Source organism: Choloepus didactylus (assembly GCF_015220235.1).
Source record: "Choloepus didactylus isolate mChoDid1 chromosome 11 unlocalized genomic scaffold, mChoDid1.pri SUPER_11_unloc1, whole genome shotgun sequence".
NCBI lineage: Eukaryota > Metazoa > Chordata > Mammalia > Pilosa > Megalonychidae > Choloepus > Choloepus didactylus.
Window position 1 is genome coordinate 4357005 of NW_023637577.1, and position 576716 is coordinate 4933720.

Genomic DNA, 576716 nt, shown 5'->3' on the forward strand with positions numbered 1-576716 from the left:
TTCGTACTATCCATTACTAGAAATTTCCCTTCACCTCAAACAGCAACCCTATACTCATTTCTTAACTCCCCATTACCCCTTCCCCCACTTCTCATAACCCATACTGTTCATCTCTATGGTCATATTCTCTGATAATTTCTTTGTGTTTACTGTGGGGCTTAAATTTAACCTCTTAAGTTCATAACAATCTTGTATTTTGATACCAACTTAACTTCAATAGGACCCGTAAACTATGTTCCTATACTCCTCCATTCCCCCACATTTATATAGTTCTTGTCAAAATTACATATTTTACATTGAGTCCAAAACCACCGATTTGTCATTAGAGTTTATGTATTTTATATCCTGTAGGAAGTAAATAGTGGAGTTACAAATAAAAAATTATTGACTTCTATTTGTATTCCACTGTGGTCAGAGAATGTGCTTTGAATATATCCAAAAAAAATCTTTTTTTTTAATTTATTGAGGCTTGTTTTATGTCCTAGCATATGGTCTATTCTGGAGAAAGATCTGTGATCACTAGAGAAAAAACGTGTGTCCTGGTGATTTGGGATGTACGGTTCTATATATGTCTGTTAAAATTCTCTCTCTCTCTCTCTCCTTACTTTGTTTCTTTGTTGGTAGGTCTCCCTTTAGTATCTGAAGTAGGGCAGGTCTTTTATTGGCAAAATCTCTCAGCATTTGTTTGTCTCTGAAAAATTTGAAGGAGAGTTTTGCTGGATAAAGTATTCTTGTTTGGAAATTTTTCTCTCTCGGAATTTTAAATATGTCATGCCACTGCCTTCCGCCTCCATGGTGGCTGCTGAGTAGTCACTACTTAGTCTTATGTTGTTTCCTTTGTATGTGGTGAATTGCTTTTCTCTTGCTGCTTTCAGAACTTGCTCCTTCTCTTCAGTATTTGAGAGTCTGATCAGAATATGTCTTGGAGTGGGTTTATTTGGATTTATTCTATTTGGAGTTTGCTGGGCATTTATGCTTTGTGTATTTATATTGTGTAGAAGGTTTGGAAAGTTTTTCCAACAATTTCTTTGAATACTCTTTCTAGACCCTTACCCTTCTCTTCCCCTTCTGGGACACCAATGAGTCTTAAATTTGGATGTTTTATTTTATCTATCATATCCCTGAGATCCATTTTGATTTTTTCAATTTTTTTCTCCATACTTTCTTTTGTTCTTTCATTTTCTGTTCTGAGTCGTTGTTCAGCTTCCTCTAATCTTGTATTATGAGTATCCAGAGTCTTTAATTTGGCCAACAATTTCTTTTATTTCCATAAGATCTTCCAATTTTTTTATTTACCCTTGCATTTTCTTCTTTATGCTCTTCTGGGGTCTTCTTTATGTCCTTTATATCCTGTGCCATGTTCTTATTCATGTCCTTTATATCCTGTGCCATGCTCTTGTTCTTTGTAGTTCTTTGATTAACTGCGCCAAGTACAGTGTCTCTTCTGATCTTTTGATTTGGGGGTTTGGGTTTGGGTTCTCCATATTGTCTGGTTTTATCATATGCTTTAAAATTTTCTGTTGTTTTTGGCCTCTTGGCATTTGCTTTGCTTGATAGGGTTCTTTCAAGTTATAAAAAATACCAATCTAATTTTTCAGATCTACAAATTGGTGGTGTACACTTCCTCTAACTAATCAGCAGATGGCATCTGCTAGTCACCTATTCCCCTCAAGTCAGTTCTCATCAACTTTGTGGTGTGTGGGGAAATGATTCTTGTGGGGTTCAATTGGTGCACTCAGTTTGGGTGTGTTGTTGGTGCTGTCTGCCCCGTGGGGCGTGTGTCTGGGTGGTTAAGGAGGCAGGGCAGCTTTAATAATCAAACCTCCCAGGTGTTCCCGGAGATTTAAGGCTGTTGCAAAAGTCTAAGCCTTCATTTCAGTTTTGCCACAGATTACTCTGCCGCTGACACACAAGTCCCCGGCATTGATGTAGGGTCCCTGGGTTTTCCGAGCAGGGCCCCCTTCTCAGCTGTGATCTTCCAGGACCTCTGCTGAGGGAAGGCTGTGCTACATCACAAGTGTGCACCGTCCCTCAAGGGAAGCCCCAGGCCTCCGGGCCTTGCAGGGGTGCTCCCAGCCTGATGCAAAGATGGCTGAATGGGGCGTCTCAATGCCCCCCCTTTTCGCACAGCTCTGCCTTCCCAGCTCCAGGACAACTAGCTGTGTGTGCACCCAAGGCCACTGTGCATGGCCGATATTGTCACATGTGCGCGGTGCTGTGGGATACACTCTCCGTCACACTGGGTTTCCTGGCGCGGCTCTGGGCTGTGGGTCTGTCCCCAGGCAGGAGTATCCCCAGCCCGCCGGGGAGCTGGCTGCAAGCAGCACAGTTTCTTTCTCCTTTTGGCTCTCCCCACTGCCCCCCTGGCCTTGAGGGAATCAGCAGTGGTCTATCCTTCATGCCAGACACCAAGAGGTTGTCAGCCTGCTCCTGCTGTGCTTCACTGCGTGGTTCTCGCCGTCGTAACTGCAGCTGCTCCTGGCATCTCCAAACGCCAACCCCCGGTTTCCCCACACTGCAGCATGGCCACGGGACTTTCAGCCGGCTTACTCACTCGTTTCAGAATGCAGACTCCATGTTTCACCAAGTGCACAGCCCCTGTGGTTTTAGCAGACTGTCCAGCTGGTGCATCGCTGGAACTGGTGTTCTGGGTCACTTTCTGGCTTTTATCTAGTATTTTTCACGGAGGTGTTTTTTTGCCCTGTCTCACCTAGCAGCTATTTTAGGTTCTCCCAGAATTCTATTCCTATTAAGACCAGTCCTCAGGAGTCTTGAAACTGTCTAACATCTGTTTCCTTATCAAATTAAGTGAATACTTATAACTCTAGCCTATGAGAATTAGTTATTAAGCAATTTGTGTTAATCCTTTACTGGAAAAAAAGAAGGATTTGATTGGGAAACAGTTCTGGGAGGGAAGCTCCTCAGAAATTTCCAAAACTTGGTTGACTGGCTAGCAAACTTTGCCTATAGGTTTTGTTTTTTTTTTAATAACTATTTTCCATAAAAGCTACATGGCAAATGTTACTTAATTTAGTAAAAAAAAAAAAAAAAAATTCTATTACTATGGTTCAGTCTGCCAGATAGAAATCTTTTTCATTGTAGAATTCATAATTACTCAGATACAGGTTGGTTTTTGTTAAAAGTATCTCCATTTCAATAACTGCATTACACCAAAAATTGAGTGTTATCTGTTTGTGTATTTTAAACATAAAATGCATGGATTTTCTTGCATGACAAATAGTGAAACCAGGCTGAGCCTTCTACATTATCCAGATCAGCGTTTGTCAATATGAGCAGGCTGTAATTCTAAAGTTGACCAGTAATTTAGAGAAGCTGGAGCAAATCTTACCATAGACTTGATGTCGAGGTCTCTGGTGTAATCCACATATAGCAAATATATCTCCAGAACAGTAATACTATCTCATATGAAGTAATGGTTTTTAAGGGTAGAGAACCTTTTGTATAGAAACACCTTCCTGAGCCTGACAGTGACATTGTAGATTAAGATATCTGCCATTCTTTATTCCCCCTGCCCTCTATTTCCGTTCTTCCACTGCTACTCTATTTCCCAGTAGGTGCTTCAAGTTCCTAAATTAACTTTTACTTTCTCCCCTATTAAAAACTCATTCCCTCAGATGGCTAATCTCGGTATATAGGAGGAAAGAAAAATACATCATTTCTTACTAAGGAGTTAGTGATGGCTAACCCTTTCCCTTGTGAAAAGTATTTACATTCTTCACAAAGGGTATTGCTAATTCATTGGCCTGATTCTTGGAATTTTAGGAATTAAAGTGAAAATTAAGTAGGATGGAGAAACGTTTAGTAGTTAGGGTGGCACCTCTGGGTGTATTATGTGTCTGCTGCCAAACTTCTTGGAGCTCTTGAGTTCCTTACTCATTGTTGCCTATTACCTATACTTCTTAACACATTCTCTGAAAGTTCCAGGTTTTGTTTTTGTTTTCTTTATTTTTATTTATCATGTGTAAGAAGTAAAAAGTAGAGTTGAATACCAAAACATACAATGCAATAATACTGGCATTTATATTTATCTTATGTGGTTTCCTTTACCGGATATCTTTATTTCTGTATTCTGCTTCAGTCCACTGTCTGCTGTCCTTTCCTCTCAGTCTGTGCAACTCCCTTTAGCATTGCTTGTAGGGCAGGTCTAGCAGTGACAAATTCCCTCAACTTTTGTTTCTCTTGGAATGTCTTAATTTCTCCCTCATTTTTGAAAGACTGTCTTGCTGGATATAAAATTCTTGGGAGCAATTATTTTCTTTCAGCACATTAAATATTTCATCCCATTGCCTTCTTTCCTCCATGGTTTTTGATGAGAGATCACCACTTAATCTTACTGGGGCTCCCTTATATACCATGTTGCTTTTCCCTTGCAGCTTTCAGAACTCCCTCCTTGTTTTTGGTATTCAACAGTTTGCCTACTGTGTGTGTGGGCATGGTTCTCTTCAAGTTCATTCTTTTTGGGATTCATTGGGCTTCCTGAATGTGCATATTCATGTTATTCATTAAATCTGGAAAGTTTTCTGCCATTGTCTTTTTCAATAGTCCTTCTGCCTCTTTCTTCTTCTGGAACTCACACAATGCATATGTCGGTATGCTTGATGGTATCCCACAGACCTCTTAGGTTCTATTCACTTGTTTTTTTCCATTTTTTCTCTCTGCTCCTCAGTCTAAATCATTTCAATTGTCCTGTCTTGGAATTTACTGTATATTATGCCAGTTCTAATCTGCTGTTGAAACCTCCAGGTTTTTTCTTCAAAGTGCCGAAAGTTTCTCTAAAACTTTGGAAAGGGTTCGGGATGGCTAATGTATACAAATGGATCATTTATAATTTAAGTGAATTTGTTTTTCTTAATTTGATACCTCATAGTTGGCTAATACTAGAAAGTCAATTGAATTCAAGCTTAGTTTTCTGAGGCATTTTTTTCAAGTGCAGATAATTGGTTGTTTGCAGTGTTTTCTGCTACTGCTTATATTCTTGAGGTCAGAGTAGGTGAATAAAATTGTTTTTTGCTATTAGTAAGTTGACAGCAGCAGAGAAACTGCCCTGTGAAGTTTTTATAATTCATAAAATTAAAAACTATTCCTCTGAATAATCTTGAAGGGCTAAATGCTAGACAAGTTGGAAACAGCTTCCCAAGACTCCCCCAAATTTAGCTGAATTGTGCCTTAAAATCAGGTATCCTAAATTCCAGCGTTGTACTTTCCTATGATAACAGGACACTGCATTGAGTCAAAACTTGATTGGTTTGATTTGTGTTGACAGCCCTAGTCAAAACTTGACAGTTTGATTTTTGTTGACAATGAAACGATTTAGAAAGAAATGGAAATGGGAAATAGAAAGTTATTACTTGAATTTCATTTATTCACATTTTTCTTTATTACAATAGTTGATATATGGCTTCCACCATCAAAATGATTAAAATAGTATGGGCATTTGAAAATATGTCATTCTGTTTTAAGTAGGTAAGCAGGGAACAATATTTAAGGCTTATCTTGACATCGTGGAATAAGAAAACCCTTCTGTTAAGCAGCCTGGGTTTTTAACTCCTTTGCAGTTTGAAAATTCTGATTTCCACGAAATTTATTATAAAGTTAAACATCCAGTACTGATTAACATGCTGCATTTTCAGATGTTTTGGTCAGAAGAATTCATTATGAATTAATAATAGCCAATAGTTGTAGGGTTAGTAGAAGATTACATATTTGCAAATAAGTAGATAGAGACAATATAGTTCTTAAGAGGTTTGATCATTTGATCACTACTGTCAAGAGGTTTAAGTATCCAACTAAATCCTTAAAGGTTTTAGTGTAGTTTAAAGTTTTATTTGGGTGGTTGATTGGTTTTATTTTGCTTCATTATTTTTTTAGGTAGAGGGAATTTGAAGTTTAAAAGTCAGATTAAATTAGTTTACAACTCCTATTCAGCCTTTTAAGAATATAATTGAAGGAGGAAATCTCCCTAATTTGAATACACTTAAATCATTTGGCAGAGTTGGCTAGTTGTATATCTTAACCTTTTAACTTAAGGAATTTTTAGAACATAATACAAAAGTATGATAGAAAAGTAAACCTCTATATACACATTAGCCCAGATTCAAAATTAAAAATATTTTGCAAATTTTGCTTCCTCTATTCCCAGCTTATTTTCCATGGCATTTTAATACAAATGCCAGATACCATATCATTTTACCCATTGTATTTTGTTTGTATCTCTTAACAAGTAACAGCTTTTTTAAAAAAAATAATAATAATGCCGTTATAACAGCTAACAGAATTCCTTAACATCCGATATTCAGTACGTATTTAAATTTTCATGGTTGTTTCCAAAAACATCATTTTATAGTTGGTTATTTGAATCACAACTTAGTTGGGGCCCACATTGCTTATATGTCTGAGGTCTCTAAATCATTTACATGCTTTTTTTTAATAATAATAATAAAAACCATTTCTTTGCTAATGAAACTAGATCATTTATAGAATTTCCTGTATTCAAGATTTCATCACGGTGGTGTGCATTCCTCTGGTCCCCATTTTTCCTGTAGATTGATAGTGAAGGGAAGTTTTTTAAAATAAAATTCCTTCTTATAAATACAGAGGGATTAGAATGAAAAAAATACTAAGTTGCAACTCAATGAAATAAGGGATCCAGGTACATCAGTGGGTACTTTGGGTGAAACTTTGATGGAGGATTTTATATATATATATTTTATTGAGATTATATAAATATAAAATAAATATAAAATATATATATTTTATTGAGATTGTTCAGATACCATACAACTATCCAAAGATCCAAAGTGTACAATCAATTGCCCACAGCACCACCATACAGCTGTGCATCCATCAACACAATTATTTTTTTTCAATTTTTAGAACATTTTCACTACTCCAGAAAAGAAATAAAGACAAAAAAAAGGAAACTCAGATCCTCCTGTACCCCTAACCATGCCCCACCTCCTCCATTATTGATTCATAGTTTGGTATAGTACACTTGTTACTGTTGATGAAAGAATGTTAAAATACTACTAACTGTGGTATATAGTTTACAATAGGTGTATCTTTTTTCCCTATATGCCTCTCTATTATTAACTTCTAGTTATAGTGTCATACATTTGTTCTAGTTTGTGAGAGAGATTTCTAATATTTGTATAGTTAATAATGGACATTGTCCACCACAAGATTCACTGTTTTATACATTCCCATCTTTTAACCTCCAACTTTCCTTCTGGTGACATGCATGACTCTAAGCTTACCCTTTTCACCACTTTCACACACCTTTTAGCACTGTTATTCTCATTACATACTACCATCACCCCTGTCCATTTCCAAATATTTAAGTTCACCCTAGTTGAACATTCTGCTCATAATAAGCAACTGCTCCCCATTCTTGAGCCTCATTCTGTATCCTGGCAACATATTTCATGTCTATGAGTTTACATATTATAATTAGTTCACATCAATAAGACCCTGCAATATTTGCCTTTATGTATCTGTCTTAATTCACTCAACATAGGGCCCTCAAGCTTTCTTCATCAACCCATTTCTTTTAAGATGGTTTTGTTCACACACCATACATTCTGTCCTAAGTAAATAATCGTTGGTTCCCCATATAGTCACGTATTTATGTTTTGAGCACCATCGCCACTCTATATATGAGGACATTTCTCCCACAAAGATGGATGAAGAGTTAAAGAAGGCAGAGAGGCAAAAGAAAAAGGCAAGAGAGAGAAAAACAAACTTGATAGCTAGAAGGTGACAAAAGGAAAGATAGCATTAACCTAAAGTAGACTAAAGAGTCAGACAACATCACCAATGCCAGGAGTCCCATACCTTTCCCCTATTCCCCACGCCCCCCATATGCATTTAGCTTTGGTATATCGCTTTTGTTACATTAAAGGAAGCATAATACAATGTTTCTGTTAATTCTAGCTTCTAGTTTGCATTGATTGTATTTTCCCCCCAATCCCACCCTATTTTTAACACCTTGCAATGTTGATATTCATTTGTTCTACCTCATGTAAAAACATTTATACCTTTTATCACAATCATTGAGCACCCTAGGTTTCCCTGAGTTACACAGTCCCAGTCTTTATTATTTGTCTTTTGTTCTGGTGTCCCACATGATCCCAGCCGTCCTCCTTCAACCATATTCACAGTCATCTTTGTTCAGTGTATTTATATTGCTGTGTTACTGTCTCCCAAAATTGTTTTCCAAACCTCTCACTCCTGTTTTTTCCTTTCTGTTTGCAGTGCTTCCTTTAGTGTTTCCTGTAGAGCAGGTATCTTGTTCACAAAGTCTGTCACTGTCTGTTTGTTAGAGAATATTTTAAGCTTTCCCTCATATCTGAAGGATAGTTTTGTGGGATATAGGATTCTTGGTTGGTGGTTTTTCTCTTTCAGTATCTTAAATATATCAGCCCACTTCCTTCTTACCTCCATGGTTTCTATTGAGAAATCCACACATAGTCTTATCAAGCTTCCTTTGTATGTGATAGATCGCTTTTCTCTTGCTGCTTTCAGGATTCTCTCTTTATCTCCGATGTTTGATAATCTGATTAAGTGTCTTGGCGTAGGCCTATTCAGATCTATTCTGTTTGGGGTACGCTGCACTTCTTGGATCTGTAATTTTATGTCTTTCATAAGAGATGGGAAATTTTCATTGATTATTTCCTCTATTATTGCTTCTGCCTCTTTTCCCTTCTCTTCTCCTTCTGGGACACCAATGACACATACATTCTTGCTTTTTGTTTTGTCTTTAAGTTCCTGGAGACATGACTCGTATTGTTCCATTCTTTTCTCTATCTGTTCTTTTGTGTGTAGGTTTTCAGCTGCCTTGTTCTCCAGTTCCTTAGTGTTTTCTTCTGCCTCTTGAGATCTGCTGTGTGTTTCCATTGTGTCTTTCATCTCTTGTGTTGTGCCTTTCATTTCCATAGATTCTGCCAGTTTATTTTTTGAACTTTCAATTTCTACCTTATGTACATCCTGTGTTTTCATTATATGGTTCAGCTCTTTTGCCATATCTTCCCTAAACTTTTTGAATTGCCTTATTATTAGTTGTTTCAATTCCTGCGTCACAGTTGAAGGGCAAGTTTGTTCCCCTGACCAGGCCATAACCTCATTTTTCTAGGTGTAGGTTGTAGTTTTCTGTTGTCTAGGCATGGTTTCCTTGGTTACCTCAATCAGGCCTCCCCAGACCAGAATGGGCTCAGGTCCCAGAAGGAACAAATATTCAGTATCTGGTTTCCCTGAGGGTGTGTCTTAGAAAATTGGTACACCCTCTGATGCCTCTGGTCACTCTGGTTTTCTGCCCAGCAAGTGGTGCTTGTTAGCCTATAATTCTTGACTGGCGTAAGGAGGTGTGGCTCTTTTTCCCCAAGTTCTGAATGAAAGGCAGGTAGTAGAGCTTGGCCCCACCCCTTTCCTCTTAGAGAAGATAGACCCCCCCTAGGGGGAGGTCATTAGCATTTCACTTGTCTCTCTCTGCCTGTGCTGTCTCCACCCTGGTCTGGGTCACAGAACTGGGAACTGAAAATGGCTGAGGCTTTCTCCACTGAGCCAGAAAAGGAACAGAGAGTCCCCTTCAGAGCTAGTCCGAGGCAACCCTCTGGCTCTCCAAGGTCAGTCATCACCCAAAGCCTCTGTCTGCTTGTTGGGGATTCGTACCTAATAGTGAGCAGTTCACACTCGCTAATTAAAACCCCAGTTGGAGCTCAGCTGAGCTATAGTCACTTGCTGGGAGAGAGCTTCTCTCTGGCACCACGAGGCTTTGTAGCTCGGGCTGTGAGGGGAGGGGTCTCCTTATTTGGATCCGCAGTTTTTACTTACAGATTTTGTGCTGTGATCTCGGGCATTCCTCCCAGTTCAGGTTGGTGTATGATGAGTGGATGGTCACGTTTGTCCCCCTGCAGTTATTCCAGATTATTTACTAGTTGTTTCTGGTTTTTTTTAAAGTTGTTCCAGGGGGACTACTTAGCTTCCACTCCTCTCTATGATGCCATCTTAGATCCATACCTTGATGGAGGATTTTATAAAATGAGGGATCAGCATGGCCACATCTGAACTTGGTGCAATCTGAACCTCAGACTGGAAACCAAATTATGTGCTTTCTGAAGTGATACAGTAGGAAGAACACAGTACCTGTGGATATAATTGCCAAAAAATCGGAACCTGCGTTTTTTATCAAGCTTCTGTTGAAACTGTAATACAAAGAATCTGTCAACAATTTTTGTGCTTCTTCATTTCTTACCGCTCAGCTACTTCCTTGGAGTAGCAGTTCAGTGTGTTTAAAGAGCTCAGACTTCTTAGCAGCACTGTTCCAACTTCGTTGCCAGCTTTTCTCTGGGGGTGGGGTGTGGTGGTTTGAAGCTGTATGTGCCCCAGAAAAACATGTTCTTAAATCCAATCCATTCCTGTGGGTGTGAACCCGTTGTAATTGGGACCTTTTGATGAAGTTACTTCAGTTGTGTTCTGCCTCAATCAGGATTGGTCATAGTCCTATTACTGGAGTCCTTTATAATTGGAATGCAGACATGAGAGAGAGAAAGCTGCAGATGACCCAGCCAGAAGCTGAAATCAATGGAATCTAGAAGAGAAAAGGCCAGGAGACACCTCCTTGTGCCTTGCCATGTGACAAGCTAAGAACCAAGGGTCACTGGCAGCCAGCTCCTGAATACCACAGTTTTAGGAAGAAAGCATTGCCTCGATGATGCCTTGATTTGGACATTTTTCCAGCCTCAAAGCTGTGGGCTATTAAATTCCCATAATTTAAACAGAACCGTTTCATGCTTAAGCAGTCTAGGAAACTAAAATAAGGAGTACGTTTTTATTATGTAGTGGTAATATCTATGTTATAGTGTAATTAAAACATCTAGCAGAATACTTGGCATTGGTCCCATTAATGAGTAGCAGTTACTCTCTTTTTCCTATAAATGCTTTAACCCAGATAACTTTATAATTTATTTCTTAGGTTTTTTTATCTTCCCAAATAATGTTAACCATTCCTCTTGATGCCACCAGGGATTGCTAAGCTATCAAGAATTCTATTTCTGATGCCCTAACATTGGAGTCTTTATTGTGGCATTTTATTGAAACTGGAAGGGGAAGTAGAATTATCAAAGAAATTTGTTTAATATTTACCAATCAAAAATGGCTGTTGTTCAGATACATTTTCTTACATTCACTCCTCTCCTGGTTTAATTTGATTTTAAATGTTGCAGTTCTGGGGAGAAATCATGCCTAATTAAAATGCTGAGATGCAGATTTAATTATGCAAACCTGAAACCACTCTGATCATCCTTTGAGGCTGGTACCCCATGGGTCTAGTTTTTTGTTGTTGTTGTTGTTTTCTTATTTCATTAAGAGCAGTTTGTGTGTAATGAGATGAATTAAAGATCAATTTTAGATTTTGGGGACTTGCTCTCCAGCTGACTTAAAATGTTTCCTACAGAAATATAAATGAAAATTGAGGTTTTTAAACTTAAAAAGGCCATTGCTTTTAAAAGCTGCTGATAGGGGTATTGTATTTTAAAGGATCTTGCTATTTATTTTTACTTTATAATTTTGTAAATTATTGTACAAACATTTAAGTTACTGTGTGTCTTGACTGGAGTTGCACCCAGGAGAACAACACGGGTTGTAAAAACATGCCTGCCTTCAGAGTCAGATTGGGTTCAGATTCTGGTACCACTCGTGTATGTGGACAAGTCATGTTTTCTCTTTAGTTTTGCCATCAGTGAATGGGAGTACCAATAACTGTCTCTGCAGGTTGTGTGAAGATTAAGTATAATTAATTTAGCAAAATGCTAATGAATGGTAGCAATTATATTTTCAACCATTAGCAAAATGCTAATGAATGGTAGCAATTATATTTTCAACCATTTCTTAATTCCATGTATTCTTGATTTTTACAATATTCCCCAGTCTACAAATTATATTCCAACTTTTTTGCTTTTAGTCCTATAGGTAGTATATAAGATGAGTGTCTTTTCCATTTTAATGTTAATACAGTATATCTTTCCCCATCCTTATGCTTTTAATCTTTTGTGTCTATATGTAAAGTGTTTCTTGTAGGCAGTATATAGCTGGGTTTTACTTTTTTGTCCAATCTGACAATCTTTGCCTTTTAATTGTGTGTGTTTAGACCATTTATATTTAATCTAATTATTAATATAGTTAGGTTTAGATCTACCTTCTTGTTATTTATTTTCTATTTGTCCCATTCATTCTTTGTCCTCCTTCTGAGGCAAAATCTTTTTGAGTACTCTACCATGTATCCTCTGAATTACCAGTTTTTCAGTCTGGTTAATGGGAACAAGAACTATTTCTGGCCTTGTGTGAGCTGTGGGGATTGTTTCCTTTAATGATTAGAGCCTAATCGTTTTTAGTGGTTCTTTCCCTGGACTTAGGTAGTTTCCTCACACATGCTTGCTCATCAGTACTCAAGTTCTCCTCTACGGATCTCTCTCTCTGTGCAACTCCTTTCTCTTCATTCCTTTACGCTGCAAACTCTAGCTGCCTTGGTCTCTCTGGACTCACAGCTCCATCTCTATCTCAGGGCAGCTGCCAGGCTCTGCCTGGGTCTCTCTTCCCTTCACCACAGTCTGAAAGTTGAAGCAGTCCTTGGGTTCCCAACTGCCACAGGTCACTGCATGTCCAATGCCCTGAAAGCTGTTGTTTCATATATTTTGTCTGGTTTTCCTAGTTGTTTCAGGGAGGAGAGTAAATCTGTCTCCTGTCAGTCTCTTCCTTTTACAAACTGGAAAACTGAGGATCTGAGAAGGTAAGTCACATGCTTTAAGTTATACTGTGAACTATTAGTGGAGCTAGGACTAATCTAGGAATCTAGGCACCATGTAATCCTTTAAGCCTTGTTGCTTAATTGAAGTATTTTTTGCAGGATTTTTTTCTAAAATGGGTTAAGTACCCCTGCCTTCTTGATGAGAGCATCTTGAGCATATTTGAACCTTATCATTGTCAACATTACTTATTATGATCTACTGCAGTAGTTCTCAACCATACCTGACCCAAATATTCCCCGCCTCCCCTTTTTTCCTTAAACTTTTTATTTTTAAAGAATTTCAAACTTGCAGGATAGTAGCAAAAATAATACAAAACCCATACAGAGAACTCCAGCATACCCTCCCTACATACCCTAGATCTACCACTTTTAGCATTTAGCTACGTTTGCCATATCATCCTGTCTATCCATCAATCCATCCATCCATCTATATCTATTTTGTAAACATTTGAGAGTAGATTGTATATATCATGCTCCCTGAACACATAATATTTCCATGTACATTTCCCAAGAACAAGTATATTCACTTATGTAACCATCTTAAGGGCAGTTATCAAGTTCAAGGAATGCAACCCTGATATAAAGCATACAGTCCATATTCCAATTTTTTCATATGTTCCAATAATGTCCTTTTGAGCCTTTTCTCCTCTAGTGTTAGATCCAGTCCATGATCGTATATTGCATTTAATTGTCACTGCCTCGCCAGTTGATCGTTTTTTGTTTTTGTTTTTGTTTTTGTTTTTTTTAATTGTGGAAATACACACTCAACACAAACTTTCCCAATCCCCCCCCTTTTCAAATAAAATATTTTGTACTATCCCTTTTATCCAAAAAATCTCAGCCCTTGTCCACATCAGACCAGGGAGTCTTGACATTTCTGTTCACAAGAGAGTATCAAAAGATGCCTGGCATATTCTTCCTGTCCACATGATACAAAAGCAGTTCTACCTCCTCCTGATGAGGGTCAATTACCCCTGCCAAAATGGCAACAGCTCTTCCTGACTGCTGGTCCCTGGACATAGAGTTCAAAGTGCCCTAAATGGCAACCAAAACTTGTGGATCAATGGGATCCTTGCTCTGTCCCCTTGACAAGTGTATCCCCTTTCAGAATAGAATCTCCAACCCAGCAGAACCCACAGTTCTGGGGCAGCAAGAACAAAATTCCCCAGGGAGACATGGGGAGTAAGTGGAGCCAACCTTACTTCTCCCCTGGTCCCTGAGCCCATGTATTCTTCCTGTTGAGAATACAGCATCTACATGGTTTAATGCACACATCACATCCTGAAAGATGGCACGGCATGGTTTCAGCATGTTGCTTCTGAACACTGAGCTGGTGCCTTTAAAAGGCAGTTCCAGCATTCTATGAGGCTGGGTGCTCCTGGCTGGGTGGTATGTGATAGAACCAGTGGATTCCATGGCTATGCACTCACTTCTGCACTTCGTTGACATGTAGAGGAGGCCCCGGCTTTCATGCTATGTTCTGTGGACATCCATAACTGGATGGATCGGGTGTTCTATAAGGATTAGTGGAGCTGGCTGAGGATTTGCAGTCAGGAAAGACAAACAGATACCTGAAATAGATATCTATCTCTGCTAGGGATAAACCGTTCCCTCTTCTAGGACAGAAGGAGTCCAATGTAGCTGATTTGCTGCTGGGTGGCCAGTTGGTCTTCCTGAGGAAGAGTGCAGTGCTGGGGAATAAAGTTAATCTATTGCTGACAGGTTAGCCATTTGGAGGTACCAGTAGCTAGACTGATCTTCTAAGTGTTATATACACGTTAGATAATGTGGTAGATATTCTCTCTCTCTTTTTAAATTGTCCCTCCACATCTGCTCCCCATCCTTCTGCTTTCTGCCCTCAGGAGACTCATTTCTTTGCACTGCATCAACTGGGCTCCCCTGTCCAATAAGTTGTTTGGTCAACAGGAAGACCCAGCAGAAATCGGAGAGCAGGAGAGAAAGGTTGAGTGTTTATCCCCCCGGCAACTTTCCAGCACAGCCATTATTTAGCAGAGGCTGTGTCCCTTTACCAAAGGCTACAGCTCCTGCTGAGCAGCCTGCTTTTACAGCCGCAAGCTTTCCTAGGATTCGCATAAGAGTCCTCTCCCTTCTCACCTCCAGCTAGGGATGTTGCTAGCCCCTTCAGCATCCCTTGCTGGTTTCCCTTAATGTGCCCCATTTTAGAATGAGTTGTCTTCAATCACCTTTTCTGAAATTGCCATCTATTGGGGATTGAAGCATGTCTTCCACAAAAGACACGTACAAGTCCTAACCCCTGGTCTTGTGGGTGTGAACCCATTTGTAAAAATGGTCTTTGAAGATTCTGTTATTAAATTGTGCCCAAACTGAATGAGGGTGGCCCTTAAACCCATTTGGCTGAAGTCCTTGCAAGCAAAGGAAATTGGTCACAGATGTAGAAGCCAGAGAGAGAGATTGCCATGAGATGGTGGATCACCAGTACCAGCACAATACAGGCTTTGGAGAAAGTGTAAGCTTGCCGACACCTTGAACTTGGACTTTTACCATACAATCATCCATGGTGTACAATCAACTGTTCATAGTACCAGTTGTGCATTCATCACCCCAGTCTTCAAGAGTCAAGGCTACTGGGTTGTAGTTTGATAGTTTCAGGTATTTACTTCTAGCTATTCCAATACATTAAAACCTAATAAGGGTTATCTATATAGTATGCACTATACTATGTAGGGGGGAGGGCAGTGAGTTCACCAGCAGAGTTGGCTTAGCTAGAGAGAGGGAGGGCCACATCTGAGCAACAAAGAGGCACTTGGGGAGACTCTTAGGAACAATTATAAGCAGTTTTATCCTTTCCTTCTTGCAGTTTACAATAAGTTGTAGAGAGTAAACATATTTTCACTTTTCCTTAATTCACTTAAATATTTACTGAGCACCAACTATGTGCCAGATACTGTTCTTTGAGGAAACAGTAGTAAATGAGACAGAGGGGATGTAGTTAATAAAAAGTTTACTTTAGTCTGTGATAAATGCCCTGATCCCCTGATTACTCCCACTGAGGGGGGCTGAGGGGGCATCCCACCTTTAGATTGGGCACAGTCTGGGAAAGCTTTTTGGAGGTGATGGTATTTGAGTAATGGCTTAAAGGATAAGCAAGAGCAATACATTCCAGATGGTAAGGTGGTGGGCAAGGGCAGAGGCCTGAGGGGCCAATGATCTTGGCTTGCTCAACATATGGAAGCGTCTGGAACATAGTCAACAATACATGCAGTAACAGTAATGCAGATAGGTGATGGGCAATTCACCTATTTGTTTACAGTAAGAATTAAATGCTTGTGATATGGTATTGCCTCTTGTCAGAGGGAAGAATCAAGTTCGCCTAGCAGGTACTTTTGAGACCATTTATCATGCATACACTAGATTTTAGCACAGGATAAGACCTATTTCTGAAAAACCACCTAACCCCAACTTACGTAAGGTCACACAGAGTTGCAGAGGTGAGATGCCAACCAAGTTCTGTTTCATTCCAATTTCAGAGGTAATTTTCCCCTCCAAATTAAAGGAGTAAGAAGCTCAACAGTTTTGATAGATAAGTAATCTCTGTCCACAGAAATGAAGTAAATAGAAATTAAGTAAAGATTCTCAGTGAATGGGAAGATAGGTGTGGAATTGCCCATATTGCAGAGATCTGGGCTAGTGGTTTGTTGTTATTCATGAATTACAGTAGTTAGTGGAAGAGTTACTTGCAACTCATTTTAGGATATGAAAATGCCCAATAGGAATTCTCAGTGGAAAATGCCCGGCCTCCTCACCTTTCCTGCCAAGACTATTAGAGCCACTCTGGCAAATTTGCTCCATTCTCTTCTCTGGATCCTGGCTGTGCACCAGAGAGCTTTCCTACCTTAAGGCCTGTGAGATAAATTTACAGCAAAATCGCAGTATAGGTTAAATGTGATGCATACTGGGTCATTATTTTTGGCCAAGTTGTGTTTCCCTTAAAGAATTAAGCTGTCAGCTCAACTGAAGTCAGAGCTCCTTTTTCCCATCTTTTCCTTTGGTTACAGTGCCGTTTTCTTAAATGAAAGCCCTCTTTGGGTAGGCAACAATGTCTTACGTTTCTGTTTCCAGCGCCACCATGCCTAGGACAAAATAAATGGTGAGAGAATTAAGATGCTAAGAGGCATCTTTCTGCTTGGCACAATCCCCACGGTGACTGAGTCTATAAACGCGAGTGCCCGGAGATGGCTTTCCGCCACCAAGTGGCGCTAAGCTACCATTCTAAGACAGATCCACTCAACTTTACCACAGAACCTGAACTGTCTAACTTTTTGTGAAGTGTCAGAAGGTTAATAATAAACAAGTTTAGAGGCAGGCTTGCAGCCAAGGATGGGTGGTAGAAGGCGTGTTGTTTTACCGGGCGCACCTCGCACTATTTGGGGACCTCAGTGAAGACTCCGGCTGGGGAGTCGCAGAGGTCGCACGCGGGTTTGGGGGCAGCCACAAGATCCGGGCACGTGTGGAAGAAGCGCGCGCTGCGCATGGGGTCTCCCAGGCACCGGCCGGCGGGCGGGCGCCCCAAAGGAGCCAGCGAGTAGCTCCCTTCCCGCCCCCCTCGCCGCGCGGGGCCTGCCCTGCCGCTCCTCCCCTGGGTGGGCCCCGGCTCCTTTTCTGGCAGGATCTATTTGCATAGAGGAAACTGCCCAAAGTGGCCGCTGTGGAGGAGCTGGCGGCAGCGAAGGGGGCGTGCGCCGCGTTCCGCTGCTGCCCCGAGGCCAATCCCGCCGCCCGCCCGCCCTCGTGCCTGGGGCTTTTACGCCCGCTCCCCGCGCTCTCCGCGGCAGCCCCTCTCTGCATCGCCCCCGCGGGGAGCCCCCACGCGACCAGCGCGCCATGAGCCTGGGCGAGCGCGGTGGCGACAGGCGGCAAAGCGGCCCGGCGGGTGGCTGCAGCGGCGGCGACAGCAGTGGCTGCGGGGGTTGCCCCGCGACGGCGGCCGGGGCCCGGACGGTGAGCGCGCTGTGCCTGCTGCTCTCCGTGGGATCGGCGGCCGCCTGCCTGCTGCTGGGCGCCCAGGCGGCCGCGCTGCAGGGTCGGGTGGCGGCGCTCGAGGAGGAGCGGGAGCTGCTGCGGCGCGGGGGACCGCCCGGTTTTGTGGCCGCCTGGGCCGAGCCGCACCTGGACCGCCTGTTGCGCGAGGTGAGGCGGCGCGGGGCGCGGGGATCGGGCGCGCTGGAAGCCGAGTGTGGTGGATCCGGGGTGGTGTCCGTGCGCTGGAGCGAGGGCAACTGTGGCCGTCTCCCTGAGGACGGGTCCTCTGTGCATCCAGCCCATCAGGGAGGGCTTATGCGGGGGACGCAGGCTGGGAGGGGTGGCGACCCCCGAAGGCGTTCTCCTGTCCCTGGTCTCGCCGCTCGTAGACCCCTGGCAGTGTCCAGGCGAGAGGTGGGGTGCCTTGCGTTCTCCGCTCCGCCTCAAGAGCCCCTTTCCAGGGCGCGCTCCTGCTTGAAAGGCGAGAGAGAAGGGCCCTTTAGGGACGAGCAGGGGGAGAGAACGGAAGGACCGCGGACTTTGAAATAACAGACCTGGTGTCGTGTCCACGGGTGCGTGCGCTGGGACGGCCCCTTCTCGCATGCGGTGAGCGCCGGCCCTGTCTGTCCCAGGATAAAGAAGAGGTTCTTGCGGAAAGTGTCATTTCCAACCTAGGTATACCTGGAGAGGTGCGGGGCCCCTGTAGGCCCCTTCCTAGGGGTGCGCCCTAGGAAGATTCTGGTCAGTCCAGCCTGCCCTAACCACACCCCACATCCTTTGAAAACCAGAGAAACCGAATTCAGAGGGGTTGCCCATGTCAGCTTGCTAGGGTGAGAGGAAGGAAAAACAGTCGGGGACCGAAGATCTGAATTCTGGGTTTCAGGCAGTGTGGACTCGGCAGACCCTGAGTTTCCTGGTCTGTATATGGGAACCTGATTTCCATAGCAGGCTTGAGACTCTGTGGCACTTCTAAGGGTTCTGGTTGCCTTTTTGTGTCTTCAAAGCAGGACCTGCATTTGGGCTTTCAAAAACCACATACCCAACTTGCATCTTTTGTGCAGCAGCCTGGTTTCCCCAGAACTGAGGCAGGTGAGCTAGCAGGCTGGTCCCTGGCTAACTTGAGAACTCCCTTGCTAGTGCCATTCTCCTCCTTCTGGAGAAGGCAGCTCCCCAGGATCCCCAGCTGGCTGTCCAAGGGAGTGTCCTCCTTTGTAGAATGAAAAGAGATAACGTTTCAAGGCAGAGGAGAGGGGGAGGGCAGGCCTGTTACATGAATTCCCTAAACAGTGCCCAACTGCGATCTTTATTAGAGATCACAGTTTTAATGAGGTGTGTCTATGGTCGAGTTAATTTGGAATCCTAAGTGGGATGGGAAGGGAAGACTGTACCATATCTCCTTGTTCACCACACCAATTTCGTAGTCACTGTAAATTAAGCCAACATTACATCTCTTCTAGCTTAGTTCTGGGCAAAATTGCTGCTTTGTGAAACGATTTCCTATATTTCCCCTGGAAGTTCCTGCAGAGTTCAGAAATCTTTCCCCAGCTCAACTCCAGGGGATGCTTTCATAATTGCTGCCCATTATCTTTTGGCAAATCCTTATGGACCGGGGTGTTGAACTGATTTATGGAGGACTGGTATAGTTTCTACCTGTTAGAGCTATAATGGTGGCTGTTCTAATAGGAGGTCCTTCTTTGCAAAAAATAAACTGCAAGTCCCTGATGGAGTAAATAAGAATCCCGGTAAAAACTTGTACAAGGAACATACAAACTGTGTCAATTCTAATAGGGAAGGGTCCAGGGAAAGCAACCATGCTAGGAAGTATTGAGACAGGGATCCTAAACTGCAGTGGATTAGCTGGAAGACAGTTTGATGAGTTGCTTCTTTTTGATGCTTCCTCTTGCAACAATATGATTTACTTGGGTGAACAATAGTGTTTCAACAATGAGTTCTCCGACAAAGGATTTCTTTTCTTTTCTTTTTTTTTTTTTTTTTTGGCTCTTGAAAATTTGCTGTACCTATTCAGCAGGGTGGCGTTAGCCTGGGTCCTTGTTCTGCTTGGGGTACACACTGGCCAGTTTTGCCAGTGGAGAGTCAGAGTTGGCATGATCAGAGTGTGGTTGGGGTTTGAGCCTCTGGATGTTTGGGTGTCCCCTTGTGGGAACCTGTCTCTCTCCCAGAGTGTCAGTTGGTTCTTGCAACTATCTATTCTCTCTCCCAGAGTATCAGTTGTTTAACTATCTATTCTTCTGGCATGTGTTTGTGGATGGGAAATGTACACAGCCCGGCGTGACATGGAGAGTTCCTGGCTGAGACGAGGGAAGGCAGGGCCCATATCATGGGAAACCGGTAATTGGCTTTAAATAGATGTGTAAATACTCCTTTGAACCATTAGATGCGAAGGATAAATAGTGAACCAAGCGTCTTTTAAATGGAAAGGACATTTGTAGTCAAAAAAGTTAGGTTGTTCAGTTCTGATTTGTTCTCAGCGAAGCTTTTTCCAAGCCAGTGCTGAAGCCATTGTATATCTGAGAGTGCCTGTAGCTCTTCCTTTATCAACAAGCTTGTTTTCAGAGTATTGGTGGCAGAAACCATGTCCAAATTAAAGAAAAGAAATTCTTGCCCAACCACACACAACTTTAATGTCAGGAAAAAATTAAAAAGTAAACAAAAGCCACTGTTAATAGGGAACCCATTCTCTTTGTTCCCTCGGGAAAAGAACGGTGCAGTAACTTTTTCTGAGAATGGCTTATGTGTTTGAAAATGTAGATACAGAAACTACCAAAAAAAAAAAAAAAAGAAATTGTCATTCATGTGATTTTTGAAGACCCTTCCTAGTGTGCAAAATGGAAGAAATGTTTTCAGAATATAAAAATAAGGTTTGTGAGCAGCAATCATTTAACAATAGTGCCTTCAGTAGGATCGGAAAATATCAATGCAAAACAAGCATCTGATGTTTTGCCCTTACAGTGGTTGCCTAAGTAATCAGCCCCTTCAGTGTAGTTACACCTGTATTACAATGTTACAAAAGCATAAATTTAGAGTGCATAGCTTTCATACTATAGTAAAAAATTTAATGCAAGGATTAAAGGAGTAATTAGTTGTACTCAGAGGAGGCCATTTCCAGCTTACAATGGATTTATTGTTGGCCACTGGCCTTCCATTGTCCAGACCAATCAGTTTGAAAACGAGAAAAACCCAAAGATTCAGGGTGAAATTCAAGTGCTTTCCTTCCCTACCATCAACTGTATATATTGGTTAAGTTACAGTAAAACCCAGAATCAAATGTAGCTTTTTTGGCATCTGTAGCAGTTGGTCCCTTGTCATCTTTTGTACTGTGTGCATTTTGATAAAGATGTCTATTTTTGAATCCTACGGTACAACTGGAGATGGAATGTAAATCATAGCTACATTTGTTTCCTTGACGTTTCCTGGCTCCCAAACCCCAAAAAAGTTTCTTTCTAATTACTTCCTGGCACGCTCGCTTTCTCCACTCCTTTTTTTTTTTCTTTTTGGTGACAATTTGGGAAAGCTCTGTAATAATAGCAGCATGTTTAGAGCGAGCCAACTGTCAGGGCATTCCTTTCACAAGCATATTTTGCAATTGTTAAATTGGACTTTTATACATTGGCTTTGAAGATTTGAGGCATGGCTCTTGAAGTGGGGAAATTGTAGAGTCTGAATGAAGTTATACCAAGAGGCAGAGCAGAATACATGGAACACAGAGTTATTCATCAAAAGAGGAGAGTTTGAGACCAGGCCCCATCATTTACTACCTATATCATTTAGCCTCTTCAACTTCCTGAGCCTCAACTTTCTCTTCTCTAATATGTTGGTGTGGTGATGAGCAAATAAGGTAATGTACAGGAGAGCTTGGCCATTAGATGTGGTTTTGACAGCAAATAACAGATTACCTGATTATGGTAGCTTAAACAATACAGTCATTGAATTATCCTGCAAAAAAAAGAGAAGCCTGGAAGTCCACAGATCCTGAATACATTCAGTGACTAGGCCACGGCTAGGTGCCAGGCCATTATCTCTGCCGTTCTTGTGGCCTTTCCTCATGGTTACAAAACAGCTGCTGCAGCGCCAACTGTATGTTTTCACAAAAGAGTAGCCAAGGTAGAAGGGAAGAAGGTGGGAAGAGGAGCCACCTTCTTGAGAAGCTTTCTCTTTTATCTAAATCATGGACAGAACTCTCTTAGCAATGTTTTGAAGACTTCTCATGTCCACCAGCCAGAGCTGGGTCACATACTCATCGTCAAGCCTGTCACTGGTGAGGGAATGGGGTTGCCACAGTAGGCTTGGGCCAATCTTGGGCATCCCCTGAGGCCAGGCACATTCCCACTAGAACAAAATTGAGGTTTTGTTTGGAAGGAAGACTGGGAATGGCTTTTGGAGAGCAACCAACAGTGTCAGCCTGGAATATTACTGCTGTTCCCCCAGAGAAAATAGGGGAAAGTCATCCTTTGGGTTGCCACAATTTTCCTAATCATAATCCCCAGCTCCAGTCTTTGGAAACACTATTCAACAATAAAGTTTCTGTCTCCCTGGGGTTCCTGCTCCGCTCTGCTCTGCTCTCCAGCCATAGTCCAAGGAAAGGTTGATGTGATTGGGATTCTCTCTGGTACAGTCCCATTCTTTGCAGTTTATGGTCTTTAACCATCAAATGCATGCTATTCTGATCCTGAAGTGACTGGCCATAGTGGCCTCCACACAGGGACGGCATTCTGGGGCACTGATTTCTAACCTTTTCCCTATCACAGCCTGCATGGGGAGTGATAACACCAGTACATCTCTCTGTGGTAAGTGGATGAGGCTCAGGCTAGAGGCAACTGGCCCTGCTGCTCCAAGGATGGGGGGAGGGAGTCAGTATATCTGGAAACCATGCATGCGTAACTGTTCCCACTTGGAAATGCCTGGCAGCTCTCCTTAGGGGCCAAGGTTCCCTCCTCGTCAGCCTCCCCTCAACCCCAGACATCAGTCCCCTTGACTTCCTCAGCAATCATGACTTACTGTTTTTCCTCTTGTGTTTCTGCAAAGCTACAGCCCCTTGCAGAGCATGTGCAGCTAGAATCCTGGATCCCAGGAAGGGACGTCCCTTTTACGTCCTGCTGAGCATCATCTTGTTAGATTCGGCTTTTCTAGATGCCTTCAGATCCTTTCCCTTCAAACAGCAATGCGACAGGACCCAACCCAGACTGGCTTAAATTAAAAAGGGAATTTATTGGCTTGAGTAACCCAGAAGTCCAGAAGAATGTCTGAGCAGGTGCAGGTAGAAGTGCCTTGGCTCCATGTTCCTCAAGGATAGCCTCAGTCTTCCCATGAAGTGGCAAGGTGGCTGCCAGCAGCTCCAGGTTCACTTTCTCATAGTTAGAACATCTCTTTCCCAACAGTCCCAGAAGAAGCTCCTTCATTTACTCTGATGGACCAATATGGGTTACCAATCACTAAGAGCAGTGGGACGGGTGTGCCTATCTGATTGGCCAGCCTCGGTGTGTGCTTGTATGTGTGCACTTGTGCCCATATGTGTGAGCATGTGCTTATATGTATATACATGTGTGCCCATATGTGTGCACATGTGCCTGTGTCTACTGTCCCTGTGTGTGTTGTGTGTGTCTGAAAGTGTGTGCCTTTATGTGTTCCATTTGCCCATACGTGTATGTGTGTTTGCCCGCATGTATACCTGTACCCACACGTGTGTGTAGGGTCAACCCCATTGGAGCTAGATGAACAAGAGGGTGAGGGATGGTTCCCCAAAGGACAGTTTGGGGTGCTGTAATTAGAAGAAGGGAGAGAGGACCTGAGGGCTGGTGAACTAGTAACTGACCATCCAAAGACTAATAAGAAAGAGGCTAGGGCAACAAGCTGGAGCCAAGTTATGGGGAAATTCTGCCTCAATGGCTTGAAATCCAACAAAAGAATTTTTGATCCAATGGGACAGGCTGTAGGCTGGCAGGTACTTACTCTTACAGGTGGTTAAAATATGTATATCAAAACATTTGGGTTTGTCTGGGGCAGTATCAAAATCTATATTTATCTCTACTGATAATGTGTTTCAAAAGATGAGCTTCACAAATTACAGAATAACTTAAAGTTCGTACAAGTCTCCCACTGCAGCCTCATGAGATGACAGGACAGAAGTCCTTGTATTACAGAGGGAGACACAAAATGTCACTTGGATGGAGAAAGTGACTTGCTCCAGGCATGCAGAGCCAGGCCTAGGTTTGCTGGAGGGTTCAGAACAATTTGGAAGAGAGAAGCTAAAAGAACAGGGATGTCCAGCTCAGCCTTTGTCTGGGTTTGGTATTCAGCCTGGGGCTGTGTGGACGGGCTCCATGTAAGGGCCACCAGCTTCAGTGACCCACGTTCCTCCACTTCCACCAGCTTCTGGGGTAAAGGAGGTGCCACTCTTCCCTATGGCCTGTTTGAGGAGTTGGGCGGTGGGTGGCCTGGAGCAGTGCATTGCATGTGGGCCAGGAGTTTGCTGATGCCATGTGTCCTGGTGGCATGAGGGGTGGTGGAGGCAGAGTTTGGAAGAGGAGAATACTGTGGACATGCTCTGGGAGGAGTCAAAAGGTCCCCACCCAGCAGCCCTGGGGCTCAGACCTCAGTTCTCTGGAAGTGAGGTGGGGTTGAGGACTCTGCTCAGGCTTGTCAGAAGGTGACTGTCATACGGGATGCAATGGGAGGGCCGGGCGTGACAGCCTGTGCGACAGGGGACAAGCTCTGAGCACGGTGTCCGGCTGTCCTTCACCTTTCTGGGCCGACAGAGCTACGTGTGATCCTTCACCAACAGAAAAGCCCTCCCCTTCACCGCAGCTTTCCCTGCTCCTGTCCTTTTATCTAAATAATTCTCAGTCCCTCATGATGTGCCTTGGTTGGAGATGGTATGCTTTCTTCTGCTCCTTGACAAGCTTGTCTGCTCTCCAGCTCCCAGGACTGCTGAAACATGGCTCCCTTCTTGAGCTGGAATTTTAGACCCAGTATTGGGAAAGATTGGGAAATACCAGCTTTGATATCCTTTGCCTTCCTCCTTTTTTTTTTTATAGCCAAAATATATGTTGATTGAATGTGATTAAAGATACTGATGATCCCACCACCCTAAACCAAGGGCTCTTTTGCTTTTTGCTGGATCCCCTTCCAATCCTTGTCTCTGGACTAATTTGTCCTTGCCTAATTTTTAAAGAGTTCTTTATTCTAGTAACATATAGAGCACACAGAATTTTCCATTTTAACCACTTATACATATACAAGTATGTACTTATATGTATACACATATATGTATACAGTTCAGTGATTTCAATTATATTCACAGTTTTGTGCCACCATTGTCACCTTCCATTAACAAAACTTCTTCATCACTCGAAACAGAAACTCTGCACCCATTAAGCAATAACTCCCCATCCCAAACCCCCTAGCATCTCCTGGTACTCTGTAATCTACCTTCTGTCTCTATGAATTTGTGTTTTATAGGTATTTGAAACATACAATATCTGTCCTTTTGTGTCTGGCTTATTTCACTCAACATGATGTCTTCAAGGTTCATCCGTGTTGTCACATGCATCAGAACTTCGTTCTCTTTTTTTTTGGCTGAATAATATTCCATTGTGTGTATATACCACATTTTGTTTATCCATTCATCTATTGAGGGACACTTGCGTTGTTTCCATGTTTTGGCAATTGTGAATAATGCTGCTATGAACATCGGTGTGCAAATATCTGTTTGAGTCCCTGCTTTCAATTACCTAGAAGTGGAGCTGCCTGATTTTAACCATGGGGTGCTCACTACTTATACCTTGCATTTATGCATTTAAACCTTATATCAAAGACATTTTCCATGTGCTGTGCAGTCTTTATAATCATGTTTAATGGCTGCATAGCATTCCTTCAAGAGGATCTGTACAGCAGTTAAGCCTCCCCAACATTTTGTTAGCCCAGATGATAATACAGTCAATGGATCTTTGAATGAAGTTTTCTACTTATTATTCTTTAGGATGTAGAGACTAGGGACATCTTTAGAGCTTTGCTTTTTGTTTTAATTTTAGGACATCCAGTTTATCTATGACATATACACTTTTTCTCTTGTGGAATTCTGAAACTTTTGCAATGTTATGAAGGTGTGCTTCATGCTTTCTGGTGGGCAGAGGATCAAATACATCTTTTAATTGCATTTTTTATTTCAATTGGATTTGTTTTGGTTCTTACTGAAAGCAAGAAAAAAACCAAAACAAAACAAAAATCAATTGATATTAAAGACAACCTTAAAATATGGGAAACCTAAAGATTCAATCTCAGAATTAGGTTCATTTGTTGGTTCGGGACAGAAACGTTTCTCAAGCAGTGTTTAGCAGCAGGAGGGAGGTCCGCAGTGGTAGCTTCTCATTAAATGAATGAATGCAACTTAGGAAAGTTCTCCCTGGGCCACACACGACCTCCAGCTCCTTCTCCTCTCGATTTTCTCCATGTGTAGGATCAGTATTAATCTTTAATTGTTGACACAGGCACTCAGAAAACATTTCTTCATCATGTCTGGAAACATATTTCAGGAGTAAGCACGAACCATTGGGAGAAAAAAATAAGTTTACAGATGTAGTTTTTTAAAGAAAGGGACTTTGCTGACTCCCAGAGGCTGCAGGGGAGAACAATTGTGTGCCTCCCACGTACACGCCTGCACTGGGCTGAAGAGTTGGCACGCACATCGTCCTGTTTCTTAAAGACCACGAGGTGGTTTCACCCTCCCGGAGAAGGCAGCTAGTGGACCCGGGTGACAGCACACCCCTGACCCCTGGTAGACTGACGCCTAGCCCAGTGCCCTTTCCAGCCTCACGGCAGATCTAGTGGAAGCAATGATTTAACAATTTTTTTTGCATGTTTGTTTTTTGGATAATTTAGTTTGGAACAGCAGCAGCTTTTCTGCAAGGGTGGAGGTCCTCAGTAAGTGAAGGACATGTAGGGTGGTGGAGAATCTTCTAACCCTAACCCTAACCCTAACCTTGAAGCTGTTCAAGGTTCACCTCCCAGCCCTGGCATTTTCCAGTTGTCTGACTTTGGGTAAATGACTGTTTCTCCAATCCTCCATTTGCCCGTCTGTTAAATGGGGATTGGGACACTTGCCCTGTAAGATTTCCATGGGGATTAAATCAATTGATGGGTGCAAAGTGCTCCACTCTGAATACACGCCCTGAAAATGGCTGTTGCTACTAGAATGTTTTCTTTGATTGGATTTAGAAGGAATGTCTGTGTCTGTTCACTGAGTGGAGAGGTGGTTCTGAGGTTTCATGGCTGACCTTAAGATCCTTTTAATCCTGGGGTTCTGCCATTCTGCTAAGGTCAAACAGAAGTGGAAACAGTATTAACTCATGCCCAGTCTCTGAGTCAACGAGCAGAGAAATACGTCTTGGCTGTTGAAGAAAAGCAAAGACTGAATTAGCTTCATAACCCTATTTCTTTCAGTCTCTCGTTTGTGCAGAATGAGGTTTCTCATTTAATTAGGAAATCTCAGATTTTTGACCAAAATAAAAATCAAATTATTAAAATCATTAAAATAATGATATGGATTTATCATTGTGAATGGGCACCCAAACACCTCATCAATTTGCTTTAATTAAATAAGATAGTCTTTTTTGTGTGTGTGATCATGCAATATGGCACAAATATCCCCAAGTGGTTAACCTGGTGAATTAGAGGCTTCATACCCCAGGTGCTTGCATTCACACTGGTACATGAGAAGATGTTTATTTTCCTGATGTAACCACAAAATCTGGAAACCAAAAAGAGGCTTTCTTTCTAATGGATGTCAACTCCTAAAACTGAACTCACTTCCACCTTTGAATTGCAAAACAAATCATAAAGCAATTAGAATGCATTCTGATATTTTAAAAAGACAATTAAAAGAAAATCCACTCAACTTTGGACCTGTAGGAGACAGGACTATCACCCAAAAAAGCAGCGTCCGTCCATCATTCAGGTGCCTTTTGGTGTGATGTATGGACCATTACCTTCTACAACGTCTTTTTCCTAGACCTGTGTTGTGGGAGAGTCAAATGCAGGATCGGAGACAATGGCAGTGGGGCAAGAGTGTGTGTGAGTGTAAGCCACGTGAGGATTTGAGAGGTGTGAGTGTGCATGAGTGTGCGTGCGTGCATGTGTGTGTGTACATGGGTGTTTGCATGTGTGTGTACAAGAGCATGTGGTATGTGTGTATACGGTGTGCACATTTTTGTGCACAAGTGTGTACAAGTGCTTGTGCATATGAGTGTGTGCATGGATGTAAGTTTGTACATAAGTATGTGCATGTGAGTGTGTGTACATGCATGTGCATGGTGGGGAGAGGCTGTGGAGTAAGGGGGAAGGGTTGACAGATTTTATAATATGTCTGGATCAAACCAACCTGACCTCATTGCTTACCCCCAAGGTTGTCCCACCCAAGTCCTCCCAGAAACTCACCTGAACCTGGGCCCTGTACAGCTCACATGGTGGACTTGAGTTGGGAGTCCAAGGCTTGAGTCTGCAACTGTCTCTCTACTGGCCACAGTGACCTGGGACAAATTAGTTGGCTTTTCCCAGCCTCAGCTTCCTCCTCTGTGAAGAGGGTGACAGTATCTGCCTCATTCGGTTTCTGTGAGGATAAAGTGACAGGACCTTGGAGACGTTAGTTCCCTTATGTCATACACCCCTCTTTGCCTAGTCCTGGTTGTCAGTGGCTACCAGGGCCATTAGCATCGGTGCCCTGAGGCTTCCCAGGAACAGTTCTTCCTCCTCCTTCCAGCTCCTGACATGAGGATCAAACCTTAGGCTTGGCTGTGAATGGGATGAGGGGGAAAGAGACGACCTTCAGTCAGCTGGCCAGCCCTGCTGATGATTCCTTCTTTGGCTTTCATCTGTCCCTCTTACTTGAGTCTCATTAGCATGACCCTTCTTGAAATAGTTTACCACTTGCCTCTCTGACTCCTGCCACTCTGTGCCGGGGGCAAATCTGGCCATCCCTGCCTCATTCATCTTCCTAAATATTTCATTGTGGTACCCCCACCCCTACCCTCTTGTGCTGGTTTGAATCTATTATGTACCCCAGAAAAGCTAGGTTCTTTTAATCCAATCCTGTAGGGGCAGACCTATTGAAGGTGGGACCTTTTGATTAGATTATTTTCATGGCAGTGTGATGCCACCCATTCAAGGTCGGTCTTAATTAGTTTACTGGAGCCCTCAAGAGAGCTCAGGAAGAAAGAGAGCAAGCTCAGAGCCGACACTGACCCAGACACTTAGAGATGATTAGAGAGAAACGTCCTGGGAGAAGCAAGCAGAGAGCCAAGAGACGTTTAGAGAGAAAATGCCCGGAGACATCTTGGAGACAGCTTTTGAAACCAGAACCAGAAGAGAAGCTAAGAGATGAAATCCACAGTCTGTGCTGGAGAAGCTAAGAGAGGTGCTTAGAGAGAAACACCCTGGGAGAAACAAGCAAGGATGCACAGGAGCTGGGAGACAGAAGCTAAGGTAGAAGCCCAGAGACATTTTGGAGAAAGCAACAGAAACCAGAAGCTAACTCTGGGAGAGGCCCCGCAGACTCTGGCCATGTGCCTTCCCATGTGACAAGGGAACCCCAGATGCCGTCGGCCTTTCTTCAGAGAAGTTATCGTCCTATTGATGCCTTAATTGGGACTTTTTCATAGCCTTAGAACTGTAAGATCATGAACTAATAAACCCCTATTGTAAAAGCCAATCCATATCTGGTATATTGCATTGTGGCAGCTTTAGCAAACCAGAACACCCTTCATCAACTGTCAGGGCCTCCCATCGTTGCCTGTGGGCTGATGATAAAGTACAAACCCCTCATTCACCCCAGCACTCAAGGCTCGCCAGGTCCTCTCAGCGTCTGTATCCGCCTCCTCTTGCATCAGTACCCACTAACCTGAAGGGCAGGGATGGGGTCTGGGGTCCGGGGACCTGAAGAGTCCCCACCCCCTCCAGTCGGGTTCAACACATTCAAGAACCTTGTCTTAGCTTCCTAGAGCTGCAGTAACCAAGCATCTCAAATCAGGTGGCTTCAAACAACAGACCTTTATTGCCCCACAGTTAGGGAGGCTGGAAATCTGAAATCAAGCTGTGGGCACAGCCATGCTCCCTCTGACACCTGTAGGGGACTGTCCTTCCTTGCCTCTTCCTGGCTTCTGGGGGCTGTTGGTAATCCTTGGCGTTCCTTGGCTTGCAGATGCATGACTCTAATCTGTGCCTCCTTGGCTTGCACATGCATGACTCTAATCTGTGCCTCCTTGGCTTGCACATGCATGACTTTAATCTTTGCCTCCAGCTTCAATTAGGGCACAGCTGAGTCCAATTCAGCCCCAATGAACTAATTCCATCTGCAGTGGAATTTCCAAATAGGGTCACATTCATAGGATCAGAGGTCAGGACTTCAACATGTTTTTTGGGGGAAAAAATTCAACTGATTAAAAACCTCCAGATGGTGACCATGGACAGGACCAAGAGGGCAGGGTCTGCAGGAAGCTGCCTGTCCAATGTGGGTAGCTGGGCCTTATGGAGAAGGAGTGAGGGCCATACTGTGTGGACACAGCAACCAGTCATGGGAGGCCTGAGGGCTCTTGTCAACACATCAGAGCCCTGAAGGAACTGCCCATTACCCCCGAGAGGCCGTGCATGGGATTTCTGTCATCCCAGTGCGGTGAACCTTAGAAGATAGGTTCTGACAGGAAGGGACATGTGTCTTTGAGAAATAACGAAGGGGGACGTAACTTAAGGATGGCTGAAGAGTTGCATTTTGTGTGTAGACCCAACCTTTTCAAAACATGCTAATATATTTTGGGACCCAGCAGGGACCATTAGGGAAATAAGTTTGCTGATGTTGCTTGGAAGCAAGTCACACACTGTGCCAGTGGGAGTCACTGATGAAACTCACATTCCTTGGAAAAAGGTTACAGAGTTCCTGCCAAATATTCTTCAGCTGGGCTAGAGGCTCACACGTTTTGTCTTCTGCCGTGAGGTTTTTCACCTGGCACCAAGGTGGAATCTGAAGCTCAGGGTGGTGAAGTGAGGCTATTATTTCACCATCTTGGCCAGGTGTGGAAGCTGTAAGCTGGATTTTTCATTTTGTTTTGTTTTAAATCCTTGGTATACTTGATACAATCCACATTCTTACAACGTATACTTTGTAAGTTTTGGCAGATGAGTATGCTTGTGAAACAGTCTCCGCAATCAAGATAGTGGACATCATCCCCCAAAAGTTTCTTCCTGCACTTTGATATTCCCTCTCTTTCCTTGCTCTCCATTTACCACCCCCACTTCCAGGCACCACTGTTTGCTTTCAGTCACTATTGATTAGTTTTCATTTTCTAGGATTTTTATATTAATAGAATCCCACATTATATATCTATTTTTCCATCTGGTTTCTCAGCATAATTATTGAGAGATCTTTCGTGTTTTTGTGTATAGCCATAGTTCCTTCTTTTTCATTGCTGAGTAGTATTCCATTGTATGGAAATCCCACAATTTTTTTTTATCCGTTCACCTGTTGATGGACAGCTGGGTTGTTTCCAGTTTGGGGCTCTTATAAATAAATCTGCTGTGAACATTTGGTTACATGTCCATACAAATATGAGCATATACTCTCCTTTCTCTTGGGTAAATACCTCAGAGTGGAATGTCTGAATCACATAGTAGGTGTGTATTTAACTTTTTAAGAAGCTACCAAACTCTTGTCCAAAGTCATTGCAGCATCCTGCATTCCCACAGCAGTATATGTCTCCTTAGACTCCTCCAAGCTGTGACAGTTTCTCAGTCACACCTTGTCTTTCATTACCTGGATAATGTTAAGTATTAATGAGGAATTTTGTAGAATGTCCCTCGGTTTGGGCTAGTCTGATGTTTCTCATCCTTAGACCTGGTTAGGAGTGTTTGGGAAGAATACCACTGAGGGAGCTTGCACCATTTTCATGGAGTCGTATCAGGGATTATATGATGTCAGCATGACTCATCTCAGGTGAAATTGACCTTGATACTTGGTGGAGGTAGCATGTTACACATTTCTCCATTGTAAAGTTACTCTTTCCTCTCCATAGTCTGTTCTTTGGAAGGGAGTTGCTAAGTCCAGCCCACACTCCAGGGAAGCAGTAATGTATTTTACTCAGACTTCTTCTGTAAGGAAGATTTGTGCCTCCTCCCATTTATGTATTTATTCAGTCATTTATGTGTATCCGTCTGGACTCCTGGACATGTAACTTATTCTTTGGGTTATAATCTAATACTGTCTTATTTATTTTGTTTAAGCTATTTCAGCTGTGGCCTTTGGGAGCTTATCCAAGTTGGCTCTTATATTCCTTTGACATACCCAGCCATTTCATTTTTTAAAGCACTCACTTGCTTTCTGGCACTACAAGATACTCCAGGCACATCTCGAATGTTCTCTGTCCTGGCCCTAGAATCAGCCATTTCTCCAAAGAGCCCTGGTTCCTTTTACTGGAGAATGCTATTTAGAAACCAAGGTTTGGATCTTGGGTGTGTTTGTTGCTACTGGAGTTATCACCACCATCATCTTCATCATCACTTGTGGGGTATTAAAAAAAGAATTGTGAAGACACTGGGAATTGCTTCCCTGTAGGGCTCCTGGTGGCAGTGAGAATGTAGCAGCAGGCCCCTTCCTTATGGGGATGGGAGGAAGGGAGAGGGAGATGAGAGGGAGAGGGGGAGAGAAGGCAAGAGGGGAGGGGAGGATTTGATTCTTGGTAAGCCTTTTCCCTGCTGCTTGTGGTGTGTGTGTATTAAACAAGAATTGCTCTTTCCCTAAGGAAGACAGAACCGTTAGTCCATCATTCAAAAATTGCTCTTGTCAGGGAGTTTGCAGGATTTCATCTCGGCTCTTCTTCCACTGCCAGGGTTTTTTACTTATTGAGAAGACAAGACCATAACAACGCAGAAGGAACTTTTAAAGAAGTTGACAGTGTTGAATTTTACCCAAACCCTATGAAGGTGGAAAACAGCATAGGTTAAGAAAACCAGCATTCATTGTGCTACTGTCCAAGGAGGCCTTAGCTTTTCCTTAGCTTGACAAGAGTTTAGACAGCTTGTGCTTGACCCTGGGCCCCTGATCTCCCTCGTCTTGGCCGTTACAGAACAGACAGACTAAGTTCCACTTGGCCTGGAGGAGAGTCAACTCAAGAGATGACATCCTGTAATGGACACGCCCCACTGCTTGACCTTCCCTTCCAGCCCTCTTCCATTTGCTCGTCCAAGTCCTTGAAAACTCTCTTGCCCTCTGCCTCAGGGGGGTTGAACCCTCTCTCCCTATTGTGATGGTATTTTGGTCTCTATCATGATAGCTTTCTGGAATCTCTTTGTCTCTATCACGATAGCCCTCTTCCCTCTCCCTTTCTCTGTCACAATAGACTTATAGTTTCTCTCTTCTCTGTTGTATACAGCTTTGAAGAACGTCTTCCTTGCCTCTTTCACTTTGTCTGGTGCAAAATTTTTTCTTTGACTATGTAAATCACCATAATCCCAACACACGACTGGATTCATGTTTTGGAAGTTGTTGCCTGATTTTTTGCATTGATGTCTACATTTTATTTCTTGTATCGTAAACATTTTTCCTTGTTCCTGCATTGCCTTTGTGATGATATTTCATGATGATATGACAGTTTCAGCAGGGGATTCCCCATCCTTGGCTAAACCATCCCCACTGTTTCGTAGTGCAACTTCTTCAGGAGTATTACTTTTTTTGCTTCTGCTGATTTATGTCCTTAGAATATATTCCCTGGAGTAGGAATTTTCAGTCAAAAGGATAGGAATGGCTCTATGGGTTTGTTTGTGTGGTTTTTTTTTGCAGCATTTTCTAGAAATAAATCGTCACATGCCTGTTTTGTATGTTGATCTATATTTCATCGAAATGAAACTGTTTGAGAGTCTGATTGGACATCTAGTGAAGTGTACAAGATTGGAGCTCCAACAGATCACTAAGACATTTATCATCTGACCATATAATGCTTTTTTGAAAACCATCATTTTCCTTTATTAGTTTTCCCTCCCTGCTGCTGCCCTTCCCCCCAAACTTGAAGTTCCTATTCTCTTTTCTGGAAGGAAAGCCCGGAAGGTCTCTGGTCTTTTCTCAGAAACTCATCTTTTATTTACTTTTGGAGTCAGGGCTTGTTTGCATATGTAAAACCAGGACCATATTGTTTGCAGATGCTAAGGGTACTGCCAGATAGTTGCATTTAAGAAGTTGGGGCTTTTAAATCATCTTTATAAACCTGGACAAGAAAGAATACTTTCTTAGGATTTGAAAAAAAAAAAAAAGGCATGGAAATAAAGATCGTGGAATTGGGTTTCTAAGGCAAACACTTCACTTCACATTCATGGCAGGGACATTTCAAACCTGCAGAAGTTTAGGGGCCTGGCGGTAGGGTGAGTCTAGAGGAATAAAAGATAAAATTTACAGATTCACCATCTAATCTCGAAAAAGTGTTGGGTAAACGACATAACGAAAACTGGATCCCAGTAATTTATGATTCCACCTTCTAGCATTAACAATAAATTCCCCCCTCCCCCATGAATAGTTTCCTGTTGAGCTTTTTATTTTAAGATAAGAGTAGCTTATTAAGAACAATTGTGTTTCCTATCAGTATTTGATAAAGCCCCCATCTTTAGGAGAGTGGCCCAGATGTGATAGCAGTTGTTAAAAGCTAATTGTTTTCAGCTTTTGTTAAAAAAAGGAGAGTCACAGTGGCCAATCTCTTCTATCTAACATGATAAAAAAAACAAAAAACAACCAATGAGAGCTTCCAGCACAAACTGGTAGGCTTAAACTACAAGGCTGGATTCTTTTTCCCAGGTAAATTTTGAAATCTGTTATGGTATCTGCAAATACAGGTGGGGGTGATATGTGGGTTCTGGGGCCTCACTCAAGCCTGGTCTGTGGGCAACTTCTGCAGCGTTTCCCCATTGAAGGAGGCTCTGAGCTCCAGCCCTTGCAGCTTCCTGGGCTCTCTGGACCCTGGCCCTGGCTGGGGGGTGGGGGTGGGGGTCACCTGCACCTACCTTTAGTGGAGCTGGTCCCACCCCACCTGGTGGGAGCCCATGACAACCACTGGGGGCCCTAGGAGGCCAGTGGGGGGGCCTGCTCAGGGTGTCTCTCCAGACCAGCATGGGGCCAGCAGAGCAGCAGACCTTCCTGCCCCCCTCTCCCCAGGAGGCTCCAGGCCAGAGTGCCCGGGGCAGAGGCAGGAGTGAGTGGCAGGTGGAAGGCTGGGAACCCACAGAGGGTCTGGTGTCCTGAGACCCAGCCAGGAGGTTCCAACTCCAATGGGGCGAGCCCAGGGCCTTGCGGGGTCCCCGAAGTGAGGCAAGGATGGAGGAATCTGTGCACCTAAAGGAACCATCCTGGAGCATCTCCTGGCCTGTAGTGGTAGTGCTTTCACTGGTATTAATAACCAGCATTTTCTCACGTTACCTTAAATATTGTTGTAGAAGCGCCATTTTGTGAGCCTGTGTGGGAGAAGGGATGGGGAAAGAGGGGTTACCTTAAATACTGTTGTAGGATCGCCATTTTGAGAGCCTCTACCAGAGAGGGGGTGGGGAAAGAGGGGCAAGCAACCCCACCAATCTTAACTTCATCATGTTTCCAGTATCAGATCACTCCCCGTGCACCTCTGCTGCCCACCTGTAAAATGACGGGGAGGCTGGAGGACGGCGATGGTCCTGGATACTCTGGAAATGCTTTGCAGACGGTGGGAGTTACTGTGGTTAAGTGTTTTGCCTAAGACTCCTGGTCCTGAGCAGTTTTAGCAGGAGACAGACAGGGCTTGGCCAGGGGTTCCTGCCTGTTGTGAAAATTCCAGGCTTGGGGCACAAGGGCTCAAGACCAGGGGTTGCTCGTCTCACCTCCCCTAAGGCAGTGCTGAAAATATTTCATTTTTATGTTCGAACCTAAACTGCCCATCCTGGGAGTAGCATTACACTATTCAATCAAGTTACCACAGTTGTGCTTTCCTTATTTTTTTTTTTTTTTTTTTTTTTTTTTTTTTTATGGTGGCGGGGTTGGGGGCATTCATTTCTAGAGAAAGGTTAATTTTGTGTATCCTTATCCGGATTCACACCCTGGCTAGTTGTGAGATTGTGGGTCTATCACTTCACTTCACTGAACCTAGGTTTGCAATTTGGGACTAATTACTTCTTTTTCTCCAAGCCTGTGTCACACCCCTCATCTTTGAGGCAGGGACCACAATTCAGGCCTCATAGGTTACCCTGAGGGCCCAATATCCAGCCATGCTCAGGCCAGAGCTGTATCTAGGGGTTTGGGGGTTGCATCATCCCATAGCTATGACTTGTGACTCTATTTCTTTGGTAATCCTTTTCCCTTTACTAAAACCCAGCACGGGGCTGGGCATGTGTAGAGGTTCTTGTTGAGTTGTACTGAACCAGAGCCTCTTGGCCAAGGATCCTTGGTGGTAAGAAGAACAAAAAATGTTGTCATCAGGGAAAGTTAGGCTGGGACCATCGAGTCAGCGATGCATGGGCTGGGAGGGGCTGCAGCCGAAGGGGGGGTCTACTGGGGCTTCCTGGATGCAGATGAAGATGGGAAAGTGCCAACGGTCGCAATTTGACTTGTCTACAACCTTTTGCATGTTGACACCACATCTCGGTGACATAGGCTTTCCTTGATATACAGGATGCTGTGTTTGTTGTTTTTAATGCTTGGTATTATATTTGCAAACATGGTAACAAAGCAGAACCTGCCACTTTCTTTTCACAAGGACTGACCCATAATTGTTCAGTTTTCATGTTTGCTTCTAGCCTTCTACGATTGCCCGTGGAATGTAAGGAGCTTTTAAAATACGTTCTCTAGCAGAACACTACCCCTGCACAACTTTCAGATAAGTTGGCTTTTGCTGACTTTTAACACTTCTACTTCTCTGTTCTGATACTCAACCTCTTTTTTTTTTCTTCCCCCTTTTCTTCTGGGTTCAGAAGCTGGATGGATTGGTCAAGCCTCGGACAATTCGGGAAGCTCCGTCTGAGTGCGTCTGCCCCCCAGGTATGTGAACGGTTTGTCTTTCCTGTCTCCCGGATGGGTGGCCCTTCTCTCTGCTGTTTGCTCAAAACTGCTTTTGGCAGCAAACACTGCTGAGGCTATTGTGAAGAGGTTCTTTTAACCATCTTTCTTCCTACATCTTCTCCGGCAGGCTCACTAATCAAAGATTCCAAGAGAATGAGGCTTGGTTTGATGAGGATGGTGGTATTTGTGGAGGACCAAGAAAAACCCCAAAAAACTTAAATATGACTAGTAATAAAGGCTTAGATTGTAGGAAAGTAGCAGCAATACCATTTTAAAGATAGAGAAACTGAGGTATGAATCAATGGATGACACTTATTCATACTATATTCAAATTGTGAATCTAGCTCTGTTTCAAACTTGGGGAGGACTGATAAATAATCTGGTGGATATACTTTTTGTTTATGTTTTCACATCTTTAGGAGGAAGTACAGGGAGGGTGCAGGAAACATCATCTGGATTATTCAAATAATTATGTCTCTCTTTGGTTTTGCTGGTGTAGACCAGAACAGTTGTGAATAAAAACAGAATTTGTTCATTCGTAATCCATGTGGCTCAAATCCAGATTCATATCAGATTGGCTTTTCTGTAGCTGAAAACAGTTCTCCGTATGCCCGAATGGGTGTTTTGTACAGACCGTGATTGAGAGTCTAGGTGTGTATGTGGTTTCAGCCTGAGTATGTTCGGGGTTGGAATTGTCTTCTCAGTCAACCAGGGGAAATTATGTCTTGGACTTCCCAATGTGTTGGACAAGTTGGCTTTTGTTAACTGAACACCTTGGTCTGTGTTCTCACTTTGATTACTTCCTTTGGCCAAGTTGTCTGATATTTCCCGATGCACTCCAGCTGCTCCAGAAAGTGAACGTGCTGATCATTTGCAGCTCAAAGTTGGGAGATACTCTGAGGTTTCTAGAAGCAGCGGTGGACCACGTGCTATTACATCAGAGACAATTCAGTCGGAAGGCGTTTTCTCCAGAGGCTTTGGGGATAAGGCCCCGCTCCTCTGAGACCTGGGCTGGGCCTGGGGCTGGGCTGTGAATCGGGGACCCCTGCCCCCACTGTGGTCAGCCTGGAGTTAACGTGATGGGGTGTGCTTTGGTGGCCCTTTTCCTCTAGGTCTTGCCTTCCTTCAAAGAGAGTTTGAGGGGGCTGGGATACAGGGTTGCTCTGCATCCTTTGATCAAGAATTTGCAGCATGTGCTATTCTCAGGAAGGAGACTTTCCCCACCGGGAACTGGGTTCGTTTTGTTGTTGTTTTACAATTAATTTAACTCAACTTTAAAATTTTTTATAAAGTTCCAAACATGTAGGACAGTCCAAAAAATAATAGAACAGACAGCAGCATATCTTCTACCCCCACTTGCATTCCCCACCCCCCAAATCTTCAGAGGTAGCCATTGTTTTATCATTCTGTGCCTTTTATATTTTTGCTACACATCATAAAGAACTTTCTTTTTAGTAGTCCTTGGATATATAGAAGTGAGTTCATTGCAGTGCATGGTTGATGACACTTTCTCATCATTTGTCCATGAGTGACCATTTCTGTATTTTGCTTCATTTTATGTGCCTATAACAATGTCCTTAGCACCCAGGGACCCATCGCCTGTAACAAAAGTCAGGGTCCCACCCCATCGCCTGCCTCTGCCACCCAAGGTTGAGCTTGTGTTCCTCATTCCCTTTTTTTCCTTCTTACATAACTTTATCTCATGTGCCTCCAATCCTAAAAAAGCATATACGTCAATTTTTAGTTGTAAAAAAAAAATAGTTGTATTTAGCTTGATAAAAAAAAAGTGTCATGTTGTTCATAGTCTTTGGGTACTGGCTTTCCTCCCCTTCACATTATATTGCTAACAGTCATCTGCATTATTGCTTGTCATTGTAGTTTGTTCAGTGTGGCCGCTGTATAATATTCCATCATGTGACTTTACCTGTGTTTTTTCATCCACTCTCCCATTGATGGGCATTTTAGTTTCTTCAGGAATTTTTTTCTCATGAGGGGTATGGCAGTGAGCATTCTGGAATTTCTGCCTGGTAGCAGGGACAGGCAGATAAATCCCACTCAGGCTCGGAGGAGTGAGCCTCTCTCCCCAGGCTGCTGGGGATTCTCTCTCCTCTGTTCCTGCAGTGGTTTGAGGATACTTTCATTCTGGTCTTTTGTTCATGTGCTCTTCCTGCATGGCTGGAAAATATGGGCTTCTTGAGGGCAGGACCTGGGCTTACTCGTGGGATCCTGAATGCAGTGGATACTGGGTACATGCTGGATTAGTGACTGCATGAACATGAGCTAGGCTGGCTTCTGCGGGGATCCAGAACCCACCTATGGCCGGTCCCCTGGTCTTGCGGCACCTGCAATCCACTTGGGAAAGCAAGGAGGACACGAGACAGGCAGAGAGCAATCAAAGACAGTGCACAGCAAAGCTAAGCTCCACTCCTAAGCATTAAGGAGTTTTCAAGCTGGACTATCCCCATACAGACACAGGGGGAGAGGATTTTATGGTCAATCTAGCAAGTGTGAACTGACCTTTAATGGGACCTCTGAGGTGTTAATAGGAAGAAGTAGGGCATGACAAGGAATGAAATCACTAGCAGATCAGGAAGCCAGGAGCCACAGTTACCATGGCGGAAAAGATTTACATCCACAAATAAATTTTTGGGTAATCTGCAAAATGTGTAAGGTGGAAACCATTTCTCTTTCCTCTCCTTGTCACTTTTCTTTCTGAGTGTTGCATGAGGATAAATCCTCATATGAAATCAGTTTAGTAGGTTGCAGCTAGAATTTTAAATTTTCCAACTAGAATAGCCTGGAATAAAAAATATTGGAGTGACATTTTTGGTTCAGCTGTTTATGTTTGCGTGCATGAACAGGATGGCATTGTAAGTTTTTCTTGCTATGGGTTGCTGGCAAAGTCTGAAAGTCACACATACAGGTGATAGATGGAGAGAGGAAGAAGGTAGCATGGAGCTTTTAAATAAATCCAAAATGGATCCACATCTTGGGTCTGCAAATTGTGAGCTGGAAGTGTCTTATTGATCAATGATCATGATATTGGCTACCTCTGTGGGAAATTTCGAGGCCCTGAGAGAAAGTACAGGTCCAAGCCCCATGTGGTACCCTGATCCAGGACGCAGAGGCAGCCCTGTGTCCTGCTTTTCCACGGCAGGGACTGAATCACCAAAAGAGCCTCCAAGATCAACACCGCTGGTCATGCTGAGTGGAGGCTGGATGACCAACCGCCCCTGCTCTTTGGGGAGACCCTGCCAGTGGCAGCTGCTGTGTTGTCATTGGCAGTGGGGTTCCCAGCTGCCAGTTAAGCCACCTAGCAGATGTGGTCAGTGAGGCCCTGGGGGACAGCAAGGCGGCCTCTTCCAGGCCCCTGCGTGCAACCAATTCCACACCTGCTCTTTCTCTCCGGTCACCTTGAGTCTGAGTGCTCCCTTGAACGGCAACCCCTCTTTTAAAAAAATTTTATTGTGGTAACATATATACAACAAAATGTCCCATTTTATCCGTTTTCAAGTATATACTTCAGAGGTGTTAATTACATTCAGTGTTGTGCTATCACCACCATCCACTTATTGCCAAAACTTTTCTGTCACCCCAAGTAGAAATTCTGCACCCACTAAGCAATAACTACCCCCCGCCCCCCTCCAACCTCTGGTAACCTTGAATCTGCTTTGTATCTCTAGGAATGTTCTTATTCTCGATATTTCATGTAAGTGGGGTCGTACGATCTGTCCTTTCGTATCTGGCTTTTTTTATTTTTTATTTTTTATTTTTTTACCAAGCATAATGTTTTCAAGTTCTTTCATGTTGTGGCATGAATCAACCTCATTCCTTTAAAGGGCTGAATAATGTTGCATTGCATGCATAGACCACATTTTGTTTATCCAGTGCTCTGTCAATGGACACTTGGGTTGTTTGCACTTTTTTCCTCCTGTGAATAATACTGCTGTGAATGTTGGTGTACAAGTATCTTTTGGAGTCCCTGCTTTTAGTTCTTCCGGTATATACCTAGGAGTGGGATTGCTGGGCCATATGGTAATTTTATATTTATCTCTTTGAGGAACCGCCAAGCTGTCTTGCACAGCAGTGGCGCCATTTCACATTCCCACCAACAATGTATAATGTTCCAATTCCTCGCTTGGGCCCTTTAAACACAGCCCTTTATCAACCCAAGCCCCAGAAGACTCCCCACGTCATAAAAAGGACAGAGGCCTTTTTCTCCAACACGAGAAGCCCTAACTTGCACACTTTCTCCCCCGGCTCCAATATGTCCCGCCGACATTTGGAATCTGGAGTTGCAGACTCCATAGCTTGGGACCTCCATCTGATGGGAGATACTTGGAGATACCCACAGATCCCCATGGCCTGGTTCCTTCCCACGGTGCCCAGAGACAGTGTAATCTTTTGTCAGATCGTAGGATGCGGCAGTCAGATAAGGAAGGCCAGAGAACGGAGCATTCTTCTGTGTGAGTTGTCCTTTGTGAAGCTGAGGGGATAAGATTGTGAAGCTGAGGGGATAAGGAGGCTGAATGGTGGCGGCAGGCTTTTAGCTGACAGACGGAGCATTTCCCTTTTGCCCAAGTTGGTGGTGGGAGGACACACAGGGCTATGCCCCGAACTAACCCCGTGATGTTGGACAAGTGAAGGGCCCTTGTATTTTGCACCCCTCATCTATAACTTGGTATAAAGCAGATTAAATTGTGTCCCCCTGCCCCACCCAAAAGATATGCTTGAGTCCTGGGAATGTTGCCTTATTTGGAAATAGGGTCTTCACAGATGCCATTAATTCAAGGATCTCCAGATGAGCTCATGCTGGATTTAGGGTGGGTTCTAAATCCAATGACTGTTTCCTCATAAGAGAAAGGAAAGGGAGATTAAGACACAGAGGGGAGAAGGCCTTTGAAGACAGAGGCAGAGACTGAATGATGCATCTACAAGCCAAGGAATGTCAAGGGTTGCCAGCAGCCCCCAAGAAGCTAGGAGAGAGGCCGGAAACAGATTCTCCCTCAAAACTTCCAGAAGGAAGCAACCCTGCTGACACCTGGATTTGGGATGTCTGACCTCCAGAATTGTGAGAAAATAAAATTCTATTGTTTTAAGCCACCCAGTTGGTGTTCATTTGTTGCCCCACTCCTAGGAAATGAACACATATGGGAATAATAGTGACTCTGAGGATCTTATAAGGTTGTCAGGAGGATAAAATATGTGGGGGCATAAGGAACTTCCCGCTGTGCCAAGTGTGAATCAGATGCACAGGGCTGTTAACCTGGAGTCCCTCCCTTGGGAGCTCTTTCTTATTCCCCTGCACAAAAGAGACTCCTTCTTTCCTTTGGCAGTTAACTCCTGGGCTTTAGCATGTGAGATTCACCTATATCCCTTGGGTATCCCAACCCCTTCTTTTCTTACTTTATCACTTAACATCTTTCAACGTTTAAAAATGTGTTTAGAATTTAAAAGTGTTTATTTTTGAAGAGGAAACAATACGTGCATGTGGTAAAAAAAAAAAATGCAAATACTACAAAGAAATGCACTTGAAAAATAATCTCTTCTCCCATTCTTCTCCCCCCAGTTCTCAGGCACCCCTATCCAGAGGCCCTTTAACACCTCGCTGTGTGTCCTTCCAGAACAGCCATGTCCAATTGAACTCCCCATCCTGGTGGAAATGTTCTTGTATCCGTGTTTTCCAACATAGCAGCCATGTATAGCCATGCATGGCTCTTTTGAGCACTTGGAATGTGGCTCGTGCAACCAAGGAACTGAATTTTCAAATTTTATTTAATTATAATAAATTTTAACTTAGGTCACCACCTGCAGCTAGTGGCCATGTTGTAGACAGCCCGGTTCTAGAGGGAGTTATGAATCTATCCATGAGATTCCCACCACCCCTTTCTTTACACAAATGGTTTATACATGGCTTTCTATGTGGTGCTTTTTTTGAGTTCCTGATTTCTCTTTGAGATGGTGTCAGTAGATATATCATGGAGCAGGTGCTGCCTTGTTTCGGTTAAATGATGGAATCCTGTCCTGCTGTTGGGATGTCCTGGGATGTATGTCTCTGGCCAGGCCCCATTGAGGAATATTTGGGTTGTTTCCCATCCTGCAGCGAAGTGTTGGATGCAGCGTGTCCTCTTGCCTTTTTTGCTGACTGCCAAGTGCTTTTGAATGAAGTCTGTGTAGGGGAAGGCATGAGGTTGACTCTTGGAGCAGCAGTTACAGAATACTGCAGGAAGGTCCAGGAGCCATTGGCAAGACGGCCCTGGCTTCTGCTGAGCTCTTGGACACTCGGGATGCAGGAGCGTCCCAAGGGTTGGTCAGTTCAGGTCCAGCACCTGAGAGAGGACTGTATCTTTATTTTTTTTTTAATTCAGTTTTATTGAGATATATTCACATACCCTACGTCATCCAGAGCGTACAGTCAGTTGTTCAGAGTACCATATGTAGTTGTGCATTCATCACCAGAGTCAATTTTTGAGCTTTTTCATTACTCCCCCCCCCAAAATAAGAATGAAAATAAAAGTAAAAAAGAACACCCTAAACATCCCACCCCCCCATCCCCCTCCTATTTTTCATTTAATTTTTGTCCCCATTTTTCTACTCGTCTGTCCATACACTGGATAAACGGAGTATGAGCCATAAGGTTTTCACAGTTACACAGTCAAAAGAAACTTGTATCTTGACTCTGCCACTTAGAGCTGCCCTGTGGTCCTTAGAGAGCTGTTTTGGTTTGCTAATGCTGCCAGAATGCAAAATACCAGAAATGGATTGGCTTTTATAAAGGGGGTTTATTTGGTTACAAAGTTACAGTCTTAAGGCCATTAAGTGTCCAAAGTAAGACATCAACAATAGGGCACCTTCACTGAAGGATGGCCATTGGCATCCGGAAAACCTCTGTTAGCTGGGAAGGCACATGGCTGGCGTCTGCTTGCTCCCAGGTTGTTTCAAAATGGCATTCTCCGAAGTGTCTGCTTTCAGCGGCCGTCTTCAAAATGTCTCTCTAAGCTGCACTGAATTCCTTCTGTTTGTCAGCTCTTTCATATGGCTCCAGTGATTTAATTCAGACCCACCCTGAATGGGTGGGGTAACACCTCCATGGAAATTATCCGGTCAAAGGTCTTGCCCACAGTTGATTGAGTCACATCTCCATGGAAACACTTGATCAATAGGTTCCAACCTAATCAATACTAACACATCTGCCCCAACAAGATTGCATTAAAGAACATGGCATTTTGGGGGACATAATACATCCAAACCGGCACAAGAGCCATTACACTCTGGTGTAAAAGTCCTTTTGTTAATGAACTTTTTAGGTACAAGTGTCAGAAACTCATCCTAAATTAATAAAACAAACAAGGACTCACATTAACTGAAAAGTCAGAGGTAGAAGTGGCTTCAGGTTTGTCTAGGCTCGGGGGTCCTCCCACCTCACTTGGCTCTCCTCAGCATCCTTTGCAGACACATCTCTCCCTGGGGTAGGAATGCAGTCACCAGCACGCCAGGGGTGGGTCAAAGCTGCCCAGCGATCCCAGCAGATACAGCGCTTTACCCCAGAAGTCCCGGGAGTGGGGAGTGGGAAGGGACTGCTTCATGGGTAAGGGGTTTCCTTCTGGGGCAGTGAAAATATTCTAGAGTCACATGGGAGTGATAGTCACACAACATTGTGAAAGTACCAAATGCCACTGATTCCTACCCTTTAAAATGGTGAAAATAAGAGGACAGTTTCGAAATTTTTTTAATTAAAAAACAAAAAACAAACAGAGCCCAGCACTTAAATTACTAATTTGGCTGCTAAATTAGCAGCGTAGATGGGATCCAGAGGAAATGATAAAGGTTTGAAACTGAGATTTATTCATTTAGACATTTTTACATATAATAAAAATACTGTTTTTACTTTTTAAAAATAGTTAAAATGGTAATTTTATGTTATGTGTGTTTTACCAAAGGAAAAAATAATTCCCAGACTCAACCCTGATTTGTCTGGCTTGGGGCATTCCCCCGCCCGCGGTGGTGGGAGGGGGAGAGGGGACGATGACGCATTGGTGGGCGGGGTCTGGGTCACGTGACTACTCCTGGCCCGGAGGTGGCGGGCGTGGGGCCGTGCTGGCAGTATGAGAACCATGGGGTCTGAGAATGGGGAAGGGTTGTTAGGAAAATTGGGTGAAGAAAAGAGCTGGATGTAGCCGGACAGACACAAACAATTGGGGACCCCTTCAGTCCTGTCCAGCCTTGTCCAGAGCTGGGGAGTATAGACAGATCCTAGATTTGCCCAAAGTTTTGCCTCCACTTCAAGCACATGAGAACAGTCGCATCCCTCTGTTGGATTTGTCGGGGAGGCAATGTGGCCTGCTGGTAAAGGGCACAGACTCTGGTTCCAGACGACCTGGTTCATTTTCTCTGTCATTTACCACTCCCTGGACCTCAGTTCTTTCATCTGTAAAGTGGGGTTACTAATAGTGCCTACCTGGTAGGATTGTCTTGAGGATTGAATGAGTTAATGCATGCACAGAGCTTAGAACAGGGCCTGGCGCTGCCCCCTATGGGCTTATTAGCTGCGGTTACCATTAATTCAAATCCATTGCCCCCTATGCCAGTCCTAACCTGCTCTGTGCAGCCTCTTAACTTTCTTGATTTCGTCTGATGTTGGCCAGGGGCTGCCGGAGGGGAAGGGAGAGGAATTGCAGAGTTAGCCGTTGGCTGGGAATATTCTGGAGGGAAAGAACAAAGTCTTGGCAGACTTCGCTGGCATGCTCTTCTGGGCCATGGGTGAGAAAATATTGGCAACAGAACAGGAGTGAAAGAACCGGAGAAGGAAAATAAAGTCTAGCCCGGAAATTCTTATCAGCCACTGAAAGCACCCAAAAGGCCTTGTGAAAAGCCTGGGTCTTCTGCCTTTTCACACAGTTTGCACCTGTTTCACACCAGGCTCACCTTGCCCTGGAAATTACTAAGAACTTTCCAGAAAAGTCGTAATGCTTCTCATTTCCTCTGTGGACCTTTCTGTATCCTTGCACACTTTTTCAGAAACATTGTGTGGTGTTCCCAAATGATGGGCAGTGTTCTTGCAGAGTAAGGTGGCTTTCCAGAAAGTAGTAAACAGATTAATCAGAGTTAGAGACTCACTGCTTTGTGCAAATGTTTGGAAGCTTGAGTAGAGGAGTGAAACTCCAAGGAGAGCATAAAATACAGTGTGGCAATGAAACAGGACCTGATGCATTTCATTGGCGATTTATGGGAAATGTTACAGAGCAGAAGGGAAGTAGCAGAAGGTACATGTGTTTAGCCTGTTTGCTGTATTAGTTGACTTGGGGAAGAACTTATTGAAGGAGAGGGGTAGAAATTTCCTGGTACTTTGGAGCAAGAAATTATCATCTTTTTTTTTAAGCTTTTTATTTTGAAATAATTTCCAACTTACTTGGTGGTTCCAAAAATAATATAAAACCCATACAGACTTCTCCAATATACCCCCTACCCAGAACCACCAACTTTTAACAATTTGCCACATTAGCCCTTTTTTTTTTCTTTTTCTTTCTCTTTCTTTTTTTCTTTCTTTCTTCTTTCTTTCTCTTTCTTTTTTCTTTCTTTCTTGATATCTCTTTTCCTTTCTCTTTTTCCCTCCCTCTCTCCCTTCCTCTATCTATCTATTCATCTATCATCTATTACCATCTTTTGAATTGTTTATTTGTAGAATTTTTTTAAATGATACTTTTTTTTAAACAAGCATTAAATCCTAGTTGGGTTGAGTTTATGGCAAAATTAAGTGGCATTATGTCAGACTCTACAAAATTGAAGGAGATGAGTTGTGTCTGTTTCCCCACCAACCCTCAATTCTCTGGAGAATTAGCTCAGTTCTCCCACTCCATCATGCACTGCACAGACACATATTGATTCATTCATTCAGTCACTCATTCATTCATTCATTCATCTCTACCTGCCTTCTTTCGCACTAGTCCTGTAGGCGGCATTGACTAAGACACAGACCCAGCTATTAGGGGAAGATGGTACAGATACAAGAGCTGTAATCTGGTGAGAAAGGGAACTATTGTGAGACAAAAGAATCCTACAGAAATTAAAAAGAAGAGGAGATCACCTCTGGTTAATAGAATCTGGGCCGGGAATGGGGGAGGCGATTGTTGGGCAGGGTTTTGAAGCTTGGTTGGCGTCTTAGCCAGCTGGGTTGGGGGAACACATCCCGTGGAGACCTGACATCCTGAGCAGGGACAAGGGGGAGCTCTGGGGAGCAGCAGGGAGTTCTGTTTGGTTGGAAGGACACGTGGGAGGTGAAGTCGAGTCTAGTTTATAGGGAGATTTGGGCTTTACTCCATGGGACACAGATGAAGGTATCTGGATAGAGTTCAGCCTCAAGAGGAGGATTCTAGAAATAGCATGGAGAATGGACTGGGTTGGAGATTTTATTCCAGTGGAGAGGCCCACTGAGAAGGGGTTTAAGACAGGGATGGTCTTTCTTATCCTCTGCTGTGTCCCCTGAGCCTAGCACGGTGCAGGCCCATGGAGGAGGGTTGATAAATATTTCTGGAATGACGTCTCTGGGTAAGAGGTCACAAGCATTGATAGGAGGGAACAGCTGTGAAAGGCCCTGGGTCATGAGTTGGAAAACACTCACAAACAGGACAGATGGGCACAGGGACTGGGGGTCAGAGATGGCTGGAGCCGTGGGGAGGTGGGGTGGGGGATGCATATCATGAAGAGAAACAGGAAATGCCCAGAGAAGAACCGATTTGGAAAGGAAAGTCGTAATTGTGGTTTTGCACAGTGGCCTCATTTGTAGACATATGGACGAATGGAAGAAAATCATTAGAAGTCTTTTCTTAAAGTGTAGTCTTAGCCACTCGGAATCGATTAATTATAAAGTGTACCTCATCCTATAAATAAAGATCTGAAAGTTTTAACTATGTACAGGGATTTAGAGATTTTCTTCTGACCACCAGAGGGAGCCCACTATATTCATTACATGCTATAGACATCTCATAGGAATTTAAAAGAAATGGATAATTAATATAAAAACACATTTCACTAGAAAGCACACAAAAGTTCAAATCACAGGCAATGAAGTCCAAAGTTAACCACCCACTCTTGTGTTTGATCCTACTTTAGAATTTTCCAGAGGGTTCCAGAATCAAGTGGTTTGCTGTTGGTTTGGGGAGGTTATGATGATTATGAGGGTAAAGAGCCATTGGAAAATGTATTTCCAGAACTGTTGCCCCATTCACTTGAACTCAACATTTATTGAACATTTCCTGGTTCAGTTGTCGCGGAGAATCCCTGAAGCCGTGGGAAGACATGTTTTGGCCTCAGCTTGGCCAACTCTAGCCCAACTACTGGGGACAGACAGGTGCAACTTCTCACTCCATGAGGTGTGATGGCTTTGACAATTGGGATTTATAAATGTCCTTTTCCGGAGAGTATGTTAAATGTAGTTACAGTTCCTTCCCTCATCTAGTGTGCTAAAGTATTTTCCCATGGGTTGAAGATTTAAATGTAAAAAAAAAAAAAAAAAAAAAAAAAAAACCATGGAAGGCAAGACAAAAATATAATAGGCCTTGTTTTAAAATTATGAGGCAGAAAAGGACTTTATAAGCATGGCACCAAAGTCAGAAACTGTAAAGCGATGGTTTTCAACTGGGGAAAACTTGGCAATGTCTGGACACGCTTTCGGTTATTACAAGTGGAGAGTGCTGTTAACATTTAGTGGTGGAATCAAGCAAGGCTGTTAAATATCCTACAAAGTCCAGGGCAACCCCCACTACCAAGAATTACCTCCACCCAAAATGTTAATATTGCCAAGATAGGGAAACCCTGCCGTAGAATGAAACCTTTTCTTAAACATTCTCAAATTTTCTGTATAAAAAAGAAAAATTCCACCTTAAACAAAAGGTAAAGATAAATGACAATCCAAAATCACCACCACCATTTCAACGTATATAACAAGCTCGCGGTTAATATTCAGCAGATATAAAGTGCGCTCACAGATGAAAAAGAACAAGTCAAATACTCTAGTTGAAGAACTGGCAGAGGATATGAATAGGGTGTCCCCAGTGGGATAAATACAAATAGCAACACTGCCTTTCGATGAATACCAATGGGTGACTCGCTCTGTACCAGGTTCTGCTCTAGAAGCTTGAAATGACTTTTTATCTCATAAATATTGAGGAAATACATCATACAATGAGATGTAAGTTTTCACCTATTAGATGAATACAGTTTAATTTGTTTCAGTTTCTCTGGAGGGCAGTTTGGCATATGAATGAACATTTTAAAAATACAAACTAAACTCTTTGTCCCAGCTTTCCCACTCCTAGGTTCAGTATGTAATCTGACAGCTGTACGGTGACACTTGTCACAGTGTCATTTATAGAAGCAAACACATTGGGAATAATAGCCATGGCTGTTTACAGAGGAAAGACAGACACAGTATTTTGATAATGGGAAAAATGCTGATTTTAAAGCAAAATGCTAGCACGGTGTGAACAGTGATAATCCGTGGTGATTAGATTATAAGTGCCTCTCATTTTTTTTCTTTGCATTTTCTGAATTTACTTATAATGAGCATGTGTTACCAGAATAATCAGAAAAATTAATACATAAAACAGATAAAAAAAAAAAAGTATCCAACCCCAAAATAAAAGGCAAAGCTTCTCTTTGATGGCCCCAGGCTGGCCACCTGGCATAGCCAAGGGCCTTGCTGGATAACATACCTGCCTTACCTACCTCACGGGGCCATCAGAGTGGTCTCCTAGAAAGGTAGTCCTGTCTGATTTAATGTCCATTCTACAATGCCTAGCACCTCAGAGGTGCTCCAAAAATGCTTGTATTTAATAAATATTGTTTCTAAAAGATCTTTTGTATTTGAGCAGTTCACTTTGGTTGCTAAAGAGGCCTGTGGGGAGCGGAGGAAAGCAGGTCTTCTGGAATAAGACAGCCCTGGATCTGCCGGTTAGAGCTGTGTGACCTTGGACAAGTTACTTAACCTCTCTGAGCTTCAGGTTTTTTGTTTTGTTTTGTTTGTTTTTATTTGAGCTTCAGTTTTAATTGAAGCTTCCTCTTTAATAAAACGGCACAATACAGGAATCCCAAATTTAGAAGGTAGTTATCTGCCTTTGTATTCTTCAGACATTACTTGCCATGCTAGATTTGGGGGACACGATGGTAAACAAGACGAAGTATGTGCCCCCGTGGAATTCACATTCCAGGGTGCATGAGTGAGGGGGGAGGAGATAGACTAAACAAAACAGGGAGACCCACAAATAAATGAAATCAGTTATGAATGGTGATGAGAGCTGTGGAGAAACAAACAGGGTGCTTTGGTAGAGGGTGAAAAGGGGTGCTGGGTTGAGACCTTTTCCTCTAGAAAGGGAGATCAGGAACAGTCCCTCTGTAGAGGAAACCTTTATTTTTTATTTTTTTTTTCCCCTGTTTTTCTACTCATCCATCCATACACTGGACAGAGGGGAGTGTGGTCCATATGGCTCTCCCAGTCACATTGTTACCCCTCATAAGCTACATCTCTGTACAATGATCTTCAAGATTCATGGGTTCTGGGTTGTAGTTTGATAGTTTCAGGTATTTACTGCTAGCTATTCCAATTCATTAGAACTAAAAAGGGTTGTCTATATTGTGCGTAAGAGTGCCCACCAGAGTGACCTCTCAGCTCCTTTTGGAATCTCTCTGCCACTGAAGCTTGTTTCCTTTCCTTTCACATCCCCCTTTTGATCAAGAAGATGTTCTCCATCCCACCATGCCAGGTCTAGATTCCTCTCTGGGAGTCATATTCCACATTGCCAGGGAGATTTACATGCGTGGATGTTAGATCCCATGTAGTGGGGAGGGCAGTGATTTCACCTTTCAAGTTGGCTTAGCTAGAGAGAGAGGGCCACATCTGAGCAACAAAGAGGCATTCGGGAGGAGGCTCTTAGGCACAATTATAGGGAGGCCTACCCTGTAGAAGAAACCTGTAAGTCAAAATTGGCACCTCGAGAAGAAGCCAGGCATCCCCAAGCTGTTCCAAGGCCCTAAGAACAGCGAGTTCATTCTTAGGCAGTCAGGAGATTGGGGTGCATTGTAGGAACAGGGTTGTATCCGAAGGACGGCAAGCGAGCAGGGGAGAGCATGTAAGGGGTGATATGGGAGGCATGTTCCCGGCCTTTTGGCCAGAGAGCAGTGTGGATTTCATCCAAGGAGCTGTGAGAAATCATTGGTGGATTAAAAATAGAGAAGTGACATTGCACAATTTATGTTTTAAAAAGCTGAAGCTGGTAGGAAACAGGGACTTAAGTCTTAAAATGTAGAGTTTTCTATTTGGGATGATGGAAACATTTTAGTGATGGATGGTGGTGATGGTAGCACAACATTGTGAGCATATTTTACATCACTGAATTATATGCGTGAATGTGGGTAAAAGGGGAAATGTTAGGTAGTATATATAGTAGTAGAATAAAAATTTTTAAAAAAAATTCCATGGAACTCTATAACACAAACAGTGAACCCTAAGTTAAACCAAGGACTACGGTTTATAGTACAATTATTAAAATGTGCTTTCTTCAGTTGTGACAAATGCACCACACCAACACAAGGTGTAAATAATAGGGTGGTTTGTGGGAATCCTGTATTTTATGCATGATTGTTTGCTCAGGCTGACGCAGTATGGAGGATGGAGTTGGAGGGGTTCCAGAGAGGAAAATAGGGGGTGGAAAGCAAGTAGGGTTAGGGTTGGTTGTTGCAACCATATGCTCACATTGGTGGATTGTAAGGCCTCAGGGCATACTATGGTGGCAATGGGAAGAGATGGACAGTTTGACCTGCATGGAGGTGGCATTCACAGGTCTTGGAAATGGATCGAGTAAGGGGGAAGGAGGGAATGAGAAGATTGGATGACTCCCAGTTTTTTGGATGAGTCCCAGAGTTTTGACTTAGGCCATTGGATGGTGCCATTATGTAGAATGGCGGAGAATGGGAAGGATGAAGGGTTTGTTCGCACTTGGTTGTTCTGATATGACAATGGGGCAGCCAAGAGGAGATCCCCAGTTGTCCCTTGGATCAGACGATACACAGCGGTGGAAACGGGAGCACAGTGCCAGGCCCAGAGGTAGTGTTTATCACCATTTGTTGACTGTTGACTGTGAACGCACATATGAGCTGTTGGAGATGGTCATGAAGACAGCGATTGGCTGCTGTGTTTGCTTCCTTCCTTAGTCAGGAGCCTGATGATCATTTATTCCTTACCTTCCCTGGGCTCCTAATTTCATAGTCCCTATCCTTGACTTCTGTCCCTCCCTCACCCCTCTCTGATATCAGCCATCAAATTATATCCTGCTCCCCATGCATTGGGATCTGCAAAGTATTAGATGGGGAGAGGGGAGTGGGAGAGACAAACTCAGCCCTTAATAAAGAAGCATACAGAATTCAGCTCCTTTAATAAATCCATTTGGGTGATTTGTGAGGTGATGGTGACAGGTCTGCCAGAGAACTCTTATAAAGAAGGAGTAATCAACTCTATAAATAAAGCCATGGCTCCTGACATTGTCCTTCTTGAATTTCCGTGCTGTCCAAGAACTGAGCTCGCCTTCTGGGGCACCCTCTCCACTCACAGAGGGTTGCCCATCCGTGCACTGTCTGCTCCATTCTGTTTTTAGACTTGATCCTGACTCTCTTTCAGTTCCTTCCCATATTTTCACCACTTGGCTTTTCCTCCCTGCTGTTTTTTCAGTCAAACTTTGGCCAGGGCTGGGCTGGGCTGAGTTGTGAGTTGGCTCCAGGAGCTGATGATTGGAAGTCACTTGCATTGGGTTTGGCAACAGCCCTGGTCCCTTCCTGGTGAATCGGATCCATCCTGCCATCACGCCTTGGGGAATGTGCTACTCACTCTGTGTCCCTGTGTCTGTGTTTCCTGGGGATGCTGTAGCACAGGACTGCACACTGGGTTCCTTAAAATAACAGAAAGTTATCATCTCACGGTTCTGAAGGCTGGAAGTCCAAACTCAGTCCAAAATCCAGGTGTCAGCAGGTCCTGGCTTCCCCCTTGGCCTGCAGGGGAGAATCTGCTCCCTGCTTCAATCTTGCCTTCTTGTTGGGGGGCGCTGGCCTGCAACCCATGGCGTTCTCCGCCTCCGTTGTCTCATGGCGTTCTCCCCTCTGTCTCTTGGTCTGCGCCCAATTTCCTCTGCTTACAATGACACCAGTCATGTTGGCTCAGGGTCCCCCCTCAGCCTCATCTTAATTGATAACATCCCCAAAGGACCTGTTCCCAAGTAAGGTCTCCTATTCACAATACCAGGGCTGGCTTGAACTTGTCTTTTTGGGGGGGCACAATTCAACCCCTAACACCATGGAAATGTATTCTCCATGGGGAAACAGGTCAGAAATATCCTTCCTGAAAAGCCTTCTCTACCCTTTGCAGCTGCCATTTCCTGTACATTCTGTTCTAGTTCCTAAATCGCCTAAATCAGGCAGAGTTGAATTACTGGGCAGACCCAGGCCCTCCCCGATGCCTCCTAAGATTGAAAGGCTCTGTTTCCCTCCATACCTTCTGTGTTCTTTAGCCACTAGTCAGCTTCCCCTTTTATCCCCGCCCCGGCGTCACCCAGGCTTTATCGGCCACCCCAAAGCTCAGCGATCCACCACCTTCCAGAAGAGGTGCAGACGGGTCCCCCATGAACCTGTGGATTCCTCATCCTCGGCGCTGGGTGGCCTCTGCTTGCCTTCCTCCCCTGGGGATGACAAAGCGGATGGCACGGACAGAAATAGCCGCCCTTCTAAATTTCCCAAATAGGATCGGTTTTTGGCAGAGACATATGGAAATGCTCACTTTCTTCCTTCGTTGCCCAACTGGGCTGGCTCCATCCCACCCTGCCCTCCCGCACCCTCCATTCTCTCACTTCATCATCCAGTAAGTGTTTAGCAGCCTGTAACAGGAGCCGGGTCCTGGGATGTACCCCCAGACCCCTGGAAAAGGCAGCTGTGAAGCAGCCAGCCTGCCTGGCATGATCTGTGCCGTCATCCCAGGATTTTGAGGGCTGGGATGGGGGAGCTCTGGGGAGGGCACAGGAGGCCCCACCGGAGTAGGGGGGGACATGGGAGGGGAGTCACCAAGGATGGCAAACGAGTTAGCATTCTTTGGACACAAGGAGCAGAAATGAACTCTGGTGGATTTTCACAAAAAAGCAAAGTATTGGAGGAAGCAAAGGGTTTGCTGAGATACAAGCCTTGGAAAGGACCAGATGCTGGAAGGTTCTGGAAATCTCAGCAGCAGGAACGATGGGCAGTCCCGTTAGGGAATAAGAGGCCTCTGAATGTGTTTGCACTGACTTTTTTTTGTCTTAAAACACTTCACCTGGTTTGAGGTTCATGTTTGTGGGAGAGCATATCCCAAGACTGGCCAGACTGGTCCAAATGCACCCCCCTAGCTAGGAGCCCTCAGGGGCCGGCATCGGGACTGGCCATGGCTGGGCGAAGAGGCAGAGAAAGCACCTCCCACCTGGCCGTCCCTCCCCATCAGTGCCAGGGTGCCATGCGGGGTGGGGGAAAGGGGCCTGGGTTTGGATGCAGGTGGACCTACCGCCTATCAACTCTGAGCTCTGGGCAAGTTATGCAATTCTTTAAAGTTTTAATTTCCTTGTGTGTAAATTGGGAAAATGATGTGTACTTCACGGGTACCAGGACAAATGTATGTGGAAATGCTTGGCACGCAGATGGCATGTCATACTGACCATCCATTCATTCCTAAGGAAGGAGATTCGTGGTGCCCTGGGATCTGAAGGTGGGTGCAGGGTAGGGGGATGGTGGGAGCAGACACAAGTCATGATTACGGGCCAGGATAGTGGGGGTGCTACTCATGACTGTGGGGGAGCTTTCCTTTTGTTGCCTCCTCCCCCACAAAAAAAGAACATCATTTCTTGGTTCATTTGAGGCCAGAGTCCCTCAGTGAGCCTTCTGCTCAGAGATGGAGAAAGAGCAACCCTTGGCTCCCTGGGGAACCCCTTGAACTTGAACTTCCCTCAGCTAGCTAGCTCGTAGATTATTAGCAGGCAGATTTTTAAAGCCCTTTTCTTCCTTGGGGCCCTGGGGTTTCCCTAATGATCCACCGAAGGCTCTCCTTTCTCCCCCACTGTTCTGTCTTATTTTTTTTCAGCCCTGCCTTTAGAAATAGGACTGGATGCGGCAGAGCTGCTTCCCCAATGAGGTTGTGGTTTTTCTGTGACACTAATGGGCTTGAAGTGGCCCGTTGTCATTTTTTTAGAAGTAGCCCCGTGTGGACCCCAGAAGGAAGTTCAAAGCGCTGGAGGCTGAGGCTACGAGGGGGTTGGGGTTCATTAGGAGCAAACAGTCCAGGGAACAAAGAACCAGGGGGTGGTCAATGCCATGGAGAGGGTCAGATGTGTTTCCCCATTAGAAGCACGGATGCCCACTCCCCTCAAAGTGCTTTCTGGAAACTGTATTTTAAAAGCCTGCATGGAGGAAACCTCATGAGCCCCTCGGTGCAGGGGCAGGCGGAGGGCAGCAAGTGGTGTAGAGGCAGAGCAGGGAGTGCATCTGAACTTTGCCACTCATGGAGGGACTGGACAGTGACTTGACCACTGAATGTCACCAGCTCTGGGGCAGCACTGCCCGTCACCTAGGCAGGGATGAAGTCACACCCGAGTTGTTGGCCCAAGTGCTTGCTGAGAGGTCAGCTGTGCACAGGAATCACGTGCTGACTTGTCATGACTTGTGGGTCTCTTGGGGCTCAGAGGTGGAGTCTGGCCACGGGTCTTATCATTCAGGGTGAGGGTAGGGGGCTTGGGGAAGACAGGGGCCCACTTCCTGAGGGAAGCCAACTGGGAGCAGCTGCTGCTGCTCAGGAGTGACTGCCTCCTCCTCCCCAGCTGTGCTCCCAAGGGAAGACTTGAGTTTATTTATTATATACCCAGAGGACCAGGTGGTGCATTCTAGCCCCCCAGCCCCCGCTCGGAGGCCTGTGTGTTCCCTTCAGTGTATGTCCTGTCCTCTTGCCACTGCCTCCCTCCCTGGGACCCCCTGGGAGCTCCAGCAGGAGCTGGAGGGGTGGGGGGAGTTCTGTAAGGGTCAAGTTCTGTTACCAGGGCATTTGCCACTTTGCTGCTGAGGGGAAGGGGGATAGGAAGGGGGAGGGCATGCCTGGGGGGCAATGCACATTTGAGGGCGTGGGTGATAAACCCTGGGAGGGAGAGTGTTTGGGGGGAGTGTTCCGGTTTGTTAGTGCTGCCGTTTTGCAAAACACCAGAAATGGATTGGCTTTTATGAAGGGGGTTTATTTGATTACAAGGTTACAGTCTTAAGGCCATCAGGTGTCCAAGGTAACACATCAACAATCGGGTACCTTCACTGGAGGATGGCCGATGAGGTCTGAAAACCTCTGTTATCTGGGAAGACACGTGGCTGGCATCTGCTTGCTTCCAGGTTGTGTTTCGAAATGGCTTTCTCCAGAATGTCTGCATCAGCTTCCAATGGCCATCTTCAAAATGTGTCTCTCAGCTGCAGCTAGCTATGAGCTCCTTCTGTCTGAGCTTTTATAGGGCTCCAGTGAACTAATCAAGGCCCAAGCTGAATGGGCAGGGCCACACCTCCATGGAAACATTCAATCAGAGGTCACACCCTAACCAAAGGTGTCACTCACAGTTGGGTGGGTCACATCTCCATGGAAACAACCTAATCTAAAGGTTCCAACTTAATCAACACTGATACATCTGCCCTCACAAGATTGCATCAAAGAACATAGCTTTTCCTGGGGGACATAATATAGCCAAACTGACCCAAGGAGGGATAGTGTAGGAAGAAGGGAATGCTTGCGGGATTGCTTTGGTGAAAGAAGGTAGAGGTGAGGAGGGATGGGTGAGTGCAGGGCTCTGATACCCTCCTGGGGCAGCCCCTCTCCCTTGAGTTCAGAATCCTTCTGGAGAGATCCGCTCGGGGCCAACTTGGTTGGTTCCTAGGACCTCTCTAGAGAATTATCAGTAAGTTGGCTTATTTCCTAACTAAAGCAGACCATTCTTCTTCCTGAAGGTTCACTACCTCCCCCTTGAGAGCCCCTCCTTCCATCTTCTTAACAGGCTGCCCTCCTTTTTATTTAAAAAAAAAATTATTATTAATTAAAAAAACAACAAAATATGCTTAAAATTATTCCACCCACTGCCTCCCCAAAGAGTTACCTCTAAGTTAAAAAAAAATCAAAATCTCCCTGTCTTCCCCACCCCACCTCACCAATCCTAGGCTGCAGGTACGAAACGTGATATCAGTTTAGTTTGCATTCTGCCAGACCTTTTTTTCTATGCATGGACAAATGCACACCTTTTTATTTCCACAAAAATAAAGTAACACTATACAAGATATTCTGCAGTTTGGTTTTTGACTTTGCAATGCAAGGGTACCCATTCTCTGTCAGCCTAAACCTGAGTTGCCCCCAGAGGCTTGTGGGCCGTTCTTATGTGGATACAGATTCAAATGAACACCAGAAGGTCATTAGAGGCAGTCAGCGAGGTTGCCTTCTCTAGCACTCCCCGTCGACCCAACCCTCCCAATCCCTTTCTCTTCCTCTCTCTATCCTCCCCACTTCTCACTTTTCTCTCTAGGAGCTGGGGTCTCCTTCACCTTCCTTTTCTGGATTTTTCCACACTCCCTTCTACACCAATAGCACATGCCCTTTCCAATGTGAAAGCCTTCTGGTTTGTTTCCACCTCTTCTGATTCTTCTCTCTTTCTGTCCTTGGGCCTGGTCAGCATCCTTGAAGTTCACAGGGACAAGCTGCAAACACAACATAATATTTTATGTTTCCATTACCCATTAATAGCTTCTGTCATGATAACATCGATATCTCAGTACATCTGATATCTGCCTTGTGGTTTTTAACTTCTTATCAAAATAGAACTTACTGCAGAAAAGCATATGTATCTGGATGGCTTCCAGATCCAGAAACAGCATGTGACCAGCCCCCTGAGATGCCCGTCATGCCCCAAAGTTAACTGCGCCCAATTTCTCACACACAGCTAGCTCTGCCTGCTTTTGAACTTTTTATGAATTTAATCACATGGTCTGCACACTTTTGTATCTTTAGCACAGCATTATTTTGGCAAGATTCATCTGTAATGCTGCATGGAGTTGTGGATTAATCGTTTGTCTATTCATTGTTGTTATTGGGTATTTGGGTAGTTTCCAATTTGGGGCTATTATGAATAGTGCAGCTATGAACAATCTTTTTATGGGTTTTGGTGAACATATGTATGCATTTCCGTAGTGTTTATATCTTAACAGTGACAATGCTGAGTCCTGAGGTATGCACATGTTAAATTCTAGTAAAGAATGCCAAACCATTTTCCAAAGACAAGGTATCAATTTAGAGTCCCAGCCCAGAGCATATGAGAAGTCTAGTTGTTCTACATCATCACCAGCACTTGGCATTTTCTGGTGTCTTTTTTGGATTGGTCCTTCTGGTGGCCATATAGTTCTGTTTCTGGACTCTTATTGTTTTATGTGTCTATTCCGTTGCCAACGCCACATTATTTTAATTACTTTAGCTTTGTAGTAAGTGTTGATCTCAGGTAGTAGTGTTTTGTTCTTCAGGATTGTCATGTCCGTTCTTGGGACTTTGTGTTTCCATCTCAATTCTACAATGTTTTCCAGTTTCTACCAAAAAGAAAAAAAAAAAGCCCTTTGGATTTTTGAATGGGATTCACTGAATAGCTAGATTAATTTAGGGATTGGATTAGCCACGGTTCTCCAGAGACACAGAACTGACAGGATATTTATATAAATATTAAGAGACTTATTATAGGAATTGGCTCACATGGCTGAGGGAATTGGCAAGTACAACAGCCATAAGTCAGGCTGCAAGTTGGAAACTGATGATGGTGAAGCTATATTCCCCAGGAGAAGCTGGCTGGCTAAAGTAGAGGTGAAATTATTCTCTCTGATTGCTGAAATCATCAGTTCTGGCTTTTAAACCCTCCAGCTGATTGGATGAGGAGACTTCCCACATTGCTGAGGGCAATCTCCTTTGTTGATTGTAGATGCAATCAGCTGACCATAGATGCAAATCCATCTATAAAACACTCTCACAGTAAGAGTCAGGCCAGAGTTTGCTTGACCCAACAACTGATATCATAACCTGGCCACAGTGACACATGAACTTAACCATGACAGGGAGAAATGAGGTCTTTAAAATATAGAGGCCTCCAATTGATGAATAAAGTATATCACCCCATGTATCTGGGGACTTCTTTAATGTCACTTGATAATGCTTTACAGTTTTGGGTATAGAGATCTTGCACATCTTTGATTTGATTTGTTCCTAGGAATTTGATGATTTTGATGCTATTTTGAAAGATAACATTTTTTAAATTTGCTTTTCAATTTGTTGCTAATGATTTTTCATATTGCCCTTGTAACCTTGCCACATTCAATTATTAATTCTAATAGTTCATCTGATTAGTCTTTTGTGTTTTCTGTGTATTTTTGATCATTTCCTCTATAAATAATGAGAGTGTTATTTCTTCCTTTCCAATCCTTATGCCTTTTGTTTCTTTTTCTTGACTCGTTGCTTTGGCAAGGGCCCCATGTATGATATTGAATAGAATTGGTAGTAGCAGGCATCCTGGTTTCATTACTGAACTCAGAGGAAACAGTTCAATATTTCATCATTAAGCATGACATTTGCTTTAGGGTTTTTGTAGATATTTGGCACATGAAAAGAAGTTCTCTTCTTTTCTTAGTCTGCTGAGAGGTTTTTAAAAAAGTTCAGACTTGATGTTAAAGTTTGCCAAATGATTTTTCTGCATTTACGAGATGAACATATGATTTCCCCCCCTTCTCTCTGTCAAGGAAGTGAATTATGTTGATTTATTTTAGAAGGATAGCCACCATTTCATTCCTGGAATAAACCCCACTTGGATGGGATGTATTATTGTAATATGTTGCTGGATTCAATTTGCTAACAGTTTGTTTAGAGTTTTGCTTCTGTCTTCATAGAAAGATAGTCTGTAATTTTCCTTTCTTCTATTGTCTAGTTCTGGTGTCAAGATTATGCCTGTTTCATAAAACAAGGTGGGAACTGTTTTCTATATTCCTTTGCTCTGGAAGAACTTGTGTAAGATTTAAGTGTTGCACCTTTCTTACATGTTTGGGAGAATTCACTGGTTTAATTCACTGGTTAAATGTTGGGAAGAATTCATTAGAATTAGGTTTTAAATAATTGATTTAATTGCTTTAGTTGTAGTAGGATGTCATCATTTTTAAAATAACATCTTTATTGGGATACACTTCATCTATTTAAAATATGCAATTTGATGATTTCTTTTAGTTTATACACAGTGTTGTGCAACCATCACCACCACAGTCATTTTTAGAGCATTTTCATCACTCCCAAAAGAAACCTCCTCTCCATTAGCAGTTATTCCCATTTCCCCCCAACTTCTCCCAGCCCCAGGCAATTACTAATCTACTTCTTGTCTCTGTAGATTTGCCTATTCTGGGCATTTCATATAAGTGGAATCATACAATATTTGTCCTTTTCTTTTACTTAGCATAATGATTTCAAGGTTCATCTGTGTTGTAGCATGGATCAGAACTTTATTCCTTTTTATGGCTGAATAATATTCCCCATTACATGGTGTGCCAGTTTGGATGTATTATGTCCCCCAAAATGCCATTATCTTTGATGCAATTTTGTGTGGGCAGACATTATTGGTGTTGATTAGATTGGAATCCTTTGATTGAGTGTTTCCATTGAGATGTGAATCAACTGTGAGTGAAACGTTTGATTGGATCATTTCCATGGAGGTGTTACCCTGCCCAATCAGGGTGGGTGTTAATTGGATCACTGGAATTGTATAAAGGAGTTCACAGACAGTGGGACCTCAGAGCAACTGAGAGTGACATTTTGGAGGAGCTGCAGCTTACGCAAACATCTTGGAGAACATAACCCAGGAGCAAGCAGACTCCTAGAGAGGAACGTCGTGGGAGAAAGCCATTTTGAAACCAGCACTCCGGAGTAGATGCCAGCCATGTGCCTTCCCAGCTAACAGAGGTTTCCCAGACACCATTGGCCATCCTCTAGTGAAGGTACCTGATGGTTGATGCATTACCTTGGAAACTTTATGGCCGTAAGACTGTAACTGTGTAACCAAATAAACCCCCGTTGTAAAAGCCAACCCATTTCTGGTATTTTGCAAAAGGCAGCATTAGCAAACTGGAACACATGGATAGACCACATTTTGTATATCTTTTCATCAATGGGTGGACATTTGGGCTGTTTCCACTTTTTGGCTATTGTGAATAGTGCTGCTGTGAACATTTGTGTACAAGTTTTGTTTTGTTTTTGGTTAATGATAGCTTTTATTTTTATTAAAAAAAAACACTTTTACTCACACACCATACAGTCCATCCAAAGTGTACAATCAGTGGCTCTTGGTGTAATCATAGAGTTATGCTTTCATCATCACAATCAATGTTAGAACATTTTCATTGCTCCAAAAGGAAAAATCCATACCCTTATAGTCCTCCCCCATAATATTGACACTTGGCATTGATGAAAGAATGTTACAATATATGTAATATACTGTTAACTATAGTCCCTAGTCTTCATTAATGTATTTTTCCCACATACCACCCTATTATTAACACCTTGCCGCTAGTGACATACATTTGTTTTAATTCATGAAAGAACTTTCTTATCTTTGTATTATTAACCACAGTTATTGTCCACCGCACGGTGCACTGTATTATGCAGTCCCATGTTTTATTCTCTAGCTTTCCTTCTAGGGACACACATGACCCTAAACTTCTATCAACCACAGTCACACCCATAATCCAGCGCTGTTAATTACACTCACAGTAATGTGCTACCATCACCTCTATCCATTTCCAAACATTTATAATCAACCTTATTAAAAATTCTGGACAAGTTAAGCATCAGTTCCCCATTCTCTACCCTCATTCTACCTCCTGGTAACTAATATTCTAGATTTTAACTCCATGAGTTTGTTCATTATAATTAGTTCATATTAGTGATCATACAATATTTGTCCTTTTGTGTCTGGCTTATTTCACGCAACGTAATATCCTCAAGGTTCATCCATGTTGTTGGGTGCTTCAGGACTTCATTCCTTCTTACTGCCGAATGATATTCCATCATATGTATATACATTTTGTTTATCCACTCGTCGGTTGATGGACACTTGGATTGTTTCCATCTTTTGGCAATTGTGAATGAATAATGCTGCTGTGAACATCCATGTGCAAATGTCTGTTCGCATCCCTGCTTTCAGATCTTCTGGGTATATCCCAAGTAGCAGAAATTCCAGATCATTTGTCAGTTCTATACTTAGCTTCCTGATGAAATGCCAAACTGTCTTCCACAGCGATGGCAGCATTTTACATCCCCCAGTTTTTGTTTGAACATATATATTTCTTTCTCTTGGGTATATACCTGGGACTAGAATTGCTGGCTGATATGCTTCATTATTTTTGGTTACTAAACCATAATATGGATCCAAAGTGTATATAAAAAGTGTATAGTTCCTTATTGATGGTCATTCAGTTGTTTTCATTTTTGCTATCGAGCTGTGTTCTAGGTGGTCTACTCAAAATGTGACTTGTGAATGGGTGCTGGCCCTTGAACTCTTTGTTCAGATTTATAACAAGATTCAAATAAGGATCTGGAGTGTTTGGGAACTTTTATAGCAATTTAACCAGAAACTTGATGTCTGCCGAACCTAATAATAAAAACAAATATTGGGCTCAGACTTTTATGTTTTTGGTATTTAAAATTTCATTTTTCTGTTACATCATCTTATGGATCCCCAACAAATTGGAAATTAAAAAAAACAAAACACAAATGGTTCTTCTCCAAAGTTAGGTTGGAGAAGCACCGCTCTGGTGCACTTCATTATTCATGTGTGTTTCTGTAGGAATTATTCCCAGAAGTGGACTTTGTGAGCCAAGAGGTCACAGTTGGAGAAGAGAATATGCACTATGGGACTAATTTATAAGAAGAAATGAAGAGCTTCTTGCCTTCATTTCCTTTGCTCTGATGGTGAAAATAATTAATTGCAATAAAAATGGCTCTTCAAATGACCACAATATGATAGGCCCAAGTCAACAGTAGCCCCAAAAACCTTAAAGGGTGCCTGGATCCCTATCCGAGACTCTATAAAGGTTTCACTCACTAAGTTTATTTGTCAGAAACTTAGATCCTTCAGAGTGCTCCTGTGCCAGGTAAGTCCCCAAACCCAGAGGCAATAGCCTCTTCAAGAACATCAACTAGACGTGTCCCCCTTGCTCATAAGTTTAAACCCCTTTTCAACATGAACAGGTTGGGGTGGTCACTGCCTAGACATCCCTGAAGATCAGGAAAGTGATTAAACTAGAGGAAGGGGTAGCAACAGACACAATGGAATTTAACAAAGGATTATGAATTCTGAATCTCTCTATAATTTTCTTTTTCTTAGTTGCTAGGGTACTAGAATAGCTAGAAGGAAAGAAATGAAATGGTTCTATAGCTACATGTTAAATGGGAATCTGAAAGCTATACCTTTTTGTATATACGTTGTGTTTAACAGGGAAATAACTGAAACTATGGTAGTATAATTCATAATAACTTTGGAAATTTCATACATATCTACGTGTTAAATCATACATTGAAGATATTACCTTTTTGTATATATGTTATATTTCATAATAAGGAAATAACTGAAACTGTGAAATTGTAACCTATAATATTTGAAATTTGCTCTTTAACTACTTGTTTAGTTGCACTTGGAAAGTTGTCACTTTTATGTATATATAAAATTTTTTTAAAAATGAAGAAAAAAAATAAAAACGGCTCTTGTCATGGACTCCAGCTGTCAGATGCTGCTGCCCAGACCCATGCCCCCCCATCCCCAGCAGTCCTGGGGATCCATCGAACAGAAATGGAACCAGGATGGGATGGCGATTTGCCCAGGCCCATATACAGCCGCTGCGCTGTGCGCCTGCGCCATCACCCTCTGCGCCGCGTTCCTTCCACAGCTGTCGGCTCGCCGCTCTTCCTCAGCGCCGGTGTCTGCTCTCTCTCCTGGTTACTAGTTCTGTAACTTGTCCTTCACTCGCCCCCTTTGAGCTTCGGGTTTCCTCATTTGTAAGCAACAACGTGATCTCCAAGGGTTGGTGGATTTCAGACTTTCTGAGCAGCGAACCTCCTTCTTCGGGCAGAACCCTGCCGGGGAACTCCATGGCTGCAAAGCCGACAGGAGCAGCTGGGGCAGCTGGAGGTGCTTTTGAGAACCCCGGAGGCCTCTGCCAGAGCCTTGCAGAGCCGTCTGCGGATGCACGGTCCGGGGGTCCCCTCACTTCCTAGGGGTGCCTGCCGGGTCTCTCACCCCCCACCCTCATCCCCGCCCGGCAGGTGGGCCGCCCTCCCCCCATTCTTTCCATGGAAGTCACATCACCCCTTTCATGTTCCCATAAACCAGAAGGTGCTGGACGTTTGATTGCTCTCAGTGCCACATGTGTTTCTGTGTAATATAAACAGGGCAGAGATGTGAGGAGCAAAAAATGTAAACAGCGCGGTAGTGGGGCGCCTGCGGGCTGTACATGACCAGTCCCCGGCTGGCTGCTCCCAGGTGCATGGCCCTATGGGAAACCCTTAAACCAGCACAGATACAATGGAGGACCCAGGGAAGGGCTCAGAGTAACCGTGGCCCTGCCCAGCTGTGTGTCCGAGGCCAGCACAGGCCCCGCCTCATGGGGAAGCTTCTCTGGCCAGCCCAGCCCCTCCCAGAGCCTCCTTAGGACTCCCTGCTCCCTTGAGTGAGCCAGATCGGTGCTGGGACAAGGGGGTGGGTGGCGGCTGGAGCAGGGAGGGCGTGGAGTCTTGTGGGAACAGGTCTACGCGGTGCATGCAGTAACTCGAGTCTGGGTCAGGTATTGAAGGCCCTGGGCAGGCCTGGCAACCTGAGGGCACCTGACTGTACATGTCCACACTCTGGTCAAGTCACTGAGTTGCCTGCCATTGCACCTCCAATAGTTGGTCTTTTTTTTTTTTTTTTTTTTTTTTTTTTAATTTTTGGAAATATTTCAAACTTACAAGAAAGTTGCAAAAATAATACAAAAAAAAAAAAAAAAGAGAACTCCAATATACCACCCCCTGTTCAGATATCCAGATTTACTAACTTTTAACATTTTGCACATTTGTCATGTCATTCTATCTATCTGTCTATCTACCTATTTGTCAATCTGGTTAACATTTTGCACATTTGTTATGTCATTCTATCTATTTATCCATCTATTTTCTAAATCTTTGAGAGTAGTTTGTATACATCGTGCTCCTTGAGCATTTAATACTTCCATTTCCTAAGAACAAGGATATTCACTTATGTAAATACAGTAAATACAGTTATCAGGTTCAAGAACTTTACCATTGATATCAAACTTACATTCCATACTCCAATTTTTTTAACTGCTCAAATAATGTCCTTTTGGATATTTTCTCCTTCATTATTAGATCCAGTCCAAGATCATGTATTGCATTTAATTTTCATTGTCCCTTTAGTCTCTCTCTCTCTCTTTTTTATTTAAACATTTTTATTGTGAAATATATGTACAGATAAGTGGTAACTTACAAAGTACAGTTTAACAAGTGGTTATAGAGCAAATTTTAAAGTATGGTGTGGGTCACAGTTCCACAGTTTCAGTTATTACCTTCTATATTACCTTCTAGCTGTTCTACTACACTAGAAACTAAAAAAAAAAAAAAAAAAAATTATGTAATGACAAAGTAATCATAGTCCTTTGTTAAATCTACCTTGTCTGTTGCTACTTCTCCCTCTCGTTTGATCACTTTCTCAATCTCTTTTTTTTTTAAATTGTGGTACTATATATACGACATACAATTTCCCATTTTAACAACTTTCAAACATGCAATGCAGTGGGATTAATCACATTCACAAAGTTGTGCCACCGTCACTGTCATCCATTACCCAAACTTTTCCATACCCCAGAAAGAAACTCAGCAATGCCTGGTCTTTATTATACAACCTGTGGGCAGCATAGCAGGCTTTGGGCTGAGTAAGAAACTTGCCCCAGAACTGAGGCGTTAGATTCAGGCGATGTGTGTTTTTAAGCATATAAAAAATTATGCTGGAGTTCCTGGGTGATGTGGTCGGAGTATAAGAAGCCTTAAAAGCCCTTCTTGGGACTTTCCATGTCTGATACAGCCTCACCTTGGGCTGGCAGGATTCCACTGCCCCATTCGAATGGTTTTCCCTGAGCAGCAGGCAGACAGGAAAAGCTGCAAGACCCAAACACCCCCTAGCCGAATGTGTGTCCTTTGGAGCGGTAATGAACTTCTCCTCCAGGGAAATGACTCCCCAGCCTCAGCCCCATCCACTATAGAGGTCTTCCTTGATGTGTGGCCTCTGGCAGATCAGATCACTGGGTCAATTACTGCATCAGAGGATGCTGTGCACTTCCCCTAGAGGGACAAGTCTGCACAGGGGCTGGCCTTCGCCCTGGCTGGCCAACACCTTCTCACCCTGAAGTCTCCCATGAAGCTGAGGTTCAGATCAGGTGGCACCAAAGAGTGGGAAGTTAATCTACTAACTGGGGTCCCCACACTGATCTCAGAGCAGGAATGACTAACCTAAGGGCCCATAGTGGGGTGTCCCATCAGAGACCCCCTCCAGGATGGGGCTGGGAGTTCTGGCCCAGAAGGACACTTGGGGCCCCCTTTCTTGACTCCATGTACAGCCTGCCATGTTCTTGGCTCCCTTCAGACAGGATGCAGGGTGATGGGTCAGTTTCCCATCCCTGGTTCTCTATCCCTGGATGTCCCTGTGACACCACCCTGAGCCCCATGGGCCGTCAGCCAGGCTCTGGGCTTTTTACTCTGCACACTGAGGTTGTGCACATAGTACAGTAACACCAGCTAGGTGTTTAGTGCATTACAGTGCACAGGGTGCCTTAATATCTCTTGTCTTATTTAGTGCTCACAAGAGTGCAGTCAGCTGGTGGCCTTTCCCAGGCTCGAAGGGATCTGTGTTTGACTGAGGCTTGGCAGCCGTGTTGAGTAGATTAAGAAGCCAAGACACAGACAGGTTCAAGGACTTGGGCATGGGTTCTGGAGTTGGAAGAAGGCTGTGGACTTTAAGCATTATTAAGTAAAATAACCTCATAACTTTGATTTACTTAGACATGAGACAGGAACAGTGATACCTACCCAGTAGAATTTTATGGGGATTAAATAAGTTAACAGGAGACTGTCATCTGGACATGGTTGTGCTGAGCATGTGCTTCTTCTGACTTGCCCAGTAAATGATGACTGTGGGTTCAGTGCTCTGTTCTTTATGCTGGGTGTATTAGTCAGGGTTCTCAGGGAAACAGAACCAACAGGAGATAGCTGTAAATATGAGATTTTATGAAAGTGTCACGCAACTGTGGGGATGCACGAGTCCAAATTCCACAGGGCAGGCAGTGAGCTGGCAACTCCAATGAAGGTCCTTGATGAACTCCTCGGGAGAGGCTGGCTGGCTGAAGAAGAAGTGAAAGTTGTGTCTCTTCTCCCTTAAAAGCCTTCAACAGATTGGATTAAATCCAGCTGGTTGAATTCTCTCATTGTGGAAAACATGCTCTTCGTTGATGTAATCAGTCACAGGTGCAGTCAAAAAAATGGGCTGATGATTTAATAAACCAGCCTTCTGATTAATTAACCAGCCACAAATGTCCTTGCAGTAACGGTTAGGCCAGTGCTTGCTTGACCAGACACCTGGACACCATCATCTGGCCAAGTTGACACATGAACCCAACCATCACAATGGGTTTAGGGATTTGAGGATTTGAGAAAGTCGTTCTCTGGCTTATTCTGCCTGTTGGCATGTGCCCAAATCCTAAGAGAAATGGCTCCATCTGAGGATGAGGCCGTCACATTGACTACTGATGAAAATCTCTGTCCTGGTCAGGGCCTGGGCTGGCCGAGGAGGCTCTGAGAGCTGCCACCATCCTTCAGTCCCTGGCAGGTGTCAGATCCACACATAGACATGATAAAGAATATATATATCTTCACACAGGAGATTGGCAGGTTCATCTGTTAGGAGGTTATTTGGGTCTGTAGCCTCCAGGAGGGGGGTCTTGAGAGCAATTCAAAAGAAGGAGGGAAATGGTTGGCTGATACTGGACTCAACTCCAGGGTGGGAAAGTCTGGGTATGGGGGTTACCCTGGCGATCCATGAAGTTGACCCCAAATGATTTGCTTCCTTTCAAGTATGTTAATGGTAAAAATACTTTTCATTTAAAGAGCCCAGAGCTTCCTTGTTCTCAAATCGCCATTGCAATTACATTCTCATTTATCCTCACAATCCCCTTCAAAGAGGACATTTCCCCATTTTACAGAAAAAAGGGAAGATTAGTCTCAGAAAGGTACACAGGACCTGTTCCAGTGATGCAAGAGTTAAGTGAGAGATTGCTCCGTACCCCATTCCCTGGTGACATGACTTTGGGGAGTCTCTTAAATAACTTGAGACTCAGTTTTCACCACCTGTAAAATGGGGGCAATAATAGCCACTCAAACCCCCTCTTTTTACGGGGTTACCCTGTGGATCAAATGAGGTGAGGGGTGCAGACGGCTTTGCAAGCTGTGACTAGAAAGCTTAGACTCATCAGAGGTCAGTTTGAGTCTGCCTCTGGAGACTTGTTTCTCAGGGTCCCCTGGGGACCCTTTGCATAATGCACGCTGCATCTGCTGGAAGGAACTTCTGCTACTCTGTCTCTGGAAGGCTGCCCCTAAAAAGGCCATTTCCAGCCCTACATTTTTTTAGATCAACGCAAGTCACAACGCTAGCCTCTCCCAGCCTCTTGCCCAAGACGTGGTTATTAGAGGTTCGTCTTAACGACCTGATTATTTTTAAAGGGATAATACTAAATCATGGCTAGATAAACAGACTCAGCCCCAAATGTGTCTGGAGTAAATCCCCCAGTCGGAGCCCCTCAGCTTTTTGATTCTGCACCGTGGAGACCTCAGGCCTGGGCTGCCCCCAGAAAGGGAGTCTCTGAGCAAACATGACGCATGTCCCGTATGACCCTCCCTGGCCAGCACCCTTTTATTGGGGGCCTCACCCCACATCTGGTTATCAGCCAGAGCCTGTGTGATCTGTCAGTGTACCCTGCAGGGACCTTTGGCAGCGCTTGTTGAATCTGGTGTTGCAGTTCAGTGACTATGGGGCTGAGGGAAGCCCCAGGCACCTTTTTTGTTGTTGTTTGAAAATTTTATTGTGGTAACATATATATGCAAATTTCCCATTTTAGCCATTTTTAAGTGTATAATTAAGTGGCATGAATTACATTCACATTCACATTCACGATGTGTACTCTCACCACCATGATTGAAACATTTTCATCATCCCAAACAGAAACTCTGCACCCATTAAGCAATCTACTTTCTGTCTCTATGAATTTGCTTATCCTGGGTTTTTCATATAAGCAGAATCATACAATATTTGTCCTTTTGTATCTGGCTTATTTCATTTAGCATATAATGTCTTCAAGCTTCATTCAGGTAGCATGGATCAGAAGTTTAGTCTTTTCTATGGTCAAATAATATTCCATCATATAGGTGGACCACGTTTTATCAATTTGTCTGTTGTCGGACACTTGGGTTGTTTCTACCTTTTGGCAATTGGGAGTGAAGCTGCTGTGAACATTGGTGTGCAAGTATCTGTTTTATGACCTGTTTTTTAAATTCTTTTAACCAGTACCTTTTGTCCTTCACTGGCCAGAGGGAGCAGTCCACACAGTGAGCCAGGCTGGAGCAGCTTAGAAGTCTGAGGATGGGCAAGGATGTACTTTGCTGTTAGAGTGCAAGCGTGGCAGTGGGGAAGCTCTCTGAATTTGACCCCTGGCAATTACAGCTTGATTGCCTGATTTTTGGCAACAGTAACAAAATAAGTTTGAAAGGCCACAGGAAGAACTTCAAATCCAGTACAGTCTGAATGCCAATGTATCAGTTAGGTATGCATTTGGCTGCAGATAACAGAAAACCTAACACTGGCTTAAACACTTGGGGATTTATTTTTCTTGCATGATCATTCCAGAGACGGGCAGTTCAGGGCTGGGACGGCTGCTTGGAGATGTTGTCAGGAGGCTGTATTCTTTTGATCACTCCATTCCTCCATCCTTATTGGACAGGTGAGTGAGATAGGCAAGGCAAGAAGGTAAGGGAGACAGGTAAGGGAGAAGGGGGTTTTGAATGGGAGTTGTGTCAGTTCCAGGCAGGTGAAGCAGAGAGCCCTCGACTTGGAAGCAACAGAGCAGGGTCCGTGTCTTGCTCTGGGTCAGTCTGGATTTGGTCACTTCCATCCTCTTGACCTTTTCCCATCTGTCAGCTGGGGAGTTGAACTCCCTTATCTCTAAAAGTCCATTCCATCTTGTTCCAATTATCTTTCCCTGTGTTCTAAGCTACCCCCGAGCTTCAAAGTTGAAAATGTTTATTTTGCTCATGGATCTGCATCTGGGGGAGGGCTCAGTGGGCACAGCTGGTCTCTGTCCCACTCAGCTTTGGTTGGGAGGCTAGAAGTCTGGGGTTGGAGTCATCTGAAGGCTCGTTCCCTCGCACATCTGGCAGTTGATGCTGGATGTCGGCTGGGTCCTCTGCTGGAGCCCTGGGCAGAACAACTACCTGTGGTCTTTCCATGTGGCTTCCTCACAACCTGTCACTGGATTCAAAGAGTGAGGGTCCCAAGAGAGAGCCAGGAGGAAGCTGTATCGCCTTTCCTAACCAGCCTGGGAAGTCCTGCAACATCTCTTCTGCACATGTTCTCTTGGTTAGAAGCAAATCATAAAGGCTAGTTCACACTCAAGGGGAGAGGAGTTGGACTCCAGCCTTTGATGGGAGGCACATCAAAGAATGTGTGGACATGTTTTAAAGCCACTATGCCTCTGTTGGTTTCAACTTCAGTGTTCCCGTCCTTTCATGTTTTACTCTCATGATTCTAGAAGAAGGGTGAGGCGTGCCTTCTTGAGGCAAGGACTGTAGATAACCAAGCCATGGTAAAAAAGATTTTCCAAAGTCATGGGCGTCTATGGAAGGCCCTGGCCTCACAATTACAGTGAGACTTTTCTCAGTCTTAAACATAAACAGCAGAGGGTCAATTTTGAGAGTTGCCACCTGACGACACAAAACTTGGGCATATTTTCACAGCTTCATTCTCAGGCAGGCCCTGTGTGTGCGACAGCTACATTGGAGGCCCCCGATGAATCATGCCTCGTGGCATTCATGCTACATATAAATCCTCTCCCACACTGACTCTGAGCTGGGCCATGCAATTTGCTTCGGCCAGTCGGACGTTAGCAAGTGTGATAAAGCAGATGCTCACTAAGCCACTTGCACATTGGGGCTTGTCCTTTTGGAACCATGTGGAGCAGAAGAACCACTCAGCTGGGTCTAGTTAATCCACAGAATCATGAGAAACAATAAACTGATGCTGAGTCTTGGGTCGCAGCAATAGATAACTAATACACTCTACCTTAGTGGAGGCAAGATGGCGGCCGACAACTCCAGGCTCAGAGATCCCAGTGGACAGAGAGCACCTCTTTTGCAATAGTTTCAGGACAAACCCCAGGTTGGTTAACGCAGGTCACTTGTTCATCTTGGAACCAATCACTCTGACCAGGGGATAGAAGAACAAGCCAGAGAACCGTGTCCATCCTTATAGCTAGTTGAGGGTTAGGTCAAGGAACTGAACCCAGGAACTGAGGATGGGAAGGAAGGTGTCCTTACCGAAAAAGGGAGAGTGGAGACTTCATAGTCAGAAACAACAGCTGCCTTTCATAGGGCATGTCTGCTAAATAGGTGAATGAATGAATGAATAATCATGAGTGGGCTTCATTGAGGAAGACTTTTTAAAAGGGCTAAGATTTAAGTCAGAACTTGTCAGAAGTAAGAGACATGGGTTTCTAGAAGGCAAGCAAGCTGAGGGATGGAACTGCAGGTAGAAGGAGGACTGGCACGGCAAAGCCCCAGAAGTGGAAATTAATGTCACTGGTGTGAGTGGCAGCGAAAGAAGGGGATACCAGAAGGGACTGGGCATTACATTCTGAGATATCAGATGTCTTAGCCAGAGCCTGTTGTATTTGCCCAAACTCCAAATGTGTTTTAGGCTTTTCCAGTTGAATTCAGTTGTTGTTCAAGAAAAGTGTCCAGGTATTTCCGATTCATTTACACTTAAGTCATCATTGCACGTGTGTGTGTGTGTGTGTGTGAATGTGGGCAGCTATTTAATGTCCACGGAAACCTGGAAGCTTGTCATTTTAGTATTTTTCGTTTTAGGCTATTTATCTGGGGAATGAGAGGCTGTGTTTGGCTGGGGCTGAACCCCCTCAGCTTTCCATGTGGCTGCTCAGCTTCCTCACAGCCTGTCACTGGGTTCTAAGGGTGAGGGTCCCAGGATTTTCAGCAGAGAGCTGCAAAGAAAGGCAGCCGGGTTCCAGAGGAGAACAGGCCTGATGCCCCAAGCAGCTACAGCAGTTACTCTCCACCGGGGACCCACAGTTGTCTCCCAGCTCTTCCCAGAGGCCAGGCCCTCTGCCCCAAGCCTGGTTGGTGGCTGAGTCATGAGGACAGTTTGTCCATGGTGATGTGCCCTATGCAAGCTTGTGACATGCAACCACCCAGGGCCAGATGACTTCCGGAAAGGGAACCCGAGCAGGATTCAGCATTCTCTTTGGCATTCTCTGACCTGAAAGGCCGGTTGGAGCTGGCAGAGGCCCAGGGAAGGGAGCTGACAGGGTCACATGCTTATCTCAGGAAAGACAGATGGAAAAGGCCAAGGCTGTTCGTATTGGGAATAAGGAGGCTGGGAGGGACTGATGTTTGTAAAAACATTTAGACAGCTGTCTGGCTCAGGCTTTCCCCTAACGGAGACTCCTCCTGCTCCCTCACCCCCAGCGCAGAAGGAAAAAGCACTCGGGGTGAGCGCGATTCAGCTCAAACCAGCCCCAGATCCACTCGCTCTTTGCTCTTGCCATTGTCCTCTGAGCTACCCCTGGCCCTCTTTGCTGATGTCCTAATTTCTCTAGCCTTCCTCTTGCTGCTCTCCCCAGATCCTACTTGTCCACACTCTTCTAGACTGCACTTGACTGACCCTCTCCTTGCTTTTTGACTTGGCTTTTGACGCCCTCCTAACACCAGGTGGCCTGCAGGGTATGCCATAGCTTCTGGACTCAGTTTCCCTCTCCTCCTTCTGGCCCTAGATGGCCAGGACAGTCTCTGACCAACCACCAAATCCTGGGGTACCTAGAACAAAGGAGCCCATGTTTCTCAAAGGCAACAGTTTGAGGATAAATAAGAAGAGGAATAATTTCACACAGCCTGTAATTTAATAAATAGAAGCTCAAGAAGCTGTCTGACCAAATCATTCTTCAACCCAGCCCAACTGCTATTTATTGAACCTCTTGTCTGGGCTGCAGAGGAAGATGGCAGAGGGACTGGAGTCCCCCACATTTTGGGGTCTCACAGCATTTGTGACCTACCTGACCCCTTCTCTATTCTTGGCTCCCAAGTTCAGAAACGGAAACTCCCCCATTGCAGGATCCCTGGCTGGCCCCTCACTGCCCCCCGCCCCAAGTGCTCCAGCCTGCATTGAGACTCCCTCTGTTGCAAATGATGGAAACATAACTCAAATTGGCTTAAGCATCAAAGGAAATTTATTAGGGTCTCGGGTGTGCTGGTTTCAGGAGCAGTTGACATTGTCATCCTCCTGATAGGTTTGCCTGATGGGTTATCCACTCCACATTCCTCTGTGTCGGCTGCATTCTTAGCAGAACCTCCCCCTGTGTGGGCAGTGGTCACCCTTACCAGCCACATCCTACAAGCTGAGGGATGCCGGTGGGCAGGCACCTCTTTCTTCCCCAGTGTTTCCCACAGAATCCCGTGGAGGGTTTCTCTGGCCCAGCCATGGTCATGTGTCCCATGAACCTGTTACTGTGACTGAAACCCCCATGGGCTGAGCAAAGCATAGTGGTGGCTCACTGGAGGAATTTGGGGGAGATATTATCAAAAGAAGGGGGAGGGATGCTGGGACAGTGAAACTCATCCATGTTGACTCCAGTGCCCACTCCTACCCATGTGCTTTCCTCATTCCCTGACACAGAATCTGCCCTCTGCCTCTTTTCCTCCAGGTCCTCCCAAACCTCACCTCTTCCAGGAAGCCTTCTCAGATTACTTCAGCCTTCTGTGATTTCCTTCTCCCCAGAACTCCTGGGACACTCACCTTTGGCCTTCCTTTGCAGGGTTTGTGAATAGATTACCTCAGGCTCTTACCACCTTCAGCTTTTTCTTTTTAAATTTTATTGTAGCAACAGAAATATGACCTAATATTTGCCACTTTAACCATTTTTAAGTGTACAAGTCACTGGCATGGATTACATTCACATTGTTGTGCTACTGTCACCACTATCCATGACCAAAACTTTTTCTTCATCCCTAACAGAAACTCTGCACCCATGAAGCAATAACTCTGCCCCTCAAACCCTGCCTGGCCCCTAGTGACCTATAATCTAAATTTCTGTCTCTGTGAATTTGCCTATTCTAGATATTTCATATAAGTGGAATCATAAAATACTTTTCCTTTTGTGTCTGGTTTCTTTCACTTAGCATAATGTTTTCGGGGTTTATTCATGTCGTTGCACCTATCAGAATTTCATTCCTTTTTATAGTTGAATAATATTTCATGGTATGGATAGACCACGTTGGTTTAACCGTTCATTTGTTGATGGACTCTGGGTTGTTTTCATCTTTTCGCTATTATGAGTAATGCCACTGTGAACATTGGTGCACAAGGATCTGTTTGAGTCCCTGATCCTCTTCAACTTTTTATGCAATTATTTTTTCCCCCAAATATCCTGTGAGGTCTTTGCATGCAGGACTTGGGCCTCTGGGTCTGTGAGGCAGCAGATGTGGTATAAAGCATTGTGGACAGCACTCCAGGGCCTCTGCTGCTAGAAGGTGCTGTGCCCACAGTGCATTTTGCCTGATCTTCAATTTTCTCTGTTGGTTAAACTTTAGACAGGTTGTTTTTCCTAAAAGCCTTGGACACATTGTCTTTTCCCATTTTGCACTGATTTTATTAGGCAAAGCCTTAGGGAGTTTTGGGGTTGGCACCACTGTTGTGGTCTGTCCCTATTAGCTGGGTCAGCTTAGCCACGTGATTTAACCCCTCATTGCCTTAGTGTCTGCATCTTTCGAAAGGCGGGAAGTACATTTACCTTACAGAGTTATACAGAGTTATAAAAATTAAATGGATAGTATATATGCAGAGTGCTTGGCTCACAGCTAATGAATGAATGAATGAGTTAGTTGTTGAGTTGCACAGCCTGTCTAGGACTCTTAGGGAACTTTGTGTGAACAGAAAATCCTGTTCACAGTATCAAGGGAGCCTCAACGTAAACAGCAGGGCAAGAGCTGGCCACGGCCTCCTGCCTCAGGTCTGCTGGTCTCAAAGATGGGGCAGGCCTGTAGAGTAATAATCATAGGTGGCCCCATAAGGGGGAAGCTGGTAAGGGCCAGAGGCTGGCCAGGTCCCCCATGACCAGGATCTTTGCCTGTGTTTGGAATGGCTTATCTTTGACTGTATTGCATCTGTCCCCCATCCTCTCGGTGGCAGTGCCCTAGATTTCTTCCGTGTAACTCCTCTTCCCCATTCCAGGCTATGTAGCTTGGGATGGGCTGATCCTACTGCCTAGCTCTAGTAATAAGCACATGATGCAGTCAGCCCCAAAAGAGACAGCCTCCAGGATTTTCCTAGATCTTTTGGAACAGAGAGTGACTCTTTCCACTGGGGTTGCTGAGCTGATTAGAATGAAGCCATCACAGAGAAAATAGAGCTAAGAGATGGGGAAAGAAAGAGTCTTGCTGATATCCTTGAACACCTGGATTGAGCCATACCTGAATCCTTCTGGATTTTTCTGTCAAGAGGGGCAATGCATTGTCTTCGATTTTTAAGCAAATTTGAGCCAGGTTTTGAGCCTTGAAGATGAAAGTTGTGACTGATATATGACCCTACTGAAAGCAATTGTTTCCCCAGGAACCCTAACCACAGACATGCTTGCTCCCAGGTTGCGTTTCAAAATGGTGTTCTCTAAAACATCAGCATTGGCTTTCAACAGCCATCTTCAAAATGTCTATCTCAGCTGCAGCTGCTCTGAGCTCCTTCTGTCTGAGATTTTATAGGGCTCTGGTAAACTAATCAAGACCCACGTTGAATGGGTAGGGCCATACCTCCATGGAAATAATTCAGTCAGAATCATCACCTACAGTTGGGTGGGTCACATCTCCATGGAAACAACCTAATCCAAAGATTCCAACCTAATCAACACTAATACATCTGCCCCCACAAGAATGCATTAAAGAACATGGAGTTTTGGGAGGCATAATACATCCAAACCAGCACAACACTCATTTTCGTAGGTCTTTGCATTTTTGAGGTCCTTCTTGGTCACATAAATAAACTTCCACAGTCAGGAGAGGTTTTTGGGAAGTTGCTATTGCAGTGAATGAAAGCCATTCAGAATCCATGTAACAAAACCTGTCTCTCCCTCAGTGTTATGGCTCAGTCCCGGCAATGATTTTTGGGAGAACAGAGACTTCTGAATCTAGAAAGTGTGTTGGCCACATTGAGAAGAGTTCCCTTCCAACTGATCATCATTCAAGGTCTCTTCATTTTCCTGGGTATGTGGGTTCGTCTGTTACATGTGCTATGGGTTTGGTAATGGAAATAATTACATATACTGATAATGCATGGCAGTAAATGAAAGAAAATAATATAAAAGCACCCTTCGTAGTGCTTCCATAGAGATAAAGGATGAACATTTCTGTCTGTGGCTAAACAGGAACAGAGCTTTGGAGCTGTTCTTTCCTGGCCGATTCCCAGCAATACACCTCCAACTCCCAGCCAAATAAATTATTCAGAACCTTGCCTATACCATGAAGAAGTTCTTTCAAATTCAGTTCTGGGCATGGATGGGAGGCTGTGCTAGGGACATATGACATAGGGCAGGGGGTGCACAGCTCGTTACTGAAACTAAAATTGTCAAAACTGCACTGTGATTGTATGACCCAGCAATCCCACTTCTAGGTATATACCCCCAAAAATGGAGAGTGGGGACACAAACATATTTCTACACCAATGTGCATAGTAGCATTATTCACAATAGCCAAAATGTGGAAGCAACCCATGTGTCCATCAACAGATGGCTCGATAAACAAAATATGGTCTATCCATCCAGTGGAATATTATTAGGCCATAAAAAGGAATGCAGCTCTGATACGTGCTACAGCATGGATGAACGTCGAAGCCCTCCTATTGAGTGAAATAAGCCAGACACAAAAAGACAGACATGTTGCTTTTATGAAAAATCTAGAATAATCAAATACATAGAGACAGAAAGCAGATTACAGGTTACCAGCAGCTAATGGGTAAGGTGAAGAGGATGTAATTGCTTGGTGGGTGCAGAGTTGGCTGCTTGAGGTGATGAGAAAGTTTTGATAGTGGATGGTGGTGAAGGGAGCACAATTTTGGGGATGTAATTAACCCCTGAGTTGTAAATTTGAAACTGCTCAAAATGGAAATTTTGAGTTACTACAATATAAAGAATTTTTAAACATTGTACCATGAAAACCAACTTTGGTGTCCGAGGGCTTAAGGTGGACCATCCTATTATCAGACTCTGAAGGGATACTTTAAGATCAGAGGAAGGAGCCTTTCAGCAGAATTAATCGAATCTGTGGTCCCTGCAAGCTGACTCTTGTCCCCAGACATTGTGCTCTCTCTGTACAAGTACTTGGTCTTTGACTTTCTGATGTTGGCCATGTCAGAAGAGTGTCTGAGGGTACGCTCAGATAGCCCCGTTGTCCTCAAATGCAAGCCCATTGCTGCCCCATTGTCCTTAAATGCAAGCCCATCGCTTATCATCGGGTACATTTTTTCTCAAATGGCTTCTTGGTCCTTGTTCCAGTTTGCTAATGCTGCCAGAATGCAAAATACCAGAAATGGATTGGGTTTTATAAAGGGGGTTTATTTGGTTACAAAGTTACAGTCTTAAGGCCATAAAGTGTCCAAGCTAAGGCGTCATCAACCACAGGGTACCTTCACAGAAGAATGGCCAGTGGCATCCAGAAAACCTCTGTTAGCTCAGAAGGCACGTGGCTGGTGTCCGCTTGCTCCCAGGTTGCATTTCAAAATGGCTTTCTCCAAAATGTTGCTCTTGGGGCGTTTTGTCCCCTCTTACCTGCAGCTCCTCTTCAAAATGTGACTCTCAGTTGCTCTCTGTGTCTGGGCCTGTGTGGCTCTTTTTAAAGGACTCCAGTGATCCAATAAAGACCCACCATGAATGGGTAGGGCAACACCTCCATGGCAATAATCCAATGAAAGGTCTTGCCCACAGCTGATTAAGTCACATCTCCATGGAAACACTGAACCAATAGGTTCCAACCTAATCAACACTAATATGTTTGCCCCCACAAGATTGCATCAAAGAATATGGCTTTTTCTGGGGGACATAACATATATACAAACCAGCACAGTCCTGTATACATGTTGACCCCTGGCTGGCATACGTGTGGGTCTCTAGACATGTCAGAATCATGGGGTAGTCACAGCAGTGCACCTGGCTGGACAACTGGGATTAGAGTTTATATACCTCTTACATGATCTCCCCTAGCTGCATGGCACAGGGTCTCTCCTTTGCCAACTCCAGGAGATGGTAGATTACTGAGACCAACTGTTGTTCCTGGTAAAGTGAATGTGAACTGGAATTCCTGTGGGCTAAATATATATCTTAATTTGAGAGGGAACAAACCTATTCCATGGTTGGTTGTCTTCCAAAGGCAGTGACTTGCTTGCTTAGTTTTTCTATTTTCCTCTTTCCTGCCCCCAAATTACATACAGAAAGTAAAACATCCAGGTCATGTTTCCAAATTTCATTTCACAAACTGAAAACACATTTCAGGTCTCGCTGAGCAAAAGACACCTTCATCCAGTTAACTCTGAAGGTTTCAAATGTTTTTATGGCATGAAGCCATGTAGCGCTTTCCTTTTTGAGGCAAACTAAAAGAATGACTCCTTTGCGAAGACCTCCTTATTTTTAAATGTTGGGTATTTTTAGTATTAACTTTTTATTCCTGTCAAGTCTTCATTTGATCATACATTTGAATGGCTGAATGGGGTGAAACGGAACTAACAATTTATTGACTGTCCTCTATGAACCAGGTTCTGTGCTAGGGCCATGCATGTAAGCTTATTTCATTTAATCCTCACAAACATGGCAGGAAGTGCAGATTTCATGGCTCCGTTATACAGGTGAAAACACTGAATATCAGGGAGGGTGGTTAGGATGTGGCTGAGCTGAGATTTGAACCCTGGTCCACCTAACTCCTGAATCCACACGTTCCCAGCCTCTCCTCTCTCAGTAATTATGGAGATAAGCTGGTGCATGCAGCTTTGTCACATTTCTAGATGTTTCCCAGATGCGTTCTTCCCAAATGCATCAGAAGCCTAGAGCCCTGGTCTGAAATGGCCCAGGTTTCGTCTTTTGGCCTTAGCCTATTCCCATATTAACTCTTCAGTGGTAGAGGGTGAGTATGTCAAAGTTTTGGGAGTGTCTGCCTTTAGGGAGGTGTTGGGAAGTTTGAGGAGGCCTTTGTGTGACATTGTAATTGAGGAAGCAGCTACCAGCTACCTCCACTGAGCCCTCTGCTGTGACAGCAAAGTCAGGGACCGTGCAGGTCTTGTTCATATTTTCATTCCCTCCCCTCCCTTCTTCCTATCTCCTCATCCTTCTATCCATCCAGGCAGGCAAACAGACAGGCCTGTGTTACAGGCCTGGTGGACACTAAGCCCTGCCTTTGGCTCTGGAAAGTACAGCAGTAGGCAGCACTGATGACCTGTGAAAGAAACAATTCTTCCACAGATGCAGGAGACCAAGGTTTGCAAACTGACAATTACGGGCAGGACCCTGCCAGCAGAATGTGCTAAATCCTGATTTCTGGCCTCTCTTGGGAAAAAAATGGGAAGATCCGGTAGCACAGAGCCTGGTTTTCCACGTGGCAATGCCTGCCAGCCCTGTGTAGTTTTATACAGAGCCTTTCCAGCCACTCTCCATTGGCTTACATCTGGACCACTGAATGCATGCATGTTACACGCTTGGCCCAAGGAAGCCTTTGAGTCTGCAAGCCCTGCTAGAACTGTGGTTGCAGCAGCTGCTGGCTTCACGTTCTGCAAAGGTGAACAGGGCTATGTCCCTGCATTCAGAGGCCCAGGTGTTTACACTGACATGGCCTGCCCCTGAGTTTGCAGTTTTGCTCTGCAAAATGGGAAGATGGGGATGCAGATGATACAGAGAGGTGAGAGATTAGCAGGCTGCAATGTGCTGCTCAGAAACAACATGCTGTCACTGAGCACCTGAGCTGCTGAGAGAGAAGTGAGAGGATGAGGGCCTTGCCATTGGGCTAAGGTGTTGGATTTAACAGACTCTTCTGTGAGTTTAGACAAACATCTTCTTGGCATCCTTCCTGCATGCTGCTTGGTTCACCCTTCACGGTGGGGATGGGGACCTGCTTCTCCTGTGTATTGATGAGGTCTCAGGAGCTCTCTGACTTGTCTTTGATGCTGGGCTGTTGGCAGTTTTCATCCCCCTTTCCCTCCCAGGTAGGCACACAGATTTCCCTTTATCCATTCGTCCATCCACCTGGTTGCTGAGCACCTTTCCAGGTGTTTTGGATGCAAATAAGATGGACAGCTGTTAATGGGCTTATATATCCCAGGAATGTGTGACTATTGCCTCACCACGACTTGCTGGTGTTGGGGATTAAGACACACCCTGATTCAGTTGACCACACATTAACTAAAAATAACATCTTCAAAGGGTCCTATTTACAAATGGTTTCACACCTACAGGAATGGGGATTAAGATTAAGAACATGTCTTTGTTGGGGTATATATTTCAGTCTACCACAGGCAGCAAGTCCCCCAGAGGTCCTGCCCAGAGGTGCATTTGTCCACAACAGCAGACACTTCCCATGCCCACTGCCAAGGGTGTTTCAGCTTTTGTTCAACTGCTAATAACTCAGCATTGGGGCAAGTGTGAGGTGCAAGGATTACTGTGACCAATAAGGCGGGCAGAATCCCTGCCCTCTTGGAGCAACTGGGGAGTCTGGGGGAGACCAGGAGGGGCCCCAATCCAAGCTTGTGGAATTAATGTGCCTCCAAAGGAAAGCCCCCCCCCCCCGCCCGCCCCGGGTTAAGAAGGATGATTAGGTCTTGGGAAGAAGACAGATGAAAGTCTTCTAGCCAGAGAAAACAGTCCAGGAAGAGGGAGAGAGAGCCTGGAGCATGCAAGTAAAGTCGAGTTGTTGTGTGTGAGTGTGTGTGCAAGTGCACACCCTGAGGATGGTCTAGGGAAGAGTGATGGTGCTTTTAATTCTTTTAATTTTCATTAGAAGAATAATACTGGAACTAAGATTGCTGGTAAGTGTTTGGAAGCTGATGGAGGTGATGGTAGCACACTATAGTGAGTGTAACTAACAGTGATGATATGTGGGTGTGATTGTGGTCTAAAGGGAAAGTTTAAGGTCATGTATGTCACTAGAAGGAAAGCCAGGGGATGAAACATGGGACTTTATAACAAAGTGAACCCTCTTCAGGGTGAAAATGTTCTGGAACCGATGGTGGTGATGGATGTACAACTCTGTGAATATACCAAAAGCTACTGATTGTACCCTTTAGATGGATTGTATGGTATGTGAATTTATTTCAATAAAACTGCTAAAAAAAAAAAATGAGACTGCAGAGAGAGTTGATCAGCACTTAGATCATTTAGTCCTTGTTCACTCTGGTCAGGCAACTTGAATTTATCCCAAAAGCGAAGAAGATCCAGGGGAGAGGTTTTATTTGTTTGTTTGTTTTTTAAATGCAATTTTATGGAGATATATTCACACACCATAATCCATACAAAGTATACAATCAGTGGCTCACATTATCATCATATAGTTGTGCATTCATTGCCACAATAAATTTTAGAACATTTTTACTACTTCAAAATAAAAAAATAAAAAGGAACACCCAAACCATCCTATACCCCTTATCCCCTTCCCCCATTATTTATATATATTTTGTCATTATTTTATTTCTCATCTGTCATTAGTTTGTTACTCATCTGCCCATACACTGGGTAAAAGGAGTGTCAGTCACAAAGTTTTCACAATCACACGGTCACAGAATAAAAGCTATATAGTTATACAGTCATCTTCAAGAATCAAGGTTACTGGATTACTGTTCAACAGATTCAGGTATTTCCTTCTAGCTATTCCCATGCACTAGAAACTAAAAAGGAATATCTATATAATGTATAAGAATAACTTCCAGAATGAATTCTTGACTCTATTTGAGATCTCCTGGCCAGTGGAACTTCATTTTGTTTCATTTTTCCCCCCTTTTGGTCAAGAAGGCTTTCTCAATCCCACGCTGCTGGGGCCTGGCTCATCCCTGGTGTCATGTCCTGTGTAGGGGGGAGGGTAGTGCAGGCGAGAGTTTTAAGGAGGGAAGCGCATAGAGCACATTGCATTTTAGCTGGGCGGAGGGTGGATTTGAGGAGGGAGTGGGGGTGTAGCAGGAGGCTGCCCCACCCTCTGGGGGCGGGAGGAGTGGGTGGGGCAGAGGAAAGGGAGAGGATTCTCTTATAGGTGTTTAGGAGCGGAACTGCTGGGGTGTGGGCTGGAGTAGATAGAAAGGGAGGGAGGCAAGGAGCCAGGGAAGTCTCTCGATTGCTGGTTTGGGTGGCCGCAAGGAGCAGGCTGGGCAGGAAAAAGCATCATCCAAGCAGATAAAGGGTTTGAGCAGGGGCATCAAGATCGAGGCCCCAGGATGCTGCTGGGGATTTGGTTCTGCAGCGCAGGAAGAGCCACAGATGGGCAGCGAAAGAAGGCGGGAGAGGAGGCGAAGTCTCTGCATCTGAGAGAAGAAGAGAATGGTGGGGAGGGGCTAGCAGAGAGCCTGAGGAACCCTCAAAGACAAAGGGGACTCCCTTTAAGGGAAACACACACAAGAGGTGAAGGAATCTGCCAAGGAGGAACAAGACACGTGGGGGTGGGGTGGGGAAGCTTAGACTGTGAAAGTGTGCAGGCCACCGGTTTCAAGAAAGGTGGGGTGGGGGCACCCGGATCGGGCGACACTAAGCACTAAAATATGTCCATTGGATTCAGCAACAGAGAGGTCACCTTAAAACTGCACAGGGTGGGTGGTGGAATGGGTGGTAGGTGAGGAAGCCTGGCTGTGGAGAACAGACGGGGCGGCGGGGATGGGGGGGCAGTGTCGCAGCTGGAAGGGGACATGGGTTGCCAAGAGGGTATGCAAGGTGGGAGAAACCTAACTGTACGTGAATGCCGAGCCGCCGGGAGCGATAAGGGGGCAGATGCGGTATAGCGGTGCCTGAAAAGGCAGGAGGAGGGGGATCGAAGCCCGCGTGGACGCGGAGAGTGGTGATGGGAGATCGAGAACGTTGCCCGTGATAGCTTCCTCCTCGGTGGAAAAGGGGGCGCGCCAGGCGGGTTACAAGGACACTGAGCTGAAGGGCCCTCCCATTCCCACCTCTGGCTAGTGGGTGCCTCCACCCCACCGAAACCTCTGCACCGATTTCTCACCTTTGCGGCTTGGAGGGCAGACCCCGTCCAGCCCGAGGAGCGCGCACCACCTGCTGGCGGGGATCCGTCCTCCAGCGACCTTTACTGGCTTCCGCCCAGCCCCCCTCCCCACCCCCAAGGTGGGCCAGCCGCAGAAGGAACCTCATGGGCCTGGAGTCAGGAAGGCGGGAGGAGGCTCAGGGCAAAGTGAAAAGGCCCCTGTGGCAGATGTTCCCAGGACGGCCTATGGGGAGTGAGCCTGGCTCAGCGCCCTCTCCCCCACGCATCTGCAACGCAGCCTTCTCCGGGAACGTGTGCACAGCACATGGCTCTTGGGTCATTAGAACAGGCAGCAGCTTTCTTCGGCAGGGAAGAGTTTTGCATCAAAGAGAGTGATTTTATTTTCATTGGACTCTGGGGGAGAAATATGCTTTAAAAGTTAGAACCTCTGCAGAAAACCCAAACGGGACTTGGTTTCCTTTAACTGAGTGTTGTTGGGAATTATTAAGCCAAGCTCTGAAAATGCTGAGTCATAATTTGAATTGACTGCCTGCGTTATGCATTTGTTGTGAGAGAAACTTGTCCCCTTGGTGGAATTAGGAAAAACGTGACCAGTGCCTGGAATGTGGTACTTTGCCTCCCATACATGTCAGCTGCAAATATGGATTTTCTTTGCTGGCCCACTCAGGGGAATTCCCAAAGCGTTCCCTTTGTACGCTGTTGGGGGGGGGGGGGCGCAGCTGGGGGGGGGGGCGCAGCGGGGCTGCTGAGTCAGCTTTCCTTCTGGGCTGTGAGCCCCAGGTCGGTTCCTTGTTGGTGCCCCAGGGCCTGACACAGGATGTGGCATTGAATGTGGTAATGAACTTGGAATCCATGGATTTTTGGATGAACTAATGAATGTGTTAAGGGAGGGGGGTCCCAGGATCCTAATTGAAAACGGTGGGCTACAGGGTCTGTTTCATGCCAGCTCTAACCTCCTTAATCCAAGCCATGTGCCGTCACCAGAATAATCTTTCAAATGAAACCCAGTCTTTGAATCTCCCTCCTTATAGAACTTTCAGTGGCTCCCTCCTTCCCTCAGCATTAAGCCTTGCCAGCCCCCGCACCTCCTGGGGCCTTATTGTCTACACCTCCACCCCAGATTGAGTGGGCTCCTGCCTGCCCTCCCAACATGCCTGCTCACCCTATGTCTGCACCTTGATCCCTGGGTGCTCATATCCAGAGCCCCCAGTCCCCAGACAGTTTAGAATTAAGGCTGTGGATTAAGACTGCCCAAGTTTCCATAAGACCCAGCAATCCCACTTCTATATATATACCCCAAAGAATTGAAAACAGGGACTCAAAGAGATACTTGTACACCCATGTTCATAGAACCAACATACACAATAGCCAAAAAGTGGGGAAAAAATAGGTGTCTATCAACAGATGAATGGATAAACCGAATGTGTTCTATGCATATGATGGAATATTGTTCAACTGTAAAAAGAAATGTTGTTCTGATTCCTGCTACAACATCGGCGAACCTTGAAGACATCCTGTTGAATGAAAAAAGCCAGACACAAAGGGACAGATATTTTATGATTTCACTTATATGAAATACCTAGAAAAAACAAATTCATAGAGTCAGAAAGTAGATTAAAGGTTACCCGAAGCTGAGGAAGGAGGAGATGGGGAGCTATTGCTTAATGGGTGCAGAGTTTCTGTTTGGGGTGATGAAAAAGTTTTGCTAATGGATGGTGGTGATGGTACACAACATGGTGAATGTAACTAATGCCACTGAATTGTATATTTGAAAATGGTTAAAATGGGATATTTTTATTTGTATTTAAAAAGGAGAGAAAAAAAAAAAAACTGGCCTGGATTTGAAGTCTAGCTCTGTCACTTACCAGCTGTGGGGCCTCAGGCAAATTACTTAACCTCTGCAGTTTCAGTTTCTTCATCTGTAAATTGAGTGTCTAAGACCACATACTTCATAGATTGTTGTGATGGTGTAAAAGATAATGCACATGCGGTGTTTAGTGTAAAGTCTAGCATAACATTATCCTTCAATACCTGTTAGCCATTGTTATTATTTTACAATTATCACCATTCCCTCCTGAGCCCTTTCAGGTCCTAGCCATCCTTAGTATCTGATTTTTAAGCCCCATCTTGTCCTGAGGCTGTCCTCCACCGTTCTGGAATAAGGTAGTTTAATAATCAGTTACATTCTGCTTTCTTTCTCTCCAGATGCCCCCTCTTGGGCAAGCTCATCTTCTCCAGCTTGAGCTCCTAGAACACAGCTTTTTCAGTCTCCCTTGGCCATGGGGTCATGGGTAAAGGTGCAGCAAGCACTGACCTCTCAGGTTCAAATCCCAGCTCTGCCCCTTCCCAGCTGTGTCACCCTGGGTACTTTTATCTGCAGAATGGGAGGATTGAATGAGACGAGGCCTGTGGTTGTGACAGAACAGAGTCAATAGGAGTCTGATCAGAATTTGGTCACAGGTGCTCAGTGAGTGAGTATTCAAAGGTCTGGATGAAAGCACCAAAGCCTACTCAGAGCTCTATTTTAGGGGTGAGGGGAGGGCCTCTCTTCCAGAGCTTGGAGGATGGCTGTGCCTTCTGCTCTACCTGCACGCACCTCTCCAGCCTCAAGCAAACTCTTGAGCAGAGATGTACTGTGACCGTGACTCCTGCCCCACCCTTGGTGTGCCGGTTTGAATGTATTATGTCCCCCCAAGCGCCATTATCTTTGATGCAATCTTGTGTGGGTAGACATATTAGTGTTGATTAGATTGTAGTTCTTTGATTGAGTGTTTCCATGGAGATGCGACCCACCCAACTGTAGATGATAACTCTGATTAGATAATTTCCATGGAGGTGTGGCCCCGCCCATTCAGCGTGGGTCTTGATTAGTTTACTAGAGCACTATATAAGCTCAGACAGAAGGAGCGAGTTTACTACAGCCAAGAGGGACACTCTGAAGAATGCACAGGAGCTGAGAGAGGAGCTGCAACTTACAGACATTTTGGAGACAGCCTTTGAAAGCGGACCTTTGCTGCTGAGAAACTAAGAGAGGACAAACGCCCAAGAGCAACTAAGAGTGACATTTTTGAGAAGCTGCAGCCTAGAGAGGAACGTCCTGGGAGAAAGCCATTTTGAAAGCAGAACTCCGGCGCAGACACCAGCCATGTGCCTTCCCAGCTAACAGAGGTTTTCCGGACACCGTTGGCCATCCTCCAGTGAAGGTACCTGATTGTTGATGCATTGCCTTGGACACTTTATGGCCTTAAGACTGTAACTGTGTAACCAAATAAAGCCCCTTTATAAAAGCCAATCCATTTCTGGTGTTTTGCATAACAGCAGCATTGGCAAACCGGAACACTTGGGCAGGGCCACTGACGTCCCTGGCATATGTCAGCATGTCCTGTGGGCCTTTTTGTTGTTTTCTTCCTCCTTGGTCTCCCTGAATGGAGACTTTGCTAATTTACCATTTGCACCTGCCCCAGGGATGCACATCCCAGAAATATCAGTTTAAGAAAGTCCATAAATGATTTCCTTTTTCTCAAACTGGACAGCACATATATGGTATATCTTTATCTTTAGCTACATATGTTGATAGATCCCTGTCACAAAACAAGATCATTAAATAAATATTATTGCTTAAAAAAATCTCAGTATTCCATGATCATATTTTTATGTGATCAAATTATACCTCTAAAATATCATTAATGCTGCATAGGATTCCATTGTGAGTATGTGCCAAAATTATTTAGCCAGGATCCTACTGTTGGGCACTTATGTTGTTTCCATTTTCTGCTTATAAATAATTCTGTGGTAAACAGTACTGTGCATCCACATTTGCTCATAAATCTCATTTCCTTATGACAAATTCCCAGAAGTGGCATTGCTAGGTCAAATGATATACAAGTTTTTAAAGCTTTTGCTACATATAATATTTCCAAATTGCCCTCCAAAAAGGTTTTTATCAATATATATTCTTTCTAGGAATGTACTGGGACATCCATACTCATCCAGCAATGGGTGGTATCAATTTTTAAAATGCTTTTGGCAAATTGGTTGGTGATACCTGATGTATGAGACTAACATATGTTAATTGTTACAGTATTCCAGGAATTTTTAAAATTATCACCCCGTTTAATTTCTCCCCATGAGGGTATTTTGTAGATGGATTTAAATCATTGGTCAGTTGATTGCATCTATGGCTGACTGCATCTACAATCAACAAAGGAGATTTGCCCTCACCAAGGAGGGGAGTCTCCTCACCCAATCAGCTGGAGGTCTTAAAATCCAGCACTGAGGATTTCAACAGTCAGAAAGAAGAATTTCCCTCTTTACTTCACTCAATCCACTTCCCCTGGGGAATTCATTGTCACCTTCATCAGAGATTGCAGCTTGTGATCTGCCCTACAGAACTTGGATTTGCCAACCCCACAGTTGCATGAGCTAATTCCTGTAATAAGTCTTTTAATATTCATATATGTAAATGAGTTTCTCCAGAGAATCCTGACTAATACAACCTCCAAGGTCAGCTCTGACTTGCAGTTTCCAGCCCTGACTTCCAGAACTTCCATTCTGACCTCACCTATCTTAGATTTTCCCATCTCCGCACTGTGGAAATGCCCACACCTTTCCTCTGGCCACACAAGCACTAACCAATTTTTAAGGCACATGACAATCCCACCCCTATAAGCCTTTTTCTGACCAGCCCTGAAATGATCCTTTGAATTTCTTAAATGCCCATTACCTGGACAATTAATTAGATGATTAATCATTTTCTGTCTAGTGACAGCTTGTCTGTTTTTTCTTGAGCCACTATTTAAACCATATATTTATTATTTAAATGTATTATTATTATTTAAATTTTTACATCTCTGACACTGAGGATATGGACCACTCCTGTAAAGTTCTTGGGGAGCAGAGACCACATTTTTGCTTGTAGGAAATACACAGATACTTAATCGTTTACCCTGAGCACAGCTTCTTTAAGTCTCTACAATAATGAAGAAGTGCCATGATTAACAGTCTTAAAAAAGTACATAAGTAAATCTGTATTTTCTGTTCCCTGAGAGATAAAACAAAACAAAAATAAAAAAATGTATTTTCTTTTGAATGACTTTATGCAAAGCTAGAAATGGGTAGACTCATAAACTAAATCAACACAACTCTTCAAAAACTCTTTGGCAACACATAGTATGGACCCAAATGATTGTTCTGAAAACCCACTCCTGGAACTACATCTTAATTAAACAAAGGCAAAGGTTCATTCAGGTGAACAGTCACATATATAAATGAAAAAAATCCTGTACTTAATCTAAATTCCAGACACTGAGTTGTGGTATATCCATTCAATAGACTACCATGTAGCCATTGAAAATAATTAGGAAGGCTGAATTCAAACATAGAAAAATGCTTATGCAATATTAGTGTATTGCATTTAATTGAAATGAAAGATAATCTCTTTTATTTGTCTTCTTTGTTTTTTAAATTTTAATTGTGGAAACATTCATACAACATAAATCTTCCCATCCCAATTATTCCATTCAGTGGGATTAATCACATTTACAATGTTGTAGCACTCTCACCACCTTCCATTACTTCAATTTTCCCTTTACCCAAAACAGAAACCCTATACTCATTGAGCATTAACTCCCCATGGTCCCTGCCCACTGCCCTTGGTAAAGTTTGCTCTACTTTCTGTCTGATCTTTTCCTTGCAGTTACCATGGGGCTTAAAATTTAACATCCTAAATCTATAATAATCTTGTTTGCTTTGATACCAACTTAACTTCAATACCATACAGGAACTATGTTCCTATACCCCTCCACCCCTCCACCCCCCACCTTTATGTAGTTCCTGTCACAGATTACATATTTATACATGATGAGTCCAAAACCATTGCTTTATCATTACATTTAATGCATTTGCCTTTTAGATCCTGTAGGAATTAAAAAGTGGAGTTATAAATAAAAAAATACAATAGAACTGGTATTTGTATTTACCCATGTCATTATCCTTACTGGAGATCTTTATTTCTTCATTAGGCTTCAGCCAGTGTCTAGTGTCCTTTCCTTTCAACCTGCAGAACCCTCTTTAGCATCTCCTGTAGGACCAGCCTAGTGGTGGCAATGTCCCTCAGCTTTTATTTATCTGGGAATGTCTTAATTCCTCTCTCGTTTTTAAAAGACTATTTGCCTAATACAGAACTCTTGGTTGGCAGTTATTTGCTTTCAGCACTTTAGATATGTCTTTCCGCTGCCTTCTTGCCTCCATGGTTTCTGAGAGAAATGGCACTTAATCTTATTGAGGCTCCTTTGTATGCAACACGTTGCCTCTCTCCTGTAGCTTTCAGAACTCCCTCCATCTTTGGCATTCAACAGTTTGATTATAACGTGTCATGTTGTGGGGTTTATCCCTTTTGGAGTTTGTCGAGCGTCTTGAATGTATATATTCATGTCTCATTAAATTTGGGAAGTTTTCAGCCATTATTTCTGTGAATATTCTCTCTGCCCTTTCTCTCTTTCTTCTCCTTCTGGGACTCCCACAGTGCAGATAACTTGATGGTATCCTGCAGGTTCCTCAGGCTCTATTAACTTTTCTTCATTTTTTTCTTCCTTCTTCTCCTCAGACCAGATGACTTCAATTGTCTTATCTTCAGGTGCACTGGTTATTTTAACTGCCAGCTCCAATCTTCTGTTGAACCCCTCTAGGGAATTTTTTATTTCCCTCACTGTGTTCTTCTGCTCTGTTGGGTCCCTTTCATAATTTCTATCTCTCTATTAATCTTCTTTGTGTTCATTTATCATTTTCCTGATTTCCTTTAGTTCTTGTTCATGTTTTCTTTAGATCTTTGAGCATATTTTGGACCTTTTTTTTAAGTCTTTGTCCCGGGTCTGATCTTCCTCATTTATGAATCTTCTCCTTTGCGTGGGCCATCACTTCCATTTTATTTGCATGTTTTCTAACCTTTTGTTGAAACCTGGACATTTTGATATTTTAATATCTTATTACTGGAATTTAGACTCTAAGGCCTCTGTTCCTTAAACTTGTATCTTGCGGTCGGGGTTACTGCTTCTGGGGGGAGGGGCGGCCGGTAGCTGAGCCCTCAGCTCTCGGGGCTGCTTAAAGGGTACCGGCGGCGGGGGCTCTTTCCCGGAGGCGAGGGGGAGGCGGAGGACTTGGCCGGGTCCTCGGCGGGAGGCGTGCAAGGTATGGAGGGCGGCGATAAGGACAAGACACTCTTCATCCAGTAGGAGTATGCGCCAAAGAGGCTTTATTCAGGGGTGATCACAGGTTATATAGGCTGGTAAGAGGGGCAGGGCAGGAAAGGAGGTGAAGCAGCCTTAAATGGCAATACTGAAGGGAGAGGGGCTAGGATTGGTTCTGAGAGGACGCAGGAGCCGTTGCAGCGGGCGGGGGTTGTTCTGGCCACGGTGCATGCGCGCTGGCGGTGGCAGGAGTGGCCTTGGCACCAGGGAGTGAGTGGGTAAGATAAGGAAGTGGGGAAAGGGCAGTTGGGAGAAAGGCGGTTTCCTCCGGCAAGCCTCCCCTGCCCGTGACATTTTGGGTGAGGAAAAGGGAGCTACCTTGACCTCGCTCCCCAGGCTCGGGGGGGCTGCAGAGGGCACTCACGCCCGTACCTACTACCCTCCCCAGGGGGTGATCAGGTCCCCTGGCCCAGGCCTGGCAAGCCGAGGTACAAGCTCAGTCCCCGCAATTCCCCTTTCTTTTCTAATTAGAGGAAGAGGCTTTACCGGAGAGGCCCGCTAAGGGTGAGGGGAGGGGGAGGTTAGGGAAGGGAAAAAGGGGTTGACGGTGGCTCGGTGAGGCTGGAGCTCAGTGTTGGTGTGGTGCCCGGGCGCTTGACAATGGCTTCGCTGCAGCGGGCTGGGCGAAGGTGAGGGGTTTAAAGTTCAGGGGTTCAGAGAAGCTGGAACTCGAGGCGAGAGCGATGTTCAGGTGATTGAGAAGGGCCTCGCGGTCGGCGGGTTGACCGGTGGCGTTGAGGTTGCGGAGGGTTGGCTGTTATCTTGGAGTGGGGGGCGTCAGAGGTGGCGAGTCGCTGATACTGGATTTGCACGAACGAGGAAAGAATGGCATCTGTTTGTTTCCTTACAAGCTGGACAATTTTGCGGATGAGGCAGGGTCCTAAGATGAGAGCTAGAATAATTATTAATAGGGGGCCAAGAAAAGGAAGGATGTATGGGAGGATGGGAGTGAAAAAACTGGACCAATAACTGGTGGCTTCACGATCTCTTTTACGCTTTTCCAGTCCTTCCCGGACTCTTTTCAGGCTGTCCTCGACGAGACCTGTGGAATTGGCATATACACAGCACTCTTCTCCTAGGGCGGCACAGAGGCCTCCTTCTTTGAGGAGGAGAAGGTCAAGACCTCGGCGGTTTTGGAGCACTACCTCAGAGAGGGAATTGACAGAATTTTTTAGATGGTAAATAGCGTTTTGTAAGTGACGAATGTCCTCGTCAACAGCCGCCCTGAGGTGAGTTAGGGCGGAGTCTTGACTGGCTAGTGCAGCGATTCCGGTGCCAGTGCCGGCAAGACCTAGGAGGGAGGCAATTGTGAGGACGGTGATGGGCTCTCGCTTTTGCAGAAGGACAGGAGCTGCAGTTTTTTCCAGACGGAGGAAGAAGTCTTCTTCGCTGTGGTATAAAACCCTAGGGATAAGGACAATTAGGAGGCAAGTTTCTTTATATTCACTGATGATATTCGTGCTGAGACAGGGGGTAAGTCCTGTAGAGGAGCAGAGCCATTGGGAGGAGTTATGAGGAATGAGAAATTTTGCCGAGCTACTGGGAGATGAGTAGCTGGCACAGGCAGTGAGGTCGGGAGAGTTACTGGAGCGAGGGCGGACGCACTTTCCCGTATAGGAGACTGAATGAAAGGTCAGGGGGACGGCAGAGGTATTCCAGTTGCATTCCGAGGGGTTGTTTTCTGTGCTTTCTGAAAAGGAGAGGTTGGAGGCAACGGGCTCGTACAGTGAGGAAGAGGTGGAGAGGCAGAGCCAGCAGGAGGAGGTAAAATTGGGGTTGGAGGAGTTCACTGAGGCAAAGGCGGCTTGGATGAGGCTGAGGAGGGGAGAGGAATAACGAGAAGGGGGCAGAGGAAGCTGGGGTGGTGGTGTTTGAGATGTAGTTGAAGTGCGTTTAGTTGGAACTAAGGTGCGGCTGGAGAGCTGTGGAAAAAGGGGGTTAATGACTTTATTGGGACCAATGTTAAAGGGCTTTTTTATAACAGTATTTTTCTTTGGTTGGTTTAAAGCCTCCTTTCTTATGAATATAAGGGTTCCCCGATCGAACCCCGATAGCCAAATTCGGAAGCCCCAAGTTTTACCTAAGAGCCAAGACGTATCGGCAGGGTTTTGTATGGTGAGCATTAGTCTTTTAGGACAAAGGTACCTGTTGAAATAGCGATAGCCTGAATTTTGGCAAGTATACGGGATTACTGCGAGGTTTAGAAATTTGTCAGGGACAGAAGGTTTCCAGCCAGTGGCTAATGTTTCACACCCCCAGTACGGGCAGTAATAGTCCTTTGGGGATTTACAATATGATTTTCCAGGATTTGAAGCTGGACACATATAATAATCCTGAATATAATAATCCTGAATTTTTAGGCTGCCTGGATAACCAGGAGGTTTTGGATTAGGAGGGACAAACAGATCAATGGCATAAAAGACGAAGGAGGGAGATCCCGCTGTGGTGTTGGAAAAAATTACTGTGGAGTCTTTCCAACGCGCAAGAGTCCACTTCCAAGGCTGGTGGGGATTGCCCTGGGTAGAAGATGCAAGAACTAACATGACCATTAGAAGGGAGGTTATGCTTGGGTGAGGGTTGAGAGGGTGTATGACATTGGTTTTTGCCTGTTTATAGAGGCGTATAATTTTTCTAATTTCTCGCCGCTGCTGCGCTCTGCTCGGACTGGGGTCCAGGCCCAGGTATACTGTTGTCATCTGGTGCACCAGGCTGCGGAGACGACGGCGTTCCCGTCTCGTTGGACGCGTGGTTGCTGGTGGCGGGCCGGATTGCCCTTCCTGGGATCCATATTGGTTGTGCTGCATCATCTGGAAAAACACAAGCAAACCCGCGCCCCTGGGCGAGAAGTGGGGAGGGACCTTTCCAGGTATTATTCTCCGGGTCCTTCCAGTAGACCATCGGGGCCTGGGTGGGCCTATATGAGGGCCCCCAATGTTTATGTAGGGGCGAAAGCCCTTCCTTATTGAATGTGAGTAGATTAAGGTGAATAAGGGCTGCTATAACAAGGTCCCCTGGAGTTGCCTGGGGGAGCATTGCCCTTTCTTTTTCAATTTGTATTTTTAAGCGGCGATGGATTGCTTCTACAATGGCTTGTCCCTGTGGATTATAGGGGATGCCGAAATGATGGGTGATGTTATATAACTGAAGAAAAGCTGCAAAAGAGGCACTGCGATAGGCAGGCCCATTGTCCGTTTTTAGGTCCCAGGGGACTCCCATGAAGAGAATTCCTTGTCTTAGGGCCTTGATACAGTGTTTGGCCGTTTCCCCGGCGAGGGGGACTGCATAACACATAGCTGAAAAGGTGTCAATTATTACATGTACATACTTAAGGCGCCCAAAGGACGGAACATGAGTTACATCCATTTGCCATCTAGAATTTGGTTTTAAGCCTCGTGGGTTGACTCCCTGAGGTTGCAGGGGGCCAAGCGGCGCAAAGGGCGCACAAGTTGTACAATTGCGGACAAGATGTTTACAGGTATCTAAGGGGAGGCCACATAGATGATGTAACGACGTAGCCGAAAAGTGAAACCTGGAATGCAATAACTTGGCCTGGTTAACAGCATCCCCCGGAGGGGCTGCCGTGTGGGTTAGCATAGCTTGGGTATTTTGAGTTGAGACTGCTTGGTCTACTATACTATTGCCATTAGCCAGGGGCCCCGGAAGGCTTGAGTGACTACGAATGTGGCTAATGAACCAAGGATCCTGTCGATGCTCCAGGATGCTTCTGAGGTTAGAAAGTGCTTTATCAATGGCCGAGTTTCCGGGGAAAAAGGTGGAAAACGCGAGGACTCGGCAGACCTGATACGTGTAGAGGCTGTCTGTGAAAATGTTTACTGGGTGGTTGCAGTGGGCGTTTAGTGCGTATGACACTGCCAGAATTTCCCCCACTTGGACTGAATGAAGGTTGACATAACTGAATAGGCGGGGTTCTGGATGGTCCTGTGAATAAGAGAGGAAGGCGAAACGGGTTTTGGAGGCGTCAGTAAAGACGGTGTTGGCACCCGGGATGGGTGCAAAGGAGGGGAAAGGATGGAAGGGGCTGCGGAAGGGAAGCTTGGCGAGTCCCTGTAACAGCCGATGGCTAGGATAGTGACAGCTGAATTCCCCCTGAAATCCTTCTAAAAGGATTTGCATGTCCGGGTTGTCACGTATAAGCAGGCGGGTTTGGCCTGTGTCTAGGGGCCAAACAATTTTTTCTGGTGGCTCTCCGAATACATGAACGGCCAAGGTAACTAGATCTGCAGCTAGGCTGATTCAGAGCCGCACTGTAGGGCAAATCTTCTTAAGTCGACTTTTAGCGGGATGCACCCAAAGTAGAGGGCCTTCCTGCCACAGGCAGCCCATAGGTGTGCCGGGCGTAGGGAGGATGAGTGCTATAAGATTGCCTTCCTTGGTGTTGAATCTGTTGAGACAGCAGGCAACGAGTGCCTTGTTAATTGCGGCAATGGCTTCCTTTGCCTCTTGGGTAAGCTTAATGCGCCGGGAGATTGCTAGCGGCGGGGCTTCAGGGACACTCAACAGCATAAAGAGTGGTTGTAGCTGTGCTGTGGTGATCGGCAACACAGAGCGGAGCCAATTGATCTGACCGCAGAGCTGTTGAAGCTCAGTGATAGTGACTCGGTCCGGTATATCCAGCTGAGGAGCGGACGGAGCAATGGTTTTATCAATACTAAATCCTAAGAAGGCTAATGGTGGCACAATTTGAACTTTATCGGGTTGAATCGTAAGGCCGAGGTCAGCTAAATTAGTGGTGAGGTCTTTAAGGAGTAGAGGAAGTGCCTCGGCGTCCTCAGAGGCCACCAAGATGTCATCCATGTAATGGATGAGCATGGCCCGCTTTCGCAGGGGGGCCACTGCGTGATTAACATACATTTGGCAGATGGCCGGACTGTTACGCATCCCTTGAGGGAGGACTTTCCATTGGTACCTGCTAGCCGCGCCCGCGTGATTAGGGACGGGGACTGTAAAGGCAAAGCGCGGGCGGTCTCGCTCATGTAGCGGGATGGAAAAGAAACAGTCTTTGATGTCAATAGTGGCTACATGATAATGGGCCGGGATGGCCACCGGATGGGGGAGGCCAGGCTGCGGGGAACCCATGGGAAGAATATGCTTATTGATTTCCCGCAGATCATTGAGGAGCCTAAATTTCCCTGTAGCCTTTTTATGAATAACAAACACTGGCGAATTATAAGGACTAGTAGAAGGCTCTATGTGGCCAGCGTCCAATTGTTCTTGTACGAGGGCTTGGAGTACTACCAATTTATGCGTGGGAAGGGGCCATTGCTCCACCCATATAGGTTCCTCAGTATCCCACTGCAGAGGAACGGGCGTTGGAGGTGTTAAACGAGCAGTGGCGCACATTATTGGGGGGGTTGCGCGGTAAGCACTGCCCCAAAAGCGGCAAGGATATCACGGCCCCATAAAATTTGGTCTATGGTGTGCAGAAATAACGGGCGGAAGGTGCCTGAGTGGCCCTCTTCATCTTCCCACTTAATGGGTCTCATGGCCTGAAGAGAAGTAGAGGTACCGGTGGCTCCCACTACCGAGGGACCATCAAGAACCATGCACATGGTGGCATACTGAGCGGGCATGCAAGAGACTTCTGCCCCTGAATCGAGCGTGCCTGTGTACCATTGCCCTTCTATTCTTAACTTACGAGTAGGTTTTTCTGGAGTGATGGGGACTGTCCAGAGAAGCGTTTTATTGTCGGAGCATTGATTAGTTTTATTGGAACCGGCCGGCATGCTGCCTCTTAGGGGCGGGGCTGAGGCTTGCCCCGCTTGGAGTTTAAAGCCTGTTCAGTGCTTTGGTGTTGACTACCGCCAGGGCACCAAGGATAGCAGAATTTTTTTAAATCTTTCTCGTTAAGGTCTCTGTGGCTGCTTTTGCAATCGCGCGCCCAGTGATAACCACGTTGGCAGCGCGGACATGGAGTGGGAGGGGGGCGCCCATTGCGCTGCATGTGAGGCAGGCGTTTGACCTCCGCATTGGGGCACTCCCGGGCAAAATGACCGCTCTGCCCGCACTTAAAGCAACCGGTGGTGGCGGCTAAGGCAGCAGTGACAGCACCAGAGACAGCTTGGGCTAGGGACGCGGCAGCTGGGTCAAAGGCGCTGCAGGCGAGAACCCAGTCATTAAGTGTTTTTTCCCGCAAGGGGAGAATGGCTTGCTTACAGGGGGGGTTAGCCCCTTCTAGAATGAGTTCCCGGGTGAGAGCTAGCTGGGCTTGGGGGTTGGTAACTTTTCTAGCACAGGCTTCTTCAACCCTGGAAACGAAGGTGGCGAAAGGTTCGTTTGGCTCCTGGAGGAGCTTGGTAAAGTTGTCAGGTCGACGGGCAGAGCAGTTGGCAAACGCGCGTAAGGCGATGCCTCTGAGGACAGTCCGGAAGGCAGCAGGGGCATTAATATAAGCAGACGCATTTAGAAACGCTCCAGTGCCCAAATAGGCTTCGGGGGGATGATAGACTCCAATGGCTGCGTCTTGCTCACTTTGCTTAGCTGCTTCTGCCTGGAAGTGAGCACGCCAGTCAACAAACTGACCGGGGTTAAAAATTGAACGGGCAAGCGAGGCCCAGTCTTGGGGGAGGCAATAGTTCATGGCGAGATCCTGCAGTATTTGGGAAGCATATGGGCTACCTAACCCGTCCTCCCTGACGGCCCTGCGAAGCTGCTTGATAGTATCTAAGTCAATGGGATACCAGTCATGCGGCCTCTGTGGGGTGGGGGCAAGGTTAAGAGGAAAACAGCGAAAAGCACGAGAGAAAGGAGGACGCGCTTGCAGAGGGCTTGGCGCGGGAGTGGGGGTAGGGGGAGCGTTGCCCCAAGGATTGCCTTGAGGTGTAGAAGGCAGCCAGGGGTTGTTAGTCGGCAGGGTGGGAGGAGCGGCGGCAGCTGCCGGCAGCGGTTCCGAGGGGGAGCTCGCCGAAGGGGGAGGCGGGAGTGGGAGGCCCCAAGCGTCGCAAGATGGCGGCGCGGTGGGCGTGGCTAAGACACAAGATGGTGGATCAGCCCCGCCCTGTGAAAGGGCGGGGCCCAAGGCATAAGATGGCGGACTAACTCCGCCCTGTGGAAGGGCGGGGTAAAGCGTATGTGGTTTCCGGCCCAGCTTAGGGCTGACGTCATCGCCGGAGCATTTCCTCCCCTCGATGGAAGAAGAAGGAGGAAGTTTGCCATCTTGGCGTGGCGCAGTGTTATTTTGCTTTTTGGGAGTCACCTCGAGCGCGTTGTTAATCTGCTCGACTAAGGACTCCGTGTCCGAGTCATGATTTGAATTAGTATCGCTATCTGAATCTGTTGGCTGGGTTGATAGGGCTTCTTTGGATTTAACGGGGCCTCGATCAGGGGGGAGGGAGCCTTGAAGGCAGGAGCGGATGGTTATCAGAGTGGGGAGCAAGCCGGGAGGGAAGCGCTTGCTCTCATGTTCCATGGCGTTAGTGACTCGATCAATAAGGCGATCATAAGTAACAGGGTCCCAAAGATGGCAAGTGGTGAGCCATGGGTTAAAGGGCAGCAGGAGATCCCAGTATATCTGCAGCTGCCGGACAGACACTTTACAGCGATGCGTGTCTAGGAGACCCGCTAGAGCACGAACTTGAGGTGCCTGGCATGTAGATAGACGATTACCCATAGCTGAGGGGAGAGGAGGGGGAGTTGTTTACCGAGCAGAGAGAATGAGATAAACTGTGGCCGCAAGGCCGAAGGAGACGGCGAGAGCGGAAAGCAGTGCCCTTTGGCAACGGGAGCAGTCAGGGGGGGCGGTTGCAAAGAGGCACACGGCGCCAAATGAGGAAATAAAGATACAAAGAACTACAGCAAAGTAATGGAGGGGAAGAGGGAGAGCGTTAGGAGGAACGGGGGTCATAGAAGTGCGCATACAAGAGGACGAAGAGAGCGTGGGGGAAGGGAGGAGCGGCTTCGGAGCAAGGAACCTCCCACGGCTCCGGAAGCGGCGAAGGAGAGGCGGCCCTTACCTTGCAGGCGAGGAAACGGGAAGCTGGAGAGGCGTCCGGGCGAGCGGGCGACCTGCCGAACTGTCGTGTGGAGACGTTCCTCACACGGGGCACCAGTTGCGGTCGGGGTTACTGCTTCTGGGGGGAGGGGCGGCCGGTAGCTGAGCCCTCAGCTCTCGGGGCTGCTTAAAGGGTACCGGCGGCGGGGGCTCTTTCCCGGAGGCGAGGGGGAGGCGGAGGACTTGGCCGGGTCCTCGGCGGGAGGCGTGCAAGGTATGGAGGGCGGCGATAAGGACAAGACACTCTTCATCCAGTAGGAGTATGCGCCAAAGAGGCTTTATTCAGGGGTGATCACAGGTTATATAGGCTGGTAAGAGGGGCAGGGCAGGAAAGGAGGTGAAGCAGCCTTAAATGGCAATACTGAAGGGAGAGGGGCTAGGATTGGTTCTGAGAGGACGCAGGAGCCGTTGCAGCGGGCGGGGGGTTGTTCTGGCCACGGTGCATGCGCGCTGGCGGTGGCAGGAGTGGCCTTGGCACCAGGGAGTGAGTGGGTAAGATAAGGAAGTGGGGAAAGGGCAGTTGGGAGAAAGGCGGTTTCCTCCGGCAAGCCTCCCCTGCCCGTGACATTTTGGGTGAGGAAAAGGGAGCTACCTTGACCTCGCTCCCCAGGCTCGGGGGGGCTGCAGAGGGCACTCACGCCCGTACCTACTACCCTCCCCAGGGGGTGATCAGGTCCCCTGGCCCAGGCCTGGCAAGCCGAGGTACAAGCTCAGTCCCCGCAGTATCTAGCTAGTGTTATCACAGAACTTTTCTTGAATGCCGGGAGCTAACAACAACAACAACAAAACAGAACAAGAAGGAAAAAAAGTCTTTGCAGATTGACCTGGGTGAGTGCTCTCCTTTAAGACTTATTCATACAATGAATTTGGAAAATAGCTCCAGGTCACAGTGAAAGGGTTCCCCTGATCCTTTCTGCACATGCCTCTTGTCTTGGGCATGCATGGTGGCCTTAGGAATTTCCGCATTTACATGGGTAGGAATGTCCCTTCTTTCCTAGGAAACAGTTTCCTCATGGTCCCAGACACTACACTGTCTGCAGCTTGCAGTCCCCTGCTCCAGGCAGTCACTTGACTGCTCTCTGACAGTGTTCTGTAGGAGGGCACCCTGAGCTGCCTTCTATACACAGAGCAAGTTTTGGGACAGCGAGTCCATCAGGCCACCACCAAACAGGTTGCACCAGACGCACATTTGGACACAGAAGTAGGAAACACAATGAGACAGACAGCAATTTGACAGAGGCAGATATTGCGTTATGGATTGCTCCCAAGCCACCACCAGCACACTATAGACTTTGGAGAAAGCATGAGCTCCTGCCCTCTTGATTTTAACTTCTGGTCTCCAAAACTTTGAGACAATAAATTCTTGTGGTTCTTTGTTATAGCAGTCCTAGCAAACTAAGATATATCCTTATATGATAATTTGTCTGGTTTTCCTTTTTCTTCTTTTTTTAAGATTTTTTTCTTTATTAGAGAAGTGGGTTTACAGAACAATCATGCATAAAATACTGCATTCCCATATGCCACACTATAATTAACACCTTGCATTGGTGTGGAACAATTTGTCACCACTGATGAAAGCACAATTTTGTTGTAACATTAACTATGGTCTACCTGACATCCCCCTTTTTCCACCAGACAAGACAAGAGATGTAAATAAGGTCCACAATCTCATGGTGTAATCTGCAAAAGGTCTGGGTTTCCACTGAATGCCACTTGTCATACTAGGAACCAGGAAAGTATCAACTTGAATGAAAAAGACAATCAGTTCACACCAAAACCAAGATGGCAGAGATGTTAGGATTACCTCAAAAGGATTTTAGAGTACCCATCATAAAAATGCTTCAATGAGAAATGGAAACATGCTTGAAACAAATGGAATAATAGAAAGTTTCAACAAAGAAAGAGAAGAGGCAAAGAAGAACCAAATGGAAATTTTAGAACTGAAAAATCCAGAAATAAAAAACAAAAACCAACCAAACAAACTTCAGTGGATGGGCTCAACAACAGAATGGAAAGGACAGATATAATAATCAGTGAACTAGAAGACACAATGATGAAATTTTCCAATCTGAACAACAGAGAGAAAATAGATTGAAAAAAATGGGCTGAACAGAACTTCAGGGACCTGTGAGAGTATAACAAAAGATCCAACAGTTTTGTTATCTGAGTACTGGAGGGACAGGAGAAAGAGGGTGGGGCTGAAAAAGTACTTAAAGGAATAATGGCTGAAATTTTTCCAATTTTGGCAAAAGATGTAAACTCACAGATTCAAGAAGCTGAGCAAACCTCAAAGAGGATGGACTAGAGATAGGGACATTACTGTCAGTCCACCAAGAGTATATAGTAATCCTAAAAGTGTATGCACCAAACAACAGAGCTGCAAAATATGTAAAGAAAAACTAACAGAACTGTAAGAAGAAAGAGACAAATCCACATTTATTGGTAGAGACTTCCAACACTTCTCCCTCAACAACTGATAGAACAACTTGACAAAAAATAAGATTATAGAAGAATTCAATAATGCTGTCAACCAAAAGGATCCAATGGACACTCCACCCAGCAAGAGCAGAATCCACATTCTTTTCAAGAATCCCTGGAATATATACCAAGATTGACCATATCCTGAGCTGTAAAATAAACCTCAAGATATTTAAAGTAATTTAAATCATATAGAGTATGTTCTCTGACCACAATGGAATTGAACTAGAAATTAATAACAGAAAGATAACAACAGGATCTCTAAACACCTGGAAACTAAACAGCACACTTCTAAGTAATCCATAGGCCAAAAAAAGTCTCAAGGAAATGAAAGTGAAAATAGAACATATTGAAGTTTGAGGGACACAGCTAAATCAGTGTTGAGAGGGAGATTTATAGCACTAAATGGTTACAATAGAAAAGAGGAAAAGTCTCAAATCAATAACACAAACCCCCTCTTCAAGAAAAAGAAGAGCAAAACAAACCCAAAGCAAGCACAAGAAAGGAAATAATAAATAACAAAGAATGTAAATATGTGAAACTGAAAATGGAAAAAAAATGGATAAAAATCATTGAAACAAAAAGCTGGTTCTTTTAGAAGCAACCACAGGAGAAAATCTTCAGGACCACAGATGTGAACAGTTCTTAGATCCATAAAAGAAAGCATGATCCATAAAAGAGAAAAAAAACACATAAATTGGACTTCATCAAAATGGAATAGTTGAGTTATGTGCAAGAACCTGATGAAAAGAAAAGCTATAGACTGGGAGAAAATATTTGCAAACCACAGGTGTAATAAAGGGCTCATATCTAGAATACATTAAAAAGCTCTGAAAACTCAATAGTAAAAAATCAAGCAATTCAATTAGAAAATGGACAAAAGACGTGAAGAGACATTTCGCTGAAGAGGAGATATGGATGGCAAATAAGCAAATGACAAGTTGTTCAATATCATTAGCCACTAGGGAAATGCAACTTAATATGCGATACCACCACACATCTATTAGAATAGCTAAAATAAAAACAAAAAACAGTGGCAAAACCAAGTGTTGGCAAAGATGCAGAGAAACTGGGTCTCTCGTACATTGCTGGTGGGAATATAAAATGGTATTTGTTCTAGTTTGCTAATGCTGCGGAATGCAAATCACCAGAGATGGATTGCCTTTTATAAAAGGGGTTTATTTGGTTACACAGTTATAGTCTTAAGGCCATAAAGTGTGCAAGGTAACACATCAGCAATCGAGTACCTTCACTGGAGGATGGCCAATGGTGTCTGGAAAACCTCTGTTAGCTGGGAAGGCACATGGCCAGCATCTACTCCAAAGTTCTGGTTTCAAAATGGCTTCCTCCCAGGATGTTCCTCTCTAGGCTGTAGTTCCTCAAAAATGTCTCTCAGTTGCTCTTGGGGCATTTGTCCTCTCTTAGCTTCTCCAGAGCAAGAGTCTGCTTTCAACAGCTGTCTTCAAACTGTCTCTCATCTGCAGCTCCTCTCTCAGCTCCTGGGCATTCTTCAAAGTGTCCCTCTTGGCTGTAGTGCCTCTTCAAAATGTCACTCTCAGCTGCACTGAATTCCTTCTGTTTGCCAGCTCATTTATATGGCTCCACTGATCAAGGTCCACCCTGAATGGGTGGGGCCATGCCTCCATAGAAATTATCTCATCAGAGTTATCACCTACAGTTGGGTGAGGCGCATTTCCATGCAAACAACCTAATCCAAATGTTCCAACTTAGTCCCCACTAAAATGTCTGCCCCAGAAGATTGCATCAAAGAATATGGCTTTTTCTGGGGAACATAATACATTCAAACCAGCACAGTATTGCTTTAGAAAATGGTTTGTCAGTTTCTTAAAAAAGTAACTATGCACTTGCCATATCACTCAGCAATTGCAATTCTGGGCATTTTTCAAGAGAAGTGGAAACCGAGGTCTGCACAAAATATGTGCAGAATTGTTCATTAACAACTTTATAGCCAAAACCAAAAATAATTTAAAAATGCCCTACTATAGGTAAATGGTTAAGTCAACTGCAGTACATCTATACCATGGACTCCTTCTCAGCAATAAAAAGGAATGAACTATATATACACACAACAACTTGGATGGATCTCAAGGGCATTATGCTGAGTGAAAAAAGCCAGTCCCCAAAGGTCACATGCTGTATGATTCCATTTACATAACAATCTCAAAATGACAAAATTATAAAGATGGAGAATGTATTTGCGGTTGCTAGGGATTAAGGATGGTGGAGGGGAGGGAGGTGGTTTAATTACAAAGGGGTAACACAAGGAAGATCTTTGTGGTGATGGAGTAGTTGTGTATGTTGAGTGCAGTGGTGGTTACATGAACTACACATGTGATAATATGATATCTAAGTATATACAAACATTGTTCCAATGTCAATTTGATATCGTACTATAGTTATGTAAGATGTAACCAGTGAGGGAAACTGGGTGAAGGGACAAGAGACCTCTCTGTACCTTCCGCAACCTCCTGTGAATCTGTAATTAGCAAAGTAGCAAATATCAGTCTCTCAATCTCACCCACCCCCTGCCCACCATCACCTGTAATCCCGAAGGACACAAGCCTGGTCCCTTTGTTCCAGCTCACCGCAAGCTGTTATATGGTTTGTTTCAATTCGGGTACCCAACAGAGCCTCATTTGCTGATCTGATGTGGAAAAGTAGCATTGAGCAAAAAATCCATGGGAACACTAAAAGAGAGACTTCTGGAGCATAGGAGGCTTTGAAAACCAGAGGGTCTGTGACAGGGCCAGGATCATGGAAGCCCCAGGGTAAAATGCAGGTGCTGGTTATGGCTGCACTTGGAGGTGGAGAGAACGTGCACGAGGGCATCTAGCAGACTGTGATGGGCTTGAGAGTTATTAGCTGGGGCTGAGGGCTTGCAGAGCTGCTGGCAAAGGGTTCCCAGCCTCCACCTGGGATCTGAGCCTCTAACACCACCACCAAGGAATTTGCACATTCCTTTCTGATTCTTGTGTCCCTTGGCTGATGATTGCCAGGTGAGAACTCCCTGCTCTTCCCCAGAATCCAGAGCTCAGCCCATCCAGGTGAGAAGCTGGGTTTTGCTTCACTTGACGGGCATCAGCATGACAGGTCCTCCTTTAATTAAAGGTATAAAAGAGGCAGAGCTGCTGTATCTCCTCGGGACCTTCCCACATGTTTTACCTTCTGCTGAAATGTCTTTCCTTTCCTCTCCCCTGAAAACTAAGTCTCAGACTTCAGGACCCCTCTGTCTTATCTCCATGACTCTGAAACAAATGAAAGACCCAATTCAAACTGGCTTAACCAGAAAAGGGATTTTTTTCAGCTCACCTAACTGAAATCCCTTGTGTCCGAATGATCATGTTGGAAATCTGTCCATCTCCACCTCTTGGCTTTGCCCCTGGCAGCTTCAGGCTTACACCCAATGAAATTAGCATCCCCAGAGAAAATGATGGAGCCAGTTACCTGACTGTTCCTTCACGAGTTCCAGGACTGACTCTCATTGGTTGCAACAGATGATGTTCCCATGCCTCAGCTAATGGCGGAGAACCTGTGTAATCGGTTGAATCACGCCCCCCACCAAGACAAGTTCAAGTCCTGACTTCTGGCTTGTGGATGGGAATCCATTTGTAAATAGGATCTTTGACGATCTTACTAAGATTTGGCCAAACTGAACCAGTATGGACTTTAATCCAATATGACTGGAGTCCTTAAACACAGTGGATATTTGGACACCATAGCAGTGGCAGTATGAGACAGAAGAAGACAGATGAGGAGAGAGACGGCCACGAGACAGAGGCAGAGGCTGAGTTATGGTCTGCTGGCAAGCCACCATGAGAACATACAGACCTCAGAGGAAGCATGGCCCTGCTGACACCTTGATGTTGGATGTCTGGCCTCCAAAACTAAGACAGTAAATTCTTGTTGTTTAAGCCAAATAGTTTGTGCTATTTGTTATAGCAGACCTGGAAAACTATGACACCCTGAGAGCGAGGGCTGGGTCATGGGCCCAGCCTGTGAATAGGGGGTGGGTGCAGGCACAACCATATCCCATGGGTCAAGAATAGGAGATTGGGAAGTGGTTTCTGTAAGGAGAGGGAATGGCTGCTGGGTGAGTAAATCAAGAAACATGCCCTCCAGCCTCTCTGATCCCCCAGGCAGAGCAGATGAGCTCCTTCTATGTCTCTGCCAGCACTTGTTCCTATATCTTTCACAGCTCTTAACATCATAAGGCAGCTAGAAATTTACACATCTCTCTCTCCTTCCAGAGGGTGAACTTTTAAAGTATTCAGATATGAGCAATTATAACAAAGTGGAAAAAAAAAAAAACCACAACAATAAGCATTTCTTGACTGCCTACTATATGCCAGCCCCTGAGTGGGGTAGTTTAAAGCAAGTTAACTCACTGTGGTCTGTGAGTTATAGACAAGGAGCCTGAGTTTTGGAGCTTTAAGTAACCAGCCAAAGGTTTCAGGATGAGAAAATGAAAATTATAGTTGGAGTCTTCTGAAAACAATGCAATGACACATGAGCAAGCCTATATATATATATATCTTTTGCAGCACTATTCATAAAGGAAAAGATTGGAGATACCCAAGTATCCATCCAAGGGGAATTTGTTGAACAACCTGGTTGTTGAACAAACCAGCTACGTATAGTGGCAAAGTGTGTGGTTGTAAGACACAATTAGGCAGGTTTCTTTAAATCGCTGTGAAACTATTGTCAGGATATATTGTTAACTGAAAAAGGCCAGGTAGAGAACCATGTGTCTTTTATTTGGAAAAGGTTGGAAACTAGGAATGTATGTGTATGTGTGTGTGTGTGTGTGTGTGTATTTTTTCTTATGTTTTGTAAAAGAAACAATGGAAGAATAAACTACAGGGGTAGTAGGCAGCCTCTCTGAGTTGACCTTGTTTTATAAGCTGACTCTCGAACTGAATAAAGCTTTTACATAATTAAAAACCAAAATTAAACCAAGGAGAATAAAAGCAGCTTCTTAACATTGAAAACAAACTGAAACAAATGGTCCTGTATATAATGGATGGCACAGCCTCACAGAGAATTGTCTCGAGTGATTTTGAAACAGCCATTTGTGCATTCCAAGTGGGACAAAGAGACAAAGAAGAACCTTAAGTAAAACTTAAACTGCATTCAGTAGTGTTATTGTTGGTAATAAAATTGGTATTGTTTCAAAATGATTACGTACACAGATATACATGTTAAACCATAAGTAATTGCATTAACGTCTTTGGGAACCACGATTTTCTTTGTAAGGGGAGAGAGGCAAATATCAAATCTTGGAAATTAAGTAAAATGTTGTCAACTTCAATGAGAATTGGAAACAGCAGTATAAAGTTTCTTGCTTTTATTCCGTAAGCAATTGCATTAATGTCATTAGAAGCCTCCACGGACCGACACACTGGATCTCCTACCTCAAGTCAGACCCTCTTTCCCACTTCCCACTGAGGCTCCATTTTCCCACTGGCCCTGGGATTCATCTTTGCACACAGGAGACTCTGGGTGGATGTTTGTTGGAAGAATGGGGGGAGTAGGTGATTGCCATAGCTTCCATGTCCTCCAAAGTCCATTTGGAGAATGTGCCCTGGGGTGCCCTGGTTTTCCCAATCAAATCCTGTGCAGCTGCTGCCCATGTGTGCAGGAGTGTGGGGCACCCAGGAAGCCGGAGGCCTCAAAGAACCGTCAATCATGCCATCAGTCTGGAAACCACCCTTTCCAAGGCCTGGAAAATACCTCCCAGGCTGAGCTCTGGCTGCCAGGATTCGGGATTCTGTCCTGGGGAGTGGCATGGTAATTCAATCCTAGTTCAAAAGCAGGCCTGGGCTGGCTTTTGATTTTTTGTTTGTTTGTTTATTTGTGCAATCCAGCTCCTCAAGTCCTTCAGCAGATGAGGCCCCAGATGTGCTTCTGGGTGAATGCTGGGTAGGTGTGTCCCATCAGAGGCAGCATTCAGAGTCTAAAGGCCCTGGGAGCCCTGAACTGGAGGGTCCATCTTTATTGTGGGCATTGGCCTTTATGAGACTTGGCATAAAGTCACAGCCTGCCAGGCTTACTGGCCCCATGTTGTTTTTCCCTCCATAGAGCTCAGGAGAAGTCCAAGCCTTCGTGGACAAGTTTGGCCTGGAGGCACGTCCCAGTCCCAGTCTTCTATGGGTCCCAGTTCCAATGATCATACACACCATTCCTGAGTCTGAAACTCAACCTCAAATCCATCATTGCTTTGATCATCAGCCAATCACCCTTTGTCTTAAGTTTGCCAGGGCTGCTATAACAAATCCCATGACTCGGCTTAAACAATAGGAATTTATTATCCCACGGTTTTGGAGGCTAGAAGTCCAAAATCAAGGGGTTGGCAGATCATGCTTTCTCCAAAGTCTATAATGTTTTGTTGGTGGCTTGCAATGAATCCATAACTCATTTCTGCCTCTATCACATGGCTATCTGTCTCCATCTGTCTCTGTCTGTCTCTTCCTCACTCCTACTTCTGTGTCCAAATTTCCTTTGCTTATAAGGGCTCCTATCATATTGAATGAAGGCCAACCCTGATTCAGTTTGTCCTGATCTTAATTGGATCTTTGAAGCTTCTGTTTACAAATGAGTTCACACACCACAAGACCAGGGGGATGTTAATCAGTGTTCTCCAGAGAAGCAGAACCGAAAGGTGACAGAATATATATGCTACTATTAAGAGATTTATTATAGGAATTAGCTTACATGACTGTGGGTATTGGCAAGTCCAAATTCTGTATGGCAGGCTACAACTTGGAAACTTGATGAAGGTGCTGTTGAGTTCTCCAGAAGAAGCTGTCTGGCCAAAGTAGAGGGAGAAATTCTTTTTGACCACTGAAATCCTCAGTTCTGACTTCAAGACCCTCAACTGATTGGATGAGGAGACTTCCCTCATTGCTGAAGGCAATCTCCTTTGTTGGTTGTAGATGCAATCTGCCAGAGATACAATCAACTAACAATTATTTAAATCCTTCTACAAAATACACTAGCAGTAACAACCAGGCCAGACTTGCTTGACCAAGCAACTGGACACCATAACCTAGCCAAGTGGACACATGAAATTAACCATCTTAGGGGGTTAGGACTTGAACATGTGTTTGTGGGGGACATAATTCAATCCAGAACACCATTGTAAGGAGGTCACTAAATGGTGGCCATTGTGTATTTTTCAGGTCTGCCTGTTGTTTTCAAATGTGTTGAGTCAACACTTAGGAATCTGTAGATCTCATGTAAAACTCATATCTCCTGAAAGTCAGAAGATTTGATGATACACAGCTATTCCTGCTTGGTTATAGTTGGCTGGAGGAGTGTAGTGGCCACCCCTTTTGTTGACCCCAGATTCACCACCAACTCAGCACATGTTGAGGTGGATACACAAAATATGCCAGGGTGCTTCACACTGACAGATGCATTAACTTCACTCAGCGGGCCCCAGGAGACATTCTGATCTTTGCTCCATACCTCTAAGACCAGTGCTACACCTCCTCCTTTCCCCATACCCACTCCCAGTCTGCTGTCCCTCACATCGGTTGTCATCATCACCCACTGAGATCCCAGCACATCGCCTGTGCCCAGAGCCCTTGACCATGCACCTCACTCTCCATCTGGGGTTGCAGCTGTTCTTCATGAATGGACCTCACTGGCCCCATCCATTGCCTCTCCCCATCCTTCCCAATTCCATGTGCCACCTGCTTCCAGGGCCTGTCCTGCAGTGGCAGTATATTGGCAGTCAGGCCAGAACTTCTGGTCTACCCCATCTTTGTAGCTTGAATTATGTACCCCAGAAAAAAATATGTTCTTCATCTTAATCCCATTCCTGTGGGTATGAATCCAGTATAAAAGGAATTTTTGAAGATGTCATTTTTTGTTAAGGTGTGGCCAACTGAGTCAGACGGGTTTTAATCGTTTTACTGGAGGCCTTATAGAGAGAAAGCCATGGAGAGGAGTAGGAAGCAGGAAACCTATTTGAACTTGGAAGAGAAAGGAGAAGACATTGCTATGTGATGGAAAAGCCAAGAAACCCCAAGAATTGCCAGCCAGTCAGATCACTACTGACCCCGGGAGGAAGCAAGCCTTCAAGCCTCTAAAACTGTGAGCCAATAAATTCCCATTTTTTAAGCCAACCCATTGGGTTGTGTTTTAGTTTCCTGGCTGCTAAGACAAATATCATGCAATGGGTTGGTTTAAACAACAGGAATTTATTGGCTCATGGTCTTGAGGCTAGGAGAATCCAAAATCAAGGCATCATCAAAGCGATGCTTTCTTCCAGAAGACTGGCGTTCTGGGTCTGGCTGCCAGTGATCCTTGGACTTTGTCTTTTCTGTCACATGGCAGTGCACATGGTGGCCTATACTGGCTTTTTGGCTCTGTTGACTTCTGGCTTCTTTCCATGGATTTCTCTCCCTGTACCTGAATTTCATTCTGCTTATTAAGGACTTCAATAATAGAATTAAGACCCATCCTTCTTTATCTTTTGATTTCATTATTTATCATTTGATCTTATTCTCTCTCCCTCCATACACACATAACAGGCACTTACACACACACTCATACTTACATAATTTGAGGGGGGAACCATTTGAGGCTGCTGCATTGTGTGTGTGGCCTCCTGCCCCTAAATACTTTGGTGTGTATTTCTTAGTAATAGGAATATTCTTTCACATACCAAATCACAGTTCTTGACATCAGTAAATTGACCTAATAATGATCTTTATAGCATTTGTCTCTTCCAGTACAGGATTGAGTCATGTCTCTTCAGCATCACTTAATCTGGAACATTTCCATAAATTTTGTCTTTCATGACCTTGACATTTTTGAAGCATCCTTTTCTCCCCAGCCCCGCCCAGTTTTTTTAGAGTTTGTCAAATGTTTCTGAATGTGCTCTTCCATAACTTAGTATTATGTTTTTAACATTCATCCATGGTGTTGCATATAGCTGTGATTCATTCCTGTTTGGTGCTGTACCCACCATGTGGATATACTACAGTTTCTTTGTATATTAGCATGCTGGTGGACATTTGGGTATTTCTAGTTTTTTATTAGTGTGAACAGTGCTGCTGGGACGATTCCCATACATGCCTCTTGGTGCACGTATGAGAGTTTCTTCAGGGTTTACACCCACTAGTGGCATTGCTGGATCATAAAATTCTGTGAATGTTTAACTTTGCAGGATAATTCCAAATGGTTTTCCAAAGTGGGTGTATACTACTTTATAGTCCCACTGGCAATGCAAAAGGGTTCTTGTTGACCCACATCCTTTTCAATATTTGGTACTGATGAAATTCTTATTATTTGGCAAATCAGTGAGTGTAAATTGTTGCCTTCTTATGGTTTTAATTAGCATTTCTGATTCTTGATGACCTGGAGCATCTTCTCATGTTTTTTAAGCATATGTTTTTCTTTTCCTTTGAAAGTGTCATACTCATCATCATCATCATCACTTCTTGTTTATCACTTGCTGTGTCTGAGAAACTCTTTTAAGCACACACATCATTTGGTCTTGAAAACAGTCTAATGGGGGTATTCGTTCTATTCTCTCCTTTTCTATTCATGTATTTTCACCATTTTTTCCATCAGATTGTCTTTTTCTCATTTACTTGTTTAAACCTTCTGTTTTAGCGGGCGTATTTGACGCCAGCAGAGGAATAGGAGGGCACCACCTCTTTACTGCCAGGTGGAAGTAGAAATCCAGGTTCCCGGCTCAGCCTCTTCGGTCCACACCCACGGGCGGGGCTCCTTGTTACTGCTGCGCACGCGCAGAGATGGGCGGTCCCGCTCCCCACATGGTCTCCAGGGAGACCAGAAGTGAGGCCGCCTTGCTGGCGGGCAGAGATGACGTCCCGGCCCTGGCATCACCGCAGCCAGGCGTGTTGAGGTGCCTCATCCTGGTCTCCTGAGGATAGAAATCCATGCTTTCCACCCAGCCTTTGATGGATGGCAGGAGTGAAGGAGGCGGTCAACGTTTTTTCTGTGGAGCTTGACTGGAGGTGAGCCATGATTGTCTTAGAGTCTTCCGTCTTGCCAGGATGCCACTTTCCTGGTCCTTTGGCTGGAGAGAACAGGCTTTTGTTGAAGTCTTTTTTGCCTGCGCCCATTTTGCGTTTTCGGATTGTGGGCTTCTTCAGTTCCGAGTGTGGGTATATGAAACAAAAAGAAAACCCAGGGAACTCCCCAACCTAGCTGGTCTGCCTTCTTTTCTCCGCCACAAAAGTTCTTATTATGTTTATGTATAACTTCCAGGGTTTCTAGTTGTGCTTGGTGAGGGGAATAGGGAAAAGTAAGTCCACTCCATTTTCCCCTTTTGATTTGTACGAGTTCTTTATATCTTCTGCATACTAGTTCTTAGTCAAGGAGTAGCCTTACACTTATTGAAAACATCATTTCCCAATTTGTGGCCTGCTTTTTTAAAAAAATTTTTCTTTAGGTGTTTTGACAAGCAGATATTCATGATTTTAATGTAGTTACACTTATCAATCTTTTCCTTTCTTTTCTTTTCTTTTTAAATTAGGGCTAGTGCTTTTTGTTTCTTGTCTAAGAAATTATTCTCCACCCCAAATTTAGAGAGAGATTCTCCCATAGTTTCTTCTAAATATTTTAATGTTTTTGTGTCTCACATTTAAGATCTTAATCCACCTTGAATTGATTTGGGTGTGTATTATGGGGTGGGGGTCCAATTTCATAGTTGTAAACAGCTTTATTCAAGTATAATTGATGTACAATAGAGTGACCATATTTGAAGTGTACGATTTGATAAATTTTGACATATGTATGTAAACACTCATGAAACCACCACCACAATAGAGAAAATGAGCAATCCATCACCACAGAAGTTACCCCATGTCCTTTTCTAATCCTTCCTCCCTGTGCTTCCTCATCTTCCCTCTACCCCCAGGCTACCACCAATTGTCTTTCTGTATTTATACATTAGTTCAGATTTCCTAGGATGTATATAAATGTAATCATACAGTATATATGACTTTTGCTTGTTTTCTTATGCTGTTTGGTTTCTTTCACTCAGCATACTAATTTTGAGATATATCCATGTTGTAGCGTATATCAATAGTTTATTATTTTTTATTGCTGAGTACTTCCATTGTATATCTATAACACAATCTGTCTTTCCATTCACCTGTTGATGGACATTTTTATTGTTTCCAGTTTCAAACTATTACAGATAAAGCTGCTAAGAACATTTGTGTAGAAGCCTTTGCATGGACATAAGCTTTCTCTTGGGTATAAATACCTTGGAGTGGAATTATTGGATCATACTATAGATGTATGATTAACTTTTTAAGAAACTACCAAACTCTTTTCCAGTGTTTTACATTTCTACCAGCATGGTATGAAAGTTGCATTTTTGCCACATCCTCATCAACACTTGATGTGGTCAGCCTTTTTAGTTTTAGCCACTCTAACGTGTGTGTTAGAAATCATTGTAATTTTAATTTGCATTTCCCTATTGACTAATGATAGTGAGCATCTTTTAATGTGTTTTAAGTTGAATTTTTTACTTAAATCAGTATTGTGTTATATTATTAAATATATACAAATATTATTCATAGTTGAGAATGGGTTTCTGTTTCTTTATTTTCTTGAAGTTAATATTTTCTTGGAGTTTGTATTTGCTTAATTTGTCTGTGTGTGTGCCATTTACTAATTCTTTCTACAGCCAAACCTTTCAATACAATTTTCCTTAAGGTCAGTCACATCAGATGATTTTCCCTCCTTCTAGACCTTCATTCCTTTCCAAGCTGCTATAATAGCTGTCATCCCATGACATCCCCTTTTGTCCTACTCATTTGGGTCTTTTCTCTGTTTATGTATATGATTTGGTAGAGCATGTCTTTCACTAGTTCATTAGGTTAAACAGTAGTGCAGTGGTAGAGAGAATGCTGATAACACACCTTAGTATACCTGACTCTTCAGCAAAGCTGTTCCAATCTGGACTAGTTTCCTTTGTACTTGGTAACTGTCATTATCCTGAGATGTTTCATCTTTAACTTGGTCCCTTATCTTCTTTCCTGTACTACATCTCCTATTTTCTGGATCCCATATTTTTTTTTTTTCTTTATTGGTTTGCTCCCTCATTTTGGTGGAGCATATTCTTCGGTAACTTTCTCAGAAATGGTGTGTAGGAAGTAAGATTTTTGTCTCATGTCTGAAAATGTCACTACTTTACTTGGACATTTAACTGATAACTTGTATGAGTATAGTATTTTAGGTTAGAAAACATGTTCCTTCAGAATTTTTAATATTACTCTGTTGTCACCTTGCTTCCAGTGTTGCTGGGAATTTTAAACTTTTGTGGTCTTCTCTTTGTCCCCAGTGTTGTAAAGGAACCTATTAAGATGATTACTCAGTGGATCCTTTCAGTTTGGAAAATTAGGACGTACAGTTCTGGGAAATTTTCATGAATTATTTTGAGCATGACTTCTTACCCACCTTATTCTCTCTTCCTGGAACTCCTATCATTTGGATGTTGGACTGTCCTTTCATTTTCTTATCTTCATATTCTATTTTCAGTCTTTTTGTATTTTTTGCTCTACTTTCTGGAATGTTACCTTAACTCTATCTTGTAACCCTTTTATTGAGTTCTTTATTCTGCCCTTGTGATTTTAATTTCAAAGAGCTGTTTGTAAAATAAACTTGTAAATTTTAGAACAGTTATTTACAGAAAAGTTGACAAGATAGTACAGATCTCCTTTACTCCACACCCACTTTCTCCTATTATTAACATTTTACATTAGTGTGATGCATTTGTTACAATTAATGAACCAATACTGATATTAGCTATATCATTAGCTAAAGTCCATACTTTATTCACATTTCCTTGATTTTTACCTAGTATCCTTTTTCTGTTCCAGGACATCACATTAGATTTAATCATCATATCTCTTTAGGCTCCTCTTGGCTGTGACAGTTTCTCAGACTTTCCTTATTTTTTATGGTCTTGTCCATTTTGAGAAGTACTGCTTGTGTTTTCAGAATTTCTCTCAATTTAGATTTGTCTGATGTTTTTCTCATGGTTAGTCTAGGTTATGGGTTTTGGGGGGTCAGACCACAGAGGTGAAGTGCCATTCTTATCACCTCATGTCAAGGGTATGTACTATCAGCATGACTTATCACTGTTGATGTTGACCTTGATCATCTGACTGAGCTAGCTTGTTGGGTTCCTCTATTGTGAAATTATTCTTTTCCCCCTTTCCATACAAAAAGCTCTTTCTATTCTCTGATTTTTAGAATAGTACCTTGTCCCTGTTTCGTGGATACATTTTTCTTATCTCTCTGAGAATACTGATAATTGTTTTTTGTGTGTGTATGTGTGTTTTGTTGTTTTTTTTTTTTTTTTACTGATATTTGTCAGGTATATCTTTTTCCATTTTTTGCTTTTAATATTTCCATGTCCTCATGCTTTAGGCATGTCTCCTATAAGTAGTACATGGTTGGATTTTTTTTAATCATTCAGTCTGTCAATCTCTTTCTTTTAACTAGTGATTTTAGTCCACCTACATATGTAGTAATTGTTGATATACTTGGACTTATTTCTTTATTATGTCACTTTTTCTAGGCTTTTCTTTTCTAGCTATCACCTTTTGTTTGGTTTGGTTTGGTTAACTTATTTTGTTTTTTATCTTCTTTCATTCATTCCTCTCTACCAGTCTGGAGTATCCACACTCTACTACTATTTTCCTCATTTTAATGAGGTAAAATTAACAGCACAATGTACAAACCGTAAGTTTACAGCTTGGCAATTTTACTGGACATACAATTTTAGGCCATTGGTTATTTTTTCTCTACAATTTGAAGATATTACTTGTTCTAGTTTGCCAATTATGCCAGAATGCAAAATACTAGAGATGGATCGGCTTTTATAAAGGGGGTTTATTTGGTTACACAGTTATAGTCTTAAGGCCATAAAGTGTCCAAGGGAACCCATCAACGATCGGTTACCTTCACTGGAGGATGGCTAATGGCATCCGGAAAACCTGTTAGCTGGGAAGGCATGTGGCTGGTGTCTCCTCCAAGTTCTGGTTTCAAAATGGCTTTCTCCCAGGATGTTCCTCTCTAGGCCGCAGCTCCTCTTCAAAATGTCACTCTTAGTTGCTCTTAGGCTGTTTGTCCTCTCTTAGCTTCTCTGGAGCAAGAGTGCTTTCAATGGCCATCTGCAGCTACTCTCTCAGCTGCAGCTACTCTCTCAGCTTCTGTGCATTCTTCAAAGTTTCCCTCTTGGCTGTAGCTGCTCTTCAAAATGTCCTCTCAGCTTCATGAGTTCCTTCTGTTTGTCAGCTCATTTATATGGCTCCAGTGATTTAATTTAGACCCACCCTGAATGGGTGGGGTAACACCTCCATGGAAACTATCCAATCAGAGTCATCACCCACAGTTGGGTGGGACGCATTTCCACAGAAATACTCAAAGAATTACAATCTAGTCAACACTGACACGTCTGCCCACACAAGACTACATCAAAGATAATGGCATTTTGGGTGACATAATACATTCAAACCGGCACATTACTCCATCATTTTCAGCTTCTAATGTTTTGTATTGAAAAGTCTGCTGTCATTTTAATTGCCATTCCTTTAAAGATGAGCTGTCTTTTTTTTTTCCTCTGGATACTTTTATGATCTCTTTATCTTTGGTGTAGTTTCAATATACTTGGGTGTGGATTTCTTTTCATTTATAATATTTGGGGTATGTTTTGCTTCCTAGAGTTGTGGATTCATTTTTTTCCTTTGGTTTAAGGAAATCATAGACATTATCTTTTTGTTGTTTGTTTTTTGTTTTCGGTGACTTTATTTTTGCACATTTTAACAGCTGCTGTTTTCAAGATACATAAGAAAAATATTTTTCTAATATCAAAATAAAAGCATCTCTTTGATATAGAAATCGTGCCTATGTGTGATCTTTAACTTAAACTCATTGTTAAGAATTATAACCTAATATGCTAAACAAAACTATTCTTTGCCCATCCATTTGTCACTTTTCATAGCTCCACTGTGGGACTTTTAGAATATTGTCTGTATACATTTCCATATATACAAAGAATTAAGATGCCATATCAAAATGTCACAGAAGTTATATAGTAGAGAATTAGTTGGTTTAATTGTTGACCATATGACACAGACCATAAAAAAAAAAAAAAAAAAAGCAATATATGAGATAAAGGAGAAGTAAAAAACAATGGTCACTAAGGTCAAAGAACATGAAAACATTCACACTGTTTAAATTTGATGCATTAGAAACAACAAACTTCTTTAGAATTGTTACAAAAACAACTTCGAAAGCTCCAAATGCAACAGCTTAGAACCGTAACTCTGACAAGGTACTTTTAAGACAGCAATCAAATGTATAAATAGATCAAATACAGAAAATATTAACTGTAAAAGCAGTTAGCCATAGAAATAGAGAAAAATATGCATTCTTTCCAGACATGCTTTCATTTTCTGAAGTAAAGGCTTTAAAAATAAAACATCATAGAAGGGAAAAAATATTCGTCATGTATTTTAAAAAGCAATCAGCAAAGTTCAAATCCCCATAAAAAAAGACATTTTTTTAAAGAGAAATAATTAGTCTTCATGCTAAAAATAGGAAAAAATAGCTTTAATCATGTTGACTAACTTTTATTCAAGAAACATTTAGTTTTTCACTTTAATTTTTATTCTTATTATTTTTGTGTGTGTGGTAATGAAAATGTTCAAAAATTGATTTTGGTGATGAACGCACAGCTTTATAATGGTACTGTGAGCAACTGAATGTACGCTTTGTATGACTGCATGGTATGTGAATACATGGCAATAAAAATGAATTAAAAAAAAAAAGAACGTGGTCTTTATTGGGGGACCTGACGGCTTCAAACTAGCACAGATATAATGTAATTCATTACTCCATTCCCCTAATGTTAGACAGTTAAATTATTTCTGTTTGTTGGCTAATACGGATATACAGTGGGGAAGCTGTAAGTATATAGCTTTTAGTTTCTGTTTAATTATTGTCTTAGAGTTAATTCCTAAGGAATCGTCAAGTAGAAGGATGTGAATCTCTTTGTGGTGTTTGCTATGTATTGTAAGATTGTTTTCTGAAAATGTTAAATCAGCTTACATTGCCTCAGTTTCATAGCAGCCTTGCCAATTGTAGACAAAACCATTTTAAAACAAATTTGTTAGTAAATACCTGAAACTATCAAACTACAACTCAGAACCCATGAACCTTGAAGATGATTGTATAAAAATGTAGCTTATGAGGGGTGACAATGTGATTGGGAAAGCCATATGGACCACACTACCCTTTGTCCAGTGTGTGGATGAATGAGTAGAAAAATGGGAGCAAAAAACAAAAACAAAAAACATTTGTTGCTTTATTAGGTATTAAATGATATATCAATGGGGGAAAAAAGGAACATTTAGTGAGTGTTGTTTTTATTCAACAAACTATTCCAGGTGGTGGAGATTATTAATAGAGGTAATTAAGACACCCTTGTTAGCTCTAGGGAACTTAGCCCAATGGAGATGGGTTACCATTGGCAAACTTAGTCAGAGTTACCTACTTTGGTCCATAAAATGAGGCTAAACTACAATGTCCGCTCAAACTCTGCCATTCTTGGAATCTTCTTGTAAAAATGAATGGTGGTCCACCTAGTTTAATACTGGTAGCACTGTAGCGTTATTAATATTAATTATCTACTGATGAAATTAACTTTCATACCAAAAACTTGCCATTAACAAAAATAACATCAATATCCTGCTTTCACAAAAATGAAGGAAACCAAGAAAAATTTCATTCTGAGTACCCAGAACAGTTCGAAAGAGATTATCCTATACATGTGGTACATGTGCAAATATATATGAGGAAAATTGAATTATTACACAGTCATTATTTCAGCAACTAAATAATCACACCAAATCAGTTGTCAGGTCTCAGAGAATCATAGCCTTCTTTCAGGAGTTCCCACCATGTTTTAAGGAAACATGCATTTTCTGTACATGTGAAGGCAAGCTCTTCTACTTGAGCTGATACTGCAGACATGGCTTCAAGAAGTTTTGTTAGTGAAAATGCTGCATCTCCAATCTGCAGCTCTACTTCCTCTAGAAGTAGGAAGTATTTCTTCCACTGTTCGGCCTCTGCTCCTGCTTGGAACAGGCCAATCCAAAGTTACTGGGACGACAGGGGAGGATGCTAAAGAGGCATCTGAAGACGATGGAGAGGAGGGAGGCGACAGGAGTGGCGAAGAGGCCCACACCTTCCCACTCTCGGCCATGGAGAAGTCTGGGAACAAGTACTGCTGGGACAGTGGTTCTTGGAACTGCTAACATTATCTTTTTAAATATTGCTTCTCCATTTTCTATTTTTTTCTTTTTGGAACTCATTCTGTTCTCCATATCTCTTGATGTCTCTTTCATATTTTCCATATCGTGTATACTTCATTGCATTCTCAGTAATATCTTTGGATTTGTATTCCTGTTGATTAATTGTCACTTCAGCTTTATCTAATCTGCCGTTTAACCTACTTACTGAGTGTTTTATTTCAACCATTATACTTTTTAGATATAGAAGTACATTCCCCCCCTAAACTTCTTGTTCATTTTTCATAGTTGCTTCTTGTTTTCCGATCTTTATTTCATCATTTTTTTTTCTTTAAACGATTTGTACATAGTTGTTCTGTAATTCTTTTTCTGAAAATTCCAGGATGGGAGAGGGGATATATTTGCCTTGGAGTCAAGAGAGTCAACTGCCTTGGAACCAGTTCAACCACTCTTAAGAATTTTGACTCAGTGGAGAAATTCCAGCCCATGGTTTCTTTTGCTGTTGGCCCAAGGCTCTTTGTCCTAAAAGCAATGCTTCTATTATCATTTGCCCTTAGGCAGTTTGGCCTCTCCTGGCTTCTCACTGCTCAGGCTGTACATCCCTCATGGTTTTCTTTGGTATATAGCAGATTGGCTCCTTGAAGAAGCAGTTACTTCTTTTCACAGAAGCACTACCTCCAAGAATTTTGTCTGTCCAGAACACTTTGAAAGCTGTGATGCCGCAGTGTTCTGAGATGAGATTTTTAACTCTTCAGCCCAAAACCAAAATGTGATCCTAGTTGCTTAGGAAAAGGTGTTCCAATAGGACATGGATCCTCTCAGAGAAGCCTTTGAAAATCCGGTTGTAGGCCCAGATATTTCATAAAACCATTAGTCATTGTGTCCTCTATATAGGATTTGGCATGAGAAATTTCTTTAAGAATTTAGTGCCAGGAAATGCTTTGCCTTCCCAGAGGGATTGGCTTGCTTCCTCTGCCTTAGGGCAAGAGTTTTGTAATACATCTTATTTCCCTTTTTGCCCAGGCTGCCAGGAAGCATTGATCAAAACAGATGCCAAATCATATCAGCAATTTTAGTCCTAATGAGTAGCTTCCTCTTCTGTTTCATAGTCATGATTTCTAGTTTGTATATAGAAATTAATATATTTGCAGCATCTCTACTTCTCTCTCTCTCTATGGAAAGAAGCAAGTTATAAGTAAATTAAGTTAAAGTTTATAAACATTTTACATTTACATTTCTTTCCCTTATGTTCTTAAAATATCCAAAGGGAAGGAGTAATCTGAAATACCTGTGAAAATTGATCTGGCTATGTATTAGTTAGGGTTCTCTAGGGAAACAGAATCAATGAGAGGTGTCTCTGATTATCAAATTGTAAAAGTGACTCACGCAACTGTGGGTATGAACGAGTCCAAATTCTGTAGAGCCATCAACGAGCTGTCAACTCCAAAGAAGATGTCCGATGAACTCCTCAGGAAACGAACCGGCAACTTCGACGAACTCCTCAGGAAATGAACTGGGATCTTCGACGAACGTGTTCAATGAACTCCTCAGGAAATGCTTCACTGGGCAGCCAAAGAAGAAGTGAAGGTCCTCTATCTGTCTTGCTTATAAGTCTTCAACTGATTAATTGGATTAAATCCAGCCAAGTGCATTCTCTCATTGTGGAAGACACGCCCTTTGGTGAGTCATCAGTCACAGCTGCAGTCAATTGACTGATGATTTAATAAACCAGCCTGTTGGTTTATTAACCAGCCTCAAACGTCCTCACAGCAATTGTTAGGCCAGTGTTTGCTTGACCAGACAGCTGAGTCACCTGGCCAAGTTGACACATGAACCTAACCATCACAGGCTACAACTTCTGAAGTTTCACACCCCCAGCGTGAGTAAGTGAGCACAACTTCCTAGAGTAGAGGAAGGCGTTTTCGCCTCTGCTCCCTTCTCTTGTGGGCAGCTGTGTCCAGACTCTTCTGAACTGGGAGTCTCTGCTCGCTTTCTTCTGCCTTTGTCATGGACCAAGAGTAGAGTGAGTTGTTTTGGGGCCTCACTCTACTTAAGAGGAAGAACTAAAACCTTGGGTACTCAAAGACATTTTCCCAAAAAGTAAGAGTATTGTAACATACATATGTTCACAGCAGGTGAAAGGGGGTATTTTCCTACCCATTTTATAGATGGCAGAGATGAGTTAAACTTGACAAGTTCAGTGAGTTCTGACTCCTGTCCTGTACATCCGTTGATTCATAGCTGTTGAATATTCCCATCGAGCAAAGGAGTGAGATGTGTTGTTTAAGACTATGGATTTGGGAGCTAGACTGCCTGTTTCATATCCCTTATCATGGACTTACTTACTGTGTGGCCTTTAGCAAAATTACTTAACTTCTCTGTGCCTCAGTTTCCTCAGCTATAAAATAGAAAAAGTAACAGCATCCACCTGCCTGAGTTGTCATGAAGGTTAAAAGATTACATATGGGAAGAGTGTTTATAGAAAGCCCTTGTTGTCATTATTATTATTATCCTCTTTATTATTGCTGTGGAGACTACGTTGGATAGGAAAATGACCATTGGAACCTCCTAACTGTCACATTCCAGCAACTCTTTCCCTTCCCTACTTGTTCTGGAGGCATCTTTAGCTCAGATCCCACTACTTTCTTATTGCAAGTCACTGCTCCCTTGGCCCCTGTGCCCTCTCTTTGTCCCATGCCTTCTCTTCCTGTTCTTCTTGGCCAACTTCATCTACCTACTTGTGTTGTGTCTCCCTCAAAATCTGATGATTCCAAATTCCTTTCCAGCCTTTCCTCTGGGTGGTGGTGCCTCATATCCAACTCACCGTCAACCTCCCACCCTGCTTTCCCATCTCAGAGTAGCATGTAGCCTCCCTCCAGAGGGTTCAGACTACTAGGTTTTTTTAAAATGCATTCATTCATTCATTCATTCTTTCTTTCTTTCCAGTGCACCTCTGCATACCAGAACTCATGCCACATGCCTAGGCTCCTTCCCCTGCTGAGGTTTATGATTGGACCCCAAGTCTGGCACTGTGTCAGACCATCCTCCCTCCGCTCACTCAGTGCACTTGTGGTTCTCACCATGAGCAGAATGTTGAACCAACTTAATCCAGAATTGCAGTTTTCTGTGGCCTCCTGAGTTCTATCTCCAGGGCTGTTCAGTGGGTACCTCTGACAGCTCAGCACCACTGGGAACCCTGCTGTTGATGGATGGGGCCTGGGGTTCTGTAGCCCAAAGAGCACAGCCTAGGGCAAGGGACAGGTTTTTGGCCGGTAACTGCCCACATGGGATGCCAAGTACCAAGGTCCTGGGGCAAACCTCAGATCAGAGCTGGCAGGGTCAGGCACAGGGAGTGTCTCTGGTTGCCCAAGCTTTGCGAGGGCCCAGCCCTGATGATGGCACACCATTACTGGTGTCTAAGGCTTTGTATCCCTGCCTGCCATCTGATGCCACACACACAGGGCTCCTGATTTACAGGGACCCAAAGACAAATGAGTATGTCTCTGTGTAGCAGGAGGAAAAATTCTTTCTTCGTGACGGTCCAGCTTGATGGCAGGTCAGGTCAGGGTGGTTGGGGGGAGGTGTCTCCCAAAGCCTGGCTCAGGTGGTAACCACAGTGACTAACAGGAGTTGAATATTGGAGAAGACAGGAAGGGGAGCTATTTGAACATGTTTGGAATGCACCAGTGAGAGGAGCTCTGCTGTTTGGAGTGGCACTGGGAAGCAAGTCACCATGTGAGACGTGTGATGTGCAATGCCCATGCCCCTCACCCAGCACCCCTGATGCAGAAGTAGCCTCAACTTGGTGGCAGTGGTCTGAGCCACATGCTCCCTTTGGAGGGGTGACCCGCTATCCTGCTGGTGCATCACTCTCCAGCTATGTGACCTGCTGCTGTTGAGCCAGCCCTCTTCTTACCTCCTTACTTCTCCAGTGAAGGGCCATACAAGGCCTGGCATGGTCAGCACGCCATAAATGTCCACCAAATCCACACTGAGTGTGCCTAAAATTAGCATATGACCTGATAACTCCACTCCTAGGTGCATATTCCAAAGAATTCAAAACAGGGACTCAAACAGATACTTGTACACCAATAGTCATAGCAGCATTTTTCACGATAGCCAAAAGGTGGAAATAACAGATGAGAGAATGAACAAGGTGTGGTCTAGCCATACAATAGAATTTTACTCAGCCATACAAATGAATCAAGGACTGATCCATGCTATAACTAGGTGAACCCCAAAACATTATGCTGAGTGAAAGGAGTCAGACACAAAAGGACAAATAGTATATGATTCCACTTATATGAAATATCTGGAATGAGCAAATTCATAGAGACAGAAAGTAGATTATAAGGTTACTGGGGGCCAGGGTGGGTGGGAAATGGGGCATTATTGTTAAATGGGTACAGAGTTTCTGTTTGGGGTGATGAAAAAGTTTTGCTAATAGATGACGGTGATGGTTAGCACAACATTGTGAATGCAGTTAACACCACTGAATTATACACTTAAAAATGGTTAAAGTGGGAAATGTTATGTTACATATAAGTTACCACAATTTAAAAAAATACCAACTGCATCCTTTTAGGTGAATAAAAGCTAATTTTATTGAGGAATGTTTTGAGATTTTCACAACCCCCTCGTGATATAATTGGAGACACCCTGGGGTATTGCAAAACTAGACTCAATCCACACTCCTATATACCTTTCACTTAGCCCTGTTGTGGTTTCTCTTATAGTTGAATTGGAAACGGTGCAGACTGCCAAAACAAACCTTCGTGTTTCCACGTGCAGGAAAGAGGGGCTTACATTGCACTTTCTTAATTGGTAGCATTTACATTCATGCTAGCAGTTCATACCTAATAAAAGTCTGTTCTGGAATTTGTGAAAGAAATAGGTTTTATATTGGCAGTGACGTGTGGACTGGCGTGGTTGTATGCTTTTGCCTAAGCCACTGGGATTTGGTTTCCCTGAAGGAAGATTCTGCCAAATACCAGTGGCACCCAGTCCATGAAGTTGGGGAAGATGATCCCCCAGGAGCCAGGCAGCTCTGCTTTGCAAGGGCCTGTGATTTCTTCCACTGTGGCTGCCTTGGGATCACTCAGGTCTAGATGAGCACACAAAGAAAGTGGTTTCCTTGAACTCTTTCTGGTGCCCTCAAAGTGTGGGGCCAACAGGACTGCGGGGCCTGAGGGCTGGTCTCCAGAAGTTACTGCTGTAGAGGTGCTTTGATGCTGGTGGGTGAGCCGCATTTGGGGAAGGGCAGGTGGCTGGACTTGAGGTTCTGTGAGTGAGGCTGAACTATCCATATGGACAGAGACCCATGGCTGCACCGTAGGGCAGGAATTCCTATTTGCCCATGGCTCCCTCCATAGGCTCTGAGTTCTAGGTTGGAAGGCCCTAGATCCACAATTGCAATGCACTTCCGACACTAACTACCCGGGTTAGTGCAGACTTCACAGGTTAAGGATGCAGTCCTCCTCAAGAGTTCCCTTGCTTCAGACTCCAGCCACAGTTGGGATGGGGATGGTTCCCAGGGCTACCCTAACTTCTGACGAAATGACTGCAAATTCAGGGGTTCTCGTGACTCTGCCAGGTTCAGCAGTTCCTTAGAAGAACTCACAGTACTTGGGACAGTGCTATACTTATGATTGCAAGTTTCTTGGTTTTTTTTTTTTTTTTTTTTTGATAACAAAAAGGATACAAATAATTGATACCGATCAAAAGTGGCAAGTTCTCTGCCTGATGTGCATAACAGACAATCTATGACACTGGGGTATCAAAGAGAGAACAAGTTTAATGCTATACATGAAACGGGAGATCAGACAGCTTTTCGGCCCCAAAATCTGTCTAATCTAGTCTAAAGAGAGCAGAGTTTTTGTGGATCAAACAAAGCGGGGGATGGAGTTGTTACCATGACAATAGTAAGTATACACAGGGCTGTGACTAGGCTGTAATAACCATTACAATAGTAAGTATAAACAAGGGTGAGACTAGTTCAGGTTCAGTACTTCCAGATATTAACTTCCGCCTATTCTACAATATAGAAAGAAAAATATCTATGTAATGATTCAGTAATCATAATCATTTGCTAATTCTTAATTTCTTGGTGAAAATTCTTCCCTTTTGTGTTCATTCATTCCCCAATCTTGAGGGATATCTGGGCGACAGCTGCTCTGACTTCTTGCTGAAAATGGGCACTGACCCTATGGGTTGGGGCAATGAAACTTCTTAGGTTGCAGTTGTACGTATTCCTTAACTTCAGGTTTTGGTTGCAGTGTTAATGATTTTTCTGCAATTCCGTTGCAGCAAGGCTGTGATAAAAGAGACAGGTTTTAAAGATAAGTATGCTTGTGATCATTTGTAGTAATACCATTTGTCCCTGTAATATTGAACGAAACCAAGCTCCTATTGTGGGAAGCCAGCTAAATAAATCAAATATGTCGAAGGAGGTAGAGCCAGTGTCTATTGCATTATTTTGACTTTTCCTATGTTCTAACACTTTAGTGACATTATCTAATTCACCAGGTATATAGGTACAGCCTTCAGTTTTTATTATAGCACATGTCCCTCCTTGTGAAGCTGTCAAGACATCTAGAGCCATCCGGTTTTATAGTACTGTTTTATGCATTAAAGTCATTTCTGCATTTAAAAAAGATGTGCTGCTGAGGCTATTATTTGAAGCTTGTTGTGTAAAATTGTTCAGTGCTTCTATCCTAACACCCACTACGCCTAATGAAGGCATAAATATAGCAGTGAGGTGATCATACCAATGAAATACTGATGGGGCCCATCAAGCTTTTAATAAAGGTAGATTTGCCCCTGAGGGTAAAGTCTTATGAACACTTTCTTGGGTCCAGGGGTAATCCTAAAGTGCATCTGCTCTCCCACCTGGGGGCATCCAGGTGCCACATAACCGCTGAGTTCCTTTCGGAGCTACCCAGCAAACATCACGTCTATTAACCCAATCTGTCCCAAACCAGTGACTTTCCTTTAATATTATGGTTTGGGGACCTTGCTCTGGAAGCAGCCATCCCATTTCCCTTGCATTGAAGGAATTACGTTGTTGGGAGTGGTTTTGTTTTTCCCAACAGAGAGGGGCTGTCTGGCTTACTCTACCATACACAGGTGTTAGCCATACCATGCCATCCCAAAGTTGTAAATGCCCTTCTTTTTCTCTAATAGTTAAATGCTTAATATTGTTGTCTAAATGTTTTACATGTTGAATAGCTCTCTTCACTGTTATATTACAAGAAAAATTCGATGTCCTGGGATTTCTGAATTAATTGGCCATTTCTTTGGAGCTGCATTAGTTATGTCTATGGTATCTAGAATCCCTTTTTGTTCTTGCATCTTTCTGATTAATTTTATTAGTTCCTTCCAGTCAGCTCCCTGGAGGGATGATATCCACCAGGGTAATCTGGAAACACCAGACATAGTTAGGTAATTGGCAATAATCTGATTGATTCATAGAAGCTGCATCAGAGTGTGCCCATTGTAAAAAAAAATTAATGTTTGCTAACATGTCAGTTCCTTGGGCTATACCATAGCAGAGATTCAAAACAAGGATATGCCACAAATGCATGTGGGGATGAGTCTAATAATTTTATAAAGTAATCTCTCTGTTTGACTACAAGTGAAGGTATTCCACTCTTTAGGCAGTGCACACGTTTATGAAGTTTTATATATACTTAATGATACTCAGATCAAAATAAATTGCTCTAATATTTATCATTTCTTATCTCTTTTCCTGAAGATGTATTTTAAATCTTCTAGGGATTTGCACTGATAATCTGCTTGCCAGAATTTTGTCAGTTTTCTCTCCTTCTTTGGGGTCTTGTCAGTTTATTTTTCAATATTTCTCCTGTGAAGGAGTCTAGGAGAGAAAAACTGGTTAGAGGGTGCTGTTTTTACCCAACTATTGTGTCCCCATGATTTCACTCCCATTGGTTTGACAGAGGAGTGAGTTGTTAATAAAACTTCATAGCGACCTTCCCATTTTGGTCCCAACTGGTCTGTTGGATGTTGATTTTTCCATTTTTTTTTTTTTTTGTTAAGAACTTGGTCCCCAGGCTTAAATTGATTTAAGGGAACGTCCATGGGAAAAGAGAGCCAACTCGAGGCGTAGCAGTTAATTGCCTCTAGTGTAGCCCCTAGTGACCGAACACATCTCTTATCTCTTAGTTTCTAATTCCAGGACTTATTTCAGTCCAGGTATACATACCACCTTGTTTTAGGAATGGTCTCCATGCACTATTTCAAATGGGCTCAAAAGGAACTTGTTTGTGGGCACTACCCTTACTTGCATCAGAGCCACTGGGAGTACCTTGTCCCATGAGAGATTTGTCTCTTGGCAGTGTTTAGGGTATGATTCATCTTCTCCCTTTTCCCGGTAGATTACGGTCTCCAGGATGCATGTAATTTCCAATGTATGTTCAGCGCTCCTGACAGCTCCTGTAAAGTTTTTTATGTGAAAGCCCCCCCATTATCCCTTTGTATTGAAAATAGGAATCTAAACCATGGGATTATTTCCTTCAGGAGCAACTTAGTTACTTGTGAGGTTTGCTGTGTCTTACATGGAATGGCTTCTACCCATCCTGTGAACATATCTACAAAAACAAGAAGATATTTGTAATTTCCACATGCTTTTGGCATGATGGTAAAGTCCATTTGCCAGACCTCACCTGTTGTCGTGCCCCTGGCTTGCACTCCTTTTATATGGAATGGAGGCCCTGATTTTGGTTGTTTTTAGTGCAAGTTAAACAGTGTTGTTTTATTTTCTGAACAGTGTTTTGCATCTTAGGTCCTCTAATATAATTTTTCAGCCACTGATACATGGCATCTCTTCCATAATGAGTGCTTTGATGTAAATAAATTAGAAGTCTTTTCATTAAATGTTCAGGAATAAGAATTACTCCGTCTTTATTATGAATCCATCCTTCCCCTGTTCTTTTGTATGGAATGTTTGATTAAGAACTAACATCTGTGTTTTTAAAGTCAAAGCCCCACTCTTTTGTTCTCAACCAATCACGGGCTGAATACTGAGGAGAAAAAATTTTTAGTCTTATATCTGGTATCAGAGGAAGTACCAGTGATGAGAAGGGAGGTTTTAGTTTGGCTGCTGCTCTTGCTTCTAGAGCTGCTATTTAATTGCCTTTTATAGAGTCCATTTCTCCTTTCCAATGACTGTAGCAATGTATTATGGCAACTTTTTTAGGTATTACTGCTTCTAATAAAGCTAAGATTACATCTGCATGTTTAATTTCTTTTTTACCAGATGTTAAGGGTCCTCTTTCTTTCCGGATGGCTCCATGAGCATGAACTATATTAAACGCATGCTTGGAGTCTGTATATATGTTTATTTGCTATCCCTTTCCTACATGTAAAGCTCTGGTGAGTGCAATAAGCTCTGCCTGTTGTGTGGATGTACCTGGTGAAAGGGCCCCACTCTGCAGTACTGTTTGTAGAGTTACCACTGCATAATCAGCTTTTCACAGTCCGTGCTCCATGAAGCGTCTTCCACCAGTATACATCTCAATGTCTGGATATTCTAAAGGTTGGTTGACTAAATCTGGAAGGCTGGAAGAGACATCATCAATCATTTGTATACAGCCACGTGCAGGTTTTCCCTCCCCACTTGGGAGTAAGGTGGTCGGGTTTAAACCAGAAGAAGCTTTCAGAGTGATGTTAGGGTTATCTAGTAGAATAGCTTGATATTTACCTAACTGTCCAGGGATGAGCCAATATCCACCTTTCCGTTCTAACAGTGGGAGTACATAGTATGGTGTATGCACGTTTATGGGTTGTCCTGAAGTGAATTTTCAGCTTCTCTGAGTATGTCACAGGTGGCCGCTACAGCCCTTAGGCATACTGAGCAACCTTCGGTAGTATTGTCTAACTGTTTAGAAAAATAGGTCACAAAACGTCTGGCATTTCCTAAATTTTGAGTAATCACTCCTAATCTAATCCCTTGTCTTTCATGTATGAAAAGGTCAAAATGTTTTCCTGGGTCTAGGAGGCATAGGGCTGGGGCTGTTAAAAGTTTTCTTTTATTTTCCAGAAGCCATTTTTACATCCAGTAGTCCAGTTTAGAGGTTCTTGCTCAGATCCTGGGGTTTTGCTATGAGTCCAAAATTAGGTATCCAAATTCTATAGAATCCTGCCACTCCCGAGAATTCTCGAAGATGCCTTCTTGTAAGTGGTGCTGCTACTCGGGCTAAAGCTTCTCTCCGGTCTGGCAACAGATTTCTCTGTCCTTTGGATAATTCAAAACCTAAATATTTTACTGATTCTTGTGAAATTTGGGCTTTTCTCTTTGAGACTTTGTAACCATGGCCTGTTAAGAAATTCAGAATTCGAAAAGTGTTCTTATCTGTTGCTTTTCTGGTATGACTTGCGATTAAGATATCATATACATACTGTAATGATACTCTTTCTTGCAAGTGTTATTCCTTTAAATCTCAAGCTAAAGCTCCTCCAAATATCATGGGAGAATTTTTAAATGCTTGTGGAAGAACAGTGCAACAATAATATTGCTTTATGTTAGTAATGAGGTCTTCCCATTCAAAAGCAGAAAGTTCTTGAAATTCTGAATCAAGGGATATGCAGTAAAAGGCACCTTTCAAATCTAAGCCAGTAAACCAAGAGAGATCTCCAGAAAATGTAGTAAGTAGATTATGGAATATGGATTTGGAACTACAGAATGGACGTCTTCTACAATTTGATTAATGGCCCGGAGATCTTGCACAAACCAGTATTCATTTGGTGTGTCTGGCTTTTGTACCAGCAGTATTGGAGTATTACGTGGAGATCAACAGGGTTGTATTAACTGATACTTCAAAAATGTCTCTATTAACAGAGCGATTCCTTCTCTGTATTCTAGTTCTAGTGGATATTGTTTAGCATGATGTCTGTTGTACCTGACATTTGAAGTTTCATTTGAACCAGTCTTACTGTTGTTTTTTTAATGCGATTTTATTGAGATATATTCACATACCAGATAATCATCCAACATGTACAATTAGTGGTTCCAGTATCATCATATAGTTGTGCATTCATCACCAAATTTTTGAACATTTTCATAACTCCCCAAAAAAGAATAAAAATTAAAAAAAAAAAACACCTGAAACATCCCATACCCCTTTACCCCCTCTCCATTACTTATTTATTTTTGTCTTTGTTTTCTTACTCATCTTTCCATACACTGGGTGAAGGGAGTGTCAGTCGCAAGGTTTTCACAGTTACACAGTCACACCTTAAGAACTGTATAGTTACACAATCATCTTCAAGAATCAAGGCTACTGGGTTGCAGTTCAACAGTTTCAGGTATTTCCTTCCAGCTATTCTAATACAATAAAACTACAAAGGGGTATATGTGTGTGTGTGTGTGTGTGTGTGTGTGTGTATGTGTATATATATATATAGCATGAGAATAACCTCCAGAATGACCTCTCAACTCTATTTGAGATCTCTCAGCCACCGAAATTCTATTTTGTTTCATTCTCTTCTCCCTTTTGGTCCAGAAGGCTTTCTCAATCCCACAATGCCAGTGTTAGGCTCATCCCCTGGGGTCATGTTCAACATTGCTAGGGAGATTTACACCCCTGGGAGTCATGTCCCATGTAGTGGGGAGGACAGTGAGTTTACCTGCAGAATCTGCTTCGAGAGAGAGAGGCCACATCTAAGCCACAAAAGAGGTTCTCTAGAGGTGACTCTTAGGCATAATTATAAGTAGGCTTAGCTTCATAATCAATTAGAGAACATTCTCATTGCTCAAAAAAAAAAAAAAAAAAATCCCGTACCCCTTATGTCCCCTGTATTAGTCAGGGTTCTCTAGAGAAACAGAACCAATAGGAGATATCTGTAAATATGAGTTTTATAGAAGTGTCTCATGCATCTGTGGTGATGCACACGTCCAAATTCTGTAGGGCAGGCAGCAAGCTGGCAACTCTGATGAGGGTCTTTGATGAACTCCCCAGGAGAGGCTGACTGGCTAAAGGGAAATTCAATAGGGTAGGCTGCAAGCTGGCACTCCAATGAGGGTCTTCAGTGAATTCCCCAGGAGAGGCTGGCTGGCTGAAGAAGTGAAAGTTCTCTCCCTTCTCCCTTAAAAGTCTTTGACTTATTGGATTAAATCCAGCTGATTGAATTCTGTCATTGTGGAAGACACTCCCTTTATTGATATAATCAGTCACAGATGCAATCAACTGACTGATGATTGAATAAACCATCCTTCTGGTTTATTAACCAGCCACAAATGTCGTTGCAGTGACAGTTAGTCCAGTGCTTGCCTGGTCAGACAATTGGGCACCATCACCCGGCCAATTTAACACATGAACACAACCATCACACCCCGCTCCCCTTTATTGACACTTAGCTTTGGTACAGTACCTTTGTTACAGTTGATGAAAGAATATTACAATGTAATACAATGCAATGGTGACATATATTTGTTGTTTCATGTAACAACTTTCTTATATTTTTATAATTAACCACAGCCATCACCAACAACAGGTTTCGCTGTGTTATATAGTCCCGTTTTATCCTCTAGCTTTCCTTCTAGTGACATACATGACCCTAGCCTTCCCCCTTCAACCATGTTCACATTCAGCACTGTTAATTACACTTATAGTTTTATGCTACCATCACCTCTATCCATTTCCAAACATTTACAATCAATCTTATTAAAAATTCTGTACACCTTAAGCATCATCTGTCCATCATCAGACCATTATCATAGGGTCTGGCTTATTTCACTCAGCATAATGTCCTCAAGGTTCATCCATGTTGTCGCATGAGTTGGCTTCATTCCTTCTTTCAGCTGCATAAAATCCCATTGTATATATATATACCACGGTTTGTTTATCCATTCATCATTTGATGGACACTTGGGTTACTTCTGTCTTTTCAGCAATTGTGAATAGTGTCGCTATGGACACTGGTGTACAAATATCTATCTGTTTGCGTCCCTGATTTCAGTTCTTCTGAGTATATGCCTGGTAATGGGATTGTCAGATCATACCAAACACTTTAATCATATGGTTGGTCCTTCTGGTGTGGCCAGCCCTTACCCTAGCTGACCTCAAGCACATTGGTATACCCCACCTGGGGCATCACAAATAACAAAGACACTCATCACCTGGGAAATTCCTAGTATTTAGAGTTTACCCACCCCCACCCCCCCCAGGAGCAGGGACAAAGGCTATTTAGGAGAGCCAAATTCCTTACTACAGAGCTGCAAAGGCTGAGAAAACTTGGAGGCTTGGTGACACCCTTGCCTTGTTGGGCTAGATTATAGGTTCAGTTTGGGCTGGGTCTGCAGATGGGAACATTTTATGGCAGGACAGGAGGGCTCCAGGATCCACAGAAAATTTGAGCTAAAGGCCCCTGGGGATCTCCACCTCTCCTCCACAGCGACGAGCATACAGCATTCGTTCCTTCACTGCCCATCCCTGTACACTGCTGGGAACACAGGGATTTGTGATCAGACAGGAAATTATACTCTACGGGTGAGAGATCAACTCATAAACCAGCAGTTAAGGTTTTACGTAATAGATAGCACTTACGTAGAGTGTAGTATGTCCAGGCACTGTTGTGAGCATGAAATAAGTCATTTAATCCTTTTGTTGACTCTCTAAGGTAAATACTGTTGTGATGCACAATTTCCAGATAAGAAAACCAAGGCCCAGAGAAGTTTAGCAACTTAAAACAAGGTCACAAGATAACAAGTGTTGAAGCTGGCATTCTATTGCAGGTAGCCTAGCTGTGGGGTCCCTGATTCTGCTGCTGGCTTTTGACCCCCTCTGGACTCCTGTAGTAAGACTGGGGTCTCCAGGGAAGGAGCAGCTAACACTGGCCAGGGTCCAGGAGGTGACTGTCAAGCCAATCCCGAGGTTACCAGAGTTTGCCAGGCAGAGACATGGCAGGAAGTCATTCTGATAAAGGACACACGTATGGAAAGGCATGATAGTTCCTAGCCTGTTGGGAGCAGTGAATAATCTGGCATGGCTGGTACAGAAGGTGTGGGGCAGCGGTGGAGCAGCCAGCGAGTATAGACTGGAGGTAGAAAACTGGCAGCCAAACAGAATTATGGAAATATTTTATTTGGCTTGCATGATGTTACAAAATGTTTAAAATTAAAAAAAAAAAAAAATATGGTAAAACACACACAACACACAATGTACCATTTTCTTCTTTTTCCTTTTTTTTTTTTTTATTAGAGAAGTTGTGGGTTTAGAGAACAATCATGCATAAAATATAGGATTCCTGCATACCACCCTATTATTAACAGCTTTCATTGCTGTGGAACATTTGTTACAATTAATGAAAATACATTTTTATAATTGTACTGTTAACTATAGTCCATGGTTTAACTTAGGGTTCACTGTGTGGTGCAGTTCCATGGATTTTTTTTTTTTAAATTGTATTCTAATAACATGTATACAACCTTCAATTTCCCCTGTTAACCACATTCAGATATATAATTCAAGGCTGTTAATTACATTCAGAATGTTGTGCTCCCATCAACACCATCCATTACCAGCACTTTTCCATCGTCCCAAATAGAAACTTACCATTTTAACCATTTTAAAGTGCACAATTCAGTGATTTTTGGTACATTCCTGATGTTGTACAACTGTTACCACTATTAGTTCCAGAATATTTTATCACTCCAAAAGGAAACTCTGTCCCCATTAAGCAGTCACTCCACATTCCTTCCTCCCCAGCCCCTTGGCAACCACCAATCTGCCTTCTTTCTCTATGGATTGATCTATTTTGGATATTTCATATAAATGGAATCACACAATATGTGGCCTTTTGTGTCTTTCACAAGGTTCATCCTGGTTGTCGCATGTATCGGTACTTCATGCCTTTCTATGGCTGCATCGTCAACAGGTTTTATTTTACTCCGAACACCATTCATGGGCCCCCAACTCTCCATTTCGCCACAGTCACACCCTCTCTGTGGTCTTCCTCGTCATTTTGATCTCACATCGAGGTTACCTGCCTGCCCTTCATTTTCCATCCTCAGTTTTGACATGACCATTTGGGGATAGATTTTGAGGATCCTTGATTGCGGCTCTGAGGATTTGGCCTTTGGCTGCGGCAGCAGGTGGCCGGCCAGGGCACGATGCCCCCTGCTCTGTGGGAAACCAAGTCTGCTCTGGGTGACCCTGTCCCCGGGCTAAAGCTGATTGTTCCCCTGTGGGAACTTCTGCAGGCAGAGCCATCCTTCTCTGGAAGTCTGTACTGAGTGCAGGTGAAGAACAGCCTTCCTCCTGGAGCTAAGAGAGCTTGAGAAGAGGAGAGAGAAAGCCATGAGGACAAGGGACAGGTCCTTGACTTCTGAGAAACATCACTTGTCTCCCAGTAAATTCTGTCTGTCTGTCTCTCTTTGCTCCAGCAAGCAAGCAAGCAAACTCACTGGTCGGTGAAGGAGTGGGAGAAAGAGAATGGATTATTATAAATAATTAGCTCTTCCAGAAGGATCGAAGGTGGTGATTTTTTCGTAAGCTTATTGAAATGTAATTCACATACAGTAAAATTCCCCCCTTTTTTTTTTAGGTGTGCCAGTCTATGAGTTTTGACAAATGCATATGTATGCATGTAAACATAAGCTGTGATTTTTGAGGAAAATATGATATAAACAAGTGTACTTTTTTCGGAAACTTTTAGTTGTGGTAACAATTATACAACTCCAAACTTCCCATTTCAGCTGCTTTCAAGTATTCAATACAGGGGTATTACCAGTATCCGTCACCCCAAATCTTTCATGACGTCAAACAGAAACTCTGTATTCATTAAGTGATAACTCCTTCTTCCCTCCCCACCTCCTTCACCCTACCCCACCCCTGGTCTTTGATAACCTATGAACTACTATCTGTCTCTATGAAGTTTGCCTCCTCTCGGTATTTCATATAAGTTAAAGCTCCCTCTTGGACAGTAAGACTGGGTTTATGGGAGGAGAGGGCAGCAGAGAGCAGTGAGCAGGTGTCTTCACGTGCCCAGACTGAAGATGAAAACCCAAAGCTGGGCAGAGGTGCAAGGAATGGCTTAGCAGCTCTAGAGGCCCAGCTCGTGAGAATGTGCATCTTTGGAGAGCACCTTGGGTGATGAGACACAGATGAAGGTGAGAGAAATGAGGGACTCAGAGACGTTGCTGATGTTTGGCCGTGGGGTGACTGCTTTAGGCTGCACCCAACCACTCTGCTCACATCCCGTTTCCCTCATCTGGTGCCTTTGACCATCCTTTGTTCCCAGCTTCTCACTTGGCTTTGACCTGTGATAAAACCCTATGATAAAAGCCCATGCTGATTTTGTTTTAAATGATCTCTGGTGGGAAATATGCCGAAGAGGCCTTGGGCGAGCTAGACATATCTGCACCACTGTTCACCAATGGCTCATCTATATAGTGGCATCCTTGCAGAAGCCCAGGGAAACAGTACTCAGATATCACTGCTTCATTCTGAAGCCCATCAGAGCAGATACTGCTGTGCTTCATTCACTGCCACCGTGGAACACCCTGGAACTGCTGCCCGGGTGCCTCGTGTAATTTACATCCAATGAGAGTTAGGGGTGCATATGGGCTTCTAACCCTTTGCACCATTTTGTCTAAGTGGCAGCCTACCGTGCAAATCGGAGTCTGGGGATAAGAAAGGCAAATCAGTTCAAGACCTTGATGCTGGATCTAATGTTGCATTTTAGAGCAACTGTTGAAAATAACTTGACATCTGATGGGGGTGAAGGTGAGAGAGGGAGGAGAATACTGTGTTCTGCCTGGAAGGAGCTCTAGAAACCATTGTGTTCAGGAAACTGAAAGGCAGTCTGTCATCTGAACTTAGAAATTTGGGATCTGGGATCAAGGATTGTGTTCTGATCTGTGCAAATGTTGAGGGTGAAATCAGCAACCCTCCAACCAGCAGGGTGACTGACGAGAGGGCTGGGTGTTCCCGGGCAGATCCATCGTTAGACTTCTCTGGGGGCAGTATTGTCCATCCTTAATTTAATTCTGACTTTTCCTATAAATTGAGAAGGCTAAGATATAACAGCTTGTTCTCGGGTTTGCCCCCTCTCACTTAGGAGTGAGAATGCTAGCTAATCGAGTGCTTAGAGTATACCAGGGACCCTGCTATGTGCTGTCATGCATTATTTTACATAATTCTCACAATAGCCTAATGACGTTAAGTCTTTACTATCCTTATTTTACAGTTTTGAGGAGGTTAAATAATCTACCTATGGTCTCACAGCCAGAAATGTCTATTTCTGCATGGAGCTGATGGGGCAGGGAAATGACATAATCTTTCGACGTCTATAACCTAGAACAGAGGTGATTTCAAACAATGGTCTATGTCTTCCTGGCCATGTGATCTCCTTCCAGGGTTTTCTGTGTGTCTTGGCACTTTGTTTCAAGTTTGACTGAAATTAGGCTAGGTCATCATCATGAAAGAGTTAAGAGGAAATGCTGACTGGCTGAAGTGAAGCTATGTTTTCCTTCATGGTGGGTTATCAATCCTACCAGCTTTCCCAGGAGGCATATGGGCCCAAGAACTCTTTGGAGTCACTCCCAAGGCAAGAGTCATGCTGGGAACTTTCTACCTTTTATGGGTGTCTGGCTGCCCTCGGGAAGGTTTACAGTTCTCCCCAGATTTCTTTAAAAACTTCCAGGGACGTAAAATGGTGTGGCCAATGTGGAAAAGAGTCTGGAAGCTCCCCATGAAGCTAAACATAGAATTAATATGACCTGGCAATCCCACTTCTTGGTATAGGCCCAAAAGAATAGAAAATAGGGATTTGGACAGATGCTTGTGCACCAGTGCTCATAGCAGCATTATTCACAGTAGCCAAAGGTGGAAGCAACTAAAGTATCCATCAACAGACGACTGGATCAGCAACATGTGGTATATCCATATTTGGTGGTTTGAAGGTGGATGCTCCCCAGAAAAACATGTTCTTAAACCTAATCCATTCCTGTGGGTGCAAACCCATTATAAGTAGGATTTTTTGATGGGCTACCTCATTTAGGGTGGATCTTAATCCTCTTACTGGAGTCCTTTATAAACAGAATGAATACAGAGAGAGAGAGAAAGCCATGGAAGCAAGTAGTTGAAAGCAGTGAAACCCAGAAGAGAAGGGAGAGACCAGGAGATGCCACCATGTGCCTTGCCATATGGCAGAGGAGCCAATCTCTGGCATCCAGTCTTTGGCAAGAAAGCATTTCCTTGATTATGCCTTGATTTGGATATTTTCTCAGCCTCAAAACTGTAAGCGAATAAATTCCCGTTGTTCAAGCCAAACCATTTCAAGGTATTTGCTTCAAGCAGCCTCAGAAAGTAAAACATCATGCAATGGAGTATTATTCAGCTGTTAAAAGGAATGAAATTCAGATCCATGCTACAACATGGACAAACCCTGAAAACACTATGCTAAGTGAAAGAAGCCAGACACAAAAGACAAATATTGTATTATTCCACTTAGATGAAATATCTAGAATCAGCAAATTCATAGAGAGAGAAAGCGGGTTTGAGGTTACCAAGGGCTAGAACTGGGGGTTGGGGTGTGGGAAATGGGGAGTTTTTGCTCAGTAAGGACAGAGTTTCCATTTGGGGTGCTGAAAAAGTTTTGGTCACGGATAGTGGTAACAGTAGCACCACATTGTGAGTATAAATATAACTAATATCACTGGATGGTACACTTAAAATGGTTAAAATGGGAAATATTATGAGATGCAGTAAAATTAAAAATAAAAAACTTCTAGAAGAGAAGACTGAGCCTAGCTCCATGGCTCCATTCAGATTTAATAGACAAGATTTACCACGTGTTGGAGACCAGGTAGAAAGAAGGGAATCCCCACCAGGGAGCATCTGTATTCCTTAACACTTATGTGTAGTGCCCTGTGATGGTGGGATGGGGGCACATTATGTTATCAGTTGATTCTAGAACTTGTAAGCCCTGGTTCACTGGCGTAAAATGGATTCAAATCTAAAAAACAGGTGCGGAGTGTCGCTTTTAAGTCCCATGCCATTGATGTGACTGAGAGTGAAGAGGTGAGCTTTTTCTGCACTGGGTCTTGATTTCTTTTCCATGCAAGTGCTAAACTTCCCTCCAAAACCCTGATCTCTATCCTTCATCTAGGGTGAAGACTTTGGCAACCGTATGTATTGCCTGATTGTAGCTGGCCTAATTTTGCAGCTCTCTGAATCTTGTTGAATGTTTTCACATTTCCAAATGATTTGATATTGGACTTCACTAGCTTCAAAACCATGAGCCAATAAATTCCCATTGCTAAGCCAACCCATTGTATGGTATTTGTTTTAGCACCCAGGAGACTGAAATATAGGGTGCGATGGTTAAGTTTATGTGTCACATTGGCTAGGTGATGATGTCCAGTTGTTTCATCAAGCAAGTTCTGGCCTGATTGTTACTGTAAGGGTATTTTGTAACATTTGGATTGGCATTTATAGTCAGTGGATTGCATCTATGGATAACTGCATCTACAATCAACATAGGAGATTGCCCTCAGAAATGGGGGAGGGGGGTCCTTATCCAATCAGTTGGAGGTATTATATCCAGATTTGAGAATTTCAGAAGTCAGAAAGAAGAATTTCAGTCACTACTTCAGCCAATCACCTCCCCCTGGGAATTCAACATCACCTGCTTTGGAGTTTCTAACGTGTGTCTTCTCCTGGGGAATTCAATTTCACCTTCATCAGAGTTTCCAACTTGTGGCCCTATGGAATTCAGACTAGCTAACCCCACAGTCGTGTGAGCCAATTCTTTAAAAAAAAAAATCCCTTCGTACACACACACACACACACACACACACACACACACACACACACAGAGTCAGTTCTGTTTCTCAAACCCTAATTAATCCACAGCTCATCATGATTTAGGGGCAGAAGTTTTCACCACCTTTCAAATGACTGGGAATATTCCATTTATATTCCTTGCTGTTGGGATTCTTTTTCCTGTAAAGTCCTCCCACCACCACCACTGCTCAGTGCAACAAACAATTGGAAGATGCAATTCTACCTAACTACTCAGGATTGATGGCAGGTTTCCTTTTTAATGTAAAATTTTATATCATTACTTACCTTGCAGGTCCTGACATTTCTTGATGAACAAAATTAAGCCAATTTCATATTGTTGGAATGAGGTGAGAAGTAAATGCATAAGTTGGCAGATATCAAACTGTTGGAGTTTTTTAAATCATATTTTTAATTGTGAAATATATATACATAGAAGTGATAACTTTCCAAGTATAATTTAACAGGTAGTTAGAGAGCAAATTTCAAAGAATGCTATGGGTTATACAGTTCCACAGTTTGTTATTTCCTTACTGTGAAATACAACATATATGCAAAAAGGTAATAATGTTCAAACTATGATTTAACAAGTAGTTATATAGGAAATTTCTGAAAATGTTATGAGCTACAGTACCATTGTTTCAGTTATTTCCTTATTGTGAAATATAACTTATATACAAAAAGTTGATAACTTTCAAATTACACTTTAACAAGTAGAGCAGATAGAGCAAATTTCAAAGAATGCTATGGGTTACAGTTCCACCATTTCAGTTCTTTCCTTCTAGCTATTCTAGTACCCTAGGAACTAAGAAAAAGAAAATTATATAGAGATTCAGTATTCATAATCTTTTGTTAAATTCCGTCTTGTCTGTTGCTACCCATTCCTAAATTGTTGGAATTTTAGGAGTGCATTTTTATGTCATTCAGTAATTTTTCAGAAGATCAGATTGCCAGAGCCTTAGGGTAATTCCTTCTCATCTGGCAAAGTCCTTTTCATTCATTCATTTTATTCAACCCACATTTATTGGATGGTCACTAAACTCATGTTGTTAACTGCTGGGGATCTGTGGTCAGGGACTAACATCTATTGGGCATCTCCTATGCTGTATACCGTATAAATCTATTCTCATATTCATCAGAAGGAAATAAGCCATTGTTTTCAGCTTCACAGTGTACTTGCAGTTTGGGGAGCCAGGCGCATAGGTGGCCATAATGTCATCTGGTAATTGCTAATATTCTCTTGTGCAAGGGGTCATGGATGAGGAAACAACTAACTCTGCGTTGGGAGGTCAGGAAGGACTTCCCAGAGCAGACCTTGGAGCCAGCCTCTAGGGACACCCCATCCTTGTTCTTTCAACAAGCCGCTCTGACTTTTGTCTGGTTATTTTGCTTTCCTTTATTTTAAAAATATTTATTATGAGAACCATCTCCCCAAACAGAAAGATGAAAACGAACTCCTTTTGAACACTTAAAGTCTGGCACACAATGGGTGCCCAAGAAAATGTAGTCTTGAATCAAAGGAAGCTAATTATAGTGACCAAATGTGTGTTCCTTTTCCTCTAGCACAGTTACTGATTGTAGTATCAAAATTTTCTTCTAAAATCAAGCTTTATTGCACAATCCTCCATTTCACTCAGTGGAGTAAAGATGGTGAAGTTGGAATTGGAACTGTGGTTGGTTGAGTTACGTACCCCAATTTAGACATTAAGATTCTTAATCCATGTCCCTGTGGGTGGGAATCCATTGTAAATAGGACCTTTTGAAGATCTTATTTTATAGTTCAGGAATAGCCCAACGAATGAGGGTGGGTCTTAATCAGAAGTTCTGGAGACCTTATAAACAGGTCACAAATCGGAAGAGTGGGGAGAAAGGAGAGGACATCGCCATGTGACGGGAAAACCAAGGAACCCCAGCTGGCACCAGCATGCTACCGACCCTGGGGGAAATCAAGCATTCCTTCTAGCCTCCAAAACCATAAGACAATAAATTCCCATTGTTTAAGCCAACCCATGGTGTGGTATTTGTTGTAGCATCCTGGCAAACCAAGACAATCAAATCAAACTGAACCTAATTTGGGAAGGGTAAACCCAAAGCAAAATCAAAACAAAATAAAACAAATGAACAAACATAGGTGAACCAGGAAGAGAGCAGATATATAGGAAAAGGAGATAGACTCTTCTGAAGTTTTAGATTGGACCTTGGAAACAAGTCTCTATTTTATATAATTATAAAAGAATAACTTTTAAAAAACTAGACTTCATATTTTCTATGCATTCTTCACTTTTTTTTTCTCATGGGTCTTTCCCATTCCAAGTTGTAGCTGTCAGTTGAGGTGCTGAAAAGCCAGGAGAATGGGAGAAGGTTTGGGCAGAGAGAATCAAAAAGATTCTCAAAAAGTACTCTCAAAAAGTATCAGGTCTTGAGGGAGAGTTTATTTCTGTGAGGCCTTTTTATCCTTAGAGTTGAATTCCGGTGCCTTCTCATTGGGATGCCTGTCCAACACCAAGTTTCCCACCCTTTGGAGATTTTTTTTTAAATCCTCTTTCATGTGGCTTCTAATGCCTTGCCTGATAAATTCCTGTGTAATTTTCTCTGCGGCAATTCAAAAGAGACCTGTTTTGGAGGAGAATTATGTGAAATGGCATGCAAATATTTACTACTGTTTAGGGGTCTGCATGGCTTAAAACTGATCCTTTGCAAGTCTTAACCTTGGCCCAAAGTGTTTATCACTGACTTGTTTGTTTATTGATCCTGTTCACACTTTTTTGTTGTTGTTGTTAAGAATGTTTATGGATATCCCCAATATCAAATCCAAAGATGACTTCCTGCCATTAAGCCTACTTAAACCTATGAAAAGCAGACATTTCTCTGCCTTGTTGAAAAGATAGCTGGATATCATCTGTAATGATTTGACTTATTTACCTTGAGATTTTCTACTGCAAAGTTCCCTTTGGAGTTTGAGCTGTTTAATGCAGAAAAATTGAAACCCTGGTATTAACTGCTCTTGAAACAGTACAAAGATATGTCATTCAAGGCAGGAAAATGAAAAATATCTCTGTGGTCATTTTTAATTGTTTATAAGAGAAGAATGCCCACAAACCTGGTTCTTTTCAAGGTCTTAGGATGGGCTGGAGCTGCAGATCAGGATCCCTGGAGTTTACGCAGTGCAACAGGCAGGGTCCAGCTGCTCGGGAACGCCTTCTGGGCCTCCTGGGAAAACAGTAGTGGGGACCCTGGCATGGTCGGTGGACCCAGGACAGCAAGTTCCAGGCCTGAACAGAAGCTGGATCTAGAGCCTGGCCTGGCTGATGGGGATCTTGTTGAGATGAGTTTGGTTTGGAGAATAATCTTATGATCTTCCCCATGAACCTGTGGGGTGAGCTGGCATCCCCAGTGACAGCTGATAAACAAGGCTGCCCAGCAGAGGATCCAAGAGGAAAGTGGAGCCAGCAGCTTAGGGATTTGTGCATCACTGTGGTTAGGAAACAGGCACTGGAGCAAGATGGCCTGGCTTCAGGTGCTGGTTCCCATACCCAATAGCTGTGCAACCTTGGGCTGGTGGCTTAACCTCTCTGAGCCTCCATTTCTTCAGCTGTAAAAATAGGGTTGATAAGAGTCCCTGCTTCATAGAGAACAGGTAAATTAGATTGTTTACATAAGGTGCCTGGCAGTGGTGTTTGATATTCAGTGAATGTCAACTGTTGTCATCCACATTGTCATCACCATAGTCAATATTGGCATGATTATTATCAATACAAGATCATAGGCCACTGAGACTGGTGCCCTGGCTCTTGGCTGAGCTCTGGGGTGGGTATGGCCTGGGAAGCAAGGGTCACAAGGACATGCAAGTTTTTGAAGAGTGGAAAACAATGGACTTTTTTCTCCCATGATCTCTCCCCTTTATTTAGACCTGTGATTCTATTTTCAGGCCTAGATCAGAAATCCTAGGTTGATTTATTTTTTATTAGAGAAGTTGTAGGTATAGAGAACAATCATGCATAAAATACAGAGTCTCCATTATACCGCCCTATTATTAACAATTTGCATCAGTAGGGTACGTTTGTAACAATTTCTGAAAGCACATTTAAATAATTGTGCTGTTAACTGTAATCCATGGTTTAATTTAGGGTTCGCTGTTTGTACAGTGCAGTTCCATGGATTTTTTTTTTAATTTTTTATTCTACTAACATATATACAACCTAAAATTTCCCCTTTTAATCACTTTCAGATATATAATTCCCTATTGTTAATTACGTTCACAATGTTGTGCTACCATCACCCACCATCAAAACCTTTCCATCACCCCAAATAGAAGCTCTGTAGTATTCTAGTTTCTGACTCTATGAATTTGCTTATTCTAATTATTTCATAACAGTAAGATCATACAATATTTGTCCCTTTCTGTTAGGCTTATTTCATTCAACATGATGTCTTCAAGGTTCATCTGTGTTCTTGCATGTATCAGGACTTCATTCCTTTTTACGGCTGAATAATATTCCATTGTGTGTATATACCACATTTAACTTATCCATTCATTGGTTGGTGGACACTAGGTTTGCTTCCATCTTTTGGGAATTGTAAATAATGCTGCTGTGAACATCGGTGTGCAAATATCTATTCGAGACCCTGCTTCTAATTCTTTTGGGTATATGCCTAGTAGTGGGATTGCCAGATCGTAAGCTATACTTAGCTTTCTGAAGAAGCACCAGGCTGTCTTCTACAGTGACTGCACAATTTTACGTTCCCACCAACAAAAATGAATGCATGTTCCTGTTTTTCCACATCCTCTCCTCAATAATCCAATCATTTGAAGGCTTTATGAAGAAGTTGAGTGTAGAAGACATTCTGCCTTAAGACTGCACCTTCCACTCCACCTGAGTTTCCAGTTTTCCAGCCTGCCATGTGGGTTTTGGACTTGCCTGCCTCCACAGTTATGTGAATGGAGTCCTTAAAATAAATCTCTCTCTATATATAATGTATACATATAGGTATTTGTATACGTAGACGCTATATCCTGTTGGTTCTGTTTCCCTGGAGAACCTTGACTGATACACTGCCCAAATCAGAAATTCTGGGACAGTGTGCCAGCTTGCATTCAGGGACCCTGGGATCTCTGTGCCCTTGTTTCCTGGGTGATGCCTTTTTGGGAAGTCTCCTCTAAGTAGTTAAGGGGGACAAACTGAAGAAACTGATATCTTCAAAGGGCCACATCAGCTTCTTTCCTACCTCTCTTTCAACCCAGGTATGCCTGGCCTCAACAATAAAACGACTGGCCATACCATTAGGTATTTTCCCTGAATGTTAATTAAGCACATTAATTTGGTTACTCCAGACACTCTCTCCATCGGACACAGGAAGGGAGTGAGTTGGCATAGGAAATATTTGCCACCCAGATAGGATACTTTCTAAGGGAGTTCACCCCAGATGTTTCCTGGTATGGCTGTGATGCTCGTGTCCAGAGTGTTGGAAGGAAAGAGAAACTTCCAAGTCAAAGGGGCCTGAGCTAGGAAAATCTTCAGCATTAGGAAAGTAAGTAAATACCGAAGAGGTTCTGTAAAAAACAACAGCTATTGTTTTGAGTCAGGAGCCCTGTTTTTTCCGCAACCAGTCAAACACGTAGCCCAAGGGAACAGTTGTTCCAGTTTGTCCAGGATAATCCTGGTCTGTTTCCACTGTGTCCCAAACCCTCCCTGAATTCTCCTGACCCCCGCCCCAGGCATCTTGAGCAACCCGTTGGTTCTTCCCAAATACTGTATCTTCCCATCTCACTAGTAAATCTCCTCCATGGGGCTCAGTAAGCTTTCAGCCTTTTGCTCTCCCCTGTCCCCCATGTCTATGTGCCCAACTGTGCCCAGGCCCTGAGTCCATCCTCAGTCCAAGTAGGGGCCTGCGAGGCTGGTCCTCTGATGGCCGGCACCTGCCTTCTCACATTTTGTTCTGTCCGTGCCTCAGTTTCCTCACACAACTGCCATGAACATCAGAGTGGCAAACTGTCCCCATTAGAGTTAATGCCCCAAATCATCTTACCCCATGAAACCAATGACTCGTCCACTCCATTTCGAAATGTTTTTCTTTTCCTCATTTTATGTTCTCTCGAGGAGACAGGGAGGTGAGGAGGGAGGGGTCGACTCTTGTAAACATACATGTTTAAAGGGTTCAAGCTGTTTTGTGTTTCAGAGACGCATCTTCAGATGTCCTTCGAGGACTTTGGTTCCCGATTAGGCAATAAGCACGGGGATTAAGCACCCTCCCTTTGGGGACAAACCGTCTACTGGCGCCTAATACGGAGGCATGAAAGCCACTCTCTTGGGGGCAATTCCACTTAGGCCGTCTGCTTTTCATTTAAACAAGCCATTTGTTTTCAGGCAAGATGGATGGCTGGGTTCTATCAATGACTCAGTCCCCAGCGTAAATATGGGGAGCCCTGGAAGATCCCCTGCTCTTGCGTGTCTCTGGTTTGCCCAGCCACTCTGCCTCTGTCCTAGCACAGATTTATGCCTCTCCTGCAAACCCCCAATTTCTGTTTCTCCTCCACAGAGTTTTGTGATCCTCATGGTGACTTAATGGTTCAGTTGTTTTCCAAATCCTTGGGTTTCTTAGAAAACAATCTCTTCCAGTCATTGGACATAAAAGTGCTTCAAAGGAACATCAACAGCTACAATCTTTCAACCTTTTATGGCTCTTTGCTGTTTAGAAGATGCTGTTCTGGTCAGTACTGCTTGTAGAATCCAAACGATAGCCGATGAGGGAGGAGGCAGAGATATGTATCAACCCCACTGCATGGATCGGCAAAGTGGAGCATGGAAGAGTTTGGTGACACAGGCAGGAAGTAATAGCGCTAGAGCCGGAATCCCAACTTCCGGATGCCCTGGGTTCAACGTCTGGCTCTTCCACTTTATCTGTGGGACCTTAGAGAAGTAGAATAAGTAATTTGAGCCTTAGTTTCCTCAGCTATATAATAGAAAAGTAAATAATTCCAGCATTGAAGGAAAGATTAAACAAAATTTCCTATCTGTAGCCCATGCCCCATCGGTCTTTATTCATGCTCAGTGGCAAAGAGAAAGAGGCTCCAATGGCCCTGCCCATGGTGCTGACTGGCACACACGGTGCACAAACAAAGCAATGTGCGTGGTTGCAGCAATGCAAGCAGAAGATAGGGGTGGTAGGCAGAATTCTAAGACAGCCCCTGTGGTAGGTTGAATTACGTAACTCCCCCCCCAAAACCAAACCAAACCAAACAAAAAAAACACACATCTGTTCTTAATCTGCATTCCCATGGGTATGAACCCATTGTAAATAGGACCTTTGGAAGATGTTATTTTTAGTTAAGATGTGGCCCGACTGAATAAGGGTGGGTCTTCGTTTGGATTCCTGGAGGACTTTATAAGCAGAAGAAATTCAGATACAGTGAGAGAAAGCCACTGGAAAGCCAAGGAACCCAAGGATTGCCAGCCAGCCAGAACACTACCAACCCCAGGAGGAGGCACATCTTCTAGCCAACAAATTCTTGTTATTTAAGCCAACCACTGTGTGCTATTTGTCTGAGCAGCCTGGAAACTAAGACAGCTGCCAAGATTCCCAACCCCTGGTACATGCGTTCCATGTAATTCTTTTTCTTTGAGTGTGAGCAGAACTTGTGACTATGATAGGATATTACTACTGTGATTATGTCACATTATATGGCAAAAGGGATTTTGCAGATGTAGTTAAGTTTGCTAACCAGTTGACTCTGAGTTAATCAACAGGAGGTTATCCAAGTGGGCCTGAACTGATCACATGAAGCCCATTTGTAAATAGGACCCTTGAAGAAGTTATTATTAGTTAAGGTGTGGACTTACTTGTGGATAGGATCAGGATGGGCCTGAATCCATATGCCTGGGTCCTTAAAAGCAGAGGAAGTTTGGACACAGCCAGTCAATAGAAGCCAGAAGTAATAGAAGCTAGCGAGAGATGGCCTTGTGACAGAGGATCACCATCACCAGAACCCTACAGACTTTGGAGAAAGCATGGCCTTGCCGACATCTTGATTTTGGACTTGTAGCTTTATTTTAGTTTCTTTGGCTACTCAAGCAAGCACCATGCAGTGGGTTGGCTTAAACAATGAGAACTTATTAGCTCATGTTTTTGAGGCTAAGAGAAAGTCCAAAGCAAGGCTTCATCATGGTGATGCTTTCCTCCTTCTGATCCTTGGTCCTGGGCTCCTCTGTCACATGGCAATGCACATGGCGGCCTCTCTTGGCTTCTCCCTTCTCTTCTGGCTTCCACTGACCTTCAGCTTCTTGCTTCCTGTGGCTCTCACTTGCTTGCTCTCCTCCCTCCCTCCCTCCCTCTCTCTCTCCCCCCTCTCCCCGCCTGAATTTCATTATGCTTATAAAGGACTCCTGTAATAGGATTAAGACCCATCCTGATTGAGTTGGGCCACACAACTGAAGAAGCCTCATCAAAAGGTCCTACTTAAATGGGTTCACATCCACAGGTATGGATTAAGTTTAAGAACATGTTGTGTTTTATTTGGGGGGTGGGGTACATAGCTCCAAACCACCACAAGCCTCCAAACCAGTGAGACACTAAATTCCTGTTGTTTAAGCCAATCAGAGGGTGGTATTGGTCATAACAGCCCTGGCAGACTAAGATATAGGGCCCCATCCAACAACCAGTGAATCAGAATTTCTTGGGATAGGGCCCAGTTTGCTAGGCATCTGTCATTTCCTCCTCCAGACCCACTTTCCATCCTTGTCCATCCTGATCTGGGTCCCAGGAGGCCGACTGGTATGGATGCTGGCTTCCATATGGGGTTGGCCAGTGGGAAGCCCCAGAAGGAAACCAGGGGAACAGCATAAGTTACTTGTTTTCCTGAATCCATGCCCACCCCTATGCCCTACGGTCACTGTGGAGCAGTGCATCCCTCAACCAAAGGACTTAGCTCCTGTGCCACCGCTTTCTCTAGATTCAGGTAGCAGCTCCCTTCATCAACCCCTTTAGTCCTCGGGGTGATACATGAACCTGCTATTACCAGCCCTGGGAGCTGCACCTTTCTGTGTCATTCCGCAACACCTTGTCCACGGCTCTGTATGTCAGTCCTTTTATTAAACACTTCTCCAATTAACTATGCATGTGCCCTCTGTTTCCTGCCAGGGACCTGACTGGTATATATCAAGAATCTGGGTGTTTTGTTACGTTCCCTTTGTGATCCTGATGCAGCTGGTCACTGGAGTACATGGGTTTTTGGAACCACCTCATGCACTTCACAGAGCTGATAGTTTGCAAAGCCTGTTCAGGAGGTCTGATTGCATATGCAGAGTAGCTCTGCATGGAAAAAAGACTTAGGAATGGTCACTGCTTGGGACAGGCTAGGAATGAATGAAAGCACAGATTTGGGGGTGGGGGTGGGTGTTGAGGAGCGGTCCCTGAAGGTCCCCCAGCAGTCAGGCTGCCAGACTGGCTTCAGAACAGGTGGCTGCCCAGTGGGTCCTGGGGGGTAGGGAGAGTCATGGGAGGGGTTGGATCAGGTTCTTTGGACAGGAGGCAACCAGGTCCAGTGTCCTAAGGGAAAACCGCTGTATCCCATGAGAGTCCAGAGCCTCCTGGGTAGCGGGTACCCAGGAGCATTGGGGAAATTACTGGGTTTCCAGCTGAGTGGGATGCTTGCATAGCATGAGCCAGATATTACTCCACTCTCATTGTTTCCCATTCTGGTTTCCATCCACCTTGTTGCCTTGCAGCTCTCTGTTCTCTTCCGCCCTCTGGCCTGTGCATGAGCTTGGATTTAGACTTTTCCCATCTTCCCACTGTGGCTATCCACTGCTTGACACTGGTGACCCACCACAGCTTCCAGACAGAAAGCTGGCTTTATCTGAGTGCGGAGGTAGGCATCTTCTCGGCATTGGGGGTGTTGCCCAGCATGTATCGTTTTGAATGATTTTTCTAGGTGGTCTTCTGAGCTAGGAAGACAGTACTAACCAGCACCACTAATGGGCTGGGTTTGCCTGGGTCTGTCATCGTAGGAGCCCAGGGTGCCTTGGCTGATAGCACGGCACTCACCCGTGGTGCTGGCCCAATGTCTCACCTCTAGCCAGGGCTCAGATGCTTGCTCTTGGCTAAGGAAGGATGCAGGGGCAGTGTTTCAATTTCCTTGGCTGCTCAAATACCATGAAATGGGTTGGCTTAAACGATGGGAATTTAATGGCTCATGGTTTTGAGGCCAGCAAGAAGTCCAAATCAAGGCATCTTAAGGTGATGCTTTCTCCCTGAAGACTGTGGCATTTGGGGGCTAGTTGTTGGTGATTCTTATTCCCTAGCTTGTCACATGGCAAGGCACATGGCTATGTCTACTGATCTCTCCCTTCTCTTCCATGTTCCATTGATGTTCAACTTCTGGCTGCTCCCTTTGTGACTTTTTTCCCTCTATGTCTGAATTTCATTCCATTTATAAAGGACTCCAGTAGTAGGATTAAGAACCACCCTGAATGACATGGGTCACACTTTGTTCTAGTTTGCTAGTGCTGCCATTATGCAAAATACCAGAAATGGTTTATTGGGCTACAAATTTACAGTTCTATGGCCATAAGAGTGTGGCATCAACACGAGTATACCTTCACTGAAGAGAGGACGATGGCATCCAGAACACCTCTGTCAGCTGGGATAGCTCGTGTCTGGCATCTGCTGGTCCTGGGTTGTGTTTCAGCTCCTCTCTCAGCTTCTGTGCATCCGTAAGTTAGCATCTCCAAACATCCTTCTGTCTGCAACTCCAAGCATCTCTGAGCATCTCTGTTGGTTCCAAAGCATCTCTCCAAAAGTCTATCTCAGCTGCTCTGAGGTCCCTCTGTCTGTGAACTCTCTTATAGGACTCTAGTGATTTAATTAAGACCCACCCTGAATGGGCAAGGGCCACATCTCCATGAAAATAATTTAATCAAATGTTTCCACCCTAATCAACAGACTAACAAAGCTTTATGGGTGCAGAGCTTCTGTTTGGGGTGATGTTGCGGATTGAATCATGTCCCACCCTCCATTTCCCCTGACTCCTGGTAACCTCTCATCCACTGAAACATAAAGTTTTAAAAGAACTTGTCTTAGCTGCTTGGAGTGACCACTTCTGCTGTTAGACAAATGGGGTGGAAACATTTTTAAATTAATGAAATGTATTATGATAATTGCCATGAAAAAGGCCAGTGAGAGGTGATGACTAAGAAAAATTAAAGTATGATATGTTAGAGCGACTGAAGGCTCCCTTTAGCCTCTGCATGGTGGGCTGTTTGGCTGACATGTGTCTGCAGCCCATCCCTGCTTGGCCATTCCAAGATTTTTAGAGGCATGGCCCATCGCCTCTCCATGACTGCTTCTGGTTCTCATCAGCTGGGACCAGCTGGTCCAGGAAAGGGTCAGCTTGACGGCTCTGCTGTCAGGACAGGGGCTTTCTGAAGAAGGCGGGCGGATGGCGGAAATTCCTTGAGCTTTGCCAGAAATGTTGACAGACACAAGTGGTATTTGTTATGTTGTACAAGCGCTGGTCTCAGCTGTCTGCCTTGCACTTGGCTCACCCAAGGATGATGGGCTGGGGTCTTTCTGCAAGGTCCTAGGTGCAGATTCCCCCATCTCCTGCTTGTCACCTATCCCGATTCCTGGAACTGAAACACCTTGGGAATTTTGGTTTTAGTCTTTGGCACGGTGCACTAAGGTCCTTTGTAGAGTGTGGCAGGGCATATAAAAACAATATCTCAGAGTAAGAATATGAACAGTGACAAGGCCGACTTAACCTGGGACCAGGGAGAGATGAATAAGTGATGAACAGAGGAAGCCTGTTCATTATGCCGTGTCCCAAAGGTAACAAGGTCCTTACTAATAATGTTTAGAGAGGGCATTTATAATTTTATAAACATCTGGTCCTGTCCTCAAGCATGCAATCGAAGAGAAACATAAGCATAAGTTCCATGACCTTGGACGTGTTCCTTCTCTCTGAGCCTCACTGCCTCACCAGCAGAGGGGACAATGCTATTTCTGGGTTGCAGAGGTGCTTTGAGGATTTGGGTGCACGTGAAATGTCTATGCTGGCAAAGAGTCCAGCTCCACGCCCAGCAGGCAGCAGGGACTGTCACCCAGCAAGCCCCTTCTTCTCTCCCAGTGCTACTGGCTGTTCCATTTGGCGTTTGTGCACGCAATGAGCCCAACTCCGAGACCAGGTGCCATCTTTGCTTCCCATGGTTACTGTCACAAACTTTCACAAACTGGGCAGCTTACCATCACAGAAATGTGTTCTATCACCATCCTGGAGGCTAGAAGTTCAAAATCAAAGTGTTGGCTCCCTCTGAAGGCTCTAGAGAAGAATCTGTTCCATGCCTCTTCTGTGGCTTCCGGTGGTGGCTGGCAATCTCTGGCATCCTTGGCTTTTGGCACAACTCAGTGTCTGCCTCCATCTTCACATGGTCATCTTCTCCCTGTGTGTGTCTCTCTCTCTTTGGTCTGCTCTCCCCTCCTCTTAAGGACACCAGTCACATTGGATTAAGGCCCCAGTCTTCTCCAGTATAACCTCATCTTCACTAATTCCATCTGCAATGCCCTATTTCCAAATTATGTCCACATTCTGAAGTACCCAGGGTTAGGGCCTCAACATATCTTTTGGGGGGACACAATTCAACCTCTAATGGGTGCTGCGAGTGAGCTCTGTTGCGTGTGTGAGGTGGGGGCACCATGTTAAGAGGATTTCACAGAGCAGGGAGCAACATCAGAGGGCTTTTGAAGCTGGAGGCCAAGATCTATGAGGTCTCAAACAGTCAGATAAGAACATTCCTTCACGGCTTTGTTGCTCCCTCTTGAGGGTCTGGTGAAGCTGCAGTGTCTGGCACTCCAAAGGCCCACAGTAAGGGTTAGCTGTTGACGTAGTTGACACTGTCATCATTGTCACCATCATCTCGGGTTTCCCACACACACTGAGCACTGTGCAGTCCATTCCAGTCCCCCCCCACAAACCAACAACCAAACCTCAGAGCCTTTGCTCTATTTCTGGCACTGGGTACCCCCTACTGACCTCTTCTGGTTACAGCAACGTCTCTCAAAATGAGGGGTATGGACCGTCAGGAGAGATTGTTCCATCAGGCCCAGATGGGACATTTAATAATGTCAGTACACATTCTGAGAACTGATGTCAAGGAGAAAGTCTCAAGTTGTGCTAGTGTGGCCTGTATGCCTTTCTAATCCTCGGTGATCTCCCTTTTTTAAAAACAGGTAGCAGCCCCCAGCCTCCAAGCGTTCAGCCAGCCACAGCATCTGATTATAATTTAATCCCTTCCTTTTCTTATATTTACTTTTAGAATTTCTTTCTATTTTTTGGCCAAGTGAAACTGTTCTTCTGTTTACCACACTGTATGACATTTACTTTTTTTTCCTTTTTTTAATGCAATTTTATTGAGATATGATCACATAACATACCATCATTCAAAGTATACAATCAGTTGTTCACAGTATCATCATATAGTTGTACTTTCATTGCCACAATCAAACTTTGAGCATTTTCATTACTCCAAAAAATAAAATTGAAATTAAAATAAAAAGAACATGCAAAATATCCCATTTCCCTCCTCCCCACATTGTTCATTTACTTTTTTAAAATACAGTTTGATTGAGATATATTCACACACCCTACGGTCATCCACAGTGTACAGTTATTCACAGCACCATCATACAGTTATGCGTTCATCACCAGAATCAATTTTTGAACCTTTTCCTTACTCCAAAATAAAAATAAAAGCAAAAAAAAAAACAAAACAAAACCTAAATCTTTCCATCTCTCCATCCCACCCTATTCTTCATCTAATTTTTGTCCCCATTTTTCCACTCATCTGTTGACGTTTACTTTTAAAATAACTTTAAGTAAAAAAAGCATGAATTGAGTAAAAATAAAATCAGTAATAGGAGAAGAATGAATGTGACTATGGCAGAAATCGTGAAGGAGGTGTGCGGTCAGAGGTGGGTTTGGCCATACTCAAGTTTAAGTGTAGGAGACATTGAACTAGAGAATTTGTACACATCCTTCACACTCTAGTGCACATCTTACCTCTTCTGTCATTTTCTCTGACACCTTGGTCCCCAAATAGGACAGCATAGCTAACAGCCGATGTTCACAGCAAATGTCATGCTGTATTGAAATTGCCTCTTTATATGTCTAAAGGGTACATTTCCCAAAGGCCCCTGCCTTTGGGCAGTGCCCCCTTGGTGTTCCCAGCCCCCTGCTCAGAGCTGGCCCAGACCAGGCATAAGGGAGTGTTTGTCACCTAGAGGTTCCTGATTGAGACCCATGCGTTTCTACAAGGTGAGATCAGTGTTCCCAGACCCTTCCCTTTCTCAAAGACCTCGTTGGTCCTTGCAATGGAAGCTCCTGTTCGTGTCCCTGAAGATGCAGGTTCTGGAAAGGAACGCTGAGCTCCCTTGTGAAAGTGAGGTGATATTTTAATCTCAGTGCCTAAATCAGGAGTAATCTAGTGTACATGTCTCAGCTCACCTTTTTATGAGTTTCCACAGCTTAAACTTATAATAAAACAGTGGTTATGTTCACCTGGTGTTTTACATTTTATATCTTTGCTTTGTATCCATTATTTCATTTACTCTTCAAAATAAATGCCCAACATAGGGACAATTATCCCCATTTTACAGTTGGGGATACTGAGGCTATAGCTTGCCCCATAAGTCACACAGCTGGAATAGGGATGCAAACGAATGCGTCCTAATGCCCATACCTGTTCTGCTGCCCCACTCGTCCTTCTGTGTCACCAGCAAGCCTTCAGGTACCTGTTGGTTATGGTGGATGACTTTGAGGGTGGAATTAAGATGACTCTGAGGTTTATAGCTTGGGGGGGCAGGTGAAAGTCATTGTTTAATAAGATGAGATTCAGGAAACAGGAGGGACAAGAGAGAGGCTTGGGGAATGGGTAGGTGTGGACAGGTTGAGTTTGAGGTGGAGTGTTGTGGTTTGCTAAAGCTGCCGGAATGCAAAATACCAGAAATGGATTGGCTTTTACAATGGGGGTTTATTAGTTCACAAATTTACAGGTCTAGGGCCATGAAAATGTCCCAACTAAGGCATTAATAGAGTGGTACCTTCTCTGAAGAAAGGCCAATGGCATCTGGGGTTCCTCTGGCACATGGGAAGGCACATGGCTGGAATCTGCTGGGCCTCTCCTGGGGTTAGCTTCTCATTTCTGTTGCTTTCTCCAAAATGTCTCTGGGCTTCTATCTTAGCTCCTGTCTCTCAGCTCCTATGTGTCCTTGCTTGTTTCTCCCAGGGTGTTTCTCTCTAAGCATCTGGGAGTTCTCTCTTAGCTTCTCCAGGGCAAACTGTGGATTTCATCTCTTAGCTTCTCTTCAGGTTCTGGTTTTGACAGCTGTCTCCAAAATGTCTCTGGGTGTTTTCTCTTTAAGCATCTCAGTCTGTGTTGGCTCTCTGCTTATTTCTCCCGGGGCATTTCTCTCTTTCTTAAGGACTCCAGTAAACTAATTAAGACTCACCTTGAATGGGCGGGGTCATGTCTCCTTAGAAATAATCTAATCAAAAGGTCCCACCTCCAGTTGGGTGGGTCACATCTCCATGGAATAACCTAATCAAAAGATCCCACCCACAGTAGGTCTGCCTCCACAAGAGTGGAAGAAAAGAACATGGCTTTTGTGGGGTACATAATAGATTCAGACCAGCACATGGGTTCATCTCCAGGTGGTTTGCTTTCTGACTGGCATACTGTAGAGGGTCTGACCTCGTGCAGGGGGCCATTCCGGACACAGGCTGGGTCATCAGTGGCGTCCCTGTGTTGGTCATTGGTTAATAGTTGGTGCTGCAACTTTCCTCCGACACACCAGATCCCTGAGAGTACTTGGTATGGGTTGACTCATGTCACCCTCAAGGACATGTCCCAGTCCTAACCCAGTTCCTGTGGATGTGAACGAATTTATAAACATTATCAGTTAAGGTGGGGGCGAACTGAATCAATCCAAGATGACTGGAGCCCTTAAAGGCAAAGGAAATTTGGACACAGTCAATAGACAGATGGAAAGACAGACAACCATATGACAGAAGCAGAGCTTGAGTTATGCTGGCAAGCTACCACCTGAATGCTATAGACTTCCAGAGGAAGCCCAGAACTGCTGATACCCTGATTTTGTTCTAGCTTCCAGAACCATGAGACAGACAGTATTCCTGTCGTTCAAGCCACGCAGTCTGTGGTATTTGCTGTAGCAGCCCTGGCAAACTAAGACAAGGCCCACTGCCTGCTAATGCACTAGATAATCTACTTATTTATTATGTTTAGTGTTACCAGCCCACTTTATCCCACTAGAATGTGAGCATCTCTGCTGTTTTGTTCTCTGCTGTGTTCCAACGCCAAGATGCTCAGAATATGTATTTGTTCAATGAATGGAAAGATGATGTGGAGGAGTCCTGGCACCCCAGCTAGAGGAATACAGAAAACCCAGGCCAGGGAAGGAGAAACCTGCATGCTGTGAAACTGCCTTGCCCTGGGCACCTCAGTCCATGTGCTCAGGCTGGGCTACGTCCCCAGGCTGGGCCGTGTGTTCAGGCTGGGCCATGTCCCCAAGCTGGTCTATGTGTTCCTGGGCTGGGCCGTGTCCCCAAGCTGAGCCATGTATTCAGGCTGGGCTGTGTATTCAGGCTGCGCCATGTCCCCAAGCTGGGCTCTATGTTCTGGCTGGGCCATGTCCCCAGGCTGGGCCGTGCATTCAGGCTGGGCTGTGTCCCTGGGCTGGGCCATGTCCCTGGGCTCGGCCGTGTCCCCAGGCTGGGCTGTGTCCAAGGGCTGGGCCATTTCCTTGGGCTGGGCCATGTGTCCAGGCTGGGCCGTGTGTTCAGGCTGGGCAGTATTCCCAGGCTGAGCCGTGTCTGCAGGTTGAGCCCTGCCCCTGGGCTGGGCCATGTGCTCAGGCTGGGCTGTGTCCCTGGGCTGGGCCAGGGCTGAGCTGTGTGTTCAGGCTGGGTCTTATCACAGCTGTCCTGCAGCAGGCCTGTTGCAGGGGCACAAGTCAGTGGGGTTATCTGCCGCTGTGTGAAGAATGCTTTTAAACCCATACTTGGGTTCCTGACCTCCTGAGAGAGAAAACAGATGCACCATTTAACCCCTTGTTGGGCATGGAGCCTCTGGTTTTAGGGAGTTGGGTCAAGCTAGAGAATTTCTGGCCTTTGGACCCTAACTCTAAGAGTTAATGAGAGCCTGGTGTTCCCAGGCCCCACATCTTGTAAATTCCAGAGCTCACAGCAGTATCACTGAACCCCGACCAGAGCGACCTGAGGCCAAGAGGCCTCCACCAGACTTCAGCCTACAAAGCCCATTGTCACCTGTCAGGGACCTGATTAACAACCAGAAGGCCAGCTTTTTATTTTCAGTGAGTTCAATGTACACATGGCACAAAGTCAGGAGTGTGGAAGTGCTGTTTACTTTTGCCACCGGGAGGTCAGGAGCACTTAATAAGACCCATGTCTCCCACCTGGCTGGGCTGTGGGTATGCTATTTAAATTTAATCAACTCTTTCTAGGGCTCTTCTCAATGCCGCCTCTTCTCTCATGTTAACAATCAAGCATTAAACACGTGTCACACGTTGTAGTTGCGGCAGCATTTTGACGCAGGCAGGAGTAGCATTTTGGAAGGAGACTGGGCTTAGAGCTGAAGACTTCTTTTGAGTTCAGGCACTGCTCTGTGACCTTGGGCAAGTCACTTACCCTCTCTGAGCTTCACAGAGTTCTTGCAAGGCTGAGGTCACACTGGGGGTCTGTTGCCAAACCCAACTCCCAGGCCAGTTTTGTTTGTCTTGTACAATGTTTTAAAGCATCTGAATTATTAACAGTTAAAAATTAGGAGAGGGAAACAGTCCTATGGAGCCTCAAAAAGTTATATATAGAATTACCATATGACCTAGCAATTCCCTTCCAAGTTATATACCCCAAAGAATTGAAAACAGGGACCTGAACAGATACCTGTATGTCAATGCTCATAACAGCCCAGAGGCGGAAACAACCCAAGTGTCCATCAATAGATGAATGGATAAACAAAATGAGGTATATTCACAGAATGAAATAGTATTCAGCCATAAAATGGAATGAAATTCTGATACATGTGACACCATGGATGAACCTTGAAAACATTACGCCAAGTGAAAGAAGTCAGACCCAAAAGGACAAATATTGTATGATACTATTTCTATGAATTGTTTAGAATAGGCAAATTCATGGAGACAAAGTAAACTACAGATTACCAGTGGCCAGGGTAGAGAGGAAATGGGAAGTTATTGTTTAATGGGTGCAGAGTTTCTATTTGAGGTGATGAGAAAGTGTTTTGGTAATGGATAGTGGCAATGGTAGCACAACATTGTGAATGTAATTAATGCCACTGAAGTGCACACTTTAAAATGGTTAAAATGGCAAATTTTATGTTGTATCTATTTTAAAATTTTTTTTAAAAAAAGCAATTTTACAAAAAGTGGGAATGAAATCAACTCAGTTTTTTATTTAAAAAAAAAAATCAAAAAACTAGGAGATATCCCTTAAAAATTCAGCTTTCCATGTTCTTTAACAAGTGGGAAGCTCTAGAAGCACAGGCTGCCATTCCTGCATTTTGTTTCCACAGTCGGGGCTGAGGGACGGCTATTACGTAATCCAGGGGGGATACTGCCTTACAAATAGCCATGTGCTTGGACTTATGTGCATTACACCAGGGGAAGATCCCAAATGTGTCTAAAATGGGCGCGTGAATGTGACTTGCTAATGGATGTCCACAGGCTGGGGGTCCCCCAGTCATCGGGAACCCTGTGTTACAAGAGCTTGCTCCCCACTCCCTGGGTGCTCGGTAACCCCAGGCTGGTTCCCCAAGGCGACGTGGCCTCCCAGTATTTACACCGTGTGGGCCAGGCAGGCCAAAGGGCTCGTACCTGCACAGTGTCCACAGCTGCAGAGGAAGGTCCCAGCATTTGAGCTCCTCCTTGTTTATAAACGAAACGTCTGTTCCCTTCCAGACCCCTTGTGTTTACACGATGGAAGGGGCTGGGGGCGGCCGGGGCACATTTGGAAAGCATCCGTGGGGAAGTCACTTGTCGGCATGCCCACGCCCCCCTCTTGGTAGCCATGTGACCTTTGGTGGGTTAATTAGCTTCTCCTGCTTCAGGTCCCTCCTGAAACAAATATACCCTCTTCATAGGGGTCGTGTCTAAATTAATGATTCTAAAGCACTGGAAACGATGCCTGGCATGCAGTAGGTGCTCAATTTATGTTTAGCATTATTAGTCCCACTTCTTTACCTGCCCTTTTTTAAAAAAAATTATTGTGGTAGCATATATAACATAAAATTTACCATTTTAACCATTTTTACCATGTTTTAAGTGTACAGTTTGGTGGCATTTAATGACATTTTGAGTTATGTACGTATGTGTATATTTTTCTATTTTTATTTTGTCTATCTCAGATCTAATCATTAAGATTTTTTTTTTAAAAAACTCTGTTTAAAGCAGTTGTAGGATTATGGAAAAATCATACAGAAAGTACAGAGTTCCCATATCCCTCCCACCCCTGGCTCACAGAGTTTTCCCTTTGTGCATTTTGCATTAGTGTGGTACATTTATTACAGTTGAACCAGTATTATTATAATTATATTGTTAACTAAAGTCCATAGTTTACATGAGGGTTCACTGTTTACAGTGTTGTACAGCTCTATGGTTGTTTTTTATTAGAGAAGTTGTAGATTCACAGAAAGATCATGCACAAAATAACACAGTTCTCATATACCTGCCCCATTTTTTAAGATTTTGCGTTAGCATGGTACCGTGGAACAATCTGATGAGAGAATACTATTAAAATGTACTTATAGCTGTAGCCCACAGTTTACATTAGGGTTCCCTGCTTGCCTTGTACAGTCACATGGTTGGTTCTGGGTGGGTTTTTTTGTTTTGTTTTGTTTTTAATTTTTCTTCTAACAACATATATACCACCTAAATTTTTCCATTTTAACCTCTTTCAAGTATAGAATCCAGCATATTAATTACATTCACAATATTGTGGCACCATCACCACCGTTCACTACCAAAACTTTTTCATCACCCCAAACAGAAACTCTCTACCAATTAAACAGTAACTCCCCTTTCCCACCTCCACTCCACTCCTCACTCCCTTGTTTTTCCCCCTTTTTCCTCCTGCTTCTTTTCCAGATGCAATAAGGCTTTTACTTGACCTCATAGCGTAGGCTCAGGAAAAGAAAACCAAATCCACCTACATCTTGAGCTTTCCGAGAAAATAAACTCATTCCCACGCATCTAATTAAAACAGAGTTTTCACAAACACTTAGAATTCAGAAATGTTTTTTCATTCTCCGAGGATATGAAAAAGAAATCTTTATTTTACTTGGACTTTATTTTACTAGCCTACAGTAGAAACCTTTTTGCAGCTGAAAGGTGAGTAGCTCTCAAAATAACAGGGATCCTCAAAGTGCAAAAAAAAAAGTCCACCCGTGTTGCTAAAGTTCAATTACACTTAAAAAATATTTCCCTTTATTTAGCTGTGCAGTGAGTCATGAAATTGCACCTAACCATCCACTTACCCAGGCCCTTTGAATATTTAGCCCTTTGCAACGTTAGGGCAAGGCAAATAGTGCCAGCCTTCAGCCGGTTCTGTTCTGCTCATTACTCCAAATAAATAGCAAATGTGGCCTTCCTAGGTCTTGTCATTTTTTTTTTTTTCCTGCTCTTCGGGAATGTTCACTGATTTTCACACCAATTTCCATTTTGGCTTTAGTTCTGAAGAGGGAACCATGCGGACAATTGTTAATGAAAAAGCTGGGAAATTTGATTTGGAAAACATTCTTTCTGCACAGGCATTTAATTGTTGAAAAGCTCTGATTTGTAATTTGTAGTTAAATTTGTTAAATCCTGGAAAGTTCTGATTTTTTGGTTTTTGTTGTTTCAGTAATGCAGGGTCACAATTAAGTTAAAAACTTTCCAACTTTGTATTTGGACCGATTTTGCATTTTCACTGGCTGTTATGGATAGGGAATGCTGAACAGTACAACAATAGTAATTTAGGGATTTCAGAGCTCAGTGGGATGATTTATAGAAACCTGAAGCTCTTACCATAATATTTTGTTAAAAATGTTTCCTCTTGTTGTGGCTGATTTAATACAGATTCTTCTCTTTTGTTCTTTATTCCTTTAAATGACTGAAATAAGTTCAATGCATGCAGGTTTATCTTAGTCTCAAATGCAAAGATAAAAGGGAGTCAATTTGAAAAGCTCCCTGTAAGTTATATCAATGACAGAAGAATGTTGAATTTTCATTACTGGCTGGGGTAAATGCCTCAGCTGCTTTTGTTTAAAAGCTGTGCTGGGGATTGGGCCTGATTGCTGGGAAAAACCTCTGACTTAACCTCTTGGAGACTCAATGACATCTGTGAAATGGTGGTAATAAAACGAGAGTTGAGATATGTGGAGATGTTTGGCAGGGCATACAGCGATTGACAGGTATGTGACTGCTTACTTATTTCGTTCCAAAATATTTAATAAGCTCCTACCATGAGCCAGGACCTGTGCTAGATTCCAGGAACAGCAATACTGAGCAGAATCACTAATTCAAAACCACATTTGCAGAACAGTGTCTGATTGCTCGGACAGGAAGCTTGGGGATCGCTCTTTAAATACTTCAACTTGTCTTATATCTTCCCCTGACATTTTCCTTAGGTTTTTTCTAGAACTTTCTTAGAATTCACCGTATGCTTTCTCTAATTTGCATTTCCTATTCTTCTAATAATTTCCTATTATTTTGAATAGGAAAAAAAGCAAAAGGATTATCCTTAATATTTATTGAGAGTACTCGCTATGTGCTTGCCAAGACTCCTTCATCCTCTCTCAGACTCCCTGTGAGGTAAACACTGTTATCTTCCTCACGGTACGGATAAGGAAACTGAGGCCCAGAGAGGTTAGGCAAATTGCCCAAGGCCACACAGCTAGAAGGGACTTCTGGATGAGGCCCCCTTGTAGGAACTCCTTGCACATTGGCTACTCTGGTCCCTCCAAATTAGAGAATTTGTTTAAAATACCTGAAAGCATCCCCATAGTTATAAAGCTTTTCAGAAAGCAGTATCTTTTCATCATGGGGCCCATTAGTCCTTCTCTGCGTGCGTGCGATTCTGAAGCAGACAGGCCGTTGCCTCGCAGCTAAGCTGATCCGGCATTTGCTTGAACCCCATTTGGGAAAGTGAGGGACAGAACACTCGGCCCTGCCTTACCCAATCCCCCTTCTCAGCTGCGGGTGACAGGTCTGGCTTTGCCACTGCTGCCTCTTGTGGTTGAAATGGGACACAACAGGGTCATTTACAGTCGGGAGAGGGGACCTGGAGATGACTGGCCTTGATTTGGACCAGATCCCCAGGCCCAGGGCTAGCAGCTATCTGCGGAGTCCTGTCCACGGCCATAAAGATGGGAAATGTCAGCTCCCAGGCCACAGCCAGCTCCCATCTCTGCACAATCACTGGGAAGACATCTGGACCTGCCGCCAAACCTTCCAGCCTCGTCACCTTTCGCCAGCTCTAGTTGGAGAATGGCTCTTGTCAAGGTGATGGCATCCGGGCTTTCCCATGAAAAATTTTCCTATTCATTTCCTTAAGTTAAAAAAAAAAAAAAGAAAAGAAAGAAACACTGGCATAAACTCAAAGACACCCCCTCCACAGGCCCCCAAAGCTAGAATATTCTAAAATGATGGTGGGGGTTGGTGGAACATCTTAAAAATTATTTTTAATTAATTTAGTTTTTAGAGCAGTTGTAGTTTACAGAGAAATCATGCAGAAAGTACAGAGTTCCCACATACCCCCCACCCCACACACACATACACTTTTCCCTATAATTAACATTTGGTAAGTATCTTGTACTTTTGATGATCTTCTCTCCTCCACTCACTGCAAATCACATATCAGGAAAGTATAGGACTTTTGGGCTTTTTTCATGCCCCAAGGTAAAACCTTTTGTAAAATGTGAAGAACAAAACAATGCCCATGGATCTCATGAGAGCAGGTATTTGGCAAGAAAAGCAGGGGGAAGGTATTCTCTGGATATGTCGCTTTTTGTTGAAAACATAAGCCATGTGGGTAGGGGGTAGCTGTTAGTCAGACTGGATGGTAAAGCAATTTGGGAGCTGGGCTTTCTAAACAGTTGGGATCTTAAAGCTGTTTTATCCATTTGGGAGGAGAATGCCACACCCAATGAACATCCTTTCATTTCAGCCACAGCCGGGTATGTTTTCTAGTATGGTTATTAGGATTATTTTGTTTTACTTGACAAAATTTTCTGTACAGGTTTTGCGTATATTGGCACAGACCCCAGGCTTGTCCTGGGCTGGGCGGCACCCTGACAGACGTGGGCCTGTGTCCAGCTCTCCCCACTGGGAGAGGGCCTGCTGTGCTCATCTTTGCAAAGAATTTTTTCTCCCTTGGTTATTTTTCCCTTGAGGTGAAGAATCGCAAACTCCATAAAGCCTTCTTGGCTTGAGAAAGGTGCTTCTGCATTAGGGTAGCTGTATGTTGTTTATCTTATCAAATCTGGGGATTCTCTCCACGTTGAAAGTCTCTGGGTTCATGGGCAGTTCAGAAAGACTGTTTGCAGTGAATAGACTAAAGCAGAAATAAACACACTATGGAGATAACAACTTGACAAATCCCAAGTAAAATGCTTTTAAAAATACATTTTTTGTAATTATAAAGTAAGGGCTACTCACTATAGAAAAGAGAGAGAAGAAAATAAAAGCCAGTCATTAAAAGATAATGTTGGCATTTCATTGAATTTTCTTCTCTTTTTGCCTCAAAATTGTTGATGTGTGAATAACAAGATTGAACTAACACTCTCTATATTAGTTTTGTAGCTTTTTCATTACTGCTATATCCTGATCATTTCTTCACATTACTAAAATGTTTTGTAAAAAACTCATTTTAAGTGTTTTTTTAAGTACGTTTTATTGTGGAAAATGTCAAACATTTTACAAAAGTAGAGAAGACTATGAACTGCTGTGTACCTGTCACCTGGTTTCAACAATTACCAAATCATGACCAATCTTGTTTCATCTAGACTCCCACCCATTCACTATCAGAATTATTTTGAGGCAAATTACGAATATCAGATCATTTCATTTTTGGCAAATATTTCAGTTTGAGTCTTTAAAAAGCAGAGACTTAAAAAAAAAAAAAACATGACCAATTATGATGCCTAAAAAAGTAACAAACACTTAATATCAATTAAATATCCAGTTGGTGTTCAAATTTCCTCAGTTGTTTCATAATTTTTTAATAGGTTGAATCTGGTTCCAAAAATAAGGCTGATGTGTTGTGATGGGTTGAAATGTCTGTTAAGTTTCTTTTAATCTATACGTTCTGCCTCCTCTTTCGTTTTCCTTGCAATTTATTTGTTGAAGAAACCTGGTCATTTGTCCTGCAGAGTTTTCCACAGTCAGGATTTTGATGATTACATTCCTGTGGTGTCATTTAATATGTTCCTCTGCCCTTGTGTTTCCTGTAAATTGGTGGGTAGATCTAGAAGCTTGAAGAGATTCAGGTTTCATTTGTGGGTTCTGGGGTAGGAATCCTTACTAAGTGGTGATGTGTTTCCCCCTACCAGGAAACACATACTGAATGTGCTTCTTTTTGTGATGTTAACAGCAGTTAATGATCATTGACTAGATCCTTTATTTTATGAAGGGTTTGTAAAATGGTATATTCAAATTCTCTTACTCCTTTGTTTAATAGTTGGAATATTTTTATAAAGAGGAAGTTCCCCTCATCAACTGTTCAGTTCACTTAAGGAACAGCAGGATAGGAGTTTTCTTTCCCTTTCTTTCCCAATTTTCAAAATCATGGATTTGTACCCTGGCATCCTCCAAAGATGACCACTGAGTTCTATTTTTAATACCATTATGAACTCATGCATTTAAACATATTTGATTGTTTTGATCCATTGCAGTTATTTTTCTTCTTAATGCTTAATGAGTCCCATCGTGGCAAAGGGGAGCCTCTTTCAAGTTGGCTTGTGAGTCCTTTTAACTTTAGTAGTCTTTGATGGTTTGTTTGCTTCAGTTATGGCAAGATGGTCCAAAATGATCTTATATATGCCTTTAAGTAGAAAATATATCGAGACCATAATCTGGGTGATATGGGTACCCATTGGTACTGGGCTGGTGATTTTTTCTAGGCCCTTTCAGTGGACAGAACTAGAAAATGTTCATTTGTTTGTTTTTAAGATAAAATGCGTTCCTGAGTGCATGCAGCTATTTTCAATTTAAATTCAGGATGGCAGGATTTTACTTAACAGTCTTTTTTTCCCATACTGAAAACTCTGCTTCTTTAAAACACCAGCCTGATTCACTTGCTTCATTCCATGATACACATACAACAGTCTCTGAATAACAATATCAACGCTACCTTTAACAATATGATTACTAAATGCATTTTAGACATTTTTTTATATTTCTTTTTGTCCTTAAGGAAAACCTTCTTTTTTAATGGAAGCATAATGTTTCATATTTGATGAAAATTATCTCTACTTTTGGACATTAAGATTGTCAAATTTTTTGCTATTATAGAGAATCATGTGTTAAACATCCTTATCTTTGACTTTTATTTCTTATAAATTCTTTAGGCCATACTTTTAGGGGTGAAATTAAGTAGTCAAAGGTGGTGGACATTTTTAAGCCTCATGTGCATATTGCCAGATTCCTTTTTAGTAACTGGCTGTGTATGAAAATGCCTGCATCCTTATACCCTTACCAACATTTATTCATTATTATTTCACCTGACAGACTCAAAAAGGGTACCTTGTTGTTTTATTGCTATGTATGTGTGTTTTTTTAATCAGCCACGCTTATTGGAAGTTATAGTCCTATTTTGAATTGTCTGTAGGGGTGGGGAGTCAGGGTTTTAGTGATTTTCTTACTGATTTGCAAGATATATTTAATATGTTAAGGACAACAATCCTTTGTTATAGTGATTACAAATACTTTTCTTACTTTTTCTTTGGCCCTTCAAATTTTATGATTTCTTGGTATGTAAAAAGTGAAAATTTTAAACTAATCAAATTTGTTGATCTGTTTCTTTCATTGCTTTAATGCTTAGAATGTCCAGCCCCACCTAATATTAGTTAAAGATTTACCTATAGTTCCTTCTAGTTTATACAAGGCTTCATTTATTCTTACACTTAACTCTTTTTTCATCTGTAATTTAACATGGCATTTGATGTGAGGAGAGGCTCTGACTTGAGGGTCTTTCAAATAACTAGTTATCCCAACACCATTTACAGAATACCCTGTTTTTCTTTTGTACTATACACTGAACTATTTGGTAGACTAGAGTCTTTTTCAAAATCTGTACTGGTGCACATTGTTTTAATTCTCATGGTTATGTAATATTCTTTAACAACTCAAGTTGCTTTCTTGTTACTTTTTCAAAAATGGCTTTGCTATTCTTGTCCACTTACTCTTCTAAATACACATGAGAATTATTGGGTCAAGTTTTACTTTCCCCGTGATACACCGATTGGAATTTCTTTAAGCCAGAAACTAGCTCGTGCCATGGAGTTTGGACTTTTTCCTTCTGGGAGGGGCTGCTGGGCGGAGAATGAGTTTCACACAGAGAGTGATGGACTGGGATCTCTGTTTTGGGTGGATCCCTTGATCTGACAGCTGGTGTGGAGCGTGGATGGGGCGAGACGGGGCAGGGAGACCAGCCAGAAGACTGCTACTGTTGTTTGGAGAAAGAGGCTGGGGTCTGGTTGGAATGGCCCGGAGGAGACACATTAAGGAGATGGAAAGAAGGGGAAGGATGTCATGCTCGGCTATGGAGATTGAAATAGACATAACCCTGGTGACTTCTGACTCCTCACATGGTCAACTCATAGGTGGTGGTGCTTTTCATGAGGGTAGGATAAAACATCTCCGCTGGTCTGTGATTCGGTGCTTTGAGAAGAAATGTACTTCATGTTCTGTGTATGTGGACCTGCTGGGGTTTATTCAAGGAGGGAAATGTTCCTTTTTGCTAATGCTGCTGTTATGCAAAATACCAGAAATGGATTGGCTGTTATAAAGGGGGTTTATTTGGTTACAAAGTTACAGTCTGAAGACCATGAAAATGTCCAAATGAAGGCATCAACACAAGTATACCTCCACTGAAGGAGGGCCAATGGCATCTGGAAAACCTCTGTTAGCCGGGAAGGCACATGGCTGGCATCTGCTTATCCTGGGTTGTGTTCCAGCTCCACTCTCAGCTCCTATGCGTTCTTCAAAGCGTCTGTCTTGGCTGCAGCCAACATCAGGGGTCCGCAACTCCAAGCATCTCTGAGCTAAGCCAGCTCTTTTATATGGGTTCCAGTAAACTAATGAAGACCCATGCTGAATGGAATCCATGGAAATTATCCAATCAAAGGTCTTGCTCACAGTTGAGTCACATCTCCATGGAAACAATCAATAGGTTCCAACCTAATCAACACTAATACATCTGCCCTCACAAGACTGCATCAAAGAACATGGCATTTTGGGGGACATAATACATCCAAACCAGCATAGGAGGTATTATTATTATTATTATTCTCTTTTCATAGGACGTAGCTGAGACTCACAATCGAGCGACCAGCCAAAGCCAAAGCTAGTTCTCCCATGTACTGTCTGTGCTGTGGCCTGGCTCCTTCCACTCTCACTTTGTGTGAGTATCCCTTCTCCCCAAATAGACCCAGAGCAACTCAGAGGACAGAAAATGTCTAGTGTGGGTCCTTGGTTTCTTTTGTCACCCTGACATTGAAGGACTCGGTAAAGAATTGATCAGTAAATGTGGACCGACAGGATACACACACACCCCACACAAATATTTTGTAAATATTAAGAGTTTTATTATAGGAAGTAGCTCAAGCTACCATGGGGATTGACAAGTCCGAATTCCGTAGGCAGAGTGCTAGGTGGGAACTCCAATGAAGGTGAGGAGAAGCTGGCTGGTGAAAGTAGAGGCAGGAATTCATATTCTGTCTTCTGAAATTCTCAGTTCTGGCTTTAAGGCCTCCAACTAAATGGATGAGGAGACCTATTCATTGCTAAGGGCAATCTCCTTTGTTGATTGTAGATGCAATCCATGATAGATGCAATCAACGGACTATAGATGCAAATCCATCTATGAAATACCCTCACAGGAGCAATTGGGCCAGTGCTTGCTTGACCAAACCACTGAACATCATAACCAAACCAGGTTGACACATGAAATTAACCATCACAGTAAAGGATTAGAGAATGTTCCAGTAAAACAGTGTGAAATTTTGGGTCATGTTTTTCACCCATTCTGATAGGTCTTCCCTCCCTCATAGGAGTAAGAATATATTTTATTTCCAGGGGCCTCTGGTTATCATGTGAGTTGGAAAGGAGGAAGAGAATATCCTACTGTGAGCTTCACAATTATGCAAAAAGGGTATTATCATCCTCGTGTTACAGATCTGGAAACTGAGGTCCACAGACATTTGATGCCCTGTCCAAAGCTGCAGGCTTCTCCTTCCTAGCCACCCCCAAGCTAAGCCAGGCACCCCCTGCCCACTTGTCATTGCTTGGGTGGGGGGTGGGGGGCCTGTGAGATTCTGTTCTAGGACACACATGTGTTTCAGCTGGCAACATGCAGACCCATGGGCCTAGGTTTATTAGAGCATTTGATAGTTATAAAGAAAGTGGCCATTTGTTTGCTTTTTGATCTGAGTTATTTTTTATAGGCTTGTAAATTTAGAAACTGGTTCAAATGAAGTACTGTAATGAGCTTTTCTATTTCACGTCAGCAATTCTCAAACATTGCCTGGATTTAGTAACCTGGTACTTGAGGTAGGATTGGGGATGGGTGGGCTGTGTGGTTTTTTATACACACACACACACACACACACACACACACACAAATTCCTTTCAGCTACATCTGATATCATTTTCTCGGGGCCAGTACTTAACTGTTCTAACTGTTCAAATGTTGTATTTGTGTGTGACGATAATTATTGTGTTCCACTGTGTGAAGAAGGAAAGAGGTTTTTAAAGACAAAGATAAGCATGTCTTTATTCTGAAAGTGGGTTATTTGAACTCTTTCTATGAAATGGCTTTATCATGTTTTGTAATTACCTGGTCACGTGTATCTAGACCCTTTCCCCTAGACTGGGGATCCTTGATGATTGGGGACCATTTTTCCTTTATTTTTGTATCTCTAGTCCAACACAAGCATCGAATAGAGGAGGAATTGAGAGTCAGTATAGAATAGTGGGGAGGAGAAAGAATTTTGTTTCACCTTGCTCTACCTCAGTGTCATCATCTGTAGAATGGGGATAGCATCCGTCAACATCCCCTCCATCTTTATCATGATGTATTGAATGGGCAAATGAATTGGCACTCAGGTAAGTATGCCACAAACCAGTCTTCAGAACCCTCCTAGCTCTGTAAGTGTATGGAACTTGAAATGTTCTAATGAAGGGGCAGAAGCTTCCATGAAGCTTGGGTGTCTGAGGATAAATACTGTAATGGAGAGTTAGAGTTGGACAAAATTCTAACTCTTCATCACCCATCTTCCTCACGGCATCTACAGCAGCACCACACACCCAGGAGGTGCCTTAAAAATGAGTGGTTCATTGAAGTAAGAAGAAAAGGTGCCCCACTTTTTTATTTTAATGGTGGAAAAGATTTTAATAGGTAACCCATTCATATGGTTCAAAAATGTTCAAGTATGTAGGATATACTGTGAATAGATTCCCTTCCCTTATGTATTCCAGCTGCCCGTTTCACTTACCCGCAGAACACCAGTGCTTGCTTTCATTTTATTTTATATCCCTCCAGAAATAATTTATACATATATAAGGATATAAATGTATATATAAAATATATATACATTTATTTTTCCTACTTTTTTTTTTTTTGCAATAAAACATACAACATAACCTACTATGTACTTTGTTTCTTTCACTCAACAATGTGAGTGGAGATCTCTCCCTATTAGTATATAAAAGACCTTCCTCATTCATTTGCATAGCTGCATAGTATTCCTTTGCCCGGATGTGCCTGGGTTTCTTTAACTAGTCCCCTGCTCAGGAATATTTAAGTCATGTCCACTCTCTATAAACAATGTCATGGTCTAAATTCGTGTCCGTCATTTCAATAAGTCTATCCAGCTGATCAACTCCTAGTGAAAATCTTGGGTCAAAAAGTACATCCTTTGCTGATTTTGATGGACAGTGACCAAATGCCTACAATCAAGGTTATACCCTTCTACACTTGTGATTCAATACACCCTCACCTGAGTGTAACAGGTATTGGATCTGGGCCATTCTTGTGGGTGAAAAACAACTTCTCAGGGAAGTTTTCATTTTCACCACTCTCATTATGTGTGGTTGGGCATCTTTTTGTTTTCTGTACGCTTTCTGATTGTAGCTCTGTTTCTGTTGGGTTGTTGAAGTTTTCCTTAACGATTTGTAGTTGTTCTTTGTATATTAGGGAAGTAAGCTCTTTATGAAATGAGTCGCAAACATTTCTTCCCAATGTGTCATTATGATAGCTTTGGATTTTAGTTATGGTGACAAGTTTAATTTTTATATAGGCTATTTATCAGTCTTTTCTTTTATGGCTACTGGATTAGAAAAATCTTCATCACTATGAGTTTCTAAAAGAATTTTTCCTTGGTTCCTCTTAGCTTTTTATGGTCTATTGGTTATCTTTAAACCTTTAATCTATTTGGAACGTATCCTGTGTAAAGTGTGAGGTGTGAATCCAGCTTTTTTTTTTTTTTTTTTTTTTCAGGTGGCTACCCAGCTATTCCAACTGATTATTGAATATTCCATTTTTTCCAATTAGCTTGAGATGTCACCTTTCTCATAAATTAGATTCTTGGATATAGTTTTGTCTGTTTCTAGGCTTTTTAACCTGCTCCATTGCCTGTTCATGTATCAATGCCACATTTTTAATTACTGAGACTTTTTAATAGGTTTTAATATCTGATGAGGTTGTTCCTCTCATATCTCTCTTTTTTAGAATTTCTCTGGCTGGTCTTGCAGATTTAGCTTTCCATATGAACTTTAAAATAACTTTTGTCTAGTTCTAAGAAATATCTCGTTGGTGTTTTATTTTTGTGAATTGTGTTAAATTTGTAGATGAACATAGAAAGAATTGACATCTTTATGAAGTTCAATTTTCCTTTCCAAGAACTTGATGGATCTCTTAATTTGTTCAAGTCTTCTTTTGGAGTGCTTAGATTTAAACTTTTTCCTCATGTATATACTGTAAATTTCTCATTAAATTTATTGTAGGTATCTTATAGTTTTCAACATAATAGAACAGAATAAAATAGAAACAGGATATTTCCTTCCGTTGTATCTTCTAACAGGTTATTGTTTTATATAGGAAAGCTATTGATTTTTATATTAATTTTTATGTCACCGTATTACTGAATTCTTCCACTGCTTCTGATTTTCTTGGATTTTCTAAGTAAATATATAAATTAGCATGTTCTAAGGTAAAATTCAGGTAGTGAAGGAAAATAGGTACTAAGTTTACTGATTAACAAGAAAATTGGGGTGAAGTGATATGTTTCTCCTTTGAGGGGTTGTGTCCTGAAAATACCCATTCTTAAAATGTAAATAGTTTAGAAGATTTAGCATTTTCCTTTTTTCTCCCTTTTGAGATAAAGGCTTGCTTTGAAAGCAAAGTCAGTTTAGTAGAAGTGGAAAATTGAGTTCTGACAGGGTTGAGTTTTAATAAAATAGAGATCTGTAATTCTTTATGCTATTTGTATTCAGAAATTAACTTTGGTTTCAGAAATAGTACGTTCTCCAAAATAAAGTATAAAGAAAAACTCCCTAACTCCTAGCACAGGGAACTGGAAGGAGCCCTGTCTTTGGATAAAAACAATGGAAATTATTGGCTCACAGTTTTGAGGCTAGGAGAAGTCCACAGTCTAGATTGCAGCAAGGCTTGCTTTCTCCCCAAAGACTGTAGCATTCTGAGGCTGGCCGTAGGCAATCCTTGGGGTTCCCATCACATGGTGATATCCTCTCCTTTTTCTTCTGGGTTCTCCTGACTTCCTGCTTCTGGCCCTTTTATAAAACCTCCAGTCATCTAGATTCAGACCCACCCACATTCAGTTGGGCCACACCTTAACTAAAAAGAACATCTTCAAGAAGTCTTCTTTATAACGGGTTCACATACACAGGAATGTGGATTAAGACTAATTAAGATTAATTAATTAATTAGATGTTAATTTTAATGTCTAACTTAGGGTACCATAATTCAATCTACCAAAAGCCCTAAACTGTGAGTTTGAAGAGTCGAGCTCAAGCCCTGGCTCTATCACGAATTCAATGTAATGTTGCCTACTTCTTGGGTCCTCAGTTTCCTCCTCTGTAATATAGAGCTGATGATAACCATGTAATAGAGTTGCTGTGAGGAATCAGTGAGATGAAAGTATATAAAGCACCCAGCGTGTTCCCTGGCATGTGGTTTATATTCAACAAATTGCCACTATGGTTAATATATCTTTTAATTATAGGCTATCCTTAGTATGTTAGGATACCTATTAGCATGCTGTAACAGAGCATTTAACTGTATTTGTTTGTGTATAAGTGTGTATAAGTGTGTCTGAGTATTTAACTGTAGTTACGATAGAAATGTGTTTTCCCCTTGCATAGCATTCATGCACTGGCATCAAGACTCATAGGAGCTGGAGACCCAGGTGCCTAGGGGTTCTATGGCTAGACCATTCTCAACATGGGGCATCATCTCTTGGTCTAGGCTGGGTGCTCCAGCTCTCGCCATTGTGTCCTCACCTGCCTGTAGGAAGCAAGAAAGGAGAAGGAGGGGCACACACCTTGTCTCGAAGAGCATGCCCTGGAAGGGGTTACTCCCCTTCTGCTCTGCGTTCCATTGGTCAGACACCAATCACATGACCACACCTAGCTGCAAGGGAATCTGAGAAATGAAGGGCTTAGGCCCTCCTAAAGTTTCTCTTACTATAGAAGAAGGAGAAGACGAACACTGGGGACAACTAGCAGTTGGAGCTGCACTAACAGTACCAGAAGTCATCTAGGCTTCCTTGTGACCCACTTGGTTTGCTGGAGCGGGAGGGGCTCAGGGGCTGGTATTAGGTCTTATTTTATTCTAGGGCCATGCGAGTATGTAATTACCATATCAGCCTTGCTCATTCCCTGGTACTTGCTTTGGAAGGCTGCCACTTGGTGATAACTTGATTTTTATGGTGGTGAGGTGTGGCTTGGAATCCGGTATCTGATCTTGGCTTAGGTGGGGCAGACACTGTAGAGTAACTGTTTTTGTGCCTACATAGGGCCAGGCATACAGTCGGTGCTCTGTGAATGTTGGTTGATAACTGCCAGACTTGAAGCTCATTTCACAGCATTTACTTAACAGTGCTGGATATAACCCTGCCCCTATGCTTTTATAGGGAGCTTTAGATATCATCTTCTGACAACAAAAATCCTCCCTGTCTCTCAGGCCATTTCTCTAATTAGGAAAAATAGCAAATAAAACGGTAGAGTGGGGCTGGGGAGGTCCGGCATCTTTCGAGTTTGAAAGCTGTGTTTAGGCCAGGATGGTCCTTCCTTTAATTATCCCGTCTCAGTTGATTTTACTGAGCATTATATTTAAAGTCTTCATTGTGTGGGGGGTGGGGGAAGCAGAGTGCTTCTTGCAAACAAGCATATAAAACCACTTCCTTCGCTCAGGTTTAAAGACAGAGTCATCAGTGGTGGATTGTAGTGTCTCTGAGCCAGAGATTAATATTGGAGTGTTGCCCAGAAGGCAATGGCCAGTTGCTATCAGGGAATCACTGGGCTGGACCAGCCTCCCGAGAGCCTGGCATGTCCTCAGATGGGTTCTTATGCACAGACCACACAAATTGTATCTTTGCTTTAAGTTAAGGCATTACCATCAGCCATTGCCCAAAGTAGGAACCTGGGTCAGTCTCTTAAACCCATCTCGGCCCCGTATTCCAAAGGCCCCACCAGGCCGGTCAGTATTGAACCTGCTTCATGACAGACCCTTCACATTCTCCCTCTTCTGACATATTCCCCATCTTGCCAACCGTTCTAGTTTGCTAATGCAAACTATTTTGCCAGAATGCAAAACACCAGAAATGGATTGGCTTTTATAAAGGGGGTTTATTTGGTTACACAATTATAGTCTTAAGGCCATCAAGTGTCCAAGGTAAGTCATCAACAATCGGGTACCTTCACAGGAGGATGGCCAACAGCGTCCAAAAAACCTCTGTTAACTAGGAAGGCACGTGGCTGGTGTCTGCTCCAAGTTCTGGTTTCAAAATGGCTTTCTCCCGGCACGTTCCTCTCTAGGACGCAGCTCCTCTTCAGAATGTCACTCTTGGTTGCTCTTGGGGCATTTGTCCTCTCTTAGCTTCTCTGGAGCAAGAGTCTGTTTCAATGGCCATCTTCAAACTGTCTCTCATCTGCAGCTCCTCTCTCAGCTCCTGTGCATTCTTCAAACTGTCCCTCTTGGCTGTAGCAAGCTCACTCCTTCTCCAGTAAACTAATCAAGGCCCACGCTGAATGGGCAGGGACACACCTCCATGGAAATGATCCAGTCAGAGTTCTCACCCACAGTTGAGTGATCACATCTCCACAGAAACATCCGATCAAAAGTCTCCAACCCTATCAACACCAATCATTTCCTGACCACACAAGACTGCATCAAAGATAATGGTGTTTTGGGGGACATAATACATCCAAACCAGCATACCAACCAATTTACCTTTTCTTCTTTTTCCCTTCCACATATAATTTTTAAAAAGAATAACAATACTATTACCACATTGGAAAACAGAAAAAAAGGAAGAAATAGTCATGTATAATTGTACATTTGCACAGCTGTAATTAATTTTTATATGCTTCCTTCTAGTATTTTTTAATCATGAGCATAATTAGTTTCAGCCTTATAATTATGGCTTATAAACAATTTTTATATTGGTTTTCTCTCACCATGTTATAGGCCTTCTCCTAAAAGGTCCATCCAGTCCTTCAGTACATGTATCATATTTTTTTTAATCACTCTCCTATTATAAGATACAATGATTGGCTTCTAATTTTTCACCTACACAAAGGGCATTGCAGTGAGCATTTTCGTGAGCATAATTTTTTCAGTATTTTGAATTATTTCTTGGGGATAGATTGACAAGGTCAAAGGAAGTTAATTTTATAGCTTTTGATATTGCAAAATTGGTGGCCAGAAGTTTAATACCAATTCGTAACGCCATTTTAAACATCGGTGTTTAAAACAATGTCGGTTTCATAGTTCCTATTACAGCACCAGGTGTCATGATTTTTCTGAATTATTTTCTTTTTTTGAGAAGGTGGAGGACTCAGACTACACGTACCAATCAAGACAGTGCAGAAGTTTTGAAGGAATAGTCACATAGATCAATGAAACATACTAGAAAACCCAGAAATAGACTCATACAAATATAGCCAACTGATTTTTGACCAAGGGGTAAAGGTAATTTGGTGGAGAAAGGACAGTGATTTCAACAAATAATGCTGGAAAAACTGGACTTCCATTTGAGGAAAAAAATAAATTCAACCTAAACCTCACACTATATACACATATTAACTCAAAATGGATCAGAGACATAAAATTTAAAACTTTCAGACTCCAGAAGAAACCACAGGAGAATTCTTAGCTATGACAACCGTTAAAAAACCATGAACAAAAACTTGGTAAGTTGGACTTAAACCAAAATTTAAAACTTTTGTTTTGCAAAGAACAACCAAAATGGAATATAAAGACAAATTATAGACTGGAAGAAAATTCTTGCAAATCACACATCCAACAATGTAATATGTATCCAGAATAGATAAAGAACTCTCAATGTTCAACAAGGAAACAAACAACCCGCTAAAAACAGGCAAAAGTCACTTCACCAAAATGCAGAAGTGTTGGACTTCCTCACCAGGATTGTTGCTGATGTTCTTAACAAACGTTGAGGACTGACGGCTTGGTATGCCAAGCCCTCTATCTTGAGGCTTGCCCTTATGAAACGTATTACTATAAGGGAGAGGCTAAACCTGCTTATAATTGTGCCTAAGAGTCTCCCCCTGAGTGCCTCTTTGTTGCTCAGATGTGAACTCTCTCTCTCTTTAGCTAAGCCAACTTAGCAGGTAAACTCGCTGCCCTCCCCCCTACATGGGACCTGACTTCCAGGGGTGTAAATCTCCCTGGCAACACAGGATATGACTCCCAGAGATGAATCTGGACCCGGCATCGTGGGATTAAGAACATCTTCTTGACTAAAGGGCGGATGCAAAATGAAACGATATAAAGTTTCAGTGGCTGAGAGATTCCAAAGGGAGCCGAGAGGTCACTCTGGTGGACACTCTTACACACTATATAGATAACCCTTTTTAGGTTTTAATGTATTGGAATAGCTAGAAGTAAATACCTGAAACTATCAAACTGCAACCTAGTTGCCTTGACTCTTGAAGATGATTGTATAACACCGTAGCTTACAGGGGGTGACAGTGTGATTGTGAAAGCCTTGTGGATCGCACTCCCTTTATCCGGGGTATGGGTGGCTGAGTAGAAAAATGAGGACAAAAACTAAATGAAAAATAGGGTGTAATGGGGGGATGCTTTACTTTTTATTTTTATTTTTTATTCTTATTCTTTATGGTGTAAGGAAAATGTCATGAATTCATGACTATATGATGGTACTGTGAACAGTTGATTGAACACTATGGATGATTGTATGATATGTGAATATATCTCAGTAAAACTGAATATAATTAAAAAAAAAGAAAGAAAAGTCACTTCACCAAAGTAGATATATGGATGTCAAATAAGCCCATTAAAAGATGCTCAGCATCATTAGTCATTAGAAAAGACCAAATTAAAACCATAATGAGATTCTGCTTACATCTGGATGTTGGGCAGCTGGAACTCTCATGCACTGCTGGTGAGAATACAAAATGGTACAGCAACTCTGGAAAACAGTTTGGCAGTTTCTAAGAAATATATGACCCAGCAGTCCCACACCTGGGCGTTTATCCCAGAGAAATGAAAACATATGTTCACACAAAAATCTGTACGTGAAAGTTTATATAGCATTACTCAGAACCACCAAAACTGAAATCAACTAAATATCCCTCAGGGGAAAATGAATAAACAAACTGTTGTATATCCTGGTAGTAGAATACTATTCAGCAATAAAAAGGAGTGAGCTCCATTTCACACCCACTAGAATGGCTATTATTTTAAAAATGGAAAATAAGTGTTGGCAAGGATGTGGAGAAATTGGAACCCATAAGCACTGCTGGTGGAAAACAGTTTAGTGGTTCCTCAGAAAGTTAAAGAATTATCAATTGACCTGGCAATTACCACTCCTAGATATAGATACCCTGAAGAATTGAAAACAGGGACTCAAACAGATACTTGCACACAAATATTCATAGCAACATTATTCACAGTAGCCAAAAGGTGAAAACGACCCAAGTGTCCATCAAGGTATAATAGTGGTGTAACCATACAATGGAATATTATTCATCCATGGAAAGAAGTGAATTCCTGGTACATGCTATAACATGAAGGAGCCTAGAAAACATCATGCTAAGTGAAATAAGCCAGACACAAAAGGACAAATATTATATGATTCCACTTCTAAGAAATACCTCGAATAGGCAAATTTGTAGAAGCAGAAAGTAGATTAGCCTTTACCAAGAGCTGGGACCACACAAATGCAAAAGCTTCTTCTAATCTTTCAGAGCCCTTAAATTCTCAGCAACTAAAAGGAAACAGAGAGGCAGCCTAGGGATACTAGAAACATCACTCATCTGGAGACAGAGGTTGGGAGGCCACTTAGAGGGGGCTCTGTGACTTTGTCTCACAAAACAGGGATGGGGGTGCAGAATAGACCAGGGGTTCTCAAACTGTGCTCCACTAAGTTCTAGGGGTCACAGAGGAGTTTTCGGAGAGGTGAGATGGTGAAAGGAAGGCAGGAGGCCAGGCCTTTGAGTCCCATAAACCCTCAGCTCGAGCTATTCTGCTCTGATTCCTTTATAGAGTGAACCTCTGCAAGAGGCCTTCTTAAAGAGAAGCTTCTCCTCCTGCTTTAAAAAAGAAAAGAAAGGTTTAATTAGCCCAGGACCAGATGAGCTGTAAAGTTCCTTTGGAGTCCTGTGATTCAAGTGAGCTCATGTTCCCCCAGCTGTGGACCCTGACTCAAACTCCGGGCGAAGGGGTCTCTTAGACCTATAATTTTAGGCTCACGAAGGACTCACTCAGAGAAATTGCTTTTGACACTTAAATGGTAAAAAGTTTCTCAAAAGAAGCTCCAAGTAATTTAGGTGACAAACACTTTAAGTAATGTAGAATGGAAGGTGATCTTCAAAAAAATGTTCCCATCTAAATTTGCAAACCTGTTTGTACAAATAAGTCAAAGACAGTTTTCCTCCTGGAATTACCAGCCAATAGAAGCTCGCATTATATTTTTGTACCTCTCCTACTTTCCTGACTGCTCCCACCCAGGCTTTCATAAGATAAAGAGAGAAACTGAACTCAGGCTGTTCTCTCCCAATTTTGGGACTCATGGCCAAGGAGTAGAGGAGAAGGCAAGGACCAGGTTGACTGGGCTGCAAAACTTGTCATATGTTGTTACTCAGCTGGATATCCCAGAATTGTGTTGTATGTTAAATGTGTGTTTAACTTAGTAAGAAACCGCTACACTGGTTTGCAAAGTGGCTGTGCTGTTTTAAACATCCTTACCTGCATGGATGAGAGTTCCAGCTTCTCCACATCTGCTGGAGAGGTTTTGGAGCAGAGCAAAGATGCTATGAGATTTGCTTTTTGGGAAGAAAAAACCCCCACCAGCAGGATGGTGGGGGTTGAGCTGGGAGGGACAAGAGGAGAGGCAGAAGCAGGAGGGAGAAACCAAGGGTCTGGTCTAAAGCTGTGGCCATGGATGGCTGTAAGGAGTTTACAATCCAGAAATGCTGCTAAATGAGACACAGGACTCTGGGAAGCACCAGCCATGGGGCGCTTGGCTAACTTTTCTTCACACAATTAGTAAGTGGCAGAGAGAGAGAGAAGGTGGAGGTAGTGTGAAAGCAAAACTTGTATCTAGACCAAGATGATGTTGGTGATCTGGAGTGTGACCTGGGCAAGGAGAGTCTTAAAGCTCCCAGATGACTCTGATGTCCACCCGGGTGGAAACCTCAGCTCCAAGAAAGTTCTCAAACTTGGTTGCACACTGGAAACACCCAGGGAATTTAAAAAACACCAATGCCTGTGTTCCACCCAGAGGTTTTGGTATAATTTGATAAACAGTAAAGCCCATTTAGCAGATTATAACATGCAGGCATGTTTGCTTGCTCTAAGTTGCTGGAAGGTCACTTGTTCAGACCCAAGAGTCCTTCCTAGCTGTTACTTCCAATGCTAGCATTTCCCAAGAGTGTTCTCCATTCTCTTGCCATTTCAAAAGTAGATCGAGAGATCTGTTTTGTTTTGTTTTGTTTTCTCTTTAAAATGCACGGATTATTTTTCCAGAGCATTTTAGAGTACATGTTGTTAAAAAAATAAAACCAGATTCCAGTACATATGTTCTATAAATCCATCTGGCTTACATAAAATATTTACAAATACAGATTCAGAAGGAATTTAAAGATATTTGTGGGTCAGGAACCAGCATGTTAGTTGTCCATGGCCTGCTCTGCGGTCTACGCAGCATCTGTATACATAAACGCAGACCAGATACAGATAACGAACCAAGTACCTGTAGGTAAAACAGTTTATTTTGCCAGGACCCCAGATTATCCTGGAAAGCTCGTTTATGCATCCTTTTTCTTGCCCAAATATTTCCAGATAGTAAATTAAACAAAATGGTGTCTCGTTCCTTTCTTCCTCCAGGTGGTTGGCATTTGTGTGTTCCTTCCCATGAAACCCAAGGATCTTTTAACTCTTAAAGCAGTAACTTGAGGAGGAAGTAAGGGCCAGGCTTTATTTTTAAAGTAAAGTTGGGCTGTTTTACAAAGTGCCCTGGATTATTATGTTCTCCAGACAGTCTGAATTCTTTGCACTTAATGCCTTAATTCTTTGGATCTAGCGGGTGGAGAGGGTGGGGATGAGAGAGGTAGCGGATGGAGGGAGTAGGGCTGGGGGTTGAAGATGTGTCTCAGCTCCAGGACAGGTGTCACAGCCCCTGCTTGTTTTTGGCCTCTGTCCCTGTTCCCATCCAAGAAATTCAGACAGATCTGGCTGAGATTTTTCGAAGCCTAAGCAGGTGTATTCATTTCAGTGCTCAGGGACTTCTGAGCCCATCTCAGGAACTTAAACCACACCACTGAGGCACAAGCAACCCAGGGTGCTCAGCTGCCATCCACTCCACTCTGCCACTGTGGTCTGAGAATGAAGAGCTTGAAGTTCCTAGCTGGTTGGGGCCCTGGGTTCAGTCTCCCAATGCCCAGTGCCCCCCACCCACCCATTCCCAGGATTGGCTCAGCTACTTAAATGATGAGCCTGGGGAAGGAGCTGGCCTTGGGGCTGATGGAGATGCAGAGCTGTCCCCCTGCCAGATCAGAACCAGGGAGTCGAGCCTCAGAGGGGATAGATTAGAGGTGGGAGTATAGGGAGCCATGGATGTGGGGATCCATGGGTGGGGGGAGACTAGGTACCCTTGGGGACCCTCAGAACTCAGAGCACGACCAGGACCAGAGGTTCAGTGGCTGGATTCGCCCCTGGGCAGGGCCGCACAAGACAAGTCACAGATCTGGCTGGGCAGGCAGCAGCCGGGACCCAGCTACAGTCCCACCAGGGAAGTTGAGGCAGAAGCCAGGTAAGTCCTGCCTCCTACCCTGCCCCCCTCCCCAGAAGACATCCATTCGTCCACTAGGAACTACTGAGTGTGAGGCTCGGTGCTAGGCCTCAGGGTGCAGAAGAAGTGAGAGCTCTTGGTGATACCCTCCCTGCTCCCTCGAGTCTTGGCTCTGTTCTTCGCCTGCAAACTGCCCAGGCCTCAGGTTGTTCCCTGCGGGACTTGTCCCATCAAGGAGCCGGAACTTTAATCAGGCACCAGCCTCCTACTACTGGGAGTTGGATAAAAGATCACAATTATATTCCACTGAGTGGAGCACAGGCTAGTAAGAGCCCTGGACTTTGAGACAGACGGTCCTGGGTTCAAGCCCCAGTTCTACCATGATGAGCTCAATGAGGGAGATACAGGAAACAAGGAAGTTGCAAGGAGATGAGGCTCTGAAAGTGCTCTGTCAATCGTGCAGGCCAGGTTCTGTGCAACTTCACCACTGTGCAACTTTGCCTCAGAGGTGTAACCAGTCTGACCCTCGGTATCGTCCTTTGAAAAATGGGATTAACACCTGTCAGGGTTTGTACAAGGATTAAATAGGTTGGAGCATGCCCAGAGCCTGGCACAGTTTCTTCGCACAATGAATACCTGGTAGATATAAGCTGTTGTACACTGGCTGCGAAATGAGTGGAGTTCACCTTTGGGTTTCTATCCTCTTGAGTCAGCAAGGAGAGCTCACTCAGCTGGGTCAGTGGAATCTGTACAAATGACACTGTAAGAGAAGCAGCAGCTCATCCACTTTTCTGGTGCCTTTGCTCTCTGTCAGCCTTAATGAATCCTTGAATATAGGATGTTTTGGAGAAAACAGAGTGTTCCAGGTAGGTTTTTTTTTTTTTTATATCACAAATGAGATTCTGTGCATTCTCTCTCTGAAACAGCATCAGCCACTACCCTGCCCTTCCAAACCCACTGCCCTGCTCAGCCCAGTGAGCTCCTCCTGCCCTTCCAGCCACCCTTAGATCTCCCTCCCCGCAAACCCCCTGCCATCTTCTGTGAGTCCTATGCGTTTCACTTCCTGCCATGTCCTCTGCCCTCTAGAATTTGCCTAAATAACCTTAGGCTTCAGCTGGAGTGGGGCAGCCTCCCAACTGGTCTCCTTGCCAAATGCCTCTCACTCGCCACTCTGTCAACACAGCTAAGCACCAAGCATCAGCGTTTGGGCCTTAAAATCCCCCTCCTAGGCTGGTGTTTGGGGCCCTTAGATGCCTCGTCCCCACCCACCTCTTCCAGCCCAGTCTTCTGCTGGTGTCCAGTCCCCGAATCTTTACTGGGCATTTCTCCAGCCCTTGCCCTCTGTGCACGCATGCTGATCGTGGCCTGGCAGGCCATTCCCTGCTTGCTCAGCCCAGTGAGCCCAAGGGCCTCCTGGGAGGCTCGGTTGAAACGTCACCACCTCCATGAAGTCTGCCCCAAGTGCCTGGGCAGAATTCAACCTGTTCGTTTGTGTCCTCCATAATGCATGGCACCGCGTGATGCTGTTTATGAGCATGTGTTATATATGGCTGCCTCCCTGTCCTTCTGTAAACTCAAGGACCAGGATCATATCCTATTGCAGTTATCCCTTCCACATCGTGGGGGATGGAGCACAGTGCCCCCACGATCTGGAAAATCTGCATAAAATTTTTTGGCCCTCTCTTCATACCAGAGAAGTCGTCTGAGTTTTTTTCTTTTTCTTCTGTGGGGTGTTTACAGTACCTTATTGTAAAATTTTGGTTAAGTATTTGGTCATAGGTTCTATGTAGGTCAATATTAACTAAAAATACTGTATGAAAAAGAAATTTTAAAAATGTAAAATAAATGAAAATTTAAAAAGAAATTCTATATATTTATGGTATTAAAATATAAAATATATTGAGATTATACAATACTGTATGTATATTTTATGCATTTCTGAGTTTCTGAACTTTTTCTGTGTTGTCTGCTGGCCTTCGCGTGTCATCTGCGGTTTCTGCAAACTCCCAGAAAATTCTCGGTTAATTTCTTACGCCGACCCACTACACATCGAAACTGCAGTGGGGAATGTCACAGTGTAGAAGGGATAACTGTATTAACAAAAATAATAAAACAACGAAGGTCAGCATATTGCATGCTAACTATGCAGCAGGCATTGGGCCAGGCAGTTCTCATACGTGCTCTGATTCGTTCCTTGGTGATAGGCCAGGAAGTTGTTGTGGAAGGCAGGGTTGCCTTGTCCAGGACACCTCCAAATCTCACAGTCTAAATAAAAACAGCACTTGGTGATGGGCAGTTGCAGCTTCCCTGAGCTCTTCCTGATCGGAGATTCTGGAGCTGCCAAGGAGACTGATGAGATGGGTCCTATTATTTATTTGGTTTTACAGGTGGGGAGACCGAGTCAGTCCTGGAACCCCAACATGCCAGCTGCCATAAGCCCATGTTTGAATTGTCCCCGGCTCAGAACGGGGACTGATGAAGTTTTCTGAGTGGAGGGTTGGAGCTGGGGTTCCTGAATCATCCCACGATTCATACGGTTAAAGATACGGCAGACCCCAGCAGAGAAATTCCCCAGACTCCGAGTTTGCAAATGGCCAGATCAGAGCAAATTTAGGCCCAGAGGTGATTTAGCTCCGAGCTCCTGCCCTTGCTGGTTCGTCCCTTCCCACTTCATCTGGTGATTAAAAGAAAGGAGAAAAAAAAAATACCATACACTGCCCCCTTTCTGCCCCTCTCCTTCCCAGAGCTCCAGGATCTGTTTCCAGAAACAGAAAGGTTACTTTATTAGCTGTCACAGAAATTTTGCTGTGACCTCAAAGTAATTTCCCCAGAGAGAAGCAAATCTCCAGGAGCCGGGAATAGACGAAAAGATTATTGCTTACCCCACCGGGCAAGCAGCAGTCTGTATCCGGTGTTCGTTCAGAGTCTAGCGAGCTGAGCTGGCCTGGCGCCCTCCCCACTCCTCAGACAGCAGAGGCTCCTGGGAAATGCTGGGCTTGGCTGACAGCCGGGGTCAGCACTGCCACTGCCCTGGGCAGGTCACACCATGGGCGCCAGAGATAGATGTAGCCCCCAGGGTAGGCAGGCCGCCCCCTCAGGAGGGGGCCTAAGCTTTGAAATCTGACTTGGGTTTGAATCCTACTTCTGTTGAGTTCTAGCTGTGTGTCCCTGAGAAAATTATTTATGCTACCCCAACCCCACCCTTCCACCCCAGGCCTCAGTTTCCTTGGCTGTAAAATGGAGATGTTATTAAGTCGCCTGGACATTTTACAGATGAGGAAACCAAGCTCAGAGATGGGAGAGTCCCTGCTATGGCCACACAGCCGCCAAGTGGCAGAACCCCGGCATCCAGTCCCAGCTGCAGGCATTTCACCTATATCCCTGTGCTGTTAGGGGGGGACTGTCCTGGCTGGACATCTGTCCCAGAGAGGGAGTCTCAGTGTCGGTGATTACAAGATGAGGAGATGCAAGGGAGGCTCCAGCAGGAAAGAGCAAAGGCTCTGTAGTCTCGTCTACTTGGCTCTGTTGCTGACCTGTTGTGTGACCTTGGGCAAGTTACTTAACCTCTCTGAGCGCTGATTTACTTGTCTTTAAGCCTTTCCCACAAAGGTGGAGAAGCCAGGAGATTGACAGCCCCATAGGAATCTATAAAATGCACCTTTTAAGAAAACAAAACAGTTCTTCCCTTTTCTTCTGGGGTCCCGTTTGGTCCTTTCCAATGGATCGTGAGCCCTGAGGATGGAATTGTGCAACCAGTGCCATTCATGTCCTGGGGAAATCGGAATCCTGTTCTGGGATTCTTGGCCACGAGAGTGACTAGGTCCCCTGTGCATCTTTGTTGATTGCTTGCAGAGAGGAAATTCCTCATATGGTATAATCGCTTATTCCTAGCAGGAGGAACAGTAAGGCACCAGCTCTCAGGAGACAGGAAATGAGTGTGCAATCAAGACAATGCCACACCTTCTGGATTAAGTGCCATAAGTTCAGGCTTAAGGTCTCAAAGTGGCAATTCCACTCTTAAGTATTTAATGCTCTTAAAATTCAGCCTGTGGCAAGCTAACGCACTTGTGTGTTTCCTGGCTTCCCTGACTGAACACACCTCCAGGAGCTGATGGGGACTGTGTGAAAGCAGCTGGCTCCAGAGCCAGCCTGGGCAGGGAGCATGGAAGGGCAATCTTTGAAGACAGAACATTATAGTCAAGGGGGCAGAACAGTAGCAGAGCCCCAGCTCTGGGGAGTGGCGAGGAGGATGGTGGAGGTAAAGCCAGGCCATATGCAGGAGAGGGGAAGTAGAGCCATGGCAGGTGCAGCAGGGAGGGAGGGACCCAGTCAGGGCCAAGTGCTCAGAATGTCCCACTTGGGCATCAGTGTGGAAAACGGGTTGGTGGGGAGGCTTTGCACGTTGTCCAGGCAAGAGATCTTGTGGCCTCACCAGGAAGATGAGGACTGTCTAAGTCTATCAGGGGCTGCTGTGACAAATACCACAGGCCAGTTGGCTTAAACAATAAGCATTTATTGTCTCACGGTTTGGGAGTCTGGAAGTCCAAAATCAAGATGTCAGCAGGATCAGGCTTTCCCTGAAGTCTGTAGCCTTCTGATGGTGGCTTCTTGGCAACGTATAATTCCATCTCTGCCTCCTTCTCTCCTACTATGTCCAAACTTCCTCTTTTAAGGGCTCCAGGCACATTGAATTGAAGTCCACTCTGATTCAGTTTGGCTTCACCTTCACTCATCAGCATCTTCAAAGATCTTATTTACAAGTGAGTTCATTCGCCGAGCTGGGGTTTAGACTTGAACACCTCTTTATTGGTGTACCAGTTTGGATATATTATGTCCTCCAAGAAAAAGCCATGATCTTTTTTTTAATCCAGTCTCATGGGATATTGGGATTAGGTTGTTTCCATGGAGATGTGACCCACCCAACTGTGAGTGACACCTTTGATTAGGGTATGACCTCTGATTGAATGTTTCCATGGAAATGTGGCCCCGCCATTTAGCCTGTCTTGATTAGTTTACCTGAGCACCATAAGACCTCAGACAGAAGGAGCTCGAGCAGCTACAGTCGACATAGACATTTTGAAGACGGCTGTTGGAAGCTGACACTGACATTTTGGAGAACTCCATTTTGAAACGCAACCTGGGAGCAAGCAGACGCCAGCCATGTGCCTTCTCAGCTAACAGAGGTTTTCTGGATGCCAATGGCCTTTCTGCAGTGAAGGCACCCTATTGTCAATTCCTTAACTTGGATGCTTTATGGCCTTAAAGACTGTAACTGTGTAACCAAATAAACCCCCTTTATAAAAGCCAATCCATTTCTGGTGTTCGGCAAAGCGGCAGCATTAGCAAACTAGAACAGTTGGGGTGTGAGTGAATCCGCAGCAGGGGATAAGCCTGGAACATGGAGGCATGGACCCAGATTCCCAGGAGGCTTGGATCAAGGAAGCGGAGCAACTTTTCCTAGAGGAAAGAAGAGGCAAGGCGCTTTGCCTTCAGGGGTGTAAAAAGAGGTGCTTGTGGTTTTGTGACAGGCTGCTGGACTCAAGGTAGATAGGCCTGTTCAGACCCCTTGGAGGAGTCATTGTACTGCCTGAGGGTCCTGTTCCCACATCTGTAAAATGGGGATACCACCCACCCCACAGGTTTTTAAGGAGGACGAAAGCCAACACAAGGCCTCAAGGACCCACACTGGGCCGAGGCACCTACAGATTTGCCTGCTCCCCACTCCCCTCAGTGTCTGAGGCTGGAACTGAAGGGCTCTCAGCCTCCACTTCTCAGCAGCTGTAGAGTTAAAACCCTGATGCTGGGCCTGGTTCAGGAGCAAAGTGGTGGTGCTGAAATCACCCCAGCTCAAAAGAATGACCATGTCCTGAAGGAATAAGAGGCCTGCTGACCCCAGCCCAGCCCCAGCTCATTGGACACTGACATAATGAGGTCAGGAGAGAAGGCTGGGGTCCCAGGGCAGGGGCCCATGAGGCCTGGGCACTGAGCAGAGGCTGCTGGCCACAGGAAGCCACCAGCGGGCTGGGCTGTGTCCCCAGCAAGTACCTTCTTCAGACAAAACACAGGCCAGGCAAGGGCAAACCTCCTGAGCCCTCATTTAGTTCTCATCCCAAAGATTTCCCAAGAAGTCACAGATAGAATGAAGCAGAAACCCTGGAGACTGCTGCCCCTGGTTCCCTGTTACTGCTGGGGTAGAAGTGGGGGGCGAAGGTGGTGTGGAGTCGGGGGTGGGAGGGATGGACAGACAGACTTCCAGGGATGGGGTGCAGAGGGCTGAGCACGTAAACCTGAACCACCCTCTCTCTTCTGAGAGAAACCACGCAGTTGTGGTTTCTGTCCAAAAGCTACTGAAGTTTGCTTTCAATTTTTATATCATGACTGCCCATAATTAGGTTTAATTGCTTTAAGTATCTGGAAAAATCGTGAGAAGCACGTAGGCTAGTGGGGCTGCTCTCTTCCCGGTATCCGGCCGGTCAAGGATTTCAACAAGAAACGTTATCTTGTATGTTTTTTTGGTCTGGGACAGTTTCCTTTCCCCTTTGGTTTCAAAAGCAAAACAGCTGACTCAGTGTCGGTGGTCCCTCAGGTTCAGGCAGGGCTGGTCGTCCTTGGGTGACTGCTCTGTCTCTCTTTCCCGTGTCTGCTTCTCTGATTTCCACTGGCTTCTGGCTTCTCCCTCCACATCCAATTTCCTTTGCTTGCAAGGAAGTCAGCCATAATGGGTGACTCAGTCTGGCCACTCCTTAACTAACGACAGCATCTTCAACAGGGGTTCACACCCACAGGACTCGGGGTGAAGTCTTGAACATGTCTTCTGTGTGGGGACTTGATTCCATCCCTGGTATTCACACAGCTGGAGAGTAGATGATGGAGTTTTGACTCAGGCTCGGGCTGCCCCCGGGTTTCTGGGTGCTTCCTCTCTGTGCACGTGGTTGCCCCACGGGCAGGCTGGACCAGGTGGGTGGCTGTGGTTTAAATCCTGTCCCAGGCAGGGGTGTCCCTGGGGCTGGAGTGAGAGAGAACAGAGCCGCCAGAGGCCTTGCTGAGGTGCTGAGGAAGGACTCAGGACTTTGGTTTTGTTTTGCATTGCATTTAATAAGTCTCTTGAGCTTGTGTAGGGAAGGCTTTCAAAGGTTTTTCAACAGCAGGATGACGTAGCTCAGGGACCTGTTCAACTCTCAACTGCCTTTCCACCCCAACTGCTCGTCAGTCTTTTTTCTCTTAATTTTTCTTGTGGTAACATATACAATATAAATTTCCCATTTAACCACTTTCAAATACATATAAACTCTCTGGTATTATTTGCATTCACAATGTTGTGCTACCATCACCACCATCCATGACCAAAACTTTTCCATCACCCCAAACAGGAACTCTGTACTCATAAAGCAATAATTCCCTATTTCCAACACCCTCCCTCCCCCGCCCCTAGTAACCTGTATTCTATTTTCTGTCTCTTTGAAATTGTTTATTCTAGTTATTTCGTGTGAGATCATACAATATTTGTCCTTTTGCAGCTGGCTTATTTCACCCACCAGGCTGCCTTCCGGGTTCACCTATGCTGTCGCATGTATCAGACCTTCATTCCTTTTCATAGCTGAATAATATTCCATTGTAAGGATAAACCACATTTTGTTTATCTGTTCCTCTGTTGATGGATACTTGGGTTGTTTTCACCTTTTGACTATTGAATAAAGTTGCTATGAATATTGGTGTGTAAGTATCTGTTTGATTCCCTGCTTTCAGTTCTTTGGGGTATATTCCAATTTGCTAATGCTGCCTTTTGCAAAACACCAGAAAAGGATTGGCTTTTATAAAAGGGGGTTTATTTGGTTACACAGTTACAGTCTTAGACCATAGAGTGTCCAAGGTAACACATCAACAATCGGGTACCTTCACTGGAGGATGGCCAATGGCATCTGGAAAACCTCTGTTAGCTCAGAAGACATGTGGCTGGCGTCTGCTTGCTCCTAGGCTGTGTTTCAAAATGGCATTCTCCAAATTTTGCTCTTGGGGTGTTTGTCCTCTTTTATCTTCTCCAGAGCAAAATTCTGCTTTCAATGGCCGTTTTCAAACTGTCTCTCATCTGCAGTTCCTCTCTCAGCTCCTGTGCATTATTCAAAGTGTCACTCTTGGCTGTAGTAATAAGCTCGCTCCTTCTGTCTGAGCTTATATAGTGCTCTAGTAAACTAATCAAAGCCCACACTGAATGGGCAGGGCCACACCTCCATGGAAATTATTTAATCAGAGTTATCACCTACAGTTGGGTGGGTCACATCTCCATGGAAACACTCAATAAAAGAATTACAATCTAATCAACATTAATACATCTGCCCACACAAGATTGCATCAAAGAATATGGCTTTTTCTGGGGGACGTAATATATACAAATTGGCACAGGATACGTACCTAGAAGTGGAATCACCAGGTCACATGGTAATTTTATGCTTATCTTTTCGAGGAACGACCAAACTTATCCACGACAGCTCCACCATCGAACATTCCCACCAACAGTGCACAACGGTTCTCATTCCTCTTCATCCTTGTCAGCACTTGCTATTTTCTGTTTTTTAAATTAACAGTCATCCTAGTGGGTGTGAAGTGGTATTTTGTTGGAGTGGGGAGGACAGTCAGTGTTTAAATGGCTGATTCTTCTGGTGTGCCAGTAGGGAGGCTGGCATCACCCTCAGCCCATGACTGTCTGAATACAGCTTCAACTCTCCTGACATTTACCTAAAGGCATTTGTCTTAGAAAGAACAGCATCCTCTCCCTGATTTCATGGATAAGCTTGAGAGCAGAAGGATGCAGGGTTTGTGTCTAGCCATTGGAACATGCAGGTGGTCGCCGTGGCCCAGACATTGCTCGTTAGAGATGGGCTTTGTGAAGATGAGGAAGCAGTGTGGGAAAGTCTGTGCCGCAGAATGACGAGGTGGGAAAAGCAGGACAGAAAAAGGCATGAGCTCAGGATCAAAACTGAGTGTTCATTTGTGCGAGATCATAGACTCAAAGGGACTTCACAACATTAAGAAGAGTTCTGTTGGGTGAGTGGGGTTGAGGGTGGGGTGTTTTCCCTGTTCTTCAAATGATCGATCATGTTCCTATAGACTTTTGCTTATGAAAATAATGGAGTTCTCGAGTTTCTGCTGCAAGTCCTTATTGCACTTGGCCCAGAGTTCTGTGGTGGCATTGAGGGGAGGACCAGGAATGGGGTCCTCTTTGGTGGCACCTCCATATCATAGCGAGGAACAGGGCCGGCTGAAGGAGTTGTAGCCCCTGATCTGAGGTCGGGGCCCTGCCCAGTGGGCTTTCCAGGGTGTGTGTGCAGAGGAAGATGAAGTGTATTGAGGGTTGGCTCTCTGCCCCCATCCCGCCAAACCCCCGTGGGCAAGGCTGTAGCAGAAGATCCCACCCTGCTGGGCTTTTAGGACAAGAATCTGGCATGCTTTCCCGATTGGCTTATATCAAAGCATCTTTCCAATAAAGGCTGAGACCAGATAACAAATTACACTATAATGGGAGGCAGATACTGATGGTGCACTCCGGTTTTCTTTGAAGCTGCAGGCAGGATCCCCTGTAATTCAGCGCATTTCATCTCCGCACCCTCCCTGGCAGCCCACAGATCCAAAGTCTACATTAATTGAGCACCCACTGCATGCCAGACACGTGCTGGCACTTTCTACAACTGTCACCATATTTGCTTTTCATCTCTAGTCAGCCCCGTGGTGTAGATATTAACATCCCCTTTTACAGAGGAGGAAACTGAGGCACTTTGTGGGACTAGGCAATTTGCAGCCACTTTGCAGATAGCTTCCCTTTTCTTTTTTCTTCTGGTTTCCTCAGTAATCCTGCCAGGCATTCATTTGACGGATGAGGAAATTGAAGATCAGAAAGAATAACTTTCCCCGAGGCCTGTAATTAGTAAGTGGAGATAGGATCAAGCCTCCAAGACTTGATCCCAGTTTAGCCACTTCCTACCCTGACGTACTGTCTCATTCTAGAAGGAGGTGAGAGCCAGGGCTCTCTCAGTTTCCCCAGAATGAAAGGGATACACTAATCCATTCACTGAACCCCCACTGTGTGGTGTTTTTATACTCATGGTTTCATTGACTGTTCCAGATGGCTTGGGAGAGTTGGGGGGTGGGGTGAAATGTTATTATCTGCATTTTATGAATGAGATGTCTGAAGCTTGAGAATAAATACATTGTGGGGCTAGCCTGCTAGCAGGTGTCAGAGTCTGAGCTGTTATCTTTTTTTTTTATTATTATATATATATATATTTTATTAAATTCAGTTTTATTGAAATACATTCACACACCATACAGTCATCCATGGTACACAATCCACTGTCTGAGCTGTTATCTTGATGGATCAGGTTCAGAGGAGCAATTTTTATTTTAAGGAAGCAAGTCTAGGACCTTTAGCACTGACTGCAGAATACCAAATGACTACAGCTGCCCATACATTTTAGCCCTGGGAGTTGTTGGTCTGTCTTGACCTAGCGTCAACACGCCCTCTCTTTATTCAGCTCCATGGAAGATCATTACATATTCCATCTCCAATGGACGTACACACTTTAAACTGCCTCTCCCCAGGCAGCCGGGAAGCAGAGGACATAGCAAATCAAAGCAGCCCTCCCCAAAGCCTGATTATCCAGTGTCTACATCCTGGAAGCAGAGCCCTAGCACCCTGGGTGGGCAGGCCAGGTTTTAGATTCACAGGACATTCCGTGCCCTTGCAGCGAAGCTGTTTTAACAGGCATTTTCATCGCCCATGGCCTTTGTCCCAGAGAGGGTTTTCAAGTCACTTTGGCACCTAACCCAGGGGAAGGCAATGTGAATGAATGATGCATGAATGAATACATGCTAGCCTCCAGGGAGGCTGCCTGATTTAGCTCCTGACTCCTGATGGATGCAGCGGAAAGAACCAGAAATAAGCAGGAAGATCTTGGGTTCTAGTATTTTAACTGTCATGTGGCCTTAAGAAAGTCACTTAACTCTGCCAAACTTCAGTTTCCTTGTCTGTGAAAGGGACTTTTTCCACCTCTTGGTCCTCTACCCTCCTGGATTTTCAGATTGATTAGGAGGGGGAGGGGACCACAGCTGCATACCAGCCCCCAAGCTCTGCACACTCGCACACGTCTCTCTGGAAGATACTGAACATCCTGATGGCAAAGAGCATTATCACAAGTCACAGCATTTTGGGTGAGCCAGGGACACAGCCAGCACACCTAGTGCAGTTTCCTGCTCTGCAGCTGCTGCAGGGTCTGTGACAGCCTTCACTGAGCCTGTTTCCTTAAGGGCAGACCATGAATGTACCTACAGTTCTACTGTGCTAGAGCAGGGGACCAAATGAGGAGAGAAAACGTGCAGGGACTTTAGATGTGGATGTCTGTGATTGTGGATATATATATATATAATCACAATTTAATGCTAAATACAAGTGCTATTTCAAGTGTAATGATGCATTCAGCTAAGTCCTTCTCTTGCAGTTTTTTCCAACAGTATTGCTAAAGGGACAAGGGACAGTCTGGGGGTCTTCAGGAAACACCCCTTTCCAGAATTACATGGAAAAGCAGAATGTCAATATTCCCAGCCTCAGTAAACATGGGGAGGATGACAGACGGATGACCCCTTGGGGATAATTGAATTGGCGAGTGTTGTCCAAAGCAGAAGCATGTGGCTGACAGGTCCTGCTCTACCCGGCTCCCAGCTGGAAGGTGGCTAATTGTGACTCCGTGAGGTGCCTCCGAAAGGGCCTGGAAGTGCCAAATAACTGCTTCAGACAGCATCAGCCTGGCCCTGAGCTGGAGGTTGTCCACCCACAGAACACAAAGGGCTCCCCTGTTATTTAAACACTATGTGCTCTTCAAAATCTTGTTTGGAGATGTGAGCACCTGTATTAGCTCACTTTTTTTCCTGTGTGTAGTAACATAAACAACACAATATTTGCCACTTGAACCGTTTTTACATGTAGAATTCAGGTGGGTTTAAGTATACTTGCACTGCAGTGCTACCACCACTGCTATCCATTACAAAAACTTAATTTTTTTTTATTTCCACTGTTTGAGCAATTGTAGGTTTACAGAAAAATCATGCAGAAAGTACAATGTTCCCATATAGCCCACCGCTGCCACTGTCACCACACCTTTTTCACTATTATTAATATTTTTCATGAGGGTAGTACCTTTGTTACGATTGATGAACAAATATTATTATATTACTAAGTATAGTCCATTGTTTACATTAGAGTTTGCACTTCGTATTGTACAGTTCTATGGATTTTCTTTTTTTTATGATTTCACTCATATGTATTTGATTATTTCTGAAAGATAAGGGCTTCTTTAAAAAAAGAAATAAACACTATGCCATTAGTGTACTAAAAGATTTAACAGTAATTAATTCCTGACACCATCAAATATCCAGTCAGTAATCAAATTTCCAACTGTCTCAAAAATAGTCTTTTTGGTTTTTTTGAATCAGGGTCCAAATAGGGTCTACACATTGTGCTTGGGTAATTTTAAATCTTTTAATCTGAAATTTTCCCTTCTCTCTATTTTCCTTTGCAATTTTTTATTGGAAAAGAACTGGGTTGTTCATCCTACAGAGTTTCTTACAGTCTAGATTTTACAGATTGTGTCCCTGTGATGTGATTTATCATGTCCCTTATCCTTGGTGTTCTCTGTAAACTGGTAGTTGGATAGATGCTTGATCAGATTCAGTTTGGATTTGCTTTGGCCAGATTGCCTCGCAGGTGGTGGTAGGTTCCTCCTTCAGAGGCACATAATATCTTGGTGTCTCCAAACAATTTTTTTTAATCTTTTGTTTTTTTTTTTTCCTTTAATTTATTTCATTTTTATTAGAGAAGTTGAAGATTTACAGAAAAATCATGCATAAAATACAGAACTCCCAAATACCAGCCTATTATTAACACCTATACTGTAATGGGTTTTCTTTTAATTTTTATTCTGGTGACATATACACAACCTAAATTTGCTCATTTTAACCACTTTCAGGTGTACAATTCAGTGGATTTTGTTACATTCACCATATAGTGCTACCATCACCTTTTTTTTTTTTTTATCATCATTTTATTGAGATATATTCACATACCACGCAGTCATACAAAACAAATTGTACTTTCGATTGTTTACAGTACCATTACATAGTTGTACATTCATCACCTAAATCAATCCCTGACACCTTCATTAGCACACACACAAAAATAACAAGAATAATAATTACAGTGAAAAAGAGCAATTGAAGTAAAAAAGAACACTAGGTACCTTTGTCTGTTTGTTTGCTTCCCCTACTTTTCTACACATCCATCCATAAACTAGACAAAGTGGAGTTTGGTCCTTATGGCATTCCCAATCCCACTGTCACCCCTCATAAGCTACATTTTTATACAACTGTCTTCGAGATTCATGGGTTCTGGGTTGTAGTTTAATAGTTTCAGGTATCCACCACCAGCTACCCCAATTCTTTAGAACCTAAAAAAGGTTGTCTAAAGTGTGCGTAAGAGTGCCCACCAGAGTGATCTCTCGGCTCGTTTTGGAATCTCTCTGCCACTGAAGCTTATTTCATTTCCTTTCACATCCCCCTTTTGGTCAAGAAGATGTTCTCCATCCCACGATACCATCACCTTTTATTATAAAAACTTTTCCAACACCCCAGATAGAAACTCTGTACCCTATGTACATTAACTCCCCAGTACCCACTCACCCCCACCAGTGCCCCAGTCCCTGGTACACCTCTAATCTACTTTCTATCTCCATTTGCTTATTCTGGATTTTTCATGTAGATGGAATCATACAATATTTGTCCTTTTGTGTCTGGCTGATTTCACTCAGCCTAATGTCTTCAGGGTTCATCTATATTGCATGGATCAGCTAACATTTTATATAGCCTTAGAACTGGGGAGCCTAGAGGGTCCTGAGATCAAGCCCAGCTCCCCATTTTACATCAGGAGGGACTGAGGTCTAGAGATGGTGAGGGGCCCAGCCAAGGTCACCCAAGGTCACTGCCACAGTTAGGACGAGCACCTGGGCAACTCCATGTGCCATCCGTGTTTTCTCTTCACTGCCTTCTCAGCTCAGATATGCCTCCAGTTCTCCTGACAACAGGAGCAGGGTAGGGACCTTGTGAAAAATGTTTGACATTTTTTTCAGGGGGGGTAGTTTGTCTTAGGCTAAAATTTAATCCATTTCAAATTCAGTACCCCCAATCCAGGTAAAATTAGTCCCATTTTACAGATGAAGAAAATGGAGTTCAGAGAGTCTGAGCGATTTTGGCAAGATCACACAGCTCATCAGGGCAGGTTCTGGTTTGAAATCCAGGTCCTTCCGGCTCCGAGTCCAGTGTCCTTTCAGCAGTACCCCAGCTCATTCTCCAAAACGTCTGTTCTTCCCTTACAGAAAAATATTTCTCTTATGGAACACACTCACTAGGTCAACCTGTAGCTCCGAAAATAGGACCATGACTGTTTTTACTGGTAATGCATTTCAAAAATTATTTGAGTTATACTGTGAGAATTTTTAACACAAATTACAGAACAAAGTTATAGAATCTCCACCCCTCCCCCCAGCCTAATCTATTTATTAAGAGAAAATGGAAACTAGAGAGCAGATAAGTGTTTTAAGATTCCCAGTAAACAAAGAACAACTAATACACCCTCTCCTTGGCTGGGGCTTCTGTGGCTTCCTGTCCCCCTTGGGGGAGAGAGAGTAGTTCTATTCTGATTTCTGCTTCCATGAGGATTTTTCTTGGGAATGAAACTCTGTTTCTGGCTCTATAAATAGACTGAAAACAGCAGAAGCCACCAGATGGGCATGATGACCACCACCAAGCTTCTGATTTTCCTGCTGTTTCTCCCATTGTTTGGAGGATTCTTTGTTTTTCAAAGGCCCAAAGCCCACCCCTCACCCCTCTTATTGTTCTGCATTGGCTGCAGTTACTTAAGACCTATCAGTTAGTGAGCCCTGCAACAAGCACTTTGTATGCATTCCCTCTATCTGCACAACCCCACCCCACAGAATGCTTTTATTATCCCCATTTTATAGAGAAGTAGACTGAGGAATGGGACCGAAGAGTATACAGCTGGCAAGGGATGGGACTGGGGTAGAAACTCTCTCACCCTTTTTGACAGCAGAGTACTTTGTCCAGCCCTTCCCTGAGACTGAAAATAGGGCGGGGAGAAAAGGCTGAAATCTTCTACAACTGGGGATTGAGCCAGGGTGCAGGAGAACCAAGTGCCCCATGGGTGGGGATGCAGAGTCTAGGGCCTGCTGCCTGGGTTCAAGTCCAGCCCCACCGCCAGGGTTCAAGTCCAGCCCCACTGCTTGGGTTCAAGTCCAGCCCCGCCATCTGAGTTCAAGTCCAGCCCCGCCAACTGGGTACAAGTCCAGCCCCGCCAACTGGGTACAAGTCTAGCTCTGTCACTTGCAGCCTGTGACCTCAGTATGATATTCAGTCTCCCCTTGCCCTCCTTCCCCAGCGACAAAACAGGATAATAATAATGCCTACCTCATAAGGTCATTGTGCTGATTAAGGAGATCGTTCGGGTTAATAGAGCTTAGCTCAGTGCCGGGCACAGAATTAATGTCAGCAACTATTTGATGTCCTTGTCAATGCCTTCGGCCCTGGCATGAAGTCTCAGAAGCGTGCCTCCACTCTCCTCTCCTCCCATTGGCCTGGACGGTGACCTAAGGTTTGGCCATGGCCAAAGAGGATGTGGGGACAGTGTCACTAGCCTTAATTCCTAGTGCCGAGGCCCACATGGAAATGGGCAGGGAGCAGGCAGTATAGGAGCAGCTGTGCTTGCTTCATTCCTTCTACAAATGTTTCTGGAGCATCTCCTAGGGTTCAGGCACCATCAGAGGCACCAAGAAGTGAAGGAGACAGGACAGGGTCCCTGCTGTCCTGAAACTTTCATTCCACAGGGGCACGTTAAAGCTGCAATCACACCATCCTAGTCCTTGCACAATACCTGGATCCCTGCAGCCCTCCTGAATCTGAGTCCACACAATTTATCATCCCTGACCAAAGATTTAAGGCAAGGCCACCTCCAGAGTCAGGCAAGTGAAGGATGGTGTATCTACTAGAGGCTTGTTTTCAGAATCTCTCTCTGATCGTCTCATCTCCATCCTGCTACCTCCAAAGGGCTAAGGCGACATAAGCTTAGACTCAGCAGTATAGGTCACCATGGGGGGTTTGGGGTTGGCTGTCTGGTACCTACACCCCAGTGGATTTCAGTGTGTGTGTGTGTTGGGGGGGGGGAGGGTAGGCAGCTCTGAGGGCAGCAGGCCAGGCAGGGCAGCCACGAGCAAGTAGAGCTCAGGAGCCAGAGGCAGGCATCCAAACAATTAAGACTCGGCTGAGATGGGCACGCAGGGACTGGATCCAATTTCTCATTGACAGGGCAATGGGTTCAGGATCTGGTCAGGAAAGCTGGAATTTAGGGCAGGGCTCTCTTGCCATGGAGGAACTTGAAGGGCAATAAAACTGAATCTGGAGCCCAGGTGAGAGTGCTGAGCTAACTTGATAGTAATCATCATCATATTAGGAATAATAATAACAGCCAACCCTTCCTGGGTGCATGTAAGTCTCACACTTTGTATGTACTATCTCGCTCAGTGGTCACAACCCTGAAGTACTATCATTATCTGCATTTTCCAAATTATGAAACCAAAACAGAGAGGTTAATTAACTTTTCCAAGGTCACACAGCTACTAAGTGGCAGAGCTAGGCTTTGAACCCAGTTGGAACACATAGGCGCCCAGACCCTCCGGACACTAGGACTGCCTTCCTGCAGCCTTGCCCCCTGACAGCCTAAAGCTGCTTCCTCAGGGCTGATTTGGAGATTAGCAGAAGGCCTTGACTGAGAAGCCTGGGACTGAAACATGAAGCTGAGTAAATATTAGGCCCTGAATAAAGGTTTGTTAATTGACCTTGAAGTGAAAAATGCAGTTTTCTTGGGGCCCAAATCAGATGTTTGTCGGTGCAGCCTAGGTTCAGAATGTCCTTGTTTCTGTGGGTATTTTGTGATCTTTATCCTAATGGTAGAGACAAGCCACATCTGTTCTGCTAATGAACCCAGTCTCCTTGGGCTAGGTGAAGGGGGCGGGGACATGACTCCCTATAAAAGCTAATGTGCACCATCTAATCAGATGTTGGTGTTCCTGAGCATTCTTTCAAATGTCCCTTTATCTTCAAGGGTTGGATTTTCTGCTGATAGAGATCCTGTGGTTTTATGCTGGATAATGATATCTCACTGGGGAGATGTAGGGATGGAATGGGGAGTCAGGGCTGCGGTTTTCTCCCAGACAGAGAATCCAGTACACTGCATGCCTGATTTCCCTCCTTGAGCAGTGCTTGGAAGCACAGTTCTGCTACTGGAGAGAGGTCAGATTTTTTACCTGTGAAAATAGTGGCAATTACTGAAATGTGCACAAAGCAAGGAAAGCAGAGTTCCCTGGCATTAGTGTGAAGGCAGTGATTGGCAGGATCAAGCCCATGAAGTTACATGTGTATATGTGCATATGTTTGTGTGTGTTTTGCATTATGAGTATGTGTGTGTTCTGAGTGCATGTGTGTATGGTGCTTGTGCATCTGTTGGTACTTATGTTGTACTGCTGCATGTGCGTTTGGGTGTTTGAGTGTGCACATGTGGTCTGTGCACATATGTCGTGTGTGCATGTATGTATGGTGTATGTCTATCTGTTTGCATTCTTATTTTGTATAGGTATTTTTTTTGTGTTTGCGCATGTGGTATGTGTGCACTTGTCATGTGTGTGCACATGCATGCATGTGTTCATGTGTTTTGTGTGCATAGTGCATCTACATCTGTTGGTGTACTTATATTGCTGCATGTGTTTGGGTGTTTGCATGAACATGTGTGTGTTCACATATGTCGTGTGTATGTGTGTATGGTATATGTGTATCTGCATTCTTACATTGTTTAGGTGCATGTGTTTGTGTTTGTGCGTGTGTGTGTGATGTGTGCACATATATGTTGTTTGTGTATAGGTGCCTGTGTATCTGTTTGCATTCTTATCTTGTATACGTGTATGTGTATTTGCATGTTTGGTTTCTGTGTTTGCGCATGAGTGTATGTACATATGTGTCGTGTGTGTGCACGTGTTAAGTGCAAACAGAGAGCTGTCCTTCAGGGAGATGTGGTCCTGTTTTGCTCTGTATTCTAGTGGGCACAAGCCTCATTTCAAGACAAAACACTGCTGATGGTGTTAGGAATGGTTTTGTCGAGTCATGATTCATTTGGCAGCAGGCCCTATGCTGGTGCTGAACTGTATGAGGTCCCTGATTCTCTGATTGGGTGAGGTGGGAGGTGAAATGAGACCAGATAGGGGACTGTGGGTCAGGTTGTGATAGGCCTTGTCAAGGGGCTGTGACCTCATCCTATGAGTTGGCAATCTCCTCTCAGACAGGTCTGCACTCCATCTCAGTCATCAGCCGTCACCCATCCCTCCAGGGGCTTAAAACAGATACAGCTGCCACCCTCAGCAGCTCCCATCCAGATTCTGTCAATCACCTGCTCAGCTATGTAACTTGGATACATTATTGAGTCCTTCTGAGCCTCAGTTTCCTCATCTGGAAAATGGGAGTACTACTGCCCGTGGTTGTGAGGATTCAGTAAGAAAATGCTCACAAAGCTCATATATATGCTTAAAAAGTAGAATTAACCATAATCATACCTGTCTCCTAAACACATGTTGAACTCACTCACCTCTCTCTACCCCACCCTACATTCTCCCGATCCAGGCAACAGTGTCTTCCTGGGCCCCAGCCTTCCAGACTCACCCTACCTCCCAGCCAGATCATCAGCCCTGCCACCATGAAGGGGTCTTGCCAAATGCCCATCTGACCCAGGCACAGAAGAGGAGGCAGGTGCAGGTCAGGGATAGTCAGCCAGCATGACCCTGCACCCTGCAGCACAGCTCCTGGGCACCCTGCAGGGGTGTCCTGAGTGAGGCAGGCCTGCCCTGGGGGTCTGTTTCTTTGCCCAGCTCTCAGATTGTAAGCCTCTCAGGACAAGGATGTTCATTCTCTTACCTGTATCTTGTGCCCAGCAAATAATAGGTGCTCAATCTATGGTCAGTGAGTGAGTGAATGAATGAATGAATGAATGGGAGGGCCTGGCCCCAGTGAGTAGAATGGCATCAGGGCATCTGATGTTTGAGGATTTCAGGACCTGGCAAATGCCTCTGGACCTCTGTACCTGATCCGTGGCTGAGGGACTTTTGGTGTACCCTGCTTTGCCTGCTGTCCTTCCAACCACCCTACAAGGCTCTGCCGCTGACATCAGCTCCCTGGGAAGCTCCCTTTGGCCCCACCCAGTCCTGACATCACCCCGGAAGCCCTCCCAGGCCCGCCTGGCCCCTATTCTGTCTTTCCTTAGCTTTGGGTGTGCAAGCTCTTCTCTGTGACTTGGTCCTGACATCTCCTGCTCATGGCCTCTGTGGCTGCACTAGGCTGGGAGCTCTCTGTGGGCAAGAACCATGGCATCTGTCCTCAGCGACCCTGTGCCTGGCAGGGTTCTGGCACACGTGTGGCATCAGGCAGTGTTTGTTGACTGTCCACGTCACTGACGGTCCCCATGGTCCCCTTCCCCTTTGTGGAGACAGAGAGCTGGGTTAGAGCTGTCCTCTAGGTTTTTGTCCCCATGGTCTTCCTAGCTGCATGTCAACACAGCTCTCATGCAAACAGGATACATTTGAAGTGTATTCTATCTGTAAGGGACATATGTCCTATCTTCCTGGCTCTGGAGAACTCTGCAGAGAGCACAAGTGTTCATCAAAGTGAGATCAAGAGCAAGTCTATCCTGTAAAAACGCAGCTGGGAAGGGCAGGTGGTGCTCCAGCAGGGCTGTCCCTGGGAGAAGCAAGTTTATAGAGCCTGTAACCTGAGAGTTAGGAGAAGGCTGCACCTCCCTGGGGGCAGGAGGGTGGGGCACAGTTGTTTATAGAGATTGGGACTCAATTTGGAGCCCAGTGTTTACTCACCCTGGGAGGCTGTCTGTAGCAGTCCCACTGCCGGGTCACAGAGCCACTTTACTCACCAGGCAAGGCAGGTTCATCCCCATATATAACCAGCTTGATGAGGACACCCCCCCAGCTAGGGAAACAAGTTTGTAACAGTACCAAGCAGATGCTGGGTTTCATCATTGGTTAGATTTTGTCTCCTTCCTGGGAAGATCAGATGCTGACTCAGAGTAGCCCAACTCACAAGAGGAGAGGGAACCAGTGTTCATATTCCGTGTTTCTCATCGAGAAACTGAGGCACAGACTGTTCAACAATCTGCCCTCACCTTTCCTTGGAAGCAGAGAGGCAGGTTGGCAGCAGCCGCATTTTAGGGGTGAGAAACCCAGTGGGCTTGGTAATCTTGCTTTGCCCTCAAGCGTGGAGAGGCCTGGGTTGTGGCAGCCTCGGCTGGGTTAAGGGCTCTGAAAAGTGGACCTGGGAGTTCAGTTTTTCCGGTTCTCTCTGTCTGCACAGACATATGTTTGCCTTTTGGTGAGGGAGTAGTGGGGTAGGGGTGGGGGTTGTTTTAGAGTCTTTTTTATAATATATTCTTAGTTAAAGCCAGAGTCAGGGCCCTCCCCCTGGCTCTGTGCTGGGTGGTGGTGGTGACATATGGCAGAGTTCCTGCCATCAGAGAGTTTACATTCCAGTAGATAAATTGTCTTCTATCACATGGTAGTTGCTCATTTAATAGCATTGCCGTTGATATGTGTCTCAGTTTGCCAGGCCGCTATGACAGATTCCACATCATGGGTTGGCTTAAACAACAAGCATTTCTTGGAGCGTGGTTTTGAGGCTAGAAGAAGTCCAAAATCAGGGTATTGGAAGGTGTTTTTGTTTTCTAGACTGCTCAAAGTAAATGCTATGAAATGGGTCGGGTTAAAGATGGGAATGTATTCACACATGGTTCTGAGGCCGGGAAAGTATCCAAATCTAGGCACCATCTAGGCAATGGTTTCTTCCAAAGACTGCCTGCCAGTGATTCTTGGCTCCTCTGCCACATGGCAAGACACATGTTGATGTCTGCTGGTCTCTCCCTTCTCTTACAGATTTTGTTGATTTTAGCTTCTTGCTTCCATGTCTTTCTCTCTCTTTGTCTGAATTTCATTTTCTTGTAAAGGACTCCAGTAATAAGATTAAGACCCATTTACATTGAGGTGGGTCACACCTTAACTGAAGTAGCTTCATCAAAAGGTCCTACTTACCATGGATTCATACCCACAGGAATGGACTAACTTTAAGAACATGTTTTTCTGGGGTACATACAGCTCCAAACCATCACAGCAGGGCTTGCCTTCTCCCTGAAATCTGTAGTGTTCTATGCTGACTTGCCACAGTCCTTGGGGTTCCTTGGATTGTATCTCTGCCTTCCATGACATGGCAATGTCCTTTCCATCTTCAGCTCTTCTGATTTCTGCTGACTTCTGGCTTCTTCCTTTGTGGCCTTCTCCACCTTCTGGCTTCTGGTTTCTTCTCTTTATAAAGCCTCCAGTAATGTGGATTAAGATTTACCCTTATTCAGTTGGGCCATACCTGAACTAAAAATAACATCTTCATGAGGTCCAGTTTATAACAGGTTCACACCCACAGGGATGCTGTTTCAGTTTGCTAAAGCTACCAGAACGCAATATACCAGAAATGGGTTGGCTTTTACAATGGGGATTTATTAGTTTACAAATTTACAGTTCTGAAGCCATGAAAATGTCCCAATTAAGGCATCAACAGGATGGTACCTTCTCTGAAGAAAAGCTGATGGCATCTGGAGTCCCTCTGTCACATGGAAAGGCACATGGTTGGTGTCTGCTGATCTCTCCTGGGTTTCGTTGCTTTCAGTTTCTGGCTTCTTCAGTTTCTGTGGGTCCTTGCTTGCTTCTCTGAGGGCTTTTCTCTCCCGGCTCTCTGGGTGTTTTTCCCTCTGAGCTCTCTGGATTTTTTCTGTCCTTTATCCTCTCATAAAGGAATCCAGTAAAGGATTAAGACCCACATTGAATTGGGTGGGTTACATCTCTATTGAAATAACCTAACCAAAAGGTCCCGCCCTCAGGAATTGATTGAAAGAACATGACCTTTTCTTGGTTACTTAACAGCTCCAAACCAGCACAGATATGGATTAAGATTATGAACATGTCTCTGTTGGGGTATATCATCCAATCTACCACATTATGGGAATAAGTGAATTCACCTGATGCTGACCCAGCACAGGGCAGGGTTGTCTCCCAAGCACATGTCAGCCAGTGTGACAGTAGAAGACCCAGGGCCCCCTTTCAGATAGCTGTCTGTGCAGCTAGGGGTCTGCCCACTACTGAACCCAGGACCGGTGTGTGCCAGTGCTCCCCTGGTGTCCGCACTCCAGCTGGAGGCTGTGTACCTCAGCCTGAACTTCAGACTCACAGCAGACACAGAGAAGCTGTCAGAAACTCAAAATGGATTGGGATGGGATCAGAGGAGATCTCAGGAACCAAGAGGAAACCAACACCCACCCACATCCCCCTAAGAAAACAATAACACAGAGCTTATGTAACAATACTACACTCCCTCTAAACTCCAGGTGTTCTCAACCCCTTGGTAAATGCTGTTTTCTCTGCCAGGAACCCTGTACCCTCCTCATCCCCTTCCCCATTCCTTGCATAGAATAATGTAATCCTCAGGGCTCACTCATCTCCTGCAGAATACCACCTGTCCCATTGCCCCAGGCTACAAGATATCTCCCCACCCCCCCACCCCACCAACCCCCACCACCCCGCCACGTGCTCTCAAGGCATCTGGAACTTCCCTCTTGTAACTGTTATCAAGCTTTTTTATAATTGCTTGACCAGTTGTCTACCTTTCCCTCCAGACTAAAGCGCAGTGAGATCAGAAACCATGTCTGTCTTATTGCTGCATTTTCAATGCCTGGCATGTAAGAATCTCCTCAACAACCATCTAATGATGAATGAAAGAGAGAACCCAGAGCAATAGGAACAGTAATGGTAATTGAATATATAATATAGGAAAAGTTTTCTGTTCTTAAGAAAGCCTTGAATCTATGTATCAAAGGAACTCATTGAATTCAAGGTAAACGACTTCATGTGGCAAAGTATTAAATAAGTAAGTAAATAAATAAATAATAAAGGGTAAACAAACAAAAATAGTCTTCAGGAATTCAAGAAAAGAAAAAAAAAGCTACCTTTAGGTCACACAACCAACATCTGCAAAGTAACAAAAAGGAAAATAGCCACTCACTTCTCCATAGTTCTAAACATCAGAAGATGACTAGGCTGTGGAACAGAATTTGAGTAAAGTAATGCTCAAGAATTCCAATATATAGCTATGTTATCATTCTTAAGTGAAGGGAGAAAAAATTTTCAGGTATACAGTATCTCAGGTAGTATTTAACTTTCTGAGAAAGCTGCTTTAGCATATATACCAATAAAAGAAAATAGGAATCAAAATCAGAAACTAGAGAGGAAAACCTGTATGAGCAATCAATTCAATAAATATATTAAGACATTGTAAATAATTTAAAATTATAATTACAACCTTGAATACAAGACCCAAAATTATTTTTGAAGAAAAAGGGTAGAATGCTAAAAACTGAATAATGTTGAGCTACAAATTTATATGTGAACTTTTATGTAAAATTAAAAACACCTGCAATATGACCTCTGTAATCCCAGAGTAAATTAACAAGGACTAGGAAATGAAGGAAGGAGCAGGGAAAGCTAAAGGTTTTAGAATTCTAGAATCATTTTTTTGGGGGGCAGTGTACCTTAGAAATTATTCCATTCTTGACTTTGAGAATTAGATAAGTATAGATTTCTTTGTATTTAATGGTAAAAAAAATTTTTTAACAGTACAGAACAGTATAATATGATAATTAAACTTCCTTTCCCTTCCTCCACCTGTAGTCTTTTTTCTCAGATTAACCACAGCTAACAGATTATTGTATATCCTTCCAGAAGAAAATGTTTATCCACACTTAAATAAACTCACACAAATGAGATCACACCATTTAGCTTTTTCACAGAATACTGTCTTAGAGATCATATTGTCACATAGGATCTTTTTCATTCTTTTAACTGACTAAATAGTAGTTATTGTTATGAATGTAGCATTAGTCTTTATTGATGGATATGTAAATTGTTTCTGGTTTCCCCCATTCTAAACAGTGCTATAATCATGCATATATTTATGAGTGTATTTATAAGGAAAAATTCTACTAATGGAATTGCCTGGTCAAAGCTTGTGTTCCTTTAAATTTTTGATAGCTATTGCCAAATTACTCTTAAAATGATTATGCTGACTTATTCTCCCAATGTTATGTGCAAGTGCCTTTTTCTACACGTCTTCACCAGCACTGAGTATTATTAAAACTTTTTTTCTACCAGTGATATAGGCAAAAATAGTATCCTGCTTGGATTTTAGTTGCTTTAATTATAGGTGAGATTGAATATTTTTTCATATATTTCTTTTCCTTTTTTCATGATCTGCCTATTTATATACTTGCCCTGTTTCCTAATGGCTTATTTGTATTTTTCATACTGCCTCATAGAAGTCTTTTAAATTGGAAATTTTCATCATAGATGGTGAAAATATTTTCCCCATTTGATATTAGTCATGTGACACTGTTTATGATAGTTTTGCTATGGACAAAATGCCATCTTTATGACAATCCTAGTTGAGATATATATATATATATATATATATATATATATTTAATAAATATATATATTCAAATATTTCGGTCTTTCTTTCATGAGATCTGGGTTTTGTATCCACTTAGGTTGGAAAAATCTCTCCAACCTAAAGTTGTAAATAAATTCACTAAGGTTTATTCTAGTAATTTTACTTTATTTTATTTTTATATTGATATCATTGGTAAATTTAGAATTTTTAAATATTTTTATCATGATTTTATATATATATGTATATAAAAACACAAAATTTGCCATTTTAACCATTTTTAAGTATATAACTCTGTGGCGTTAATTAGGTTCACAATGTTGTGCTACCATCACCACCATCTGTTACCAAAACTTTTTTATCACCTCAAATAGAAACTGTGTACCCATTGAGAAATCATTCTCCATTTCTCCCTCCCACAGCCCCTGGTAACCTCTAACCTACTTTCTATCTCTATGATCTGGTCTTTCATATAAGTGGAATCATAGAATATTTGTCTTTTTGTGTCTGGCATCTTTCACTCAGCCTAATGTTTTTGAGGTTCATCAGTGTAGTTGTAGCATGTACCAGTATTTCATTCTTTTTTATGGGTAAATAATCTTCCATTGTATGTATAGACCACATTTTGTTTGCCCATTATCTTTTGATGGACACTTAGATTGTTTCTACCTTGTGGCTATTGTCAGTAATGCTGCTATAAACATTGGTATACAGTATTTGTTTGAGCCTCTGCTTTCAGTTATTGTGGGTTTATGTGTAGGAGTGGAACTGTTGGGTCATATGGTAATTCTGTGTGTTTAGCTTTTTAAGAAGCTGCCAAAATGTTTTCCACAGCGGCTGCACTATTTTACTTTACCCCCAGCTATGTACAGGTATTCCTATTTCTCCACATCCTCACCAACACTTATTTTCCATTTTTTTTAAATAATAACCATCCTAGTGGGTATAAAATAATATCTCATTTTGGGTTTGATTTGCGTTTCTCTAATGACTAATGATGGTGAGCATCTTTTCATGTGCTTATTGGAGCGTCTATTCCAGTCCTTTGCCCATTTTTAAATTGAGTTCTTTGTCTTTTTGTTGTTGAGTTGTAGGCATTCTTTATAGATTCTGAATATTAAACCGTTATCAGATATATGGTTTCCAAATATTTTCTTTCATTCAGTAGGTTGTCTTTTTACTTTCCTGTTAATGTCCTTTGTCCAGAAGTTTTTATTTCTTTTGTTGCTCATGCCTTTGGTGCCATAGCTAAGAATCCATTGCAATTCAAGGTCATGATGATTTTCTGGAATTCCTTTTGATATAATGAGTAAGGTAGCCATCCAATTTAATGGCTTTCCAGATGATAAGCCAGTTGTCCAGAAAATCTTTACTGAATAATCAGTCCATTTACCAGTGATCCAAATGCCATCTTTATGACTACAAATTAACTGTATTTCGGTCCATTCTAAATTCTATATACTTTGCCTTTGTTCTGTCAATTTCTTCCCTACTACCAAGATGTTGGGTTTTTTCTTTTAACTTTTTATTTTTAATAATTATAAATTCACAGAAGGTTGCAAAGATAGTGCAGTGAAGTCCTATGTACTCATCAACCAGTTTCCCTCAACAGTTACACCTTATGTAACTGTTGCAGAGTATCAAAACCAGGAAATTTACATTGGTTCAATGTGCATGTGTAGTTCCATGTCATTTTATTCTGTGTGTAGATTTGTGTAACCATCACCACAATCAAGATAACAGAGGTATTCTGTCATCATACCACCCCTCCTAACCCACCCCTAAACTCTGGCAATCGCTAATCTGTTTTCCGTTATCTGTAACTTTGTCATTTTAAGAATGTTACATGAATGGAATCATACTGCATGTGACCTTTTGACACTGATTTTTTTTTTCATTTTTTATAATGTCCTTGAGAACTATCTAAGTTGTTGCATTTATCAATATTCATTCATTTTTATTGCTGAGTAGTATCCTGTGGATGTACAATAGTTTAACCATTCACCTATTGTAGGACATTTTAGTTGTTTCCAGTTTTGGCTATTACAAATAAAGCTACTATGAACATCTGTGCACAGTTTTTGTGTGAACATAAAATTTCATGTCTCTGAGATAAATGCCCAGGAGTGCAACTGCTGGACCATATGGTAAGCATATATATATTTAGCTTTTTTTTTAAAAAAGAAAATACCAAACTCTTTTCCAGATTGTCTGTACCAGTTCAAGTGAAGTATCAAAATCTTACTTACTTTTGCATCCCTTTACTCTCTCCCATTTATAAATATTTCTTCTGCATACAGTGAGAACCGCATCAGACAGTGTTAAAATTTTTGCTTCAATGATTGAACATAATTTAGAAAACTCAAGAGAAGGAAAGTGTATTATATATACTCATATTTTTGTTTACCCTGTTCTTTCTTCCTTCTTGACTTTCCAAGATTCTTTATTTCATCATTTTCTTTCTGTTTAGAGAACTTCCTTTAGACATTCTTTTAGGGTAGGTCTGCTGAAGACAAATCCTCTTAGTTTTCCTTCATCCAAGAATGTCTTGATTTCCCATTTTTCCTGAGGGATATTTTCACTGGATATAGAATTTTGAATTTTCTTTCACAGCTTGAAAAATGTGCCACTTCCATCAGGCCTCTACGGTTTCTAATGGGAAGTCCACTTTCATTTGAATTATTTTTCTCCTATAGACAAGGTGTCGTTTCTCTTTTGCTGCTTTCAAGATGTTTTTCTGTCTTTACTTTTCAGAAGTTTGACTATGATGTTTCTTGGTTTGGATTTCTTTGGGTTTATTCTGTTTGGGGTTTGCACCCACTTATTGAATCTGTAGATTTAGGTCTTTTGCCACATTTGGAAAATTTTCAACCATTATTTGTTCAAATAATTTTTTCAGCTTCACTTTCTTTTTCCTCTCCTTCTGGGTCCCTGATGACACAAATGTTAGATCTCTTGTTATTGTCCCACAGATCCTTGAGCTCTGTTTATTTTTTCCCTATCTTATTTTCTCTTTGCTGTTCAGATTGAGTAATTTCTATTTTTCTACCTTCAAGTCCATTGATTCTTTCCTCTGTCCTCTCTATTCTGCTGTTGAACCCATTATGAGTTTTTCATTTCAGTTACTGTGTTTTTCAATTCTAACATTCCCATTTGTTGTTTTTTTCCAGTTATTTCCTTATTGTGAAGTATAGCATATATGCAAAATGATAATTACTTTTCAAAGTACAATTTAACACATAGTTATATAAGAAGTTTCCAAAAATGTTATGAGTTACAGTAACTTAGTTTCAGTTATTTCCTTATTGCAAAATATAACATATATACAGAAAGGTGACAACTTTCAAATTACAGTTTAACAAGTAGCTGTAGAGCAAAGTTCAAAGAATGCTATGGGTTAGAGTTGTACCATTCCAATTCCTTCCTTCTAGGTATTCTAGTACCCTAACAACTAAGAGAAAGAAAATTATTAGAGATTCAGTATTCATAATCCTTTCTTAAAATCCATCTTATTTAATCACTTTCCGAATCTTCAGTGATGTCTAAGCAGTGACCACCTGTGCCGGTTTGAGTGTATTGTGTCCCCCAAATGCCATTATCTTCGTGGTCTTGTGTGGGGCAGAAATTTTGGTGGTTAGATTTGCTTGGAATGTGCCCCACCCAGCTGATGAGATGTTCCCATGGAGGCATGGCCCCGCCCATTCAGGGTGGGCCTTGATCGGTGGAGCTATATAAATGAGCTGACTCGGGGAGAGGAAAGTGAGTGCAGCTGTGAGTGGCGTTTTGAGGAGGAGCAAGCTTGCTAGAGAGGAACGTCCTGGGAGAAAGCCGTTTTGAGGCCAGAGCTTTGGAGCGGATGCTGGCTGCCTTCCTAGCTAGCAGGGGTTTTCTGGATGCCATTGGCCATCCTCCGGTGAAGGTACCCGATTGCTGATGTGTTACCTTGGACGCTTTGTGGCCTTAAGACTGTAACTGTGTAGTGAAATAAACCCCCGTTTTATAAAAGCCTATCCATCTCTGGTGTTTTGCATTCTGCGGCATTAGCAAACTAGAACACCACCCTAACTTGTTCATGTTGAAAAAGGGACATTATGAGAAAAGGGGACACATCTGGTTGATGTTCTTGAAGAGGCTGTTGCCTCTGGGTTTTGGGATTTAGCTGGCAGAGAAGTTCTCTGGACGATTTAAGTTTCTGAAGAATAAACTTTGTGAGTGAAACTTTTATAGCATCTCAGGTAGGTATCTGGGTATTCTTTAGGGTTTTGGGGACTCTGTTGGCTTGGGCTTATCATACTGTGCCCATCTGGGATATCCAGCTGAAGCTTGCTTAGGAGTAACTTCCATGACAGCCTCTCAAATCTATTCGAACTCTCTTAGTCACTGAAACCTTATTTTGTTGCCTTTCTTTTCCCCCTTTTTGGTAAAAAAGGCATTCTCAATCCCTCCCATTTTGTTTTTCTTTATATCTTCTATTACTTTACCAAGGCATTCTGTTTTATCATTTGTTTCGGGTGTGTTTGTAATTGCTCATTGAAGTATGTTTATGATGGCTGTTTAAAAATCCTTGTCTGATAATTGTAACATCTGTCATTTCAGTGTTGGCACCTATTGATTTGTCTTTTCTCATTCAGATTGAGGTTTTCCTGGGTATGATGAGTGATTTTCATTTGAATCCTGGACATTTTGAATATTATGTTATAAGACTCTGGATCTTATATAAATCTTGTGTTTTAGCTGGCTTCCTCAGATACTGCACCAATGGGTGAAAGGGAGTGCCACCTCATTACTTCTAGTTGGGGGGTGGAAGTACAGCTTCCCCACTCAGCCTCCATTGACGCCTGAGGTGGGGAGGGGCTCTTCATTACTGCTGGGCAATGGTGGAAGTTCCACCTCCCCCCTAGGCCACCTCTGATACTACCCTGGGTGGGAGAGGAAGAAGTACCCCCTGACTGTGCCCATTGGCCTCCACTGACACCGTGGAGGGGCAGCCCCAGTACCACCTGGCAGGGGCGTGACACTTGGCCTGCTCTGACACCACCCCATTTGGAGGTGGAAGGGTGGCTTCTCATTACAGCCTGCCAAAGGGGAGCAGTTTAGGCTCCCCACTCTGCCTTTGCCAATTGTTTTAGTTGCTAGGCTGCTGAAAGCACATACCATGAAATGGGTTGGCCTTAAAAATGGGAATTTATTGGCTTACAGTTTTGAGGCTGAGAAAAATGCTCAAATCAAGGCATCAAGGCAATGCTTTCTTCCAAAAGACTGGCTGTCGGCAATCCTGGGCTCCTCTGCCACATGGCGAGGCACATGGTGGCGTCTGCTGGTCTCTCCCTCCTCTGCTGAGTTTCATTGCTTCCAGCTTCTTATTTCCATGGCATGTGCTCTCTCTCATTCGCTTGCTCTCTCTCTCTCTCTCTGTCACTCTCACTCTTGTTTTCTCTTTCTATTCATCCCATTTGAAAAGGACTCCAGCAAAAGGATTAAGATGCACCCTTGGCCACACCTTAACTGGAGTAACTTCATCCAAAGATCCTACTTACAATAGGTTTACACCCACAGGAATGGATTGGCTTTAAGAACAGGATTTTCTGGGGTCCATACAGTTCCAAACCACCACACCAATGGATGTAGAAAGTGGGCAGCCTCAGTTTTTTCTGTGTGATATGCCTGGAGTAGAGCAGTTATTGTCTAAACATTTTCGGACTTGCTAGGCTGCCCTTTTCTTAACCTTTTGGCTAGAGAGATTTGTTTGTTTGCATCCATTGGTGTTTCTGAGTTGCTGGCTTCTCTAGTATCCAGTTCAGGATATATGAGACAAAAAGAAAACCATCTTTCCTAGGGTCCCAAGGTCCCCAGCTTGTCTGACTTCTTTTCTCCACCTTGCAGAATCTCATTTCTACATGTATACATATATACATATACATGCATGCATAATATGCATATATGCATACATACATGTATATACATACACAAATACATCTGCATATGCATGTGTGTGTACACACAAACACAGAGGGTTTTCAGCTGTACTTAATGGGAGGAATAAGGAAAAGTGTGTCTTCTCTATATTTCATGCCAAACTGTTTTAATTAACATAACTTTATAACATGCTTTGGGAATTTCTGGTTGGGCTAGTCTTCACTCTATCCTCCTCTTTTTCAGAATTGTCAAAGCTATTTTATATATTTTCTCCAAATGAACCCTGATATTATCTTAACTTCAAAGTAAAGAGTATAGGTATGCCTTTTGGTATCTTACCAGCTTTATTTATGGAAAATGAACATCTTTTCAAGTTTGAATATCTAACTACCTCTCTAAGAATAAAGATGCCTTCCAAAGTGTTTGTCTTTCAATCTCTCTCAGTAGAGTTATTTTCCTTTGATTTCCTGTTGCGTTTACTCATAGATGTTTTATCCTTCGCTTTTAGCTATTATAAATGGGACATGGTTCCTTGATACTTTCTAACCAGATAGTAATTATTTATATGGGAATGCCATTAATTTTTGTGTAGTAAATTTACAACCATCCACTTTACAATATTCTCTCATTATTTCTAACAGTTTTTTTGTTTTGTTTTGTTCCCTTGGATGTGAGGTATCGTCCATTATCAACTGAAATAGTTATATTTTGCATCCTTCTTTCCAAAATTAACATTTGTTTCTTTCTCTTGGCTCGGCTAGTACTTCCAGAAAACTGTTAGAATTTTAATGGTAGTCTTGGTGCATCCTCTCCTTGTTTCTGATTTTAATGGGTGTACTTTTAGTGTTACACTATTAGGTGTGAGGTCATGTTGGATTGTGGTGTGAGATATCTTTTTTTTAAATAATTCAGGAGAGAGAATCCTCCTATTTCCATTCCCTCTCTTATCACAATATAATAAAACCTGGAATTAATAACAAAAGTGTTTAAATGCACAAAAACCTTGCCATTCTGCTGAACAACAGTTGAGTCAGAAAGGAAATGCGAAAATTGAATCACAGTATGTTCGGAGCATAATCTAAACAAGAATAGAGTCGTATGAATCAGAAATCTTGGAAGATGTAACAACTCAAATTAAGAAAAAAGGGGAATTGATTGACTCACAAAATCAAGCAGCAGCAAACATCAGGGTGGAGCTGGCCTTGGAGTGGAGCAGGATTGTGGTTTATGCAGCATCAGTTCCCAGAGCACACGCAGAGCTGGACATTCTGCCTATGTGGCCTCAGGCTGCCAGGGTTTGTGACCTGCAGAGCACATGATGGAAGGGAAGGCAGGTGTTCCGGATTGCTGATGCTGCCATTATGTAAAATACCAGAAATGGATTTGCTTTTATAAAGGGGGTTTATTTGGTTCCAAAGTTACAGTCTTAAGGTCATAGAATTGTCCAAGCTAAGGCATCAACAATAGGGTACCTTCACTGAAGAACACCAATGGTGTCCAGAAACCTCTTTTGGCTTGGAAGGCACATGACTGGCGTCTGGTTGCTCCTACGTTGCATTTCAAAATGGCTTTCTCCCAGGATGTGTCTCTCTAGGGCGTCTGGAGGTATTCTCTTAGTTTCTCCCAGGCAAATTCTGAGTCTACTTCCAATGTCCATCTTCATAATGTCTCTCTTGGCTGCAGCTGCTCTGAGGTCCTTCTGTTTGTGAGCTTTTTTAAGGCTCTGGTCAGCTAATCAAGACCCACACCGAATGGGTGGAGTCACACCTCCATGGAAATAATCTAATCAAAGGTATTACCCACAGTTGGGTGGGTCACATCTCCATGGAAACAACCTAATCCAAAGATTCCTACGTAATCAACTCTAATATATCAGCCCCACAAGATTGCATGAAAGAACGTGGCATTTGGGGGAACAGAATACATCCAAAACGGCACAGCAGGTTTAAAAGGATGCTCAGGGGTTCACCTGGCCAAGAACTAGATGGGACCACTGTGCAGCTGCACACTGGGACAGAGCATCACTGGTGATGCATTATCAAAAACAAAGGACCAGGATGTAGGAGTGAGTTCCTTTTCTTTTATAAATTAAAGCAAAATCAAGGTCACCATCATAGTGACTTCGCTGTCACTCCAGTGTCCTGATGTGTTTCTCTAAGTAGGAGAAGGAGAGGGAGAGGAAGAGTCATAGCTGGTGCCCCCACCCACCCAGTGCCCAAGGGTATGGACCAGGACTGTGAGTGAAACCCCACAGCCTCCCCATCCTCAATATCCTGTGGGCGTCTGAGCCTCCGTGGATGCAGTTGAGGCATCTGATTGTCAGTGACCTTTGTGCCCTTTCAGGACCGATGGACTGATTTACCACCTATTGTGTGCAGCAGGGTTCAGGGTTGCAGGAATCCATGGAGGGCTGGCCAAGGCTCCTAGCCCCCACCCCATATGTGCCAGTTTGGATGTTTTATGTCCCCCAAAATGCCATGTTCTTTAATGATATCTTGTGGGGAGCAGACATATTAGTCTTGATTAGGTTGGAACCTTTGGATTAGGTTGTTTCCATGGAGATGTGACTCACCAACTGTAGAACATAATTCTAATTGGATTATTTCCATGGAGGTGTGGCCTCACCCATCCAGTGTGGGTCTTGATTAGTTTACCAGAGCCATATAAGAGAACAGACAGAAGGAGCTCAGTGCTGTAGCCAAGAGAGACATTTTGAAGATGGCCACTGAAAATAGACTTTTGCTAGTCCAGAGTTTGCCTGGGAGAAACTGAGAGAATACCCCCAGATGCCTGGAGAGAAATGTCCTGGGAGAAAGCCATTTTGAAACACAACCTGGGAGCAAAGGAAGATGATACCAGCCACATGCCTTCCCAGACAAAAGAGGTGTTCCAGATGCCATTGGCCGTTCTCCAGTGAAGGTACCCTATTGTTGACACCTTAAGACTGTATGGCCTTAAGACTGTAACTGTGTAACCAAATAAACCCCCTTTATAAAAGCCAATCCATCTCTGGTATTTTACATAATGGCAGCTTTAGCAAACCGGAACACCATACTTCTACCCTAAGGAATTGCCTGTATTTTCCCCAAAGTCTCATGTCATTTCACACCCCAGTGCCGTTGTGTATGTTGTCCTATCTGCCTGGAATTCCCCTACCCCTTTTCTTCCTGGCAAGCTCCTCCTCCTTCCAGACATAGCTCATGGGTGACTCCTTCCATGAAGCAGGGTCGATCCCCACCCCCAGTCTCACTGCCAACCTGGTGCCTGCCTTGACTTGCTGACCATGCTGCATCCAGATCCATGCCCCTTCATCGGTCCTTCGTTGCTGCGGTAGATTGAATTATGTACCCCTCAAAGAACATGTTCTTAATCTTAATCCTCATTCCTGTTGGTGGGAACCCATTGTAAATGGGACCATTTTGAAAATGTTATTTTTAGTTACTTTGTGGCCCCACTGAATCAAGGTGAGCCTTAATCCATATTACTAGAGTCCTTATAAAGAGAAAAAAAACAGAAGCCAGAAGTCACAGAAACATGAGAGGAGCCAGAAGCCAGAAAGCAGTGGAAACTGGAATAGCAGATACAAGGAGAAAGAGAGCACTACATGATAAGAGGCAGGATACAAGCCAAGGAACCCCAAGGATAGTGGCAAGCCAGCATCAGAACACTACTGACCGCCAGAGAAAGCACAAGCTTAGTAGATACCTTGATTTCGGACTTCTGTCATCTGAAACCATGAGACAATAAATTCCAGTTGTTTAAGCCAACCCTTCTTGGGGTATTTGTCATAACAGATGGGCAAACTGGTACAACTGCTAAATGACATGAATGAATGAATGAGGACCATTATTATGACTGAGTGCATTACTAATGCACCAACACCCAGCAGTACAGCCGCTCCGTCCTGGGAAGAGAACCCCCAAGTTGGAGTCCAACAGCGCCTGGCACACAGTAGCCGCTGTATCTTCTAGTTCTGACTCTTCACCATGGGAATGGGAGCAGGGTGAGTGGGGGAGCCACAGGGAGACCCAGGTCATATGACACCCCAATCTGAGTCTCTGTCTCTTTTGCCTTTCTGTTCCCAAGAATCCCACCAAAGACAAGAAGAGAATCTTTGAACTTTCCTTTAGTAAATCTCTCATTCTTTTGGGGCTTTTGCTGTGAGCTGTTGGATGAGCCGGTGGTTTTGAGTCCTTGGTGATGGCTCCCCACATCTGCCCCTTTCTGGATTGCCCCAAAAGGCTTGGAGGTGCTTTCAGATCTGTGGGTTATTTCACGGAAGTGTTTGTTCTTTTTTTCCCTGTTTCGCTTCTCTTTATCTTTCTTGGAAAGTTTGCAGATGCTGGGCACAGTTTGTGCACAGGGAGGTGACTTCAAACAATGACTGCACATTTATGAGGCATCCCAGATGGGAATTACAAGGGCTGCTCATGGCACTGAGTCTTCAGACACTTGGAGGTTCTCCACCTGTTTCCAGTGGGCAGACCTGATAATGCTCAGGTCTTTTGTCTTAAGGCTGCACCTACATGCACATCATGAAATTCTCGAAGTGCTGGAAAGGGCTCGGACTGGAGAGCCACATGGACCCAGGCTCCAGGGCCTCTCTGCATCTCACTAGCTGAGTGAACAGCGTCTATAAAATGGAAAGGATAGTCCTGCCTCCAAGCATTTTGCAACAGTTGAATAACTGCAATTGAAACTCTCTAAGGGGAGGATGGGGACGTAGCATATTCTGAGCACCTGCTTGTATTTGAGTTTGGGGAGCAAGATTTGGTGCTTACAGAACGCCTGAGTTCAAGTCTGGCTCAGTCATTTAAGAGCTGCAGGACCTTGAACAGGTTATTTCTCCTCTCTGTGTCTAAGCCTCCTCATCAGTAAGTTGGGGATACTGTATGAATTAAATGAGATGATACATGAAAAGCTATAGGTACTACTTATAGTACACAGTAGTAGTTTGATGTGTGACTGACTGGTGTAAAATCTCATTAAATTGCATTTTCATTAATTCATTCACTCCCTCTTCACTTCTTACCTCTACAGTTATTGTGTCATATAAATCTAGCAATTAATGGATAGTTTTTGGATTTAACAAAGACAGAGGCTACTGACAATACCAAGTATCGACAAGGATGCAGAGAAACCAGAACTCTCATATGCTGCTGGTGAGAATGCAAAATGGTACCACCACTTTGAAAAAGTTTGGCGTTTTCTTATAAAGTCAAACATAAGCTTATCATACAACCATGCATAAGTAGTTACTCAAGAGAAATGAAAGCTATGTTCACATAAATACCTGTATGTGAGTGTTTATCACAACTTTATTGATTATCGCTGGAAACTGGAAGTAACCCAAATGCCCCTCAACTAGAGAATGGATAAACAAATTATGACACAACCATACAAAGAAATACCATTCAGCCATGAAAAGGAGCAGACTGTCAGTACACACAAAGACCTGGGTAGATCTCAAATGCTCAGTGCTAAGAGAAAGGAGCCAGACTCAAGACCAGAAAAATTACACTAAATACCGTTGCTTCCATTTTTATGATTCTCTAAAAGGCAAAACTACAGGGGCAGCCCACAGATCAGTATTTGCCAGGGATTAAGGATGAGGCCTTAAGGATTTGACTACAATGGGGTAGGAAAAAGAAATATTTAGAGGTAATGGAACAGTTCTGTGTCTTGACTATGGTGGTATTTATATGACTATTCATTTGTCAAAACACAGAGAACTGTACACCAAAAAGAATGAATTTTACCGTATATAAAGTTTAAAATAAATTTTTAAAAGCTGGGCTCTAACTGTTCTTTCTGCTTCATCTATTTACCCAATAAATATTTATCAATTCCGTTTGCCCAACATGTCTCCAGGAACCCTAGGGATGGGCAGGGAGTGGAAGGCTGTGACAGATGGACAAAAGGAGATGAAAACAGCGGGGCCACTGTAGAATTGAGATAAAAATTCTGTCAGTAGGTTTTTTCCTTGGAGACCAACTCTGAAATCTGTTGGTTCTGGATGCTTTAGTATCTTCTCAAATAACTTTTTAGGAAGGATGGCTGTACAGTTTGTGCCCTTCACATCTGCCTCCCTTTGATGCTCTGGTTTTAAAAAGCATTTGGCTTTTGTTGTTGTTTTGCATGCTTACTTTATTACCCCATCTCTACCCCTTCAGTAGGGCCGTTTTAAAACTAGAAAAATGGTGCATGTTTCCAGGGCTTTCCAGGGGTCTCTGCCTCGCCCAGCACAGGGGCTGGGGTCTTGCCCTTCTGGCCATTATGTTCAGTCTGTTCCTTCCCATGCTTTGGGTGACCGCTAAAGATACAGTTTTGGTTAGAAGTAAAAGTAGTTTCAAAAAAGGAATGTGTTTGTTCCAGTTTGCTAATGCTGCTGTTATGCAAATACCAAAAATGGATTGACTTTTATAAAGGGGGTTTATTTGGTTACAAAATTATAGTTCTAAAGTCATAAAAGTGTCCAAACAAAGGCATCAACAATAGGATACCATCACTGAAAACCACTGATGGCGTCTGGAAAACCTCTGTTAGCGGGAAAGGCATGTGGCTGGCATCTGCTCCGGGGTTCTGCTTTCAAAATGGCTTTCTCCCAGGACATTCCTCTCTAGGCATCTGGTGGTGTTCTCTTAGTTTCTCCCAGGCAAACTCTTGGCTAGCAAAAGTCTGCTTTCAATGGCTGTAACCAAAATGTCTCTTTAAGCTGCAGCACTGAGCTCCTTCTGACTGAGGTCTTTATAGGACTCCAGTGATTAAATCAAGACCCAGGCTGAATGGATGGGTCCACACCTCCATGGAAATAATCTAATCAAATGTATTACCCACAGTTGGGTGGCTCACATCTCCATGGAAACAACCTAATCCAAAGATACCAACCTAATCAACACTAATAGCTTTGCCCCTGCAAGATTGCATTAAAGAACATGGTGTTTGGGGGTACATACTACATCCAAACTGGCACAGTGTTAGATCACAAAACTTAAAAGACCTGAGCTAGGCTAGCTTCAGCACAGCTGAATCCAATCACCAATATCCAATGGATGTTGTTTCCTTCTGTCTTTCTGTCTTTATCTTTTTGTCCCTCTCCCTCCCAGTCCCTGGCTCTCTCTTTTAACTCCCGACCCTCTTTCCTCTGTGTTGGATGTTCACGGCTGCAGCTCCTCACCATGTGAATGTGGGATGCGGTGGCAAAGGCCAGGCTTTAGGGAAGCAGACTTCCTGCTTAGAAACACTACACTCCAATTCAGCATTTTCTTTTCATTGTTTTCCTTGTGAGTAACTATTTGACAGAGTCTTATTTAGACGCCAACATCCATGTGCATGAAATGTGAAGAGGCCCCTTTCACCCGCCCATGCCTGGGTGTTCCCCTCCCTTCCTGCCTGTGTGGGCTTGCACAGTACTCAAGTTCTCTGTCAGCCCCAGCGTTGATGTCCACAGGCCCAAGAGCCCACCCTGACTCTGCCTTGGGACCCTCTGAGCTGACTCTTTTAGACCGACCTAGCAAAAACTCCTGTGAGTTGTTTCTTCATTCATCTGTTTAACAGACCCTGGCAGAGATCCACTTTGTACCAGGCTCTCTGGGTGCCAGGGATACAAAAAATGAAAACGTTCATTCCTGCCCTTGAGAGCTTGCGGTCTAACAAAAGATTAGGATCTGGTTGACCAAGATGGCGGTATACGATGCTCCCAGTGCTGTTTTCCCGCAGAATCTTTGAACAGCTAGCAAAAATTGGCAGGGCCATCTTTCTCAGAACTGCAGAAAACAGTTACAGGGTTGCAGTAATGGGCAAGTGCTGAATCAAGGAAGCACAGATATTAAAAAACAGTAGGAGAAGCTCATGGTGACCTTGCTGGGCCCTCTCCCATCCGCTCTTCAGCTGTGATGTGGAGCCAAGCTGTGCTCCAGTTGTGGGTCTGTAGCCATTTTCCTGAGGAAGCAGAGTAGCCCGTGTGCTCACACTGCATGTTGATAGTGCCTGTGTGCTCTTGCTAATCTATCAGGTAGCAGCTGAAAGACTGAACCAGGGAACTCCTCTCTGCCTAGACCTCCCAGAACTTGCCCTACAGGCAGAAGCAACTTGCAGACAGCTAAAGTAGTGTAAGAAATAATTAAGTCAAAGCAGCCTGAGGCAAAGGATTACCTGCTTTAGATAATACAATAGAACACCCTGGGAGTGGGGGTGGGGTAGGGGGAGCTGTGTGGGGAATAGAGGTAGTATTTGAATTCTGTACATAGAGAGTAGAAGTAGCATATGAATTCCTGTAAAGGAAGGAATTCCTAAAGCTGCAAGCCACCACAAGCCCAGGACAAGATGCAGACTCAGAAAAGACACAGAGGATCCCGTACTGCACATTCATCTGGGGATGATCTTGATAGAAAGATAAACTCTGAAGAAGAGGACCAACCAATGCAGAGCCAATTTGAAAAGACTGTGAAAGGTGTTTTTTGTTTGTTTGTGGTTTTTTTTGTTTGTTTGTTTGTTAGCTCCTGGCACTCGAGGAAAGTTCTACCATATCACTAGCTGGATACAAACTTAAGGAAAGGACAGCTCAGGGACTAAATCTCACCGTTAACACACTAAAATGCGAAAATGTAGTGTGCAACCAAAGATTACAGGTCAAACAAAGAAACAGGAAATGATGGCCCATCCAGCCAAACAAGGTAGAAATCCAGAAACCACTGATAAAGAAGACCAGGCTTTAGACATATGAGACAAAAACTTTGAAAAATGATCCTCACTCATTATGCTCAAGAGATAAAGTAAAACACAAAGAAAGAACTGAAGGATATCAGGAAAACAATGATTGAACCGTATGAAAACTTCAGTAAAGAGACAGAAATTTCAAAAAAGAACCAAACTGAAATACTGGAGCTGAAGACCACAATAAATGAAAAATGAAAAATTCCCTTGAGAGTTTTAACAACAGACTGGAGCTAGAAAAGAAAGAACCAGTGAACTTGAAGACAAGACAATTGAAATTATTCAGGCTGAGGAGCAGAAAGGAAAAAGAATGGAAAACAGTGAACAGGGCCTGAGAGACCTGTGGGACACCATCAAACATGCCAGTAATACATTATGGGAGTCCCAGAGGAGAAGAAAGAAAGAAAGGAACAAAAGGAATATTCCAAAGAATAACTGCAGAAAACTTTCCAAATTTAACAAAAGACATGACTATGCACAATCAAGAAACCCAGCAAACACTAAACAGGATAAACTCAGAGAGAACTACAACCAGACACATAGTAGTCAATAATCAAATGCCAAGGACAAGGAGAGTTCTGAAAGCTGCAAGAGAAAAGCAACATGTTATCTACAAGTCAGTAACCAACAAGATTAAGTGCAAATTACTCATCAGAAACCACAGAGGCAGGAAGGCAGTGGAAGAAAATATTTAAAGTGCTGAAAGAAAACAGTTGCCAACCAGGAATTTTACATTTGGTGAGGCTGTCTTTAAAATATAACCATAATTTCAAAAATGAGGGAGAGATTAAGACAGTCCCAGATAAACAAAATCTGAAGGAGTTTGCCACCACTACACGTACAAGCAATGCTAAATTTCAGACTGAAAGGAAAAGACAATAGACAGTTATTGAAGTGGCATAAAGAAACAAAGACCTATGGTAAAGGTAACCATACAAATAATTATAAATGCTAGTACTGTTGTATTGATTTTTTTGGTATGTAACTCGACTTTTTACTTCTTACAGTTTCTATAATGCAAATTCATAAAGAGTAATGATAAATCTATGGTTTTGGAAAACTGTGTAGATATGTAATTTGTAACAAGTGAAACAAAAAGGTGGGGGAACAGAGGAGCATAGGAACAGTGTATGTGTATGCTATTAAAGTTAAGTCAGTATCAAATCAGATGTGATTATTATAGATTTAGGATGTTAAATTTAAGCCCTATGGTAACTACAAATAAAACATTTGAAAAATATATACAGAAAGAAATGAGAAGATACTCAAATAGTACACTACAAAAAATCAAATAAATATGAAAGTAGGTACTATTGGGAGAATTAAGAGACAAAAGGGGGTATGAAACTTACAAAGACAAAATAGCAAAATGGCAGAAGAAAGTCCTGTTTCATCAGCAGTTACTTTAAATGTAAATGGAGTAAACTCTCCAATCAAAAGGCAGAGATTGGCATAATGGATAAAAAAACAAACAAACAACTATATGCTATTTACAAGGGACTCACCTTAAATTCAAAGGCACAAGTAGGTTGAATGTAAAAGAATGGAAAAAAAATATGCTGGGCAAATAGTAACCAAAAGAGAGCTGAGGTAGCTATACAAATATCCTGAAAGTTAAACCTTCTAAGCCAATTGATTTTTGACAAGTGGTCCAAGTGCACTCAATAGGGAAAGAATAGTTTCTTTAACAAATGGTGCTGGGAGACTGGATATCCATATACAAAAGAATGAAAGTAGACCTCTACCTCATATCGTATACAAAAATGAACTCAAAATCAATCAAAGACCTAAATATAAGAAACAAAACTATATAATTCCTAGAAGGAAACATAGGGAAGCAACTTTAGGACCTTGTGATAGGCAATTATTTTTTAGACTTTACAACAAAAGCACTAGCATCAAAAAGAAAAACAGATAAGGGGCTTCATCAAAATTAAAATCATTTGTACATCAAAGAACTTCATCATGAAAGTAAAAATATTACCTACAGGATGAGAGAAAATATTTAGAAATTACACATCTGATAAGGGTTTAATATCCAGAACATATAAAGAAATCCTACAACTCTGTAGGAAAAATACAGCCCAATTTTAAAAGTGGGTAAAAGAGACAGGTCCTGGAAGATCACAGCTATCAAGCAAAGCAAATGCCAAGAGGCCAAAAACAACAGAAAATCTTAAAGCATTTGCTAAAACCAGACGATATGGAGAACCCAATCCCAAACACCCAAATCAAACGATCAGAGGAGACACAGTACTTGGCGCAATTAGTCAAAGGACTGCAGTCAAAGAATGAGAGCATGGCACAGGATGTAAAGGACATGAAGAAGAACATGGCACAGGATATAAAGGACATAAAGAAGAAATTGCAAGAGTAAATAAAAAAATAGAAGATCTGGAAATAAAAGAAACTGTAGGCCAAATTAAAAAGACTCTGGATACTCATAATACAAGATTAGAGGAAGTTGAACAACAACTCAGCATCCTAGAAGACCACAGAACAGAAAATGAAAGAACAAAAGAAAGAATGGAGAAAAAAATTGAAAAAATCGAAATGGATCTCAGGGATACGATAGATAAAATAAAACGTCCAAATTTAAGACTCGTTGGTGTCCCAGAAGGGAAAGAGACGGGTAAAGGTCTAGAAAGAGTATTCAAAGAAATTGTTGGGGAAAACTTCCCCACCCTTCTACACAATATAAATACACAAAGCATAAATGCCCAATGAACTCCAAATAGAATAAAGACAAATAAGCCCACTCCAAGACATATTCTGATCAGACTGTCAAATACTGAAGAGAAAGAGCAAGTTCTGAAAGCAGCAAGAGAAAAGCAATTCACCACATACAAAGGAAACAACATAAGACTAAATAGTGAACTACTCAGTGGCCACCATGGAGGCGAGAAGGTAGTGGCATGACATATTTAAAATTATCAGAGAGAAAAATTTCCAACCAAGAATACTTTATCCTGCAATACTCTCCTTCAAAATTGAGGGAGAGCTTAAATTCTTCACAGACAAACAAATGCTGAGAGATTTTGCCAATAAAAGACCTGCCCTACTCCAGATACTAAAGGGAGCCCTACTGACAGAAACACAGAAAGGAGAGAGAGAGAGAATTTTAACAGACATATATAGAACCTTATATCTCAAATCACCAGGATACACATTTTTCTCTAGTGATCACAGATCTTTCTCCAGAATAGACCATATGCTGGGACATAGAACAAGCCTCAATAAATTAAAAAAAAAAAAAAATTGAATATATTCAAAGCACATTCTCTGACCACAATGGAATGCAAATAGAAGTCAATAATTTTTTATTTATAACTCCACTATTTACTTCCTACATGATATAAAATAGATAAACTCTAATGACAAATCAGTGGTTTCGGACTCAATGTAAAATATGTAATATTTGACAAGAACTATATAAAGGCGGGGGAATGGAGGAGTATAGGAACATAGTTTACGGGTCCTATTGAAGTTAAGTTGGTATCAAAGAAAAACAAGATTGTTATGGTTTTAAGAGGTTAAATTTAAGCCCCACAGTAAACACAAAGAAATTATCAGAGAATATGACCATAGAGATGAAAAGTAGAGTATGGGTTACGAGAAGTGGGGGAAGGGGCAATGGGGAGTTAAGAAATGAGTGTAGGGTTGCTGTTTGAGGTGAAGGGAAATTTCTAGTAATGGATGGTGGGAAGGTGATAGATTACAACATTCTAAATGTGATTAATCCCACTAATGGAATGCTAGGGAGGGGGTGGAATGGGAAGATTTAGGCTGTATATATGTTTCCACAATTGAAAAAAAAAAAAGTCTAAATAGATGACAATTGAATGCCAAGGATGATCCTGGATGGGATCTGAGGATGGAGGACAGGAGGCTCAAAGGGACACAGCTGGGGCATAAGGAAGTAAAAAAAGGAACTATAGAATGTAAGCTTTTTATCAATGTTGAATTTCTTGAACTTCTTAGCTGCGCTTAATGGGATTGCATAAAAGAATGTTCTTGTTCATGGGAATTGTATATGTGAATGATAGTGTTTGTTCAAGGAAGTGTGAAGCTTGCCCTCATATGTTCAGAAGAAAGAGCGATAGATGATGGATGATAGATAGGGAGGGAGGGAGGGAGGGAAAGAGAAATGGCGGTGTGACAGCATGTTAAAGTTGGTGGATCGGAGTATCGGGGGAGGGGGGTCAGGGTATGCTGTGTATGGGGTTTGTATTGTTTTTGCAACTGTTTCTGTAACTTTGAATTTATTTCAAAATAAAATTTAAAAAAAAAACGTGGTTAAAAGATTTGAATAGACATTTGTCCACACAAGATATATAAATGACCAAAAAGCACATGAAGAGAGATCAACATCATTAGCCATTAGAAAAAATACAAATCAAAACTACAATGAGATACCATTTTACAACCACTAGAGTGGCTACAAATAAAAATACAGAAAATAAGAAGTGTTGGAGAGGATATGGAGAAATAGGAACATTAATTCATTTTTGTTGGGAATGTAAAATGGTACAGCTGCTGTGGAAAACAGTTCAACAGTTGCTCAGAATGTTAAGTATGGAATTAACCATATGATCTAGTGTGCTGATTTGAATCTGTTGCATACTCTGTAGAAAATCATGCTCTTTTAATCCGCTCTAGTGAGGGCAGACCTACTGTGGGGGGGATCTTTTGATTAGGTTATAATAGTATTGTTTCATCAGTTTTAATAAAGGTACCACATTGATGCATTGTATTAATAAGGAAAACTGAGTGTTGTGAAGGCAGGTATGTAGGACCTCTGTATTTTCTGTGTGATTTTGTTGTAAACCTACAGCCCTGCTAATAATTTTTTTTTTTAATTTAAAAATGAAAAAAAATTAAAAAGAGAGGATTGCAAAACAATGTGCTCTGGCAATCCCTTTTATTTAGGAACAAGAGGGCCTAGAAAAAAGGCCTTTTAATTTCATAGAAAATAGTGACCAAAGGATTCACTGGGACCAAATCTTGAAAACAGAAACCAAAAATTTTAAACATGAGTTTATTTTATCTTATATGTTTGCTAAATTACAACTCTAGAAGAATTTTTAAAATGAAAAACAGAATTTCTTTCTTTCTGTCTTTTTTTTTTTTTTTTTTTTTTTTACCAGCAAAGATACAGCTTGTTAATAAGGAGAGTCATTCTTGCAAAAATATTCAAGGGCTCTATCAATTTTCCCATAAGGCTTTCTTCATCTTTTTTTTACTGGAATCATTCTTCTTTGAAGCATGCATCATGTCCTAATCCTTGGATGAGTTTCTCTACTTTACTTGTTACCTGGGCTAACCCTACCAGATCCTGCTCCATTTGTTTAATGTCTTGGAATCTGACCCAAGCAGTTCTCCAACATCACTTTCATCAACTTCATGAAATCCTGCATCTTTGGCCAAGATCTGCGATCTCACTTGGTATACATTTGCCTCATAGTATTTAGTCACTCGTAACGTCCTGAAACAGCAGATCCATTTATAACGCATAATACTCATCTGGAGACTGCTCAACAAAGACAGTGACCTGTGCTGGGGGTAGGGTGATGGGGCAGATGCTGATGTTTGTAGGCAGGTGTGTCTGACTGGAGGCTGATTTTGTAGAGGGTCATTGTCATAGTCACTATTGTGTTGTGATACCGTTGGCTTCTCTGTGTAAGCCTAAGACCTTGAGGATTCCCTGCATGGTAGCTAAGAAAGTTTTTTCTCCCAAAGAATGAATTTGATCCATTTCACCCTTCTTAAGCCCCTGTTCCACCTCTGTCCTGGATGGGCTTGCCTTCAGTTCTGGGCTCCCAGGGTGAAGTCCAAGCTCTTACACAACCCACAAGGCCCTAATACACTGACCTACCCCTGTCCTCTCTCTTCCATCTGTTTTCCAGTTGGTCAGGGGACTTGTCCCTATCTTTCCCTCCTCTTGAAATGCCCTTCTCCCATTATCTTCCTGACAAATGTCTCTTCCTTCCAGATCCCTCCCAAGGGTCTCTTCCTCCAGGAAGTCTTCCCTGCCTACACCCCCTCACCATGGCCACCACAGCTGGGCCTCTGCAGTGCAGTTTTCCTCCTTCACTAGACTCCTCCTTTTATTCCTAGACCTGGACAGAATATTTATCGAATTAAAATGAAGACAGGAAGAAGGAAAAGTATCCACTCTTTTGATGCAAGGAAGACTGTAGCAGTTGAGCCTAAAACTGTCCCACAAGCTCCCAGTGGCCAGAGCAGCAGAAAGGGCCAGTGGACCCTCCACCACCATGAGGTGTTGAGGTCGAGAGCCCAGGGTATCCCACACCCGTGTGCCCCTCAGGGTCACCTGGGAGTTTGTTACAGATAAAAGTTCCTGGGACACCACTCCTGGAGATTGATTCTGCTTCAGCATGTCTGGGGTGAGGCTCGGGAATCTGTATTTCTTAACATATCACCTCTAGGTGGTCGTTTTACCTGGCTCCAGCAGTGTAGACCCATCTGTGTAGAATGGTGTAGAATCAGATGACTCCTGTACATACCAGTACTGTCAACAAATCACCACAAACCCAGTGACTTCCCTTATGGTCCTGGGGATCAGAAGTTCAGGTGAGTCTTACAAGGCTAAAGTCAAGTCGTTGGCAGAGCTGAGTTCCTTCTGGAGGCTCCAGGACAGAATCCTTTCTTGCCTCTTCCAGCTTCTAGAAGCTGCCGGCATTTTTTTTTTTTTTTTTCATTTTTATTGAGATTGTTCAGATAGCATACAATTATCCAAAGATCCAAAGTGTACAATCACTTGCCCCTGGGTACCCTCATACAGCTGTGCATCCATCACACTTAATTTTTGTTCAATTTTTAGAAACTTTTCATTACTCCAGACAAGAAATAAAGTGAAAGATGAAAAAAGAAAAAAAGAAAAGGAAACTCTAATCCTCCCCTATCCCTAACCAACCCCCCTCAATTGTTGACTCCTAGTATTGATATAGTATGTTTGTTACTGTTTATGAAAAAATGTTGAAATACTACTAACTGTAGTATATAGTTTGTAATAGGTATATAGTTCTTCCCTATATGCCCCTCTATTATTAAGTTCTAATTGTATTGTCATACATTTGTTCTGGTTCATGAAGTGATTTCTAGTATTTGTACAGTTGATCATGGACATTGCCCATCATAGGATTCAGTTTTATACATTTCCATCTTTTGACCTCCAACTTTCCTTCTGGTGACATATATGACTCTGAGCTTCCCCTTTCCACCTCATTCACACACCATTCGGCACTGTTAGTTATTCTCACATCTTGCTACCAACACCCCTGTTCATTTCCAAACATTTAAGTTCATCCTAATTGAACATTCTGCTCATACTAAGCAACCACTCCCCATTCTTAAGCCTCGTCCTATATCTTGGTACCTTATATTTCATGTCTATGATTTTACATATTGTAATTAGTTCCTATCAGTGAGACCCTGCAATAATTGTCCTAATGTGTCTGGCTTATTTCACTCAGTATATTGCCCTCGAGGTTTTGACATCAACCCATTTTTTTTAATATGGTTTTGTTCACTCACCATACATTCCATCCCAAGTAAATAATCGATGGTTTTCTGCATGGTCATACATTTATGTGTTCACCACCTTCACCACTATCTATATAAGAGCATCTACATTTCTTCCACAAGGCAGGAGGGAGAGTCAAAGAAGGTAGAGAGGCAAAAGAAAGAGGAAAAAAAAAAAAATGACAGCTAGGAAGCAGCAAAAGGAAAAATAACCTTAAATCAAAGTAGAATAAAGAATCAGACAATACCACCATTGTCAAGTGTCTAACATGCCTCCCCATCTCCCCCTCTTATCTGCATTCACCTTGGTATATCACCTTTGTTACATTAAAGGAAGCATAATACAATGATTCTGTTAGTTACAGTCTCTAGTTTATGCTGATTGCATCCCTCCCCCAATGCCTCCCCATTTTTAACACCTTGCAAGGTTGACATTTGCTTCTTCTCCCTCCTAAAAGAACATATTCGTACATTTTATCACAATTGTTGAATACTCTAGATTTCACCAAGTTACACAGTCCCAGTCGTTATCTTTCCTCCTTTCTTGTGGTGTCTCACATGCTCCCCATCTTCCTCTCTCAACCGTATTCATAGTTACCTTTGTTCAGTGTACTTACATTGTTGTGCTACCGTCTTCCAAAATTGTGTTCCAAACCACACATTCCTGTCTTCTATCACCCTGTAGTGCTCTTTAGTATTTCCTGTAGGGCAGGTGTCTTGTTCACAAAGTCTCTCATTGTCTGTTTGTCAGAAAGTATTTTGAGCTCTCCCTCATATTTGAAGGACAGCTTTGCTGGATACAGGATTCTTGGTTGGCGGTTTTTCTCTTTCAGTATCTTAAATATATCACACCACTTCCTTCTTGCCTCCATGGTTTCTGCTGAGAGATCTGCACATAGCCTTATTAAGCTTCCTTTGTATGTAATGGATTGCTTTTCTCTTGCTGCTTTCAGGATTCTCTCTTTGTCTTTGACATTTGATAATCTGATTATTAAGTGTCTTGGCGTAGGCCTATTCATATCTCTTCTGTTTGGAGTACGCTGCGCTTCTTGGATCTGTAATTTTATGTCTTTCATAAGAGATGGGAAATTTTCATTAATTATTTCCTCTATTATTACTTCTGCCCCCTTTCCCTTCTCTTCTCCTTCTGGGACACCAATGATACGTACATTATTGTACTTTGTTTCATCCTTGATTTCCCGGAGACGTTGCTCGTATTTTTTCATTCTTTTCTCCATCTGCTCCTTTGCGTGTAGGCTTTCAGGTGTTTTGTTCTCCAGTTCCTGGGTGTTTTCTTCTGCCTCTTGAGATCTGCTGTTGTATGTTTCCATTGTGTCTTTTGTCTCTTGTGTTGTGTCTTTCATTTCCATAGATTCTACTAGTTGTTTTTTTTAACTTTTGATTTCTGCCGTATACATGTCCAGTGCTTCCTTTACAGCCTCTATCTCTTTTGCAATATCTTCTCTAAACTTTTTGAATTGATTTAGCATTAGTTTAAATTCCTGTATCTCAGTTGAAGTGTACGTTTGTTCCTTTGACTGGGCCATAACTTTGTTTTTCTTAGTGTAGGTTGTAATTTTCTGTTGTCTAGGCATGGTTTCCTTGGTTATCCAAATCAGGTTTTCCCAGACCAGAACAGGCTCAGGTCCCAGAGGGAAGAAATATTCAGTATCTGGTTTCCCTGGGGGTGTGTCTTAGAAAATTGCTCCACCCTTTGATGCCTCGGGTCACTGTGCTTTTCTGCCCAGCAGGTGATGCCTGTTAGCCTATAATTCTTGACTGGTGTGAGGAGGTATGGCCGTGTTCCCCCAGGCTCTGGGGTCTGGTTCTGAATGGAAAGGGCCCCACCCCTTTCCTCCTAGAGAAGACAGAGCCCCCAGGTGGAGGTCATTAGCATTTCAATGGTCTCGCTCTCTGCTTGTGGTGTCTCCACCCTTCCCAGAGTCATAGCCCTGGAAACTGAAAATGACTGGGGCTTTCTCCACTGAGCCAAAAAAGAAACAGATAGTCCCCTTCAGACCCAGTCCAAGGCGACCCTCCGGCTCTCCCAGGTCAGTCATCACCCAAAGCCCCTGTCTGTTTTTTGGGGCTGCATACCTGTAGTGAGCAGTTCACACTCGCTACTTAAAACCCCAGTTGGAGCTCAGCTGAGCTGTATTCGCTTGCTGGGAGAGAGCTTCTCTGTGGCACCACGTGGCTCTGCAGCTTGGGCTATGGGGGAGGGGGTCTCCCGACCTGGTTCCGCAGGCTTTACTTACAGATTTTATGCTGTGTTCTCAGGCATTCCTCCCAATTCAGGTTGGTGTGTGATGAGTGGATGGTCTCGTTTGTCCCCCCGCAGTTATTCTGGATTATTTACTAGTTGTTTCTGGTTTTTTGTAGTTGTTCCAGGGGGACTACTTAGCTTCCACTCCTCTCTATGCCGCCATCTTGCCCGAGTCAGTCGCTGCCGGCATTTTGGGGCTCATACAGTATCATTCCAATCTCTGCTTCCTGACTATGTTGTCTTCTCCTCTCTGACCTCCTTGATCCTTCTTGTAAGTCCCTCCTGGATATTCCAGCATAATCTCCCCTTCTTGAGATCTCATCTCCCCTTAACTTAATCACACCTGCAAAGTTCCTTTTGCCATAGAAGGCAACATAAAAAGGTTCAGGAGATTAGAATGTGGACACTTTGTGGGGGGAGAGGGGGCATTATTCTGCCTACCACCTTAATCCTTACAACAGTTAGGTGAGAGGGGTATTGTTATCCCCACTTTACAGGCAAGGAATCAGAGAGGGGAACTGTGGTGGTTTGGAGCTGTATGTAGCCCAGGAAAACATGCCCTTGAATCTAATCCCTTCCTGTGGGTAGGAGCCCTTTGTAAGTAGGACCTCTTGATGGAGTTAGTTCACTTAGGGTGTGGCCTACCTCAATCAATCTGGATGAGTCTTAATCCTGTTACTAGAGTCCTTGATAAGCAGCATGAAATTCAGAAAGAGCAAGAGAAAGCCAGAGGAAGCAGCCAGAAGCAGAAATTCAACAGAACCAGAAGAGAAGGAAGAGGCCGCCATATGCATTGCCATGTGTCAGAGGAGCCCAGAATCAAGGATCACCGGCAGCCAACCCCAGAATGGTAGTCATAGGGAGGAAAGCATCACCTTGAAAATACCTTGAATGGGACTTTCTTTTAGCCTCAACACCCTAAGCAAGTAGATTCCCATTGTTTAGGCCTACCCATTGCTTTGGTATTTGCTCCAGCAGCCCAGAAAACCAAAACAGGAGCTGACTTGTCTGGGGTCACACAGCAGGTAGAAAGCAGAGCTGGGCCTTGAACCCAGGCTTTCTGACTCTGAATTCCATGTGTTACTTGCCAGCTCAGATGCATCTCTGGGACCGTGCTCAGACCAAAGCCCCTCCTCTCTCAGGGGCCCAGAGCGAGTTTGCTCCCATCTCCTGATGCCTCTCTGATCCCAGCTCAGTACAGAGTTCTTGCCCCGCAACTACCCTAACAGGCCAAAAAGGAAAAGCTTGGCCCCGATGCACAAAGGGGCTGGGGGAAGGAGGTAAGTGGCATGGATGGAGCACCCCCTTTCTTCCAAGCTCTTCCATGGATGTCACCTTATTTGATTCTTCACACCAGCCTGACATGTCAGTATTGTCAGCTCCATTTTACAGATGAGGAAACTGAGGCTCAAAGATACTAATTTTTTTATGTTGCATTTTGAAATAATTTTAAAGTTATAGGATATTTGCAAAAATAATACCAACCCCATGCAGAGAACTCTAACATACTCCCCACCCACAGATATCCAGATCCACCAATTTGAACATTTTGCAACATTTGCTGTATCATTCTATCTATCTGCCTGTCTATCCATTGATCAATCATTTATTAGCCATCTATCCATGTATGTCAATTCATCTATAATCTGTCAATCCAACTATCATCTATCTATCCATCCATCCATCCACTTATCCATTCCATGAATCCATGTATCATCTATCTGTCCATTATGTATCCATCTATCACTCAATCTAAAGTGTCTCATGCAGCTGTGGGGATGCACAAGTCTAAATTCTGTAGGGCAGGATGCATGAGTCCTAATTCTGTAGGACAGGCCATGAGCTTACAACTCTGATGAAAGTCTTCTGTGAACTCCCCAGGAGAGGCTGGCTGGCTTAAGAAGAAATGAAAGTTCTCTCTTCTCCCTTAAAAGTCTTCGACTGATTGGATTAAATCCAACTGATTGGATACTCTCATTGCAGAAATCACTCCCTTAGTTGATTGTAGATGTAATCAGCCACAGATGCAATCAGTTGACAGATGATTTAATAAACCAGCCATGAAATATCCTTGCAGTAACAGGCCAATGCTTGCTTGACCAGACACTTGGGCACCATCACCTGGCCAAGTTGACACATGAACCCAACCATCACACCATCTACCTATCCATCTATCTATCTCTGTCTACCAATCCATTTCCTGAACATTTGAGAGTAGTTTGCATACATCATGTTCCTTGAATACTCAGTACCACCATGTACATATCCTGAGAACAAGGACATTCACTTTTGTAACCACCAGAGACATAAGTAGACCTGCCCAGGGTTCCAGTTCTAGAAATAGGGCTTGACCTCAGGCCTGGGCCCCTCCATGGTCCCCTGAACCTGGTCATGCCCTTGCTGAAGCTAGCGTGTCCCTTGCTGGGTACAGCAGGCACAGCCTGGCACAGGGCCAGGTGGTGCAACCAACTATGAGTTCTGGGGCAGGCCACATCCCAGAGCCTCCACCCATGCAACAGGTGGCCTTTGGGGCCACATGTTGGTCATTCAGTGGACTCCAGGGAAGCCCTGGATGCTCAGCTGTCCTGTTCCTTTGAAGTCCACGCCAAGCAGATCTGGGCAGGAACCCCATGTCCGGGCTGGCAAGTGGATACAGCCTCACAGAAGATTGCCATGGCCTAGACCTCAGGCCCTAAGATCCGAATGCACTTAACCCAACTTCAGTTTAACTAATCCTCCTCAGCCTTAATCTGAGACCCAGAGCTTTGTAATTCCAGCCCTGCTACTGACCAGCTTGTAACCTCAGGGAGTCACTTCATCACTCCAGGCCTCAGTTTCCCCATTTGTAGTTTGAGAGTTAAGCTGCCAACCATCCCCTCTCCGTGTCAAGATGGGTGCAGGCAACATTGTGAATGTAATTTAAAGCACTGAGTTATATATTTGTTTTTTCTTTTTTTGTTGTTTTTTTTCCTTTTTATTTATTTATTTTGATTTATTTTGATTTTTTGTTTTGCTTTTCTTTTTCTTTTTTATTTATTTTGATTTTTTGTTCTGTTTTTTATTGATTGATTTGAATTATATATTTGAATGCAGTTAAAAGGGGAGATTTTTGATTGTATATATGGTACTAGAATAAAAATTTTTTTAAATCCTTAGGACTGTACAACAAAAACTGAACCCTAAGGTAAACCATGGACTGTAGTTAATAGTACAGTTATAAAAACATCCTTTCATCAACTGTAACAAATGTACCAATGCAAAATGTTCCTAATAGGGTGGTATATGGGAACCCTGTATTTTATGCATGAGTGTTCTGTAAACCCACAACTTCTCTTAAAAAAAAAAATGAGTTCAGGAACTGGGGAGCTTGAAGCAAAAAAAATGCTAGTTGAGGCTTATTTCCTTTTTCTCCAAAAATGTAAACCTTCAGGCCACATGGTCCTTTAACAGCTCTGGACACCACGTTTAGGCCAGAATGCCATGGCTTTCAAAGGAAATTAATTTCTTGGAGCAAAATAGTAACCAGTCCTATAGATTCAGATTTACTGCTTGGAGATCTTTGGGAGGGTGGTGGAAACCTGCCTCAGCATTCCTGGGGGTGGGAGATGGGGGTGGGGGTGCCAGCACAGCACAGAACCCATTCCCGGTATAGCCTATTGAGCGTAGACACTTCCGGATATGGGTGGTTCCGAGTTGAGGGCTCATGGTTGGTTCAACAAGCATTTAGCAGGCACCAGGCCTGGGATTAGGCATCAGGCATGGCTGAACCCTGCACAGTCTCTGCCCTTGCAAAGCTCCACTCATGGGACACATGGACACGTGGACAGGAGCAGATAATTACCATTCACTTCACCTGTGTCAGAACCTCAGCTCTCCTCCTGTCTGTCTGTCTTGGTTTCCTGTGGCTGCTATAACAAACTACCACAAACTGGGTGGCTTCATGCAATGGGAATTTATGGTGTCACAGTTTTGGAGGCAAGAAATCAGAAATCAAGGGGTCAGCAGGTTCTGCTCCCTCTGAAACCATTGGGGGTGCTCCTTCTTGACCTCTAACGGGGGTTTAGCAGTAAGCCTTGGTGTTCCTTGGCTTGTAGCTGCATCACTCCATGCCTCTGTCATCACATGGCCTTCTCCCCTTGTCTGCCTGTCTCCGTGTTCAAATTTGTTCTTCTGATAAGGACAGCAGTTGTTCCGGTTTGCTAATGCTGCCATTATGCAAAATACCAGAAATGGATTGGCTTTTATGAAGGAGGTTTATTTGGTTACAAATCCACAGTCTGAAGGCCATGAAAATGTCCAAATTAAGGCATCAACAAGAGTATACCTTCACTGAAGGAAGGCCAATGGCGTCCAGAAAAGCTCTGTTAGCTGAGAAGGCACTGTGGCTGGCATCTGCTGATCCTGGGTTGTGTTCCAGCTCCTCTCTCAGTAACTGTGCATTCTTCAGAATTTTGCTCGTGTGGTGTTTTGTTCTCTCTTAGCTTCTCTGGAGCAAAGTGTCAACAAAAATCTGCTTTCAATGGTGTGCCAGTTTGAATGTATTGTGTCCCCCAAATGCCATTATCTTTGATGTAGTCTTGTGGGGCAGATGTTTTGGTGCTGATTAGATTTGCTTGGAATGTGCCCCACCCAGCTGTGGGTGATGATTCTGATGAGATATTCCCATGGAGGTATGGCCCCACCCATTCAGGGTGGGCCTTGTTCAGTGGAGCCATATAAATGAGCTGACTCAAAGAGAAGGAACTCAGTGCAGCTGTGAGTGATGTTTTGAAGAGGAGCTACAGCCAAGAGGGACACTTTGAAGAAAGCACAGGAGCTGCAGATGAGAGACAGTTTGAAGATAGCTGTTGAAAGCAGACTCTTGCTCCAGAGAAGCTAAGAGAGATCAGATACCCCAAGTGCAGCTGTGAGTGATGTTTTGAAGAGGAGCAAGCTTGCTAGAGAGGAACATCCTGGGAGAAAGCCATTTTGAAACCAGAACTTTGGAGCAGATGCCAGCCTGTGCCTTCCCAGCTAACAGAGGTTTTCCGGATGCCATTGGCCATCCTCCAGTGAAGGTACCCGATTACTGATGTGTTACCTTGGACACTTTATGGCCTTAAGACTGTAACTGTGTAGCCAAATAAATCCCCTTTTATAAAAGCCAATCCATCTCTGGTGTTTTGCATTTCGGCAGCATTAGCAAACTAAAACAAATGGCCATCTCCAAAATGTCTCTCTTGGCTTCAGCAGCAAGCTCCTTCTGTCTGAGCTCTTATATAGGACTCCAATAATTAAATCAAGACCCACGCTGAATAGGTGGGGCCACTCCTCCATGGAAATAATCTAATCAAAGGTATTACCCACAGTTGGGTGGGTCACATCTCCATGGAAACAACCAAATCCAAAGATTCCAACCTAATCAATACTAACACGTCTGCCCCCACAAGATTGCATCAAAGAACATGGCATCTTGGGGGACATAATACATCCAAACCAACACACCAGTCATGTTGGATCAAGAGCCCACCCTACTCCACTTAACCTCATCTTAACTATTCACATCTTCAAAGACCCTAGTTCCAAATAAGATCACATTGGCAGGAACAGGGGTTAGGACTTAAGCATATCTTTTTTTTTTTTTTGGGGGGGGGGCATAATTCAATCCATGAAACTATCCCAGCCTGCTTCTCTTTGGGCACATCCAGTGCCTCCTGCTTCCACCTCTGAAGCTTCCTACTTCCTCTTGACCTCACAAGTCATTTATTCTAAGTGTTGATGGTGTGCCCCCCACCCCATCCCAAGCACTTGCTGTGTTGGGATAAAGGGGTTGTGGCCTGTCCTTCCTGACTGACCATGGTGGGCAGAGTTGTAGATCTTCTCCATTCCTCAGCCCCACTGCCAGCAGGACTTGAAAAGAGAAAGAGTATCTTGATTGACGGTTTTTCCAATTCCTTTTGCAATGCATTTGCACTAGTCCCACACCAACTGATTGATGCCAGGGATGTTTTTTAACCAAGTATTTTATGCACATTCAATGAATCTGCTGACTCGACAGAAATGCATGGTTTGGAGTTGGACGACCCAAGTATGCACTGCTTTTCTGTCATGTACCCTTTGTGAGTCATTTAGTCTCTTCACCGCTCTGAGCCTCTGATTCCTTTCTGCAAAATGCAGATATCTCCCTAGGTGATTTGGAGCATCAAATGAGATGATGGATGGTACAGCACTTGAAAATTATAATCATAGTAGTGTTGTTCTCAGACTGCTGAAGTGTTGCTATCGTGCCCAGACATCATGGATACATACTTAATATGCATCTCCCCCCACCCTGCTTTTTTTTTGCATGGATATGTTGCTGGGTCTTGATCTTCCTGGGGCCTCCTCTTCTAATGTGTCATCTTCTACTGGACCATCAACCTTCCAGGTAAGACTGTGGCTGTTTTGTGGCAGGAGATTTGCTAAGACATTTACAAGGGGTGTAAAGCCAAGCTGGCCATCCTGTAGCCATGATATATCCCTAGAACCACTGTTTTTTTCTTTTGAATTTTATTGTGGTAACATCTATATACTATAAAAATTGCCATTTTACCCATTTTTAAGTGTACAATTCAGTGGCATTAATTACATTCACAATGTTCTGCAACCATCACCAAAGCTTTTGCATCACTACAAGCAGAAACTCTGTACCCATGAAGCAATAACTCTCCTATTCCCCTCTACCTGGCCCCTGGTAATATCTAATCTACTTTGTGTCTCTATAGATTTGTCTATCCTGGACATTTTATATAAATGGAATCATCAATATATGTCCTTTTGTGTCTGGTTTGGTTCACTTAGCATAAAGTTTTCTAGGTTCATCCATGTTGTAGCATGTATCATTTCTTCATTCCTCATTATGGCTAAATAAGATTCCATTGTATGGATAGAACACATTTCATTTGTCCATTCTTCTATTAATGAACACTTGGATTGCTTCTGCCTTTTGGCTATGGTCAGTAATGCTGCTGTGAACATTGGTGTGCAATTATCTGTTTGAGTCCCTATCTTTGGGGTATACACCTAGAAGTAGAATTACCTGGTCATATGGTAGATCCATGTTTAACGTTTTGAGAAACTGCCAAACTGTCTTCTACAGCAGTTGTACCATTTTACATTCCCACCAGCAAGGCACAGGGGTTCTTATTTCTCCACAGTTTCACCAACACTTGTTATTATCTGGTGTGTGTGTGTGTGTGTGTGTGCACATGCATGCACATGTGTGTTTACTATAGCCATCCTAGTGGTAATAAAGTGCCATCTTGATGTGGTCTTGATTTGCATTCTGGTAGCCTGAGGTGCAGAGTGGCAGCAAGTCAGAGGGCAGAGGGGCCGAGGCTGCTCAGCACGCAGCCAGCCTGAGAGAGGCCGGAGCCCGTGCTCTGGGTGTGTATCTGGGAGAGAGGCACCACTCATGCAGGGTCCTGGGTTTATCCCCATATGGTCCTGTTGCATCTGCTCCAGCTATCCCTCAGCTGGCATGTTCTTTGACCAGTGCTCCATGCAACTGACGTTAAACCTCATTTATTACAACTCTGTGGCCATCTTGACTCCTGAGTTCGGATGCCTAGATCTGGAACATGCCAAGGCCATGCCGCATCAGGTTGGACTGAGCTTCACTTTGCCAAATCAATATTACATTTGTTCTTTGAGACAGAAGTTCTCCTGGTGCAATGCTTTTCCCAAAACTTGCTCATGCCAGGCAGGAAACTTTTTAATAGTTGTTAAGGTTCAGATTGGCCTTCCTGAAGTAAATGAGAAGCCATGTGAAACATCCAACGCTCTAAACCTCCAACTGAGATCTGCAGAGGGCAGATCTCTACAGAACCACCCACCTCTCCCTGGGACAATAGTTCCCTAGACCCACCGAGTGCCACATCTTGGCAGTTGTCCTCTCATTGGATGAGTGATGTGGCTCCAGGAACAGATGGTCCCAAGAGACCCTACCTTAAGGGTACCTGGAGATCGGGGACTGTAGTCAGCCTGGACCTGACCCATTTTTAGAAATTCTCTTTTTAGCTGAGCATCAGTAATACTGCCCTGACTTGTCATCTGATATCCTGTGGCCTCATACCGCAATAAGAAGGCAAAGAACTTGTAGTTTCTGTTCGTTCGTGCTTCTGCCTGCCTTAAAAATTGCTCTGTCCTGCCAACTGTGGTAATTCATTGGGGTTTCTGCTGAGGGCTTGAGCCTAGCACACAGTCCTATCTTTTAGAAGGCATGTCTCATAGATGCTGTTGAAGAAAGATGGAAATGCAGTGTGTGTCTTGTTGGAAAGATACAAGCTGAATATGTTCTGAGATTCCTACGGGGCAGATTGTGATGCCACATGAATGGCGACACAGCTGTTCAGATGAAGTATTAAATTTTATTTCTTTGTAACAGACTTATTGGGATATAATTCACACATGTCATTTTAATTTAATTTATAACAGCATCATTGAGATCTGATTCACATACCATACAACTCATTCCTTTAAAGTGTTTAGTAAAATGATTTTTTGTTTATTTTTCACAAGATTGCACATGCATCACTATGATCAATTTTAGGACATTTTCATCATCCCCCCCAAAACACCCGTACTCTTTAGCTGTCATCCTCTATCCCCACAACCCCCAACCATGCCTCCTCAGCCATAGATGACCCACTGATCTATTTTCTGTAGATTTGCCTATTCTGGATATTTTATATAAATGGAATCATGCAATATGTAATCCTTTGGTACTGGCTTTTCTCACTTAGCATATGTTTTCCAGGTTCATCCATGTTGTAGCATGTATCAGCACTTCATTCTTTTTATGGCTGAATATTATTCCATTGTATGGATATGCCACATTTTGTTTAGCCATTCACCAGTTGATTGATACCTGGATTGTTTCCACCTTTTGGCTGCTATGAACATGCTTCTGTGAACACTTGTGTGCAAATTTTTATGTGAACAATGCTTTCGTTTCCGTTGGGTACTGTTTTAGTTTCCTTTTTGCTAAAGCAAATACCATGCATTAGATTGGCATAAATAATGGGAATTTATTGGCTCACGGTTTTGAGGCTAGGAGAAGTCCAAATCAGGGTGTCATCAAGGCGATGCTTTCTTCCCGAACACTGATATTCTGTGGCTGGTGCCGGCCGACCTTGTTCTTTGGGGTCCTCTGTCGCATGGCATCCTCTCCTGGCCTCTCTCTCCCTTCTCTTCCAGGTTCCATTGACTTTCAACTTTTGGATGCTTCCTCTGTGGCTTTCTCTCTCTGTGTCTGAATTTCATTCCACTTATAAAGAACTCCAGTAATAGGATTAAGACTCCTCCTGATTCAGTTGGGGCACACCTTAGTTGCTAACATCAACAAAAGGTCCTACTTACAGTGGGTTCACACCTACAGGAATGGATTAAATTTAAGAACATGTTTTTCTGGGATACGTAGCTCTAAACCACCACAGGTACATACTTCAGGAGTGAATTTCTGGGTCATATGATAATCAACTGTTTGAGGAACTGCTAGACTGTTTTCCAATTCCACCAGAAAGACTGAGAGTTTTAATTTCTCCACATCCTGGGTAACACTTAACATCTGTGTTTTAAAATGGAAAATTTTTATTACAGAAATTTAAAAATCTTTAGCATATATTTAGAGATAACTCATTTTTTCCCAAGTTTTAATTTTGAAATAATTTTAAACTTATAGCACGGTTACAAAACTAATACAAAACCAATGCAGAGAACTCTAGTATACCCCCTATCCAGATACTCAGATTTACCAACTTTTAACATTTTGGCACATTTGTTATATCTATCTATCTATTTTCCAAACATTTGAGGCCAACTTACATACATCATGCTTCTTGAACATATGATATTTCTGTGCGTATTTCTTAAGAAAAAAGATATTCACTTATGTGACCACATTAAATACAGTTTTCAAGTTCATCCCCACCTTGGAGAATTGTAAGGGATATTAGCATACTAAATGCCCTGAGCAGTCCTGCAGGGAATGTCCTTTTTGACTCTGATTACTCAGGCCTTCCCTTTAACCATTCTTTAGTCCTCATGCCCCAAAGGAAGCACGGCTCAGGCAATAGGGAGCCACTGCAGGTTTCAGAACAAGAGTAACAGGTTCAGAGCTGGTGTGGAGGATGAGATGACTGGGACATGCTGGAGGTGGAGGGAACCATTGGATGGCTGCTCATTGGCTATGTCAGAGAGTCCATTGGACAGCTAGCTGGATGTCTGAGCCCAGAAAAATCACCACAAAGTTAAAGAATCCACCACGGAGAGTGGGAGAGAGCCAAGAAGGCAGTAGCCATCTGCGGGCTCTGAAGATGCTCCAGCCCAGAGCTGACTTTCTTTGCAGCCATCAACAGCCCCAGTCCCCTGGGGTTCTTCCCAGCTGTTTGAGGATTTCTCGCTGCCAGAATGTGTTGACATTTAGTAAACACAAGTCAAACTCACAAGCTGTTCTTGGGAAGACACCAGAGCATCAGGACACCTGCTTCCAATGGGGCCTGTCTTGCCTTTCTTTGACTTTCGAACAGAGGGAAAACATAAGATTGAATCCAAGTATCTCCATGCCACCCCAGCCCCTACTTTCTTAATCAGAGTGAGGAACTGAATCTCCTACAGGATTATCAGAACCAGCACTAAAATGTTTCTTATATTTTAAAACGGACCTGTCTTCTTGTCAGGAGGGAAGTTTATACTTCAGGAGTGCCTGAATAAGTATCTGTGAAATATATTTCAGGCCAGAGAGTGCATGAAACTCCCAAGAGAGGGAACTTTAGATCCAGCTATAACTTAAGAACTCTTGCAGACGAGCCTATAGAAAGATTAAAGCCACAAAGGGAATGAGTTCGGTGGAAATGTGCAGGGTAAAGGTATTTGGGTGGAAAGATGTATTACTCAGGGTTCTCCAGAACTGTCAGGAGATATATATCTATATCTATATCTATATCTATATCTATACACACACACACACACACACACACACACATATATATATACATATATATATATATAATTATAAGAATTGGCTCACACAACCGTGGGGATTGGCAAGTCCAAATTCTGTAGGGCAGGCCGCAAGCTAGAAATTCCAGTGAAGGTAAAGTTGAATTCCCCAGGGGAAGCTGGCTGGCTGAAGTAAAGGCAGAACTTATTCTTTCTGATTTTTAAATCCTCAATTTTGCTTTAAGACCTCTAACAGATTGGATGAGGAGACTGCCCCTCGTTGCTGAGGGCAAGCTCCTTTGTTGATTGCACATGCAGTCAACAATAGATGCAATCAACTGCTTAATGATGTTACTCCATCTACAAAATACCCTGAAAATAGCAGTAAGTTCAGTCCAAACAACTGGACACCATAATCCAGCCAAGTTGACCCATGCACTTAACAATCATAAAGGGCCAAGGTGGGGGGAGCTTTCTGCATCATTCTGCTTCTGTTTAATGTTTTCAATTCTTAATAGCAGTCATTCTTGTCAATATTGCCCATAGCTGGAAAGCCTCAGGAGAGGGCTTTGCAGGCATTGCAGCTACCACTTGCAGCTCATAATTTTCTAGCCTTTGGTTTTCTTTAAGGCCACTAAGGGCCCCTGGGATCATCTCCCTCCGTTGGGTGTGAAAGCTAGAGAGAGAGGAATGTGATACTCAGCTGGGATGCCACGGAGCTGGAATGGTCCTACAGTGTTGGTGGGGGAAAACCCTGACTCACTCACTGATTCATTCATTCATTCATTCATCATGTACTTTAACCTGAGTCTTACATTAGTGCTGGGGATAAAAGATTGACATAGGTCACTAGGAGTTCCCAGTCCAGGAGGAGAGGCTGATAAGTAAACCCAAAATACAATCTGCGAAAGGCAGCATGTTGGAGCTGTGTCTTCAGGAAATGAGATGCAGAGGACAGGGACCCTGCCTGGAGAGATTATGGGCAAGATACAGAGCAGGGGGCACTCGAGCCAGGCTTTGACAAAAGACATAGAAATGTGCAGGTATGCTCTAGGTGGAGGAATCAGTGTGTGCAGGTGCATGGAGCTTGAGAGGGCCCAGTGTCTTAGTGTATTAGTTAGGGTTCTCTAGGGAAACAGAACCAACAAGAGATATCTGTAAATATAAGATTTTATAAGAGTGTCTCATGCAACTGTGGGGATGCACAAGTCCAAATTCCTTAGGGCAGACAGCAAGCTGGGAACTCTGATGTAGGTATTTGATGAACTCCTCAGGAAACTTTTCACTAGCTAGCCAAAGAAGAAGTGAAGGTCCTCTCTCCCCCTTAAAAGTCTTCAACTGATTGGATTTAATCCAGCTTATTGCATTCTCTCATTGTGGAACACATGCCCTTCATTGATGTAATCAGTCACAGCTACAGCCAATTGACTGATGATTTAATAAATCAGCCTCTGGTTTATTAACCAGCCACAGATGTCCTTGCAGTAATGGTTAGGACAGTGCTTGCTTGACCAGACACCTGGACACCGTCACCTGGCCAAGTTGACACATGAACCTAACTATCACACTTAGGGAGCTGTGAGTAGTTCGGTTTGACCACAACTTGAAATTTGAAAGAGATGTGGAAGGAGACAAGGCAGAGAGGTGGGGAGCCAGAGCCCAAGGGGTGAGGGCCCAGGCTAAGTAGTGTGGCATTTCTCCAAGAGGCTGGATTTGGTTAACCACTGAAGGTGCTCGGACAGGGTCACTGTGAGCTGTCAGCACCCAAGCAGATATAATGAAAAAGAAAAGAGGAACTGGAGTGATGTCGGGTTCTATCGAGGGTGTAGAGAAGCCACTGTGGTGAGAGGAAGAGTTGGAGGGTCAATGGGGTCAGGCAGTAGGAGACATCAGACAAAGGTGAGAGCCAGAGCTGAAGTCCAAGGATAGACAAACAGAGGTCAGAAGCAAGAGGAGGTCCAGAGCAGAGTTGTGTGTTCTGGGAAATGGGGGTGCAGTGACAGCAGGCCCTTTTGGCATCGCTGCTGGGAAACCAGCTCAACAACACACAGCAATGGCAGAAATGTTCACACTCTTGTTTCATCAATCCCTGAAGTTAATTATAAGGAGTTGGCATCAAAGAAGGGAGACTCCAGGTGCACAAAGATGACACATGGGAATCCCCCAGCCCTCTACAGCACCCGACTCCATGGAGATCCCCAGATATGTTAGTGGAATCTGAATGCAAACATCAGTTGCACTAGTTTTAATAGCCACATAGCAGAAGCAAGTCATATGTCTGATGATAAGGGGAATCACCGAGTTAATGATAAGAGTATCAATTTAGTGGCATAGTATGGAGCCATTAACATATGACAAAAGAAGTCTGTCCCACCCACAGCCGTATTGCGTCTGGGGGCTCTCTCAACCCAGGGGTCCCTTCTGCTCTTAGGGCCTACGGTTTCCTCCGAGATTCTTCTCTTGACTGGGGAGGGGTGGAGATGGGGGGGGATGCATTATGCCAAAGAGCCCTCTGCCCTGCTGACATCCCCCTGTCCCCCAAAGCATGGACACCCCAGGTTTCCTTAACCCCATGAGGACAGAAAGTTCAGGGAGGGAAACAGGCTCCCCTGCTTTATCCAACATCATCCTTTTACACACACATCTGCTCACATCTTCATATCAACAGGCTGGAAACAAATGTCCAAACATGGAAATATTTGTATTAGGTTGGTGGGATCGTGGGTGGGTCTTATTCCTAAAATTTCCTGGAATTGTGTAGTGCCTTTTTAATGGTAATATTGAAAACACACGCATGCAGACACACACGCACACACACACACACACAGACACAGCCCTGATTAGACACAAGTGCTATATTATAGCCTGCAATGCAAGCTTTCATTTTTCCAGCTGCTAATTAATGCAGCTATGAACTTGTCAATTGCATGTGTCCCCCTTTCTTGTGATTTGATACTACTAGATGATCAGGACACATGGATTTTTCACTTCCTAAGAAATATCATGTTTATTATGAATATGGGGAAAGTTGATAAAATATCATAAGCAATCCAGGCTTAAGTGGATTGAATGCTTCTCTTGAAAATCCTGGCAGCCAGTTGGGAACTTCCCGATCCTCCCCACGGTCCTGGTTTTATAATGAGATGCTTTTGAATGTGGGTGGGGGTGAGGCTTCTGGACTCCCGGGAGTAGCCACATTTGGGTTTATTGTTTCCTAAGTCAGTTCACTCCATGAACTCAGGTATGAGTCAACCTCAAACCAACAGGTTGTGGCAGGTTATTTGGTTCGAGTCCACAGATAGCAAACACCCATTTTTGGAAAGTTTCAAAGAAAAGACATAAAAATAACTTCGTCATGTGTGCTTTGCTGGGGTGGCCTGCCCTGTTCTCAAGAGGGCAGGAAAAACGGGGCAATCCAGGCTCTGTATGTCCATCTATCCTTGGGGAGGAATAGGGGGTGGACAAGTCTTCTGAACCCCTGAAAGTCTGGGGCCGGGCTGCAGGGGACCAGGCGGTAAGGAAACTGGGGCCAGACCCCGATGGTGTGAAGATCTCCAGGAGCCCCCACACTTCCTGTATTTGGTACCCCAACTGCAGCATCCCAAGTCCAACCTCCAGTGGTGCTACCACTGAAGTCTTGCGTGTGTCAAAACCCACTTGGGTGGGCAAGATGGGCCAGACAGACCTCAAAAATGTAAGCTTACATCCAGTCTCTTCCTCCTAACAGATTTTTACCAGGTTGTCCATTTGGGAGTTGCTCTCCTGGGGGACTCCAAGGCACAGATGTTTCTCTCCTGGGGGACTCCAAGTCCAGCCTCTGAAGTGTTCCCATTGCCACAGTCAGATTGGCCCAGAGGCATCTCCAAACACCCACCCTGCAACCCAGAGCCACAAAAGCCCCTTACCTGTGGTTCCCAGCCCCTGGAGACATTCCAGCTCTGCCTCCCACCTCTGAGCCTTGGCTTCCCCATCTGCAAGGTGGGGTTATGAACCCTGACCTCTGAGGGTCCATATAGAATCAGCTCAGGATAGAAGAGGAAGGTGGAGGTGGCTAGGCCTGCGCAGGGCCCAGAGAAGGCGGCGGGGGGAGGGCACTGTTGGCAGATCTGCAACCCCCTCCCCTGAATCCCATCACTCAGAGCGACTCCACAGACACACAGAGCCTCCCATGTGCTCTCCATAATGCTCATGACTCAGAGGAGTGCCGGGCTGGAAAACCAGCCTTTAAAAAGCTGTGGCCTTGTTTACAACCCTGAGGAACATCTCCTGGATTTCCTGAAGCTTCGTCTCATGTCAAGACTGAATCACCAACACCTCGTGAAAACTGTTTTATGGGAAAGTGGGGTCAGTCCAGGTGGAGGCAGAGATAAGGGTACTTGTTTTCCTGGCACTGAATCAGGGTTTTGGAGATGGCCCTGGTTGGTGAACTCTCGGTAGCTTTACATTCAGCAGCTCAGCGTGCTGTGCCTGGGGTGACACTGCTCTCCTTGTTAATAACAACTCTTCTTTCTAAAAACTGCCTTCACCTGGTGCTGTCTCTGGGTCTCGTCACTAGTCAGCGTCGTTTTACAATCACCCCCTTTTAGAGATGAGGAGGCTGTGCAGAGAAGTGGCCCTGTGTGGTACCTGGTGCAGCTGAGGTTTGCATGGACACTGTGCTCCCTGTGAGACCTGAGGGGTCCTCTTTGCTAACAGGATGGAGAATGGTTCTTTAACCACCTCATCAACCCATTTTCCGTTTCGTCTGCTCTTGACCTTCCATCCTTTCATTGCTATCTTTTTCTGCCTTTTTTTTTTTCCTCTTATTTTTTTTCTTAAGATTTGTTTCTACTGTGTCCAGAGGAAACTCAGGGAACCATGATGTGCTAGTTTGGATATATTATGTCCCACCAAAAGCCGTATTCTTTAATGCAATCTTGTGGAGACAGATGTATTAGTGTTGATTAGGTTGGAACCTGTTGATCGAGTGTTTCCATGGAGATGTGACTCAATCAACTGTGGGCGAGACCTTTGATTAGATTATTTCCATGGAGCTATGGACCCCACCCATTCAGCGTTGGTCTTGATTTAATCACTGGAGACCTATAAAAGAGCTCACAAATAGAAGGACCTCAGAGCAGATGAGAGAGACATTTTGGAGAGCAGCTGAGAGAGACATTTTGGAGAAGGCAGTTGAAAGCCGACTTGCGCTGAAACTTTGGAGATGCTAGTCCACAGTTTGCTGCAGAGATGCTAAGAGAGGGCAAATGCCCCAAGAGCAACATTTTGAAGAATGCACAGGAGCTGAGAGAGGAGTGGAACACAACCTGGGATCAGCAGACGCCAGCCACACGCCTTCCTAGCTAACAGAGGTTTTCCAGATACCGTTAGCCTTCCTGCAGTGAAGGAATACTTGGGTTGATGCCTTAATTTGGACATTTTCATGGCCTTCAGACTGTGAATTTGTAACCAAACAAACTCTGTTTATAAAAGCCAATCCATTTCTGGTGTTTTGCATAATGGCCGCATTAGCAAACCAGAACACATGGGGTGGTAACCTCACAGACAGATGGGTGCTTGACATCATTTGGTTTTCCCAGGGATTCTCACAGGCCATTCAAGGATGCACCCCCACCCCCCAAAAAAGACAACTTTGCCCAGGAGACCCCCCCACCCCAGGCTAACTCTCTTAAGGACTAGAATTGTTCATGCAGATGTCACTCTTGGCTAATTTTTTAAACAATAGCTAATATTTATTTAGTGCTTTTTGAGCATTGAATAGGTTGACCTATGTAAACCCACTGAATGGATCATCTTATTTCATCCCCTGGGAGCTGTATCAAGTAGGTCCTTTAACAGTCCCCATTGTACAGATGAGAAAACCGAGGCACAAAGCAATTAAAGTAAGTGGCCCAAGGTCACACAGCTGGCGAGTAGAACCCACAGTCTCAGCGCTATCCATACTGAAATGGCATTGGTCCTGATGCCAAATGTCATCTAGGCCTTTTATCCATGGCTCTAATATGGAAACTGTCAATGAGTTGCCACCGTGTCCACCAGTTGCAGCCCTGAACCTGGAGAAAGAGGCCCCATCAAACCCTGGTCCTGACCCAGTGGAGAAGCAAGAGGTGTTGAAGACCCTACTGGAGAAGCCTCCGGAGAGGGTCCCTGCAGCTATGGCCCACCACCCTACGCCCTAATCAGACTTTGATGAGAAGGTAATGTTCTGGCCCCCATGGAAAGTCCCTGGGGCTCATGGGGCAGCTAAGCAGGGGCTTCTCCAACCCTTGGCCCACCTTCCCAAGGTGAGCCAACAGAGCCTCAAAGGATGAGATAATCAGCTGCCCATGTGGTGTCCTGGGCCTGCAGGTTGGGGTGTTGGAGGCTTGAGCCAAAATTCCCAGAGACGGGGAAGGGGGACAGCCAGGTCCTTGCTGGGGAACAAGCCTGGCCAAGGAAGTGGGTGTCCTGGATCTCCTGGAGCAGATGGGTTCAGGGTTGTGCTTCTGTCTATAACATTCCAGTCAGGCCATGTAGGGGCAAGGGGGTGCCCATCCATTCGAGAGGAGCCGGATGCTACCAGAGTGGAGCCTTCGGCTTGGGGCAGTGGTTCTCAAACTGTGGCCCCCAGCCCGGCAGTGTCACCTGGGAACCTGTTAGAAATGCAGGTTCTGAGGCTCCACCTAACCCTTCAAGTCAGAACCTCGGGGAAAGAGGAAGGGAGCCCTCTATGTGTTAGTGATTCTGCCAGGTAATTCTCATGCATGCTCCAGTTTGAGAATCACTATGGCAGAGGCAGAGCACACCTGATTCCAGAGAACACTCCCCACCCACCTCCAGCCCCAGGCTCCTTATCCCAACCAGGGGCCAAATCAGAGGCTGGGGACTTTCACCCTCCCAGGTCTGCAAGGGGAGAGCCTAACCCTCTTCCTCTCTCCCCTGTCCCTGCCCACCTCCCTGTTGCAGGCCCAGGGTTGCCAGCCAGATTAGCTTTATTTCTCAGCCAGCCTGGGAGCCAGGCGGCCTTGAATCACAGCTGACATTCAGCTTCATGGCTCTTCCCACTCCTGGGCCCCCCCTTGCCTAAGAGGCCTTGGAGGAGGTGTGGGAAGGGTGGGCGTGGGGGGTTGTCCCCGTGGTGGAGGCCTTTCCACGTCTGTGCTTCTCCATCTTCAGTCCTTGCCAAGTCCTCGGTCTGGAACTTTCTTTTCCATACCACATCCCCTGGAGAGGGAGGGCGTCAGGGCCCCCATTTTCCACTCCCTGGGAGTGGCGGGAGCTTTAGAATATAATAACTTGGGGCGGGGGAACATGGTTCCAGAGAGGCTCAGCAAAGAAGTCCCAGGTGCAAGCAGCTCCTAGAGTCCCACCGAGACCTGCTGAGTTTTTTTTTTTTTAATTCAGTTTTATTGAGATATATTCACATACCATACAATCATCCATGGTGTACAGTCAGCTGTTCACAGTACCACCATATAGTTGTGCATTCATCACCCCAATCTATTTTTGAACATTTTCCTTATACCAGAAAGAATCAGAATAAGAATAAAAATAAATAAATAAAAAAGAACACCCAAATCATCCCCCCATCCCACCCTATTTTTCATTTAGTTTTTGTCCCCATTTTTCTACTCATCCATCCATACACTGGATAAAGGGAGTGCAATCCACAAGGTTTTCACAATCACACTGTCACCCCTTGTAATCTACATTGTTATACAATCCGCTTCAAGAGTCAAGGCTACTGGGTTGGAGTTTGGTAGTTTCAGGTATTTACTTCTCACTATTCCAATATATTAAAATCTAAAAAGTGTTATCTATAAAGTGCATAAGAATGTCCACCAGAGTGACCTCTCGACTCCATTTGAAATCTCTCAGCCACTGAAGCTTTATTTCGTTTCATTTCACATCCCCATTTTGGTCAAAAAGATGTTCTCAATCCCATGATGCCAGGTCCAGATTCATCCCTGGGAGTCATATCCTGCGTTGCCAGGGAGATTTACACCCCTGGGAGTCAGGTCCCACGTAGGGGGGAGGGCAGTGAATTCATTTTCTGAGGTGACTCGGTTAGAGAGAGAGAGGGCCACATCTGAGCAACAAAGAGGTATGCAGGGGGAGACTGTTCGGCACAATTATAAGCAGGTTTAACCTCTCCTTTGCAGTAACAAGCTTCATAGGGGCCAGCCCCAAGACGGAGCGCTCCTGCTGAGTTTTTTTTGAGCTGAGCAGTGCGCCACAGGTCCCCTTGCCTCTGACGACCAGTGAACTTTCATGTTTGCCCCATGTTTCCCTATCCTGTCCCCCTCAGCTCCCACATCCTCCAAGGTCACATCCTACCCACCCTGCCTCCATTAATGATGGCCATCTTCTGGTCCTCCAGATACATCAAGAGTAGTGAAGGGGAGGTCAGTTGCCAACTTTGTTCTCTTTCTATTGCTCTTATAAAAACTCCGGGCCTGCATTTGATTCTCAAAGCATCTCATTCAGAAACCAAAGAACCTGACAGCAGACCATTTCTGGAGCTTTTCATTCCCATTTTAACAACCACATGTTCCCTGCAGGCAAGGCAGGTGCTTCTGACCAGGGCTGTGTGTCCTGGGGCAGACGACCCAACCTCTCTGAGCTTCAGCCTCTCAGCTTAGAAACCCCACTCCCACTCCACAGAGACTTTGTGAAGACTAAATGCAGAAAGAGCTCAGAGTTCCGGGAAGCATGACAGCTCTCTCAACGTTATCCTCTGGGAAGATCAGCTTGATGTGCAGGGAACTGGTACCCTGACACAGGCATCTCTGGGTTGGTCAGAACATTTCATGGAGAAACTCAGGCCGCAGACTGCACCCCTTGGGGAAACCCCCGAGTTTCCCAAGAGGGAGGGAATATGTCAATTTAATCAAAGTAACCCAGGTCAGAGCATCCTCTGGTTAGGGCTGGACTTAAAGAGATATAATTACAGTGAAATCGTGGTCTTCTGCTTTTGTATCATTTAGTCTTCATTAAAACAAATCCACTAATAAATGGTAAGGTCACAGAAGCTATGGTAAAACTAAGAGAGGAGTGCACCTGTAGGCCAGGAGGTCAGCTGCAGGCCTCTCTGCCAGGGTGGCCAGTTTGCCTCGAGACCACTGGTCCTGCCAGACAAGAGCCTTCTGTTTACCCCTTTTAGCCCAGAGCCACACTTAGTCTTTACCCAATACCCAAGTCCACTGTACCCAACGGGCAATTGCACCTATTTTCAGGGATCATTTTAAACCCAGGCACCCCCTTCATGAACCCCCTTTAGATCCTAATCTCCAAGGAAGATGGGACTTCCCTGAATCAGTTTTGGGGCACATCGTGGGGGTGGGAGGTGGGGACGGGGGTGAGCTGACGGAGCCCCCACCATGGCAGCTCCCCCACTTCTGCCAGTCCTGAAGAGAGCTGGCTGCCGGCACCGCGAGCCTCCTCAACTCGTTAACTGTTCTTCCCTCTCAAATCAAAGGGGGCCTGTGCGAGCCACTTTCCAGTTCTGTCTTGTAGGCAGGCACCACCAACTCAGAGGGGACCGGGAGGGGGCAGAGCAGTGTCCCCACCAGCTGTTGTTGCCATGCAGGACTGCTGGCCCTGGGAGGCCAGAGCCTCTGGGTTTTTTTCTTTCTTTCTTTAAAATTTGTAAATGTATCTTTTATTTCTGTTTTAAATGAACATTTATTTGATTAATTTAATTAAATCAATTGTAAGTAATTGTTTTTATCAAATTATTTTTAAATAATATTTGCCATCGTAACCATTTTTCAGTGTACAATTCAGTGGCACTAATTACATTTACAGTGTTGTGCTACCATCACCACCATCCATTACCGAAACCTTTCATCACCCCAAACAGAAACTCTGTACCCATGAAGCAGCAAGTCTCCCCACCTCCACCCCCCAGCCCCTTGTAACCTGTATTCTAGTTTCTGACTCTACTAATTTGCAGATTGTGCTAATTGCATAAAAGTGAGATCATACAATATCTGGCTTATTTCACAGAACATGATATCTTCAAGTTTCACCCATGTTGTAGCATGGATCAAGATGCCCTTCCTTTTTGCAGCTGAATACTATTCCATCATATGGCTGGAACACATTTTGTTTATCCATTCATCTGTCCAACACTTGGATTGCTTCCACCTTTTCAGGGCCTCTGATTTTTAAAGCAAGAGATCTGGACTTCAATGTGAAATCTCTGTTTTCATATCAGTGAGATCATACAATATTTGTCCTTCTGTGTCTGGCTTATTTCACTCAACTTGATAGCTTCAAGTTTCTTCCATGCTGTCGCCTGTGTCAGGACTTTGTTCCTTTTCACGTACAGAGTTTTGTTTAGTATTTTTAATTTTTTTCACTTTTCTAATACCAATGCCTGGAACAGGGTCTGATTCATCAGACTCATTAGATACTTAAAAAATTTTGTTGTGTGGTTAAATGAATACTTTTTTCGTCATGACGCTCTGTCTTGGAGCTCTCTGTTTTCATTGCCGCATAGACGTATGATAATTTAACGAAACCTTCCTCGTACAGGTCCTCGATCCATTATCCAAACCCTTGGGCGTGGATGTGTGCAAAATTCAAAATTGTTCCCTTTTAGAGAGCTCGTATAGTGCATACATGTACAGGCAAACGCTGTAACCAAATACGCTAATATTTCTTCAGTGACGTGTGTAAGTATGCCCTAAGTAGAATAAATAAGGTCTATAAATAGCCTAGCACTGGGTTAGGTCATGTTTGCCACCCAATGAGCTTGCCAAAATTTAAGATGAACTGTCAGTGCTTAGAGCTTTTTGGATTCGGAATAAGTGTAGGGGTTATAGGTCTACGTCTGAAGGCCTCTGGCACATTCAGACTTGTTGGGTGAACAAGGAGGCGTGCAGGGCTCCCTCTGTGACCTCAGTCTCCCCACAGCCATTGCCACTGATTTGCCATACCCTTGACATCCTCCCTGTCCTTGAGATTTAGCGAGTGGGGTGGTGAGGGGAACAAGAAGGGCAGGTGTGCCCCAGAAGCCCAAAACCTTTCTAGCACTTTTAGCTGCTCTGAGATGTGCATATTTGGAAGCTCCCCCTCTGCCCCACCCCACTCTAGGGGGGTTTCTGTTTCTCTATTCACAGATGTTACCTTATTTCGTTTATCCATTCATCTGTTGATAGACCCTTTGGTTGCTTCTACCTTTTGGCAATTGTGCATAATGCTCCTATAAACATTACTGTAAATGGATCTGTTTGAGTCCCTGCTTTCAATTCTGTTGAGTATATATACCTTGGAGTGGAATTGCCAGCTCACATGATAATTCTATGTTTAACATCTTTGAGGAAATGCCAGACTCTTTCCCACCGCAGCTGCACCATTTTTCATTCCCACCAGCAATGCACACGGGTCCAACCCTCCCTTTTGCAATGTTTTTCCCATTTTGATCCTGCTGGATTTACCAGAAAGGTTTGCATTATGGCCAGATTATGTTTCCCCACCCCTCCCTTCTAGGCACTTTTTCCCATCAATCCATCTTCCATACCCTTCCAAAGTACGGGTCTGATCATGGTATTTTCCTGCTTGGTGAGGGTGCTTGAAGTGGAGCGGACGAGGGGCTTGGGAAGATGTGCATTTTCTGATGGATGGGGTCCGTGGAGTGTGCTAACCCCTTGAACAGGTTAAGACTTGTGGCTCTTGGGTAAAGCCCTTCTCAGTCTGACCCCTGCCTGCCTCTCCAGCATCTTCTGAGCCCCGTATCATGTGCTCCCAGACTCTTGCACGTTCACAGAACTTTCCTAAAACCATCTCCTACTCCGTCCCTTTGCACATGCAGCTTCCTTGCCCACACTTCCTTCTTCTCTGCCCAGGGAACCCCATCATGAGTTGTATCCTCTCTTCCCTCCAACTCTCTCCACACCCTCTTGGCCATAGCCTCCACATGTTGACCTGTGATTCCGATATTGTGCCCTCCCCCTTTGAAAAGTCTCAACGACTTACCCCACAGGATGAAAACAGGTGCTTGTGGGAGAGGAGCAGGGCTGGGGGATTCTGGAGACTGGAAGGCTGGTGACCTGGCCCTGGGGAAAAGTGAGGCCACCTGACCAGGACATGGGGTGGGAGTGGAGAAAGGCACCCATACGAGTTAGGCAGTAGAATCATCAGAGCAGATGGCGGGAGAGAGTGAAGAAAAAGAAAGAGTCTAATGTGACAGATTTCTGGCTTGCTTCACTGTGACTACATGTGAGGAAATTTGGTTAAACCCGGATCAGGACTGACTGCCAACCATGTTGGGTCTCGTTCTCTGGCTTCTGGACACCCATCCTCACAGTGGGATGGGGTTGAGGATGGGAGAACCAGAATTTCACCTCTGCATACCATGCAAAACATCCCTCTCCTCCACCAGAAGCAATGAGGAAGGGACTCCCTTTTTGCACAGTGAGACGGGAAAGAAAAGCATTCCATCTCAGGGGGAGGCAACTTCATGTCTGACAGATGCAAAACATCAGCCCAGTACGGGAGAGTATTTGTTTGAATTACGTTTATAATAGCTCTACTTGACAGCCTGACGCTGACTCAGATGTTTCCCTGTGAACACGGTCTGTGCCACCATCAAGATCCTGCAGCCAGCTTCCTGTTAGACCCCATAAAACAGCCTGCAGGGCAGTCACGTTTGTCCTTGAGACATCCTCAAGCCAGTGGGCGGGGTTAGAGGGGCTCGATTAGGTAATCAAATTACTGCGGCTCTTGCTTTGCCAAATAGAGCCCTGCAAGCCAAAGATAAAAGTGGCCAGTGTTTGCTTTGATGATGTCATGAGAGGCTTTGTTGATGTTTCCTTTCCACTGTAAGACCTGCTGAAGTCCCGATTTAGCTTCCTGAGGGCTCTTTTCATCCAAAAGTGCTTATCTCACAGAAGTAAACAGGACATGGCTTATACATTGGGAGGAGGGGGTCCCATTGCATCTAGAAGGCTCACAACCCGGTTCTACAGATAAACTTTTAACTCTGTTATCAACTAGCTGCATGGCCTTGGGGGAATTCCCTTAACCTTTCTGAGCTTTGGGTTCCTCTCCTATTAAAATTAAATAAAATGCCTAACTTGCAGGATTGCTTAAGAATTAGAGGCAACCCCTCTAATTTAAAGCACTCTTTCAGTGCCTGGTTCAGGGATAGGAGCTGTTGCCTTCTGACTTTTAGGAGCCCTATAGCTGGGATGCACGGTGAAGGCAGAGGCCCTGGGACCTGGTGGGCTTGGGCTTCATTCCCAACTCTCATTACCAGCTGCCGTACTGCGGTGCAGGTTAACTGCCCCTCCCTGAGCCTTCTTTTCCTCACCTGAGAAACGGGAATAATGACACCTATTTCGCAATGATGTTCCTCAACGAATGTTTATGGAGTCTGTAGTGGTTTGCAGCTATAGGTACCCCAGAAAAACATGTTCTTAAAGCTAATCCATTCCTGTGGGCTACTTTGGTTAAGGTGTGACCCTCCTCATTCAGGGTGGGTCTTCATCCTGTTCCTGGAGTGCTTTATAAATGGAAGCAAGACAAAGAGAGAAAGCCACGGAAGCATGAAGCTGAGAGCAGCGAAACCTGGAAGAGATGGGCGAGAACGGCAGAGGCCACCATGTGCCTTGCCATGTGGCAGAGGAGCCAAGGATCACCGGCAGGTGGTCTTCGGGAAGAAAGCCTCACCCTGATGGGGCCTTGATTTGCACATTTTTATCAGCCTCAAAATAAATTCCCATTGTTTAAGCTGAACCATTTCATGGTATTTGCTGGAGCAGCCTAGGAAGCAAAAACAAGTGCCTACCAATTCAATAGTGGGATCCATGAAATGAACAAAGCAGACAAATCCTTGCATAGCCCTGTAAAGTAGGTGCTGCTATCATCCCCATTTTATAGATGAGGAAACTGAGGCGTAGAGAGGTCAGAGGTGGCAGAGCTGACCTCATGATTTTAGCCATGCTCAGAATTCTCACAGAGGAGCAGGGAGGCACACACATAAGCTGCTATCCACTATGGGATCTATGGCGGAGGTGGACAGGAGCGATGGTGGCTGTGAGGTGTCAAGGAAGAAAGGGGTGGCAGCGGAACTGGGCATAGAAGGATGACTAGGAGTTTGTCAAATGGAGAGCAGTGGGGTGGAAGGGGATTGCAGAGGGTAGGGAGTGCAGAGGCTGAGAATAGAAAGCTGGTTCAGGTTACCATGACAAAAAAGTGGCCATACCTCTGCCACATCATCCTTTGAATTACTTCTTGCCATTTATCTATGTCAGCAGAATATTTTTAGATCAAATATTTCAGTTCTGGGAGAAGCTAGTCTGTGCTGAAAATTACACCCTTGGGATCCACCTGATTAAAAATTAGGCAACAAGTTATTTGAAGGTCTTTTGGCATCTGGAAGATACATACATGTAACATAGAATTCATCCATAGGCAATTGACAGATGTCTTAGTTTCCTAGGGCCTGCCTTAAGGTAACACAATCTGGGTGGGGCGAGGGGGTGGTGGTGTTTAAACAACAAAAATTTATTTGTCTCACACTTCTGGGGACCAGAAATTGAAAATCAAAGTGTCATCAGGGCCACACATCCTGTGAAACCTGGGGGGGAAGAGGGGTGTGGATCCTTCCTTGCCCCACCCCTAGCTTCTGTTGGTTTGCCAGCAATGCTGGGCGCTTCTTGGCTTGTAGCTGCACCACTCCAATTTCTGTCTGTCATTACATGGCCTTCACCCCTTGTCTGTCTGGCTCTGTGTCCAAATTGCTGCTAGTCTTATTGGGTTAGGGCCCTCCTCCTACTCCATCTTAAGGACTTCATATTAACTAATCACATCTTCAAAGACCCTATTTCCATATATAATCACATTCATAGGACCAGGCATTAAGTCTTGAACATATCTTTTGGGAGAACATAATTCAACCCATAACAACAGAGAAAATAAAGAGAGGAACAATCTAGCACTGGCAATTCCACCTGCCCCTCTGGAAAGAGTGAGGCGTATGCAGAGTGGGTTTGCACCCACTTAAGCAGTGAATCAGCCCCCAAGCCCTGCTGTGTCTCTCCTCCAGTAAGGGTCCTGCCCAACTGAAGGGAAGACAGGTGTCACCTTCTGCTTCTGTTTCCCAGCTGCTAAACAAATACCATTCAGTGGGTTTGCTTAAACAACAGCAATTTATTGGCTCATGATTTTGAAGCTAGAAGTCCATACTCAAAGTGTTAGCAAGGTGATGCTTTCTCCTGGAAGATAATTCTGGAGCTGGTTGCAGGCGTTCCTTGGTCTTTGGCTTTTCTGTCACATGGCAATGAACATGGCTCTGTCTTCTCCTTTATCCTCCAGGTTCTGTTGACTTCCAGCTTGGGGCTGCTCCCAGTGGCTTTCTCTCTGTGTCCAATCTCCTTTGGTTATAAGACTTCAGCCATATTGGATCAGTTGGGGGCACATCTTAACTAATAGCATCTTCAGAGGTCCTCTTGACAAATGGGTTCACACCCAGAGGACCAGGGGTTGGGACCTGAACATGCCTTTGGTGGGGAACATGATTCAATCCCCAACACCTCCAGTGATGATTTTGGAACTCACCCCTCCCATGGGAAGCTGCCCCACCAGGATAAGGAAGATTGGAAACAGGGTGAGAGGGATTTATAAAGATTTTTGCCAGCGAATGGATCTGTCCAGATTGGCCTTGTAAGACTTAACTACGGGGCGTGATACCTGGAGGGCTACCTGCCCCAGCTGGCTGTTACGATGGGGAGGGTAGATTCAGGGGAGAATCCCGCCCCGGGGAAAGTGGCCTGTGATTCCACTACGCATGTGCGCGAAGGGCTGTGCCCTGTGGGCGTCATCTAGTCTCCACGGCAACCCTGTTTGATTAGCGGTGCCCTTCCTATTTACTATCTGTACTATCTGAAAAAAACAAATCGATTCCAGGGGAGGTTCCAAACTCACCACCGGCTGGAGAGCACAGGCTGGAACCCTCCTCTGCTGGATCTACACCGTGTACAACATCAGAAGTTGATGGGTTTTTTTATTTCTGATTTTTTAAAAAACTTTTTTTTTTTTTTTTTTTTTTTTTTTTTTTTGCTAAGGGAGGTTGATTTCTTGCTTCCACAGTATTCATCAGTTCCTCCTAAGAAAATCTAAAGCTATTATCCCTCTTGCACGCTCCACTTCTCTCTCTGCCCTGGGGTGGGTGTAGAGGGGCTCGATTCCCCTCCCCCTCAGTATTTCACTCCCCCAGATGCCACTCTGGTCTTTTAGCCCCGTTTTCTCCTTCTTTTGGCACTGTTTGTCCTTACTTTTTTTAGCCCCATTTTCCCCTTTTGGCATCATTTGTCCTTCCTTCTTCATTTCCTCTTGGCTCTGGACTTCGGTTTAATAAGGCCAGGGCAAGCTCCCGCACCAGAATCAGCAACTAAGCACTTTGCCTAAAAGCTTTAATGAGAAACAGAAGACGACAGAGGAAACGGTTTTCCTGCCAAGTCGGTAAATTACGGCGGCACGACCAGCCAAGCGGGGTCTGGGGGCTGCCGTCAGAACCTGGAGTGTTGAGAAGCCCTTCTCTCCCGGGATCCACCCACTCGGTGGATGCCTTCCACCAGGGACGGCCACCCCCGGGTAACTAAGTTAGCACTCTCCGAAGGCGGAGGGGTGGAGCCGGGTTCCTGCAACAACCCCACGTGGAGAGTCCCCTTCTGCTGCCCATCGCCTCATTTCTTCAAGAGGAACCAGAAATCCCGAGCCGCGCGTAAAATCTGATTTTAGCTCCGGGCAGCTAATTCACATGCATTAAAAACACTTTGCACACAAACACATCTGTGGGTCACCCTTGGCTGGCGGCAGCCATTGCACAAACACCCGTCTTAAAGCTATACTGGGTTTCCTATTGTAGAGTTGATCAGGGTTTGATTTTTGTTTTCTAAAATCTTGCTGTAACCGATTTATTAGATTTTCAGAGCTGTTGTTTTAGAGTTCAAGCTAAAGCCGAAGGATTTAACTCTACCTGATAATTGCCATGGCTTCAATGCTCGGGAACATTCTTGTGCTCAGAGTCACAGTGCAACTTGTCAGATGCCCCTGGTATGGTGGGGTAGGGGCTTTCAAGGGGACAGTAGAGGCTCAGCTGGGTTGCCCAGAGATGAAGAGCTCAATGATGAGAAGAGAGAAAGATGTTTCCATGTTGGTGGGAAATCCACATCCTGAGGCACCCGGCGGAATCAGGGGTCCCCCTCTCAGGGCAAGGGCGGTCTGTACAAGACCCAGCCACAGAGGGCCCTTCTGGGTTCAAGGCATGTGGGAGGGGAAGGCCACGTGGGCAGCAGAAGTCATTTAGCCCCAGGAACCAGCAACGGTGGCTCCGAAGGAGGCTTGGGCTGCCCCACTCCTGGCTGCCCTGTGTCCAGGATTGAGCTTAGGGCCGTTGGCTCAGCCAGGGGAGTGAGGAATTTTGAGGAAGGACTAGTGGACTCTCGGAGCCACTTGGAGCCCTTGGAGACCATCTAACTGGAGTGTTTTTCAGGCCGTGAAAGGCCCCCTTCTGTCCCCAATCTCAGCTGTCCTCCAGCTCCCAACTTTCTTTCCCACTTGTCGGTGGCATCCCTTACAGTAATGAATTTGAGAGTAAAATAGATTGGCTATGTGGTTGTGAGCATGTGATTTCACCCTTCTTGATCTGTAAACGGCATGGTGTCACCTGCCTTTGTTTTGGGGGTGCTGCCCAATGACAGTGGTTGAGCCTATTTAAGATAAGGAAGTACAGGTATCTGACAGGTGAGTTGCAGGTTCTGACCTCTCAGACAATTCTGTACAGAACGTTTCCTTTAACTTTTTTTTTTTAATGTGATAACATATGTATAACATAAAATTTGCCATTTTAACCATTTTTTAAAGTGTATCATATTCAGTGCCATTAACTACATGTAAACTGTTGTGCTGCCATCACCATGACCATCTATTACCGAAACTTTTTCATCCCCCCAAACAGAAACTCTGTACCCATCATGCATTAATTTCCCCCAGCTCCTGGTAACCTCTAATCTACTTCTTGTTTCTTTTCTTATTCTAGATATTTCATATAAGTGGAATCATACAGTATTTGTCCTTTTGTCTGGCTTATTTCACTCAGCAGGATGTCTTTGAGGTTCATCCATGTTGTAGCCTGTACCAGAACTTCATTCCTTTTTATGGTTAATATTCTATTGTATGTACATACCACATGTTGTTTATCCATTCATCTGTTGATGGACGCTTGGGTTACTTCCACCTTTTGGCCATTGGAAATAATGCTGTTATAAACACTGGTGTACAAGTATCTGTTCAAGTCTCTGCTGTCAGTTCTTTGGGTTAAATACCTAGGAGTGGAATTACCAGGTCATATGGTAATTCTGTGTTTAGCTTTGAGGAACTGCAAAACTGTTTTCCACAGCGGCTACCCCAATTTACATGCCCACCAACAATGTACAAGGTTGCAATTTCTCCACATTCTGACCAATCTTTGGGCATTTTAAACACTAGGATAAAAAATGCATGCATGGAGTCTGCAGGTCAGCAGCCTGGCTCTTCGCATTCTCTCCAGCATGTTCTTTGTAGAAGTTCCCCTATGCCACATGTGAGTCCTCTGGAGCCCTTCTCACAAGGGCCATGCACAAGGGATGTCATGTTCATAAGAGGAATGCTGATTATGGAATCCTTTTATGGGGACGCTTGGCATAAATTTTGTTCTGGCTTCAGTTCTGGGACTGGCTGTACTTTCCCTGAGGTACTGCTTGGGTTTGATCCTCTATTATGCTTTGAATGGTTTATATGACTGGACTTCATTAATGTCTTGACTCAGAAAGTTTGGGGTCTACATCTGTAAAGATCCTGGAACCTCATGTCTTGCATTTTGAAGGCTTATCTTACTCCTGGCATGCTCATTCATGTTCTGCCCTTGTTTTCACACCACCTTTTCATTTGACCCTTTTGAAGTCCTTGTGTTTTTGTAATTTGTCTGAAATTCCTTGCTGGACAGAAGAAATTAAGGTGAAGCTTCCCTTTTGACCTGTGATGGGCACCTTGCCACTCGTCCAGGACACTTCTTTACCTTGTATAAAGTTGCCTGCAAGCTGGAGTGGGTTAGCAAGGAGTCTGCACAAGGGCAGGAGGGTGGTATGGGAGGATATTTCAGGTGCTAGTTCCCCCAGGTCTGCTACACCCCACCCCCTCTCCCCCAGACAGGACAAGATAAATGCCCACTGAGCCTGTTTCTCTGAGCCCTTCTTCTGCCTGGATGTGTTCCCATGACCAGGGCTTTTCTCACCTGTGCTGAATAGACTGAGCCAACCCTACCCCCACCCCTGTCCCACCCCAGCCCCCTGCCCAGGGCACAAGTTGCCTGACAGGCACAGCCTGCCATTCTCATCTCTGGCTTGGCCAAGAAGGTGGATGTGGAGGACTTTTTTTTTAATAAACTTTTTATTTTGAAATAATTTCAAACTTATAGGACAATTGCCAAAATAATACAAAACCCATACAAAGTACTCCAGTGGACTCCCTCACACACATCCAAATACCTAGATTCACCACCTGTTAATATTTGGCCACATTTGCCATATCGTTCCGTCCATCCATCTGTCTGTCTGCCTATCCATCTATTTTGTTTTCTAAACAGTTGAGAGTAGGTTGTATACGTCATGCTCCTTGAGCACTTAATACTGCCATGAACTTTTCCTAAGAACCAGGTATTGACTTATGCAACTACCTTAAGGGCAATTATCAAGTTCAAGAAATTTAACACTGACATAAAGCTTACAGTCTATATTCCACTTGTTTCAATTGTCCCAGTAATGTCCTTTGGGGCATTTTCTCTCCCATTATTAGATCCGTTTCAGGATTATGTATTGCACTGAATTGTCGCTGTCTATTTACTGTTTCTCTCTGTGTTTATTTTAATTATGGGAACATATACAACAGGAACTTTTCCATCTCAACCCCTCCAAAGAATTACCAGTCATCACATTTACGATGTTATGTGACCCTCACCTAGTAGGAAGACCTTTTTAAACCTTGACATGCCATAGGTATATGAACAATTCTTCATCTTCCCCCCAGGCCCTCCACCCAGTGTGTTATCAGTTCCCTACTTAATTCCTGCAGGTTGGGATTGGCCGCAGCAAGGAGCAGCCCCTGGGAGTACAGAGTGGTGCACATCTGCCCTGGTGCCAGAAGGCAAGGCCATGTCAGGGGAAAAACGTGCTCATGGCCTTACAGCCTGGGAACAATAAAATGTACTTGGCATCCAAATAAACGCTACTTGCTTGGAGTGGTGCCAAATGCAACAGGTGCCCATGGAGGAAAATCGCTACAAAGCTTTTGGGTTTGCTATTTGCACATGGAGGCGTATGGTTCTAACAGCCCAGCCATGGAAACTTCTCCTTGCCCAGGTCATCCTAGCCCTGTGGACTTTATTTCCTGTAACACCTTTCAATAACCGTGAGTTCTAGACAAAACGAGTGATCCAGGCTTATTTGTTCCAGTTCGCTAATGCTGCTGTTATGCAAAATACCGGAAATGGATTGGCTTTTATAAAGGGGATTTATTAAGTTACAAATTTACAATCTAAAGACCATGAAAATGTCCAAATTAAAGCATCAACATGAGTATACCTTCACTGAAAGAAGGCCAGTGGCATCTGGAAAAACCTCTTAGCTGGGAAGGCACGTGGCTGGCATCTGCTGATCCCAGGTTGTATTCTAGCTCCTCTCTCAGCTCCTGTACATTCTTCAAAATGTTGCTCTTGGGGTGTTTTGTCCTCTCTTAGCTTCTCTGGAGCAAACACTGGCAAAAGTCTGCTTTCAGTGGCCATCTCCAAAATGTCTCTCTCAGCTGCTCTGAGGTCCTTCTATTTGTGAGCTTTTTTATAGGACTCCAGTGATTAAATCAAGACCCACTCTGAAAGGGTGGGGTCCATATCTCCATGGAAATAATTTAATCAAATGTTTCACCCACAGTTGGTTGAGTCACATCTCCATGGAAACACTCAGTCAAAGGATTCCAACCTAATCAACACTAATACATTTACCCCAAAAAGATTGCATTAAAGAATACGGCTTTTTCTGGGGGACATAATATATACAAATCGGCACACACTGTTAAGGCAGCTGGGGCTACAGAGGAGAAACATGGTGGGGCCCACAGAGAGGGGGTGATCTCATCAACCTTGGAGCTCCTGTCTTCTTCATTGTAGAAGAATCCCTGTGGTGCAGCACCCCCCACATCTGCATATCATAAAATGTCTTGGAGTGAAGGCTATGGGTTCGCTGTCAAGCAATCAAGGAAGTGCTAATTTATATTCCAGCAGTGCTCTCATACAGGAAAAACTTTGACCTGACCACAACTGGGTTTTATCTGTAGCAAATGAACTGCTCAACAGTCAGACCAGAACCCATTCCCAGAAAGGTCTTAGATGCACACTGTGTAAAATGCAGTTTCAGCAAACACTTGCCAAATCCCCATACGAGGTGCCTGGAATACGGAGGGGAAGAAAGCACAGCCCCAGCTGGCATGGCCAGGAAGGCTGGCATACCAACCACGGAGGCAAAGTGGGGGCAACTCAGAGCCATGGAGGAGGGCAAGACCCACACTCACCAAGCGAAGGAGAGGGTCAGAAAAAGTCTTTGAGGAAGAGGGGACATCTGATAGATGAGATTGCGACAAGCACAGGACTGCAAGGAGGTAGAAGTGTGTTCCCTGTATAGCTTGAGTAGCTTGGCGTGGCAGCAGTGTGGGGTCAGAGCAGGGCTCCATTTTAGTTCTAGATGGAGCTGGAAAGTGGCTTGGTGTCAGACAGAGAGGCCCTGGGGTCTTGTTCTGGTTGAAATGATGGGTTTTTGAAAAGGGGGTGACCTGAAAGCACCCTCCTTGAGGCAGGGTAGAAGGTCACCTGGAAGAGTCAGGTGGAATGTGGGGGCAGAGGAGGCTGTGAGCAGAAGCCTGTGTGAGAAGATGAAGCCCACCCTGGAGACAGCTGCAGGGATGGAGGGAGGGGGCAGAGGAGCTTCTTCCGGAAGGTTGATTTCAGCAACTAGGTAACTTTGACGTGAGCAGAGGGTTCCTAGTGAAGGTTGGGTCTCAGGACCCAGTGACCTTTCCATGAGTGTAGAGGAAGCCCCAGGTACAGGCAGGGTCCTGCTACCACCTTGGAAACTGAGCTGGGCTGGACAGATGTTCTGGTTTGTTAATGCTGCTGTTAAGCAAAAAAACAGAAATGGATTGATTTTTATAAAGGGGGTTTATTTGGTTACAAAGCTGTAGTCTTAAGGCCATAAAATGTCCAAGGTAAGGGGGTACCTTCACTGGAGGATGGCCAGTGGTGTCTGGAAAACCTCTGTTAGCTGGGAAGGCACGTGGCTGGCGTCTGCTCCAGAGTTCTAGTTTCAAAATGGCTTTCTCCCAGGACGTTCCTCTCTAGGTTTCAGGTTCTCTCGAAAATGTCACTCTCAGTTGCTCTGGGGTCGTTTGCCCTCTCTTAGCTTCTCTGGAGCAAAAGTCTGCTTTCGAAGGCCGTCTCCAAAATGTCTCTGTAAACTGCAGCTCCTCTCTCAGTTCCAGTGCATTCTTCAAAGTGTCCCTCTTGGCTGTAGCTAGCTCGCTCCTTCTGTCTGAGTTTATATGGTGCTCCATTGAACTAATCAAGGCCCACGCTGAATGGGCAGGGCCACGCCTCCATGGAAATTATCTAATCATAGTTGTCACCTACAGTTGGGTGGGTCACATCTCCATGGAAACAATCAAAGATTTACAATCTAATCAACACTAATACGTCTGCCCACACAAGGTGGCATCAAAGATAATGGCATTTTGGGGGACATAATACATTCAAACTGGCACAACAGAGAAGACCCTTCAACCAGCCAAGAGCTCCTGAGGGGCTGTCAGGGACTCACAGGCTTGTAGGAGAGATGGCTCTTTAACATATGCAGTACCTGCTCTGATGGAGGGATGGACGTGCTGCTGAGGACACCCAGCCACAGGTGATTGGCATCACTGAGGGGGTGGCATCTGAGCTGAGCTTGGGGAAAAGAGTGGGTATTCACAGGCCAAGGGAAATGAGGTGCGGAGATTCTAGGTAAGAAGTGACCCAGCCCAGTGAGAGGTTGAACAGGATTTGAACCAGTGTCTAACCCCAAAGCCTCTGGTGCCATTGATCTCACATCTTCCTGCTTTGCCAATCCGCTCAGTGACCTGTGTGCCCAGCCTGAGACACCCAGCTCTGCCCTTGATAAGCTCCTGGTTGTGGGGTGTGCATTATCCGGCAGTGCCAAGCATCAAGGAGGAGTCATGGGAGCCCATAGGAGGCTGGCCTGTAGGACTTCCCAGCTTCGGGCAGGGAGCACCCCCAGGTGGGGGGAAGATGACATCAGAGCCGGGCTTGGGGAATGAGGCCTGGCTCTCCAGGCAGAGAAGAGGGGACACAGTATGTGTGCTGGTTTGGATATATTATGTCCCCCAAAAGCCATATTCTTTAATGCAGTCTTGTGAGGGCAGACATTAATCTTTTGATTGAGTGTTTCCATGGAGATGTGACTCAATCAGCTGTGGGCAAGATCTTGGATTAAATTATTTCCATGGAGATATGGACCCCACCCACTCAGGGTGGGTCTTAATTAAATCACTGGAGTCCTTTAAGAGAGCCCACTGACACAGCAGCTGAGAGCAACTGAGAGAGACTTTTGGAGATGCTTGCTGATGCTTTGAGATATTTGGAGAGGTTTGGAAATGCTGGCCCAGAGTTTGCTCCAGAGGAGCTAAGAGAGGACCCCAACGCTTAGATGCACAGGAGCCAAAGAAGCTGAGAGAGACAAGCTCAAACACATTTTGGAGAAAGCCATTTTGAAACACAACCTGGGAGCAAAGGACCAGCAGACGCCAGCCACGTGCCTTTCCAGATGACAGAGGTATTCCAGATGCCACTGGCTGTTTTTTAGTGAAGGTATCCTCTTGTTGATGCCTTAGTTTGGACACTTTTATGGCCTCAGAACTGTAAATTTGTAACCAAATAAACCCCCTTTCTAACAGCTGATCCATTTCTGGTATTTTGCCTGATGGCAACATTAGCAAACTGGAACAATGTGGTAGGTTGAATTCTGTATCCCAACAAACTTCTGTTCTTAACTTCAATCCATATTCCTGTGGATGTGAACCCATTGTAAACAGCACCTCTTGTAGATACTATTTTTAGGTAAGGTGTGGCCCAACTGAATGAGGGTGGGTCTTAATAGGATTACTGGAGGCTCTATAGAGAAAAGGCCACAGGGAGAAGCCAGAAAGCAGAAAGCCAATGAAACCCAGAAGAGAAAGGAGAAGACATCACTATGTAACATTGTTAAGACAGAGATACAAGCCAAGGGACCCCAGGGATCACGGGCAGCCAACACCAGACCATTTACAGACTTCGGGGAGAATGCATCACCTGGCTGACACCTCGATTTTGAACTTTTCTTAAAAACTCAAAACTGTGAGCCGAAAAATTCTTGTTATTTAAGCCAACCCATTATGTAGTATTTGTCATAGCAGCTGGGAAACTAAGACCACAAGAGTCTTCCAGAAAACGCAAGCAGGACACATAGCTGTCAAGGAGGAAAAAAAAACATCATATAACTGGGAGAAGGTTCCATGGTCGGTGGGTTGCATGTGTCGAGATGGGAAGCAGTGAGGTAGCCTATGCAAGAGCTGACGGCCTTTAATTCATGCCAGAGTGGCTTGTATCTGACCCCTTAGAATACAGGACACAGGAAAGTCAAATCTCTATTTGGGATGGACCTTTCTAGCACCAGGCAAGGAAAGGCAGGAAGGAGGACGCCAACTGGGAAGCTAAACCTAAACCAGTACAAGCCATATTCAGGGATGGTGGAGCCTGCGACCTTCACAAATTTCTGGGTGCCCCCACACTCTGCATCATAGAATAGCCCCCTTCTCCCCAGCCCTCTGCCTGATGGGCTTCCTGTTTGGATCCTAGTTATATATCTAATCTTCTTGGATGGCGGCCCAAGAAAACAATTTTAATTATTAAAAAGAAAAAAAAAAAAAAAGCCCACCACCAAAGAGAAATTGTTAAGACATTGCTGTCGCCCCTACTAGGCAGTCAAGACCCCGGGGTTTATTTCCTCACTGCTATATCTGCTTGTGCATCTGTTTATTGGCCTGACCGATGGTCCCCCGTTACTTAACAAGCCCAGGCTCTGTTTTTGAGAGTTGTGAAAATAAGCAGTCCTGAGTCCTGCCTCCGAAGCCTGTGCTCAGCGCAAGATAGAGGGGTGGGGTCCTGTGAAGGTGGGAGCCTGGGTCCCGGGTGGGCTCAGTGCTGCTTACTCTGGAGCACAAGGGGTCTGTACCTTGCACATGTGAGGAGGCTCCTGGCACCGCTTATTGGCAGAGTCATGGGAGTGGGGCAGGGGTAGAGGGGGCAGAGGCATATTTTAAAGATCCAGCACCCTGAAGCCCACCCCAAACCTCCTGCCTCAGAATCTCTGGGGTGGAGATAGCAAAAGCTCCCCAAATTACTAATTAATTAATTACTAATTAATTAGTAATTTGATTCTACTAATTAAAGATGCAAATGGCTGGACCAGATCATTTCCCAAGAGCCCCTGCAAATCCTTCCAGTGTTTGGATTGAGGGACAAGAAAGTGAGGAGATGATGGCCATGGAGAAGTGACAAGGAGGTAAGAGTGAGGCCCCAAAACAAGGAATGAGTGTTAAAAAAGGAAAGAGGCCCCAAGAATATCAATTTATGTGATCCTCCTCGGACCACTTGAACCCACTGTTTACACCAGGGCAGAGTTTCCCACACTGGGGTCAGAAGGCATCTATTCAATGTTAAAAGGCATTGACTCCCCGTGAGACAATCCTTTGCAAATTTCTCTGTCCTTCCTGTTGGTTCAAGAGATAGTCTAGATCTGGTCCTAGTGTGTCTTTAGCACTTGTTAATCTCCCATTTTACAAAAAGAACAGACTTTAGGCTGAGAACTTTCAGGCAGGGATTTGAGCTAGAGTTTTATTAAATTGTTTAGCTTTCACTGTATATTGTTTTTACTTTAGCAACCTTTATTGCGTGGAAGACTTGTTTTCCTTTGGTGATAGTGGTGTAAGTTTGCTTTTCAAATATATTTAAGTAAGCAAAGCTACTTTACAAAAAAAAATAAGTTAATAAAAATGATGCAGATGGCACAAGAATGACTAAAGATCCAGAAAAAAGATTCTGATAGCAGCTCTGGGAAGCTTTTGTGTGGGTGTAGCAAAGATGAGACTATATTGCATCCTTGAGAGAAGTTCAGGCTAGTCCTGTTTGCTGACTCTAAAGTTGGGTGTTGAAAACTCCTTCAGTATTTCTCAACTGTGAAAAAAAAAAAAATCTGGACTTGTAAAGAAGAGACTTATTCAAAAGGATTATTATACTTTGCCCCGTATAATAATCACTACTGCGGTAGAGGGAACACTTTGACCCTAAAATCCACAAGTGTCTCAAGAATTAGGCAAAAAGACTTTTTCTTTTATAGAAAAGAAGGAGCCCGGTGTAGGGAAGTGGGATGAAAGGTTTACATGATCAGATTATAAATCTGAGAATATTTTATGCTGAAGCAGCCTATTTTCAGAGAGTGCCCTACAAGTTCAAGGGTCTGGTGGAAGGGGAGAAGTTTGGTTAACGAGCATTTGGTTCCAATTGGTCAGTGAGGACAAGCAATTCAGCTTGCCATTTATAAGGCAAAGAATGGGAATTTGGAGGGTCTGAGTCCCTCCTTGACATAGGTAAACAAAGGGGCATCCATGAAACGTGTCTAAGTCATATAAGGGAAGCTGGTTCTTTGCAGTAAGCCATTTTCTAGAACACAGAGTTTCATGGGATTCCTTAAACTTTGCTCCTTTCCAGAAACACAGGGCTTGGTAAAGTTAAACACTATCATGTTTAAACAGCTATCCCATGGACTTAATAAAGAGCCCAGAACTTCATAATATTTTCACTCCCATCATATTTGCATGACTGGCCAATTTCCAGCCCTGGGACCTGGACCAGCCATGCCTCTTTGAGGGGCACTGAGTCCCTGAAGGATTTTGCTGCAGAAACCCAGCAGCAGATGATATTGCCTGGGCTGGGCAGGATAGGGACTCCACTTCCGAACACCTCCAGAGGCCAGGTTTTGCATGTCAGTTTCTAAAATGTCTCTCATTTGATCCTCTCTGCAGCCCATTGAGATGGATTATTATGCCCATTTTATGAGTTGGGAAACTGAGGCTCAGAGAGGTGTTTACCTAGAGTCACACAGCCAGGGCACCATGAGAGGGATTTGAACCCAGGTCTGCACCCCACCCAGGCTCATGTTCTTTGTCTGGCAATGCATGGCTGCCACCCAAGCATCAACTTGTATTAGCTCTGAACCTGACCACCACCCCTGCCCCTCCATCCCTGAGCCTCCTCCCCATGAGCCTCCTCCCCACTCGGGGCCCAGCCTGGCTCCCCTAGAGTGTGTGGTTTACATGGGCGGCTTCTCCCTGGATATGTGTGTCACCCCTTAATAGCTGCCACCATTAGAAATTGGCACATCCCCACTGAGAAGAGATTTTGCAATCTGATAAAGAGCCTTACAATTCCTTGAAAATAATTTAGCAGTTTCTATTCTTATTCCGCTTTCCGTGAAATTCCTAGTGACTACATTTTCCCAACCAAAAACCCGTATGCTCTGCCTGACAAAGAATTTGGGGCCATTTCTGGGCAGGAGAGGCTGTCTCTGGGAGATGTGGTTTGCATGGCAGAGGGCTGTATCCCAGGACATTTAGGAGGTTTATGGGACCACAGAGCAGAATTGTGGGGTGGGAGCTGTCTCCAAAGTCCTGTGACATGGGGTGGCTGCATGTCTCGCATGAGGCCCTGGCTTCAGGAGAAGGTTTTCTGCTTCCATAAACTCACTCTCTCCTCAACCCCCACCCCTCCTCATGGAGGCCCCTCTCCGCAGGCCCCACCCTGTTCTCCATCCATCTCCCCTGCTCCCTTCTCCTTCCTTACCTCCTCCCACCCAATGCTTGGCTTCTGGGAATCATCACAGCCCTGCTCCGTCTTCTCCCCAGTCCTCTGGGACTCTGGTCTCCCCTCTGTCCCCCTTTCCCTTTGGTGAAGTCGCTCAGGACATCTCCCAGTTGGGCTCTGCACACAAGACCTGTGCATCTGAGCTCTGCTTTAGTAAGCAACAGTGTCTGAGGTCAACAGGGTAGAGCAAGAAAGAGACATAAATAGGTTTTCTGATGTAAGCACAAAACCCTCCACCCCCACCAAGGAATCTTTCTATTAAATTGAAAAAGGAAAACATTACATGATGAGGGACCTGCACTCTAAAAAGAGCCATACCAGGCCCTTGAGTCTCTTCTTTCATCCTGGAAGTAACTGGGAGGAAGGTGTTGGGGAAACTGAGGCTCACGGAGAATAAATGACCTGCCCAAGGTCACACTGTCATTGGTGCAGAGCTAGAGTCAAATCCAGGGCTGGCCTACAGTGAAACCCAAGTCTTTCTGCTCCAGCACATGGGAGCCATCCTACAACCCTCTGTGGCTCCCTCTCTCTGCATCATCCTTTACTCTTCCACACTAAATTAGAAGTCTTTTATCAAATAGACAGACAGGACATCCGACCTGGAAAAAAATGCACTGAATTTTATAACAATAGTCAGATAAAGATAATGAAATCATGGATCATTTTTTCCCCTTTATTTTTACTTTTTTAATCTGATTATATTACTCCTATTTTAAAAAATTGATGTTTTTTAATATGTCATATGTATGAATATGTTATGTATGTGTGTATTTATATTTATACTTCACATATTTATATGCACACATTTACTTATACACATATATATTTATACACACATATATTTAAATTAGACATGAGCATTTCCTGTTCACATACTCATATTTTAAATTTTGGCATGACATTAAGCAAAGTAAAACTTGGACATTTCACCTGCAGGTGAATTCCTTTATATTTAGGGAGAAGCATTTTGAAATTGAGGGGGGCTGGTCAGCGTTAGCATGACTGTCGCCTGGAGTCAAAGGCTCCTTGTGGTATCACTCAGAACAAATTCCAAACTCTGTTTTCTTTTAAAGAACTTACTAACGAGTTTTCCAAGTGGGCAGTTAAAACCTCAAAGGCACACAGTCCTCCAGTGTGTGTTGTTCCCAGGGAGACCCCGCATCTCTCTCCGCCCTGACCCTGCCTAACCTCATTCCATTTGAAATGCCCTCGGACAGGAGGCCGCTAGGCCACCGTCCTGCTCAGCTCCTGAGGGCAGAGACCTACATCTGCTCACTCAGAGCTCCGAAGTGGTGGAGCTTTAATAAAAGCACAGAAGAGGCTTTCTCCCCTCAGCCCAGGCTGCAGTTCGGGGAGCCCCTGAGAAGGAAAGGTCACAGTTGGAGGCAACTTCAGAGAACAGGTCGCTGGGCAGACAGGCCTCAGGGTCACTTCCTGCTGGGAAGCTTGGGGTCACCAGGGAGGGGAATGGCAGCTTAATGCAATTAGGGCCTGAAAGAACAGAGGGAACTGGGAAACAGTTCAGGATGGTGTTAAGAGAATTATCTCTAGCTTCATTCATTGTCCCATTCTTCCGCAGAATTCAGACAATACTTTAATTTATCTCAATGCACTTTTTGAAAAATCTAACCTGGCTTTTGTTGGGCATGCGTGTGTGCTCATGATTGTGTGTGCACGTATGTATGTGTATGTGCATGTGTGTGCATGAGAGAGAATTGCAGAAGTTTGTTTGAAATGCAGTCATACCTTGGATATGTTCAGTGCATTTGGTCACCATGTTTATTTAGTGCCTACTATGTACAAAGCATGGACTGAATGAACTATAGCTCCCTTTCTTGTGAAGCTTATGATCTAGAAAGGAAGCTATACCAGGACATTGATAACAATAGTACAATCTAGAAGGTATCTTAGAAATTTTGTACATATAGTATCTCACGTTGTCTGGAGAGGTAGGCAGGAGTATCCTGGTTTGGGAACAAAGACTCAGAGAGGCTGAGGGGAAAGGCCACTGGGGGTGCAGCCAGACCAGAATCAGTGTCTTCGGAGGCTCAAACCCCAAGTTCTTTCTCCTGCTCCAAAGCCAGTGTGTGTACCAGGCCCCAAACTGGAAGCCGATATCACAAAGTGAATGAGGTGATCTTGATACACATGTTATAGTCCTGACTTACAGGAAAAAAGGCAATCTTAAAAAAAATTTAAGACCAAAAGAAAAATTGGTTTTATCTGACATTTCACTTACACTATCAGCCATCACTACTTCTGTGGATTTTTAATTTTTTTAGCATCTGAAACAGTACCCATAGGCAACTTGATGCAGTGCAGAGAGCAGCCCTGAGTCTGGTATTCATTTCTGCCCTGTTTCATAGTGTGAGCTCAGCTATGTCTTACCTCTCCCTGGGACTCAGTTCTCTCATCTGTAAAATAAAGAAGTTGAGTTTCCAAGTGTTCCATGGGATAGAATGAGATTCCTGGCCAGGTAGTAAGTTCCCCAGCATGAGAGGTAACTAAGAACGGGCAGAAAGACCATTTCGACAAGGATGCTGAATTGGGGAGCACCTTAGACTGTGAGCTCCTCTTGAGTGGGGCCAACTCTGAATCACCTTTGTATCTCTGGCACAGGGTCCATTGTCTCACAATATGGTAGGTGGTAAGTAAATGTTTGTTGGATGGGTGGATGGATGGATAGATGGATGAGTGGATGGATGGACAGATGGACAAGTAGAAGGATGGGTAGATAGATGAGTGGATGGATGAGTGGATGGATGGGTAGGTGGATGGATGGATGGATGGATGGATGGATGGATGGATGGATAGGTGGATGGATAGGTGGGTGGATGGCTGGACAAACTTCCATGCTAGATGAGAGGTTGCACCATATGACCTTGAAGATCCTCCCTAACCTGAGATGCCCTGGCTTCCTTGCCACTCTCTCAGAGCTCTGCGCTCTGAGCTAGAAGGAACAGCCCTAAGAGCAGCCTCTGATCCCATCCTTGTGAAGTGGAATTTTCGTTGGAAACCTTGAGCTCTGTTTGAATGGTCAGACTTCTCAGAACGTTCACCGCTCTGTTTGAGGCTTGGGGATGAATCTCCTGAAGATTAAATGAGGCAATGTATGCCAAATACCTGGGACATAATAAGTGCTGGGGAGCCTTGTAGCCTTTTATGGGTGTTTTTGGCACATACAAGCAAATACTTGCCGAACAAATTCTTTTTCTCTCCTCTTTCTTTATCTCAATGGTAATATAACACACTGTTCTGCCCCTTGTTTCTACTTAGTAGAATATCTGAGAGGCTTTTGTCCTCATTCTTTTGAATGGTTGCACCAAGTGACCTTTGTGTGAGCACACCTGAGGGATAAGTTCCTACAAGTGGGATTGCTGTGTCAAAGCATTTGGGATGAGATTGTGCTGATCCCCTTCCATGGAGGTTGTACCCACATACCCTCTCTTGGACCATGCAGGAGAAAACATGCTTCACCACTCCCTGGCTAAGCCAGTGTTACTAACCATTTCATTACAGATTGGTCTAAAAAGGCAAGAAACAGTATTGCACGGGGACTTTTAATTTGCAATTCTCTTATGACTAAGGTTGAGCAGTTTTTCACATGTTTCGGGGAAACTTGTATTTCCTTTTCAGAGAACTGCCCAATCATATCCTTGGTCCATTCTTCTGTTTATCTTTTTCCCATTGATTTGTAGGAACACTTTAAGGAAATGATGATAGGAGTTGCAAATGTTTTCTCATGGTGTGATATTTCTCTTTGGAGGGTTTTTGTTGTTGCATGTACTTTTGTTTGGGTTTCGTTTTGTTGTGGGTTTTGGGATTTTCTTGGGGGGGGTCATACAAAAAATTTTTAAGATAGTCACATTTATCAGTCTTTTATTTTATCACTACTCTGTTTAATGTCATTTATAGAAGGACTTTCTCAAATCAGAGATTATAAAAGAAATTTATGGTTCCTTTCAGTACTTTTATGGCTTTATTTTGCTTCATTCTTTTTAAAGGCTGCATAGAATTTCACTGTGTGAGGATGTCATAATTTACTTAACCAATCCTCCATTATTGGGCATTTGGGTTGTTTCCAGTCTTTTTCTACTAATGCTGCAGTAAATTCACTTGAAGAGCATACTTTTGTGCACATGTGGATGTATACTGAGGAGAAATTCTTAAACATGGAAATTGCCAGATCAAAGGGTACATGCATTTTACATTTTGTAATATATTGCCAAATTACTTTCCAAAGAGGCTATTCTGTGTTCACTGCTATCAATGGTGTATGAGAGTATCTTTCCATCATAGCCTTGTCATGGAAAACATCTTCCTTGATTTTCTTCTCAAAGTATTTAGTATGGGGAGGATGGACAAGCAGATATGTTGGATCTAATACTGCATGAAGGCTGGAAATAGACAGCTCACCCTCAGCAGTGTGGGATAGTATTATGTTTATTTCATCCTGACCTCTGGTGAGTTACTTTTGGAGGGACATTTTCAAAATCATAATGTCTTTAAAACATTTTAGCAGAAATTGTACTTAGAGTGGTTACGTAAGTGAATATCTTTGTTTTCAGGAAATGTACATGGAGGTATTAAGTGTTCAAGGAGCAGGATGTATATAGCCTACTCTCAAATGTTTATAAAATGGTTGGATGGATGGATGGTTGGATGGATGGATGGATGGATGGATGGATGGAATGACAACAGCATTTGTGAACAAAATGTTAAATGATGATAGATCTGGATATCTGGGTGAGAGAATATTGGAGTTCTCTGTATGGGTTTTGTATTATTTTTGAAACTCACTTATAAATTTGAAATTATTTCAAAATAGAAAGTTAAAAAAATTTTTGGCAGAAGTTGTCTATTAGGTCACAAGTAAATGGGTGTCCCTTCTCTCTCCTTAGCTGTGATGCAGCACTCACCTCTTTCTGGATGAAAAGATTAAGAGACTTATACTCATTATATAAAAGAAAGAGGAGTTTGAGAAGATTTGTGCTTCCATGTCTTACCTATCAATTAAAACCCTTCTTTATAAAGAAGTATTGCCTTTATAAAAAGTTTAAGAGCACTCATTTTGAATCACTGAAACCACTGAGGTTTTATCTCCAGCTCTCCCTCCACCCCCTTCTCACTCTCTTTAGCAGAAGTTCTTGCCACATTCGTGGAAGTATATTTTTATTTGTCCAAATTTGTTTATTAGCATTTCCATCTTGCTGAATTAAAAGGTGATGCTTTGATCTCTCTCTTCATTTAAGAGAGAAAAAACTCATCATGCTTATGTATTTTTACAACTTTGCCACTAGCTCCATGCACTTGATCAGATCACTGGGTCTGTCAAAGTCTATTTGATTCTTTGCAGAATGGACACAATGCCCACCTCACAGGGTCCCCAAAAATTGAATGAAAAGGTGTGAATGCAAGCGACTAGCTTAGGGCTTGGGACACAGAATACAGCCCAGAGGCTGAGCATCACAAAATCAGCACTGGCCCAACAATATCCAGGCTCGGGAGAAAATTCGTATCTCATAGCCTCCAGGGCCCCCCAAATCTGGCCCCTCCCCATACTGGCAGTTTCATGCTCCCCCACACTCCAGACTCTCTGCTTTCTTTCAGATCCTCCCAAAAGCTCTACCCTCCTCTGCCTTTGGGCTCCAAGCCCATCCTCTCCACCAGCACACCCTCTCTTCACCCCAACCCCAACACGGTCCTTCAGATCCCAGCCTGGCACTTCTGGACCCCCAAGACCAGGTCAGGCCCCAGTTATTAGCCACCCTCACAGCCCCACCCACCTCCTCCTGGGCACCACCGTCCCCCTTAGAGTCATTTCTGATGATGGAAATAATCCATCATCGGAATCACTAAGCTGTAATTACACTAAGTGATTACACTCATAACTTAGTGTAGTAAGTGTAAACTTACTATACTTATTAAACTAAGTAGTAATCAGTATACTTATTACTACACTGAGCTCTATGCTCCCTGGACAGAGAGCCATTGAGCTGTGTCCCCAGCACCTCACAAGGGGCCGGGATCTATAGGTGCCCAAAAAATGCTAACTAACCAAAGATGGTGAATACATACGTCATTGCTCATTTAAGGGTTTGCCTACAGGATGGAAGAAAATGGAATTCCTCCTTTCTCGTCTCAACCCAACTATTTAACTGTTGGCACAAGAGCCCAGAACCTGTCCTCCTCCACTCCTTTTCTTGCTTTATTTCTCTTCCCCTAGTTCTTTATCTAAAGACAGAATCCTGCTTGCCGTGGCTGCCCGAGCCGGCTATGGGGCTGTCTCCTTGTACATTAGTAAGCATGTGCGTCCTTCGAGGCAGATTACTGATTCTCCATGTGGCCAGATGCTTCCGTTTCCAGGGTTGCTATAACAAATGCCATGAACCGGTTGGCTTAAACAATAGGAATTGATTATCTCACGGTTTTGGAGGTCAGAAGCCCAAAATCAAGGTTTATCGGCAGGATCAGGCTTTCTCGGAACGCTGTAGCATTCCGGTGGCAGCTTGCCGGCGATCTGTAACTCCATCTCTGCCTCCATCTCACGGCCGTCTTGCTCCCCGTCTCTCTCTTCCTCATTGTGCCCAATTTCCTCTGCTTATAAAGACTCCAGTCATATTTGATCAAGGACCACCCTGATACAAGTCAGCCTCACCTTAGCCAATCTTCAAAGATCCTATTGACAAATGGGTTCACACCCACAGGACAAGGGGTTAGGACTCGAATATGACTTTGTGGGGGGTGTGATTCAACCTGAAACACGGGAGGTCAGTCCTGTGCCATGCTCTCAGGCGGGAGCCTGGAAGCTTAGCTTTCACGGCTGAACGGCCTTTGGGCTCTGGTTCTCCCAGGGTTGGCAGGATCTCCTCGTGCCCCAGGAGATGGCCCCAGCTGGCCTTTGTCCTCATCGTCAGCCAGGAAGTCCTCCCTGCTCATGGAATAGCTGCGGCTGTGCCATCCTGTGCCCCACTTTGTTAAAAGTGGGGTTTGACACAGCTGAGCCCATGGCCAGAGGGAGAAGCCTGAGCTCTGGGCTGGTGCCCTTGGACAAAAAGTGAGCTGTCCTCAGTCATGGGGAACAGTGGATTGGGAGCCACCAGGAGCAGGGGCTCAATCCAGGGAAGCAGGCCAGGCCCAGGTCCAACTGGCTAGCAGGTGGGGCTGGAAGCCTGGGTCTAGGCCATTTGGCCCGGGTTATTCAGAGTCTAAGGCAGGTCTCTTAACAGATGACCCCCAAGCAAAATTAATCACTCCACCTTCAACTCTGTCTTTGCAACGAGTATCTGCGTTTCCTCTAGGGCTCTTGAAACCCCGGGTTTAATTATCTGATGCAGTTCTGCCTCTCCCCATCAACTGTGTCCTCGGGGCAGCCAGGAGTAGCCTGTGTCTGAGCTTTTCCTGCAGCGGTGAGTCCTGGCATGGTGCCTGGACATCACCCAGCTTGTGTTTCCTGCCTGCTCTGCCCCAGACCCCATGCTGGGTGCTGGGGCACTGTGCTGGCCACTCGCCGCACTCATGCATCCGCCGAGCAGACCCTGTGTGCCAGATGCTGTGATGGGAGCTGAGGATCCAGAAGGAGCTCACACCAGGTGAGCTAAGGCTGTCCAAGCACCAAAGACCATTATGGAGAAAAGGGCATGTCCTTCAAAGCCAGGCAGGGCTGGCTATTCTGAGCAAGGAAGAACAAAGGAACAGGACAGAAGGGCTTCCCGGAGGCGGTGACTTGGGCGCTTAGCCCTGAGTTGTGAGTAGAAGCTGACTAAGTGGGGAAGTGTTGCAAGTCATTCTAGGCTGGGAGAACAGCATGACCCAGGCTTGTCTTTATAATTTGATGGAACGGTCCCTGGAGAGGGGGGTCAGAGAGCCTGAAAAGGATCTTGGAGGCTGGAGAGACATGATTAAGACTGGGTCCCTATGGGAGCCTGCACGGGACTTATTGGGGTGCTGAGTCCCTGTAGGAGGCTGCCCAGGCTTCAAGGGGTGCCAAGCCTGCTTGGGGTTCACGGGGGTGTCAAATCCCTGTGGGGGAGCCTGCTTGGGGTTTACTGAGGTGTCAAGTCCCTGTGGGGGAGCCTGCTTGGGTTTCACTGGGTTGTCACATACTATGGGGAGCCTGCCCAGGCTTCAAGAGGTGGCGAGTGCCTTTGGGAGCCTGCCTGGGGTTCACTGGGGTGCTGAGACCCTGCAGGAACCTGTCCAGGGTCACTGGGATGCCAAGTCCCTACGGGGTCCTCTCCCCAACTCCTGCCCTGCCTCTCCAGTCCTGGAAAGGAGAGAAGAGTCCAGGAAGAAGCCAGAGGTTCTCTCCAGCAGGGGCCACGGTAGGGGCCCCAGGTGGAGCTAAAGCCACACAGACGCCCCCACCCCTACCCTGGTGATCGGGCACCAAGGCAGGGAGCCAAGGAAAGCAGCAGGAGGACCTGGTCAGTCCCTCATTCCAGAACCAACAATCAGGTATTGAGCTGGGTCCTCCCAGGATTCTGTGCTCCAGCAGGGAGCCAGGACAAAGTCAAATATCCAATTCTGTCAGGCAGTGACAATGCTGGGGAGAAAGCTAAGGTGGGAAGGGGAGAGGATGCGGCAGGACAGGGCTAGGAATGAGGACGTGGGGGTTACACCACTGTGGTGGTGGTGGTGGGGTTGCTGGTAGGAACCAGCCATCTTCATTGCTGCCTCTGGCTCCCGCAAGCCCTAAAAGGACCAAGGGCTCTTCCTCTCCTGCCTTGGTCACATCTTTCAGTCAGGATCCCCCAGCTCCCAAACACACGTCCTCGCCCCTTGCTGGGCTGCCTGTCCCCCTGCCTCTGTCCCAACAGTTTTCAGTTTTCATCTTGGGGGTGGGGGGGGAGAAAAAAATGCCAAGCATGGAAGTCTCTTAATACAAACCAGATGAGGGGACTGATGGAAATTGTTTTGCCCCACATCAATCACCTCAGTCCTCGCTGTGCTGAGAATTTGGGAAGCCCTCGTCTCTGCTCCCACCAAGAATCCTTTCCAGAATGTGTCCTTCGAGACGCAAGGGAACAATGTCGCCCTCTGTGTGTTTGGCAAAGTGCCTTCGGAGCAGCTTTGCTCACATACTCACCCCCCACCTCCTGCTGGGACAGGGGTGGGATCTGGGGGTCACCCGGGAGGCTGACCCTCTGCAGTGGGATGAGCTGCAGCCCTGGGCTGGACCTCACTCTCCATCGGGTTCGGGGGTCACTGGGTGGCGTGGTGTGCCAAGCCGGGGGTCTCAGATGGGAGGAGCTGTCATCTCATCAGGAAGTTTGGGATTTGGAGCAGGTGTGAGCAGGACCCGGGACCCCCTGGAAGCCCCTCTCTAAATCAGGCTGAGGAAAGCAGGAACCATCAGAAAGCCCCCTGGGGTGCTGGTCCTGGCCAGGGACCCCTGCAACCTTCCCTCTTTCCACTGCCAGGGCACCCAGGTAGGGGGCTCAGCCCCAAAGCCTAGTAATGAATGGGCGTGAAGACGCGCTGTAAATCATTCAACCACTGTTTATGGTGACGAAGATGTCATTCACTGTTGTCGGTTTGTCCATTCGGCCAATATATTGATTTCCGTCCTGCCCAGCTGGAGCAGAGCCGTGAGGCTCCAGCCAAACGGACGTGGAAACAAGGGACACAGGATCAGAATGCAGCTACCAGGACCGTGATGGGGGGCAGGGGGCAGGGGGGACAGAGGGGGACCTTGACCAACCAGGCCAGTTTGCATGGCTTCCAGCCTGAGGCTTCTCCTCCTTAGTAAAACTCAAAGGGGAAATGTCATTCGCACAAGGGAAACGGAAGGGAGGTTAGGAGGTATTTTGTTTTGTTTCGTTTTTTGTTTATTTTATAATATATTTTTTATTTATCATATTTTTTATTGTAGAATATAACATATATATATAAAAATGATAACTTTCCAAGTGTAATTTAACAAGTAGTTAGAGAGCAAATTTCAAAGAATATCGTAGGTTACAATTCCAGTTTCAGTTATTTCCTTATTATGAAATATATATACAAAAAGGTAATGTCTTTCAAAGTATTGTTTAACTAGTAGATATATAGGAAATTCCCAAAGTTATTATGAGTTCTAGTACCATAGTTAAACAGTCATTTCCTTGTTGTGAAATCTAACATATATACAAAAAGGTATAGCTTTCAAATTACAATTTAACGAGTAGCTATACAGCAGATTTCAAAGAATGTTGGGTGTTACAGTTCCTCCATTTCTGTTCTTTCCTTCTAGCTATTCTAATACCTTAGCAACTAAGAAAAAGAAAATTTTATAGAGATTTAGTATTCATAATCCTTTGTTAAATTCCATCTTGTCTGTTGCTACGCCTTCCTCTAGTTTAATCACTTTCCCAATCTTCAGGGATGTCTGACATCCCTGAAGATAACCTGTTCATGTTGAAAAGGGGTGTCAACTTTTTGAGCAAAGGGGACACGTCTAGTTGATATTCTTGAAGAGGCTATTGCCTTTGGGTTTCAGGACTTAGCTGGCACAGGAGCACTCTGAAGGATTTAAGTTTCTGATGAATAAACTTAGTGAGTGAAACTTTTATAGAGTATGGTCTTTGGGGGTGTTTTGAGCAAATTAATTAAAAGGGTATGGCAGGTGACGGGTGACAGCTCCTGGAGGTGGGACCAGGTGCTATGGGAGCACGGAGGTGTCCTTGCAGTGCGCCCTGAGCTGAGGCAGAGCTGGTGGGAGGGGGCAGCACATGGGGCGGCCCAGAGGCAGTGCTGGGGTATGGGTCAGTGCAGCTGGAGCCAGTGGGAGCAGGCAGGTGCAGTGGGGACGGATGCCAAGGGCAGGGAAGACCCCTGAGGGGCACAGCTGGGTCTAGGAGGAATGAATTCGGGGCAGGGACAGATAACTGAAGGCCTGGCCCTTCTTCAAAAGCTTCTAGAATTGTGCTGCCCATGGGGCTATTAAATTTTTTTTGTATTATTTTCAACTGACATAATTCATATAACATAAAATTCACCATTTTTTAAAGTCCAATTCAGTGGTTTTTAGTATATTCTCTATGTCACGTAATCATTGCCGCCATCTGATTCTGGCACGTTTCCATCACCCCATACAGATACCCCTTACCTGTCAGTAGACCCTCCCCATTTTCCCCTCTCCCAGCTCCAGGCACAAATCTACTCTCTGTCTGTATGGTTTTGCCCATTCTGGACATTCCTCTAAATGGAATCATACAATATGTGCCCTTTTGTGATTGGCTTCTTTTGAGTAACATCATGTTTTCAAGGTTCACCCATGGCTATTTAATTTGAAGTTTTATTTAAATTAAATTGAAAGTTCAGTCCTTCCGTTGCACAAGTCACATTTCAAGTGCTCAGATTTGCATTTACCTTCCATACCGGACAGCACAGAGAATATTTCTGTCATCACAGAAAGTTCCTTGGATAGTCCAGCTCTAGAATGTCTTTGGTGTACATTGGGGACAGAGGAAATGGAGGAGGTGAACAAGGAGCTGGCCGGTCCCTGGGGAGCCAGCCATCCTGGGGAGCACCCTGCTGCCCACCCTCACACCCCAACATGGGTGACTTCTCAGTCCCCAGAGGCCAAATGAGATCCACCAGTGTTTTTTGCTATTTCAAAAGCTCTTGACTCAAAGCATGCATCTCCAAGGGGTCTGCCTCCCGGGTCAACTCCCACTGAGTTTCTTTGCTTTCCGCTGGAATTCTCTCAGCCCAGTGTGGGACTGCTGGCTATCTCCAGCCATCAGGGGTCTGACCGGCCACTGCATATGACTCTGATTAATCATGATGGGAAAACAAGTTAGCTATTACTATATAAATGCAGCTTGGGACATACGATCTTTGTAGGAGGAAACAAAAATAATAAAAAGGGCCCTTGTGTGATTTTACCTTCTACAAGCAACTGTTATTCACATTCTTATTTATAGCCTTCAAGATGAAGATTTGGGGAGCTGTGTGAGTTTACATGCATGGAAATATGCATCTAGGTATGATATTCCAATATATGTACAGTTAGCCCTTCCATATTACAGGGGTTAGGAGCGGGGCACCCCCACGATCTGGAAAGTCTGTGTAAAATTTTTTGGCCTTTCCTTCATAACAGAGAAGAAGTCTGATTTTTTTTTTCTCTTTTTCGTTTATGGGCTGTTTACAGTACTTTATTATAAGATTTGGGTTACATATGCATATATTTTATGCATTTCTGAGTTTCAAAACTTTTTCTGTGTCATCCACTGGCTTTTACTTGTCATCTGCGGCTTCCACAGAACTCCCAATAAATTCCCGTTCAGGTTCTTATGCCAACCCACTTGCCAGCCCATGATATATCGAAACCACGATGGAGAAAGTTGCAATGTGGAGGGGATAACTATGTGTATTTATGCTTAATTTCAAAAGATCAATTTAAACACACAATGTTCCTTTCATCCCTGACAGTTTACAATGATCTTCCTAAAAAGAAATTTGGGGCATTTCCAGAGGCGAAGGGTATATACTTCTATCACTGCTGAATAAACAAGTCCTTATAGGCTCCTTGGTCTTTAGCCATCTTCTTTTTGAAAGTCCAAGTGAGGGACACAATGTAAAAATTAACAATTTACAGCAGTCTTGGACCCTTGGAGAAGAGAGAAAACTTGATCCGAGACATGCTTTTTTAAAAAGGATTTTGTAGTGGAAATTTTCAGGCATTTGCAAAAGCAGACAGAATAGTATAAGAACTCCTAGGCACCCACTTTCAGCTTCAACAATTTCCACATACACCCCATCCACACCCTCTTCCCCCTGCATTATTTTGTTTGATGATTTAGGTGTATTTCTTTTTTTTTTTTTTTTTTTTTTAATCATCATTTTATTGAGATATACCCACATACCACGCAGTCACACAAAACAAATTGTACTTTCGATTGTTTACAGCACCACCACACAGCCGTACATTCATCACCCAAATCAACCCCCGACACCCTCATTAGCACACACACAAAAATAACAAGAATAACAATTAGAGTGAAAAAGAGCAACCGAAGTAAAAAAGAACACTGGGTACCTTTGTCTGTTTGTTTCCTTCCCCTACTTTTCTACACATCCATCCACAAACTAGACAAAGCGGAGTCTGGTCCCCATGGCCTTCCCAATCCCACCGTCACCCCTCATAAGCCACATTTCCACACAACTGTCTTCGAGATTCATGGGTTCTGGGTTGTAGTTTGATAGTTTCAGCTATCCACCACCAGCTACCCCAATTCTCTAGAACCTAAAAAGGGCTGTCTAAAGTGTGCGTAAGAGTGCCCACCAGAGTGATCCCTCGGCTCGTTTAGGAATCTCTCTGCCACCGAAGCTTACCTCATTTCCTTTCACATCCCCCTTCCGGTCAAGAAGATGTTCTCCGTCCCACGATGCCGGGTCTACACTCCTCCCCGGGAGTCACACTCCCCGTTGCCAGGGAGATTCACTCCCCTGGGTGTCTGATCGCAGAGGGGAGGGCAGCGATCCCACCTTTCAAGTTGGCTTAGCCAGAGAGAGAGGGCCACATCCGAGCAACAAAGAGGCATTCAGGAGGAGACTCTCAGGCACAAATATAGGGAGGCCTAGCCTCTCCCCCGCAGCAACCGTAGGTGTATTTCTTATAAAAAGTATACAGCTGGGTTTTGGTTTTTTATCCAGTCGTCAATCTGCCTTTTCACTGACAAGTTTTTGGTTTCAAGTTGTCCCCTACTTTGTACTTTTTTTTAAAGCTTTATATATATATATATAACTTTTTTAAAATCAGTTTTATTGAGATATATTCACATACCATATAATCATCCACAGTGTACAATCTACTTTGTACTTTTTAAATTCCTTTCTTTTTATAAATAAAATTGTTTTCCATACGTCCCTCTGTCAAGACAAGAACTTTATCCTCGTGTCTGTGGATTTCTCTTCCACGCAGGTCCCATCATGTTATGGACATCCTTCTATTTCATTTTGGGGGGCTTAGCTAATTGGGGGAAGGGAGGTTGGGGGGATGGAACAGAGCAGCAACAGTCTTTACTTTGATATTCGATCACCCTTTGATTTACACAAATCTTGTGGCATCTCCTGAGTTTGTTTCTTCTCTCATTTGAGTTCTCCCTCCATGTTTCCCACACAGGTCCTTGCGTGGTGGACCTTCTAGGGCCTTCCATGTTTCAAAATATTTAGGTCACATCTCACAGTTGGATGACAGTAGGCTGGATATAAAATTCAAGGTTCAAAGTTATTTTCCTTCCATACTCACTTCAGTGCTCAAAAATATATTACACCATCGGCTTCTTGCAGTCCATGTTGGTGTTGAAAAGTGTGATGTTGATCTGGTTCTTGTTTCCTTGTGATGTTATCTGCTCTCTCTGGAAACTTTTAGATTTCTCTCTATCTCTGATAGTCTTCAATTTCACTATACTGTGTAAAGTGGGGTTTTTTTCTTAACTCTCTTTGGTATTCTCTGGACCTTTTCAATCTGAGATCTTTTGTCTAATTCTGGAGATCTATCGCTATCATTTCCCCTCCATTTTTATCATTTTCTCCTACATGCAGTCTATGCATTAAATACTAATAAAGACTGAGGTCTTATTTGCTAGAAATGCATATTAATAGATAAGAGGGGGGGCCTTGTGAAACAAAGGGTTGAGAATTATTGGCATGCTCCAGCCATCTTCTCATTTTTAAGTAAATAAATATTACTGAAAACCTGCTGCGTCTTCTGCCCCATGCTGACCCTGGTGGGTGGATTTTCTCTTTAGCACTCGTGTCGACCCTTTATGGTAGGTCTGATTTTGCAGACAGGATTCTATTGCACAAGGAAGTGAGGTCACCTGTCCAGAATCTCACAGCTGACTAGGGGCAGTGATGGGGTTCGCACCTGTATCCCCCTGACCCTATCAGCTGAGCTCTCTAATCAGCAGGAGACCAACAAGGTGAAGCCTTTCTTTCTTCCATTTTCCAGCTCCTTTTCCTTAGCACTTCTGCTGGGAGCTGCTGGCTGTTGCTATGGTTCCCACTTGACCCAGTACAGAGGGGCTTTTGCACTTAGAGCAGCATCTCTCACCTGGAGCCCCAGCAGGTACAGGATAAGGACCACCCTCTGTACAGGTTACAGCCCCACTTTGTTGAATCTATAGCCACCAAGCCGGTTCTCTTGCATCCTTCACTTCATAGCCAAACAGCCTCTCCTGCATTTTTCAACCTATGTTTTCTGCTTCTCTTCATCATCCTAGCCCCCAGAAATGTGGAGGCAGACTCACAGGGTGCTCCAGGTCACTGCTGGTGCTGCCACCCCATGTTGCTGGTCATAGTAGCCCAGGGCCCAGCCCAGGCTGGCAGAAGCAGCCCAAACAATGGCTCAAAGGCTGCTTGATATCCATGGATGCCCTGGTCAGAGGTACAGAATGTTGCTCTAGGTTGAGAGTTACCCCGTTTCCTGTGTACCCCCCTGAAGCATCCGAGGCTCCTTGCTGGGTTTGACACTCTTCTGGTTTGCTAGCACTGCCATTATACCAAATACCAGTGATGGATTGGCTTTTATAAAGGGGATTTATTAAGTTACAAAGTTACAGTCCGACAGCCATAAAAGTGTCCAAACTAAGGCATCAACAAATGGATACCTTCACTGAAGAATGGCTGATGGCATCTGGAACACCTCTGTCAGCTGGGAAAGCACATGGCTGGCATCTGCTTGTCCTGGGTTGTATTTCAGCAGCTCTCTCTGTCTGCTCCTGTGTGTCCCTGCTTCTTTCTCTCAGGGCATTTTTTCCGAGTATCTGGGGGTCCTCCCTTTGATTCTCCAGGGCAAACTCTAGGCTTCATCTCTTAGCTTATGTGATGGTTAGGTTTATGTGTCACCTTGGCCAGGTGATGTTGTCCAGGTGTCTGGTTAAGCAAGCACTGTCCTAACCATTACTGCAAGGATGTTTGTGGCTGGTTAATAAACCAGAAGGCTGGTTTATTAAATCATCAGTCAATTGACTGCACCTATGACTGATTATGTCAACGAAGGGCAGGTCTTCTGCAATGAGAGAATTCAAATCAGCTGGATTTAATCCAATCAGTTGAAGACTTTTAAGGAAGAGAGAGAGAGGACCTTCACTTCTTCGGTTAGCCAGCAAAGCGTTTCCTGAGGAGTTTATTGAACACCTTCATCAGAGTTGCCAGTTCACTGCCTGTCCTATGGAATTTGGACTCATGCATCCCCACAGTTGCATGAGACACTTTTATAAAATCTTATATTTACAGATATCTCTTGTTGATTCTGTTTCTCTAGGGAACCCAAACTAATACAGCTTAGCATCTCCTTCTGTCCAAACCTCCAAGCATCTCTAAGCATCTCTGTCAGCTCCAGCTCCAGTTAAAGGACTCCGGTGATCTAATTAAGACCCGCCCTGAATGGGCGGGGCCACATCTCCATGGAAATATCTAATCAAAATGTTTCACCTACAGTTGGGTGAGCCACATCTCCATGGAAACAACCTAACACAAGTATCCCACAAGGTTGACTTTTGAGAGGATGTAATATATCCAAACCGGCACAGACACCTTCACTCTGTTCATGCTTCAGCACATTGGAGTCACAAATGCAATGAGACTGTGAATTAAACTTTTAAAATGTGGGAAACACTCCCCTGCCCCCAGACCTTTTCTGTGTCAGATCAGCTACTTCTGTAGGACTTACTTGTAACTACACTCACATTACATCTGGCATGTTCTATGCTTTATACCCTCTGGCCCATATGTCTGTTCCACAGACATCAGATCCTTGAAGCAACCCCAGGGGCAAATATTGTGAACACATATTGATTGCACACCCACTATGCGCTCAGCACAGGTCTAGGTATTGGGGAGATAGCAGTAACAAAACACACAGCAATTCGCACCCTCACAGACCTTATATTCAGTTTGGGGAAGGATTGACAGTAAATCAGATTTTCATGTGTTAAGAGGGTTAATGTGTTACGGAAACAAATAAATCAAATGAGGGGGATCTGGAGTAATGGGGTGGGGTGGGGGTCCCAGTTTTAAATGAGAATGTGACATTCAAGCCACAAAGTAAAGGAAGTGAGGGAGTTTACCACGGGGCTGTCTGGAGGACAAGTGTTTCTGGCAGCAGGAACAGCCAGTGCAAAGGGTGTGGGGTGGGTTAGGCCATGTGTTGGACAAACAGCCCACAGACTAATATGGCTGGAGTCGGGGGGAGAGGGAAAGAAGAGGAGGGGTAGAAAATGAGGTCAGAGGTTATCGGAGGCTCAGATCACACAGGGGCCCAGATCGAGAGGCATCTGCCTGTGGTCCTGCATGTAAGCCATACCTGGGACCCCACATCCAGTCTCATGGTCTAGGGCTCACTCCCCAGCCTCCCCCAGCCACAGCTGGCGTCTCCCAGGGTTGCGCCCCAACCAAGGTCCGAGCCAGGCCTTACATGGAAGAACTTTGGCTTCCCCTTCTTTGTCAGCTGCTCGTGTTTACTTGTAGATTTTGAAACCTTCACTTGGGGAGGGCAGTTCAGGCTCCCATAAGTGCTCTGTGGCGCCCGTTCTGAGCATGAGCATGGAGAGTGGGGCCCAGGAGGTCTCAGTGCAGTTCACTTTAGGGTTTGTTTGGGAAGGAAGCAATGCTCCAGAAACTGTCTTCAGTTCAGCAGCCACAGTTGTTATTCTCTTGTCAAGACCTAGCATGGAGGGCACTGGATGGGGAGTAGGAAGATGGGAGGAGTCCAACCGTGAATCCAGATGTCCCTCTTGACTTCCCCAAACAATTCTCACCAGCTATGATTGCTTTATCTCACAGTTATCAATGCCACAAAAAAAAAGACCAATGGTGGTGTGGCATTTCGAATGGGAAGCGGAGGCATCATTCAAGAAAAGCTGTGCTCTGGTCCTTTCCACCTTCTTTCCAGTGACCGGACTCACTCATTTCACCTGGGAGGGCCAAGGAATGGCAGCCCTGTCAGGTGTCCTTGCTTGTCATCAGCAAAGCAGCATAGAACCTTCCAGGTGTGGTATCTCAGGTGTGGCCGTGGACTACGGGGTCAGCTTCACCTGGGAGAATTTCAGGCCACAACCCAGACTTCTGAATCAGACCCTGTAGTTTAATGAGATCCCCAGCTGATTTGAATGAACATGAAATTTGAGAAGCCCTGGCCCAGAGGATGGTGGGACTGAGGCAGAGAAGCCCTACTGTGCCCTTAAAGGGTGGGTTGCAGCCGGAATCAGGGTATTGAGTAGGGCTCTGCCTGCCTCCAAGGCAAAAGCAGGGGTGAGAATTAATTGCAAAGCAAACCCAGTTTTTTACCCTTTGATCACTCCTGCCCTGGAGACACCAATAAAAACTGTTCTGACACATATCCTTTAGATTCTTATTGCAGGTCAGAGAGGTGTCCTGGTTCTCAGCCAGTGGTCCTGGTCTCTAGCTTAAGGCTTAGGAACTTTCATAGATATGGTCCTCACACAACCCTGCAAGTAGGGAATAGAATCCCCATTTTATAGCCAAAGGTATGATATGCCCAAGGTCAAACAACTATGATAGGTAATGCCAGAAGTCCATTCCCCCACCCATCCATTCATTGGCTCATCCATTCACCCCCTCAGCTGTCTATCCCTCCATCTAGCCAGCCTCCAGGCATCCATCCACCATCTATCCACCCATGCATTCACCCTCCCACCCATTTGTCGATCCACCCATCCATCATCTACCCTTTGAGCTGTCCATCCCCCCATCTAGCTACCCTCCACCCATCCATTCACCTACCCACCCATCAATCCATCCACCCATTCATCTATCTAGCCATCTACTCATCCATCATCCACCCCCATCCATCCATTCATCCATTCATCCATCCACCCCCTCAGCTGTCCATTCCCCCCCCATCTAGCCACTCTTCGCCTACCCATGTGCCAACGCATCCATCCATCATCCATCACTTGCCCATCCAGCCCTCCACCTGTGATGCCCCAGTGGCTACACTGTGCACTGAGGATATGTGGGTAAACAAAAGAGACAGGACCCCTATCCTCCCAGAGCTCATGGACTAACAGGGAAGGCAGATACTGAATAAGTAATTACCACAGAGTCCCATCTGAGGTGGGCTTTTTATTCAAATGTGATTGCATAAGGCAAAAATCTAGCATGGTCCAAATTACTCCTGGAAATCCTTCAGGTTACCTGTAAAGTACAGGAATGCACCATCTTTCTGTCGGCCTCACAGAGCCAGTGTTTGCTCCATTGCTGGGAAAAGCAGCTGTGTACCAGCATGGAGGAGCCCTGGAATGCCAGAAGGTCCTACCAGTGAACACCAGAAGCCCACTCTGGGCGGGAGGCTGTCACCCCACCCAAAGCCCGTGGGTACCAAAGGGCCAGCAGATTCACATCCCCATCTCATATTTCCTCCAGTGCATAAGTGCTGGCATCCTCAGTTTTAGATCATTTTTCTCGTTTTCCCCCAAACATATCTAGTTGACTGTGAGTGGGTGAGAATGCACACTCACTCCCACGTCCAGGACCTCCCTGCGCACACCACACCAGACTGTCTGGAAGGCAATAGGTCCCCCCCTCTAACTGTACACACTTTACCTGGGGACAAGCTAAGGGCAGCAAGGGGCAGCATATACACTTGGGGAAGAAACACCCATCTTGGCTTTGGCTACCTGTAAGCCCGTGCAGGATCTGAGGCTGTAATAACAGGAGCATAATGCCTTGAGCAAGGGAGGTGATTATCCTGCTCTGCTCAGAGGTGTACCCTAATGGACTCAATTCTGGGAACCACTGTTGTAGAGGGAGGGGACCTATTAGATGCAACAGGGTCAGAGGAGGCTTCCAGAAATGTGAAGGATTGAGGCACACACATCCCACAGAGATGCTTCTAGAAACTGGGGGTGGTGGGGTTGCCTGTCCCTCTCTTAGGTGCCTTTGTGAGGGGCAGTTGGGTTTGTTCTATATGGTCCCATACAAGCCTATGGGTCTTTAGGGTGTGGGCTTCGGTTCAGCTTAAAGGGGAGTTTTCTCTTTAAAGAGTAGCTGTTCAGCGATAGAGTTAATCACTTTGAAAGTAGTGAGCCACCAGTCAGAGGAGGTATTCAAGTGCAGGATGAATGAGCACTCCTCTGGAGGTGGGGAAGGAATTCCTGACTAAATCAGGAAATGCTGATCCGTTACGCTTAGGCAAGCTCTGAGGTTCTGAGGTTCTCAACATTGTTGAGATACCCAACACCCAACTTGCCAGGTCCCTGTCCCCACCCCCAAGAGATCATTCAGCTACATCAGATGTATACATAGATCACTGAGGCAAATTCACACTCAGTGAGCAGGACAGAGAGACAGAGTCCCCTTCACACGGCCACTTCCACCCTCCCTTCCACTCAACACACAGCCTCCCTGGATCTGCGCATCCTTAATTGGGCTCACTTCCCAGCAGCCCCTTCCTGGGAGCATATGTGGGGCTCAAATACACGTTTCCATCAAACACGAGCCGACTGCACACCGGCAGGCCCCGTTGCAACCCAGCCCTGGGAGAGGCCACCTGCCGCATTGGTCTCCTTAAGGGGAGCTGGTGTCGCTTCCCGGGTGGCATCTCCCTGAAGGATTTCCCAGGATGGTTTCGGCCTTGCACGGTATTTGCCTGGCATGCTAATTCTGGACCGCAGCCACTGCACCAGCCCGGCTTCCTTCCTCAGTGACTGGGGATGGGAGTGGGAGACGCACTCTGTGCCTCTGTGGATCCTTGATGAGCCTTTGTCCTCTCACTGTGGGACTTTGTAGAAATGGAGGCTAGGAGAGTGGGCTCATAGAGAAAGAGTGGCAGAGCTCTGAGATGGTTTCTGAGGTGTGTCTGTGTCCTCTGCACCTGCTCCCTGCTGCCTTCCAGGGTGGGCACAGGGAAGCTTCAGGAGCTGCTGACCCTGACACCAAGGGTTCTGGGTTTAAAAAATCAGAGTGGAAGGCATGGACCCTGGAGCCCGACTGCCTGGGATGGAGCTCATACCCTTTCTGCCTGGGTGTGTTACTTCACCTGCCCTGGCCACATGCTCATCAGGGATGAGATGAGAAAGTAAAATTCCCTGATTCCTGGAGGCATCCTAGAGCCTGGATCCTTATGAAGCACTTAGCACAGGGCCTGGCTTGTGGTAACTGCTCAATAAATGTCAGGTGTTGTAATGATGAAAATGATAATATTTGATATTAATTATATTATGTATTAACAATGATACCATCTTTATCATTATTTGACTCCTCTATGATTCATGAACCCATGTTCATCACCATAAACCTGGGAAAGAAAATGAATGATGTTTCTGTGCCCAGAAGAAGGGGGTCCCCGGAGCCTCCAGTCCGCAGATGTCTGGGGGAGCTGGGATGCCTGCAAAGCCCCCAGAGTGGGGGGACACGGGGGAGCAGGAAGGATGAGGACCCCTGACTCACCGCTCACTCCCGCTCTGCCTCACCCCAGCTCGGGAGCGCCAGAAAGCCTGGCAGCCTGCCCGGTTTGGGTAAGGGTTTCATGCGTTTGAATCCACTCCATTTGATGGAAGTAATATTAAAATTCGGGGAGAGAGGCCGTGTCTGGACTTGGCCGTGAGAGCCTGCGAAAAAAGTGGAGGAGACATGTTCGCGTAAAAAGCACGCAGACTCCAGCGGGAATCGCTGCTCCTTCCTGGCTGGGGGGCTGGCTGGCGGGGAGAGGGGGAGCTGCAGGAGCCGCGCGTTCGTCGACCGGTGGCGGAAACGCCCGTGTCACCGTCGGTCCCCAGCTCCCCACGGTCGTTACTTCGGCTCCAGCCTGAAGGCTGAGCAGGGGCGGAGGGCGATCCCCTGCGAGACACGCCTCTTTCCTTCTCGAGAAGGGGGTGGCACCCTGACCCTGGCACGGCTCGTCGCTTGCACAAAATGCTCCCTCGAGGCTGCCTGCCGATGGCCTGCTTTCCCTGATTTCCTTCCCCAGGGCTGCCCTCCCGCTGGGAAATTGAATTCCGATGGTGGGGCCCAGAGGGAAAAGAGCTGCAGGACTCCTGTGTTTGGTTTTCTCTTTCTTTTTTTTTTCTTTTTTTCCCTGCCTTGGCCGGAGAAACATTTTTATTCTTTGCAAGTAGAAGGCCCGTGCCTCTGTAAAGCAGAGGGCTGGGACAACCAGCTGCATAAAAGCTGCAGTGTTCTTAGCTTTGCTTCCCCCACCTCCCACCCCTTCTTTGTTCTTACAATAGCTTGTTTTCCCTCGTTTTTATTTTTGTCTATTTTTAAAAGCACCGTTAAGTCAGAGATGAAACAAAGGCTTCTTTTGCCAGAAAGAAAGTGGTTTATTAGCTGGATTTTAGGTGAAATTCACATAACGCCAAAGTAACCATCTTAGAGTATACAGTTAGGTGGCATTTAGTACATTCTCAATGTTGTCTGAGCACCATCTCTAGCTAGTTCAGACCCTTTTTATCACCCCCAAAAGAAAACCCGGTGCCCATTAAGCTTTCACTCCCCCCTCCCCAGCCCCTAGCAAACTCCAATCTGCTTTCTGTCTCCAGATTTACCTATTACGAATATTTTATATAAATGGAAATCTACAGTACATGACCTTCGGGCTTTTGTTTCTTTCACATAGCATGATGTTTTCAAGGTTTGTCCATGCTGTAATATGTATCAGAACTTCATCCCTTTTATGGCTGAATAATATGGAATTGTGTGGGTGGCCCATATTTGGTTATCCATCCACATTTAGGTTATTTCCACCTTTTGGCTCTTGTGAATAATATTCTATAAACATTCATGTTGCAAGTAGATGTTGGAGTAACTGTTTTCAATTCTTTAGGGTATGTACCTCAGCGTGGAATTGCCCGGTCATAGGGCAACTCTGTTTAACTTTTTAGGAAGCAGCTGTGTTCTTGTAGATGTTATTGAACCAGCCTGTATGAGGTCCCGACTTCACCTCACCCCGGTCAGAGCCCCAAAACTCTGTGCCTCTCTTGGACACGTGACACATTCTGCTTATGCGGCAGAGGACTCCCTTTCCCCCCAATTAGCCTGCCAGCCCATGTAGGGCAAGACGAACCTCAGAACCACAGGCCAAATGGAGCCTCTGCACAAGATTCCGATAGAGCAGATTTCTTTTCACACTGTGGATCATTTGGAATTCATTGCAAATATAGTAAGCAGATGGCATTTTGCAATAGCTTTGCAAATTATCTGCAGTGTTCAAATGATAGTTCCAAGTTCTCTGGGCTTGTGGCAGACTTTCCACCCCACCCCACCCCACCCCTGCCTTGATTTGTCCGTCTGTGCTGACAACAGACCAGGCTGAAACCCCTTTTGATCACTCTTCTCCTCCCTAGGGAAGATACTCAAAGAGATACATAATTTTTTTGCGGATAATTTCCAGAGTTATTGCAAAATGCCATTTGCTTGCTATATTGAGCTACAATTAATCTACTATGTCTTTGCAAAGAATTCCAAATGATCCGTTTATGCTGGCTGGAAGGATTTGGCATATTCTAACATGAGAGTCCCCAGATCTTTACAAGGACCAAGCCATTGCTCCTAGCTCAGATTTTGAGAAAGGCATAACCAGAATGTGCCTATGTATATAACCAGTTAAGGGAACAAGCGGTGTCAGGTGTTCTAAGCAGAAAGCATCTTTATTTTTTATCCTTCTCTGTTCCTTATCCCTGATCCAGGGGAAAGTTCTTCCCATGGCACTGGATGAAAACTCAATTGTGCCCCGTAAAATTCCTGGTCACCAAGAGGTAACACGAAGCCCTTCCATTGCTTTAAATCACAAAACATGGTTTTGGCGGGGAATTATGTCTTCTACTCCAAACTTATTTTGAACACATCATTTTCATTCAGGAGTCTTGCTTTTCCACCATCTTGGGCATCAGTTTCTGACTTTGCCAAGAAGGGGCTCTTGGCTTCTCCCTGAGTCCTCCCTTTCACTGCTGCAAGCTCTGCCCGGGTTCTGATTGCAGTGGGAAAAGAGAGAGAGGGAGCAGAAGAGGGGAGTTCCTACCAGGCTGGGGTTGATTTGGGTTGGTTTCTGGGCACATTCACCTCACAAGTTGCCTTTTCAGTGGGCTCTCCAGGGCCCCACCAACTGCTGCTCCAGAGCTGCAGTCAGGACTCACCCCGTGCCAGCTGATCCTGGGTCCCCTCAGCCTCCACCCCCAGAGATTCCTGGACCTGCCAGCTCTTACTACTGGGGCTCCCTCCCCCAAAACCCCCTTTGGGGCTGGCTCCCTTCCCAAATGACCCCAGCTGGTATTCCGTACCTAAGGGTAGGTTTTACCCATCCTTGACCAGCAGTGGGACAGGAGGGGTGGTGCGCTGGATTGTACATATTATGTTTCCCCCCCCAAAAAAGCCATATTCTTTAATGCAATCTTGTGGGGGTGGGCATATTAGTGCTGATTAGGTTGGAACTTATTGATTGAGTGTTTCCATGGAGATGTGACTCAATCAACTGTGGGCAAGACCTCTGATTGGATAATTTCCATGAAGGTGTTACCCCACCCATTCAGGGTGGGTCTGAATTAAATCACTGGAGGCATATAAAAGTGTACACAGACAGAAAGAGGTGCTGCAGCCAAGAGGGACACCTTGAAGAATGCACAGGAGCTGAGAGAGAAGCTGGAACACAACCTGGAATCAGCAGACGCCAGCCATGTGCCTTCTCAGCTAACAGAAGTTTTCCGGATGCCAATGGCCTTCCTTCAGCGAAAGTATACTTACTGACACCATAGCTTGGACACTTTTATGGCCTTAAGACTGTAACTTTGTAACCAAATAAACCCCCTTTATAAAAGCCATTCCATTTCTGATATTTTGCATAAGGGGCAGCATTAGCAAACCAGAACAGGTGGCTTCCCAAAGGCAGCCTATTTCTATGGGCGTCTAGAACTTTCACAGGCAGACCCCAGGCCTGTGTGACACCCTCCCCCAACCACAGGGCATACATACCATACTTTGTCAATTCTAAAAGACATGTGTTTTTTTTACATTTTAACGTCTCTGATATTGGGAGTACCTTATGATCTATGACATCTTAGATTCAATGAAATCCACTATCAAGCTCCTCTCACCACACTTGGAGTAGAGGTGGTGCCCCCTCCCCATATACACTGCTCCAGTTTGCTAATGCTGCTGTGTTGCAAAACACCAGAGATGGATTGGCTTTTATAAAGGGGGTTTATTTGGTTACACAGTTACAGTCTGTTACAGGCCATAAAGTGTCCAAGGTAAGGCATCAACAATAGGGTACCTTCACTGGAGGGTGGCCAATGGCGTCCGGAAAACCTCTGTTATCTCGGAAGGCACGTGGCTGGCATCTGCTTGCTCCCAGGCTGCGATTCAAAATGGTATTCTCCAAAATGTTGCTCTTGGGGCATTTTGTCCTCTCTTAGCTGCGACTCCTCTTCAAAATGTCACTCTCAGTTACTCTGAGGTCCCTCTGTGAACTCCTTTATATGACTCCAGTGATTCAATTAAGACCCACCCTGAATGGATGGGGTGGCACCTCCTTGGAAAATATCCAGTCAAACTTTTCACTCACAGTTGATTGAGTCACATTTCATGGAAACACTCTATCAAAGGATTCCAATCTAATCAACACTAATGCATCTGCCCCGACAAGATTGCATCAAAGAATATGACTTTTGGCCAGACATAATATATCCAAACTAGCACATACACCCATCCCATTTAGGAGAGCTTATCACATAACTACTTCCCAAAGACATTTTCCAGCAATCTCCTTTAGTCCACACTCTGGCCCCTATTATGCCCTCTGTCGAGGCGAGTCTAGGATCCATGAGCCATGAAATCAACTCTAAGACATTTCCCTGGAAAAGCCTGTGCCATGGTCCGGCATGCCGCTCTGGCATGTTCTATATCAGGGCTTCAGTGGAAGCATCTGGTTTCAGGTCCTGTTACAGGGGTGGCCGGTAGAGACCTCAGAGCAACCATCCATGCTGGGCAGCTGCGATTGAACTCTGTGAAACACTCCCAGGCCAAGGCTGAGGGACGGCCACCAGCCGACTGCCCTGGACTGAATTCGGCTCAGAGATAACTCCTCATTTGCACCACACATTTGGCGTTGGCCTGCACAGCATTTTGTATGGTTTGTTTTAATTTTGCAACTTTAAAAAAATTGGGAGATTTCACCTAAAACTCTGGATTTCTGTCTTCTCTTGAAAAATCAGAAAATCTGACCACACAGTGCCTGTGTTTCACATGGTGACTGTGGGCTGGAGGTGGCTGGGAAGAATTTCCTTTTTAGGGGTGTGGGTTCTTTGGTCTACCACGGTCCCAGTGCTTCCCAGTGCTGCCCAAAATTGGGACCGAGTATCAGCAGCTGTTAGCTTCTTCTCTGATGCTATTGTTTTTTTAATTTTAAGAGGAAAGTGAAATATTTCTTGAATCCATGTCTTTATTACAATTGAGAGGGCATGTGTCCCTGTTCTGGTTTGCTAAAGCAGCTGTTAGGCAAATTACCAAAAATGGATTGGCTTTTATAAAGGGGATTTATTGGGTTACAAATTTACAGTTCTAAGGCCATAAAAGTGTCCAAACTAAGGCATCAGCAAGAGGATACCTTCACTGAAAAAAAACCAATGACATCCTGAACACCTCTGTCAGCTGGGAAGACATGTGGCTGGCATCTGCTGGTCCTTTGCTCCTGGGTTCTGGTTTCAAAATGGCTTTCTCCAAATGGCTCTGGGCTTCTGTCTCTCTTAGCTTCTCTTTCTCAGCTCCTGTGCATCCTTGCTTGTTCTCCCAGGGAATTTCTCTCTAAGCATTGGGGAGTCCTCCCTTAGCTTCTCCAGGGCAAACTCTGGGTTTCATCTCTTAGCTTGGCATCTCCAAATGTCTTTCTTTCTGCATCTGCAAGCACCTGGGTTGGCTCCTGAGCTCTCTTAAGGACTCCGGTAAACTAATCAAGACCTACCTTGAATGAATGAGGTCACACCTTCATGGAAGTAATCTAAAAAGGCCTCACCCACAGTTGGGTGGGTCACATCTCCGTGGAAACAACCTAACCAAAAGATCCCACACATAATAAGTCTGCACCCATGAGATTGGATTAAAAAGAACATGGCTTTTGTGGGGGGCATCATAGATTCAAAGCAGCACAGTCTCTATGGAAAGGAAGACCATTTCTGTGGGCCTGTTGTGCACACAAGAGGTGGGAGAGCTGATTCCTGTGTAATTCATTCCTGTTACCTGTTTGGGATTTCTGTTCTCACCTGAAACACAGGGTGTTTCACCTGTCCTGAGGGTGAAAGAAAAGTACAGCTGTGAAGCTGGGGAATTCCATGAGGATGAGAATCCATCTGGTTGGAGGAATTAGGAAAGGCTTCACGGATAGTTGGGATTGCCTAGACTTGGGGCCAAGACTCTCTGGGGTGCTGGCTGAGCTCAGGGGGAGAGCCTTGAAACCTAGATGCTGGTTCTCCATCTGCTGGCAACGTGGCATGTGTGTTCCCCTGGCCTGTCTCTCCCCTCCCCAAGGTTTGGGTCCCTAACTGTCAAACACCAGGTGTTGGACTTGACAGGCTAGGTTCCTAGATGGCCCTGGCAGCCTGGAGCCTGTCCTCAAGGAGGTTGCCCCAGGGTGTCTGCATCGGCGTGACACTGCAGCTGAGTTGACACCGCGTGTGGCAGGGGCTGGGATTCCAGGCTGGGCCAAGGCTTTTCATTCTCATTGAAGCTGGGTCCAGGCCCTCCAGTTAGGGCTGTGTGATCGGATTTGAATTGGGGCAAATCTCAGTCATCCTCTGCAGCGCCTCCACTTCTGTCCTAGCAGAAACAGGCCGGGAAGGCCTGGCCATATGTCAGGGAGCCTGGGCCTATTCCCAGCACCAGGAACAGAAGTGGCCCAGTGAGTCTGGACAGGACATGAGGCGACCAGCTGTGCCACAGGGCTGGGCTCTGCTGGGGACCCAGAGATGACTCAGAGAGCCCGTGCCCCATGGGGTCCCCACCTGGTGGGAAAAGAGATGATGACAACTAGTTTCAGCTCAGAAGTTCCAGCACTAGGATCACCAGGAGCACAAGGGAAAGACAGTTATCTCTGCCTGAGCAGTTAGGGGATGGTTTGAACAAACTGGGCACCTTACTGTAGGGTTCTGAAGGATGACTAAGAGTTCACCAGACTAGAAGGACATTCCTGGGAAAGGCAGCAATATGGACAAAGGTACAAAAGTGCTAAGTCATTTGCCCCATTCTGAGACTATGTTAGGGATGTAAGGGACAGAGGCCAGAGAGGACATTCAAAAGAGGGTCTGGGCTCAAACCATACATGGCCTTGACTGAGTCTAAGAAGCTTGGGCTCTATCCTGCGCAAGTGGGGGGTGGGAAGGAGGGTCTCTGAAGGGTTTTGGCAGAGGGACTGGCATGTTGGAGGATGCCTCCAGGCCAGATGGAGGCAGGCTGGGTCAGGAACCGGAGTGCAAGATTCTAGTGAGGAGGTGGGGCTTTGGTCCAGGCGAGAGCCACCCAGGGTGAACTACCCCACTGAGCTGCCTCTTCCCACACGGAGCCCAATATCTACAAATGCTCCAGGGAGAGGGGAACATTCCTGGGGTCTTTTACTGCTGTGGTCATTTACAACTGGAACAAACACTGCTTTTCCTTTCCAGGCCCCTGGCACTAGCGTCCGTGTGGCAGGCAGTGGCCTGGAGGAGAGGCAGGCAGGCGGGGCCAAGGCTGGGTTGGAGACTGTGGTGGTTTAGGGAGGGGGCAGGTTCCAGCCTCTCTGGGGCCATCCTTTCCAGGGCCCTGGCAGGCCCAGGATACAGGCCCAGGCAGAGGTTGTCCAGCTCCTGTCCTGAAACCTGATGTGGATCCGGCCTCCTGGGGCCAAGATAGAAAGGCTAAAAGAAATTCAGCCTCTCCTCCAATGGCTTCCCAGAGACCTGGCTTCCATCTTCTTTGGTGCCAGGATGGAATTGGTGACTCCAATGCCATAGGATATGACTGATCTCATGCAACTGCTGCTGGGGGGCTGTGGGTGTGCTGGTTTGGATGTATTGTGTCCCCCAAAACACTGTGTTCTCTGATGCAATTTGTGGGGGCAGATGTATTAGTGTTGATTAGGTTGAAATCCTTTGAGTGAGTGTTTCCATGGAGATGTGACTCAATCACCTGTAGGTGAAGCATTTGATTGAATTATTTCCATGGAGATGTGAACCCAACCCATTCAGGGTGCATCTTGATTTAATCACTGGAATCCTATAAAAGAGGTCACAAACAGAAGGACCTCAGAGCAGCTGAGAGAGACATTTTGGAGACAGCCACTGAAAGCAGACTTTTGCTGACACTTTGCTCTGGAGAAGCTAAGTGAGGAAAAACGCCCCAAGAGCAACATTTTGAGGAATGCAAAGATGAGAGAGGAGCTGGAATACAACCTGGGATCAGCAGATGCCAGCTACATGCCTTCAGCTAACAGAGGTTTTCTGGATGCCATTGACCTTCCTTTGATGAAGGTATACTCTTGTTGATGCCTTAGTTTGGACCTTTCCATGGCCTTCAGACTGTACAATTTATAACCAAATAGACCCCCTTTATAAAAGCCAATCCATTTCTGATATTTTGCATAATGGTAACATTAGGAAACTAGAACAGTGGGGCAGAGATTGAATGAGGCTCAGCCATGGTTTTCCAAACTTCCATGATGTAGGATGTCGGGGCCGAATTGGATAGTGCTGGGCTTGTCCCTACCTTCTCTTCAAGGCAAGAAGGGAAGGGGTCCTGTGGCAGATGGAGATGATGAGTGGCCCCAAGGGCAGCATCTGTCCATTGCATGGATGGGATCACCCATATGCTGGATGGAAAACAGCCCTGGATATGCCTGAAAGCAGGTTCCCAGGGACCTCTGCCAGTCAGTCCTGTGCAGGAAGGGTACTTTCCTCATGGAAGATCATTTAATTAGCCCGTGAGATAGATGTTCTCCATTTTACAGACGAGGAAACTGCACGTTCTCCGCACCCCAGACCTATGTCAGTCTGGGCGTGTGTCCTCCCCCAGTTTGGACGTGTTCTTGGTCTTGGTCTGCATTCTGGTGAGTGTGGACTCTCTGTAAATCAGATCTCTTCAAGATGTGACTTCAATTAAGGTGCAACCCAACTGAATCAGGTTGGGCTTTAATCCAGACTCCTGGAGTCCTTTATAAGCAGAATGAAAGCCAGGTGGAGAAAGAAGCCACAGGAAGCAACTAGAAGCTGGAAGTCAACAGGACCCAGAAGAGAAAGAAGACGCCACCATGTGCATTGCCATTTGATGGAAAAGCCAAGGACCAAGAATTTCCGGCAGCCAGCCCTAGGACTCCATAGTCTTTGGGGAGAAAGCATTGGTCGCCTTGCTGATGCCTGTTTTGGACTTCTCCTAGCCTCAACCATGAGCCAATACATTCCCATTGTGTAAGCCACCCATTGCATAGTATTTGTTCTGGCAGTTAGACACTGCCCTTCCAAGGCACAGAAGTGGACCCCTTCAGAAGCTGGGATCTCAGACCTGACATGATGCTCTCCAACTCCAGGGTCTTGTGCCCCCACCATCCAACGGCCTGTTGGAAAGGGGATTGCATAGATCCTGAGCAGGTAGAACATCCAAGACATGGCATTCCTGTGAAGTTCCACCTTTTTTTAAATTAGGAAATGGTTTGCCTCCGAAAATCCCTCTGGGGTGGTGCCAGAAGTTAAATCTTCACCTTCCGATCTTGCTCCTTATATCCTGGGTCTGATGCAGGGTCTTCCCACTTGCCAGGCTCCCTCACCTTAGGGTCCTTGGGGGCCACCTGGCATCTCCACCTGCTGAGAAAACCCTTCTTGCCTTGAAGAGAATGTGAGGACACTCCCAGCCCAATCCACATCTGTAGTGTGGGGCAGGTACAGGCTTTGAAGTCATCTGCCCTGGGTTTAAGTCCCAGCTCCATCTCTTACTGAGTGTGTGAACTCGCCAAAGCCACTCTTTGGGGCCTCTGTTGCCTTATCTGGTAAGTTCTGAATAATATCCCTGCCTCCTAACTCTTGAAAGAACAACCTGAGACAACATAATGTGAAAGTATGCAGACTATGGTAGATGCTTGTTGGCATCATCTGTTGGAGTCGTACTGTTATTGTTTTTAAGTGCAGATGGGAGGTAAATGACAAGGCACAATTAGGTGATTTTCTCAGGAAGGGTCTCTACCTTGAGATTTCCCACATGTGAAAAAAGAAAAAAGCACAATTTAGGGAGACCAAGCCAGGGATGCCATGTCCTCCTGGCGGGAAGTTTTCATATGTGCAAGGGATAATACGGGAACCTGGTCTCATAAGCCCATTTCTGCAGGGGAGCAGGAGGCCATGAAGGGGTGGGCCAGGCCCTTCCTGCCCTGCAGATGGAATCATCTCTTTTGCAGAGAGGGCAGATTTGGCATCGGAACCTGGAGTCTATTCAGTCACATGCCTTGGGTAGCTCTTCAGCAGTGTGGGACACACCCACAGTCTGTTACTTTACAAGGGTGTGATGGTTTGAAGCTGTTATAGACCCCAGAAGAGCCAAGATCTTTTAACCTAATCTTGTTGGGTGGAACCTTTTGAGTGTTTCCTTGGAGATGTGACTCACCCAATCGTGGGTGAGACCTTTGATTAAATTATTTCCATGGAGGTGTTACCCCGCCCATTCAGTGGGTCTTAATGAGTTCACTGGAGTCCTTAAGAGAGTTCAAGAGTCAACACAGACCCAGATGCTTAGAGACATAGGGAGAGGCAGACAGGAAGATGTTTCAAGATGCTAAGCTAAGAGATGAAGCCCAGAGTTTGCCCTGAGAAGCTAAGGGAGGACCCCCAGACACTTAGAGAGAAATGCTCTAGGAGAACTAGCAAGGATGCACAGGAGCTGAGAGAGAGAAGCTAAGAGAGACAGAAGCCCAGAGACATTTTGGAGAAAGCCATTTTGAAATACAACCCAGGAGCAAAGGACCAGCAGATGCCAGCCACGTGCCTTCCCAGCTGACAGAGGTGTTCCAGATGCCATCAGCCGTTCTTCAGTGAAGGTATACTTTTGTTGATGCCTTAGTTTGGACACTTTTATGGCCTTAGAACTGTAAATTTGTAATGTAATAAATCCCCTTTATAAAAGCTAATCCATTTCTGGTAATTTGCATAATGGCAGCTTTAGCAAACCTGAACAAGGGGGCTTAATAAATGGGGCAAAGCTAGTTGGAGTTGGGAGGAACTGAAATGGATTGCAGCCCCCACCCCCCCACCCACCCCCCACCCCACACACACACACCTCGAGAGAGCAGAAGGAAGGCAAATCTGCCATTAAAGATAGAGGACAAGGAAGGGACAAGTCACCTCCTGGGCCTCCAGGCAGACTCTCCCACCTGGGCACTGGGGTGGAGTACAGTGGACAAGAGGAAAGGTGAAACTGTCCTTAAAGGTGCTAGAAAGTTTTGAAGCTCTGGAAGGAGAGCTGTCCGAGGGGTCTTGCTCCTTGTTCCGTGAAGTCACACTGCCCTGTGGCTACCCTCACAGACCCCCCAAGCCGGGTTTGGGAATCCCTGTTCACTGAGGCTGGAAAAAAGCAGTGGCAGGTCTGCCCTCCTGCCTTAGGATATTGCGTCCCCTAAACTTACCTCCCTTTCCAATATCACTGCACCAGGATGGGCATCTGCCTGGCACTGGCCCAGGGATGCAGGGTTCTGATGGTTACGCCACAAGGTGAGAAGCACCATTTGGAAGGATATATGGGGGGGGGGTGCTGTGGGCTCCCCAAGACTGAATGCCTCAGATTCAGGAGAAAGGGTATGCATTTCACAAAGGACTTGAAGGCTGGGCCTATTGTAAAGGACACATAGGCATTTTGCCAAGCAGAAAAGGAAAGCAAGGGCTTCCAGGCAGGAGAATGCAGAAATGAAAGGGTGTGGCCTGGCAGGGAAGCAGCCTGGAAAAGGCAGAGGGAGAAGAGGTGTGTGTGCATGCAGGGAGTGGGGACAGGAAATGAGACTGGAGTCCTGCAAAGAGCTTTAAATGCCATAGTAAAGAATTGGAACTTGACCCTGTAGGCTGTGTTCTCAAAGAGGCAACTGCAAGCCAAACCCAGGCTGTAAGTGTGGGCCTCTGGAATTTGGGGGTTTGTATAAGCATTTCTGAACTATTTGCATCAATGGTTTAAAATATGGGTTATTACACGTAAATGTTCCAATTTCTGGCTTCGCTTGAAAAATTGAATCTGAAAACAGTTCTTTGTAACTACACAGTGACCTCTGTGCCACAGTCCCCACTAATCCTTAATGTCTTTCTGGGCCCGGAATGGAGTGTCAGTCACCATTTACTGTGGGGCTTGCATCTGTTTTCTCCTAGTAAAGAAAGGTTTCTTTGAGCCACATCTCTATCAAAATCAAACATAGACCAAGTGGGCTGCTTTGTGATTTTTTGCTGAATTTATTTCATTCTTCCATATTACCTGCTTATCCTCTGTAGGCACTGGAGTTTGCATAGGGAGTTGGTCTGGATTCATAGCTGCAGACAACAGATTCCACTCCATTAGTTTAAGCAGGAAAGGGTTTATTAAGGATACAGTGCCCTCCGAGGACAGAGCTTCCAGGAATGGCTCTCTGTGCCCCACCTTGGTATTAGCCTGCCAAGAGCATTCCTTCTCCATCAGGAAGCTTCCACTTGGCTGCTCACTCCAGGGTCACCCAGCCTCTACCAGCGAAACAGATGCCCCGAGCCCTGCCTCTGTCCCCACTAAACTCAGCTCCAAGTCAGAATCTCTCTCCCAGGCATGTCTGATTGGTGGAATGCTAATCATATCTACATCCTAGAGGCTAGAAAAGCAGGGACATTTGGATTCTGTCTTGGAAAAGTAGGGTTTACACTATGGAAACTGTCCAAATGTGAAAAGGATGATGAAAAAGTTTGGGACAGCCATAGATGACTGTTGTCCACTCCAAGCCTGGGAGGTAGAAGACAGCCTTGAGGTCTGGGAGGTCACCCAGGGGAGACCTTGCCAAGCACCCACTGTGCCGGTTTGGATGTATTATGTCCCCCAAAACTCCATGTTCTTTGATGCAGTCTTGTGGGGGCAAATGTGTTAGTGTTGATTGGGTTGAAATCCTTTGATTGAGTGTTTCCATGGAGATGTGACTCAACTGTGAGTGAAATGTTTGATTGGATAATTTCCATGGAGGTGTTACCCACCCCCCTCCATTCAGGGTAGGTGTTAATTAAATCACTTGGTTTGTATAAAAGAGTTCACAAACAGAAGGATCTGAGAGCCTGCTAAGAGTGACATTAAAGAGCTGCAGCTTAGAGATACTTTTGAAGATGGCCATTGGAAGCTGACATGACATTTTGGAGAATGCCATTTTGAAACACAAACTGGGAGCAAGCAGATGCCAGCCACCTGCCTTCCCAGCTAACAGAGGTTTTCCGGATGCCAATGGCCTTTCTCCAGTTAAAGTACTTTACCTTCACTGGGAACTTACTGTACTTTCTCTAGAATTTTCTCTAGAATTTTATTGATGCCTTACCTTGGACACTTTATGGCCTTTAGACTGTAACTTTGTAATCAAATAAACCCCCTTTATAAAAGCCAATCCATTTCTGGTATTTTGCATAACAGCAGCATTAACAAAACCAGAACATTCACCTTTGCATCCGGGCACAGTCTTGGACCAGAAACTTTACACCCCGGGGAATCCCCAAAGAGCAAAAGGCACCACTCAAAAAGAAGACACGCCCACCTCTGGAAAGCCATGAAGCCCAGGGTGGTCCCTGGCAGGCCAGCTCATCAGCTGGGCTCTGGACAGCCTTGTGGCATCCATGCCCACCCTTCTTGCCAAGTGTCTTTGCTCGGCCACTGCGTACCTTCCTCCTGGGCTGCCCCCGCCAGCTGGCTGGCATTCTAGGCAGCTGGGTCCCTGTTTTGGAACTCTTTGTTCTCTTTGTGGAATTCTCAGGAAGGTTCTGCCAGCTTGGAGCCTGGGCTCAGCTATTTCCCAGCAGCTGATACCAGTAGGAATAGAAGATGGAAAATGGTACAAATGTCCCAGCTCTGAAATCGAGAAGTCAATTGCATGTGTTCAAACTCCTGGGCCTGTAGTGCGGGTACCCACCCCACCCTCCAGGCTGTGGCTGGCTCTGTGCTCAGAGCCTCACCCTTCAACTCCTCCTAAATTCCTAGCCCAGTGGGGCCACCATGCCCTGCCCCAAAGGGCCACTTATTCTTTGGGGAACTTCACCGAGCTCTGGGTGCACTGGGCAGGGGCCCTTTCGGGGATCTGCATGTCCATAATCCTAAAGCAGAAAAGGCAGCACCTGACAGGCAGAGGGACCACTTTATTTCCTTTTATTTTTTTATAATAGACTTTGCTATTTAGAGTAGTTTAGATTTCCAAGAAAATTCCAGAGAAAGTATGGCAAGTTCCCATAAACCCCTACTCCACCCTCCACCTCCGACTTGTACAGTTTATCTAATTATTAACATCTCACATTAGTGTGGTACGGTTGTTACAATTGAGGAAGCAATTTTGCTACGTTACTATTAACTCAAGTCCATGATTTACATTAGGTTTCCCTCTCTGGGTTATACAGTTCTATGGGATTTGACACAGGCAAAATGTCACGTACCCACCATTACAATATCATACAGAATAGTTCCACTGTCCTAAAAATGCCCTGTGCTCCACCTATTCACCCCTCCCCCTCTCCCCTAGACCCGCTCCCAATGACTGATCTCTTTGCTGCCTCTATGGTTTTGCCTTTTCTAGACTGGCATATTGTTGGCATTGTTGTTTTCTGGCTGCTAAATCAAATACCATGCAATGGGTTGGCTTAAACAAGAGCAATTTCTTGGCTCACGTTTTTGAGGCTAAGAGAAGTCCAGAATCGAGGCATCATCACTGGGATGCTTTGTCCCAGAAGACTGCAGCAGATGTGCTGGGGCTGGCTGCCGGCAAGCCTTGGTCCTTGGCTTTTCTGTCTCATGGCAATGCACATGACAGCCTCTCCTGGCTTCTCTAGGTTTTGTTGACTTCTGGTTGCCTCCCATGGCTTTCTCTCACTTTATCTGAATTTCATTCTGCTTATAAAGGACTCCAGTAATAGAATTAAGAACCATCCTGATTCAATTGGGCCACACCTTAACTGGTGTAAGCTCATCAAAAGGTCCCACTTAAAATGGGTTCCCACCCACAGGAATGGGTTCAGATTAAGAACATGTTTTACTGGGGGTACATGGCACCAAGCCACTGTAGTTGGAAACAGACTGGCTTCTTTCGCTAAACAATATGCATGTAAGTTTCCTCCATGTCTTTTTGTGATTTGATAGCTCGTTTCTTTTTATTGCTGAGTAAGTAATATTATTCTGTATAAATGTACCACAGTTTGTTTATCCATTCACCTAGTGAAGGACATCTTGCTTGCTTCTAGTGTTTAGCAATTATGAATAAAGCTGCTATAAACATTTGTGTACAGATTTTTGAGTGGACATAAATTTTCAGCTCACTTGGGTAAACACCTAGGAACATGATTGCTGGATCATATGTTAAACTTATGTTTAGCCTTGTAGGAAACAGCCAAACTGTCCTCCAATGTGGCTGCACCACTTTGCATTCCCACCAACAATGAATGATAGCTCCTGTTACTCCATGTTCTCACTAGCATTTAGTGTTGTCTGTGTTTGGGATTTTAGCTGTTCTAATAGGAACTTACGGGATATCTCATTATTGCTTTAATTTGTAATTTTCCCATGACATGAGGTTAAGGATCTTTTCCTGCACTTATTTGCATCTATAATCTTCTTTGGTGAGGTGTCTGTTCAACATTTTTGCCCATTTTCAATTCAGTTTTCTTATTATTGAGTTTTAAGAGTTCTTTGAATATTTTGGATACAACTCTTTTGTCAGGTACGTGTTTTGCCGTTTTTTCTCCCAGTCTGTGGCTTTTCGGTCTGACAGAGGAGAAGTTTTCATTTCAGAGGAGAAATTTTCATTTTAATGATATCCAAATTATCAGTTATTTCTTTTCAAGGATAGTGCTTTTGAGGTGGTATTTCAGAACCTTTATCAAGCCCCAGGTCTCCTAGAAATTTTCCTCTGTTACATAGTTTTGTGTTTTACCTTTAGGTCTGTGTTCTGTTTTGAGTCAATTTTTGTGAAAGGTGTGAGATCAGTGACTGGACTGATTTGTTTGCATATACATGTCCAATTGTTCCAGTATTATTGGTTGAAAATACAATCCTTTCCCCATCGAATTGCCTTCACTCCTTCACCAAAGACCAGTTGGCTTTATTTGTGCATGTCTACTTCTGGCCTCTCTATTCAGTTCCATCAATCCCTGTGTGTATTCTTTTACCAGTACCACCCTGTCTTGATCACTGTAGCTCTATGGTAGGTGTCCAAAACAGGTGCAACTTTCATTTTTTTTTAATGTTCCTAATATGCTCTGTGCTTGATATGCCTGATCTCACTTAGGCCTCACAAAAGCTCAAGAAGGGAGCTGCCATTACTGTCTCCAGTTTACAGACCAGGAAACTGAGCCCCATGAGATTAGGGGGCCTGCCCAGGGCCATGCAGCTAGTAAATGGCAGAGCTGGGATTCCACCCTGGTCTGCTTGGCTACAGAGACTTCTGCTCTCAACCACTGCACTTTACTGCCTGGTTTGCAGGTTTTGTGACCAGCTCTGCAAGATAAACCCAGAAACCACTGTTTGGCCTTCCAGAGGGTTCCTTTGGGCAGAAGGTATTCTTCGGAGTAAATGACTGCTCTGAGGGAGGCCAGTACCCCAGCTGGGAGATGAGGAGAGACAGGCAGGAACACAGCCTCTGGAGCAGTGCCTTTGGGCAAGTCACTTCCCCTCTATGGGCCTCAGTTTTCTCATTTCATTTATTCAGCTAATATGTATGAGCTCCTACTATGTGCCAGGCACTAGGAAATAAGGTAGACAACCTCTGTCCTGTGCAGGAGCTTGCACTGTAGCAGGAGGAAGGCATGCAATGGGCAAGTTACAAATGATGTGTGATGTCATCAGGGAGCCAGTTTGAGTAGGCCTGTGTTCTAGTTTGCTAATGCTTCTGGAATGCAAAACACCAGAGATGGATTGGCTTTTATAAAAGGGGGTTTATTTGGTTACACAGTTACAGTCTTAAGGCCATAAAGTGTCCAAGGCAACGCATCAGCAATCAGGTACCTTCACTGGAGGATGGCCAGTGGCATCCAGAAAACCTCTGTTGGCTGGGAAGGCACATGACTGGTGTCTGCTCCAAGTTCTGGTTTCAAAATGGCTTTCTCCCAGTATGTTCCTCTCCTGGCCACAGCTCCTCTTCAAAATGTCACTTTCAGTTGCTTATGGGGCATCTGTCCTCTCTTAGCTTCTCCGGAGCAAGAGTCTGCTTTCAACGGCCATCTTCAAACTGTCTCTCATCTGCAGCTCCTGTGCTTTCTTCAAAGTGTCCCTCTTGGCTGTAGCAAGTCTGCTCCTTCTGTCCGAGCTTATATAGTGCTCCAGTAATTTAATTCAGACCCACCCTGAATGGGTGGGGCAACACCTCCATGGAAATTATCCAACTAGTCATCACCCACAGTTGGGTGGATTGCATCTCCATGGAAACACTCAAAGAATTACAATCTAATCAACACTGATACATCTGCTCACACAAGATTGCATCAAAGATAATGGTGTTGGGGGACATAATACATTCAAACCAGCACAGGCTGTCAGAGAGGACCTCTGAGGAGGTGACATTTGAGCCAAGACCTAAATGATGAGAAGGAGCTAGCCATGAGGGGTGGCAGGGCTTTCCAGGTAGACAGCCATCTCCTCTTTGGAGGCTTGTGTTAGTTTGGAACTGTGTACCCCAGAAAAATGTGTTCTTAAACTTAACCCATTCCTGTGGGTGTCAACCCATTGTAAATAGGACCTTTTGATGAGGTTACTTCAGTTAAGGTGTGGCCCAACTGAATCAGGATGGGTCTTAATCCTATTACTGGAGTCCTTTATATGTGAAATTAAATTCAGATAAACAGAGAGAGACCCATGGGAAGCAAGAAGCTGAAGGTCAACAGAACCTGGAAGAGAAGGGGGAGGCCAGGAGAGGCCTCCATGGGCATTGCCATGTGACAGAGGAGCCCAGGACAAAGGATCGCAGGCAGCCATCCCCAGAAGAAAGCATCATCTTGGTTTGTCCTCTTTTCCCAGCCTCAAAACCATGCAACATTAAATTCCCATCATTTAAGCCATCCCTTTGCATAGTATTTGCTGGAGCAGCCAAGGAAACTAAAACAGTGGGGAAGGGGTAGGGCGCTGAGAGCAGAAGAAAGGCACATGTGGTTAAATGGGAAAGCAGGGGCAGATCTGAAATAACGTCTGAGACATAGCCAAGGGACAGATCACACAGTGTCTGACAGGCCCAGCTAAGGAGGCTGGGTCTTTACTTAAGTGCAGCAGGAACCACTAGAGGGTTTTTAAGCAGGAAAAGGACATGCTTTGATTTATGGAGCTAATAATCATCACTAAACAAGAGTTATTGTGCGGACTAAAGGATTGAATAAACTGAAGGAGGTCGCAGGCAACTTCTGTACCTGTGTTGTACTTTATAAATGGCTTTTCAAAGTGGGCGGGAAGGTAGGATTCCCCAGAACTCATTGAGGCCAGTGCAAACACCCTGGGGATCCCTTCTGAACACACCTCCTCCCAGGACAGGCTAGCTGGGGAAAGCTACACAGGCCTTCGTTTTCTGGAACTTTTTACCAATGGCCCCATGGACAGATGGTGGCAAGCTGTCCATGCTCTGTCGTTTGAGTCCTTCATAAGTCTGTCCAAATGTGGGTGGACTGAGAAGGCCCAGGGAGGATGCAGAGGGAATGAGTGAGTTCACCTCAAGGTCACTGTTCTGGTTTGCTAATGCTGCCATTATGCAAAACACCAGAAATGGATTGGCTTTTATAAAGGGGTTTTATTTGGCTACAAATTCACAGTCTGAAGGCCATGAAAATGTCCAAATTAAGGCATCAACATGAGTATACCTTCACCGAAGGAAGGCCAATGGCGTCTGGAAAACCTCTGTTAGCTGGGAAGGCACATGGCTGCTGATCCAGGTTGTGTTCCAGCTCCTCTCTCAGCTCCTGTGCATTCTTAAAACTGTTGCTCTTGGGGAGTTTTGTCCTCTCCTAGCTTCTCCAGAGCAAACTAGCAAAAGTCTGCTTCCAACGCCGTCTCCAAAATGTCATTCTCAGCTACTCCCGAAAATGTCACTTTCAACGGCTCTGAGGTCCTTCTGTTTGTGAGTTCTTTTATAGGACTCCAGTGATTAAATCCAGACCCACCCTATATGGGTGGGGGTCCTTGTCTCCATGGAAATAATTTAATACAATGTTTCACGCACAGTTGATTGAGTCAGATCTCTCTGGAAACACTCAATCAAAAGATTCCAATCTATTCAACACTAATACATCTGCCCACGCAAGATTACATCAAAGAACATGGTGTTTTGGGGGACATAATACATCCAAACAGTACGGTCACTAATGGCCTGATTATGCTGTGCCCTTTTTGGACTTTTTTTTGGCCTTTGTTCTGGCTAAGGAACAGTGGGTGTCTCCTGTTAGGGGATGGGGCAGCCTGAGGGCTTTTAGGGTGTTTGTGGACTGACTCCACAACCTCTGGCAGGTGGCCCCTGAGGTGTGTGTCTTGGGGAATCCAACACTGGCAGCTGGTAGGTGGGGCCGGAGGGCTTGCCCGGTTCATCCGACCGGGACACAGTTGGAATCGAGGCTGGGTCCAGTCAGCCTTAGAAATGGAAGCTGACGGTGGTGAATTCTAAAGCCAGACACAGCACATTTCATCTTGGCCAAGACATCCGTAGGAGAAATCAGATACCGCCATTTTCTCCCGGGAATAAATTTGTTTCACAAAATTTGGAAATCCATTTGGCAGTGAACTTTCTGGCAGGTTTTGGGGGGGGATAGGAGAGGGAGTGGACTGTGAGCAGAAAATCCAGCTGATGCTTGAAACCTGAAATTCACCACCAGAGGAGGTTTTTCTACCTAGCAAAGGGGCTTTGAGCAGCCGGAGCTGTTAGTCCTAGTTGGATGGTAGAGCTTGGTCTGTCTTCCCCAGGACAGAGTCTTCTGGGCTGGCTTTGTTGCCACACACCCTTCAGTTTTCATCACTCCTCAGGCCATCTTCAACCATTCCCCTCAAACCAGTCTGCCTCTCACATCCGTCTTGGCCCTTCTCACCTCTAGGCCCCTGTTCCCTTTTGCTAATGCTGCTATTTTGTGAAACACCAGAAATGGATTGGCTTTTGTAAAGGGGTTTATTTGGTTGCAAAGTTACAGTCTTAAGGCCATAGTGACCAAGGTAAGGGATCAACAACAGGGTACCTTCACTGAAGGATGGCGAATGGCATCCGAAAACCTCTGTGAGCTCGGAAGGCACATGACTAGTGTCTGCTTGCTCCCAGGTTGCGTTTCAAAATGGCATTCTCCAAAATGTCAGTGTCGGTTTCCAACAGCCGTCTTCAAAATGTGTCTCTCAGCTGCAGCTGCAGTGTCACTCTTAGCAGGCTTTAAGGTCCTTCTGTTTGTAAACTCTTTTATACATGTCCAGTAATTTAATTAACACCCACCCTGAATGGGCAGGGTAACACCTCCATGGAAATATCCAATCAAACGTTTCAGTCACAGTTGATTGAGTCACATCTCCATGGAATCACTCAAAGGATTCCAACCTAATCAACACTAATACATCTGCCCCCACAAGACTGCATCAAAGAACACAGCATTTTGGAGGACATAATACATCCAAACCAGCACAATCCCTGTCATCTCCTCCTGCTTCACTGCAAGAGCCACCAGCCATGGTCCCCAGCTTCCAATCCTCAAGCACCCTCTGAAACCACAGGAATCCGAGTCAATACACATTGTCAGGCCCAGCCCAGCCCAGGGAATCAGAATCCCTGGGGGTGGCCTGGTAATTTTCATGTTTGACAAGATCACAGATGATTCTAATGCTTGAGAACCTCTGGCCTGAAGAATCAAATACAGATTCCTTAGGCCTGGGCTTTGCAGACACGCAATGCACTGCTTCTCAAAGTGTGGTTCAAAGACCAGCCGCATCACGGTCATCTGGGAACTGTTAGAATTGCAAATTCTCAAGCCCTACCCCACACTCAAACTGAATCAGAAGCTCTGGGGATAAGGTCCAGTGATCTGTTTGAACACCCCTTCCGATGATTCCAATGCATGCATGCTGCTACCTCTTACCACAGAGCCTTTGCACCTGCTGTTCCTTCTGCCTGGAACACCACTTCTCTCTTTCACCTGGTCAGCACCTGTCATCTCCCGGGCCCCATCTCAAGCATAACTTTCTCAGTGAAACTCTGACTTTCTAGACAAAGTCATGTTCCCCTATCACATGCTATAAAAGCTCCCCCTGTTCTTTTCCTTTGTAGCACTTACCAGTTTGTAATGTGGCCCATCATTGAGCCAATGCCTGTCTCTTCCAAAGCTCAGTAATCTCTATAATGGTGGGGACACAGCTGCTCTTACTCTCTTTATCTCCCCAGTCCCTGGCACAAATAGTGGGTGTTCCGTGGGTAATTATCACCTTCCTCTAAATAACATGAATACCCTGCAACTTCTTGAATTTTCAATTTTATATATTATCCGTTGAGAAGTCCAACACCTTTCTTTTTTTCTCAGTCCTTTGTATGAAACCTGCTATGTTCTTGCTGAAAGTTATAGGAGCCTCTCTTTAACCCCACTGTTCTAAAATTTCAGGATGATGTGCCTTTACAAGGTCAGTTTTCTTTCATTGAACTGAACTCTCAGACCATCCTTGAAATTTGAAAATTCGTTCTTTTTGTTCTGGGAAATCCACTTGCATTATTTCTTTAATGATATCTCCTCCAAGTTTTTCTGTTCTCTCTTTCTGAAACTTCTTTTATTTGGGCAAGGTTTCCTGGACTGATCCTGACTTCCCAGACTGATTTTCTTAACTCTTCCTTCCTAGTACTATTTCCTATTTTCTGCATCTGTTTCTCTTGCAGTCTTACTTTATTTCAATTTCAAATTGCATTTTAATCTCTGTTATCAAGTTTTTAATTTCCAAGAGACTTTGTGCAAATGTTCTCTGTGTATTCCTTTTAATAGCACCATCTTGTTCCATAGATGTGATATCCACTGTTACTTCTGAGCATTTTAATTATAGGTTTTTCTTTAAGTTTTCTCTTTGAAAAGGCTCTGTCTCCTCTGAGTTGCTTCTGTCTGTCTGTTTTCCCCTCCATGTTTCATGTTAGACACTTCCTCAAATGTCCAGCACCATTGGCTAGTTTCTTGGAGTGGAAGCCTAAAAAGCCAAACACAGATGAGCTTCTCAACTCTGCATTCACAGGAGCATGATCTGGTTGGGTCTTTTCTCTGGGCTCATCAGATTCCCTGGAAAGGAGCCTTCTCATCTCCCTCCTGGAATTACAGTCCAGTGTGTCCATCACATTGAGGAAGGAGACATCCAGAGGCTTCCACATTCCATGTATAAACTTTCAATTAATTGTATTCCTCCTTCAACTGCATCTGGTGTCATGCAATCTAGAGACCCTCTATTTTCCTTTCTCCAGAGAATAAACTTTACCCCTGGCTTATGCCCATCTTGGGGAAGGGCAATTGTCTAGACCAGGAGGGTCTATGGGCTATACTGTTTTTATTGCAACTACTCAACTCTGCGATTGTAGCACAAAAGCAGTTGTCAGTGACAGATAAACAAATGAGCCTGGAGTGTTCCAATAACACTTCATTTACAAAAATCAGTGGTGGGCTGGATTTGGCCCATGAGCCATAGTTTGAAACCCCTAGTCTAGATTCTCACACATCAGGTAATGGGTGCTACTAATTGCTCAGAAGTAACAGTGGATATCACATCTATGAAACAAGAGCAGGATGCTATTTAAAAGGAATATGCAGAGAACATTTGCACAAAGTCTGCATTGCCTGTTGGGTTGCTCTAGGGCTTCTCCACTGATGGCTTAAAATTTGGGCCATCCCAGTTCTTCATACACAGTTATCCCTCATTTGTGTATGTCCACTTCCTAAATATTGTTGTTGGTGTTTCCTCTCCTGCCCTCTTTGTCCTTGGACCCCAGTGTTCTGGAAACAGTAGAAATAAATGTATATATTCAATCTCCCATCCTTAACCACCAGGATCCTGTTGCTTTTTAATAGATCCTTTGAGTTACCAGAGCTAGCATTAATTAGGGTTGATTTGGGTTGTGTCTTTACCAAATAGTACCCTATTGTTTTTGCTTTGTTTTTATATAAATTAGTTGAGCATGCACCACATAAAATGAAAGACTTCTGTAAAAACTCGAATATAAGATGGCTCCTTCCTTTCCAAGGCATGGTCTTTGGGGGAAACCTTACTTAATATTCAGCCATAATTCTAACCCCAATGAACACTGCTCAGTGAGAAGGGTATTAATATACCCATTTAACAGATGGGGAAACTGAGGCTCAGAGTGGTTGCTTTACCTGTGCTCATGTGAATAATAAGTGAGAATGCCAGACTTCGAACCTGGGTCTCTCTTTGCTGCCCTGCTTCTGTGCTAAGGAGGTGGCCATGGGGCTTTAGTTTTGTTCTTTTAGGCCTGACCCCAGACCCTCCCTATGATGGAGGAGAAAGCTGAGGCCAGAGAGAACACGTGGGCTTCCCGACCCCACAGAGGGTCCTTGGCCCTGGCAGGGCAGCGTTGGTAAGGCCAGCTCCCCGGGATTCTTGGCTGGACCCATGGCCCATCTCTCTGCAGGATCCTGAGCCCAGGGATCAGGCCAGAGACTGGAATTTGGCATGCGTGGTCCCTCCTCTGTATGCAGCATCCTCCTTCTCGACCCTCATCCCAGGACTGGGATAGGGGAGGTGCTGAAACACAGCAGGGCTTGGTTGGGGTCCGTGATTCACTCAGCTTCTCAGAAATGGAAAGCAGCAGCTTGTTTGCCAGCCATGTTCAGTTAGCTCTGGAATTTTGGGGGTTGCAGGGACCCCAAGCAATTGGTCCTGGGCCCCGAGAACCCAGGAAGCCTTCCAAGGGGGAGCAGGAAGGCTAGTGGTTGGTGCTGGCCTGCAGGCCGCCCAGCAGAGAGCGGCTTTACCAGATTAGACGGGCTGATCTCCATTGCTCAACCTTGAATCTCTGGGCTCTGACACTGTCTGTCCTCCCACTTTCCTGAGCTCGGTTTCCTCCTCTGCAGGATGGAGGTGATGATACAGACATCACAGGATTGCTTTAAGGATTAAAGAAACAAATATATGTAAGGGAATGTCTCGGCCCATAGCAACTTCTCACTCAGAGAGTGATACATCTGAACCTGCCCCATCCAAAAGGTTGTTTCTGAAGGAAAGTGTCTCTCTCTGGTGCACAGCCCAAATTACAGTTCTTGAACTTTCAGTTCAGGCAGAATTTTCAGTTCTGGGCATTGAGTTCACTCTGCCCAAAGTAGCTCCCCCTGAGTTCTGGAAGACAGGGAGAGATGGCTCTGTCTCTCCTTCTGTACCCTGAACCATTCCTGGGAATCAGTGCCATTTTCCCCAGTCCCCCCACCGTGCTTATCCATCTCTCTGTAACATCATTTCTATACTGTTTTGTAACTGGCTGTTTGCATGTTATTTCCCAGCACCTTGGGAGCTACTCAAGGGCAAGAACTGGGACTTAACATTTAAATGATGACAGTACCTGGCACAGCTCATGGCACAGAGTGGGTTATTAGTGCATCTTTTTTTGGATGGATGGATGGATGGGTGGATGGACAGATTGATGGATGGATAGATGGACAGATAGAAGGATGGGTGGAAGGATGGATGGAGAGTGGAAGAATGGGTGGATGATGGATTGATGAAAAAGATGGATGGATAGATGGGTGATGGATGAATGGAGGGTGGACAGATGGAGGATGGATGCATAAGTGGAGGGTGGATGGAGAGATGGATGGTCAAAAGGATGAATGAGCAAAGACTATGGAACAGCTTAATGAATGGATGAATGGATGAACAAATATACAGATGGATGCTTGATTGAATGAATGAAGTCATGCTATTCACTCATTCAAGTCATTCATTCATTCACCAAAATATTTATTTAGTTTTTCTAAGGCAGATGAATAATGATGAGGCAAGTGTGCGTAAACAGAAGGAAAAGAAAGAGAAGGTGGGATGGAGGGAGAAACATTAATAGATAAAAAGAAAACAAACTGGAGAGATGCTTGAGTGGACAGGCGAGCCAGCGTTCACACATTCACAGCTTTTTCAAGGGTTTCAGTGTCTGTGAGCTGAAGGAGTTGTTCCCAAGGTCCCAATGAGCTGGGCCTGGGTAAAGAATCCACAAGCACTTTCTTTCCCTATATCAAAAAAAAAAAAAATCTAAATAAAGTTTGAATCCACTTCCACATCTGTTTGGAAAGAGCAGTGATGGCTTTCATAAAGAGTCAGCTTTAAGTGCTTCATTCAGAGCTGTGTTCAGGGGCCTTCAGAAATGTATGCATTCCCCAGAGCGGGTGCTGAAATGCATATGAGACAAGAAACATATGCTGATATGACACTGTCAAGCCGGGCTTACCGCGAGCACATGTGCTTTACTGTTGATGGAGCAGTCAGCGAGTGTTCCAGAAAGAGGCCTTTCCTGTAATGAAGGTCAGTGAGAATATTCACCCTTCTCATAAATCCTTGTGAAAAAAAAGAATAACAAAACAGGCCTGTCTCCCCCACACATGGATTTAATTATCTGGGGGTGCAGGGCTCTCCCCAGAGAGTGGTTAAGAGTGGTTTACTGGAGTTGGAGCCACCCCAAGTGTTTTGCAACAGCCAAAGCTAAAAAGACCACTGCAGTTTGCCCTTGGTTCATAAATGGGCATATTCCCACCCCAGTGGGCAGAGGGAGGCAAGCACAGGTGCTAAACAAGAAAAAGGAGAAAAGATCACATCTTCTCCTTTCCCAAAGTCCAGCAAATATCAGACCCAGACACAAGCTGCTTGATGGACACACTGGAATCCAAAGTCTCCCTGCATGGCATTGGTGGCCTTCCACCTCAGTCCACTTTGGTTGGATTCTGCCTGGGCCTGTGTAGGTAAATCAGACATAGTCCGTGCTCTGTGGGCTTCATGATGTAGCAGGGAGATATATGGACAGACAGCTCATCCCAGGGCATGAAACAGTATAGCAGGTAAATCTCCCTGGCCAGAGAGTGGGCAGCTTCCCAGAGGAGGGTCCATATCTTGGCTGGGTTTTGAAGGATGCATAGGAGTTTTCCTGGCAAGAAACAGGAGAAAGTGTATTGGAGACACAAGCAAAACAGCTCAATAGGTGTGATGTGTTCTGGGCCAGGTGTTCTGCCAAAACGTGGGCCAGAGGTGCATGGAGAGCAAGTACAGGGTGGACAGAGCAGGCCTGAGAGGGAAGCCTGGGTCAGCCGTGAAGTTCCTTGACCAAGGAGCTCACTCAGCCTATGTCCAAAGGACAGGGGGAGTCTGTGGATGGCTTTAAAGGGGAGTCGTGTGATCAGATCTGTAGTGTAGAAGGAGCATCCTGTCTGTGGAATAGAGAATGAGAGGAAGGAGGCAAGAGAGGAAACAGGAAGGCCAAGGAGAAGCTGTGGCCATCAACCCTCAGGAAGACGCAGGTACCAGACCCACTGGGTCCAGAGGTGGTCAGACTCTGGTTCTGTCTCTTACTGACTGCCTGGCTTTGGGCAAGGGACTCTGGGACCTAGAGTCAATGAGGTACAGTGGCAGCCGTGTCACCGTTTGTATTTGGAGGAGTGTGTACAGGAGTGGTGAGTGAGATGGAAGCACCACCACCCTCCCAGCCTCAGATACTGGGTAGATGGTGATGTTGTTCACAAAGAATCGGAATTCAAGATGGGGAGCTTTGGGGGTGGGGGTGCAGAGGAGTGGGTGGGAGTGCCAGGATTTGGATTTGCATTTAGGCCAGCCAGCCAGTTTCCACTTAGATCCAGTGAGGAGCTTCTGTCCCATCTCACCTAATCCCCAGGCAGAATAATATGGGGGCTCAAGCTTGAACTCTTGGTGCCAGACCACCTTGGGTCAGATCCTGGATTTGCCACTCCATGGTTGTGTGACTTCGAGTGAGTGACTTGCCCTCTCTATGTCGCTTGCTCCTCTGTAAAAGAGAGGGTGGAGGTATCTCCCTCTTGGGTGGTAAAAATTAAATGCTATTTACATGACAGTGCTAAGAACAGTAAGGCTCGGTATGTATACAGTGCAATAATAATAGCAGTAGCAGTGGTGATAGAAATAACATTAGTAATAGTAATGACAGCAGTAGTCTTGGAAGTAACATTATCAGTAGCAACAGAAGTAGAAATAGTAATAACAGTAATAGTAGTAGTAAAGCAGTAATAGTAGTATCAATATCAGCAGTAGTAGCAGAAGTAATATTGGCAGCAGTAACAGTAGTAGTAGCAGAAGTAGTAGTTGTAACCATAGTAGTAGCAGAAGTAGAAGTAAGGATAGTAGTAGAAGTAATAACAGCAGCAGGAGGAGTAATAGTAGTAGTAGTAGCAGTAGTAGTGGTAGAGTAACATCCATAGTAGTAACCACAGAAGCAATAATAGTAGTAACAGTAGTAGTAGCAGAAGTAGCAGTAGTAAGAGTTAACAGTAGTGATAATAGTAGTAGTAATTGTGGGAACCGTAGTAGTAGAAGTAGTATTTTTTTCTGTTTTCTTTATTGTGAACTTTAACATATATACATCACAGCAATAACTTGCAATGTACGATTTCACTAGTAGTTCGAGAGCATATCTCAAAGAATGTCATTGGTCACAGTTCCAGAAGTATTAATAGTAGTAGTGGCAGAAGTAGAAGTGAAATTAGTAGTAGTAACAACATTAGAAGCAGTAATAATCATAGTAACAGTAGCACTAGCAGAAGTAGTATGTGTAGTAGTAATAGAGGTAGTGGAGGTAATATTAGTGGTCGTGGTAGTATTAGTAGTGAGGATGGTGGTAGAAGTAATTGCTTCTGGCCTGTGAACCCAGAACCCGTGTTTTGTAAACTCATGACTTGGCTCTAGCCTCCCATCCCCAGAGCACACAGAAGGAAGCCTGGCACGGGTAAAAAGTTCTTGAGGCTTGAAATACTTTGTAAGAAAGAAAATAGTATTTAAAGAGGGGTGGGAAAAAAGAGAGCCCTTAAATCCGTGGTTTCCAAGCATGTCCCCTTGTTAAAAATGCAAATCCTCTGGGCACCCCAGCCGGACCCAGGAGTCTGATGACACTGGGCCTGGGGCCAAGCACCCCCGCCCCCCTCCCAGCACCTTCCAGAGTAACTTGAGCCCTCAGGTCCCCACAGGGCCTCAGGCCCCACCAGAGCGGCTCAGGACCTACCAAGGGAAAGGAGCTGCTGGGGTCTGGGGATTCCCAGGGACCCTGACCTACCTTTGGCATCTGAGTAGATGGGAGTTCGCCCCAGGCAGTCCCCACTTATTCTTCTTAAAGAAAAAGGCAAATGCTTTGGAACTGGACAGAGTTGGGTTTGGACTCCAGCTCTGGCACCCTCCAGCTGTGTGACTTTGTGCAAGCTGCTTCCCCTCCCTCAGCCTCTTTTGCTTCATGTGCGAGGCAGGGCTGATGCGCCGTTGCTGAGCAGGTGAAACGAGCAAATATATAAGGACTCCGGCACGGTTTATGGTGCCCGGTGGGTCTACTGTGGGCGCCACCTTCTGTGCTTCCTGCAGCATTCCAGCGCCCCGCCCCGGGGAGAACAGTTTCACAGCCCTCTGGGAAAGGCCAAAGTGAGGATGACTTCTCCCTGTTGCAGAAGCCTGACCTCAAGTGGTGTGCAGGATGTGATGTGCAGAAGGGAGCTGCCTCTCAGCGGTGGGGCCCTGGCTTCCCAGGCCATGCCCCTGCAGCCACTGCCCCGCAAGCCCACTTCACAGTGGCACGGCATCTCCAAAGGGGGAGAAAGGGGCTGCATGTGCCTGGGGACACCCGGGCATCCAGGACCAGACTGTGGCATCTGAATAGATGGAGAAGGCCCAGTGTCAGCCACAGCAGCCAGAGCAGGGAGCCTGGGAGCCGGGGATCAGAGCCCAGGCCACCCCCACGGGGCTCCTGGTGGGAAGTGAATATGTCCAGGAGGCAATAGCTCATTGCTGGCCCCATCTGCAGGGGCCGGGAGACAGAACCCAGGCCTGGCTCACTGCTGGGCCTCCAGGGCCCACAGGGCCTTCCTGGAACAAACACACAACTGATAAACCCTGGGGTTCGGAATTAAAGTGCCCGTTTTGATTTTGGTGAAGTCCAGTTGGTCTGTTTTTGTTTTTCTTTTGTTGCTCGTGCTTTCGGTATAAAGTCAAAGAAACCCGTGGCCTCTGCTACAAGGTCCTGCAGCTACTTCCCTGTGTATGCCTCTAACAGTCTTATCATTTTAGCTCTCATATTTAGGGTATTTGCCCATTTTGAGTTCATTTTTGCATATGGTGAGGTCGGGGGCCCCTCTCAATCTTTTGTGTGTGGATGTCCAGTTTTCCTGGCATCGTTTGTTGAAGAGACTGTCAAGTTCCCATCTGAGGCCAAGGAAGCCGAGGGTCTAAGCAATTAAATGGTGTGTGGTAGGTATCTCGACTTCTCCACCATCCCAAATGGAGCCGGCAGAGCGGAAACGGAAGCTTGGAGACAGGAGGTGGCTCGCTCAGGGCCTGTGCTAATAAAAGTGGAATTTCCCACACATTAATGGGGCTCTTTCCTCTTTAGATGGCACACTTTGGGATCATGTGGATTCTGTCTGGTTTGCAAAGGAACCAATAAAAACTAATCCTTTGCGCTTTTATGACCTTCCACAGCTGCTCAGAAAGAACGGCCTGGTGGGGTGTGGGGCTCATTGTCCCGGAAACCCCAAGAGGGAGGGAAGCAGTGTGTCAGCTTCTCCCCAAAGTGGGGCCAAGAGTGAAGTGGGTCTCCAGGGACAGGGAGAGCCTCTTGCCTGCTAGAAATAAAAAGGGATGCCCACACACAATTGGACACACTCAGCTGGCCCCTTCTTCCTTGTAGGGCTGCAGATGGGAATACGGTCTGTCTGTCCCCATCCAACCCTCCTGCACAGGGAGGGCAGGGCCTCACCAAGTGGGCCTCTGGGACCCCACGTGGGCCTAATAGCACTGAAGAGCAAGGAGCTGCTTCTTTATCTGGGCAACAAAGGCGGAGAAGAGATGGGCAGATCACCCAGCGAGCAGGCAGGCTTGGGGCTGGCAAGGCCCAGGCAAATCAGAATCAGCTCTGTGGCGGCTGAAACTACCCAGATGATGACATGGTCCTCAACCCTGGCCCTGGGGTCAAGAAAAATAAGTCGTGGGTCACCTGAAGCCCCTTGGGGACACTGAGTCCGTAGTGCAGGGGGAATTGAGCTTGCCTTCCAGGGAACAGCCCCAGAAGGGATCCAGAAACCTTTCCTCTCACAGCCTCTTGGCTCCCCTCCAAAGCCTGGGGTCTGTCCAGCAGCTCAGCTGAAGGAGATTCCTCAAACCTCGAAGTCCTGCCAGAGCAGGGTAGCAGGGGTTGCCCAGGCACTGGGGCCATGCAGGCCTGGGACGTCGGCCACCCCCGCTTCCCGCTCTGTGCCTCCATCTGTGGGTCTGTAACAGGGGACACTGGGAGGGGTTCCCAGCCCGCTGGGTTGACTGTGAGAATTACAGGACGTAACACAGGGATGCAGCACAGGAACACATCTGGCTGCGCCACCCAGCAGGGACAGGAGCCTCTTTGGTACCCACTTCCATCTTTTTGATTCAGACCACTGGTGCACAGGCCTGGTCGCTGGCCCATCCTTAGGGTCCCAGCGCTTCGTGTCCTCCCGCCCACAGGACAGAGTTCACACACGCTCCAAGCGTGTATTTAGCACTGGTTGTGCACCAGACCCCGTTCTGGGGGGTGTAGCCGCGAAGCAGCAGACGGGAGGTCACTCTCAGAGCTCATATTCAAGTGAGGAGAGAGAAGCCATAAACAACAAAGAGCAAGTAATAGGGGGAAAAAAAAAGAGAGATTTTCGACAGAGATGAGTTCCTGGAAGAAAATAAACAGGGGACTGTGACCTTGAGTCCCCAAGGGCAAGGAATTTCAGATCCGCCAGGGAAGGCACTGCTGAGGAAGTGAGAAAGAGGAGTCAAGCCACAGGAAGATGTGCTGGAGGAGAGTTCCAGGCAGCGCTGGGGACAGCTCATGCTAAGGCCCTGTGGCAACTTGAGGAGCAAAAGGAAGTCATGCTAAGGGTGTGGGGGAACGGGTGGGAGATGGGGTTGGGGCACCAGGCTGAGAGCCTCCTGCCTCACGGGCTGTTGCTAGGTGACGCACTGTCCCATTTTGCCTGGGACTGTCCCATTTTTAGCACCGAAAGCCCAAGGAAACACTTCAGGCCCAGGCAAACTGGGACAGAGGGTCACCTAGTACCCTCCCAAGCTCCCCACATTTCCTGGGATGTGGAAGTCAGAGCACCCTATTTAGACCCTGCTGGGGCCTGGTGCACCCTCCACCCAGGGGTGTTTCTGTCCTCCTGTCCCAAGAGCTGTGAGTCCCAGATCCAGAGCCGGCAATAGGTGCATGCTGAGTGGCCAGCTTTTTCCTGAGTGTGACTTCCTAAATCCATGCCACACCTGCAAAGACCTCCAGCCACCCAGCCTCACTTGCCCTTTTCTGGAACCTTCTGAGTGAGCTAGTGGTGCAAGGCAGGGCTTTTTTGCTTGCAGGTTGGGAGGGTTTCTCATGAAAATCAAAGCTCACATGAATGGCCTTTTATGTTTAAAAAAAAAAAGTTTCATTCCCTGACAGCAATAAATCCTGGCCTTAGTTAAGTTTAGAGAAACTCCACTGGCCCATGTGTCAATGATTAAAGCTTTGGGGTGAATGGAGAGTTTAGGAATTTGGCATCTTTGGGGTGTGCTGGTTTATGTGGGCCTCTCTGGAGCCTGTTTTCTGACAGGAAACAGAATCCCAGGAGATGATGGGCTCCAGGGAGAAGCTCATTTGCATCTGCACAGATCTGGGTCTGAATGAGCCCCAAACCCGTAGGCCACCAATCAAATACCAAGAGTCCTCCCCAAGAGCAAAATGATACACAGGCTTGTGCCACAAATGCACCTATACCTGTCCAGCACTCAGCATCAGGCACCACCATTTCCTTGCACCCAGTGCTGCAAGCTCCTTGGCTATTTGAGGTTATATGACTCTTTGCCCCCCATCCTTTGAGAGCCCAAGAATATTCATCTCCCCCATGGGGTAGAGGCCTTACATCTGTCACTCAAAAGGCCCCTCAAGGGCTTCCTCTCCTTCTAATCTCTACTGTGAGACACAGAAAGTCTGGGGCTTGCAAAAAGCAGTGCATCTATCGAGCCCTCTATCTTGGGGCTTGCCCTTATGAAGCTCGTTACTGCAAAGGAGAGGCTAAACCTGCCTATAATTGTGCCTAAGAGTTTCCCCTGAGTGCCTCTTTGTTGCTCAGATGTGTCCGTCTCTCTCTAGCTAACCCAACTCAGCCGGTAAACTCAGTGCCCTCCCCCATAAGTGGGACCTGACTCCCAGGGGTGTAAATCTCCCTGGCAACACAGGATATGACCCCCAGGGATGAACCTGGACCCAGTATCGTGGGACTGAGAACATCTTCTTGACCAAAAGGGGGATGCAAAATGAAACAGCATAAAGTTTCAGTGCCTGAGGGATTTCAAATGGAGTCGAGAGGTCACTCTGGTGGACATTCTTATGCATTATATAAATAACCCTTTTGAGGTTTTAATGCACTGGAATAGCTAGAAGTAAATACCTGAAGCTATCAAACTCCAACCCAGTAGCCTTGACTCTTGATGATTGTATAACAAGGTAGCTTACAAGGGGTGACAATGTGATTGTGAAAACCTTGTGGAGCGTACTCCCTTTATCCAGTGTATGGACGGATGAGTAGAAAAATGAGAACAAAAACTAAATGAAAAATAGGGTGGAATGTGGGGGGTGATTTGGGTGTTCTTTTTTACTTTTATTTTTCATTCTTATTCTTTCTGGTTTAAGGAAAATGTTCAAAAATAGATTGGGGTGATGAATGCACAACTATATGATCGTACTGTGAACAGTTGATTGTACACCATGGATGATTGTATGGTATGTGAATATAGCTCAATAAAGCCAAATTTAATTATTTTTTAAAAAAGGTAAAAAAAAAAAAAAAGCAGTGCATCTGTGCAAAAGGCTGAAGTCCTGCTTCCTTGGCCAGCCCCACACGTGACCCTTAACCACAAGCACTTGCATTCACCCTGCCCCTCCAACCCACACACCATCCATCTACCTTAGACTCCTTAACCCATGTACTGCCTCGTTCCAGGCCCTTCCTGCTGTCCCCTTTGGAAGAGATAGTCCATTTTTTAGCTCTGGTACCTAAACCATACTCCGTTTCCCAGGAGTTAGTACTTCAGACTTAGACCTGGATCCTTCCTCACTCAGCGACATGAGAGTTAGCGGGAGGACTAAAAGAAACAACGAAAGTGCACAGCCACATGTCTGCGGGCACCAACCCTCACCCCATCCCCAGGCTCACTGGACACTCCCCCTCCAAGCCCAGGACCACCCCTCCATGCCAGGATCCTTTGGGAGATGCTTCTTGGGTCCCCAGAGAATGCACTGTGGTTAAGTTTCAACAAAGCTGGTGTGCCACTGCGGAGAATAATGGGTCTGGACTCATTCTCATTTTAAATGCTTTATTAAAGTTACCCCTGGCTTGACAAGAGGGGGGACCCAGCCATAAACTGTAGGCATTTAGGACGGGGCCATGAAGGGGCACGCCAAAAGGGGCTGGAGCCATCCCAAGCCCCCCGGTGCTGCCCGCCAGCATGGGGCCTTCATGTCAACTGTTGTATTTGTTTTTCTTTTAAATTTTATTGTGGTAACGTTTACATAACATGAAATTTGCCGTTTTAACCCTTTCTTAAGTATGCAATTCAGTGGCACTCATTACGTTCACAATGTTGTGCTGCCATCACCACCGTCCGTGACTGAAACTTTTCCATGGCCCCAAACAAGAACTCGGCACCCATCCAGCATCAACTCCCCATTCTTCCTGCCTCCCCCACAACTCCCACCTCCGGGTTCCTGGCACCCTCCAGTCTACTTCCTGTCTCTGTGAATTTGCCTATTCTAGATTTTTCATAAAAGTGGAATCGTACAATTTTTGCCTTTTTGTGTCTGGCTTATTTCACTCAGCCTAAATGTTTCCTAGGTTCGTCTGTGTCATGATAGGTATCAGGCAGTGTGTGGCCTTTTAATTAGGTGTTTACTTCACAGGCCTCTAAGACAGATCCCTGAGTCACCTCCATTTTGAGTGGTTCCTGATGTATTTAAAAAAAAAAAAAAAAAAGCCAAGACACGTTATAAGAATCTTGGGCTATTTTAACCACTTACCTTTCCACAAGTTATTTTCCTTTGTGGGAGGCAGTGTTTTGAAGTGGCAGCTCAGGAGCTGGACCACCTGGCTCTAGCTGCCCTCTACTAGCCATTTGATCTCAGAGAGAGCATCTCTGTGCCTCGGTTTCCCCATCTGTAAAGTGGAGATAATCGTAAACTTCCTCATCATTTTGCTTTTTGTTTTTTAATTTACAAACACTTTTTTTTAGAATTTTGTTTTGTTTTTTATATTTTTGGTGGATGTGGAGAATTTGCATTCCTTATAGGTTTGATGTCAGGAATAATTGAGTTAACGCTAGATCAGTGGCTCCCATAAATACTCAATAAATGGTCCTGCTTAACTGTTCCAGTCTGCCAACGCTGCAGAATGCAAAACACCAGAGATGGACCGGCTCCCACAAAAAGGGGGTCCGTTTGGCCACACAGTCACAGTCCCAAGGCCACAAAGTATCCAAAGCAACACACCAGCAATCGGGCACCCCCACTGGAGGACGGCCAATGGCGTCCGGAAAACCCCCGCCAGCTGGGAAGGCACGCGGCCGGCATCCGCTCCAAAGCTCCGGCCTCAAAACGGCCCTCCCCCAGGACATTCCCCTCCAGCAAGCCCGCCCATCCCCAAAACGTCACCCACAGCCGCACTCCCTTCAGTCTCTTTGAGTCAGCATGTTTTATATGGCTCCACTGATCAAGGCCCACCCTGAATGGGCGGGGTCACACCTCCATAGGAGTATCCCACCGAAGTCACCACCCACAGCTGGGTGGGGCACATTCCAAACAAATCTAACCAGCACCAAAACGTCTGTCCCACAAGACCACAAAGATAATGGCATTTGGGGGACACAATACATTCAAACCGGCACATTCCACCCTCTGGACCCCAAAATGACATTATCTTTCCAAATACAAAATACATTCATTTCATCACAATATCACAAAAACTTAAATCCTTTCAGTAACAAAAGTTAAGTACAAAATCCCATCAAAATCAATTATAGGCATGGCCAGTCCTAAGGCATAATTTTTCTTTAGCTGTGGATCTGTGAACTTAGAACAAGTTATGTGCTTCCAATATACAAAGGACAGACATTCATAGGATAAACATTTCCATTGCCATAAGGAGAAACAGTAAGGAAAACAGGGTTAACAGGACCAAAACAGTTCCTAAAACCTGCAGGACAAACTCCATTAGATTTCAAAGTCTGAGAGTCATTAACAGAACAACGTTGCATCCTTGGGGCTTGAGAGAGCGGGAGCCTAACCCTTCCCAAGGGCCTTTTTGGCAGCTGTTTCTTCTCCAAATGCTTGGGTGAGTGCTCCAACATTTCCACACATTGGGGAGACCACCTTCTCGGCTCCACCCTCCTCAAACCTCGGGGCAGCTCCCGGATTCCCTTCCATCTCCGGGGCACACGCTCAACCCCTTCAGAACAGTGTGGTGGCAGCCAGGCTCTCCTCAATTCCCTGGAAATGTGCTCCACCCTCTTTGGGACCTGAGGTGGCAAAACTCTTCCAGAGCATCGAGGCAGAAAGCCCGCCCTCGACCTCCAGGGCAAACTCACCCTTTCCATGCATGTGGGCTGCTCCGCTCTCCCAGCCCGAGACCTCCTGACTCCAGACCTCAACCTCCATGGCTCTGTCTTTGAAGAGATTTTTCCTTTAATTTTTTCCTTGTCTGTCTCCTCCAGTCCAGACCGGCAATGGCTCTGTCTATAAAGATCTCGCAAAAATTCTGTTGGCTTTGCATGAAGCATGCAGGGGTCAAAGCCATCAGACAACAGGAGTTTCCACAAATCCTTTCTGGATAATTCCATCTCCAATCTTGGCTTGTACTGAAATGGCAGCTGGATTCCATGTTTGGTTACATCCTCACGTTGGGCTGTAGCTTCTGGGATTCCACCCTCTGGAAGCCTGTAATTTTCCAAGCCATCGACTTCTGGTTTCTTTGAACCCAAGAGTTCAGTTCTAAGTTTATCTCTCTCTGCTCGCATTTTACTATAAGCTACCAGGAGAAGCCAGGGTATATCTTCCACACGTAGTCTGGAGATCTCCTCAGCTAAGTATTCCAGGTTGCCACTTTTAAATTCTTCCTTCCATCTGACACCAGGACTCGATTTTGCCAAATTCTGTGCCACTTTAAAACAAGGATCGCCTTTCTTCCAGTTTACAACAACACATTCACCATTTCTGTTCAAGGCCTCATCAGAAGTATCTTTAGAGTCCATATTTCCACTAACAGTCTCTTTAAAGCAGTTTTGGCCTTTTCTATCAAGCTCCTCACAATTCTTCCAGAATCTTCCCCTTATCCACTTAAAAAGCCGTTCCAACATGTTTGGTATTTGCAGACTCAGCAGCAAAAGCACCCCACTCCTGGTACCAAAATCTGTTCCAGTCTGCCAACGCTGCAGAATGCAAAACACCAGAGATGGACCGGCTCCCACAAAAAGGGGGTCCGTTTGGCCACACAGTCACAGTCCCAAGGCCACAAAGTATCCAAAGCAACACACCAGCAATCGGGCACCCCCACTGGAGGACGGCCAATGGCGTCCGGAAAACCCCCGCCAGCTGGGAAGGCACGCGGCCGGCATCCGCTCCAAAGCTCCGGCCTCAAAACGGCCCTCCCCCAGGACATTCCCCTCCAGCAAGCCCGCCCATCCCCAAAACGTCACCCACAGCCGCACTCCCTTCAGTCTCTTTGAGTCAGCATGTTTTATATGGCTCCACTGATCAAGGCCCACCCTGAATGGGCGGGGTCACACCTCCATAGGAGTATCCCACCGAAGTCACCACCCACAGCTGGGTGGGGCACATTCCAAACAAATCTAACCAGCACCAAAACGTCTGTCCCACAAGACCACAAAGATAATGGCATTTGGGGGACACAATACATTCAAACCGGCACATTAACTTTCATCATTATTAAACTCTGTTAGGGTATCACGGTGGCCGTCCAGTACCATATCTGCTTTTGGAGAGGACGTCAACACTTCGTGAAGGTGAGGTTGGGGACCCCCGCCGTCCCAGCCCCTCCTGAGATGAACTCTGCTTATCCGTTCAACAAATTACACAAAGCTCACGTCCCTTTGCCCAGGTCTGGGAGTCAGGACAGTAGAAGTCCATCAGCCAGCCTGGATGACAAACCCTGTGTTTGAGTTTGCTAATGCTGCCATTTTGCAAAATACCAGAAATGGATTGACTTTTGTAAAGGGGGCTTATTTGGTTACAAAGTTACAGTCTGAAGGCCATGGAAATGTCCTAATGAAGGCATCAACACAAGTATACTTTCACCAAAGGAAGGCCAATGGCATCAGGAAAACCACTGTTGGCTGGGAAGTCACATGGCTGGCATCTGCTGATCCTGGGTTGTGTTCCAGCTCCTCTCTCAGCTCCTTTGCATTCTTCAAAATGTTGATTTTGGGGCATCTTGTCCTCTCTTAGCTTCTCCGGAACAAACTTTGGGCTAACGTAGATCTGCTTTCAATGGCCGTCTCCAAAATGTCTCTCAATTGCTCTTCAAAATGTCACTCACAACTGCACTGTGTTCCTTCTGTTTGTCAGCTCTTTTATATGGCTCCAGTGATTTAATTCAGACCCACCCTGAGTGGGTGGGTTAACATCTCCTTGGAAATTATCTAGTCAAAAGTCTTGCCCACAATTCATTGAGTCACATCTCCATGGAAACACTCAATCAATAGGTTCCAACCTAATCAACACTAATACGTCTGCCCCCACAAGACTGCATCAAAGAACATGGCGTTTTGGGGGAACATAATACTTACAAGATTGCACAGCCTGGTTTCAAACAAACCCTTGCTTAAAACCCCGGCAGCCAGTGGGATTGGTTTTCCAAACTGCTTCAGGACCTTCCAACCAGCAGCAGGGGCTCAGCATCTCCTGGCTCCCTGCAAAGTGCTGAAAGGTTCAGCCTGGACATGACAACTCTGGAATGAACTGGATTTGCTGAGCAAGAGGCTGCGAATTCAATTACCAAGGCCAACACTGCCCACAGCGCTGGCTGAGCCCAGGCAGCTGAGCCGCCCGCTCCAGGACACCAAGTCCCCGTGGACCAGCCCGGAAGCCTTTTCCAGGGTGGCGTCACCCTGCTGCACCTGCCTCGGCTCCTCCACTTCTCCTAGGCACTGAGGGCTTTGTTCGGCCAGGCTGGAGATGAGCCGAGGGCCCTCCCCTGTCAGGGCAGGAGCTTTCAGCTCTGAGGTTGGCCTGAAACTCATAAAATAAAATGATCTGGGGAGATGCTCTGATTACCTGGCCTGGGAAGCTCAAATCCAGGAATTTCCCCCTGCCTTTCCTGCCCAAGGCTCGCCCCACGATGGCTCTGGGCTGAGGGTCTAGGGGATTCAGAACCGCCCTCCCCCACTCTACTCCCCAAGTTCCGGCAAGAAGGTCAGATAAAGGGTCTCCAATGCCTTGGAGGAGGATGAGGTCTGAAGTAGACACACCATGGGATTAAAAAGTACTTGACCTTGATCACAGAAGCAGAGAAGTTCCAAGTGTGGGCGCTGGTCTGTCACAGGCCTGGGTTCAAATCCCGATTCTGCCATTTCCTTGCTGTGTGACCTTGGGAGTGCCACTGCCCTCTCTGACCACACAGTGCCAGGCTCCCAGCTGTCCCTCAGCCGTGGCTGCCGATGGCATCACCAGGCTGGCCTGTTCACACTGTACCTCTGACACCTGGTAGCTGAGAGCTAAGAACTCTGGGAGCATTTTTTTACTTCTCTGAACCTTGATTTCCCCAGTCTATAGGGAGAAAAGAATGGAGAGGGATGGAACTACTTGATAGAACTGGTATACAGATTCAGTTAGATAAATTGACACAAAAGCCCCTGCCCTCTGGGGGTGGCGGGAGGGGAAAGTGGGGAGGGGCTGAGTGATGGGAGTTGGGGAGCCCCATGGGGAGCAGCCAGGGGTCAGTTGGAATGAGGAGGGGTGGTCCCGGGCGGGCTGTCCCCTGCACAGCCTGGCTGTGGGGAGGGAAGGGTGGGTGCACTGCAGGGCTGTGAGACAGCAGCACTGAGGGGAGTGTGGCCAGTGAGGGGGGCTTCTCAGGGAAAGCAGGTACCAGGAGTGTATTAGTTGGGTTCTCTAGGGAAACAGAATCAAGAAGAGATATCTATAAATACAAGATTTATAAAAGTGTCTCACGCAACTCTGGATATGCACGAGTCCAAATTCCATAGGGCAGGCAGCAAACTGGCAACTCCAATGAAGATGTTAGCTGAACTCCTCAGGAAACGAACCGGCAACTTCGACGAACTCCTCAGGAAATGAACTGGGATCTTCGACGAACATGTTCGATGAACTCCTCAGGAAATGCTTCCTGGTCAGCCGAAGAAGAAGTCAATGTCCTTTATCTGTCTCACTTAAAAGTCTTCAACTGATTGGATTAAATCCAGCTGACTGCATTCTCTTATTGTGGAAGACATGCCCTTCATTGACATCATCAGTCATAGCTGCAGCCAATTGACTGATGATGTAACAAACCAGCCTGTTGATTTATTAACCAGCCACAAACATCCTTGCAGCAACAGTTAGGCCAGTGCTTGCTTGACCGGACACCTGAGTACCAACACCTGGCCAAGGTGACACATGAACCTAACCATCACAAGGAGGGTTTGGAGAGTCTAGAGAGACCATGGCTTCAGGAGCCAAATCTCATGCTGAGGCCTCGGGGGAGCCTGATGGGGTTCAGAGCCCCCCACCACCGCCACCTTTGGAGCTGGTCAGTGGTGTGAGTTATTCAGCCCAACCAACGATTGGATTTTTATGAGTTAGAAATGGTTGCATTCTGTCTGGCCTTGAAGAGTACCTGAACAACCCATAATCCTCCTTGGGGTTACTGTGTGGGCAGTTGGTGACCACAGGTATCCAGGGGCATCCAGCAGCAAGCCAGGGCCCTGGCTGCCCCATGCCAGGCCTGCAACCTTGGAATTAAGAAATCCCAACACGCAGACATCCCACTCTGTGCACTTGACCCCCAGATCTGCAGACAGACAGTGATAAGGGAGGGGGGGAAAGCCTCCACATTGGCCTTGCACCATGGGCTCAAGATCAGGGGGGTGGTTGTGCGATCAGATCGATCTAAGATGGCGACTGTGGAACCGGAAACCACCCCAACTCCTAATCCCCCACCTACAGAAGAAGAGAAAACAGAATCTAATCAGGAGGTTGCTAACCCAGAACACTATATTAAACATCCACTACAGAACAGATGGGTGCTTTGGTTTTTTAAAAATGATAAAAGCAAAACTTGGCAAGCAAACCTTCGACTGATCTCTAAATTTTATACTGTTGAAGACTTTTGGGCTCTGTACAACCATATCCAGTTGTCTAGTAATTTAATGCCTGGCTGTGACTACTCACTTCTTAAGGATGGTATTGAGCCCATGTGGGAAGATGAAAAAAACAAAAGAGGAGGATGATGGCTAATTACATTGAACAAACAGCAGAGACGAAGTGACCTCGATCGCTTTTGGCTAGAGACACTGCTGTGCCTTATTGGAGAATCTTTTGATGACTACAGTGATGATGTATGTGGAGCCGTTGTTAATGTTAGAACTAAAGGTGATAAGATAGCAATATGGACTACTGAATGTGAAAACAAAGAAGCTGTTGCACATATAGGGAGGGTATACAAGGAAAGGTTAGGACTTCCTCCAAAGATAGTGATTGGTTATCAGTCCCATGCAGACACAGCTACTAAGAGCGGCTCCACCACTAAAAATAGGTTTGTTGTTTAAGAAGACACCTTCTGAGTATTCTCATAGGAGACTGCGTCAAGCAATCGAGATTTGGGAGCTGAACCAAAGCCTCTTCAAAAGCAGAGTGGACTGAATTTAAATTTGATTTCCATCTAAATGTTGCTAAGATATAAGAGATGTCTCATTCGCCTTTGTCTTGTACTTCTGTGTTCATATATTATTATTTTTTTTTAATTTTGGCTAGCATATCCACTACCTAATCAAAGAATTACAGTACACATCATCCCCAGAATCCATAAATGTGTTCTTGGCCCACTCTGTAATAGCTTAGTAGAATTACATTACAAACACATTTACCCATCCACTATATTCAAAAAAGAACTTGGCATTTCTATACCTTAAAGGAAAAAAAATTCAATGTTCCATTGTATGCAGGAGCATATTTTGCTGGTTTGGAAGAATATGATGCATACGGTTTTCTAGCAATTTTCTTTGTTTCTTTTTACAGCATTGTCTTTGCTGTACTCTTGCTGATGGCTGCTAGATTTTAATTTATTTGTTTCCCTGCTTGATAACATTAGTGATTCTGATTTCAGTTATTCATTTTGTTTTGCTTTTGTTTTTTTCTTCATGTAACATTGGTGAAGGATCCAGGAATATGACACAAAGGTGGAATAAACATTAATTTGTGCATTCTTTGGTAATTTTTTTGGTTTTTTTTTTGTAACTACAAAGCTTCGCTACAAATTTATGCATTTCATTCAAACCAGTGATCTATGTTTGTGTGATTTCCTAAACATAATTGTGGATTTTTAAAAATGTAACATCATAATTATATTCCTAACTAGAATTAGAATGTCTATTTTGTATCTTTATGCTGTATTTTAGCACTTTGTATTACTTAGGTTATTTTGCTTTGGTTAAAATGGCTCAAGTAGAGAAGCGGTCCCGTTCATATTGACAGTGTACAAAACTGTAAATAAAATGTGTACAGTGAATTGCCTTTCAAACAACTAGATTTGTCCTTTTATTTCTCCATCTCTGTAGAAGGAATATGTACCTCTTATTGCAAGGCAGTCTCTCTTGTGTCTTCTCTTGTAGTGTTTTCCATGTGAACAGCATAAGTTTGGAGCACTAGTTTGATTATTATGTTTATTAAAATTTTAAATAAATTGAATAGGTAGCATCATATATGGAATTAAATTGATGTGGCCATCTTTGTCTTTTATAAACTAAGGCACAGTCATTTATCTAGGTAAATAATGTATTACTCTATTAATATGTTAAAACTCTTCTAAGATTGGGTTCTTGATGTATCACCATTTAATTTAACAGCAGTTGAAAAATTTGGTTGCTGAATTGAGGTATTCTTATGTAAGTGTCAAAATGATAGCACAGGGAAAGGATAGAGGTGTTTGGAGGTATATGTGGTAAGAATTTACTTACTGCTGCTGTCTAACAGAATGGGATAAATGGATGGGAAAATTGAGATTTATATTGGTATACTGGTGCAGTATAGTTTTATGTAAGCTTGATAACTTGACTTACTCTTTATAGATATCATTTGAAAACAAACGAGCAATTTTTGTCTATAATACATAATTGTATATTTCACATCCTGTGAAATGAAAAATGGCTATGGAGAAAAGTTGGTAAGCTGAACTATAGGTTGCAGGATGAAAATCATTAGTTGAGAGGAAAATTTGTCTTTAAATGTTATGAATTGATCATTTAAAAACTGATAAACTTGTCAAAGATCCTGTATAAAATAAACATGAAATTAATGGTTTAAAAAAAAAAAAAAAAAAAAAAAGACCAGGGGGTAATCAGGTGTCTTGGTCAGCAACTGGCCTTTGACTCTGCCTACAAAGTTCTGGAAGGGAAGTTGCTGCACCCCAGGCTTTACCTGCAGATAAGAACCTGTTTACATCAATGCCCCAGATTCTCACAGCCTGGAACCCCCTCCAGCCAGTTGTTTCTTTGTGTCCCAAATGGGCACCCCCTTCTGTGCCCGCAACTGCTGCCAACTAATCTGTTTAACATTCCTGCAAGGCAGGTGGAATCACCAGCACCTCCAAATTTGATCCTTATGGATGGAGAACCAAAGGCTCAGAGAGTCTGATTCACTTGCCCAGGGTAAACAGCTCCCCTGTCAGTTGTATTTTTTTCCCTCCTGCTTGGGCTTCGCAGATGCCAAATGCAGGCACTGACCCAGAGCTAAATGGGTTCCATGGAGGCAGAATGAAAGATCCTCTCCCGAACCCCAAGCCTCCATTCCTCACTCACAGACTCTCCAGCTGGTACATAACGTTTTCACCAGCTGCATCCTTAGGCAAGTCTTGTCCTCTCCCTGGCAGCCTCAGTTTCCCCATCTATACATGATCAGGTTGATCAGGACAGACTCCCAGGGGCCTTCCGGAGCCCTGACAAGGGCAAAATGCAGGGAAGGAGGTACCAAATGTTCTATCGACTGAAGGAAGGGCAGTGGATGGATAGGACACTGCCTGCAATTACCGAATGTAAACCAAATATGAAACGCCGCAATATTGCCTTTATTTGGTGTGTTGTCCTTGTTGTTTTATTTTAGTGAATCTGAATTAAGCAAATTTATGTAGTGAAAAGCATTTGGTGGGGTTTTTGTAAGATAACTCCTACCCTCAGCCCTTCTTGCCTTCTTTTCTCATACGTCTGAAGTTTCCCAGCTACAAACTCCTCTGCCTCAAGGGTTTCCAGATAGTAAAACCTTTCAACTGGGACAAATGAAGTTCTGCGACATGTTACAGCACAGATAAACCTCGGAAACATGATGCTAAGTGAAAGGAAGGAGTCACAAAAGGCCACATGTTGTATGATTCCATTTATATGCAATGCCCAGCAGTTGGCAAATCCAGAGACAGAGAGATTAGTGGTTGCTAGGGGCTGGGGTAAGGGGAAAATGTGGGGGGGGGGAGAGGACTATTAATGGCATTGGGGGTGTGACAGAATGTTCTGGAATTAGTGGTGATGGTTGCAAAGCATTATGAATGTGCTAAAAACCAGTGAATTGGATACTTTAAAAGGGTGGCTTTTATGCTTTGTGAATTATCTCTCAATAAAACAAATTATTGAGGAAAATGAGTTTTGATTGGGCAAGGGTTCTGTAAGAGCAGTGGGAGTGAATAAATGAACAGATAATTGAATAACTGAATGACGGAGGGAGGGATAGGGAGTGCCCCCACAGGGGAGGGCCTGGGCAGTCAGGGTTTGGAGGCAGCTGAAGACAGGACTTCTCTCTGTCCTGTTCCCTGCACCAGCCAGCAGACATGCCCAGGGTGGGTGATGGGATGGCTGCTCCCTGGATGTGGTGTGGGTGGGAGAACCAGTCCAAGGCTTCCCTTTTTAATTAATCTATCCTTCTTGTTTTTCTGCCTAGGGCCCCCTGGACGGCGAGGCAAGGTCGGAAGAAGAGGCGATCCAGGTGAGACTTAGGTCTTATTTTCTACACATAGGCCTGGAAGTCCACCACTGACCCAGGAGCCTGGTCTCAAGACCCTTGCGTCTGTTTGTTCCAGTTTGCTAGTGTTGCCATTATGCAAAATACCACAAATGGATTGGCTTTCATAAAGGGGGGTTATTTGGATAGAAAATTACAGTCTGAAGACCAAGCAAATGTCCAAATGAAGGCATCAACAATAGGGTACCTTCACCAAAGGAAGGCCAATGGATCTGGAAAACCTCTGTTAACTGGGAAGGCACATGGCTGGCATCTGCTGGCCCCAGGTTGTGTTCCAGCTCCTCTCTCAGCTCCTGTGCATTCTTCAAAGTGTCTCTCTTGGCTTCAGCACCAAGCTCCTTCTGTCTGAGCTCCTATGGGTCTCCGGTAAACTAATCAAGACCCACACTGAATGGGCAGGGTCACATCTCCAAGGAGATAATCTAATCAAAGGTATTACCCACAGTTGGGTGGGTCACATCTCCATGGAAGCAACCTAATCCAAAGATCTCAACCTAATCAACACTAATACCTCCGCCCCCACAAGATTGCATGAAAGAACATGGAGCTTTGGGAGACATAATACATCCAAACAGGCACATTGTGTCAGGCCTTCCTCTCCCTCTCCATTCCAGCCATTCTTCTCGGAGGCCCCAGCCCCCAGCACCAGCCCTTTCATGGTTCCTCGACATCCTAATTCCAGCAACTGTCCTCTCAGCACCCTCAACCACTCCCTAAGACTCATCAGTCTCGGAAACTTCTAGGCTCCCACTCCGAAACAGCCTCCCCTGTGTGGGAATTGAGGATGACCCCACCAACCCATGGTCCCTCAATGTGACACAATGGTTCTTCTTTGTGTCTCCCGCCCTCCCCACACTTAGCCTGTTCTCCTTCACACCTGCAGACTCACCTGTGCCCACTGCCCTTGTCCCTCCTGCCTCTTCTAAGTGATGAGGAGGCACCTACATCTGCCCAAGAGGCTCCTTTCTCGTCCACCCTTCCTTCAAGTGTAGCTCAAGTATCTCCCCCCAAAAAGCTTTCTTGAATCCCTCCATCTGGGGGCTATCACCCCGGAGTCTCCAACTCCCAGTACAGAGCTTGGGACAGAGCCCTCAAGAATGTTTGTGGAATAAATGCGTGAAACAGTGAATGAATGAATGAATGAATGAATGAACAAACATATAGGGCCTGCTTAGTCCCTAGGCAACTTCACAAGGAGGGGGTGACAGTGATGCCAGAGGGACTTGCCACCAAGAGGACCCCAGACCAACTGGACCCAGGGGAAGCTGGGCAAGTTCTCTCTGAGCCTCTGACCCTTCTCCATGGAGCCGGGCATGAGCTTCTTACATCTTTGCACATCTGTGTGTTTGCAATATCTAGTTCCTTAAATGAGGCCCTCCAGACAAACTCCTTAGAGTTCAGTGGTAGCAAATGCACACACTTCACATTTCTCTCTTTGCTTTGACTTCCAGAATCAGTCAGCTGTTTCGTGTTCAATTCCCATAGCTTCCTTTAGTCTGGATTTTGCATGTAATCACCCCCTCTGCACCCGCCAGATACACACTTCATCACTTAGTGTTTGCTTTCAACCCTCGTAAAAGGTTTTATTGTCTTTTATTGGAAGCTCCTGATGTCCCTTTTGGAAGGAGATGAGGAATACGTGGAAACTTTTTTTAGAAGAGTATGAAATTATTCCCTTTCCTCCAAAACCCATTAAAATTAAGACTCCAGCTTACAGTAATCTAAAGGTAAAAGGAAAACAAGGATTTACTGGGCCCCTAGAACTGCGAGGGGTCCTTTGTCATCCTTCTCCTCATGTTATACTCACAGAGTCCTGCAAGATAAGAATGTATTATCACCCTCATTTTGCAAAGAAGGAAATGGGAGCTCCAGTGGAAGAACTATGTTGTTTCAAGTCTGCTGCTGGACCAGGGGCAGGCAGCACCTCCTCCCCCTCATTCCCTTTCCCATGCAGGTTCCTGATTGTTCCGCCTGTTAGAGAATGGTGTGATCAGCAAAGAGCAGACAACCCTCCTTGGTTGGCTTTGGCTGGGCCCGCTGTTTGTTTCTAGATAGTTTCCAACACATGCACATCTTCGCTTTAACTCCTTCCCTGGTACAAACCAGGCCTTTCCTGTGTCCCAGCTGAGCCCAGGGAGAAAGGCTCTTTTTGCATGATGGGACAGGATCTGGCTGTGATGCCCCTGCTCCAGACCTGCAGATAGGGCTGACCCCACCTGCCAGATGGGGGGACTGGGTCCTCTCTAAGCTCCCAGTAGGAGCCTTTGACTGGAAAATGCTGTCATAGCTCTGCAGTGTTTCTGTGTCTCTATCTGTAATGGAATGGACTTCTCACCTACTACCCTGGCCCATTTCTCAGCTGGGGAAGGTTTGTGGCTGGCTCAGGGGAGCTCAGTACTGCCCCTGCACTGGGAAGTCCTCTTTCTTGGGGGCATTGAGCAATATCCTTTCTTCTCCCAGGTGCTCCTTCCCCCAGGTCCTCTCTTCAGGCTCCCATAGCCTTGGATACCTCCCCATGTCCCAGCACTTCCCATCCCTGGTGGTGATTATCTGCAGACTTATCCTTCTCCTCCACCAAAGCATGGGCTCCTCAGGGCAGAGGCTGGGGCTGGAACTGGAGAACTCAGATGCTCCATAAATGATTGTTGAGAGGAAGGCTAGGAGGAAATGGAGGAAGGAGAGAGAAAGAGGCAAGATGGGCAAATGAAGGATAAAGGGTGGGTTAGGAGGCTGGAGGAGACAAGCAATCAAATGCTGCTTGGCCAATGCCTGTGCTAAATCTACAGAGACAAATCGAGGCACCCTCACCATATGTCTGCAGCTGGTAGTCTTAAATGAACTGTTTCAGTGCTATTTGTTTTTTTTTAACCTCCACACCCAACTCCACCCAGCTCCAAGAAAACATTTTTAGAAGTCAAATGGAAGAATTACTTCTGGAATGGTGTGAGGCAACTCTGAAAATCTGCTCCTCCATGAAAGCAATGAGAATACTGGGGAAAAAATGACTTTTTCAGAACTCTGAAAATTAACAAAAGGCTTGCAACAACCTGAGGAGCATTTATTCAAAGAAAATGATAAGTTTTGGTTAAAAAAAGAAAAAACTAGCTTTGGAGTGTTTCAGTTTGCCCTATTCCCTCCCACCCACCCACCCCCAACTCTATGGTCGCATTAAAAATTATCAGCCTTTCAACTATAGGAACTGTGAAAAACTGCAGACTAGCATCCACTGAAGATAGCAAAATAGGTTTGGAGCTCCCCGAATGCCCATGCTCAGAAAATTGTCCCTATTCAAGCTGTCTTGCTGCTCCCTGGAAAAGTCCCATTCACAGGGTTTGCCTTTCTCTGAGCTGGTACAGAGCTGAGTTAGTGGAAAAAGCCCCTATCCCTAAGGCACATGTCAAAAACAATCAGCAGCAACTGTTTAATACTGCAGCTGACTGAGGTGGCAATAAAAATTGAGGCCAACAAGAGGCTCACTCAAAAACTTAAAGGAAAATCTAAGGAATGAGATGTACAAAGGAGCTTTGAAAAAGCTGCAACATATTCCTGAGGATCTAGAAGATACCTGCTTATTCAGGGCTTTGTACATACCCAGGAAAGACCTGAGAGGACTCCAGTCTCTCACCTCTGGATGACCTTGGGGCTCAGCTCAAGTAGTATGAAGGCTCAGGCAGAGTTGTAAACTGCCAGAGCATTGAAGTTGTGCCTTGTTTCAGTTTGCTAAAGCTGCTGGAATGCAGTTTACCAGAAATGGGTTGGTTTTTTTAATGGGGATTGATTAGGTTACAAAGTTATAGTTCTAAGGCCATGAAAACATCCAAAGTAAGGCATCAAGAGGAATATAACTTCTCTGAGGAAAGGCTGCTGGCACCTGGGGTTCCTCTGTCACATGAGAAGGCACATGGCAATATCTGCTGGTCCTTCTCTCCTGGGTTCTAGTTTCACTGGTTTTCTATCTCAGCTCCTGTGAGTCCTTGCTTGTTTCTCCCAGGACATTTCTCTCTCTGCTCTCTGGGCTTTTACTATCTTTTCTCCTCTTCACAAAGGACTCAAGTAAAAGATTAAGACCCACCTTGAATGAGCTGGGTCACATCTCAATCGAAATAGCCTAACCAAAAGGTCCCACCCACAGTGGGTCTGCCCCCACAAGAATGGATTAAAAGAACCTGGTCTTTTCTGGGGTACATAACAGATTCAAACCAGCACATGCCCCACTACACACAAAGAGCCCTTTGTCAAAGACTTATTGGATTGTGACATTAAAGGAAATCTCTTTATTCGTTGACCACTAAGCTAACCAAGCAGTCTCCAGTGGTCATACTCAATGACAAACAATACATAGTTTAGATGAAAGCCACTGAGAAGCAACCATAAACTGCAACAATGACAACAAATCTTGGGTAGAGAGGGGGAAATCCTATTTTCAGAATTGCCACATTTTATTATTTAAAATGTCCAATTTTCAACAACTACCAAAAAAAAAAAAAAAAGATGCAGGAAAGAATGGCCAATAGAAACTGTCCCTGAGGAAGCCCAGATGTTGGCCTTATTAGACAAAGACTTTAAATACACTATTATAAATATGTTCAAAGATCTAAATGAAACCATGTCTAAAGAACTAAAGAAAGCATGAGAATGATGTTCCACCAAATGGAGAATATAAAAAAAGAGAAAGTACAAAAAAGAACCAAGTAGAAACTCTGGAGCTGAAAAGTACAATAACTTAAATGAAATTGTCACTAGAAGGGCTCAACAGCAGTTTGGGGCTGGTGGGAAAAAGAAACAACAAACTTGAAGATAAGTCAATTGGAACTATTCTGTCTGAGGATCAGAAACAAAAAAGAATGAAGAAAAAGGAACAGAGCTTCAGAGACATTTGAGACATCATCAAATAAATGTATTAGAAGGAGAGGAAAGGGAGAAAAAGACAAAAAAGAATATTTGACTAAGTAATGGCCAGAAACTTCCCCTAATTTGATGAAAAACATTAATCAACACATCCAAGAAACTGAACAAACATCAAATAGGATGAACTCTAAGAAATCCATACCTAGACACATCATAGGTATACTGCCAAAAGGCAAAAATGAAGAGAGAATCTTGAAAGCAGCAAGAGAAAAATTTATCATTTAAAAAAAAGGTATCCCCAATAAGATTAACAACTAATTTCTCAGAAGAAACCATTAGGGCCAGAAGGCAGTGATAAAACATATTCAGTGATGAAAGAAAAGGATGTCAACCAAGAATTCTATGTAAAGCAAAACTATCCTTCAGAAATGAAAGAGAGACTGCCATTGTGCCAGCCCCTAGGACTAAGTTGTCACCAAGGGTCCTGGCTCTGGAGTCCACTAAACCAGGTTCAATCCAATTCCACCATCCACCAGAGACCTAAGGATCAGTGATGGCTAATGCTTAGTGGGAAAAAGGTCATCTAGGTCATTTCTGCTCCTCGAGGAGCCTGGCCTCAGTCAACCTGCAGCCTTTTGTGGTGAAGCGGGAGATAGTGTGGTCAGACACCCTTTTGGAAGAGGTGTAGGAGAAGCTATCCTGAAAGTCCCAGTGACGCCAAGTGTTGCTCCAGGGAGACAAGCCAGTTTGGGAGCAGATTGGATCCAGCTTCATTCAACATCACTACCAGCTATTTGATAACAACAGAACCCAACTAGGCTCAATTTGCATTGTCACATCTTGCCTTATTTGTGAAGAACAGCAGTTCCAGGGAAAAGCTGTCATTTTGGAGAAGTTCCCTAGCCTTTGATTCCAGAAAATCCAGCACAGCATCATAGTGCAAGACCATCAGCCTACGCCAGACAGCTGCATCATCAGCATGGTTGTGAGTCAGCTCAAGGCCAATGAAAGCCCCATCATGGGGTTCTACCAGATGTTCCCATGAAAGAAGATCAACAATAATTGGGTTTGCACCAATGACATGTTCAAGCTTGCCCTACACAACTTTGGCTGACCTCCTCTCAGCCAGGCACTCATGCTATTTCCTCCCCCTACTCTTCTCAATACTACTCACACTCCTCCAGATGCTCCAAATATCAACACTAATGAGCAAGGCCATGGTGGGAGTGATGCAGTGTACTGCTGCCATGGAGGTGCAGTGAATTATGTTCGGATGTTAGACTAGTTGCAGCTGACAGGAGAAGTTTGTGTTGTACTAGTGCATGCCTTGGAAAGAAAGACCTAAGTACTGTAATGCAAAATGTTATTTTTTTTTTTCAGTATACCTGCAAGTTTCTCTAGTAATCCAAAGAAGTAAAAGAGAAAGCAACTGCTTCACTGCCCAGATTTAGGTTTGTTCAGATGTTTCAATGTTTCATTATACTATAAAACCATGAAAATCTTCTTTTAAAAAAAAAAAGGAGAAATTTAAACTTTCCAGATAAACAAAAATGGAGAGAATTCATCGCTAGCAGACTACCCTACAAGAAATACTAATGGGAGTCCTTCAAGCTGAAATGAAAGACACAACACAATGACTTAAATCCACACGAAGAAATAAAGAGCATCAGTGAAGGTAGCTACACAGGTAAATATAAACGACAGTGTTCTGGTTTGCTAATGCTGCCATTATGCAAAATACCAGAAATGGATTGGCTTTTATAAAGGGGGTTTATTTGGTTACAGACTTACAGACTTAAGGCCATAAAAGTGTCCAAGCTAAGGTATCAACCATGGGGTACCTTCACTGAAGAATGGCCAATGGTGTCTGGAACACCTCTGTTGTCTGTGAAGGCACGTGGCTGGTGCCTTCTTCATTTGCTCCCAGGTGGTATTTCAAAATGGCCTTCTCCAAAATGTCACACTCAGTTGCTCTGAGGTCCCTCTGTTTGTGAGCTCTTTTTATAGGACTCCAGTGAACTAATCAAAACCCACCCTGAATGGGCGGGGCCACATTTCCATGGAAACATTCAATCAACAGGTCACACCCTAATCAAAGGTGTCACTCATAGTTGGGTGGGTCACATCTCCATGGAAACACTCAATCAGAAGGGTCCAACCTAATCAACACTAATACCTCTGCCCCTACAAGACTGCATTAAAAAACATGGCATTTTGGCGGACATAATACATCCAAACTGGCACAGACAGTATGAAAGTGATTTTGTTTGTGACTATTGTCATCATTTTGATTTAAAAGACAACTGCATAAAGCAGTAATGATAAAGCTGTGTTGATGGGCTTATAATGTATAAAGATGTAATTTGAATGACAAAAATAATAAAAAGGAAGAGGTAGAGAGTAGAGCAATAGTGGAGCAAAATATGTTTATGTCATTAAAAGTAAATTGTTATTAATTAAAGCTAGATTTTTTAAAAACTATGATGTTAATTATAATCCCCAGTGCAACACTAAGAAAATAGCTCAAAATATATAGTAAAAGAAACAAGGGAATAAAATATCTATTTAACAAAAAAAAGAAGGCAGTAATGGAGTAAGAGAGGAACAACAAAATCCTAAGAGAAATAGAAAATAAATAGCAAATTGGCAGATGCAAATCCTACCTTATGAATTGTTATACTAAATGTACATGGATAAACACTCTCAATCAAAGACAGAAGGGAAGAATGGATAAAAGTTTAAATATATAATATTTTTTTAAAATAAACTATATGTTACCTAAAAGAAATGCACTTTAGATTCAAACCACAATGGATTGAAAATAAGATGATGGAAAAAGATACAGCATGCAAACATTAACCAAAAGAGAGCTGAAGTGACTGCACTAATGTCAGACAAAATATCAGTAGAATTATTACTAGAGACAAAGAAGGACATTACGTAATGATAAAAGAATATATAACAATTATAAACTTATATGCACCTAACAACAGAACTCAAAAATACATGAAGCAAAACCTGACAGAATTGGAGGGAGAAAGTTTGTTCAACAGTAATAGCTGGAGACGTCAATGACTCACTTTAAATAATGGATAGAACAACTAGACAAAATAACAGAAAGGAAATAAAAAACTCAAACAACCCTATAAATTAACTAGACCTAACAGACATCTATAGAACAATCCAACCAACAACAACAGAATATATATTCTTATTAAGTGGACAGGGAACATTCTTCAGGATAGACCATGTATTAGGCTATAAAACAAGCTTCAATAAATTTAAAAGAATTGAAATCATACAGAGTAATAAGGGAATTAAATTAGAAATCAATAACAGAAGGAAATTTGGGAAATTCACAAATGTGTGCAAATTAAACATCACACTTCTAAATAATGGCTCAAAAAAATAAAAGGGAAGTTAGAAAATATTTTGAGATGACTGTAACAACAACATACCAAAACTTATAGAATGTCACTAACACACTGCTTGGAGGGAGATTTATAGCTTAAATACCCTTATTTTGAAAAGAAAAATGGTCTCACATCAATAATCTGAACTGCCACTTTAAGAAACTAGAAAAGGAAGAATAAACTTAAACCAGTGCAAACAGAAGAAAGAAAAAAAAGATTCGAGTGGAAACAAATGAAAGAGAAAACAGAAAAACATTAGAGGAAATCAATAAAAACAAAAGTTGATTCTTTGAAAAGATCAACAAAACTGCCAAACCCTTAGCTAGACTGACCAAGAAAAAAAAGGAGACTGAAATTACTAAAATCAGAAGTAAAAGAGATATCTCTAATGACCTTACATAAATGAAAAGGATTATGAGGGAATCATATGAAGAACTGTGTGGCAACAAATTAGGTAACTTTGATGAAATGGACAAATTCCTAGAAAGACACAACTGCCAAAACTGTCTCAAGAAGATATTTCAGATGTTGAGTATCTGAATAGACCTATAACAAGTAGAGAGATTGAATCAGGAATCAAAAAACTTTCTGCCAAGAAAAGCCCAGAACCAGATGGCTTCATTGGTGAATTCTAACAAATACTTAAAGGAAAAATGAATACCAATCCTTCACAAACTCTTCCAAAAAATAGAAGAGAACACTTCTGACCTTATCCTAGGAGGTCTGTGTTAACCTGATACCAAAACTATGTAAAGATATCACAAGTAAAGAAAACTGCAGTATCCCTTATACAATAGATGCAAAAATTCTCAACAAAATACTAGCAAATTAATCCAACAACATATCAAAAAGGATTATACACCATGATCATATGGTATTTATCTCAGGAGTGCAAGTTTGGCATATCATCCAAAATCAAACAATGTAATACAGTAGATTAAGTAGAGGGCAGAAGGCACTGATCACCTCAATAAATGCAGGAAAAACATTTGACAAAATTCAACAGCATTTCAGGATTTAAAAATAAAACTCAACAAATTAAGAATAGGAGGGAAATTCCTTATCTTGATAAAGGGCATGTATCAGAAACCCACAAGTAGGATGAAACTTGAAGGCATCATGTTGGGTGAAATAAGCCAGAAACAAATGAACACCTTTTGTATGATTTCACTTATGTGAAATACCTGGAATAAATTCATAGAGACAAAAAGTAGATTATAGGTTACTAGGGGCCAGGGAGTGGGAGGGTGGGGAAGTATTGCTTCATGGGTTCAGAAGTTTCTGTTTGGGGGGATGAAAAAGTTTTAGGAATGGATGGTGGTGATGGTAGCACAATATTGCAAATGTAATTAATTTCACTGAATTTTACACATGCAAGTGGTTAAATGGGAAGTTTATATATATATATAAAAACTATATATAAAAAACTTTTATTATGGAGATACATATATATATATCTCCATAATAAAAGTTTTTTTGAAATTGCACACTAAAAATGGTTTAAATGGCAAATTGTATGTTATATATATTTTACTACAATAATTTTTTAAGGAAAAAATTTATATACTGGTTTCATTTCTGGAATGATAGCGTGAGCAGCTCTGCGGACTCACTTCCTAGCAAAACAGGCAAAGCTGTTGAAAACTATTTAAAAAAAAAAAAAAAAACCACAGGCATTTTAAATCTCTGGAAATTGTCCTAAGGGCATACAGCAAATAAAGAAATATTTATTCAAGAAAATCTACTAAAACTTAGTAAGAACAGCGAGAGTGTGTGGTATCTGAGCCACAACCCACTTCCTCCCATCCCCTACTCCAGCTCAGCCTGATGGAACTGTGCAGGTCCAAGGAAATGGGGTGCCTTCTCCCTTCAGCTCCCAATCAAGGGTTACTGTATCTCCCCAGATTGGGGGCAGAGGAGACTGCCAGAGCTTCTCATCCTGACCAACTCCTAGTTGAAGAGGCTAAATTCCTGGTAATTGCAGCTGAGATTTCAGGGGCTCCCTTCCTCCACCCAGCCCCTCCCATGGGACAGAGGCCCCACCATTAGGCATGGTAGGCTTATAATAATGCGGCCCGGTTGCACTTGGCCCCACCAGCTTGTAAGGCAGAGGTTCCACACCTGGAACGGCGAGGGAGAGGCAAGCCAAGGAGAACAGAGGCTGCAGTCCCACCCAGAGCCCAGAGTAGTGGTTCAGAGAGTTTGCCCTGGGGAAGATGCATTTCGTAAGAAAAGAGAGCTCCAAAGCTCCCGGAGGAATTGACTTTATTTGCAACAGAGGTTGGGGAAGTTTAAGCCTAAGGGCACTCCTGAAAACAATAGCTACTCTTAATTAAGAGCAATAAACTAAACCACAGGCCAGCTAGTTCATCAGAGAGGAAAAGAGACAACTAAGAAGAGCCCTCCCAGGGATCAGAAGAAACCTCAAGGACTAGCCTCAAAAACTACCCCTGCTGAATTTAATTGGATCAGACTGCTGAGCAATGTCAAAAACAATAGAGCAATCAGCCAGTAATGAAGGGAGCCTAAATGGTGGGGTTAAATTCCAAATGAGGTGGGCAGTGTAACAGGGAAAGAATCTAAAAGAATCCTGCTACCACCAATGTCATCCTAAGGTGATGGAACCTCTGAGGAAAATCATAAAACAAATAAACAAGCCAAAGCAACAACAAAAACAAGCTTCAGAGAAAAGGGAGGGGAATCAGTGTCTGGAATTGCTATAAATGTATTATTTTAAATGTCCTGTTTTCAACAACAAATTATGAAAGATGCAAAGAAACAGGAACCATGACAGTGACCCATACACAAGAAAAATCAAAACCCTTATAAATATTTTCAGAGAACTAAAGGAAACCATGCTTCAAAAAATAAAGCAAGGTGTGAAGACAACGTCTCATTGAATAGAGAATATCAAGAAAGAGACAGAAATTAGGAAAAAAGAACCAAATTGAAATTCTGGATGTGAAAAGTACAATAACATGAAAAAATTCTTTAGAGGGACTCGAGTAGATTTGAACTGGCAGAAGAATCAGCAAATTTGAAGATCAATCAATCAAAATTACGCAATCCAAGGAACAGAAAGAAAATATAATGAAGGAAAATGAATCAACCCTCAGAGAAATTTGGGATATCTTTAAGTGCATCAGGATACACATAATGGGAGTACCAGCAGAAAAGGAAAGAGAAAGGAGCAGAAAAAAAATTTTGAAGAAATAATGGCTGAAAACTTCCCAAATTTGCTAAAAACCATTAATCTATATATCCAAGAAGCTCAATGAATTTCAAGTAGGAAACCTGCAGAGAGCCAAAACACCCAGACATAGCATTGTAAAAAAAAATGCTGAAAGTCAAACACAAAGAGAAAATCTTGAAAGCAGCAAAAGAAAAATGACTCACCATGTATGTGGGAACCCTGATAAAATTAATAGCAGACTTCTTATCAGAAACAGTGGAGACCAGAATGCACTAGGATGACATATTCAGTATTGAAAGAAGAAAACTATCAACCAAGAATCTCATATCCAGTCAAACTATCTTTCAAAACTGAAGGAGAAATAGAATTATATGGCAGGAATGGTTGCCCAACTCAGTGAATGTAGTTAAAAAAAAAACAAACAAACAAAAAAAAAAAACACTGAATTTTACACTTTTAGAGAGTGAATTTTATGGTATGTGAATCTGTATCTCACTAAAGCTGTTAGTTGTTTTTTTTTTTAATTCACTGGGTTTCCCTTTGCCTTCCAAAGCCTGCCCTGCAGAATCTAAGCAAAGTAATTTCCCAGAGCCAATCTCCATTCCCAGGCTAGCACACTTGACCCTGGATTCCAAGGAGTAGCCTTGTATCCGACAATCCCAGCATAGCCAAGAGGCCCATCTGGGATGCCATTTAAACAGCAGATTCTTCAAACCTGTTGTGCATTTGGGGTTTGTTCTGCAAAATGAAGCCAAGCAAAGGTAATTATCAGCCATGTTCATCTTCTTCCTAAGATATGAGTGTGCACACATGTGTATTAGAGAATGCTATAATGCTGTCCTGAGCACCTTGCATGCAATATTTCATTTAATCCTCATAGCATCCCTGAGAGGCAGGGATAGAGGGATTCTAAGGCCTCTACACCTCCCCTACAGCATGGCAAAATTAAAGCTGAGTGTTCTGATTTGCTAATGCTGCCATTATGCAAAATACCAGAAATGGATTGGCTTTTATAAAGGGGGTTTATCTGGTTACAAATTTACAGTCTGAAGGCCATGAAAATTTCCAAGTTAAGGCACCAACACAAGTATACCTTCACTGAAGGAAGGCCAATGGCGTCTGGATAACCTCTGTTAGCTGGGAAAGCACGTGGCTGGTGGCTGCTGATCCCGGATTGTGTTCCAGCTCCTCTCTGAGCTCCTGTGTGTTTTTCAAAATGTTGCTCTCAGGGCATTTGTCCTCTCTTAGCTTCTCCGGAACAAACACTGGGCTACCATCTCCAAAGTGTCAGCAAAAGTCTGCTTTCAGCAGCAGTCTCCAAAATGTCCCTCTCAGCTGCTCTTTTATACGATTCCAGTTGTTAAATCAAGACCCACCCTGAATGGGTGGGGGTCCATATCACCATGGAAATAATTTAATCAACCGTTTCAACCACAGTTGATTGAGTCACATCTCCATGGAAACACTCAATCAAAGGATTCCAACCTAATCAACACGAATACGTCTGCCCCCACAAGATTGCATTAAAGAATATGGCTTTTGGTGGGACATAATACATCCAAACTAGCACACTGAGTTAAGTGCCTGGCTCACTAACTTGTGATTGGCTCTGGATTTACCAACCTCCAAACCTCATTTCATCTACCTGCAAACTGGGTTTAAAAGCCTTTGACCCACTCTGCTCCTTTGGGGCAAAGCCCTAGAGGGACATGGGATGATAGTTGTTGTCCTCATGGTGGGGGTGGGTTTGGATTTCCAAGAATCAGGAGCTAGGGTGCGGTACCTTACCTAATGAGGAGAGACCAGGGTTCGGTGAGAACCGGGGCCTGTTGGCACGGCAGGGAGCAGACAGAGGGCAGTTAGGAGTTCAAGAGCAACAGAGAGGAGCAGGGGTGGAGCTGTGAGCAGGGACACGGCCCCTACAGCCTCCAGCCACCAGGGCCAGCCCTCACCTCCTGCTTCAAAGGGCAGAAGCTGCCGGCCACCTGCAGCGTTTGGGAGTGTATCCTCCCAGCTTGCTTTTCAAGAAAGCCAGAACACACCCTGTGGGAAACATTCAAGAAATGATTGGTCCCAGAGGGCCTAAGAGCTCGAGGTGGGCATCATGGGCCCCCAGACCCAGCCCCTGGCTGACCTGTCAACATTAGATTAGCAGCTTGCCCACCCATGCTCTCCCTTCTAACCTCGAGGGGTGAGTGGGCATGGTTCCAGGTTTGCGAAAACCTGTCAGGCCGCATCAGTTCAGTTAAAAGAGGCCAGAGAATCACTGAACCATCTATTCCCTCGGATCCATTGTATTTACTTCCCATTTTTTCATTATTATTATTATTATGTAATTGCTTCCAGACTCCTGACAGCAAAGTAAACGGATTCAGCCAAGGCCTGAAGCACATGTTTGAAAGCTGTGTGCAGGAGGGCTGAATCTATATAGGTACCACCACGTGGTTAGCTGAGAGCCAGGCAGCCAGCTGTGCTTTCTAAGCAGGGTCCCTGGACAGCCCGAGCCAAGCTCTCCACCCCCTCCTGTCAGTCTTGGAGGCTGTGCTTGCTGCAGGCTGTGGGTTCTGTCTCCAGAGGCGATGGAGGACAAGGAAGTCAGGTGGGAGGGCTTAGGAGAGGCCATGGTCTGCTCCGCTGCTCAGCACTGTCACCCTGCTTCCTCCTTGACCATTCAGCACATATGCCAGCCAGGCACCGTACCAGGCGGTGGAGACACAGTGGAAAAGCAGACAGACGTGGTCCTTGCTCTCCAGGAGTCAACTTGCCAGTGGGACTGACTGGCAATAAATGACATGCTGATAAATGAATTTAATAATGAAAGATTTCAATACATGCTTAGAAGGAAATAATCAGAGAGCTGCAATATGGAAGTGACAGAGACAAAGGGAGAGGAGGCGTCTTCGGAGTTGACAGTTGTGGAAGGCTTTTCCAAGGTGGTGACGTTTAAGCCGAGGCCCACCTGGGCTGCCACAGGAAACAGGAAAGTGAATGTCTTTGGCCAAAGGAATCTGGTGCCTTTGGGGAACTGAGGGGAGAAGGGGGAGCAGGAGCATGGTGGTACAGGGTTGGTGAGTGATGAGAAGTAGACATGCTGGAAAGCTGCTCCGGGAGTTTGGATTTTATTCCAAGTGCAGTAGGAAGGCCGGGGAATGAGGTGGGCATTTTCGTTTTGTTTTGTTTTTTTTAATTCAATTTTATTGAGACATATTTACATAACATACAATCATCCAAAGTGTACAATTAGCTGTCCACAGTATCGTCACATAGCTGCGCATCCATCCCCACAATCAATCCTTGAACATTTTCATTACTCCAAAAAATAAAACAAAAATTAAACCAAAAAAGAACATCCAAAACATCCCATTCCCCTCCTTCCCACCATTGTTCATTTACTTTTTTTTAAATACAGTTTAATTGAGATATATTCACACATCTCACAGTCACCCACAGTGTACAGTTGTTCACAGCCCCCTCACACAGTTGTGCATTCATCACCAGAATCAATTTTTGAACATTTCCAAATTCCAAAAGAAAAATGAAAGCAAAAAAGAACACCCAAAACTTTCTTCATCTAGTTTTGGTCCCCATTTTTCCACTCATCTGTCCATACACTGGATAAAGGGAGTGGGAGCCATGAGGTTTTCACAATTGCACAGTCACTCCACGTAAGTTACATAGTTACACAACTGTCTTCAAGAATCAAGGCTACTGGTGGCAGTTCAACAGCTTCAGATATTTCCCTCTAGCTATTCCAACACACTAAAAAGTGTTATCTACATAGCACATAAGAATACCCTCCAGAGTGATCTCTTGGCTCCATTTGAAATCTCTCAGCCACTGGAACCTTATTTTGTTTCATCTCTCTTCCCCCTTTTGGTCAAGATTTTCTCAATCAAGGTGGGTGTTTTTTAAAGTCTCCTGTCTGTTGGGGTGGGGTGCCTGGAAGAAGGAGACCAGTTAGGAAGCTGTGGCATTACTTTCTGTGGGAAGTGATGGTGACCTGGTTACATGAGGCTGGTGGAGACCAAAGGGAGGGAGTTGGTTTGGGTGCATTTTGGTGTCTTGGGGTGAGCAAGACGTGGTCAGCAATGGGATCAGTCTTGGACCACTACACTCTGGTTGCCACCCCCCCAGAGACCAAGGATGGTGCCGAAGGCTTGGGAATGCACTGGGCCGCTGCAGCCCCCCTCCAGCTGAGGCCATTGAAGCATGCCACCCACCCTCCTTGGGACCTCAGGGGATGCTTGGTAGCCTTCAGAGCTCTTTCTCCTAGGATCAAGGTCACACTGCATGGGTTCTGTCCAGGTCAGAGGGGGCCGTGACCCTGGGCATGTGAGCTATTCTAAGCCTCAGCTCCCTCCTCTGTAAAATATACCTTGTAAAGTTGCAGCAGTGTTCCAGGAGATCCGCTGGGAAAGCAGACAGTGGAGTTCCCAGCACAAGAAGAGCGCTCAGTAAGACCTATCAGTTTATCTTAGCCCCTTCTTCATCTCCTCTGGCTGCAGCTCCTACCAGGCTCCAGGCCCCAGGCTGCTCAGTCTAAACATAACTGAAGTGAGCCTAGAGGTGAGTGTGAAGAGGGAGCAAAGGCTGGGAGGAGAGCCAAAGACACAGGTTCCTCCAGACATTTTTAAAGTAAGGTTCATTTGTTTTTCTAAATTAGAAATACATACACGTGTCTCCAATGACATGAGAGAGCCCATGGTGGAAAGTCAGTCTCCCTGCCTCTCCTGTCCTCCAGCCACTAGGTTCTCCAACTCCGGGGCAACACTTTCCTTCTGTGATCAAGATGGTCTGTGTTTAAACAAATGGACATATACATATGCTCTTTTTTAGCACAAATGGCTGCATATTATACATATCATTCTAGGCCTTTTCTTCAACTTAACAGTATACCTCAGAAATCATCCCGTATTGGTACATATTAGTTCACACTTGCGTAGTATTCCATTTAGAGAGCTACTGTTCCAGTTTGCTAATGCTGCATGAATGCAAAATACCAGAAATGGATTGGCTTTTACAAAGGGGGTTTATGTCATTACAAAGTTACAGACTCAAGGCCATAAAGTGCCCAAGGTAAGTCATCAACAATCGGGTACCTTCACTGAAGGATGGCCATTAGTGTCCAGAAAACCTCTGTCATCTGGGAAGGCATGTGGCTGGTGTCTGCTTGCTCCCAGGTTGCATTTCAAAATGGCATTCTCCAAAATGTTGCTCTTGGGGTGTTTTGTCCTCTCTTAGCTGCAGCTCCTCTTCAAAGTGTCACTCTCAGTTGCTCCGAGCTCTTCTATCTGTGAACTCCTTTATAGGACTCCAGTGATCCAATTAACACCCATCCTGAATGGGCGGGGTAACACCTCCGTGGAAATTATCCAATCAAATGTTTCACTCACAGTTGATTGAGTCACATCTCCATGGGAACACTCAATCAAAGAATTCCAATCTAATCAACACAAATACATCTGCCCCCAAAGGATTGCGTGAAAGAACATGGTGTTTTGGGGGACATAATACATTCAAACTGGCACAGCTACCATCATTTATTTAATCAGTTCCATTTGTGTTGTGTCTAACGTTTGGCTATCTCAAACAGTTCTGAAATGAATATTCTCAGACACCTCTCCTTTTACATACAGTCAATTCTTGTTACCCACGGTAGTTTTGTGCTGTAAAGTTACCGCAAACAGTGAATTAGCAAATATGAAACCATTTCACCTAGGGGAAATACAGGGTTAGGTTCCTGCAAGCCTCTGTTCACAACACTTTTATCAACTGTGCCACTCTGAATGTATGACATCTCCCCATAATGTAATCTTGTGTGGGCAGACTTATCAGTGTTAATTAGATTGTAACTCTTTGAGTGTTTCCATGGAGATGTGCTCCACCCAACTGTGGGTGATGACTCTGATTAGATAATTTCCATGGAGGTGTTGGCCTGCCCATTCAGGGTGGGTCTGAATTAAATTACTAGAGCACTATATAAGATCAGACAGAAGGAGCAAGCAGCTACAGCCAAGAGGTATACTTTGAAGAAAGCACAGGAGCTGCAGGTAAGAAACATTTTGAAGTCGGCCGTTGGAAGCAACTCTTGCTCCGGAGAAGCTAAGAGAGGACAAATGCCCCAAGAGCAACCGAGAATGACATTTTGAAGAGGAGTTCTGGCCTAGAGAGGAATATCCTGGGAGAAAGCCATTTTGAACCCAGAACTTTGGAGCAGATGCCAGCCACGTGCCTTCCCAGCGAACAGAGGTTTTCCAGACGCCATTGGCCATCCTCCAGTGAAGGTACCTGTTTGCTGATGTGTTACCTTGGACACTTTATGGCCTTAAGACTGTAACTGTGTAACCAAATAAACCCCCTTTTATAAAAGCTAATCCGTCTCTGGTGTTTTGCATTCTGGAAGCATTAGCAAACTAGAACATCAACCAATTGTTTTCGTTTGCTGAAGCTGACGAAATACAGTAAACTAGAAATGGGTTAACTTTTACAATGGAGATTTATTAACTTACAAGTTTACAATTCTGAGGTTGTGCAAATGTCCAGATCAAGGCATCAACAGGCAATACCTGGACTCTGAAGACAGGCTGCCGGCATCCTCAGCTCCTCCGTCACATGGCAGGTCTGCTGGTCTGTCCCTTCTCTCCCAGGTTTCATTGCTTCCAGCTTCTGGCTTCAGTGGTTTCCTCTCTGTTTCTGTGTGTTTCTCTCTTTTAGCTTCTGTCTCTCCTAGTTTCTGTGTGTCCTTCTCTAAGCTTCTCTGGCTTTTCTCTCTTGGTTTCTCTGGGGCTTTTGTCTGCCAGCCTCTCTCTGTCTTTTTTCCTTTTATAAAGGACTCCAGTAAGAGGAGTAAGATCCCGAATGAGCTATGTCATATCTCAACTGAAGATCCTAGTCACCAAAAAATCCTACTTATAATGGGTCCACACCCACAGGAATGGGTTAAGTTTAAGCGCATACTTTCTGGGGTCCATAAAGCCTCCAAACCATCACACCAATCAATACATAACTTTGTTTTGTGTGTGTTTCTGTTGAAAGGCATATTATTTAATATTTAGTATTGATTTGTTAACATTGAACTCACAGCTGACAGCACTATAACTCATGCCTGAATGAAGCTGATCTAACACATATATTTTCTGCATAAGGCACTGTGCCAGTTTGGGTGTTTTATGTCCACTAAAACACCACGTTCTTTATCACAGTCTTGTGGGGGCAGACATATTAGTGTTGATTAGGTTGGAATCTTTGGATTAGGTTGTTTCCATGGAGCTGTGACCTCACCCATTCAGCCTGGTTCTTGATTAGTTTACTGGAGCCCTATAAGAGATCATTACCTTGTTTGACCTCAGATGGGAACAGGTACTGTGGGTGACTCAGATTTTTCACTGCTCTGCACATGTCCACTAATGACCCCAAAAGCACTACAAGTGTTGATTTAGGGGTTACAAATAAATGTTAGCAAGTAGGCTGTCTTAGTTTTCCAGGCTGCTATGCAAAACCACACAATAGGTTGGCTCAAACAACAAGCATTTATTATCTCATGGTTTTGAAGGTTGAAAGTCTAAAATCAAAGTGTCAGCAAGGCCATGCTTTCTCCCCCAGTCTGTAGCATGCTGATGCTGGTTTGCCACCATCCTTGAGGTTCCTTGGCTTCCATCAGTGCCTTTCATCACATAGTGATGCCCTTGAGCTCCTCTGCGGCTTTCTCTGACTTCTTGCTTCTGTTTTCTTCTGCAGTCCAGTAATACAGATTAAGGTCTGCTCTGACTCAGTTGAACCCACCTAAATAGGATCTTAGAACATCTTCTTCACAAATGAGTCCATACCTTAACTGACAATACATCTTCAAAGTGTCCTGTTTACAAATGGGTCACACCCACAGGGACTTGGATTAAGATTAAGAACATGTCTTTGTCAAGGTACATACTTCAATCCTCCACAGAGATAAATTCACAAACACGGAACCCATGAATAACAAGAACTGAATGCATATATTAACATAGGTACAGAATAAATTTCTAGGAGGATAATTGCTGTGTCAACTGGCAAATGAATTTTAAATCTTAATAGGTGTGCCAGATCACCCTCTATAGAAAATGTACCCATTTATCCTCCCTCTTCCAGTGTGTTAAGTGACTGCCCTTATTTTACTTCATGCTGTAGGTCATCAGATTTTTCCATGTTTTCCAATATAATATGATTGCAGTTTTAATCTTGATTTCTCTTATTATGAATAAAGATTAGCTTTTATTTCATATGTTTACAAACTATTTACATTTTCTTTTCTGTGAGCTCTCCATATCTCTTGACAATTTTTCTATTAGGCTGTTGATATTTTTAAAACCAATTTGTAGAAGAATTTGCATATCAAAGTATCTATACTTTGTGACATAAATTAGTATTTTTTTTCCTCCAGTTTGGCTTTTTATTTCATTTACAACACTTTTCGCCTTACAGGCATTATTTTAGTTTTATATGGTTGGATCAGGCTTTTCTTTTATGGCCTCTAGATTATGAACTGATACTAGGAAAGCTTCCCCCTCTCCAAGATCATAAAGGAACTTTCCCACATTTTCCTGTAGGATTTTTAAGGATTTTCTTTTCCATATTGAAATCTTTGATCCGTTTGGAATTTATCCTGGTGTATGCTGAGGCATGGATCCAGATCTTTTTTTTTCCAGATAGCCACTCCATTTTCCCACCACCGCTGAATCTCACTGCTGAGATTGGGAGGCAGCCTGGCCACGGAGAGAGGAAAGCCATCTTTGGGATTCCAACCTGTGTCCTAAGAAGAGTGGGAAAATGAGGTTTTGATTTCAGGGTGGAAGTAGGGGTGTCCTGATTAGATGTGCATTTTAAAAACATCACTCTGGCCCCCCTTTGGAGAACTGCAGTGGAGAGGAGTCAGTGTATTTGAGGCCATCTCTGATCCCAGGCATATCGCTCTCATTTCTGTTTGATTTCAGACCCCTGGGTCACCAGCCACCTCTTTGGATAAATTCTTATGGATTTCTATATCCACAGAGAAGCCCCTTCCCACACCCTGGCCTCTTTGTTCTGTGGCCTCCCCTCACTCCAGAGGTCTTCTTGCCCAATAACGAGATCTCACTTCACACGTTCCAGTCCACTGTCTCGATTCCCCGACCCCCACAATCCTTCCATCCTACCAGGAGTCCAAATCCACAGATCCCGCCACCTCTTTGCTGTCCCTCACCCCTCGCTCCCCTCAATTCCACTGGCAGTCGCCTGCCTCTTATCCTGGGGCCCCTTTCACTCCCTGTTCCCACTCAGCGAAACTCCAACCCCGGTGAAACCCAACTCTCCACTCCCTGCTCAGCTGACGTGGCTGCAGAAAATCACACATCCATGCCGACCAGTCTCACTTTGACTTGAAAACCACAAGCCCCAGTGGGCCCTCAATGGCCCCTGGCAATCGGGCCAGTGTCCCCCCACCCATTCAGCCTCTCACACTTCCATTTGGCCTTTCTCCTCCCTCCTCAGCTCCCTAACACCTCCTCCACCATCACTGAAAGAATTGGAGCAATCAAACCACCACAGACACCCCTGCCAAAGGTCTGTTTCTTTGCTCCCCTTTGCAGAACTCCTTGAAAGCACCCACTGTCCCCAGTCCCTCTACTCCCCTCTCTCTTAAAACCTCCCCAATCAGACTTTCGCTACCATCCCTCCACTTGTCTGTGTTCTTTGTATCGCGAAATCCCACGATTGTTGCTTAGTCTCCATCCACTTTCTCCACTCAGCTTCCAGGACCTCATCTTCTTCTCCCCGACTTCTAAATGTAGATGAGTCTCCCAAGCACCCCCAGCCAAACCTGCCCCCACCCCTGCAGCCTCTCCACCACCATTGATGGCAACTCTAGCCTCTTGGTGGTTCAAGGCACAGTTGTGGTGTCTTCCTTTGACTCATCTTTCTCAACACTGCATATTCGGTCTGTCAGGAAACCCTCTTGGCTCTGCCTCAAGAGAGATCCAGAATCCGGCCACCTCTCACCACCTCCACAGCCACCATCATCTCTCCCCTGCATCACTGCAATAGCCCCCCCGATCTACCCTCACCCCCTTCCCTCATCCCCCACCCTCACACAGGGAGATCTTTTTAAAATGTAAGCCAGATATGTCCAGTCTCAACTCAAAACTCTGCAAGGGAATGTTAAAATTGGTGGCCCTGGGTATCTGGCAGGCTAGGTGTGTGTTGCAATTCTCTGTATGGGGTTTATATTATTTTCACAGCTGTCCTGTAAGTTTGAAATTATTTCAAAATAAAAAGATTAAAGGAAAGAATTAAAAAAAAAAACTGCAAAGGCTCACATCTCAGAGAAAAGACAAGGTCCTAGAAAAGGCCAATAAGCCCTACCTCATCTGTCCCCTTCGTCCTGCTGCCTCTCGAAGCCCACCTCCCACTGCTCCCCCTTTGCATGCTCTCAGCCCTCATCAGCTGCCTTGCTGTTCCTTAAACACACCAGGCACCTTAGCGTGGGTGGTCTCAGCCTGGGATGCATTTTTCCCAAAAAGCTGCATGGCCAAGCCCTACACCTCCCTCAAGCCTTTGCTCAAATGTCATCTCTGGAGGCCTCCCCTGAGCACCCCACCAAACACTCCAACCTACTCTCCAGTGCTTCCAGTCCCCCCTTCCCCTGCTCCACTGCCTCTTTTCTTCCAGAGGATGGATTCCAGAGGAACAAACAGTGGATGTACTAAGAGATTGGGGAGGGGAGTGGCGTGGGGGAATCCTCATTTTCCAGTTCATGTAGCTGGATGGGAGGTGAGGTCCTTCACCAAGACCAGGCACGACTAGGAAGAGGGCTGAGTCTATGGACAGAAGACGGGGAGTGTGGTTTTGTATGTTCATTTCTGGAATCTCTGAATTGGTCAAGGGGAAATCACTCTGGAACTCAGAGGCATGGTATGGGCTGGAGATATATACATGTAGGACTCAACTGCAGATTGTAGTGAGCATGGGTGAGAAGGAAGAAAAGAGATGCAGTGGGAAGAGGAGAGATTTGAAGAGAAGGACACCAAGACTTGAGCCTTGAGGAACTTTAGCGTGTAAGGCTGAGTTGAGGAGACCGAGTCAGCTAAAGAGACAAAGCCTCCAGGGAGGTGGGAGGAATGTGACATTTGGAAGCCAAGGGAAGAAGGTACTTTCAAGATGGAGGGCACCATCAGCAGTTGTGGGTGCTGCCAACAGGCTGAATAAAAAAAGGTTGAGACATTATCATTGGGTTTATTGCGTGGAGGCAGGTCAGTGGAGACCTTGATAGGATGGAATGACGGATGGAATCCAATTCAGAGAGAGTCACAAGGAGAGTGGAAGATGAGCAATTCAAAAAAATGGGAGCCGATGCCTCTTGTGAGCAATCTGGCTGAGAGGGAAAGAGGAAGGAGGAGGGTATGGGATGACAAGGTAAATTGTTGGTTGTTTAATAGGAGGAATTTGAGCATGTTTGAAAGCTATTGGAAAGGATCTATTTGAGAGGGGGAGCTTCACTATGACAGAGAAAGAACAATGGGTGGAGCAGGGTCCTGGGGAGGTAGAAGGGGATGGGGCAGTTCCTCTGAGCTAACTTGAGGGCCATGGAGAGGAGGACTGGGTGGGAGCAGGTGTGCATCCGACACCCAGAGGATGATAGAGTTGTCCACACAGCAGCTTCTGTTTTCTTTGTAAAATAGGAAGCCTGGCCATCAGCTGAAAGAGAGGGGTCAGCTCTATGGGACGTCCAAGTTGCCAGGACCTTGATCTGCCCCCTAGTCTAAACTTAGGGAACCCTCAGCCCCCCGTGTTACCATTTTTGGGTATTAGCACTGTTTTGGTTTGCTAATGCTGCATTTTTGCAAAACACCAGAAATGGATTGGCTTTTGTAAAGGGGGTATATTTGGTTGCACAGTTACAGTCTTAAGGCCATAAAGTGTCCAAGGTAACACATCAACAATAGGGTACCTTCACTGGAGGATGGCCAATGGCATCCGGAAAACCTCTCTTAGCTGGGAAGGCACATGGCTAGCGTCTGCTCTGGAGTTCTGCTTTCAAAATGGCTTTCTCCCAGGACGTTCCTCTCTAAGCTGCAGCTTCTCTCCAAAATGTCACTCTCAGTTGCTCTTCGGGATTTTGTCCTCTCTTAGCTTCTCTGGAGCAAAAGTCTGCTTTCAAAGCCTGTCTCCAAATTGCCTCTGTAAGCTGCAGCTCCTCTCTCAGCTCCTGCGTTCTTCAAAGTGTCCCTCTTGGCTGTAGCAAGCTCACTCCTTCTGTCTGAGTTTATATAGTGCTCTAGTAAACTAATCAAAGCCCATGCTGAATGGACAGGTCCACACCTCCATGGAGATTATCCAATCAAATGTTTCACTCACAGTTGACTGAGTCACATCTCCATGGAAACACTCAATCAAAGGAGTCCAGTCTAATCAGCGCTAACATGTCTGCCCCTACAAGATTGCATCAAAGATAATGGCATTTTGGGGGACATAATACATTCGAACTGGCACAAGCACCATCATGCTTTAGTCTTGCAAGCCAAAAATCCTTGTCCCATCTGTCTCCTTTCCCTAAATCCCACCCCTGCCCCATCCCAGCATTAAATCAATGAGCAAGTCCCAACTATCCTCTCTGACAAGTATGTCACCTCCCTCCCTCTCCATGGCAGGCTCCCTAATCTGGGCCACCATCACCTACCACTGGGACAACTGCAGCAGCATCTCCCTTCTCTCTCAGCCCCTTTCCATCACTCCTCCACCATCCTTGGAATCAAACCCTGGACCATAATGTGGAGACACATCCCTGTGCAGTGGCTGGTCCTGCCTCTCCCTAGCCCACCCTGTAACACAGCCCCAAGATCTTGGCATGTTCTGATCATCCACCTGAGCATTGCCATCTCAACAACACTCCTCCCTCCAACTTCCTGGACCCAGATAACCACCTCTCATCCATTGGACCCAGCCTGTCCTCCCTTTTGGAGACCGACCAGCCTGGGTCAGATCCCTTATTATATGCTTGGAGCTCCTTGTGATTCTCTAATCTATGTAATTGTTTTCATACATACCTGTATGTCTAGTGAAAACTCAAGCCCTAAGATTCAAAGATCAGGTCTCTTTTATTCACCACTGTATCCTATTACTTATCCCCAGTGGTACCCAGCCCACAGTTGGCAATCCATAAATACTTGTTGGCTGCCTTCCTGCCTGCTGCCTTCCTACCCCAGCCTCATTCTTCAGAGTGAGATCCAGGATCTAATGGGGAGCAGAGAAGTTACTGGCTGGCAGTGGCAGGGTTTAGTGGAAAGCATAGGAGTTTGACAGTTACGAGACCTCATCCCAGAATGAGCTCCACCTCTAACCAATGGCATGGCCTTGACAAGTCACATCTCTCCAAGCATCTGTTTTGCCACCTGTGGAATGGAGATATTAACCATATCTCTCAAAACAGATTGTTGAGAAGTTCAAATGCAATAACAGACATGAAAAATGCTTTGCAAACTGTAAAGTGAGGGCCCCTGCAGGTTTCTTGCCATCATCTTTGAGTCCTCACCTACATGAGACACATCTCAGCTTGTTGCACCAGGCCTTTCTCCAATATCCACTCATGTCTCTAGACTCGTCCCCTTTAACTTCCAGGTGCACATCCAGGCTCAGCCACACCTAACCCCAGGGTTGGGCCATGATATCTCACATATGTCTGCTCTGGCCACACACATCCTTGGGCCTTTCACAGGTTCTTCCCCAGCAAGAGAAAGGAACCAACCCCCTGGTGAACAGCAGAACTTTTGCTTCACACAGGAACAAAGTTTGATTCCTAACAGGGTTGCCAAAACTCGACACAAGCAACCAGCAAGCAGGACTCAGCCGCCTTGCAGAATGAGTGAATGAACCAGTAAATGTGGGAACTGCCATCACCCAGATGATCTGTCCTCCAAGGGCCAAGGTGGTCCCCAGGCTCTGCCAGTTGGCTTTGGGGCCAAACAATTATTTGCAAGGCTGAGACAGGAAACAGCCCATGGCGGCATCAGATCCTTGGTTGGAGGGGTGACCGATGGCTGTGCTCCCTTGGATTCTGACTGCGGCTTCTCTGCTTCTGTCTTGCAGGTCCTCCAGTAAGTGTCTTGGATTTTACTCTACGCTCCTGAAAGATAAGACATTTTGTTCTCTCTCTATAGTGCTTCCATGAAAATAATGTTCGGTTAGAGGTCTGTCCTTACAGAAAAAAAAAAAAAAAAACAGTCCCAGCTAGGGTCCGTAGTTTGTTTATTTGGTTTATTTTTAAGTAATGGACTTTTTTATTTTTGGAGCCATTTAAGGTTTATAGAAAAATTGAGCAAAACGTACAGAGAGCTCCTACATACTCCCTGAGATCCACTACCACCCCCGCCACACACACACACATTTCCCTGTATTATTAACATCTTGCATCAGTGTGATATGTTTGTTATAATTGATGAACCAGCATTGGTACATTTTTATTAATGAAAGCCCATAGTTGACAGTGGGGTTCACCATTTGTTTTGTACAGTTCTGTGGGTTTTGACAAAGGCATAGTGTTGTGTGTCTGCCATTACGGGATCACACAGAATAGTTTCACTCCAAGATTATTTTTTAAAGAAAAGTTTACCCTGCCCCCGGTCTGAAGTCACCCTCCATGCTGAGATGTTGTGGCACAGCCATGGTCTTTTAAAGCCATAGATGAACATAAGCACAGATTTCTATGGGCTTGTCTTGCTCCCGTAAAGCACTCTGCAACCATTTTCCTTCCACGAGAGCTGGCTCAAGCCTGGCTGCCCTTCACTAAATCCTTGGCTCAACTTGGCATGTAGAAATCCAAGCACCATGTCCACGTTTTTTAAAGGCCACAGTATTGATATTTGCAAACGTTCTCTCTCACTCGCTTGTCAGAACTGCTCTGACATCAGGCAGAGTAAGTTGGGCTTGATCACTGGGTGCCGGGGTTCGTTTTTCTGGGTTGCCAAAGAATTTTCTACTCCCTGATTGAACAGCTCAGCCCTTGCAAGAACAGCCAGCTGGGGAGGGTGTTCAGAAGGTTGCAGAACTAAGACACTTCGGAGAAGGGCATGGGGTGTGGGGAGGGCGGGATTGCTTCCCTGAACTTCCATTGGCTGGCCCCCGAGGTCACCTCGAATATGGGGAATTGTCAGCAACCCTCAAAATCACATTCATTCTCCAAGGCACGGGATGCATCTGGCTTTGATTCGTCTTGGCAACCTTTCCGAGCCTGATGAATCCTGACGAATCAATTCAAGAAGCAATTGACAGTCAGCTTGAGCCAAAACTAACCTTCCAAAGGAATTCTTTTCTGATGAGCAGTTTTATTTTTGACTCCCACTTCACGTGATGCATTTCTTGATGGGCACCCCTCAGAATCCGGGCTTCCCAGTGTACGGGGCTCCGCATCGAGCCGGAATGCCAGCCAACAAAACCCTGCCAATTCATTGGCCACCGCCAGTTTTTCACTGTTCAGTTATTCCTGGCTTCACGTGGAAGCTAGCTTGTGTGAACTCGCTGAAGTGTGCAATGTGTTGTTGTTGTTTTCTTATTTGGCTGTTAAAATAGTAAATGCATTACACAAATGCAGAATTCTCAAGCTGCAACCTGCACGTGCCACGAGGGAGGGAGGTGGCTGCGTCACCGCTCCGAGCAGGCAGTTGCATCTGGTAGAAATAGAAACGTGGTCCCTTATCGTGGTTCACATGGTTCCAGTGACACCAGGAGGAAACGAGCCTCTGCTCTGTGTATGCCCCTGAGCAGACCTTGATTTAAGAGCCTTTTCTGTTCCTGGTTTGGGGTCGTGGTGGCTGTGACACTGCCATCTGGAGTCCTGTGTTCGCACATAGTCTTTGCCATACACCCTGGCTGACGTGGGTAGGACATCCGTGGGAGTGTGCCCTCATGGCTCTAACCGGCCTTGGGAGACGGGGAAAGGGCAGTGTTTCCCCCCCCACCCCAACCTCGGAGCCCTCATGCCCTCCCTGTCTGGAGTGAGTTTTTAGATCCCAGCAGCCTCTGCTGCAGACCAAGCAGAACTTAGTGGGGTCAGGGGGTGAGGGAGGGATCTGGGCATTTGATTGGGTCCTAAGTGTTGCCATATGGTTTTCTGCTGAAAGTCTGATTATTAATGATGTATTAATTACCACAGGGGCAATCAGGACGAGATGGCTACCCGGTAATTGGCCCTTTATTTCTTTATTTTTTTTTTTGCTCTGTCTCTTTCTCTCACGCCGATTTTCTTCCCCTGAGCCTTTACTTAACTCTGTGCTCCTCTCTTCCTCCAAGTAGAAATGCTCTCTCCGTGGAGGGGGTCCGTGTCCACTCTGCAGAGAGAACATGGGACATGCAGTCTGCAGGGCCCAGACTTGGCAGGAGCTGTCTCCAGCCCCAGCTACCCCGGAGGCAAAGCAGAGAGGCTTCAAAAAGGGATCTCGTGAGCGCTTGAATCCACCAAACAGTGCTTCTTCCAGCCCAGCAAGTTAAACCCGAACCCTGGGCTGTGAAATGACCTCTCTCCGGGACAGGCTGGGCCTCCAGCCTCTCCCTTGTGCGCAGGGAAGCTCCGCGCCACCCACTGCATCACGTCCCTGGGAAAGGGAGACGGGCTGGACCCAGCCTGTCTTTTGGAGCAGGAGGTGGTAGGAATCACTTCTCATATCTTTTACAATTATACCTGAAAGTCAGCTTATACCTGGAAAAAATGTCCCCAGCCCCAGCTGAGCGGGCTCCACATCAGAAGCAAGACGACATGTGTGACTTTGGCAGCATCTAGAAGTCCCAAGGCATCAGAAAGTGTGGGGGCGGTTAATCAGTGGAATGGGGGCACAGCCGGACTGTCATACTGGGGGACAGATTTGTTCTATGACTCCTCCATGTGGGACAATGCTGGGAGGGGAAAGTGAGTGGGTTCAGAAGCCTTTCCAGTGACCAGATCTGTCCAGAATCGGGGTGGGCTGGTGATGGAGAAGGGTCTGGAAAAAAAAAAAACAGCCCTGAGCGTCGGGGAGACCCAGGCTCCCAGGCTTGCATTCCAACTCTGCTGCCTCCTCTGGGTGACCTTGGGGGAGACACTCACCCTCTCTGAGCCTCAGTCTTCTCCAGTGTAAAATGGGATGAGCAGTTGAGATTAAATGAGACTGAGGAGGTGACAGCTGCACATAAAGCCCAAAATGCATGACAAGCCGGCCCTCTGAAACTCCGTGGAAACTTTTGGGGGTGGGTGGGCATTTACCTCCTTCCCAGAGCTGCCCCATGCTGGCCCAGAGGAGAGTTTGGGGTCTTTGTGAATCGAGGCAACTCCCCAAGTAGCAGGCAGCAGGTTGTCTGCAGACAGAGGACCCTGGAGCACAGTGAGGTAGGAATGAAATGTGAAATCCAGCTACGGTTTACCTTCAGCCCCCACCCGAGCACACGGGCCCTACCACAGTCCCTGGCAACTTCTCCTGCCAAGGGAGGAGACCCCCTCACAGTTCCTGGATGTGGCAGGGAGACCCTTTGGGCCTCAATGGTTGCGGAACCACAGGCTTTCACAGGGCTATTTTCAGCCTCACCTACTGGGAAGGACTATCTGCTTGACCAGTTTGGAAGGGCTGGAAACTTTCTGACAGAACCATTCCAAGTTGCCCCAATTCACTTTGACCCTCCAGGGTGACGTGGGAGGGAGTTTCTTCCCCTCTGCCCCCATCATTTTTCCCTCTGAACAAATGGTGACTCAGGAGCCCTTTCCCTCTGGCTGCAAGCATCGGAGAGGACCTGGGCTGATTGATGGTAGAAGTCATTTTTCCTGGGCTGGGGGACAAGGGGCTTGTCCCCAGCTGCTTCAGACCCACTGGCAGGGGCTCTCCCTCCCACAGAGGCCTCTTCTCCAGCCTCGGCCACCAACTGTGACATTCCTCCCAGGACCCAGGTGAGGGCTTGGCCGGTTGGATGGATGGATAACAAACAAGCAGGAGCTGGAGAGCTTGGATTTGAATCCCACGTGTGCCACTTCCACTTCACACCCTCGAGGCTCAGTTTCCTCATCTGTAAAATGGGGATCTAATGGCATTTTCCTCGGAGAGTTGTGGTTTGGGTGGTGGCTGTTTTCCTGGGGCCATTGCAGAGCTATTGGGGAATTAAGTGTGAGGCCCTGTGTGTGAGATGTTGCACTCCAAGCCTGGCCTAGAGAAAGGAGCCCTTGAGTATTGAGATGGGGGAAACTGAGGACTGGATATGCATAAAACCCAAACTTCTCCTGGACATGAGGATGGGAGGTCTCTGGGAAAGAAGGGGTTCAAGGCCCAGCAAACCCTCCTCACTTCCTGTTCTCAGGCTGCTCTGGCAGCCAGTGCCCCTTTTTCTCCAAACGCCACATCACTGGGAAGCCCTGAGCCAGCTAGGGGTGAGAGGACCCTGTAAAAATCTCCGAGAATCTCAACAAAATTGAATTAAAAAAAAAAAACAATCTCCAAGAAGCTGATTTCACTGCCCGCGATTTCCCAGAGGCCAGTTAGTCCCTTTTCCTGAGGCATCCGGCCCCAGCTTGCCAGCAGACCTCATTTCCTCAAGATCGGGGTGTCTTGCCTGGCTGGGCTGGCCTGTGGTGGGGTTCAGGGCATGATGTGGCCGGCGCTTGGAGCAAGCTGCTTGCCCAGCTGTGAGCCTCCGAGCACCCTCATCCTGTTCCTGCCACTGGGCTGTCCCTGGCGTGAGACACACACGGTGGAAGCAACACCCTGCTTGGTTTCCAGAGATGGGGAAAGGGCTTCCATGGGGGCAGGGGGCCCATGCGTTTGGAGCTGAACTTCAGATCTCTTGACCTTTGGCATGCAAGTGAGCTGTTCCAGGCTTGCAGCCGGGGATTTATTTACAAATGGCTCCATATAGTTATCTCCGAAGTCAGGGCCACTGCCTTCCGTCTAAGGGGCTAGGCCACCATCAGAGGCATCTCATGTGGAAGATAGCACCGTGGGTTTTGAATTGGTCAGCCCCAAATCCAAATCCTGGCTTAGCTGTGTGGACTCGGGCAAGCTCTTGCATCTCTCAGAACCTGGGGGTACTCAACAGAGTTGGAGGTCCATCCAAATGAGATAAAGCACTGAGAAACCATCTTCAAGTTCATTGTGCAGCAGCCACTCAATAAATACCATTTGTTCTCTCCATCGCCGAAAGCCTCTAGCCAAAACAGACAGGCTCAAAAAAAAAAAATAATTCTAACTTCTACTCGACCTACATTCGGAGTATTTGGAAAGGAAGAAGGCTTTGAGAATGGTCAATTTTAGGAAAAGATTCTTTTCTGAAAAAGATTCTTTTCTGCAGCTTCGTAATGTTCAGAATCAGCCTCAGAGAGGCTTTTTTAATTTGTGCCAAAAACATATCACTCCTTACTTTTTTTAAACCTGTTTTTTTCCACTTACTATATTGTGAGGTTTTCCACATCATTAAAAATTCTTATAGAATATAGTTGTCAAGGGCTACATATTATTGGATCATATGTCTATTGTATTTAACCAGTCTCCAAATTATATTACTTATATAATTTTTTACTATTACTTAATATCCTGGGAATATATTTAAGTTTATTTCCATGATTATCTCCTTAGAATAAATGTCTAGAAGTCAAATTGCTGGACCAAAGGGTTTGCACATGTTGGAGGCTTTTGATGTGTATTACCAAATTGCCCTTGAGGAGATGGTCCTAATTTACATTCCCACCAACAGCATATGAATGCTGTATGTTTCCCCAAAGCCTGGCCAACTGTGGATATTATCATACTTTTAAATCTCTGCCAATATGAGAAGTTAAAAAATACATGTGTACATGTGTGTGTATCTTGTTTTAATTTGGGGTGTGTTTTAATTACTAGTCAGAGATTAAACTGAAGTTTCGATAAGGTTTGTGCAATACCGACTGCCACCTGGTGGTAGGGGCTTGGAATTGCAAGTAAAGGTTTTAAAGAGGAAATCACCAGCCTTGGAGGTACTTTAGATCCCAGTTTATCCAGGGACAGCAGACATCATGGGATCAGCAGCATAGGGGAAATTCTGAGCCTCAGAACATTGGGGTTCAAAAGTGAGACCTGCAGAGGAGCCCTGGGCACTGCATTCTTGCATTTTTATGTAGTAATCATTTTTATTTAGAAAAACTAGTTTTACCAGCTCATAAATAGGAGGCTTGGCTCTTTCCAACAAACCTGGCTGGGGTGTCATGCCCGGTGCTGGGAACTGGGGTAGCACAAAGATGGATCTGATCTAGTCCTGGTCTTTGGGGAGCTGTGGAGGAGGGAAACCTACACAGCCAATTTGTGATTAGGGGTTCAGTGTAGTCTTCCCAGAAGGTCAGGGTTATCACACCCCCTTTTTCTCCTCTCCCAACTGTGGCTTCTCTGTAAGACAAAATGACTCATTGTGTCATGCAGCACACAATCTTACCTACACCTTGAATTTTATAGAGAACATTAGAATTTCTCATCACCTCCTCTTCAAAGCATCAAAAATCCTTACTTTTCCTCTTCTGCGATGTTTTGACTTTCTTGATTCTTAATGCAGCGCTTTAATGACATTGGGGTTTATATGATACCTTCAGAATGCAATTTAAACATTTCTTGAAGGATGTGTTTGGAGTGACATCTTCCAGGGCTTAAGATTTCTGTGCATTTGAAAATACAAGAAGAGTGTTAGGTCATAAGTGAGGCCAGAGACACAGAGAGATGACAAAACCCAGGGAGTGCCTGGGTGCAGAGGCCCTGGGGTGGGGGTCCTGCCCCCTTGGAACTACCCATTGGTCCTTGACTCCATGCCAGATGCTTTCCTGGGTCTTTGGACCAGCACTGAACAAGGGACACAAGGCCTCTTCTCTGTGTGGGGAGAGAAACAAGTAGATTAAGAAACCAACGTGATAGCATCAGGTAGCAAAATGCACTAGAAAGAACATAAAGCAGGGTGATGTGATTGAGAGTGATAGCTGGGTGGATGGAGGTGTATCATTTGGATTAAATAATCAGAAGGCTCTCGGGGAAGAGGATGTTCGAGTTGAGACTTAAATGATGAAAACGATGCAGAGATCCTGGGGAGAAAGTGTTCCTAGCAGAAGAGAAAGCAAGTGCAAAAGGAAAGACGCTGAAACTGGCTTGGTGTGTTCAACAGACATCCAAGGCCAGGATGGTGGAGCAAGAGAGCAAGTGATGGAGAAATGGCAGAAGGTGAAGCCAGAGACATCTCCAGGGCTGCATGAATAGATGCTTGCAGGCCACAGGGAGAGGCTGGCCACAGCTGGAGGCCATTGCAACTTGGTAACGGATTGGCTCTCCTTTAAAAAGATCATGCTGGCTGCAGACCACTTTGCCTCCCTGCCAAGGGTCCAAGATTCCCCTGCCTCTGTTTGCTCCTTTTTGGAAACAAGAAAGAAAGGGGCTGTCCCCTCCCATTCCCTACCCGCAAGCCCTTGCTGGGTGCATGCTCCCGCAGGATATCTCACCCTGGGAGGTCGGTGGTCTTGACCCTATTTGACAGATGAGGACACTGAGCTCAGAAGGTAACAGGATTTGCCTGAGACACATGGCCCACATGACAAAGCCTGGACTAGAACCTAGGCTGTGGGACTCCTGTTCCATTACACCAGCCAGTCCTGGTCTATCAGTAAACAGGAGTAGAACCCAGGCTGCGGGACTCCCACTCCACTACACCGGCCAGTCCTGGTCTGTCAGTAAACAGGAGTAGAACCCGGGCTGCGGGACTTCCACTCCACTATACCAGCCGGTCCTGGTCTATCAATAAACAGGAGTAGAACCCAGGCTGCGGGACTCCCACTCCACTACACCAGCCTGGTCTGTCAGTGAGCTGGCTGCAGCAGCCAGGCAAGAGCTCAGAGAAACAGATATTTTCAAATGAACTTTCGGTTTCTCCTCTTTGTCCCTGTTGTCATCCAGCCCTGAATCTCACCATGTACTGAATTCCATCATCAAATTCTTAAGCGCCTTTCCTGCTTTTCTAAAAACAACCACCAAAAAAGTCCAAGTAACATAAAGAAATCTGTTTCTCCATTCTGCCTCCTCTCCTCTTCCTCGTTCATATGTCTTTGTCATCACCGTTACTAGAAATTAGAAAGAAAAATGTTCTCCTGGAGATGAAATCTCCTTTCATCTGGAGGCCTCAGGTCACCTGAGAGAGAAGTGATGACACTGCCTGAGTCTGGAGGGATGGGGGCTCAGAAAAAAAGGGACGTTGAGGTGTCTCTTGGGGGATGAGGAGGACAAAGTGGGATAAACACAGGCCTGGGCGCACTGTTGCCCTGGATGGTGAATCTGAGAAAAGAAGTTGACGCTAAGAGACCCTGAGAGCCCCGCCCACCCAGCAGAAGAGTTTGGAGCCCACAGAAAGCCCCGGATGAGATGGACAGACTTGCAAATGGAAAAGGCCTCTTCCCGGCTGCAGGGAGGCTGTAGGGGAAGGGATCCAGGTAGAAGGCAGTGGGAGCAATTGCGGATGAAGCTGAATCGAGAACGTCCCCGTGAAGATGGAGTGAAAGAGGGCAGCCTCGAGAAACGCGGAGTTGGCAGGAGCTGACGGCCAGCTTTGACAGCCTGGGTCCCGGGGACCTGCCTGAACTCCTGGCTGAGATATGGCATCGGAGATGGGGGTCTCAGCCTGGGACCAATTTTGAAATGAAGAGCTCAGTTGGCCCGTGTGGAATTAATCAAGTGAACAACAACAAAAAAGAAGTCTCCAGAGCACCGCAGACTTATGTGCTCTCATAGTTCAAAAACAGCTTTGATTGTAAAAATGTAATTAGTTAAATGATTCATCTGTAATATCCCAAATTCATCTGTTTTTCGATTTTGACATCCTCTGTCTCGTTTTCCTGTGACCCCCGCAGTGCTGTTCCCTGGCTCCCCAGATTCCCGGTGGAGCGGGGACTGGGGATGAAAGCAGATTTCCAAGCCCTTCTGTAATGCAACTTCTGGGAGACATGGCCGGGCCAGCGGGAGAAGGACCCTGTGCCTTGGTGCAGCACTTTTGTCCCCAGTGTCCCCACAAATGGCACGTTTGTAGCAGCCAAGGGACAGGAGGCCCAAGCTGCTGCTTCCACCGTTGGCTCCCAGAGGCATTGTGAACCACCTGCAGCTTTCCTGGCCGTGGCCCTTGAGAACCCAGCCTGGGGTGTAGCTCCGAGGCATCTCCTCTCCAATCCTAGCTCTGGGAAGAGCTTAGCAAGCCTCTGCCTTTGGAGCAGTAGCAGCAGCTGGGGAAGGGGCCAGCCAAAAGACTTTCCCTGCCCTTTGCTGGTATGCCCATGACCCTATCTGTGCAGAGCCATGCTCCCTAGGTTGGTTGCTGGCTGGAATCTCTTCCCGCTTCCCCAGGCAGCAAAGCACCCCCACAGCCTCTTCACGCCCTGTGCTTAGAAGAACCTGTTCACAGACCCGCCAAAGTAAATGAAATCTAGAACAAAGCCGTGATTTGGGGCCTAAAGTTGGTCCACCCAGCTTCTCTGGAAATCGGGGACTGACCCCACCAGTCATATCCCTAGCCCCTCGGGCGCCTCGGCCTCTTCATCCATTGGGGGCAGCCAGCGGTGACCACAAAGTGGTGACCCTAAAGCGGCGTCCTGGCTGATCTCCCAGGCTGCAGCCTGCGCCCAGGAGACACCCAGTGCCCATGGCCACCTCCGCAGGTCAGGAGCGCCCTCTAGTGCTCCCTGGTGGGAAAGGGTGTCTTAATTCATAGAATCCGCTCATTGGACGGTTTATTCATTCAACAAACATTGATTGTGTTTGCACTGTATGTGAGGCACTTCATTTGGTGTTTGGGATACAACAGTGAGGAAAACATCCAGGGGTCCCTATCCAGTTGGAGCCTGTGCGTGCAGGGGTAGAGATAAGTGTTAATCAAAACTCACGAATTCAAGCCGCACGGGCAGTGTTGTGGAGGCACGGAATGGGCTGCTGCTAGAGGGAGCTGGTCTGGTCTGGGGGCCAGGGGTGCTGCCCTGAGGAAGGGAGGTGTGAGCCGAGGTTGGAAGGAGATGTTGATAAGTGGGGAGCTGCAGTGGGGAGCCTCTAGATGGAAGAGACGGTGAAACCCAAGGCAGGAGGGTGTGTGGCACCCCTGAGGACGGCCAGGCCAGTGATGGTGCAGGAGGAGGGGAGGAGAGGCTGGGGGGACCGGAGCACACAGAGCCTTGTCAAGTGAGTTGGCTGCCTCCTGTCCACCCTGGGATTCTGGGCCGAGGACCCGTGGGGCTGAAGTTCCTGGGCCTTGCATCCTCAGTGCACCTCAAGTAGGAGAGCAAAGAGAGCTCTGCAGCCCCAGCTGGCCTAACCGAGAACCCTCCTCTGGGCTGCAGCCTGAAGGAGAATACTCCAGACTCTCTCCTAGCAGGCCAGGCTGCAGCGATGGACACATTTGAGCCAGCAGTCACAAGGTGGAAGAAACTTACAGTGGCATCCAACCTTGCAAGTGCAGGGCTGGAACAAAACCTCTGCAGACCTATCAGGCTGCCCCGGAAGAAGTGAGCTCCCCATCACTAGAAGTGTGCAAGTCAGGAAGGGCATCTAGGGAGGGACTGAGCTCAACGGGTCATTTTCCATACCCAGGATGGGTTGTTCCACGGGTGGGACCACCCCTTTGGAATACTCAGACTCAAATGCAATGGCACAGGATGGTGCAAGCCCAGCTTGGGGGACCTGGAAGGGGGACACTTCAGATACTCATGGACATCCTTCAGAGCCAGGCCTGTGGGGGACACTGGAGCCCCAGAGATGGTCACTCTGCAGAGGAGAGGTGGCCGGAAGACGGATGAGTGAGTCAGTAATGGAGAAACTACAGGGAGGGAGACTTGAAGGAAGCTTCTCGGAGAAGGTGACTTTTAAGTCTGGAAGGTGACTTTTAAGTCTGGCGAGGGTGTGGGGCGGTGAGGTGCAAAGATCACGGGATTCGAGCACAATTCCCAGGCCAATCTGACCATCCCTGGCTTCCCTGAGCTTCTGTTTCCTCATCTGTAAAATGGGATGACATTAGTCACTGCTGACAGGGCCATGGTTAGGGTCTGTTATGTCCAGACCTGAAGGCAAGAGCATGTGTCACTTCAGCTCCACCCCGTTTGCTGGATTCGTTCATCCCCAGCATTGGCCCAACCGAGGTAGTTACTTCCCTGGAGCCAAGCTCGGGGCCTGGTGCTTCCAAATACGCAGAACCATTCTGTCCACATCCAACCCACTTTACAGGTGAGGAAAGCGAGCCCCAGGGAAGTGAAGCAACTAACTCTAAAGTCTACAGGGTGGGCAGATGGCTGTCAGGACATCCCCCGGCTCCTTCCTTGTGGAGGAAGAACAGGGCGGTGGGGGCAGGAGGCAGGGAGGCTGGAGGAGGCTGGTCCAAGACAGAGAGGCCAAGTCCTGGGCAGGTGCTAGGGTGGGGGCTTGGAAAGGGGGTTGCAGTTTGGAGAGATGGTTCAGAGCTTGAATTGCAGGTAGTTATTGAGGCTACGGGGGCCAGCTGGGTGAGGGAGTGCGCAAGGCTGCTGGGTGAGGAGAGCATAGGGGATGGCCAGGACTTAGGTGCATTGAGAGCGTGCACCCCACCTAGGGGGTGGGACTGGGGTGCACTGGGAGCTTGGGCCCCACCTAGGGGGCGGGGACTGGGGTGCACTGTGGAGCATGCACCCCACCTAGGGGGCAGGGACTAAGGTGCACTGGGAGCATGAATGCCACCTAGGGGTGGGACTGGGGTGCACTGGGAGTGTGCACCCCACCTAGGGGGCAGGACTGGGGTGCACTGGGAGCATGCACCCCACCTAGGGGGAAGGTGCAGCTCAGCCAGCAAGTCTACCATTACTGCATTTTCCAGTATTGCAAGAGAAGCCAAAGTCTACAATTTACATAAAATGTTTAGATTCTTAAGGCTTTCAACTAATTCGGTGGCTGTGGGTGACAAGTGTCCAGCCTCTGTTGTCCATAGAAACCAAGAACAGCCCACACCACTGCCCAGAGGGCAGCTCTCAGGGTGGCTGGAAAATCACTCCTGAGTGAGTCTAGAGAAGAAGCAGCCCTGACAGACAGAGGATGGGGCAAGAAGGGCAGAGCCAGGGGGCTGAGCCTGGGATCCTCGGGGACCCTGCTGGTGGACAGGGTGGGACCAACCCCTGCAGCCTCAGTGGCTGCTGCAGCTGCCTCCGTCCCCATCCCCGTCCCCACGGGTTGCACGCGAAGCACCATGCCTCCCCCATACTGTCTGCCTGTATGGTATGTACTGTAGCTCGAGTCACCCCATTACCAGCACCCCTATGATCCCCTGCTGCTCTGTCCTGCTTGCTCCCCACTCCAGCTAAGGCCAGCACCAAAATGAGCAGACGGTTGGTGCCCGGGGCCTGCCTCTGCTTCCAGTGCCTTCTACCACACCAGCCACACATGCCTGAGCTGACGACACCAGCCCAGAAGTGACTCCCCAGTCCCACTCTCCACCCTCCCACACTCAGTGGAAGTCCAAAACCTCCTTATTCTGCTCTGCCCCTGCTGGCAACAATTCCTCCTGACACCCAACAGGGTAATCACCTTTCTCCCTGCCAAATACCAGTGATGGTTGACTGGGCAATTGAAGCGGGGATTTGGGATCAGTTCAAAGGCATAACCCATAATCACCACCTCGTTCTAGCTGTGATATGTAACATGGACATACATGTAATTGCTTCCAGCACACATGGGATGTTCACTGGGCAGACCCTCTCCCCAAAATAGAAGCCATCTGGTTTCCTGGCCTCAAAGAAGAGTAGAGCCGGAAAGGACTGGAAGATTGTCTTGGACCAAGGGTGTAATACTCAGATGCCCTCACCGACCTGGCAGGTCACCTCGGCCAGGTGTGGGGTAGTTGGGATGGGGCTCTGGACCCCCAGCCATTGCTAGGCAAGAAGGGTGGCCTTAGCAGTGCAAGATCGTCCAACTTTTTTGAGAAAAATCTGCCGTTCTGGAATTTTGATGTGAAACCTCACGATTTTCAAATGCCGCACCTAATTCCAGTTTTGTTTGTTTGTTTGCTTAATTCTGCGAGGACCAGACAAAACCTGGCTCCGAGACCAGGCCCCTCATTTTACAGACAGAGCAGCAAGGCAGGTAGCTTGGCAAGGTCAAGAAGCAAGAGAGAGGCAGGCTTTTTGGACCATACCCAACTCACCCCTCGTGAGTTGGATAGCAATTGGGAACCATAGAGCCCATTCTGCAAAGTGCCCCTTATCCAGGGAAGAGGGGACCAGGAGGAAATCGGTGCCACCACCAGGATGCAAGCTATAGCTGGGCTGCAGCTAAGACATGAGGGCCTTTTCTTGCTTGGCCCTGGGGCCAGGAGTTTGGGGTTGGGGAAATTGCTCAGCCCCAGACCCCCTTGGGGCCCACATGTGTGCAAACGGCCTGGCCTGAGAAATCAGAACCAGATGGTGCTGACCCGCCCCAAGGGGGGCTGCCCGCTCACCCCGTCACCCGCTGCACAGCTCTCCTTAGGGCTGGGACCAGGGCTAAAGGAACTTTCACACAGGAATGCAGACTTCCCAGGCTGGGGCTTTGGACCCCACTGGCCTTGTAATTTGATGAATCATCAACATCTGTGGGATAAAGCCTGAGTCCTGGCCTGATCATCTTGGTAAGCTCTGCATCCAGAGGCCTGGGCCTTTGCGATCCGAAAGCTCATTCCCCAACGGGAGCCGTCAGCATTAATTATGACCAGAAAGCAAAAATGTCACCCGTCTCCTGCAGGTTTGAGCGTTCACTCCATCTGCAACAAAACACAGCCCCGTTTATTGATTTAGCTCAGTTCAGCAGATATTTGAGCTGGTTGTTGGGGGGAGGGGGTTGCAGTTAGTGGAGGGGCAGCCCCAGAGCTGACGGGGAGGAACGAAGCCACCAGACCCAAAGGACACTTTTCTAGCATGGCCGCTCTGCTGCAGGGATCCTCCCAGACTTTCATTGCTGGTAAACATTGATAAGTTCCAGGAATGGATCCTGTATGCCCCATGTCTCAAATTCATTTCGCCAAGAAACCTCCCCCTTTTGGCACCACATGTATCAGTCGGGGTTCTCCAGAGAATATGTAAATATTAAGAAGAGATTTACTATAGGAGTTAGCTCATGTGACTATGGGGATTGGCAAGTCAGAACTCCATTGGGCAGGCCACAAGCTGGGAACCCTGAGGAAGGTGGCATTGAATTCCCCAGGAGAAACTGGGATAGAAATTCTTTCTGACTGCTAAAATCCTCAGTTCTCGCTTTAAGGCTTCCAACTGATTGGATGAGACTTCCCTCATTGCTGAGGGCAATCTCCTTTGATAATTGTAGATGCAGTCAGCAGTAGATGCAATCAACTGACCAATGATTTAAATCCATCTATGAAATACTCTCTCTCATAGCAATAATCAGGCTGTGCTTGCTTGACCAAACAACTGGACACCATAAACCATAATCAAGTTGACACCTAAACTTAACAATCATACCACACTTACTAGTATTTCTCAAGATGAAACCCTGCTTAGGAAATACTCCAAGGGGAGATTGAGGGAGTGAGCAAACTCACGAAGATAAGGGGTGTCAGCAGTGGCACACTCCAGCCACTCCGAAGGCCACACAAAGGCCACCCCCTCAGGGCTGCCTACCCCAGGGCCAACACAGATCCTGATTCCGCCAGTGTGTCTGCTTGCCCGTAGGGTCTCATGTCTTGAATTGGACTGGGAGAAGAGGAGACAAAGGGACTGGCCTGGGATCCATCTTGAACTTGTCATTTGAGAGGAAGACAGCATGATCTCCATCTTATAAATGAAGAAACAGCTAGGTCCCTGAGCGAGGCAAGGGGCCGAGCCAGCGTGCAGGCCCAAGATGCAGAGCTGGGCACTCTCCTTGTCAAGGGTCCCCAGGCAGACTCCCACCCTCTCTGCTTCTCATCTGCAGTCAAGGACTTCGGTTTTTTCTCGCACATCTGGAAACACCCTGGAGTTTAGCTGATCTCTGCGGGGAAAGAGTGATTTAAAGCAGAGCCAAGGCTTGTAAGCAGCTGTTGGATTTTCCTCAAGGGTGGAAGGCGTTGAAAACCTCTGGTGAATTCCTTGGCTTTGATCAAGCAAGAGAGGGAGCTGGCGGGTATCGAGGCCCTGCAGACACAGAGCTGTGGCATCTGATCCTCGGCTCATTCTGGGAGGGGCAGGTTGTTCTCTCCGTTCTGTGGTTGAGGTAGCTGAGGCTCAGGGATGGGATTTGAACCCAGCATGAGTGAGGCCAAGGCCTTGCCGTCCACTCCAGTCTACTGAGAGGCCTGCCCTGGGCAGCTCATCTTGCTGGGAAATTCAGGGAGAGCAGCAGGGGGACAGCTGATGGGTTGTACCCCAATGTCTGGGACAGAGAAGGGCACACCTCTGCCCTGCATGGAGCTCCTTCCTCCCAGCTCACCCAGATCCTCCTCCAGGCCCCATTCTACTGTGAACCGGTTTCTCAGGCCAGACCCCCTGCCTGGCCAGCACCCAGACATTCCCTGAGGTGTCTCTTCTCTCAAGAGCCAGGCTCAGACCTCCTTCCAGCCCGTGGAAACTTCCGTGTGGTTTGTAGATTTTCCCACATAGCCTCGCACCTTGGTGTCTTTGCTCAAACCTCGCCAGGCCCCAAAACGTGGGGTCAAAGGAGCCTGGGAACCACGACCCTCTTGGAGATCCTGACGAAGAGAACCACGATCCTCTTGGAGAGCCTGACGAAGGCTCTGACAAGTCTTGTGGGGAAGGAACCTGTGTAGTTTAACTCGGGGTTTCTCAAACGTCCTTGGCCATGGAATGCCTTTTCCCTGCAGGGCAGGGTTCCATGGGAACCCCAGTTTGGGAAATGTGGGGAACTGTGGGAACTGTGGAGTTCCCAGAGGACCAGAATCATGGCCCCAAGATGGGTAGAGATCTATAAGTCTGACTCTGAAGCCAGGCTCCTGCTTTCCTCTACTCCACCCTCCTCTGGGGTTCTCCCTTAGCTACAGCCAGTGACTGCCTATCACCCAGCACCCTCTCTCATTTGTCCTCGCTGAGGGTCAGGCTTTTACCCAGACAGATGATTCACGGGCCTGGGGACCACTTTCTTGCCCAGGTGTCATTAAAGGTGCCACCTCCACGCCACAGATAAGAAGGCCACGGCTTTGGCTTTTCTCTGTCCCAAGTGCCAGGTCCCTGGCACCTGCTCTGCATAAATATTTACACATGGAAGCTCAGTGTTTGCCCTGAGAATCTGTTCTGTGTCAGATCCAGCCACACGCAGCTCTGGGCTTGGGTTTCCTGGAGGAACTAGAGAAGCCCCTCTAGTAGTTTCCAAACTACAAATTTCATTCACTTTTTAAAAAAACTCTGGAGTCCTGAGAGTCCTGAGAGCCAAGAGCTCTGTGATCCCAAATATAAATAGAGCCTTTCATGGGAAAATTGGTTTTCTGCCAGTTATGATTTGCCTCACTAGGAATAATCTCAGGGTTGGCAGAGGACGGCGTCCAGCCCAGGAGACGGGGGGCTCGGGGTCACTCTCAGGAAGGGGCAGCCGAGGTCTGGCTTTTGGGACACTTTCAAAGACACTTGATGGCTCTGTTTCCCCCTCCGGGGTTGAAGGCAAGGAAGGATCCTGGACTCCTTCCTGCGGTGGAAACTTCCTCAGAAAGCTGGGTGCCTGAGGCCCTGCACACTTCATGGGGACCCAGCAGACACCCTCAGACCAGAGGCAGCCCCAGCCCTGGGACGGGCTGAGCAGGACACGTGGCCAGTAGAGAGTCACATGGGACATGGCGGGTGACCGGGGCATGGAGGATTACCAGGGCCTGGGGCTGGGGCTGTGGGTCCCAGCCGAGGAGACCTGGGCTCCATCCTGCAGGGCCGAGGCTCCAAGCAGGAGAGAAGCACAGTCAGATTGGCATTTCGGAAAGTCCACCAGGGAAGTATGTGGTCCAGGGTAGAGGGATGTGTGTGCTGGGTGGAGCCATTCCTGAAACCCTATGATGTGCCTGCTAGAGCTATGGACCAGATTTCCCCATACCCTAAGGGCAGATGGACCCGGAGATGGATATTGTTCAGCCCCTACAGAGATTTAAAAATAAGGCAGGGAGTGGGGCTCCGAATATGTGCTTCTCTAAGTGTGACCCGTTTGCCAAAGCAGAAGCTGGTACTGCAGCTGCCTCCTGGGAGAGGAGCTGGGGACAGGGAAGGAGGCTTGCTTTGTACCGTGTCTCCTGTACGATTTATACTTTGGACTCAGTTCACATAGCACCTTTTCCGCAAAACTCACACACAAAGATCAGCAAGTCAGGGAGGCCAATCTCTCAGTTGCAGATGAAGAAAATGAGGCAGTCTGAGAAGGACCTGGCTTAGCCAGCATTTGGTCCCAGGTCTGAATCTAGAGCCTACCTCCTCTGGCCATTCCACGTGCTTCCTAGAGCAGGGCTTTTCTTCAGAAGGTTGGGGACCCAGCTCTGCAGCAGACAGCCTCAAGAAGCTTTCAGAAGAGGGATCATTTGAGCTGGGCTTTGATGAATGAATATGAGTTCTCCAGTGTAGGCAGTGGCACTCTGTGCAATGGAAGGGAGCCGGGAAAGTACAACTTACATCCAGGAAACGGCGTGATGGATGACAGTGCATGGGACCCCAAGGGGGAGGGACGCTAGACATGTCCCTGAAACCACTATCCAAATCCCAAGGGCTGGCGGGAGCCCACAGGTACAGCAGTTTAGGGGAAAAACCAGAGTGAAGCCAGAGCAGAAGCAGCCCTGCTGGGATGAGTGGGGTGGACAGGGACTGGGCATGGAGCAGCCTGGGTGGCTGCCACTGTGGATGAGGGTATTGGGGGCTGGGGACTGGGGGCAGGCGAAGCCCTGCAGGCTAGTGGGGAGCTGGGAAGTGTTGGAACCGAGGCATGTGGGGGCAGACTAGAGGGGCTGAACGTGGACCAGGGGACCAGGCCAAGGCCACTGCAGAGCAGTTTTGTGCAAAGGGTACATAGAACCGAAGCCACAGTCATGGCTCCATCCTCCAGCCTGTTAGTAGTGGAGGGGCCCGGCAGGGGCTATTCCCCTTCTTGGGCCTCAGTTTCCCCCTCTGTAAGATGGGACTGATTACATCTACCTCCGAGGGTCACTGTGGTGATTAAAGACTGAGAGCAAGGGCTCCAGCAAGTCCTTTAAGAGACCAGGGTGGGTCATGGCAGCTGGGAGCAGAGGGCCTGAGTAAGGGGTCCAGAGTAGGGGATGCTCAGGAAGGCATAGTGTGGGCTGGGCCCCAAAGAGAGGGGTGGGGGTAGACTGCTGAGGGAAAGAGGACGTGGGCAGTCAGGATAGCCAGGAGCTGGACAGAGGGGACTGGCCAGCCAGGCAGCTCTTGGTGAGCCTCAGATGATGCAGAACAGAACTGCACCTTCTGGCAGGGTTGACATCCCAACCAGGAGCCCAGCAGGACCTAGACCTCGCCCCCACCAATACTTTGAAATGGCTGCACTCTCCTCCTCCTGGGGTATGCCAGCTGCCCCCAGGCCATTGCCCCAACCTTGGGGTTGCTGGGAGGAAGCACTTAGAGAGCAGTTTTCAGAATTGCCCAGTTTCCTGCAGCGAGACCCTGGCCACGTCCCCCACCCCCACCCCCACCCCACTGCACACAGAGTGGCCTCCCCCCAGGCCTATCTGGGGGATCAGCAGATTGGCCGTCTCCGCTCAGGGCACTCTGGAAGCCGAGCCGAGGAAGCCAGCCATTTTCCACTTGACCCAGGGGGCCGGTCGCCAACTCCCGGGCTGTGTCCAGAGCCTGCAAGGAGAGACAAGCCCCGCCAGCAGCCAGGAAAGGCTTCCCGGGGCAGGACACTGAGTGTCTTTGAGGATGAGTTGACGTTCTCCAGGTGGGGACGGCAGGGAAGGGCATTCCAAGCAGAGGGAGCAGCCCAAGCTAAGGCATGAAGATGGGAAAGAAGTCAGAGAGCTTGGGAGCCACCCGATGACAGAGGCGAGATGCTCAGCCATCGGGGTGCAAAAGGAACAAACCCATGTGAACAGTGTGAGTGAGGGACCACGGGTGGGGCTCAACGTAAGACGCTGAGGGCTGAGCTATTCCCTCTGCCTACGGGGCCCACACAACACACACACACACACTTTTTGTGTCCAGATCCCTCACTGTTATTTGTCAAGGTGGCTCTCCTTAATCTTTTCCAGTCCCCGCCCCCAAAGCTGGACACACTCCCTCCCTGCTCTAAACCTGTAGACCCCCTTACCCCCACTTTTCACTCTCCACTCTGTATTCTGCACATTTGCATGCATTTTATCTTCCTTGCTCTATTTCCTTGCTGTGATCTGGCATACATTTGCTGGGCAAGTTCTCCATGCCAGGCCTCCTCCAAGAACTGGATGCACAGGTGGTTCAGACCCTCTTCCTGAGTCTCCTGGGGAATACGTGTGTAGACCTCAAGTTACAATACGTTGTGATAACGTGTGAGAATTAGAATATATGCTGGGCACAGGGACAAATGGGCTGGCTCTGAGAACTGGGGAAGCCTGAAGGGCTGCATGGAAGAAGAGGCAACTGAGCTGAAGATGCCCAAAGGTGGGAAGGTTGGGCCAGGCAGGTGGGTAGAGTGTGCAAAGTCTCAGAAGCATAGAGCTGCATGGAACGTCTGCTGGCGTCAAGGGGAAGTGTACGGGCGGCAAGGAGAGAGTGGTGGGGAGGACAGCAGAGGGGTTGGCAGGGACCATTGACATCCCCACTGGCTTCATCTCTGCCCCCAAGAGGTGGAGTTTAGCAAGGCTTTGTTGGCCATGCAAGTGTGCCCGGCAGGGGCTGCTGTGCAGTGGTCACCAGCCATCTACAGACACCACAGAGGCCTCAGACAATGCCCAGGCTCTCAAAATCTGCCCTCCCGTGATTTGGCTTCTCAAAGCCTGTACTTAAGCCCACAAAGGCTGCAAGCAGCGCAGAGAACTGAAAGAGCCCGTTTCCTTAGGAATATTCTGGCTGCAAGTACGAGCTCAATTCAAGCTGACTACAGGGAAAAATAAAAGTTTGTATTAGCTCACACACTGGAGGGTGCAGGGGTAGTTTCCATTTCAGGCCATTTGCCCTTTCTCTCAGCTCTCTGTCTCTCAGCTCTGCTTTCCTCTCTGTTGGCTCTTTCTCGACTCATGTGGTGGTCCTAGGAACTCCAAACTTAGCCCATCAGGACAATGTCAGAAGTCCCAGATATATGCTTACTGGCTGAGCCTGGGACCCACACTCAACCCATAATTGGCTATCCTGGCTGGCTGAGGGAAGGCAATCACGTGCCCATGCCTGGGGCCATGGGTGGGTCAGCCCCACTCAAACCCCATGGGTTGAGATGGGGGGGTGGTCTTTAGAGAAGAATCAGAGGGGAGGGTCCAACCAGGTCTTCTTTTCTCTCTAATGGAAAATGCTTCCGGGTCATAAACTCTGAGAAAATGCTATTCTTTTCCCATGTGTAACCTTGGCTCTCTCTCACCTTCCAGGGGCCGCTGGGTCTGGATGGCAAACCTGTAAGTGACCCCAGGGTGGCTCTAGGAGGTCCTGGGGTGGGGTTGCCACTGTGGGGCTGCAGGTAACCATGTGATACCAGAGGGAGGGGGGCCCCCTGGGAACTGGGGTACAATGCAGAAAGGAGCTGTTTTGCAACCAGAATGGAGTTCACATCCAGATCCTCAACCTGTTGCTGTGTGGCCTTGGGTACTCCACTTAACCTCCCTGAGCCTGAGGTTTCCCATCTGTAAAATGGGTGCATCAGCCCCTCCCTCACAGAGCTGCTGTGGGGTTTATGGGGCGCCAGCATAGCGTGGTCCCTGGCTGGCATCTAGTTGGCCCTCAAAACAGGTGAGCCCCTTCCAGCAGACCCCAAGCATAAACAGCCCCTCAATACCTTCTCAAGATGTCCATAAAGGGATTCTCAACACCTGGGCTAGGGGCCTGTGGTCCGTGAGCATCCTCAGCAGAATGAGCAAGACGCAGAGGGAGAAATAGCCTAATTAAATCAATAACTAGATGTGGGTGGATGGGTGAGTGAATGGATGGATGACGGGTGGGTGGATGGATGGGAGGGTGGGTGGATGTGTGGATGATGAATGAATGATGGGTAGGTGAGTGGATGGATGGATGGATGGATGGATAGATAGGTGGATAGATGGATGGGTGGGTGGTTGGGTGGGTGGGTGGATGGGTGGGTGGGTCGGTGGGTGGATGGATGGATGGATGGATGGGTGGGTGGGTGGGTGGATGGATGGGTGGTTGGATGGATGGATGGATGGGTGGGTGGGTGGATGGATGGATGTGTGGGTAAGTGAGTGGATGTTTGGATGGATGATGGGTGGGTGGATGGGTGGGTAGGTGGGTAGATGGACAGATGTTCAGATGAGATCATGAATTAATCATTATAAAGACAGTTGGATGCACAGAAAAGTGGATGAGCTGGTCGGTGGCTACACACATGGTGATTGAGCAGACAAGTGAAAGAAGGAGTGAATGAATTGACAAATGAATGCAGAACTGAATGGTTATATGTGAGTTAGTCAAGGAGGGAAGTAAAGGACTGATTGTTTAATGAGTTGTTGAATGAAAGAACAAGCAAATCAGTTACTGGTTGAAGGGTGATGGGTGGTTTGGGGAGGAATAGAGGCCAACATGCTGTCACTGACTAAACCTGGCCCCCACCCTCGGGACTCTGAGACCTTCAGTTAATGCTCTGTAGCCTGACCTTCTTCCCTAGAAGCCCTGGTATCTTCAGGATTGAAAGAGACACATTTCCCTGCAGCCCAAGAGTGATCGCAGCACCCACCCAGGCTCACACACACACACACACACCCACACCCAAGGGGCTGCTGCTCTTGATGGAGAGAAAAGGGACTGAGGTTGGGACATCCCTGGGGCCAGCAAAGGCTACTCCCTTGAGGGGCTGGCAGGTTTGTGTGTAGTTTTGCATTCAGCTGCCCACAGCTTTGCTCAGCATCATGGGCCCTTCAGACCTCCACGCCTTAGGGAAGCCAGAAGTCCTCACTCACAACTGTTCTTTCTCCACCTTCCTTCTCCAGGGACTTCCAGGCCCTAAAGGGGAAAAGGTAAGTGAAGCTGGAGTCTGTAAAGATGCAGTAGGCTAATGAGGGATCCCAGAAAACGACCTTCAAATCCCACTTCTGGAATGTGACCTTGGGCAAGTCACATCCCCTCCTGGGGAGCCTCAGTTTCCCCATCTGTAAAGTGCAATCACTGGTGCCTACCTCTGAGAATGATTGTAAGGCTTACATTTGAGAATATGAAGTACCCAGAGTATTGAATCTGAGTTCCCTTGGCACTTGAGTGTAATAAAATCCAAAAGGCACAGTCTGCCCAGAATGATGAGTTTCCAAAGGAATTAATCATGAAATGAGAATACCAGAAGAAACCAATGTCGCCTGGTTAGATAAGGGCAGGAGAGGGTTCCGGTACATGTTTTAGGTTGAGAAGCAGTGAGAAAGGCACAGGATTTGGTGTTCAGAGCCTCTGGTTTGCATCCCGGCTCCGCCACCAACGAATCTGGTGGCCTTGGGCAAGTTGCCTCAATTTCCCCATCTGTTAATTAAAACCAACCTCACAGAGCTGTGGGGAAGATTACCATAATGCAACGATCTGGATATTCTTTGCAGATCATAAGACACTTGTGATTACCTTCCTGCTGGTTCTGGCTGATGCCCCTGACTCGCAGAGACAAATAAGGCAAGGGCTTTGAAACCGGAGAGAAACCGATGTCTCGGTATCTATTGCTGCGTTATGCACTGCCCCCAAAATTCACAGCTTAAGACACTCATCAATCATTCTCTCTCACCATTCCGTGGCTCCAGGATTTAGAAAGGACCCATTGGGAGCAGCTCATCTCTGCTCCACAACCTCTGGAGCCTCAAGGGACTGGCAATAGATAATGGAACACCAGGTTTCAAGTCCTGGACCTGCTAGCTGTGTGACCTTGGACAGGTTACTGAACCTCTCTGAGCTGCAGTCTGCTCAGTATAAAATGGAGATAAAAATAGATCTGGAGCCTGCCTGTCCTTATCATTAGAATGAAGTGAGACCATGTATGTGAAACCCCAAGCACAAAGTCAGTGCTCAATGCATGTTACAAAATCATAATAGAAACAGTAATATATCTCCCTGTTTTTATGTTCTCAGGGTGCACCAGGAGACTTTGGTCCCCGGGTAAGAAATGAACACGAGCCCTTCACCAACCCTACATGGTTTGTCTTATATTACAATAAGCATAGCTAGTGTTTCTTCTGGATCCCAGTTTCCTATATCTTATCACAGAAAATGGTGAGCAAGCAGCCACCTTCTCTCCACCCAAGTTCTTTCCCGCTGCGGGTTTTCAGCTAAATGGCTATTGTGTGGCAGCCCCAGGAGTCTCTGGCTGGGCGCCCCAGTCACGCTTACCACCGTGGATGAATAGGCAGTGGTTCTGGTGCTGGTCCAACCAGACCTGAAGACAGCTGGCACCCAAGAAAGAGGGAAGGCTTTTGCGATCAGCAGACCTCAGCCCAAAGCTCAGCTCTACCACTTACCAGCCAAGCAACGCTGGACAAGTCACCTACCCCTCTGGACTCAGTTTCTCCAGCCACAAATAGGGATGGGAGCCCCTACCTGAAACTGTTGGCAAAGATACATTGCAATCATCTAAGTGAGCACACCCAGCCTGGGAACTGTGCATTGAGGTCTCCTCCCAGCCCACTCACTGCCCCTCAGTGGCTCGCCAGGCATCGGGGAGTCCTTTACCCTCAGCCCGGGAACATAGCAGTGACTTGGGTTAAATGCAGGAAGAATGGAGAACCCCAGATGGGAGTGAGCCCCAACAAAGGAGATCTTGGCAGAGTGTTACTTCAGTGGCCTTAGAAACAGGGACCTAGCCATTTCCACATCAGCCCAGATCAGGCAGTGTGGGAGGTCCCTCCTGGCTGCCAAAGTCAAGAGGTGGGAACCAGCTGCAGAAGAGAAGGAGAGGGCTGTACGCCCAGTTGTTTTCAAGAAGGTTTTGGGTAGAAGTTAGAACCCTTGGGCCTGTCCCCCATGGCATGCATCTATGAACCTCTCTGGGTGGTCCTTGCCTGGAGCAGTCAGAGCCTGGAGGAGGGCACTGTATATCAGGGAGTGAAAAGGAAGACGGGGGCGACGGTGCAGAGAGCATGGGCTGGGGGCTTGACAGTCAGGCTGGGCCAGGTCCCTGTCCCATTCTGTAATGTTGTAGCTCTGTGACTTCGGGCAGACTTGTGTCCCTCTCTGAACCCAGTTTTGTGAAATGAGGACGACAGAGGGACCCATGTCACAAGGTTTTTCTGAGCTTGAGCTGGGAGCAGAAAGGGGACTGTCTGAGTCCCCGCAAACAGAGTTGTTTTGTGCTGGGCCTTTGTTTGAAGGGCGAGAGACAGAGCCCTATAAAACTGGTGAGATTGCCCTGAAATCAAAGAAAGGGAGCCTTCTTTGAGTTCTGTGGCTGCTGACAAAAATCCTTTGGCTTGCTTTCTGGTTGATGTATGGAAGCTGAGCTTCCAAATGGAGATGCCGCCCCTCAGTGGACTAGAATTTTCCAGCCTAGGTTTAATGCAGGAGCAGATCCCCTCCGAAAGCCCCTCACCCTCTTCACTGATATCCCCAACAAATTTCAGTTATCTGTGAAGCCACTCCCCTCTCCCCAGAAGTCTAGTGACTTCAAACAATTTATCATGATGTCTCATGGCCAGCTGGGGCCACTGGGGTCTCTCTGGGGGTTGCAGGCAGATGGCAGCTGGGACTGGAGACCTCTGAGGGGCCCATCTGTTGGGAGTCGAGGAAGATGGCGCCCTCACTTGGTGGGACATTGATGTGGCTGGCAGCTGGGAGATCAGCTCAGGAACACACCCGTGTGGTTCTCCAGGCAGCTTGAGTGTCTCCCAGGACAGTGGCTTGGTCCTAGAGGAAGCATCTCCAGAGCAACCTTCCAAGAGGCCAGGAGCAGGAGCCACCAGCCACTTAAGAGCCACAACCAGAGTAGACACAGCACCATTTCTGCTGTATTCTATCAGTCAAATCAGTGACAGGGTTCACCCAGATGCAAAGGGGATGGAGGGCAGATCCCAGCTCTTGATGGTGCATGGTACATCGCTGTGGGATGGGATGGGAGCTAGTGAATTGGCCATCTTTGGAGAAAATAGTCAGCCACACCCAGTCACCAAGCTGCATCTCTCCAAGCTTGGTCAAGTGGCTTTGCCTCCAGAAATAGCCTCGTGGTTTTCCAGCTCACCCTCCTGCCTTTCTGACAACACAACCCGTTTGCCTGAATAGATGGTTTTCCCATGGCTCAATCCGGGATTTATAAGTAGAGACCGTCATTTGTACAATCTCCACATCCTCAAGGTATACTGGCCTAGTGATGTGTGGGCCTGCTGGTTTGCTGTGCTGCCCCCCACTCCCCAATTCACTCCCCATCCCCCCGCCCCCCATGTTTAGGGTTAGACCTCAGCCATCCAATGCCTGTTGGAGGAGGAAGTGGGCTGACTTGCCTCATTTTCCAAGTAACTTGGGAAGAACCCAAGAACCTCTCCAAGTCCCTCTCAAGTGTCTAACCAATTTTCTGCCTTAATGAGTACAGTCCAGATCATTAGTTCCCAAACTGGGGTCCTTGGGCTGTGAAAGGAAGGGGGTGGTGCAGGAGGCATGTCTTCAAATTATTCCTGATACTGCAAAAAGTGAAACAAGAATTATCCACTGCTACCACCCAAGGTTGCATGACTTGACCAAACTGTCCATTTTCTTTACTTCGGGCTGGAGTTATTAGAGCCTTTTGATCAGAACCCTGGTCACTCCAAACTGATGAGAAGATTCTGACAGTGGCTTTTTAGAGCTTTAGTTCATTTCTTAACTGGGAAAGCAAGTTATTTCTTAAGTACAGTTTGCTAGAGAGGTAAGCTCAGTCATACCGTGGGGTTCAGGATGAAAAAAAGGGGGGGTCTAAAAGTGACTAGGTGCCTTAGAAGTCAAAGAAGAGCTCCGCCTTTACTAAAAGGTACCCCAGGTAAATGATGACCCCCTCTGAACCCCAAGGCACCTCATCTGTAAAATGAGACATGCTAGCACCCCAACAGGTTGTCATGGGGGTTGATGAGATCCCCCAGGGAGTTCTTGCTCACTCAGTGCCAAACGCACAGCAGGTGCAGGTCCACGAAAGGCGACTTCCTGTGTTGGTTCCAGAAAGGGGAGCTGCTGGTTCTGTGCCCTGGAGGTGCCCCATTGCTGTAGCCTGTTTAGGGTTAGACCTCAGCCAGGCAGCCATGAGGGTCCGGCCACACTGGTCTTTTCCCCTCAGCAGGTGAAGGCTCTGGCTGGCTGAGGTCTGACCCATACTAACCTCGGATGGGAGAGTAGGGGATTTGGTGCTGCATGAGAGGCTGTGTGGACCTCCATCACTTTTATTTTAGTTTACATTTTTAAATAGTTGCAGCTGTAAGAAATATTACCCACTTACCCTTCACTTGGTTTCTTCCAATGGTAACATCTTGCATGGCTTTACTAGTCTCACAACCAAGAAATTGATATCAACCTTATTCAGATTTCCCCAGTTTCACATACACTCATTTGTGTGTACATGTGTGTGTGTGTGTGTGTGTTTAGTTCCATGCAATTTTATCACATGTGGATTCGTGTACCCACCACCATGGTCAGGACAGAGAACTGTTCCATCCCAAGGGTCCCTCACCCTTTCGTGGCCCCAGGAACCTCCCTCCCTGCCCTCATCCCTAACCCCTGGCAACCACTAATCCATTCTCCATCACTATAATTTACTTGTTTCAAGAAAGTTGGGTAGATGGAATCATACAGTATGTGACCTTTGTCATTGGCTTTTTCTCACTCAGCTTATTTCCTTTGAGATCCATCCAAGTTGTTGCATGTCTCAGTACTTTGTTTGGGAAATATCCCATGGTCCCGGATGTACCACAGTTGATTCAACCATCCACCCACTGGAGGGCACAAGAGTTGTTTCCACTTTGGGGCTGTCAGCAATGAAGCTGCTATGAACATCTGTGTGTACAGGTTTTTATGTCAATCTGAGTTTTCATTTCTCTGGGATAAATGCCCCGGAGTGCCCCCCGCCATCACTTTTGATGAGTGAGGGTTGACCAGCCAGAAAAGGTTTTTGGGGAGAGGACAGTCACCTTTCTAGAAAGAAGGGGGTTGGCTAGGCCACATGTGCATTCCCCACATCCAGTCGGTGTCATTTCTCACCTAAACACCGTGTCTGCAGCTTCAGGCATTAGAGAGCTGGAGAATCGGGGCAGTCATTGGAGTGGAAAAGGTACAGGAATCTGCCCCTTAGTGGGGCTGTTGAGAATAAGCAAGAGACCCAGTGCTGAAGTTTTTCCCTTCAACCCATCCCAAGGGCTAGGGTAGGAGAAGACATAGGGCTGCCCATCTGAGGAAGCCTCTCCTTGAAGACTGAAGCCCTGTACCCTCACTCTCAAAGTCACACCAGCCCCCCACTGTCTTTCAGGGAGACCAAGGCCAAGATGGAGCTGCTGGACCTCCAGGACTCCCTGGGCCCCCTGGGGCCCGGGGCCCTCCTGGTGACACTGGGAAAGATGGCCCCAGGGGGTCACAAGGCCCAGCGGTAAGAGAGGGCATGACCTGGACCAAAACTCCAGACCATGACCCCAGAACCAGCCCCAACCCCAGCCCTACCCCCCAGTAAGACCCAACACCAACCCTAACCCCAGTCCAGCCACCGAACCTGGACTCACCCCAGTTCAGATCCTGCCTCTGACCCAGACCAAACCCAACCCAGAGCCTTACCCAGTCAACCCTTAAATCTGACACTAACCAGGACCCTAACCCCAGCTCCAACCCTGACCCTAACTGTAACCCCAGCTAAGAGCTTAGCCCCAAACTCAGTCTCAAAGCCTGATCCAAACTTCCAATTCAGGCTGTTATTTAAACAGACACTGACCCTGACTCCAAACCCAAATCTAACCACAACACTCTAACCCCACATAGACTCTAACCTTTACCTTCTCAGTCTCAAACCTGACCCCAATCCCGACCCCTAGACCCATATACCTGGACACTTCTGCTGATCTTTACCAACCCCTGTTCCCATATCTCTCTGTCTCTATCTCTATCTCCTTCCCCCAACCCCACTTCTGCTCAATGCTAACTAGTTAGTATTAGTTTTCCTCACCCAAACCCTGCAGCGCAGACCTAACCCAACCCCTTTCCCTAACCCAGGACTCCCCTGTGGAGCGGCACCTCCACCGAACTGCCACCAGGGGGCGCCCTCGGGGCACCCACTGTGCTGGCATCCATTCCGCGTCACCTGGGGCAGGTAGCCCTCCGAGCCTCAACTTGCTCACCTGTGAAGTGGGGACAATAAATGCCCACTTTTCAGGGTTTGGGGCAAGGATGAAATGAAAAAAACCTACTTAGAGTTCCAGCCCGGGGCCCGGCCCGCACTTCGGGCTCGGTCAAACGTGACATCCCTGCGCCCCGTCACTGCTAACGTCTTACACTTCCTTAGGGTCCCAGAGGAGAGCCTGGACAAGATGGTGCGATGGTCAGTACCCAGGGCATTTCGGAGGCCTGTGCGGGCAGGAGCGCGGTGCCCAGGATCGTGAGGGCGCGCGCGTGTGAGGATGTGTGTGCGTGCACCCATGGTCCCCAACCCGCCACTCCTGGCGAGTGGCAGGGAAACCACCCCGGGAAGAATTCGGGTAGCCCCACTTTCCTGCGTGGGAGTCTGCCGTCCTGAACCCCACTGTTGGAGCTCTAACGTGGAAGCCAAGACTCAAGGAGTCAGGCCTAGAACTAGGAGGCATAGCCCCGGTTCTGGCGACAGCCCCGCCTCCCCCTTCCTTTCTGGGACTCAGTTTCCCCCTTTATATGATAAGGCTGATAAAGAAGACAAGCCCTGGAGAAGCCCCAAGGATGATGTTTAACATCTTCTCTCGTTCCAGGGCCCAAAGGGACTTGCGGGGCCCAAGGTCAGTGTCCGTCACTCCCGTCCCCTTCCCCAGCAAGGGGTGGAGGGTAGGGGGCAGAGGGCGAGGGGTTCCCTCATGACCACCCATTGAGACAGAGGCAGCGGGGTAGGAGACTCAGTTCAAGCTCCAGCTCCATCATTAGCTGGGAGCTTGGCCCAGTTACTTTGTTCCTCTGGGCCTCAGTTTACCCGTCTGTTAAGTGGGGGCATGATAAATCTTTTCTGCCTCATCTTTCCACAGCATTGTGAGGATGGAATCACAAAACACATTCCCTCTGAAAGCACTCTCCAGATGCTAGCACTCTCTTTTCTTCCCCTACTGAGCAGAGCCTGCTGGGGTGGGAAGCAAAGCTTCTGGACTGCGTAGGAGGAAAGGGTAGGGAGAGAGAGCTCCATTTAGCAAGCACCATCCTCGAGCCAGGGATTGTCAACGCATTCTCTCTAATCCTCAAGATAAACCTGTCATGTTGGTGCTTTCACAGCCCCATTTTCAAGAGGGAAAATGACTTGTCCATGGTCATTCCACTTGGGCGTGACCAGTTCCGGAGTGGAACCCAAGACCACCAGCCCCCCAGCACATCTCTGAGGGGCTCGGTGGTCTCCGGGCTAGCCCTGCACATGGGGAATTGACGCCTGGCAGCCAGGCCCTGCCCCAGTGACTCTGACCTCTCTCTTGTGCCCCCCGTTGTCTCCCCTCAGGGGGACCTTGGCATTCCAGTATAGAAGGTGAGGGGGTCCCTGGGGAGAAGCTTCTTGGTTGGGGCAGCAGGAAGTGGTTGGGAAGGACAGGGGCTGGGGTGGGGCTCCTCTATGGGGAAGGGTCTCTTCTCTTCCCAGACCCGAGTCCTTACTGTGCAAAGGGTGCCCCCTGTGGGTGTCTGCCCTGTCCTGTGACTCAGTGAGGCTGGGGACGCATTCATTTATTCACTCACTCAATCATTCATTCTTTCTCGTCCTCAAACACACAAATCAAATCTGTTCCCACATCAGGGCCTCCAAACCCAAAGTGGGGTCCCCCTTCCGGCAGTATCAGCCCTAACCTGGGGGCGTATTCAAAATGCAAATTCTCCACCCACCCCAACTCACTGAATCAGAGAGTCTGGGCAGGATCCGGTAATCTGTTTAACAAGGTCTCTAGAGGATGCTACACTCAATGTTGGGGAACCACTGAGTTAGACTGATCTCCCCCACCTCCTGCCATGGCCTGGCACCTCTCCTCTGTCAGGTCTTAGCCAAACAGTCCCGTCCCTGGGGAGACCTTCCCTGGCAGCCTCCTGAAACAAGCCCCCTTCCCAGACTCCCTTTCTTTCCCTCCCCTTACATTCTCTTCCCAACACTTACTCCACCTCCTACCGTTGTGCCCCATGTGTATTTGAATGTTTCTTTTCCTTTGGCTTCCTCTGACTTGAGCAGAGACCTCTTCTGTCTTGGCCACAGGAGACGCTCACAAAATATTTTCTGACCGAATGAATGAATTCACTCTCTCATTCACCTGTGGTGTTAGTCAGGGTTCTCCAGGGCAACAGCACCAACAAGGTGATATATGTTATGATATAGATACCTATATGTGTGTAACTATTTTGAGATTTATTATAGGAATTGGCTCATAAAACCATGGGGATGGGCAACTCTGAATTCCATTGGACAGGTCACAAGCTGGGAACTCCAATGAATTCCCCAGGAGAAGCTAGGTGTCTGAAGTAGAGAGAGAAATTCTTCCTTCTGACTGCTGAAATCATCAGTTCTCCTTTTAAGGCTTTCAACTGATTGGATGAGATGTCTCTCGTTGCTGAAGGCAATCTCCTTTGTTGATTGTAGATGCAGTCAGCCATAGATGCAGAAAACTGACTAATGATTTAAATCCACTAAATATCCTCACAGTAACAATTGGGCCAGTGCTCGCTTGACCAAACACTGGACAGCATAACTTAGCCAAGATGACACATTTTAAGCATCACACCTGCTGAGGCTTGCTCTGGGCTGGTAGGGGAAGAGACAGAGAAGGACCAGGCTACCCCCATGTCCTAAGGAGAGGAGGAGAGAGCTTGTTTGCAGAGAAGTTAGCAGCCAGGTACTGCAGAAGCCTGGAGTGTGAGAGGGAGGGACAGGACATGAGGACAGAGAGCTCCTGGGGACCAGGTCATAAATGCTCTGAATGCCAGATTGAGGACCTGGGGCACTGGGGAGCCACAGAAGGTTTTTGAGGAGGAGAACAGTCACTGTCAGGAGAGTAAGCTTTGTTCAGGAAGGGATTCCCCACTCACCCACCCTGCCCTGCCCCCTGCTTCTCAGATAGAACTTTTCTGAAAACCCCATGAGGGAGGCCTTATTGGTGGCCTGTTGGTTCTCTTCTCAGGGGGATTGTGGGATGCCAGGCCAGCCAGGGCTCCCTGGTCTCCCAGGACCCAAGGTAGGTAACTGATCTTCCCTTCAGCACCCCCCTGCCTCTCACCTCCCAGGGTTTCCACCTGCCTGATGACACCACTCTCTGGGGCCCTTTTGAGTGCCGGGGGCCCCGCTTGCCAACACACCCAGCCATTTACCTGCCCTTGCACCCTGAAGTCCTTCCCATCCTTGGTGGCCCCGCTCTCTGCCCTGTCCCCAAGCCAGGAACCAGGGTGTCATCCTTGCCACGACATCCTGGCCAGTCTCCCTCTGAAATAAGCTGCCCCAACTCTCGCCCACACCCAGACTGGAGGCCTTGGCCATGGCCCCAAGGCCCCTGGTCTGGGGAGAGCCCCGAGGGGGTCCACCTGCCACCCTGGGTGGGCTCAGGCACATTCCCCAGGAGGCCGAGCAGAAGCAGGCGGCTGCTCCACCGTGAATGTCTGTTGCAGGGCGAGCCGGGGAGTGTGGGGCCCCGAGGAGAGCGCGGCGTGGACGGTGTCCCCGGGCCAAAGGTGACATAAGAGGGCACCACTCCGACATCTGCAAGCCCTGCTCACACCCAGCTCCCCCATCGGGCCCTGAGAAGTGGGGGTCCCCGGGAAGGCCTGGGGGTGCTCCTCGGACTCACGGTCTGGGGCGGGTCTGGGAGTGGGTGGCAGTGTCTCTGGGTGAGGGAGAAGGCCTCCAGTCGGGTCCGGTTTTGCTGCTCGCTCCCCAGGTAGCCTGGGAAGGGCCTCAGGGACCCCATCTCTATATCATGGGGGCTGGAGAGGCTCTCTGGCCCTCCCTCTGCCTCTGGAACTCCGGAAGTTCCCTTTGTTGGGTATTATTGACATGTGTGAGATGCTCAGGAAAGAGAAGGATGGACCCTGCACACGTGCCTACAACCGCTTTGTCTCCACAGGGGGAGCCTGGTCCCCGAGGTGTGGACGGAGCTGCAGGGCCTCGGGTAAGTAGCCTCCCCTCCTCCGGGCCGTCATGCTCCAGGGGGCCCCATGGCTTCCGAAGCCCCTGTCCCCCCACAGAGACCTCAGGGGAGGGGAGGAGGGGGAGCCAACCTAGAGCAGTGGGAGCTTCTGAAACGGAGAGTAGTATCTTTCTTTTTTTTTTTTTTTAATAACTCACTCGGAATTTGTTTCATGTTTCATTTCATTTCATAATACATGCTGTTCCAGTTTGCTAATGCTGCTGGAATGCAAAACACCAGAAATGGATTGGTTTCTATAAAGGGGGTTTACTTGGTTACACAGTTATAGTCTTAAGGCCAAAAGTGTCCAAAGTAACACATCAGCAATCGGGTACCTTCACTGGAGGATGGCCAATGGCGTCCAGAAAACCTCTGTTAGCTGGGAAGGCACGTGGCTGGCATCTGTTGGCCTTTGCTCCCAGGTTGCGTTTTAAAATGGCATTCTCCAGAATGTCAGCATCAGCTTCCAACGGCCGTCTTCAAAATGTGTCTCCCAGCTGCAGCTGCAGTGAGCTCCTTCTGTCTGAGTTTTTATAGAGCTTCCGTGAACCAATCAAGGCCCACACTGAATGGGCAGGGCCGCACCTCCATGGAAACACTGAACCAATAGTTTCCAACCTAATCCACACTAATATGTCTGCCCCCACAAGACTGCATTAAAGAACATGGCTTTTTCTGGGGGATATAATATATACAAACCAGCACACATGCTTTCTGTGAAATGTTCCAGTATGGATGTGTGAAAATAAGAGTCCCCAACCTCCCCCCATCCTCCCTCCCTCCCCAGGGGGTGCAGAGGCCCTTCTGGGCTCTCTTCCTTGCACATTCTAACACAGACCCTTGGTTTGTCCTAAACGGCATCATCTACACCTGAGGTGGTGCCCCTTTTACAGCCCCTCTTGGAGGCATGTCCCTGTCGCTGGGAGCACAGCTGCCTCCCTCCCTCTGACAGCCAGCGGGTGCTGGTCCCAGATCATTTCCAACCAGTCCCTGTCAGCATAACTTTAGGCCAACAGCTGAGATCCCATCCCCAGCTGTGGCACCTCGAGCAATTCTGTCCCTTCCCCTCCTCTGCCCGTGAGCCTGGCCGTGCAGGCGGCTGGGGAACCAGATTTGTCACAGGGTATGGGAGTTCCGAATAAACTAGATAGTCCCATCGGGCAGCGGGGACCAGGTGGGCAGCCAGCAAAGGAGGCTCGGGCTGGGTCTCTCCCCGCTGTGCAAGGTGCTGCCCCCAGGCCTACCAAGGGGCTCCCAGCCCCTCACTTTCCTCCCAGCAAAGAGCAGCCTTAGTACTGAAGAGAGGTTCGGAAGGAATGGCAGGGAGTGTGCATGTGTGGGGGCACGTGGGGGCATTGGCATGAGTGGGCATGTTCGTGTGTGGGTGTGGCATGAGTGAGCATGGGAATGTGTGGGTGTTTTAGTTTCCTTGGCTGCTCTAGCAAATACCATGCCATGGGCTGGCTTAAGCTATGGGAATTTAGTGGCTCACAGTTTTAAGGCGAGGAAAAAGTCCAAATCAAGGCATTACCAAGGTGATGTTTTTTCCTCAAAGGCTGTGGCATTCTGGGGCTGGCTGCCGGTGATCCTTGGTCCTGGGCTCTTCTGTCACATGGCAACGCACATGGCGGCCTCTCCTGGCCTCCCCCTTCTCTTCCAAGTTGCGTTGACTTTCAGCTTCTTGCCTCCCTTGGCTTTCTCTCCCTGTCCGAATTTCATTTTGCTTAGAAAGGACTCCAATAATAGGATTAAGACCCATCCTGATTGGGTTGGGCCACACCTTAATTGTAATAGCCTCATCAAAAGGTCCTACTTACAATGGGTTCACACCCACAGGAATGGATTAGGTTTTTCTGGGCTACATATAGCTCCAAACCACCACAGAGAGCCTGGGCATGTGTGGGCAGGCACAGACCTGGCCGTGGGTAGGTGTGGCCATGGGCAGGCAGGGCTTATGCACGTGTGGGTGGGCGTGCATGGGCGTGTGCCTGTGTGGATACGGTTATGACCAGGAACAAATGTGGATGTTAGTTAGTTAGTGCTTGGCATATGCCAGCCTCTTCCCGAGATTGTGCAACGGAGGCCCAAGAGCAAGATCCAGCCTAGCAATGTCTTTTGTCAGGCCCTCACAGCATTTTAGAGGCTTTGGGTTTTGCTTTTTGCCAACGTCTACAACTCCGAAGAGCTTTGCATAAAAATCAGGATTTCCTGAAAGTGCAAGGATCAGGCCTTGGTGGGGTTGAAGTCTCATGTGGAGGTGACTCTTGGGCTGGAAAGGGGCTTTCCCTCAGTGGGCACCCACTCGCCCACCTACCCCTTCCCTCACGCCACCTGCCTGGCCCCTGGGCACACTTATCTGTAAGTCTGAGGGCTAGTGCTAAGTGTGCATGGGAGAGTGTGAGGCCAGCTGGGCCCGACCAGGTGACCACCATGAGCCAACACACACTGGTGACAGCACACACACGCACACACACACACGTGCCTGGGGTTGGGTGCAGGTCTCCTGTTGACCTCTTCCGTGGCTGAGGAAACAGAGCAGGTGCCTGCTTCCCCACCAAAATAGCCGCTCCCTGAAATTCTTGCTTTTCTCCCTGCTGCAGGGTCCAGCGGGCCTCAAGGGTGAGCAAGGAGACACCATGGTGATTGACTACGGCGGTCAGATCTTGGATGCCCTCAAGGTAGTGTCCCCAGCAGGACCAGGATATGCCCTTGTTCACTTGCTTAGGAAATGACCAGCTACTCTGTGTATTGACGAGCCCTCCTTGACGAGGGGCAGCTTAGCATGAAGTCCCCAACTTCACTAGTTGCCTGACTTGGCAGCAGGATTTGGGGCTGGGTGGAGACCACATGATGCTAAAAGGGCTGCTGTGAACCAGCAGTTCCTGTGGCCCTGATTTCCCCGAGGCCATGGCAGAGAGGACAGCTGGCTCCTTAGGGAAAGAGGAGAGCACCCCCTGGTGTCCATCCCAGGAGACTGGGTCTCCTGTTGACCATTGGGGTGTAGATCAAAGTGGCAAGTCTGCCCAGGAGCCTCTGGAGATGTGTGCCCTCTGAGCCCTGCCAGCAACTGGCCACCTTGTGACCCATTCTGGGTGGAAAGGTCCAGGGTCAGCTGCTCACAGTTTACCAGAGAAGGGAGCTGGGATCAGGGAGGGGTGTTTATCAGAGAGTAGCCGGGGCATTCGCCTGTGATCCCACTTAGCTTCAATTCCAGTTCTCTCCCTCAGGCTAAGGGAAGTACAGGTTGATGGTAATGACAGTCTGCCTCAGCCTGTGTGGTGTGGCGTGGCCCCAAGTGCATGCCCAGTGTATGACGTGTCCCAGGCCAGCTGGGAGCCATGTGGGAGAAGCTCTTGGAGTGCAGGGAGGCAGGTTGTGGCTGCCAGGCCAGGATGATGGTGCGATTGACTGGGCAGTGGCAGCCATAGTTGGGTCTTGGGGCAGAGGAGTGACATTAAAAAACCATCATGGATGGTGGTGATGGTAGCACATTTAACAGGACTAAATTATATATTTGAATGTGGTTAAAGGGAGAATTTTAGGTTGTATATAGGTTACAAGAGTAAAAATTTTTTAAAAAGCATAGGCATGTGTGACACAAACTGTGAACCCTAATGTGAGCTATATTTAATAGTACAATTATAATAATATTCTTTCACCAATTGTAAACAAAGGTACCACACTAATGCAAGGTGTTAATGGAGGGGAGGGGGGTGTGTGTATATGGAACCTTAGTATTTTTTGTATGATTTTTCTTAAACCTACAACTTCTCTAATTAAAAAAAAATCATACTGGAGGACATTATTGGGACATATGAAAAATTGGAATATTGACTGTAAGCTTTATATTAATGTTAAAGTTCTCGAATTGGATAACTGCACTTCAGGTGGTTACATAAGTGAATAGCCTTGTTCTTAAGAAACATACATGGAAGTATTAAGTACTCAAGCAGCATAATGCATACAACCTACTCTCAAATGTTTAGGAAATAAGTAGGTGGATGGATGGATAGATAGAATGATACAGCAATGGTGACAAAATGTTAAAAGATCTGGGTATCTAGGAGTGAGAGTATGTTAAAGTTCTCTGTATGGGTTTTGAATTATTTTTGCAGCTGTCCTTTAAGTATGAAATTATTTCAAAATTAAAAATTAAAAAGGGAAAAAATATTGGGGAAGCCTAGCTAGGAACTGTTGTGGAAGGTGAACCAAAGTGGGTGTGGAGGGGAGCTGGAACCAGGAGGCCCCCCTGGAGGTAGGAGCCAGTCTTGGGCTCAGGGAAGGGGTGGGGGGCCGGGTACCCCTCATTGGAGATGTCAACGGGAGGGAGCAGCTTCGTAAGTGGAGGTGGCAGGGAGAGGACCAGAGGCTGTCTGGTTGGGATGGGGTGTGGCTTTGGGAGGGGGCATGAGTTTGGGAACTGAATAAAGGTAACAGTGGGGGACAGGGAAGGCCTGCAGAAAGCCAAGCTCAGGCCTGAGCTTGGGAGAGGAGTCGGTCCTAGAGACACTAAAGACACTGTCCCCTACCGGTGAGAGGGCAGAGCTCCATGGGGACCAAGAGACAGCAGGAAGTGAAGCAGGAGCCTCCAGAGAGCGCACAGTGGAGCAGAGAGAGCAGGAGTGGGGGATGAGATTTTTGGCTGGCCTCAAAGGCCAGCTGGGTATTTTAGCTTTTTCCGAGAGGCAATAGGGAGCCATAGATGGATCTTGAGCAGGGGAGTGTTGTGAAGAAATCTATATTCAGGAGAGACTAGCTGGAGGACAGGTGCACTCTGGGTCCTACATGGGCAGCCGTGGGTGGTGCTACTTCCTTGGGGCCAGACAAGGTGAAGTGCAGTGTGGCCTGGCCCAGCTGGACTGGGACTTGGCCCTCAGGGTGGAGGGGGAGGTGGGTGAGCAGCGATGGGGGAGGAGGCCCTGGCCAACACCCTGACCGGTTTGACTTTCGCACACAGGGTCCTCCTGGGCCACAGGGGCCCCCAGGGCCACCAGGGACCCCCGGAGTGAAGGTCAGTGCGTGTGCGGTGGTCCTCAAAGCCCCCTGTCTCCAGGGCCCTACCTCCCTTCTGCTCACTACTTATGTCCCCCTCTGCTTCTCTTTCTCTCCCACCTTGGCTTCTGGGGGTGCTTAGAGAAAGGGGGTCCCTGCTCCTTCCTAACTAAGCTGGGTGCCTTCTTCCTAGTTACTCCCTGGCACATTTAGATCCAAAAATTTAGATCCATTCCCACATTTAGATCCACAAATCATCCCCTCGTGACATCATAACAGGGCCATAGGTTTTTGGGGCCATTCCTGTTGGTTCTTTTCTGCCCACCTCTCGGGAGAAAAAGCCCAAGACTTCAAATGCAGGCAGGGTCTGCCATTTAACCCTCAAGCCTCAACCTCCACATCTGTAACAAACCAGCCTGTACACATACCTGCCTCTGCCCAGACGGTGGCTGAGGACATGGAGGGGGAGCCGGTGCAGGTTTGCTTGCAGCTTCTGCCCCCATCCCTCAGATCACAGACCCTTCCTTGGGGCCCACAGGTGGTCATCACTTCTTCTCTCACATGTTCCCTTCCAGGGAGAGCTTGGACTCCCCGGCGTCCCTGGAATCGACGGAGAACAGGTCTCTGGCCGGGCTTTTTGCCGCCTCGGTGATGCTGGTGCCTGGGGTTGGGCTCTGTGTGTGTTCGTGCAAACCATCCGTATGTGAGGATGCAGATGTGGGGGCTCCCAGCACGGACCCTGAGCCAGGCTGCCCACCTACAGACCCTGATGGTGCCGCCACTCTGGCTCTCGGAGAGGCCCACGTCCCTGCAACCCCCAGTTCCCCAGCTGGATGGGGAGGAGGGTGACAGGGCTGCTGTCAGGATTAGATCCGTCTGTGTGTGCAACTCTCAGAGCGTGCCTCTCCCATTTTAACAAATATCCAACAAGTACTGCTCAGAGTGTCACTGTGGTTAGGATTATAATTACGTGTGGTCCTGCGTGGACATGGGCACATCCCTGGGTTGACTTGACATCTGCGAGCATGTGATTTACTGCTGGGTCCCCAGCATAGGATACATCTTGGGCATTTGGTAGTTGGCAGAGGGAAGGAATGCAAGGGTTGCAAGGTGAATGATGGGTGGTGGTAGGTTGGGGGCAGGGAGCCCTGAGATGTAAGAGCAGAGTTGATACTGGGGTCCCCGAGTGCCCTCTGCTGCTGGTGGCTGCCCCAGCCCTGTCTGCTCCCCATCTCTGCCCCACCCCACCCTGCATGCAGTGAGGAGGGGCTGGGGCACACCCTTCCACCTCCATCCAGGCCCCTGGTGCACTGGGCCAAAGCTCCCAGCTGCCCAGGCTTGAGGCAGGGACTCACAAGGAGGAAGTGGGGTCCGTCCTGGACTGGTGGGGACTAACTCTGGTACCCACCAGAGTGGGGAAAGAGAAGATCCCACTGAACCTGTAAATCCCTTGTTCTTGTGGCTTTCAGGGTTCCAAAGGATCAAAAGGAGACCAAGGCGAGCCGGGGCCAACCGGACCCAAAGGGGAAGTGGGCGAGATGGGCTTGTCTGGCCCCCCGGTATGTGGCTTGGCGGGGTCCCACTTATCTAGGCTCAAATGTGCTGGAAGCTGTGGGGAAGTAGGTCAGGGATGCCAGGCTTACCCTGCCCCACCACACCCTACCCTCCAGAGGCGGGCCTTGCCGTGTCCTACATTCAGCACAGCCAGGAGCACCCGGCCAATACTGCTTGGCCTTGCTGGTCACCTAGGGCAGGCCATCATTCATTGTCTCCTCCATTAAAGGAGCTGCCAAAAGGTGAAATACAGAGGCCAAATGGTTAGACTGCAAGCCTGGACCCTAGCTGCCTGGGTGTGCACCCAGCCCCCTCTCTTACTGACTGTGGGAACCTGGACAAGTGACCTAAGCAATTCAGACCTCAGTTTTCTCGTCTCTAAAATGGGTGTGACGGTTTCCTACCGAATGAGGGCATGGGAAAGGCTGAGCAGGGCAGCTGGCATGCAATAAGTATCCACTATCCTCGTCATCGTCACTTTTATCATTGTTTTGATTGTGGCTGGGCTGGAAGATTGTCTGGGTCTTAAGCCACTGGTTACCCCTCCTTTCATGACCATTGAACATGGCTCAGGGTCGAGAGTTGACTTGCCTGGGTTCACTCCACTGGAGGACAGCACTAGGGCTTGACCCCAGGTCTTGGCTTCCAGAGCCCCTGTTGCTCCCCTGCACAACAGGAAACTGTGTTGAAGCAGTATGGGTGCCCTCTGACTACCCACCAGGCTCGGCACCCACAGCATGCCACACTGATTGGTGGGTGTTCTAGTTTGCTAATGCTGCCAGAATGCAAAATACCAGAGATGGATTGGCTTTTATAAAGGGGGTTTATTTGGTTACAAAGTTACAGTCTTAACGCCATAAAGTGTCCAAGGTAAGGCATCAACAATTGGGTACCTTCACTGGAGGATGGCCAATGGCGTCCAAAACCTCCGTTAGCTGGGAAGACACGTGGCTGGCGTCTGCTCCAAGTTCTGGTTTCAAAATGGCTTTCTCCCAGGACGTTCCTCTCTAGGCTGCAGCTCCTCTTCAGAATGTCACTCTCAGTTGCTCTTGGGGTGTTTGTCCTCTCTTAGCTTCTCCGGAGCAAGAGTCTGCCTTCAACAGCCATCTTCAAACTGTCTCTGTAAACTGCAGTTCCTCTCTCAGCTTCTGTGCATTCTTCAAAGTGTCCCTCTTGGCTGTAGCTTCTCTCCAAAATATCACTCTCAGTTGCTCTGAGTCCCTCTGTCTGTGAACTCCTTCATATGACTCCAGGGATCCAATTACACCCACCCTGAATGGGTGTGGTAACACCTCCATGGAAATTATCCAATCAGATGTTATCACTCACAGTTGATTGAGTCACATCTCCATGGAAACACTCAAAGAATTCCAATCTAATCAACGCCAATAATATCTGCCCACACAAGATTGCATCAAAGATAATGGCATTTTGGGGGACATAATACATTCAAACTGGCACAGTGGGAAAACCTTTTTGAGAGGCACAAAGGCCAAGCCAAATGCTGCTGCCCAGAAGCTTAATGGGGGAGGGAAGAGGAGGGTAGCCGGGCACCAGACAAAAGAGCTCAAAGGACATCCCATCCTGCAGGGCATCGACGGCCCCAAGGGGGAGAAGGGAGAGTCGGCGTGTGACACCCTGCAGGACATCCTGGTAAGAAAGGGTGCAGGGGAATCGGGTTTTCCCACAGCACCCAGCCTGGGCCGGCAGGGTTCTGAGCCTTCGGACACAGAGGAGCCACCTGGCCTGACCACACCCGAGGAAGCGGGTTGCGAGGGAATATCAGGCTGAGTCCTCCACCTGACACCCCTCTGAGAACCCACAGGCCAGCCTGGGAGGGCAGGAAGGAGCCTCGTGCCAGCTGCTGAGGGCTGGCGCTCAGGAAGTGCCCCTCCAATGCCTGACAAGTTTAAGTGTGTGAGTGGGTGATGGATGGCCAGGCAATAGGTGACCAAACCATCTCTGACCCCTTCCTAGGCCCAGATCATAGTGGAGCCAGGACCTCCCGGACCCCCCGGGCCCCCAGGCCCCATGGTAAGAACAATTTGGGTTTGAAGCAGCTGGGAGACAAAGAGGGTGGTGGACCCAGGGCCCAGAGCTGTGCCCAAAGGGTAGGAGCACGTCCAGGCAAGGAGGGCAGAGCCCGGGAATGGGCCGGGGTGGCCCTGGAGGTCAGGGCCACAGCATGGGAAGGAGCCAGTGTGTGGTCTCGCCAGCTTTGGTGTGACAACTGCCAGAGAGCCCCAGCCCCGGGGCCAGGATCCAGACTCACTTGGAAAGACCCTCCTGATCTGTTCTCTCCTCCACCTCCAGGGTCTTCAGGGAATCCAGGGTCCCAAGGTGAGTGCTGGGGAGTGAGTGGAAACCCCCCTTACCTGCTCAGTCTCACAGCCTAGGACAGTCTCAGAAAACCTTGCTAATGGGCCCAGGGGACGCCCCATGTGCAGGCCCAGCCTGCCTCTGGGGACTGAGCTTGCTGAATCGCCTGGAATATAACTTTCCTGCTGCCCATGGGAACCGGCTCCCCCATCCCCCACTTTGGCCTCCCTCTTTCACTCTCGCTCTCTTCTCCTGCCTCTCTCACGGGCCCCACTCCTTCATCTTTCTCGGTGCCTGGCCCTCCCCTGCTCCCCACCCCTATCCCCCCATCCCCATCTACGTGCACGTGTCTCTCAACTGCCCACGGCCTGAACACAACGTTCTGGATTTGGTGTGGATTACATAATGTCAGGAACAGAAGGGGAGGCTGCTGGCCCCACTGCTGGTCTCGTCCAGCATCCTATTCACCCTTGGGGAGGACACATCACTGCTTCCCCGGCTCCCAGTGAGTGCCGGGGGGTGGGGAACTCAGAGTCGTGGAACCCCAGACCTGAGCAGGGCCTGTGTTTGACCAAACCAGATACACTGCTTGTGGTGGTTATTTGTCCCAGCGCTTTCCCCAGATCATGCTAATTGGCAGTTGATGTCGAGGGACAGACAGGGCCCAAATGGGGAGCTCAGAAACCTGTGGGATAACCAGCTCTGCCTGGCTGTGCACCTGCCTTCTCCCTGTACCCTCTGAGCCTCCACTTCCCCACCTGTGGAATGGGCATGGCCACACCACCTTCCCGAGTACTGAGGGAGCCCCTGCGTGGGAAAGCCCTTTGTGAAAGGAGCTCCCCATGGCGCCTCCTGCTTATTTGTGATACGGAGTGAGCCAGGCCCCTCCTGGCTCTCACACAGGCCCCCAGCTCTCCGGTCCTGCCATCTGTCCAACCCTTTTCCCCTGACCGATTTCCCCTTCACTTCCAGGGCTTGGATGGAGCAAAGGGAGAAAAGGGCACCTTGGGAGAACGAGGCCCCAGCGGCCCGCCTGTGAGTGTCATAAGCTCTGTTTGCCCTTAGCGATGCTAATCCCTGTAACCGTCAGGCCTCTTGACCCCCCGTCCTTCTTCCATCTAGGGGCCAGTCGGCCCACCAGGCCTTATTGGGCTGCCAGGAACCAAAGGAGAAAAGGTAACCGCCCTCTTTGGACCCCCCACCCCCACCCCTGCATTATACAGTCTGTAGTATCACTCAGCCCTGGGGGCTCAGTCCCTGCACCCCACGGGCCCTCTAGGCCAACTGAGGCTCTACCCACATCCACCCAACCCTTTGTCTAAACTTGACACTACCCCCGTGTCTGCCGGCCAAACCACAGGGCTGAACTTGCCGGCAGCTGGGATCCCAGCACCCCACTCCCCAACCCTCTCCAATCCCCTCTTTGTCTCTCTGCAGGGCAGACCTGGGGAGCCAGGACTAGATGTAAGTATTTTGTGGTTCGCTGTGATTGGGTCCCCCCCGTGTGTAGCTTCTGCCCCTGTGCTGCCCAGACAGGAACCTGATCTGGCTGGCTTGGGTGTGACTCCCCTTCCCCAGGGCTGGGATTATAGCTAATCGATTTCTCCTGTGTCCCCATGGCCAAGTCCAGTGCACAGTCCAGAGTAGTGCTTTATACATGAAGGGATGGAGGGATGGAGGGAACAATGGATGGATGATGGATGGGATGAGGGATGGATGGATAGATGCATGGATGGATGGATTAATGGATGCATGGATGGATGATGGATGGATGGATGATGGATGGATGGACAGATGATGGATGGAAGGATGGATGGAAGGATGGATGGATGGATGATGAATGGATGGGATGATGGATGGACGGATGATGGATGTATACATGCATGCATGATGGATGGATGGATGGATAATGGATGGTTGGATAGATACATGGATGGATGATGGATGGATGGCTGGATCAACAGATGGATGATAGGTGAATGGATGGACAGATAGACGGACGCATGATGGATGGGAGCAGTGAGGAGGCCATTGCAGTAACCTGGAGAGAGATGATGAGGGTTCAGCTAGGGTGATATTGTGGGAAGAAGAGAAGGGGAGGTATTAGCCTGAGGTTGATTGGATCAAGTCTCTTTTGGTGCAAGTGATAGAAATCACAATTTAAACTGGTTGAAACTGACCTGTAACTGAAAAGTCCAGAGGTACAGCACGTGGATCTGGGGTTCCAACCGTGTCACCAGAACCCAGCCCCTCTCTCTTGTCGCTACATCACTGTGTGGGCACCATTCCCAATCCTTGCCTGGTGGCAAGGTGGATCCTCTCAGGCCCAAATCCAGAAGAAAGAACATTTGCCTCATTCTGTACTGTTCTGGAAAAAGTCTCATTGATTCTCATTGGCCCCAGTTCAGTGAACCCTAGTGAACACTTGGCCAGTGCCGGGCACGTGCTCAGGCCTGGAGCTGCGTGGAGCCAGTGGATTGTGAGAAGGGAGGACAATCCCAGGAAGATCAGTTCCCGTTGAGAGGGAGATGGTGACCTGGTGCAGGCTGCAAGGACTCCGGTGGCCACCCGAAACTTGGAGAACTGCAGACAAGGAAGAGGAAGGACTCTAGCCTGGGTTTCTGATGGGGAGGGCCACATTCTCCCAGTGAGAAGAGGGAGGGGAAGAAGATGACGCTGAATCCAGTTCAGGCTCTAGAGCCTGGGAGGTAGTTGGGGTGGAGCTAGTGAGACTCCGTGCCACCTTCTACGAGACCTACAGGTCAAGGTGGTGTCTCACAGCCATGCCCGCTGCTCCATCTGGAAACCCTTGGTGCCCTCGCTCACTCCACCAGGGCCAGCTGAAATGGGGACTCTGCTTGGAAGCTGCCCCCGACCCCCACACCTACACAGAACAGCCCCTCCCCGCTGGGGACCTTCCCGTTAGTTCCTCGGTCAATGAACATTGATTGTCATCATCTACGCCCCGTTGCCTGCCCCGTGTGACTGTAAGGGGGAAGGCCAGCGCCCAGCCCGCAGCCCGATTCCTAGTGGCTGCTTAGTAACATTGTTTGGATGGACGGACAGTTGGACGAATGGATGGATGGGCAGGGGTGTCTGTGTGTACAAGGGTGGGTGAACAAAGGTCACCCTTTCTCGGTCTGTCCAAGATGGTGACATAAACTTCCGCGGATTTCCGGGGTCTCTGTCCCCAGCCACGCCTGGGCAGTGCCTGCTGCATCTGGTTGTGACTTGAGAGAAAGCACATTGCCAGCAGATCTGCTCAAGGCGCTTCTGTCCAGAGAAACAAACAGTGTTCCACTTTGGAGGGAGCGGTGCCCGTGGCCTAGACATGAGTTTCCCCCTAAATCGGCCTCATATGCAGTCTATGTACCACTTGACAACTGAGGCGGGGCCAGCTTGTACCATGACTCTGTGTGGAGGGCAGGGGTGGGGGTGGATGACAGAGAAGCAGAGACGAACAGGAAACAGAGGGGCAAACCTCATTTGCAGATTTAACCTTTAATCCTTTTATCAGGGTTTCCCAGGACCCCGAGGAGAGAAAGGCGACCGGAGTGAACGTGGAGAGAAGGTGGGGGCCGGTGGAGAGAAGGTGCTGGAAGATGGCAGAGAGGAGATGGGGCAAGGGAGGGGAGATGGGGCAGGGGGGAGAAGAAGGGGTAGGCAGAAAGGAAGTGGGTGGCGAACAGACGGGGGCAGACAGAGCTGGTACAGAGGGCCGCAGGGTTGGCCCATCTCCCTGAGACGTGTTAGGGATGGGGGGGCCTCAGCCTGGCACCCACAGCTGAGCCTCCATTTCCCTTTCCGTGCAGGGGGAGCGAGGGATCCCTGGCCGGAAAGGCGTGAAGGGCCAGAAGGGTGAACCAGGACCACCAGGCCTGGACCAGCCATGTCCTGTGGTAGGTGTCGGAACAGGGTGGAGAGCCCCCGGCCCAGGCCACTGTCACCCGCAGCCAGGCTCAGGCCGAGGTCGCCTCTGGCCTCAAGCTCGTGTTGGCCCTGGACTGGGTGCCCACCCTGCCAGGGCCACCTCTGCTCCTGCGGCAGCCACTGTGGCTTCTGCTCACTCTGGTCTTGATCACCCCCCTCAATGGGCTTGGTTTGGGGGACCCAACCCCCTCTTCATAGAGGTGGAGACCAGCCCAGGGTGGGGTCTGCTTGTCAGGGTCCCGACCCCAGGGCAGGCTGGCCTGAGTGGGGACCTGCCTTGGGCTGGGGGTGGAGAGGTTGCCTTACGTGGCGTTTTCAGGGAAATCAGGGGCTCCCTGGGAGGGGGCTCAGATCTGGGAAGGGGGCTCCAACAGGGAAAGGCAAGGTGCTACTGGGGGGAAGGTCAGAGGCTGCTCCGTCCCCAATGCCCTGGCTGCCTGGGTCCCCAATCTGGGCTGACTCCTTCAGGGCTTGAGGCAAGGCTGGGCCGGAACTCGGTCTTTCCTTTCCCTCCAGAAGAATCTTTTTCTAGTTTGGGATACGGTATACCATACCCCACCCCCCTTCCCCTGCTTCTCCTCTCTATGCCCCAGAATCCCTTTCCTCTACATCCTCCACAAAACTTTCCTTCCTTCTCATTCTTCCATAATAGTTCTCAACGGCCACCCCAGACCCAGTGCCTAAAACGACCAAAATCAGTTCCCTGTTTTTAGAGAGCAGGGAGGACTTACAGGTTAAACTCTTCTAGTGGAGCCCAGAAAATAGGGGGAAAACAAAACAGCTGAGTTTTTGTATTAAAACTGACCAAAAATTCGTACCCAGCCACACCAGCCAGGGACGCGGGGAGAGGGTGGGTCCCCCAGCCGGCCTTCAACTGTGGGTGTGCAGGAGAATTCCAAAGGGGTGTCAGAGCCCGGGAGCTCAGCCCCATCCTCTGACCACTGTTCCTCAGTCTTTCCATCCATACAATGGGCGTGGTGATCCTTGTGTCCCAGGGGATTTGAGGATGGAGGGGAAAAAAAAAAAACAAAAATACATGAGCTGAGTGGGAAATACACACGAAAAGCCCAGCCATGCCGCTCCAAGGTCAAGACTTCCCTCCAAGACAGGGAGCCTTTGTCTTTGAAACAGGAGAATCCCAAATGCAGAGGCCAGCGAGGGGCGGCGGGCTCGCGGGACGGTGGGCCCTGCCCTGCGGTACGGTATCTGGCCTGCTGCGTGCTGTGCTGGGCTGCCTGTACCCTTCCTTTGCCCTCAGCCTTCCTCACTTCTGCCTTCCTTTCTGTCCTGCCTCCCCTGCACCCCTCTTTGGTCCTCGGCCCGTGCCCCTGGCTTCACGCACGGACACGTCCTGTGTGTTAGAGGCCCCCGCTGCGTACCTTGCAATGGAGTGAAGTGTTTCCCACCCTTGGGTCTCCCAGGGATTCTAGGCCGATGCATCAGTCCTGGTCCCTTGTTAATTCAACATCCACCAGGCTGTCGGAGGACACCTGTCCCTTCCCTGCTGTGTCTGATTGTCCTGCAGGCCTGAGCCCGCTCTGTCCTCACACAGATCCCAGGCACAGGCCGGGCAGGATGGTCTCAGCACCTGGACTGTCCTCGAGACGTTCTGGGAGACATTCCTGCCATGAGCACAAAAGCAGATGTCTGGAATGATGCCCAATACTCCACAGTGTCCTGTCTCTGATCACTGGACAGGTGTCCTGAAAAAGAAAAGACACCAAGAAAGCACGTGGGAAGGGAACACCCTACAGACATGTGCAGTGAGGGGCCATTGGGTCCCTGAGACCTGATGGATGGGAGGAGGTGGGAACTCGCTCGGGCCCCACCCAGCAGCTCCCTGGGCTGTGCCTCCCCCTGACCTTGGAGAGAAGTGTGCTGCATGTAGGGGAGCTGGGCAGACCCTGGCCCCCAGTCCCTGAAGCTTTCTTCCTTTTCAGGGCCCCGACGGGCTGCCGGTGCCGGGCTGCTGGCATAAGGTATCTTGCAGGCTGGAGTCTCCGGGGCAGGTGGGAGTGGGTGGGCAGGTGGGCACCTGGGCACCAACTCTCAGAGTTGGGTTTTCCAGCATCAGCCTCGCTTTGCCTTTCTCGTCTCGTGGTCTGAGGCTCAGGGCTGTGATGCTGGGAAACTGCACTTGACCCACCCTGTTGGTCATACAGGCCTCGGTCAGGGCTGCCCAGCCATGCAGAGCCATCAGTGCCGGACTTTGTCCTGATTGCACCACCAAACAGGGAGTGGCAGTCAGGAGCCTGGGGCACGGGAGATTGGGGACCAGAGCTGCTTATAAGGAAATGGGAGGACTGGGGATGCCAGAAAAAGGCAGTCCAGCGAGCGGGGTTGGGGGATGGGACCCCAGGGGCCCAATACCCCCTCCTCAACTCCAGTCTCTCCCTCCTTTTCCAGTGATCCCCAGCACCCAGCCCACAACCTGTACAGATCCGTGTGGACGTTTTTAACTTTTGTAAAAACAAAACAGTAATATATTGAATATCTCTTCTCATGGGACGTGGCCACCTGTGGTCTTTTTTAACATTCGAGGGTGCACCCAGCCCAGCCCCAGAAAGATCAGCACGTGGAGCCGGCAGAAACTGGACGGTCAGTTCCGGGAGAGTTTGTGTCCTTGAAGGGTACCTGTGGGACTTGGCTTTCCCAGGAGGGAGACGAGGATGATGATGGAGGGTGCCTGCCTCAGATGAGGCTGGGACGATGCACTGGGTTGAGCTTCCAATCACCTGATGAGCAGAAAGTCACAGCTGCCCTGCTGCTCTGCGAGACCTGCTCCCTGAAGTTCAAAGCCCTGGAGCCCACCCTGTCCAAGAGGGCCTGGGTTTGGACAGCAGCTGCAGCTGGTCCTGTTCTTTCCAGCCTCCAGACAGCTCCAGCCAGCTGCACCCCCTTGTGGCCCCCTTGGACCCTGGGTTTGCCAGGGCAGGACAAGACTCCCACCCAGCATGTGCAACTGGCTGCTGGGAGCTGCTGGAAGCACCTTCAAGCGGATCCAGCTCCCACCAGTGGGCCAGGCCTGAGTTCAGGGGACCTCAGGGAGCCACCCTGCTGTGACAACACATGTCCTCCAGTCAGGAGGGGTGGCCATGTGCTGTGATCGCCGAGCTGTGGGCCCAGCTGCAGGGGGCCCAGTGATCCCCACGTACAGAGGACAGCAGGTCCCAGGCTGGACTGGCTGCCAGTCCCTGCCTCTGTCTCCTCACCATCCAGAACATGGGCATGATGGGGCTTTGCCAGGCCTGAGGAGACGGATCTGGCTCGGCGCTCTGGGTCTCCCTGGCCCCAAGCCTCCAGCCCAGGAGAACGGTGGTCAGCCACTGAAAAGGGTGTTCCCAGTGAGTTGTTACAGACAAAGCAAACTCCAGGGCTGTTCCCAGAAGGCCCGAACAAGGGGTCTGCTGTGGGAACAGTCCCTGCTCTGATGAGAGGCTTGCCCGCTCCAACAAAAGTTCCCAGCCACCAGCTCCATCCCCGCTCCTCGTCTCCCCTTTCTGTGTAAATGGATATCGCTGCGTGTAATAAAGCACAAATGTGTGTCTGTGTGTGCCTGTCCTTGCAGACAGCCCCTGGGGCACCTCTGGGGTGCGGTTTCAGCCCACCTTCTGATGGGTGGGGAGGGAAAGGGGGACTCTCCCTGAGTCAGGAGCCAACCAAGAAACCAGGAGATAGTTCAAGATCAGGGCAAATTCAGGGTTGGAAGTTAGGAAGATACAGACTCCAGTAGGCCTTGGCCATGTACCAGCTGAGCCCTCTAGCCAGTCACGTCACACTGCCAAGCCCATGTGCGCATCTGTTCTGGTCATAGGTCAATGGCTGCCTAAACAAATCACCCCAAAATTTGTTGCCTTAAAACCACAATCATTTCTAATTTCTCCCTTCTAGTTCTGGGGCTCCACGGGCTCCACTGAGGTTCACACTCAAGCCCTCATAGGTGGCAGCAGGCAGACAGCTAGGGCTGGGTTCGTCCTGAAGATCCCCCTCTCTCCCATGTCCGGCAATGTTGGCTGCCAGCTGGGACCTCAGCTGGCCAGAACATCTACCCGAGATCTCTCCGGGTGGCCTGGGCTTGCTCACAGGATGGTGGCCGGATTCCAAGGGGGGATGTCCCAAGTGGACCAGGAGGAAGCTGTATCACCTTTTATGGCCAAACCTCAGAAGTCGTTACCCGCCAGAGTCAGAAGTTCACCCAGATTCAAGGGGAGGGATATTGACCTCACCTCTCAGTGGGAAACATGTCGACATCATTTTTTTAAGAAGAAAATGTGGGATGGTATGTCTTGTTGCAGCCATCTTGGAAAATGTAATCTGCCACCTCACTGTAAAATGGGATGGTGATCCTGGCCAGTTAGATGATGGTTTAGTGAGGATCACTGCAGTAGAACATGCCAAGAGTCTAGGACAGGTCAGGCCCCCTTGGAAGCGTCCGTGATTCTGAGCTCCCTCTCGCCTCCCTACTCCAAGACCAAGCAAGGGCACCATCTGGCAAAACGCTGCCGCTCCTCTCATCCCTGCTGGTCCTTCTCACAACCCTGAGGGAAAGACCCAGCAAACATGCCCATTTCACAGATGGCAAAATCAAGCACATTCAAGGTGATATGGCCAAGGAAGGGTCTGCAGTGACAGGGTCTCAGGCCTTTTCCCTCCAAGGACTGAGGCCAGAGAGGACCACAGTATGGGCAGCCCCCTGCTACACAGACTCCTCACTGAATCGAAGGGGACCAGGAATATATCATCCCCACCTTTTACTCCCTAAGGAGCTGGCGATAAGTCTCAGGCCATGTTGCTGGGTCAGTGGTCTCCGTCACCAGAGAAGACAAGTAGTATGAAAGAGAAGAGAAACACAGTGGGGCTCTTTTAGTTTGCTAAACTGCTCAAAGTGATACCATAAAATAGGCTGGATTTTTAATAATGGGAATTTACTAGCTAACAAGATTCCAGTTTTGAGGTTGAGAAAAATGTCCAAATCAAGGCGATACTTTCTTGCTGAAGACCAGCTGCCAGTGATCCTGGGCTCTTCTGCCACATGGTGGTACCTGCTGGCCTCTCCCTTTACTTCCAGGTTTCATTGCTTGCATCTTCTTGCTTCTGTGGCTTTCTCTTTCTTTTTCTTTGTATTGGTCCTGTATATAAAGGACTCCAGTAAGAAGATTAAAACCTACCCTGGGCCACACCTCAACTGAAGCAACCTATTCAAAAGGTCCTACTTACAATAGGTTTACACCCACAGGAATGGATTAGCTTTAAGAATGTGATTTGCTGGGGTATATGCAGCTTCAAACCACCATAGGCTGTGGTGACTAATGCACATCATTGGGTGTCAAAACCTCCTTTGGGTTCTGGCAGAACCCACACACGTTCACTGCCCTTTTCAGTTTGCAAATAGGTCCTCCCGCATCGTGGTTACCTTGCAGAATCATCTTACCAGCTCCATGAAGGAGGAGGCCTGTGTGGTAGGTGTTGCATACAGTAAAACTGAGGCTCAGAGAGGGCAGTCACCTGCTGAGGGATTGCATAGCCAGGAAGTGACGGTGGGCTTGGGACTGGACCCAGGTTTTTCAATGCCCTCTGATTTGTCTTTCCAAAATTGCTTGGCAGGGCATGGAGTCTGTCCCTCCATGCAGGCCCTTATGCAGGCAGAAGCCAGATGCTCCCCCTTCCCCACACACCCAAGGGGGTCCCCTTCCTGCTCCTTGGGATAGGGTGGGACCCCTTTTGGCCCATTGCCACCCCCTGGTGGCCTCATACCTTGTATTCCCAGGTCAGCAAACAAAGGTTCAGGGCCTGCTGAGTCTTCAGACAGTCTGGGGTCTCCCAGACCCCTGGAGGCAGCAAGACCATAGAAGAGTGAGTAACTTGCTCAGGGTCCCAGTGGAGATGCCATGAAGTGTTCCTGCCTCAGAACTGAACCTCAGTGGCTGAGGGGCCTCAGGTCTTCCTGCCATGAAGGGAGAGAGGGAGACACATATATTGAGCTCCTGAGTGTCAGGGAAGCTAAGCTAAACAAAAAGATCACTGTCCCCATTTTGCAGATAGATCTGAGGCCCAAGAGGATCTCCTTCCTCCAGATCCTTAGGATACTCCAGGAAATGCATGGGATGCTTTTGGTTGTCTACAATAGGGGCCCACTCCCGGCATTCAGTGAGCAGGGCCAGGGAGAGTAAGCGTCTGAAATGCATGGCACACACCTGCTGTTCCAGTTTGCTAATGCTGCCGAATGCACAACACCAGAAATGGATGGGCTTTTATGAAAGGGGGTTTACTTGGTTACACAGTTACATTCTTAAGGCCATAAAGTGTCTTCACTGGAGAAAGGCCATTGGCATTTGGAAAACTTCTGTTAGCTGGGAAGGCACATGGCTTCCAGGTTGCATTTCAAAATGGCGTTCTCCAGAATGTCTGCATCAGCTTCCCACGGCCGTCTTCAAAATGTCTCTCAGCTCCAGCTAGCTGTGAGCTCCTTCTCTCTGAGCTTATATAGTGCTCCAGTAAACTAAACAAGGCCCACACTGAATGGGCGGGGCCACACCTCCATGGAAATTATCCAATCAGAGTTATCGCCCACAGTTGGGCGGGTCACATCTCCATGAACACTGAACCAATAGGTTCCAACCCAATTCACACTAATACGTCTGTCCCCACAAGAATGCATTAAAGAATATGGCTTTTTCTGGGGGACATAAATGTACAAACTGGCACACCTGCCCAATGATGAATCTTGTCACTGAGAATGCCAGTGATGCCCCAGTTGAAAAATACCAGGCCCTGGGCTCAAATCTTGGTTCAGCCACTTCTTCCCATCTCCTGCTCTCTTATACAATGCTACCTCAGAGGCTGGGCATGAGATAATGAACTGAGGTGGGCTGAGCCCGGGGCCAGAGGCAGGAAGGACCTGGCTTTCCTGAGCAGGGAGAAGGGGAGGCATCCTGGTTATATCAACATCAAAAACTTCCTCAACTTCCAACAGCTTCTGACACCAACTACCAATACTGTGGTAATTCAATCAAGTCAGCGCTGACTCCAGAAGTTGGGGACGGGGGCTGAGGTCATGTGGCTAAAAGCCTCAACCCCCTAATCACCTGGGGTGGGGAGGGGAGTGACCCTCAGAAAAGAAGTACAGGCCACAAGCAACCTCTCAGTTAATTGGAGAGAAGTATTTTTCAAGAATCATGAGAAGAGTTCAATTCTGCTTTATAATTAAAAATAAGAAACTCCAAATGTTCCTTCATAAAAATCTTAAGCATTTTGCAAGTTTATGGACAAGAGAGAGAGAAAAAAGGAGCAATGAGGCTGCAATGCAGAGGGCTGGGAACTAGGGAGAGGTTCAAAAAGGAAGCACAGGCCAGGACCTCCCCTTCTAGGGATCATGAAGGCAGGAAGTCCCATTGCCCCACCCCAGAGGGAGGTACATCTTTGCTCTCCTGGCTTCCTAGCTCCTTTGTGGCCTCTCCTTATTCCCTGGGCTGGGAGTCAAGGAGGCCTGAGTTGGAGTCCAGCCTCTGCTGCAGACTTGCTGTGTGTCTGGAAACAAAACCCTTTACCTTTCTGAAGCTCCGTTTCCTCGCATATACTATTGGGATCAAGGGGCCTTAGTCGTCTTCCCAACTCTCTTCCTGCCTAAACATATACATACGATTCTCTTGGTGTTGACATAGCTCCCATTCAGCCTGCCTGCATTCTGGCAGGAGCAACGGGGCCCTGAGATCGCGCTTATCGTGGTGATGTCCTTTGTCACCCGCAACAGCGCACCGGGTGTGAAGGCCTGGGTCCTGCCCCAGAGGAGGCAATCGCTTCTCCTGCCCTGCGTACCAGGCCCGGGGCTGGGTGTCTGCCGACTCAGAGAGGCTGAGCCCGAGGCCCAGGGCGAGGCCGGGACGGTGGGGTGGGGTGGGCGAGCGCCGGGATCCGGCGGGCCGAGGCCCGGGGCGCGCTGGGGAGACCCGGGCCGGAGCAGCCCTCAGAATGCGAGCGCAAACCCGGCTTCCGCGCGGCTACGACCAAGAGCCGACTCGAGCGCTCGGGCCGGTGGGGCCTGTTTGCCAAATGAATAAACAAGCTGAGCTAGATGGGCCGCTTTAGGGGGCGGGCCCGAGCAGCCAAAAGCCGCAATCCGCAGGGGTGGGGGCGGAGCTAAGGCGGGGCGGGGCCTTCGGGACGGCGGCCGCGCGCGAGATCTCTCTCCGGTTGCGTCTCGGAGCGGACTGACGGCCCTCGCTGCCATGGCGGCGGGTCAGCGTGCAAAGGCCGAGACTCTGGGCCTGAGGCGGCGGCTCATCGGGTACGCGGCGGGAGGCGCGCGCTCGCGTATGGGGAGGCGCGCACGCACGACGGACGCGGGGCGCGCGCACGTCCGGCCCCGAGCGCTCGGCTGCGTCACCCCGTCCGGCCTCACCCCGGGTCTCCTTGCCTCATTTTAGCCAGGGTTCCACGCGCCCCGGCCAGGTGACCCTCTGACGTGGGCCCCGCAGTGTCCCCTCCGGACCGACCACACCTGCAACCTCGGCCCGGGCTCTTGGCAGCCTCGCTGGGAAGCCTTTGCCCCCGGGAGAAGGCCTTTGCCCTGGCACCCGGGAGGACTCCCTCTCCCCCCGTGACAGCCGGCTTCAGTGACCCAGGAAGGGGCCGAAAGTTGGGGGCGGGGAGTAGCCATAAAGAGCAGGGGCTTGGCGCTTTGCGCAACGGAGCCACTGGCTGGCAGGGAGAGTTCAGGGCTGAGAGCCAGCCACGTAGTGTGGGCCATCCCCCCCACCCCCACCCCAAACCCATCCCAGGAAGGAAGCACAAGCTTGAAGAGACCGCCGTGCGTGTGGCGCATCCATCTTTCCCGGGATCCCAGGCAGGCATGTGCAGAAATGAGGAGGCCACTTAGCCTTGAAATTACTGAAGAAACCATTTAATTTTAGCAACTTCTTGCCCCATCCTTTTTCCCCATCTCCAGCCACCTACAGAGTGGGGAGACTAGAGGCAGGGAAGCAACACCTGGGCCTTCAAGCTTTTGTCCTTTCCAGAAACAGGCAAGTGGTGGGGAGAAGCCTGTGATAGGTAGACTTCTCCCTTCCGGTCTTCAGACATGGTTGCCCGCTCATTGTCTCCCCACAGCTCTTCCTGCAGACTCTTTTTTCCCGAGGATCCTGTTAAGATTGTCCGGGGCCAGGGGCAGTACATGTATGACGAGCAGGGGGCTCAGTACCTCGACTGCATCAACAATGTGGCTCACGGTCAGTATCGTCCCTCGGGCATGTGGGGCAAGCCAAGGCTGTGAACCTGACCTGAGAGTGTCCTGAGAAGAAACCCGGGTTGAGCTGGGCCAGCATCCATGCCCAAAGGAGGCGCAGACTTTACAGCATAGCTCTAGAAGTTTCCAAGTAGTGGCCGTTCTAAGCCAGGAAATGGCCCAGCCATGACCAGCGATGCCACGGGGCCCTGTCCAAGTGTAAAGGATCCTGGAAGGGCTTCAGCCCCAGTGACCGGCTCAGATGCTGGGCAAGGAAACCAAAGTAGGAATTCAGTCATCCAGTTGGGAATACCAGAGCTGATGGAAGGAACAGGAGCCCATGACTTAGCAGGCAGATTGGTTCATGGCAGGGGCTTGAAGCTGGGATTGTCTGGGTTCAGATCCCTGTTCTTCACTTACCAGCTTTGTGATTTGGGCAAGTTCCTTAATCTCTCTGTCCTAGGTTTGCCCATCTGCAAAACAGATGAGAAAATAATAGCTACCGAGCCGAAGGGAATTTTGGAGAATGAAATGGGATAATTTGTGTATCTCGCCTTGAATGTGCCTGGCACATCCTGACCCCCCAATACTTGTTCACTGTTAGCATTATCTTCGGCCTTTGACAGTTACGATCTCCTCCAATCCCCAGTGACTGGTAAGGTCAAGCCCACTGACAAGACAGACCCCCATTCCCCACCACCACTCCCACACCCACCCTTGTCAAGCAGAGGGCCTCAGGGAGCCTCCTTAAAGAGGAGTTTTCTAGACAGGGTCATCCAGATATTTTCTACCAGAGAACATTTTCCTTATGACAGTCTCAGGGACTCCTTTCTAGGTCTCCCTCTCCAAAACCTGCATCTCTCTCTCCCCTGTCTTCAGCATGACCCATCTCCCCCTTTCCTCTTCACTTCTCCCTCAGTAAATGGGTCTCCTTGGGCAAGGGTTACAGATCGGGCTGGGGGAGGTGCCGGCTGGGTGACTGAGGCAGGCCTTTTCCAGTTGGGCACTGCCACCCTCTCGTGGTCCAAGCGGCACACGAACAGAACCAGGTGCTCAACACCAACAGCCGATTCCTGCATGACAACCTCGTGGATTATGCGCAGAGGCTGTCCCGGACCCTGCCAAAGAAGCTCTGTGTGTTTTATTTCCTGAATTCTGGGTAAGTGGACGGCGGCCAGCCCCCGGAGAGAGAGTGAGGCAACGAAGATAGGATAGCTGTCTGCAGCTGCTGCATATCCCAGCAGTAGACCCTAGCGAAGTTCCCGTGTTGGATCCAGTCTCCTGGTCTCTTAATTAGGGAGGCCATGACTTCCCCTGCAGAGTGATTGTTGGGATTTAATGAGGTAATATATTTATATTTACATCTCATGAATGTACAGGCCCATTGTTGAAGGATACAGCCAAATTCCCTGCCGTCAGCTTCATCTTACTTACATCTAGTGATTTCTTCAAAGAAATACAAAATTAAGAGGGCTGGAGGAAAAGTGTAGGACATAATGAGGCATGAAGTGGTAGAGGGACTTGACCTGTTCAGAGAAGGCTTCCCTGAATGAGTGACATAAGGCTAAGAGCTGAAGAATGATTAGGACATAACTGGGCAAGGAAGGAAGGGAAGGGTGCCGCCCACGCATCCAAAGTGCTCTTTCTGGGTTGGTCGCCACAGGGAACAGCCTGTGCAAAGGCCCTGTGGTAGGAAGGGCACAGCATGCTGGCACATTAGAGGCCAGTGAGGGAGGAGAGAGAGTGCAGGCTGATGCTGGAGAGGGAGGCAGGACCCCGCCACCCAGGGCCTTATCGCAAAGTAAGGAATCTGTTTTATCCTAAGAGCATGGGGAAGCCATCAGGGAAGTGATATGATCAGGGTGGGGGAGAGCAAGAGCAGAAACTATCAGGAGCCAGTTCAGCAGCCAGGTGATGGTGGCTTGGACTCGGGAGTGGCAGGGGAGGCAGAAATGGCAGGTGACATGACACAGACCCAGCACAGCACACCTGGGAGAGAGCATCTCAACAAGCCTTAGGTAGTGGTGTTTGGATTAGAATAATGATTTTTACCATAATCGTTGCCATTTCCATACTACCTCCATTAACACTCCCCTCCCCTTGCCAGTGTTATCTAGGAGGTAGAAGTTACCATCTTCATTTTACAGATGAGGAAAGAGCAGTTCAAAGAAAGGAACTCACGTGCTCAGGGTCATCCGTTGAGCCAGAGTTGGAATCCAAGATGTCGGGCTCCTGGTTCAGTTCTCTAGGAAGAATAGGGAGCTGAGTCCAGGAGTCACTGCTTCCTTGGCAGTGAAGGAAGGAATATTCTCCCCATCCTTCCCAGTCTTGTGTTTAAGCCCTGCCTAGCCTGTCCCCAGGTAGCTCCCAGATTCATCCACCTCTCTCCATCTCCATGGCCACCACCCTTCTCCCTGGACAGCCACACATACTCCTCCCAGGTCCCCCCACTTCTACTTGTATTCCCTCCTCCGTTAGACACACACAGCCAATGGCCTCCTCCAAAAACAGTTGAGTCATGACCCTTCTGTAATTAAAACCCTTTAGCAGCTTCCCATGGTGCTGGAAATAAAATCCAGACTCCTTCCAAGGCCCAGAAACCCAGCCCCCACGTGCCACCCACATCCCCTAACTCTCGCCCTGCCCTTAGCAGGCCCTTGGCCTCCTTTGTCTTCTCTCTTCCTTTTCCTTCATGGGGCCTTGGTGTGTGCTGCTCCCTTGGCCTGGAAACTTTCCCCTTGGGACCTCATAGAGACCTTCCCGGGCCCCCATCTAAAGAAGTACCCTCCCCTCCCACCTGGTACTCTCTCAGCACCCTGTTTCTATTGTAGCACCAGTCAAACTGGTCATTATTTTCTTTCTTTGTCCTTTAGCTTCCAAGACACATACTAGAATGTCAGTTCCATTAGGGTCAGGGCTGGTTTTGCTGATTATTTTAGCCCCCTCTCCTACCACCATGCCTAGCACATGGAGGACATTGGTAAATGTTTCCTGAGTGCATAAATGGATGACAGATGGGATGATTGTCTTGTTGCTGGAAGGGCTTCCTCCTCCAGGAGGGTCTCTCTGTGGGAAGCTGCTATCCGGGAGGTGGGGAGTGGGAAGCAGAGCCGCAGCCCTGGGCTGGGCCTGCCCCCAGATGGCTTGGCAGGGCCCACCTTTTCTGTCGTAGCTCGGAAGCCAATGACCTGGCCCTGAGGCTGGCCCGCCAGTACACAGGACACCAGGACGTGGTGGTCTTAGACCAGTAAGTGCACTTCACAGCCCTGCTGCTTCCAGAAGCCTGGGGCTGGCAGACTCATGGGGAATCAGGGGGCTGTGTCTCAGGGTGCCTTCAGCTAGGAGGGGTGAGGGCTTGTGTTACTGGGGGGTAGCAAAACAGGCAAAGACCCCCACAGGAGTCTCCTTCCCTCAGGTTCTCAGAAGGCGGCTTTTGGAGAGCAAAGAAGGCTTTGTAAGGAAGTGAAAGTTCATCCCATGCATTGAGATATTTAAATCGTTCCCACAGCAGCTCCCAGATGCAAAGACCTTGGGCCAGCCTTAGAGTGTCGCCACATTTTAAGTGTACTACAGCTCACTCCCCCTTTTTACGGGGGAGAAAACTGAACCCAGAAAGGCTAGATGGTGACCCACCCTAGGTGGGAAGTGACATGGCCAGGAGCTTTCCCCACTGGGCGTCCTGGGCTCTTCCCAGCCCAGGGTTCGGGTGTCAGAAAGGTGGGCCTTCCTGGTGCGTCCTCTGAGGTGCCCGCCCTCCCTTCTCCCCCCACCCAACCCAGCGCCTATCACGGCCACCTGAGCTCCCTGATCGACATCAGTCCCTACAAGTTCCGTGACCTGGACGGCCAGAAGGAGTGGGTGCACGTGGTAGGCACCGCCCAGGTCGGCCAGAGGGCAGGGCCCACCCTGCGCCCAGGTGACTCGGCGCTGTCATCCCCCCGCAGGCCCCACTGCCGGACACCTACCGCGGCCCCTATCGGGAGGACCACCCTGACCCAGCTGCAGCGTATGCCGATGAGGTGAAACGTGTGCTCAGCAGTGCACAGGAGAGGGGCAGGAAGGTAACTGCCCAGGCTCCTGCCATTCCAGCAGACCTCAGTTTGCAGCCCCATGCCAGGTGCTGGCCACCCAGGGAGAAATCAGAGCCAGGCCCTGCCCTCTCAGAAGCTGGTGGTGGCATTAAATGCTCAGCAGAGAGCTAGCTGAGAGCAGAGCAGTCTTATGTCCTGGGTGTTAGGAAGCCAGGAGGTTCCTAACCCAGGCTGGGCTGGTGTGGGGGTGAAGGGGGATCCTTGGAGGAGGCGTCCCCCTGATTTCAGTAGTAACAGGTGAGGAGGACCAAGCCATGCAGGGTGGGATGGGCCATGGAGCGGGAAGGCATCCTGAAGTGAGGGTGGCCTGTGTGGAGGTGGAGGGCCACGTGGGTGTGAGGCTAGGCTGAGCGGGGCAGGAGGTGAACCCAGAGAGGCAGGCAGGGCCTACATGCCCCAGGGGCCCCGGGCGCTCTGCTGGAGGTGCTAGAACTCCACCCTGCAGGCCGTGGGGACCATTATGGGGTGTGAGAGGGAGAGTAATAAGATGAGGGGCTGTTCTCTGGAGAGCTCCCTCCAGACTGCATGGAGGGTGGATTTGAGTGGGGCTGGCCTGGAGCAGGGGACGCCATGCTTTGGGGCCCAAGTGAGTGGCAGGGAGGCCCAGGGCAGGAGAAAGGGGTGGTGTGGAGGGGCCAAGACAGGAGCAACATTTCCCACCAGGAAGGGGGACGCCCCTGGTGAGAGAAGAGGGGAGGCTGTGGGAAGGCAGGTGGAGGGCTCTCAGAAGGCTTCACTGAAGCTGAACATAGGACCTGGCAAAGCAAAACAAGCTGGGAGACCAAAAGATTGGCAGGGGGATACTGGGGAGAGCCTGGCCCGGGTCCTGCAGGCCTGTGCGTTTCAAGGACTGTTCACCCAACTCTCTAAAACATGACTAGTGAAGTGGTCTGGCCACAGCAGTGGTGGGCACCAGTTCCCTATCGTCTCACCCTGCCCTCATCCCACTCAGTTTTCCCATGGCCACATCACTCCAGTGGTCCTGTGGAGGATGGGTGGGAAGCAGTATGTCCAGGGAGGGGCTGCAGCCAGAGTCCAAGGCAGAAACAGGCAGGTCCCCCAGGTGGAGATGGGTGGATTCCAGGAACATTACCAAGGTAGAGTCGTAGATGTGGGGACTGACTGACTGGATGAAGGAGGCAGAGGGTTGAGGATGGTGCTGGTTGCCAGACAGGGGACAGAGGGAAGGAACAGGTTTACAGGGGAGTTTAGTTTGGGGGCACACTGAGTCCAGGGGGCCTGGGGGCATCAGGTGGTGAGAGTTGGTTTGAGGCCTAAAAGGAAGCAGAGTCACAGACCCCTCAGATGTGACATGAAACCCAAAGCAGAGGCACTGTGATGACCGTAACCTGTCCTGCCGTGAGCCAGCCTTGAGCCAGTGTCAGCAGGATGGGCTTCGCTGCCACCCAGCACCTCCACAGGGACGTCCCCGACATCCTGTCTTGTGCACAGATTGCAGCGTTCTTCGCAGAGTCTCTGCCCAGCGTGGGAGGGCAGGTCATCCCCCCTGCCGGCTACTTCCCACGAGTGGCAGAGTGAGTGGGTGGGAAGGTATCTGCCCCAGGGAAGGCAGGAGGGTGGTGGGGTTTCCCAAGCTTTGTTCCAAGCCCCACCCTCAGCCTGGCCTGTGTGCCAGAAGTTTGAGACCCACGCCCTACAGGATAGTGGCCCCAAGAAGGCCAGCCATTTATTTGCCCAAGGCCCCTCACCTTACTGCCAGCAAACTCTCCCGACTTCTGGTTTACCCCCTCTCACTAAAGTCCCCTCTGCGACCTCTGTCCTCTGGCACAGGCATGTCCGCAGTGCTGGTGGGGTCTTCATCGCAGACGAGATTCAAGTTGGCTTTGGCCGAGTAGGCACACAGTTCTGGGCCTTCCAACTGCAGGGGGAGGGCTTTGTCCCCGACATCGTCACCATGGGCAAGCCCATTGGCAACGGCCACCCCCTCGCCTGCGTGGCCACGACCCAAGCCATGGCGAAGGCGTTTGAAGCCACCGGCGTCGAGTATTTCAACACGGTGAGTGATGGCGACGGGGCAAGGGAGCAGCACTGAGCTCTTCAGGCCTCAGGTGTCAGCTTGTCCTTTGTGGGCAGAGGTCATGGGCTCGTACTGTGCCCAACACAAAGGCTTCCAGATGCTATCCTTGGGGAGCTTGCGGTCAGGTCAGAGAAAATAGCAAAACATTTTGAAAAGCTAGTGTCTAGCCAAAGGCTGTCAGAAGGAACCAGGTCCTTGAGAAATACATAGAAAGAATGCATGAGTCCCTCTCTCCTGAAATTCCAGCAGAAGCTGCCTACTGTGTACTGGGTGCTGGAGCCGAAGAGCCGATTAAGATGTGTGGGAGGGGCTCAGTCTAGGCAACATGTGGTCTACAGTCAACCCAGATTCTGTGTCACTGAAATTCATTTGACAGCTTTATAATACTCCACTGTGTAAATGCACTGTGGTTTATTCTTCCATTCCTGTTGATGTGCTTTGGGGTTGGATTCCTGGACCTTAAAATTAGGAACAGTGAGTGACATTAGGAACAATTTTTACAAGTCTCTTGTGCGGGTGGGTGCCAGAGTTTTTCTTAAGTATATACCTAAGTGGAATTTCTGGGTCATAGGGTATGTATTCACCCTCACCCTCCATCTTAAGAGATGATGATATCTGCTTTCCAAAGTAGTTCACAAGTTAACACCCCTCCTCAGCAGCATATGAGAGATTCTGAAGGTTCATAAACTCACCTTTTAATTTTTGTCAGTCATGTGGGTGTAAAATGGTACCTCCTTGTGGTCCCAATACACCGTTCCCTGATTTCAAATTATATGAAGTATCTATTTATGTTTAGTGTCCATGTATTTCCTCTTCTATGAAATGCCTGTTTGTGTCTTTTGCCCATTTTTCAATTGTTAACTGATGCTTTTCTTACTTAATTGTAGGAGATGTGTGTATATATATGTGTGTATATGTATACACACGCTTATCTATGTATTCTTGACACCAATCTTTTTGTCAGTTGTGTATATTGTGAATGAGTTCATTCAGTTTATAACCTATCTTTTCATCTCTTTTAAGTAATTTTTAATGAACCAAAGTTCTTAATTTTAACATGGTCAATCATATCAATCTTAATTTTATTGACAGGGCTTTTTATGACTTGTTTAAGAAATCTCTCCCTACCCCAAGGTCTAAAAGATACTGCATTTTTTATGAAGGGTTTTAACTTTTTTTTCCCCACTAGAGGATGCAGCTTTTATTGACGGGTTGTCTTCACAAACCAGAAAGGCAATGTACCCACTTTCAGATACTCCCATCCCTCCAGGATCTCATGTGCCTTTCACTTGAAGAGGGTCTATAAATTGTCTGTTGGTTTTCCAAGGCCCAAGTCTTTCCACTCTCTGTACCACCTAACTTAGTACTCTTTTTTCTTTTTCTTTTCTTTTTGTGTTTTTTTTTTTTTTTTTCAGCAGCGCCTGCTACAGCTACTGGGTAACAACTACAGATCAAGAGAGGTAGGGGAAAGAAGCCAGATGAGTAGGAATAGTGATGCCCAGGAAAGCAGGAACCTGCCCAGCAGAGGTCCCTCTGTCCTGCTCGGTGGCCTGACCCTTCGCTGGTTGCATCTCTCCGTGCTGGGTCGTGCCCTTCTGAATCAGATCAGGATTTCCACCACCAGCATGGACCCAGCCCCAGAACCATGAGATGAGCCAGTCCAAACTTGGACCCATTCCTGGCCCACAAGGCTTGAAGTAGTCAGTCAGGCAGATTTCGTCACCCCTGTTCATCTTTTCTGTCATTCCATCCAGTTCAGGGACTGTAATTTCTGGAATAGTAGTAGGATATCTGACAGGAATGGTAAACTCCATGTCAGACTCATGTTTGAGGAGATCATGGATGTACCAGCATTTTCCAAACCACCTAGTCATTTCCTTGTTGGTCTCCAATTGGAACCAATCATTGTCCACGTTCTTATTGTTCTCCACACACCAGATAAGAGATTGATCTTCCTCGTTAAGTCACTGCACTTACAATCCCCGATCTCGGCATCCAGCACAAGGATCAGCACTGACAATGATATACCAGGTGGCCTCGCTCGCCATCTTGGACTAGGGTGTGAATGTTAACATTTTTGTTTTTGACTTTAATCCATCTAGAGTTGATTTGTGTATATGAAGAAATAGGAATGCAGTTTCATTATTTTGCATGTGAATAACGTCTTTTTTAAGTTCCCTTTATTCCCCACTGATCTGATGTACCACCTCTGTTATATAGCCGAAGTTTCATCTATGAATGGATCTGTTTCTGTGCCCTTATTTATATTCTGTTGGTCAGTTTGTCTTTCTGCACCTGTACCACATTTCTGTATCACTAGAGCTTCATGATAGGTTCTGATGCATGGTAGAAAAAGTCCGCTTTTACCTGTTTTTCTCTTCTTATCTGTATATTCCTGACTCTAGTCTTTCATATTAATTTTAGTATTATATTTAAACATTTTATTAAAAAGCCTGTTGGGATTTTGCTTGGGGAATTGTGTAGAATTTATAGATGAATTTGGGGAGAATTTGTGTTTTTTTTTTACAATATTGAAATCCTCCTATCCGTGAACATGGTATGTATCTCTCCATGTTTTATAATTTTCCCTATGGAGATCTTGCATATCATTAGATTTAATTCTTAGATATCTGATATTTTGTGTCACAAATGATGACTTCTCTTTGTGTGTCTACTATTTGCTGCTGGGGTATAAAATATTGACTTTTGTGTATTAGTCTTGTATCCATTCCCTTGTTAAAATCTTCTGTTATTTCTAATAGTTTGTAGGCAGATTTTATTGTTGTTTTTTCCTATGTAAACAATCAGATCATCTCCAAATAATGGTAGTAGTGTTATTACACTGGGTGAGACTTCCAGTACATAGTTAAATACAAGTGGTGTCAGTGGGCATACTTGTCTTATTCCTAAGTTAATGGGAATGTTTATAATATTTACCCATTTAGGAACATGATGTTTGCTATAAATTTTTAATAAATATTCTTTCTCAGGTTAGGAAATCTTCTATTCCTAATTTGCTAAGAGATTTTCTTATGAATAGGTGTTGAATTTTATCCTATTTTTAAACATGTATCTCTTGAGGTAATTATTTTTTCTCATTTAATATCTTAAAATGGTGAATTATATTTACGAATTTCCTAATATTAAACCATTTTTGCATAGCTGGGACAACATCCAGTTATATTTATACACTATTAGGTTCTACTTGCTGATGTCTTGTTTAATGAATTTGGCACCTGTTTTCAGAAGTAAAATTGATTCTCATTTTTTTATCATAATATCTTGGGTTTTGGTATCTGGGTCATACCAGTCTTATAGAATGAGTTGGGGGTATTTCCTCTTTTCCTTTTACTTAAAATTAGGAGGATGATCTGTTCCTTAAAAGTTTGATGAAAATTGCCTATAAAATCATTTAGGCTTTGAGTTTTCTTTGTGGGAAGGTGTTTAATTGCTACTTCAGTTTCTTCAAAAGTTTATAAAACCCTTCCCGTTACTCATTTCTTCTTGGGTTAGTTCTGGTAAGTTGTATTTCCTGAGAGTTTATCTCTTTCATCTCAGTGTTCAAAATTGTTGACATATGGTTATTGTTATATTTCCTAAATATCTTTTTCATCTTTATCATTACATCCCCTTTTCATTCACAATGTTGTTTATTTGTATCTTCTCCTTTGTTTTCTTTTCTTGTATGTTCTTTGGATTTATTCTGTTATTCTTTTCTAATTTGTTTTAATGCAGACTTTATTCTTTGTTAATATAAATATTTAAGGCTATAAATTTCCTTCAAAGCACAACTTTTGCTGTATCATACATATTTTAAGAAGTAGTTTCATTATTACAGAGGTTCTCAAAATGTGGTCCAGATACCCTGAGGGTCTCCAAAACCGTTTCAGAAGTCCAGACACTTAACACAGTTTCCATAATCATACTAACACGTTATTTGCCTTTTCACTCTCATTCTTTTGTGAATGTACACTGGAGTGTTCCAGAGCCTACATGATGTGAGATATCATAACAGCTTGAATGCTGAAGCAGATATGAGAATGCAGCTGTCTTCTATTAAACCAGACATTAAGGAGATTTGCAAACCGGTAAAACAAGGCCAAATGTCACTTAATTATTTTTTTTGAAAATACACTTATTTTTCATAAAAATATATTATTTATGGCATGTTTATTGTTCTTTTTAAATGACATACTTTAATTGTGATTTTAAATGAATGAATAGATAAATGTTTTTGAAATTTCTCAGTTTTAATTCCTAACACAGTAAATATTGCTAGATATAACCCACATAAACAAAAACTCTTTAGGGTCCTCAATAATTTTTAAGGGTATAATGCAATTCTAAAGCCAAAAAGGTTTGAGGACTGCTGCATTGTCATTGAATTCTAGATTTTGCAGATAATTATTATTATGACATAATTGCATTGAGGTCATTGTTACGTCCTATAAAATACTTTCGAAACTTATTCTGTAAAATGTGTTGAGGCTATCTTTGTGATCTGATACTAGACCATTTTTTTTGTGTGATGAAAATATGTATTCTCTAAATGCTGGTTGCAGAACTCTATAAATATGTTACATCATACTTGTTATTTGTGTTGTTTGAATTGTCTATATTTTTGCTGGTGTTTTGCTTTTTTTCTTTTTCTTTTCCTTTTTTCTACCAAACCTGTTAATAGTTGGGTGTGTTGAAAGAAAACTTTTTGCCTCTATTAGAGAAGTAGTGGTTTACAGAACAATCATGCATAAAATACAGGATTTCCATACACCACCTCACCACCAACACTCTGCATTGGTGAGGAACATTTGTTACAATTGATGATAGTACCTTTTTATAATTGTACTATTAATTAAAGTCCATGGTTTATGTCGTTAGTTCCATGGATTTTTTTAGATTTATTTTTCTGTACCAAATACACAATCTAACATTTTCGCTTTTAATCATATTTGGATATATATTTCAGTGCTGTCAATTGCATTCACAATGTTGTGCTGCCATCACCACCATCTATTACCAAAACATTTCCATCATTACAAATATGAACCCTGTACATTTTAAGCCTTAACTTCCCAGTCTCTATCCCCACCCTGTCCCCTGGTAACCTACATTCTAGATTCATAGTCAATGAGTTTGCATATTCTAATTGTTTCAGATCAGTGAGATCATACACTTTTTTTTTTCTTTCTGGATTATTTCACCCAACACAATGTCTTCAGGGTTCATCCATGTTGTTGCATGTATCAGGACTTCATTCCTTTTTATGGCTGGATAATATTCCATTATATGTATATACTACATTTATCCATTCATCGGTTGATGGACACTTGGGTTGCTTCCATCTTTTGGCAATTGTGAATAATGCTGCTGTGAATATCTGGGTGCAAATACCTGTTCATACCTAGTAGTGGGATTGCCGGGTCATATGGTAGTTCAGTACTTAGCTTTCTGGTGGTGGATACCTGAAACTATCAAACTACAACCCAGAACCCATGAATCTTGAAGACAATTGTATAAAAATGTGGCTTATGAGGGGAGACAGTGGGATTGGGGGGGCCATGGGAATCACTCCCCTTTGTCTAGTTTGTGAATGGATGAGTGGAAAGGTGGGGGAAGGAAACAAATAAAGAAACAGACAAGAGCGCCCAGTGTTCTTTTTTACTTTAGTTGCTCTTTTTCACTTTAATTATTATTCTGGTTATTTTTGTGTGTGTGGTAATGAAGGTGTTGGGGATTGATTTTGGTGATGAATGTACAACTATGTAACGGTACTGTGAACAATCGAATGTACAATTTGTTTTGTATGACTGCATGGTATGTGAATATATCTCAATAAAATGAATATTAAAAAAAAAAAATACTTAGCTTTCTGAGGAAACTCCAAACTGTTTTCCACAATGGCTGCACCATTTTACATTTCCACCAGCAATGAATGGGTGTTCCAATTTATCCGCATCCTCTCCAACACTTGTTATTTTCCGTATTTTTAATAGCAACTATCCAGTGGGTGTGAAATGGTATCTCATTGTGGTTTTGATTTGCATTTCCCTGATGGTTAATGAAGTTGAGTATCTTTTCTTGTACTTTCTGGCCATTTGTATATCTTCTTTGGAGAGATCTGTTCAAGTCTTTCGCCCATTTTTTAATTGGGTTTTTGTCTTTTTTGTTGACAGATGTCTTTATATATACTGAATATTTTTTTAATTTATTTTTTATTTTGAAATAAATTCAAAGTTACATGAATAGTTGCAAAAACAATACTAGCCCCATACACAAAATTCCATCATACCCTGACCCCCCTCCCCCGTTAGCTCAATCCACCGACTTTAACATGCTGTCACATCACTATTTCTTTCCCTCCCTCCCTATCTATCATCCATCATCTATTGCTCTGTCTTCTGAATATACGAGAGTTAGCTGCACACATCCTTGAACATACACTATAATTCACATATATACTTCCCATGAACAAGAACATTCTTTTATGTAATTCCATGAAGCGCAGCTAAGAAGTATAAGAGATTCAACAATGATACAATGCTTACATTCTATATTTCCTTTTCCTTATGTCCCAACCGTGTCCCTTCAAGCCACCTGTCCTCCACCCTCCAATCCCATCTAAGTTCATCCTTAGCATTCAATTGTTGTCTAGTTAGACTCTTTTTTTTTTTCTTTTTTCAATTGTGGAAACATGTTTACAGCCTAAATCTTCCCATTCCACCCCCTCTCTAGCCTTCCATTAGTGGGATTAATCACATTTAGAATGATGTTATGCTCTTTCCCACCATCCATTACTAGGAATTTCCCTTCACCTCAAACAGCAACCCTACACTCCTTTCTTAACTCCCCATTGCCCCTTTCCCCATTTCTCTTAACCCAAACTCTACTTTTCATCTCTATGGTTATATTCTCTGATAATTTCTTTGTGTTTGTTGTGGGGCTTAAAATTAACCTCTTAAATCCCTATCAATCTTGTTCTTCTTTGATACCACCTTCACTTCAATAGGGCACATAAACTATGTCCCTACACTCCTTCATTCCCCCACCTTTGTATAGTTGTCTAAAATTACATATTTTACATTGAGTTCAAAACCACTGATTTGTCCTTAGAGTTTGTGTATTTTTTTATCATGTAGGAAGTAAATAGTGGAGTTATAGTTCAAAAATTATTGACTTCTATTTGTATTCCATTGTGGTTGGAGAATGTTCTTTGAGTATATTCAATTTTTTTTTTTTTTTTAATTTCTTGAGGCTTGTTTTATGTCCCAGCTTATGGTCCCTTCTGGAGAAAGATCTGTGATCACTAGAGAAAAATGAGTGTCCTGGTGCTTTGGGATGTAAGGTACTATATATGTCTGTTAAAATTCTCTATATCTCTTTCTCCTTTGTTTCTCTCTCTGTTAGTAGGGCTTCCTTTAGAATCTGGAGTAGGGCAGGTCTTTTATTGGCAAAGTCTCTCAGCATTTGTTTGTCTGTGAAAAATTTAAGCTCTCCCTCAAATCTGAAGGAGAGTTTTGCTGGATAAAGTATTCTTGGCTGGAAATTTTTCTCTCTCAGAATTTTAAATATGTCATGCCACTGCCTTCTCACCTCCATAGTAGCTGCTGAGTAGTCACTACTTGGTCTTATGTTGTTTCTTTTGTATGTGGTGAATTGCTTTTGTCTTGCTGCTTTCAGAACTTGCTCCTTCTCTTCAGTATTTGACAGTCTGATCAGAATATGTCTTGGGGTGGGTTTATTTGGATTTATGCTATTTGGAGTTCACTGGGCATTTATGCTTTGTGTGTTTATATTGTGTAGAAGGTTGGGGAAGTTTTCCCCAACAATTTCTTTGAATACTCTTTCTAGACCTTTACCCTTCTCTTCCCCTTCTGGGACACCAATAATTCTTAAGTTTGGACTTTTTATTTTATCTAGCATATCCCTGAGATCCATTTCAATTTTTTCGATTTTTTTCTCCATTCTTTCTTTTGTTCTTTCATTTTCTGTTCTGTGCATTTCTAGGACACTGAGGTGTTGTTTACCTTCGTCTAGTCTTGTGAATATCCAGAGTCTTTTTAATTTGGCCAACAGTTTCTTTTATTTCCATAAGATCTTCTATTTTTTTATTTACTCTTGCAATGTCTTCTTTATGCTCTTCTAGGGTCTTCTTTATGGCACTTATATCCTGGGCCATGGTCCTCTTGATGTCCTTTAAATCCTTTGTCATGTTTTCGTTCTTCGATTGTAGTTCTTTGATTAATTGTGCGAGGTACAATGTTTCTTCCGAAATCTTGATTTGTGTGTTTGGAGCTGGAGTCTCCATATTGTCTGGTTTTATCATATGCATTAAGATTTTCTGTTGTTTTTGGCCTCTTGGCATTTGTTTTGCTTGATAGGGTTCTTTCAAGTTGTAACAGAAAAAAAGGATATCGATCTAATTTTTCAGAGACACAGTTTGGTGACATACACTTTCTCTAACAAACCAGGAGATGGCGTCTGTGAATTACCTATATCCCTCAAGTCAGTTCTCAACCTTTTTTTCCACAGTATGTGGGGAAATGATTCTTATGGGTTCAGTTGGAGAACTCAGTTTGGGTGTGTTGCTGGAGCCATCCGCCCTGAATGTGGGGCGTGTGTACAGGTGGCCAGGGAGGAAGGGCAGTTCTACTGTTCAAATCTCCCAGGTTCCAGGAGATTCAAGGCCACCACAAGAGTCTAAGCCTTCATTTCAGTTCAGCCCAGACCCTCTCTCTCGCTGTCCCATGAACCACCGGACTTGGCGTAGTGCCCCTGGGTTCTCTGAGCGGACCCCCCCCTCCCAGCCGTGATCCTTCTTCAGCCGAGGGAATGCCATGCTACATCACCAGTGTGCGCCATCCCTCAAGGGAAGCCCCGGGCCACTGCACTGTGCCGCGGGGCTCTCAGCTCGTTTCAGAATGCAGAATGTCTGAGGCTGTCTTTACTGCAACACCTTGCGGGCTGAGAACAGCTGAGGTTTTCTCCACAGAGACAGAGCGAGGGATAGAAAAACTCCCAGGTTCACCTGTCAGCCAGAGATAGCACCCCCAACTCTCCCAAGGTCAGTTGTCACCAAAAGCCTCTGTCTGCTTATTGAGGATTCGCTGTCTGTATTGAGCCATTAATATTAAAACCTCACTTGGAGTTGGGCTGAGACAGTGCACGTCACTGCTTCTGTGAGGGAGGGGCTCTTGGCACTAGGTTCTCAGCTCTCAGTGCGGGTCCGCAGTTTTACGCTGATCTCGGGCATTCCTCCCAATTCATGTTGGTGGATTTTGAGTGTACAGTCACGTTTGTCTCCCTGCTATTGTTCCAGGTTATCTACTGGTTTTTTGTTCATTTATGAATTGTTCTGGGGGAGACAAAGTCTTCCACTTCTTTCTACGCCGCCATCTTCCCAGAATCTATATATACTGAATATTAATCCTTTATCAGATATGTGGTTGCCAAATATTTTAGTCCGTTGCGTAGGTTGTCTTTTTACTTTTATCATGATAAAGTTCTTTGAGGACCAAAAGCTTTTGGTTTTAATGAGGTCCCATTGATGTATTTTTTTCTTTTGTTGCTTGTATTTTGGGTGTAAAGTCTAGGAAACCATTGCCTAACACAAGGTCCTGAAGATGCTTCCCTACATTCTCTTCTAAGAGTTTGATACTTCTAGCTCCTACATTTAGGTCTTTGATCCATTTTGAGTTGATTTCTGTATATGCTGTGAGGTGGGGGTGAATCCTCTTTTTTTTTTTTTTTTTGCAAATGGAAATGGAGATGCAGTTTTCCCAGCTCCATTTATTAAAGAGACTATTTTTTTCCCTATTGAGTGGTTTTTGCCCCCTTGTCAAAAATTAGTTCAGTATAAATGTGAAGGTTGATTTCTGAGCTCTCAATTCTGTTATTCCATTGGTTTATATTTCTGCATGTGCCAGTACCATGCTATTTTGATTACTGTTGGCTTTGTAATAAGTTCTTAGATTGGGAAGTATGAGTCCCCCAATTTCATTCTTCTTTTTCAAGATGGTTTTAGCAATTTGGGGCCCCTTACTGTTCCATATAAATTTGATGATTGGCTTTTCCATTTCTGAAAAGAAGGTTGTAAGAATTTTAATTGGGATTACATTGAATCCAACAATTGCTTTGGGGAGTATTGACATTTTCACTGTATTTAGTCTTCCAATTCATGAACACGGAATATCCTTCCATTTATTTAGTTCTTCTTTATTTCTTTTAGCAGTGTTTTGTAGTTTTCTGTGTACAAGTCCTTTTCATCCTTGGCTAGATTTATTCCTAAATATTTGATTATTTTAGTTGCTACTGTGAATGGGATTTTTTTCTTGATTTCTTGTTCTGATTGTTCATTGCTTGTGTATAGAAACACTATTGATTTTGGGGTGTTGATCTTGTACCCTGCCACTTTGCTGGATTCATTTATTAGCTCTAGGAGCTTTGTTGTGGATTTTTCAGGATTTTCTATATATCGGATCATATCATCTGCAGACAGGGAGCATTTTATTTCTTCCTTTCCAATTCGGATGCGTTTCATTTCTTTATCTTGCCTAATTGCTCTGGCAAGAACTTCCAGTACAGTGTTGAATAACAGTGGTGGCAATGGGCATCCATGTCCATTCCTAATCTTAGAGGGAAAGCTTTCAACCTTTCACCATTAGGTAGGATGTTAGCTTTGGGCTTTTCATATATGCCCTTTATCATGTTGAGGAAGTTTCCTTCTATTCCCAGTGTCGTAAGTGTTTTTATCAAGAAAGGATGCTGTATTTTGTCAAATGCCTTTTCTGCGTCAGTTAAGGTGAAAATGTTTTTTTTTCCCCTTCATTCTGTTAAATTGCTATATTACATTAATTGATTTTCTTTTGTTGGACCACCCTTGCATACTAAGGATAAATCCCACTTGATCATAGTGTATAATTCTTTTAATATGTTGTTGGATCCGGTTTGCTAGTATTTTGTTGAGGATTGTTTCATCTATATTTATAAAAGATATTGGTCTGTAGTTTTCTATTCTTGTGGCATATCTATCTAGCTTTGGTATGAGGGTGATGTTGTCCTCTTAGAATAAGTTATGGAGTGTTCCCTCCTCTTCAGTTTCTTGAAAGAGTTTGAGCAGAGTTGGAATTAAGTCTTCCTGGAATGTTTGGTAGATTTCCCCATGAAACTATCTGGTCTGGCCTTTTCTATGTTGGGAGGATTTTTGTTTTGGTTTTGGTTTTTGGTTTTTGGTTCATATTTTTTTTTTTTTCATTTTTATTGAGATTGTTCAGATACCATACAATTATCCAAAGATCCAAAGTGTACAATCACTTGCCCCCGGATACCCTCATACAGCTGTGCATCTATCACACTTAATTTTTGTTCAATTTTTAGAAACTTTTCATTACTTCAGACAAGAAATAAAGTGAAAGATGAAAAAAGAAAAAAAGAAAAGGAAACTCTAATCCTCCCCTATCCCTAACCAACCCCCCTCAATTGTTGACTCGTAGTATTGGTATAGTACATTTGTTACTGTTTATGAAAAAATGTTGAAATACTACTAACTGTAGTATATAGTTTGTAATAGGTATATAGTTCTTCCCTATATGCCCCTCTATTATTAAGTTCTAATTGTATTGTCATACATTTGTTCTGGTTCATGGAAGTGATTTCTAGTATTTGTACAGTTGATCATGGACATTGCCCACCACAGGATTCAGTTTTATACATTCCCATCTTTTGACCTCCAACTTTCCTTCTGGTGACATATATGACTCTGAGCTTCCCCTTTCCACCTCATTCACACAACATTCGGTACTGTTAGTTATTCTCACATCTTGCTACCAACACTCCTGTTCATTTCCAAACATTTAAGTTCATCCTAATTGAACATTCTGCTCGTACTAAGCAACCACTCCCCATTCTTAAGCCTCGTCCTATATCTTGGTACCTTATATTTCATGTCTGTGAGTTTACATATTATAATTAGTTCCTATAAGTGAGACCCTGCAATAATTGTCCTAATGTGTCTGGCTTATTTCACTCAGTATATTGCCCTCGAGGTTTTGTCATCAACCCATTTTTTTTTTAATATGGTTTTGTTCACTCACCATACATTCCATCCCAAGTAAATAATCGATGGTTTTCTGCATGGTCATACATTTATGTGTTACCACCTTCACCACTATCTGTATAAGAGCATCTACATTTCTTCCAGAAGGCAGGAGGGAGAGTCAAAGAAGGTAGAGAGGCAAAAGAAAGAGGAAAAACAAATGACAGCTAGGAAGCAGCAAAAGGAAAAATAACCTTAAATCAAAGTAGAATAAAGAATCAGACAATACCACCAATGTCAAGTGTCTAACATGCCTCCTCTATCCCCCCCTCTTATCTGCATTCACCTTGGTATATCACCTTTGTTACATTAAAGGAAGCATAATACAATGATTCTATTAGTTACAGTCTCTAGTTTATGCTGATTGCATCCCTCCCCCAATGCCTCCCCATTTTTAACACCGTGCAAGGTTGACATTTGCTTGTTCTCCCTCGTAAAAGAACATATTTGTACATTTTATCACAATTGTTGAATACTCTAGATTTCACCAAGTTACACAGTCCCAGTCGTTATCTTTCTTCCTTTCTTGTGGTGTCTCACATGCTCCCCACCTTCCTCTCTCAACCGTATTCATAGTTACCTTTGTTCAGTGTACTTACATTGTTGTGCTACCATCTCCCCAAATTGTGTTCCAAACCACACACTCCTGTCTTCTATCACCCTGTAGTGCTCCCTTTAGTATTTCCTGTAGGGCAGGTGTCTTGTTCACAAAGTCTCTCATTGTCTGTTTGTCAGAAAATATTTTGAGCTCTCCCTCATATTTGAAGGACAGCTTTGCTGGATACAGGAATCTTGGTTGGTGGTTTTTCTCTTTCAGTATCTTAAATATATCACACCACTTCCTTCTTGCCTCCATGGTTTCTGCTGAGAGATCCGCACATAGTCTTATTAAGCTTCCTTTGTATGTAATGGATTGCTTTTCTCTCGCTGCTTTTAGGATTCTCTCTTTGTCTTTGACATTTGATAATCTGATTACTAAGTGTCTTGGCATAGGCCTATTCATATCTCTTCTGTTTGGAGTACGCTGCGCTTCTTGGATCTGTAATTTTATGTCTTTCATAAGAGATGGGAAATTTTTATTAATTATTTCCTCTATTATTGCTTCTGCCCCCTTTCCCTTCTCTTCTCCTTCTGGGACACCAGTGATACGTACATTATTGTACTTTGTTTCATCCTTGAGTTCCCGGAGATGTTGCTCATATTTTTTCATTCTTTTCTCCATCTGCTCCTTTGCGTGTAGGCTTTCAGGTGTTTTGTTCTCCAGTTCCTGAGTGTTTTCTTCTGCCTCTTGAGATCTGCTGTTGTATGTTTCCATTGTGTCTTTCATCTCTTGTGTTGTGCCTTTCATTTCCATAGATTCTACTAGTTGTTTTTTTGAACTTTTGATTTCTGCCGTTTACATGCCCAGTGCTTCCTTTACAGCCTCTATCTCTTTTGCAATATCTTCTCTAAACTTTTTGAATTGATTCAGCATTAGTTGTTTAAATTCCTGTATCTCAGTTGAAGTGTACGTTTGTTCCTTTGACTGGGCCATAACTTTGTTTTTCTTAGTGTAGGTTGTAATTTTCTGTTGTCTAGGCATGGTTTCCTTGGTTATCCAAATCAGGTTTTCCTCTGTTGGGAGGTTTTTGATGACTGATTCAATCTCTACTAACAATTGGTTTGTGGGGGTCTTCTATTTCTTCTTCAGTCAGTGTAGATAGTTTGCATATTTCTAAAAATTTGTCCATTTCGTCTAGATTATCTAATTTATTGGCATACGGCTGTTCATACTATCCACTTATGGTCCTTTTTATTTCAGCAGGGTTGGTAGTAATGTCCCCCTTTTCATTTCTGATTTTTGTTATCTATATCCTCTCTCTATTTTCCTTTGTCAGTCTAGCTAAAAGTTTGTTGATTTTGTTGATCTTTTCAATTAACCAACTTCTGGTTTTTTGATTCTGTTTTCCCCCCACTTGGTTTTGTTGATTCTCTTATGATTTTTCTCCCCCTGTTTCATTTATCTCTGCTCTAATCTTTGTTATTTCCTTCCTTCTGCTTGCTTTGGGTTTAGTTTTGCTCTTCTTTTTCTAGTTCTTCCAGTTTTGAGGTTAGGTCTCTGATTTCAAGTCTTTCTTCCTTTTTAATGAAGGTATTTAGAGCTGTACATTTCCCTCTGAGTACTGCCTTTGCTGCTTCCCATAGATTTTGGTATCTTATATTTTCATTTTCATTCACCTTGAGCTTTTCCTACTTTTGCTTCTGATTTTCTCTTTAACACACTGGTTGTTTACTTTCCACATATTTGTGAATTTTCCCTCTCTCCCTCTGTTTTTTTATTTCTACCTTCGTTCCATTGTGGTCAGATAATATACATTGTATGATTTCAGTATGTTAGAATTCACTGAGACTTGTTTGTGACCCAATATATGGTCTATCCTAGAGAATGATCCATGTGCACTTGAGAAGAATATCTGTTCTGTTTTTGTTGAGAGTAGTGTTCTATATATGTTAGGTCTAGTCTGTTTAGTTTATCATTCAAGTCCTGTACTTCCATACTGATCTTATGGCTAGATGTTCTATCCATTATTGAGAGTGGTATATTAAAGTCTCCTACTTTTAGTGTAGAACCATCAATTTCTCCCTTCAAATACATCAATATTTGCTTCATATATTTTGGGGCTCTGCTATTACATGCATATGTATTTATAATTGTTATATCTTCCTGTTGAATTGTTCCTTTATCAATATGTATGATCATCTTTGAGCCTCATAACTATTTTTTACTTAAAGTCTATTTTATCTGGTATTAGTATAGCTACCCCAGCTCTCTTTTGATTACTACTGACATGGTATATTTTTCCATCCTTTCAGTTAGCCTACTTGTATCTTTGACTTGAAGGTGAGTCTCTTGCAGTCAGCATATAGTTGGGTCATGCTTTCCCCCCCCCCCAGGCCAACATTTTTATTTCACAGATGTAGAAACTGAGAATAAACAGTCAGCTGGTGCAGTACAGTGCCCTTCCCTTTACATTCCTAGTTGTGAGTTTCTATGCACATCAATGTCTACAAACCCAGTAAATGAAAATTACAGAATATATGGGTCATGCTTTTTTATTCATTCTGCCAATCTCTGCCTTTTGACTGGAGAATTTAATCCATTTACATTTAAAGTCATTACTGATAATACAGATCTTTCTTCTGCTATTTTGCTATTTAGCCTTTGTAAGTCTTACACCTTTTTTGTCCCTCACTTCCTTTAAAGCCTACTTTTATATTTATTTGCTTTCTTGTGTTGTACCATATTGAATGCCTTCTCATGTCTTTCTGGATATATGTTTCATCTGTTTTCCTTGTGGTTACCTTCAGGTTAAAATTTAATATCCTAGGTTACTCTTATGTACACTTTAGCCAGATATTGCAAACTACCACAGCATGCCAAGCCCCAACCAACAGCATTCATGAAAACCCTAGGAAATGCCCTGGGCTCTTAGTCTCTATAAAAGTTTTTCTTAGTAAGTTTATCTTTTTTAGAAACTTAAGGCCTCCAGATTGATCCCATGCCAGATAAGCCCTGAAACCCAGAGGTACCAGTCTCTCTAAGAACATCAACCAGTTTCATTCTTATACCCCATAAGGTCAACACCCCTTTCCAGGATGAAGTTAAAATGGTCATTGTTTATATATCCCTAAGATTGAGAGAATGATCAAATGAGAGGAGGTGTAACTGAGAAATTAGGATTTAACAAATGCCTATGACTACTGACTCTTTATATAGATATTCCTTTTTAGTGTCTAGTATTTTAGAATAGCCAGAAGGAAATATTTGAAGTTGCTGAACTGTAATCCAGTAGCCCTGATCTTTGATAATGATTGTATAATTATATAGCAAAAAAAAAAAAAAAAAAAAAAAAAAAAAGTCAGTTGCCCGTGTTCATATGGATCTACCTCTCGATGTTTTGTTCTGTTCCATTGCTCTATATATTTATCTCTGACATTACTACACTGGCTTAGTTAACCTTCCTCTATTATAAGTCTTAAAATTGGGTAGAGTGCAATGCTAGTGGTCAATAAAGGGGGAGGGGGTAAGGGGTACGAGATGTTTGGGGTTTTCTTGTTTCTTTTTATTGCTTTTTCTGGAGTAATCAGATGTTCTGGAGATGATCATGTGATGAATGAACAACTATGTGATAATACTGTGAACCACTAATTGTATACTTTGGATGGACTGTATGGTGTGTAAATATTTACATTTTTTAAAAAAAGAAAAATTTACCATCCTAAATATGTAACAGTTATATTTGGTTTGATACCAGCTTAACATCAATAGCATGCATATATACTTTTCCCATACTCTTCTGTCCCCCACCACCTTTCTTTGTACTTGTTATGACATATCCATTTTATTGCTGATTTTAGTAATTTTAATCTTTTTTTCTTGGTCAGCCTAATAAAGGTTTGTCAATTTTATTGATCTTTTCAAAGAATCAACTTTTGGTTTTTATTGATTTTCTCTAGTGTTATGGTATTCTCTATTTCATTTATTTCCACTCCAATCTTTTTAGTTCCCTTCCTTCTGTTTTATTTGGGTTTTGTTTGCTCTTCATTTTATAGTTTCTTAAGATGGAAGTTTAGATTATTGACTTGAGACCTTTCTTTTATAATCCAGGCATTTACAGCCTTAAATTTCTCTATAAACATTTTTCACTGCATCCTGTAAGTTTTGCTATGCTACATTTCCATTTTCATGCATTCTGGAGAATGTTCATGGAGAATGTTCCGTGTGTACTTGAGAAGCACGTGTATTCTGCTTTTGTTTTGGATGGAGCGTCCTATAGTGGTCGTTAGGTCTAGCTGGTTTATAGATTTGTTCAAGTCTTCTGTTTCTTCACTTATCCTTTGTCTAGATGTTCTATCCAATATTGAAAGTGAGGCACTGAATCTCCAACTGTTATTGTTAAATTTTCTGTTTCTCCCTTCAGTTCTGTCAGTTTCTGTTTCATGTGTTTGGGGGCACTTTTGTTAGTACAGATTTTTATAATTCTTATTTTTTTCATGGATTCACCCTTTCAGCATTATAAATTGTGCTTCTTTGTCTCTCGTAACAATTTTTTTTTTTATTTAAAGTCTTTTTTCTCTGATATTAGTACAGCCATTATAGCTCGGCTGGTTACAGTTTGCATAGTTTATCTTCTACATTCTTTTACTTTTCTTTTTCTTTTATGTTCTTTATTTCTTCATGTGGACTCAAGTTACTATCTAATGCCCTTTCATTGTCATCTGAAGGACTCCATTTTGTTTTTTTTCAGTTTTTGTTTATCTGATGTTATATTACTTTCTCCTTCATTTTTTTCTCCTTTATATTGTTATATTTTTTTATTGTCAAGTATAAGATATATACATAGAAGTGATAACTTTCCAAGTGCAATTTAACAAGTACCTAGCAAATTTAAAAAAAATATTATAGGTTACAGTTCCACAGTTTCATTTATTTCCTTGTTATGAAATATAACTTATACAAAAAGGCAATATCTTTCAAAGTATGATTTAACAAGTAGATATATAGGAAATTTCCAAAATTGTTATGAGTTATAGTACCATAGTTTCAGTTATTTCCTTATTGTGGAATATAACATATATACAAAAAAAATAGCTTTCAAATTACAATTTAACAAGTAACTGTAGAACAAATTTCAAAGGATGCTATGGGTTACAGTTCCACCATTTTGATTCTTTCCTTCTGGCTTTTCTAGTACTCTAGCAACTAAGAAAAAGAAAATTATATAAAGATTCTGTATTCATAATCCTTTGTTAAATTCCGTCTGGTCTGTTGCTACCCCTTCCTCTACTTTAATCACTTTCCTGATCTTCAGAGATGTCTAGGCAGTGACTACCCTAACCTGTTCATGTTGAAAAGGGGTGTCTGTTTTTGAGGGACAGTTTTCCTGGATATTGAAAACATTTTCTTTCATTACCTTGAATTTTCTAAGTCTCTGATGGTTATTGACTTCTAATTGTATTCCACTGTAGTCAGAGAATGTGCTTTGAATAATTTCAATTTTTTTTTAATTTATTGAGGCTTGTTTTATGTCCCAGCATATGGTCTATTATGGAGAAGGTTCCGTGATCACTAGAGAAGAATGTGTATCCTGGTGATTTGGGATGTAATGGTCTATATATGTCTGTTAAATCAAATTCATGTATTAGATTGTTTAGGTTTTCAGATTCCTTATTGGTCTTCTGTCTGGTTGATCTGTCTATAGGAGAGAGTGATGTGTTAAGGTCTCCCACAATTATTGTGGAAACATCAATTGCTTCCTTTAGTTTTGCCAGTGTTTCTCTCATGTATTTTGTGGCACCATGATTGGGTGCATAAACATTTATGATTGTTATTTCTTCTTGTTGAATTGCCCCTTTTATTAGTATGTAGTGGCCTTCTTTGTCTCTCCTGACATCCTTGCATTTAAAGTCTATTTTATCTGAGATTAATATTGCTGCTCCTGCTTTTTTTTTTTTTTTTTTGGCTGTAGCTTGCATGAAATATTTTTTTCCATCCTTTCACTTCCAATTTCTTTGTGTCCCTGTGTCTAAGATGAGTCTCTTGTATACAACATATTGATGATTCATATTTTTTGATCCATTCTGTCAATCTGTATCTTTTAATTGGGGAGTTCAATCCATTTACATTCAACTTTATTACTGTGAAGGCATTTCTTGAATCAGCCATCCTATCCTTTGGTTTATGTTTGTCATATATATATTTTTTCCCTCTCTCTTTTATTGTCCTTTAATGAACCAATATTGAATCCCCTTAGTACTGAACCTTTCTCTATCTCTCTCTCTCCTTTCTTTGTTTCTCTGTTGGTAGGGCTCCCTTTAGTATCCAAAGTAGGGCAGATCTTTTATTAGCAAAATCTCTCAGCATTTGTTTGTGAAAAATTTAAGCTCTTCCTCAAATTTGAAGGAGAGCTTTGCTGGATAAAGAATTCTTGGTTGGAAATTTTTCTCCGAATTTTAAATATGTCATGCCACTGCCTTCTCACCTCCATGGTGGCCGCTGAGTAGTCACTACTTAGTCTTATGTTGTTTCCTGTGTATGTAGTGAATTGCTTTTCTCTTGCTTCTTTCAGAACTGGCTCTTTCTCTTCAGCATTTGACAATCTGATCAGAATATGTCTTGGAGTGGGTTTATTTGGATTTATTCTATTTGGAGTTCACTGGGCATTTATGCTTTGTGTATTTATGTTGTGTAGAAGGTTTGGGAAGTTTTCCCCAACAATTTCTTTGAATACTCTTCCTAGACCTTTACCCTTCTCTTTCTCTTCTGGGACACCAGTGAGTCTTATATTTGGACATTCTATTTTATCTATCATATCCCTGAGGTCCATTTCGATTTTTTCAGTTTTTCCCCCATTTTTCTTTTGTTCTTTCATTTTCCGTTCTGTCCTCCTCCAGGTTGCTGATTTGTTCAGCTTCCTCTAGTCTTATACTATGAGTACCCAGAATCTTTTTAATTTGGTCAACAGTTTCTTTTATTTCCATAAGATCATCTTTTTTTTATTTATTCTTGCACTTTTTCCTTTATGCTCTTCTAGGCTCTTCATCATGTCCTTTATATCCTGTGCCATGCTCTCATTGTTTGTCTTTAGTTCTTTGATTAATTGCTCCAAGTTCTGTGTCTCCTCTGATCTTTTGATTTGACTGTTTGGATTTGGGTTATCCATATTGTCTGGTATTTTCATATGCTTTAAAATTTTCTGTTGTTATTGGCGTCTTGGCATTTGCTTAACTTGAAAGGGTTCTTTTAGGATATGTAGGCTAATTCAAAGACTAATCTCTAATTTGTCAGATTTACAGCTTGATGGCGTACACTTTAACTAACCTGCAGGTGGCGTCCACGAGCCACCTATTCCCCTCAAGCCAGTTCTTCCCAACTTTCTCTTTGTGGTGTGTGGGGGTCTGATTCTTGTGGGGGTCCAATTGGTGCACCAAGTTGGGGTGTGTTGTTGATGCTGTCCACCCTGAATGTGGGGTCTGTGTCTGAGCGGTTAGGGAGAAAGGGTGGCTTTAATAATCAAACCTCTCAGGTGTTCCTGGAGATTTAAGGCTGTCGCAAGAGTCTAAACCTTCAGTTCAGTCTTGCCACAGATTGTCTCTGCTCCTGACCCACAGGTCTTTGGTATTGGCATATGATCCCTGAGATTTCTGAGTGGGTCCCTATTCAAGCCGTGGCCTCGTAGGGCCTCAGCTGAAGGAAGGTTGTGCTACGTCACAAGTGCACGCCATCCCTCAAGGGAAGTTCTGGGCCGCTGGGCCGTGTAGGGGTGTTCCCAGCCTGCTGTAAGGATGGCTGTATGGGGCATGTTAATTTCCCTCCTTTTGCACAGCTCCTCCTTCCAAGCTCTGGGACAATTAGCTGTGGGTGCACGAAAGGCTATTGTCCACGCCCAGTATTGTGGCATGTGCACGTGCTGCTGGAAACACTTCCTGTCACAATGGGTTTTTTGGCGCAGTTCTGGGCTGTGGCACCAGCCCGCTGGGAAGGTGGCTGCAAGGGGTGTGGTTATTTTCCCCTTTTGGCTCACCTCTGCCTTCCTCGCTCCAAGACAGTTAGCAGCAGGTGCACAAAAGGCTGTTGTCCATGCCAGGTATTGAGGCGTTCACACAGCCCGTTTCTGACGCGCTTCACTGTGCGGTTCTCGCCATATCCACAGCCGCTTTTGGGTTTTTTAAAAAAATAACTAGTCCGACTCCAAATGCCAACCCACGGTTTCCCCACACTGCAGCGTGGCTGCTGGATATTCAGCAGGCTTACTCACTCATTTCAGAACAGACTCCTGGTTTCACCAAGTGCACAGTCCCTGTATCAGACCTTGTCCAGCTGGTGCATCGCTGGAACTGGTGTTCTGGGTCACTTTCTGGCTTTTATCTAGTATTTTTCACAGAGGTGTTTTTTTTTTTCCCCTGTCTCTCCTAACCGCCATCTTCCAGAAGTTCTTCTTTTATTACTTTGAATATATTGTCCGACTACCTGCTAAACTCCATGGTTTCCGATGAAAAATCAGCTAGTGATCTTATTATGGATCCCTCGTATGTAATGAGTCATTTATTTATTGGAAGATTCAAAACTCTCTTGATCTTTGGCTTTTCACATTTTGATTATGATGTGTCTAGGTATGGATCTCATTATGAGTTGATTCTACTTGGAGTTTGTTGAGTTTCTTACATGTGTAGATTGGTGGTTGGGTTTGGTTTTTTTTAATCAAATTTGGTAAGTTTTTGACCATTATTTCTTCAAATATTCCCTTTTTTTCCTTTTTTATATGATTTTATTTCAGATACTTTCAAACTTACAGGACAGTTACAAAGATAATACGAACGCCATACAGGGAGCTCCAACATACCCACCAGATCCCAGATCCACCAATTTTAACATTTTGCCACATTTCCCATTTGTTCTATCAACCAATCCATCTTTGTCTATGTATATCTATCTCTCTCTCTATTTATCAAACCATTTTCTGAGCACTTGAGTGCAGGTTTTATACATCATGCTCCTTGAACATTTAATACTACCATGTACATTTCCTAAGAAAGTCTGTTACCAAGAAATCTAACATTAACATGTAGCTTACATTCTGCATTCCAGTTTTTCCATATGTCCCAATAATGTTCTTTTAAGCTTCTGCTCCTCCTTTGTTAGATCCTGTCCAGCATTATGTATTGTATTTTTTTTTTCCTGAACTCCATTTATTTATTTTTTTTTTTTTTTTGTTAACAGTTTATTCCCACACCATACAGTCCATCCAAGTGTGCAATCAGTGGCTTTCAGAGTAAGCACAGAGTTGTGCATTTATCACCACAATCAATTTGAGAACATTTTCATTGATCCAAAAAGAAAAATCCCATAGCCATTATACCCCTCATTATTGACACTTAGTATTATTATGGTACCTTTTTTTTTACAATTGATGAAACAATATTAAAATATTACTGTTAAATATAGTCCATATTTTGCATTACTTATATTTTCCCCACATACCACTCTATTATTAACACCTTGTAATAGTGATGTACATTTGTTCTAGTTCATGGAAGAACATTTTTATATTTGTACTATTAATCACAGTCATCATCCACAACAGGGTTCACTGTTTTATACAGTTCCATGTTTTATCCTCTAGCTTTCCTTTTTTTTTTTTTTTTTAATCATCATTTTATTGAGATATATTCACATACCACGCAGTCATACAAAACAAATTGTACTTTCGATTGTTTACAGTACCATTACATAGTTGTACATTCATCACCTAAATCAATCCCTGACACCTTCATTAGCACACACACAAAAATAACAAGAATAATAATTAGAGTGAAAAAGAGCAATTGAAGTAAAAAAGAACACTGGGTACCTTTGTCTGTTTGTTTGCTTCCCCTACTTTTCTACACATCCATCCATAAACTAGACAAAGTGGAGTTTGGTCCTTATGGCATTCCCAATCCCACTGTCACCCCTCATAAGCTACATTTTTATACAACTGTCTTCGAGATTCATGGGTTCTGGGTTGTAGTTTAATAGTTTCAGGTATCCACCACCAGCTACCCCAATTCTTTAGAACCTAAAAAAGGTTGTCTAAAGTGTGCGTAAGAGTGCCCACCAGAGTGATCTCTCGGCTCGTTTTGGAATCTCTCTGCCACTGAAGCTTATTTCATTTCCTTTCACATCCCCCTTTTGGTCAAGAAGATGTTCTCCATCCCACGATGCCGGGTCTACATTCCTCCCCGGGAGTCATATTCCACGTTGCCAGGGAGATTCACTTCCCTGGGTGTCTGATCCCACGTAGGGGGGAGGGCAGTGATTTCACCTTTCAAGTTGGCTTAGCCAGAGAGAGAGGGCCACATCTGAGCAACAAAGAGGCATTCAGGAGGAGACTCTTAGGCACAAATACAGGGAGGCCTAGCCTCTCCTTTGCAGCAACCGTCTTCCCAAGGGTAAAACTTATGGTAGAGGGCTCAACCCATCAAACCACCAGTCCCCTATGTCTGTGGTCATGTTAGCAACCATGAAGGTGGGGTAGGCAAATACCCCTGCATTCTCCACAGGCTCCTCAAGGGGGCACTACATCTTTTTTTTTTTTTTTCCTTGTTTGTCTTTTTTCTTTTTTTTTTTTTTTTTTAACTTTCCCTTCTTTTTTAAGGGAAAAAAAAAGTTAAAAAGAAAACAAACATACAATAAAAGAACATTTCAAAGAGACCATAACAAGGGAGTAAGAAAAAGACAACTAACCTAAGATAACTGCTTAACTTCCAACATGTTCCTACTTTACCCCAAAAAAGTTACATAATATAGCAACATTTCAGTGAACTTCTTCCTACTACATCCATCAGAAATTAACAGACCATAGTCATTTCTGGGCATCCCCAGAACGTTAAATAGCTTATCTGTTCTTCTTGGATTATTGTTCCCCCTTCCTTAATTGCTCTCTACTGCTAGTTCCCCTACATTCTACATTATAAACCATTTGTTTTACATTTTTCAAAGTTCACATTAGTGGTAGCATATAATATTTCTCTTTTTGTGCCTGGCTTATTTCGCTCAGCATTATGTCTTCAAGGTTCATCCATGTTGTCATATGTTTCACCAGATCGTTCCTTCTTACTGCCGCGTAGTATTCCATCGTGTGTATATACCACATTTTATTTATCCACTCATCTGTTGAAGGACATTTGGGTTGTTTCCATCTCTTGGCAATTGTGAATAATGCTGCTATGAACATTGGCGTGCAGATATCTGTTCGTGTCACTGCTTTCCGATCTTCCGGGTATATACCGAGAAGTGCAATCGCTGGATCGAATGGTAGCTCTATATCTAGTTTTCTAAGGAACTGCCAGACTGACTTCCAGAGTGGCTGAACCATTATACAGTCCCACCAACAATGAATAAGAGTTCCAATTTCTCCACATCCCCTCCAGCATTTGTAGTTTCCTGTTTGTTTAATGGCAGCCATTCTAACCGGTGTTAGATGGTATCTCATTGTGGTCTTAATTTGCATCTCTCTAATAGCTAGTGAAGCTGAACATTTTTTCATGTGTTTCTTGGCCATTTGTATTTCCTCTTCAGAGAACTGTCTTTTCATATCTTTTGCCCATTTTATAATTGGGCTGTCTGTACTCTTGTCATTGAGTTGTAGGATTTCTTTGTATATGCAAGATATCAGTCTTTTGTCAGATACATGGTTTCCAAAAATTTTTTCCCATTGAGTTGGCTGCCTCTTTACCTTTTTGAGAAATTCCTTTGAGGTGCAGAAACTTCTAAGCTTGAGGAGTTCCCATTTATCTATTTTCTCTTTTGTTGCTTGTGCTTTGGGTGTAAAGTCTAGGAAGTGGCCTCCTAATACAAGGTCTTGAAGATGTTTTCCTACATTATCTTCTAGGAGTTTTATGGTACTTTCTTTTATATTGAGATCTTTGGTCCATTTTGAGTTAATTTTGTGTAGGGGGTGAGGTAGGGGTCCTCTTTCATTCTTTTGGATATGGATATCCAACTCTCCCAGCCCCATTTGTTGAAAAGACCATTATGGCTCAGTTCGGTGACTTTGGGGGCCTTATCAAAGATCAGTCGGCCATAGATCTGAGGGTCTATCTCTGAATTCTCAATTCGATTCCATTGATCTATATGTCTATCTTTGTGCCAGTACCATGCTGTTTTGGCAACTGTGGCTTTATAATAAGCTTCAAAGTCAGGGAGTGTAAGTCCTCCCACTTCGTTTTTCTTTTTTAGAGTGTCTTTAGCAATTCGAGGCATCTTCCCTTTCCAAATAAATTTGATAACTAGCTTTTCCAAGTCTGCAAAGTAGGTTGTTGGAATTTTGATTGGGATTGCATTGAATCTGTAGATGAGTTTGGGTAGAATTGACATCTTAATGACATTTAGCCTTCCTATCCATGAACATGGAATATTTTTCCATCTTTTAAGGTCCCCTTCTATTTCTTTTAGTAGAGTTATGTAGTTTTCTTTGTATAGGTCTTTTACATCTTTGGTTAAGTTTATTCCTAGGTACTTGATTTTTTAGTTGCTATTGAAAATGGTATCTTTTTCTTGAGTGTCTCTTCAGTTTGTTCATTTCTAGCATATAGAAACATTACTGACTTATGTGCATTAATCTTGTATCCCGCTACTTTGCTAAATTTGTTTATTAGCTCTAGTAGCTGTATCGTCGATTTCTCAGGGTTTTCTAGATATAAGATCATATCATCTGCAAACAATGACAGTTTTACTTCTTCTTTTCCAATTTGGATGCCTTTTATTTCTTTGTCTTGCCGGATTGCCCTGGCTAGCACTTCCAGCACAATGTTGAATAACAGTGGTGACAGCGGGCATCCTTGTCTTGTTCCTGATCTTAGAGGGAAGGCTTTCAGTCTCTCACCATTGAGTACTATGCTGGCTGTGGGTTTTTCATATATGCTCTTTATCATGTTGAGGAAGTTTCCTTCAATTCCTACCTTTTGAAGTGTTTTTATCAAAAAGGGATGTTGGATTTTGTCAAATGCTTTTTCAGCATCTATTGAGATGATCAATTGATTTTTCCCTTTCGAGTTTTTAATGTGTTGTAATACATTGATTGTTTTTCTTATGTTGAACCATCCTTGCATGCCTGGAATGAACCCCACTTGGTCATGGTGTATGATTTTTTTAATGTGTCTTTGGATTCGATTTGCAAGTATTTTGTTGAGGATTTTTGCATCTATATTCATTAGGGAGATTGGCCGGTAGTTTTCCTTTTTTGTAGCATCTTTGCCTGGTTTTGGTATTAGATTGATGTTAGCTTCATAAAATGAGTTAGGTAGTGTTCCATTTTTTTCAATGTTTTGAAAGAGTTTGAGTAAGATTGGTGTCAGTTCTTTCTGGAAAGTTTGGTAGAATTCCCCTGTGAAGCCATCTGGCCCTGGGCATTTATTTGTGGGAAGATTTTGATGACTGATTGGATCTCTTTGCTTGTGATGGGTTGGTTGAGGTCTTCTATTTCTTCTCTGGTCAGTCTAGGTTGTTCATATGTTTCCAGGAAATTGTCCATTTCTTCTACATTATCCAGTTTGTTGCCATACAGTTGTTCATAATATCCTCTTATAATTTTTTTAATTTCTTCAGGATCTGCAGTTATGTCACCTTTTTCATTCATTATTTTGTTTATATGGGTTTTCTCTCTTTTTGATTTTGTCAGTCTAGCTAGGGGCTTGTCAATCTTGTTGATCTTCTCAAAGAACCAACTTTTGGTGATATTTATCTTCTCTATTGTTTTTTTGTTCTCTATGTCATTTATTTCTGCTTTAATCCTTGTTATTTCTTTTCTTCTACTTGGTTTAGGATTGGTTTGCTGTTCATTTTCTAGCTTCTTCAGTTGATCCATTAGTTCTTTGATTTTGGCTCTTTCTTCCTTTTTAATATATGCGTTTAGTGCTATAAATTTCCCCCTTAGCACTGCTTTTGCTGCATCCCATAGGTTTTGGTATGTTGTGTTCTCATTTTCATTCGTCTCTATATATTTAGCAATTTCTCTTGCTATTTCTTCTTTAACCCACTGATTGTTTAGGAGTGTGTTGTTTAACCTCCAGGTATTTGTGAATTTTCTAAGTCTCTGATGGTTATTGACTTCTAATTGTATTCCATTGTGGTCAGAGAATGTGCTTTGAATAATTTCAATCTTTTTAAATTTATTGAGGGTTGTTTTATGTCCCAGCATATGATCTATTCTGGAGAAAGTTCCGTGAGCACTAGAAAAGTATGTGTATCCTGGTGATTTGGGATGTAATGTCCTGTAGATGTCTGTTAAATCTAATTCATTTATCAGATTGTTTAGGTTTTCAATTTCCTTATTGGTCTTCTGTCTGGTTGATCTATCTATAGGAGAGAGTGCTGTGTTGAAGTCTCCCACAATTATTGTGGAAACATCAATTGCTTCCTTTAGTTTTGCCAATGTTTCTCTCATGTATTTTGTGGCACCTTGATTGGGTGCATAGACATTTACGATTGTTATTTCTTCTTGCTGAATTGCCCCTTTTATTAGTATGTAGTGGCCTTCTTTGTCTCTCAAAACATCCCTGCATTTGAAGTCTATTTTATCTGAGATTAATATTGCTACACCTGCTTTCTTTTGGCTGTAGCTTGCATGAAATATTTTTTTCCATCCTTTCACTTTCAGTTTCTTTGTGTCCCTGTGTCTAAGATGAGTCTCTTGTATGCAACATATTGATGGTTCATTTTTTTGATCCATTCTGCGAATCTATATCTTTTAATTGGGGAGTTTAATCCATTTACATTCAACGTTAAAACCGTGAAGGCATTTCTTGAATCGGCCATCTTATCCTTTGGATTATGTTTGCCATATTTTTCCCTCTCTCTATTAATATCCTTTATTGTACCCATACCGAATCTCTTTAGTACTGAACCTTTCTCCAGGTCTCTCTGTCCTGTCTTTGTTTCTCTGTCTGTAGGGCTCCCTTTAGTATCTCCAGTAGGGCAGGTCTCTTGTTAGCAAATTCTCTCAGCATTTCTTTGTCTGTGAAAAATTTAAGCTCTCCCTCAAATTTGAAGGAGAGCTTTGCTGGATAAAGTATTCTTGGCTGGAAATTCCTTTCACTCAGAATTTTAAATATATCGTGCCACTGCCTTCTTGCCTCCATGGTGGCTGCTGAGTAGTCACTACTTAGTCTTATGCTGTTTCCTTTGTATGTGGTGAATTGCTTTTCTCTTGCTGCTTTCAGAACTTGCTCCTTCTCTTCTATGTTTGACAGTGTGATCAGTATATGTCTCGGAGTGGGTTTTTTTGGATTTATTCTATTTGGAGTTCGCTGAGCATTTATGATTTGTGTATTTATGTTGTTTAGAAGATTTGGGAAGTTTTCCCCAACAATTTCTTTGAATACTCTTCCTAGACCTTTACCCTTTTCTTCCCCTTCTGGGACACCAATGAGTCTTATATTCGGACGTTTCATATTATCTATCATATCCCTGAGGTCCATTTCGAGTTTTTCAATTTTTTTCCCCATTCTTTCTTTTATGCTTTCATTTTCCATTCTGTCATCTTCCAGGTCACTGATTCGTTGTTCAACTTCCTCTAGTCTTGTACTATGAGTGTCCAGAATCTTTTTAATTTGGTCAACAGTTTCTTTAATTTCCATAAGATCATCCATTTTTTTATTTAGTCTTGCAATGTCTTCTTTATGCTCTTCTAGGGTCTTCTTGATTTCCTTCATATCCCGTACTAGGGTCTCATTGTTCATCTTTAGTTCTTTGAGTAGCTGCTCTAGGTGGTGTGTCTCTTCTGGTCTTTTGATTTGGGTGCTTGGGCTTGGGTTATCCATATCGTCTGGTTTTTTCATATGCTTTATAATTTTCTGTTGTTTTTGGCCTCGTGGCATTTGCTGAACTTGATAGGGTTCTTTTAGGGTTTGTAGACCAGTTGAAGTCCTTATCTCTAATTTATCAGATCTACAGCTTCGTGGAGTACACTTTCTCTAACTAACCAGCAGGTGGCGTCCACGAGCCACCTGTTCTCCACAAGCCAGATCTCCCCTGCTTAGCCTTTTTGGTGAGTGGGGGAGTGAGTCTTGTGGGGCCCAATTGGTGTACCAAGCTTGCGTGTGTAGTTGGTGTTGCCTGCCCTGTATGTGGGGCGTGTTTCTGGGCAGTCGGGGAGGGGGGGTGGCCCTAACAATCAAATCTCCCTGATGATCCTAGAGTTTTAAAGCTGCTTTAATAGTCTAATCCTTCAGTTCAGTCCTGCCACAGTTTGTCTCTGCCACTGACCCACAAGTCTTTGGTATTGGCGTATGGCTCCTGAGACTTGCAAGTGGGCCCCTCTTCCAGGCTGTGCACCCCGGGTCCTCTGTTGAGGGATGACTGTGCTATGTCACAGGTGAGTGCCGTCCCCCCAGGGCAGTTCTGGGCTGCTGGGCTGTGTTGGGAGGCTCCCAGTCTGCTCAAATGATGGCTGAATGGGGCTCTGTTAATTCACACTGCTCCCCCTTCCCAGCTCTGGGACATTCAGCTGAGGTTGCAGGGAAGGCTAATGTCCACGCCCAGTTTTGTGGTGTGTGCCTGTTATTTGAAGCACTTCCGTCACACTGGGTTGTCTGGGGCAGCTCTGGGCTATGGGGCTGGCGATGGGCAGGAGTGTTTCCTGTCCACCAGGATGGTGGCTGTGAGCGGACACCCCCCTTTTCTTGGGAAGTTGTGTTGTTTAGTGAATTTTCTCAGCCACTGGAATATTGCCTTTTGTCTCAGAGCTCTCTTAGTTCTGCTCTTGACTTGACGTGCCCAAATTTCAATTCTTTGAAGCTTTCTGTATTGAGCTTCTTAGAGTAATTGTTTTAGAAAAAGCAAAAAGGATTTAAAAAAAAAAAAAAAAAAAAAAAAACGGCCCTCCTCAGAGATCTAATGGGTTATTGAAATGCTAATAGACAAAGCAACCAGGGCCATTAAGGAAAGGTGCACAGGGCAGAGAGATCAGCTTTGCTTCGGGATTTGCATATGAGCCTCAAGGCCTGATCTCCGCCCTTCCCCTTTCTGTGTTCACCAGAACTCGAAAAATCCTCTGCTTTTATTTTGGAGTTTTTCGTGTTGTTTTTTTCTATGTCTGTCTCCTCTCTGCTGGGCTGGCTGCTCTCAGAGTCTCTGGTGTCTGGTCTCAGTCTATCTATGGTTGGAGTTTGAATCAGTAGAATGAGTTTCCGATAAGAGCAGCCACTGCAATTCTCCCTTCTCCTTCCCGGAGCTGACAGCCCCTCCTCCCCCGGGACTGAGCCTGGCAGGGAGGGGCGCGGGTCCCCTGGCCGCAAAAACTTACAGATTTCGCTGATCTCAGCAGTTCCACGTTTTCATGAGTGTTGTATGAAGTATGCCCAAAGACAGATTGCTCTGTGGTGTCCAGTCCACGCAGTTCCTGGCTTTTTACCTACTTTCCTGGAGGAGTAACTAAAACATACAGCTCACCAGTCTGCCATCTTGCCCCGCCCTCCTGTATTGTATTTTATTGTCATTGTCTCCTTAGTTGCTTTTTTTTTTTTTTCTGGTGGAAACATACCTACAACATAAACTTTCCCATCTCAACCCCTCCCAAGCAGACCATTCAGTGAGATTAATCACATTCATGATATTGTAGTATCTTCACCAGCTTCCCTTACTAAAACTTTCCCATCTCCCCTAGCAGAAGCCCTACACCCATTATGCATTAACTCCCCATTCCCCCCTGCACCTCTGACCCCTGGCAACCTGTACTCTAATTTCTGTTTCTATGAACTTGCATTTTCTCTGATATTTTCTTTGAAATTACCATGGGGCTTAAATTTAACAGCCTAAATCTGCAACAATCTCATTTGCTTTGATACCAACTTAACTTCAGTAGTGTACATAAACTTTGTTCCTGTAACCCTCCATCCTCCAACCTTTATGTAGTTCTTGTCACAGATTACATGTTCATACGTTATGAGTCCAGTACCAGTGATTTATTGTTACATTTTGTGTGTGTGCCTTTTGGATCCTGTAGGAAGTAAAAAGTGGAGTTACAAACCAAAATTACAATAGTACTGGCATTTACCCATGCCATTACCTTACCAGAGATCTTTATTTCTTCATGCAGCTTCGTTATCTTTTCTAGTGGCTTTTCCTTTCAACCTACAGAACTCCGTTTAGCATGACACCAGTCTAGTGATGACAAACTCCCTCAGCTTTTGTTTATCTGGGAATGTCTTAATCTCTTCCTCATTTTTAAGACCATTTTGCAAGATATAAAATTCTTGATTGGCAGTTTTTTGCTTTCAGCACTTTCAATATGTCATCCCACTGCGTTCTTGCCTCCATGGTTTCCAGTGAGAAATCAGCACTCATTATTATCCCTTGAATGGGACACATTGCTTCTCTCTTAAGACTTTCAGAAATCTATCTTTGGCATTCAGCAGTTTGATCGTAGTATGCCATGATGTAAGTCAATTTGGGTTTATCCTGTTTGGAGTTCATTAAGTATTTTGGATGTGTGTATTTGTGTCTTTGAGTATTCTCTCTGCCCTTTTCTTTCTTCTTCTCCTGGGACTCCCACTATGCCTATATTGGTATGCTTGATGGTGTTCCACAGGTTCCTCGGCATCTGTTCACTTTTCTTCTTTCTGCTCCTCAGACTGGATAATTTCAGTTGTTTTATCTTCAAGTTCACTGATTCTTCTGCCAGCTCCAAATCTTTTGTTGAACCCCTCGAGGTAATTTTTAATTTCTCTTACTATGGGCCTTCAGCTCTGTTTGATTCCTTTTCATAATTTCCATCTCTCTATTGGTATTCTCTTTGTATTCATCTTTCATTTTCCTAATTCCTTTAGTTCTTTGTCTATACTTTCCTTTAGCTCTCTGAACCATCACTTCCTGTTTCTTCATATGTTTTATATTTTGTTGAAACCTGGACATTTTGATATTGTAATGATGTGTTGTTGCTAGAATTTAGACTCTGAGGTTTCTGTTTCTTAAGCTGGTATCCAGGTAGTGGTGTTATGATAGAATTTTCCTTGAATGCCAGGAGGTAACAAAGGAAAAAAGGAATCACCTGCCCGTCTTTTCAGTGACCTGTGTGAGGGCTCTTCTTCCAACCTTATCCATTAAATGAGTTTAGAGAATAGCCCCAGGCCAAAGCATAGGGGCCTCCCTGATCCTTTCTACACATTTCTTGTCTCGGGCATGTGCATGTGGCCCTGGGAGTTCCCCCATTTACACAGATATGATGTCCCCTCTTCCCTAGGAAACAGTTTCTCATGATCCCAGGCACTGTACTATATGTCCTACAGCTAGCAATCCCTTGCCCCTAGGCAGCCGCTTGACTGCTCTCCCACAGCTCTGTAGGAGGGCTCAGTGAGCCACATTCTACATTCAGAGCAAGTTCTGAGATGGCAAATCCCTAAGGTCACCACCAGATAAATTAAGCTCCCAGTATGTGCACAAGGGTTACTCTACTCCCTCTGGAACTGGGTCCATGGATCCACATTGAGAGTCTGGGCTAGCTCCATGCCTAGCCATTGAGGGGGTGGGGATGGCCCCAGCCAGGGTACCATGAGATCCTACTGCTTTTATGTAGCCTTTTTTCTTGATTTGGCACTTACCCTTGGCTGCAGTCCTTTATCTTCTGGAGCTTTGAGAAAGATGTTTCTGCCAGGTGTTGCTGGTTATTCAAAGCATCTGTGGGCAGATGGCACTCTGACACATCACACTCCGCCATCTTGAGCAGGGCAGGGCTTTCTCAGATATTCTTTCTGCCCCTTTTTCTCCACCCCTCTGGGACACCCATTGGCATCTGTTGTATGCTTGTGTCCCACACAGCTCTTAGACTCTGTTGTGTATCTTTTGGGGGTACACCTTCAACACTCAGCCAGGAAGTTAATAACTCTGCCTTACCCTTTACTTCCTGATTCTAGGGCTTCAGGGGACCCTTCTCAGGTCTCTCCTGAGCACACACATAGCATGGGGCATGAGCACAGCCTGACATATGTGTATGGCCTTCTAGACTCCCAGAAAGGTATCAGAGCTTTTCAAACCCCCTATGGCTGTCTTATTCCCCAGCTTTTCCCTTTAAACCTTTTGGTTAGCCTGTTGTTTGCCCCAACTGTTATCCACCTCATCATGCGGTTGTGATGTTCAACACCCACCCCAGGGAAAGGGCTGTTCTCACTGGGTGACTTCTAAATCAGGTCAAATAGACAGCCTTGCATGTGGGGTCATCCCAGGAACCATCAGAGAGGTCAAATAATGACAGTTCTCTGGGATTGGGGCTTTGAAGGAGCGTCAACCCCATTTTCCCCCTTCCTGTGGTTGCCAGGCTGTTGGTTTTCACTGTGATTACAGGTTTTCAAGGCTACCACATGGCTGGGAGAGACGGGAATAGGATGTATTAAAACATCCCAGAGCTCACTGTTCTTGTAGATATTATTTTTCTTGAATAAATGCTCCCCAGATTAATGCCAGTCTTTGTTTAATTTTCAGAGCTCTAAAAAAGTTGATTTTGACCATTTTAGCTAGCTGATCATTGTTTTTACAGAGGAGAGGATTTTTGGAGGGGTCTCACTCCCCCATTTTCCTTGACATCACCCTGAATCACTGATTCTTGTTCCTTTGTATATGATCTGCTCTCTCTCTCTCTCTGTAGGCTTTTAGAATTGTCTTTGTCTTTGATAATTTAAATTTTCTTTTAATATATTCAGGTGTGGATTTTTCCTTCTCTGTCTCCTAGGGCACTTTACAGACTCTTTCAATCTTATGTAGTTCATCTTTTTTTTTTTTTTTTAAATTCCAACAAATTTGTTTCAATTATTTCTTTAAACGTCTGCACCTTTCCATCTTATTTTCTCCTCCTAGGACTCCCATAATCCAGATGTTAGCACTTCCACTTCTGTCTTCCCTATCTCTTCACTTTTATTTTATATTTTATATGTCTTTGTTTGTTCTCCTTCCTTCTAGGAATTTTCTCAGTCTGGCCTTTAAGTTCACAATTCATCAGCAGTATCCATTCTGCTTTTACCCCATCTATTCTGTTTTTATTTCAACTATTGTATTTTTCACATCTCCTATATATGCTTACTTATGTTTCTGTGTTCTTGTTTCAAGTGGCTAATATCTTCTCTATCTCTTGTAGTATGTTTATTAGGCTGCTTTTAAATCCTTGGTCACTCTTACATTTCTGCTTCTGCTAAAATCTGTTACCCAGTATGCTGTTTTTCTTCTGAAATAATTCTATTCCTCAAATGTCTTGCCCTGTGAGCTCATTTTTTCCCTTGGGACACTGAACCCTCTGTGAAGAATTTGCTTTGAGGGAAAGCCAGACAGTCCCCAGTGAGCTGAGGAGTTGGGGGAGGGGAGGAGGATGGTGCCAGAAGGAACCATCAGTTGTGCTAGCTCAACACTTGGCCAGGTTCCGATTCTAAACTAAAGTTGCTATTAGTAGACCAACACCTTTACCTTTTAACTAGTTCACAGTTAGTAATACTATGCAGTAGGTCACCTGATTCATCCCCCGAGTCCATTCCACAGGTAATTTCTCTTGGACATATTAGGAAGCTGCTTCATACCTCAGAAGCTCTTTATCATCTCAAGTATGGGGCTCTGCCTGTGAGTTTCAAGATGGTTTCAAGGATACCACAATGCACCCATTAGAATGGCAAAAACTAAAAAGGCTCACCACCCCGAGTGTTGGCGAGGATGTGAAGCAACTAGAATTCTCATCCGTTGATGGTGGGAATGTAAAATTGTACAACCACTTTTGAAAACAGTTTCACAGGTTTTTTTTAATAAAATGAAACACACTTTATCCTATAAGGTAGCATTTCCACTCTTAGGTATGTACCTGAGAAATGAGAACATTTGTTTTCACAAAGACTTGTGCATGAATGTTCATAGCAGTTTTATTCGTAAGAGCCCAAAATTCAGAATAACCCAAAGGACTGTCAACAGGAGGTTGGATAAACAAATTGTGGTATGTCTGTAAAATGGAATACCATGCAGCAATAAAAAGCAATGAACTACAGACCCACATAAAAATGTGGATAAATTTTAAAAACATGTTGAGCTGAAGAAAACAGGCACAGAGGGAAAGGGATACATGCTATATGATTCCATTTACAGGACAGGCTAGAAAAAGCAAACCTGTAGTGACAGAAAGCAGATCATGGTTGTTGGGGGACATGAGGAACTTTGAGGGGTGATGGAAATATTTCACCTCTTCATTATAGTGGTGGATTCACAGGTGTATGCATCTGTCAAATCTCATCCAACTGTACACTGTCAACGTGCAGTTTATGTATATAAATTATGCCTCAATAAAGATTTTTAAAGGCAGTAATTTATAAAATATATAGCTGGTCTACAGGAGATGCCTGCAGGACCAGGCAGGAGAGAGGAGTCACCATCCTCCGGGTGCTTAAAGGGAGCTGCTGCTGCCAGGCCCAGTGTAGCTGGATGTGCCAATTTTGTTATGTCAGAAATTGAGAATTTGGCGTGAGGTCTCTTATTTTTAAGTATCAGGACCTCATTCGGAACTTTTCATAATGCCACGCAAACCAAACAGAATAGGTCTTGCAGGCCAGATACAGCTCTCAGGCAGCCAGCTCGGGTCTGTGCCGTAAACTCTGCTCTGGGGGAACTGGCCACGCCCAGTGGCTTTACCCGGGTATGGCTTTGGCCCACAGTTGATCCCCTTGAATGCAGCATGGGAAATAGCCCAAGGCCATGGGGCTGGGCCCAGCCAATGAGATGAGGCCCTTAGCAGAAACAACTTCCGTGGGAATGTACAGCTCACCCTCTTCTCCCATTCTGCTGCTTCTTGGGGCCCCTGCTGCAGCACCCCAGGGGTTCCCCAAGCTGAGTTAGTTATGTTAGCAGCTTCGCAGCCCATGGGGGCCCTCAGAATTCCATTTCCTGCTGAGACTGCGACCCTAAGGGATTCCGTGGTTTGTGCGTTGTCACTGCCCTTGGAATGTGGTGGTGGTCCTGCAGTCCTCACCTTCCTGGGGCCTGACATGCCCCTTGTCCCCTTGCTCAGTTTGGGGGCAGCCCTGTGTCCTGCGCTGTGGGGCTGGCCGTCTTGGATGTCTTGGAGAAGGAGCAGCTGCAAGCTCATGCCGCCAGCGTGGGCAGCTTCCTAATGGAGCTCCTCGGACAGCAGAAAGCCAAGCATCCCATCATTGGGGATGTCAGGTGAGGTTCTGGGGGCAGTGGTCACCTTCCACTTATCGAGCAGCTGTTTCCTCTTTAATCTCACATCAACCTGGCCTGGTGGGCATTTTTAACTCCAGTTTACAGAGGGGGAAACTGAGGCACCGTGGCAGTCTTGCCCCACATGGCACTTCTAGGGAGGGGAAGAGCCAGGATTCAAACTGAGCTGTCTGACCCCCAAACCTCTTGCCTCTGTCCACACTGAAGCTGCCCTCCCCAGGGGGGCTTGGCTGAGGCCCAGCAGAGGGCAAGAGCTAGGACAGAGGTTCCTCAGGCCTGGCTTCTGAGCTGCCACCTTGTGCTCCAGGGGCGTTGGGCTCTTCATTGGCGTGGATCTGATCAAAGACAAGGCCACGAGGACTCCAGCCACTGAAGAGGCTGACTACTTGGTATCCAGGTATTTTTTTCCTTGGGAAAAGTTGCTTTCCAGAGTAGGAAATAGAGTGGGTGTCTGATGGGGAAGGGGCCTCCTTGCCCCTCCGTTTTCCCATCCTGTTTCCATCAGCCTGAGCCTACAGAGGACCAACTGAAGGAGTGCAGCACCTGGACCTCTGGGGGACTGGGCAGCAGGAGGCAGGCGACCCATCTGTGCACCTCTTTGCCTGGGCTCCAGAGGAGAGGTCATGGTTCGGTCAGTTCTGCACCCAGCACCTGGCACCAAAGGCTTGAAGGCACAGAGAGCCGTTCCCAGCCCACAGCAGCCTCCTGTGCTCTGAGGACTCTAACCAGCCCTTAACACGGCATTTCAGACCCAGGGCTAGGGAAGGGAAGGAAGCAGCTCTAGAGGTGGAGGTGGGCAGGGATAGAACCAGATTTCTCCTTCCCAGAGCAGTGGGTTGTCAGGGTGGACAGGACCCCTGGTCCCCACTGGGCAGAGGCCATCTGGACGAATGAGCATCTCAAGACTCAGAATCCACCTGCCCTGATCCCCAGTTTGCATGTTCTTTCATGTGAACCCCAAGTGGGACTTCAGACAGCCTTCCCTCTTCCTGTATAATTACTTCCTTTTATCTCCTTTCCCCACTACTGAAAACCCTTCTGTGTTTGATGCGGGTCCTAATTCAAATTAGGAAATGTCCCTCAGTTTGTATCTTAAATTCACATAAGGGGTATTCTTATAATTCTTTCCCTCATATTGTTTTTGAGACCCTTCCTGAGTGGTCACCCAGTCTGCGGCTTCTCTCTGCAGGTTCTTTATGGTCCGGGGCTGCATCAGGCACATCCGCCAGTGCCCCAGCCCTCCTCCTAGTGGGCTGATTTCACTCACCTCACAACTAACTACCCTGGGGCTCAGGGGACAGGTGTTTCACCTGCAATCACCCTGCTCTTGGGTGCAGGGCCGAGATTTGAACCTTGGGCTGTCTAGCTCCAAAGTCCAAACCCTGTTTTGTCTAGAATGGCCACTAGCAGTACCACAAAGAATGGGAGGGGAGGGATCTAGAAGGCATACACTCCCCCATTCCAGACAAGGCTTAAATATAGCAATAAAAGGAATAAATATTTAAAAAATAGGAGTGGGGAATCAGTGGGTAAAAATGCAATTTCATTAAACCCCTTCTCAGAGGTGGAAATATCTTATTAGGTTAAAAGCGTAAATACTGAGTATTAAACATGATTCTTAGGCACCAGTGACCCAGTTAAGGAAGTTGGGGAGATAGTCATCTTCCTAAAAAGAACTGGTGGTTAAAAATGCCGAGTCCTCTGGGCTTGCTGGATAATGGGGGGGGGGGGGGGGGGGGGATTGCTGCAGGCAGGGAGGGAGGAAACCAAAAGAAACAAGATTGGTGGGGATGTTCCTGAAGTTAGGTGAGGAGTACATGGAGGCTCACTGATTTTATGTTTGAATTTTCCTTTTAGAAAGTAAATCGTGTACGTGTAAAGAAAGCATTAGCCAGACCTAGAAACAGAGTTGCAAGCAGGAGACAGCTACTTTTGCAGCCATGCAGCCCTGGGGCTATTCTGGCCTTGGGTGAGGCTGGGGTTCCAGGCAGAGGGGAGGCTCCCACCCTGTTAGGGGTTCCAGCAGGCTGAGGATGAGTGGGGGTTTGGAAGGGGCAGTGTCATGGGGGAACTGGCCTCCGGAGGTCTGAGGGCAGTGTGGCTGGAAACTAGAGCCTGAGGCCAAGGCCATGGAAAAGGATTTGGTCTTTATCCTATCTGATGGATGGCAGGGTCCTTTCCTATATCATGTCCCCCCAGGCTGAAGGAGAACTATATTTTGATGAGCACTGATGGCCCCGGGAGGAACGTCCTGAAGTTTAAGCCCCCGATGTGCTTCAGCTCAGACAACGCACGACATATGGTGGCAAAGCTGGATGCCATTCTGACTGGTGAGCTTGGAGTCTGAGTGGGCCAACCAGTCTCCAGGAGCCAATCCCGGGCCCAGAAATTGGGCCTCCCAGCAAGCATCAGGGACGGTGGGAGAGCCCACCAGCTGAACCAAGTGTCCTCTGGATGAGGCAGAGGGGCCTTCTTGGCCTGACTCTGGGTAGGTGGGCACTGAGCCAACACCCATCCTGCCTGGGCAGGCATCATCAGTGTGGGATGCAAGGCCAAGAAAGCAGGGCCACGTGGGCCAATGCTGGCCTTGGCCATCAGAACCAAGTGGGGAACTGAGAACCCATGTCCTTGTAGACCCCTGGGGAGGAACATCATTTTGAATTTGAGAAGGTCTTAGCTGCTGAGTGGCTTAAATTTGAACCCAGGACTAACTGAATCCAAAATGAAACTTCTCTGCATTCATAATCACCTAGAAAGGTCAAGGTCAGCCAAGGGTCTCTCCTAAATCTATTTACATGGTAACTGGTATTTACTAAACTGTGGCTGTGTGCTGAGATTTTGCTGCGTGTAGAGTGAGCTCAGGGAAGAGATTCAAATAAGCAAATTCCAATCTCAGGGTGAGAATCAGAGCAGGTTCATCTCCAGGCTACTTCATTCCTACTGATGGTGGAAAGAGGGTGTATCTGTGGGGAACCTGGGGTGATGGGGGAGCCAACTGGCCAGAGCTGGGTTACAGACCGCAGAGCTTCAGCTGAGATGGGAAGAGCCAAGGGCTTTGTGCAGACCCAATGGCTAGTACTCAGCCATGTAAGGAGAAGGATGTGAGTAGGCCCATGTGCTCAGTTGTCACCCAAGACGCTTGGACCCTAAAGGCAGCCTGGGTGGCCATGATCTTTTTTCAGATATGGAAGAAGAAGTGAGAAGCTGTGAAACGCTGCAGCTTTGGCCCCAGCCCAGCTCTGCCCAATGAAGTCTGTTCCTCCAGGTGAGTGGGCAGGGCCTACCCTTGGAGACCCGGAGCTAGGCACCATTCTGGCAGCTGCAGCTCCTTCACCGCTTAGCAAGCCTTGTCCACAGGGAGACCCTGCCGCCCCATTGCCTCTTGCTACCAGCTGCTCTTGAGCCTCAACTCCCAGACTTGGGGTGCTCCTCCCCAGCCAACAAATGCTTCTGCCAGAGCTGGTTCCCACAATACTCTTTTGTGTGTAGGTTTACACTGCCACCCCTTTCATTGATTCAGTCAAGATGATTTCCAAGTGGCCCAAGACCAGTGTCCTGCTGCCCTGGACACCATGTTCCTGCAGGGGTACAGCCCTTACTACACCTTCTCCTTCCCCCCCTGCCACAGCCACCTCAAACCTGGCCATTTCCTTTCTTTCAAGGGGACATCTTTTGGTCATTAAAGGAAACCAAGGATGTGCAGCATGTGTGGTTTTGCCTAGTAGGATGCCATTAGATGAAGGCAGTGGACCTGGACCAAAACACAGGAGCTCAGAGAGGGCAGCAGCCAAGTTCTCCCCTGGAGCTCCAGTCCCAAGGGGGACCCAGCAGCTCAGTAAGGTGCTGGGGAGGGGACCACCTGGCACCCCACTGCTCTGGGCTATGTCTCACACAGCACATCCCACACTCACCCATGTTGGGGGTTTTTAAATTTTTATTTCAAAAGCTTGGATAGCTTCAGTATCCAGGTCGTGGCAAAATCAGGACACGTGTAAAATACCTTACATTAGATTCCCAAAAGGTACCAAAAAGTACAGTAAAATTAACACTTCCATTACAGGAAATGTATGACAAATAATATAAAATTAAAAGGTCAAAAAAGGTGACTCTTTACAACCAGGGTCCACAGGTCCAGGCTGCAGAGCGGCAGCTGGAAGCAGACCCTCCAGTTGGCTCTGGGGAACCTGGTATAATCAGCCTGTAATGCCGCTCTGGCCTCAGATACACCACATGCTGCCTAACGTAACTAGAGCTCTGGAAATAGTAAACAGGGGAGTGATTTCCAGGGGGAAAATTTTAAATAAGATGCACATGGGACAGGCCATAGAAAGTTTGCCAAGTTAAATTTGGTACATAATTGTTTGTGTTCACTCGATATCCAAACAAAGCGTGTGCGGTCAGCCCGTCATCCTGCCGCAGCCTCAGTACGGCTTGTAGTTATTCTGGTGGCCACCACGTCTCTGGCTCTTTCCGTAATTTGTACTACCCTGACCTGGGGACAAGAAGGACAGTGATAATGGCTGCTACTCACTGAGCATTTACCCTGTGCCAGGCGCTCACATCCTCCTCAGTGGCTACTCTTATCATGCAAGGTAGGGAGTGACTTCCCCACTTTACAGATAAAACCAGGCCCCAAAGCTCAAGCTCAAAACCAGGGAGCTCAAGTAGCAGAGCCAGGCCAGCAGCCGAGGCCTGTCCAACTCCAAAGCCCTGCTGCCAGCGACCCCTGCACTGTCTGTCCTGCTTCCCCTGGATGGGAGTAGATGGGGCCTCCCTCTCTCCTACTTACTGTAGTCGTAGCCGGGGCCGTAGCCGTAATAGCCATAGGGCGAGTAGTCGTAGCCGCCATAGCCGGGCCCGTAGCCCTGCTGGTAGCCGTAGCCCTGGTTCCAGTAGTTGCCGTAGCCCTGATTCCAACTCTGACTCTGACCTGTGGGGGGAGCAGGGCACAGGGGCCCGTGGACCATTTAGCACACGCAGGAGCTACAATGGAGGAAATCCTGCCCTTTGGGTGACAGGGCTCACTATGGCAACTCAGAGGCAGAAGCCAAGGGACTGCTAGGCTGGTGGAGGGGCCCTGGGCCTGGCCCAACACCTGAGAAACCCAGGCAGCGGGCTGGAAGGCCAGGACACTGAAGTCACTGGGGGCAAATGAAACAGGAGCTTGCTCACTCAGAATCACCCCCCACCCTCCCTGGCAGCTTGGCTTCAAAAAGGACAAAGTCCGGGCTTTGGAGTCAGAGGGGCCTGGGTTAAAAGGAGGTAAAGCACCTGGCACAGCCCCCCCACCCCCACTCCCTTCTGCCCGCCACCCACAGGTATACCAGGACTCAGGACAGTTAGAGCCGGGACACACAAGCTCTCTGCCCTGGGGCCCCAGGTGGCTCAAGAAGCCAAGGCTCTTCCAGGCTAGGCTGCAGTGGCACAGCTACACACCCAGCCCGGACCCAGAAGAGCACTCCTGTTCCTGCCCAGTGCCCGTCTTACACAGAGCACCAGAGGCCAGAGTGGGCCCCCAAGACAGTCGCCGAAAGCTCCATCCAGGCAGGGAAAACAGGACCAGTCTTCATCTAGGCTCCACTCACCTCCACTTCCTCCACCGCCACCACTGCCTCGGTTCCCTCGGTTGCGGTTTCCACGGCCCCCAGAGCCATACTGCTGTTGCTGATAGACTTCTTTCGGTTGGGCCACCTTGATTTCACACTAAAAGCCAAGGGGAGACAGGAAGTTAGGCCAGGGACAAGCTCATGACCGGGTTGGTGCACAACACCTGACAAACATTCACCTGGCAGAGCTGGGCCAAACATGCTGGGTAGGACGCCACATATGGGCTAGAAGCTCTTGAGTCCCAACAAACAGACCAAGATCGTAACTAGGGCCTTTTAAGCTTGACCCTTTCCCCAGAAAAGGCATAGGGGATGAAAGTTACAACCACAGATCTGTTTCATCTCAGCCGTGGGGCAGCTCCGTGACTAACAAAGGGCAACTGCACCCATCCTGGCCCAATGCGGCCAGACAAGAGGTGTCTGGGGAATAGGACCACTGTGGTGCTACTGGGAAAGAGGCTCAGAGACTTCCCAGATGAGGTGCCTTAGCTGACAAGGAGGATTATTTTGTGTTTACGTAAGAAATGAGGCATCCCTCTTAAATTCTCCTTTATCAAGAAGCTACGCTGACCTCCACTTTATAGGTGAAGAAAACTACTGAGGCCCAGGACTTAGCCTCCCCACTCCAACCTCTGGTCCACTGTTGGGATGGGCCAGTGTCTGTATCCTCAGGGCCTAAAGAATGTTTCCTTTTTGCTCAAAAAGGAAAAAATAATCTGACCTCAAGGAGTAGGGTGGGAGACATTCAAAGGGCTCCAAGGCTCCTGCTTAAAGCTGACACCCCCCCCCCATTAAGAACAGTACAAACCATTTACAGTACCGCTACACAAGCATCCTCCTATAAAGAATTGGCCAATTACTCCTACCAAGTGATTCAGTAGTGAATGCAGCACTTATTTCAAGATCCATTCCAGCAGTTTGACTGACACTGCGCCCCCGAGGCTCTTCCCACCCTATTTCACATCATGGCACAGGAACATGGCACCATCTGAGAGCCCTGCGATCCAACCTCAAGTTGACAGAAAACTTAAGGTCCAACCCCAACCCAGTCTTTCAAAACTCCCAGCCAGAATGCAGGGTTCCAAGAGCCCCACCCTACCTGTCCCACCTTATCTGACTGCCACTCCTGCTCAGACACACCCTGCCACAACCAGGCCGCACCCAACTACCAACTGCCTCCACAGCCACCTGAAAGAATACCCGAAGCCCGAACCACCCAACTCCACCAGAGCTCAGGATAGTGCACAGGACCCCACACTCAAACTGGCCCTGACCCTGGGAGACCTCTGACTGGGATAGGGAATTAAGACAGTGCCGAAAGGGGATGAAGGTGGATAATGACAACTCTGTTGCAGAAGGGAGTGAGAGGCAGAAGTTCAAGAGCCTTCTAAAATCTAAACTGCAGTCCTCATACACCTCAGACTCCAGCTTTAAGTCAGGAATCAAAGCATGCTCTATCCCTCAGAAACCACCCTTCCTCTCCCACCTCCCTCACATACTGTGTTCAAACCACTGTTACCTACCAGCTCCTTGAGATCAGGATGTTAAAGAGCCCACTGGCTTCTCCCTAAGGTCCCTAATCCCCAAGAGGACAAGCACAAAGTTGGCGACACCTTACCTTGCTCCCACTGATGGTGTGGAACTTTTTCTCCAGAACTTTCTTCACAGGTTCCTCTTCTTTAAAGGTGATGAAAACAAAGCCCCGTCTTTTGTTCGACTTTGGATCCATGGGAAGCTCAATGGCCTCAATCTGTAAAGAGAGGCAAACCTTAGGGCCAATGCCCCCTCCCTGCCCCAGGGCCTGGAGGGAAATCACAGGAGATAAGGCCACAAAGGCCAGAGATGAAAATGAAGACCCACTGAGAAGGGCTCTGACCAGCAAAAGCTGCACAAGACCAGGAGAAAGGTGACCTCAGTGCAGCTGGTCCGCTACTCCCGGGGCCACACACTCACCTCCCCAAACTCTCCAAAGTATTCCCTGATCTTCTCTTCAGTGGCTTCAGGATTCAGACCCCCCACAAAGATTTTCTTCACTGGATCCTTCTTCATGGCCATGGCCTTTTTGGGGTCAATGACACGGCCATCCAGCCTGTGTTCCTTCTGGTCTAGGACCTGTTCCAACATAAGGGGAGGGGGGGATTACATTCTAACTTAGCATGACCCCAACCTTCTCTCTGAGCCATAAAACTCCAAAGGAGGTACACAAAATGTTCCACCTCCTCCGAACTACCGCAGCTTGACTATCCAATCCCATTTTCTTCAAACCTGAATTCCTGCGGGTTGACAACACCTAGGAATCAGTCCTCACCCGAGGCTTTAGCAATGCTATGCACCCTTCTTCCTGTCCAGGCAGCCCAGGTTAAGGCCTGTCTCCTCCAGAAGGAGAGCAGCTATGATTAAGAGCACAGACTGGAGGCTGGGCTGCTGGGCTTGAAATCCTTGTCCCAACCCACACTAGTTGCATGATCTCTTCCTGGTGAAAAATATCCCTGAGCTGCAATGTTTTTCTCTGTGAAAGGGGGCTAAAGTAAAGACTAACTCAAAGCAACTGTAAATACTCTTCTAATCCTCAATTTAAAGTGGTCAGCAGTGTCCAGATTAGGCAATGAATGTCAACTCTCACCTTCCTGGACCACTTCAGCCCATACTTTTCACTCCCCATTTAAATCTTTGAACACAGGAACACAAGTACCTAACCTTTCTGCTTTTCCCAAAGCACTTAGCCACACGATGAGCCAACAGTTCATCATTTCTCCAAATCCTATACCCAAAGCCAGCTGATATAAAAACCCAGATTACCTTCTCCACACTGGCTGCATCCTTGAAGAGGATAAACCCAAACCCTCTTGACCGACCAGTGTTGGGATCCATTTTTATTGTACAGTCAACAACCTCTCCAAACTTGGTAAAATAGTCCTTTAGGTCCTTTTTGCTGGTATCCCAGCTTAGGCCACCAACAAACATTTTTCTAGAAAGGTAGAGCGAGACAGATGGCAACAAGTCAAACAAGCAAGCTATGACTTTTAGGAAGGGCTGTCACTTCAAAACCTTTCACTGAAAAGATTACAAGTCGAGTCATCTACCAAGGTCTAAACCTGCTCTTAAGAGTCTTGCAGGGTTCTACCTTAGAATGGTCTTACATCTCCACTACCCTCCAAACTCAACTCCACCCTCATCCTAACAAAGCTTTAAAAAGATCATGCACTTCCAAGTCCCTTTCCCAAGAGGGAAAAGGAAAGACAACCTCGGAGGGAGGGGGGAAGGGAATGGTGGTGACTTAAGGCCCCGAGCTTTCACAAAACAGGAAATTAATGTGCCTAAAAACCACTTATAAAAGGGCTGTCGTCTCTCCCCGTCTTCCCCTCCCCCTGAGATTTCGCTCTCAAGGAACTCGCGGCTTCCTGGGGCAGAGACCACGATCAGCCGGTGACTCCGCCCTCGGCAGGAGGGGAGGAGGGAGGCTTGTCCCCCTACACCCCAGCGCGCGCCAACTCCGCCCACGCAGCCCCAAACCCGGCCTCTGCCCGGGGTCCGAGCACCTTCCCTCTCCCCCCACCCCCCAGCCCTGCGCGAGTGGCCCCGGGGCGGGGCCAAAGCCGCCCCAACAAACTCCTACGAACTCCCGACCGCGCCGCAGCGCCGCCCGAGCGGGGCGATCCCGGGACCGCCACCAGGCCCGGCCCGGCCCGGCCCGGCCGCCCCTCCTCCCACCGCGTGGCGCCAACAAAAGGCGGCCCCGGAACAAAGGCGGCGCCCCCGTCCTCCCGCCACCGCCGCACCTACCCCGCGTCCTCTTCGTTCTTGCTGGCGTTGATCTGGTCGCCCTCGGCGCCGTTCTGGTTCCCGGTGGGGGGCGCCGCGCTTCCGGCGCCGGTCCCCGCCGCAGGCCCGGTGCCGGCCCCAGCCGGCGACTCGCCCTCGGGGACGGCCTCGTGTCCGTTCTCGGTGGCGCCCGTGGTCTCCATGGGCTGCTCCTCGCCCGCTTCCGACATGTTAGGCCGCTGCACCGCGGCTCCTGTAAAGAGCGGTCGCCCGCGGCGACAGCGCGTCAGGCGGGCCCGGCCCCGACCTCCCGCCCGCCGGCCCGGCCCCCGCCCCGGCAGCTTACCTCACCGCCGATGACGCCGCGGGGCCCGCTCGTCCCCACCCGCCGGGGAAGCCGCCGCGGGCTCGGCCGCGCTCACGCTCGCGCTGTCGGGGCCTCGCCTCCGTCAGCCGACGGAGCCGCTCCCGCGCTCCTCCCTTCCTGAGCCTCCTCGGCGGCCGCGAAGAGCCCACCGGCCAACAACCCCTCTACGGCCCGCGCGGTTCCGCCGCCTGACAATGCCGACTCGTGGCGCTCTTTATAATGCCGGGGCCGGCGCCACTTCGCAACAAGACGTGTGTCCATTGACTGTGTCCGCCCGTCACTCAGCCTGGCGCCAGCTTCCCATTGGCCGCAGTGACGCGCGCGCTCTAGATCCGGGCGGGCTTTGTCCTCATCTTAGAACCCGCGCAAGCCAGGGCCTTGCGGAGGGTTCCGGACGCTTAGCGGAACCATGGCATGTTCAGGGCCACCTGCAGCCTCTCGCTCCCGTGACCCCAAAGAGGGAAGTAAGGTCTCGCAGCCAAAAGTCTCCGAGCTGGAAATGGCAGAACCGGGGCCCAGAACTTGGGCTTTCGAGATTGGGCGCGTGGGGCCCGCCGAGCCCCTCAGCACGGATCCGGGGGACTGAAGCGAAGCCCGCCCTCTTCCGTGGCCAGGGTGTCCGTCACTGCCCGGTGCTCCCTTCCTTTGCCGCCTCCCGCCTGCCCGGGCTGGAAAGCGGGGAGGGGGAAGTCTACCAAGGACGCGCGAGCGAGGATGTGGCGGGAAATACGATGGGACCATTGTGTTGTCCAATTCTTGTTCGCCGAGCACCATCTCGATGTTTAGCATTGCACTTACATTTTTGTTTACTTAAAACTTTTCCTTTAAGTTAATTCATTTATTTTTGCTGAAATTTATTTTTTTTAGAAAACATACCCACCCCCACGAAACTGTGAGTTTGGGGAAGGCTAGTTTTCATTTTCTAATACACAAAAATACAAAAGCCCTTAATGTAATCTCCCTGACCACAACACTTGAAAAGTCTGGGTAATCCCATGGTTCCTTTTAGTAATAAGGGTTGTGGGCCCCAAATGGACCGGGATTACAATCTCGGAAGCCTGAGGATTCCAAATATCAGCAGAACACAAGTAGCTCACATTTTGCTGGATGCCCACAGCCAGACCCAGAGTGGAGGGCTGGGCATTCCATTTTCTCATCTGGTCACCTTGATAACCCCATGGAGGATGATAACTATCACCATCACCAATTTATAAGTAAGAAAACTGAAGTCCAGAGCTGTGACCCAAAGCCTCGTGGCCAACTTGTGGCCTTAATCTTGCCAGCCAGTGAAATGCTGTGAGGCTGAAGCTTTTGATAATTTTGGAAAAAAAAAATGTGTGTGTGTGTGTGTGTGTGTGTACACACACACACACACACATACACATCCAGATTTCAGACTTCCCTAGAAAAATTCCCAAGGTGTAGCCACCCTGGGCAGCATTCCCCCTAGGCAACAGTCAATGAGAACTGGGGTGTCCATTCCCAGTTAGGCAAGTGCCTTCTGGTTCACCCCAGGGCCCACTTGGCCTCTTCACTCTTTCAGGCTAGCTTCTATAACTGGAATTCACATATATGAGTATAGCCCTAGAAATGTCACCACCTTGAAATCCGGTGGTGGAGCTTGTGGGGAAGACTCTAACAAACGACACCTCCACCTCGACCCCAGCCCTCACCCACCCACAGAAATGAGAAGTAGAGATGTGGCCCATGGGAGATGAGGGACATAGCTCTTCAAGAAGTCACCGTGATTTGGGCAATGAAGTTCAAAGTCAAATAGTGCAAATGCAGTCCCAAGACATAACAACTGAGGGCATAGGTTCACTTCATCTTCCACTGTCATGCATGTGTATTTCCTTAGCACAACTCGGGCAAACACTTTCAATGACATGTCTGGTCTAAGGACAACAACATTTAGACAGGGCATTTTGCAAAACGTTTTCCCCACATCGTGTCATTGGAGCTTCCAAACAGCTTTGTGCAATTATCCATATCTTATATACAAGATCACCAAAATTTCACAGCTAAAAAGTGTGGCTGCAAAACCAGCACTTTCAACTCCAGGTTAGACTGTTCCCAGGGCTCCTGGCTGCTGTGGGACACAGTCTCTGAGCTTCGGTCTCAGCTTTGGTCCCTTGGTTGAAAATAAAATATCTGGTAACTGATTAAAATATTTCAAGGCTCAAATGAGGAAATGGCTTAGAAAACACTTTGTAAACTATAAAAAACTGTAGGCAGGTGGGGGTCAGTCTCAGCACAGAATGCTTTCTATTGCACCAAAGGATGTTTCTGACAGAAACAAGGCATCAGGCTGTTTGGAATCAATAGGGAATCCCTTTGACGCAAGGATTCCCCACTCTTGTCCTGGTTACAGACCCCGAAAAGAGAGCACCTTCCCTGGCAATGAGGTTCTCAAGTCCGTGAGACGTTCAGTTGCCCCTGAAAATCCCTTCAGAGGTCCACAGAAGGCCATACCCTTGGCTTTGGGGATCTGAGCTGTATAGCAATGTAAGTGTAGAATGCGTACAATCTTCAATCTGGAATAAAGAAGACATATACAAAATGCACTCTGATCTTTTATTTTTAATTACACTAATTTATTTTTCTCACGGTCTCCCTTTTTCAGGCTGAGCCCGCAAGGTGGACATTGTGTGTTAACTAAAAATTTGCTGTGCCAAATATATGATGGTTGATTGTACGCCGTGGATGATTGTATGTTTTGTGAATATATCTCAATAAAACTGAATTTATATATATATTTTTAAAAGACTAAAAGGATGAAAAGAGTTTAGGATCCAATCTCCCAAAACAGAAAGGGGCATAATTCTAAACTTGCTCATGTGTGGGGCTTCTTTTTTGTTGAGTACTGAGTTATAAAATCACCATAAAGATTTAAAGTAATCAAAACAATATGCATGTCAAAAAGCATTTTGGTGCCTTAAACTTTATAAGAAAATACATTTATTTATTAGATGAACAAAAGTTCTAATCAAAGAAAATGCCTCAGCCTACACCAAGGAGAAAAATATAATTTGATGCTTTTTACTCTAAATATGAACAAATATCATTGCTACATTGCCACATCTAATGGAGAATATATGTATATTACATACATATGTAATTTCCAGTGTTCATATAAATTGAAACTTAGCAAACCAAACCAACAAATAAATGAAGAATGAACGAATAATGGTTAGATAAAATAATAAAAATTCATAAATCTGGGGAAAAAAATATGCTGTGCCTCCACTCTGGCTAACTCCCACTGCAGTTACTTCCATACTATACACCAGATATGGCTCCAGCTTCCCGGCATGGGGGCCAACTCTGGCTGCAGCCAGAAGAATCTTTCTAAAACACAAGTCTGATCTTGTCACTACTCTGTGTGAAAACCCCCACTGTCTTCCCACTGCTCGAAGAATGAAATCCTAACCAGTGAATACAGGGTACAGACAAAGTTGGGGCTCTCAGAAATCCGTGGGCTCTACCTCACTTCCCAGCCCCCCTAGCTGTGGGGTCTATCAGCGGAAGCATCACTTCCAGGCCCGGGCAATTAACACTGGGCACCTCCTGAAGCCACGTGTTCTGCATAGAAGCAATACCTTAAGGAAAGCTGTTCAACTCCCCTCAGGAACTTCACAGCAGGGAGAGATTGGGAACTTGAATTGTGTCAAACCACTGAGATTTGGAGGCTTATCTGTACTTGCAGCCTAGCCTCACCAGAATATTCCACACTGCCTGGAAGGCTGAAGCCAGGCATGGACCATGCCAGCCGCATCTCATTCCCACTCTCCTTGCTAGCCATGCCTGATTTCTTTCATTTACCACAACTCACCAGCTCCCTCTTGCCTCCAAGTATTTGTATCTGCTGTTCTCTCTACCTGGAATACTCTTTCCCGAATTTCACCTGACCACTCTACCCATCCATCAGGCTTCTGCTTCCCCTAGGAAGTGTCCTGTCACATCCCAAGGGAAGGGCATGACAGGAGACTAAATTGAAACTGACCATGAGCTCTATGCTAGTTTAGATCTCTTACGTACCCCAGAAAAGCCTATGTTTTTTTTTTTTTTTTAATTCAGTTCTACTGAGATATATTCATATGCCATACAATAATCCATGGTGCACAATCAGCTGTTCACAGCACCATCATATAGTTGTGCATTCATCACCCCAATCTATTTTTGAACATTTTCATTACTCCAAAAAGAATGAAAAAAAGAATAAAACTAAAACTAAAAAGGAACACCCAAAGCATTCCATCCCCCCATCCCACTCCATTTTTCATTTAGTTTTTGTCCCCATTTTTCTACTCTTCTGTCCATACACTGGATTAAGGGAGTGTGAACCACAAGGTTTTCACAATTGCACAGTCACCATGTAAGCTACGTAGTTATGCAATTGTCTTCAAGAATCATGGATAGTGGGTTGCAGTTCAACAGTTTCAGGTATTTTCTTCTAGCTATTCTAATACACTAAAACCTAAAAAGGGATATCTATATAGCACATAAAAATAACCTCTAGAATGACCTCTCAACTCCATTTGAAATCTCTCAGCCACTGAAACTTTATTTTGTTTCATTTTGCTTCCCCCGTCTCATCAAGAAGGTTTTCTCAATCCCACGATATCAGGTCCAGGCTCATCCTTGGGAGTCATGTCCTGTGTTGCCAGGGAGATTTACACCCCTGGGAATCATTTACACCCCTGGGAATCAGGTCCCATGTAGTGGGGAGCACAGTGAGTTCACCTGCCGAGTAAAGCCTATGTTCTTGTAATCCAATCTTGTGGGGGCAGATCTGTTTACGGTGGGATCTTTGATTAGGTTGTTTCCATGGAGGTGTGACCTTGCCCATTCAAGGTGGGTCTAAATCCCCTTGCTGGAGTCCTCTATGAAAGGATAAAATGCAGAGACATTTTGGAGAGAGTAGAGAGAAGCTAAGAGAGGCAGAAGCCCAGAGACATTTTGGAGAAAGTCATTTTGAAACCAGAACCCAGGAGAAGAAGGACCAGCAGACATCGCCACTGCCTTCCCAACTGACAGAGGGAACCCTGGATGCCATCGGCCTTTTCCTCAGAGAAGGTATCTACCTCTTGAAGCCTTAATTTGGACATTTTCATGGCTTTAGAACTGTAAACTTGCAACCTAATAAATCCCCATTGAAAAAGCCAACCCATTTCCGGTATATTGCATTCCAGCAGCTTTAGCAAACCAAAATAGGCTCCATGAGATACAGGCACCAGTTCTGTCTCCTTCACCCCGATCCCTCCAACACTTACAGAAAGTATAAAATTTCTTTTAACCCACAGTTACAAACTGGTCCCTCATGGGCTGAATCTAAATCTCAGACATGCTTGCTTGCCCGGCACAGCATGTGTAACATTACAAAATATTTTTTGCCAACATTTACAAATGATGATGCTTCCATAAAATGGTATGTTTCCAGTTACTTTTGGAAAATCATTAGATGAAGTCACAGTCCCTGGTTTCCACAATAAGCCAGAGCTGAGCGATGCTGCCCCCAGCTGATGCCCAGGTGCCGTCCAGCTCTCCGCAGCCCCCAGCTCACTCTGATGTCTTACGCCTGAGCCCACCAAACTCACTGTCATCGCCTGAAAGAACTGGGTTGTCAATCCCTAACTCAACCTCCATGAAGCTCACCTTCTTCATCCTTCTGATACGAATGTCAGCATCTGCCCCTCAACATTCCTGTAAGGCTCGGGAGAATGGATGTAAAGCATTCAGCACCGGGCCTGACATGGAAGTGGGACAGACTAGAGCTGCCATGACTTCTAGCAACAATTGACAATAGAAGTGTGTAAGGAAAGATTCCTTTACCCACTGGGCTACCCTAACACGTCTCAGATAGAATCCTCAAAACAGACTTGGGAAGTCAAGATGGTGGCATCGAGAGGAGTGGAAGCTAGTTAGTCCCCCCGGAACAACTGAAAAAAACCAGGAACATAGTAAATAATCTGGAATAACTGTGGGGGGACAAACGTGACCATCCACTCATCATACACCAACCTGAATTGGGAGGAATGCCTGAGATCGCAGCATAAAATCTGTAAGTAAAGGCTGTGGATCCAAGCTGGGAGATCCCTCCCCCCACAGCCCGAGCTGCAAAGCATCATGATGCTAAAGAGAAGCTCTCTCCCAGAAGTGAATATAGCTCAGCTGAGCTCCAACTGGGGTTTTAATTAGTGAATGTGAACTGCTCATTACAAGCTACAAATCCCCAACAAGCAGACAGAGGCTTTGGGTGATGACTGACCTTGGAGAGCTGGAGGGTCGCCATGGACTAGCCCTGAAGGGGACTTTCTGTCCCTTTTTCAGCTCAGTGGAGAAAGCCTCAGCCATTTCCAGTTCCCAGTGCTCTGACACAGACAAGAGTGGAGAGAGCACAGGCAGAGAGAGACCATTGAAATGCTAATGACCTGTCCCTACGGGGGGGTCTATCTTCTCTAAGGGAAAGGAGTAGGGCCCAGCTCTACTACCTGCCTTCCATTCAGAACCAGACCCCAGAGCCTGGGGGAAAACAGCCACGGGCCACACCTCCTTATACCAGTCTGGAATTACAGGCTGACAGGAGCCACCTGCTGGGCAGAAAGGCACAGTGACCTGAGGCATCACAGGATGTACCAATTTTCTAAGACACACCCTCAGGGAAACCAGATACTGAATATTTCTTCCTTCTGGGATCTGAGCCAGTTCTGGTCTGGGAAAACCTGATTGAGGTAACCAAGGAAACCATGCCTAGACAACAGAAAACTACAACCTACACTAAGAAAAATGAAGTTATGGTCCAGTCAAAAGAACAAACTTACACTTCAGCTGAGACACAGAAATTGAAACAGCTAAAAATAAGTCAATTCAAAAAGTTTAGGGAAGATATGGTAAAAGAGCTGAACCATATAATGAAAACACTGGGCATACATAAGGTAGAAATTGAAAGTTCAAAAAAACAACTGGCAGAATATATGGAAATGAAAGGTACAACACAAGAGATGAAAGACATAATGGAAACATACAACAGCAGATCTCAAGAGGCAGAAGAAAAAACTCAGGAACTGGAGAACAAGGCACTTGAAAGCCTACACACAAAAGAACAGACAGAGGAAAGAATAGAACAATATGAGCAACATCTCCCAGAACTTAAGGACGAAACAAAAAGCAAGAATGTACATGTCATTGGTGTCCCAGAAGGAGAAGAGAAGGGAAAAGGAACAGAAGCAATAATAGAGGAAATAATCAATGAAAATTTCCCATCTCTTATGAAAGACAGAAAATTATGGATCCAAGAAGCACAGCATACCCCAAACAGAATAGATCCAAACAGGCCTATGCCAAGACACTTAATAATCAGATTATCAAATGTCAAAGATAAAGAGAGAATCCTGAAAGCAGCAAGAGAAAAGCAATCCATCACATACAAAGGAAGCTTGATAAGACTGCATGGATTTCTCAGTGGAAACCATGGAGGCAAGAAGGAAGTAGGCTGATATATTTAAGATACTGAAAGAGAAAAAGAACCAACCAGAATCCTATATCTGGCAAAACTATCCTTCAAATATGAGGGAGACCTTAAAATATTCTCTGACAAACAGACAATGACAGAGTTTGTGAACAAGATACCTGCTCTACAGGGAACACTAAAGGAAGCACTGCAGGCAGAAAGGAAAAGACAGGAGTGAGAGGTTTGGAAAACAGTTTGGGGAGATAGTAGCACAGCAATGTAAGCAAACTGAACAAAGATGACTGTGAATATGGTTGAAAGAGGAAAGCTGGGTCCATGTGGGACACCAGAACAAAAGACAAACAATAAAGACTGGGACTGTGTAACTCAGGGAAACCTAGGGTGCTCAATGATTGCGATAAAAGGTATAAATATGTTCTTACATGAGGTAGAACAAATGAATATCAACATTGCAAGGTGTTAAAAATAGTGGGGGATTGGGGGGAAAACACAATCAATGCAAACTAGAGACTATAATTAACAGAAACATTATATTATGCTTCCTTTAATATAACAAAGGCAATATACCAAAGCTAAATGTATATGGCGGGGTGGGGGTGGGGGGTTGGGGAAGGGTATGGGATTCCTGGCATTGGTGATATTGCCTGATTCTTTATTCTACTTTAGGTTAATGCTATCTTTCCTTTTGTCGCTTTCTAACTATCAAGATTTTGTTGTTGTTGTTTGTTTTTTCTCTCTTTCTCTTTTCTTTTTCTTTTGCCTCTCTGCCTTCTTTGACTCTTCCTCTGTCTTTGTGGAAGAAATGGAGATTTCCTTATATAGAAAGTGGCAATGGTGCTGAATACATAAATATGTGACTATACAGGGAACCAACAATTGTTTACTTAGGATGGAATGTATGGTGTGTGTACAAAACCATCTTAAAAGAAATCAGTTGATGAAGAAACCTTAAGGGCACTTTATTGAGTGAAATAAGATAGACACATAAAGGCAAATATTGCAGGGTCTCATTGATATAAACTAATTATAATATGTAAACTCATAGACATGAAATATAAGTTACCAGGATATAGAATGAGGCTAAAAAATGGAGAGCAGTTGCTTATTATAAGCAGAATGTTCAACTAGGGTGAACTTAAATGTTTGGAAATGAACAGGGGTGATGGTAGCATGTTGTGAGAATAACTAACAGTGCTGAAAGGGTGTGTGAAGGTGGTGGAAAGGGTAAGCTCAGAGTCATCTATGTCACCAGAAGGCAACTTGGAGGTTAAAAGTTAGGAATGTATAAAACAGTGAATCTTGTTGTGGACAATGTACATGATTAACTATACAGATATTAGAAATCTCTCTCATGAACTAGAACAAATGCATGACACTATAACTAGAAGTTAATAATAGAGAGGCATATAAGGAAAAAATATATACCTATTGCAAACTATATACTACAGTTATTAGTATTTTAACATTCTTTCATCAACAGTAACAAATGTACTATACCAAAACTGTGAACCAATAATGGAGGGGGGCATGGTTAGGGGTATGGAAGGATCTGAGTTTCCTTTTTTTTGTCTTTATTTCTTTTCTGAAGTAATGAAAATGTTCTAAAAATTGAAAAAAAAAATTAATTGTGTTGATGGATGCACAGCTGTATGACAGCACCATGGGCAATTGATTGTACACTTTGGATCTTTGGATAGTTGTATGGTGTGCCAGTTTGGATGTGTTGTGTCCCCCCAAATGCCATTATCTTTGATGTAATCTTGTGTGGGCAGACCTATCAGTGTTAATTAGTTCGTAATTCTTTGAGTGTTTCCATGGAGATGCGCCCCACCCAACTGTGGGTGATGACTCTGATTGGATAATTTCCGTGAATGTGTTGGCCTGCCCATTCAGGGTGGGTCTGAATTAAATTACTGGAGCACTATATAAGACTAGACAGAAGGAGCAAGCTGCCACAGCCAAGAGGGACGCTTTGAAGAAAGCACAGGAGCTGCAGATGAGAGAAAGTTTGAAAACGGCCATTGAAAGCAGATTCTTGCTCCGGAGAAGCTAAGAGAGGACAAATACCCCAAGTCCAACTAAGAGTGACATTTTTGAGGAACTGCAGCCTAGAGAGGAACGTCCTGGGAGAAAGCCATTTTGAAACCAGAACTTTGGAGCAGACGCCAGCCATGTGCCTTCCCAGCTAACAGAGGCTTTCCAGACACCATTGGCCATCCTCCAGTGAAGGTACTCGATTGCTGATGTGTTATCTTGGACACTTTATGGCCTTAAGACTGTAACTGTATAATGAAATAAACCCCCTTTTATAACAGCCAATCCATCTCTGGTGTTTTGCATTCCGGCAGCATTAGCAAACTAGAACATATGGTATGTGAACAATCTCAATTAAAAAAATATATATATATCTATATATATATATATATACACATAATAAAAAAAACAGACTTGGGAGATCCTGAGAGACTGCCATCCAGAGAGCACTCCCAGACAGAAGTCACACCCGCGAGACAGCTCCCTGAACCCTGCTTGAGTCTCAGACGCAGCCTCGGCCCAGCAGAAGCTGATCAAAAATGCCCTTCTGGAAACAGTGGGATATGTGATCATGTGCAAAACCCTAATTCTCCCAGTTTCCACAGGAGTTCATCAGGGTCCCAGTGTGACTTCACAAGCCCCTGAAAAGCATTGAAAGTTTCAGATTCCCAGGCCCACAGAGAGCTACTAAAATTCTGATTCCTGGGCCCCCAGGGCTGGAATCTCACTTCTGGGACACATTCTGGGCTCCAGGCCTTGGGACAGGGACAGATTGTAGGAACCACTGCTGCAGGCTTGGGGCAGGGGTTGCTATGAAACCAGGAAATGCCCATCTCTCCTCTGAGGTGCAGGAGTGCCTCTTAAAAAGACTGGCCACAGGATGCTCTCTCGTTTAGGTTTAAGTTCTAGCATGGCTTTCAGCAACTCTGTATTACTGACACTGAGGGGAGATACTAGACCAGAGTATAGTCAGTCATTCAGTCTTTCGATGAACTTATCCCAGTGCCTATTCTGGGTACCCTCCTGGTGCACATCATCCTGCCCCAGGGGCTGAGTTAACTGCAAACGACAAACAGAACACTGGCCATGGGGCGACACAAATGCTCAATTCAGGAAGCCCAAAAATGCATAGGAGGGACACCGAGGTAAGCTGGGGAGGTAGGCAGGAGAAGACAACATGGCTGTGTCATAAAGCAGAAAGGGAGTTATCCATACAGAGATCAGGGGACCAGGGGACAGCAAAAGAAACCGACCGAGCAACGCTTAGGCTGTTTGGAGAATCATAAGAAGTTCCATGAGATAGAGGAAGGCTGAGACTGTCCAGTTAGGCAGGGGCTTTACATGCTGCTAAATAAAATACTGTGCAATAGGTTGGCTTAAACAATGGGAATTTATTGGCTAATGGTTTGAAGGCCAAGAGAAGTCCAAAATCAAGGTGTCATCAAAGTAATGCTTTCTCCCGAAGACTGTGGTATTCTGGGGTCAGCTGCCAGCAATTCTTGGTTCTTGGCTTTTCTGTCACATGGCAAAGCACATGGAGGCCTCTCCTGGATTCTCTGGGTTTTGGTGACTTCTGGCTCTTTCCTGTGGCTTTTTTTTTCTACCTTTCACTCTGCTTATAAAGGACACCAATAATCAGGATTAAAGCCCAACCTGATTCAGTTGGGCCGCACCATAACTGACGTAACGTTTTTAAGGTCTTATTTACAAAGGGTCCCATTCAGAGGAGTACATTAAGTTTAAGAACATGTTTTTCTGGGGTTCATGGCTCCAAGCTACCATAGCCACCATGATAAAATGTCCAGGCTTACCCCACGGGAAGCAGGAAGTCACTGACTACCGCTACTGCAATAAACCAGAAGAGGGGATGGCAAGGAGAGTGGGTGAAAAGGAGGTTTATTTGGTTACAAATTTACAGTCTAAAGGCCATGAAAATGTCAAATTAAGGTATCAACACAAGTATACTGTTCCAGGTTGCTAAAGTTGCTGGAATGATAAACCACAGAGATGGATTGGCTTTTATAAAAGGGGGTTTATTTGGTTACACAGTTACAATCTCAAGGCCATAAAGTGTCCAAGGTAACACATCAGTAATCGGGTACCTTCACCGCAGGATAATCAGTGGTGTCCGGAAAACCTCCATTAGCTGGGAAGGCACGTGGTTGGCATTCGCTGATCCCGGGTTGTGTTCCAGCTCCTCTCTCAGCTCCTGTGCATTCTTCAAAATGTTGCTTTTGGGGTGTTTTGTCCACTCTTAGCTCCTCCAGAGCAAACTCTGGGCTGGTATCTCCAAAGCATCAGCAAATTCTGCTTACAACGGCCATCTCCAAACATCTTTCTGTCTCTCTCAGCTGCAGCACTGAGCTCCTTCTGTCTGAGCTCTTATAGAGCTCCAGTGATTTAATTAAGATCCACACTGAAGGGGTGGGGCCATACCTCCTTGGAAATAATTCAATCAGCATTATCACCTACAGTTGGGTGGGTCACAGCTCCATAGGAACAATCTAATCCAAAGGTTCCAACCTAATCAACACTAAATACATCTGTCCCCACAAGGTTAAAGAACATGGCTTTTTCTGGGGGACAAAATATATTCAAACACAGTGAGAGATATTAAGGAAGGCACAGTGAGAGATATTAAGGAAGCCAAGTAGGCTGGACTTTGTGTCCATACATGGTTATGATGCCCACTCTAAGCAGAGGAGCAGTGTGACAATAAGGCTGGCAAGTTGGACCAGAACCACATGTGAGGGGTTTTGCATGCCAGGCCTGGCGGGAAGGTGGGGGGCAACATGGTTTGCCTCTGGCAAAAGTCTGTTTCATCCATTTCTTTGAATACACTAGTCCCTAATGGTTAGAAAAGGGTCCAGAGATGATAACATTTCAGAGATCAAGTCCAAACACCTCACTAATAGAAATGAATTGAAGGTCAGAGAAGGTGAGTAACTTGACTGGAAGGGGCCAGGCCAGGGACTCAGGTGAGGCCCCCAGACTCCTGCTCAGTGTCTTTGTAGCACCTCCAGCTGCTCCTCCAAGGCACAGGCCTTTTGGTCTGGTAAGACGGAGATCTGCATCCTCCCAAGAGCTGATGTGAAAGACCACAGAGCTCCGGATACAGAAACCCAGCATTTTTCCCAGCAGCCTAGAAACAGGAAGCCACACATGGCACCATCTCCTTGGGCACCTGCCCAGCTCTTTTCTCCCTCCACAGGACAGGGAGGTTCTGGCATCACCCTGGGAAGGCAAAGCTGGCTCTGTGGGTGTGCGCAGCAAGCACTTGGAGCCACAGCTCCAGCTGCCGTGTCTGTTCCCAGCACCAGGCCACACCAGGCAGGGGAGCAGAGGCTGATGGTTGGGGAGAGAACAGTCTCCAGTCTTCACAGGGAAAGCAGCCAGAAGCCTTCTCCTGCTGCAAGAAGGAAGGATTCTTGGGCCAAATGCATCTTAACATTCTATTTCCACATTCTGCCAGTGAACTGACTGAACCTCTTATCAAAATGTTGGGCATGGTCTAAGCTTTGAATGGAAGACAAGTACGTGCCGTCTTCCAATGCAGGTGGGTGGAGAGACAGAACCTCCTCAGGGCGGGAACCTCATCCCTTACTCACTTACATGGCCAATTGCTCTGCAACCTCTTGCTTCTTGAAATCTGCATTGCTCTGCAGCCTCTCACAGCTGCTCCCAAGCCAGCAATTTCCCTACTCCCCCAAACCTCACAACCACCTCCAACCAACCCATTCCTACGGAAGCTGCTCACTGGCCTCACGGCTCTACCTACTGTTCTCAACATGTCACCAGAGGGACCCTGAAAAGGCCAAGTCAGATTTTGTCACTCCCTGGCTCAAAAGCTGCCAGGGATTGTTGCTAGTGTCCTCACAAACATTGGGGACTGACAGCTTGATATGCTGAGCCCTCTGTCTTGGGGCTTGCCCCTATGAAGCTTGTTAATGCAAAGGAGAGGCTAAACCTGCTTATAATTGTGCCTAAGATTCTCCTCCTGAGTTCCTCTTTGTTGCTCATATGTGGCCTCTCTCTCTAACTAAGCCACCTTGGCAGGTGACCTCACTGCCCACTCCCCCATGTGGGACTTGACTCCCAGGGGTGTAAATCTCCCTGGCAATGCAGGATATGACTCCTGGGGAGGAATCTGGACCCAGCATCGTGGAATTAAGAACATCTTCCTGGCCAAAAGGAGGATGCGAAATGAAACGAAATAAAGTTTCAGTGGCTGAGAGATTTCAAATGGAGTCGAGAGGTCACGCTGGTGGGCATTCTTACACACTGTATAGATAACACTTTTTACGTCTTAATGTATTGGAATAGCTAGAAGTAAATACCTGAAACTACCAAACTCCAACACAGTAGCCTTGACTCTTGAAGATGACTGTATAACAATGTAGATTACAAGGGATGACAGTGTGATTGTGAAAACCTTGTGGATCACACTCCCTTTATCTAGTGTACGGATGGATGAGTAGAAAAATGGTGACAAAAACTAAATGAAAAATAGGGTGGGATGGGGGGGATGATTTGGGTCTTCTTTTTTACTTTTATTTTTTATTCTTACTCTGATTCTTTCTGGTATAAGGAAAATGTTCAAAAGTAGATTGGCCTGATGAATGCACAACTATATGATGGTACTGTGAACAGTCGATTGTACACCATGGATGATTGTATGGTATATGAATATATCTCAATGAAACTGAATTGAAAAAAAAAAACATCAGGGGTCCCCATCTCTTTTAGACTCAAAACCAAAGTCCTTATGTTGAACTTCAAGGCCCACATGTTTTGGTTCCCCACAGTTCTAGGATTTCATCCCCCTCCAGTCTTTCCACCCTTCTTCCACTCCAGCCTCAGTTTTTCAAACACCTTAGGTGTGTGTGCTCCTCCCTCAGGGCCTTTGCACGTGCTGCTCCCTCTTCCCAGAAGTCTCCTCCTGAGAGATCCCTGCAGCTCATCGCCTCCTGCCCTCAGGTCTTTACTCAAATGTCACCCCCTCATAACTCAAATTTAAATTTTTACTCTACCCCTTCCCTCCCCAATACCTTAACACCCTTGTTCCCCTGCTGTTCTAGTCAGCATATTTCACTATACCATATGTGCTGGTTTGTATATATTATGTCCCCCATAAAAAGCCATATTCTCTAATCCAATCTTGTGGGATATTGGGACTAGGTTGTTTGCATGGAGATGTGACACACCCAACTGTGAGTGACACCTTTAGTTAGGGGTGTGACCTCTGATTGAATGTTTCCATGGAAGTGTGGCCCCGCCCATTCACCATGGGCTTTGATTAGTTCACTGGAGTCTTATAAAGGGGCTCACAAACAGAAGGACTTCAGAGTAGTTGCAGCCAAGAGAGGACAGAACACTCCAAGAACAACATTTTGGAGAATGCCATTTTGAAATGCAATGTGAGAGCAAGCAGATGCCAGCCACATGCCTTCTGAGCTAACAGAGGTGTTCCAGATGCCAATGGCCATCCTTCATTGAAGGTACCCCATTGTTGATGCCTTACTTTGGACACTTTATGGCCTCAAGACTGTAACTGTGTAACCAAATAAACCCCCTTTATAAAAGCCAATCTATCTCTGGTGTTTTCAAATGGCAGCATTAACAAACTGGAACACCATATATTTTATTTTCTTACCTTGTTTATTGTTTGTCTCCTCAGTGTCAACTCCACAATGGCAGGGCTTTTGGTCTATTTGGTTCACTACTGAATCCCTCAGCCTAGCACATAGTAGACAATAAATATTTGTTGAATGAATAAATGGACAAGTGGATGGGTGGATGGGTGGATGGGTGGATGGGTGGATGGAGGGGAGACAATGGAGGTTTCTAATTCCTTTATATAGAAAGGAGGGGCTTAGAGGTGGAACAATAATTGGAAGTTTGGAGGAAGAGACTAGAGTATGTGCCTTGAAATTTCATTTGCATGGAAGTTTTTTTGAAAACTAGATTGTTTGCCTAAATGGGGCTGCTTGGGAGGGGAGGGCTGATGAAGATTATGGAATTCAGGGAAGACTAAAGCTAGTCATGTCTCCCCTTGGTGCCACCATCAAACAGAGGGAACAGTGGGTTTGGGACTAACTAGATGTGAAGGGTGAGGCTAAGAAAAGAATTTAAGATGACTGAGCTAGGTTCAGTGAGGAGATGGTAAAGACATGAACAGAAATAAGTGGAGCAGAAGGGAAAGCAAGTCTGGGGAAGAGTTGATGAGTTTGGCTTTGGAAAAATTGAGGATTCAGGATGCTGAAGTCTTTGGGGCAGGAGGGGAGGGGAGACAGATGTAATAGGTGAGCCTTCTTTCTCTGAAGGCACAGAGCCCAGCACTCAGAAGACACAGAATGGGCATTTGTAGAACGTCAAATGAACAACTGAGTGATTCATAATATACTACTTTGCTAAACTCTATATAAGGAGTTTGGAAAACCTGGATGAAACGGATAATTTTATGGAAATTTTAATGTACCAAATAAAGACCCCTGAAAAGACAGAAAATAGAAATATGACATTTACCAAAGAAGAAATAAGAAAAGTTGCCCCAAAGCTACCTCTCTTCAAAGGACCAGATCCAGACAGATTCACAGTGGAATTCTACAAAGTGATTTAAGTATCTAAGACCTTCTATAATTAGGCTCCAAATAATGGTAATGATGACCATGAGGAGGCAGGGGTCAGGGGAAGCTACCACCACCACAAGCACAATCACCACCATCACCCCTGCACTTTCACCATCATCACTACCACCACCATCTCAACCACCATCACCACCACCGCCATCACTGCCGCCACCACCACTACCACTGTCATCATCATCCTCTACACCAGCTGTTGGCAAAATATAATCCATGGGCCAAATCCAGTCTACCACCTGTCTTTATAAATAAAGTTTTATTGGAACACAGCAACATCCATTTGTTTACATGTTACCTATGGCTCCTTGCACACTGTAACAGCAGAGCTGAGTAGACGCAACCTACATCATATGGCCCGCAAAGCCTAAAATTTTTACTATCTTGCCTCAACAGAAAAAGTTCGCCAACCCTTGATCTAAATTAAATGGGTTCTGTGACCCAAGATCTTTCCCAATCAAGCCCCAACACTTTCAACCCACTCCTCCTGCCCCTCCAAATCCTCTCCTCTGTAGTCTGGCTGTCTCCTCACTGCCCCTCAGGGAGCAAGAGAAAAATAGCCGCTTCTTTATCATGTGTAGAAAAGGAAGGCACAGACAGAAACCTAGCAGCATCAAATTTCAGTTCATCCTTAGCTTTGCGGTCTATGGAGACAGCACATAGGACTAGAAAGGGGAAGGCCGGCAGCTCCCTGCAGTTTCCTCCTCTCTCCATCCCCCACTGGAAGCCTGGCCAGTGAAAGTGTGCTGAGTTCATAAATGAATGAGGGAGCGAGCAAGGGGCGCCTAGGTTCTATTCCCACCTCTGTCTCTGATGTGCTGTGTGGTCCTCCCCCTTCCAAGTTTCATCATTCCCCTCTATAACACAAGGAGGTTGAAAAGATGGGCACTAAAAACGAGTCTAGCTTTCACATTCTAGGAGGATGACCACGATCCTTCCAAAAGCAAAGCAAGAAACCAAGTGTCAATCAAGCACGGTCAGAGAAGGAAGACGTAACTTTTAGACGCCAAAAGCCAGCCACAATGGGCTCCCGGCAATCCCGCACTGCTCCACAGGGTGGCAGTACAAGCGAGGGAGAGGGGCCCGGGCTCCCAGCGCAGACAGGGCTTAAGACCCGCCCGCTTGGCTGACCCCCGCCCCAGGCGTCGCAGCGAAGCTTGGGCAGTGGCAATGTCACCTGCTGTCTCCATTCATCACGTCTTAGGGAATCAAGGGCTCTTGGGGTAGGCTTCACATTCAGTAACAGAAGCCTTTCTGCAGTGACTCTGGGTCTCCCTCTAGTTCCAGCTGCAACCACAGAGGTGAATTTTTTTCTTTTTTAATGCAATTTTATTGCAATATATTCACACACTATACAATCCATCCAAAGTAAACAATCATACGATCCATCCAAAGTATGCAATCAATGGCTCATATATCATTACATAGTTGTGTATTCGTCACCACGAAATGTTTTTTAAGCACTTACATTACATGCACTTAATTAAACCTCTCAACCCCTGAAGAGGTAGGGATTATTATCAGTTCCAGCTCCTCCTGGATCTTTTCTCCCTACCAGCCCGTCGTGACCTGCCCTTCTGCCCTGCATTTTTTCAATTCAGGGAATGTATCCAGAAATCCAGTGGATTTGTTTTCTACAGCTGCTGTAACAAATTACCACTTAGTGGCTTCAAACCACACCCATAGGTCTGTAGGTCTGGCACTGCATGGCTGAGTCCTCTGCTCAGGTTTTATGATGCTGAAAGTTGTGCTCTCTCTGCAGGTGCCTCTTCCAAGCTCATCTTGATTATTGGCAGAACTCAGTTCTTGCAGTTGTAAGGCAGAGGTCTCCCTTTCCTTGTCATTTGTCAGCCAGGGGTCACTCTCAGCTCTTACGGCTGATATTCAGGCATTGATCATGGTCCCCTGCATCTTCAGAACCAGCAACAACATGCTGAACCCTTTTTGTGCTTTGAATCTTTCTGATTCCCTCTTCTGCCACCAGCCAGAGGAAGCTCTCTGCTTTTAAGGGCTTATGGGTTCACATTGGGTTGACCAGATAATCCAGGATAGTCTTCCCTTTCTTAGAGTCAACTGTGTCATAAAATACAATGTACTCATGGAAGTGATAGCTCATCACAGGCAATAGGGCAGGATATTGTTGGTTTTTTTTTTTGTTTTTTTTTTTTTTGGTAATTCTGCCTACTGCAACTGTCTAGAGACTCCACCCCCTTCCCTAGTCCCATACCCCATGTGCCAGTTTGGATGTATTATGTCCCCCCAAACACCATTATCTTTGATGCAAACTTGTGGGGGCAGACGTATTAATGCTGATTAGGTTGGAACCTATTGATTGTTTCCATGGAGATGTGACTCAATCAACTATGGGCAAGACCTTTGATTGGATAGTTTCCATGGAGGTGTTACCCTGTCCATTCAGGGTGGGTATTAATTGGATCATTGGAGTCACAAAAAGGAGTTCACAGACAGAAGTTCCTCAGAGCAACTGAGAGTGACATGTTGAAGAGCAGCTGCAGCTAAGAAAGGACAAAACACCTCAAGAGCAACATTTTGGAGAATGCCATTTTGAAACACCACCTGGGAGCAAGTAGACACCAGACAAGTGCCTTCTGAGCTCACAGAGGTTTTCCAGATGCCATTGGCCATCCTTCAGTGAAGGTACCCAATTGTTGATTCCTTACCTTGGACATTTTATGGCCTTAAGACTGTAACTGTGTAACCAAATAAACCCCCTTTATAAAAGCCAATCCATTTCTGGTATTTTGCTTAAAGGCAGCATTAGCAAACCGGAACACCCTATCTCAAAGTCCTGCCACATCCTCCATATTATTTATAGCAATTCTTTGAGCTCCCATCTGGACCAACCACCCTCATGAGTAACCTGGGCCTCTGCAGCAGATCCCTTGCTGTCATCTTTCTGCCCCTTCCCCAGGCACACTGTCCACCCCTCTGTTTCCCCCATAGCAGCCTGCATGATTTTCAAAAACACAAAGCTAATCATGTAACTCCCCAACTTAAACTCCTTCAGTGGCTCCCCAGTAGCCTCTGGGTAAAAACAAAACTCCATAAAGTCATTCATTGCAATGTCTTCTGAGCACCTCCAGGTACCGAGATCCCACAAGACAGTCTCTGCCCTCCTGGAGCTTTCTGTGTTGTAGGAAGGAGGGATTCAATGAGCACGGCTGCGGTAAGCATGAAAAGCAGCCATTCAAGTGGGCCCCTAACACCAGGCCATCTTGGGCTCTGCCCTCACCCCTCCTGTCTTCCTGCCTTCCTGGCCTTCTCACCTCCAGGCCTTCCCAACACCCTCGCCCCTCTCTATCTGGCTAATTCCTACTCATCCAACAAATCTCAGTAGGGAGCTGGTTTCCCCAGATCCCTTTCTAGGTTCCAAATCTGTACTCCTAGAACTTCCTATACTTCCCCATCATGGAAGGCAGCAGCAGATTATGTGTGGAACCTCTGGGGAGGTGAGGACTTTCTTCTTTTACTGCACCATCACTCCCTCCCATGCCTAGCACATTGTTTGGCATATAGCAAGTGGTCAGCAAATTTTTTGAATGAATGGGAAGTCCAAATGTAACAGTGGAGACCAAAACCTCCTCAGTGCTCCATCTGTTCCTGGGCAGGGAGTTCCACCATCCCAGGTACCTGGACTCTGTCAGGGGGTGAGAAGACACTCAAGCTTTGACCTGCAGATTCCTCGCCCCTTGGGGAAGGGCACATCCAGAGAGGGGCAGAGTGGGGCCCTCTAAAGCTCAGATCCACAGCAGGTGCCCCATTGGCCCACATCTAAGGGCTGATCAGAGGGAACCTCCACACATTAAGTACATGCCTAACAATGGCCCAGGAGCTTTCCTGATGGCGCCTCATTCAGTCCTCATCCCATTTTAAAGGTGGAAAAACTGAAGTTAACCAATGTGTCCAAGGATAAAGAGCTGATGAACTGTACATCTGCGATTTACATCCCAGTCTATTTGACTCCCAAACTCTTGCTCTCTCCATATAATGCTTTCCTCAAGAGTTGGCTTAATTGGTAAACTATCAAACTCTATTAGATATTGAAAAATAGTTTTTAAAAAAAGCACTACAGCTGTTCTAGTTTGCTAATGCTGCCAGAATGCAAAACACCAGAAATGGATTGGCTTTTATAAAACGGGGTTTATTTGGTTACAAAGTTACAGTCTTAAGGCCATAAAGTATCCATCAACAAAGGGTACCTCCACTGGAGGATGGCCAATGGTGTCTGGAAAATCTCTGTTAGCTGGGAAGGCACGTGGCTGGCATCTGCTCCAAAGTTCTGGTTTCAAAAAGGCTTTCTCCCAGGATGTTCCTCTCTAGCTGCATTTCCTCAAAAGTGTCACTCTTAGTTGCTCTTGGGGTGTTTTTTCCTCTCTTAGCTTCTCTGGAGTAAGAATCTGCTTTCAATGGCTGTCTTCAAACTGTCTCTCATCTGGAGCTACTCTCTCAGCTTCTGTGCATTCTTCAAAGTGTCCCTCTTGGCTGTAGCTCCTCTTCAAAATGTCACTCTCAGTTGCTCTTCAAAATGTCACTCACAGCTGCACTGAGTTCCTTCTGTTTGTCAGCTCATTTATATGGCTCCAGTGATTTAATTTAGACCCATCCTGAATGGGTGGGGTAACACCTCCATGGAAATTATCCAATCAGAGTTATCACCCACAGTTGGGTGGGGCGCATTTCCATGGAAACACTCAAAGAATTACAATCCAATCAACACTGATAAGTCTGCCCACACAGGATTACACCAAAGATAATGGTGTTTTGGGGGACATAATACATTCAAACCAGCACAACAGCCATCAAAGCAGTTTCATACTAGAGAAAGAATAGAGAGGCTGGCAATAGACCCAAATACTTACTAGAATCCAGAATACAACATGGCATTTTAAATGAATGGATGAAAGAGAAAGAATACAATAAATGGCCTTGGAACAATTGGCTAGTCACCTTGAAAAAAATAAAGCTGATGCCCTTCCTTGCTCTTAACTAAAATGATGGATTAAAAAAAAAGGTATGTAACAGTGAAACCATAAAATCAGTAGAAGAAAATATAGTTGAATATCTATAAACTCATGGTATAAAGAAGTTCTTTCTAAGCATGGCACAAAACTTAGAAGCCATAGAGGAAAAGATCAATACATTTAACCACCTAAATAATAACCTTCATTTAACAGTCAAAAGATAAATAATCCTCAACATAACAAAAGGCATACAGAAAAAACATCACACTCAATGGTGAAAGACTGAAAGCTTTCCCCCTAGGATCAGAAATAGGACAAGGATGTCCACTGCCCCCATAGTTATTCAACATTGTACTGGAAGTTCTCTCCAGAGCAATCAGGCAAGAAAAAGAAAAGGCATCCAAAATTGGAAAGGAAAAGGTAAAACTTTCCCTATTTGCAGATCCTATATAGAAAACCCCAAAGAATCCACAAGAAAGCTACTAAAGCAAATTTAAAAATCCAGGAAAGTTGAGGGGTACAAGATCAACATGCAAAAATCAGTTACATTCCTACACACAAGTAATGAAAAATCTGAAGAGAAAATATTTCCATTTACAATAGCATCTAAAAGAATAAAATACTGAAAGAACAAAATGCTTTGGAATAAATTTGAAATAAATTTAACCAAAATATTTGTCTGCTGAAAACTATAAAACATTGCTGAAAGAAATTAAAGACCTAAATAAATGGAAAGATATTCTAGAGTCATGGATTGGAAGACTTAATATTGTTAAGATGTCAACAGTATCCAATGTGATGTACAGAATCAATGCAATCCCAATCAAAATTCCAGAAGCCTTTTTTTTCAGGAATGGAAAAGTCAATCATAAAATTCATATAGAATGGCAAGGGGCCTCAAATAGCCAAAAACATCTTGAAAAAGGAAAACAAAGTTAGAGGACTCACAGTTACTGATTTCAAAACACACTGCAAACGTACAGTGATCTAAACAATATGGTATTGGCACAAGGACAGCCATATAGACCAATGCACTAGAAATGAGAGCTTGGAAATAAACCCACAAATGGAAGGCCAGTTGATTTTCAACAAGCATACCAAGTCCACTCAAGAGGAAAGAAGAGTCTTTTCAACATATGGTGCTGGGAAAACTGGATATCCACAAGCAAAAGAATGAAAGTGGACCCCTCCTTCACACCATATAAAAAATCTCCTCAAAATGGATCAATTACATAAATGAAAGAGCCAAAACTATAAACTCTTAGAGAAAACAAAGGTAGAAATCTTCAAGACCGTGGATTAAGTAATGGATGCTTAGATATGACACAAAAAGCACAAGCAACAGAAGAAAATACAGATAAATTGGACATCATCAAAATTAAAAAGTTTTGTGCTTCAAAGAACATTATCAAGACAGTGAAAAGACAACCTTCAGAATTAGACAAAATAGTTGCAAATCAAATATCTGATAAGAGTTTTATATTCATAATATATAAGGAATTCCTACAACCCCAAAACAAAAAGACAAACAACTCAAAAAATAGCAAACACACTTGAATAAACATTTCTCCAAAGAAGATGTACAAATGGCCAATAAGGACATGAATAGATGCTCAATTCCATTAGTCATTAGGGAAATGTGATCAAAACCACAATGAGATACCACTTCATATCCATTAGGATGGCTATTACCTAAAAAAAAAAAAAAAAAGGAAATGTTGATGAGGATATGCAGAAATTGAAACCCTTGTACATTGTTAGTGGGAATGTAAAATGGTACAGCCACTGTGGAAACCAGTTTGGCAATTCACCAAAAAGTTAAACAGAATCACCAAAATGCCTGGCAATTCCACTCTTGGATATTGCCAAAGAATTGAAAGCAGGGATTGGACAGATATTTGTACACTAATGTTCATCACAGCATTATTCACCATGGCCAAAAGGTGGAAGCAACCCAAGTATTCATCAACAGATAAATGGATAAACAAAAAATGTGGAACATGCATACAATGGAATATTATTCAGCCATAAAAAGGAAGTTACAACATGGATGAACCTTGAAAACATGCTTAGTGAAAGAAGTCAGTCATAGAACACTATATATAATATGATCCCATTTCTATGAAATGTCCAGAATAGGCAAATATATAGAGACAGAGAGAATACTAGTGGTTGCTTAGGGCTGGGGGGATAGGGGAACCAAGGGGTGATAGCTAAAGGGTACAGGATTCCTTTTTTTTAACGTTTTATTTTGAAATATGTTCAATCCTAAAGTCACAAAAGTAATACAAGCCCAATACAGAGAACTCCAAGATACCCCCACTCAACCAGATACCCAGATTCACCAATTTTGACATGTTGTCACATTTGCCATATCATTCTTTCTATCTATCTATCTATCTATCTATCTATCTATCTATCTATCTATCCATTTTCTGAATACTTGAGTGTAGATTGCACACATTATGCTCTTGAACATTCAATACTGCCATGTACATTTCCTAAGAACAAGGATATTTGCCTATGTAATTGCCTGAAGTATTTTTATCATGTTCAAGAAATTTAGCATTGATACAAAGTTTGCAGTCTATATTCCAATTTTTTCACATGTCCCAATAATGTCCTGTTGGGCCTTTTTTCCTCCCTTGCCAGATCCCCTCCAGGATCACGTATTACATTTAATTGTCATTGTATCTGTAGTTGCGCTTTTTTTTTTTAAGTTGTGGAAATACATATACAAAATAAACTTTCCCATTTCAACCATTCCCAAGCATACCTTTCAATGGGACTAATCATATTCACGATATTGTGGTACTTGCACCACTTTCCATTATCAAAACTTTCCCATCTCTCCAAACAGAAACCCTACACCCATTATGCATTAACACCCCATACGCTCTGTCCCCTGCCCCTGGCAACCTGGACTTTAATTTCTGTTTCTATAAGCTTGCATATTCTCTGTTCAATTTTATTTGTAGTTACACTGGGGCTTAAATTTAACAGTTTAAATCTGCAACAATCTCATTTGCTTTGTTACCTATATAACTTCAATACTATGTTGCTCAACTCTTTACCTTTTTTTTTATCTTGAAATAAATTCAAAGTTGTATGAACAGTTGCAAAAACAATACTAACCCCATACACAGAATTCCATCATACCCTGACCCCCCTCCCTCGATAGCTCAATCCGCCAACTTTAACCTGCTGTCACATCGCTGTTTCTTTCCCTCCTTCCCTATCTATCATCCATCATCTATTGCTCTGTCTTCTGAACATATGAGTCAACTCTTCACCTTTATGTAGTTCTTGTCACAAATTACACGTTTATACCTTACAAGTCCCAAACCACTGAGTTCTCAATACATTTTATGCCTGTGCCTTTAAGATACTATAGGAAGTAAAAAGTGGGATTACAAACCCAAAATACAAGAGCAGTGGCATTTATACTTACCCATGTCTATTTATCCACTAATCCTTTCCTTTCAACTCTCTTTAGCATCTCTCGTAGGGCTAGTCTAGTGGTGATGAACTCCCTCAGCTTTTGTTTATTTGGGAATGTCTTAATCTCTCCCTCTTTTTTTTTTTCAATTCAATATCCAATTGCCCTTTTTATTCTTTTTTTAATGCAGTTTTTTTGAGATATATTCACATACCCTACAGTCATCCACAGTGTACAATCACTATTCACAGTACCATCACATAGTTGTGCATTCATCACCAGAATCAACTTTTGAACATGTTTCTTACTCCAAAATAAATAAATAAATAAATAAAAATAAAAGTAAAAAAGACACCCAAAACATTCCATCCCCCATCCCATCCCATTTTTCATTTAGTTTTTGTCACCATTTTTCTACTCATCTGTCCATACACTGGACAAAGGGAGTGTGAGCCATGAAGTTTTCACAATCACACAGTCACACCATGTAAGCTACATAGTTATGCAATCATTTTCAAGAATCAGTGCTACTGGGTTGCAGTTCAACAGCTTCAAGTATTTCCTTCTAGTTATTTCAATACACTAAAAATAAAAAAGGGATATCTATATAGTGCATAAGAATGCCCTCCAGAGTGACCTCTCAACTCCATTGAAATGTCTCAGTCACTAAAATTTTATTTTGTTTCATTTTGCTTCCCCCTTTTGGTTAAGAAGATTTTTTTCAATCCCACAATGCCATGTCCAGGCTCATCCCTAGAAGTCATATCCCACGTTGCCAGGGAGATTTATACCCCTGGGAGTCATGTCCCACGTAGTGGGGAGGGCAGTGAGTTCACCTGCCATGTGGGCTTGGATGGGGGGGGGCACATGTGAGCAAAAAGAGGTTCTCTGGGGGAGACTCTTAGGCACAATTACAAATAGGCTCAGCCTCTCCTTTGTAGCAAAAAGCTTCACAAGGGCAAGTCCAAAGATCGAGGACTCATCCTACCAAACTGTCAGTCCTCAATGTTTGTGAGAACACCAGTAACAACCCAGGTGGGGAAGTCCAACATTTCCACATTATTCCCCAGTTCCCCAAGGTTCCCTGCAAATATATCCTCGTTCTCTGCCCAAATTACTTTGGGTTGTTTCAGAATTTCACTCTAACCTGTACAAACCTACCAGACCTCAATTCCTATTCAAAGTTCCATGTAATTATGGTATCTGAATAAACTTACCATACAAGTTAAATTACTTAGTGTGCTACAGAAAATACAGGTCCCGCACCAAATAAATGTCTCTTCCCTTGTCTTACACAGAAGTTGAAGTTTTAAGAGAGAGTCAATATCGTCCTTTACCCTTCAGTCTGATTTGCCTTAGTCCTAACCAGATCCACTTCATTCATATCTCTAATTGAGGTCTGAACTCATTTACAGCTTTTTTAACAGTTGCTGTATGAGGTAATACTGACATTCATAGCTGCCAAGTTCTAGCTTCGAGTTTTAGGTATCACACAGACACCCAAAGTTCCAGAGACTGACCAAGTTATACACAAAGAGCTCAGTATCTCAGAATTCAGAGAAAACCATTACAACTCAGGAATAGACGTGACTGCGCTTACAATCTAGGGACCATTACAATAAGCATTCCCCTGAGAAGCTGTGCTCTAAGATTAAATTTTCAAGAGTTTACACACTATAGTTAGTCCATATTAGTGAGGCATTATAGTATTTGTCTTTTCTTTTCTGGTGCACTTCACTCAAAATGCTGTCTTCAAGATCCATTCACCTAGTTGCCTGTCTCACAGCTTCATTCCTTCTTGAAGAGCTGCTCAATATTCTATTGTACGCATACACCACCGTTCACCATTCTGTTCATCAGTCGATGTACCCTTAGGCCATTGCAAATCGTGACTACTACTACTGCCGCCATAAGCACCGGTGTGTAAATGTCCATTCGTGTCCCTGCTCTCAGATCTTCCAAGTATATACCCCATATTGAGGTTGCAGGACCTTATGGCACCCACATCCTTAGTTTCTTGTGGAACCAGCACACTGTCCTCCAGATAGGCTACTCCATTCTACTTCCCCACCAACAGTAGGTACATCCCTCTCCAGAACTTCTCCCTCATTTTTGAAAGGCACTTTTGCCAGATACAGAATTCTTGGTTGACAGTTTTTTTCAGTTTCAGCACTTTAAATATGTCATCCCACTGCCTTGTTGCTGCCATGGTTTCCCATGAGAAATCAACACTTAATCTTATTGAGGCTCCCTTGTTTGTGATAAGTTGTTTCTCTCTTGTGGCTTTCAGAATTCTCTATCTTTGGTATTTGACAGTTTGATTAAAATATGTGTGGCATGGGTCTATTTGAGTTTATCCCTATTTGGAATTTGTTGAGCATCTTTGATATGAATATTCATGTCTTCCATTAAATTTGGGAAGTTTCAGTCACTATTTTTTTGAGTATTCTCTCTGCCCCTTTCTCTCTTCTCCTGGGATTTCCGCAATGTACATATTGATATGCTTTATGGTGCCCCACAGATTTCTCAGGCTCTGTTCACTTTTTTTCATTCTTTCTTCCTTCTGCTCCTCAGTATAATTGCCTTATCCTTAAGTTCATTGACTATTTTTTCTACCATCTTTAATTTGCTCTTCAACCCCTCTAGGGAATTTTTAATTTGTTACTGCGATCTTCAGCTCTGTTAGATTCCTTTTCATAATTTCCATCTCTCTATTGATATTCTCTTTGCATTCATCTGTTGTTTTCCTGACTTCCTTTGTTCTTTGTCCCTTTTGCCCCCTTTAGTTCTTTGAGCATATTTAGGACCATTTTTTTTTAAAAATCTTTGTCTTGTATGTCCCAGATCTGGTCCTCCTCACTGATGGTCTCTCATGCTTTAATCGTCTCCTTTGCCTAGGTCATAACTTTTTGGTTTTTTTTTTGTATGTTTTGTGATCTTTTGTTGAAACCTGGACATTTTGATATTTTAATGTGTTATTGCTGGAATTGAGACTCTGAGGCATCTGTTCATTAAGCTTGTATCCAGCCAATGTTATGACAGAGCTTTCTTTGATAGCCAGGAACTAACACACACACAAAAAAAAAAAAAAAGAAAGAAAAGGAAAAAGAAAACACTTTTCACAGTGTTGCATATTGACCTGTGCAAGTGCTCTCCTTCAGAGCTTAGCTATATCATGACTTTAGAGAATAGCTCCAGGCCAAAGTATAGGAGCCACTTTGATTCTTTCTGTGCATGCATCTGGTCTTGGGCATGTGCATGTGACCCTGAGAATTCTCCCATGGATACGAATGTTCCCTCTTCCCTAGGAAACAGGTTCCTAACGGCCCTGGGCACTGCACTGATTTCCACAGGCAGAAATCCCTTGCCCAGGTGGTTCTGTAGGAGAGTGTGATGAACTACCTTCCACATTCAGGGCAAGTTCTGGGAGAGCAAATCCTTCAGGCCACCACTAGACAGATGTACACAAAGGTTACTCTGCTCCGTCCAGAAGTGAGACCAGTGATCTGCAATGGGAGTGGGGACTGACTCCACACCAAGCCAGTGGGGATGGGGGAGGGGCCAGCCAGGGTGCCAGGGGATCCCACAGCTTGTAAGTAGCCTTTTTTTCACTTTCGGCACCCACCCTGTTTCTGCAGTCTTTTAACTGTTTTCTGGAACTTTGAGAAAGATGTTTCTGCCAGTTCTTGAGATTGTTCAAAGGTTGGGGTTGGGGAGGTGGACAGAGCCCTGAAGCATCGCACTCTGCCATCTTGATTGGTGCACAAAGCTGGACATTCCTCTATGAGGTGATAAAAATAATCTAAAATTGATTGTGATGATGGTTGCACAACTCTGCAAATACATTAAATGCCATTGAATTTTACACTTTAAATGGGTGAATTGTACACTTTAAATGGGTGAATTGTGTGGTATGTGAATTATATCTCAATTGAAAAAATCATCCTCTTTGTTAAAAAAATCCTTCTAGGTCTAAACTTTCTCATTTTATTGATGAGGTACTGAGCCCAGAGAGATTAAATCACATGTCCAAAGTCATTTGCCCTTTGGATTTATTGCCCATTGGCTATTATGTTATCATTGTGACAATAAAATTGGTGAAGTTACACAAACCACCTTGGAGTCAGCACAGATCTATGAGCTTGGTTTTAGAAATACATAGTGTGGTTTACTGAGTATATATTTGTTCTTGGTGTTTCATTGTCTGATGGTTCAAAATGCTGACACTTGTGACCTGGCAAGGCTGAGGTTCCTACATTTTCACTGTGGAGCCACATTTCACATCCTTTGAGCTAAGGTCAAATACCAACTCACGTGGTGTGGGGATAGTCTGGGCTTGGACATAGGCAAACCTGGGTTCAAATTCAGCTTTATGTGAGCTGGAACTAGCTATGAATCTCTCTGAGCCTCAGTAAATTGTGAATAATGACACTTTTTGTATGCATTGAATGAGATACTTCATGTAATGTGCTTGGCCCAGAAATGTTAATTTCATTCCTCCTTCCTTACAAGACCTGAATGGCCTTCACAGCTGAAGAAGTCAAGGACCCAACAGTATTTGTTTGAATTGGGTTCCTCAGGAATGCATTTCTCTATCATGTCGCTGGACAGAGAGTCCATATCATGCCCTGTGCACACATCTGGCAGCACTTCTCACCTTTGTGACTGTGGCACATTTTCACACCAGGTCTACAAGTTTCAAACTGTGCACAGGAAAGCCCCTGGAAACAGGAATAGAAAAACGCCCTGCGGAGCCCTGGGAAATAGGAATAGAAAACCACCCTGCAGAGCCCCGCCACAAGGCTGGTCTCAGGAGGGAGGAGGGCAAGACAGGATTTGGGGTGGAAAATTGTACTGCAAAATTTTGGGTGGTCACACAGCATGTGAACTCACTGCCCTCCCCCCTACATGGGACATGACTCACAGGGGTGGAAGTCTCCCTGGCAATGTGGGACATGACTTCCAGGGATGAGCCTGGATCCGGCATCATGGGACTGAGAAAATCTTGACCAAAAGGGGGAAGTGAAATAAAACAAAATGAAGTTTCAGTGGCTGAGAGATTTCAAATGGAGTTGAGAGGTCACTCTGCAGGGCATTCTTACATGCTAGATATCCCTGTTTAGTTTCTAGTGTATTGGAATACCTGAAACTATTGAATGGCAACCCAGTAGCCTTGATTCTTGAAGGCAATTGCATAACTATGTAGCTTATGTAGTGTGACTGTGTGATTGTGAAAACCTTGTGGCTCATCCTTCCTTTATCCGGTATACAGACAGATGAGTAGAAAAAGGGAAACAAAACTAAATGAAGAATAGAGTGAGATGAGGGGGATGGAATGTTTTAGGTGTTCTTTTTTACTTTTACTTTTTTTTTTTTTTTATAACTAGCTCTTTTTTTATTTATTTTTATTTTTTTTAATCTTCATTTTATTGAGATATATTCACATACCATGCAGTCATACAAAACAAATCGTACATTCGATTGTTCACAGTACCATTACGTAGTTGTACATTCATCAACTAAATCAATCCCTGACACCTTCATTAGCACACACACAAAAATAACAAGAATAATAATTAAAGTAAAAAAGAGCAATTGAAGTAAAAAAGAACACTGGGTACCTTTGTCTGTTTGTTTGTTTGTTTCCTTCCCCTATTTTTCTACTCATCCATCCATAAACTAGACAAAGGGGAGTGTGGTCCTTATGGTTTTCCCAATCCCATTGTCACCCCTTATAAGCTACATTTTTATACAATTGTCTTCGAGATTCATGGGTTCTCGGTTGTAGTTTGATAGTTTCAGGTATCTACCACCAGCTACCCCAATTCTTTAGAACCTAAAAAGGGTTGTCTAAAGTGTGCATAAGAGTGCCCACCAGAGTGACCTCTCGGCTCCTTTTTTTTTTTTTTTCCAAGCAAAAATAATAACATTGTATTGTGGGGTTTATAACATATGCAGATGTAAAATATATGACAACAATAACACAAGGACAGAGAGAATAAATGGAATTATTCTTAAGGTATTACATTTTATGGGAACTGGGACAAATTAATTCTAAGCAGAGTGTGATAAATTAAGGAAGCATATTTATCCTCTAGAGTTAAACTGATAACATTGTACACAAAGAGGTGAAGCTAAAAATCCAACAGAGGAAATAAAATGGACTATTAAAATATTTGAATAACTCAAAAGAAGGCAGGAAAGGAAGAACAGAAGAACACAAAACAGATGAGACAAATAGAAAACAAATAGCACAATGGTAGATTTAAATCATCCAATCATACAGATAATTATGTTATATGTAAAGGGTCCAAACATTTCAATTAAAAGGCAGAAATTGTCAAACTGAATTTAAAAAAATATTTTGAAATAATTTCAAACTTACAGGAAAGTTGAAAAAATAATAAAAAGCAATATAGATAATTCCAATACACTCCCTACTCAGATACCCAGATTTACCAACTTTACATTTTGCCACATTTGCTATTTCTTTCTTTCTTTCATTCACTCTTTTGTTCTATCCATCTCTCTCTCCCTCCCTCCCTCTATCTATCATCTTCTAAACATTTGAGAGTAGATTGCATACATCATGCTCCTAACACATAATACTCCCATATATACTTCCTAAGAACATAAGCATATTCACTTATGTAACCAATTAAGTACACTAATCGCATTTTAAAAAGACCCAAATCTATACTATCAGTAAGGGACACACTGTAAATATATAGACACAGATAAAGTAGAAGTAAAAGAATGGGAAAAGATATATTATGCAAATGATAATAAGAAACACAAATAAGAATAAGAACACATAAGAAAACTGGTGTGGTTGTATTAAAATATATCAATCAGACAAGGTAGACTTCAAAATAAGGAGTACTATCAGATACAAAGAAACATTGCATAATGATAAAAGGGCCAATTCACCAGGAACACTTAACAATCCTAAATGTGTGCACTTAGTAACAGAGCTTCAAAATACATGAAGCAAAAACTCACAGAATTAAAGGTATCAACACGTTATTCCACAGTCATAGGTGGAGATTTTAACACCCCTCTCTCAGTAATTAATAGACCAAAACAACAAAAATCACTAAGGATATAGAAGACTTTGAGCAACATAATTAACCAGTTTGGCTTAAATTACATTTAGAAAACACTTTGCCCAATAACTGTGTGCATATACTTTGTTTTCAAGTACACACAGAACATTCCCCAATATAGACCATATAATAAGTCTTTTTTTTTTTAATCTTCATTTTATTGAGATATATTCACATACCACGCAGTCATACAAAACAAATCGTACTTTCGATTGTTTACAGTACCATTACATAGTGGTACATTCATCACCCAAATCAATCCCTGACACCTTCATTAGCACACACACAAAAATAACAAGAATAATAATTAGAGTGAAAAAGAGCAATTGAAGTAGAAAAGAACACTGGGTACCTTTGTCTGTTTGTTTCCTTCCCCTATTTTTCTACTCATCCATCCATAAACTAGACAAAGTGGAGTGTGGTCCTTATGGCTTTCCCAATCCCATTGTCACCCCTCATAAGCTACATTTTAATACAACTGTCTTTGAGATTCATGGGTTCTGGGTTGTAGTTTGATAGTTTCAGGTATCCACCACCAGCTACCCCAATTCTTTAGAACCTAAAAAGGGTTGTCTAAAGTGTGCATAAGAGTGCCCACCAGAGTGACCTCTCGGCTCCTTTTGGATTCTCTCTGCCACTGAAGCTTATTTCATTTCCTTTCACATCCCCCTTTTGGTCACGAAGATGTTCTCCGTCCCACGATGCCAGGTCTACATTCCTCCCCGGGAGTCATATTCCACGTTGCCAGGGAGATTCACTCCCCTGGGTGTCTGATCCCACGTAGGGGGGAGGGCAGTGATTTCACCTTTCAAGTTGGCTTAGCCAGAGAGAGAGGGCCACATCTGAGCAACAAAGAGGCATTCGGGAGGAGGCTCTTAGGCACAGTTATAGGGAGGCCTAGCCTCTCCTTTGCAGCAACTGTCTTCCCAAGGGTAAAACCTATGGTAGAGGGCTCAACGCATCAAACCACCAGTTCCCTATGTCTGTGGTCATGTTAGCAACCATTGAGGTGGGGTAGGCCAATAACCCTGCATTCTCCACAGGCTCCTCAAGAGGGCACTACATATTTTTTTCCTTTTTTTCTTTTCTCTTCTTTTTTTTAACCTTTTCTTCCTTTTTAAATCAACTGTATGGAAAAAAAAAAATTAAAAAAAGAAAAACATACAATAAAAGAACATTTCAAAGAGACCATAACAAGGGGGTAAGAAAAAGACAACTAACCTAAGATAACTGCTTTACTTCCATCCTGTTCCTACTTTACCCCAAGAAAGTTACATAATATAGCAACATTTCTGTGAACTTGTTCCTACTATATCTATCAGAAATTAACAGACCATAATCATTCCTGGGCATCCCCAGAACGTTAAATAGCATATCTGTTCTTCTTGGATTACTGTTCCCCCTTCCTTAATTGCTCTCTATTGCTAGTTCCCCTACATTCTACATTATAAACCATTCGTTTTACATTTTTCAAAGTTCACATTAGTGGTAGCATATAATATTTCTCTTTCTGTGCCTGGCTTATTTCGCTCATCATCATGTCTTCAAGGTTCATCCATGTTGTCATATGTTTCACGAGGTCGTTCCTTCTTATTGCCGTGTAGTATTCCATCGTGTGTATATACCACATTTTATTTATCCACTCATCTGTTGAAGGACATTTGGGTTGTTTCCATCTCTTGGCAATTGTGAATAATGCTGCTATGAACATTGGCGTGCAGATATCTGTTCGTGTCACTGCTTTCCAATCTTCCGGGTATATACCGAGAAGTGCAATCGCTGGATCGAATGGTAACTTTATTTCTAGTTTTCTGAGGAACTGCCAGACTGACTTCCAGAGTGGCTGAACCATTATACAGTCCCACCAACAATGAATAAGAGTTCCAATTTCTCCACATCCCCTCCAGCATTTGTAGTTTCCTGTTTGTTTAATGGCAGCCATTCTAATTGGTGTGAGATGGTATCTCATTGTGGTCTTAATTTGCATCTCTCTAATAGCTAGTGAAGCTGAACATTTTTTCATGTGTTTCTTGGCCATTTGTATTTCCTCTTCAGAGAACTGTCTTTTCATATCTTTTGCCCATTTTATAATTGGGCTGTCTGTACTCTTGTCATTGAGTTGTAGGATTTCTTTATATATGCAAGATATCAGTCTTTTGTCAGATACATGGTTTCCAAAATTTTTTTTCCATTGAGTTGGCTGCCTCTTTACCTTTTTGAGAAATTCCTTTGAGGTGCAGAAACTTCTAAGCTTGAGGAGTTCCCATTTATCTATTTTTTCTTTTGTTGCTTGTGCTTTGGGTTTAAAGTCTAGGAAGTGGCCGCCTAACACAAGGTCTTGAAGATGTTTTCCTACATTATCTTCTAGAAGTTTTATGGTACTTTCTTTTATATTGAGATCTTTGGTCCATTTTGAGTTAATTTTTGTGTAGGGTGTGAGGTAGGGGTCCTCTTTCATTCTTTTGGATATGGATATCCAACTCTCCCAGCGCCATTTGTTGAAAAGACCATTATGGCTCAGTTCAGTGACTTTGGGGGCCTTATCAAAGATCAGTCAGCCATAGATCTGAGGGTCTATCTCTGAATTCTCAATTCGATTCCATTGATCTATATGTCTATCTTTGTGCCAGTACCATGCTGTTTTGACAACTGTGGCTTTATAATAAGCTTCAAAGTCAGGGAGGGTAAGTCCTCCCACTTCATTTTTCTTTTTTAGAGTGTCTTTAGCAATTCGAGGCATCTTCCCTTTCCAAATAAATTTGATAACTAGCTTTTCCAAGTCTGCAAAGTAGGTTGTTAGAATTTTGATTGGGATTGCATTGAATCTGTAGATGAGTTTGGGTAGAATTGACATCTTACTGACATTTAGCCTTCCTATCCATGAACATGGAATATTTTTCCATCTTTTAAGGTCCACTTCTATTTCTTTTAGTAGAGTTACGTAGTTTTCTTTGTATAGGTCTTTTACATCTTTAGTTAAGTTTATTCCTAGGTACTTGATTTTTTTAGTTGCTATTGAAAATGGTATCTTTTCCTTGAGTGTCTCTTCAGTTTGTTCATTTCTAGCATATAGAAACATTACTGACTTATGCGCATTAATCTTGTATCCTGCTACTTTGCTAAATTTGTTTATTAGCTCTAGTAGCTGCATCGTCGATTTCTCAGGGTTTTCCAGATATAAGATCATATCATCTGCAAACAATGACAGTTTTACTTCTTCTTTTCCAATTCGGATGCCTTTTATTTCTTTGTCTTGCCGGATTGCCCTGGCTAGCACTTCCAGCACAATGTTGAATAACAGTGGTGATAGCGGGCATCCTTGTCTTGTTCCTGATCTTAGAGGGAGTCTCTCACCATTAAGTACTATGCTGGCTGTGGGTTTTTCATATATGCTCTTTATCATATTGAGGAAGTTTCCTTCAATTCCTACCTTTTGAAGTGTTTTTATCAAAAAGGGATGTTGGATGTTGTCAAATGCTTTCTCAGCATCTATTGAGATGATCATTTGATTTTTCCCTTTTGAATTTTTAATGTGTTGTAATACATTGATTGATTTTCTTATGTTGAAGTATCCTTGCATGCCTGGAATGAACCCCACGTAGTCATGGTGTATGATTCTTTTAATGTGTCTTTGGATTTGATTTGCAAGTATTTTGTTGAGGATTTTTGCATCTATATTCATTAGGGAGATTGGCCGGTAGTTTTCCTTTTTTTGTAGCATCTTTGCCTGGTTTTGGTATTAGATTGATGTTACCTTCATAAAATGAGTTAGGTAGTATTCCATTTTCTTCAATGTTTTGAAAGAGTTTGAGTAAGATTGGTGTCAGTTCTTTCTGGAAAGTTTGGTAGAATTCCCCTGTGAAGCCATCTGGCCCTGGGCATTTTTTGTGGGAAGATTTTTGATGACTGATTGGATCTCTTTGCTTGTGATGGGTTGGTTGAGGTCTTCTATTTCTTCTCTGGTCAGTCTAGGTTGTTCATATGTTTCCAGGAAATTGTCCATTTCCTCTACATTATCCAGTTTGTTGCCATACAGTTGTTCATAGTATCCTCTTATAATTTTTTTAATTTCTTCAGGATCTGCAGTTATGTCAACTTTTTCATTCATTATTTTGTTTATATGGGTCTTCTCTCTTTTTGATTTTGTCAGTCTAGCTAGGGGCTTGTCAATCTTGTTGATCTTCTCAAAGAACCAACTTTTGGTGATATTTATCCTCTCTATTGTTTTTTTGTTCTCTATGTCATTTATTTCTGCTTTAATCCTTGTTATTTCTTTTCTTCTACTTGGTTTAGGATTGGTTTGCTGTTCATTTTCTAGCTTCTTCAGTTGATCCATTAGTTCTTTTATTTTGGCTCTTTCTTCCTTTTTAATATATGCGTTTAGTGCTATAAATTTCCCCTCAGCACTGCTTTTGCTGCATCCCATAGGTTTTGGTATGTTGTGTTCTCATTTTCGTTCATCTCCATATATTTAGCAATTTCTCTTGCTATTTCTTCTTTAACCCACTGATTGTTTAGGAGTGTGTTGTTTAACCTCCAGGTATTTGTGAATTTTCTAAGTCTCTGATGGTTATTGACTTCTAATTGTATTCCATTGTGGTCAGAGAATGTGCTTTGAATAATTTCAATCTTTTTAAATTTACTGAGGCTTGTTTTATGTCCCAGCATATGATCTATTCTGGAGAAAGTTCCATGAGCACTAGAAAAGTATGTGTATCCTGGTGATTTGGGATATAATGTTCTGTATATGTCTGTTAAATCTAATTCATTTATCAGATTGTTTAGGTTTTCAGTTTCCTTATTGGTCCTCTGTCTGGTTGATCTATCTATAGGAGAGAGTGATGTGTTGAAATCTCCCACAATTATTGTGGAAACATCAATTGCTTCCTTTAGTTTTGCCAGTGTTTCTCTCATGTATTTTGTGGCACCTTGATTGGGTGCATAGACATTTACGATTGTTATTTCTTCTTGTTGAATTGCCCCTTTTATTAGTATGTAGTGGCCTTCTTTGTCTCTCAAAACATCCCTGCATTTAAAGTCTATTTTATCTGAGATTAATATTGCTACACCTGCTTTCTTTTGGCTGTAGCTTGCATGAAATATTTTTTTCCATCCTTTCACTTTCAATTTCTTTGTGTCCCTGTGTCTAAGATGAGTCTCTTGTATGCAACATATTGATGGTTCATTTTTTTTTGATCCATTCTGCCAATCTATATCTTTTAATTGGGGAGTTTAATCCATTTACATTCAACGTTATAACCGTGAAGGCATTTCTTGAATCAGCCATCTTATCCTTTGCTTTGTGTTTGTCATATATATTTTTCCCCTCTCTCTATTAATATCCTTTATTGTACCCACACCAAATCTCTTTAGTACTGAACCTTTCTCCAAGTTTCTCTGTCCTTTCTTTGTGTCTCTGTCTGTAGGGCTCCCTTTAGTGTTTCCAGTAGGGCAGGTCTCTTGTCAGCAAATTCTCTCAGCATTTGTTTGTCTGTGAAAAATTTAAGCTCTCCCTCAAATTTGAAGGAGAGCTTTGCTGGATAAAGTATTCTTGGTTGGAAATTTTTCTCACTCAGAATTTTAAATATATCGTGCCACTGCCTTCTTGCCTCCATCGTGGCTGCTGAGTGATCACTACTTAGTCTTATGCTGTTTCCTTTGTATGTGGTGAATTGCTTTTCTCTTGCTGCTTTCAGAACTTGCTCCTTCTCTTCAGTGTTTGACAGTGTGATCAGAATATGTCTCGGAGTGGGTTTATTTGGATTTATTCTATTTGGAGTTCACTGAGCATTTATGATTTGTGTATTTATGTTGTTTAGAAGATTTGGGAAGTTTTCCCCAACAATTTCTTTGAATACTCTTCCTAGACCTTTACTCTTTTCTTCCCTTTCTGGAACACCAATGAGTCTTATATTAGGACGTTCTATATTATCTATCATATCCCTGAGGTCTGTTTCGATTTTTTCAATTTTTTTCCCATTCTTTCTTTTATGCTTTCATTTTCCATTCTGTCATCTTCCAGGTCACTGATTCGTTGTTCAGCTTCCTCTAGGCTTGTACTATGAGTGTCCAGAATCTTTTTAATTTGGTCAACAGTTTCTTTAATTTCCATAAGATCGTCTATTTTTTTATTGAGTCTTGCAATGTCTTCTTTATGCTCTTCTAGGGTCTTCTTGATATCCTTTGTATTCTGTACTATGGTTTCATTGTTCATCTTTAGTTCTTTGAGTAGCTGCTCTATGTGCTGTGTCTCCTCTGATCTTTTGATTTGGGTTCTTGGGCTTGGGTTATCCATATCGTCTGGTTTTTTCATATGCTTTATAATTTTCTGTTGTTTTTGGCCTCCTGGCATTTGCTGAACTTGATAGGGTTCTTTTAGGATGTGTAGACCAATTAAAGTCCTTGTCTCTAATTTATCAGATCTACAGCTTCGTGGAGTACACTTTCTCTAACTAACCAGCAGGTGGCGTCCACGAGCCACCTGTTCTCCACAAGCCAGTTCTCCCCTGCTTTGCCTTTGTGGTAAGTGGGGGTGTGAGTCATGTGGGGTCCAATTGGTGTACCAAGCTTCCGTGTGTAGTTGGTGTTGCCCGCCCTGTATATGGGGTGTGTTTCTGGGCAGTCAGGGAGTGGGGGTGGCTCTAACAATCAAATCTCCCTGGTGATCCTGGAGTTTTAAAGCTGCTGCAATAGTCTAATCCTTCAGTTCAGTCCTGCCACAGTTTGTCTCTGCCACTGACCCACAAGTCCTTGGTATTGGTGTATGGCTCCTGAGACTTGTGAGTGGGTCCCTCTTCAAGGCCGTGCACCCCCTGGTCCTCTGTTGAGGGATGACTGTGCTATGTCACAGGTGAGTGCCGTCCCCCCAGGGCAGTTCTGGGCTGCTGGGCTGTGTAGGGAGGCTCCCAGTCTGCTGAAATGATGGCTGAATGGGGCTTTGTTAATTCACACTGCTCCACCTTCCCAACTCTGGGACAATCAGCTGAGGTTGCAGGGAAGGCTAATGTCCAAGCCCAGTTTTGTGGAGTGTGCCTGTTATTTGAAGCACTTCCGTCACACTGGGTTGTCTGGGGCAGCTCTGGGCTATGGGGCTGGCGATGGGCAGGAGTGTTTTCTGTCCACAAGGATGATGGCTGTGAGCGGACACCCCCCTTTTCTTGGGAAGTTGTGGTGTTTAGTAAAATTTCTCAGCCGCTGGATTATTGCCTTTTGTCTCAGAGCTCTCTTAGTTCTGCTCTTGTCTTGACCTACCCAAATTGCAAGTCTTTGAAGCTTTCTGTATTGGGCTTCTTAGAGTAATTGTTTTAGAAAAAGAAAAAAGGATTAAAAAAAAAAAAAGGGGCCCTCCTCACAGATCTAATGGGTATTGAAATGCTAAGAGACAAAGCAATTAGGGCCATTAAGGAAAGGTCCACAGGGCAGAGAGATCAGCTTTTCTTCAGGATTTGCATATGAGCCTCAGGGCCTGAGCTCTGCCCTTCCCCTTTCTATGTTCATCAGAACTCCAAAAATCCTCCGCTTTTATTTTGGAGTTTTTCGTGCTGTTTTTTTCTATTTCTGTCTCCTCTCTGCTGGGCTGGCTGCTCTCAGATTCTCTGGTGTCTGGTCTCAGTCTATCTATGGTTGGAGTTTGGATCAGCAGAATGAGTTTCCAATAAGGGCTGCCACTGCAGTTCTCCCTTCTCCTTCCCGGAGCTGACAGCCCCTCCTCCCACGGGACTGAGCCTGGCAGGGAGGGGCGCAGGTCCCCTGGCCGCAAAAACTTACAGATTTCGCTGATCTCAGCAGTTCCACGTTTTCATGAGTGTTGTATGAAGTATGCCCAAAGTCAGATTGCTCTGTGGTGTCCAGTCCACGCAGTTCCTGGCTTTCTACCTACTTTCCTGGAGGAGTAACTAAAACATACAGCTCACCAGTCCGCCATCTTGCCCCACCTCCCTACTTTTACTTTTATTTCTTTTGGAATAAGGAAAATGTTCAAAAATTGATTCTGGTGATGAATGCACAACTATATGATGGTACTGTGAATAGTGATTGTACACTGTGGATGATTGTAGGGTATGTGAATATATCTCAATAAAACTACTAAAAAAAAAAGTTATCCTTAAAAAAAAAATTGTGAATGGTAAGGCAAAAAATGGCAGTTACCCAGTGTTTCTAAAGCTCAGGAAGAGGTCCTCTCTTCTCATAAAATTCCAAAGCAAAAAAAAAAAAAAAAGTCCATTTTTAATTTGGACACATTGGCTTAATTGACCAGCCAACCCCACAGGACCACCCACCCACTTTTAAAGTTCCACTTACTGGCCTGTTATACCTCCGCATAAGCAAAGGCAATTACTTTGTAGCAAGTAATTGCCATGCCATTCCACATGGTAAAACAGATATATCCGTGATACCAAGATCCACCCCAGTCTAGATCTGCTCACTCCCCCGGCATGGTGAAACCAATCCTCCTCAGTCCTCCTCAGGTACATACAAACTGGTCTACTCAGACCTGCCTTTCCCCTGCCCCCTTTTCCCCTAATGTCAGCTCCAAGTGCTGCTCTCAAGCTGCTTTTCCCTTCGGCCCCAGCTCTCTGTCTCAGCCATGCCTCCTGCATGTGTAAAGTCAGGCAGTGGTAAGAACTATGAGGAAAATAATAGGGTTAGGGGATGTCGGTGGAAGGTCGGGAGGGGGGCTGTAATTTTTGATAAGGTGATTAAAAAGGAATCTCTCCCAAGGGGTAACAGTTGAGCAGAAGGTGCTGGAAGAGAGGGAGCGAGCCACGGCGCTCTCTGGGGAAAAGCAGACCAGACCGAGGTGCCCAGTGAGCGGGCCATCCGTTGCTCTGTGATTCTCAGAGCTGTGCAGCCGGGTTCCTGACAGAGAAAGCAAATAGGAGAAATTATGCCAAAACGGAAGAAGCCGTTAGCAGCGTCAGGCTTCTACCTTAACCTTCAACACCTAGGGTGTTCCACCCAGAGTCAGCTCAGGACCCGAGACCCGAGAGAACAGTCAGAGGTAGCTTGGATTCACACTGAGCAGATTTCCCAGTCTTCCACCCGGATTGCAGACCCCGCCCCTCAGACCTGCCCCCTTGCTCGTGGCCACGCCCCTACAGGTACAGCCGCTTCCTTTGGTTCCCAGTACCCGAGAACGCAGAAACTCTCAGAAGGTGGTCCTATTTCCCAACGCGTCCCCTAGGCCCCGCCCACTTCCCGCCTCCACCGCCAAGACTCCGCCCCTCTCTGTAGTAGCGCACTTAAAGGGCTGAGCGTCAACGATTGGCCTGCGTCGGAGGTGCTCGTTTCCCGATTGGTTGTGGTGTACGACCGGTCGCGCCCCCCGCAGGCTGACCCGGAAGCGAATTCCTTAGCGGCGGGCCGCGTGGATTCGTTTTCCCGCGGCTTCGAGTGGATAGTGCCGCGGCCGCTGCCATGACCAAAATAAAGGCAGACCCAGACGGACCGGAGGCTCAAGCGGAGGCGTGTGCCGGCGAGCGCACCTACCATGAGCTGCTGGTCAATCTGAACCCCATCGCACAGCCCCTGGCTTCTCGCCGCCTCACGCGGAAGCTCTACAAATGCATCAAGAAAGGTATGCCGGGGTCGGAGTCCGGGCTGGGACGCGAGCGCGGGTGGCGGGGCGAGGGCCCTCGGCTGACCCGCCTGTCGTTGCAGCCGTGAAGCAGAAGCAGATTCGGCGCGGGGTAAAGGAGGTTCAGAAATTTATCAACAAAGGAGAAAAAGGGTAAGCATTCCCCTCCTCGCCGAATTTAGCATGTGTACACTGTAACCGAATCCCTTTCCTACCATTTAGTGGTAGATGCTCGGTCAGTCAGGTTGATTCTGACTGTGCCCCATATACAGAAGATAATAAAGCAGCCGGTAAATCCCCTTCAATACAGTTACCGATACATCATTTATACGAGCTAAAAGGGAAGCCTTGGGGAAAGTGAAATCCAGAGGGAAGCAAATTGTGTGAACTAACTCAATCAGAGTGGACCTCAGCTTCTTTCGTTGTGCAGCTATTTATTGGGTGTCTGTTGTTTGTCAGGCACCTGGCTATGGGGATATGGCATCGATCAAATAATCACTGCACAAAAATAAGTACAGGGTGCAGTGAGAATGACTTCATCACCCTACTGATTTCTTTTCTGGCATTTATCAGAATCTGAAATGCTTAATTTACATTTTTATTCCCTTAGCCTCCCACATAGGACTGTAAGCTCCTTGAGAACAGGAGCTCTTTATCCCCAGTGTCTGGCAAAATAGATGCCCAAGAAATAATGCTGGGGGGTGATGGTGGTGGTGTTGATGCTCAGAGGGGAGTCTGCCCTAATTGGGGTTGAGGGGGGTGCATCAGGAGTTTCCCTGAGCAGTCACATTTGAGCTGAAGTCTGAAGACAGGGATTAATTGGGGAGGTGGGAAGGTAGTTCCAGAAGACCATTCTGTATGAAGGCCCCAGTGCAGGACAGAGGTGAAGTAGGCAGAGGTCTTATCTTCTCATGGTAAGGAATCTGGGTTTTGTATTCAGAGCTTTGGGGGTGACTATTGAAAGGGTACAAGCCAGGTAGTGACCTAATTATGTTGCATTTTCCTGGCAACTGAGGGAAGCAAGAATTAGTGAGGGCAGTAGCTCTGAGAAAACTGGAGGCTACTGGAATCCAGAAAAGGTGAGGATGATTTTGATTAGGTTACTGATGGGATGGAGATGGAGATAATTCAAGTGGATGGATTATGAGATAACTTTAGGATATGGAGAGTAAGGAGATACTATTAATTTCAAGATTCTCACTTGAATAGCTGTGAATGGATGGAGTGCCCATTCACTGAGCTAGCAAACAGTAAAGATGTTTGTATGAGGAGATCACAAGTTTGGTTTCAGACAGGTTTTTTGAGTTGCCTTTGAGACACACGCCAACCCCCCACACTCCCTTCAGCAGAAGTGTCAAGTAGGCAGATGGCTATATGGGATTGGAGCTTGGAAGAGTGAGGGCTGGAACAGATTTGGGAGTTATCAGTACATAGATGGCACTGATACAGTAGCCGAGGATTGTATCAGCCAAGAAGGTATTGAGTGACAGAGGGCAGCCCAGGACTAGGCTGTGTGAGGAATGCCAACATTTCGAGGCCACTTAAGAGGAACCTGCAGAGGTGGAAAGCCCAAGAGACAGATGGCAAACAGGACACTGAAGCAGAGCTTTGACCCAGGCCTCTTTCCTCCTGCCTGCCTGTCACCCATCCTTGGAGAATGGACTCTTTCATCTGCCTTCAGGGCTTCTGAGGTCTTTGCCCCAGAGCCCAACCTTGCCAGCAGGAACCTTAGCTGAGGATTCTTGGGCAAGCCTTTAGAAGTGCCCTGGTACTCTTGGGAGAGGGCAACATTTTCCTTGCCCTCAGCACTCCCCTAGGGCTGACAGCCATTCATTTATTCAGCCTTGGTTCAAGTGTCAGACTCTGGCTAAAGCTTTTTTAACTCTCCAAAGAGTGATGAACACTTACTCCTCTGCCCCTTCCATATCCCATCTGTCCCAGCACTTTACCGTTTGTCACACTTGGTGGCATTTACTTGTTGCCATATCAGCTTCTCTTCATTAGATCAGTGGGTTTAAACTTTCTTAGGTCAGAGATAAATTTGAAATTGCAGTTAAGAAATAGTAGAGATCGTTTCCCCCAAAAGAATTGCACTCACCCAAACACACAAATTTTGTTCTCACTTTCAGAGGATTGTAGACCCACGTTAATGACTGTGGGCTCCTTGAGGGCAGGGGCCACCTCATTCATCATTGTATTCCCAAGGCCCAGCCCAGAGGCAGCACTTAACGGCTGAATAAAGGAACAAGCTAGAAATGACAGTGATTTCTTTCTTCTCAGGATCATGGTTTTGGCAGGAGACACACTGCCCATTGAGGTATACTGCCATCTCCCAGTTATGTGTGAGGACCGGGATTTGCCCTACGTCTATATCCCCTCCAAGACGGTAAGGAGCAGGAGACCCTCTAATTTTGGTCGGCACTCGGGAAGGGTCTGGGACAGGATTGCGGCTATTGTGGGACAGAAAACATTCTCTGGATTTAAGACAGGCCTGGACTGATGCTTGGCTCTGCTGCTTCCTAGTTGTGGGACTGCAAATAAGTTACCTCTCCGCACTTAAGTTTCCTTTTTATAAAATGGGCATTCCCTCCCCTGTAGACTGTGCAGACAAGGTACACAAATGTGTGTGCTTTGTAAACTAAAATGCAGCACAAGTGTGAGCCCTGTTAGGTGTTTCTGTATTTTGGGGGACTGCAGCTGTCCTTATCCTTAGGTAGCAGGTGCCAGGGCTGGGGGCTACAGAGTATGGGGATGGTGGGGTATGGAGAACATAGGCCCTGCCCTGTGGGGATGTGGCAACCAAATTGGATGGCAACCAATTCAAAATGCTTTTAAACATATAATATGGACCCAGTAGGACATGACTGGGCCAGATTAGGCCTGGGGGGTCATCAGTTTGTTACCCCTGGTGTACAGGTTGTGTAGACTCTTCCCCTTCTCGGTAGGACCTGGGAGCAGCGGCTGGCTCCAAGCGCCCCACCTGTGTGATAATGGTCAAGCCCCACGAGGACTACCAGGAGGGCTACGACGAGTGCCTCCAGGAGGTCCAAGCCCTGCCCCCGCCACTGTGACGGACTCAGGCAGCACTCTGGGCACCTGCTCTGGAAGCCGTGGGACTGGCGGCCAGCCAGCTGGCTGCCCTCCTTGCTGCCCACACGCACAGCATCTCCGCAGTCCCCTCAGGCATGTATTCTTCACAGGCAGCTCCAGCAGCTAATTCATGAAGGTAAAAACCAGCTGTCTTCTCCATCGGTGCTGTTTCCTGTTGAGCTTAAATGAAGACAGTTCCAAGAATTTGGTGTGGGGGAAGTAAATTCTAAGACTAAAATGTGGTGAGCCTGTGGGTGTTTTTTAAGCAGCAGCTGCTGGTGGGGCCAAAGAGTTGGTGGGCAGGAAAGAGCAGAAGCAGTCTTTCTCTCCGGAAAACCCGAAGGACTTTGAGCGCTCTCAGTGCTCAGGCCCAGCTGTCCAGGCTGGTGCTTGGACTCGAGCTGGAATGAACTCTTTGGTGCCCACCCCAGAGCTTTCAGCTCCCACTTCCAGAGTAGGTAGGACCTGACAGCTGCAAGATAAGGCAGCAAAGCCCAGACCACATTTTACAGAAGCCTGTGGTTCCTATTTTGGGAAGCACCCCATTCAGCTTTTCTTCTTCCCCCAGGAGCCGTCTCTGTGAAGCTTACAGAAGCAATTTGCCTGCCTACACAGTAAATTTTATAGAGGAAAGTAAAATACACAACCCCAGGCCAGCTCTCCTATTTAGCATAATGGCCCCTGTGACCCAGTCCCCTCAAATATTTCAGACCTAAGGTTTAAGATCCCCCTTCTTGCTGTCAAAGGGCCAGTGCAGAACTCTGGACACATAGCTATCAAGCTTCAAGCCCCTGGAGTAAACTGGAAAGAGCTTGGCTTGAGGGTCAGAAGTAGTTTAAACTCCAAGCAGCTCTCTCCTTTACAAGCCTTGTGCAAGTCATTTCATTTTCCTAAATCCTCTTATGCTGATTAATAATATGGAAGTAATAAGATCTGTATATATATATATATATATATATATATACACACTCATACACACACATACATACACGCACATAAAGCATCTGGCCCAGGGTCTGACACCTACCAAGTTTTTCCTAAAAGCCTCATACTTTGATCTTGTTTGCGCCCCATGGAATATGTCTCAGGCTGTTTTTCCCCAAGCAGAGGTGCAAGATGGATTCCTAGGCACTGGCCAGCCATGTTTCAAGTGACAGCGGCAGCGGCAGCAGCTAGGACCTGCCTGGTATCTGTGTGTATGAGACACATAGTAACTGTCAAGTGAGGCTTAAAGGCAAGCCAGGAGAGGTTAAGGAGAAGGGCTGTGAATATATTTGCTTAAAGTTATAAAACAATGGTATCCAGCTCTTGTGGATTATTTACAGTGGGAAATGGATACATATGGTCGGGATACTGTACAGTGGGAGGGGGTGGGGCAGGGGTGGACCCAGTGTTGGCGTGGCAATAAGAGACTGGCTGAGGGCAGGGCTGGAGAAGGGTCTGCTGATGGCCACATCCATTGCTGCTCTGTTGGCTGCTATGAAGTCAACGGTAAATATAAACAGGGAAAAACAGGGCAGCAGTAGAGAGGCCGGCATCTCCCCTTCCTTACAGCAAAGGAACCAGCTGCCCAGGGCAGGGTGGTTCACGCCCTCCTTGGCCCCTGCCAGAGGTCCATGTGGCCCTCTCCAAGGTAGCACTCCTCAGCTGGTTGCTCAGAAGTGAACTGCAAAGCCACCGAAGCCAGCCTCCCCCACTGAGACAGACCAAGGCTCATGGGTGCAAAGCCCCTTTCAACAAAGTTCCATCCAGGCAGGAATCAGAATATGATGCGTTTCCCGTCCGCTGGGTTCTGCTCCATGGGACAGTAGGGACACTTCAGCCTGCAAAAGGAGGAGAAGCAAGAAAGCCTCAGGGGCCAACCAACAGGGCAGCCAAAGGTGGGGCAGGCCCTGGGGAACTTACTTTCCTCCATTAATGAGCTTGTTGAGTGCATCTCGGGAGATGACATGGCCACAGATGAGTTTGATGGGAGGGTTGGAATCTGACGTCTGCTGGCGGAGGATGGGGCAGGCGAACACCGAGTGGTACCAGCACTTCATGCCTAGTTCGATCTCGATCTGGGGAGGCCCGGCAGGGGGTGAGTCGCACTTGGTGCTGAGGCTGACACCCCAGAGCCCCTATGGCCTACCCCTGCCCCTGCCCCGCCTCACAGGTAGCTCATCCTTGTGGCTCCAAACCCCGGTGCACTGCCTCTGCTCAATCACAGCTTTGATGTTCATCAGCACGGGCAGGGCTACACAGCCAGAGGCAAAGCTGCAGGGGAACAAAGCAGGGGGTGGAGTCGGCTGGGGCCTCAGGAAGCCAGGAGGCAGGCAGAAGGAGAGGGCACCCATGTCTCAGCACGGGACCGGGACTGGGTTCTAAAGTGGTGTACAGTCAGACTGGTGCTTGAAAATCCCTGATATATATATCACTATATGTACCCAACTCTAGAGTGGAATTCTGATGCACCCTAAAATTTAAGAACCTATGGGAAAAACAAAAGGAAAATTCAAAGGCAGATGTCTGCTCATGCAAACCATTCAGAAATCCTGGGTGACTGGGGGGTAGTGATCAATTCTAAAGGGCTCCAGCCTGCCTGTCAGATGCACCCCACTCTACTTCTGGAACAGTGATTGTCAACCAGGCCACTTAGAAAATGAGGGGGCAAGGGCAGAGGGGATTTAGGTCCAGCCTACTGACTGGAACCTTGGATGCAAAATACCCTGTAAGGCACTGGGCCGACTCCCACAACAGAATAATCCTGTGTAGACTGCCAGTGGTTTTCCTGCTGGGTAATACTGTTCTACAGCCTGAATATGTATTAGCAAATTAGATGAGAGAGGCGTGGGGTATTAGATTCTCAAATCAGTCTAAATAAAATACCCACTGTGGTGGAGTGTGTAACTTTGGAGTCAGGACTTAGTGCCCTTTGTCCCCTGTGAGACCTTAGACAAGTTGAATTCAGGTCTTCAGGCTCCATTTCCTCATCCGTAAAATGGGGATAATGGTACCTACAAGTTCTGGGGTTGCTATGAAGGGGTGACATGAGAGTTTTAATGGAAAGGAGACTCCTAAGCCACGGCTCTAAATAAAATGATGTTACTCAGCCACCCTCATTTTCATTCCACTCACGGAATGAAGGCGGTAACCTGGGGAGATGGGATGGGGAGAATGGATGGGCTAGAAGAGGGGAATGAACTAGTTAGGGGGTTCTTGCAGTAATCCAGGGGTGAGGTGCAGACACCGTGGTCCTGCCACTGACCTCGGGTGCCCTCAGGTTGCAACTCTTCCTAATCTCAGTCTCTCCACCTGTAAAAACAGGCAATTTCTATCTTGAAGAATGCCCAAGAGCACTAATTTAGGTATGCAGCAACACTGAGCACCATGCCTGGCACTTGGCAGGGCCTCTGCAAAGCCCTGTTTCCCACCGTACCCTCTGTTTCTGCTGTCCTCAGGAGTGGATTGTACCTGACACTGAGGGGGGACTCCACAGAAAGCCCCAATAGGGAACAAGCATCCCGGGTGAAGGTCTCGCAGATCTCGGCCCAGTGGCTGTTGTCCAGGAGGTGGCAGTAGGGAGACTTCTCCAGGCCCAGCCGCAGGTACACCAGACTGCCCATCATCACCTGGATGTCTGTGAACCAACAGGGCGCAGTTCAAAAGGCAGCCTTTTCCGCAGGGGTCTAGGTCAAGCCCCTCAAGGGCTAGGCGCTGACTACCCTCAACTGGGATTAAAAGGCCCACAAGCAACACTGGTTTTCCCTAAAATCCAGGGGAGAGGTTGAGTCTAGGGGCTCCCTCTTTTCCAGAAACTGGAGGGAGCGTGGACAATATGCGTGGCCAGCGTTAATGAACATGATCACCAAGGAGGTTGGTGCCTTTCACTTCTCTTTCCTTCCCTTTGATTCCTCTGACTGTAAGTCTCAGGTCAGCTTTGACATCTTTATTCTCCCTTTTGAACAGCAGACCTCAGGGTGAGAGCTTTGGGGAGGCAGCGGTATCTAGCTAAAGTTTACTAGCATTGCTGATTTTCATGATATTTACTCTGAAATAAAATTTAAAATAATAAATATAAGCAGAGCTAAACAAAAAAGTTAAAACAGTGGTTATCACTAAGGGTAAAAATCTCCAAGGTGAGACTCAAGTGAGGTTTGGCAAATCCTGATGTAAAGCAAGAGTGCTCAGGAGGTGCTTGAGCCGAGTCTTAAGAAAACAAGTAGGGCTTTTCTAGGCAGGGCAAATGTGTGGCTCTGGCTGGGGTGCACACACGTGGTGGGCTTAGGGCTTGGAGGTGGCTGAGAGGAAACTAACAGAAATGGAAGAGGTGGGTGATGAGGATGAGCCATGAGTGCCAAGGAAAGGGTTTTGCTGTTCCCCTTGGAGGCTGGGAGGGGCCAAGGAGATCTGCAGGTTGGAGAGGCATCTGAGTAACATAGAGCCCCACGTGGGGTAGGGACTGGCCACCTGACACTACCGGATCCCAGAGTTCCAACCCCCACATCCTGACACTCACCCCGCTGGTGCAGCCGAGCAAAGGGCTGGAAGTGCCGGGCATAGTTGAGGGCCTCCAGCTGCTTCTCAGGACCGCCTGCCAGGAGGCGGATGAAGTGCAGTCGGTGCAGCTTGAATTCCAGAGAACTGTTGAGCTCCAGAAGGCGCTGCCTGTGGGAGACAGCCCATCTGGGAAGAAATGGGCCATATTAGTGTGGAGCTGAGGCCCCTGGCAGAGCCAGGACCTGAGAGGTGGGCTCCAAAAGCCTATGTGAAACCCCTGAGATAGCCGGGGAGGCATGGCAGTTTACATCTGGGTGAGCTGAAGAGCACAGATAAGCCCTGTGCCCCAGGAGGTCAGGGGCAGAACTCCAAAGGCAGGAAGTAGCTCTATGGGGCAGAGTGGCCACTGGCCCTCCCTAAGGGTCTCCTTACTCCAAGGCAGGCCCCAGATCTTGTTCATGCAGAGCTTCCAGGATTCGATTCAACTCCAGGAAAGGCTGCTTGAAATCCAAATCCACATTCAGTGTTGATTCCTGTGGGGAGAGAAAGAATCCACCACTGGAAGATAGCATTTCCAAAATTTCCCACTATGCACGTAATAAAACCTCACCTGCAAAGTCAGGCTGGAGAGAGCCAGGATTTGCAGGAGGAGCCATAGCCTCCTGCTGGCCACTTGGGCCTCTCTCATTCCCATTTCAGTTCTGGAGGGACAGAGCACTGGGAGCCCTGGAGTGTGGAATGCAAACCCCACCCTACCACTGAGGACTAGAGATGGTCCCCAGGCCCCGCACAGAGTCTCATGGAAAGGACATTGTGGCCTGTTCCTTTCCTTTCCAACTCTCCTAATTACATAAGGAGAAAGTCTCACTGCCAGTTTGTCAACACCCCACAAGCATTGCTTTCCTCCCCTTTTTTTTAAGAGATGTATTCACATACCATACAATCATCCACAGTATACAATCAGTTGTTCACAGTATCATTATGTAGTTGTGCATTCATCACCACAATCAGCACTTGAACATATTCATTATGCTTTCCCTTTCTAATAAAGGGATATCAGGGCTTCAACTCAGAACCAACTCTAAACTAGAAATTCCTAACTTCACTTTATTTTCATCATATATATTTTTTAGAGTTATCTTCCATTTGTGGCAACCTGGAGGCTTGAGAGGCAGTGCTCATCTTGGGAGTGAAACCGTTACATTCTTTTTCAAGATCCTGCCATTTTTTAATGACATGATTTAGGACAGGCCAGCTCATCTCTCTGAGCCTTTCCCCTCTAATAAATCTATTGAAAGAGTCACAGGGACTTAATGTAAAGAAGACCATCCTGCAGTAAGCATGCCAGGCAGTGCCCTTGGCACACCCCCAGCAGGGCCTGCTACCTGGCAGAGCTCCTCGGCGACGCTGAGCATGCCCTGCTGGTACAGGTGCTCCACAATGGCCATCTGCAGGATCTGCTGCTGCTTGTCCCGCGAGTCCCACACCGCGTCGGAGACGACACCACAGATCTCGGAGTCAAAGTTCTGGCAAGGAGGAGAGCCAGGGCTGTGATTCAAGCCCTCCCCCCCTCCCCTGCTGTCCTGGAGTACCCCCGTCTGCTTCTGCTCCAGGGCCCCCATGTACTCACCCTGTCGATGGCTTTTCCCACCCGGGAGACGCTGCTATGGATGTCCTTGTGGTCCGAAGCCAGCTTCTGCACAGTGTCTTTGATTTTCCGGCAGCACTGGGACATTACCAGGGAGAGGGTGGCTGAGAGAGGCGTCCCCTGAAGGGCTGCAGAGAAAAGCTGGCAGTGAGTCAGGACAGAGGCGGGCACCTGCTCAGCAGCAAACCCTCTCCTCTTCTTCCTCGACTCAGTGCCAGCCTGGAGGCCTGAGAGGCAGCGCTCATCTTGGGAGTGAAACCGTTACATTCTTTTTCAAGATCCTGCCATTTTTTAACGTCATGATTTAGGACAGGCCAGCTCATCTCTCTGAGCCTTCATTTCCTCATCTGAAAAATGGGAGAAATACCACCAGCCTTGTAGGCTGTTGTGAAATGAAGACAATTGTGCTGGTTTGAATCTTTTATGTACTCCATAAAAGACTATGTTCTTTTAATCCACTCTTGTTGGGATGGACCTATTGTGGGTGGGATCTTTTTATTAGGCTGTTTCCATGGAGATGTTACCCTCCCCGTTCAAGGTGGTACTTAATTAGTTTACTGGAGTCCTTTAGAGAGCTCAAAGCTGACAAAGACCCAGACGCTTGGAGATGCAGAAAGAAAGACGTTTGGAGATGCTAAGCTAAAAGATGAAGCCCTGAGTTTGCCCCAGACAAGCTAAGTGAGAACCTGCAGATGCCTAAAGAAAAAGCCACTGGAATCAGAAGCTGAAAGCAATGCATCCTGGGAGCAAAGGACCAGCAGATGCCAGCTACATGCCCTCCCAGCTGACAGAGGTGTTCTGGACGCCCTTGGCCTTTCTTCAGTGAAGGTATCCTCTTGTTGATGCCTTAGTTTGGACACTTTTTTGGCCTTAGAACTATTAATTTAATAAATCTGCTTTATAGAAGCCAATCCATATCTGGTATATTGCATTCTGGCAGCTTTAGCAAACTGAAATAATGATTTAGCACTACCTATGGGGTTAAGGACTTTTGATATTTGAACTCTTTCAGTCCTCACAACCATGCCAGGCAGGGGGCCCTGATGGGGTTAAGGACTTTTGATATTTGAACTCTTTCAGTCCTCACAACCATGCCAGGCAGGGGGCCCTGTCAGTGTCCCTGATCCACAAATGAGGAGGCTGAGGCACCACAAATCAAGGTCACTTGCACAGTTCCCATAGCTGTGACAGGTCTCTGTGCCCCTTATCTTGAGTGAGAAAATATGTGTGAACTGGCTCTCAACCATAAAGCACTGTTCTTACACGAACACCTCTCTTTACCCAGAGGACATCAGACAGACCAGGGTCTCAGAGGGAAGCCCAGGGACACTTCCGGCTCAGGACTCCAAGTTGCAGTTCTCCACCCCATGGCCAGGCCAGAGCCAAACCAACCACAACAGCGTGTGGGACCCATGAGAGAGGAGGGCAGACAAGGCCTCTGCCCCTTCTTTAGGTGACGGCACCTTGGTTCAGGGAAGGAATGTGAAAAGAGGGGCAGTGAGTGTTCCAGCAACGAGACTGGAAGCCATGGAAGAAAAATGCTCTCCTTCTGCCAGGTTATTAAATAGATTTTGAACTGGCACTGCTGGAGTACTATAGCCACCTCGGGGAAGAAGCTGCTCTAAGAAGGCAGCCGGCACAGAAGAATGACAAGAAACAGCTTCAGATGTCCCATGAGCACCTGGGTCCAGTGGGGCTGGACATTTCAGTTATGTGAGTCAATAAACCCACCCCAACCCGTTTTTTGTCTAAGCCAGTTTGAGCTTGGTTTCTGTCATTTGTAACTGAATGAGTCCTGACAGATACAAACAGAAGGTGTTTTGGCCAGGCACTCCCGCTACTCTAGGGAGACATTACAGAAATCCAACCTTATTCCACCCCAGTGTCCACAGGGCCCTCCTAAACCCCAGCCTGCCACCTTGCTTCTCACTGTCTACTGCTCTCTCCCAGGTCACAGATGGGTACATTCCATACATCCCCTGGCCACCCCCTTTAGGACAAAGCAACCAGCTCTTAGGAAATCAAAGTCAAAGCCTTTAAACCTAGAAGTTCCTAAATCCCACCTCCCAAGGACCCTACTGACTATCATTAGCCCCAACAATTCCATGTCTATAATCCACCTGTAAACACGCTGCAGCCTTTCCATGACATCGTCTTTTAGCCAAGGGTACAGAGAACTACAAATGGGAGCTTCAGACTAGCAGGAGAAAACAACTTCCACCTTGTACAGTTAACAGAATGTGTTTAAAAGCAAGGTAACCTGGGTGTTTACTGCAGCATGGAGGGAAGGATGGGAGGAAGGAAAGGAAAGAAAGATGTCTGTCCTAAAAGAAACTAGAAGCACTGAAACCCCAGTAGCAACCCAGATTTTGGTTTCTCCATCCACTAATATTGTGTAGGAAAGTTAAGGAAGGGCTTTAAAAAAAGGTGGTGATATGTCAAAAGGACACATGAGGGAAAAGAAAGTCTTTTTGACAAATGGTGCTGGAACAATGAATATCCACATGGAAAAGAATGACCTCTACCTTAAAAACATAAAGCTAAAACTACAAAACTCTAAGAAGAAAATAGAGGTGTAAACCTTGGTGGTCTTGACTTAGGTAATGGTTTCTTAGATATGACTCCCAAAGCACAAGCAACCAAAATAGAAAATAATTAGACTTCAACAAAATTAAAAACTTTTGTGCTTCTATGGATACTATCAAAGTGCAATGATTACACACAGAATGGGGGAAAATAGTTGGAAAAAATATGTCTGATAAAGGTTTAGTATCCAGAATATATAAAAAAAATTCTTACAACTCAACAATAAAAAGACAACCCAATTAAGAACTGGGCAAAAGATCTGAATAGACATTTTTCCAAAGAATATTCAGATAGCCAATAAGCAGATGAAAAGATGCTCAACATCATTAGCCATTAGGGAAATGCAAATCAAACCCACAAAAAGATAACAGTTCATAGCCAGTAGGATGGCTATAATCAAAGACAACAATAACAAGTATGGGTGACTATGTGGAGAAACTGGAACCTTCATTCACCGGCTGGTGGGAATTTAAAACATGCAAGCATTTTGGAAAACCATCTGGCAGTTCCTCAAAAAGTTGAACGTACGTTCAGATGTGGCCCTCTCTCTCTAGCTAAGCCAACTTGGCAGGTGAAATCACTGCCCTCCCCACTATGTGGGATCAGACACCCAGGGGAGTGAATCTCCCTAGCAACGTGGAAAAGACTCCCTGGGAGGAATGCAGACCCGGCATTGTGGGATGGAGAACATCTACTTGAACAAAAGGGGGGAAGTGAAAGGAAATGAAATAAGCTTCAGTGGCAGAGAGATTCCAAAAGGAGCCGAGAGGACACTCGGGTGGGCACTCTTATGCACAATTTAGACAACCCTTTTTAGATTCTAATGAATTGGGGTAGTTGGCGGTAGATACCTGAAACTATCAAACTACAACCCAGAACCCATGAATCTTGAAGACGATTGTATAAAAAATGTAGCTTATGAGGGGTGACAGTGGGATTGGGAAAGCCATAAGGACCACGCTCCCCTTTGTCTAGTTTATGGATGGATGAGTAGAAAAATGGGGGAAGGAAACAAACAAACAAACAAACAAGGCACCCAGTGTTCTTTTTTACTTTAATTGCTGTTTTTCACTTTAATTAATATTCTTGTTATTTCTGTGTGTGTGGTAATGAAGGTGTCAGGGATTGATTTAAGTGATGAATGTACAACTATGTAATGGTACTATGAACAATCAAATGTACGATTTGTTTTGTATGACTGCGTGGTATGTGAATATATCTCAATAAAATGAAGATTTAAAAAAATAAATAAAATAAAATGAATGTAAAAAAAAAAAAATAGTTGAACATAGAGTTACTTACTATATGACCCAGCAATGCCATTCCTGGGGATATAACCAAGGGATTGAAAACATTAAGTTCACACAAAAACTTGTATACGAATGTTCATGGCAGTATTATTCAAAATAGCAAAAAGTGGAGACAACCTAAGTGTCCATCAACTGATGACAGGGTAAACAAAATGTGCTATATCCATACAATGGATTTTTCAGCCATAAAAAGTAATGCAATATGCAACATGCAACAAAATGGATGAACCCTGAAAACATTATGCTGAGTGAAAGAAACTAGACACAAAAGATCACTTATTGTATGATTTTGTTTCTATGAAATGTCCAGAATAGGCAAATCTACAAAGATAGAAAGTAGATTAGGGAATACAGGAGCTAGAGTGGAAAGGACAAATGGAGGGTGATGCTAACAGGTACAGAGTTTCTTTTGGGGGTGATGAAAATGTTACCATTTTGATTAAAAATAAAGTAAACTGAAAACAAAACATCAATGAAAATAATCTCAGGTACATGACTGATTTCTATTGGGCTTTTTGAACTTGCTCAGAGACTTCCATCACCCCTTCTCAAGGAGGCCTAGGGATCCATCAACTGACGACCTACCCATCATCCTTCCAGAGGTCTCAGGGTCCACGGGGAGGCTGGTGTGGGGTCACTTGGGGAGGGCACCCACCTGCAGAGGCCAGCTCGGCCCGCAGCTGGCCCACATAGTGCAGCAGCTCCTCCAAGCTCTGCTCACAGTGCTGCCCATAAGTCAGGAACTTCTGCAGGACCTTGTCCAGCTCTCTCTCCACACATGCACACTGCTCCATGGCGACCTCAGCCTGGGGATGGGGGACAGCTGGGTCAGGCCTGTTTCTTCAGATCCCCTAACCATGCACATACATTCATGGTGCCCAAATCCCCTGCCTAAGATATCTGTGCACAGCTCCCCATCGCTCACAGCCAGGGTACCCAGTAGAGGGTGTACGCAGGTGTAAGAACAGAGGTTTTTGTGAATCATGGTGAGAAAATTACTGTTTTCAACTTTTTCATTCTGTAATCCTTGTTCGTCTCCCTTTTTAAACAAAAGAGAGCAGAATTCGCAGAGCCCTCAGCAGGCAATACTAGCTAAGAGGAAATGAGTAACACTGTATATTTTCATGTATTTACCTTATGGCCTCCTCTTACAGCAAGGGAGGTTGGTTTTCTGTTTACTCTAGTGATACAAGCCTTGAAGGCAGTCCTTGAATGGCTGGTATTTGGAAACCAGCCTAGAGAATAACTGTTAGTTGCCTTGGTCTGACCGGCCTTGCCCCCGACTCCAGGTTCAGCCCTCCCTCACTGCTCACCCAGGGATGGACCCCTCACATCCAGCCGTGTGGAGGCCCCTGCTCTCTCCTAGCCCCGTGCCCTTGGATGTACTGCTTCTTCCACCTGCTCCCCATTACCAATCCCCTCCTGGACACCCTAAGAAGATGCACATCCTTTCCAAGTTGGCTCAGAAGTCATCTCCTTTGGCAGGTGTCCCTAGCCTCCGCCTACCCTGGCCCCCTTTGCTCCTGGCTTTCCCATGGCACTTGGCATCCTTCTATTTCAGTATGGATCACTGGGTAATGATCTGTTTGAAGGCCAGCCTCCCCTGCCAGACTAGAACCTTTCTTATAAACCTCCCCCCCCATTACACCATTGTAAGACAGGTGACTTCCCTTATCCCACCTTCCCTGCCACTGAGGTCCCCTTCCTAAGTGCTTTCCAGCCTGGGCCACTGCTCTCCTCCATTTTAGAGCAGACTTTGACATTGAATACGCGGACAATCCTTAAAATGTTTGTGCAGGGTTGATTTCCTCCATCCATGGGTTTTGAAATGAGAGGGCTATCAAACGTCCCTCTAAAACATTCCAATCTAACCAGCTGTCTGCTCTCTCAAAGAATGGGAGACATTGCAAAGAGGATCCCATGTCCAAGGTGGCCTTCGGGATTCTCCCAGTTTCACATGGACCCAGATTCTCTTCCCCATTCCCACTGGCACCATCAGTCCCGGCCTCATCATCTTGACCCAGCCTGTAGCCACTGTCCCCCTACCAGGTAGGTAGGGAGATGGGGAGGTGGCACCTGGGGCCTTGGGATGTGTTTCCGTCTTCTCCTTAGGGCTGATGCCATCACACTAGAATTTGCCATCATGGTGCCCAGCAGATAAGCCCCACTCCATGCTCCCTGAGCAAAAACCCTGTAATGGGATGTGAGCCATTTTGGACAAAATATAACAGGGACTCCTTTCTGAGATAATAATAATATCTCTAGTATCGATAGCCAATGTTTATAGGTACTTCTTATGTGTCAGGTACTATTCTAATAACTCTGCGTGGAGTAACTCGTTTACTTCTTATAAAAATACTATGAGGTGGGTACAGTTATTAGACATGTATACAAGGATTTTCATCCCAGCATTGTTTGTTGTGGCAGGAAGCTGGAGACAATTTAGGGGGCCTCATCACTCAGGGGATCTATAAGTCACATGGGTAAAACATGGGGGTTGTACCTATGGAAAACTGTGTACCACTTAGCTGTATTCCAGATATACCCATAGCAACATCAATCAGATCTCAAAACAGAGTGCTGAAGGGGAAAAAAAGACATAAAGCAAAGTGTAGGCAGAATACCATTTATGTAAATTTAAAATATATGCAGTCAACAAAGGACACATGCAAACAAAAAGATAGATACCAAACACATCCAAGTGGTTTCCTGTGGTAAGGGAGAATTAAGGATAAAATAAATACGAAGGCTCTTACTGGATCAATTAAATGTGCATGAAATGAGTATGATTAACTCAATTGAAAAAAAATTTTTAAATAAAATAAATGAGCTGGGAAAATGGAATGGCTTGGGGGCATTCCATCCAAAAAGCCCGGGAGGCTATTTTGCCATCTGTCCAGAGTGAGCCGCTCTGACCAAAGCTCAGCCTTTCATCTTCATGAGGCACAAGGATGTGCGAGCCTGCACATGCATGTCTTTGACAAAGCTTTATGATTAATACAAAATGCTGAAGATTGGAATTTCCTGTTTATTGGTCTTCAGCTCTCCTCCCAAGGTCTTGCATGCTCAGAATCCAGTGATCCCTCCTGTAACACAACTATCAGATCCTGTCACCCCTTTGCTCAAAACCTGCCATGGCTTGACATACAAGCCCTTTGCAAGTATACAATCACCTCCTTTGCACAAGCCTTTCCTGTATCTAGGAGAACACAAGATGCAGTTTAATCATCAACTCCTTATGAAACCCTCAATGACATCTCCCTGCCTCCCTCTCTGCTTTATTCATTCATTTTGGCAAACCTTTGTTAAGGGTGCCCATGGCACATAGGTCTGAGTACAGTAACTGTTAACATGTCTATCTCCCCCTGTCATGCTGGGAGCTCCTCAAGGGCTGGAGTCCAGTAACCCACCCCCCCAAGTGCCAAGTCCAAAGCCTGGTCCATAGTAGGTGCTCAGAAAATGGTGCTGAATAAATGGCTGCATCTATTTCCTAACCCTTGGGCCTGAGCTTAAATCTGCAGGCTAGGGCAGGAAGAGACATGAGTGAAATATAAAAATCTCCAAGAGTGGCATGGGGGTTTCATTCTCAGTCTTCTGCATCCTGAAACAAGAGGGCCCCTTTTGTGGGGGGAAGAAGTTTGCGAAAATCATAGGAAGGTCCCCTTTACCTGACACAGAACTGGACAGCATCCACTGACTTCCCACCCTTATACATTCTCCACTCTACAAATTACCACTCTTCTGCTTGAAACCCAACAGCTTCCCACTGTACTTAGAATACAATCCAAGCCCCTCTCTACAGCTTACAAGGTTCTAGTGAGCCAGCCTCAATCACTTTCCAACTTCATTTCCTACTGCTTTCCCCCTCACCAGCCACACCAGCCCTCTTTCTGTTCCTTAATTATTTCAAGTTTATTTCTGTCTCAGAGCCTTTGTAGTTTCTATTCCCCCTGTCTGGACTAATCTCACCCCACATCTTCCACGGCTGCTCTCACCATGAAGGTCATCTCTTTAGAGATGCTCTCCTAGACCACAGTGTCTAATGCTGATCCTCCTCCCCCTCCTGTCACTCTATTTTATCGCCCTGTGCCTTTTCTTCATTGCACATCCCTATTTGCAGTTTAAAATACTTCTTTTCTCATTAACCAAAACTGGAAAGAAGAAAAAAAAACACCATTTTCCCCGTAAAGCAGCCCCTACTGGGAATTTCACCTGCATTCATATGCAAACGACTGGCAAACTCCTACTCATCCTTCAAAAGACTACTCAAATGCCCTGCCCGGACCCCGTCCGCACTGTTACCTCCGACTGAGGTGGGTAGCACTAGGAGTCTGCGGCGTCTGGGTCCAAGCGAGTCTCCGGGCGGATGAGGGTCCTCCAGTGCGGGGCCCGGGACCAATCAGTCTGTGGGACGCCGGCTCCGAGCCCGGGACCGATGACTGCAGAGAGAACAGTCCAAGAGCGAAGTGGGGCCGGAGCTTGGACGGGGGGCGGGGAAGTGCTTCCCGGGGCAGGCCCGAGAGCCCGGCCCCAGCTGCTTCGCCGCCGCGCCCCTCACCTCCGTCCGCCTGGCGCGCGTGGCCCTCGGTCCGCACCTCCCAGCTCAGAACCCCGCCCGCTCTCACCTCGCCCCGCAGCCCCGGCCCTGGCTTCCGGCGCCGCTGTCATCGGAACCGGAAGCCGCGGCAGTTGCACCGCGCGTACGGACTCGCCCACTCGCGGGTTTCGCGGAGGGGTGGCGGGCCCACGAGTTCGCGTTTCCACCTGCGCACCGAGCCTCCCCTTCCGCGCGCGCCGAGAGTGGAGCCGTCCGCAGGAGCAGGCCGTCGGGGAGTCGCACCGGGGCGCTCCGAGGCGCCGGGTGCAGGCCCTCCTTGTCGTCTGGAAGGAGTCGGGACGAACCAATCGCTCCCCGGCGTGGGGGAGGGGGTTGCAGCGGGTGGCGGGGCCTGGTTCCCCAGTTCTGCGGCCCCACGCCCCGCTCTTGGTTCCCTCCAGCTCCGGCTCCCGCTCCAGCCGGGCTAAGCGCTCAGAAGCTCCAAGCGCAGAAATTATTATACCGCCCCCGCCCCCTGTCCTAATTCAAAGGCTAGACATTACCGGGCAGTACAATGCCTGTCAGGGGTTCTACAGTTAGCCTTTTCACCGCGATGGCTCCTCGATGCTGTTTTTGAAACATTAAATGTGTTTAAAAGAAAAATGCAGTTTTTTTGTGCCCCAGCTTTGCTGGTCCCCTAAACACGTACTTAATCTGCCTACCGAGTATCCTACAGGAGAATTAGATGCTGCTGGGGGGACACAGCCCCCGCTCTGCCGCCCACTATTTGTCTCTCTCCTTAGGGGGTCGCACATCTGCCCTAAAGCGGAAGAGCGAGGGCTAGGAAAGGGGAGGGAGGAGGCAATGACCCCAAGCCAAGGCCGGGACTGGATTTTCGAGCCTCTCAATCCCCACAGCTCTGCAAGGAAGGGGTAGAGAAGCCCACACTGGCCTCGGGACCTGGAGTAGAAACAGCCTCTAGAGAAAAGACTGGGTCTCTGGGTCCCCGACTTTCTGCCCCCTTTTGCCGGGCATCCCCCCCTCCAGCACTCCACATCCCTTTTCTCCCCGACAAAACACCCTTGCACAACCTTGTTTTGTTTTCTTTGGGACACTTGCACAATTCAATTTTGTTTTCTTTATGGCACTTGACTCAAAATTATCTTGTGTTTATTCTGTCTCCCAGACCCTAATAGCCCCCTCTTCCACCCACCCCCACCCCCTTTCTAGGATAACATCGAGGCTTTGTCCTTGTCACTGTAGGTGCTCAAAGACCCACTGCTTATAAATAAGGAAACTGGCTCAAAAAGCTTACGGAATTTGGCAGGGAAGAAGCAGTCCAAAACCCTACAGTGAGCCCAGAAAAGCTGGTGTTTGCAGGATCCTGTGTGGGCCTGGCCCCAGGAGAGAGCCACGGGGGCAGAGAGTTGAGTGAACCTTGCCAGGGGCCCAGGGGCTGCAGCTGCCTCCAAGTCCTCAAGACCTCACAAGCTTTGGAAAACGCCCCAGGCTTCCCCACTTCCTCTCCTGGAGCCCCGGCCCACCTGGCACCCAAGCTGGGAGTGAGCAAAGCCGGATTCTCATGACAACTCTGAATGCACTGCTTACACCCCAAGGCCCTTGAACTTGGTGATTGCTTTCTTTCCCCTTGCAGCTCAGTTTTGCCACTTTTCATTGTGAAACACATTTTATTGCCACTTTTCATTGTGCAGATTTTATCACCTAGTCAATTTTGTCCGTCTTTGCTCATCAGGATTGTTTTTGTTTTTGTTGGAGGGGGCATGGGGTAGTAGCTCCTATCCAGTCCCCTGCCTCCTCTCCCTGTCCCTGTCCCTCCCACCAGGCTTTGGTTCAGGCCAGGGCTGAGTACATAATCTGCAAGAGCCCAGTGCAAAATGAAAAAGTGGTGCCCCACATTCCAAAATTATTAAAGATTTCAAGACTGTGGCAGTAGCGCATGACACCAAGTGTAGGGCCCTTCTGAGCTGGGGCCCTGAGACTGCACAGCTTACATGCCCAGGGAGCTGGTCCCAGTTCTGGCCCTTCTCCTTGGCTGCTTCAGGGGGCTACCTGCAGCTTGCAGGTGACATCTTCCTGTGCCAGCTGACCAGGCTGTCCAAGATCTGTCCTACCTATGCTCTACCCACCCCCCTTAAACCTGCCCCACGCTACCCCACGTCCAAGTCCATGCCCATCCCTGTAAGCCCTCCCCTCCCCGGTGCCCTTCCCCTCCTACACGCCTGCGCCCCGCCCTACCACTCCAATCAACAAATGGGACAGCTGTCCCCTGAACTAAACCCACAGTACTTGAGCCTCACCTGTCTCTGTCAACATTCACTTTTGTTTTTGTTGTAAGAAACATCACTTTCTTTTTCTTTTCTGAATCATATGAAGAGTGGAGGTTTTGCTTACCAGTGAGAACACCCCATTTGGATCATCACCACGGGACCTGCACCTTCTTTGGAGAAAGGCTCCCTAATATCCGTGTAAGCCCCATTCCCTAATGTCAGAGACATTCACCCCCACGCTTGTGGGCTGGCCCCCTCTGCCTTTTCCGTGCTCTGGTGCTTCACCACCATTATAAAGGGCCCTCGGTTGTACCCACGTCTGTGGGTCTGAGAGAGTCCGGATTTCCCTTCTGTCCGGATTTCCTGCCTGGTCCCTGGAACTATCCATAATGACCTTCTCTAACTGTGTGTTATTTTCCTCTTCCACCTCAGGCGAGGGCCTTGGGCCACCTCTACTCCCTCCTGAGATCCAGGCTTGGCCCTGAGGGAGGCACTTAGCACATCAGTGGAGGAGGAAGGGCAAGTGGCCCCTGCAATATAATGAAAAACCTTGGCTGGTCTTTGTCCTCAGTTCCTGGGGAAGCAACCACTGAATCTGGAATTTCCTGTGTCTTTCATTCTTTAGGGTGGGCCCAGGACTATACCTGATAGTTCTATGCTAATGAGATGACAGGGTAGGGGCCAACCACACCTGTAGTTTTAGGGTGAGGGCTGGCTTCACCCTAGAAAGACCAACCAGGTGATTAGGGGGTCGGGGATTTGAGCCACACATCCTATAAGCCCCTCTCCCATTTACCCTGACCTCTGGGACGGGTAAAAGGCTGCAGATTGAGCCCAACCATGTGGGCTTTGATTCTATCAATCATGCCCACATAAGGAGACCCTGTATAAACTAGGGACACTAGAAATCCTATCAATTTCCATAATTGAAAAAATACATCGCTGCTATGCCTGGAGGGTGATGTGTTGTGATTCCATGGGGAGAGGATATGGAAGCTTGCATTTGAAACCTTCCCAGTGCTTGCCTTACATCTCTTATTTGTACCCTTTTTGCTATAATAAAACTATAGTTTTAAGTATAGCACTTTCAGTGAGTTATTCTACTGAATTATCGAATCCAAGGGAGTGGCAGGGACCCCCAAATTTGTAGCCGATTGGAGAGAAATGTAGGTGGCCTGGGCCACCCGAACTTGCAACTGGTGCTTGAAGGGCAATCTTCTAGAGGACAGCCCTTAAACCGTGGGATCTGTACTAACTTGGGGTACTTAAAAGTGAATGAGTCAGAAATGAATTGGATTGAAAGATTCAGCAGTCCTTGCAGTTGCTGACTGAAGTTTCTGATACCAAGACAGCGGTGTCAGAAGCTGTGCAGTTGAGTCGATAGGTTTTTGAGTCTTCTCAGGCCCTCTGGAGCCCAGTGCTTCCCACTGACCTGGCACAGGGCAGGCACCCACAAATGAATGTGACAGATCCACACCTATAGTCAGTCGACTGCATTTACTGCTGATTGCATCTACAACCAACCAAGGAGCTTACTCTCAGCAATGGTGGAAGTCTCCCCACCCAACCTGTTGGAGGTCTTAAAAGACGGTATTGAGAATTTCTGCCTCTACTTTAGCCAGATAGCTTCCCCTGTGGAATTCTATTTCTCCTTCCTCAGTTTTCCAGCTTGAGGCCTGCCCTACAGAATTCAGGCTTGTTGGCCCCATGAGTGCATGACAAATTTCTATAATAAATCTCAATATTTATATACATCTCCTGTCAATTATGTTGCTCTGGAGAACACTGACTGATACACCAGCCCACCCCACCCCCACCTTGACTCCACACTATTCGGGGGAGGGGGTCTGGTCATTCTTGGCCCCATGTCCCCCCGCAGGGTCTGCTGGGGCTGGAGCTAGAGTGGGATTCAGGGGATATGCACAGCCCAGTGGGGACAGAGACAAACCAGTGATTATGAGCCATGGAAATTGCTGATGGAGACTTACATGGGAGCTGTGGGTACAGGGAGGAAGGAGAGCCAAGGCTGGTCAGAGGTGAACAGGAGGGTCCCCTGAGCAGGCAAGAGCTGAGTGCTGGGAGGGGGCTGTGCCTGGAGGAAGAATGAGGATCCAGAAACCTGGGAGCAGCAGCTGGGGTTAAAAAGGGCGGCAAGGGTACCCCATCAGTGACTCTAGAGGGCAGACTGCCAGGGGCCTCAAGTGCCAGGCTGAGGGGCCCTAGGAGCTTCCGGAAGTTTTTAATCTGAGGCATGACATGATCTGAGCAAAGTGGCATAGGAAGGACAGATGCAGGGAGCACCACCAGGGTGTTCCCCATAGTCCTCCCTGGCTCCTCCAGGGAGGGAGCTGACCAGGGAAGGCTGGGCCTGAAGACATCCCAAAAGCAGAGCCCCCACTCCCCACCCCCGCCCCAGGGCAGGAGGAAGGGGCTGCCTGAAGCAGTAGCTGCTGCAGGGGCACCTGTGACCATCTGGCCCCAGAGCCACCCAGCCACCTTGGGGACCTGGGAACTGGTTTGCCCAGCACGGATGAGCCAACCCAGGGATCCGGTTCCGCTGAACTGCCCCAGCTCCCTCACGCCCTCCCCCTCTATCTGGGCCTGGCTTTGGTTTCTGGCACAGCTGCCAAGTTTTGGTACTGCACACCCACTCCCCGCCGGCTGTACTGGCCGGCCCAGCTCCCTAATTGCTGGGTGGGGGAGCTGTTCAGCAGAGCCGGAAAGGCAGAAGGCAAGATCCTGGTCACTGTGGGGCATCTGGACATCTCATCTACCACTCCAGCCACGGGGACGGAGTGACCCAGGCTTCAGGCCAGCACCCGGGTCTGGGGGAGGTCTCTGGAGAGGTCATCGGCCCAAGGACCTCAGTTTGGAGAAGTCCATGAAATGGGTACCTTAGTCCATGCGGGACAGGCTTGGCTAAGCTGGGCATGTCCCTTTTTCCTCCTCAGGCAGAGGACGGGTCTTAGCAAGGACCAGGGGTCTGTCCCAGCCACAACCTCCCACCCAGGTCTGGCTAATGTTCAAAGGGACTGGGGCAGGAGGGAAGGAGCAGGAAGCAGCCCTGCTCACCTCCAACCCAGGAGCTGGATGCTGGAGTCCAGGCACCCCAGACACACCCCCTCAGACACACCCACCAGACACAAACACACACCTCCCTACACACCTGCCACTTGTAAGGCCAGAGACACACCATCCCCAGGACAGACAGCTGGCACACCCCACTCCCTACCCTACAAAGCTGGAGCACACCAGCCCACAGCCAGCCAGCCACCCCCACACGCTGAGTCTGCCCCATAGCCAGGACCCTCCTGCCGGGGGCTGAAGGTGCTGCCAGGTGCTAGCCTGGGAGGGGGAAAGCTCTGTGTTCTCTCCTGGGGCATATCTAATTCAACCCTGTACCCCCCACTGAGGTCCTGGCAGCTCCTCCCAGATGGTAAGCACTCAATATATGGCAGCCAATGCAAAGATGCATCTGCAGGGAAACGGTCCTTCACTGTGAGGGATGGGTGGGACTCCCCTTGCACAGCCACACGAGGTCTGTGCTCCAGGACACCCACTCAAGAGGACGAGCTGGGGGTGGGGGTTGGGGGCAGCACCAGAACCTGCAAGGGCAAGGGTGGGGATGGGAGTTTAGGGACTCTGGGGTCAGCCTTGGCTGACATTTATGGTCAGGGAGGACTGGGAGTCCCAGAGCCCCAAACAAGACAGAGGGGAGGGTGCCTGCTTCCTCCCTGGGGAGAATTTTCCAAAATACAAATCAGATCACATTTCTTCTGGGCTTAAAAATAGCCCATGGCCCTCCGTCGTGGAAGGGGAAATGTTCACATTCCTGTGAACACTGCTGTGGCGTTAAAGGCTCTTTTAACAGCTGAGGACACACACACTTTCCCCGCCTCTTCTCTGGTACCTTCCTAGGAGCCTCCCACCCCCGTGGCAGGAAGGGCAGGGCCCCACCAGAGGTTTTGGACGCTCAAGCAGATGATGTCTTAGGCCAGGCCACAAACCCAGCAGGGGCCTGGGTACCTGGGAGCCCAGACTTCCCACCAAGAGAATGTTCTAGAAATGCCTTGGTTGTCTTGCCTTTTTGTTTCCCTGGGGTTCCCTGGTATCGTTCCTTCTGAAAAATCCCACTGGAGCTGAAGAAAGGAATCTGAGCCCACACTAAGGAACCGTGTAAGATTCCTCCACTCCCCAAAAGACACGCCCAGCCGCTTCACACCCAAGCATGGGTGCACACCCCTCCCACTGACCCTGCACAGCCTCAGCTGGGCTCCAGCCCGGCCAACAGTGCCCAGCCCCAACCATCCACCATCCTTCTGGACTCAGGCTGGGGCAGGCTCAACGGGTCACACAGAAAACTCGGTTTTATTCTGGAGGAAACCAGCGTTCCCCTCCCAGCCTCCTCCCTGGGAGGTCTCAGCCCAGGTCTCCAGCCTCAAGCCCTCAGGCCTGCCCCCCTGCATCTCAGGGCTCTTTGTAGCTCAGCCTCCTTCCCTGGGCCACTCCAGGGAGCAGGGCGGGGCCCAGTGCTCCTCCGCCAGGAGTGCCTTACCTGGCTCCTTCTCCAACCCACGGCCCTGCTGGATCCCATCTCTCTGCAGGCCTCCCCGTCCCCCGGGCTGGCCGCAGCAGATTCTGCCCCGGACCCATGATGGAGAAGAGCCAGCTGTTTCAGTGTGCCATCCTCTGACAGTACTCCTGTCAACAGCTCGCTCAACCGGCCGGTCTCAGATCTTGGAGGACTCGAGCCGAGGACTCCATGGTGTGGGGGGCTCCCGCAGGGCCCGCAGCTCCTGTTCCAGTGCCTGGTTGCGGCGGTACATGTCCATATAGCCCCCCTGGATCTCCCGCTGGTAGCGCAGCACCCGCTCCTTCTCCTCCTGCCACGTCCGCCGTTCCTGCTCGAAGCGTAGGGCCTGCTCCTGGCCTCGCAGCCGCTCCTGCAGCAGCTCCGCGTGCAGCTGCTCAGTGCCCTCCCCGGCCTCACTGCCCTCCCCGGCCTCACTGCCTCCCGCCTCCCCCAGCAGGCCTCGGCTCTTGCAGTCATCGGTCTCACAGCTGCCCAGGGCTTCCTCCCGCGGGGCCTGCTCCTGCAGGCTCTGCACAGCCTCCCGCAGCCGGGCCAGCTCCGCGTCCTGGGCCTGAGCTTGCGCCCGGCTGCCCCGAAGTTGCATCTTCAGGCTGAAGATCTCAGCCAGCTTCTGGGCCAGCTCCGCCTGGGCCTCTCGCAGCTGCTGTTTCAGGAGGCTAATCTCCGCTGTCTTCTGGCACACCTGGAAGGAGGTCACCGAATGGGCAAGAGCCAAGCAAACAAAACAGGGTGAAGGGAGACGGTTGGGTGCAGGCGGTGGATGGGATCCAGGGATATGGGATTCTCTGAGCGTCTGGTCGCTTCTCACCTCCCATCGGGCCTCCTCCTCCGGGCGGGTGCTGGGGTCGGCATCTGGGAGGGTGCCCGGGGTCCGAGGTTCGGGGCCCAGGCCCTGCTGAGCCCGCAGCTCCTTGCGCAGCCGCCACTGCTCCTGCTGGGCTATGAACAACTGCAGCTGAAGGTTGCGCTCACTCCGCTCGGCCCTCTGGGCCACCTCGTGCAGCCGCTCCACATACAAGCGCTTCAGCTCGGATAGCCACAGCCGCTGCCGCTCCTCCAGCACCTGCCAAGGAGGGGAAGGGGCACTGAACGGAGCCGGTGCAAACCACCCCTGGATCGCCAACTCCCCACCCACCACAGCCCAGCCTCCTGGATGGGGCCCACTTGCACCCACCTAGCTTGTCACCCAACACCATGGGATCCAGCACCCCCGGACACACATGCTGCCTGACCCAGGACGCCCTCCAGGTGTGATGACCCCTAACACATGACCCTCCCAATCTCTCAATACCCAGACATCGACTACCAGTGACACGGCATACCTGCCACATGGGGTGGGAAAGAATTACCAAGCCGTCTCCCTCTTTCTTACTCTTTTTTGCCCAGAGCCACGTGGTGAGCTGGCTGGGGACCCTCTTCTGTTCGCCCCACACCCCAAAGCCAAGGAACAGAGCAGCACCCCACAAAAGGGGCCTCCCTCACCTGTGTGAAGGGGTGGGAGCCATCCTCGTCGCCAAGGTCCCTCTTGAGCTCCTCGCAGGTCTCTGGCAGGACGGCCACCACCTCCTCAGCGGTGGGGCAGGAGAACTCGTAGGGCGGAGGCGGCTCGGGCAGGCAGCTCAGCATAGCCAGCGGCCCGGCCTCCTTGGGGCTCCGCGAGGCCCGGTCCAGGGAGCCCCCGAGGTGGTTCAGGTGGCTCAGGGACGAGCTGAAGGGGCCGGGGCCACTGCTGCGGCTGAAACTGCCTCCGCTGGAGGAGTCGGACAGGCTGGGCTCGGGCTCAGGGCCGCCCTCGTCCAGGCTGAGAGCATGCAGCAGCTGGGCCCGCGCCTGGGCCTGGCTCGTGCAGGGCCCCGGGCTCAGGGGCGGGTGGCAGGCCAGAGTGTGCAGGCTGCCGTTGCTCCGCCACAGCTTCTGGCCCTTGTGGGCTGCCAGGCTCTGCATGGACAGGAAGCCTTTCCCGGCGCCCGCCGCAGGCTTGAACACCGAGGGGCGGATGCGGCACTGCCAGAGAGAGGGGGCGAGTGTGAGGCTTGGGCCGACCGCCCTGCCCTGCCCAGTTGCTGCTCCCACGGCTCCCCGGCCACCCTCCTTGAGAACAAGGAGCCCGTGATGGATTGGAGCCCTCAGAAGCATCTCATGTCCCAGCCTACCCCATCCCAGGGCCCGGGGATGCCAAGCTCCCCATCCCCCCCCAACCCATCTCCCCATAGCAGGCCAAGAGCCAGCACAGGGCCCACCTTGTCGAAGCGGCCCCGCTCGGGCAGTGAGGTCTTGCTGAAGTCACCAGCCCGCGGGGTGGTCGCGGTGTTATAGTACAGGGTGGCGTAGTCGGCAAGGCTCGTTCCGGGGTGCCCGCTTGGCAGTCTTCCCGTCCTTCTTGGGGGAGGTGCAGGTAGCTGAGCAGCTCGCGCTGGCCCAAGCCCTTCCGGAGGAGCCCATCAGGCTGGCGGGAGCCCCGGGACCCGGCGAAGGCCTCCTGGAGCTCTTCGGGGGAGAAGTCTTGCCGTTCCAACAGGCTGCTCACGCTGCCCATGGCAATGCCAGCAGGGCTTGGTGCTGTGGCCATGAAATTTCAACAGGGCACAGGCAGCTGCTTCTAGGGGTTGGGAGGCTCCATCAGGGGCAGGTGGGCACTTGCTGCCCCCCCCATCCCTTATGCCCCTAAAACCAGGTGCTTGCTCACCCCAGGGGAGGCAGATGTGGGTCCTGGAGAGAATCCCAGGACAGGATATCCAGGCTGGCAAGAGAAATGGTGACAGGCCCCAAAGCCACCTGCTCACCCAACACTGGGAAAAGGCAATGGATGCTATCCTAGCTAGGGTCAAGTGCATGTTAACAGGGCATGGGGTTGGGGGTGGGTTCTGACTCTGAAGCAGCAGGAAAGGGGCCCCGTTTCCCTGACTGGACCAGCAAAGGGCATGGAGGATTGATTCAGACTGTCTGGAACCTGACCTTGCTCGTTCTCTTCCCAGGCTCCCCATCAAACCAGAGAGGATGGGGGCAGAAGGCACAGGGAACCACTGTGGCCCCAGACTCTTCATTCTCTCTTCCTCTCTTGGGAAGGGGAAAAACCCAGTTCAGTGGCTCTTCCTGCAAAAGGTCAGAAGTCCCCAAGGGAAACATCTGGCCTGGGTGGAGCCTGGGGGCTACAGGGGAGGCAAACAGGAAGGACCCAAGGGGAGGAAGGATGGATTAAACAATGGACACAGTTTCCAAACAGGTGTTCGAGGCTGTGCTGCTGGTGAAGGCAATGGGAAGGGGAGGCCCGAGCCCCCCTGTCATCCCAGGCTTACACACTCACTCCAGAACCCAGCATAAGGGATGGAGGTTCCCAAATCCCAACCAGTCTCAAAGCCCATCTGAGTGTGACCTCAGCCAAGCAGCCAGCCTCAACCATAAAATAGAGATGATAACACTTAATACTCAGGGGAGGACAGGGTGACACGACATGACAAAGCACCCAGCCCAGGGCTGGCCCGGAGCCAGTGTCAACACACGCTGGCCAAAGCTGAGCTTGGCAAGTCAGCCCCACGAATGCCAGCGGCTGAGTGACCAGACTTAGGGACAGTCACGTGCAAGTGCTGAGACCGACACCCTAGGGGGCAGAGGCTGCTGGGTCCTCCGGGGTCCAAAAGTGGCAGCACACAAGAGGTGCTCGGAAAGGAGCTGCCGGGTGAATGAATGGCACGGGTACACATACACACACCTCACAAATATACCATATACACACACCACACTCCTACACACACAGCACACACATGCATGTGTGGCTGCTCACTGCAGCTGTGCCCGCCAGGCTTCCCCGGACACCCACTCCCCTGCCCCAAACAATGGTCTTTAGAGGCTCTGTCTTCCTAACCATTTCCAGGTTTTGTATTCGTGGAAGACAAAGCACTTGGGGAGTGGGAGGGAGGGCGGTGCCCTGCCTCCAGGACACACAGCTTAGAGTCCATAACCTCACACAGGGCAAAAAACCTTCCCAACCATCCCTTCCCAGCTCCCTACCCTGAGGACGTGAATCTGAAGTCACAGTTGCTGAGTTCCTACAGAAACCTGGGTAGGGGTCACACTGAGTTCTGTCACCTAGTTACTTTCCCTTTTTTAAGGTAAGGACACCACGGCTAGGCAAGATTAAGTGATTTCCTTGAGGTCACAGAGCTGGTCGGGGAAAGGAGGCCAGTGAGCTTAGCACTGTAGCTGCCAGATGACTAGATCTGGGCACCCCAGATGTCACCCACTGCCCAAAGGCTTGGAATCCAAGCATCTCGCCTCCGGATCTGACACCCTGTTGCCGTGACAATCCCACCCAGCGAGACACCGCTCTTTCTGGGAGCACCCAGAACTCACTGTCACTGCTTCTTGGGGAGCCAACCTGGGAGGGAGAACAGCAGGAAGGCTGGGGTCCTGCCCTACCCTCACCCCCTCTCTGAGGGACCTGGACCCGGTGGCAACCCCCTTCAGCATGTTTCAGATTCTGCATCTGTGAAATGCAGAATCTGTGAAATGCCTCCTGTCCCCCAGTCCTTATAAGGTGACCTTGATGCTAGGGGCAATGGAGGTGAAAGGGCTTGCGAAGTGCAAGCCCTGTGCCAGCATGGAGACAAGGATGTTGGCACCAGTGCCAAATATATGCACCTCTCTTCCATCACACACCACCTTGACTTCCCCTGGGCCAGATCCCTCACCTCCTGACTCGGAGATCAGAGATCGGTAAATGACATCCCATTTTTCCCACAAAGGGTCTCAGGTGCAGGGGGCAGGTCCTTGAACTGGAGCTAATCACAGCCTTCCGTACAGCAACACATGTAATGCACATCCCACCCAGCAGCCCAGAAGACTCCTATGTCGGAGGACAGTGAGGGCAGTTTCCAGCCACAGATACGATCATGCTCAAGGTCACCCAAACAGCACCAAGTGCCCCCCACCCCGGAACACAGACAAGGATATAGTGTGTGAACTAGCCAGCATCAAGACCCAGGGATCCCCCACCCCCCGCCCCCAGGCTAGATACAGGTAGGGGTGTGTGTTGGTGAGGAGGGGGAGTGGGGTGGGCCTAGCTTCTCTCCACTAGTGACCCCAGCAGTTAGAAGCAGCCACGGAGCCCGATGAGAGGGTGTTGGTGGCCCACTCCCTTTGCCTTTCCTGGAGCCCCTGTCCCTGCCCCTCAACTTCTGTGGCTGGATCACCAGGGCTCCCAGGAGGGCTGAGGCCCCTGGCTTTCAGGAGGCTCCATTCCTGCCCAGGCTTCAGTCTGGGGACTAGTCCCTCCTTCTAAAGGGGTCCATCCCATTCCCACTTCCATCCCCTCCCCCAAACACACATTCCTTCCCGTTGCTTAGAAGCGCAGGGATGGGCCTGGGGAGGCCAGGGCAGCTGTGCAGCCTGCGTTGGAGAGGATTTAGTATGGGGAGGAGGGAAGGAGGGGCAGCCAGTGCCTTGCAACCTCACAGGGACAGGGAAGGGGATGGGCAGAGCAAAGAACCAGGGTTTCCTACAAATACCTTCGCGTCCTTGACCAAAGTGGTTTGAGCTGCAAACTCAACCACTACCAGGCGGGCTGAGCTTGGGCTGGACCACACCAGCCACATCCTCCACAGTCCCCAGTGGGCCCCAACCGGGCCCCTTCACTTCTGCTATCCCACCCCCATCCCAAGATTAGCCTGCAGCACCGAAAACCCCAGACAAAGAGGGGCATCTCTTTTTTTGGACCAACCCTTGGTGGAGATGAGGAAACAGGGCCACCCTGGCCACAAAGCAGAAAAAGAGAGGACCCATAGAGGGGCATCCAAGAGTCCGTTTGTGGGTTCCTTTTGGGTCAGGCCTTATAGTGGGAACTGTCACAGCCTCACCGCACACACAGGGATGGATATTCTCATCCCCATTTTTCAGAGGAGGAAGCCGAGGCCCAGAAGGCAAAATGACATGCCTAAGATCACAGTCAGCCACTCAGGGACAAAGTGCACACGTTTACAGAGCATCTGTCTGTCTCATGAGAAAGCCTTCCCTGACCCCCCCTTGCCCCTCCTCGGGCATGGGTCAGCCCAGCCCCCACATGGTCAGGAAGTCCCCAGGCCAGTCTGGTTGCAATTAGTCCCTCCTGAGCCCTGGCCCCAGGGGAGGGTCCCACCACCTGCTGGGGGGGGGGTCAGCTTTGCTGGGGAGGGGGAGGGATAGTGATGGTGGTATCTGCAGCTGCCCCTGAGGAATGGGACTGGAATGTCCCAGTTCCAAAAGAAGGGGCAGTGGGCAAGGGGAACCAAAGCGGGGAGGGGGAGAGGCTCAACTGCTACACTTGAGAAAGCACTGGGTTCCAGTGTCTAGCCCCTGAAGGAAGAATTCTTTGCATTACTATATATTTACTCATAGTTTCACAGCTTCACGGCACTCTACAGTTTTTCTCGGCCCTTTCATTTCATCATCTCAGGACAGTAATGACCCTCACCCCATTTTAGAGAGGGAAACTGAGGCTCAGAAAGGGGCAGTGAGTTGCCCAAGATCCCAAGGTGACGAGCAACCTGGACTCCCCGGACAAAGGACCTCTCTATGGGACCAGCTGCCCCAGCCAGGTGTCACCTGCTGCTCTTTCCCCTCACCAACCTAAGGGGGCACACACCGGATTTTTGCCCAGCCCCCCATTCCCACTTCTCCAAAGGGTGTCTGTAGCAAGGCTGGTTTGGATCTCAGTCCCCTTGGCCTTGAATCTCTCCAGACTGCCCCTGGGTCAGGAAGAACCACTGCTCACAAGGGGACTTGGAGCCCTGGACACTTTTCGCTCTAGAGGTGGTGGCGAGAGCAGGCTCGACGCGTTCACTCACAGTCTCGCACATACACACACTCACACATACACACACCCACACACAGCCAGCCGCAGAGGAGTCCTGCCTGACAGTAGGTGGTCACCGAGCCCCAGACGGCCTCCTGCTTCTGCTTCTGCTTCCTACCTAGGCCAGGCAGGGAGAAGGCAGGGGAACCGCCAAGCTGAGCCCCTGGAGCAAGCCGGGAGGAAACCCTTCTCCCCCCCCCCCCCCCCACCCCGTCTGCTCCTACTGGGTTTGCCCGGCAGGAAACTAATGGTCCCAGGTCTCTCCCCATAGCAAAGAGCCCTGATTTCGGCCTGGCCCCAGAAGGGCCAATGGTTGTGGCCAGGTCTGGGGCGGTGCTCCGGCCACCAAGTGCTGGGAGAGTCCCCTATCCGCAGGTAGGGGCCCCTGGCAGCAGGCTGGCGGCTGCAGCCTGGATGGGGCAGGGGAGGGGGGTATCCAGAAGGGGACGGGAGAAGGAAGGCGAAGGGTCACATGGAGAAGGTGGAGGGACAGCCGAGGTTGGCATCCGCACCTAATTTCCCTCGGGAAGGCTGTGGCGGAGCAGAGAGCTCTCCATATCTGCGGGAGGTCCTCGGGGTACTTTGGGGAGGGGGCGCAGCTCTTTCCGACCCCTCCTTGGAGCCCGCCTAGAGTGGCTGGGCTGGGGCGGGGGCGGGGAAGACCTGGGGTCAGACTCCCGCGCCAGGGCGCCTATCCCACGCCGGCCACTGAGCAGGGGTCCCGGGTGCTGGGCTAGCGAGAGCGCATTTGCAGGGGTTCGGAGAGAAGCGTAACCTGCCACCTGCCCCTCCAGCGGCGGGTCAGGGGCACATGGGCATACACCTGCCACCTACGCCCATATCTCCGACGGGGAGTTCAGCCAGCGAGGGGCTACGGCTTGGCCAAGGAAAGTGAGCTTTCGGCGGCCCGCCCCGCCCCACCCCACCCCAACCCCCGGGTCCGGCCCCGGCGCGAGCGCGCCCCACTTACCATGCTGGCGCCGCGCTCGCCCGCCCGGCCGCCGCTGTGCACCCCTCGCGCGCTCCCTCCGAGCCGCTGGCTCCAGCGGTGACTGCGAGCCCGGCCGGAGCGGCGGGGCGGCAGGCGCCGGGAAAAAGCGGGCGGGCGGGAGCCGGAGCCGGATTGGCGAGGGAGGGACGCGCTCGGTGGCGCTCGCTCTCCTGCACCAGAGGCGGAGGGAAAACCCGGGCTGACTCACCGGCGCGCGCGGCGAGCCCAGAGCCCGGCCCCGGCCCCCGGATGTGTGGGGAGGGGGCAGTCCCCGCCCGCCCCGAGCTGACCTGAGCCTCGCCCCGCCCTGGCTTCCAGCCAAGCCCCGACCCGCTGAGGCGCGGAGCGGAGGTGGCTCCGGAGTCCCCCTGCCGGCTGCGCCCCAGGCCGGGCCGCCCAGGGCGCACCGACCGCTCCACACCCCCAAGGCGAGCGGAGACGACACCCCCGGACGGCGTGCTGCCCGTCCGGCTCCTCCTCCTCCTCTTCCTCCTCCGGGCCTCGCCCGCCTCTCTCCGCGTTTCTAGAATTCGACGGCTTCGGAATGGAGCTTTTCCATCCATCACCCCTCCCCCTCACGCTTCCGTAATCCTCGCCGTTTCCTCTCAGGTAAGCTTTAGTATCCCATTTTGAAGCCGAGCCAAATAGTACCCCCGAGAGAGGTGAAGAGATTTAGTTGAGGTGCCTGGCTAGTTAGCAACTGAATTGGGCGCGGTCCCAAGTTTTCTGCTGTCAAAGCCTTCCGGGGGCAGCCAATTGAGATGCCTTCGGGGGCCAGACAAATCGTGAGTCAAGCCCGCAGGATTTAAGACAATAGGAAGAGATGCCATCTGTGGCATCCCCCTAACGACATTTAAATTCAAAAAAATCAAAACACGGTGTCCTCAAAGAAATCAAACGTGGAACTATCATATGACCCAGCAATTGCGAACAATTGAAAACAGGTACTCAAACAGGTATTTGTACACCAATGTTCATAGCATCATCATTCACAACAGCCTAAAGACAGCCCAAGTGTCCATCAGCTGATGAATGGAGAAATGAAATGTGATCTATCCATACAGTGGAATATTATTCAGCCAGAAAAAAAGGAATGAAGTCTGGATACATGCTACAACATGGATAAACCTGGAAAACATTATGCTAAGTGAAAGAAGCCAGACACAAAAGGTCACTCATACAATTCCATTTATATGAAATATCCAGAACAGGTAAAGGCACAGAGACAGAAGATTTGTGGTGGCCTGGGGCTGGGGGTGTGGGGGGAGAGGAGGAAGGGGAGTGACTGCTCAGTTGGCACAGGGTTTCCTTTTGGGACGATGAAAATGCTTTGGAATTAGATAATGGTGATGGTTAGACAACACTGTGAATGTATTGCCACTGAACTGTACACTTTAAAATGGTTATTTTTATGTTACGTGAATCTCACCTCAATAAAGAACAAAACACCATGTCACCTGTGGACCGATTTGGCCACTGGGCCACCAGTTTGCAACCCCTTGTCTTCTCTGCTTTCGTTATCACTTTCCTAACAATGGAAGTGCCAGTCTTCAGAGGATGTGCCCATTTAAGAAAACTCATGAATAGTTACTCTGGGTTCCAGCCCTTGAGGGACCCCCGCCCCCCCCAGTCCATACGGGTGCTCAGGTACTTGTTGGGACAGGTAAAGGTTCAAAGCAGGGACAGACTATACCTTTTTGGGACCTGAGGAAAGCCCTCAAGGTGTGTGTGGCTTTTGAGATGGCATTTGAGGATGGAAAGCATTTCCATCAGGGAGAATGCTCGAGTGGCGCACAAGCCTAGAGGCTGGAAAAGGCAGGTCAAGTTCAAATGGAGGCAAGCTTACTAGTGAGACCAAAGCCCTGGGGGTGGGAAAGGTCAGCAGGAGAGTTCGGGCTAAGGTGGCACATTGGAGCAACCCGGAAGGGCATCTTGAAATAGGTGATGGGAAAGGTGTTGAGGAAGGGGAGTACATGGCCCAAGCTGAACTTCAGGATTTGGTGGTAGAGGCAGGGAGGCAGGAGTATAGGAATCCCAGGGAAAAGAAATAGGGTCTGGGAAGGAGTGGCAGTGGGGAGAGGAAGAGATAGGGTACGAAAAATTGACTTGTCTTGGAAGACAATTAAATGAGGAGGAGAGGGAGGGGGACAAAGATAAGTTCTGATGAAAATTCAGATGCATGAGCCACAAGCAGGCCCCTCCCCTCTCCCCTTCCTGATTGTCACAATGCAGTGACTTGTCCAAGATCTTCTGTACTGGTCCAAGGTTCTTTCCCCGCACCCATCAGGCTACCAATGGGAGGTGGAAGGGGAAGGGTGTTCAGTGTCTTAGAATATCCTAGTGGGGGGGAAAAGAAATCAGAAGACACTCTGGAGGGTTGGAAGGGCCCTGATTGAATGGAACCCACTAAGAAAGACTCAGGTAAGGGCAACTGCAGGTAGGAGGCTGGCCCCACCCTAGCAGCTCAGCAGGGAGCTTATCCCCGCCCCACCCCCTTGCTTCTCTGCATTGGGTTGGGGTGCAGAGCTCAGGGAACTGGGGCAGCCTGGAGTAGAAACAGAGAGCAGCCTGGCTCCATCCTTATAGCTGAGCTGTCATTCAAAGAAAGAAAGCTCAGGTGCCTAGCCCCCCTCCGCCTGGACCAGAGCTGCCTGTCCCCCAACCTCCTGCATAGGCTTTGGGCTACAGGCTGCTAAGAGCACCCTTCCCCCAGCCTCTTCGGAAGCTGCAAAGCTGACCTCGCAGATACTCCTTTCTGTCTGGCTTCTCTGAGTCCCTTGAGGTTGCCTTGGTCACTTGGATGGGGAGTGGCAAGGTGCAAGGGACCAGCATCCCCAGTGGCGAGGCATCTTCAGCTCCACTCTAGAAAGTGCCTCCTCCCCCTTTCCATGCATCCATCATCCACGCAGCTTCCCCTCCACATTCTTAAACACAAACCATAGAGTTTAAACCACAGAGTGTTACACTGAACCCTCAGGTACCCTCGTTCCAATCTCCCCTGATGGGATAAATGAGGTCCAGAGAAGGGACATCACCTATCCCAACAACAACAGCAAAAAACACTCAAAACACATTGCAGAGCTCGCTCCGGCAGAGCCTGGCTGGCAGCTGGATCTCTTGGCACCTAACTCCGTGCTCACTCTGTTCCCCTCACTGCTCCCTGCAGATGCAGGCTTCTTACCCTGCCCCCTCGGTCCTTGGCTTCAGGTCTGCCTGTCTGAGGCTGTTGAGAGAAGGTGGGCTGAGCAGAGGCTGGGGAGGAAACCAGCAGGAAACTTGTCCTGCCTGGGAGAGGCCGGCTCCCTGTGGGCCAGGGTGGGTCTTGTACCTGGTGAACTTCACTCACCTTCCTGCGCTCGTGGGCCAGACACCCCTGCCTGGGGCCACTCACCCCTGGACTTGACTGTCCCATGGAGGTGGATGGCGAGATACGCTGCCCAGATGCCAAGGGATGAGGCTCCTAGGGCACCTGGCCAGGGAAAATGAAGCCAAGCTCCCTGGATGCACCCACTTCCTGAATCGGCTGACCCTGAACAACTGCAGATCCCTCTCTGAGCCTCAGTTTTCTCATCTGTAAAAGGGGAGAATAAGCTGTAGGGAGCAAGTCAACGAATGTCTGCCTAGCACCCAGCACGGGGCCTGGCTGATAATAGCCATCTCTAAATGTTAGTGTGTCCTTCTGCTTTATGGGGAGAGTGTATCAAAAGGACAGAATGCTTGACGTGGTGTCAGTCTTAAGTGTCTGGGACGTCTGTGCCGCCCATGCTGACGTGCACTGTCATTGTCTTGTGTCTGACAGTCTGGGCTGGGTGATATGTGCATGTTCATGCTTCCTGCAAATGGCCAGGAATGTGAAATCCTGGGGGCCACCAGCAGTGATGAGGACTCCCCCGCATCTGTCCGGCCACCACCTCTGGCCTCATCACCTTTCTCCTTGACTATTGCAACAGCCTGCCTTTGGCTCTGCCCTAGAAGGAGCTGAGAATGCCGCATGCATTCTGTCCCCACAGTCTCCAGCTTGAGAGGTGGAGTCCCAGTGTCACAACCGCTCCCGCAGATGCTTCCGGCTCAGCCACTGTCACCGTGTCCCTGTGCCTCTGCCCCGGGGGACCTGCCTCAGTGTCCTCATCTGTCAGCGGCTGGGCTATTGTGAGAATCATTTAAGAGCACCTACTGGGTTCAAGGCCCCTTTTCCCACCCTACCCCCCACCCCCGAGGCAAAATTAATAGTTCCAGCCTCTGTCCCCACTCAGTGCCTTTCCGTTTCTTCACTGTCGCGCTTATCACGGTGCATCATAATTTGTGGTTGACTGTGTGTCTCCCGCAGGCAGGAGCAAGCCCTGGCAGGACAGGACAGGCAGGCCCTGGTGTCCAGTTTATGTCCATATCCCCAGAGCTTCTTCTGGGTCCGGACAGTGGACCCCACTCAGTGCACCATCTGCTGAAGAGAAACTTCACCGCTGTCTTCTAAACAGGAGGAGGGGAAGGAAGCAAGGCAGCTCTGGCTCTAAATTGTGGGTCCCTAACTTCCAGGTGACCACTCTGAGCCTCAGTGTCTTCCTTGGTAAGACAGGCAGAATGGCTGTGAGGATTAAATGAACTAGCCCAGGTCCAGTGGCCAGTACATACAGAGACTTAGCAGTCACATGTCCCCTACCCACCCTTCACACGTTGGCCTCCCTTGGCCTCCCTTGGCCTCCTTTGGCCCCCTGGAGCCGAGCCAGGCCCCAGCTTGAGGGAGGAGAGCTGGGCATTCTGGACAGGCAGCATCTGAGGATTTCAGACATTGCAAAAAAAGCAGGCTAACAGATAAACCCAGGTGCCACTCTCCCTCCTTGCCAGTACCCCCAAGATTGTGGTGAGCCCAAGAGCTGAGCCATGGAGGGGGTTCCATTGTGGTTGTGGGAGGTAGAAAGCACCCAGGGTCACCCACCTTCACCACCTGGTAGATGTGCCCCACACTCTGGGGCAGGAGACCCCAATATCCTCCCTGTGTCACCAATGCTGGGGAGGAGCCTTTGTTCAACCCTACTTGTCCACCCCACCCCCACACACACACACACCCGCCTTCTGGGGTGACCCGGGCAGCCCCAGGCAGGAGGTGGGGGTGGAAGCTGACAGCTGCCAGGACTTGCTCAGGTACCTCCCCTGGAGCACAGAGCTCAGACCTGCAGGAGCCAGCCAGCGCTCCATTGTGAAACATGCCTGCCCCAAAACCCTGGAAGCCCAGCTGGTCCACTGGCAGGTCACCAACTCTAGGCTGAGCTGCCAGCCTGGTTGATAAGAGGGGACGCTGCTTGGGAACTCAGGAGACCAGTCTCTTGGTGCAAAGATTTATGGGACAGTGGGCTTGGGTTCTCACATTCCAGGATTGTCTGCAACGTGCTAGTCATGGGGCAGGCTTTTTTTTTTTTTTAAAACAAGGACTTTACCTAGATTACTCTTAAAGCTTAATTATGGAAGAGTTCAAATATACACAACGGTGGCGAGAAGATAATAAAAAACTCCCAGGTGAATGGAAGATGGTGATGGTTAATATGGTTAATATGTATAACATGTTAACACATATATATCTGAATGTGGTTAAAAGGGGAATTTTTAGGTTGTATATATATGCCACAAAAATAAAAAATAAAAATAAAATCTTCCAGCCCATGGGGAAAAAAAGGAGATTATTGGGACAATTTAAAAAATAGGAATATGGACTGTAAGATTTATATAGGCATATCTTGTAGATATTGCAGGTTCGGTTCCAGACCACCTTGATAAAGCAGATATTACAATAAAGCAAGTCACGTGAATTTTTTACTTTCCCAATGCATATAAAATTTATGTTTACACTATACTGTACTATATTAAGTATGCAATAACATCATGTCTAAAAAACAATGAACATCCCTTATTTTAAAAATACATTATTGCTAGAGAACGCTAACCATGATGTGAGCCTTCAGCAGGTCATAATCATTTTGCTGGTGGAGGGTCTTACCTCCAGTTGACGGCTGCTGACTGATCAGGATGGTGGTTGCTGGAGGTTGGGGTGGCTGTAACAATTTCTTAAAATAAGACAACAATGAAGTTGGCCACATTGATCGACTCTTCCTTTCATGAAAGATTTCTTTGTAGCATATGATGCTATTTGATAGTATTTTACCCACAGTGGAATGTCTTTCAAAATGGAAATCAATTCTTTCCAACCCTGCTGTTGCTTTTTCAACTAAGTTAATGTAATCTTCTAAATTCTTGTTGTCATTTCAACATTGTTTGCAGCATCTTTTCCAGGAGTGTATTCCAGCTCAAGAAACTACTTTCTTTTTACTTATCCTTAAGAAGCAACTCCTCATCTGTTCAAGTTGTATCATGGGGTTGTAGCAGTTCAGTCACATCTTCAGGATCCACTTCTAATTGTAGTTCTCTTGCTATTTCCACCACATCTGCAGTTACTTCCTCCACTGAAATCTTGATCCCCTTAAAGTCATGTATGAGAGTTGGAATCAACTTCTTCCAAACTTCTGTGGATTTTGATATTTTGACCTCCTCCCATGAATCATGAATGTTCTTAATGACATCTAGAATGGTGAATCCCTTCCAGAAGCTTTTCAGTTGACTTTGCCCAGATCCATCAGAGGAATCACTATCTATGGCAGCTATAGCCTTACAAAGTGTATTTCTTAAATAGTGAGATTTGAAAATCAAAACGATTCTTTGATCCATGGGCTGCAGAATGGATGTTGTGTTAGCAGACAAGAAAACAACATTCATCTCATTGAACATCTCCATCTACAGAGCTCTTGGGTGACCAGGTGCTTTGTCAATGAGCAGTTAATTTTTGAAAGGAATCTTTTTTTCTGAGCAGTAGGTATCCACAGTGGGCTTAAAATACTCAGTAAACCATGTGGTAAGCACAAGTGCTGTCATCCAGGCTTTGTTTTTCCATTTATAGAGCACAGGCAGAGTAAACTTGGCATACTTTTTAAGGGCTCTAGGATTTTCAGAATGGTAAATGACCATTGGCTTCAGCTTCAAGTCACCAGCTGCATTATCCCCTAATAAGAGAGTCAGCCTGTCCTTGTAGCTTTGAAGCCAGGCAGTGACTTCTCCTCTATAGCTTGGAGAGTCCTAGATGGCATCTTCTTCCAGTATAATATAGATTTTCATCTACATTGAAAATCAGTTGTTTGGTGCAACCACCTTCATCAACTATCTTAGCTAAATCTTCTGGATGACTTGCTGCAGCTTCTGCATCAGCACCTGCTGCTTCCCCTTGCACTTTAATGTTACCGAGATGGCTTCTATCCTTAAACCTCGCGAACCAACCTCTGCTGGCTTCCAACTTTTCTTCTCACCTCTCTCAGCCTTCCTAGAACTGAAGAGAGTTAGGGCCTTGTTCAGGATTAGGCTTTGGCTTAAAGAAATGTTGTGGCTGGTTTGATTTTCTATCCAGAACACTAAAACTTTCTCCTTATCAGCAATAAGGCTGTTTTGCTTTCTTATTGGTGTGTTCACTGGAGTAGTCCTTCTAATTTCCTTCAGGAACATTTCCTTTGCATTCACAACTTGGCTAACTACTTGGCACAAGAGGCCTAGCTTTCAGTCTTTCTCAGCTTTCTACATGCCTTCTTCCCTACACTTAATTATTTCTAGCTTTCGATTTAAAGTGAGAGCTGTGCAACTCTTCCTTTCACTTGAACACTCAGAGGCCATTGTAGGGTTATTAATTGGCCTAATTTAAGTATTGTTGTGTCTCAGGGAACAGGGAGTCCTGAAGAGTGGGGGGGGGGGGGGAATGGCCAGCTGGTGAAGCAGTCAGAATACACAAACATTTATCGATTAATAAGAGTACACCTTTTTACATGGGTGCGGTTTGTGGCACCCCAAAACAATTGCAATAGTAATAAAAGACTGCTGCCCAAGATAGATTGTGGTGATGAACGCATAACTATGTTATCATACTGTGGACAGTGGATTGTATACCATGGATGATTGTATGGTGTGCGAATGTATTTCAATAAAACTGAATTTAATAATAAAAAAAAAAGACTGCTGCCCACCGATCATCATAACAGATATAATAGCAATGAAAAAGTTTGAAATATTGGGAGACTCGCCAGAGTGTGACACAGAGACATGAAATGAGCACATGCTATTGGAAAAATGGCACCATTGACTTGGGCAACCCGGGGTTGCTGCAAACCTTTATGGCAAAGGGCAATAAAACGAAGCGCAATAAAACAAGGTATGCCTGTAGAGAGCAGGAAAGCTTGCCCCTCTGTCTTCCTCTCAAAGGAAGGCTGGGAGAAGTGACCTTTGCCTTCTCGTCCTCCTCAGGGGTGTCCCAGAGAAAGAGAGGAGGGTGAGGTCACCCGTGGTTAAGAAAGATGGCTAAGATGCTGAAGCAGATGGCCTCGGCCCCGGAGGAAAATGCTTCACACTGAACTGTGGGAGTCACAGGCCTGTCCAGTGAGGTCCTGGTGCTGAGGTCGCAGCCACCTGGCCACCTTTGCGCCCCCTCACTTGCGTGTCCACCCATCTGTCTATGCCCAGGCAGTCAGCTGACCCAGAGCGGTAGCCCTCCCTGCCCCATTCCCTGGCTAAATGAACTGCCGGAGGCCTCAGAAGTCCTCTGCACATCAGCCCTCCTTCCCCAACATCTGCTGCAACAGGGGTTTCCCTCGTCCCTCCGACCCCGCTTTGTTCCACTCCTTCAGCCCCACGAGTAGATGTGTCTGACACAGCCCACCCCCTGGCTTCCATCCCAAACCCTCAGCCAGACCCGACACACAGGGCCACGTGACGGCCACCGCCTGTACCCAAACATTCATCCAGCCCCACCCGGGAGATCCAGACAAGTATGCACACAGCCCCGCCTGCCTGGCACTGCCATGCCTCCACTCCACCCTCCTTCCAAACCTACCAAGGGCAGCAGCTCCACCTCCCTGAGGCCCGGACCAAACACAGGGCCTCCCACAGGTCCCTGGGTCCTCCAGGCCCACGTTCTTTGCACCCTTGGCTGGGTCTGAGGGGAGGAGGGGTACAGGATCATGCAGTGTGTAGAGATCAGGGAGGGCAGGTCCTGGGCCAGCCGCTGATGTGGGGCTGGCAGAAACTTTATCCCTTTGCACCCAGCTGCCAGCCACAGTGGGGCTTGGCAGGCTGATGGGACAAAGAGGGCAAGCAGACAGGGTGAAGATCACCCCACCCATCCCTGGGTCAGCTTACTCACGTGAACTGGTGGCAAGTTCACACAAACGGACTGGAAAGCTTGGCACAGCTTGGTCCCCTGGAAGCAGATGCTGAGACAGAGTTAGATAGAAGTACAAAAAGTTTATTGAGGAGTAATGTCTATGAAAGAAAAGGGAAGGAAGCATTGGGTGACTGTGCAGACCTGACCAAATCTCCACCTTTCCAGCATGGAACTCCAGATCTAACTGCCTGGTGGAGGGATCCCCCATTGGACAGAAAAGGCTGGGCCCTTACGCCCACTGCCTTGCTCAGTCATTGGCTGGGGCTGCCCCAAGAACAGTGCAGCCTCAATCTGAAAGCTGAGATGGACCTCCGATGATGGGCCCATACTCCTGGCTGCTGGGCAGGGAGTTCTTACTTTCTTTTCTTTTTTTCCTTTCCTTAAACTGTATTTTGAAATCATTTCAGACTTACAGGATAGCTGCAAAAATAATACAAAAGCCACACAGAAAACTCTAATGTACCCCACCATACCCAGATCCACCAATTTTAACATTTTGCCACATTTGCCATACCGTTCAGTGAATTCATCTATATCTAACTGTCTGTTGATCTGTCCATCCATTCATGCATCTACCCACCATCCATCCATTTGTCCACCTATCCGCCCACCCATCCATTCATCTATCCATCCATTCACCCATCCATCCACCTAGTTCTCTTTTCTAAACATCTGAGAGTTGGTTGCGTGCCTTGTGCTCCTCGAGCACTTAATACTGCCATGTACATTTCCTAAGAACAAGGAGGTTCACTTGTGTAACCACCTTAAGTGCAGTTATCAAATTCAAGAAATTTAACATTGATATCAAGCTTTATAGTCTATATTCTACTCTTTTGTACGTCCCGGTAATATCCATTTGAGCCTTTTCTCCTCCGTTATTAGCTCCAGTCCAGGATCATGTATTACGTTTAATCCTCATTGTCAGGGAGTTCTTTCTTGAAAGGGGCACATCATCTTGTTGCCATCCAGCCATGCTGGGCAGGCTGTGTAGTAGGTACTCTGGATTGCAGGCATGAAACTGTCAAATGGGAGATGGTTGGTGGCAGAGGCCATGGCTTTCTAGACTTTGATTCCCCACCATCTGTCAAGGGGCCTGGCTCACAGGAGTGCTGGGCATTGTGAAATAAATGTATGCATGAACAAATGGAGGAACTGATTCTTAAAGCATCATGTCTTAGTGAGATTCTGGAACTTGGTGTCAGGGCACCTGTGTTCCCTTATTAGCTGTGTGACCCTTAACCACCTCTCCACCTTAAGTTCCTTATATGGTAAATGAGGGTCATGATGCCTGTCATGAGGTTTAAGTGTAGTGATGTTTCTAAAAGCCTGTTGCAGAGTAAAATCATGTTTATGGCATCCTTTACTTTATGTGAAGTTTAAAAATAACACCAGGTAGGAGAAAAGGACGGGAAGAAAATATGCCAGAAAGGTTAACAGATAATATCTTTGGATGATTTTTTTTTTAAGTTTTATTTTGCAATAAGTTTACCCCTACAGAAAAGTTGCAAGAAATAGTAGAGTTCTCGTATGCCCTTCATGCAGCCTCCCCCAGTGAGAACATCTTGCGTAACCACGGTACAATGATCGAAACTAACAAATTCATGTTGATATAATACTGTTAACTAAACTACAGGCTTTATTTGGATTTGACCAGTGTTTCCACTAATGTCTTGTTTCAGTTTTCCTGGCTGCTGAAGCAAATGCCATGCAATGGAAATTTATTGGCTCACAGTTTTGAGGCTAGGGCAAGTCCAAATCAAGGCATCATCAAGGCGATGCTTTCTTCCCAAAGACAGGCACTCTGGGGCTGGCTGCCAGTGATCCTTGCTCCTGGGCTCTTCTGTCACATGGCAATGCACATGGCGGCCTCTCCTGGCCTCGCCGTTCTCTTCCAAGTTCCATTGACTTTCAGCTTCTTGACTCCCCTGGCTTTCTCTCCCTGTCTGGATTTCATTCTGCTTATCAAGGACTCCAGTAATAGGATTAAGGCCCATCCTGATTGAGGTGGGCCACACCTTAACTGAAGTAACCCCATCAAAAGGTCCTACTTACAATGGTTTCACTCCCATAATAACAGATTAAGTTTAAAAACATGTTTTTCTGGGGTACATAGCTTCAAGCTACCATATGTCCCTTTTCTGGTTCAGTTTCCAACCCAGGATCCCACTTTGCATCCGTTTCTTGTGTCTCCTTAGTCTCCTCCGATCTGAGACAGCTCCTTAGTCTTTCCTTGTCTTTCATGAACTTGTCACTTTTTGAAGAGTACTGGTGAGGTATTTTCTAGAAAGTTTCTCAACTGGAGTTTGAAGTTATGCATTATTGTGAGGGTTATGTACCCTTCCCAGCACTTATTAGGAGGTACAAGTTATCAATATGTCTCATTACTGGTGATGGTGACCATGTTTACTTGGTTAAGGTGATGTCTGTCAGGTTGCTTCCCAGTAAAGTAACTATTTTCCCCTTTGTAAGTAATAAACATCTTGGCAGGGGGTGGGGATACTTTGAGATTATGCCAATATCTTCTTTTTCTCAAACTTTCCTCCACTGCTTTGCATCCACTGATGTCTCTTAACTGCAACAATTATTACTCTAGTCTTGTAATGGTGATTTTTCTATTTCATTCCTTCCACATTTATTAATTAAAATTCTTCTGTAAGGAAGAGCTGTCCCTTCTCCCCCATTTATATATTCAATCATTTGCTTTTATCAGTATGCACTCATGAATATTTATTTTATTCTTTGGGTCATAGTCCAATGCTACTGTTATTTAAAAATTTCACATACAGTCAAATTCATTCTTTGGGGTGTTCAGTTCTGTTTTTTTTTTTTTTTTTCAATAAGAAATTTTATTTTGAGATAAATTCAAACTTACAGGAACAGTTGCAAAAACAGTACAAACCCCATACACAGAACTCCAGCATACCCCAACCCCCCTCTCCTGAAACCCCGATCCACCACCTTTAACATCCTGTCACACCGCCATTTCTTTCTTTCGCTCCCTCCCTCCCTCCCTCTCTCTTTCCCTATCATCCATCATCTATCGCTCTGTCGTCTGAAAATATGAGAGCAAGCTGCACACATCCTTGAAAAAACAATATAACTCACACATACATTTCCCATGAACAAGAACATTCTTTTATGCAATCCCATTAAACGCAGCTAAGAAGTTCAAGAAATTCAGCATTGATACAAAGCTTACATTCTATATTTCCTTTTTTTTCCCCCCTTATGTCCCATCTGTGTCCCTTTGAGCCTCCTGTCCTCCATCCTCAGATCCCATCCAGGATCATCCTTGGCATTTAATTGTCATCTATTTAGACTGTCTTTTTTTTTTTTTTCCTTTTCAATTGTGGAAACATATATACAGCCTAAATCTTCCCATTCCACCCCCTCCCTAGCCTTCCATTAGTGGGATTAATCACATTTAGAATGTTTCAATGCTATCACCTTCCCACCATCCATTTCTAAAAGTTTCCTTTCACCCCAAACAGAAACCCTACTCTCATTTCTTAACTCCCCATTGCCCCTTCCCCCACTTCTCTGAACCCCTACTTTACTTTTCATCTCTGTGGTTATATTCTCTGATACTTTCTTTGTGTTTACCGTTGGTCTTAAATTTAACATCTTAAATCTATAACAATCTTGTTTTTCTTTGATACCAACTTAACTTCAATATGACACATAAACTATGTTCCTATACTCCCTCATTCCCCCACTTTTATGTAGTTGTTGTCAAAAATTACATATTTTACATTGAGTCCAAAACCACTGATTTATCATTACAGTTTATGCATTTTAGATCCTGTAGGAAGTAAATAGTGGAGTTACAAATCAAAAATACAGTAGTATTGGTATTTATATTTACCATGTGATCTTTAGTGGTACCCTTTATTTCTTCATGTAGTTTCAGTCAGCTGTTTAGTGTCCCTTCCTTTCAGCCTGCTCAACTCCCTTTAGCATTTCTTATAGGGCTGATCTACTGGTGGTGAAGTCCCTCAGCTTTTTTCTCTGTTGGTAGGGCTCCCTTTAGTATCTGAAGTAGGGCAGGTCTTTTATTAGCAAAATCTCTCAGCATTTGTTTGTGAAAAATTTAAGCTCTCCCTCAAATTTGAAGGAGAGCTTTGCTGGATAAAGTATTCTTGGTTGGAAATTTTTCTCTCTCAGAATTTTAAATATGTCATGCCACTGCCTTCTCACCTCCATGGTGGCCGCTGAGTAGTCACTACTTGGTCTTATGTTATTTCCTTTGTATGTGGTGACTTGCTTTTCTCTTGCTGCTTTCAGAACTTGCTCCTTTTCTTCAGTATTTGACAGTCTGATCAAAATAAGTCTTGAAGTGGGTTTATTTGGATTTATTCTCTTTGGAGTTCGCTGGGCATTTATGCTTTGTGTATTTATATTGTGTAGAAGGTTGGGGAAGTTTTCCGCAATAATTTCTTTGAACACTCTTTCTAGACCTTTACCCTTCTCTTCCCCTTCTGGGACACCAATGAGTCTTAAATTTGGATGTTTTATTTTATCTGTCATATCCCTGAGATCCATTTCGATTTTTTTCCCCCATTCTTTCTTCTGTTCTTTCATTTTCTGTTCTGTGGTCCTCGAGGAGGCTGAGTTGTTGTTCAACTTCCTCTAATCTTGTGTTATGAGTATCCAGAGTCTTTTTTTTTTAATTATTTTTTTAATCTTCGTTTTATTGAGATATATTCACATATCACGCAGTCATACAAAACAAATCGTACATTCGATTGTTCACAGTACCATTACATAGTTGTACATTCATCACCTAAATCAATCCCTGACACCTTCATTAGCACACACCCAAAAATAACAAGAATAATAATTAAAGTGAAGAAGAGCAATTGAAGTAAAAAAAGAACACTGGGGAGAGGCGGGGCAAGATGGCAGACTGGTGAGCTGTATGTTTTAGTTACTCCTCCAGGAAAGTAGGTAAAAAGCCAGGAACTGCGTGGACTGGACACCACAGAGCAATCTGTCTTTGGGCATACTTCATACAACACTCATGAAAACGTGGAACTGCTGAGATCAGCGAAATCTGTAAGTTTTTGCGGCCAGGGGACCCGCGCCCCTCCCTGCCAGGCTCAGTCCCGGGGGAGGAGGGGCTGTCAGCTCCAGGAAGGAGAAGGGAGAATTGCAGTGGCTGCTCTTACCGGAAACTCATTCTACTGATTCAAACTCTAACCATAGATAGACTGAGGCCAGACACCAGAGACTCTGAGAGCAGCCAGCCCAGCAGAGAGGAGACAGGCATAGAAAAAAAAACAACACGAAAAACTCCAAAATAAAAGCAGAGGATTTTTGGAGTTCTGGTGAACACAGAAAGGGGAAGGGCGGAGATCAGGCCTTGAGGCGCATATGCAAATCCCGAAGCAAGGCTGATCTCTCTGCCCTGGGCACTTTTCCTTAATGGCCCTGGTTGCTTTGTCTATTAGCATTTCAATAACCCATTAGACCTCTGAGGAGGGCCGTTTTTTTTTTTTTTTTTTTTTTAAATCCTTTTTGCTTTTTCTAAAACAATTACTCTAAGAAGCTCAATACAGAAAGCTTCAAAGAATTGAAATTTGGGCACATCAAGTCAAGAGCAGAACTAAGAGAGCTCTGAGACAAAAGGCAATAATCCAGTGGCTGAGAAAATTCACTAAACAACACAACTTCCCAAGAAAAGGGGGGTGTCCGCTCACAGCCACCATCCTGGTGGACAGGAAACACTCCTGCCCATCGCCAGCCCCATAGCCCAGAGCTGCCCCAGACAACCCAGTGTGACGGAAGTGCTTCAAATAACAGGCACACACCACAAAACTGGGCGTGGACATTAGCCTTCCCTGCAACCTCAGCTGAATGTCCCAGAGCTGGGAAGGGGGAGCAGTGTGAATTAACAGAGCCCCATTCAGCCATCATTTGAGCAGACTGGGAGCCTCCCAACACAGCCCAGCAGCCCAGAACTGCCCTGGGGGGACGGCACTCACCTGCGACATAGCACAGTCATCCCTCAACAGAGGACCCGGGGTGCACAGCCTGGAAGAGGGGCCCACTTGCAAGTCTCAGGAGCCATACGCCAATACCAAAGACTTGTGGGTCAGTGGCAGAGACAAACTGTGGCAGGACTGAACTGAAGGATTAGACTATTGCAGTAGCTTTAAAACTCTAGGATCATCAGGGAGATTTGATTGTTAGGGCCACCCCCCCTCCCCGACTGCCCAGAAACACGCCCCACATACAGGGCAGGCAACACCAACTACACACGCAAGCTTGGGACACCAATTGGGCCCCACAAGACTCACTCCCCCACTCACCAAAAAGGCTAAGCAGGGGAGATCTGGCTTGTGGAGAACAGGTGGCTCGTGGACGCCACCTGCTGGTTAGTTAGAGAAAGTGTACTCCACGAAGCTGTAGATCTGATAAATTAGAGATAAGGACTTCAACTGGTCTACAAACCCTAAAGAACCCTATCAAGGTCAGCAAATGCCACGAGGCCAAAAACAACAGAAAATTATAAAGCATATGAAAAAACCAGACGATATGGATAACCCAAGCCCAAGCACCCAAATCAAAAGACCAGAAGAGACACACCTAGAGCAGCTACTCAAAGAACTAAAGATGAACAATGAGACCCTAGTACGGGATATGAAGGAAATCAAGAAGACCCTAGAAGAGCATAAAGAAGACATTGCAAGACTAAATAAAAAAATGGATGATCTTATGGAAATTAAAGAAACTGTTGACCAAATTAAAAAGATTCTGGACACTCATAGTACAAGACTAGAGGAAGTTGAACAACGAATCAGTGACCTGGAAGATGACAGAATGGAAAATGAAAACATAAAAGAAAGAATGGGGAAAAAAATTGAAAAACTCGAAATGGACCTCAGGGATATGATAGATAATATGAAACGTCCGAATATAAGACTCATTGGTGTCCCAGAAGGGGAAGAAAAGGGTAAAGGTCTAGGAAGAGTATTCAAAGAAATTGTTGGGGAAAACTTCCCAAATCTTCTAAACAACATAAATACACAAATCATAAATGCTCAGCGAACTCCAAATAGAATAAATCCAAAAAAACCCACTCCGAGACATATACTGATCACACTGTCAAACATAGAAGAGAAGGAGCAAGTTCTGAAAGCAGCAAGAGAAAAGCAATTCACCACATACAAAGGAAACAGCATAAGACTAAGTAGTGACTACTCAGCAGCCACCATGGAGGCAAGAAGGCAGTGGCACGATATATTTAAAATTCTGAGTGAGAGGAATTTCCAGCCAAGAATACTTTATCCAGCAAAGCTCTCCTTCAATTTGAGGGAGAGCTTAAATTTTTCACAGACAAAGAAATGCTGAGAGAATTTGCTAACAAGAGACCTGCCCTACTGGAGATACTAAAGGGAGCCCTACAGACAGAGAAACAAAGACAGGACAGAGAGACTTGGAGAAAGGTTCAGTACTAAAGAGATTCGGTATGGGTACAATAAAGGATATTAATAGAGAGAGGGAAAAATATGGCAAACATAATCCAAAGGATAAGATGGCCGATTCAAGAAATGCCTTCACGGTTTTAACGTTGAATGTAAATGGATTAAACTCCCCAATTAAAAGATATAGATTCGCAGAATGGATCAAAAAAAATGAACCATCAATATGTTGCATACAAGAGACCCATCTTAGACACAGGGACACAAAGAAACTGAAAGTGAAAGGATGGAAAAAAATATTTCATGCAAGCTACAGCCAAAAGAAAGCAGGTGTAGCAATATTAATCTCAGATAAAATAGACTTCAAATGCAGGGATGTTTTGAGAGACAAAGAAGGCCACTACATACTAATAAAAGGGGCAATTCAGCAAGAAGAAATAACAATCGTAAATGTCTATGCACCCAATCAAGGTGCCACAAAATACATGAGAGAAACATTGGCAAAACTAAAGGAAGCAATTGATGTTTCCACAATAATTGTGGGAGACTTCAACACATCACTCTCTCCTATAGATAGATCAACCAGACAGAAGACCAATAAGGAAATTGAAAACCTAAACAATCTGATAAATGAATTAGATTTAACAGACATCTACAGGACATTACATCCCAAATCAACAGGATACACATACTTTTCTAGTGCTCACGGAACTTTCTCCAGAATAGATCATATGCTGGGACATAAAACAAGCCTCAATAAATTTAAAAAGATTGAAATTATTCAAAGCACATTCTCTGACCACAATGGAATACAATTAGAAGTCAATAACCATCAGAGACTTAGAAAATTCACAAATACCTGGAGGTTAAACAACACACTCCTAAACAATCAGTGGGTTAAAGAAGAAATAGCAAGAGAAATTGCTAAATATATAGAGACGAATGAAAATGAGAACACAACATACCAAAACCTATGGGATGCAGCAAAGCAGTGCTAAGGGGGAAATTTATAGCACTAAACGCATATATTAAAAAGGAAGAAAGAGCCAAAATCAAAGAACTAATGGATCAACTGAAGAAGCTAGAAAATGAACAGCAAACCAATCCTAAACCAAGTACAAGAAAAGAAATAACAAGGATTAAAGCAGAAATAAATGAAATAGAGAACAAAAAAACAATAGAAAGGATAAATATCACCAAAAGTTGGTTCTTTGAGAAGATCAACAAGATTGACAAGCCCCTAGCTAGACTGACAAAATCAAAAAGAGAGAAGACCCATATAAACAAAATAATGAATGAAAAAGGTGACATAACTGCAGATCCTGAAGAAATTAAAAAAATTATAAGAGGATATTATGAACAACTGTATGGCAACAAACTGGATAATGTAGAAGAAATGGACAATTTCCTGGAAACATATGAACAACCTAGACTGACCAGAGAAGAAATAGAAGACCTCAACCAACCCATCACAAGCAAAGAGATCCAATCAGTCATCAAAAATCTTCCCACAAATAAATGCCCAGGGCCAGATGGCTTCACAGGGGAATTCTACCAAACTTTCCAGAAAGAACTGACACCAATCTTACTCAAACTCTTTCAAAACATTGAAAAAAATGGAACACTACCTAATTCATTTTATGAAGCTAACATCAATCTAATACCAAAACCAGGCAAAGATGCTACAAAAAAGGAAAACTACCGGCCAATCTCCCTAATGAATATAGATGCAAAAATCCTCAACAAAATACTTGCAAATCGAATCCAAAGACACATTAAAAAAATCATACACCATGACCAAGTGGGGTTCATTCCAGGCATGCAAGGATGGTTCAACATAAGAAAAACAATCAATGTATTACAACACATTAAAAACTCGAAAGGGAAAAATCAATTGATCATCTCAATAGATGCTGAAAAAGCATTTGACAAAATCCAACATCCGTTTTTGATAAAAACACTTCAAAAGGTAGGAATTGAAGGAAACTTCCTCAACATGATAAAGAGCATATATGAAAAACCCACAGCCAGCATAGTACTCAATGGTGAGAGACTGAAAGCCTTCCCTCTAAGATCAGGAACAAGACAAGGATGCCCGCTGTCACCACTGTTATTCAACATTGTGCTGGAAGTGCTAGCCAGGGCAATCCGGCAAGACAAAGAAATAAAAGGCATCCAAATTGGAAAAGAAGAAGTAAAACTGTCATTGTTTGCAGATGATATGATCTTATATCTAGAAAACCCTGAGAAATCAACGATACACCTACTAGAGCTAATAAACAAATTTAGCAAAGTAGCGGGATACAAGATTAATGCACATAAGTCAGTAATGTTTCTATATGCTAGAAATGAACAAACTGAAGAGACACTCAAGAAAAAGATACCATTTTCAATAGCAACTAAAAAAATCAAGTACCTAGGAATAAACTTAACCAAAGATGTAAAAGACCTATACAAAGAAAACTACATAACTCTACTAAAAGAAATAGAAGGGGACCTTAAAAGATGGAAAAATATTCCATGTTCATGGATAGGAAGGCTAAATGTCATTAAGATGTCAATTCTACCCAAACTCATCTACAGATTCAATGCAATCCCAATCAAAATTCCAACAACCTACTTTGCAGACTTGGAAAAGCTAGTTGTCAAATTTATTTGGAAAGGGAAGATGCCTCGAATTGCTAAAGACACTTTAAAAAAGAAAAACGAAGTGGGAGGGACTTACACTCCCTGACTTTGAAGCTTATTATAAAGCCACAGTTGCCAAAACAGCATGGTACTGGCACAAAGATAGACATATAGATCAATGGAATCGAATTGAGAATTCAGAGATAGACCCTCAGATCTATGGCCGACTGATCTTTGATAAGGCCCCCAAAGTCACCGAACTGAGCCATAATGGTCTTTTCAACAAATGGGGCTGGGAGAGTTGGATATCCATATCCAAAAGAATGAAAGAGGACCCCTACCTCACCCCCTACACAAAAATTAACTCAAAATGGACCAAAGATCTCAATATAAAAGAAAGTACCATTAAACTCCTAGAAGATAATGTAGGAAAACATCTTCAAGACCTTGTATTAGGAGGCCACTTCCTAGACTTTACACCCAAAGCACAAGCAACAAAAGAGAAAATAGATAAATGGGAACTCCTCAAGCTTAGAAGTTTCTGCACCTCAAAGGAATTTCTCAAAAAGGTAAAGAGGCAGCCAACTCAATGGGAAAAAATTTTTGGAAACCATGTATCTGACAAAAGACTGATATCTTGCATATACAAAGAAATCCTACAACTCAATGACAATAGCACAGACAGCCCAATTATAAAATGGGCAAAAGATATGAAAAGACAGTTCTCTGAAGAGGAAATACAAATGTCCAAGAAACACATGAAAAAATGTTCAGCTTCACTAGCTATTAGAGAGATGCAAATTAAGACCACAATGAGATACCATCTAACACCGGTTAGAATGGCTGCCATTAAACAAACAGGAAACTACAAATGCTGGAGGGGATGTGGAGAAATTGGAACTCTTATTCATTGTTGGTGGGACTGTATAATGGTTCAGCCACTCTGGAAGTCAGTCTGGCAGTTCCTTAGAAAACTAGAGATAGAGCTACCATTCGATCCAGCGATTGCACTTCTCGGGATATACCCGGAAGATCGGAAAGCAGTGACACGAACAGATATCTGCACGCCAATGTTCATAGCAGCATTATTCACAATTGCCAAGAGATGGAAACAACCCAAATGTCCATCAACAGATGAGTGGATAAATAAAATGTGGTATATACACACGATGGAATACTACGCGGCAGTAAGAAGGAACGATCTGGTGAAACATATGACAACATGGATGAACCTTGAAGACATAATGCTGAGCGAAATAAGCCAGGCACAAAAAGAGAAATATTATATGCTACCACTAATGTGAACTTTGAAAAATGTAAAACAAATGGTTTATAATGTAGAATGTAGGGGAACTAGCAGTAGAGAGCAATTAAGGAAGGGGGAACAATAATCCAAGAAGAACAGATAAGCTATTTAACGTTCTGGGGATGCCCAGAAATGACTATGGTCTGTTAATTTCTGATGGAGGTAGTAGGAACAAGTTCACTGAAATGTTGCTATAGTATGTAACTTTCTTGGGGTAAAGTAGGAACATGTTGGAAGTTAAGCAGTTATCTTAGGTTAGTTGTCTTTTTCTTACTCCCTTGCTATGGTCTCTTTGAAATGTTCTTTTATTGTATGTTTGTTTTCTTTCTAACTTTTTTTTTCATACAGTTGATTTGAAAAAAGAAGGGAAAGTTAAAAAAAAAAAAAAAAAAAGAAAAAAGACAAACAAGGATAAAAAACAAAAACAAAAACAAAAAAAAAACGATGTAGTGCCCCCTTGAGGAGCCTGTGGAGAATGCAGGGGTATTCGCCTACCCCACCTCCATGGTTGCTAACATGACCACAGACATAGGGGACTGGTGGTTTGATGGGTTGAGCCCTCTACCATAAGTTTTACCCTTGGGAAGACGGTTGCTGCAAAGGAGAGGCTAGGCCTCCCTGTATTTGTGCCTAAGAGTCTCCTCCTGAATGCCTCTTTGTTGCTCAGATGTGGCCCTCTCTCTCTGGCTAAGCCAACTTGAAAGGTGAAATCACTGCCCTCCCCCCTACGTGGGATCAGACACCCAGGGAAGTGAATCTCCCTGGCAACGTGGAATATGACTCCCGGGGAGGAATGTAGACCCGGCATCGTGGGATGGAGAACATCTTCTTGACCAAAAGGGGGATGTGAAAGGAAATGAAATAAGCTTCAGTGGCAGAGAGATTCCAAACAAGCCGAGAGATCACTCTGGTGGGCACTCTTACGCACACTTTAGACAACCTTTTTTAGGTTCTAAAGAATTGGGGGTAGCTGGTGGTGGATACCTGAAACTATTAAACTACAACCCAGAACCCATGAATCTCGAAGACAGTTGTATAAAAATGTAGCTTATGAGGGGTGACAGTGGGATTGGGAATGCCATAAGGACCAAACTCCACTTTGTCTAGTTTATGGATCGATGTGTAGAAAAATAGGGGAAGCAAACAAACAGACAAAGGTACCTAGTGTTCTTTTTTACTTCAATTGCTCTTTTTCACTCTAATTATTATTCTTGTTATTTTTGTGTGTGTGCTAATGAAGGTGTCAGGGATTGATTTAGGTGATGAATGTACAACTATGTAATGGTACTGTAAACAATCGAAAGTACAATTTGTTTTGTATGACTGCGTGGTATGTGAATATATCTCAATAAAATGATGATTAAAAAAAAAAAAAAATAAAGTGCATAGATAGGTTTGTGTAAGAAGTGAGAGGAAATGAGAGTGAAAATAGAGGAAACATGCGAATAAAGGCTATGAAGGCAAGAAGGGAAAGAGAGAATAAAGAAATAATAAAAGCACAAGATGAAAAGAAAAGAAAAATAGGAGAGATAAGCAACTATAGTCATAATCATAAAATACATAATTTATTATTTCATCAATTAAAAATAGAAGTTAGTAAATCTAATTGAAAAAGAGCAAAAGAAAGACTAGGCTTTCTGTGGCTCACCTCAAACATAATTAAAGAACATGCCACATAATATTCAAAAGCAAAGAAATAAAAATAATAAATCAATAAAAACTGTGTTACACTGCATTATTCAGGCAGGATCAGTGTAATAACATGGGTCCTTAAATGGGGAGGAAGGAGGCAGAAGAGTGCGGGTCATAAAGATGGGAGGTGAGAACAACTTGACTGGCTGTTACAGCCTTGGCAGATGGAAAAGGGGCCGTGAACCAGTGAACGTGGGCAGCTGCTAGAAGGTGGAAAAGACAAGGAAACAAATTCTTCTTTCCTTGAGCCTCCAGAAAGGAACACAACTCGACCAATGTCTTAATTTTAGCTCAGTGTGACTCAGTTCAATGTGATCACTAGAACTACATGATAATAAATTTGTGTTGTTTGAAGGTAAAAAAAAAAAAAAAAAAAAAAAAAAAAAAAAAAAAAAAAAAAAAAAAAAAAAAAAGAACACTGGGTACCTTTGTCTGTTTGTTTGTTTCCTTCCCCTATTTTTCTACTCATCCATCCATAAACTACACAAAGTGGAATGTGGTCCTTATGGCTTTCCCAATCCCATTGTCACCCCTCACAAGCTACATTTTTATACAATTGTCTTCGAGATTCATGGGTTCTGGGTTGTAGTTTGATAGTTTCAGGTATCCACCACCAGCTACCCCAATTCTTTAGAACCTAAAAAGGGTTGTCTAATTGTGCGTAAGAGTGCCCACCAGAGTGACCTCTTGGCTCCTTTTGGAATCTCTCTGCCACTGAAGCTTATTTCATTTCCTTTCACATCCCCCTTTTGGTCAAGAAGATGTTCTCCATCCCACGATGCCAGGTCTACATTCCTCCCTGGGAGTCATATTCCACATTGCCAGGGAGATTCACTCCCCTGGGTGTCTGATCCCACGTAGGGGGGAGGGCAGTGATTTGGCTTAGCTAGAGAGAGAGGGCCACATCTGAGCAACAAAGAGGCATTCGGGAGGAGGCTCCTAGGCACAATTATAGGGAGGCCTAGCCTCTCCTTTGCAGCAACCATCTTCCCAAGAGTAAAACCTATGGTAGAGGGCTCAACCCATCAAACCACCAGTCCCCTCTGTCTTTTTAATTTGGCCAACAGTTTCTTTTATTTCCATAAGATCTTCTATTTTTTTATTTACTATTGCAATTTCTTCTTTATGCTCTTCTAGGGTCTTCTTTATATCCTTTATATCCTGAGCCATGCTCTTGTTGCCTGTCTGTAATTCTTTGATTAATTGTGCCAACTACTGTGTCTTCTGATCTTGTGATTTGAGTGTTTTGGTTTGGGTTCTCCATATTGTCTGGTTTTATCATATGCTTTAAGATTTTCTGTTGTTTTTGGCCTCTTGGCATTTGCTTTACTTGATCCCTAATTTGACAAAACTGCATCTTGGTGGCGTACACTTTCTCTAACTAACCAGGAGATGGCGTCCATGAGTCACCTGTTCCCCTCAAGTAAGTTCTCCCCCACTTTGTCTTTGTGGTGTGTGGGGATCTGATTCTTGTGGGGTCCAATTGGTGCACCAAGTTTGGGTGTGTTGCTGGTGCTGTCTGCCCTGAATGTGGGGCGTGTGTCTGGGTGGTTAGGCAGGCAGGGCAGCTTTAATAATCAAACCTCCCAGATGTTCCCGGAGATTTAAGGCTGTTACAGGAGCCTAAGCCTTCATTTCAGTCTTTCCACTGATTGTCTCTGCCGCTGACCCACAAGTCCTTGGTATTTGCGTAGGGTCCCTGGGATTTCCGAGCGGTTCCCCCTTCCCAGCTGTGCTCTTCCAGGACCTCTGCTGAGGGAGGGCCGTGCCACGTCACTAGTACTCACCGGCCCGCCAGGGAAGCCCTGTGTCGCTGGGCCGTGCAGGGGCGCTCCCAGCCCGCTTCAAAGATGGTTGAATGGGATGCATTAACTTCCCCCTTTTTGCACAGCTCTCCCCTCCCAGTTCTGGGACAATCAGCTGTGGGTGTATTAAAGGCCACTGTCCAAGACCGATATTGTGGCTTGTGTGTAGTGCTGTGGGAAAGATTCCCCGTCACACTGGGTTTCTTGGTGTGGCTCTGGGCTGTGGGTCTGGCCCTGGGCAGGAGCGTCCCCTACCCGCTGGGGAGATGGCTGCAAGGAATGTGGTTTTTTTTCTCCTTTTGGCTCCTCTCTGCTCCTCTGGTCTCAAGACAATCAGCAGCAGGTGTGAGAAGGGGTATCCTCCATGCCAGACACCGAGGCGTTAGTCCAGCCCGCTCCCACCGTGCTTCACTGCATGGCTCTCTCCATTGTATCTGCAGCCACTCCCGGGCTTTTTTTTTTTAAAAGAACTAGTCCGTCTCCAAACGCCAGCCCTGTGTTTCCCCACACCGCAGTGCGGCCGTGGGACTTTCAGCCAGCTCACTCACTTGTTTCAGAATGCAGGCTCCTGGTTTCACCAAATGCACGTTCCCTGTGGATTTAGCAGTCCTTGTCTAGCTGGTACATCGCTGAAACTGGTGTTCTGGGTCACTTTCTGGTTTTTATCTAGTATTTTTCATGGAGGTGTTTTTTTGCCCTGTCTCACCTAGCTGCCATCTTGGGTTCTCGCAGTTCTGTTGGTTTTGACAAATAACGTAGAACTGCGTACCCACCACCGTATCCCTGATAAGGAACTCTGGGTGGTTTTTAAAAGCTATCATTCTTTCATCTTTTCTATTTTTTCCAATTTTTTCCTTGAGGAGCATATCCTATTTTTGTTTGGCTTACTTTAAAAATTTATTTATTAATTTTCACTCTAGGTAATAGTATACCTGTATGGTTCAAAATCCAAAAGAAGGCTAGGGTGTGTAGCAAAATGTGGGAATCATCGTCACTAGTTTCTTTTGTATTCTTTTGAAGATATTCTAGAGTATATAATAGGCACATCTGCTCTCTACCTGCCTCACCTTTTGTATACACACTGTATCATACCATGGGCAAGATTTCTGCAGCTTGCTTTTGTTGCTTATCAGAATATCTTGGGGACTGTCAATATCAGTCCCTAAAGAGTTACCTCTTTTTAAAGTTCTCCAAGTATTCCACTCTGAAGGCATTGTAATTGATTTACCTAATCCCCTACTGATGGAAATTTAGATCGTCTCTAGTCTTTGATTATAAGAAATAATGCTGCAAAGAAAAGCTTTGTCCATACAGTGATTTGCACATGTGAGAGGATCTCTGGGAATAAATTGGTCCCAGTGGAACTGAGTCAAAAGCTGTGTGCTATGCCATTTTGATAACAATGATCAAATTCCCCTCCTGAAAGGTTATACCTATATACGTTCCCCATGTGAAGTACTTACTATACATTTTTTAAAAATTCAGTCTTATTGACATATATTCACATACCATACAATCATCCAAAGTATACAATTTTCACAGTATCATCATATAGTTGTGCATTCATCACCATAATCAGTTCTTGAAAATTTTCATTACTCCAAAAAATAAAAATAAAAATAGAAGTTAAAAAGAACACCCAAAAACATCCCATACCCATCTTCCCCCCTATTATTCATTTACTTTTTGTCCCCATTTTTCTACTTATCTGTCCATACACTGGATAAAGGGAGTATGAGCCACAAGGTTTTCACAATCACATGGTCATACTAAATAAGCTGTATATTTACATGATTGTCTTCAAGAATCTAGGATGCTGGATTACAGTTCAACAGTTTCAGGTATTTCCTTCTAGGTATTTGAATACACTAAAGACTAAAAGGGATATCTATATAGCGCATAAGAATAACCTCCAGAATGACCTCTTGACTCCATTTGAAATCTCTCAACCACTGAAACTTTATTTAGTTTCATTTCTCTTCCTCCTTTTGGTCAAGAAGGCTTTCTCAATCCTGTGATGCCAGCCCAGTCTCATCCCTGAGAGTCATATCCCTTTATACTATACTTTTTATTATCGAAAACCAAAAGCATGCCTCATCTATGCTGTTAGCAGTGAGGATAAAGTGATCCTTGGATGGGGAGGCTGGGGGCTAGTGACTGGACAGGGGGCAAAGCAGGGTTCTGGGAGCTGGGTACATGGATACATTCAGTTTGTGATAATTCGAGCTGGATACTTATGTATGCTTATGATTTGGACACTATTCTGTGTGTATGTCCAATAAAGTGGCTTTTTTTTTAACTCAATAAAAATTCAAATTAAAGAGATAACTAAAACATGCCCTTTAGTAGTGGAGGGAGAGTGGCATGGGGAGAAAAGAAGGGAGGGTATAGCCTTGCAATAGATACCTGCTATGTCTCCCAGATCTGTCACTCCAATAAGCCGAGAGTGGCTGCCTCAAAGTGAGAGATTCTGGCTGGTGAAGGTGCTTGTGCTGGTTTGAATCTGTTATGTAAAAGCCGTGTTCTTTTAATCCAGTCTTGTGGGTGCAGACTTATTAGGGGTGGGATCTTTTGGTTAGGTTGTTTCCACGGAGGTGTGACCCCACCCATTCAAGGTGGGTCTTGATTAATTTACTGGAGTCCTTAAGAGAGCTCAGGGGCTGACACAGACCCAGATGCCTACAGATACAAACAGAGACGTTTGGAGATGCAGACACAAAGATGCTTAGAGATGTTAAGTTAGGAGATAAAGTCCAGAGTTTGCCTTCTCTCACTTGGCTTACTGCAGATCTTCGTAACTTGGCTTTGTGCTTTTATCTTGCCCCCACTCCAATCCATTCTCTACACCCCAGCCAAGGTGACTGTTCCAGTTTGTTAATGCTGCCAAAATGCAAAACACCAGAAATGGATTGACTTTTATAAAAGGGGTTTATTTGGTTACACAGATACAGTCTTAAGCCCATAAGTATCTAAAGAAAGGCATCAAAAGGGTACAGGGTACCTTCACTGAAGGATGGCCACTGGCATCTGGAAAACTTCTGTTAGCTCAGAAGGCAAGTGGCTGGCATCCGCTTGCTCCCAGGTTGTGTTTGAAAATGGTGTTCTCCAAAATGTTGCCCTTGGGGTGTTTTGTCCTCTCTTAGCTGCAGCTCTTCTTCAAAATGTCACTCTCAGTTGCTCTCCAAAATGTCACTCACAGCTGTTCTGAGGTCCTTCTGTTTGTGAACTCCTTTATATGACTCCAGTGATCCAATTAACACCCTGAATGGGAAGGGTAACACCTCCATGGAAATTATCCAATAAAACGTTTCACTCACAGTTGATTGAGTTACATCTCCATGGAAACACTCAAAGGATTCCAATCTAATCAACACTAATATGTCTGCCCCCACAACACTGCATCAAAGATAATGGTGTTTGGGGGGACATAATACATCCAAACTGGCACAGTAACTTTCGGAAACTTGAATCTGATCATGTCTTTCTTTGCTTAAAACTTTCTAGTGGCTTCCAATGGCTCCTTACCATGTGCTATGAGGACATATGTGACGTGGCTGTGGCTTGACTGACTTCATCACCTACCACTCTCTCCCTTATTCACCAAGCTCCAGCCACACTGGCACACCTCAGGGCCTTTACACTTGCTAGTTCCCCATCATCTTTTTTATAAAAATGCAATTTTATTGAAGTATTTTCACATACCCTACAGTCATCCAAAGTATACAACAATAGTTCACAGTATAATCATATAGTTGTGCATTCATCACCACAATTTTTGAACATATTCATTACTCCAAAAAAAATTAAAATAAGAATAAAATTAAAAGTAAAAAAGAACACCCAAAACATCCTATACCTCTCTTCCCCCCCATTATTCATTTACTTTTTGTCCCCATTTTTCTACTCATCTGTCCATACATTGGGTAAAGAGGGTATGGGCCACAAGGTTTTTACAATCATACATTCACACCATATAAGCTATATGGTTATATGATCATCTTCAAGAATCAAGGATACTGGATTGCAGTTCAACAGTTTCAGATATTTCCTTCTAGTAATTCTAATATTTCCTATCATCTTTATCCCTGGTTTTCTTTTTCTCCATAGCACTTTTCATTAGGAGACATACTGTAAGTTAGTTCTTCCCGACCCATTTGAACATCAGGGCACACAGAAAATTTACTTTATTTACATATTTTGCAGCCATGTTAATAGGTGCATGTAAATTTGGAAATGCTATGTCATTCTGGGGAATTGGACCCTGTATCATTAAGTAGTTACCTGCTTTGTCTCTGGCGTTTCCATCCCACCCAATTGGCTTAAAGTCTAGCTACAATGATATCTATTTAGTTGTACATTATTTTACAGTATAAATACTTTTAATTAATTGATTAAATTTTTATTGTAATAAAGTATATATGACTCAAAATTTCCCATTTTAACCACTTTCAGGGGTATAATTCAGTCATATTAATTACATTTACAATTTGTGTTACTCTCACCACAATATTACCCCAATTTTTCATTACCTCAACAGAAACTCTGTACCTGTTAAACAATATCATCCCCTTCCCCTCATCCCAACCCCTGGTAATCTCTAATCTACTTTCTGTCTCTATGAATTTGCCTATTCTAGATATTTCATATAAGTGAAATCATATAATATTTGTCCTTCTGTATCTGGCTAATTTCACTCAACAGGATGTCTTCCAACATGTCTTCCATGTTGTATCATGTACCAGAACATCATTCCTTTTTACAGTTGAATAATATTCCTGCACATTTTGTTTATCCATTCATCTCTTGATGGGTGCTTGGGTTGTTTCCACCTTTTGTCTATTGTGAATAAATCTGCTATGAACATTGGGGTTCAAGTATCTGTCTGAGTCCCTGCTTTCAATTCTTCTGGTTCTTTACCTAAGAGTGGAATTGCTGGGTCATTTGGTAATTCTGTTTCACTTCTCAATGACCCATCAAACTGCTTTCCACAGCAGCTGCCTCATTTTACATTGCCACCAGCAATGCATGAGACTTCCGATTTCTCCACAACCTCATCAACACTTGTTATTTTCCATTTCTTTGATTATAGTCATCCTAGTGGGTGTGAAGTGGTATCTCATTGTGGTTTTGATTTGCATTTCCCTAATGACTAATGATGTTGAGCATCTTTTTCATGTGCTTATTGGCCATTTGTATATCTTCTTCAGAGGAATGTTTATTTGTGTTCTTTGACCATTTAAAAATTGGGTTTGTTTTTTTGTTCCTCTCAGTTTTTGATCTTAAAATGTCTTTATTTACCTTTTTTTTCTTGAAAGGTATTTTCTCTGGGCATAGAATTCTAGCTTGGTGGTAATTTTCTTTTTGCACACTGAAGCTATCATTCAGCTGTCTGCTGGCTTCCATTTTTGCTGTTGAGAAGTCAGATGAAGTCTAATTCTGTTAATCATTCAGCTTTCATTAGATTATGGAGCATTAATAAACAGTCCATATCTCATTGGCTTGCAAACAACAAAGGTTTATTTTTAGCTCAGGGTTCATGTACTTTGTGGGTCAATTGTAGCTCCTACCTGGGACACACCAGTCTCCTGGCAGAGGGAAAAGAGCAATGGCAAAAATTACATGATGGTTCTTAAAGCTTTTGCTGAGAAGTGGCATGCATCACTTGCTCCCACATGTCACTAGCCAAAGCATGATGCAAGCAAGGTAAGGAAATACTCCCCTCCTGCAGGGAATGGCAGCAAATAATTGGAAACAATAATTCAATCTACTGCACTGTGGATCCTTGGAGGAGTTCTCTATCAGTTAGGGTCTGCCCAGGAAAATATAAACCATGCTAGGTTTTTCAAACAAAAAGGATGTAATACACAAGATGGATTGTTTACATAGATTTGGGATGACTGAAAGAACAGAAGAGGATGTTGATGTTACCCAGATATTAGTCACTGCAGGAAGTAGTTACCACCCCAAGGTCTGGGAAGGAAAAAAGGGAAGAAGTGGGTTTACAAGGTCCTAGAACCTTGGAGGAGGCTCCCAGCTGGTTCTAGGACCATACAAAGGGCCCCGCTGGTTTGTGCTGTTGCCTCCAAAGGAGTTTGGTGTGGCTGGTGCTGGGAGTATTGAAAGAAACTGGATGCTGTAACTATAAATATCCTTTAGAGCATCCTGAAGAGAAGCCAACCGGAAACAGAAACAGGAAGGAAGCCCCCTCTCCCATCTCTTGCCTGCCAATCTCCCTTTAGTGCCTCCCATTGGCAGACCCTAACAGCTGACAAGGGGGTCTGGGAAATGTGCTTTGCAGACCCTAGCCACAGCATCACAGAGCAGACTGTGGGAGGGTGGGCTTAGCCCTGAGAGACAAGGGGGAAATAACCAGCACTCTTATCTCTTGCCTTCTTCTGGTTGCTTTTACAATTTTTCTTTTTGTAGACAATTTTTTACATTTTCACCATGATAGGTTGAAGTGTGTATTTCTCTTTATTTATTCTGCTTGAGATTTATTTAAGTTCTCAGATCTATAGATGGATGTCTTTTATCCATTCTGGAAACTTCTCAACCATATCTTTTCAAATACTGCCACTTTCCCAGTCTCCTTTTCTCCTCTTCTTCCAGGACTGCAGTTAAACATATTTGAAATCTTATTGTAATTTCCATAGCTCTAACCTTTTCTTCTGCATTTTCCATCCTTTTGTCTTTCCATACTTCTTTCTCTATAGTTTCTTCTGATATATTTTCCAGTTTTCTAATTTGTTCTCCAGCTGTGTCTAATCTGCTTTTGAACCCATCCATTGAATTTATAATCTTATTTTTGAAGCTTCTAGTTATGGGTTTTCTATTTATTCCTTTTTCATATAGGCTTATATAATTTTATAGATTTTCCAGCTCCCTGCTGAAATTTTCAAGTTTGGCATTTAACTTCTTTTTTTATCTTACTTTATTGTGGTAACATTTATATTACATAAAATGACATTTAATGTATTGAACATGTAAGTGTAATTGTTTTACAGTTGTTGCCTGTATTTTGATGAATTTTAGCTTAAGATTGTCTTGCTTCCTCCTGTATCTGATTATTTCTGTACCTTGAATATTGTGTTTGTGAAATTATTTGTAGAAATAATTTGATAGAGGATGATTTTGTCATTCACCCAAGGGAATTTGCTTTTGCTTTTGCCCAGTGCCTGGAGGGGGATTAACAAAATGAGATCACCTTAGTTCATATTTGGGTCATGATGTTTTCTGGGACACTGAAATGACTCAAAGCTGGGCTGCCATACAGGTAAGGGCTGGTTTACTTTGGGTTCACCTTTACTTCCGGAGTACAGTCCTCTGGGACCTGAGCCCAGTGTGTGTATGTGGGGGGGGTACTTTATCAGTATGTCCATACTCTGCTCTGTGATTTTGTCTCTAGCCCTGCAAAGCCACTACAAGGGCAGCTTGGCCTCTCAGCAACTTCTGTCTAATTGGCAAAAGCTTCCAGGGCAAATGCAGCCTCAAGTATCACCTTATTAGAGTCCTGTCCTCTCCTGGACCTCAGCACAGCGATTCCTTGTTGTCTTGTCAGTGCTTTGATGCTTTTAAGATTTTGTGGGGGGGGGGGGGGTGTAAATGTTTTAAACATTGTGACCAGCTTTTTTTTCAGCTGTCTTCGACAGAATGTTTTGCCCAGAGTACTTAGTCTGCCTTACCTGGAAGAGGAGGTTCTGGTTTGCTTTTTAAACTACCAAAAGGCCTTCAGTGTGACGGATGGATTAGAGGGTGCAAGAGTGTTGTGCAGGGACCAGTTGCCAGGAGAGCAGTTGTTTTAATCCGCGTGAAAGATGCTGAGAGCTTGGATGAGGGAATTGCAGATAGAGCTGGTAAGAGAGCAGATGTGTGAGATATTCTGGATGCTGAACTGGCGGGACTTGGTATTAGATTGTATTTGGGGGATGAGGGAGGAGAGTGTGGGGGGTGCTGTGAGTTTGGGGCCTGAGTGATTGAATGGGTGGCTGTCACCTCTGAGAGAAAGGGTGCCTAGGAGGAAGAACAAATTAGTGAGCGAAGACCAACAGTTTGTTTGGGGGCATATATGTTTGATGAGCCTTTGTTATGTCTAAATGAGAACGTTTCATGGTTAGTTGCAAAGATACATAAAAGTGGGAGTCTTCAGTGGGTAGTGGAAATGTTGACTCTGTTGTTTTGACCCTGTGGTCATCTCAAATAGGAATAGTTTAATTAGGATTTTTAACCAATACTGCTGATTTTCTTTGTCATGCCGAGTATTTTTGGAATAAATTGCATTAAAGCAAATTAATTACTTGATAAAAATTTAAATACAGCACAGTCAAACCGTTTCTCAGCTTTTGCATTTACGTTTCACTTTGCTGAAATTATTTTCATAGTCATGACTTCTTTTCAACTTAATTTTAGTCAATTTAAGTTTTAAAACAAAATTGATTTCTTCATCAGTCAGTTTATATTTATTGCAAACCATTATTTCTGCCAAGTCCAATTTCCTGGATCAGAATTTGCAGATCTAAGTTTTGTCATGAAGACTTGTCTTTTCTAGCTTTTTGTGTGTGTGTGTCAATCATAAATTTTACCATGTGCAAAGTCAACTGTTGTCAGTTTAAGTGATATTTTGTATACATTTTTAGGGAATCCAGGAGAAATTTGTGAACGATTTTGTGCAGAAGGCAGAAATGGAGAGAAAGGAAAAAAAAAAAAGAATAGTTTGGGGAGTACCAAGAAATGGGGAGGGAGTAAGGGAGGATATGAGAGGAGAAAAGGAGGGACAGAGGGAAAGGGGTGGGGAGGGAAAGAGGGAGAGATGGAGAGACAGAAGGTCGAAAAACCCTGGAATTAAAACAGGCAGGAGAAAAACAATGCCCTGCTTTAGTTCTCAGGATATAGGTGATTGCTGAAGCCCTGGACCTGGATGGTTTCGTCGGGAAAGAACAGCAAGAGAACAGGGCTGGGGGGACTGCCAGAAGTGAAGGCCGGTACAAGAGGGTGAGGGGCCCCAAGACCCTGGGGGGAGGATCCGGGCAGAGTTGGGAGGTGAGAGGTGGGGACCAGGCGCAGAACCCCCTCCCTCCCAGAGCAACGGAGAGAGGGTTCTGGAGGCACCCGCCAGGAGTCGCGCTGGGGAGCAGACGGGCGCCGCGTGCCGCGGGGAGGTCCGGAAAGATGCGCGGTCAGGTGAGGGGCGGAGAGGCAGCCGTGGTCCGCCCGCGGGGGCAGACGACCGGGAAGACGCGGGGTAGGGAGTGCCCGGCAGGGTCTGGTGAGGACAGGACCCCGGAAAGGACGGGGAGCCCCGATCGCCATTCCTTCCCATCTCCAGGGCTCCCAGGAACTCCTCTTCATTGTTGGGGAGCGCAGCCTGAAGGTCACCCCCAGGGAGTGGACTGGGAGAGGACGCCGGGAGGAGCAGTTTATGTGATCCAACCGGTCCAGGGTGGTGGCATGGATCTGGGTTTATAGGGCCAGGAGCTGCCCGACCCTGTCCCACCCTGGAGGCCTGGGAGCCCTGCAAGCCCCCCACGCCCACCCCCAATTCCCCACCTATTCAGTGACCTGTCAAGTGCTCTCGGTTCCACGGCCATATGACCCCTCTCTAGAGCTGCCAGACCCAGCAAATAAAAATACAGGAAGCCCAGTTAAATCAGAACTTCAGATAAACAACGAATTATTTTTCAATGCCATTTAAAAAAATAAACTTTTTTTTTTTTTTTTTTTTTTTTTTTCTTTTCTTAAAGAAGAGCTTTAGATTTATAGAAAAGTTGCCTGGTTAGTACAGAGAGTTCTCCCATACCCCACATCTCTTATTGTTACCATCTGATACTAGTATGGACATTTGTAACAATTAATGAACCAACGTTGATACATGGTGTTCATTAAAGCCCACAATTTATTCGAATTTCCTTAGTTTTTACCCGATGCCCTTCTTCAGTTCCAGGATCTCATCCAGGTCACCGTATTACATGTAGTTGTCCTGTCTCTTAGAATCCTCTTGGCTGTGGCTCTTTCTTGAACTGCTTGGTTTTGTTTGTTTGTTTGTTTGTTTTTTAATTCAGTTTTATTGAGATATATTCACAAACCATACAGTCATCCATGGTGTACAATCAACTGTACGCATTACTATCATATAGTTGTGCCTTCATCACCCCAATCTATTTTTGAACATTTTCTTTATACCGGAAAGAATAAAAATAAGAATAAAAAACAAAAGTAAAAAAGAACACCCAAATCATCCCCCCACCCCACCCCTATCTTCATTAAGATGTTCTCAGTCCCATGATGCCAGGTCCAGGTTCATGCCCGTGATCGTATCCTGTGTCATACTGCTTGTTTTTGGTGACCTTGACAGTTTTATGGGGTGCAGGTCAGGTATTTTGTAGAATATTCCTCAATTGGAATTTTTTGTAATTTTATTTTTATTAGGGAAGTTATGGGTTTACAGAAAAATCATGCAGAAAATACAGAGTTCCCATATACCATCTGTACCAGTTTGGATGTATTATGTCCCCCAAAATGCCATGTTCTTTAATGCAGTCTTGTGGGGGCAGACGAATTAGTGTTGATTAAGTTGGAATTTTTGCATTAGGTTGTTTCCATGGACATGTGACCCACCCAACTGTGGGTAATACCTTTGATTAGATTATTTCCATGGAGGTGTGGCCCCGTCCATTCAGCATGATTCTTGAGCTAAACATTGGAGTCCTATATAAGAGCTCAGACAGAAGGAGCTCATTGCTGCAGCTTAGAGAGACATTTTGAAGACAGCTGTTGAAAGCTGATGCTGACATTTTTGGAGAACACCATTTTGAAACACAACCTGGGAGCAAGCAGACACCAGCCACATGCCTTCCAAGCTAACAGAGGTTTTCCAGACGCCAATGGCCTTTCTCCAGTGAAGGTATACTCATGTTTATGCCTTGGTTTGGACACTTTTATGGCTGTAGCACTGTAACTTTGTAATCAAATAAACCCCCTTTATAAAAGCCAATCCATTTCTGGTATTTTGCATAACAGCAGCATTAGGAAACTGGAACACCACCCTATTGTTAAAATTTGTTGTTTGTAACATTTGTTACAATTCATGAAAGAACATTTTTAGAATTGTACTGTTAACAATAGTCCATTTTTTTTAAAGAAATAAAATGAAGATCTTTATTTCTTCATGTGGCTTCAATCCATTGTTTATTCTCCTCTCTTTCAACCTACAGAACTCTCTTTTAACACTTTTTGTAGGAATGATCTAAAAGTGACAGCCTCCCTCAGCTTGTATTTACCCAGGAATGTCTTTATCTCTCACTCATTTATGAAAGACAGTTTTGCCAGATATCGAATTCTTGGTTGACAATTTTTTGCTTTCAGCACTTTAAATAAATTCCACTGTCTTCTTTCCTCCGTGGCATCTAATGAGAAATTGGCACTTGTTCTGGTTGAGGCTCTCTTGCATGTGACACATTGCTTCTTTCTTGAGGCTTTCAGAATTCTCTCTCTTTGGCTTTTGACAGTTTTATTATAATGTATTGAAGTATTGATCTATTTGGCTTTATCTTGTTTGGAGTACACTGACCATCTTGAATGTGTATATTCATGTCTTGGAAGTTGTCGGCTATTATTTCTTTGAATATTCTCTCTGCCCCTTTCTCTCTTCTCCTTATAGGACTCCCACAGTACACATACTGGTGCATTTGATGGTGTCCCACAGGTTCCTCAGGTGTTGTTCACTTTTCTTCATTCCTTCCTCTTTCTGCTGCTCAGAGCAGATTTCAATTGTCTTATTTTTAAGTTCACTAATTCTTTCTTGTGCCCACTCCAATTTGCTTTTGGGCCTCCCAAGGGAATTTTTAATTTCTGCTACTGTCTTCAGCTCTGTTTGGTTCTTTTCCATAATTTCCATATCTCTGTTGATATTTGATTTGTGCTTATCTATAATTTTCCTAATTTCCTTTAGTCCTGTCTCCATGTTTTCCTTTAGCTCTTTGAGCATATTTAGGACCAGTTTTTAAAAGTTTTTGCCTAGTATATCCCAGTCTGATCCTCCTCATAGATGGTTTCTAATGCCTTAATCTTCTCCTTTGCCGTTGCCATTGCTTCCTGTTTTTGTTTTTTGTTTTTTGTTTGTTTGTTTTTAGTGTTTTGGAATCTTTTGTTGAAACTTGGACATTTTATTATTTTAATGTGTTATTGCTCAAATTTAGACTCTGAAGTGTCTATTTCTTAAGCTAGTATCCAGCTAGTGTTATGACAGAGCATTCCTTGAATGCCAGGAACTAACATAAAAAGGAAAAGAAAATGCCTTTCCCAGTCTTTGAAAATTGACCTGTGTGAGTGCTCTCCTTCAAAGCTTATCCATATAATGAGTTTAGAGAATAGCTCCAGGCCAGAGTGTAGGGACTTCTCTGATTCTTTTCTTTTTACATTCCTCTTGTCTTGGGCATGTGCATGTGGTCCTAGGAATTCCCCCATTTACACAGATAAGAATGTCCCCTCTTCCCTAGGAAACAGTTTCTCACAGTACCAGGAACTGCACTGTATGCCCTACAGCCAGGAATACTTTGCCCCAGGCAGCATGACTTGGCTACTCTTCCACAGTGTACTTAAGAGAGCACCAGGAACTGCTTTCTACAGGTAAGGAAAATTCTAGGATGGCAAGCCTGTGATAAGTATCCTGGTTCAGTCCCTCAGGCTGCCACGAGACAGACTGGTCCAGACATACATACTCCCAGTATGTACATGAGGGTTACTCTGCTCCTGTGGACTTTCTCTGACCTGGTGAGGGGATAGGAAGGGACCGTCAGAGTGCCACGAGATCCTGCTGCTTTTAAGTTGCCTTTTTCTTGATTTGGCACAAGCTCTGTTACTGCAATACTTTAACTGTTTTCTGGAATTCTGAGAGAGTCATTTCTGCCAGTTCTTACTGATTTGTTTAAAGTTTTATTGAGGGTAATGGGCGCCTGAAACTTCTTCTATTCATGATTCTTTTATTATAAATCCTTTCTGAATTTCCACGTGATTTTCCACAATTAAATTATGTGCATATCCTAAATTTAAACAGTATCACCATTAAGCAAAAAGTGGCTTTCAAATAGTCCTAAATTCTCATCTTCTTACTAACCTTCCCTTTCATCAGTGTAAATTGAGAAATGCTTAACTTCATAGTTTATCAGATGATAAAATTAGTGATTGGCAGAAAGATACACTTTCCATGAATTTTAGGAAAACAAAACAAAACAAAAAGCCCTGATACTCTTCAAAGAGGTTATCAAACTTGATCATGGAGGCCTAATTAGAGCATGCATAGAATCTGTGATACTGTTCCAGTGTGGCCCAAAATAGAATAAAGTTTTTTTTTTTTCCTCCTTTTTTTCTACTTCAAGAGCTCTTCCAGGAGGAAAATTCAGAAGAACAGCAATAGCATGCTTGCTATTTGAGAGTTCATGCTCAAGACCTTGTTTGAAGAAAGGCCAGTGACATCCAGGGTTTCTCTGTCACGTGGGAAGGCACACGGCAACATCCACTGATCCTTCTCTCCCAGCTTGTGGTTTCAATGGCTGTCTCCAGATGTCTCTCCTGTAGTCCATTGTTTATGATGGTGTTCACTGTTTGTGTTGCACAGTCCTATTTAAAATTTTTTTTTTTTATTCTGGTAGCATATATACAACCTAAAATTTCCCCTTATAACCACATTCACATATATAATTCGGTGCTAATTACATTCACAATATTGTGCTACCATCATCCCCATCCATTACTTCCATTAAATTCTCATTCCATACCCCACCCTGTCCCCTAGCAACTAGATTCTAGACTCTGACTTTGTGAGTTTGTTTATTTTAATTGTTTCATATCAGTGAGGTCATACAATATATGTCCTTTGGTGTCTGGCTTATTTCACTCAACATGACTTCTTCAAGGTTCATTCATGTTGTCACATATATCAGAGCATCATTCCTTTTTATGGCTGAATAATATTCATTCATAGGTATATATCACATTTTATTCATCCATTCATTGGTTGGCAGATACTTGGGTTGCTTCCATCTTTTGGCAATCATGAATAATGCCTCTATGAACATTGGTGTGCTTTTTATGCCATTTTTATTCTAAAATTCTATTCTTAGTGTTTTGGAATCTTTTGTTGAAACTTGGACATTTTATTATTTTAATGTGTTATTGCTCAAATTTAGACTCTGAAGTGTCTATTTCTTAAGCTAGTATCCAGCTAGTGTTATGACAGAGCATTCCATATTTTATCTGGCAACTTTACCCCTCTCCCAGCTCTCCCCTCCTTTTCATCCCTACCCCTGACTTGGGCTCCCTAAACCACTTGCAGACCACTCCCAGTTGATTTCCATGCTTCATCTCTGACCTTCTCCTGGCCATTTTCCACTCTCATCACCAGAGTTATCCAGGCAATGCTTAGCTCTGATTGTGCCTCTAAAACCCTCCCCAGGAGGTTGCAAACCAAAGACTCGTAAATGTTTTGTTCGGCCCACACAGTAGTGATGGTGTTTTACAAACAGGAAATTTCATTTTATATGTAGACTTTCACTTTACAGATGCTTTGCTCGCCTCCTCTTCACCCTGTTGGTGAGGGAGGGAATCCA

General features: G+C 45.4%; 6 protein-coding genes, 2 long non-coding RNA genes and 3 pseudogenes across 21 annotated transcripts; 6 read left to right on the forward strand and 5 right to left on the reverse strand.

The window, feature by feature from the left end:
• The first annotated feature begins 17514 nt into the window (after nt 1-17514).
• Nucleotides 17515-407069, forward strand: COL23A1 (collagen type XXIII alpha 1 chain). Of its 3 annotated transcripts, XR_005214814.1 has the most exons (29): nt 17515-17986; nt 36791-36857; nt 332869-332913; nt 358495-358502; nt 360557-360583; nt 378871-378897; nt 380440-380466; nt 381551-381577; nt 385893-386009; nt 386913-386948; nt 387349-387375; nt 389731-389784; nt 390212-390274; nt 390667-390711; nt 393330-393407; nt 395687-395740; nt 396297-396341; nt 397191-397280; nt 398866-398928; nt 399253-399309; nt 399589-399615; nt 400567-400629; nt 400717-400770; nt 401032-401058; nt 403112-403165; nt 403407-403493; nt 405465-405503; nt 405931-406122; nt 406393-407069. XR_005214814.1 is itself a non-coding variant. In XM_037823084.1 (28 exons), the coding sequence occupies exons 1-28, from the start codon at nt 17681-17683 to the stop codon at nt 405931-405933; spliced, it is 1617 nt and encodes a 538-aa protein (XP_037679012.1). In that variant the 5' UTR covers nt 17515-17680; the 3' UTR covers nt 405934-407069. The 3 variants fall into 3 exon arrangements, 2 of the variants coding, with proteins under 2 accessions (XP_037679012.1, XP_037679013.1); XM_037823084.1 differs by having other exon boundaries at nt 405931-407069; XM_037823085.1 differs by lacking the exon at nt 399589-399615 and having other exon boundaries at nt 405931-407069.
• On the forward strand, nt 111039-235103 carry LOC119524430. Its single transcript, XR_005214815.1, has 3 exons — nt 111039-111296; nt 166015-166115; nt 234777-235103. It is a non-coding gene; the product is annotated as an uncharacterized LOC119524430 (long non-coding RNA).
• LOC119524429 lies at nt 118213-118567 on the reverse strand (annotated as a pseudogene).
• Nucleotides 328830-329581, forward strand: LOC119524428 (annotated as a pseudogene).
• Nucleotides 338169-338911, forward strand: LOC119524381 (annotated as a pseudogene).
• A 1523-nt stretch (nt 407070-408592) lies between the features above and the next one.
• On the reverse strand, nt 408593-411774 carry LOC119524380. The gene is made up of 3 exons (XR_005214807.1): nt 411072-411774; nt 409279-409468; nt 408593-408653 (listed from the first exon to the last, which is right to left on the reverse strand). It is a non-coding gene; the product is annotated as an uncharacterized LOC119524380 (long non-coding RNA).
• On the forward strand, nt 411727-458488 carry PHYKPL (5-phosphohydroxy-L-lysine phospho-lyase). 7 transcript variants are annotated; one of them, XM_037823005.1, is made up of 13 exons: nt 411727-411808; nt 412630-412748; nt 413744-413903; nt 415884-415991; nt 416524-416611; nt 416689-416805; nt 418288-418370; nt 418627-418852; nt 454511-454665; nt 454991-455080; nt 456883-457013; nt 457866-457948; nt 458173-458488. In XM_037823005.1, the coding sequence occupies exons 1-12, from the start codon at nt 411750-411752 to the stop codon at nt 457931-457933; spliced, it is 1404 nt and encodes a 467-aa protein (XP_037678933.1). In that variant the 5' UTR covers nt 411727-411749; the 3' UTR covers nt 457934-457948; nt 458173-458488. The 7 variants fall into 7 exon arrangements, with proteins under 7 accessions (XP_037678933.1, XP_037678934.1, XP_037678937.1 ...); XM_037823006.1 differs by having other exon boundaries at nt 415917-415991; nt 458173-458485; XM_037823007.1 differs by lacking the exon at nt 411727-411808 and adding an exon at nt 411838-412544 and having other exon boundaries at nt 458173-458484.
• A 111-nt stretch (nt 458489-458599) lies between these two features.
• HNRNPAB (heterogeneous nuclear ribonucleoprotein A/B) lies at nt 458600-464634 on the reverse strand. Of its 2 annotated transcripts, XM_037823013.1 has the most exons (8): nt 464398-464634; nt 464073-464304; nt 463089-463257; nt 462243-462401; nt 461908-462039; nt 460269-460386; nt 459473-459613; nt 458600-459175 (listed from the first exon to the last, which is right to left on the reverse strand). In XM_037823013.1, exons 2-8 carry the CDS (start codon nt 464279-464281, stop codon nt 459105-459107), a joined length of 999 nt encoding a protein of 332 aa, XP_037678941.1. In that variant the 5' UTR covers nt 464282-464304; nt 464398-464634; the 3' UTR covers nt 458600-459104. The 2 variants fall into 2 exon arrangements, with proteins under 2 accessions (XP_037678941.1, XP_037678942.1); XM_037823014.1 differs by lacking the exon at nt 459473-459613 and having other exon boundaries at nt 464398-464632.
• A 40786-nt stretch (nt 464635-505420) lies between these two features.
• On the forward strand, nt 505421-510058 carry NHP2 (NHP2 ribonucleoprotein). Its single transcript, XM_037823119.1, has 4 exons — nt 505421-505668; nt 505752-505821; nt 507949-508054; nt 508614-510058. Exons 1-4 carry the CDS (start codon nt 505509-505511, stop codon nt 508737-508739), a joined length of 462 nt encoding a protein of 153 aa, XP_037679047.1. The 5' UTR covers nt 505421-505508; the 3' UTR covers nt 508740-510058.
• Nucleotides 508366-523720, reverse strand: RMND5B (required for meiotic nuclear division 5 homolog B). Of its 5 annotated transcripts, none has more exons than XM_037823115.1 (12): nt 523407-523720; nt 523084-523220; nt 519437-519587; nt 514868-515013; nt 514623-514763; nt 513670-513770; nt 513257-513423; nt 512212-512377; nt 510912-511014; nt 510664-510818; nt 509786-510581; nt 508367-508938 (listed from the first exon to the last, which is right to left on the reverse strand). In XM_037823115.1, the coding sequence occupies exons 3-11, from the start codon at nt 519573-519575 to the stop codon at nt 510518-510520; spliced, it is 1182 nt and encodes a 393-aa protein (XP_037679043.1). In that variant the 5' UTR covers nt 519576-519587; nt 523084-523220; nt 523407-523720; the 3' UTR covers nt 508367-508938; nt 509786-510517. The 5 variants fall into 5 exon arrangements, with proteins under 5 accessions (XP_037679046.1, XP_037679043.1, XP_037679044.1 ...); XM_037823116.1 differs by having other exon boundaries at nt 523340-523420; XM_037823117.1 differs by lacking the exon at nt 523407-523720 and adding an exon at nt 523377-523394.
• Nucleotides 523721-529932: 6212 nt separating this feature from the next.
• On the reverse strand, nt 529933-538250 carry N4BP3 (NEDD4 binding protein 3). Its single transcript, XM_037823101.1, is given in 7 exon segments — nt 529933-530882; nt 531009-531263; nt 531683-532204; nt 532441-532536; nt 532538-532585; nt 532587-532796; nt 537997-538250. Coding segments are annotated over 6 exon segments (1650 nt in total). The 5' UTR covers nt 532770-532796; nt 537997-538250; the 3' UTR covers nt 529933-530336.
• Between the last annotated feature and the right edge of the window lie 38466 nt (nt 538251-576716).

Excerpts from the sequence above, each read along its gene's own strand:
- COL23A1 (XM_037823084.1), top strand. The coding sequence starts at position 17,681 with ATGAGCCTGGGCGAGCGCGGTGGCGACAGGCGGCAAAGCGGCCCGGCG. Across the intron at positions 36,858-332,868 it reads TGAGTGCGTCTGCCCCCCAG|GGCCCCCTGGACGGCGAGGC; the intron begins GTATGTGAACGG and ends TTTTCTGCCTAG. Across the intron at positions 380,467-381,550 it reads CAGGCCCTAAAGGGGAAAAG|GGTGCACCAGGAGACTTTGG; the intron begins GTAAGTGAAGCT and ends TTATGTTCTCAG.
- PHYKPL (XM_037823005.1), top strand. The coding sequence starts at position 411,750 with ATGGCGGCGGGTCAGCGTGCAAAGGCCGAGACTCTGGGCCTGAGGCGG. Across the intron at positions 413,904-415,883 it reads TTTTATTTCCTGAATTCTGG|ATGGCTTGGCAGGGCCCACC; the intron begins GTAAGTGGACGG and ends GCCTGCCCCCAG. Across the intron at positions 415,992-416,523 it reads GACGTGGTGGTCTTAGACCA|CGCCTATCACGGCCACCTGA; the intron begins GTAAGTGCACTT and ends CACCCAACCCAG.
- HNRNPAB (XM_037823013.1), bottom strand. The coding sequence starts at position 464,281 with ATGTCGGAAGCGGGCGAGGAGCAGCCCATGGAGACCACGGGCGCCACC. Across the intron at positions 463,258-464,072 it reads AAGAACGAAGAGGACGCGGG|AAAAATGTTTGTTGGTGGCC; the intron begins GTAGGTGCGGCG and ends CTACCTTTCTAG. Across the intron at positions 459,614-460,268 it reads TGGCGGTGGAGGAAGTGGAG|GTCAGAGTCAGAGTTGGAAT; the intron begins GTGAGTGGAGCC and ends CTCCCCCCACAG.
- NHP2 (XM_037823119.1), top strand. The coding sequence starts at position 505,509 with ATGACCAAAATAAAGGCAGACCCAGACGGACCGGAGGCTCAAGCGGAG. Across the intron at positions 505,822-507,948 it reads ATCAACAAAGGAGAAAAAGG|GATCATGGTTTTGGCAGGAG; the intron begins GTAAGCATTCCC and ends CTTTCTTCTCAG. Across the intron at positions 508,055-508,613 it reads TCTATATCCCCTCCAAGACG|GACCTGGGAGCAGCGGCTGG; the intron begins GTAAGGAGCAGG and ends CCTTCTCGGTAG.
- RMND5B (XM_037823115.1), bottom strand. The coding sequence starts at position 519,575 with ATGGAGCAGTGTGCATGTGTGGAGAGAGAGCTGGACAAGGTCCTGCAG. Across the intron at positions 515,014-519,436 it reads GGCCGAGCTGGCCTCTGCAG|CCCTTCAGGGGACGCCTCTC; the intron begins GTGGGTGCCCTC and ends TTTTCTCTGCAG. Across the intron at positions 510,582-510,663 it reads AAGCTCATTAATGGAGGAAA|GCTGAAGTGTCCCTACTGTC; the intron begins GTAAGTTCCCCA and ends CTCCTTTTGCAG.